The 576,716-nt window shown below is 42.9% G+C and overlaps 2 protein-coding genes and 2 long non-coding RNA genes across 6 annotated transcripts; 2 read left to right on the forward strand and 2 right to left on the reverse strand.

Moving 5' to 3' along the window:
• The first annotated feature begins 78,866 nt into the window (after nucleotides 1-78,866).
• LOC128837501 (uncharacterized) lies at nucleotides 78,867-266,262 on the forward strand. Its single transcript, XR_008444952.1, has 3 exons — nucleotides 78,867-78,965; nucleotides 122,006-122,042; nucleotides 265,860-266,262. It is a non-coding gene; the product is annotated as an uncharacterized LOC128837501 (long non-coding RNA).
• Nucleotides 266,263-273,889: 7,627 nt separating this feature from the next.
• Nucleotides 273,890-279,732, reverse strand: LOC128837500 (uncharacterized). The gene is made up of 3 exons (XR_008444951.1): nucleotides 279,449-279,732; nucleotides 279,103-279,319; nucleotides 273,890-274,243 (listed from the first exon to the last, which is right to left on the reverse strand). It is a non-coding gene; the product is annotated as an uncharacterized LOC128837500 (long non-coding RNA).
• Nucleotides 279,733-427,830: 148,098 nt separating this feature from the next.
• GALC (galactosylceramidase) lies at nucleotides 427,831-487,019 on the reverse strand. Of its 3 annotated transcripts, none has more exons than XM_054028156.1 (17): nucleotides 486,785-487,019; nucleotides 485,399-485,467; nucleotides 481,921-481,984; nucleotides 478,738-478,851; nucleotides 475,998-476,137; nucleotides 473,771-473,809; nucleotides 460,793-460,923; nucleotides 454,838-454,993; nucleotides 451,554-451,678; nucleotides 450,436-450,563; nucleotides 448,409-448,480; nucleotides 446,725-446,814; nucleotides 445,122-445,266; nucleotides 442,496-442,676; nucleotides 436,949-437,112; nucleotides 435,458-435,534; nucleotides 427,831-430,629 (listed from the first exon to the last, which is right to left on the reverse strand). In XM_054028156.1, exons 1-17 carry the CDS (start codon nucleotides 486,995-486,997, stop codon nucleotides 430,486-430,488), a joined length of 2,052 nt encoding a protein of 683 aa, XP_053884131.1. In that variant the 5' UTR covers nucleotides 486,998-487,019; the 3' UTR covers nucleotides 427,831-430,485. The 3 variants fall into 3 exon arrangements, with proteins under 3 accessions (XP_053884131.1, XP_053884130.1, XP_053884132.1); XM_054028155.1 differs by having other exon boundaries at nucleotides 448,409-448,498; XM_054028157.1 differs by lacking the exon at nucleotides 446,725-446,814 and having other exon boundaries at nucleotides 448,409-448,498.
• A 26,188-nt stretch (nucleotides 487,020-513,207) lies between these two features.
• GPR65 (G protein-coupled receptor 65) lies at nucleotides 513,208-514,746 on the forward strand. The gene has a single exon (XM_054024667.1). It carries the CDS (start codon nucleotides 513,208-513,210, stop codon nucleotides 514,213-514,215), a length of 1,008 nt encoding a protein of 335 aa, XP_053880642.1. The 3' UTR covers nucleotides 514,216-514,746.
• The last annotated feature ends 61,970 nt before the right edge of the window (nucleotides 514,747-576,716 follow it).

Genomic DNA, 576,716 nt, shown 5'->3' on the forward strand with positions numbered 1-576,716 from the left:
CCTAAATAGTATTAAAACGCCATGTCCAATTCATGTTTCTCTTCTCGCATTTTTAAATAGAGCAGACAGTGACATATTGTTCTCTTTTCAGATAAAGTAACTCACTGACCTCTTCTTCTAATTTGCATTCAAAGGTAGATGTCCACTTCCGTATGAAAAAATTATTCTTAGCTGCCCATACCTTTTCTTCTTCCAAACTCAGGCAAACTTCCAGACTCATTCTGCTTGCTAGTTGTTTATATCCTTTCTGGTGTTAGTGTAAGTTCCCTCATTCCAGGATGAGACATGTAACTCAACACAACCAGGATTTTGTATTAAAACATCACTCTTCTTCTTGTCTTCAATCCCCTCTACAGCTCTGTTATGATTTTTGATTCATCCTATCCCCCTGATCTGCTCTTTAATGCCCAGTCAAAGCAACTTTCCTCATTGCTCCTTTTATCTTTTTCTCCTACTCAGTATTTTGTGCCTACTTGGACAGCATCTTTTGCACTTGGAACAGTCTCCCAGCCGATGTTTGCCAACCCACTTTGTGTCCTTCAGCTCTTAAAGTATCTCAAGAGAATGTCCAATGTCCACTAAGTTAGGAGGGTTTAGTCACCATGTGTCAATGAGGTTGACATCCAATTCTGGATCCCCAGATGAACTTTCATTCTTAGGTGGCATCACTAGCCAAAAAACAAAACAAAACAAAAAAAACAAGTGCTTGTTTCCTCCAGGTTTAGTATGGTGCTTGCTACTGTTTCTGCCTCACACAGACATGACACAGCTATCCATCCCTTGGTAACTTATAATGATGACATTTATAATATTTTATGCCTGTTATGCTTTGGCAGTGGAATGTGCTTGTCTGTCAAACACTCAACAACTAGCCAGTAAATCCAATAAGCGATCTGAGCCTTTAGCAGACTCCTAGCTCTTAAAGTCACCCATTAAGTATGTCTATTGGTGTCAGCATCTATTTTTTTCAGGGGCAGAGCTGGACCTCAGCATATTTTTGTTCTGTGAATATCTTCACTGGACAGCTGTAAATAAACCTGTATTCATCATTAAACATAGGTAAGCCCTAGGGATATTTGTAAAATAATGTAGATCTGGATGAATTGTTAATTAAAGCCAAACAGAGAGTGAATTGATTGTTACCTTTGCTCATATAGCACTGACATACATTAATTTTTGATTGTCATGTCATCTCATGAGATTTCTCATAAGCACCAGTGTCACAAGCCAGTTTTCATAGGAAATAATGACTAGTGGTCAGGGGAATTTGTATTTAAAAAGCACCACATTATCTCCTGATAGGTAAAGAATTAACACTGCTCCTTTGGAGACAGCTAACACTTAGTTAAGGTCATGTAGTCTGTTGCATATCTACTAGTCTGGGTATCTCATGGAGGGTTGTTTTTCACATCTTTTTTTAAAATTAACATTTTAAGGTCCATCATCATAAAATACAAGGTCCTGGAATTCTTAGTCTGAATTATATCCTGACCAACCCTTATACATGTGAGGCCAGGGAAGGTCCAAGGTAGTGTGGCTCTGCTGGGACTCTGTTGGACCTACCACGGCCATGGCCTCCTGAATTTTTCAAGACTTGGGGAGAGTGCCCACAAAAGGGACAAACCCAGCCCCGTCCTTCACAACAGAGTGGTGAGGGGAAAGCTCTGTGAGCTGATTCTCATTGCCTGTGCTCCCTGCTATGGGTTGTGTTAGGGGAGGTTTCATCTAACCTATGATTCTGTGTTATTGACTGTTTCTGGTAGAAAAATAGAATCCCAGTCCCAGGTGTTAAGCTCTGATGCTGCAAACCCTTATTCGCATGAGAAATCTCAGTCTAACGCGAATGGAATGATTTGCATGTGTAAGCGTTATTTACATGCAAGGCTGGACCTCATATTCCTGGGGTGTAAATAGAGAGGACCTTGATTTTGGATATGTATTAAAATGCACTGTAACTCTAAGTATTGTTTAAATCAACACATATTAATCCTATCTTAGTGCAGGGGGGACAGACCAAATGACCTCTAGAAGTCCCTTCCAGCCATGTATTTCTATAATTCTTTGATTTGAGATTTTAAATGACCCTGCCATTTGTTTAAAAGTCCACCACTCTGAGGAGGTCAGATTTGCATGGGCTGTAAAAATGAGGCAGAATAATATCTTTTTGGGTGAGTGGGCTGCTCCTTTTGCTTCTCCAGCAGTAAATTTTCTTTGACAAACCCATGCAACTGGTATATAATTCTTTAATGAAACGGGTCAATAACTATCCCAGCTCCAAGTATTGCAGCTAAAATGAAAGCAGTAGTGATTAAACCAAAAGTCTAATTTCCCCTTTTATTCAGAGAATTAATTCAGTCTGTTAAAACTCTGCATTTTAATAGGATAGAGTGAAAGCAGTGGTCTATGCAGCACAGAGGAGGGTGGGTAAAACAAAGTCTTCTGATCCTTGTCATTCTGGATTGTGAGTGGCTCATAACAACATCCTGATTTGAGCGTGTGATCTCTAATTAAAGGATGTTGAAATATTCAGAATTTGGGAAAGTCTCTGAAGCCAGCCCCAGAAAGAGGCTTTGTTCCCTTTATCAAAGTGATTTAGTTATAATAAGTTGGCTTTGTAAGTAGAGATCATAATTCTGATAAAATATAAAAAAAGAAATTAAAAAAACTACATACAACAACCCCCCCAAATCAAATGGTTGTTAAAGTCCAAGTGGGGAAAAAAAAAACAAGTCTGGTTAATGGAAACAGTCAGACCTCATGCCAGCTATGAAATTTTCCATAGGAGCCAGAATGTTGTTCTTGTATTTAATAAACTATGAAAAAATTAATTAGAAATTGTGGGGTCGGAGTGAGGGGAGAAAGAGGTCATAATCTGAAAATGAAAAGAATGACTGCAGCATCTTGTATCAATTTATAGCAGCAAGTGACTGTCAATTAGTATTTTAACTATCTCCTGATAACATGTAGATTATCCTTATCTTCACATTATCTCCCAGGTAGCATCTCCTCCAATAAATAATAGAATTCTGTGTTTAAAGATTCATTATTAACCTGTTCAAAGGATCCATTTATGGACTCTTATGTGGTACTTCTCTGGTGGTTTGTTCTCCTCAGTTGCAGTTCTTGTTAAAATCTTTTTGTTTGAAAATGGTTATGGTGTAGATTTCCTAAACATCTGGACAACTACTTGTGGTGCCAATGGACAGACATAGGCCTTGGCTACACTTGCGAGTTACAGCGCTGTAAAGGCTCCCCCAGCGCTGTAACTCACTCCCCGTCCACACTGGCAAGGCATTTGCAGCGCTGTATCTCCATGGTTGCAGCGCTGCATGTACTCCACCTCTCCGAGAGGAATAGCAAGTATTGCGCTGCCGCTGCAGCGCTGCGGCACCAGTGTGGCCGCCCAATGCGCTGTGAATGGCCTCCAGAATTATTCGGCAGTATCCCACAATGCCTGTTCTAGCCACTCTGGTCATCAGTTCAAACTCTACTGCCCTGGCCTCAGGTAACCAACCATGTGACCCACCCTTTACATTCCCCAGGAATTTTAAAAATCCCCTTCCTGTTTGCTCAGCCCGACGTGGTGTGGAGTGCTATCAGCGAATCTTTCCAGGTGACCATGCCTCCATGCGCCAAGCGAGCCCCAGCATGGAGCAATGGCGAGTTGCTGGACCTCATCAGTGTTTGGGGGGAGGAAGCTGTACAGTCCCAGCTGCGCTCCAGCCGTAGGAATTACGATACCTTCGGGAAGGTATCAAAGGACATGATGGAAAGGGGCCATGACTGGGACGCCCTGCAGTGCAGGATTAAAGTGAAGGAGCTGCGGACTGCCTACCACAAAGCCCACGAAGCAAATGGCCGCTCGGGTGCTCCCCCCACGACCTGCCGATTCTACAAAGAGCTGGATGCGATACTTGGGATTAATCCCACCTCCCCTCCGAGCACCACCATGGACACTTCAGAGCCGGTGTGGGGGTCGGGAGGAGGAGGAAAACGGGAGTGATAGTGGTGGGCCGGATGGAGAAACCCTGGAATCCCTAGAGCCATGCAGCCAGGAGCTCTTCTCGAGCCAGGAGGAAGGTTGCCAGTCGCAGCGGCCGGTACTTGGTGGAGGACAAACAGAAGAGCAGGTTCCCGGTAAGCGGGTTTTTTTTTCGGGAAGGAATTTTTTCGCTGCGGGCTCTTTGGGAGAGGAGGGTTAGGCATGCATGCCTAGATGTGGAATAATGCATTGAAGTGGTTTATCACATCGCGGTAATTGGCCTCGGTAATCTCCTCGAATGTCTCATCCAGAACATGTGCAATGCGCTTGCGCAGGTTTATCGGGAGAGCCACCGTGGTCCTTGTCCCAGCCAGGCTAACGTGTCCGCGACACTGTGCCGCGAGGGGCAGGGGGACCATTGCTGCACACAGGCAAGCTGCATATGGGCCAGGGCGGAAGCCGCATTGCAGTAGAAGACCCTCTCTTGCTTCCCAGGTCACCCTCAGCAGCGAGATATCGTCCAGGACGAACTCCTGTGGAAAATGTTGGGACAGTGTTCAGTGTAGGTGCCCCCTGAAGCTGTTGGCTCTCCTCAAGGCACAGAAACCCTGAGGACAGTGCAGCCCTGAAACAATCAATCCCCCTTACTCACCATTTTGAGGCTCCCGTGGGATATGTGTGCTCTGTTTCGGACGGGAAAATTATGCTATTTTGTAGACCCTGTGTGTTTTCTACTCCTTAAGTGCGGGGGGAATCACTACTCTGTCTGGTATAAACAATGCTGCCTCTGTTAATTGTTGCATTTTGCCTATACAGCTGCATCAACCTTGAGACCTCAGCCGTCCCTCTTATCGCCTGCTCAGAGACTACAAAGACTCAGGAAGAGACAGCGAAAAAGCAAAGAAGACATGCTGCAAGAAGTGATGCGGCAATCTATTAAAGAGAATGAGAAAGCACAGGACTGGAGGGACAGAGAAAACAGGATCCGCCAGGAAAACGCAGTGCACCGGCAGCAAAGCACCACGCACCGGCAGCAAAGCACTGATAGGCTCATAAGCATCCTGGAGCACCAAGCAGATGCTATCCAGGAGCTGGTAGCCATGCAGAAAGAGGAGCACTACCGCAAACACAAATGCCACCCCCCACCCCCCACAGCCCTTGTCCCAAAACTTTTTCCGTTGTGCCCCACTGTCACCTCCAACCCACTTTCCCCAACTTCCATGTTCTTCACGCCACCCACTGCCTCCAACACAAGTATCTTCATCACCCAGCCCTAAAAACCATGACCCTTACCCTCTGCACTCAACCCTCATCACCATGCAGTATAGCTGTTCTGAAGTGCAGCACTCACTGCACAGCACACCAGGCAGGACATATGCGAATCTGTGATTGTACTGTTCCCCACTCCACCCCCTTGTTTCTTTTCAATATTTTTTTTTTCTTTTCAATAAATTGATTCTTTGGCTTTGAAAACATTCTTTATTATTGCATAAAGTAAAAGACTCCTTAGCCCAGGAAATAAACAGGCACTGCAAGTCTACTTGTCTGCTAAGCAGGCACTGATTCCTAAAGATTGGAACTACTGCACTTCACTCCCGTGCAGGGCACCAGATATCACTGCTGGTTTTCAGCCTCAAATTGCTCCCTCAAGGCATCCCTAATCCTTGCAGCCCAGCACTGGACCCCTGTAATAGCCCTGCTCTCTGGCTGTGCAAATTCAGCCTCCAGGTGTTGAACCTCGGAGGTCCATGCCTGAGTGAAGCTTTCACCCTTCCCTTCACAAATATTATGGAGGGCACACCACACGGATATAACCGCGGGGATGCTGTTTTCGGCCAAGTCCAGCTTCCCATACAGAGATCGCCAGCGGCCCTTTAAACGGCCAAAGGCACACTCCACAGTCATTCAGCACCGGTTCAGCCTGTAGTTGAACCGTTCCTTGCTGCCGTCAAGGCTCCCTGTGTAGGGTTTCATGAGCCACAGCATTAACGGGTAAGCGGGATCACCAAGGATCACAATGGGCATTTCAACTTCCCCTACCGTGATCTTCCGCTCTGGGAAAAAAGTCCTGGCCTGCATCTTCCTCAACAGTTTATGGGAGATTACTTCTTGTAGTGACCCAGCCATTCCCTTCAAGAATTCCACCCAGACTTCAACAATTTCCACCCCACCATCAACCTCAGCCTGGCCCAGTCCACACAAGAGATCCATTTCCTGGACATTATTGTGCAAATAAGGGATGAACACATAAACACCATCCTATACCAGAAACCTACTGACCACTATACTTACCTACATGCCTCTAGCTTTCATCCAGAACACACCACATGATCCATCGTCTACAGCTAAGCCCTAAGATACAACTGCATTTGCTCCAATCCCTCAGACAGGGACAGATACCTTCAGGATCTCTTTCAAGCATTCTTAAAACTAAAATACCCACCTGGGGAAGTGAAGAAACAGATTGACAAAGCCAAACGGTACCCAGAAGTCACCTACTACAGGACAAGTCCAACAAAGAAAGTAACAGAACGCCACTGGCCATCACCTACAGCTCCCACTTAAAGCCTCTCCAGCACACCATCAAGGATCTACAGCTTATCCTGGAAGACAATCCCTCACTCTCACAAACCTTGGGATGCAGACCAGTCCTCGCTTACAGACAGCCCCCCAACCTGAGGCAAATACTCACCAGCAACCACACACCACACAACAGAAACACCCACCCAGGAACCATTCCCTGCAACAAACCCTGTTGCCAACTCTGTCCACATATCTACTCATGTGACACCATCACAGGACCTAACCACATCAGCCATAAGGGGCTCGTTCACTTCCACATCCACTAATGTGATACATGCCATCATTTGCCAGCAATGCCCCTTTGCCATGTACATTGGCCAAACTGGACAGTCTCTATGCAAAAGAATAAATGGACACAAAGCAGACGTCAAGAATTATAACATTCAAAAACCAGTGGGAGAGCATTTTAACCTCCCTGGACACTCAATTTCAGACTTAAAAGTGGCCATTCTTCAACAAAAAAACTTCAGAAACAGACTTCAAGGAGAAACTGCAGAACTGGAATTCATTTGCAAACTTGACACCATCAAATTAGGCCTGAATAAAGTCTCAGAATGGCTGGGTCGCTACAAGAAGTAATCTCCCATCAACTGTTGAGTATGGGCCATCCACCCTGATGGAATTGGCATTGTTAGCACTTCACAAAGTAATTTTTACTCTGACATTCACACCTTCTTGTCAACTGTTGGGAATGGGAAACATCCACCCTGATTGAATCATTGACCTCCCCCCCCCCCCCCCCTCCCCGCTTGGTAAGGCAACTCTCATCTTTTCTTGTGCTGTATATTTATGCCTGCCTAATGTAATTTTCACTCCATACATCTGAAGAAGTGGGTAATCGTCCACGGAAGCTTATTCTCTAATAAATTTGTTAGTCTTTAACGGGCCAGAAGACTCCTTGTTGTTTTGACCTAGTGGTGCAAGTGATCTGTTTTTCACCGATATCCATGATAACAACCATGCCAGTCAGAGCAGTCATTGCTCCTTGATCAATGAGACCATCAGATTCCCCATATTAATGTCCTTATTCTGTAAAGTGCAAAGTACCCTGAAATGCAAATAAAGTCTGTGGGAACTGAGAGCACAGGATATATTTTGGGAGACATTCAACATCTTGGGTCATAAGCTTGGGTCAGGTCAGCATTTTATTGGGAGACTCCTATGAACACACTGATGATGCAGAAAAGAATGTTCACCAGGTGGCACTCCTCAATCTGATGCATGGGTGGAAGTACCTAAAACTGAGCTTTTGATCAGCTGTGGTCATTAAAAAAATTCCATGGCACTTTTCATAAAGTATCTTGGCCAAATTCCACCTCAAGTAATTATCATCCACCTAGTTAAATTACCCTTGGATTTTAAGTTTTGACATGGTATTCTTCACTTCTTGTTCCTAAACTGCAGTGTAATGTCACTGAGTGCTCTCAAATAGCTTCTGTGTTCCTTCCAAGAGATGGCCACATTTCAGTGGTGAATTAAGTTATTCCAGTATCTTTACCGCCCTCACCAGGGACGTGTAAAGAGTAAAAAGCCTTTAAATGATGATAATAAAGGTGCTCTAGACTGATAAAGTACTATTATTTAAGTTCTGGGTTTGTGGTTATACAAAAAATTGAATATAGACTATGGCCGCCATCTATTGACATCTATGACAAAACTTGCCTTGGTTTCTATGGGACCCAAATGATTATGTTATATGTGTTACAGTAGCTCCAAGAGGCCTCATCCAAGATCTGGTCCCATTACGGTTGGCCTTTAGGAGATAATTTAGGAGACCATTTAAATACACAAGCTAGGTAAAGAACAAAAGCCAAGTTTCAGAGGGGTAGCCGTGTTAGTCTGAATCTGTAAAAAGCAACAGAGGGTCCTGTGGCACCTTTAAGACTAACAGAAGTTTCGGGAGCATAAGCTTTCGTGGGTAAGAACCTCACTTCTTCAGATGCAAGACTTGTGCTCCCAATACTTCTGTTAGTCTTAAAGGTGCCACAGGACCCTCAAAAGCCAAGTTGTATTTTCACACCTGGGGAGTTGAGGCACAGAGACTATCGCTGAGCTGGGAAGTGAGCCTTGATCTTCTGAGTCCCAGTACAGTGCCTTAGCCATGACACTATCCTTCTTCAGCCATGTGACCTTATGACAGGAAAACATACTTTTATTTATTTAAATAAATAACATAGAATGCACCTTCTTGGCCAATGAGAAATAAAGAAATAAAAACAGTAATCATTCTTGTGTTTTCCTATGTTTTTTTTTTCTTTTCCATTTCTGTATAGCACATTGAATACACATATAAATCACTTTAATGTCTGCTATCTTTGCAGGACACTAGTAAGAAAGCTCCTTTATGGTTATAGTACTGCACTTAGTACAATCAATTTTCAGGTTCCTCTACTGTTTTCATGCATAGTACATTATATCTTTAAATACACACACATAAACATGCACGCACATGTGTGCACACATGCTCAGCTTGGCTTGAGGTTATAAATTAAATTGCTCAACATTTCTGAGTCACCCTTCTTTTTTTCACACACGGATCCATGCAGAGCTGCCCTTGGCTTTATCCACTTATTTTAGTGATGTACCTGTAGAAGAGGGATTCTTGTATTATGTGCTACTTGTTATACATAACTGCAAACTGTGTTATGCCTGCCCAGAGGGAACTCATCAGCTACCATCCATCTGCTTAGTCACAGTTCCCTCATTGATTATTCATGAAGCAGATGCCTTAGAAAGCAGATATTGGTCATGTTAGTGATGATAATCTGCATGCATCAAAAACTTAAGTGCTATCATTTCTGCTTTTTCAATACATGACCTTGAGATCAGCAGGGCTCGGCAACAATGCCTTTGGTTTTTTATACAGTCTTGGGAGTCACTTTTTCTGAGTTGTCTTAGTGACTCCTCAGTGTGTGTGCAAAGGACCTGCTCAGTCTGCTTTCATTCAATTATAAGACATTCCTTTTGCCTGGAAAAACCTCCATAAACCTCAGCTCCTCTTGAAGATTTAAATCTGAGTGGGAAAGAAGGAAGAAAAATGGTCAAACTCTGAACTTCCAACTTCAAACTGATGGTCAAAGATTTTATTCTGTTGAACAAGCCCTTCGGAAGGTTCTTGCCTAAAAACAGTGCCCCACCTTCACCGCACAGGAATGCAGTTCTCCCAATAGGTCACTTCCCCATAAAATATCAGAGTAAGGATATTGCATGTATTGTTACATATTCTTCCCTCCTCACTCCATGCATGCTTTCTTGCAAAGGAAAACATACTTACTTCATTGATTCAATGTCTGAAGTTATTTCCCCCTGCAAACTCCTCCTTTCATTATCCACAATGCTACTGTGTCACATAGGGCTTTCTGCTGCTTCTGAAATGCCAAGTTCCTGAGCTTTCCCCATTTACCAAGATGTTAGATAAATGTTTTTCTCTGTAGCCTGTTTAAGATAGAATGCTTTTTTCCTAAAAGCTATGCTCTAGGAATTATCTGGGGGAAGTCCTATGGCTTATGTTATACAGGAGGTTAGTGGATGATCACAGTGGTCCCTTCTGTCCTTGGAATCTATGAAAGGGAAATTCATGTTATCCTAGAAAAGAAAAGACATTTTTCCTGGCTATATTTCATTGTATGACCTTTCTTCCCCCCTCTGCCCCTTCCCCGAAGCTCCTTCAATACTGTCCTGTCTAGAAACTGATTTTGTTAAAAGATAAAAGGACAAATATTAGTCTGGCTACAGAAAACAGTTGGGCTGTGTTTGATGGTGACAATTCTCTCATGTGTCATCACTGATTACTGGCATTTTTTTATTATCGCTGTGCCCAGTAGCACTGCTCTAGTTAAGTATGTGTTGATGTTATGATTATAAACCCCATTTTTTTCCCCAAGGGCTTATAACTTGGGCATTAAACTTCAATCCAAGATGAAACATAACAAAGGCCTATACCAGCTTGCTTGTGGATTTCTTTTAAGAAGGATAAATAAAAATTACTTTGACCAGTTCATAGTTTCAAGACATACAAAAAAGACATTCACCAATCTTTATTTATTAGATTTTATATTCAGAAATATCTACTGTGTGTCAACAATGTGTGCAGTACTGTATATGCATACACAATATGGTATTTGTCCGTGCACAGTAATAAGGAACTTACCATCTAACTCAGACACAAATGATACAAGACATTCTGATACAACACCAAGTGATGGTGCAAGCTCGCAGCACTGGTGATGTCTGAGAGAGATCCTTGATGAAGTTGTGTTGATGAAGAGGAGAAGGAGGCATAGGGACAATTGGCAGGGGGCCTTGGGAGAAATGAACAGAATGACTATAAGAAAATGACAACAAATGTGTAAGCAAAGATGGGGTTATGGCAGGTCTTGAAGTTGTGGTCAAGAAACCTGAACTTAATGTGTAAGACATGCTTGTGAAGGGATGTGAAATGAGTATTGATGTGAGTTTCATGTATACCCCTGTGTCTATCTGAATAAGACCTCTATATCCAGGGGTGAAATCCTTACTCCATTGAAGTCAATGGCAAAACTTCCAAAATTTTCCCCATTGTATCTAAGTACCAATGGTCAGAGTGGCAGCATAATTACAGGTGATTTTAACACCAGCATTTTCAATGGATTGGAAGATGGGGAGTTGAGATTATGGAAACCAGAGAAAAAAGAGGATAGCAGTAAACAAACCTTGGATTGACCAAGAGATAGATAAAGAAGTAGGAGCTGTTAAGTGGAGTAAAGTTCAGATTTAGAGAAGTTGTAGAGGAAAATGTGGCAGGCTTTGATGAAAGCATGAATGTTCAGGAAGATGGCAAGGAAGGAGGAGGATACAACCCGAAGTTTACAGACATGGGGCGAGAAAAGATACAAAATGCAGTTTTCACCATGCTGAGTTTAAGGTGGCAGTGGGAAATCCAGGAGGATGTTGGAGAAGCAGTTGGGAAATATATAAGATTGAACAGCAGGGCAGCAGTAGATGCAGTGAGGACAGAGATATATCATATCAGAGTGCCTTTTTGCATTGCCCTGTATATTCACTCAGTCATAGCTATTCTAACTTTCATTTCAAGAAATTTCCCTTTGTAATGTTTGCTGTAGCATACACAGTGCACTGTTAGATAAAGTAGAGACTCTTACATTTAATACAAATTTTGAATAAACTTTCCATTTTATTTATACCCCTTTTTATCTATTCACTTTTTATTGGGGGGCGGGGGGGGTAAGAGTGTTGCTAGGACAACAAAACACAAATGCCTGCCAGCTGATACTGGCATCTACACAATAACTATTTTAACCAAAAAAGCAGCAGCATCCACTCTTAAGACATTTTGGGGTGGGGGGAAGTTGAGGGTTTTCAATTAATACAATATGGCTGGTTTTAGTAGGTGGTCAGTCTATAATGTACACTGTTGATTACACCAATTTAAAAAAAATAGATACTATGTGAAATATGATATTAACTAATGATAGACATTGCTTTTCATCTACTCTGCAAATAAATTATGGACTGATATTGGCAGATTGTTATTAATATGGATTGATTCTATTGAAAGGTATTAGACTGTGAGTCTGAAATAAAAGTCCTTTATTTTTACCCACAAAGTGAGTAGAGCACAAGTCCTAGTAGCACAATCTGTCCCTCCAAATATGCCTCAGTGTTGTTCTGAAGGAACATCATTAGGAATTTATTTTTCACGGATTGTTCAGTCCTTGAACTCTCACTTCTGAGGCTGCCCTCACTAGTTTGAATGGGGGTGGGTTTTTCCTGGGTTGTGGACAAATTTCCACTGGGAACTGGACTGAACTCACCAAATGGCCATGGTTGGTAACAAGTTTTGCACACTACCAAAAGATGTTAGGTTTGAACTGTGACACAGAGAGGTGAAAGGCTCTGTATCCCATTTTAATCTCCTGTGTGAAGTCTCCCTTTATAAGTTGCATTCAAACTTTATATCCATGTTTGTATGGGTATGAATTAAATTCCTAAAATTATTTGACTAGTTGTGATGTTTTTATAACAGCAAAAATTATGTGAATGCACCAAGAAGATAGCAGCTAATATATATTTTTGGACCACATCCTGCATAAACACTATCTGTAATGCAATTATTCATTGGTCAAAAATGTTTAAAAATGAGGTGTTTCTAATTGTGTGTGTTTGATTTCTGCATGAAATTAATACATGCTCTCAACACCAGCCCCACAAACCTTTTATTTCCACTTTATGGAATTCAGGCACCTGTAAAGAGATCTGCATAGCTTTTTTCTTTTCTTTTTTTTTCACCCCAGATTAGTCTTCTAATATATTTTGTCTGCCTGCTTATACTTATTGTTATCACAAATAAAATCTAGTTTTCCCTAACAATGAATATTTAAATGTAATGAATTTTTATATGTCATAAGATTGGATCTCAGCTTGCCATAAATGTGTAGAATATGCTGAAATTTACTGACTAAACATAATCACTGTGACATGATATTAAAATGAAAATAGTTAAACCGAAGTCCTCCATAGATATATAGTGCTGTAAATGAATCCTAAAGACAGGCTATAAAATATACTTTGGTTACTTAGAATATTTTGTTCACTGTTGCAATAATGCAGGTTTGTGCATACCTCACCGCTTTACTATCTTGGGACCTGGTCCTACAAGCCTTACTCCTGTGAGTAACTTTACTTTTTACTTATATGAGTAGTTCCATTGAAGATATTGGAGTAAGTATGAATTGGAGGATAGGGCTTATAAAGCCTGATGCAAAGTCAGTGGAAAGAATTCCAGTAGCTTCACTGGATTTTGGAACAGGCCTATCGAGGGGAAGAAATGTTCTCAGTACTCATCAATTACTGGACATAACTAAGAATACAGTGTAAGGCTACCAAAGCAACTAGGGATTCTTCCTCCACTAATGCACTGCTTCTGAGCTCCCACATTAAAAACCTCTGCATTTTAATGTTATCATTATGTAAATGACAAAGTATTGTAGCATCAGAGGAGACACTACGTTGTCCAAACTGCCAACAAAACTTTAACACAGCCTGAGCCCACACACCACGGTATCTGCCTTCCCTAGGGCTGGTGACAGGTTTGTTTCAATTCCCATTCCCAATTCTCAACCAGAGTGGGAGGTGAAGCCTATTACAGAATCATAACCTGCCCTTTCTGCCTTTTTCAGTATTGCTAACACTGGAGATTCTATGATTATGAGTCAAGCCCCAAAAACCTGATGATATTGGCTTAAAAATCATTTAAAAAAATAAGAAATGTTGTCTTTTTTATTTATCTGCTGCCTTTCGAATCTTTATGTTCACTCAGTTCACATTCTCAATACCTTTACTTTTGAAATTCACATGAAAAGAAAAGAGAAAGTTGAGATTGTCACATAACAGAATCACCTGACTCCACAAACTGTGGTATTAAGGAAAACACTAAGTATTGGGAGACTCACAATAAAATAATGTGAGAGGAGATACAATGAAAGTCAATGGTATATACTGTTTGGAGTATGCTTCTTTTAGAGCCTGAGCTGTCTGTGACTGTCCTGTTTGCCTCTTCCTGGGTTTGTGAGAGTATGTCCACACTACAGTTAGACCCCCGTTGCTGGCCTGTGCCAGCTGATTCAGGCTTGCGGGGCTCAGGCTAAGCGGCTGTTTAATTGTAGTGTAGACATTTGAGCTTGGGCTAGAACCCTGCAAGGTGGGAGGGTCCCAGAGCTTAGGCCACAGCCCAAGCCCAATCATTTACACCACAATTAAACATCCCCTTAGCTGGAGTCAGCTGGCTCAGTGTTTATACCTGAATAATCATGTTCTGTCTGTTACATAACTCTGGATCTGCTCTGTGTGTGTGTGTGTGTGTGTGTGTGTGTGTGTGTGTGTGTGTGTGTGTGTTTTCCTGCTGGGGAAAAAAAGCCTATGTTTTTAGAGCTGCTGCTAAAAAAGAATTCTATGATTTCTTGTATTTTTCTTCCTGGGCATTCAGGAGATGGCGTTCTGGTGTCACCCACATTTATAGAAAGTCAATTTCAAAGTCACTCACTCTAAATGCATTCATCCCCAAAGTGCTGTATGCGTGCTCCTCCAGTCAAGGAACAGATGCAATAATACTATGTGATTTAGCTGGCCAATGATAACTGAATGACACAGCTCATATAGTGACTCACACCAAGAATTGTTCATGATCTTTTTTATATTTTTTAATTGCAAAACAATAAATCACAAAATTTCAAAACAATTACTGCTGCTGAGGAAATTACGCTCTATTTGTTGGTATGTTCAGGACAGAAAAAGATGCAAAATTGAAGGGATCATTGCGAATTATTGCATACCTGTGGAATCATCTGAACCAAAATTTAAGTCCCAGGAATGAGGGAAGCACTACTCCTGTAGCCCATGTGGAGATTGTGACAGACCCTTCTGAGCTGGACTTAGTTTTGCTACATCTGTTTCTTTGGATTCTGTTTAACGGCAGCAAAGGTTTCTGTTTCAAGTCAAATTAACTCAAATAGTTTTATGTAAAGAAGGATGCTTTTTTCAGGGACAAGTGCCATATCACAACAGGAAAATAAATAGGGTACTTTATACATCACTTCACATATTCAAATTCAAAAGATGTTTTCTTTCATTTCGTTACCTTTTTGTTCCAAATCTAACCACGCACTCTTTGGCTTCAGCAGGTGTGACTTATCCAGAAACACTGGATAACCTTTGGCTACACAAAAATATAGTAATAATATATAAAAAGAAAGAGAAGTATTTTAAAAGATTAAGGAATAAAATCAGTATTGCCAACCCCAAGGATTCAAAAATAAATAGTCAAACCCATCCTCCTAAAAATCATGGGACTGGCTTAAATATCAACATTACAAAAAAAGATGATGGTGAATTTGGGGGTTCTTTTTGTTTGCTTTCTATTATTCAAACTTTTAGAGTTCATGTTTTCCAACTGTTTTCTTAAGCCAGGTGGACTAGTTTCAAACAATGAAAGCTGAGATTCTCATGTAATCACAGGATTCCAAGAGCTGACACTTTAAGAAAAACAGCAAATATCATGAGACTTGAGATAAAATAGTCAGATTTGGCAACTCTAATAAAATGTAAAAGATGGCAGTGCCATGGCACCAATAGCATCAGCTCCAGTAAGACCTTATTTCAAGGTACTAACAGTAGTTGCTGTAATGCCTTTGTTAGAGGAAGGATGGTCCAATGGTTAGGGCATGAGCCTATGACTTGGGAGGCCAGTTGAACTCCTTGCTCTGCCACAGACTTCCTGTGTGACCTTGAGCAAAACACTTAGTCTTTCTGTGCCTCAGCTCCTGAAAAATGAGTTATTTCCCTGTCTCATGGGGATGTTGTGAGGATAAATGCATGAGAAGATTGGGAGATACTACAATGCTGGGAGGGAGCATATAAGTAAGGTAGATTATTCATCTTTTTCTTTTCGTTTCGTTTCTTTCTTTTTTTCTTTTTTCTTTTTTTGGTGCTGCTGTTAAGGTAAAAAAGGCATTTCAAGGCAAAATTTAAAAAATCCAATTAAGTAGAAGTAATCAGAACTATAAAAAAGCCTTACTTTCCCCCTTTCCTACGGGAAGGGATAGCTTAGCTCATCAAATGACAAGAATAAGTAAAAAAAACCCTAATACCTCTATCATATATTAAATATGAATGATGCACCCCACAGATAACTGTCTTGCTTTTTTTGCGATGATATTGAGGTAAAAGTCTCTCTCTCTCTTTCTTTGTCTCAAGATTAGCCTACAACCTCATCAAGTGAAATCCCAGTGGAAGTTCATTCTGATTTCTTTCCTGCCCGATAGCAAAATATGTTTGTTTTATTTCTTCCTGTATAATCAGATAATGTTATAAGCTGGTACAGTCTTCTTCAATAAGTTACTGTTGTTTGACAATAAGCTATCATCTAGATCTGCGCAAAAAATTCACAATGAATAATTTATTAATCAATTCAAACTATTATTCTGCTAGCCAAATAACCACAAGCAAATCAAAACATTCTTGAATGTGCTTGTTGTTTAAATTAATATGAGAAACTTCTTTATGAATTTTGTACTGTATGGATTGACTATTTTCAAAAAATTGAAAATAAAAGTTCATTTTGAGTAGTACGGAAAGCAAATTTTTCTAAAACATTATCTTTTGATTTCAAGTATGTTTAAAAATAAAATGTAAAGGTCATTGTGAAACAAAGTCATTTGGGGCTAAAAATCTGAAATGTTTCATTTCAGAAATGTCAAGACAAAATGTTTTGATTTTTTTTTCTGAATTTTCTGTAGGGGTTTGGGGTTTTTTACAGAAACAATTCTGCAAAAATGGCAAGAATTTGTTAAATGTTTCGGTGCCATAGAATCTTCATTTTTCTCCAAAAATAAGTTTTGACTGAACATTTTCACCCAGCTCTAGTCTGCGCGTTTGTGTGTAAGTGCTTGTTTTGCAGCCCTCTGTTGCTGCCTATCATCACATAATTCACACATTAGGCTAGTGAACTACTGGGTCTTTTCCTTGATCTATAAAAATATGCCTATTGTGGTTGTGAGGCATGTGCACATAAAATATTATGCAGTGTATACATTCATCAATTGAACCAGTGTGACCTAATACCCTAAAGAAAAAAACGTGGACCCCCATCAAACCACCTACCTAGGCCTGAGTGAGCTGACAATGTATCTGGAAGATCAACAGATTCTGGCTTTATAAGAGCAACAAGAAAAACAGAGGGCCAAAATTGAGGGCCCTCTATTATTCCTAAATATAACAACCTACTTACTGTTAACCTGAGCATCCCAATCCTGAGATAAAGGTACGAAGAGAGAGAGGGTCTTTAAGATGTAGTGGGTCAGGCCTAAGTATTGGAAGGTAAAGTTTGTGAGCGCTTTTCCTCCAGCCACATGTACACAATAAGATGATGGCTGTGTATGTGGGCCATGAAGTATTAAAAAAATGCCCGAGCTAGTCTTCTGCAGTGGGCAGACATCTGGGAGATTAAAAAGTAACTGAAAGTAAAGATGCATAAGGTGAGGTCTGATGTATGTGGAGAACATTTTAAAAAGAAAAAAATGTATCAGACATAATAAGATACTATGATGATAGGGGCCTTAGAAATACTTAACATACATACTTTTCCTCTAGCATGGGTCCCTGGATTGAGGTAGGAAGGCAGAAGAGAATTAAACAGGCTGGACACATTAATTCCTGGTGTGAGGTAGAGCCTTTGGAGTTGCCCCAGGGATGAATTCAGTCCAGTGTATTTATAAAATTTAAGCAGGCCCTCTATAGCAGCATGACGGCTCACATATGATCATGTTCAAGAAGAGAACTGGAGACTACCTGACTAACGAGGATTTCAAAAGTCTGATTTCTTCATCTTATAACTAGTACAAATAAAATAGAAACAAATATCATAATCTTTCCACTTTATTTGTATTGATTATTATTTGTCTTTCATTAGTGCCAAGCAGCCAGCAACTCATTGTTCTAGGCCACCCTTTGGCACGTGGTTTGTTTACCTGCAGCGTCTGCAGGTTCGGCCGATAGTAGCTCCCACTGGCCGCGATTCACCGTGTCAGGCCAACAGGGGCTGCGGGAAGTGGCGTGGGCTGAGGGATGTGCTGTGATTAGCTGAACCTGCAGACACTGCAGGTAAACAAACTGGCCTGGCCCGCCAGTGGATTTCCCTGGCGGGCCACGGGCCAAAGGATGCCGTTCCCTGTTCTAGGCACTGTACAAGAGTACAATAATAGGAGACAGTACCTGCCCTGGAGAGCTTACAATCTAAGCATAAAACAAGAGACAACAGATGCACACAACAAACGGGGAGAGCACAAGGAAACAGTAAGATGATACTGGTCAGCATGATAAGCACAACTGCTGCCTAATCCCTTAGATAAGTTATGCACAAACAGGAGAGTTAGATCCCTTTTCTCCTCTCACCCTGATGCTTTGGCTTCCTGTCCTTTAGCAGAGATTGGCTTTTCATTGAAGCAAATGATGCTTGCTAGGCACAGCCTCTTTTTAAGCTTTTCTGCAGCTGTACAATGGCAATTTAATGTCCTGCGCTCCATTTTAACAGTTTTCATGAAAATGCAGGACAGCACATTAATATTGCTCTTTAGGTGGCTGCAAAAATACTTATTAAAGGTTCAGTCAAAATATTGGTGATTGACTTCAACAGAGCAAACAAATAATGAACAAACTACAGTGGTAGGAACAGGTGAAACAGGGCAGGTTCTGCTGTTCACAATGTCCCTGCCATCCCTAAGGATGTCTGAAACCCCAAAGGTGGGATTCATCCATACTGATTGCGGATCAGGCATCTAGCTGTATTTTACACCTGTGTTTTACATATTTTCCCTCTGATACAGAGACATTTAAAAATGAGGCCTTGATTATGACTTTGAAGATATGATTCCCTGGCTTTCCCCACCATGCCTTTACCTTTCTTCCATTGATCCCCTTCTCAAAACCCTTTTAGGTTATACATAAAGTGTAGCTCTTATAAAATACAAATAAATAATAATAAATACTTTTCAGAATTGTTACCACCAAGATGCATTCATTAGTCTCCCCAAATAGCTTGTAGTCTGTCTGATAGTCTTTACCCTCTCCTATCTACTCCCTGATCCCTATTTGTATTATCTCCACTGTTGTTCTCATCTTTACACAGAGCTAGTAAGAGCAGCAGCACTGAGCCCTAAGTAGCAGTTACTCATGTGAGTAGTCCCAATGACATAAACATGGCACAAATCAACGTGGGGAAGCTCATCAGAATCAGGCCCATAAACTCACCTTCAACATTCTTGACTTGGTTCGACATTAGGAGGATGAAACAGCAGTATTGATCTTTCCTTTCTTTATTCTTTCCTTAGTTATGTGATTGGAATAATTTGTGTCTATTTGTGAGCTGTGTGTCTATGTGCTTCTAATCAAGTAATTAACAAGTCCTGTATCCATTCAGTTCTTATGACGTACTTTGCCTAGATTTACCTCGAAGACTGTCACTTCACATTGTTTTTTCAGCCTACAAATTTAACGTCATCCAGTCTTTGATATAATGTAGATTCCTTTGTTCATCACTTGTAAGTTCATTAATTAACATTTCTTATTTTAAATAAAAAACACATTATCCAGACTCATAATGGAAATGGCTTTCTAGCAACAAAACTTCTTATGAGGATGACTTAAGGAGGGAAACACTCCACTACCAGAAACCAGGCACCCCACGCTCACCCTGGCATAAGCATGTGGCATGACAGAGCAGAGCAGCACTGTGCCAATCCTCCGTTAAACTGCAGTGCCCCCTTTGGCTCCTTTAACTGTTATAAATTGCTGGCATAAAGTAGTGCTGGAGGACAGTAGCCCAATATTGGGGTCTTGGTATCAAAAGTCACTGAAGAATTAGGGACCGTGGTTCATCCAATACCAAAAGGTCCTTACAATATTGGAATTCCTGCAGTGCCAAGAAGGGATCTGGTACCGATGCAGTAGCTGCGGCCATGATCGCTGATGCTGATGGTACTGACGATGATGATCACACCACAGTTGAAGATAGACTGGAATTGCTCCTTGTGTTCTTGTGGCAACTACTTCGCTAAAGGTTGAGAGCCAGTTACTGGTTGAAGATGTGGATCGTTTGTTTGGTGCCAACAATGCTGATATAAATAAGAAGAGGTTGAGTAGGTCACAGACTGCCCAGAGTTCACATCCTGCTCTGTTTTCTGGATTCCATAGACCCACTTCACCCCCACCCTCCACCCCCCAAAAAAGAGATACAGATTCCAGAGAAAAAGAGCTGTTCAACCACCCTCCTTGACCACCCAGGCCTCCTCCAAGCAACAGTTTTCATGGGTTGGCCAAGTGTTCAAATTTCCTATACCTCTGGAGTTACAGCTGTGCCCTCTGGCCCACTTCACCCCCTTTGGGGACTGCCTTTTCTGTTTCTAGCTGGGTTGGAAATGGATCACTATGGACAAGTGGGTCATGGAGTTCATACATCAGGCTATATCATCCAATTTATATTGATCCTTCCCTTCCATCCAATTCCCTGTCCCGCTTCAGGGACCCCTCTCATGAGCTTGTGTTGAGACAACAGATGGGCTCTCTCACCCAGCTAAGACCAATAGAAACAATCCCTTCCCCTCACAGGATCAAGGAATTCTACTCAAAGTATTTCCAGATGCCAAAGAAGGACGGAGGATGGAGGCCAGTCTTAGATCCAAGACTCTATAAAAGTACATGAAGTCTCAAAGGTCTCAGGATTGTGACTCTAGCAACTATAATTCCCTTACTGGAAGAAGGAGGATGGTTTTCAGTCCCTGACCTACAAGACACATATTTTCATCTATAGATACACACATTGCACGGGAAATACCTTTGCTTCACCATAGGCCAGAATGATTTCCAATACCAAGTGCTTCACCTACTATCAGTCCCAAACATGTTCTCAAAGGTTTTATCAGTAGTGGTGGCTTGCCTTCAGCAGGAAGTGATCCTAGTCCTTTTGTACCTCAGCGACTGGCTGCTCAAGTTTCATATGGATGTCAGGTTGTATTTTCACTTGTTATGAGTCCACAGGTACTCAACCCTCCCTTAGGATGGTAGCACATTCATCCAGAGCTCAGGCAACATCTACAGCATTATTGAAGAATGTACTATTTTCTGAAATATGTAGGGCCACTACATGGGCTTCAGTATATACATTTAAGAAACATTATGCCCTTATCCTTGCCATCAGATCTGATGCAGCACTTGGCTCTGCAGTATTTTCTTTAGTACTGGACTCTGTTCTGAAGCTCCCTCCTCCTTCTGGGGATCCTGTTCAGAAGTCACCTGAAGTGGAGCACCCATAAGGACACTACTCAAAAAAGAAGAGGAGGTTACTCACCTTGGGCATTAACTGTGGTTCTTCAAGATGTGCATCCCTATGGATGCTCCACTACCTGCGCTCCTTACTCTCTGCTTCGAACTGTTCCCTAGAGGACACTGGGGTAGAGAAGGAACTGAGGGTGGTTCGCCTACAAACCTACCTGAAAATCTCCAATCAAGGGCTAAAGAGGCACATGTACACCTGAAATGGAGCATCCATAGGGCGCACATATCTCAAAAAAAAAACCCAGAAAAACGAGGCCCCTGGATTGACGATACCACATTAAAAACAATGCATCTTTTCCCTAAGGGTCTTTTTAATGTGCATTTATCTTATTTGTTATTTTAATGGGAATAAGAGGCTGAATCAATGCTTCCCTCTCAGAGAAATGGACTTTTAAGTGCTGGGCATTTTTCAGAAGCTCCTAAGGCTGACGTCACAAGAAGAGGGATTGTTTAACTACAGGAGATCATTAGGTCTTCTCAGCATTTAAAAGGCAATTCGTCTGCAACAGACACACCAATTTAGATAAATATCTGTAAAACATGTCGACATGAATGGATTGTGAAAAGTAGGGATGGTTTATTTTCATAGCAAAGTGGCAATTCCCTGGCTTACATTTCATGGTGCTAAAGGGAAAAGCTCTCTAATGTATACCACTCAAACCACACAATTTTCTTTCTTTCTTTCTTTCTTTCTTTCTTTCTTTCTTTCTTTCTTTCTTTCTTTCTTTCTTTCTTTCTTTCTTTCTTTTTGTTTACCCCCCTTGGATTTGTATTTTACTCTAACACTTAAACTGATACCATACTTGGTCATGACCAAAAGAAGTGTATATAACAATGTATTTGTTGGACATATTTAATTTTCACGTTATGTCAGTATTTGAGTGCCTCACAAATATTAATTAATTAATCAATCATTTCCCACAATATCCCAGTGATATAAGGAAAGTCTTATCCCTGATTTAGTGGTGGGGAACCTGAGACACAGAGGGTATGTCTGCACTGCATGTTAAGCCAGGGCTGTGACTCAGGTTTGGGCCCAAGCCTCTCTTCCATCCACACGCAAATCAATCCAACTCACATCAGCAAGCACTCACAACCTGGGCCCTATGACCATACTAGTGGGGGTGGGTCGGAACCCAAGTCCCACTGAGACTCAAGGCCAAGCACTGTCATTTTGCAGTGTGGATGGAGGTCAACCTGCAGACCTGACTCAGAGGGTCTGCATAGTGTAGAATGGATGCATTAACATGGCTGTGAGACCCAAGTCCAGCAATTGTAACAACAGGAGCACAGGATTGGAAACACTGTGTCCCAAGCCCAGGTGTACCAAGGTTATATGATTGCCCAAGATTATGTCAGAAGTCTGAGGCAGAAATAGAGCTTCAATCTCTAATCACAAAACATCCCTTCCTCCCTAAGGATATGTCTTATATCAAGAACTGTCTCCTACACTTTCCCCTGATGGGCTGAGAGATCTTAATTGGGTCTTTTCCATCTCTAACTTACAATATCCCAATATCTTTTTTCCTAGGTGGTCCTGTGTATCCTTGCATGTCTTCTGTCATTTTCCCTAGCAGGACCACTAATGGACACTATTCTTCTAGCCAACACAGAAGGGGTTAGATTTTTCAGTTACTCTCAAAGAGGCTGCACTTGAGGGACACAGTGGCCCTTCTCACCATGGGCTGAGCATACTGGAGCTGCTGAATCTAGAACTAGAGCTGTGTGAATAGTCGATTTGTTGGTTTGATGGCCGAACCAAAAAAAAGTTTCAAAGAGGAATTTTTTTCTCACTGAAACATAAAACCAAAACCACTTCATTCAGGTTGACTGAAACATTTTGTATGTTGATTTGAAACAAAACAAAATGTCATTTTGAATCAATATCAGTAGTCCATTTTGAAACTAAATGGCAAAGTGGTTTCTTTTCAAAATGTCAAAATTAAATGTTTTGACATTTCCAAGGATTTTTTTTTGGTCAGCCAAAACTATTTGCCAAATTCAACCCAAATTGCAAATAGTCTCTCTTCCCCCAAAAATGCATTTTTGGTGAATTTACTATTCATTAAAAAAAAAAATGACATAACTCCATACGGAACAATTTCAAATCCAGGAAGTGAGAAACAGCTCACATACATTTTACCTAGGGCATGCTTCCTAGTATTCAAACCTCCAGGGTGTTGAGTAATATACCTCATACATGTTCAGAGATTTTACTAGCCATCTATTCATTGGTTTCATTATAAGGTTTATTCTCACCTCATTTCATATGTGTAAGTGCCACGATATTAATACCAATGGTGATTACTCAGTCTTGGTCAACATTAGGAACTTACGTTGGTATAACTAAATTGCTCAGGGGTATGGAAAATCAATACTCCTGAGCGATGTAGTTATACCGACCTAATCCCTTGTGTAGATATAGCAATGTTGTCGGGCGGGCTTCTCCCGTCGACATAGCTACTGCCTGTGGGGAGGTGGAGTACCTACGCTGATGTGGATTCTGCCACCAGGTACCCTGAAGCCACAGCCTTGAAACTGAAACAGTGTCTACAGCTTTATTCACCATTTTCAGCTGAGTAGGTTTTCCCAGAGAAATCTTGACAGACCGTGGTGCAAATTTCATGTCTGTAGTATCTAAAAAGTTATGGGAATTATGCAGAGTAAAGTATATAAAGGCTGGTCCCTATCACCATGGGTTGGTGGAAAAAATTAATGGAACTTTAAAAGCTATGCTAAGAATATATGTCTTCAGGTGTGAGAATAACTGGGATGTGTTACTCCCTTATCTTCTGTGTGTATAGAAGTGTTCCTCAAGAATCTACTGGCTTTGCCCTTGCTTTAATCTCTTGTAAGGGAGGCAGGTGAGGGGACCCTTAGATTTGATTTGAGGCTCTTGGGAGGGGCCCTTAGATTTGATTTGAGGGCTCTTGTGGAAAAAGGACAGCTGGTAGGAGAGTATGTCATTGTTTTAAGGAGTATTTACAAGTTATGATACATTTCGTACAACAGACACTAAGGCTGGGGGCCGCCCCGCGGGGCACACGGAGCCGCCTGCAGGTGCCGCAGGGCAGCTGCCCCCCAGCGCTGCAGTCGGGGCTGGGCGAAGCAGCCCAAGCCGCCCAGGGACTGCGGCAGGGCAGCCAGAAGCAGCAGCAGGGCCATAGAGGGTGGGGTGCTGCTGTGTGGGGCCTGCGTCCCGCTCTCCAGGGCTCCGCTCCCTGTGGGGCTACCCTTTCCCGGCTCCTCAGCCCCCTGCCGGGGTGGTCCCCCCGACTCTGCCCTCCCGGGTCCTGGCTGGTCCTGGAGGTGGGAGCCCTGGCTGGAGGGACTCTGGGCTGAGGCACGACCTGTGAGCCCTGCTGCTTACCCCGACCCTTCCAGCACTGGACCGGCTTGAAGTGAAGGGGGAGCGGGCAGAGTCAGCACTGGTGCAGGGGAGCCCAGGGCTGGGGCAGCAGGGAGTGCGGGGGTGGGGGGGAAGAGAGAGCCCAGGACTGGGGCGGCAGGGAGTGCAGGGGGAAGAGAGAGCCCAGAGCTGTAGTGGGGGGCAGGCAAAAATTTTTTTGCTTGGGGCGGCAAAAAATCTAGAGCCGGCCCTGGTGCTAGTGCTGGTCCCTGTGAGGAAAAACAAAATGTAGGATTATTGGGAAGGACCTTTGGAGGTGATTGAAAGAGTGAATGAAGTCACACATGATGTAAGCAAGCCCAATGGCAGAGGAGTTGTGCAAACAGTGCATATCAACAGATTAAAAGTTTGTATCAGTTGCATTTGGAAAAACTAATGTTTGCTAGGCAGATCTTAAAGCTTTTATACATACACACACACACACACACTTTTAATAATCTGTAGAAATGTAGGACTGGAAGGGACCTCTGTAGGTCATGTAGTCCAATCACCTGCACTGAGGCAGGACTAAGTATTATCTAAACATCAACTCAGGCTGGGGCTGCTCAGACTGGGCATGTTCAAATGCTTAACACATTCATTAGCACTCATTCCTATGCTAATATTTCATTGTCTCACTAGAATTGTCACTCCTGTATTTGTAAGTTGATACGTATCTTTATGATACATTTTCTAGCTACTGTACATCTGAGAACTGATAAATAAACCACTTATATCCTCCATTGTTGCCTCAATTCCCTCTCCAGAGTCTCAGGAAAGCAAACAATTGAGTACACCCAATTGACCCAAACTGATTATTCATGTTTATACTTCTCCAGAGTAAGGCAATTCCACCTCCACTATCACATCCATACTAATCCCTGATTTGGAGAATGGTTTAACCTGTAACCCCTCTCTGATTCAGCATTTTCATGGGAACCTAAGACCCCAATTCTGCATGGGCAGACTCCAGCATTGGTGCAGACACCAGTGTCTCTCTGCACAGGCACAGACTTCTGTATACCTGGTTTGATTGCTGGATCAGGCTTTACATAGTTTGTAGATCACCTTTAAAACTGTGAGCATTCTTCACCACCTTTTACTTGCTTAGTGCACAAAGAGTGATATCTCTGTTCAGAAAACAAACAAACAAAAACAAAACAAAAACCTTCTGTTGTAAATACCTCACAAGGCATTATTGTCAGAATTTTTAAATAGCCATTTGAAAATTCCATTTGGTTTCTTCTTTTCCCATTTTATTTGCCTTCCTTACCGTAGCATTTAATTAGCAAACAGCCAAACATTTTATTGGGGTTTAAACTGAAATAAATAACCAACTTTAAGAATGTTCATATTTAATTATGGCTACACATAATTAAGTGTGGCAATCTGGTGATAAAACCTTTTAAGTAATGACTCATAAAGAGATAAAAATGGACCATGTGTTTAATCAGTTTGCAGCCTTCCACAGAAGCTGGCATAGTACAGGTGCTAATGAGACATCTGTTGCTTAGGACACTAGAGAAAGCATGCAATTCAGTTATGAAAAAAAGTCAGTAAGTTATACAAGACAGATGTATTTGCCAAGAAGTCCAGCCTTATTCTTAAACTTTGATAAGGTTTGAGAATAACAATAAGCCACAAATGATGTCTTTTTCTTCCCTGCCATAGTTTACTCTAGGAATAGATAACCTGAATATTTAAATTTGCTGAACAACATGAATATTGGTGTTATTCTTCTTAAGGATATTTTACCAACCATCCCTGATGGTTGATAATTTGGCAGCGCCCTGTCTGTCTGTCTACTATGTCCAGAGTTAAGAGACCACAACCAAGGAGTGTGACTATGGCAGAACTAAGTTGGGTGGATGGTGGGGCAGAAAAGCCATCCAACCCAACTTGAGAAGCTTACCTGGGTTTGTAGGAAGTGTACTGTAGTCATACGCAGTAAGATAACTGGCACACCGTCCTACAGGAAGAAGGAAGAACCAGGAATGAACCCCCTGAAAACTCCCAAGAGATGGGGGAGAAGTTAGAAAACTATCAGGCTACCATTCCCATCAGGAGATAGCTCCAGGTAAAAGCTAAGGATGAGAGAAATACCTTGGTTGGGATTCTTAGGCTGTTGGCTGGAGGCTGATGTTTGGATACACATTTTATTTGGGAGACCAAACACCTTTTGAACACCAATAGACTCATGTTACCTGAATCTGAAAATCAGCTTCCTTGCTCATCATTAGATTTAGGGAAGATGCTGTAAGGATTAGTCCTGCACTGGCAGCAGGATACATTAGATGACCTAATAGTTTTGGGTTTTTTTCCATCTCTCACCTCTCACCTTCTTTTAATCTATAACCTTTTCCACATTATATTAATAGACAGAGAATGCAGGTCTACCCCCTTGATCTGAGCCCTTACTCCCTGATATTACTAATGGACATTATGAGCTAGATCAGCAGAAGAATTTACCTTCCTAGTGAAAGGGAGCCAGGCTGCCAGCCCTGGATCCTGGAGTCCTCTGTTGTCCGTAGCAACTAGAATGAGCAGCAGCTGACAAGCTTCCCCATTCTACTTGACCAATGTGTGTAACCTTAACCCTGATGTGTAGGGATTCTCTCTAAGGCTGAGAGGTGTTCACTTTCTATCCCCATTCAGTTCTTAACCTCTATGCTGATGCTACCATTATCCACCAATAATGATGGCAGCTTCTGAGATGTATGGCCATTGGATACTGGATATAAAGACCATCAACGCATTTGACATAGGTCATCACACAGCTATGACACAGAAACAACTACTGAGCCAGATGTAGGGCCACCACCCCAGGAGAGGGAGAATTGTTACTGTTGTCACAAGTCTAAGCTTAGGGGTGCCCAGAAGTATTGCCATGAACACTTTTTTCTGTGGCCTTCACTAGTGCTGGTCAAAATTATTCCTTGTTTTCATGAAAAATTTCTAAAATATAAAAAAAGTTTCCATTCTGAAGCTTTTAAAACAGAAATAATTTTTGTTTCATTAAATTGTTCATGGTTCTTGAAAACTTTCAATTTCCAACCCCCCCCCCCCAAAAAAACCCTTTCCAAACCAAGAAGAGGCCCCCTGTGTGAAACACAGATGGACTGAGCATACCAAGTATATATGTGCACAGTCATCTACTCAAGGTGTCAGGAAAACACCACACGCCTACCACAATTGCCAACTTTCATGCAGTAAATAAGCACCCTGACTTTCACAATAAGCCAAAAATCAACCTAATCCCATTTCAGAACAATGACAAAACAAGCCAATCCCTAAGAACCCTAACACTCTATGTGACTAAATCCCCCCGGCATGCAGTCTGGGACTGTGGTGGGCCCGCTGTGCACCTCTGACTCTCTCCCCACCTTGCTCCTGCTTGCCAGGAGCCAATCAAAAAAAGAAGCAGTAAGCTACAACAAGCAACAAGCTACATGCCAAAAACTAACCAACAAGTAACTCTCAAGCCAGTGAAGCCACAAACATGCCCAATCTCTACATTTTTTTCCTGGGTTTGGCACGTCTGATGCCTATATGTCACTAACAGTCCTCAATTAAAAGCTGAAAAGACACAAACTGAAAATTAAAATAATTTTAAAAACTTGAACCAAAAAAAAAATCACAAATTGTATTTTTGCAAAGAATAAAGCACCATAGAAATAAAAAAAAGGTGAAAGCTTTTGTGCAACCAGAAAATGTTCTTGGAACGGAAAAGTTTTCATGAACATTTTTGTTTTTTGAATATATGCTATTTTTTCAACAAAAATTTTGTTTGAAATATTACAACCAGCTGTAGCCTACACCTTCACACAGATACACACACAGAGAACAGCTTTGACAGAAGAGACCCAGCAGGAAGTCTGCGTCTGCTTCCCAGAAGATCAAGGAATGAGAGTGCAGTCTGTGTGCATGGTCCTAATACTCATGCAAGCTGCGTAGCCAAAGGCAAGAGCTGGTCTTTTTCTTCAGTGAGAAAGAAAACACAGTGGTTTTCTGGCTAAGAAAAGAAAGAAAAGCCGTTGCGTATAAAGGCTGAGAAGAAAGTGGGGAGATAGACAAAAAATAGGGGTGATGAGAGACAACTTGAAACTCACTACCACTTGGAGTCTTTAAGAAGAGATTAAATGTCTTTCTAAAAGATATGCTTTGATCCAGTTTCTGGGGGGAAGTAATTACAGTCTGTGTATACAGGAGGTCAAAATATATGATCATAGTGGTCCCTTCTGGCCTTAGAGTTTACAAATCTAATACTGAAGAAGGGAATAATAGAAAAAACAGGAAATATAGTGAGGGACCTAAACAGAAAGATGAGGGGGTAGAAGGGAAATGAAGGGCCTGGAAAAACAGGAAGGGAGGGTGTGACAGTGTACCCCATAAGGCTTTATGGGGAGGGGGTGCTTATAAATGTATGTATGACATAACTGGAATATGTTTTGTGCTGCCTGTGCCATATAACATATCTCCGTAAGGGTTATGGTCTACTATATCTATTCATCCTATTTGTACACATATATCATTTTCTACTCGAGGTTAAGAATATGGGCTGTATGCTTGCCTGATTTCTAAGTAAGCTTTGTGAGGCATTTGGTCAGCTTCTTTAGGAAGGAATTTGCCAGGTTAAGTACCTGATCAGGAGACACTTAGGGAACAATGCATCTTGGAATGCTCCAATCCACATGAGAAGTCTTCCTGGAGACATGCAAGATGCCATGTGGACAATGGCGTCGGCCTGCAAAGACTGAGTCATGCAGGGGCATGTGACTTGCCCAGGTGACTCCAAAACTCCATCTTGGAGCTGGGCTTTGCATAGGAGGGAGGAGGGGGGTCTCCACCCACAAGAGAGAGTCTACTTAAGCCTGTGGGAGACCCCTCCAGGTTGTCTTCAGCTGGCTAAAGAAGGAGCCTCTCCACCCCCCCCAGGATACTTGAAGGAGACTGAAACAAAAGACAGTAACTACAGGGGGTGTGAGTGATTGCTGGACCCAGGCTAAAAGGAGCTTAGCCTGTAAAAGGGAGCACTCTGGAACTGGTGAGGAAATTATCTGTATTCAGTTTGATTAGGCATAGATCTGCGCATTTTATTTTATTTTGCTTGGTGACTTACTTTGTTCTGTCTGTTACTACTTTGAACCACTTAAATCCTACTGTCTGTATTTAATAAAATCACTTTCTATTTAGTAATTCACTCAGAGTATGTATTAATACCTGGGGGAGCAAACAACTGTGCATATCTCTCTATCAGTGTTATAGAGGGCGAACAATTTATGAGTTTGCCCTGCATAAGCTTTATACAGGGTAAAACGGATTTATCTGGGTTTAGACCCCATTGGGAGTTGGGCATCTGAGTGCTAAAGACAAGCACGCTACTGCGAGCTGTTTTCAGGTAAACTTGCAGCTTTGGGACAAGTGATTCAGACCCTGGGTCTGTGTCTGGAGTCAGACGGGAGTGTCTGGCTCAGCAAGACAGGGTGCTGGAGTCCTGAGCTGGCAGGGAAAACAGAAGCAGGGGTAGTCTTTGCACATCGGGTGGCAGCTCCCAAGGGGGTTTCTGTGATCCAACCCGTCACAGTCTAATACTGAAGAAGGGAATAATAGAAAAAACAGGAAATATAGTGAGGGACCTAAACAGAAAGATGAGGGGGTAGAAGGGAAATGAAGGGCCTGGAAAAACAGGAAGGGAGGGAAACTGGGAGACCTTATACTGAAACAGCTATTTTTAACCAGTTGCTACAGTGAATGGGGTTAGAAGGCAAAATCACGATGCAATTCAAATAGGATGTTTTTTCTTCAAACCTTAAAAAAATCTTATTTAAACAGAAGTGACTTAATAAACAATGACTCAGAGCAACAATACAATAGATATAGAATGCACTGTTAATCCTGTTAAAATAAAATCTGTTCTTACAAACATGATTACTGATCAAATTTATGTTCACTCTTTCTAGTCTATGGCTCTGATCCTCTGGACAGACCTTGGAGTACAAATCATGGGGGGGACAGTTGGCACAAAGGTAGCTTTTTAAGCCCTCTATCCCAATATTGGGGGTGACATGAGATCAGTCTATTCTCTAAAGTAAATGAGAACAGCTTGAGTAACATGTTCTAATTTGCACCACCTGCCAACAGGGAGAAGGAACCATTCTGGCACAGAAGGATAGTGGGATTATAAAGGATTATATTCCCACAATCCTCTGCCAGAATGGCCCCTGGGTGCTATTGGCATCTGGTGCAGCCCCTGCCATGCCCCTACACCACTGGCTGAGACAAGCAAGAATTGCCATCTGAGGGTTCCTCTACACTTTGGGGGATTCCAGATATCAGAAAAACCAACTTTGGTGCACTTTACATCCTAACACAAGGCAGGGTCTGGGCCTATCAGCCCTCTGTAGATGTTACTTAAGAAAAAGGAAGCTCCACTGACCATTTGTCTCAGGCCCTTAACACTGTCTCTAACAATGCTTGGCGAGATATGGGCAAAATACTGTCTACTGAATCATGGGATTGCATTGACTCTAATGGAATCCTGTATGTGCTTCCAAGGGCAGAATTTAATTTACAGTCTTTGAAACCTCATCCTGTGGTACTGAGACAGGCAAAACTCCTAGTGAAGTTGCTGTGAAAGAGCCTAGGATACCACTCAGATCCCTTGCTCATATACCACAATGATGGGCAAATGAAGAGATTATAGAAGCTGTGAGTGACAATTTCAAAAGCACTCTGACTAAAGCAGCTCCCATTTGAAGTCAAAGCTAAAACTCCCAGTGACTTCAATGGGAGCAGTTAGGCCACAGCCAAGTGCTTTTGAACATCCCACATTATGTATAATGGTGTTTTTATGAAGGACACTTTTTCTTCATGGCTTCAGGTTGAACATTTCTTTTTACTTTATTTTATTTTTTATTAATGGGCTGTAAAAGAAAACTATTGTTTAGCAATGTAACTCTAATATGATTAAGTGCCTTCTCTTCCAGAATTCTGCATCACAAATCTTGAGTGCTTAATCAACGAGTGTTTTGACTACTTTACATTGAAACTGCAGGATGGAGATTTGATTTATAATTTAAATTGGCATCTGAATGGGTCTCCTTTCTCTGAACTGTGAAAGACAATCATCTTTCTTAATGATCATTACACCAAGAAATGGTAACATGCCATCCTTTCCCATCTCCCTAGTGAATGTATTCGATTTATTTCCATCTCCCTTTAACAATATTAATGTGCCATTTACATATTTATACAAAACTATTGGTTTACTTTTTGCTAATTTTAAAGCCTTTTCTTCCAGATCTTCCATAATGATATCTATTAAATTTGAGAATGAATTGCTCCCTTTTATTTATAAATTCAAGATACTGAACCCAGACTACTTCTGTGATCAAGTTTCTGCTGCTGCTAATGGAAGCCTATTGTGAGATTTATGCAAAAAGACATTTAATGTCACAACTTCACATAATATTTGTGTATGGATTCATGGGTTTGTTTTTAAAACCCATTGCTATTTTACAGGGTGACTCAATTAGGAGGAAACATTTAGGTTACATAGGAGCTCATTTCTTCTCTGAGATACACCAGTTAAATAAACAAAATAACCTCACAACTGCCAGTGAAGATACTCCTGATTTTATACTGATGTAACTGAGATCATGATCTGGCCATTAGCTTTTCAAAAATGTAGTTATGGTGAAAGGTACAAGATTGACTGCCTTGGTTACTGAAACCATCTTTTATCTCCAGAAAAGAAAAGTTATGGCACAGAAAACAGCAATACTCACTCCTTCCACACAAAACCCATCAATATGACTCTACCCTATCCAAGGTAGTCGAAATGGTTCAATACAGTTCTAAGAAGCAGGGCTCTAATGCTCGGAGTTCTCTTGGGTGTCTTTCAGCTTCCAGAGTGTTAAAGGACCAGGTGGAGTGTTTCCTAGTTCCATTACTGCAGGACGGAGAGGTGGGCAAGCTACCACCTCAATATATTCAATCCAGATATGGAGAAGAATAGGAGCTGCCGGGTCCTGAACACTTTTAAAAATCCAGTTACTTTGTTTAGATGCCTAAATGGGAGCTGAGCTCTTCTGAAAACCGAGCTGTAAACCTTGAGAAAAGGCTTTCTCCTGTGAGTTTCTCCTACTTCCCGGGAATAAGGCTAGACATACTAAAATGGAACAGCCTTTCTCACTGTTTATTGCAATACTCAGTCCTCCCTCAAGCCCACAGGTATGAAGTCAACATGATAATGAAAAATAATGGGTTAAAATAATCCAAACACTTTCAAAGCTTCAGAGAGGATCCTTTAAAGGTGAAAGTTAAAGACTTTGTTACTGTCCATAAGAAAATGTTATGCAAATATATGTGCACTCTACTTTTCCTTTCAACAATATATTCTTGTGAGAAATATATGTTTACGTGTTTCTTACATTACTTACTGTCAATTATGTTTGCAGGCTACACACAGCTAGTGAGTTAAACTCACCATGAAAAACAGCAGCCTAATGCACAGCTACTGCTATTGAAGAGAAAAAAGGAGAAAACCGCCATCTTTTTGTCTGGGGTTTGTACAGCACCTAGCACAACGAAGTCCTGGCCTAGGTGCTATCACAATACAAAGAATACAAACGAATAATACTTAATTGTTGGGCCACACAGCACGGCTCACAGACAATAGGTGGGCCGCAATCATTGCTGAGTGGTACCCACGAGAACAGAAAAGACCACCCAGTCGGCCTCCAAGAAGATGGGAAAATGACATTGTTAAACATTTCGGACAAATGTGAAGAAGAAAGACAAGAGTGCGAGAAGAATGGCAGACGTGTTGTGATCAGTGCAGTCTTAACCACAGCTGAAGACCGATTGATCCAGGTGTAATACTTAATTGTACTGATAGAGGGAAGGCAAAGAGAATAGAAGAGGTGCTCTTGTGTAATGTTGAAGGTATATGTTAGTGCCCTCACCCAATCTGGAATGATGTGTTCCGAACTGGTTAGCATACCCACGGGGAGGGGATATCCTTTCCCTTTGAAAGGTGCTGCAGAGGAAATCAAGATGGGACCACTTTTTAACAGACTGAAGGCCATAGACTGACATCCCAAAGAAAATCATGTCGGAGAGGGACAGAGGGCCCAGGAAAGTCCACTAGGTTCTTTCTCACATTTCTTTCGGAGGAGGGATTTGGAGAACTGTAAAGGAGGCAGGGGATGATGGAGGCTAGCAAACCATGAAGCCTGTGGATCTCTGCCCGCTGCCCCTCTGGTCTCCTAGCATTTATATTGCTCTTCCCTTCCGCAACAGCACAGGAACTTACCCCTGCAGCTATATGCCGTAGCAGCCAAGCAGGCAATTGTGTTGCTTGGAGCAGCATTAGTTCCCTATAGGATATCCAGCTAAACTAACAGTGAGGTCCAGACAGGAGTGACACCTGTCCATATGGCTCTCACATGGTTCCACAGAATTCCTGAAAGAGGAGAATATCCTACAAAACCCTTTCCCTGCCATTTGGCGCTGTACTATGTTGTGTCCTCATTCCTACACCCCAGGTAGACATAAAACAGCTTTGTCTTGTTTACGATCATTTACAACTATCTTTTAAAAGCAGGAGGGTCACTTCTTTACCCTTCCAAGCTGTCCGTGTTGCCTAACGATCAGCGCAATACTAACAAACCAGTGAGCTTGAATAAAGCATGTAAGGTGAAATTACTTTTGAATGTTCCTTTTGGCTAAGATTTATACCTAATTTTCCTTAGCAATACATTATTTATTCACAGTAATGTAGGCACCAGAAACTGATCTGTTTGTTTAATTTGGCTACCTCAGCCCCCACATTTCTGAAGGAAGATTCTGTTTATACACTTGTTATACAAAACATCTTACAAATAGAGCTGTTTCAAATTTTTCATTCCATTTTTTTGTCATGAGAAATGGTCCTTTTTCAGAAACAAAGGTCTTTCTTCAGCAGCAGATGACAATAGCATCTGCTACATCTGTTACAATAGCATTCTTGAGAACAGTGTTGAAAAATCTTAGTTTTTCAGAAAAATATGGTATTTCAAGGAAAAAAGGGCTACAATCCAGGAAAGATGTACTCTGAACTATCAGGTGTCATATTGCATGGTTGTAAGTCTACTAATATTAAACATAGGTCCCTGGAAATTCTGAGAGAGTATTCTGTCTGTCTAGCTCTCTCTCTTTATATCCTCCCACCATGGTAGTATCTGAGCACCTGAAATGTAGGGCCATTGTATTCCTGTCAGGTTGGGGGATTACAAATTTATGGAAGGGAATCTGTAAAGTAAACAGAAGTCATCTGCAGCTCACAATCAGTGGATTTTTGTAAACTCTCATACATCTTCAAACAAAATGTGTGCAGATCACACTCTGCTGTAGATTACAGCTGGATATCTTCAGCAGCTCAATTCTTGAACATTTGCCACTTGTAGGCATTTGTTTTATGAACATTAGACCCTTTTGTTTCTTCCCTTTGCAGTCAGCACTCTGAGGGTTCTGTGATAGCACTGTGACCAATGGGCATAGTAGAGTTGGAGGGAATGGTGGGGAGGAAAGGAGTGCTGCCTCAGCAGAAACCCGCAGAGACATTATGACAGTGTGTGGAGGAGCAGACATCATGCCTCAGGAGCACTGAGGGCCTGCATTTAGGAGAGGCAGCTGAAGCAGATATTGTCTGCATTCACTGTTGCATGGCCTTATGTCTGCCAAGTGGGGCAAAGGAAATAAACGAGGGCTGTGTCTCAGCCCCGCCCTTCTCTTTCTCAGGCTTGGAGCAATACAACCAGCATGGGCTGGTCTCCTTAGTGCTCCCAAAGCCCTAGCAGCCAAATTATTTCTGTCTTCCTCTCCCTTCCCCTGGGCATCTATGCCTGGTGGCCTAGTGTGGTTAAATATTGAGAAGTATGAGTAGGTAAAATAAATTGGGGCTAAATCAGAGATACCTGACTTGTTTCCTCATCAGTATCCTCCAAATTCTCACTGGCTGAGTTCACTCTAAGCTTGAGGGGTTGGTTTTTGATGATGACACTATTAACACTGTTATTACCTCTGGCAGATGGTACGTTAAAACCTGTGACAGTAGCATTCACCTGTCAGAGCTGTCTGATGTTCTCAGGTGATTTCTTCTAAGAGCTACTTTGAGGTTCAGGACTTTTGAAAATGGCACTGTTACCCATTGATTTAGATAGAGGGACGATGGACTGAGGAGATTCAGGAGAACTCAGTTCCAGTCTCTTTCACAATACGACCACGGCAGATCATTTATGCTCTCTGTGCCTCACTTCTGCATCTGTAAAATGAGGATAATAGCATTCCTTTCATTCATGCTTTGTCTGTCTTTTCTTATACTACCTGAGGGTAAGGTGGCTAGGAAATGGGGTCCTGATCTCAGTTGGGCCCTGTAGATGCTCTTGTTATACCAAAGAGGTAGAAGTTAGAGAATTTGGGCAAAATATCCATACAAGCCATGCAGTTCTAGACTCACAGCATTCCCTAGGATAATTTGAAACAGATTGTAGGAATGAGTGAATTCAAAAAAAGCACCATGTCATTAAAAAGCAACAAAGATTCCTGTGGCACCTTATATACTAACAGACATATTGGAGCATAAGCTTTTGTGGGTGAATACCCACTTTGTCAGACGCATAATGCTTTTTACAGATCCAGACTAACATGGCTACCCCTCTGATAAATTTAAATTAATGGAGATATCCCATCTCCTAGAACTGGAAGGGACCTTGAAAGGTCATTGAGTCCAGCCCCCTGCTTTCACTAGCAGGACCAAGTACTGTTTTTGCCCTAGATCCCTAAGTGGCCCCCTCAAGGATTGAACTCATAACCCTGGGTTTAGCAGGCCAATGCTCAAACCACTGAGTTATCCCTCCCCCCCACTTCATATCATTAAAGTATTTTCAAGTTTATTATGCCAATGAGAAATAGAGAGAGGTCCACAGCAAAACGCTCGCTCAGAACACTCCCCAGTGTGGGGAATATCCAGATCCAGGCTACTCAGTGGGCTTCCATGACTATAACTAGCTGGACCAGAACTCCAGAACCAGGTACTTCCAGGCTCTGGGAAAGTTTAGCTCTAGACCCAAACTGTGCAGTTCACGGTCATGTTGAATATTATGGTGATGAAGGCTATATCAGTACATGGATAATGATACAGAAAACATAGATAGATCAGTCATTTTTATTGATAAGGTGCTCTGTGGCAGAAGAACCACAGACTCCTAACAAAATGTTATATTAACACTTACTGGCATTTTGGTTATTAAATCCACATATCTAACATCTTGTTTGTTTGGTTTATTGTTTGTTTTCCCAAGGTGATTTGAGGTCTTTTTTTGTATCTCAGACAAGATCTTTGTCCATAGTTGTGATGATGATGATGATGATAATAAAATGTTCTAAACATGAATATTGATATAATTTCTTGAACTGATATATAAATTCTATTTTGTATTTTTAATATTTTAAAACAGATGCTAATGTATATTTTTAGAAAAATGATGGCCCAGTGCATTCTGACACTAGCATGAACACAATTTTGAATTACATCCCCAAGGTACAATAAAGAAAACAATCACCTAAAAACCACAACATAAAAGGAAAGAAAAAAGGCTTGCACCTCATTCATATAAATGGCACAGTTGTTCAGTGATAGATGTGAAGGGGCAGCACATTCCGGAGGAGGTCAGTACATCTACGTAATAGTTGTGCCTTTGATAAATCATGTTTCTAAAGATTAAAAACAGTTTATCCTGTAAGTTACAGACGGAGACAGAGATATCAAAAGCTGTTTACTTGACCATATTTAGCTGTTTGCTTTTTTCCCCCATCCTTCATGTTCTGTTTGCTCACATTTTGTGTTATTATTTGTTTCTTCATTTATCTGTTTTTTATTTGGGGGGCAAAGGGGTCATTTGCTTGATTCTCTAGGTTTATTTGGGTTTTTATTTAATTTGGGAGTTTGTTAACTTTTGCTTAGTCTTGTTTTTCCTAGATATGTTTCACTTTTAAGGATGAAGCTGAGCACGGCTATGTCTAGCACAAAAGGAAAGCCCTGTGACAATCAAAAACAAGGAATCAAAGGAAACGGATGTGTACTTTATCAGTGAAACAGCTACACAAGCAGCAACTTGGAGACATGGGCGACTGGCACTAATCAGGCAAAAGAACACCATTCAAAGAAGGAGGAGAGGAAGCAATACCAGAATAAGGAAGAAGGAAAAGGAGGAAAAGGCAGATAACACCAAGAGAAGAAACAAAGGGAAGAGAAGAAATAGTCATTAACATCTATGACTGTTGAAAAGACAAACAGAACTGCAAATTTACAGTGGAGGCTTGACTTTTGTCTCCAAACTAGTCACAAATAAGTTTTTCAGCTCAAAATAGATGCTGTAAATTTGTTTTATAACATGCAGTTGAAAAGTGTCATTCTCACCAAAATGATGAGAAATAAATACCCATTTCCTGCAAGCTTCTTCAGTTTTCTCTCCTTTGGAAACTATACCAGCCCAGCATTTATGGTTTATTTTTTACCAGCATTATTATTTTAATCTTGTCAGGTCCCATGTGGTTTATATGCCACAGCTAAATTACCATATCATTAGAGTAGACATCCACCTTTTTTATGTGGGCCAGAGCCAGACTGCATAGTTTTTTGGTGAAGGTAAACATGTGTTACAGGCTTTTTTAAAGGGAAATCATGCCTCACCAAACGTGCACAAGGGTGATCCAGTGGGTATAGTGTACTAAGACTTTCAGAAAGCCTTTGACAAGATCCCTAACCAAAGGCTCTTAAGCAAAATAAGCAGACATGGGATAAGAGGGAAAGACCTCTCATGGATCAGTAACTGGTTAAAAGGTAGGAAATAAAGGGTAGGAATAAAGGGTCAGTTTTCAGAAGGGCAAGAGGTAAATAGTGGTGTCCCCCCAGAGGTCTGTACTGGGACCCATGCTGTTCAACATATTCATAAATGATCTGGAAAAAGGGGTTAACAGTGAGGTGGCAAAATTTCCAGTCAATACAAAGTTACTCAAGATAATTAAGTCCAAAGCAGACTGCAAAGAGTTACAAAAGGATCTCACAAAACTGGGTGACAGGGTAACAAAATGGCAGCTGAAATTCAATGTTCATAAATGCACAGTAATTCACATTAGCAAACATAATCCCAACTCTACATATGAAATGATGGGATCTAAATTTGCTGTTACCACTACAAAAAGAGATCTTTGAGTATTGTCGATAGTTCTCTGAAAACTGCTCAATGTGCAGCAGAAGTCAAAAAAGTTAACAGAATGTTAGGGACCATATAGGAAAGGGATAGATAATAAGACAGAAAATATCACATTGCCTCTATATAAATCCCTGGCATGCCCACATCTTGAATACTGCATGCAGATCTTGTCACCCCATCTCAAAAAAAAAAAGGATATATTAGAATTGGAAAAGGTACAGAGAAGGGCAACAAAATGATGAGGGGTATGGAATGCTTCCTGTATGAGGAGAGATTAAAAAGACTGGGACTTTTCAGTTTGGAAAAGAGATGACTAAGAGGGAATATGATATAAAAGCTTGACTGGTGTAGAGAAAGCGAATAAGAAAATGTTATTTGCTCCTTCATATAACATAAGAACTAGGGGTCACCCAATAAAATTAATATGCAGCAGGTTTCAAATGGAAGTACTTCTTCACACAATGAACAGTCAGTCTGTGGAACTCATTGCCAGAGGATGTTTTGAAGGCCAAAACTATAACAAGGTTAAAAAAAAGAACTAGATAAGTTCACGGAGGATAGAGCCATCCAATCAATGGTTATTAGCCAGGTTGGTCAGTGAAGCAGCACCATGCTCTGAGTGTTTCACTTGGCTCTGATTGCCAGAAGTTGTGAATGGATGAAAGGAGATGGTTCACTCAATGATTGTCTTGTTCATTCCTTCTGAAGCACCTGCCATTGGCCACTGTTGGAAGATGGGATATTGGGCTAGATGGATCATTGGTTTAACCCAGTATGGCCGTTCTTCTGTTCTTAAAAGTCAGATCACAATGTACTGTCTTCTCAAGTAATAGTTCATTTAAATCAACTAATAACTATCTTAGGAAACTATGAGCAAAGTGTGATGTTGCACCCCATAATGCTTTATGAAAATATGCTTATGAATATATATATGACATAACTTGAATATGTTTTATGCTACATATGCCATGTAACATATCTCTGTAAAGGTTATGATCTACTGAATATATTCATCCTATTTGTATGCATGTATCATTTTTGTATTCAAAGTTAAGAATATTGGCTGTGTACTTGTTTGATTTTAAGTAACCATAGTAAGGAATTTGGGCAGCTCCTTTACAAAGGAATTTGCAAGTTAAGTCCCCACTCAAGAAACACTAAATGGACAATGGATCTTGGAAGGCTCCAATCCACATAAGAAGTCTACTTGAGGATGTTCAAGGTAGCAAGTGAACCATGGCTGCTACCTGTAAGTAAAGGGTAGGAATAAAGGGTCAGTTTTCAGAAGGGCAAGAGGTAAATAGTGGTGTCCCCCCAGAGGTCTGTACTGTGACTTTCCCCTGTGACTCCAAAACTCCATCTTGTAGCTGGAATTCTACACAGAAGGAGGGAGGGGTGTCCACCCATAAGAGAAAGTCTATTTAAACCCCTGGGAGACCCCTCCATTTTGTCTTCAGCTGGCTCAAGAGATAGCCTCTCCACCCCCAAAGATACCTGAAAGAAACTGGAACAAAGGACAATAACCACAGGGGTGTGAGTGACTGCTGGACCCAGACTAGAAGGAGGCTAGTCTGTAAAAAAGGCTTATTGGAACATCTTTGAGGGTGAGATTTTATCTGTATTCAGCTTCTTACTGTATTAGGTTTAGACTTGCGTGTTTTATTTTATTTTGCTTGGTAATTCACTCTGTTCTGTTTGCTATTACTTGGAACCACTTAAATCCTACTTTTTGTATTTAATAAAATCATTTTTACTTAATAATTAACCCAGAGTATGTATTAATACCTGGGGCAGCAAACTCATATCTCTCTATCAGTGCTATAGAGGGTGAACAATTTATGAGTTTACCCTGCATAAACTTTATACAGGGTAAAATGGATTTATTTGGGGTTTGACCCCATTGGGAGTTGGGCATCTGAGTATTGAAGACAGGAACACTCCTTAAGCTGTTTTCAGTTAAGCCTGCAGCTGTTGGGGGACATGGGTCAGACCTGGGTCTGGATTTACAGCAGACAAGCGTGTCTGGCTCAAACTGGCAAGGTCCTGGAGTCCCAAGCTGGCAGGAAAAGCAGGGGCAGAAGTAGTCTTGGCACATCAGTTGATAGCCCCAAGGGGGTTTCTGTGATCCAACCCATCACACAAAGTATTCAGGATGCTAAGAGAGTTGGAGGGTTCCCCAGATTATTAACTGAGTGCAGTTATTAAATTCCATAATTCCCATTCCGGGAAATGCAGAGGCCTAGGAGATTTTAAATCTAACATTTATTAGATGTTTCAAAACCTAAAATAAAAAAGTCATGTTTGGGTAGAGTTTTGGTACAGTTTTTACTCCATCAATCCATTTCCCCCATCTCTAAGTATTTTGAAGCAAACTGATATAAAAGGGTGATTGTGCTACTCCTCCACACAGTTAGGGGGAGCTGGTGCACCTTAAGTAATATTTGTATTAGTTAATTAGATCAGTAGCAACATTTGTAGGCAAAATTCCACTTCTATCTGATCATCTTGGATTCTAGAATTTATATGAAAAACAAGGGGCTTCAGTTATTGTCAGGTCTGACTCAATACAGAAACTGTAAAACTACACCTTTGATTCACTTATTTATACTTGTACATATGAATGATTTTATGGAAAAATACTATAGAATTTAATAGGGATTAAATGAATAGGTTCCTACAGTAATTATTCTAGAAGCCTCTAGAATCTAGTAAATGCTATTTAGTTTTCCCAGGGGTCAGACTGGGGAGTAGGGATTGTAGTGGTATTCTCCCAAGCTCTGCCTGCAAAATATGCTCCACTCAGTTGAGATCTATTCACAGTAGATTGTGCATATGTTCAAAATACAATTATGCATGCTTTCTGTGAACCTTGGTAAGGGTTCCCCCTCCATAGGATCTGATTACACTCAAGTGCTGGGCTTCTTGAGCTTGGCTCCACCTTTAGAGGTGCAGATGCCTTGCTGGGTTCTGCTAGACTCCTAGTGTTTTTTAACCAACCTACAAAATTCTAAATCAGGAGTGTAATTTTCTATTACATTCTATAGAAGCAGCCATACATGCCATAGACATATTGTCATTTTCAATGGAATCATCTAAGGGTTCCATAAGGGTTTCTATTCTTTTTTTGTATCCTAATAAATTTTTGGCTTCCATGATATCTTAAGGCAATGTGTTCCATTTAATTGTAAGTAAATAAGAATATTGGATTTCATTTATATATTAATTAAAATATTTTCTTTTATCAGGCTTAAATTTTCTGTCTTTTAGTTTCACTGGATGATGTTTTTGTTGTTATTATTAATAGAAAGATATTATTATTATTATTACTTCTAGCATAGCACCTAGGAGCCCTAGTCATTAATCAGAACCCCAGTGTGCTAGGCACTGTACAGACACAGAACAAAAAGACAGTCCCTGTCCCAAAGAGCTTATAACTTAAATATAAGATAAGAGACAACAGGGGCATATAGACAGGTGGGGTTTACAAGGAAACAATTAGACAGTACAGATCAGCATGGTAAGCAGTGCTCACCCCACACCAGCAGCCTAACAAATGTCAAGTTTTTTCGAGGCACCATGGCACAGGAGAGTTCTGAGGAGGGATTTGAAAAAGGACAATGAAGTAGCTTTCAGCTTCCTGGTTCTGAGGGGTCTAAATTAACTGTTACCCTTAAGAAAGAGATCTTGGAGTCATTGTGGATAGTTCTCTGAAATCATCTACTCAATGTGCAGCGGCAGTCAAAAAAGCGAACAGAATGCTGGGACTCATCAAGAAAGGGATAGATAATAAGACAGAAAATATCATATTGCCTCTATATAAATCCATGGTACTCCCACACCTTGAATACTGCGTGCAGATATGGTCGCCCCATCTCAAAAAAGATATATTGGAATTAGAAAAGGTTCAGAAAAGGGCAACAAAAATGATTAGGGGTATAGAACGCTTCCATATGAGGAGAGATTAATAAGACTGGGACTTTTCAGCTTGAAAAGAGGTGACTAAGGGGGGATATGATAGAGGTCTATAAAATCATGAGTGGTATAGAGAAAGTAAATAAGGAAGTGTTATTTACTCCTTCTCATAATACAAGAACAAGGGGCCACCAAATGAAATTAATAGGTAGCAGCTTTAAAACAAACACAAGAAAGTATTTTTTCATGCAACGCACTGTCAACCTCTGGAACTCCTTGCCAGAGGGTGTTGTGAAGGCCAATAATGTAGCGGGGTTCAAAAGGGAGCTAGATAGAGTCATGGAAGATATGTCCATCAATGGTTATTAGCCAGGATGGGCAGGAATGGTGTCCCTAGCCTCTGTTTGCCAGAAGCTGGGATTGGGTGACAGGGCATGGATCACTTGATGATAATCTGTCTGTTCATTCCCTTGGGGCACCTGCCATTGGCCACTGTCAGAGGACAGGATACTGGGCTTAATGGACCTTTGGTCTGACCCAGAATTGCCATTCTTATGTTCTTATGAGGAGCAACATGAGAGAAAAGTGCTTGTTTGAAAATTTAACAAGCGGGCAATGGAGGCTGGCTTCATGGGCTGATTGGGGATGGGAGCTGATATTTTGATAGTGAATGAGAGATGCTAGGTAGGGCAGGGCTAAGCCATGAAGAGCCCTGAAAGTGAAGACATGTTTGATGCAATAGAGAAGGGGAAACCAGTAGAGGGATGCAAACAGAAGGATGATATGGTCAAAGTGTCGGGCTAGGGAAATTATCTTTACCACAGCATTCCGAATGGATACGAGCAGGGCAAGATTGCGTTTGTCGAAGAGAGGAAGAAGAATGTTACAGTAACTGAGATGCCATATTATGAAAGCCTGGACAACAGTTTTACCTGGATGGATGGATAGGAAAGGCTGTATTTTAGGGATAGTTAGGAAGAAAGAATATGCAAGATTTATATATAGCCTGGATGTGAAGCCCTAGAGAGAGATCTGAGTCAAAGATGATGCCCTGAGTGACCGGCAGGATGGTGTGTTGTCCTCAGTGATCAGGGCCGGCTCTAGGCGCCAGCAAACCAAGCACGTGCTTGGGGCGGCACATTTTCAGGGGCAGCAAAAGCCTAGAGCCGGCCCTGGCAGCAGCAGCGTGTCGTGCGCGGGGGGCACCCGGGGCCCACTGCAGTTCGCGCCATGGGGGAGCAGCGCCCACACCTTGTGGCTGGGCCGGGCAGGCTCCGAGCAGGGGACACTCAGAATGGGGGCCACCTCACAGGGCACACGGAGTCGCCTGCAGGTGCCGCAGGGCAGCCGCCCCCCAGCGCTGCACTTGGGGCTGGGTGAAGTGGCCCGAGCCGCCCAGGGACTGCGGCAGGGTGGCCAGAAGCAGCAGTGGAGCCATAAAGGGTGGGGCACTGCCGTGCGGGGCCCGCATCCCGCTCTCCAGGGCTCCGCTCCCTCTGGGGCTACCCTGCCTCAGATCCTCAGCCCCCTGCCAGGGTGGTCCCCTGGCTCTGCCCTCCCAGGTCCCGTCCGGTCCTGGAGGCAGGATCCCTGGCTGGAGGGACCCTGGGCTGAGGCAGGGCACAGGACCCCCACTGCTTATCCGGACCCTGCCAGCGCCGGACCGGCTGGAGGCGAGGGGGGAGCGGGCGTAGTCAGCACTGGTGTGGGGGAGCCCAGGGCTGGGGCAGCAGGGGCTGCGGATGGAGGGGGGAAGAGATAGCCCAGGGCTGCGGCGGCAGGGAGTGCGGGGGGCAGGAGAGAGAGCCCTGGGCTGTAGTGGGGGGCCGCCAAAATTCTTTTTGCTTGGGGCGGCAAAAAACCTAGAGCTGGCCTTGTCAGTGATCAAGGAAGGAGGTAGTTGGGAGATCCTGGAGGCTGATGAATGTTAAGAACTGCCTTTAGCTGGATTGATTTTGAGGTGACAGCTAGACATTCCCAAGAAGGTGTCAGAGAGAGACAGACTGAGATTTTAGTCTGGCCAGAAGTAGACAAGTCTGGAATAGAGAGGTAGATCTGTGAGTCATCACCATAGAGATATCTGAGTTTGTTTTTGAACAAGAGATTACCCAGAGATAAGGTGTAGAGGGTGAAGAGAAGGGGACCAAGCACACCCCCCTGTGAAACTCCCACAGAAAGTTGGAGGAGGAATGAGAAGGATCCCCCAAAGGACATCTGGTGGAGAGATTAGAGAGGTAGGAAGTTCTTCTGTTGTGAAAAACACTAAATAGGAGCTAACAATTTACCTTCTTTGTAGTATTCATTATTTTATAGACCTTTATCTTATTTACCTCATTTTTAAGGTAAGCAGTCCCAATCTTGTCAATTTCCTCAGACACACATCTTTCCATGCCTCTAATCATTTTTATCACCAGTCTGTGGACCCCTGCTATTTTTATTGTCAGGTAGAATAACCAGAAGTGGATGCAACATTCAATGTCGATAAAAGGCAGTTTCTGGGAGAGATGAATGTGAAGTGTAATACTCTGTCTCTGTGCCTGTCTTCTCATTCATAACAGCAACAACATGTAAGCAAACTAGAAAAGCAATCATTATACTCTTCTCTCAATGAGCATCACATTCAAATCTGGGGATTAAGGCAGTTTATTATGATTATGAATAGCAAAGATTACATGGTGTAAATAGTAAGCCAATTAACTGAGGATTGTCTAAAGTAAAATATGGATCTTTTAACATGGGGAGAAAAAGAGAGACCAGTCAACGGTGAAGAGATGTACTTGTGAATAATGAGTAGCTGGATTCAGTGATTGAAAAGTTCCACCTCCTCAAACCAATATTTATTACAATTCCAATATCCCATTACTCTCAAACTACTGGGCAGGCCTATATTCTAGGGTAGTGCTTCTCAAAGCTGGTCCACCGCTTGCTCAGGGAAAGCCCCTGGCGGTCCGGGCCAGTTTGTTTTCCTGCCGTATCCACAGGTTCGGCCGATCACAGCTCCCAGTGGCCATGGTTCGCCACCCCAGGCCAACGGGGGCTGCAGGAAGCAACGCAGGCCGAAGGATGTGCTGGCTGCCCTTCCTGCAGCCCCCATTGGCCTGGATCTGTGAACTGCGGCCAGTGGGAGGCGCGATCGGCCGAACCTGCGGAAGTGGCAGGTAAACAAACTGGTCTGGACCGCCCGGGGCTTTCTCTGAACAAGTGGCAGCCCGACTTTGAGAAGCACTGATCTAGGGGATGGAGCTGTGGTACAAATCTTGTCATTATGGGTAATCCCTTTCAGACAATTGTGTGAGTAGCAAGCCTCCAGTTTATCCCACAGATTCTTCTAACTGAAACTGTTGCCAGCTGTGCCATTTGTGGTACTTGTTTTTCTGATGAGGCCAACTCTTCAATAAGAATAAGGCTGAGATCTCCAGCTGCCATTAATGATGTTTGGTTATTACAGATATGCACCACATTAGAATCAGTAAAAGGTTCACTGTTCCATTACAAACCGGAGCTATCCAATTGCATAGGACACCAACAACTTATCCGTTCTTCCAATGCTTTCTCTTTAGGTTCTGGCTCAACTTTCTCATGGGCTAGTTCCATTAAGTTAAATGCTGCCCTTAACATCACCCATCTGCCTCTGTTTTTATCCAGGTTCTCTGGAGCTCCCTAAAGCTAAAATGTAAGTTTGTTTGAGTTATTAAAATTTCTTGAGCAAACTCCCATAAGATGAAAAAAATGATGCTTTGCATTAAAGGGAGGATTCTAGAAAAATAATTTTGCTATTGACATGCAAAAGGAGTTTGTGCCCTCACACAGAGAGTGTATTTTGCAAAGCAACAGCCTGACAATATTGCCCATGCAAATCCTCAGCTTGCACATGTGCAAACTGCTTTTGCAGCTCATTAGCATATACAGTATGCTCTGGCAAATTGCACAAACAAATTTAGCTCATGGTCCCAGAGAAACTGCTCAAGCAGATTCAGAAAACGTTGACAAACACTAGAAACAAAATATCATTATCTAGTATTCTGCTCTCAAATGGAGCTCCTAGAATTCAAAGCTACATAGAAGAGTGGCAGATTTTTATTGTCTGAGTTAAGGATCACATGACAATGAAGGCAAAACATCAGGCACATAAACCACTAATTGTTGATTCCATGAATTTTCAAATAAAACCCACAGTGAGTGATATGACTGCTTAGAATCATTATAGCTTGTCCTGACATGTTTGCCAGGTTCTTGCTGCAATTATGTACAGTAACCACACATGTATTTGGAACAAACTAAATGTAGGTGCATGTAATAAACATTTGCTTCAATTTGTATGCAATGTCTATGGTGTTAATCCTTAGAACTCTAAGAGCAAGCGTGCTTGTATTGAAGGCTCTGATTCAGCAACAAGAATTAAGTTAACTCTACTTCCATCTCTCTCCTCTGCTCACTGGCCCCTGCCAGGAGCCCCACCATTTCCTTCTACTCCTGGATTCTAAAAATTAGGGACTCTCCTCTTATCAGGAGTCAGGCCTTCTTCTCTTCCCTTGCTTTACCTCCCTGGCCTCTGAACATGGGCCCTCCATAACTGTTTTTTTCTTCATCCTCCTGCTATACCTCCAATAAATGCCCTGTTCCTTGCTGTCTCCTGACATGAGGTACTGAGCAGGACTCTCAGGGATGAGACTTGGGGGAAATCTCTCAGGCAAGCATCAAGGGGCTCTCAAGAGTCACAGCATAGCCCCTCTTCTGCATAGCCACAGACCTTCCTCCTCTCTCCACAATGCCCTCTCCAAACACAAGTTTTCTAAAAATGGACTCTACGTCTGCCTAAAGGTCTAAGGGATTCATGGAGGTTCTGTGCTGAGACGGTGGGAACTCACGTAAATGAGTAACTAGAAAAGTGGTCTCACTAAAGAAGGATCCTACATGTGCAGTAGGATTAAGTTAAAACCGGCAATAGGGTGCCCAGGAACCCTGGACCCAAGCATTTTAAATTTGAAGTAAGAATGGTCTCCTCGCTAATACTAAATAACCTATTAGAGACAGGGCATCACATCCCCACGATAGTTAGCTCACATGAGCAAGTGATTGACATTTGGCAATCCTTGACCTGCATGCCAGATTGGCTTTGCTGCCACACACACCATCCTACTGGCTTTAATACATGTTCATGGGCCCAAGCCAAATATCAGCATCTGCATTTTGCCATATCAAAAAAATGTCTAGTCAATTATCCAGGCAATGCAGTCCTCTATCACTCTAACTTCAAGAAGCTGCTAATGCCTCAGGAGACTAGGGGCCCAGTCCTGAAGTTTGTGGGAGATGAGTGCACCCAGCATTTCTAAGGAAGTGCTCATAGCCTTTGCTTTGCACAGCCTGGCTCTAACTCACTAGCACCCTAAAGGAATCATTCACACCCTGGAATTTAATTCACATTAATCTTGTCTCAGTCTTCCACCAGTTTTCAGTCTTGATTAGAAGGTGAGACTACAAAGTGTATAGAATATGGATTTGTTTGGTGCTCAAAGTACAATTTCATTAGTGATTGTCTCATTTTTCTTCTATAACCGATATACTGCAGAATGCTGATTATATCAGTATAAGGATGTCTAAGGCCTGGTCTACACCACGAGTTTAGGTGACCATGCAGAGCTCATCAGCACAGGTAACCGTGATGGAGTCCCAGGATCGCAAAAGAGCTCCATCATGGACAGAACGGAAGGTACGGGATCTGCTCGCCATATGTGGAGATGAATCAGTGCTAGCTGAACTCCGTAGCAGTAAACGAAAAGGCAAAATATTAGAAAAGGTCTTCAAGGCCATGAAGGACAGAGGCCATAACAGGGACGCACAGCAGTGCCGTGTGAAAATTAAGGTGCTAAGGCAAGCCTACCACAAAGCCAGAGAGGCAAACGGAAGGTCCAGGGCAGAGCCGCAAACATGCCGCTTCTACGCGGAGCTGCATGCCATGCTAGGGGGTGCAGCCACCACTACCCCAACCGTGTGCTATGACTCCGTCACTGGAGAAACACACAGGGAAGCGGGTTTGGGGTACGAGGAAGATGAGGATGAAGATAATGTAGATAGCTCACAGCAGCAAGGAAGCGGAGAAACCGGTTTCCCCGACAGCCAGGATATGTTTATCACTCTGGACCTGGAGCCAGTAACCCCCGAACTCACCCAAGGTATGCTCCCAGACCCTGAGGGCACACAGGGTACCTCTGGTGAGTGTACCTTTGTAAATATTACACATGGTTTAAAAGCAAGCATGTTTAATGATTAATGATTAATTTGCCCTGGCAATCGCGGCCAGTACAGCTACTGGAAAAGTCTGTTGACGTGTATGGGGATGGAGCGGAAATCCTCCAGGGACATCTCCAGAAAGCTCTCCTTCATGTACTCCCAAAGCCTTTGCAAAAGGTTTCTGGGGAGGGCTGCCTTATCCCGTCCGCCATGGTAGGACACTTTACCATGCCAGGCCAGTAGCACGTAGTCTGGAATCATTGCATAATAAAGCATTGTAGCATATGGTCCCGGTGTTTGCTGGCATGCAGACAACATCCATTCCTTATCGCTCTTTGTTATCCTCAGGAGAGTGATATCATTCACGGTCACCTGGTTGAAATGGGCGATTTTATTAAGGGGACATTCAGAGGTGCCCCTTCCTGCTCTGCACCCAGATGACAAATGGTGACGGTGAGCTGAGCTGAGCGGGCTCCATGCTTGGCGTGGTATGTTGTCTGCACGGGTAACCCAGATAAAAAGGCGCGAATCGATTGTCTGCCGTTGCTCTGATGGAGGGGGAGGTGCCTGACGACATGTACCCAAAATCCGCCGTGACACTGTTTTGCATCATTCAGGCATTGGGATCTCAACCCAGAATTCCAATGGGTGGCGGAGACTGCGGGAACTGTGGGATAGCTACCCACAGTGCAATGCTCCGGAAGTCAACGCTAGCCTCGGTACTGTGGACGCGGTCCGCCGACTTAATGCACTTAGAGCATTTTATGTGGGGACACACACAATCGGCTGTATACAACTGATTTCTATAAAAACGGCTTCTATAAATTTGACCTAATTTCGTAGTGTAGACATACCCAAAGCATCCTAGGTGCCTACTCTTAACAAAGGATGCATTTGCATGTGGACCAGGAGCTGTGCCCACTGGCTCTCAAAATGTGAAGGAGAGCAGTTCCAATGTGTTGAACCAGCAGTCTTTCAGCTTACTGAAGATTTCACCAACTTTCCATTCTTAATATTTAATCCAGTCACTCACATGCACCATTCCTTTTCTTTCTCAAACGTGCCACCTCCTGTATCGAGCTGGCTCGACCTTCACTTCCTTCAAAACACATGCACTCCAAAAAGAGTCAAGTTAACTTTGGAATAAAATGAACTGTAATTGAACAGAAATCTATTTTAATGCTTTGCATCTCATTGCAGTACAAGTGCTCAATAGATTAGTGGGTTAGGGCACTGACCTTTAGTAACTTAATGTATGTTGAATCATTATGTAAATACCAGCAATTCTGGTGAGAGTTGCCATTAGGACCACATGCTAATAGTCTTGTGATTTCAAACTTCTCAGGGAGGGAGCTTTCTACTGCAGTTTCAAAGGTGATTTTCCTCAGCGTGAAGGAAAGAAAAGGGTAAAAAGCAAGCTGAAGCCACTGTTTCATTTAAGCAGTTTACCTGATGTCCACTATACATCTATTCCACACATGAGCAAAAGAAGGACCTGAATTTCAGCTAGCACTTAGCACCAGGGCTTCATTGGTTTCAATGGAGATATGCCACTTTAAACCAGCTGATGATTTGGCCCCTTAAAATGCCTGTTACAATCACCTGGTTGTGGAAATTCCACACAAGCTCTCTGCATGGGGTAAACTCTTCGGTGGGGTTGTTCAGAAGCACCATCAGCTTCTATATCTCATGTCTTGAAGAAGTCTCTGCACTAATCTCCTTGCCCTGCATAGATTGACTTGAAGGATAGTGTTGGGCGCAAGCTAGGGACAGACTGCGGAAAGAGCCACAAGGTACAAGATCATGCAGATCTAGGGGTCCTAACAACCCATGTAATTTTTGCGGTCATTATTTCAGCCCATTCATTGGAGAACAACTGTGTGTGATACAGAACTACACTCTAACCTTGGGCTGATTGGGTGGGTTTCCAGACACCCTGCATTTCACCTACACAAATACTACTTATTCTGTTTTTCTGTGTGTGATGTGAATGTCACATAAACTGATCACTGATTGGTCCCAAGTGCAGGATCATCAGGTATTTCAAATGAAGGTCATTTAGCTCACTAGGCAGATTATAATCATGGTCTAGTTCTCAAAACATAAGCAACTGTGAACTATTTCTGTCTTTGTATTTTAGAATAACTCTTAGGCCATTAACAGTGTAACATCACACATGCCATGAGCTATATGTACCTAATTCCATCAGATGTGATTGATGTTTCTCTCATCTGGGGTGGATGGGATGTCTGGCCAGCCTGGGTTTTGTGCTTCAGGGTCTATAGGCTCATTGCAGAGTCTTCTTCTCGCTTAACAAATATCTTATTGACACGTAGAACATTCAGGGTAATAAAAATATATCATGTTTATCACTGCTTTCACAGCATGCATAGATATGACACTTGGGCATTCAGCCATAGCACCATTAGCCAATAATTTATTTCAACCTAAGCCTCTACAAATTATGCAGAGCTCATCTGATAACCTCAAGTCAGATTGCCTTGAAAATCAGATTTAAAAACAAACAAACAAAATATTCTTTTTGAAATAAAGTTGTTCCATATATTATTGCTGGGGCTAGTGCATTACCAATAATTAAGATCGTCTGATACGTCCTTTTATAAGACCCTGTTTTCAGTTGTTTATAACTTAGCCAAATTTTGACCATTTGGTGTGTAATTTGCCATGTGCTGTTTTTGAGAACAAGGTTAGGGAAAAAATACAATGTTTTGCCCATGTTAGAAAATTCTGGTGACTTTTTCTTTGAGAAGCTCTAATAATCCCATGCTTTGAATCAGGTACTTAAAATTTGGCATGGAGTGGCCTCTGTGTTTCAACTGTGCTTTTTGCTGTTTTTGTGAAAATATGCTCAAATTTTGCCGAGTTACAAGCTATTAAAAAATTACAGTTTACACGTGCTCAGTAGAGACTTGCCCAGGGACTAGAGTGAAGTCAGAAAGCAACATTCTGCTCTCATTAACCCTGGGTTAAGTCCACAGTAACCCAACTGATTTCCATGAAATTACTATGACTTGTTCTTCAAGCTAAGAACTTTTGCATTTGTACAGTGGTCTCTGCACCAATCTTCTCACCCTGCATAAGCTGACAGGAGTTCCTGGACTTTATAAATATCAAATGATAGAATGAATAAAAAGTAATTTTCACTAGTGTCCACAGGATAGATCTTAAGCAAAATCTGTTTGAGAGGATGCATCGTAAGTAACACAAATAATTAGGGTGGCCATATTTCCCTATGCTAAATATGGGACACCTGGTAAAATTACTCGTATTCAAGGGAGTTCAATGACGATCAATCAGAACAATGCAGTACAAACATTCAAATTAACATCAAGCTGACTGAGTCCCCATTAAAAGATATACTGTGTAGTTGGATTCTTTTTATTTACCTTCTTATCTTTAAGGCTTTAGGGTTAACATGGGGAGAGGTGACACACACACCCCTACTCCCCCACAAACACGCATGACACACGCTCCAGTACAACTCTCTCACACTGGGGTGGGGGGTGACTGACCGACCCCACCCTCCTGCCCACCCGGCGTTCTCCACACTCCATGCCTGGCTGGACCCTGGGATAGACCTGCCTCTCCCCATACCTGGCACCGCGTCTTCCTGAGGCAACACATGGGGATGGGGGCATGCAGGGTCCCTCCCCAGATTTCTACCAGGGTTCACACCAGAATGTGTGAACAGCAGCCTTTTGGCACTGTGTGGGAGGGAAGGGACGGGAGCTGCTTTCAGCCACAGGCAAGTAGAAGGGAGGAAGGGATGACTAGGCCTATGTCTTTGCAGAGCTCATCTCTTATCCCCCACCTCCCCTGTGGCTGGAAGCAGCTTGTCCCTTCCTGCCCACACAGTGTGGAAAGGCAGCTAACACCTCCAGGTTGCTGCTGGCCACTGACATAACTCAGCTGCCTCCTGCCCCCCTCCCCCCGCCACCAGCCTTGCATACCCACCCCCATCATCGGCCACTGGACTCCACCACTGCTGGTTGGATGGCTGGGAGCAGGGATATGGCCAGCAGCAGAACTCCCAGTATGGATGGGGGAGAAGACAGAAAATATGTGACAATTTGCCTGTTTTTAAGAAAAAGTTGGGACACCTGCAGGAGGGCTTAAATATGGGACTGTCCCTTTAAAAACTGAATGTCTGGTCACCTTACAAATAATAATGTTAATAAATTATGATTATGTCAATATCGATCCCTTTGTTGTTAATGTTCCTGAAGAATTTTATCTTTCACCGGTACAATTAGGATAGCTATGCTTTAGAAATAGGAGCATTCCTAGCTTCAATCCATATAATATGGATCTGGATTTAAATTTAAGTGCCCAAAGTCTTAGGGCTTTAGGAACTGGGGATTTGGTTCAAACCAATCTCTAATTAGAGGCAGGCAAATCATTTCTTCCATGTGCGGCACTGAACAATTTGTTAGGCCATAGGGTTTTCACCTTCTGCGGAAGCCTCAGATACTGGCTACTGGAGTGCAGACTTCCCAATTGATGGAAAAGAGGTCAGTTTTGTGTTGCTTTGTAACTTGAGGAGATCTTAAGGAGAAAAGAGACATTTTGTGCATGAGAAACAACCTTTTAAACCTTCATGACCCACTGATTTAAATGAGGCTTGCAAAACAGGGTTAGAAACCTATTTCAGGAGATCTTTGGCACAGCACAGTGATTTTATTTATGGTTTCACAACGATTGTTGTATTAATCTTGTATGCTCTTAATCACTTAGGCCCAGATAAACAGTCATTTGGTGCTGGGAGGAGAGAGAAAAACTGCCCTTGTGAATGACGCTATAGCCTAGTGGTTAGTGCACTCACCCAGGATATAAGAGAGCTAAGATCCAGTTCCCTTGCTCCATGACTTTTTAATTATTTATCCAGTGTAACAGCAGAGATTAAGGGAACCCCACATCAGAATAGCTCATAGCCCAGTGATTAGAGAACTCATTTGAGAGGTGGGACTTGTACCAAGGTGTCGCCCGAATCCCAGGTGAGTACCCTAACCACTGAGCTGAAAGTGATAAGAAAGGTCCCTTTTCTCTCTCACTCCAGAAATCTATTTTGTGTGATCAGAAGACTGGAGGAAAGTAAATACAGTACCTGACATTAAAAGAGAAGAGTTAGAAAATTCTAAGCCAGTTGTGCTTGCTATTGCCGAGGGGATAACTTGAGAGAAACACAATGGGAGATAGCTTCCATGTCATACACAACTGGGGTGTTTGGGACATAGACCATTTATCAATATTATTTACTATTTATATTGTGGTGGCACCTTGGAGCTCCAGTCATGGCCCAAGACCCCATTGTGCTAGGCACTGCACAAACATGAAACAAAGAGACAGTCCCTGCCCCAACATCCTAGATTCCTTATTTTATGTGTCAGATTCAGGAAATAGCTCTTTGCCCTTCTGCAGAACAATTGCCTTTGCTCAGCCAAAGAGATACTGCCTTATAAATGCTGTTTTCCTAAACCTAGCCATTATTCTGGTGTTTCCCTCCAAACAGTTTTTTGTGATTTGAGGACAACATTAGGAGTTCTCAGCAATGAGGTAAATTAGACCCAGATCAGATTAGCAGATTATATCAAACTCAGGAAGATAGCAAATCTGGATTTAGATCCAAATTACAAAATCTGCTTGAGATTTTAAGGATATAGGCTCATTTGTTTAGGAAGAGATTACATTTAGTGTGTAAAACTGGAGCTGGAGGAAAACAATTTTGAGTGTACATGCCACATGGAAGACTGCAGTTTAAAGAATGGGCACTCAGAACAGAGGGTGAAAGAGGAGATAAGGATTGTAAACTAGATATACAAAGCCCTTTGCCCTGGCAGCTAAAGAGGCAGGCCTACTTGAAAAGAACCATGACCAGTTCTCATCCATATTTCAGTAGAAGGCAGTTGTACAATTACATACCCATCATAGTAAGTAAAAGAGGGAGAGTTTCCAGTCACTGGAAATAAGGATGCATGCTATTCTGTAGCACATGCTTCTTTTTGAAAAACACCCTATTCATTTATTACATAATGACTATACAACTGCAGCACTTTTTAATAACATACTTAAAACATATTGATTTCTCTGCTTTCTTTTGTGAGGAGAGTTGCTGGAATGCAGCAGCTTAGCTGCTCTTCACAGTGGAGTTGTTTACCTGTTCAGGATGACTTGCTAGTGGCTTGTAAAGAATTGTAGGCCTGCTTTTTTTCACTACTTGGTGGAGCAATTATTCAAGTAGTGTTTAATATGTGCTAACCTGTGTGCTACCAAAATCATGGTTATATACATAATAAGAAAAAGCTGTCGTTCTAGCTAGATGCCATAAAGAAAGAAAAGTACTGCATCAAGTTTGCTTTCCTTATTCTTCAACCATTCATGTTCTGTTTTTGTTTATTAGCTGAGCAAAAAAAGACAAGGATCCTGCCCTGAGGAGTTCATAGCCTGGGATCCAAATCCTACAACAGGCAGGCAGACCGATGAACCTGCATGGAGCCCCGTTGACTTCAGACTGCCTGGACACAGCAGTTTACCCATGCTTTGTAAGGTGTAGGTCTAGGGCCTAGTGTTAGACAGAAGACCTAATGGAAAGACAACCAGAAGTGAACTGAGGCACATTGAGAGGATGCTGCTCAGAAGTGTCAACAGCTTGTGCTCTACCTAGTCAGTGGATAAACAGAAGACTTCAGCCCACTAATGTGCTGCCAATATTTTAACAAGTGATTCTCACCAAAGTATTCTCTTATTCTTCCACCCTCCCATCTGAATTAAACTGGATCCCACCCTACCTGAGTCCAATATCCCGAGATCTCACAGTGATGGATGCAGCATGAGAAGCTAAAACAAGGAACAGATTCAAAAGAGAGTATGGAGAAGTTGGAAAGGTGTTTATTTGCTTTTCTATTTTAAACAAATCCTTTATTTTCATAGATGTTTAGATCATCTTCCTTGCCTACCAGGCTCACCATGCCACCTCTTCCTTTGAATTCCTCTGCTCCCTTCGGAAACAAAGGTGGCCCATTCCCCAGCTGACTACCCATCCCATCCCCAGATAGGATCCACTCCACTGACCAACCAAATATTTTAAAAATTTCTTTTAGGCGATTTTAACCTCTTAGCAGAAATCAGTTTTTCCTTCTCTAAAGGTAGTGTCAGATTATCTTGACATGAGGCACCTCTAGCCCCACCCAGCTTAACAAATTTGCCAAAATGTCATACATAGATCTGATTTGTTTTATGGAGGAGGGAGCTGCTGTGTCTTCCTGAGATACATTCTGGTACATATATAACACCAACATATCCCAGTCATTGGCAGGTGGGATCAAACCTGGGACCTCTGGAGCTTAGTGTATGAGCTGCTACTGCATGAGCTAAAAGCCACATGGCCTATAAGTAAGGCTATAGCAGACTCATTAATCTCTAAGTGGTCTCGGTGCCACTAGATGGGTCAGAGCACCACCCCCAGGAGGTATGTGGATTACATACATCCCCTAGCTGAGGAAGTGCATCCTGAGCTTCAGAGACTTCCCAACTGGTATCCCGGATGAGCTCCTACTTATAACACTGACAGACACCGGACATTGGCAGGTGGGATTGAATGTGGGATGTCTGGAGCTAAATGAATGAGCCTCTATTGCCTATTTTAGCTAAGGTTGTAGAGCAGTCTCATTAATCTCTCTCTAAGTGGTCTTGGTGCCACTAGATGGGACAAAGCACAACACCCAGGAGGTGTGTGGGTTACACATAGTTCTGGGGCCAGGCTAAATACCTGGGTTCCACCACTGCTGTGTTCTTCTTTGGCACAATTCTTGTAGATGGCTGCAGTGATGGGGTATGTGTAATTCCAATGGGTTCCATCAAGACAGGGGTTGTAGCAGTGCAAGTTGCTTATGTAACCCAGTAGTTAGTGTGTGTTCTGTGCCCAGGACACAGCTCTTTCATAGCCCGCCTTGAGAGCCTCACTCTTTAGCTTAAGCCATAGCTGCTCATGCCTTTAGTTTTGGAGATCCCTGGTTCAATTCTTGGTAGATCAGCCAAGATAGCAATCATTGCACTTGCAACCCCTGCTGTGTTGTGGGGGCTAAGAGCTGGTTTATGAAACCCAGAAAGTAGCCAAGGCTAACTCAAGGGATCGTTGGAAGGTAGCCTTGAATCAACAAAAACCCTCAGCAGAGTTCCCATGAGCCTTGGCTATAACTTCAAGTTCCTCTCCCATAGCACCTGGCACTGACGCTTGCCCTTCTCAGAAAGCAATTGCTCCCAGAGCATAGGGGCTGCAAATTTCTCCCCCTGCATCTCCAGGAGTGAATCAAACCCAGAGTACTTAAAAGTTTCCCAACTACTGAAAGAGAAGTAATGTGTTCCATGTTGATCTGTAAATCATTCTTCTTAGTGTAACAATGTGTCCTATATAAAAATCATTAGACAACTCTATGATATTCCTGGAAACATTATTAAAAAAACCTGCTGTTACCTGAGTCAAGCTTAGGATGTGAGAACATGAATCCGAAAGCTTTAATGAATAGAATTCAAGCAGTGACAAAATGATAGTAAATAAATAGGAACAGCTGCTGCTATTCAAACTCTGAGAAGCACATTTACAGGGAACGAGACTGCTTTTTAAAACTGTCATTTTCAACTGGATGGAAAAGTAATGTTTGTTCTAGTTCATTTCAGAGTTTTTCATAACTAATAAATGTCTTTGCCATTAAAATTACCATTGAAACTGAACAGCTAACAGCCTGACTATTGGACAATAACGCTACTTAAAAAGTTATTTATCAACTTAAATGATTTTGCACAACCGACACATTTTTATGCAGAAAATGATGAAGTAATATGTCTCTGATTTTTCTAATGTAACACCCTGTAACTAATTTTTTTTTTAAATCATTTCACGTTTCTAACAATTTTATGAGGGAGCTAATGATTTTATGTGACAAATGGTTATGCAAAAAAGAATGATTTTGCACAGTTAATGGCTTCATACAACTAATGAGTGAATACCACTCCTACAATTTTAGTGCATATTACTCTCAGAATGATCATTCATCCTAAAGATTTTTTTATGCCTTTTTATAAAATTTATTGTATCCTAATCCTTTGTAAGATGTATTTCCATATGGCTCCTATGGTTTTCTGCATACTAATGAATTTCCAATACGGTTGTTCCATATTAAAAATATACAAAAATGGCATTATAAAATGGATTTCATTTTATGCTGATTTGATATTGATAGTACTCCTCTGCTTCCTTAATGAGTTATTTTAGGTCATTTAAGGTTCTAATATGAAAAATCTCTTATAATCACTTATAAACTCTTTAATGTGTCATTTTTACTTCATTTGAGATTTTGTTAAGTTAACTGTCATTTGAAATGGAAATTGTAACATATTTTCCCTAGTGGGATGCTTCCCACGAATTTGAGCCTGAATCCAGTGCATCTGGGTGGAGCCACATTTCTTCAACTAATGAGATGTTTGGGGGGGCGGTTCCTTTAAAGTTTTGACATCCATTGAAAATGAATATTTTCTACAAGAATCTGTAGGATAACATAGGGGCCCATGCCAATTAAGTCCATTGGAAAAGAGTGAGCGCAAAGATGCTATGCGTTTTTCAGGACTGAAGTTTGAGTTAATGACTGGAGAGAATGTTTCATCAATGCCTATTGTTTTGAGGCTGGGTACTTTTCCTGCTTCATTAGATAGTCACTGACCAGTTCAGGAAAGACCATTACACCTTAGGAAATATTAAAACACCTTACAAATCTAATAGATGAGATATTGATGCTATCATAGACCTTTCTCTAATATTCCAGAGGGATGTCTTGAGATTTCCTTTTTAGCTTACTCACTCCCCTTAAATAATAAAGCCTCTCTAAAAAATACCTATATCTAACAGTATGTGTAAATTCACAAAAAGTTTCACAAAGATTGTTAAGTATCAGAGGGGTAGCCGTGTTAGTCTGAATCTGTAAAAAGCAACAGAGGGTCCTGTGGCACCTTTGAGACTAACAGAAGTATTGGGAGCATAAGCTTTCGTGGGTAAGAACCTCACTTCTTCAGATGCAAGTAATGGAAATCTCCAGAGGCAGGTATAAATCAGTGTGGAGATAACGAGGTTAGTTCAATCAGGGAGGGTGAGGTGCTCTGCTAGCAGTTGAGGTGTGAACACCAAGGGAGGAGAAACTGCTTTTGTAGTTGGATAGCCATTCACAGTCTTTGTTTAATCCTGATGATGGTGTCAAATTTGCAAATGAACTGGAGCTCAGCAGTTTTTCTTTGGAGTCTGGTCCTGAAGTTTTTTTGCTGTAAGATGGCTACCTTTACATCTGCTGTTGTGTGGCCAGGGAGGCTGAAGTGTTCTCCTACAGGTTTTTGTATATTGCCATTCCTGATATCTGACTTGTGTCCATTTATCCTCTTGCGTAGTGACTGTCCAGTTTGGCCAATGTACATAGCAGAGGGGCATTGCTGGCATATGATGGCATATATAACATTGGTGGACGTGCAGGTGAATGAGCCGGTGATGTTGTAGCTGATCTGGTTAGGTACTGTGATGGTGTTGCTGGTGTAGATATGTGGGCAGAGTTGGCATCGAGGTTTGTTGCATGGGTTGGTTCCTGAGTTAGAGTTGTTATGGTGCGGTGCGTGGTTGCTGGTGAGAATATGCTTAAGGTTGGCAGATTGTCTGTGGGCGAGAACTGGCCTGCCTCCCAAGGTCTGTGAAAGTGAGGGATCATTGTCCAGGATGGGTTGTAGATTACTGATGATGCGTTGGAGAGGTTTAAGCTGAGGACAGTAGGTGATGGCCAGTGGAGTTCTGTTGGTTTCTCTTCTGGGCCTGTCTTGTAGCAGGAGGCTTCTGGGTACATGTCTGGCTCTGTTGATTTGTTTCTTTATTTCCTTGTGTGGGTATCGTAGTTTTGAGAATGCTTGGTGAAGATCTTGTAGGTGTTGGTCTCTGCCATAAGGAGATAGATAACAAAGATTGTTATCTATCTCCTTATGGCAACGGATTTTGGTGTTTAGCTTTGAATTATTGTTTTAGTTGATATCTGAGTTATGGAAGTTTGGTTTTGCTTTGGGTTGATTGGTGGTTGTTTCATTTATTTGACATTTTATAAGCAACAAAAATATATACCATGGGGTCAGAAAGAAATTTTCTCCATTGTAGATTATTGCACAGTTAGGTGCATTAATTGGGAGGTGGGAGTGCTTTGACTCCTCTGAAGCACTGAGCTTTGAAGACAGTAGCAGATTAGAACTTAGAGGGATCATTGGTCTGCTCCAGTGTGGGAGATCTTAGGTTCCAATGATAGCAGAAAAAATTAGTAGAAGAGGAGAGTCTTTCTTCAATATCAGAATTAGAATCTGCGACTGCTAAGGCTCTAAATCTGTGACGTTTCATAGCTCAGTATATATCAACCTTATTTTTCAATGAATTCAGCCTCCTTCCACCCCTTAGATGGCTGCGTTGTTTTAATACTATTTTCTTGCAACGTAACATATGCTAGATAAATTCCTAGGAAGACTTTGTCTTGAAACATGTCTTGTACATAGCATTATTTGTAGTGGTAGTCAAAACTTTTCTGTCAAAACTGTTTTTTGACTAAAAATTGGGGGGTTAATCTTCTTTTTTCCTTCCAAAAAATGTCGTCTTTCCTTAGAAATCTTTGATTTGTCATTGAGAAATTGAATTCCTGAAAACCTAAAACTGAAATATTTTGGCCATTTTTTAAAATTTAATTCAGACATGCCACTGTGGTGTCTCATAGAAGCTGTAGTTCATTTGCCTCAGGTCCTCATTCTCCTCTATGGGCCAGGGTATCCATGATACACTGAAGCCAAGGACTCACATGCTATATCACTTCTCTTCACCAAGAGGGAAGACTGTGATACATTATGAAAAACATAGTCTGACCAAAGAGCCCAGGCTACAGTGAAGAGTGGGAGCATGAGGCACCCAAACTACAGCTCCATCTGTACTGAACACTGCAAAGACATTTTGGAATCAAAATATTTCACTTTTTGGCCAAACTAATTCAGTTTTCAATATTTCACCGCCAAGTCAAGCTATTTTCCGAAGAAAAAAAAATCTGACCAACTCTAATTGTTTCGGTGTTTACATATTTAAAAATTCCAGTCTCATAAATATATCGTTTTTTAGGCCAACAGATCAGGCGTCCATTCCCAGATATACTGTTAAAATATGTTTCTCTTTACTTAGTATCAAGAGAGATGATAATGTCTTAGTATATTGTTTGTCAGGAAAATAATAAGGGGTTGTGTATGGGGGAAAGGAATATTATTAAATAGATAGATGTTTAATTTATGCATCTTCATGTTTTTCCAAGCGGACATGGTTGAATCAGAACTTGCTGGGATGAAACCAGAATGCAATAACTGACAGGGGGATCCTCTTGTCATTTCATTAACGAGTCACACAAGAACTAAATGACTCTCAGACATCTGCCCTTGATGCCTTTGGCATTTATGAGTCGGCTCATCAGTCAATGCTAACACCCTAGAAAAGTTTCCATTCCCCAAATGATCAGCCTCCAGATATTCTGCTAAGTGAAAATAAAAACAGAAGTTTTCAATTATGTGTATATATATATATAGAAAGAGAGAAACTTGAGGCTAATATTTTTAATTTTTAAAACAGCTAAATAAGTGTAGTTACATCAGTAAGATTTTAGATGCAGAAAATCATTGAATGTGCCATAATAACTCTTTACTCAGAAACTATATCCAACTCTGAAGTCCTCATTTTATACACAGCTATAAAATATGCATATATAATATTGGAATTTACAGCCCAGAGGAGATAAGCTGAGCATTGCAGAATGAAAAAGAGTTGGCTTTATCCATGAGCTTCCTTTCTCTTTCCAACATTATGCCCCGGGGTATTTATGCAACATGAACTTAAATAAACTGGCAGATGTGTATACGTAAATGTGTGGTAGTCTGCTCTGCTGACAGCTCCCTACAGTGAATTCTAACAATTATGTATTTTTTATGACTTTACCTACTACCGGTTGAAACTGGAAGAAATATATTAATGCATCTGGCCACTCACAGATGTCAGTCATGTTTTAAAGTAATACCCCTTTAGTAAATGAAAAATTCCTTTAAAAGATTTACCCATTTCCTAACACTGAAAACCATGGTTTTTTGGTGAATTAAAAATGAGCCTGCTAGGTTTGGAAAAGGGCAGGTGTTTCATAACATGTAGCATAGACCAAGTCCAAGCAAATGGAGTAGTTTAAAATTGGCCAACATACCCCTTAGGAAAGTGGCCCTTCTGGGCATGATGTAATTAATGCTGACACCACCTGCAGATTGGTTTGTGTTAATTATTTAATTTTTAGAGACCTGTATTTTTCTTGATTTCTTTTCCATTAATAAAGGTTTCAGGCTTATACAGTACACAAACCTTTGGTACTTAATACAGGTAAGCCTTTTTGTCCAGCAATCTCAAGACAAATTAAGACACAAGCCAGGGGATTCAGGAGGTCTGGAATCTACCACCAGCTTTGCCATTTGCTCACTGCATATTCTTGAGCAAATCACTTCACTTTAGTTACATAATCTGTATAAAATGGCGATAATTATGTGGTTTTAGAGTCTAGATAACCGTTAAGATAGATATTAATACTGCACTTTAAAAATGAACTAAGTGAGTTGTTAGTTGTGAGTACTGCTTCCTGTTGACTAGAAAGTTCAAAACAAGATCTCTAAAAGTATTAGAATTTATAGCAAGAAATTATTTTTTCACTCCAAACACTGCTATAGCATTATGCATTCTTTTAACATTACCTGTATCACTGGCTTCTGGTGAGCGCAGTTTCTCAAAACTGAAATTACTAAACAATTATTTGAGGTACACCATGTCTCAAAATTGTTTGTCAGGACTCAAATTAATTTCAATTGAAAGTACCATTTCAAAAAATTTAGATTTCACTGAATTATTAAACTATGCAAATATAAAAACCAGAAAAATTCAGTTCATATAAATTATTTTAATTTATGAGAAACTGGGTGCACTGGAAGACACTAATGTTTTTCATTACAGTGTATAGTTGAACCCAAATTGTTTGTAATTGTGATTTTGTTAAAATTAAATGAGTACATTAGTAGGAAATTATTTTATTTCACTAACTACAAATTCTCTGTTTTCATTTTTTTTAAATTTTAAACAGTCAAAACAAAACAAAAAAAAATTGCAAAGTGCAAAAGTGTAAAAGACAAAAAAAAAATTTGCAGATCCCTCTGTAAATGGTAACATTCACTGAATTTCAGATGATATAATTAAAATTGAAATTAACATCAGTGGGGCAAAGTTTGTCTGGTGTGAAAATTGGTGGCACATAGGAAAGAGGGAGAGAAAATAGTAGACAAAAAGCATTAACATAACGATAAGAGATACTGGGCTAAATTTGTCCTTCCATTGTTTTCAGTAGAGTTACACCAGAGGTGAATTTTAGCATGATGGAGTTGCTATAGTGAAGATTATTTCACTAGAACCACTCATGTGAGTAAGTGCTCACAAATATGAATAAAGGTTGCACAGTCTAGTCCATGCTGAGTAAAATCTTGAGTACAATCATTAGTCTGTGGCTCACTCTAAACAGAGTGGTCAAACAGCAGGCCGGTTATTTGAGGAGGCTGAACTGGAGGGGACAGGAAATACAAGGCAGTAGCATGAAGAGGAAGGGCACCTTGCAGTAGTATAGGTGATTGTTTGCAAACCCACAGACAAAGAAAGTGGCATGGGAAAACCGCAATCAGACTAATACAGAGGACGAGAGAGAAAGAGAGATATTCTAGCAGTAGAAAGGGACAAAGGAGGAGATGAGGTGAAAGCATAAAGGGAATGGAACTAATCAGGATGGGATCATCAAATCATATATATATTATATTATACTGTTTATATTCTTTAATATATAAAATGGAGAGGCAGGTGATGGAGGCACAGAAGGTGTCATTCTCCAAGAAGTGTAGGGGGCCACGAAAATTTAGCTGTGCCACTGTATTTCCACTGTGTGCAGCATGGACAGCCAGAGAGCTGGCAAAGAGAAGGAAGCCCATACCGCCCACACACAGTAGAGACTACTCCACGTGGGACAGCTTGGCAGTGGATTTTAGTAGTAGTGAAGCAGGGCCAAGGCACTCTATGGTTATGTGAAGCACAATATAAATACCTAAATGATGCAGACAAATAGACCCCACAGTAAAGTGGCTATAGCACAGTTTTAGCATGGACATACTTGGCTTTGCTCCCTTATAGGAACTATAACCTCTTCTGTAGAAAATTAGTACCTTTGAGGAACAACCACAGGCGTTCTCACAAAAAATTTTTGGTGGCCTCAGAGTGCAGCTGGTGGCCACTCTGACAATTTTTCCTAAAATACTTAACTTTAGGAAAAACAAATAAATATGCACATATATATGTCCAAATCATTGTAATTTATTTATGTAGGGCTTTTTTTAGCAGACTCAGTAATAAAAATAATGTACAGTCTCTATTCTTTGCTGGACCTAAACAGAACAGAAACATAAAGTGCTTTGTACGTTCTTGTCTTTTTCTTAATATTTCTTTTGCTTTGTTTTTGGTTGCTTTTTTTAAGACTTCCTAGCTAGTAAGTTTGCTGTGGAAAGTGATATTAACAAACATACAAATATTACGTTTCACAACAGACTTACTCAGTCCCGGCAAGCCCAGAGACAAATTAAGCACTGGATGGGGAAGTGGTTACAGAGACTGTGATGTGATGGGGCACTGAGGAAGGTAGCAGGGGCCAGGGGTAATTGGGGAGGGTGAGCTTGGGGCCAGAGCCCATCACCTTACAGCCAGGGAATGGAGCCCAAAGCCCTGTGCCTGAGGATGGAGCCCAAAGCCCCATGGGTGGAGTCTGCCACCCACCACCCCGGGGCTGAAGCCCAAACCCACCGCCCCTGGTAAGGTAGGGAACACACACCGGCTGTCTGCTCCTCCAGCTTTTCTGTCTCCAGAGGCAGCCAGGGACCAAGCACTGCTTGCAGCCCCAGGGGAGGAGCTGCTGCTTTACACCCAGGAGGCTGTGGCCACAAGAAAAGCCCCTGGTGGCTGCATCTGAGAAACACTGCAGAATATAAAATGTTTCTTTCTCCCCTTTGCGCCACAGAAAACCCTTTAAAACCCCAATTAAACATTTTGTCTAAACTTCTCAATGCTTTGAAGAACAACATGTTGTTTGACTTGGCTCACCTTGTTGAGAATTGTACATTACCACTTCTGTGAGTTTTCTTAGTTAGCTTTGAGCTTGTGTGACAACAGGTCTCCTGGCTGACATATGAGGGATGAACTGTTGATCTACAGAACTAAGAGAATGAACTTGAACTCAAGAGTCAAATTTCTATAGCTGGGGCCATAACAACTCATATCCTCTGCGGATCAGCACAGAGGGGACCTGTAACCCACACTCCCTAGTGGATTATACTTGTAGACTTTGGGTAATCTCCTTATCCTCATGCTCCTTTTCCATTCACAGTATAAGGACACAAAGTCAGTCCCTGTCTCTTGTTTACTTTGCAAACCTCACTTGCCAATTTTTGCCTCTCTTGTTTTCTTGATGCCTCCTCAATAAGCTCTCACTTTTCCCCTAGACATATTTATGGGTTACAATTTTGTATCATAAATTTTCTTGCCATATATTAAATGGTGCTGTTGCCTCATATTGTGTAAGATTTGTTCTGAAGACCCAATAAATCTGTGGTTCACAACAAGATAAATGCCCATAATGGATGATACTTCTAATTTGGATCTTGGAATCGGACATACAAAGCACTCAAATAAAATACATGTGTATTTATAATAGATTTATAGGGTGCAATTTTCTTGGCCATTCAAATTTCTGCATATGGGCTTTTTTTGTAACACTATCATTATTGCAGAGTGAGATCAATCTTCTTATTAGAAAAAAATGCAGGTGACATCAATCTCCTGTGGTTATATCTTGTGGCTTAACCATGAATTTCTTACTGACAGTGTTAATCTTTTTAGGCCTCAAATCTACTTTCTGCAAGGGAAATATACAGACATCATTAGGAAAAATGAAGGGACAAATTGTTGCACAACAGCGTGAGGAATTTAAGGTGCCCCTTACTCTTTTGTACCAGGGAAGCAGCCGGAAGTAGGAGCAGGCTCTGCAGAGGACAGGAATGAATGGGAGGTCGAGAGGAGCAGACAAAGCCTTGCCTTTGTGTCCCCAATGTACTTGGTGCTGCTGCTATGCCAGCGAGTCATGCAATGTAGACTCAACATAATATATTCCTGCCTTGGCTCAGCTTAGTTACAATCTCTCCTGGATTGCTCCGGGGCACTGTGTGTAGCCATGATGTAGCACTAAGATTGTAGGATTAAGCACTCAAAGGTCAGATAATTATAAAATTAAGGGGCCACATACAATCTTCTGCTCCTTTGTATTTGTGCATTGCAATGCAGTCTTTAATTCCATGATCATATATTGGTTCTGAAATAATACACTGCAATAGAGAATACAGTACATTCGTCTGCCACTTTTCAACAACAGGTCCTTAACTGTAGTGGCACTAAATCTATTCCACACAAATTATCACATTCATTTTTATTATTGTCAAATTGCATATTTTAACTCTTCTTAGTCTCACTTAGTTTTGTTGTTCCAACTTTCACATATAAATAAATAAATAAATAAAATAAGTCTGGCAAATTTCATCCTTAAAGGTGAAAAAGGTGGCAGAACCCTGAGCATTAGTAAAATGTATGTAGCTATGAAAGTGCGATGCTTTGCTTTCTTTCTTTGTTTCTGGATAATGCACTTTTAGGACCAGATACTCCACTCCACTCTACTAAATTCACATTTTGCCATTGTAAGTCCCCCAAATCCCATCAAAAAAAGGAGGCAGGGTCAGACTGGGGGATGAGAGAGAGTACAGTGGCGCCAAGCTCCATTAGCCCCCATTGGTGTAAGCTAACTTTCACCAGCACCAAGAAGCCGAGGATCAGGGAGCTACAGCCAGCTCCCTGCAGCTGCCACTGGAAAATCAGAGCCTTCCTTACATTTCTATGAACTCTCAGTATGTGCAGAGTCCATTTTGTTCCCCAATCTGTGGCAGCTTAGCAAAAGACACACACTGTGCTCCCTCAGAGATTTGACTTTGGGTTTTTTTTGTTGTTTTCTTCAATCCATAAGTCATTTCTTAATGACAACACATATTTTATTCTATATACATGGAAACAGAATGGTGAAAATAGAAAACATTGTGCAATGTTAACTACAGTGGCTGTGAAACTGCTGTAGCTAAAGATTTGAGTGTCATTTTTAGAAAAAAAATGCATTATTTAGGTCTTCAGGAAGATAATTTTATTGCTGCTGTCATCAGGGGCGCATTTATACCTTATGCACTCCTAGGTACAGAATCTTGAGTGCCCTCCCCGCCTACAGCTGACCTTCATGTTTTCCATAAAAAATGAAACTTTTAACCCACTTTTAACTTTTAGGCACCTCTAGAATGCCAGTGTCCCTATGCACCTGCCGACTGTGCCTAATTGGAAATCCAATCCTGGCTACCATGAATGTTTATCCCTTGACTAGCGAGGGTGATATACTGGAAATCAAGCTAATTCAGCTGAATCCCAATACAGAGTTATTTATTCCTCTCTCTCGCATGCTCTCTCTCTCTCTCTCTCTCTAAGGTTGTCAATAAATTCGTCTGTCTCATGCATTTCTCTGGCCATACATTCTTGTGCACTGATACATATGTGGTGCTTTCTACATGTCTTCATTCCTAATAATGTTCTCGTGTTTGTGTTCCATGCTAAACACAGTTCCAGGACCACTCATGGTATAATTTGAATACAGCCTACTTGCACAGATGTTTATTTTGCAGCTGGATTTTGCATACATGTCCATGAGCCTCGCTCTCTCTTTTTGACAGCATCTGAGTAAATACCAGTCAGCGCTTTGCCTACTTTGCCGCCTGGTGTCCAGCTGCCTCACTGTACATACAAGTATCAGGGGGTAGCCGTGTTAGTCTGTATCTACAAAAACAACAAGGAGTCTGGTGGCACCTTAAAGACTAACAGATTTATTTGGGCATAAGCTTTCGTGAGTAAAAACCTCACTTCTTCGGATGCATCCGAAGAAGTGAGGTTTTTACTCACAAAAGCTTATGCCCAAATAAATCTGTTAGTCTTTAAGGTGCCACCAGACTCCTTGTTGTTACTGTACATACACGTGCACTGTAGGCAGAGTCCAGCTTGTCTTTATATAACCAGCCTCGTCTCATCTCATTACTCACAATCTCCCCTACAGTTTCCCCACAAAATGCACTGTCCTCAGGAAGTCTGCTCACAGTTTTTGGGGAGTGCTGCAGGTCCATTAGCAGCTGAACAAACATTCCATTTTCATTCTGTTTGTAAATATTGAACACATGCTGCTCAGATACAATATTTTTCTTGGGAGTACAATAATCCTCCAGCATGTTAAAATTGCCCATTCCCCATTTTTACACATGAATGTGTTATGAATTTCTGGGATCTATTATCATGCATATGTGAAGTACAGCAGGTATTTTTGTTTGCTCTTTGTTTTTTTCTGATTTGGAGTTGCTGTGGTATATTTATATTTATAATCCTGCTACTAATTCTGTGAGTGTAGGGGGGCCCCAACCAAACAGAAACCAGTATGATTTCACTGCACAGGAAGAAAGGGGAGGGGAGTGTGTAGGGAGGCCACCCCAGGATTGTGCACCCCCTGAATGTCATGGAGATGAAGTCTTTGGGTGTTCCCTGATGTTCAGAGAGAGAGGACTGCAGGGGGAAGCTTAGTTCAGATTCGGGAAGGGAGAGAGATTGTGGACTCCTTGCAGTGCAGAAGAATTTCCCCCTGCAGAACAGAGGTGCAGGCAGTGTAAAGGGTATGGTGGGTTACTGCAGCCTCAGGGCTTCAATAACATGGGTAAAGTCTCCCTGCCATTCTGAAGCCCGGCACATATGATTCCCATTGCAGCAGTAATCCTTCCCAGTGTCACCCACATTATCTGAGCTGGGCTTTGGGGCAGAGGATTTGCCCCATACACGGAACTCTTCTACCTTCCTTTTCCACCTTTCTGACACATCCCAGTCAAAGCTCAACTATTTAAATAAGCCAACTACAGCCACATACTGGCAGGACTCTTAACTGCATGTCTCACACCTTTTGTGTTTAAACACACGCCGCAATCCTCAGCTAGAAATCCAGATTTTACCTCTTTCTAGTCTAGAGCCTTATTGCATTATTTTAGCACTTCTGCTTCTGGTCCCTGATGGAATCTGGAAGTGCAAAAGCAACATCTAATGAAAACTATTGGAGAGGAGGAGAATTAACTGCACAGTTTTTAGACATCAGTCAACATCTCGTTCCATCACAGTTTTGGTGAAAGTTCAGGGAGGGAAGGAAAGAGTGTTCTTTTTTCATTGGAACTAGATCATCATCCTATTATGTCAAACATAAGCATCTGTTGAGATTGCTGGTGAACTTGGGGAAGAATTCAGTCAGTATTTTCAAGAAGCAGACAGCTATTACTATTATACCAGTGAAAATTCATGCTGTGATCACATAAAATCTTGCCACTTCTAGCATTTGACCTGAGTACAGGATGGTTCAGAGCTTCATTCCCCAGGGGGGATTCAGGAAAGGCGTAGGTAACACCATCATAATCTAGTCCTTTAGCCAGGATCAAAGGCATTGTGTACCATTCTAGACCTCACAATCTCATAGCAAATCTTGTGGAATTTTGGATGTTATTGGCAGACAGTGGTCTCCATTAAAATGTCAGCATTTGTCAACAGTTACCATATATCTGATACTCTACCATCATGTCTTATTCTAAGCATAGGAAAAGACTGGGAATTCTCAGATAACACTGAACAGTTGACTTTATATTGGTAGTAGGTGAACTAATTACATCCTATTTTACTACAAAGCAGGTTTAAAACAAACAAAAGGAAATATTTCTTCACACAACGCGCAGTCTGTGGAACTATTTGCCAGAGGATATTGTGAAGACCAAGACTATAACGGGGTTCAAAAAAGAACTAGATAAATTCATGGAGGATAGGTCTATCAATGGCTATTAGCCAGGATGGACAGGGATCGTGTCGCTAGCCTCTATTTGCCAGAAGCTGGGAATCGGTGACAGGATAGATCACTTGATGATTACATGTTCTGTTCATTCCCTCTGGGGCACCTGGCGTTGTCCACTGTCAGAAGACAGGATACTGGGCTAGATGGACCTTTGGTCTGACCCAGTATAGCCATTCTTATTTTCTTATTTTCAACGAGTTGATGGGATTATGATTTAAATCTGGAGTCTTGTGCCAAAGAAATTTAACACACAAGATCAAAATACATGATCAATGATAGCATAGCAGTAATGGAGCGAGGCATAGATTGTTGCAAGTTTTGAGACATTGTAGAGCTATGGAATAAGCGGAATACTCTTTGAAACTTTCAGACTCTCATAGTGAAATGTAAGTGAAATCTGACAAACAATAACTTGCTCTAGTTTAGTACTTTAGAAAGATGTGGAAGATCAGAGTCTTATCAGTAGATGGATTGCATAAAATGTATTTTTAATGTAAAATGTATTTTTGTATTAGTTTATAAATCTTCTTAGTTTATAAATCTTATAAATGAACAAGTTGCATCACAACATACCCCTCTCTGTAATATAGTGGCTTGGGAACACGTCTAGTACCACACTGTGTCCAGGTGTGGTGTTGCAGGGGTAATTTCAGTCTAATGATCTCTTCAGCCCTTCTGGTGTCAAGACATCCTGTCATCTTATGTGGCCCAGCTCTGTGGCTTAGTCACTGCTCAATCTCTCCACTTTCATGATTAACATACATGGTCCAAAAATAAGGCAACTCGAAGTCCAGTAATATCATAGTCTCTATTCTGGTTTCATACTAACACTCATAGCCATTTTAGTCTGGGGAAGGGATAGGGAAACCCAGGCCTGCCCACTCCACTAGGTTCCAGCTAAAGGTTCTTGTTCAGAGCAGCCAGAGTTAATCCTTGTCAAGTCCCTTGCTGTTCCCTGAGCTGCTTCCTACTTCTGTGGGATTTCCAGCTTCTTTTTCTGCTTCTCTCTCTAGAGTGTTGGCTTCTCTGGTGGTTTCTCATCAGTTTGTTGATAGAGGTTTCTCTCTGCAGTCACTCTGCCTTTCCCCACCCTCCTGCTCTGTAGCCCTTTTATCCTCACATCTACTCTGTGCTGATAGTCAGGACTGGCTGAGCAGGCAGGCAGATTCTCAATTAACCGTTTGGTTGCCAAACCAGCATAGGATATATAGACCCCATGGCAAAGCCATAAAGATGATGATAATAGATGTCACAGGAGCTGACAGCTGCCTTACATCATGGAGGCCCAACAAATGAATGCCTTACAATGGGGGAGTAAAGTATTTTTGGATAGTGGTGGTAAATTAAGAACTACCTAGTAGCTCCTCCCAGGATAAATATGATTTATAGAGCTGTGCTGCCTTCTCTTTTGAATTCTTCTCTCCTCGTTTTCTTTTCCATGCCGGGGTGTTGGAACAATTTGCATAGTGGGGGTGCTGAAGAGCCATTGAATCAAACTGTAAACCACGTATACAATGGAAATCACTTCAAGCCAGGGGGTATGGAAGCACCCCTGGCACTCCTAGTTCCAGTACCTATGTTACCATCTATCTATTTACCTATCCATCTTAGCAACCACCAATGTAGGATCTGAATTCCACAACCTTCTCTATCACCACACATGGAAACAAATATCTATGTAGGCCTAAAACTGGTCAGGAATTTTTCAACAAAACATTTTTTAATCAGAAAATGTTAATTTGATTAAACTTAAACATTTCCTGCCCCAGGGTCCATTTTGACAAATTTTCTATTTCATTTACATTTAAAAAAAAAACTTTTAAAAATGTGAAACATCTTATTTTTGACATTTTCAAACTGAAAAATTTCCATTTTTCAGGTCAAAACAAGTTCTTTTATTTAAAGTAAGTTAATTTATTGTAAAAAAAAAAAAAAAAGTTGACTGATGCAAAAAGGTCAAAAAACAAAACAAAACATTTTCAAAATTACCCAAAAGAAATATTTCAACTGACCTGACCTGATATTTTTTTCTTCAGACTTTTATTTCACAAACTTTTTCAAGATTTCAATTTTTCATCCCAATTCAAGATGCAGGGTTTTTTTGTTTGTTTTTTTCAAAATCTCAATACATTTTCCCCACCTAGCTGTATATAGGACTTCTTTGTGAAGGCCATTTTCCGCTGCACTGCCTGTTTCCCCTAGGCCGTTTGCCTCCCTTGACAACTCCTATACATGCCAGGCTGCCAGCTGAACTCCCTGACCAAGGCTGCCCCTAGAATCCCCCTCAATAATGTGTCACAGTAAAGAAAATAATGAAAAAACATAAAACTCACAATCCGATTCATATTACTTTGGGAAAAAACTTAGCAAACCCTTAATATGTGGTTACTTTGTTTAGCAATATCCCTGGTCACATTTCTAATTAGTTTTATTGTTTTTTTAAATGTATGGAAATAACCTATTCTTAAAGTTGTAGGTGTTCATTAAAACTGATCAGCTAATTGAACTCTAAATAAAAGATTTATAAGCCTGACAGAATAATTCCTGTTATAACAGCAGATCCCACATGAAAGCACTGATGGGCACAACTCGTACCTGGCTTTAATTAATTCCAATACATAATAAGAGCTATCTGTGTTTCTCTGACACACAGACTGAAAGTGCATTAAAAGCTATGATTATACCTCCCAAGGCAAATATCAAGATATTACCAGGAGAAAAAGACAAATGAAAGGATCCTGAAGTCAGCAATCAGACAGTTGGGAAAGCTTATGATCTTCCTATCAGAGCTCACAGCATTTCTTTGATAGCTTGGCTGCTGGGGAATCTTGGGGAAATATACGGAGCAAAAAATTGGTGAGGGGAAGGAAGGATAAGAATATTTGGTCTGGGGCCTAGAAACAGGTCGTATGGGAATGACAGCAGAGATGTGTAATTGAAACCTGGTTGAGAAATAAAGCTACAGAAATGAGTTAACTTTATAGCTGGAGATTTTCCTTAATCAGCAGTTGTATTTGCCAGTACTTAACAAAGTTTGACAAGCTATCATAAGGACACAAACTACACTGGACAGCGTTGTGAAATTAGAGAAGGATCTAGGACATACAATTCAAATCTGGATTATGAACTCTTGGATGTGCTGGAAGATGGGATTTGAACCCAGAGCTTTGGACTGGCCCATAACAGAGACCGACAAACACAGCACTAGAAGATGCAATAGCAAGAGAATGAATTGTTCAGTTACTGTATAAGACACTGACTATTTAGACTTCTCTAGTGGTACAGTAGACTCCACAGAGGACATGCCTACATTAGGAAGAAAGGTGTTTTTGTCATGAGTGTTTGTTAACTAACACATTATAATTCTGGTATAGACAAGGCTGTGGTAGTTTTAAAATGTATTAGCTGATCATGGTCAATCTTAGGAGGGAGCATAGAGTTGACCCCTCCAGCTAACAAGTTAAAATACAAATTACCCTGTCTACATATCTACCATAGGGTTTTAGCACACTAGCTAACATGTTAAAAATACCCTTCTCCCTAGTGAAGACAAAGGTGTTAATCACCTTGCTGCTTAAAGGAAACAATTGAAAAAGAATAGTTTCAATGCAATGCATTTCAGCCTCAATAAACAACAGCTAACTGGCACGTTTGTCCATTGAAATGTGTCTGCAGGTGTGCTCACTGTTGAGTTTACAAGAGTGAACTGGCGTTTGTTACTGTAAACTTTTAGTTCACTTCATGCTGCTCCTCTGATCCATTAGAGCTGCTAAATGAGTCAGATATGGTTCTTAATATAATGTATTTAATTATGTTATACCATGCTTTCTTTTTTACTAAAGCAAGTCATGAGTCATTTGGTCTTTTGAGTCGCTCATTACTGGAAAGGAGCTAAAATATATGGGCATGCAAAAAAACTACAGACCATTTTGTAAACTACTCCATGACATCTTTGTTCAGTCCGATGTATAGTTTAAACATGAGTATTGGCACAAGTTTTTGGACCAGATGCAGGAATCACTGGGTGAAATCTATGGCCTGTGTTATGCAGAAGGGCAGATTAGATTATCATAATTGTTCCTTCCATAATCCCCCCTTTCCCTCCTGGGTTTCTCGGGAGCAGGCAACACTTACCAGTGTGCCTGGGTACCTGACATTGTTGACATTAAAGGAGATCCTCAGTATCCCAGGGGTGATGCTGGATAGGTGGGAATCCTCTTTCCATCCCTCTGCTGCAGTCCTTTTACTTATAAAAGAAATTAACTTTGGAGGTGCCTCCATGTGGATGGGCCCTGTACATACTCGTTGGCATGCCTTGGGAGCCTCCAGGAATAAACCTGTTCTAGTTATAAAAACATATACAACCAATAGCCTCTTAGATTAGTGTTAACACACCCTTACCTAACAATTTAGAAAAACATGATATACCAGATTGAGATTAATTAAAATGTCACAACCACTTTAAATCAGCAGAGGGAATGTCAATAAATCAATTAATAAATGCAGTTTACAGAAAGTAAATGCAACTTACGTTTACACTGACATCATTTACAAGAAGTGGCAGAGAAATTCTAACTTGGAATCATTCCAAGCTGCACAACCCCTCTGAAGATAGGAGTTGTTTTAACCAGAGATCAGTAACCCTGGATCCTGGTAAGACAATAAGACCACTTCATCTCTTCTCAGATTTAGGAAAACCCCTTAAAGTCTCTTCACTATCCCCTTTCCCCTGCAAGCATGTTGCCAAACAACAGAGGTGGTGCTTATTCATACTGCCATCACTGCAGATCAACCTCACTCAATTCTGGGCACAGCCAGTGTCTATTCTGGCTCCAATGAAGCTCAACAATAGCCTCCATGGCTCTTTGTTTGGTCAAATCCACAGCAGCTTCTCAGCAAGCAGCATCTGACTTTCTAACAGCAACTTAGCAGCAGCTCCTGGCTTGGACAGAGCTCCCCTGACCAGGATCTTAGCTGGTCTCCAAAATAGAACCCACCACATGCTCTCTGTGCATGCCCTGGGAGTGGAAGTCTCTCTCTTCCCCAAGGCATCATGGGAGTTGTAATATCCAAGGCTGGATTGCAGCACACAGGACCCTCCTGACTGGAACACTCTGAATTAAGTTCAGAGGCCCCTTTAATAGAGGGTGCCTATACTTCTGGCTTAAAATGTCTATGTTTCTTTCCAGGACAGTTATTGAGCTGGCTAAAAATACTGCACATCAAACTCAAAATATTTCAGGAAACCACCCTCAGACAGAGTTAGTTAGTCTAAAGTAAAAGAGATTAATTTTAATGGCCTGAGCACATATGTGGGAGCCAGGAACTCCTCAGTTCTAATATCACCTCTGCCACTGAAGCACACGCGGTAGCCTTGGGCAAATTTCTTTAAAATCTCTCTACTTGAGTTTCTCCTTCTATGCAAATGTGGATAATATATAAGATATAGAGCTGTTTGTAAAACCCCTTTGAAGAAGAAAAGTGTTGTCTAAATACTAAGCATTATTACACACTGTGCTTGCCAGCATATTCAGAGAGAGAGAGAGTTTTAGTGGATTAGCAGAACTCAAAGGAACCAGAAATATAGCAGGTTTACAATGCACTGAAAGACTGCAAGAGAGAGAGGTCTCCAGATTTTTTTTCCATTCAGTATAAGCCTAAAACATGTTTTTAATTAAACATTGTTTAATTAAACGGATTCCAATATGCTTAAGAAAAGAAAAAAAATAAGCTAAATTTTAGAACAGTGATGACAGCAAGATATTCTACAGATAAAGCTGTATTATCTTATCATCTGTTTGTCTTCTTCAGTGTCCCTACCATCATAATCTGTTTGATTGTAATCCATTCCATGCCCTGATTTCACATCCTACTCTCCTTCTATCTTCTTAATTTGTCTTAAAATTATTTCACTTTACAGCTGCTATATTTTGAAGAACTCCCACATCTGCTGCCTCCAGCTTTCTGATTTCTGTTTTATTTAATGTAGCTGCTTCCAGATCATAGAGTAATACTATTAGTATGTTGATTTGATACATTTTCATTTTAGGAGCCAAACATAATGTATTTATCAGTCATAATTTCATCAATTTCTGTGCAGCACGTAGTTAAAGCATATTTCCTTTTAACTTCACCCTCAATGGAATCGTCAGCACTAATCAAGCTTCCTAAGTACGCATAAGATTTTACTTGTTCTCTGACTTCACCACTGCTACATTTCAACACTTTATCTGTTGTCTTTTTTCCAAGATGTAATTACAATGGCATTTATCAGAAGCCCAAGTCAACTACACCAATTTTCTAATGTAGCAAACAGTATAATAGTTAATTCAAACGTGTCTGCCAGTAGTACACTGTCATCTGCATAAACTAATGGGCTTAACTCTAGATCATCCAATCCAGCAGATGATAAAATACAAAAGAAAATAATGCAAGCACAACCAAGATCAGTTCCTCTATGTCTATGCATACATGCAGAGAACAGGGCAGGGCAACTCATTGAGAAAGACACAGAAACTTCCAGAACAAGTTGTTTGCAGTGTTGTAGTCATGTTGGTGCCAGGATATTAGAGAGACAAGGTGGGTGAGGTAATATTTCTTTCACCAACAGAAACTGGTCCAGTAAAAGATACGCTTTCAAATTACACAGAGTTCTTCTTCAGATTTGGGAAAGGTACTCAGAGTGTCACAGCTAAATACAAGGTGGAACAGACTGTTTAGCATAAATAGTTAACATGTGGTAAGAGACCATTCAAAGTGAAGTGGCAGTCATCGGCCAAAAAAGGAGGGGGTAGTGAGTTAGATTGTTATAATAAGCCATAAATCCATGTGTTTATTTAAACCACAATTTTTAGTGTCTAACACAGTTATGGTTTTAAGTTCCCAGGCTCATCCATTGAAGGTGTTGTGAAGATTTCCTTTGAAGATGAAGACAGAGAGGTCAGATATGGAGTGATCATTTTGTGAAAAGTGTTCACCCACGGGTGATATGATGTTTTTGTCTTTTATAATTTTTCTGGGTTAGTTCATTCGAGAGTGTATTTATTGTCTGGTTTCACCCACATATTTGTTATTGGGGCATTTATTGCATTGGATGAGGTACACCACATGTTGTAATAGGCGTGTGTAGAACCCATCAATCTTGAAAGGTGTGTTGTGGGAGGTATTGAGCTTTATAGCAGTGGAGATATGTCTGCAGGTATTACATCTGTTGTTATGGCAGCAGGGCCACCCAATTTGCCCCAGGCCCCGGACCCCGCGAGAGTTTTCAGGGGCCCCCATGAGAGTTTTCGGCGGGTCTTCAGTGGCAGGTCCTTCAGTGCCGCCGGAGTGAGTGAAGGACCTGCTGTCGAAGACGCGGAGCTCATTCCACTCCGGGTCTCCGGCAGCAATTCGGCGGCAGGGGCTCCTTCCGCTCCAGGTCTTCGGCGGCAATTCAGCAGCAGGGGTCCTTCACTCGCTCCGGGACCCGCCGCCGAAGTGCCCTGAAGACCCGGAGCAGAATGGCCGCCGCCGCCGAAGACCCCAGGCTCCCTGAATCCTCTGGGTGTCCCTGTATGGCAGTGTCTGGTGCCACTTTGAGTTGGTAGGTCCTTGTCTGTGGTGAGCTTGTTTTTGATGATGAGCTTGGCAAGGTTGTGGGGTTGTTTGTAGGCCATAAGAGGGGGCTCAGGAAAGATTTCTTCAAGATGGGGTCCCATTGAGTATGGGTTGTGATTGTTTGATGATACCTCATATGGGTTCCAGTGTGGTGTGGTAGGTGACAACTAGGGGTGTGCTGTCGAAGGAGGTTTTTTTTTCTGTATTGAAGCAGGTTCTTTCGGGATATTTAGGTGGTCCATTCCATGGTGCGATCTACTTCTCTGGTGGAGTGTCATTGTTTGGAGAAGGTGGTTTTAAGTGTATTAATGTCATTGTGAAATATATGTTAACAGGGTGTTGAAGTTACCAGACATGCTCAGTACTTGTTCTGAGGTGCTATATGAGTTTTCATTGTGGGAAACACACCTAATAGCTTGCACCTTAGTCACCCTCTGAGAGCTGAGCCAATCAGAGTGTAGACGGGGGAGGGGAGTTACAAATACAGTGGTTAAAAACAATTCTGTGGACTCAGTGGCTGATTGATGCAGGACCAAGAGATGTGTCTGCTGTGAGGGGTGGGTCCCAATCCCTGAACCACTTTGGAAACAAATAAGTGCTATTTCATCTTAATTTGCTAGGGAACCACTCAGTTCGGATAATATTTTGTCCACTGTGGAGTGTTTTATGGACCTAGAGGGACTGTCCATAAATTACCTAACACATTAGGGGGTGGGTAGGTCCTTAGTTTTGTGTATTTGTTTCAGCGTTAAAGTGATATAAGAGGGTGGGTGGGTCTTGAAAAGTCACCAAAAATGTCTTACATAATTGATGGACAGACCCAGATGGAGAGCTGGGGAGGAAGCATTTGTTAGCTGAGAGGCTACAGAAACTGTGGAATTTACATAGAGCTGTCAGCTAACTCCTCTAAACTGGGATTTTGTTTCAGTTAATGAGAGAATGAGGCAACACTTACTGAGGTGAGAGTTTGTGAATTTTTGCCTGACTTAGCTGGGCTTATGGGGAGAAGATAGTGTCCTATAGCATAACAGCATTATAGAGATCCAGAGAATGGATATTTTCTATGCTGATCCTAATCCCTGTACCACTTTGAATACAGGCTACAGACTTCTGTTTCATCAGCATCTGAGAGGCCCAGTCAGCTATTAACCGGAGGGCTGGACTTCTGCTAGTTGTGGCGATCTCTAGAATGTTTTATTTGCTGACAGGGTACTGAAATGTTTGCAAGGACTGAGATGCTGCCATTTCTCAAGCCCTGAAGAGTCCAGGTGACACACACTACATACTATGTTCACTCTATAAAGACTGAGAAATCTGTGAGAGAAGATCAGATGGGGGAATGTGTTTTGATTTTTGCAGAAGTATTGAAAATGTTATGTTGAAACCTTGTATTTGAATGTTTGTGGGGGTGGGGAGTTGAGGAAAGTCTGTTTAAGGAATATCAGTAAAATTACTCATAGTATTTCAAATACTGTTTACAACGTTTTATACTATTAACAATATGTTTTGTGTGCACTAAAAGTTGTTTTACTAAGAAATAGTACTCTCTCTTTGAAAATTGACTAAGAATTATTAATATCCATTTCTCAGGGTTTTACTTACTATAGCCCTGATGTTTAATTCTGTAAAATGCTTTCTGAAAAGTTCTGAAAAGAGAGAACTCTAGCCTATGCTTCAATAAAGAGTTATGCTGAAGTGCAGGAAGGAAGGGAATATATAGTTACACAGAATATTGCCTGACTGTCCCCCTGTCCCTGGCCTAGAAGCACAAGCGGAGCATTCTAAAGGGAACTAGATGGGTTTCTAAAGAGAGAGGAGGAAAAGGATAAATTACTTAGTGGAAATGTCAGTTAAACAGGAGAAGGTCTGATGGGCAAGTGGTTTTTGAAAGCACTAAATATAAGCAGAAGCAAGCATGACCTGCATGGGCTTCTCTAGACCACAATGAACTGGACTCCTCCTCACTCTAACTTCGATTCATAAATGATCAAACTGGCCAATATTTATTCCATTGTTTCAGGCTAAAGCTCAGCAGCATGTAAAATGTTTTCCTGTACTACATTACTCACCAAAGGAATAAAGCATTATACAGAATATGGGCCTGAATCCAATCAGAGGGACCAAGTGACAATTTAATGATGGGAGATTAGCGATGTGCTGAAAATATTCAGCTCTCCAGTTTTCTGGTGCCAAGGAGAAAAAATAAACTCTGCTGGCTCTATGTGCTGCCAAACAACTATGTATTGATATCAGTCCAGAGACTGATATCATCTCAGTAGGTACCATGAAAAATCTCAATATTTGCCACTCAGGAGTAATTACAGTACCATAGTGCCTCCTCTTCTAAGTATAGGAAGACATTGCAGATATCCAAAGGGTTTGGTTTTTCATGGGTCCCACTGTACTCTAGGAATGATCGATGATGTTTTTACAGGACACAGCTCATTTTGTTGGCTGATCACAAAGGGTGCACTTCACCCCTGTGCAGAGATACTTGGGCATCACTTAAGCTTTAGATAAACTCAATTTTGAAGATTTAAGAGGGTGCTGAGTAGTGCACAGACTCCATGCTGGCCCTCTGTGCAGGGATGACGATATTCATAATGCAAGAAAATTATCAGTTCCATATGATATTAAAAAAAAACCCTACAGTCAGACATTTATATCTATGAAGACATTTAGCAAAATAAATCGAGAACAAAGATGTCTCCTGCAATCTTTCGGGTTGAATGGTTTCTACAGTATCTCACACATACTGAAAGTGTTTGTATTATTTTCCTTGCCTCTGCGTGACCTCCTTTTCATGGCCCACTTATGAATATTTTGGTGTTTGTGCGTCTCAGCATTGCAATAAAGCCAATTTGAAGCTCCATCCTTTAGCTCTCTGTGATAGAGCGATTCACAGGCTAGTTATTTTCATATACTTACTTTCTTACTGCCCCAGATCAGTGAAGCAGTAAATAGAAAGAAAAAAAGGCAGCTCTCTTTAAAGAGCATCAGTTCAGTGGTGCAAGAAATAGAAAGCAACTCCCCAAAGGAACATATGCATTCTTAGCAAATTCTACCAGCAAATGATAATCATCCAGCTAATTATATTTAATTGCTCACTGTATCAAAACAATAAATAATGTGGGAGTCCAGTACTGCTTGTTGGAGATTGTGACTTGATGTAAATATGAGGAAGACAAACAAAAAAATAAAAACATGAGCCGCTCGCTAAAAAAAAAAGGGGTTGGGTGTTAATTAAGGCAATGTTTGCTAAGCTGTATTTAGGGGTCTCTCAGGAATTCCATGTTAAATCCCTTATTTTAGGAGTTTGTGAAAACAGCCATAAGTGTCCTCTTCATTCAGAAACATTGCATACAAGTACTTAAGCATGTAAATATATCAAAGTGGGAGAGGAATTATTTAGACTAATACAAAAGGATGTAAATAGGAATAGTGGGGTGAAATCAATCAAAAAGCAAATGTAGGCTTATAGGAAAAAATGTCCTCATATTGTACACTGTTAGTTTCCGTGGGGAAGTGATGGAAGTCCCATTGCTTATACATTTAAAACAGGATTAGACCAAACCCTTGAGACACACGGGACAATACTGAATAGATAAAAAGTTGGATTTCAGTGATTTTCAGTAATTGGTCTTTTCCAGTTGTATGATTCCATAGAAGGCATCAGCCCAGGAGAACATGGATTATTTCATTTATTATAACATTTTCACAACATTCTATTTGGCTGATTTGAACAAAATTTAGAAGTGCATCCATTTTTGAACCTTTTGGTTTTGACTTCATAAATCCAAAATGCCTTCATATTTTTTATATTTTGCAGGCTGATAATCATTAATATTTCCTCTTTCACACAGTTCTTCAAGTCTAAAATGGTAGAATTACTGGCATTTGCAAACAGTCTACTGCACATGCACAGGAATTTTTAAATATGCATATTATTGTTTGTTAATTAGCAAAAATCATGTCCTTGACTCAAGAACTTTGCAGACTCATTTAAACCAAGGAAAAAGATATCAACCCCAAATAGATGGTGTCCTCTTCTGAGTTAGAACTGGTACAAGTACTTGTTAAAGGTAACTTTTTAAGACTTTGCAGAAAAGGTATCTTTTGAGGAGGGATTTGAAGGAGCAACTGGATGTTATTTCTCATAAGAAGAACACTGTTTCACTTTCCCAAAGCTAAGGAAGTTTATAAGCAAAATTGATTGGGAAGAGAAATTCAGACAGAAAAATGTGACTAAAACTGAAGAGTTAATTAAGAAAAGTTTATTAAATGGCCAAAAAGACCTGATTCCACAATCAAGAAGAAGGACAACTTTGGCTAAAAGCCCAACCTATTTCACTGGTAAAGTGAAGGCAGCAATTAGAAATTTAAAAGCAATATAGAACAAATGCATAAGGGGGATCTAGACAGGAATCAATATAAATTAGAATTTATGAAGTGCAAAAAAATTGATAAGGGAAGCTAAAGATATCAGAAAGAAATCCATACCTTGCAGGGCTAAGGACAATAGGGAGGGTGTTTTTGCCCCAACATATTAGGAGCACAATAAATCCTAGCAATGTATAGGTCCATTACTAGATGGAGATAGTAATGATGCAAAAAAGGCAGAAGTGCTCAATAAATATTTCTATTCTGTATTTGGAAAGAAGCATGAGAATGTACAAGTATCATATGAGAATGATGAAGTACTTTTCAGTCCATTAGTAACTAAGGAGGATGTTAGACAACATCTACTAAGGTTAAAGATTTTTAAAATCAACAATCCCAGAAAACTTGCACTCAATAATCCTAAAAAAGTTGGCTGAGGAGATCTCTGGATGACTGATGTTAATTTTTAATAAATCTTGGAATACCAGGGAAATTCCAGAAACTGGAAGAATGTTTGTGATGTGTCAATATTCAAAAAGGGCAAGCAGGATGACATAGGTAACTATAGGCCTAATATCAGTCCCAGGCAATATAATAGAAAAGCTGATACAAAATTCAGCTGACAAAGAATTAAAGGATAGGAATATAATTAATACCAGTCAGTAACATGCTTTTATGGAGAATAAATGTTGTCGACAAATGTTATTTTATTCTTTCTTGAGATGACAACGTTGGTTGATAAAGGTCGTTGTGTAGATGAGTATGGGTTTTTGTTGGGAGGAAAGATGGGGAGACGTGAAGGAGAAGTGGGGATGGATTCTACCAGTCCCACTGAAGTAACAGGATAGAGGGGGTGTGGCCTTCACACCTCAGATTTACAGGACCTGGGGCCATTCATGCCAGTGGGGGTCTTCTCAAGAACAACTCTGCTGGGTAGTTTGGGGGTGGGTTATCCCAGTTAGGTAATATTTGTAAATAAAGTTGCCACCTCTGCATTTAACTGTACTATGGTATATTCATCTCATTATTTCCAGGTCCACATCAAATTATATTTTTGGCCAAATATTTTTTTTCAAAAAGTGTCTGGTTTCCAGGGAAATTTTGGATTTTCCATTGAGAAAGTGAACACTCAAAACCCAAAATGTTTTAGGGTTGTGGATGTAAACCTAAATATTTCAATTTGGATATACTGCTATGGTGCCTCATGGGATTTGTAGTTCCACTGTCTCAAATCCCCACTCTTCTCTGAGGGCCAGATTCCCTGGCCAGATTTTATCTACCATAATGTACTACAGCTATTGGACTCCCATGCTGCGCCATCTCCCTTCACCAAGAGGAGAGACTGCAGTGCATCATGGGAGATGTAGTCTGACAAGGGAGGCTGGTCTTTAAAGGAGAATGGAAGTATTAGGCACCCAAACAACAATTTCCATGAAGCACTGTGGCAGCATTTCCAAATTGAAATATGCATATTTGGGAATGAAATACTCCAACCTTTGATTTTCTGATGAAAAATTAAAAATTTTCCATTTTCCAACAAACCCTATTTATTTTATCATGGTTATTATCTTGTATCTTCTTAGCGGTTTATAAGAAATCTTAGGGTTTCTATGGTTTTATAAGTGCCCATCACTGTAGTGTCTGAGAACCATGTATATCAACAGTTGTTCTTTATCCAAAAGAGTTAATTGAAGTCAGTGGAGTTACACACCTGGGATGAATTTGGCCCATGATGTTATGTGCACCTGATGTTTAAAACTAATTTTCTGAGGCAAGGTAATAAATTGTATTTCATAGCATGTATTTCGTAACCTTTGCCACACTAGGTTAGTAAGAGCTACCCTCCAAAAGCATTTGTTGATGCTCAATATAATCTATACAAGATTTTAATCAAGTCCAAACACAGTGTATTTAATGACAAGTGCTCCTGTCAGAATAGATTCAAAGCTAATGTAGTAAGTCCACGCAATAAATGAGGTGTGATTTCACAACTGATGAGCAGCTGTTCAAATACCCCATGTGCTGAGAGCCCCAGCACATGTGCTGCCTTGCCAAAAAGTGAAATGATGATGTAATGGGATTTAATATAAAATCACCAAGGCCAAGATTTTGAGCAGAAAGTATTTGACCAGCTCCCAGGGTTTCACTTTCAATGTACTAAATATTAAAAAATAAAATATAATGAACACTATTTGTAACTGTAAAATAGTAAATGATAAACACTATAATATCATTTGTGTTTATTGAAATGTCCTTTGACTCTAGAAACCTCAGATGCTTTATGGATATATGGATCTCCATATATCCATAAAGCATCTGAGGTTATGGGTTTATCTCTGTTGTCCTCCTCTTTCATCAAATGCCAAGCACATTGACAATTCTCTTGTGTGTAAAGATTATTTTCCATGCCAAAAACTAGAGGCAAAGTTTGAGAAATCAAGCTCTGAAAGGTCAGGAAATTCCCACAGTTAAGGATGAGTTCAGATAAACATATAACCAAGCTTTGGGGTTCACCCAGCAGCAGCAGCTTCCTCTGATCGATCACCAAAGAAACCCATTATAAGGTTTTCAACAGAAACCGCTTGAAATTAATATCAAGCTATCGCAACTGTTAAGAAGAAAAACTTTGCTCAAGCACCATATGGACTGTATTTCACCCAACAGTGTGAATCCATGATGGAAAAGGTTGGGATGCATCAACAAATCCAGTGCAAAATGAAATAAAAAGAAGTCCTAAAACATTCGCTCTGCTCTTTACTTTGCCTATGTTCATACTAGGGTTGCCAACTTTCTAATCACGCAAAACTGAACACCCTAGCCCCGCCCCCTCCCCTGAGGGCCTGTCCATGCCCCAGCCTTTCCCAAAGGCCCCGCCCCTGCTCACTACATTTCCTCTCCCTCGGTGGCTCGCTCTCCTCCACCCTCACTCACTTTCACTGGGCTGGCGCAGGCATTTGGGATGCAGGAGGGGGCTCCAGACTGGGGGATGGGGCCAAGGGATTCAGAATATGGGAAAAAGAAGAACAGGAGTATACGGACTAACACGGCTGTTACTCTGAAACTTGAGAATATGGGAAGGGGCTGTGGGTTGAGGCAAGGGGTTGGAGTGTGGGAGGGGGTAGTAGCTCTGGGGTGGGGAGGTGGGCTCTGTGGTGGGGCTAGGAATGAGGCATTCGGGGTGCAGGAGGGGGCTCCAGGCTAGGGTGGAGCCAAGGTATTCGGAGTGCATGAGGAAGCTCTGGGTGGGGCAGGTGATTGTGGTGCAGGGGTGCTGAAGGTTCCAGCTGGGGGTGCAGGTTCTGGGGTGGGGCCTGGGATGAAGGGTTTGGGGGGGCTCCGGGCTGAAGGGGGCTCCAGGCTCAGGGCTGGGGCAAGGGGTTGGGGCACAGGCGTACCTCAGGTAGCTCTCAGTCAGCTGCACAGCAGGGCTAAGGCAGGCTCACTGCCTGTCCTGGCTCCACGCTGCGCCCCAGAAGCAGAAAGCAGGTCCGGCTCCTAGGCTCCTCCCCCAGCTCCCACTGGCTGCAGTTCCTGGCTCAGGGTGGGGGAAGTGCGGGTAGCCTCGTGTCCCCCACACATACACCTAGGAGTCAGAGCTGCTTCCAGGGCACAGTGCATTGCCAGGACTGGTAGGGACTAGCCTGCCTTAGCCCCTCAGCACTGCCGACTGTTAATTGCCTGGTCAGCTGTGCTGACGGGAGCCACCAGGGTCCCTTTTAAACTGGGTGTGCCGGTCGAAAACCGGACGCCTGGCAAGTTTCAGAGTAACAGCCGTGTTAGTCTGTATCCGCAAAAAGAAGAACCAGGAGTACTTGTGGCAACTTAGAGACTAACAAATTTATTAGAGCATAAGCTTTCGGCTGTAGTCCACGAAAGCTTATGCTCTAATAAATTTGTTAGTCTCTAAGGTGCCACAAGTACTCCTGTTCTTCTTTTTGCGGACGCCTGGCAACTCTCGTTCATACCTGCCAAGGCCAAAATATGTGACAGAGGCCCAAAACAAGGGACACCAAAACATTCCTGATAGAAATTTGAAAGGATGCAAGAGTCATCCCATTAATATAAAAGCCTCATTTTGTAACTTTAGTTTCATGATTCTTTAGTTCTAATGTAAATACATTCCAACAATAAAAGTGAGGGGAAGCCAAATTGGTGTGTTACATAGGTAAACTTGGTACAAACATGAGCAATGTCCCTGGAAGTGAGAGACATCTGAGAGATATGGATTCATTAACAGCTAGAGAAAGATGGTGTCTTAAATAACAGCTGAAGAATATATTATATAGGAAATGCAGCTTCAGTGGACAAGACCTCCACATCCCACATAAGATAGGACTATATGCAGAGTGTCCTCTGCTAACTATGAACTCATATTCCATCCATACTCAGAGCAGCATTCAGCTACAGTGTTTGTCTGACTTGTTTATGCAAGCTTGGGGAGAATCATACATTGATTTGCTTTTGACCTTAACTTCGCCAGCATTCCATGTGACATTACCCAACACACTATAAGATCAGTTTTGTGTCCTCTTGCCTCGCTGATGTATATCGCAGGATGGAAGCATGCCACGTAAGTCAAACTTTTCCAATGCAGGGGAATGCTGGCATTAGAGAGAGTGTTTTCTAGTGGTTAGAGTACAGGCCTAGCAGTCAAGATACACATGGTCTGTTCTCATCTCTCCCACTGACTTGCTATGTGACTTTTGGCAAGTCACATAACCTTCCTGTTCATTGGTTTCCTCATCTGTAAAAGAGAGACAATAAAAAATATCCACCTCAAGGGATCTCATTAGGCTAAATTCACTAAAGTAGACTGTTCTGAGACCCTCAGATAAAAGGCCTGGTAGAAGTGCAAATATTATATAGCCAGGTCATGCCTCCAAGATCCACAAGAGGGAGAAGGGTCGGGGACAGAGTGGGGAACCCCTCGTAGTGTGGTTGCATTGCAGCCATGCAGCCAGAGAGTCAGAGAGGGAAGAAGTTACAGTGGGTGCACCAGGCCTCTGCACAGACAGCCCATGCCTCCTATAGATCCCCAGTTTGGGGAGCTCATTTTCACGTAGAATCCTCCGCGGGCTTTCCTCCCCCATTACTCTCCCCCAGGTGTTTTATTCTGGGAAAGGGTGATTCATCCCATTATGGTTATTTATTTGTAACTAGGAGCCCAATTATGGACTTAATTTTTCAGAGATCCTGAGCACATGCATCTTCCATCAAGACAGGGAGGTGCCAGATCATCACCCGTTCCAGCTCCTACTCAGCTGGGGCCACCTCCTACCTTTGTCAGGCAGCTGCAGCTCCCAACCCTGAATCCGCATGCAAGTCCCTCCTGACCCAGGCTGGGAAGTGAGGGGAAGGAGAAAAGAGGTGAGCAACAGGGGGGAGGGGGAAATAGGAGAAGTGGACAGGGGCAGGGCCTTGAGAAGAGGTGGAGCAGGGGTGGGGGATCGGGGGAAGAGGTGGGGTAGGGGCGGGGCTTTGGGGGAAATAGGTGGCACAGGGATGGAGCCTCAGGGGGGGAAAGGCAGGGCAGGAGAGGTTCCGGCATTCCTGCTGGAGTGTCCAGTTTTTAAATATTACCAAATTGGCAACCCTACTGCTTAAGTTCCCTTCAGAGCAGGGACTGTCTCTCACTGTGTATTGTACAGAGCCGAGAACACTCTCTGTTGGAGCCTCTAGGTGCTATTGGAATAAAAACAGTTGATCAGCATCATCTATTGGAATAAAAATAATGAATGATGATCATGACAAACTAAAGTACACAGTTTGCTTTTCAATAAAATTATTTTTCTCCATATTTTTTCTTGTCCTGTTGCATATTTGTAGGAGGGCATTCTTTTAAACTGTATCATCGCAGTGGCTATATGGCATAAATGCCAATCCAAGGCCTCAAGAAAATATCACTACTTCTTTGAAGAGAGAGCCCTTTGAAACAAGCCTGATGCAGCCTCTCAGGCACGACTGAGTCTGAATTTATAATGTTGTATGTTGTTTTGGTGGTTTTTATTCTTTATCTTTTTCTCTGCAGGATTGTCTGCATTCTTCTTTATTTCCTGATTGTGGCCAACTATCTGTTTTCATAGCAGTTTACATGATTACTGAAATGTCATGAACGAGAGAGTAAATCCTTAACAGACATATTCTGTTAAGGCTTGTAGGAATCATACACCAGTAATCCTGGTGATTATTGGCAATTGGAGCAGAACATTAGAAACATCAAAAGGAATTTAACTTTAGCTTATTGGAGTTTGCTCTCTCTTTTTTAAGCCTTCACTGGGTCAGCCTGTTATTTTTTCTTTGTTATTTTAGATTGCAATCTTCCAAAATAACACGATTGGCTTTATTGCTTTTTTCTATTAGAATAATTTCCTCTCTCTCATCAGAAAATTCATTATTTAACTCTGCAAAGCAGCTCCCAAGTAAACTACATGATTTTCTTGGGAGGGATGATTATTTTTTTAATTTCTACATTCCTTGGCATCTTACCATGTGATAAACCGTTAGCATAAAAATCCTGCCAGCTATAATTTGGTCTCAGTTATACCAGTGTGCTGTATATCCAGTGACTCTGCTGATATTTACACCATTGTGGTTGAAATCAGAATCTGTACACGTAAACATAACATTATCGGTCATACTGATGATGATTAATTTTAGTCTCAAAAGGATTAATAAACACAGCAGAATAAGGATGACAGGGGAAAGCATAGTTTAGGGATTAGAATATAACACTGAAATTTAGGTGTCTGGGGGTCAGGCAGAGTCTCTCTCATTGGCTCAATATATGACCTCGGCCAAGACACGTGAGGCTATATTTTCAAGTGGGCAGCACCCATAATTGAAGCCAGATTTTTAAAAGACTTCAGCTCTGGTGTACGCACCCAATTAAGGACCAGATTGCACCCAGTAACTCCCATTGTGATGCTTATGGTCAGATTTCAAAACAGTTCAGTCCCTGAGCTCCTTTAAAAACGTGGCCACTTATTTCAGGTGCCTGCATTGGGTGCTTTGCTCCTCCGAAAATTGAGCCCTGCTTGTGGGTGCTGAGCTCTTTTGAAAGTCAGGCCCCTAATCGCTCCATGTTTCGGCTTCTCCACTCCACAAGAGGGGTACAGACCTACCACATTAGGGGTTGTTCACAGAAGTAAAAAATATACGCCCTGGGAATCTGTCATAGCAGGTGAGGAACTGAACAAAGATTGTCAGCCCTTACATCTGTTGGTCTCGCTTGTCTGCTGTGTCTTTCTAGCTACTTATTCTAGCTAACCTGTTTATCTTAGTGTTGCTTTCAATAGGAGGCAAACCAATCTTGTGAAGCATCTTGTCAGTTACATGTCTGGGCAAGGTGTTTACATGTAGCAGACATTTTTTTAATAACAGTTATGATTGCCGTATGTTTCAAATGTTCACTCCTTTCCTGTGTTATTTTTACATTAGGGCAGTACAGTTGTCAGGCAGATAACTACTAATATCTGTGATGCTGCCACAGCCATCTGACTCAGTGCTAATCAGACATAGATCTCCGTAATGTTACCCTCCATCATATGAAAACTGGATATAGTGAGGAGTCAACGCACTATTCTAATTATACACTGATTTCCCTTTGTCTCAAGTAGAAAGCAGCTTAAGGGCAGTTGACCCATTGATCTTGTTACAGCTGTATTATTTTGTGATACCTGTATTTAATGAAGCAATGAGACAACTATGACAATGATATGGACCAAAAAACTACTGTAAAGTGTGTATTTCCAGGGGCAGATGAAACAAAACAGGGATATCAGGAAAGGACTTCAGCTCTGCATTGTGGAGAATGGAAGAATCTGAATGTTATGGAATCATATAAGGGCCTTCTCCCAGGAATTAATTAAACACAAGCCAAACCTTGTTTGAGGATCCAAAAGTTCGGTTAATTTTTTTTACTATTGTATTTTGTTTTCACTCACCTTCATATTTCCTGGTTCCAGTTTGGACCAGATCCAGGAGTGCTGAAATTCTGAGAAAATAAAGTCTATTATTTTGGTGTAACTGTTCTGACCAGATAAAAAAAATATGACCCAGAAACCTCACAAGACAAGTCTGTTCTAGAGAGATTTCTAGGTCAGTTCTGCAAACTCCAAGAGGAAACTCCAAGATAAACATCCATCAAGGTTCAACTTTTTTCAGATGTTCCTGTATTCAGGCACTGCCCTCAGACATTATGGACCCATAGTTTACAGAAATAATGCACTCCCTGGGCAAGAGCCATAACTTTGTTGCATGACCTCATATTTAAAGATCTTTACATCTCTGCCGTGGGATGTCCATAATTTAAAAATAAACATCATAGTAGACTCAGAGACAACAGTGGCAGATTTTATTTCTACTATTATGGTTCCCTCATGCTCATCCATCTCTGTCATGAGATAACATTCAGCAACAGACACTGGGTACAAGACTCCCATTAAATCCTTCAACTCACTTTGGAAGTCAGGAGCCCACATTTTCCCATTCTAGTAGTGGGGATTGTACTGAATGAGGTAAGAAGTAAAATAGGCTCACCTTTGCAAATAATTTTTTGTGGCAATTGGCATTCAACTTGGGGCTCTGGGGAATTATTGTCATTATTTAGATGGAAGCAAAACTTGGAAGTCAAAGATATAATAATTTACCTTGGGATATAGAAACCTAATCAGATGCCGGCACATTTCAAATATCTGTTGTAAAAATAGAGCTGCTTGAAAACTATTATTAATCTTTCACTGATTTCCCCCCCATTTTTCACTGAAAATATTTTCAATCTAAAATGTTCTGACCAGCTCCAGTTTAAAGTTCAGATAATGGAGTGATCGCTGGAAAGATGATGAGTGTTCTGAGCTGGAGTGGGTTGAACTCATTTGGATCAATAATAGCCAATCAGAAACCTCACTCAAAATACAATTTGCACTCAAACTGAACCTTCTATGCTGTTGTAGCTATCAAATAGGAAGGTTACCTTATAGTAATTGGAGTTCTTTGAGATGTGTGGTCCCTATGGGCATTCTTCATGGGTTTGAGCACACTCCATGTGCCCAGGCCAGAAATTCTTCTATAGCAGTGCCCCTGGGTCCATGTCCATACCATTTATCTCCTTATACATCCATCTACGGACATAAAGGAAGGTGTGCACTAACTAGGGTGACCAGACGTCCCGATTTTATCGGGACCGTCCCGATATTTCCTTGTTTGTCCCGCGTCCCGACCGACATGCGGTCGGGACACTGGACAAACAAGGAAATGCCCCGGAGCCTAGAGCCCGGAAGTGCTCGCGCCCCCCCCCCTGCCCCGACTCCGCCCCCTCCTCCCCCGATTGGCTCCCTCCCCGAATCCCCGCCTCTTTCCCGGGCTCACCATTCCCCCTCCCTCCGCAAGCGCTGGAGGGAGGCCCAGGAGACGCAGGGGAAGCGCAGGGCCGGGGTGAGTAACAGTCCGGCCTGGCCCCGAGCAGGCAGGACTCAGTCGGGTGGTAGGGCGAGGAGGGGGGCGGCCCGCGGGGCCAGGCGGCGGCTGTTCTCACCCCCGGGCAGCGGGACTCGGGAGCAGCTGCTGCTGCAGCTCCCACTGCCGCGGGGGAGGAAGTGGCCATGGCGCTCCGCGGCTCTAGCGCCTCCGAACCCCCCGAGCCGGGGCCTGCTGCGGGGACCCAGCAGCGCGTACACTGGGCCCAGCCCCTGGCCAGTCGCATCTGGGCTGCTGCCCAGCTGGTGAAATCCTGCGGCGGACCCGGGGCGGAGGCATCGGCAGCCCAGCCCCGTTCGTTCCCCTGCGGGACCCGAGCGGGACGGGGGGGCTGGGGCCTGCTGCCCCCACTCCGGGGCCGCCGCGGGATTGCACCAGCTGGGCAGCAGCCCAGACACGACCGGCCAGGGGCTGGGCCCAGCGTGCGCGCTGCTGGGTCCCCGCAGCAGGCCCCGGCTCGGGGGGTTCGGGGGCGCCAGAGCTGCAGCCGCCAAGCGCCATGGCCGCTTCCTCCCCCGCGGCAGTGGGAGCTGCAGCAGCGGCTGCTCCCGAGTCCCGCTGGCCGGGGGTGAGAACAGCCGCCGCCTGGCCCCGCGGGCCGCCCCCCTCCTCGCCCTACCACCCAACTGAGTCCTGCCTGCAAGGGACCAGGCCGGACTGTTACTCACCCCGGCCCCGCGCTTCCCCTGAGTCTCCCGGGCCTCCCTCCAGCGCTTGCGGAGGAAGGGTTTTTTTTTTTGGCCCCGCCCCCCGCCACGCCCCCCCACGTCACGCTCCCCCCCCCCCCCCCGCGTCCCGATATTTGTCTTTGGTGATCTGGTCACCCTAGCACTAACTGCTTGCCCTCCAATTCTGACCTTGTGAATCAGGTTGACACGAGCAGAGGGGAAGGAGGGCGGGTCACGAATAGCCAAAGGGACCACACATCTCAAAGAACTCCAGTCAATATAATGTAAGTAATGTTCCTTTCTTCTTCAAGTGCTGATCTCTCCACTAATCTCCAAGCAGGGAATTCCCTGTAAGAAGGCTACTTATGCTGCTTGAGCTCTTGGAAAATGAGCCCTGACAGTTTGAGAATAGAGTGTTCATAATGGCAGACTATAGGGAGATTCAAGAGGATATCCCCTTAGAGAATCATCGGGAAGAGATAGCTTTCCTTTTCATTCTCTCGTGATAGTAACAAACAACCTGGGGGACTTCCAAAGGGTGCCATTCCTTGCAGATAGAAGGCAAGAGCCCTTTGCACATCTAATTAATGGAGTCTTGCATCCTCCATGCCTTGGTGAGATTTACTGGCAGGTATACAGCACTGGCTAATGTGAAACTCAGAAGGCACCCTAGGTATGAACTTAGGATGTAGGCATCTTTGTGAAAAATTGTGTAAGTTGGGGCTGCCATAAAGGCTCCAAGTTTCCCTACCCTTCTGGCAGAGGTAATAGCCATCAGAAAGGCTTCTTTCAAAGTCATGTTCAGAAGGGAACAAGAGGCTAAGGGTTCAAAAGGTGGTCCCATGAGGACAGAAAGGGTGATGTTCAGGTCCCACGCAGGTTCTGGTTTTGAAACTGGAGGAATTGTCCTTATTATGCCCTTCAGGAAGTTTGTAGTAGTGGGATGAGTAAAAAACAAGCAGCCTTCTACTGGGGGATGGGGGCACAAAGTTCTAATAGCTGCCAAATGCACCCACGGGGAGCTGATCAACAACTGCATGTCTTTAGCAATACAAGATATACCAGTGTGAGAGGCATAGCTGACACCTCAGCCGATAAGTAAGGCACCAAAAGGAAAATTGTTTCCATTTAGTGGAGTAGCATTTTTATGTAAACAACAAGGAGTCTGGTGGCACCTTAAAGTCTAACAGATTTATTTGGGCATAAGCTTTCGTGGGTAAAAAAACCACTTCTTCAGATGCATGGAGTGAAAATTACACATGCAGGCATTATATACTGACACATGAAGAAAAGGGAGTTACCTCACAATGTCCTGGACATTCTATAACAGATTTAAAAGTAGCCATACTTGAATAAAAAAAACTTCAGAAACAGACTTCAAAGAGAAACTGCAGAACTAAAATTCATTTGCAAATTTAATACCATTAATTTAGGCTTGAATAGGGACTGGGAGTGGGAGTGACTGGCTCATTACAAAAGCAGCTTTGCCTCTCCTGGAATTCACACCTCCTCATCAATTTTTGGGAGTGGACTACATCCACCCTGATCAAATTGGCCCTGTCAACACTGGTTCTCCACCTGTGAGATAACTCCCTTCTCTTCATGTGTCAGTATATAATGCCTGCATGTGTAATTTTCACTCCATGCATCTGAAGAAATGTTTTTTTACCCATGAAAGCTTATGCCCAAATAAATCTGTTAGTCTTTAAGGTGCCACCGGACTCCTTGTTGTTTTTGTGGATACAGACTACCATGGCTACCCCGATACTTGATTTTCATGTAGTGGGTTTCCTGCTGTGCTGGAGGATGGCTTGAACTCCCTGAGAGCAAGCTTGCTCTGTGCCCATTGTCCATCCAAAGGCTGTGCTGCCAGATGTAGGGAGACTAGATTCCTGTGGTTTACCCTGCCCCCAGAATAGCTATGGCTAACTGTAGTATGAAGGTGAACCAGAATTGCTTTGCCCACTAGGGTGCTATGATGATCACTACTGTCATTCTGTCGAGTTTGATCTCCCTGAGTATCAGAGGAAGCAGATGGATGAGAGGAAAGGCATGCATCAGTGTTTCTGACCACCATACCAAGCAGGTTGAGTACTTGGGCACTCCGTGAATAATAGGTCAGGAACTTTTTGTTGTATTGGGATGCAAACAGGGCCGGCTCCATGGTTTTGGCCTCCCCAAGCAGCCAAAAAAAAAAAAAAAAGCCACGATCGCCATCTCGATCTGCAGCGGCAATTCGGCGGGAGGTCCTTCACTCTGAGTGGGAGTGAGGGACCGTCCGCCGAATTGCCGCCAAATAGCTGTACCTGCCACCCCTCTCCGGAGTGGCTGCCCCAAGCACCTGCTTGCCAAGCTGGTGCCTGGAGCCGGCCGTGGGTGCAAAGAGTCCCAAGACGAGAGGCCCATTGCTAGAAGATGTGCTGTGCTATTTATGGGAGAAGTTCCCACCGGTGGTCCTGGTGTAAATGCCTGCACAGGCTGTCTGCCTGGGAATTCATTACTCCTGGGATGTGCACAGCTGAGAGTGATCAGATGCCTGATGTGCCAGTTCTCTGCAGAGTGGGAGAGATCTCGCTCCTCCATGATAGTTTATACAAAATATGGTGGTCATATTGTCTGACCTGACCTGGACGTGAGTGGACCAAACGATGGGCAGGAATGTCTTGCATGCTTTGAGAGCTGCTCAAAGCTCAAGTAAGTTGCTGTGCACAGCCTGGATTCGTGAGGGAACTAGGAGCTTTCGTTTGTATGGGCATTGAGATGCACTCCTCATTCTAGTAGGGAGATGTCCATGATAAATACCTTTGTAGCTGGTGTGAAAATGAAGGCGGCCCCTACCCATACTGTGTCTTTGTTTTCGCACCAGGTGAATGATCTCACCAGGTACTGTGGAAGAGAGACCTTCTTGTTCAGAGATTGTTACATCAATTTACACAAGTTGAAAATTCTGGCCTGTAATTTCTATGATTCTATGTTATTGTTTTTTGGCTTTGCATCAGAGAAAGAATCGAAGGGTGAGAAGTTGGTAAAGTCAACCATTGCACTGTGTGCAAACCACAATCCAGCTCTCTATGCCCAACGGTGTATGTTAGAGCAGAGGTCAGGGAGCTACCAGCATGCTTGTCAGCACAGAAAACTTAGTTGGCTGAAGGAAAGGGCAGCTACTGAACTACTTTACATCTGTATTTATTATTAAACAGGCACACAACAACTCTTGTGAGGAAAAGGAGCCTGCAGCAACTATATTCTCCAGCAGAAATATCAGCACAGTAGCATGAGGCCTTCTAATAAAGAGCATGGAGGGCTGTGGGGAAAAATAAATAAGAGGTTGAAAACATAAAGAAACGAAATACCTTCTCTCTGTGCTTTAGGATAGAGATTTTCATTTACACTGGATTTGACCTTCTGAGAACATTTTTAGTGGCCTTAGAGCAAAAAGAGTAATGTTCACTTGAACAGCCAAAACAAGAACACTGCTTATATTGAATTGAAAAAAAATACATTCTTTAGCTGGCTCCTTGGCACAGGTGAATCTGATCTAGCCAGTTAACAGCAGGAGAAAATGAAACCCGGTAAAATCGACTATGAGAGTTGAAGTTTTGAATGTGCTAATTTTCCTCCATACTTTGTATGAATGTTATCAGCGTCCCAGCCACCAATTAATTCAATCCTTTCTACAAAAACCTAGAAAATATTTCCTAAAATTAAACAAACAAAAATCTTTTATAAAACAATCCCTTGATGGGTCTCTGCAGAGTTCAGAAACCAAACATGACAAAATTGTGTTGTGCCTCACTACAAAGTGAAACTAACAAAAAAGAGACGTGAAAGTAACCAGCTTAGTTTCAGTGACCAAGCTGCATGAAACGACAAAAGGCAAATACACTGTTGCCAATTCTCACTATTTTTCTGGGAGTGTTGTGACATAGCATGTTTTAATTAAAGTCTTCTGGAGACAAGTAATTATGTGAGAATCTCAGCTTTCATAGGTAAAAGAGTAAGTTTCTATCCCTCACACAATTCTGTGAAAACTCTGAGAAAACCTTGAACACATGACCTACGGGCACCCTAAAGGCTCAAAAATCAGGAGTCAAAGAAAACTAAATTAAAATTTATTATTTTTTAAAGCTGATGATTTTTAAATTGTCTTATAGTTTGGGGGGGCCTTACTCCTCCTTTTTCAATGTCCAAAGTTGGCATCACTGAAAATAAAAGTTTAAAATTCTCTTCCAGTTTTAATAATCTAGGTTGTTTGTAACACAAGCATGGGCATAATTTTCAAAAATTATCTGGCTTTTTCTGCCACTTGAACTAGATGTAATTGTAAGAAAGTCAATGGAGTTATAATGCTGTAACAGTTATGCCAGTTTACATTGGCTGAGGATGTGGCCCATAGAGCATAGTAATTGTACTATTTCACAAGAAGAATGATTTCCTAACCAAAATGGATTTCCAAACTCAACTGGAGGCTGTAGATATTAGGAATTTTCAAACTGGCCATGTACACTGCATGCACAAATCCTACATTTTCCCAAAGTAACAGGTGCACACTGGCCCATTAAATTGTTCTTTGCCTGTACAAATTAAGAACAAGTTTTTGTTACTGGGCCACATATTGTTGTTATAAAGAGGACAGTGATCAATTGTTCTCCCTGTCCACAGAGAGTAAGACAAGAAGTAACCGGCTTGGTTTGCAGCAAGAGAGATTCAGGTCTGATATTGGGAAAGCTTTCTAACTATAAGAATAGTTAAGCACTAGAACAAGTTACCTAGGAAGATTATGGAATTCCCATCATTAGAAGTTTTTAAGAACAGGTTAGACAAATACCAATCAAATCCCTGACAAATCCCTGGCAGGGATGGTCTACGTATACTTGCCTTAGTGTGAGCAAAAAGACTAGATGACTCCTTGAGGTCCCTTCCATCTCTACAATTGTATGATTATATATTATATGTTTCCAAGAATTCATTTGGCTGGCAATCTGGAAAATTCCAGTCATCTAAGGGTTAACGTTCTACCTCATGGAAGCCATAACATTCTTCAGCTTCAGATTTGTCCTGAAAAAGCTTTAAATAGATTTTCCTTTTCTTGGAGTTCTCAGTCTTAATTGTGAAGCAGGAAAGGGGGTTTTAAATTACTCACATGAAGAATTCCCTGATTAATACCTCGGCTTTCCATCTGGCAAATAGTCTGACAATACCCCATACCAATGAGGTGCTAAATTAATTTGGCAGAAAACTCCTTGGCTGGTAATAATGACACAGGATGTGATCTCACCTCAATTCTGTCTTTCTGGTATGGTATCCAAACTGGTATTCTAGAGTAGACACAGGTGCTTTGTCTCAGAATTTTAATTTATGGGGTATGGCCCTCTGTATTTTGTTCAATATGTTGCCACATCTCTTCTTTTAAAATTGTAAAATTCAGCTGTTTTGTATTTATTTGATTTGTTTTTGGTGTGTTATCAAATCAATAACTAGGAATATGTGAAGCTATATGGATAAAATAAGAACTGATACATTTTGCTCCAAAATTCAAATCCAACCTGAACTGAACTTTTTTCAAGGTGCGTATGATGGGGTGTTCTCTCCACACAAGGCCTGAAGGGGTTAAGGTGGCAAGGTGGGCCAATGAACCACCTTGGCTCCACCTGGAGAAGGAGCCAGCGAGCAATGAGGCCTAATTAAAGAATGAAGGTCCCCTGGACAGGAACAGGCAGGGCTTATAAACGCCAAGTAGTAGAGGGTAGAAAGGGACTGCAGGAAGGAGGTCTGCAGCCACTCTCTCTGATGCTAAGGAGAGAAGGGAGCCTGGCTCAGAGGGAAGGGCATACCTGAATGTGGGTGGAGAAGGAGCCTGTTAGAGACTATATAGGAAGGAATCCAGGCAAACAGCAGCAAGGTATGGGACAGTGCAGACTTGAACCACTAATTGTAGGGTCCCTGGGCTGGAACCTGGAAAAGAAGGCAGGCCCAGATTCTCCTATCAGCCACTGGGGAAGTGGTAACACTTACGAGTAAATTGGAAGATTGCCTGGTACAGAGAGACTTTGGTACACAAATCCTCCCAGAACGGGAAAACTACAGTGATCTGGTTGAGTGCTAAGCCACAAATAGGGAGATGTCAAGTTCTGAGAGAGTAAGAGAGATAGAGATGGTGTGAGTACCCCATGGGAGAGATGTCAGACTTCAGGAGCTAATACCGAGCTGTGGCCACACACTGGCACTCCAGGGATGAGTAGATTCCCCCTCTTCCTGTCTCCCCTCCTGTAACAGTGTGATCAAGGAGAGCTAATTGTTTTAGAAAGATGACTTTTAATATTCACAGCTCCTCCTGAACTGCTGAAATGCTGTGAGATTTCACTTGTGCTATCACTAGTGCAACAAGAAACAGGAAGCCCCTGAAGTCTTGCAAGAAAGCTCCTTCTCATGTAATTTCCAGACCAATTTTGGAAACTGGGCATGGTGGGTTACATTTTGGATCCTCATCTGAATGGAATCTGAGCTCTGAACCTTTTGTCCAATCACTAGCAATAACAGCTTTAGTAATGAGGAACAAACAAAGATATTTAATACCCACATGTATAGGCCAAATTCTGAGCCCAGTGCTCATCTTGGGTAGCCAGTCCAGTCACTGGGCAGATGCATGGGCCTAACAAAAAGCCCTCTCTCCAGGTGACACTATCTGTGGAACTGATCCAGACAGGCTATCCTCAGACCAGTAATTGAGGTAGCCTTCAGGAGACTTATCCCCCCATCCCATGGATGGAAGGGCAGGAGGAACCACACAGAAGATGATCCTCAGACACCCCTGCTCCATCTGAACCCCTTAAATACTGCTGCACAGGAAGGTCACAGAAAGCAGACTCAGTGCCATGCAGGGGTTATGTGTCTTCTGACAAATCCTCTACCATCTGCATTCAGCCCTACACATGAAGGGGAACCACAATTCTTTCACGGCCTAGGGATCCCCTGTAGTATCTTCCCATGGAGAAGGGGGCTACGTTTGGTCCTAAGTACTTCAGTACTGACAGCTCCTTTGTGCTTTCTCCATATTCCCATGTATCCTGTTTACACTCCCTCTGTGTGTTTTTCTTTTCACAACACTTTTCACGGGTGCTAAACAGGATAAGATATTGCATCACTTTTCCAGGGATCATTGTGCCAAAGTAAATACAAATTATGACCTAGTTATCTTACCATACAAACTCTGGAGCTACCCATTGAGTAAACATTTTTTTTAAATTAATATGAACTCTACGTGGTATTTTCAGGGAGCAATTTCCACAGAGAGAAAAGTTCCTCCTTTGACTTCCATGTTTAGCTATCAGCAAGGGGGGAGAGGAGGTCAGTTAATTTATGAAAGCACTTAGGAAATGAACCCATCATATCCTCCCACATTTAGTGTTCAAAAGGTTGCACAACTTCCAGCACTAGCACAAGACCTGCTGGCAAAGATCTATGACGTGTTTCCTGATGTCGTGACTCATATTAGGTCAATAGGCTAGTTTCATAACTCTCCTTGTTTTAACATCATTCCCAAGTGTCACAGCAGAACATTACTTCGCGGAGGGGGCGGGGGGGAAGTACTTTTGTTTAAACAACTGCTATTGAGACTGAGCTGCTGGTGGCTAATGTACTGTAATGAACCACATTATACAACTGCATCAGTGGGCAACAGATCACCAGTTCCCACTTCTGATTGTGAATGAAACTAGATAATTCAGAGGTGTGTAAAAACTGGGAATACTAAGGGGGAAAAAAAACAACTAAACTTCTTTGGAAATGCAAGCAATAAAAGGTTCTGGTCCAGTTTGAGTTGTTGGAGAAAGTTCAAATCAGTTATTTAATCAGCGTGGGCCAGGAGATAGGGAACTCAGGAGACCTGGGACTTGTTCCCAGTTCTACCACAGACCTGCTGAGTGACCTTGGGCAAGTTACTTCCCCTCTCTTGGCTTCTGTTTCTCCTCCCTTCCTTTGTCAGATCTTCAGGGACTGGCTCTTACTATGTGTCTGTAAACAGCTTAGCACATTGGGGTCTTGAGCTCAGTTGAGGCCTCTAGGTGCTACTATAATATTAATGTTACATAAAATAATTAATCTTAACCAGTTCCCTCTCCCTAGACAGAAATAGGACCCAGTGAGGTGACTGCCACAGAAGGGGCCATGGGACTCCTAACAGAAGTCAAAGAAGTCCTTTGAAGTCAATGAAAAGCATTCCATTTGCTTCACTGGACTTAGGATTCATTCATTTGGGATCCAGTCCTGAAAGTCAATGTGCACTTCCTGCAAGGTGGGAGTTAAGTTTTGCTCAGCACCTGCCTATGGCTGCTCAGCATTGTGTAGGACCAGCCCCTTGATTTTGGCTCTCGCTCTCTATGTATTAATTCTTCTCCTTGAAGGTTAGAACCCATCCTTATTTTGACAAACTACTTTAAGCAATTGATGAAAAAACATTTATCCAGTGTTTGCCCCTGAAGCCTCTAATCTAATCTTGAACGGTGTTACATACATTTGAGCGATGGCACACAGTTCTGAGTGTGGAGGGCTTACTACAATGGCTTTACAACCCTAGCTAACTTCACAAATCATCTCAGAAATGCTTGGCAAGCCACAACACAACACACGTCCCATTAACACCATGTTTTCTTCAGTGTGCTGTAGCTTCCATTGTGCTTTTATAGCATCATTTCACGCTGCCCTTTTAGTAAACATGGAAATGTCATCTGGGCCTTTGTGAGTGAAATGCACTTTCCTAGATTAACTTCTGTCAGGTTCACATAGATGAATTGGCTGTGTTTTCTAGGTTTCCAGGAGAAGCCTTTCAGTGAAAACCAAATGAAGGTCATGAAATACTCAAAAGGATCCAGTTTAGCACCCAGGGGCCTCATCGTATTTCTGATTTTTTTGAAAAAAATAATATTTTCAAGATTTATTTTTAAGGTGATCAAATGCCCCACCTCCTGAGGGAAATAAGCCTTCCATTTTAAATTGATGTGCTTTGTTAGTGCATCAACAGCCATAACTGGTTTAACAGAAATTAAGTTACTTCAGAGACTTAGGCCTTGGCTACACTTACCAGCTAGTTCGACGGCTGGAAATCGAAGTTCTGGGTTTGACTTATCGCGTCTAGTCTGGACGCGATAAGTCGAACCCGGAAGTGCTTGCCGTCGACTGCGGTACTCCAGCTCGGCGAGAGGAGTACCGCGGAGTCGATGGGGGAGCCTGCCTGCCGCGTGTGGACCAAGGTAAGTTCGAACTAAGGTACTTCGACTTCAGCTACGTTATTCACGTAGCTGAAGTTGCGTACCTTAGTTCGAATTAGGGGGGGTAGTGTAGACCAAGCCTTAGCATTTTTACCAAGGTTGCAAAACATTTTGACATCAATTCCTTCCCTTCATCCTTCCCACACATGCCTCTGTAACAGGCACATGATGGAACCATTTAAAATGAAGGTACTACTGTTTACTCTTTCTCATAATACAAGAACAAGGGGACAATCAATTGAACTGAAAGACAAAAATGACCAAAGGAAATACTTTGATACAAAATGCTTACTTAGCCTATGGAACTCATTGCCACAAGATATGATTGAGGCCAAAAGTTTAGCAGGTTCCAAAAAAGATTAGTTATTTATACGGACAATGAGAATATCAAGAACCAGGGTCAGCCTATTTTTGAGAGGTGACAAATAGTTGAAGCACTTACTGGGCTTCAGTTGAGCTATCTCTTTAAGTAACACTCAGATCTAGCAGAGGGAGAAGATGTAGCAGAGATTTTTATTCTTCTCTGTAGAGTAAGCAATTGTTCCTTTCAATCCATTTATTTGGTGCCCATATGCTATAATGATTTGTATTTTTGAAATTTATATAATAATTATTGAATGATTCAGAATATTTAGGCGATATCCATAGCTAAGCAAGCTTAGAAAGCCAAGACAAGATTTAGTGCTTCCATTTCCCTCACACACATGTGAGTCATGCTTTTCAGCCTAGCAGATGTCTTTCTAGTTGTATTATTTTATTTCCAAGTTTATCAGAAATACAAAGACCCTCAGGCTAAGTACCCTGAAGTAATGTAATGACTATAAAACCCATTTAGAGAGAAAATTACAGCTTTGATACAGAATTAGCTAAGGATGTTTGCTTCACAAATAGTATTGACTTTAACAATTTTATCTGTAGGTGGTGGAAAAACATGAAATGGGAAATAGTAAAGAAAGGATAAAAGGAATGTTGAAAGAGGAGTAACAAAAGGAAACTCTGGGAGATGCATTAAAAATTTTGAGAGCTGGTGGGGTGCTATGGGGGATTGTGGAGGTGTATAAACCCATGTGGGCATGTTGTAGGGCAGTGGTGGGCAACCTGCGGCCTGCGGGCCGCACGCGACCCATTAGGGTAATCCGCTGGTGGGCCACCAGACACTTTGTTTACATTTGCATGGCCGCCCGCAGCTCCTATTGGCCGGGAACAGTGAACCGCGGCCACTGGGAGCTGCGATTGGCCGAATGTGCAGACGCTACTGGTAAACAAACCCTCCTGTCCCGCCAGCGGATTTCCCTGTGGGCTGCGTGCCAAAGGTTGCCGATCCCTGATGTAGACTATTTTTTGCTTATGATGAATACTACACTTTCTGGCACTGTCAATCCTACATGAAATTTATATTTTCAAACACAAAAGTTGCTCATTGCTCCTGGATTCACACATTTTGTGGCAAGTTTCTGCCTGGAGCAAAATACATATATATATTGCTTAGCTGTGGATATCTCCTAAATATTTTGAATCAATATATATATATTGCTCCAGGCAGATATATATTCACACTTGCCCACAAAAAAATGAATTTATAATGGAAACTATGACCCACCCTTAACTATAACACTGTGAATAGCACTGCTATAATCATTTCCATGCTTTTCACTGATATATGACAACATACTACTCAGTAACAGCTGTTTTATTATTGTCTTTAATGGCCATAAAGCAGAAAATATTGCATAATGCAGAGGAAACATCCTGACAGTTCTGGCTGTCTCAGAATATGTCAGTTTTATAACACCATTTGGCTTCTGAGGGATTTCTTGACTAACAGGTGCATCATTATACACATCAGCAATTCACTAAGTAGAACAATAATGCAATGTGCATTATGATGCTGTAACTGACACACACAAAAATGAACTCACTAAGGAAGTACAATAGATTGTCACTTCCCTTGTTCAAGTGCTGTTTGAGCTGAGACTGTTTTAGGGATTAGGTGTTTCACTGCATGTTGTTAAGATGAAGCGTTGGCTGGTTTGCCTCGATGAACTGTGTTGTTGGGGTTTTTTTTTTATTATTATTATTTTTTTTTTTACAGAGAGTCAAACTGTCCTAATGGAAAAGAAGAACCAAACCGGGCCCTTTTTGGATGTTCACAGACATTTGACTGACATCTTCTTTTGGTTTTACTTCATATGTCATTCCATCTCACACTAAAATCCTTTGAATATTCGGGGGTTCAGCTAATCAAGGAAATTGAATTCTCCTAACCCTGACCAAGCAGGCTCCCTTGGGTTAGAGAGAGTCAGCAAAACACAGCTCTGCGAGAGGACTTTATGGACAGGTCTGCAAAGGAGTGTTGCTCTGGAGCTTAGCTGCTCCACAGGAGCACAGTTTCTGTCCAGCAGTCTCCTAAACTCTTTAGGACTGAGCCTGGGTTACTGCAGAATTACTTGGTTTCACACGAGCAGAGCTTCTCTACAGCTTTACCCCCACATCCCTCTTTCTTCCAGCTACACACTCTAAAGGATGTTCTCCTGGCAGACTTTCAGGCCCAGAGACCCCATGATTCAGCCAGATGCCCCATGGTAGGGTCATCTGGTGAAGTCCAGGTGATTTCAGGAGTCACATTTCATACAAACCTTAAGGCTCATATCTGAGTTCTGCAAATGTTGGGAAAAGGTTAGTTTACTCATCCAGTTTGGCAACTAAAGAGGATGTGCAAATGAGTTCTGATAATATAGGAGGACCAAAGCAAACCCTAACTCCAACTCAAATTTACCTGGACTGAGCCTTTGTTGGAAGGTTCAGAAAATTCAGAGATTTTTCTTTCCTGCTAATTTCCTTCCCCTCCCTCTTCCATTCAGGGCTCTCCTGGGTCCAAATGTGCCAAATTAGCTTATTTTCATGAAACCTTCTAACCCAATTTAGCATACCCATGACGGGCTGGAATAGGTGGGTCTGAGAGGCCAGTTATGATATGTGACTGGAGGGTGCATTAGGCTTCATTAAAGATGAAGCCCGGTTGGGGAAGGAGCTGAGTGATGACTATAAAGAAAGGAAGGCTGGACTACAGAGAGAAACTCTGCAATTGTTCTTTAGGACTAGAGAGATTAGGACGATCAAGGAGGAAACCCATGGAGTGAGTTTATTTTGAGATCCTCTCCTGAGCAGTGAACAGAGAGGAATGAAAGGTCAAGCCTAAGGAGGGCAGAAATTAATTTACATTTGTACCTTGAGTTTGGAATTTGGTTGGGGATGCCGGGGGTAGCCCTGTTAGTCCTGGCCCTGAATGAAGGGTGAACTTGGAGAGGCCTGCTGACAATCTTCATTGCTGGTTATAGGGTCCCTGGACTGGAAGCTAATGTAGTGGGTGGACCTGGGTTAGCCACCCAGCCATTGAGAAAGGTGGTATGAAGCCCCTGGAGAAAAGAGCACAAGAATGACTTAAAATTCTGAGAGAAGAGTGTGAGGACCACAGGGCTGACAGTTCAGGCTCATTACCAGATGTAAGGACACTGGAAATTTTTGTTACTCCAAAAATTTCTGTTACTCTGGAAGGGGTGGACTTAAATGTGAGCTGGCCTGTGGGCTGAGTCATGAGACACGGCAGACCACTGCAGGGACCAGAGCAAGTGTCAGCTGGGGGCCTTAGACAAGAAAGAGCTTCTACATCATGTACAGCTAGAAGGGGCGGGGCAGTGGTGAGTCCACCCTGCTCCTGTTTGTTTGTGCTTAAATTAGCCTCTGATTTTTTGGGTGCTTTTCCCATCTGAATAGGGAAAGGTTTGCCCATGACACATACATAGAGACTTTTGGATCTGTTATTAAACTTTCCCAGCCATTTGAAAAAAGAAGAACAGGAGTACTTGTGGCACCTTAGAGACTAACAAATTTATTAGAGCATAAGCTTTCGTGGACTACAGCCCACTTATGCTCTAATAAATTTGTTAGTCTCTAAGGTGCCACAAGTACTCCTGTTCTTCTTTTTGCGGATACAGACTAACACGGCTGCTACTCTGAAACCAGCCATTTGAGATTCTCCCTTCACAAACAGCCTGTTCTATAGTGTTATTTTCATGTTATTTGGTTTAAGATTAGGTGTAAGTGAATGATATGAGTAAAGGTAATTCTAACCAGCTAGATGCAACTGACTTTTGAGGAATTGAAAATAACAAGACAGAATACATGCTGAATCTTAAATCAGTGTAATCAGGACAGAAGAAATGAAAATGAGTGATAGTGGAGAGTCTCAGAAGGAAACACTGCAAAACATTATACAGTATTTAGATATATTTCTCTTTTTAAAAGAGGGTTCAGACTCATGCATCCATGAAATGATACAAAATATCAAAATTTTAGATAGTGTGGGCTGTTCACTGAAAATGTATCATTTCTGTTTCCCCCACACACATCCACACGCACTTTGAAGAAACAGCTATTTTTTTTCTGTTTCATTTTAACATGAAGCCTCACACCGGGGAATCAGCAAGCTCTTACCAAAAGTAACTCCATATTCTGTGTGACTGTTTAGTAATCTAACTCAGCATACTACTTTATGTAGCCCTTCACCAAGTGAAGGTCAAAAAAGCTTTCAAACTACAGAGCAGTAAGGAATTCAGAGCTGGTTCTAAGTACCTAGATAGATTAGCTAGGTAGACAGGGAGATAGTAAATTCAGAGCAGAGTGAGCTGGGAATAGAAAAAGGGCTCCGGCCCTGAAAATGATAGATATCCAGAAACCAAAGACATTCATAAAACTCTTCCGCCTCTCTACTGCTTCTTCTTGTCCATACTGCCCTATAGGAGCCATGCTTCTGATACCTAACTAGAAAACCTTATTACCTAACCCGCCTCAGGAAGGAGCAGTTTGCTGTGTGGCAAAGTAAGCAAACGAAGTTAAGGTTAAAGTTAAAGAAGCTAGATCTGCCTCCTCTCTGCCTGGCCTGATACATTCATTCTGTGTCCTCTCTGCTCACACTAGCCGAGGAAATTAAGGATCAGGTCTTTGTTTTTTGTATATATAGTAAACTTTGAACAAGTTTATAGAAAACTATACTGCACTTACATTCTTTATCATTTTTACTCCTGTTTATAGCCACTTAATGGTGACTGTAACTCTCAAAGTACCCCTGGTGCAACTCCATTGACTTCAATGGATGGATAGTATGAATTTAGCCCCTTATTCTTTTATTTGCTTTTAATATGTTATTACACAACATTATCGTTCCTTACTTTCTATAGAACAGCTGCTAAGTATCATAGAACATATAATGATGTACTTATATTTGTATCTGTGGCTTGCTCTCTAATATGCTACACAGAATAAAAATATCTAAGCTTAAACAGGAGATAAAACCCCTTTATAGCTAAATGACAGTTTATCCCTCCCGCTACCAGGCATCTGAATTCTTTGGTTATAATTAATCACAGTTCTTCCTATAATTATTTAACTTGATCTTAGAGTATTTAAAAATCATTCATTGTTATAAAATTTAGTATGTCAAAAGCCTGCCTTTGCCAAGATAGTTGGGAAATGACTTAAGCATGCAGTAGGGCTTTTAACTGCCACACAGGAAGGGTTATTATATAAACATAAAGGTTATAAACTATGCCTTCCAGTGCTCTTATGTATCAAGTGCTGTGGCAAGTTGCCCACCCAAGGTTAAGCCCAGAAATCTTCCAAGATTTTTATGCTGTTGCAAAAGACCACCTGGTTCCTAAAACAGAATCACAATCAGTTATTACTCAGGCAAACGCCCATCATATTTAATGGGAATATGCCTGAGAAAAGTGTGAACAAAAATTGAATTAGAATTTCAGGATTTGAATCATTCTCTTGGTTCTTCTCTGAATCCTCTCTAATTTATCAACATCCTTCTTGATTAGTGGACACCAAAACTGGACAGAGTATTCAAGCAGTGGTTGCATCAGTGCCAAATACAGAAGTAACATAACCTCTACTCCTACTTGGGATTCCCCTGTTTATGCATCAGAAGTTCGTATTAACCCTTTTGTCCATAGCATTGCACTGAGAGCTCATGTTCAACTGATTATCCACCAGGATTCCCAAATCTTTTTCAGAGTCACTGTTGCCCAGGATAGAATCCCTCATTCTGTAAGCATAGCCAATATTATTTGTTCCAAGACCCATACATTTACATTTAGCCATATGGAAACACATTTTTGCTTACATTAAGCTTATCAAGCAATCTAAATCTCTGAAACAGTTTCCTGACCTCTTCATTATTTCCCACACCCCTAATTTTTTTTGTCATCTGCAAACTTTATCAGTGATGATTTTGTCTCTTCTGCTAGGTCAGTGATAAAAAATTTAAATAAAACATAGGGCCAAGAATAGATCCCTTAGGACCCCATTGGAAATAAACTTACTTTGTGACAAGTCCCTGTTGTGTTTACAATTACATTTTGAGACCTATCAGTGTAATCTATTGAATATGTGCTTTGTTAATTTTATATAGTTCTAGGTTTTTTAAATCAAAATAAGATACGAAGACAAATACCCTACAGAAGTCTAAGTCTTACAATAACACTATTACCTTTACCAATCAAACTTGTAATCTTATAAGAAAAAGATATCCAGTTACTTTTGATAGGATCTATTTTCCATAAATGCCTATTGTTTTTCTTTAATTACATTACCCTACATTTATTCTTTATTAATCGAGTACCGTATCAGCCTCTTCATTATTTTCACAAGATCAAAGTCAGGCTGACAGGCCTATGATTACATGGATAATCTCATTTACCCTTGTTAAGAATTGGCACAACATTAGCTTCCTTCCAGTCTCCTAAAACTTCCCCAGTGCTCTGAGACTTATTGAAAACAAATCAACATTAATGGTCCAGATAGCTCCTTAGCCAGCTCTTTTAAAACCCTTGGATGCAAGCTATCTGGACTGGCTGATTTAAAAATGTCTAACTTTAGTAGCTTCTGTTTCATATTCTCCAGAGATACTTGAATGGAATGGAAAGTGTGTTATCATCACCATATCATAGGAATATATCATCTGTTTTTTCCCCAAATACAGAACAGAATTATTTATTGAATTTTTCTGCATTATTATTGATAATTCTATCATTTTCATCCAGAAATGAAAAATACCATTGCCAGGATTCTTTTTGTTCCTAATATATTTTTAAAAAAACTTTTTTATTGTCTTTAACTCTGCTGGTCATAGATGTTGCCTTGTTTCCTTTTGCTTCCCTTCTCAATTTTCTACAATTCCTAACTTCTGATTTATATTCATTACTATCAACTTCCCCTTTTTTTTCATTTGTTATATATTATTTTTCTTTTTTTACAGTTGCCTTCACTTCACCTCTAACCAGTTTTATTTTTTAAACCAGAATGACCTTCTTCCTTGATTTTGGTATTATGAGTGTTTTTGTTTTGTTTTTGTTTTTTTAAGGGGAGAGGCATCTAGTAAGGTGTTCTTAAATGATTACAAATTATCAGTCACATTTTTCTGATTGAATTCTACATTTCACCTGATTTGGCTCAAAATTGTTTTCAGCTTTGTGAAATTGGTCTTATTAAAGCACCAAGTATATATATTACCAGTCTGGACTTTATTCTACTCGCACATTATACATGTGATCAAGTCATGATTACTTGTACCTAAGCTACCATTAATTTTTCATTCTGTGATCAGTTTCTCTTTATCAGTTAAGACATGGTCTAATAAAGAATCCCCTGTGTTGACTGTAACACTTTTTGAGTTAGAAAATTCTTATCAATAATCTCTAGAAATTCCAAGGATATTTTAGTACTGGCAGAATGAGACCTCCAGTATATGTCACTCAGATAGCAGTCTTCCATGATCACACAATTTCCCCCCTACACATTATAGATAGGTATGTAAGGAGGTGGTCATCCTGTTCCTAGTGTGATTTGGTGGTCTGTAGCAGACACCAACTAATACCCCGTCTTGTACTTTATCTGTTAGGATATTGATCCATATGCATTCAAGATCATTTACTTCTGAGTTATCAGTGACTCAGAAACCGATATTGCCATTTTTGACATAAAGTACCACTCCTCTTTTTTTACTCACTCGATCCTTCCCAAATAGGTTATAACCATTGATTTTAACATTTCCATAATGGGAATCATCCCACTCAGTAATACTACCTAGATCAAATTTATGCTTATAAATGAGCAATCCCAATTCCTCTTGTTTGGTACCCAGGCCCCTAGTATCGGTGTATAGGCAATTCAAGAACTTCTTCTCTTCATGTCCTTTGGCTTCTTGATTCTGTTCCCAACATCTCAACTTTGTTCTGAGTGCTCATATCTTCCCTCTTTTTACCTTCCTCTTTTGCTATTAGTTTAGCCCCCTTCTGACTATTCTAGCCAGTCTGTCCCCAAGAAGATTGGTCCCCTTTCTACTGAGGTGGAGGCCATCTAAATTATTCAGCTCCCTCTCCACAGAGAAGGTGAACCAATGTTCCACGAAACAAAAACCCTACACTGTACACCACTTACCTAGCCATCAGTTCACTTCCAGAATCTTCTGCCTTCTTTCTTCATTCACTTGTGGGACAGGAAGTATCTCAGAAGACCTCCTGGATCACCTTCTTCTTCAGTACTTTTCTGAGTTCCCTGAAGTCATCTACTATCTGCAAAATGTCCTGCAGTCCAGTGTCAATAAGAATAATATCTGATGGGTCCTTGCCTATTGACTTCAGAAGTCTATATAATCTTAGGATGAAATCTCATGTCTTAGCTCTGGGAAGGTAGGCCAACTGTCCTGTTTTCTGCATGTCCCTTGCAGAATATTCTTTTGAGTCTTCTTAGTTTTGAATCTCCAACAAGAATTGTCTGTCTTCCTTTGATGGTTGGACAACTCTTTGCAGGCAAGCTTACAGGTAGGACTGAGCTGCCGTCCATGTGTGTGTTCCCTACATCTCTTTGTTCCCTTGGTTCTTGAGAGCTATCTTTTAAAGTTTCCATGTTGAAGACCTGGTATCAATGTGAAACTTCTAGTTGTGTTGAATTCCTCCCAGTCCTCTTATCTTTGATGACGCCAACCTGTCCATCTTCATCTGTCACCAGCCACGTAGAATACTGCTGTGATTTCTTGCTTCTGGTGGTTAGGACTCCTCTTTGATGTCCTCTCTATCTGATTCCTTGGTACCCAGTTCCATACTTCCATGACTCTGGGGTACTGGTGTTTCCCAAACCTGATTGTCTAGGAACTCCCCGACTTTTCCAATTCTCATTAGCATCTGTACTTGCCCTTCCAATCCAAGATTCTTTTCCTCCGGCACAGCCACCAGCTTGCACTTCATGCACATGAAATCACTTATCTCTTCAAGAAGGAAAGAGAAAATGGCACATTGCAGGTCATCACCACTGTTCCATCGCTGGCCATCTTGATATCACATATAGTACTGAACCTGGAAGGAAAGCCTCTCACACTCCCTCTCTAAACTCCTCCTGTACCCCACTATTAGCTCAGCTCAACTCCACCCCAGACCGTCAGGGAGCAATTAACCTCTAAGACTTTAAACAGCTGAGCTGATCAAAGTTCCAAGGATTGGAGTCTTGCAGTCTTTAGCAAGGCCCTGATCAAAGCTCCCTGGGTTAGAGTCTCTTGGGCTTTAGTAAGGCACCCTGCTCACTCAGGGACCCACAGCCCAGCTACATACCCCATACATAGAGAACAAACCAACAGACAACCAGATAACTAACTGACGACTCAAACACATGACTCACCAAATCCCGCTGCCTCCAAGCACAGTGTCAACAGTTACTCTCTTCAAAACTCCTGTTAGCTGCCTCTGTTTTCCTTGACACACTCACAGCACATCCCCCTGCTCTATAGGGTCTGAAGGAAGTAGGATATTCAGCAACAGCAGCTCAACCCCTCCCAAGAATCTTCAGATGGCCACTTAGGTCAGCTTTAAGACTGTTTTGTACAACTAGAGTGCCACAAAGCTGTTATGGACCCAGATGTAGGCAGTCTGGCCTTGTAGTTAGAGCAGGAGTCAGGTCTAGCAGGCATACTGGTTGAGGAATAAAGCCAACAGTCAGCACCAGAGTCAATTGCCAATTACCAGAGCCAGGGGGCAAGCCAGAGTCAGAATCAGGAATCGAATCTGAGGGTCAGAGCCAAGGTCAGACATCAAATGCCAGAGCCAAGTATCAATCCAGAGTCTGGGTTGGAGGCCAGGGTCAGAGCTAGGACTGGTAACTGATGATTGAAGGTGAGGTGTAAGGGCAGGAACTGGAGGAGAGACAAGGATCAAACACAGAGCAGGAGCATGGGAAGAACAGGAGTGAAGACAGGGGTAAGACAAGAGCCAGGAGCAGAGCAGGAATCAGTAAGAGAGTTGGATGCAAGAGGCAGGCACAAGCAGGGTTCAATGCATCTACAACAGGAAATCACCTTGTTGCTCGAACAAACTTTTCTGTGCTTCCTCCTGGTTTACCTGGCATGGTTGGACCAACCGGTGGAGCCGAGTGATTCCCCCAATCGGGGGGTGCACTGGCTGAGGCTATAGTCCTATTAGCTTCTCAGCCCACAAGTTTCAGTAAATGTGGTGGTTGTTGGGGGATTCCCTGGCCTGGGTTTGAGACCTGGAACATCACAAAAGCAGCCTTATTGAGGATCTGGCACATTTCCTAAGCAAATAGTTCATGAATAACCCTTATGTTGAAATATGTTCATATCAAGTTTCAGTTGAACAATTCCAAATAATAAATAAACTCATCAGAATCAAAGTCTTTCACCCAGCTCTATCTGTAAATTACAAACTGCAAGACCTGTTATCCTAGAGACTGGGGGCAGCTACTAGTTTTCAGTGATCACTTGTGTACCACAGAGACTATATTAGGAAAATGAACTCATTTAAGTGAGCCAGGGCATCTAAACCGCCCACTCACCCACATGAATAAAACCTTCATAATGAATGTTTTCTGGCAGCACAGTAAGCACAGTTGTCATGGCTCTGCCCCCTAGCATAATTCTCTTATGTTCTCTGAGTCCTGACTTTCCTGATTCATTTCAAATAGCATGTTTGTTGTTCCCATCCAAGGGCAGGACATCAATTGCAAATGAAGGAAAAGCACTGCTCCTTATTTGGCCTGACTCACTCATCAAAACTCACCTCTTAAGTATGTCTACACTGCACAGTTCTTCTAGTGACCTGTAGAGTAGCCCCCCTAGCAAGGGTACAAATAGCAGTGGAAGATTGAAAAATATGGCTTGTTTTGCAGAGTGTTATTACCTAAGGAAATGTTGGACACCTTTCAGAAAGTTGCAGACTGTGATGAGACACACTAGTCTGTGGGAGAACACAAGGGGCCATGATCTGTAGTGTCTTTCAGAGACGTAGACATAGGTCTCTGTCTGGAGGAATGCTTTAAATTGTGCTTTGTAACATAAAAAGGGAGGTCTTGCAAAGTTTCAGATGAGAAGGTGGTTCTAATGGTAACTGTAAAATATCTGTAATAGTTTGTCTTTCACCTAATGTAGTACTTTGATCTTGTAATGTAAGAGTGAGTAGAAAAATTAAGGAATAAAAAGCCCCCGGGTTTTAGGGCCAGGGAAGTAGATAAGACTAACAGTTTTGTTAAGTATTCATACCCCCCAGTAGATCATTACCTTGAAATCATTACCTTTATTTATTTTCTGGTATCCTGAATCCCATAAACTTTGTATGAAATAATACATAAAAATGGATTACGTTCAACTTCAAATGCCCATTAATTCCTTATTAATGCAACACAGTTTGTTCTTTTTTTCGTTTTTTTCCTATTTGCTTTCTTGACATTATTATAATGAAGAACAATTTCTTTATAAAAGCAAGTTGTGCAAATACTGTAAATCACGACCTCTTTACAGTTCTGCTAACTTGCTCTGCGCTGAACATTTTTTGTTAATTAACATTCTACTGTTTGTCATTCCAATTAAACAGAAAAGGGCAATTATTTAAAGTGTTGCACAGAGAGCTGGAAAAAAACCTACACAGTGAATACATGAAAAAAAAAAATCTTAAAAAAAAAAAATAACAAACCAAATGCCTGTCAGACCTTATTGTGAGATTCACCAAAGTGAATGGACAAAAGACAGGGCACCCCAAAGGTACTGACTAAATAAATCAGATTGCTAGAGTGAAAGAATGTATGGGGCTGGGATGTGGTAGAAAGATATTGGCCTCATTCCTTCAGCAAACTTTGCATGAGCTGACCCTTACACACATGCAGAACCCTACTGATTTGAATGATGCTCCATCAGGGGCAGGGGTTCATCTCTCTGAGTTCATTGCGGGACCATGGTTTTATTGGCATGAGTTTGAGAAAGGTGCCTTGTTTACAAGAAATCATCTGGGCCCCAATCCAGTATGAAAGCGATACTTAAGAACATGCTTAACTTCCACTGCAGTCAGTGGGACCTAAGCATATGTTTAATTACATCTATTCAACACAGGCCTTAATTGTGTGCTTAAAGTTAAATAACTGCTTAAGTGCTTTGCTGAATCAAAGCCATATTCTGTATATGACACATTTCACAACAATATTCTGGCACAGGGATTGGCAACCTTTGGCACACGGCTTGCCAGGGTAAGCACCCTGGCAGGCCGGGCCAGTTTGTTTACCTACTGCGTCCGCAGGTTCGGCCCTGGCGAGCTGTGTGCCAAAGGTTGCCAATCCCTGCTCTGGTAGGAGCAAAGGCCAAATACCTCATGTTCTACCAGGACCGCAGAAAATACCTTATCCTGCCAAAAAAGCAAATTCTGGATTTTCAGCAATGTAAAGCTCTCATTTTTAGCCTTGATAACATATTATTGAACCTTAAGACTGCCAATGGCTGAGAAATGAATAGTGTCCACCTTGCGTGTCACACCAGTGATAAATTCACATACAGAGGGGATCAGAGGAAAACTTTCTGTGGCAGTTTGGTGTTGTGGATTTTTTGTTTTGATCTTTAAATAGTACCTACTGAAAGCTGTTCAGAGGCTTGGAATTACAGAAGCAGTCTCAGCAGAGATGAATTAGAGGTTTCAGTGCAGGTGAGGAAGCCAAAAGTGCATGATCAATCCAATTTATTACATGGCTACAATTTACCATATCACCACCAAACACATACACACACTGTAGAGGAGACTAAAAAGTAACATTTCCCTTGTGTAAGTTAATTTAACATGAGTTCACAGTGGATAAATTTATTGCAAACAATTATACAAACAATTATACTTAGTGTCCTGCACTCTGTGTGAGTGTATGCGTGTCTCTGTGTGTATTACTTATGCATGTAGACAATCAACTTCAAGAGAAGCAGCAGTTTCCCAGCATGTTTGAAAATACGGGGTGTAACATCCTTATTTCAGAGCAGTTATTGATAGCCCTATTGAAGTCAATGGAAGGTCTTTAGTGGGTTCAGAATTTTACCCAATAGCTTTTATTTAGATATCTACATTTGCATTTGTAGCCTAACTTTAGGAACCCAGGTTAGAATATGTAGTCTGTATATGTGAATCTAAAGGTGATATCACGCATTTTACCAACTCTTGGGCTTGTTTCACAATCCAGCGTTCATGTGTACATACAGCATATAATACACAAATACACACACTTCTACCAGCAACTCAAAAGAGGCACTAAGAATGTTGATGTATTATACTTAGACTTCTATAAGACATTTGACTTGGTACCACATGACATTTTGATTAAAAATAACTAGAATGATATAACATTTACATGGCACACATTAAATGGATTAAAAACTGACTAACTGATAGGTCTCAAAATGTAATTGAAAATGGGCAATGCTCATCTGACAGGTATGTTTCTAGTAGGTTCTGGCAGGGATAAGTTCTTGGTACTACACTATTTAACATTTTATTAATGATCTGGAAGAAAACATAAAATCATCGTGATAAAGTTTGCAGATGACAAAAATTGGGGAAGTGGTAAATAGTGAGGAGGACAGGTAAATGATACAGAGTGTTCTAGATCACTCAGTAAGCTGAGTGTATGCAAACAATGTGTGTTTTAATATGGCTAAATGTAAATGTATACATATAGGAACAAAGAATACTTATACGTTGGGAGACTCTATCCTGGGAAGCAGTGACTATGAAAAAGATTTGGGGATCCTGGTGGATAATTAGCTGAACGTGAACTCCTAGTGCAAGGCTGTGGCCAAAAAGGCTAATGCAATCTTTGAATGCATAAACAGGGGAATCTCGAGGAGGAGTACAGAGGTTATTTTAGCTCTGTATTTGGAAGAGCTAAAATAACCTGGTGCGACCACTATTGGAATATTGGTGTCCAGTTCTGGTGTCCATTATTCAAGAAGGATGTTGATAAATTAAGGAGGGTTCAGAGAAGAGCCAGGAGAATGCTGAAGGATTAGAAAACATGCCTTATAGTGATAGACACAAGGAGCTCGATCTATTTAGCTTAACAACGAGAAGGCTAAGGCATGACTTGATTAGTTTATAAGTGCCTACATGAGGAATAAATATTTAATAATGGGTTCTTCAATCTTGCAGAGAAAGATGATAACATGATTCAGTGGCTGGAAGTTAAGATAGACAAATTCACACTGGAAATAATACGTACAATTTTAACAGTGAGAGTAATTGACAACTGGAATATTCCAAGGGTCATGGTGGATTCTCCATCATTGACCATTTTTAAATCAAGATGGGATGTTGTTCTAGGAATGATATTGAGGAAGTGCTTTGGCCTGTGTTATACAGGAGGTCACTAGAGTAGATGTTCACATTGGTCCATTCTGGTCTTGGAATCTATGAAATTGAGGTGAATTCAATTCTTTATTTGAATAAATATTCATGTACATTTTGGTGGCAATTGTGTTGTTCAATAGCTTTCCTGCTTCTGTAGTAATAGCTGGAATAACAACTGTTTTTTGACATTAAAGAAAGATGATAGGACTCAAAGACTCACATGAAGCAGGTATATTAACAAGGTGCCATTTTTGGATAGTCACTTTTCTAACCATAACCACAATCTAAAGCCTGGGGATAGAGCTGGGTTGCAATGGTGTGACCGTTTGTGGGAACCACTAAAATTTAGGCTTGCAAAGAATTATTTCTGAAAAATGTGAAAGCATTCAGAGAACTTAGTGATGGAGACATTATAAGGGAGACTGGGTAAGAAACTGCTTGAAGAACCAGTGTATAGGCTATTGAATAATGCCATGTTCTTCCCAGAAGTCAAATGAGCATCATATCATCAAACCCAATAAAGAGACACTGAAGGGACGTAAAATGTAAAGGGGGCTTTGAAACTAACACTGTTGGGTTTATAATTAAGGAGAAATCGAGTAATATGAAAAAAAAATGTCTAGTAGGGAAAGGGTTGGATTTTACGCAAGGAAGGTAAATCCCCTGGGAACAGACAGGCCGTAGCTGTCAGACTTGGCTTTTTTAATAGGAATATTGTCATGCTAGATCAGACCTGAAAAAAGAGAATGAATGGATGTACCTGGCTGGTATTTTTCTGAGTTACTGTTGCTTTTATTCATGACATTTGTGCTTTTAATAAAGGCTTTCCCTGTCACAACTCAGCCTCTTTTTCTGCTAGAATCTGTACTACAGTTCAAAGTCTGTGTTTGCCACATCACCGTTTCTTGCCCAGATATGATTGGGATATTAACAGTAGAGCATTAGGTTTTTGTTACAGAGTCAAACTGGAAAATAATATGGACTGTTATGGAGCAAAACCCAAAGGTGGTTCTGCCCCGAGGCAGTTGTAACATTGTCCCACTCAGAAAAAATGAGGGTAAAATTACTTTAATCTGGATTCTGTGTTCACAGATATTAATACAAAAATAAATCATTCTTATAGACAAAGAATCCAGACATAGCATCAGTACTTCAGAGCATGCTGGGCATATGTCCACATACTAGCAGGAGGCACCAAAGCACCAGCAGAACTTATCTGAACAGCCTGCCAGCCACAGCAAAGCACTCAGGGCACACTTTCAAAGGAGTACTGAGTTGGGGCCTAATCCAGCACCTACTGAGCTCAATGGAGAGACTCGCATTCACTTCAGAGTACATTGGATGAGACCTTTGAAGAGTAGCTAAGGTTACAGTACTACAAATCCGAGTTAACCTAGAGTCTTCACAGGCAAGGCCTTGGATAACATGGCAATGGCTTTAGTAATTGTACCAAGTGGTGACTTGCAGAAGAGATGACTGCAATGACCATCTCTCACTGACCGTCACTTCTCATTCTGGAAGAGAGAATGTTATAAATTGTCTTTTGCTTCGTAAAGCCACGCTCTTGCAAAGATTTGTGCATATATTTAACTTAGCACACTGTGAGTAGTTTGCCTGACTTCATAGCAGGTAAAGTTAAGCATGGGAGTAAGCCTTTGCAAGATCAAGGCCCAAGGACCAGATTTTTAAAGACATTCAGGTACCTACAGATATAGATAGGTGCCTAGGGGGATTTTAATTGGCTTTTGATTTTTAGCGGAAACGGGGCACTTCTGAAATCCCCCCAGGTGCTTACCTGCATCTTTACGCTCCTACATACTTTTGAAAATCTAGCCCTAAGTGTTTTATTCATGCATTTATTCACAGTTCTGTATTTTGTTTTTATAGCTAGTATTTCATGAAGCATTATGCTCTTTTTATATCTTTCACCTTGTATTTATTTATTATTGCAGTTCTATTTAAATTACCCATGAAGTTGCCCAGGCACTTTTGTTGAGGGAAGAGTGCACTAGAACTACTTTTATTATTATTATTCTAATTAAATTATATTTTAATTGCATGTTTCAATTCCCTTTCTCATGAGCATTGCCAGACAGTAGTGCTCTATGCACAGCAAGGGTGGGGCAGAGATAGCAGTGGTGCACGCTTTCCACACTGCCCTGTTAGTGTGGTCCAACCTGACCTGGAAGAACCACTCCAGGGAGAAGGGGATAGTTCAGTCTCCATGTCCACTCACTACATGACTTCTTTGCAGAGATTTGCCAAGAAGGGTGGCAATTACGGCTCAGTGTGATGATTTGGTTCAGGAAAAAGGGGAATTGAACCATAATCCTGAATCTGACCAAAGTCCAAACTTTATGTAAATGTGAGTCTAGGGCAGAATTGTGCAGGTTACTGCTAGTTCCTGTGTGAACTAAGAACTGGACCAAGACCACTAAACTAACATCACACAAACCATCCACTAGTCATGAGATAATGGATTTTGGTGACTAATCAAATTGGGCTGGATATGAATCATTGACCTGCAGGTGAAGAATAATAATAAATCTTGAGTTATAAGAATATACCAAGTTCTGAGATGAGATTTTTAAACAGCTTTCACTTTGAAGCCAGTGTGGGATTCACCTGAGTAAGGACTGAGTACAGACCAAAGACCTTAGTATATAGCCCGTTCCTATTATTAGTGTTTATTATTAATTATTATTATTATGTCATTTAAGTCTGATGTAATTGAAATTTTGCCTTCATTGTGAAAATTCTTCTTTGAAATATATTCTTAGAAATGAAAGGAAGAACCAAGGAATAATTTCCCCCTCCATAATATGACTGAAGATTCCAGAAATAATACCTATAAAGGAGCTTAAACAGGAAGATGAATTGGTTATTGTTCAGTCGTGCTCAGGTGGTGAGGCTGAGCATGTCTGTAAAGAGCAGCATCAAAGAAATATGGGGGAACATTTCAGAACTGCCAGCTATGAAGAAGCAGCTGAGGCCCAATTAAAATAAAAGCTAAGAAGGAAAAGGAATGCAAAGTTTGGGAAAGTGAAAAGAAAAGGGTGGGATAAATGAGGTGTGTGGGGTAGATTTAAGATTGAAAAGGTAGCAGCTAAAATATTAACCAAAACCACAGCCATCGGAGTCAGACTGGGTGCAAATTATTATCAAACAAAGGGAAGCTTTCATGGATTCTGCTTCCACATCAAGGATTAGATATCAATGTAACATGAATACTAGCTTATTCTTTGCTCTCTTGTGATGGGATTCTGGAGCTGGATTCCTCTTTTATGAGAATCCACTTAATTAAGGCAGGGGCCATAGTTCCAGAGTAAACCAACAAAAGATGTTTATTCATATGGAGATGTTTTATATTAAGGCTCCACAAGGAGAGAGGGCCTCAACAGGAGGAGAGGACCTCAACCACCCTTTTTCTACTCAATCCAAGCACCAAATGCTTTGCAGAGGCAAATATAGGAATATGCTAACTGGAAGAGTCCATTAAGAAGGAATGTTATATTACAGGGATTGGCAACCTTTGGCATGCAGCCTGTCAGGGAAATCCGCTGACGGGATGGGGCAGTTTGTTTACCTGCAGCATCTGCAGGTTCGGCAGATCACAGCTCCCACTGGCCGCAGTTCGCCATTCCAGACCAATGCGGGCTGCTGGAAGCGGCAGCCAGCACATCCCTCGGCCCGCGCCACTTCCCGCAACCCCCATTGGCCTGGAACAGCAAACTGTGGCCAGTCGGAGCTGCGATCGGCTGAACCTGCAGACACTGCAGGTAAACAAACTGTCCCGGCCCGCAAGCCAATTTCCCTGACGGGCCACATGCCAAAGATTGCCAAAACTTTGTTCAAAACATGAGGCACACACAAACTGAACTCTGGGGCTTTTCTCAATTGAATCCAAAATCTAAACCCTTTGAAGCTGTCATCATTAGAGATGGCAGGATTTAATGTCACTATGTACTTTTAGCCACATTAGAGGGAAGGACCCCTCCCCTCACCACCAGGATTTTGAGGGATTCGCTTGTGAGGAAAGATTCAAAGATCTAGGAGTCTGATCCAATGCCCACTGTAATCAGTTGAAAGTCTCCAATTAACTTCAGTGGGATTTGGATCAGGCCCTGTATATATACACCGCTTGGCTAAGAGACATCTATGAAGTGAGGACAAAATTTTAGGGTGGTACAAGAAGTATGAAGCAGAAGAAATTTAGAGAACATATCACAAACTCCTCCTGACAGTGAGGGCTACCAGACTGTGGACCAGTCTACAAAAGGAGCTGATGTAAGTTCTATTATTAGAGATTACTAAAAAAGTACTGGACAAAGCATTGGAGAAAACAAAATATACTGTGAAGAACAATCCTGCATTAGCAGGGATGGTGTAAATCAGTGTTTCTCAACGAACAGACCAGCAATGGTCCCTGAGATCTTCCTGTGATAGTTTAGGAAGGCAGCAAGTTGGTCCCTGGTATCAAAAAGGTAGAGAAACACTGGTCTAAATGACCCAAGAGGTCTCTTCTAGGTGTAATTTCTATGATTCAGGCCACATTTCAACTAATTAACTGTTTACATTAGCTGGGTTAATATCAAGAGGAGGATTTATAGCAATTTCTGGCCGAATACAATAGTGTCAGATTATCATTTGGGGTAAAGAGGCATAGCGCCATTGGCTTTAATGGAGCTATGCGACTTTATGCCAGGTAAAGATCTGGCCCATAATATCCACTTTGTAGCTAACATTTAAGTTAATTTTGTAATTGTGATTTCCATTAAAAAAGAAATCCTTTATCAGTTACTCATAACTTTAGAAATCAAAATTCTTTTGGACTGAAATTTTCCACATTTATTCACACAAATACCTGTGAAGTGAAACTTTTAGGGAGAGGTGAATGTTTGAAGATTATTTTTAAAAAGAACACTTTAAGTGCTTTGCCCATCACTAGTCACTGGCTCTGGACTATTGGAAAAACTTCTATTGGCCCAGGTTCACAGTTTTCATCTGTAATCACAGTTTTTAGGCCCTTCCCTTCCCCTAAGCTGACTGCCCCCTAATATTTCAAGACATAAAATGAAAGCAAATGAACGGGGGGGCGGGGGAGAGAAAAGGCAATAAATGGGGCACAGAGTGGAAAACAATGCTTTTTATTTGAAATCTGTGAGTTAAATGCAGGGCCGGCTCCAGGCACCAGCTTGTCAAGCAGGTGCTTGGGGTGGCTACTCCGGAGAGGGGCGGGACATCCAGCTATTCGGCGGCAATTCGGCAGACGGTTCCTCACTCCGGCTCAGAGCGAAGGACCTCCCGCCGAATTGCCGCCGCAGATCGCGATCGCGGCTTTTTTTTTTTTTTTTTTGGCTGCTTGGAGCGGCCAAAACCCTGGAGCCAGCCCTGGTTAAATGTTGGGTAACAAAAGAGATCAGTCTTCTGTTTTATTCCATTCATCTTAAATGGCTTCTTGTGAGTCATGCTTTCTTACTTTTATTTTTTACAGAGTGGAAGTGGCAGCCATAAAGTCTTCTATAAAACAGGTAACAAAACTTCAGCTTCTAATCTTCATGAAAATTGAACACATCCAGGTTTTAATATAGCAATGGAACGGCATAGGGCTTTAAAGCTGTCTTCTACTCTTTTTGCAAGTAAAATGACATAAAGCCATATGAAGTTATTCAAAGTCAGAGGTGAAAGCAAGCCGGTCTGGTACAGTCCAGGGTACCAATAAGAAAGTGGCTGCTGATACACAGCAGGGCCGCTGATGGGGGGAAGCAAAAGGGGCAGCTGCCCTGGGGCCCAGCGATTTAAAAGGGCCCGGGCTCCCGGCAGCAGCCGGAGCCCCTGACCCTTTAAATCGCTGCCAGAGTCCTGGGGCTCCCAGCCACTGCCGCCGCTACCCCAGGGCTCTGGTGGTGATTTAAAAGTCCCAGGGCTCTCAGCCGCCACCACTACTCCTGGGCTCCAGTGGTGACTAAAGGGACCAGGCCTCCAGCTGCTGCCATGGTAGCAGCGGCGGTGGCCGGGAGCCCCAGGGCTCTGGCAACGATTTAAAGGGCCTGAAGCACCGGGCCCTTTAAATCGCCACCAGAGCCCCGGGCAGCGCAGGCCGGGGAGCTCTGAAGCGCTGGCTGGGGGAGTCTAGCCCCAGCCCCGCCCCTTCTGCCTGAGGCCCTGCCCCTTCTGGGGGCCTAGAACGCCCTCTCCCACCTTGCCCAGGACCCTGGCCACCTTGCATACTGGTAAGTCCATTAAGTTACTTTCACCCCTGTTCAAAGTGCACAAGATCCTCAGTGCAGAGATCCTACTCTTTGGAGTACCCGACGTATGCATCACTTACTTGTCTTACTATACTAGGCTTTACCTAACAGATGAAAGGAGATCATGATAGAGGTGAAGATAAATACTGCAGCACTGATTCCATATCAACCAGGAATTGCCTGATAATTGTAACCTACAGCATAATCACTGGCAGGCACTACAAGAAGAATAAACACAGTATTCATCATACAGCTGGTGCTTAGACAGTGGAATGATTTTACTACCTAAATAGAGACAGGTTGATTCAAAGATCATCAATGTCAATGGGAAAACTTACTGACTTCAATGAGCTTTGGATCAGGCAGATAATGCAGATGTCATGTGTTTCTAATAGGCAGTTTGGTCAGCAAGATGCTCCTTCTTGGCTCACATAAGGAGACATTTGGAGTTAATAGAAAATTTAGCATTGACTTCAATGGAGTCAGGCTTTATAGAACTGTTGCCTCCTGACACGAAGGTCCTGGCTCAAGGGTCATCTCTGCTAAGGTTTTGGATGCGCACACAACTTCAGCAGCCAGATGGGAGATTGTGTCAATTGCTTATCAGGTCACTAACTGCTAAACACAACAGCAAGGAATCCATCTCAAGTACTGTTTAAAACCATTATACAACATACATCTTCTAAAACATAATATCTTACATTAACACTATTCTGTTGCCAACCTGTATCTACTCTGAGGTCAAAGTGTCAGCTAAGAAAGTAGGGCTACAAGAAAAATATCTTGCTGGTCTCACCTTGAATAGTTTGTATCTTTCCATTAAAATGCTAAAATGGTTCTTTAAAAACAAATCAGAACAGTCTGCCCAGAACTCTTGAACATTTCTACAACAAATATGCCCTGATCAGTAGCTGTGGATAACCCTACAACAACAAACCAATACAGGCAGCTCTGCTTTTGATAGTATCAAACTATTAGGGAAAAATCTGAGAAATGCACTTCTCTGTATGGAAACAGATTTTATTTTTAAGCTTGATAGGGTTGTTATTTATAAACAACAGTAAGAGATAAAAATGTTATAAAAATGATGAAAAATATCTTGATAGTGTCCATTTCATTCTATTTGCTGCCTCGGTTGTTGTTTTAGATGAATGAGAAAGCTCAAGATGAAAGACAAAATCCACCACTAAGAAAGAAGAGAAATCTAAGAACTGGGAAAGAGCATAGTGGAACCTGTCTGGGTGGTATGACAAATGTGGAAGATTGCTTTGGGAAATATTAGTGGAGAGCCATTTTAGATCCAAATCAAGACCAAACTTGGGTCCCATATATCTTTCAAAGGCAAATTTTTAGTCCAATTCTTCATTGTCACATGTCTTTCTGTACATATAATTGCCTAATTTTCTCAGTTGCAGTGGCTCTCCCGTCAGTGCCAAAGGATGATCAATATTCAAAACATAGAGGTGGGTACACAGATGTCAATAGATACTCAGTCTTTTCTGAGCAGAACAGAGTCAGAAGCTCAAGTAATTAGTCATACAGCCTGTCACAGGCTCTATTAAGCCTACATTTAATACCTGGAGGCAGTGAAATGTAAACAGGGGTTATACAAGAATCATGGATCACAGCACAGCTCTCTTGGGGGTGGGGGGGAAAGGAAAGTCAATTTCATTTATACTCCTCTCATAACTGATTACCATGCTGCTTAACAAGGGCTTTCTTGCATCTTCTCTTTTCTCTTAGTTCAAAGTGTCTTAGCTGATTAGAAAGTTGCGGAAACGGGCTTCACTTGTATATCTTCCAAACGTATTTACATTTTTCTTTTTCCAATTGTAAACTTAGATTGACTGTTTTACCAAATGTCAAAGACCAATCTTAGTACATTAGAAATATAATCAGATGGTTCTTTTTTGTTAATCAGATGCCACAATGCAAATATCCGGGATTTCCGAGGACTGATGTAGTTTCATGTAACAGGGATGAATGGAGTCAGTGCAGTTCAGTCAAGATTTTGTGACCTTCACTATTCTTCTCAGGACTTTTGAGAAATTACCTTCCTTCCTCCCTGCCAACCCTCATAAATTAAGTTCATGGTTATTGTAACTGGAAGCCATTTAAAAATTCAGCATAGAGGAGAGCTGTGTAGACGGTGAAACTCACCCATGGTGCAGACAGCCTGCACAAGGATCCTTCACACCTCTTACCTTCTTCATAGGGGCTGCGCTGGTGGCAGACACACAAGGATGCCTTCACAACCCCTTTACATTAGAGAAAGGTTCTGTGCACTGGCAAGATGTATGGGGAGTGGGCCAGCGGCAAGCAAGGGCGAGGGCATCAGGCAAATGTTTAAGTGCATGCAATGGCCCTAGTAGCCTATATAACTGGTGTGCAGGGGCTGCAGCTGTTTTTTCATCTCAGAAGAGCTGCTAGTCCAGCCCAGAGAAGCTGTCAGACCCTGGCCTTAAAGTAGTCCTGAGAGGAATCCTTCACTCTGGTTTTGGGCCTACATATATCTGCACAGGACCAGATCCTCAGCTGGTGTATATCAAAATAGCTCCATTGAAGTCAATGGAGCATTAAAGTCAGTGAAGCTACACTTTTCTGCCAGAGGAGAATGTGGACCTCACACTTTATGTGGCTTGAGGGAATTTCACCAAGAGTGAATGCAACCTTGAAAAAAAAACCTTTGTGGGCTGCTTGTTATTCTACCAGGGAAGGCATGCTAAAAACCAGTCTAGTGGCCATGTGCCATAGAGTTTGGGAAGCTTCTAGAAACTGTGCTGTAAATTAAATTACCACACATGCAGAATTAGAGTTCAATCAAGTCACAAATTTCTGATCTGGGCCTTAATTCTCCCAAAGTTTAGTGCTATTTGAATACAGGGATTTGAGTCTGAACACATCATAAAAAATACAGAATCTGGCAGCAGGACTATCATATTGTTGCCAGCCAAGTCCCTGCCTGTACATAATATATTATCAAACGATGCATTTTTCTGACCCAGAGTCCTTCTGTGTAGTACTATAGAATACAGACTGCTGCTGTCCTCCTCAGTCTTCACAGACACTTTAAAGAATACAAAGCCAAATTCTCAACCACTATAACTCAACATAGCTCCACTGACTTCAATGATTTTTATACCAGCTGAGGATCTGGTCCTCTGGCAACACAGCAGGCCAACCAAGTCAGCAGAATGGTCACCTGATTCTAGTAATTGAAACCATTTTTGTTGGGACTAGTGATATGCTAATGTGCTCTCCTTCACTTGCCATGTATTTCTGCTTGATTCATCATGCAGTTCAAAATCTAGTCCACAGTCAGGAAATCTTTCACATCAGGCTACCTGATACTTACTCTCTGGCCTGACATAACTCCAATCCCATCGACTGGCTTATGGCCTGTTTGTGTGAAGCTTTTATTTTTTGGCTCCCTCTCTCCTTTTAGGTTTTTCCCAACTAACTGATATAGCCAGGGCTTGAAGTGATCCCAATAGAACTGTCACTACTTCAGAGCAATCCATGCTTTATGTCCACACAGCTAAAGCTGGTCGAAATTTTGTTGAAAAATGTAGTTTCGATTATGGTGATATTTTTCATGGAACAAAAAATTGTCATTAACATTTTTCATTTTTGACTAAATTTCAAAAGGAAATGTAAGTAAAACATTAAATATTTTTGAAACTGTGGAGGAGCAATGCCACTCACTCTCTTGTTTTCTTTCATTCTTGCATTCTTTCTTTTCTTTCTCACTTTTTAAAAACGATTTTCTCCACTGGATAATGCTAGAAAAAAGTGAGAGAAAGTGGGGAAAACAAACCACTTTCTCTCATCCCCCCCCTCCCCTTTTCCCCAGTGAATGAACAAGAGATCAGGTAAATTTATGTATACTAAATCATAGCAATCCAATCCAATCTGAAATTCCGGTTCATTTTCACATTTCCTCGCTTCTGACAACATAGGTTTGATCCTTGTTTATTATGCTGTTTACTTCTTTCGGTCCAGTAAAAAATATAAAGGTTATAGGCCTCTTATATTAGTATATGTTTAAACAGTGGACTTCCCTCCCTCACAGTCCATCGTTTCCTCCTAATATTTGATTCTGCAGTGAAGATAATATTGGTCTTTGGATATCACAATCATTTCTATTACACAAGGCTGTGATGTCATAAACACAGGTTTAGGATTTTGATACAGGATTTCTCTGCCTATAAAGCACTGGGTTTTGGTAATATCTAGGCTATACATGAACAGAGGCCTGTTACAGAGCTTCTGTTAAGTATCTTCAGACTTCATTTGATGTTTATTAAGGGGAAAGGGAGTCTAGAAAGTACCATGAAGTCTCTTTACAGAAGCCTTGGGATCTGGAGGATTCCTATGTGGGTTGAAAGGTCAATGTCCCCACCTGCTCTAAAGGTTGCCAAACCCTCCACCCTGACTGCACAATGTGATGGAAACACCCTGGCCTTGAGGATATGGATTTTACCCCCTAGCTTCAGCATTCCTGTAGGTCTTTCATTATGTGATATTGCCCATTCAAACCTTGGTAGGGGTTCCTATGTGCCCTCATGCAAGGGCTCTGATGAGCAGAAGCCCTGGAGCAGAGGCAGCCGACTCAAGGTCTGATGAGAGGGAGAACTTTGTATCTATGTGGCCAGCGCTCAGAAAAAGATGTAGCTCTGACTTGCTGGAGGGAGGTTACTGAAGCATGGAACCAGAGGTCCATCGCAAAACTAGTGCAGATACCCATTCAGGGGAAAGATTCTCTGATGATGAGTGTGGTATAAAAACCTATATACAATAGAAACTTATATAGAACAGGTGTATTGAGGGTAAACAAAGTATAGTGACACGAGGCTCAAACTGAATCTCACTTATTATTATAAACATAGGGAGAATTACTTTTCCAAAGTAATAACATTCCATAATATTCAACTCTTAATAGTGTAGATCCAAATACTCACATACTTAAGCTTTCAGAATTACAGTATTTTAGTAGTGCATATAGGCTCCAGTGAAAGGCCCCATTGCATTAGGCCCTGGGCAAAATATATAGTAGGAGACAATCCCTGCATTTTGAATAGACTAGACAGACAAAGCCTGCGAGAAAGGAAGTGTTATTGTAAGGAATGGAGGAGGCCCAGGGAGATTAACCGTAACATTTTTTAAAGCACCTACGTGACTTACTTAGGCAGTTTTGAAAACTTTCCCCTAACTGGCTTACCCAGGGTCACATAGAAAGTCTGTATAAGTGCTGAGAAATGGACCCAGACCTCCTTAGTCCCACTCCAGTGCCATAAAATTCATTCTCTGCATTAATGCTCCACACTGCTCTTATTTTTACTTGAGTTCCCATGTATTTTCCACAAGATACTCTGCAAAGCAGCAATTTGTGCTAGATTAGTTGGCAGCAGGAAATATGTTACACAGACTATATATATAAATATATGTATGTTGAGAGAAAGGTAATACAGTAAATAGATAAGTATCAATACACACCTACGCACAAGAGGTTTTCTTTGCATAGCAACCTGATACTTAAGCTCTATATCTGTTCCTAGCCTCTTATAAGGCACACTTAGTTATTCACCTAACTGACCACTTAAAAACTATGTAGTCAGTACTTGAGTAGTAATTTCATTTTTAAGAGTTCTGCCAGTTTTGTTTGGGTTTTGTTTTGTTTTTTTGTTTTTTTTTGGTCCCCTGGGTGTAATTGTGCATGCTGTTAATTAGTGAACAACTATGGTAAGAGTCCTGCATTTAAGCAATCAGTAATGCGGGAGTTTGAATCTATTCAATATGAAAACCTACCTTTTCAGTCCCTGAGTACACACAAACTAGATAAGTATTGATTTTATTCCTTTTAATTTCTTTTCATTGAGACTGTAGAAGTTTGAGGCATTTGGTTAGACTGCAACTATATGGAATACTGTGAAACAGTATTCGTAATCAGATATAATTCAGTATACTTAGTCCTATTTCTGAGACTTTGTCTCATTCAGAGAAAATCAATGGGGCGGGGGATTATTTATGTGCTAAGCAGGTCCATTAGCATCCCTTTAAATTTGCACAGAGGGTTTTAAGGTGGCTTATTTAAACCCCAAAGCCATAGTATTATCTAGTCAATTTGTCGATGGCTACTATTATCATTACTTATTATTTGTATTCCCATAGTGCCTAGAAGCTCTAGGCATGGACCAGAACCCCATTGTGCTAGATGTTATAAAAATATACAACAGAACAGTCCCAGCCCTAATGAGCTTATTCACTAGTGTTAGGATATAGATATTCAAGCCTGTTTGTAAAGGCCTATACTTTAAGAATTTAGGTGCATTCTTATTACTTAGCTAGTTATAGAGGTATAAAAGAAAGAATCAAAATCACTCTCTGTATGTGTAAGGGACAGTCTGAGGCCTGGTTCTTAGGCTAAGGCCTTCGGCTAAGCAGCAGAGGCGGCCATAAACTGGGAAATGTATGGTCACATTCTTAAATTTCAAACTAGTCACATTGAAATAAGGTGCTATTGGGCTGTTAGGAATATCAGGATAGGATTGTATTCCTATCACCTCCAGAGAAAGGGAAGAGCCTAGAAAATGTAAAAGGAAACTTAGTTTGATGGCATCCTGTCTGGCAAGAACTCACTTATTAATAGCTGGGATGTAAAATCCTTGCTTTTGTATTATTTTGTATGTTTATTTGCATGGTCTCTTTCTGGTTCTGTAATTGTTTCTGTCTGCTGTATAATTAATTTTGTTGGGTTTAAACCAATTAAGGTGGTGGGATATAATTGGTTAAATAACCATGTTACAATGTGTCAGGATTGGTTAGTTAAATTTCAGTAAAATGATTGGTTAAAGTATAGATAAGCAGAACTCAAGTTTTACTATATAGTCTGCAGTCAATCAGGAAGTAAGGGGGGGAATGGGAACAGAGACTGGGCATGGGGGAATTGGGATCATGTTTTGCTAAGGGGGGGGGAATGGGAACAGGGAATGGGAACAGGGACACAGGCAAGGCTTTGTGGTATCAGAGCTGGGGAGGGAGACACTAAGGAAGGAAACTGGAATCATGCTTGCTGGAAGTTCACCCCAATAAACATTGAATTGTTTGCACCTCGGGTATTGTTGCTCTCTGTTCATGTGAGAAGGACCAGGGAAGTGAGAGGGTGAAGGAATAAGCCCCCTAACAACATGCCTAGAAAATCAGGGTTCACAAAGCCTGAGTTCAGCTCTAGGCTCCCCATACACTGAATGGGGATAGAGAAGAGTCTCACAATGGGGTTCACAAAAGCCAGCTAGACAGCCTGGAGTGGGGGGACAAAAGGGGCAGTTTGTCCTGTGCCCCCTGTTCCCCAAATCCATGGAACAACATTGTGGGGGTTGGCCCACATTTGAATGAGTAGCACTGAGATCTGGCACATGGGGTCACAGCATCACTATATCTAGAGCGCTGTGAGCCAAGCCCTCACCTGCTGGCTGCTGAAACCACAGCGGCTCTTCTCAGTGCTGGGACTGTCCAAGAAGCAGAATAGACCCACCATTCAAGGATGAGGCTCACCAATGAGGAATGGTAAGGTAAGGAGCAGGGAGGGGAGGCAGGGATCCTGGAAGGGACCAGTAGAAGCAATCGCTCGAGGGCTGAGCTTCCTGGGAGGGAGTAGTGTAGACTCATGGGCCAGGGGGATCAGGTTTTTGGAAGAGTGGGTGAGGCATAGTTTCAGACTTTACCCCGGGGTTCCAGAAACATGGCCCTGCCAACCAGAGCACAGCTGAATCTGAGGAACGAGGCCTGAGATTCTATATAAACCCACTCCTTTCCACCGGGATAAGGGAGCACTTTAAAGGGCCAGGACTCCGCTAGCTAGCTAACTAGCTGTTGTAGATATTTCTAAAGTATCTTGGTAACTAAGCACAGATTGAAATGATAATTATATATCCATAACAAGTGCTAAATCTCACAAAGAAATATCATTACATTTTATTGTCCTTTAGGGCTGTGTGCAACAGCACCTCCAAAATTTTGACCTTGTGGTCTTGTTCAGAGCCATTAGGATAATTACCATTGTATCATTGTCTTTATGCTCATTTTGGTGCATAGAAAAACCGGCAGACCCTCTTTAATGAGGCTATTTTTCAAATCCAAAAGGAAGAGAAAGTAGAAGGCCAGAGAAGGAATCAAGACAATTTGTAAGTGGCAATCATTTTTATTGCCACCACTCTCACATCATAAGCCTTTTTGGTTTGAAAGCCAGTTAGGGATATGAGAAAACACTTGATTTCATCCACCTTCCCTGCTATTGTAAGTGAACTCATTGTGATGCAGGCTTTATAATGCTAGACTTCTGTGCAGTTTGTGCAGCAAATTTCCTGCCCTTGTCCTATTAAGGCCAATTTGTGGCGCAAACCATCCAGCAAAATCCTCAACAGGTCAGTAATAAAGACTTTTCAGTTAATCAGGTTATTTTTTAATGTTAATCTCATTCAGCCTCACTAAAGGAACTTTTTAGCTCAGAGCTAATTAGTTGTCATTTAGGTATTTCGCTCTTACAGAGTGAAAGACATTTACAAGTTTCAATGTCAGTTTACACTTTTACATGAATCCCTCCTCTGCTAGATGAAAATCCTGTTAGGTGTCTAAAGGGACACTGAAATGAAATGCAGCTGTACTGCAGCAATTTTAAGAAAGTGTTGATTGAAAAACATAACTCACTTAGTGAAGAACTAAGGCCAACCCTATTGCTTCACTGCATGCAGGATACCCACTGATGTCAATGAGAGTTCAATGCACAAAACCATGCACGATTGTATTCTAAGCGTCATAGTTATTAATCCTGGAGCAAAGCTGTCATAATGAATCCTGAATTCATAAGGAATTCACATAGCTGTGAGTTTGGTTACACAAGAGAAACTCAGCCTGGGCTGCCAACCCAAGAATTCCACTCTCGCTCTATGAAACCTTCCCTCAAAGTTTTCCCTGGTCAGCTCCCAATACTTTCAAGGGGCAGCTAACTGGTATAAGAGATTGCCTTTGGCAGAATGCATTATGGGACTGTCTCTCAGCCCCAAGTGCAAATTTAGGACCATAAGAAGCAGGGGGATTTCATGGACCAGCCCACAAGGATGGGAAGGGGGAAGGCAGTTGAGTTTTGTCAGGTCAGAAGAAAGGTAATGGAATTTGCATGATATCCACTGAATTTCTCAGTGACTTCTCAGATTCATGCCAAATTCAAATCAAAATTCAGCTGTCCCAAAAATGTCCAGTGATTGGGGCACTACTGGAGGATGTGGGAAATCTGGCTTCAAGACCCTACTCAGCTACAACTTTTCTGCGTGACCTTGTGCAAGTTACCTAAGGACAGATTGCAGATAGGCACCCAGTGGGATTTTCAACATATCCTAGTGCCTAACTCCCAATGGGAGCTTTTGAAAATCCCATTAGATGCCTATTTATATCTATAAGTGCCTAAATATCTTTAAAAGCCTTGACTTTAGCAAAGCTTTTGATACGGTCTCCCACAGTATTCTTGCCGCCAAGTTAAAGAAGTATGGGCTGGATGCATGGACTGTAAGGTGGATAGAAAGCTGGCTAGATCGTCGGGCTCAACGGGTAGTGATCAATGGCTCCATGTCTAGTTGGCAGCTGGTTTCAAGTGGAGTGCCCCAAGGGTCAGTCCTGGGGCCAGTTTTGTTTAATATCTTTATTAATGATCTGGAGGATGGTGTGGACTGCACTCTCAGCAAGTTTGCAGATGACACTAAACTAGGAGGCATGGTAGATACACTAGAGAGTAGGGATCGGATATAGAGGGACCTAGACAAATTAGAGGATTGGGCCAAAAAAAACCTGATGAAGTTCAACAAGGACAAGTGCAGAGTCCTGCACTTAGGACGGAAGAATCCCAGGCACTGCTACAGACTAGGGACCGAATGGCTAGGTAGCAGTTCTGCAGAAAAAGACCTAGGGGTCACAGTGGACGAGAAGCTGGATATGAGTTGTTGCCAAGAAGGCTAATGGCATTTTGGGCTGTATAAGTATGGGCATTGTCAGCAGATCAAGGAACGTGATCATTCCCCTTTATTCGACATTGGTGAGGCCTCATCTGGAATACTGTGTCCAGTTTTGGGCCCCACACTACAAGAAGGATGTGGAAAAATTGGAAAGAGTCCAGCGGAGGGCAACAAAAATGATTAGGGGTCTGGAGCACATGACTTATGAGGAGAGGCTGAGGGAACTGGGATTGTTTAGTCTCCAGAAGAGAAGAATGAGGGGGGATTTGATAACAGCCTTCAAGTACCTGAAGGGGGGTTCCAAAGAGAATGGAGCTCGGCTGTTCTCAGTGGTGGCAGATGACAGAACAAGGAGCAATGGTCTCAAGTTGCAGTGGAGGAGGTCCAGGTTGGATATTAGGAAACACTATTTCACTAGGAGGGTGGTGAAGCACTGGAATGCATTACCTAGGGAGGTGGTGGAGTTTCCTTCCTTGGAGGTTTTTAAGGCCCAGCTTGACAAAGCCCTGGCTGGGATGATTTAGTTGGGAATTGGTCTTGCTTTGAGCAGGGGGTTGGACTAGATGACCTCTTGAGGTCCCTTCCAACCCTGATATTCTATGATTCTAAGATTCTTTCGCCTCTGTGTGCCTCAGGTTCTCCATCTGTTAAATAGGGATGATAGCACTTCCCTACCTCATAGGGGTGTTGTGAGGACAATTACATTATGGACAGTGAGGTGCCCACATACTACAGCAATGGGGGCCAGATAAGTAGATAGATATTTGACCAGAATCTTCCAAGCTGGAAGAAATTGATGAATCGTTTTGAATGACACTAAAATTCAAGAATTTTGCCATTATTTTGTGCACAGTTTGTAAGTAAAAAAAGAGGCAAAAATCATTGGAGAACCTTTTTATGAATAGATGGAGCTGGTTACAATCTGTTGACCTTTGAAACTGACAAAATTAAGATTTTGAATTTCAACAGTTAAATACCAACACCATTTTCAACATTCACATTCTCTCCGCTCCCTGTTTTTTGGCTAGCTTTTAGTTCTGAATTATCTGCCCAGCTCTACTTCATATATTATATATTTAAGAGCCACAAGACAGGAGTGACATTCCAACCCAGGGAGAGATTTTTGCCCATACAATCTATGGGTATGTCTACACTTCAATTAAAAGCCCGCAGCTGGCCCAAACAAAAGTCAACATTGTTTCTGTAAAGGGAAATCATGTCTTACTAATCTATTAGAGTTCTTTGAAGGGGTCAACAAACATGTGGACAAGGGGGATCCAGTGGACAGAGTGTATTTAGATTTCCAGAAAGCCTTTGACAAGGTCCCTCACCAAAGGCTTTTACGTAAATTAAGTTGTCATGAGATAAAAGGGAAGGTCCTTTCATGGATTGAGAACTGGTTAAAAGACAGGGAACAAAGGGTAGGAATAAATGGTAAATTCTCAGAATGGGGAGGGTAACTAGTGGTGTTCCCCAAGGGTCAGTCCTAGGACCAATCCTATTCAACTTATTCATAAATGATCTGGAGAAAGGGGTAAAAAGTGAGGTGGGAAAGTTTGCAGATGATACTAAACTGCTCAAGATAGTTAGGATCAAAGCAGACTGTGAAAAACTTCAACAAGATCTCACAAAACTAAGTGATTGGGCAACAAAATGGCAAATGAAATTGAATGTGGATAAATGTAAAGTAATGCACATTGGGAAAAAAAACCCAGCTATACATATAATATGATGGGGGCTAATTTAGCTAAAACGAATCAGGAAAAAGATCTTGGAGTCATCGTGGATAGTTCTCTGAAAACCTCCACGCAGTGTGCAGAGATGGTCAAAAAAGCAAACGGGATGTTAGGAATCATTAAAAAGGGGATAAAGAATAAGATGGAGAATATATTATTGCCCTTATATAAATCGATGGTACGCCCACATCTTGAATACTGCGTACAGATGTGGTCTCCTCATCTCAAAAAAGATATATTGGCACTAGAAAAGGTTCAGAGAAGGGCAACTAAAATGATTAGGGGTTTGGAACGGGTCCCATATAAGGAGAGATTAAAGAGCTAGGACTTTTCAGCTTGGAAAAGAGCAGACTAAAGGGGGATATGATCGAGGTATATAAAATCATGAGTGATGTGGAGAAAATAGATAAGGAAAAGTTATTTACTTATTCCCATAATTCAAGAACTAGGGGCCACCAAATGAAATTAATGGGCAGCAGGTTTAAAACAAATAAAAGGAAGTTCTTCTTCACACAGTGCACAGTCACCTTGTGGAAATCCTTGCCTGAGGAGATTGTGAAGGCTAGGACTATAACAGCGTTTAAAAGAGAACTGGATAAATTCATGGAGGTTAAGTCCATTAATGGCTATTAGCCAGGATGGGTAAGGAAAGGTGTCCTTAGCCTCTATTTGTCAGAGGGTGGAGATGGATGGCAGGAGAGAGATCACTTGATCATTACCTGTTAGGTTCACTCCCTCTGAGGCACCAGGCATTGGCCACTGTCGGCAGACAGGATACTGGGCTAGATGGACCTTTGGTCTGACCCAGTACGGCCGTTCTTATGTTCAAGCGAGCTGACTTGGGTTCACAGGGCTCAGGATGTAGGGCTGTTTAATTGCAGTATAGATAGCTCTAGGACCCTGTGTGGGGGGATGGTCCTAGAGCTCAGGCCGCAGCCAAAGTCAGAATGTCTGCACCACAGTTAAAACAGACCCACAGCCTGAGCCTCACAAGCCTGAGTCATCTGGCATGGACCAGCTGTGGTCATCTAATTTCAGTGTAGACATACCCTAAGGATCTGATTCTGATCCGACTTACACTGGTTCATTATTGCCAACCCCAAACATTCAAAAATCATTAGTCAGCCCCCCCAAAATCATGAGAGCTTTTAAATATTAGAAAAACAATAATTTGGGGTTATTTGCCTTCTGGTGGTGGACTCACTAGGGGTCATGTTTCCAGGCTTATCTCTGCAAACATGTCGGCTAAACATTGACTTTTTATTTTTAACGATAGCCAAGATCCTCACTTATTCACATGAATTCAAGAATTGGAGCTTTAAAACCTATTATTGGAAGAGTTAGCAACACTACCAATTGTACACCAATGTAATACCATCTACTTCAGTGTTGTTAGAGCTTTCACAAGGAGCTGAACCAGGCTCTATAATTCAGATGCAGGCCAGTTGAGTTGAAGTGCTATTTGTAACGTTGTGCACTTGCTTAACAAAGTCTGCAAACAGAAGCTCCTCTCTGAATATCAGGTAGTCAGAACTTAAAAGGAAAGTTATTATTATTAAGTGCGGTTTCAAGAGATTGATATCATTTCACTGGCAATGTCAGGAGCCTCAAAGCTAAAAGCAAATTGAAATGTGCAATGTCAAGGCAAAAATAAAGAAATAAAAGTCACTGCATATTACATGTTTGAAAACTATGTGAGAACAATTCCAAAGCAGCAGCATCTTATCCCCTTTAGAGAGTATAGGGGAGACCTAGCATATATTCAGACTTCTGACCGATATGAGACAGTAGAACAATTAATAGTTAATTTTCTCTTTGCCAAAGGCAGTCATGGTTTGCCAAGCTTAATTTCAAGCCCAAATGAGTTTAGAACCATAACAACTGAGACTGTCATGTGTTTAATTTGTTTAGTTTAACTGTTAAATGTTCTTGTTTTTTTTTTCAGGATTATTAAAATGATTTTGCATATATGTTGGCAGTAGTGAGGCAAATGTTTAGAATGATCTTGTTCATAATTTGTTTCAACCAAGAAGGGTTGGTTGGTTCTATTTACATATTCTATATGTAAACAAATTCCCATGGGGGCAATGTTTTATTTTATTTTACAATGAAATCAGTGGATTAGCAAACAGGTGTATAGATTACTTGCAACATAGTCAAAATTGAGGGTGATCAGTGATCTGCAGAAAATACCTTTGATATCTTATCTTTTAAACTGGATTGCATTCAGATACTGGATTGTGATCAGTGCAGCACAGTGGAGTGGATTCAAAGGTGACTTTAAATCCTTTGGCTGTCTGGCAGCCAGATCAGCCTCCAGCATCAAGTAGAGCAGCCTCAGTACTGCTCTACTTTACACCAATACTAATGCAGCTAGAGATGGTGACGTATAGGGATGCCCTGGCAATGTCTCCTATACCCTACTCGTGGCCCCGGCACTAGGAAATGGAACAGGGGGGTGACATAGAATTACTATCCTCAAGGAACCTTGTAACATTAGCATGATGCAGCCATAGAGAAGCCAGGTTCAAACAGTAAATGAAAAATGTTTTGTACAAGTATGTCCCCAGTAATTCTGCTGAACTGTTACATTCCTGTCAATAAACTCTTGAACAATTTTATAAATTGAGAGCAAAATTACCAGTCCAAAATGTTACAGAGCTGCTCCCTGTCTTCAGCTTAGTAGAGACGGGAGAGGGAAGGTCAAATCTAAAAGTAAACTATATTTAAAACATTATTTGCTTTAAGAACATCCATGTCTAAAGAGACAATATGAGATCCAGCTTTAGTGTTTTTGTGCAAGCACCATGACAGACAGTAGTCAATCTTTGGTCTTAACCTACTACACTGGAGCACTTCAAGGGCCTTATCATGTTTCACAGGCAGAGATGATCTCCCATCTAGAGTGTTATTGTTGTTTTTTATCAGAAACTGTTAACATTCTCTTTCAATCAGGGGTATAACCTGTAATCAGTAGAAAATGTACACAGTGCAGGATGGGGGGAAATCTACCTCCTGTTTTGTGGAAGGTGGTGGATACTCCATGTGAAAGAGTTCACAACCAGAAGGAAATTCCACATATATACATCCTCTCAAAAAAGATTTTAATGAACTTGTTTTTATATTAATGCACTAGTGATGAACGAGATTGAAAGGGATCAGAAGTCTAGTTTGGTTAAGTACCTTTTCCAAACCTTGCCCAAACCACTTGGATTTCTAAAATGGGGCAGAAACTCTCAGTGAACACTAGAGAAATGTCTTCTGGTTTTGAATAACAACAATATCTTGCAGAAACTAACAGAAATCACTGAGATTGTCTGCCCCACTTAGAAACCCAAGTGGTTTGGGTAAGGTTTGGAAAGGGCGCTTAATCAAACTAGACTTCTGATCCCTTCCAAGCTCATCCATCACTAGTGCATGTAAAAACAAAGCACTGTCTTATATGTTATTATTAATTATTATTATTACTATTATTATTGTATTTTCATCATTTGCTGGACACCATCAACATTCTACAATACAGAGAGGAAAAAATGGGTGCAGCCACAAAAGGCTTAGCAACATAAAGCCAATAGACAAACTTATTTTTGAAGTCCTTGCTCAGTCTTTACTTCAGCAAAATGCTCATTGAAGTCACTGAAAATTTTGTTTGACCAAGGACTGTATACAAGCTGAGTAGAAACTTCAAGATTTGATCCTCAGTGAAAGTATCAAGTATTATGGTTTCTATATAATTCATATCAATTTATGTAGTATCCAAACTCTAATGAGTACTTTACAGGCAAATAAAAGATGGTCCCTGACCCATGCAGCTTCCAATCTAACCAAAGAAAAGACAAACGAAGATAAACACAAAAGAATATGATTGAGGCATGGGGGAAGAGAAGAGCAGAAGTGTTATAGGAGCAAGTGTTTACTGTGGGGTTACTGTAAGCTGTTTTTCTCAACAAATTGTATCTATACACTGTATAATATTACAAATCTGGGTAGTTTAGTTTCTATTAGTTATTCTTGTTTTTAAGCTCACACAGTGGTTACATTTTCTGCACAGGGCACATTTTAGCAACAGCTGCTGTTGCCAGTGAGACTCTGAGAAGCTTCAATAGGGACTGCCTTAATCAGCAGGATCTTGCCTCTGACTAAGGTAGCTGCAGGCAGCCCCAATTTCATAAGCAAAAAGTTGGGTCAAGCTGACACGCTACTCCCTGCTCTGTCTCACCACTTTGCCAAGAACACCATGATCCAGATAGGTTCCGCTTATTATTATTCTTCAAATGCCCACAGTGATTAGCTGCCAGCAGGAACATACTGAACCCTCACAAGCCCAGGAGAGGCTACAACCCCTAGACCTTGTTTTTAATGAGCAGTCATGATGACACAGAAGTACTACTGCTAAAACAATAAACATACTGGTAAGGAAAAAGAAATAATTATTTCCCTTGTTTCTTTTCAAAAAGTGCTTTAAAGGAGATTTTAAACCTGTTTGTATTGATATGTTTAGAATGCATACTGTCAGATCATCCCAGCATTTTAGTTCTCATGAGCAAACTCATCCATCACGTGTCAGATCCCAGTTTAGGATGTGGGCTCTGAGATATTCCCATAATGTACAGGGCCTAAGGAAATCTGTCTGAAATGGTCTGGATGAAATAATAGCCAACCCAATCAAAATTCTATCCACATCTGAACTAGAAGCTTTGCTGAGGTTCAAAAAAAAGTCCAAATATTTTCTTTTCCCTGTTAGTTTTCATTTTTTATGCTACCTCTGCACTTCCTGGCTGCATGCAGTTCTGGAAGCAGAAGTTTCAAAATGCCACAGAAAAGTCTGTCCTTGGGGCACTTCTGACTCAGCTGGCAGGGAAGTATTGGAAGTCTCCTGGGAAAGCATATTCTTGTGAAACATCTAACTCAGTTTTAGTGACCCAAGGACTGGATTAAAAATGTAGTCATGCATGTACTACTTGATATCAACATGTGCGAAGTGCACTGTGGCCACCTGTGCCAAGAATATTTGACACACACACACACACACACACACACACACACACACCTTAGAAGATGTGTGGATGATGTGCTAATTCAAAGCCCTTTTAAAGGGACACTTCCTCCACCAGATTTACAAATACTAACTAACTAGCTCATCAGTATTATCAGTAAAAATTATAAGCACCTGAAAATGGGGTCTTATAATGGAAAAATGTCAGGCATTCTTACCTATAGGCAATGCTATCTGTACCAGCTATTATTAAAACATCTACACTGGCATTCCTGGTTCCCCCAGTCATGTCTTCAGTCTCCTCTAATACTGTCAGCTGCATGAAGTGGCATCTTCTTTACCATAGGGTCTTGCAAAACACTGTTGGTGCATAACGTAAATTAAGGTGATAAAATACATCCAGCCTGAGGGGAGAGTTTTTTAAAATGAAAGGTTTGTGAAGGTGGAAACCCATTAAATAAATTGCTGAAGGCTGATTGCCAGAGATTCAGGGGCAATTTCAGAGCTGAGTCTAAAGGCTCAATTCAGCATTCCTTATTCAGGTGAAGTAGTCCCTTATTCCGTGAGCAGTCCTACCGGAATGAGTGTAACTGCTTGGATGGTAAGATCGTACACAGCAATAATAAGTGGCAGAAGAATGTGTAGATATTTTAATTGGCATAATTTACTCCTCCTTCTGACCCCTGGTACGCTAGCTAAGACTCACCTATATCAGCCTAATTTGGATGCCCACACACTTACTAACATGTAACTCAGATCTTCCTGTAATGACTTCCTCTGAATTTGGCCCTCTGCATCTAACTGCATATCAGGGAGACTAAGGGCTTGTCTGCATGGACAGTTAGTGTCCAGTAAACTGGGATGTAAATCTACAGCATGCTAGCCTGCTGCACTCTAACTGTCCATGTGGACCCTGTTCCTGGGCATTATAGACATGGCCAAAATGGATCATTTTCCAGACAGGTGTTTGTATGTACTAGTCTTTCCAGTTATAAACCAATGCATAGTAATTTATTTATTTATTTGGACAAGGGTCTTCTTCCTGTTAAATATTACAGTGGATTTTGGCAATGAACTATAAATAAATATACCAAAGATTTTTCTGTTTGCTGATTTTTAAAAATCCCATCAGCCTCTACTTTATCTCTTCTTGAGTGTCAAAAGCTTATGATCAGAGAACAAATAGGAGAAATTAATTAGAACAAAGACTATAATGTATGTATAATGTAAAATGATTTGGAATTACAATCACTGTCCTTTATCCAAGACAATGAATTAAGGAAGATGTACTTTAACTTCCAGAAGCGACTAAGACAAATCATTTCATATTTAATGCACCTGATCCAGGAGGGAACAAAAATCCTTAAATTACACTTAATAGCAAAAAACCAAAAGGTTTCATTGTAATTCTGTACAATGTAAAGAACTAATACTCCTGAAATTGGTGTAATTATGAGTAATTTGCAGAAATGTTTAAAGGTGAACTGAAATGAGCTTTTTTTTATTATTCTTAAGAAAAGAAAGAAACTGATTGAGACCTGAAATCATTAGCAGAATGCCTAAGGTTTATGGGCTACAAATAAATGCTTTTTTTTAAATAGAATTGTATTGAAATTAGTTCCTTTGCTTACCTCCCCAAACCAGATGCAGGATCTCAAAGGGTTCAGTTTGACCATGATGGAGTTTGTGATATCGATAACACCCTAAGCAGTGTTTGCAGGGAATGCACCCTTCTGCACTGTTTATTATTATTGTTATCCTAGAACATAAGGACCCAAAAAGGAGATTAGGACTCTTTAACATAGAGACCCAGATATACGGGTCAGGTATCACTGACCCAGAGAATTCAGAGACTGAGCTTTAAACATTATGCAATAGGGACGTGATTCAGTAAAGCAAAGAATCATGTGCATAACTTTTAAGCATATGCTCTAGTCTGTCTTAGTTCAGCAAAGCACTAACACATGTGCTTAAGTCCCACCAAAGACAGTGGGATAAATCCTAGCTCCATTGAAGTCAATTGTAAAATTCCTGTTGACTTCAGTGGGACCAGGATTTTACACAATGGACCTAAGTGCATGCTTAAAATTAAAGTGAATCAGGTAAAAAAACAATCAAAAGGGTGGCAGCAGAGATGGGGTGATAGCATATATTAGTAGTTACTGATTTAGGCCCCCGTCCTGCAATTTATAACAAACTGGGTGGACTGCTGAGCCAATGACATCAATGGGACTCCATGCAGGCATAGCAGTTCACCCATACTTTATAAACTGCAGAATTGGGACTTCAGGCATTTGTCATGTTCTCAGGCATAAGAGAAGCCTAGCAACTTGACAGGATTTTTGACACCTACTCCAGTTTACGTGGGTGCTCAGGCAATCTGTGCAAAAGCATTTCAGATCATTTTGAAACTAAAGTATATTCACTGTTGTAGACTTTGCTCTAGATCACAGTCCTGTTATAACAGCTTATGGTAATAATACAATTGTACATGATAATTGTCATGACTATAATTAGTGGGACATTGAGAGGAATATAACTCCACTCATCTTAAATGTTTAAAGTGAAGCATGGCTTTGAGAAGTAGCTACAATGGCACCAGAAGTTTCCATTTTTATTTTATCTCAGAGATTTCAGAACAATTTTACTTAATTTGTAAGGCAGAAGATTCCCCCACCACCACTTCGGCAGCCCTGCAAACTCAATCCTAGTTTTCCATCTGTGAAAAGCATTAATTTACTTACTCTTTAGATTTAAAGCATAATATAAAGAACACCTATGCACAAGCTTTAGGAGTCCTAACACCAATTAAGTTTAAAGCCAATTAAAATATTGGCAACCCAATAGAATAGAAAAATTAACATTCCACACAGTGTGTACAGCAGCAAAACACAGAATATCCAGTGCCCAGGCCCTCAACTCTCCCCAGAAACCCTATCATATAGATGGCTTTTGCCACATGACATGAAAGTTTGTTTCAAATTTGTTTTTATTTTGCATTAGATCAAGAATGTTTTTGATTGACACAAAATGTTTTTTTTTTTTTTTTCAATTTTCCTTCACAGAGAATTTTGAAATTTTGGGGGTTTTGTTCTGATTCTGAATGAAGCCAAATTTAAAAATCTCAAAATCCTTCACAAAATGGAATTTCTGTGCTCTTCACAGCTCTAGAAATTACACGCAAATCAAACTGCAGTGTTGTACCCCAGTGCTTACTACTTTAAAAGGTATAGCACAAGTAGGAAGAAAGCCTACATGCACATATTATAGAAGTATCTAGCAGGGATCTCGAGACAGACATAAAATACCTTCCTGTGTATTGAATAGAGACAAATGAATTACACCTCCCAGAAAAAAAAATAACTTGCATATCAGCTTTGGGATACAAACAAAATAAGATGCCTGAGAGATATCAAACATAAGCTGCTTGTCTTCACTTTCAGGGGCCTTCACAGTCACTCCTCCCTAGGTATCATCTCTCATTTGCTACTGAGTTGTTGACACTCACCTTCAATCAGCCCTCCACTGCACACCTATTAAATTCTGAAACCAGCACCTTTGTGCTTCACCCACCAGGAGCGGCCTTAGCCATTTTGCCGGTGAGGGCAGAAAATATTTTCAACACCCTCTCCCACCACAAGCAGCCGAGGACAGGGGAAAACAAAAGCAGCACACCTGTGTAGTGCCCCCTGAAAGTTGGCACCAATGGCAACAGCACTGTTTGCCCGGTCCTAGAGCTGGCCCCGTCTCCCATGCTGTCTCTCACAATTGGGAGATGCTCCATGTAGAGCTCCGTAAAGTAATCTCATTATCCACCTTCAGATGCCTCATTAAACTCGCCTTTGCTGTGATGCCTACCAAAAATGTGGCAACAGTTAGGCTGCTGGTATGCTGAGACCTCTGACTACCATGCTGATCAATATTGTCTCATTGTTTCCTTGTACTCCCCTTTCTGTCAGGATCCAGGAGTTGTCTCTTGATACTCAGATTGTAAGAGCTCTGGGACAGGCACTGTCTTTTGTTCTGTACTTGTACAGCACCTAGTACAATGGAATCCTGGTCCATGACTAGGGTTTCTAGCTATACAAATAATAATAAAAAATCTGGCTCCATAAGTAACTGTGTAACCTAACCAAACAAACAAACTACATGCACTAAACTACAGAATGCAACCTTACCCAGTGCTGAGTGTAATTAGTCTATAATTCTTTGGATTTTCCCCCATCCCTCTTCTCTTCTCCTTTTTGAAGATTATTGCAGTGTTTTTGACATTCATCTCTGTACTCTGTCTCGTCACTTGCTCTCTATAGGTTCTCTAATATGCCTAGTGGATTGTCATTGTTCCTCTGACAGTTCCTTACAAATCTTTGGCTAAATGTCATCAGGCCCTCACAGATTTATAGATATTTTAAATTATTGAAGTGTTCTTTTACCTATTTCTTATTAAATCTCTTTCCTCATATTCCCAGACCTTCATTCACATTTATCTCACTTAGCTGCCTCCTGTCTTCTCTCTCCTCTCCCTTTGTGTTGAAGACTGAAACAAAGAAGATGTTGAGAATTTCATCTATCTCCAGGCCATCTATTATTTACACTAGTCATTCAAAGAGACTGGATGACTCAGGGGATTTTTTAATTAGATAGAATCTTTCACTACTTGGTTGCTAGTTTGCATCTAGCATAGGTAAATGGTGACCGAAAGTTGGCATCTGCATAATGAGGTGGTGATCTCAGTCTATATAAAACTAATGGCAGGATAATAAACTTTCAGGTTTATAACACCAGCTTAAATCTGGCCTAGCTCAGTAGGGTGTCAAAAGCCATCTGCCATCTGTTCAATAGCCTATGAGCCAATAGCCATCTTATTGGAAATTTTAGACTAGTTCTTAGTGAACAGGTGTCTGCAGAAAAAAATCACCACAGTTGGCACTAATTGGTATTCTCAGCAGAGAAGCAAATGGTTGAATGGACAAAAAAATTAGACAACTATATAGAGCAGCATTGAGGCACACCAAGAAGGCAGTGAAGGCTAAGCTTGTATTGATACTACTCATGCTGTATTTATTCTGTAGACCTATAGCGGAGTTCATTTCCCACAGCTGAAAGTTTGGAACCTTTGACCAACACTATTTGCACTGGGTTCACTTATTTCCCAGTGTTCCCCAATTGTCTGATATATTTGGAAAATATATTCACGTTTCTTTACACCATTGGTATATATTTTGAGCTCTTTTGTGACTGACCCCTACATAGGAAAGCAAGTGGAGGGAGGGCACAAGGACTTTTTCTCCTGTTGCAGCCTTGCACAGGAGGGAAGCACCGTTCTTTGGAAGAGTCCCTTCTGTGCTGGGGAGTTACCTTAAACAGGAATTTTAAGGGCAGGCATCAGATAATGAATCCTTGGTAGCCTGGTAATTGGGAGTCGGTACTTGCTAGGGTACTTGGGAGTGGGACAAGAGCTGCAGAGACCCAAAGCCAATGTACAGGCATTCAGCTTTCTGCATGGATGGATTTGTACCCCTGATCATAGAATCATAGATTTTAAGGTCAGAAGGGACCACTATGATCATCTAGTCTGACCTCCTGCACAACGCAGGCTACAGAATCTCACCCACCCAATCCTGTACCAAACCTGTGCCTGAGCCATTGAAGTCCTCAAATCATGGTTTAAAGACAAGTTTCAGAGTAACAGCCGTGTTAGTCTGTATCCGCAAAAAGAAGAACAGGAGTACTTGTGGCACCTTAGAGACTAACAAATTTATTAGAGCATAAGCTTTCGTGGACTACAGCCCACTTCTTCGGATGCATATGCTCTAATAAATTTGTTAGTCTCTAAGGTGCCACAAGTACTCCTGTTCTTCTTTTTTCATGGTTTAAAGACTTCAGGGTGCAGAGAATCTTCCAGCAAGTGACTGGTACCCCATGCTGCAGAGGAAGGCGAAAAACCCCCAGGGCCTCTGCCAATGTGCTCTGGAGGAAAATTCCTTCCCGACCCCAAATATGGCGATCAGCTAAACCCTGAGCATGTGGGCAAGACTCACCAGCCAGACCTGCAGGAAAGAATTCTCTGTAGTAACTCAGATCCCACCCTATCTAACATCCTATCACAAGCCATTGGGCATATTTACCACTAATAGTCAAAGACCAATCTCATTAAACTATCCCCTCCATAAGCTTATCAAGCTTAGTCTTGAAGCCAGATATGTCTTTTGCCCCCACTACACCCCTTAGAAGCCTGTTCCAGAACTTCACTCCTCTGATGGTTAGAAACCTTCATCTAATTTCAAGTCTAATCTACCCGATGGCCAGTTTATATCCATTTGTTCTTGTGTCCACATTGGTACTGAGCTTAAATAATTCCTCTCCCTCCCTGGTATTTATTCCTCTGATATATTTGTAGAGAGCAATCATATCTCCCCTCAGCCTTCTTTTGGTTAGGCTAAACAAGCCAAGCTCTTTGAGTCTCCTTTCATAAGACAGGTTTTCCATTCCTCGGATCATCCTAGTAGCCCTTCTCTGTACCTGTTCCAGTTTGAATTCATCCTTCTTAAACCTGGGAGACCAGAACTGCACACAATATTCCAGATGAGGTCTCACCAGTGCCTTGTATAACGGTACTAACACCTCCTTATCTCTACTGGAAATACCTCACCTGATGCATCCCAAAACAGCATTAGCTTTTTTCACGGCCATATCACATTGGTGGCTCATAGTCATCCTGTGATCAACCAATACTCCGAACTCCTTCTCCTCCTCTGTTACTTCCAACTGATGCATCCCCAGTTTATAACAATAATTCTTGTTATTAATCCCTAAATGCATGACCTTGCACTTTTCACTATTAAATTTCATCCTACTACTATTACACCAGTTTATGAGGTCATCCAGATCTTCCTGTATGATATCCCGGTCCTTCTCTGTATTGGCAATACCTCCCAGCTTTGTGTCATCAGCAAACTTTATTAGCACATTCCCACTTTTTGTGCCAAGGTCAGTAATAAACAGATTAAATAAGATTGGTCCCAAAACTGATCCCTGAGGAACTCCACTAGTAACCTCCCTCCAGCCTGACAGTTCACCTTTCAGTACAACTCGTTGTAGTCTCCCCTTTAACCAGTTCCTTATCCACCTTTCAATTTTCATATTGATCCCCATCTTTTCCAATTTAGCTAAAAATTCCCCATGTGGAACCGTATCAAATGCCTTACTGAAATCGAGGTAAATTAGATCCACTTCATTTCCTTTGTCTAAAAAATCCGTTACCTTCTCAAAAAAGGAAATCAGGTTGGTTTGTCATGATCTACCTTCTGTAAAACCATGTTGCAATTTGTCCCAATTACCATTGACCTCAATGTCTTTAACTACTTTCTCCTTCAAAATGTTTTCCAAGACCTTGCATACTACAGATGTCAAACTAACAAGCCTGTAGTTGCCCGGATCACTTTTTTTCCCTTTCCTAAAGATAGGAACTATGTTAGCAATTCTCCAGTCATACGGTACAACCCCTGAGTTTACAGATTCATTAAAAATTCTTGCTAATGGGCTTGCAATTTCATGTGCCAGTTCCTTTAATATTCTTGGATGAAGATTATCTGGGCCCCCCGATTTAGTCCCATTAAGCTGTTCGAGTTTGGCTTCTACCTCGGATGTGGTAATATCTACCTCCATATCCTCATTCCCATTTGTCATCCTATCATTATCCCCAAGCTCCTCATTAGCCTCATTAAAGACTGAAGCAAAGTATTTGTTTAGATATTGGGCCATGCCTGGAACGGAGAAGATAAATGGGGTTTGTGAGCACCCCACATTATATTGTTTAGGGCAGAGCAAACTGCATTGCATACATACATACATACATACACACACAGGAACCCTCACAAAGATTCCTGATACCTATGCAGGTATTGCAATGTAGAGGACTGATTTGGCGCTTTGTCACTGAGAGGTAAACTAGGTTGCTCAGGATTACACAACAAGTCATGGCAGAAACATGAACAGAACCCTGAAATCTTGCTTCTGAATCCTCTGCTTTAACATCATTTCTACTCCTAGCTTAATATGTTGGTGATTTAGCCTCACTCTTGTGATTTTGGACATCAGAATCCCCTGACGGAATTATAGCCCTGAAATTCACAGATATCTGTTATTTTTCAGTCTATAACCTTTAAGTTATATTTAAGCTTCTTGGCCTCCCATGCATATAGCAACTGTATGATAGACTAGTGTCTCACTGTTCATGGCATATTGCTAGCATATCATGCTGTGCACCACCAGATACCACAAGGATAAATGGTTTTATAGGTTTCTCAAAATCCTTTGTTTAAAAAACAAGGAATCAATGTTCATTGTTAGACCATCAAATAATTATCCCCTCTACCCTCTGCCGTCTCATTTAAAAATGTGACAGGATGTATGATTTTGCAGTTAGGAGCATTTTTCACATAGTCATCTTGCATGTTAATCTGTTGTGTTTGATCAATCTGTATCTGCCAATCTTCAGAGAAATACTGCACACACTCCCCAGAAACAGAGCGAATTATTGGCATGAAACTGATTTTAGAAGGCAGCTGCTCTCTTGCTAACAGTTTAACGGAGCATTTATTTTGCATCTTTTAACATTATTTTCCTTGGCTCCCTCACTTAGCAGATCCCCTTTGTCTGACTTAAGAAGCAGGCAGTGATTTCTGAAGTGCTGTGTAACCCTGCCATAAAAAAGCCCAAGTTGTCAATGTAAAATCAAAGATGAAAATTCAAGCAGGATATAGAAAATCTGAGCCAGAATTCTATCACCAAGTTTAAATCTGTACTCACATTCCCACTGACCTTCCATATACAGGCCCTTCAAGCCTTAATTGCCCTTTGCACATATGTATATTCCAATTAGTCTTTCATTATTTAATCAGCTAATTCTGACCAATGGCTACACTAGGCCAAAAACAAACCCTGCTTGCCTTAATTGCATCAGCAGTCTCACTGGCATCAACAGAATTATTGACATAAATTGAGAAGAATTTGATTCACACTCAGGTATATATTTAAGTGGCCATTACTATTTTTATCCAGTCTGTTTAATTAATTTATTATTATCTAAGTGTTTTAATATTTTTATTTCAAAATAATATTACCCATATTGCGTAAGGAAATTATCTAAACAGTCAATAAATAAGTGAAAAACTACATCCCCGTAGATAGAGTCCTCATGTGCATGGTATCATATGAAGGAGATGGATTATCTTTGGTAAGAATGAGAGAGAGACAAGATTGGTGAAGCAATATCTTTTCTTCTGTAAGGATGGCAGAATGAGCACTATTGGTCTAACAGATGTGGCCCAGGACATTGGAAAACTAAACGTTTACATCACATTATTGTAGGTGCATTTGTCTGTCTTTCTTTGAGGGTGGGGACGGAGATGGGGAATAGACTCTGTAAACATCTGAACTGAAAATTAAGGAAGGATTGCAGAAATACATATGCCATGGTCTTAACATGACTCTTGGTTGTCACTAGTAATAGATTATCTAGGCTGTAATACTAATATCTAACTCTTATATAGCACTCTTCATCAGTAGATCTCAAAGAGTTTTACAAAGGAGATCAGCATCATTATCCTCATTTTACAGATGGGGAAACTGAGGCATAGAACAGCACTCAGCAGTGGAAGAGCCAAGAGTTGAACCAGCATCTCCTATCCCCCACCCACTCCAACATGCTATCCACTAGGCAACAATATCTCCCCTTGAATAAATTGTCAGTCTCATATTTCTCCAGTATGAAACAGAAACATGTTGCTGATTTCATAACGTGCATCTTATGGAGAAAAAATAACCCTCGCAACAGAAATTTAAATATACATAAGAGATAGCCTGGAGTAATGACTCTATCACCCATGAAATGTGGTAATCCCTTTGATTGAGAAGGCAGCATTAGCATTTTATTGAGATGCAGCCACAACACATTTCTCTCTGAGAATGTCAGTCTATAATATTTGTTCTGCTTCACGGGCTGTTATGATAACACACAGGGATGATGCCTTTACTGTTTGTTTGAGAAGGCAATGAGGAGTGGAAAGCTTTTCAATTACATTATTCTTAGTAAAATTAGAACATTGTACACGATTTAAAGAAGATGAAAGTAAATTAGAGGGAGAAACTAAGCAGATATGACTCAGATGAGATCAGAAGCAGTGACATGGAGATTATATGAAACCAAGGTTATAATCAGGGTTACTCCTTACAGTTCCTCTGACAATCTTTGTCCTGTAATCCTGAACAAATTCCCAATTTAGGTAATTGCATTTTCCTTAGATAAAAAGCCCCCTGCAATTTCAGTGGGATGTGAGATGTTCTGTTCTTCTCCAACCTGGATATACAGTGTAACTGGGCACTGTTAAGCAGCTGCTATGTTTCCTTCCATGTATGTTGTCGTTGACAGCCCATGTTGTGTTAGGGCACTAGTATCAGAGTCAAAAGACCTAGAGTAAAATCCTGATCCCACTGAAGTCAATGGCAAAACTCCCATTAGCTTCAACAAGTCTAGGATTTTGCCCCTGGGTTCTACTCCTGGCTCTGCCACTGAGCAGCAGTGTAGTCTTGAACAAGTCTCTTCATCTCTCTGTTTCCCCCTCTCATGTTTTGTCTGTCCCGTCGATTTAGATCGTTGAGCATTTTGGAGCAGGGACTCTACTCTGTGGTTGCCCAGTGCCTAACACAATGGAACCCTGATCTCAGTTGGGCCCTTGAAGGGCTGTTGTAATACAAACAATAAATAAAACAATTTCAGTGGAATCCTCAGATTGAAGCATACAAAAACACCTAAGCATTTATCTCCTTTGTAAGAGTGCTTTGAGATCTTCTGATGAAAAGCACTACAGAAGAGGTCTTAGCCAAGAAAAGTATCTGACAGCTCCCAAAAATGTCTGCATGACCCTTAAGAAAAGTTTAAGGGGCTACAGCAAAATCCAGGCAGATGGGAATTGCCACTGTACAGAGACTGGCAAAGCACATGCATTTGTAAAATATATCTAAGATACGCATACCTGCTGTAAGAAATAGAACATTTATTTATGTCTAATCTATTATCGGTATATTATATTAATACAATACATCCAGACTGAACATTCCATTGTTCTGGGAGGCTGCACTCTGTACCCCTTATACCTGTGTAGGCAGCTACTTTCCAGAAGGGATTAATTTCTGGCAGTGAGTGGTAGCAGTACCACTGCCAACTTCCTCTGGGAATTCTGCTGGGAGAGCACAGTTGTAAATCTGCCAAGTTCTGAGGAGACCATATAGGAGAGCCAGTGAACCTGTGCAGTTCCATCTGACCTGGCTTTTCTGCTCTTGGGCTCATTTTAGGCCTGCACCAGCTAGCTTTGTGTCACCTATGTAAAGTGAGATGGTGTGGACCCCTGCTTCAGGCAGATTTACCACCCCAAGGGCTCACAACCTGGGTTCCACCAGGGTAAATCAGTGGAACCTAAGGAGCAAATCCAGACCTTATTTAGCAAAAGCAATGAATGGGCAACATATAAATGAGATCTTGATTGCCTCAATCTTATTACCTCCTGTGCTGATTATGTCAGGACTTTGATGCTTATGTTTTGCAAAATATGGGACTAATCTTGCAAGCATTACCCACATGAGGAGTTCTCACGCATATGAATAATGCCAGTGAAGTCAATGGGGTGTTTTCTGAGAGTAAGAGCTGGTTATAAGATCAGGTCTGTTTGGCTACATCTGTATATGCAGGACGTCAGAACATCCCACAGTTCTTCATTAATAAAAATATTCACTTTTCAACAATATAATTAAACTCCACATTAAAATTGAGTTCTTATGCTAAATATAATCTGTACAACATATATTTCTGCATGTCAGTGCCATCACAAGCCTAGCAGTGCCCTAACCATTCTGCTGTCTTCTATAATGGAGCATAAACCTAACATTCTGTATTACTTCAGCCATCCACCTATTTGACACTTTTCCTCACTAAATGCCTCTGGCTGGCTTTCCCCAGGACTCCTCTTCCATTATCACTGTCCATACCCTTATTTTTCCCACCTAACAAACTCATCTAAATTCTGCTCTGCACAAAGCAGGCACTTTCATGCTCACTGTTTGATTCCAGTTACAGAGTGTCCTCTGTTTATTTAAGGTTTGAGCCTTTTCCCAGCTAACTCTGTACACTACTGGCCTGCTCTGTGGGTGTTTCCCAATTTGGTTCATTGTTTGCAGGACAATTTGAGATAAAAAAGCACTTGATACATGGGTGATGCCATTTTGATGATCAATACAACAGTAGCACAACCAGCCAAAGGAGAACTGAAGTGAGGATGTCTGTCTCACTGAGAAGGAAGATGAGCTTAGGATGCCTTCACCTCACTAAAATAAGTTTGTGAAATTGCCCAGAAATTGGTTTTTAGCTGCATTTAATGCAGGTAGTGAATGGGCTGTGGTGTTGAAAATCTCATTTGAAGTATGAAAGAAGGTGGTAGGGACACTTTTTCCCTGAGGCTATTATTTGAGAAAAATAAGAAGAAAGGACATAATCTTGCTTCCAGGTTTTTAAATGAGTTCAGAATCCCTCCAAGCACAATATTCTATCTTCCTCAAGGCCCGAGTTAACTATGGAGCGATGTGAGAGATTAATTATCAGCCTGAGAAGCATCACTAATAACAGCCAGTTATAACATATCATTCACAACCTGAGACAGTGCTGGGGAGTTCATTTCATCTCTGGATCAGCGAGGTCTTTGTTTTTCAAACAGAAAATGTAGATGGAACTTTTCTAAACCTGAGTGACTGGTAAAGGCATTGTTTTTACTTGCATGCAACAGCCCAGAGTTTTCAGATACAGGGACAGATCCTGGCCCATCCTACAGTCCCTCTGCACTGGGGATTCCACTGGCATGGAGAACTCTTGGAGAGATTAGAGACAGCATAGACAGATTTGTGCCATCGCCTCCAGAATGTCCTGGTATAGGGTGCACCTCAGTGGAATGTCTTCAGTGAGGGGGCTGCAGCTGCTCACATTTATACTGAGGGATGGTTGAGCCCTCTGCAGCCCCAGAGATTAAGGCCATTTTTGGCCCCCTCCATTAGATCCCGTGCCAAGCACAGCTCGGCCAAACCCAAGGAAAAGAGCCAGAGTCCTTAACTTAGTTATTACTAGAGACGTGTCCATGTCACAGTATTTGGATCTGGATCCAGAGCACCCTAAATTTCACTAGTCTTCTTATCTGGGGTTTTGCTTCAGCGTGTTGCAGAGATGAGGAAGTGCTGCAGAAATTCAAATCCGGACACAGGTTCAGATTTCAGACCTGACAATGTTTGGGAGAGTTCTAGTGTAGGATTCTCATTGACCCATAAGTTTATTCAAAGAACAACTTTGGCAAAAAGTTATGTTCTAGTTTATCAAGCAATTAATTTTAGGAAAAGAATGAAAGTGAATTTAGTTACTGTAGTAATGGGAGACAAGCAGAACTAACATCAATAAAGCATGGTCAGGTCAGTAGCTTTCCCAGATCTTCCCAGCCGATTTTGACAATGCCCTTCACTGCCTACCTGCATCATCCCCTGCTATTCAGTCCTGAATCTTATTGATCAAAGCTGCCTATGGTGACAAAGTTTTGGGATGTAGAAAACATGAACTTGGTTAAAAACATCACCTTTTTTATGTATCCTGAACAGAATTTGAATCCAAATCTAATTTGAACCCATGACAGGTTAAAAAAATCACATACAAAGTAAAATCTGCAAATGTAGGGCTTCTTGCAAATTCTCCTTTCCAGGTATTTTGCCATTACTTTTAATGTAATGTGGACTGAAGATAAAAACTTCTTTTTCCTGATCACAAATAGTTCTTTCCTTGTCTTGGGAAGTCTACACTTTGTCCAAGCTCTGGATTCCATGTATGCAAATATATGTATAGCATATATAGCATGCAAATATATGTATATTTTTAAACCCAAATTTTAACCCACATCTACATTTCATAGCTCTGATAAGCACCAAAAATGCCAGTATAGTGGGAAAAGTTGTTTTTTGTGGTACCTTAGTTGTGACCTGACAAGAAGCGAAATAAAGACTGGGAATCTTGTTAGAGATTCTGTTTTGGTGAGATTTCCAAACTAATTTTGCTGATTCAAGTGTTTTGGATACAATGCTGTAATTCCCACTGACTTCCTATAGGCATCCAAGAAAATCTACACTATCCAATCTAATAAGGATTGACTGCCACTGATAATTTTGCCTAGAAGTGGCATGAACTACCTCTGCTGATATACCATGGACATGGTAAGATATCATAGCACTGCTTCCTGCTTTATTCCAAGCCGCAGGTCCTAATCACAGTGCCTTGCCTTTTTATGCTAGTATGCAAGACATACATATGGCTTATAAGAACACACTGTACTTGTTCTTTCATTTACAGGATCTATTTTCTGATATTTCAACACCTACCCACACAGTTTTTGCAAGCCTTCCATGTTAAGATTCTGCCCAGGGACTGTGAAGTCACAGATCATCCTAAAACATTATGATAATTAGGTAATCAATACAATTCACTGTAGTCAAAAGGCATTCTTAAAATATTTCATAATTCAAAACAAGCACTTCATGAATCAGAAACATATCAATGTGAGATCAGTGGTAAAGTCCAAGAGAATAATGGGCTAATGTTATGGGAGATATAATGTACTACAATGGGACTATATTCCTCATTAGCTACTCTGCTTAAATACATGATGCGTCGTGTATCCCCATCATCAACCTGAGGGGTGCAAAATGAAACAATGCAACAGACAATGACTAAAATAACCTCTAGAAACACAAACTCATACACATACACACTTTGATGCTGTAACTCTGTGCACTACATACAGCAGAATACATGTGGTTGTGTGTCAGTACAAATGCAAGTGGGAGATGTGTGTGCACACAAGTGAAGTTAAGGAGTAGGGATAGTTCCTCCATACTGAGCAATAGTAAGTCTCAAGCATGATGGGTGGCGGCTTACTTGCTTGTTAAAGATGTAGGGTAAAAAAAGGGCCGAATGTAGGGAGAGAATGGACGTGTCTGAAGAGTCATAGGCTTACATATGGCCCTCATGCTAATGAGGTGCTTGACTATGTGCACTCCTCTTAAGTCTCTCTCCAGCTGCAAAGCAGGAGTCACTTGCTGGCTGGCCAGCAGGGCTCTCAGTGATGAAGAATCAGCATCACCTGCACACTCCATCTTGTCCGTCACTCTATCTTGCCCTTATTCATGTGACACTGTTACTATAGTGTGTAGTGTCAAGCCCACACAGCTAAATTATGCTCTCATTTACCCTGTATAAATCAAAGGCAACTCCATCAACTCCAATGAGAATTAAAACATGATTATTACGGCTCACTTGATCCCTGGTGTGTAACCTTTAAGATTCCCGCAGATGAAAGACACAGTGGAGGAGTTAGCTCAAGACAAACTGCATTTGAACTCTCACTAGAGCTGCCCTAAGGGGATGTATCCGCATCTAGGACCAGGGGAATGCTAGACAGATGCTGTCTTTTATCACATCAATGCTATCACCAACACTAGACCACAAGGAATGTATAGAGGAATGAGGGACTATGAGGAGCAGGAGGGCAGTTGCAAGGAATCTAAGAGAGCAAAGGAAAATTGTACTAGCTCTTTATGCTAAGCAATTTTTCACCCCACAACGCTATACACTGAGTCACACCATTGCCTGTGTCTCCCTTGAACTTCTTGGTATAATCTGAACAAAACCAGACCTAGTTCTAAAACTGATCCTTCGGGTACTCCACTAGTCAACTCATTCCATCTCTCTATATAAACCCCCCATTTTAGTTCCAGGCCCATTATTCAAGTTGCTCATCCCCACTATAATTTCACACTTACTGACCATGTGATTGTTTTTAATGTAGTAGCAGATTAACGTTAATTTACTTGACCATTTGACAGGAACCCTTTCAGTCTAAACGATCAGATTTGTTAGATATGATTTTCCATTTGTGAATCTGTTCTGATTATCTCCATTTAAATCATAGTTGCCTCAGTGCCCTCCTGCACTCTCCCTTTAATTAATATCTGTGATCATCTATTTTGCCTGTGGCTGAAGTCAAGCTCAAGTCTATAGAGCATTTGTTCAATAGCCTATGTTGTTCTTTCCCTTTGTCCATATGGACTTTCCTCTTTTTCCAAAATACCTCTGATCAGTATCCCAGCCCATGGGGTCAAAATCATTTTGATAGATGTACATTGTGTGAACCAAAGGCTAATTAAGGGGAGCTGGCCAAGCTTTTAGGTTGACAAGCTGGTGTCCACCCAGGTCCTCAAAGGTTTTGGATCCGTGTTTTATAAATTTGATAAAAACTATTAAAATAAAATCAACAAAATACATCACCAAAGCTTAGCTGCTGCTACTAAACTAAGAATAAAGTAAATACAACCTTCAAATCAAGATCAAATCAATACATTAGTTTTCAATATTGGATTGAAATTAAATCATCAAATTAGTTAAATCATTAGATTAATAAAACAAATAATTAGTCTTTACTTTCCTTATTAGAATTTTTAAGGAGATGGCTTTCTGGTTGGTTATAAACCATAAGTAAAGAATTTCACTCAAGTCAATCAATTCTATAACTTAGAGCTGGCTAAATATTTTAATGCTGAAACCAAATTGTTATCTAATGTCTAAACCAGGACCACCAAGCCAATTATAAAGCTGCCTCTTTAGGTTTCAGTTCTTGTGTTGTTGCTAACCCTTTTCTCCCTACACCAAGAAAGATATTATAATACTGACTTTAACAGAACACTGATAAGCAAAAGTTTGACTCCTCTGAACAACTATTATTTACATATGACAGTTTTAAGTTTCTAAGGACCTTTAAACACAGAATACTGAATAAACCTTTACTTCTAGGATACTTGAGAGTACTTATTATTTTCTCTTCTCAACACAGCAAGCCTGTACCCATTTGCCACTCAGTCTGCTACACTCTATACTTCAGATATTTTGCTGTGGGTAACTCTCCAAACCCATCCCGTATGAATTGTTGAGTTCCCATTCTGATCTCTGTGTAAAATCTGGGTGCAAAATTTTCTCACAAAACCTTTCACCTTGTTCAGGAATTATTTCCAGAACTAACACCATACAGAGGCATATTTTACAGTCCGCCTAGATATCTCCATCCAGAGAATATCACCAGATCTTACACTACACAAGGATGACTGAATTTGCTTCTGCCTAGAGATGGGCCCTAGTCACAAACTTCAGATCTATATTTTAAACTCCCCACAATTTAGGGATATTTGGATTTGTGGTTTTGGTTTAGACTATGGTAAACAGAGAAGTCAGGTGAAAAAAATCTATCCCTCAAAGACCAGCAGTGATTGGATCCAATGTTTTGGTTCAGGACTGTCTCTGTTTATGAGCAACCTAAAGGAAAAAAGAAAAAATGTAGGAAGAGACTGATAAACAATAGCAAACAGCCAATCAGGCAGTAAAAAAAAGCATCAGATGCCATCAACACCAGCTGTAGTCCAGTTAAAGCCAACAATCTGCAGGTGGTTTTAAGAATAATTTTAGCAGCAAAGCTCTTCAAAGTTTATACAGCAACATCAAACAAAACTCTAAGCAAGTTGAAAGATGGAAATGAGATACAGTGGGGAAAAAACTATCAATCCACATCATCTGTTGCCCAATTAAACAACAATTGACAGGTGTTCAAAGAAAAGTACAGAGCTGAGGGGAAAAAAATTCACACAAACTAGTTTGTTTGCACGGGGGAGTTTTTTTCCCCCTGTGTGGGGAAAAAAGTGGCATTTTTGCTAAATATTTTCCCCTCACCTGGTTGTTTTTTGCTTTGACAACTATCAGCCCTGCATAACCACAATTACTTCAACTGTTAGGAAAGAAAACAGCCTAAAGCTAAAAATAAAAGACTTATTTCAGAATGGAATGGAGTTCACTTAGAAATTAAACACTGAACATACAAATTACAGTAATTAAAGTAGGCCCTAATTATGTGAAGATTTATGCACATACTTAACTTTATGCATGTGAGTAGTCTCACTGAAGTCATTGGAATTACTCACGTAGTCTAAATGAAGCACCTATGTATGTCTTTGCAGGATTAAGCCAGGTTGGGCTGCTGTGGGTTTGGTTTTTGCAGACATACTGGTTCTGTTTTTTAAACAAATTAATGAATGCTTAATTTAGATGTATGACCATGACTACTTACCCAAACCAGGGAACCGAGTGTGTAAATGGTAATGTACGATAATTTACACAGATAAGAGGGTGAGTAATATATTCTATTGGACCAACTTCAGCTGGTGGAACAGACAAGCTTTTGAGCTAGACAGAGCTCTTCTTCAGGTCTAAGACCTGACCTACAGAAGAGCTCTATGTAGCTTGAAAGCTTGTCTCTCCTACCAACAGAAATGGGTTCAATAAAATATACAACCTCATCCATCTTCTCTCTCTCGTATCCTGGGATGAATACACCTACAACAACACTCCAAACAATAATTTACTCACACATTTAGCCATTTTATTTTGCATTCATGGCTAGGCAAATGTTGAACCAAGAGTACTACTTGCCATACAAAAATTGCACCTTGTTCTCCTTCAACTCTGGTTCAACCACCTGATGCATCTTGTCAGAAGCCTATATTGAGAGTTCTCTGTGTCAAATACTGTCTTTTTATTACTGGCTTCTACAGCACCTAGCAAAATGGGGCCTTATTCAATGACTGGAGTCCCTATGCGCAAAAAGAAGAAACATGACAAACGTTGTTTTAAAATGAAGTCCAATATAGTTTGACTTTATACTGAATAGTGATTTTTTTTTCATCCCAGACTCTCAAAGTAGAATTGATGATGTTGTAAACTCTGTGGCCTGAAGCTCTAAAGCATATGGCTATGCCCAGGTCCTCAAAGTTATTTAGGTGTCTAGCACCCACTGAAATCAATGGCAGTTAGGTATCTAAATACCTTTGAGCATTTAGGCCCTTGCCACTACCATCTGTCGTTGAGCAGAGGAGGACATGGCTCAAAGCTTCTTCAGAACATCATATGGACAAAAGCTCCATAGGAGAAGTAGTTCTCCATCACCATCTATTGGTGAACAGGGGGAAGTGACTGAATGAGTCAGATCTCATTTGCATTTTTGTTGTGTAACAGTTTTGTTGATTTGGGTCAAAATTCAGGTAAGCTTTGAGTTGAAGGGTAACGAAACATTATCCTCTTCATTAACTGAAAAAGGGGCATGAGAACTGCACCAAATATGCCGTAGATGAGGGGCACCCTAACACAAACCTCAATCTGGCATGGCTGGATAATAAAGCCTAGTGCCTGGACACAAAAGAAGAAGAGGGAGAAAGGGACTCCTATTGCCTGGTGGTAATGCATTCTAGGTGGCAAGAGCTCAAAGGTCCCATATGATATTGACTCTCCATGAAAGAATATGCAATGAGGTAATGAGAAGTGTCTCCTTGCTGAAGAAGCAGAAAGAAGCAGAGCTGATGGACTCTGGTGAGGACCCTGCTACCCAGCACCAATAGAACTGTAGTCACCATAGCTGGATTAGGTGATGGAGCCTCAGGATTGGATCAGGAAATGCTTCCCTATGGACTGGAGATAGAATAGCCTGAAATGTGGTCTTTGCTATCCATTGACAACAAACCATGAGTGAGGTGTAGTGAAGGAGGGGAAGAGGGAAAGTGACTGTTAACGGGACATTGACTTATTGAATATTCACCCTGGCAGATAGGAAATTGAGCTAAAGGACTTCTGCCAAATATAATATGTGTGTGTGCATGGGGATGAGGGGTTACTTAGTGTATGGTTTTTTGATTATTGATGCTGCCCCATATACCAAACCCCTACTGTGCCAGCACTAGACAAGGACTTGTGTGCTTCAGCAGCTAGGCCTTGTAGGTAGCCCTGGTCAGTTCAAATTTACTAGGGCTGGCAGGAAAGGGAAATGGTGCAGATCAAAGTGAGCAACAGTGGTTCTTTTTTATGTCCCTGTGGTAGTCCAACTGAGAGTCAGCACTCTTCAGATTAGTGCCTGGGTGCCTGTCCAGTCCAGTCTCAATTCCAAGCAATTAGGAGCTTGTGCGTTTCCAAGCCAGGCTCAGTTAGTATCTCTCATCATTGCACTAGATCCCTGCCAAGCTGCTGCTGTATACCTATAAGCCCTATACAGACCTGCACCCAGCTGAAATGTCCAGCAGTCACAGCCTTCTCCACATACGGCTCTTTCCACAGTTTCTGGGCTACTCTCTAGCTCCTGTTTGCCATGTGACTCCTGCTTCAGCTTCCCTGCATCTCCTCCTTGCTATGTGGTCCTGACCCAAAAAGAGCCTGGCCATGTCATGGTTCAGTGCCTTTCCTCTTACCTGACCAGAAGGAAGGGGATATGCAGGGTGGTGAGGGCAGATAGCAGTTGTAGTCCCTTTATTAGAAAATGCATCATGGTACCCTCCTCTCTGAGAAAGAAGACCTACTTGCATCCAGCACTAGTCCATGTGGAAGTCTTGGTGCAAGTGGGGGACTATATGCTCTCTCTGTGGCCTCAGGTTCCCATCGTAGATCTGGGTCCATTATAGGTTCACCTCCACTTTGTAGAGCAGGTTCTGTGGTTGGGGTGACCCTAGGGTGACCAGATGTCCCGATTTTATAGGGACAGTCCTGATTTTTGGGGCTTTTTCTTATATAGGCTCCTATTACCCCCCACCCCCGTCCCGATTTTTCACACTTGCTGTCTGGTCACCCTAGGTGACCCCCAGTGGTTCTGTCTCATCACCCAACTCAGTTCACTCCGATAGGGTCACACCTGGATATGCTATATCAGAGCTTGACCCTACTTGATGGGGCACACACCAGTATTTGCCCTATCCTGTTCTCCTTCTCTGCCCTGAGATTTGACCTCTTCACCAAAAGAGTTTTCTCAACCATTGCCTCAGTCCTACAATCAGCTGGGTATATCTTCAGTTGGGTCAAGACTCAAGTAGGGTTTTAGCTTCTTCTAGTGTAGGGCAAAACTGTTCCCACACAGGACAGGGGATAGTTCAGAAAGTATCTCTGATGCTTGGTTGACCACCCTGTACGGGCCCTCATACCTCTGTTATAACTTGGTGCTCAGACCTCTCTTCCTTCTGTGATCTCTGACTTAAACCAACTCACTTTCCAGGCATATCTGGACAGACATCCTTAAATTGTACCGTTACTTCTGTCTCTGGGTGGCCCTACTCTGGTGATACTTTACTGCTTGGCCAACAGTGCTGAGGATGCTTGTCAAGTGTGTTAGGTACTCTGTCTGACCCATTCCACAGTTCTACTAGGAGGGTAGCTTCATGTTCATCTGGGTGGTAAGCATAGGTGCTCTGAGTGTAGTATGAGCTGCCTTATGGGCCCCACAGGTATAACAAAACTGTATGCAGTCCTAAACAGCCCTGTGCTATCCAGGTCATTAGTTCCAATTTTGAACCCTTTGACTAAGCTTCTCTATCTATCCCCAAATATCACCAATTATTGCGGCTACATAACACCTTCAGAATCTTTGGGACCGACCCCTTTGGGACCTCTAGATGAGCATAAAAAAAAATTCTCCATTGCCCTTGGATGCCTAAGCAGTAACCCTTTCTCTAGGTCTGAGTCAGGCCAGGATTCTCTGTATTGTCACATGCCTGGGCCTGCCTGGGCCTCTTCTGCAAGACGTAACAGTGTTTCCTCCTTCCAGTGCCTCAAATGGGAAACTAATGAGTCTGTGATTTGTGTCTCCTTCAAAGTTGTGGCTCCTTCATCTTGCATCAGGGCTTCTTCCCCATTGTCAGTGAGCCTTTCTTTTGGGGTCAAGTCTGCTGCTAGGCTGGCAGTTTTTCATTCCCCAGTCCCAGCTTCCTTGTTAGTACTGCCCAAGCTTAATCTCCTAGACAGGGCATCAGCATTAGTGTACTGGAACTGAGCCAGCTGTTCAAGCCACCTTAGCTATGCCAAGCCAACTTAAAGGTGAATCCATCAAAATGCAATTTTTTTCTGTGATGAAGTAAATTACCTGGAGCATGTGATCTCAAGGCATGGTATAAGGACAGAACCTGAAAAGGAGGAAACTGTCCAATCCTGGATGATGCCATGTTCTGCCCCTGAGGTGCAGAGTTTCATTGGCCTGACTTCATACCGTCAGAGATTCATTGCTGATTTTGCCACAATGGCACAGCCACTGCACAAGCTGGCATAGAAGTGGGAGGAACACTAGAATGGACTACTGCATGTCAAGAAGCATTTATGGAACTAACATAGAGGCTCATGTCTGCACTAATACTAGCCCACAACTACCATTTGTCCTAGACACAGATACCAGTGAAGTTGGCATTGGTGCTGTCTTGGCTCAACTATTTGGAGAGAAGGAAAGAGTAGTTGCATAAGCCAACAGGATCCTGAACAACGCAGAGTGGAACTACTCCTCAACTAAGAAAGAGTTGTTGGCAGTGGTGACCTTCATCAGACATTTTTGGCACTTCCTCCTGAGGAAAAAATTCCTGTTGCAGACACATCACCATTCACTCTGATGGCTCCATAATTTCCATGAACCCCAAAGACAACTGGCATGGTTTCTGTCAGAAGTAGCCTTCACTGCCACATCTCCAACATCATAGATCTGCTCTCCTATGGGAAGGCTATTGATCAGGGTACAGTTTTCTGTGTCCTTATCTTCCTCTGTCTGTTCTTTCTGGGCTATAGGGTCCCTTTCCAGCTTTCAACTGGCTAATATCACACTGCATTGTTCTCATGCACTCAGTCAGTTCTCGGAGGTCTAAGTCTCATGTCTTTCCAGTAGCAACAGTGACTTCCAGTTCAGCCTCAAGTACTTGTGCCCTGGGGCTGGGCCCCCTCTTCTGAAGCCTATATGGCTAGTTCTAGCTCTGCAGCAATCCTGATGGCCACTTCCAACCCATTAGGTCTTTCCTTATCATGAGGTATTCGGATCTCTCTTTCAGCTGCATGGGTCACAAAAAAGTCTCTAGCCAGTAAATCCCACATTCAGTCATCAGTCTAGGAATGCCTTGGTGACCAGGCGATGGAGGGCATACCCAAAAATCACCGACGGATTCTCCCTTTTCTTGTCTTCGCTTGTTGAAGGCTCCTTGGTTACTCTTAGGATCTGCAATCTTATACAGAGATTGCTTTAGAGCATCCTTGACACAGGCAAATTCTCCTGAGGCATCATGTAACCATCCTTCAAACACCTCTTGGGCCTTGTCTTGGAGCAGCAAGCCAAGGAAATCCAGCTTGGTGTCCTCATCCCACCTATGTATTCAGGCTGCTCATTTAAAATGGGTGATCTGACTGGCCCCGTCAAGCCGCCACCAGTATAAGCTGTGACTATGAAGATAGGCCACCATACCTCTCCATCTGCACTGCCCTATTTTAACTCTCAGAACTCTGATGCTTCAATTGTCAGAGTTGTTCATTTCCAAGTAACCTTCATATCTATGGCACCTGCCCCTTAAACTCTGCCTGCCAAATGTTCCAGTTAGCATCCCAACACTAGCAGAAATGGAGGCAAGTACCATAGGTGCTTCAGCAGCTAGGCCTTGTAGATGCTAGTCCTGGTGGGTTCCAGTAACCACTCAGAAACATGGCAAAGTGAAAGGGTATTTTACTAGGCCTGGCAGGAAAGGGAAAGGGAGCAGATGCTCTAGGTACAGAAGCTTTACAGTGAGAGTTAAAAGTGAGCAATAGCGATAAATGTTTGGGTCCCTAGAGCAGTCCAATCAAGAGTTAGGGCTTTTGAGACCTAATGCCTGGGGTGCCCTTTCCAATCCAGTCTCTGTTCAAAGCAAATAGGAGCTTGCAGATTTCCAAGCCAGGTTTAGTTGTCTCTCATTGGGACTCCCTGCCCAGTCACTGATGATTCCGCATAAGTCTCACACACACCTGCACCCAGCTGTAATGTCCAGCAGTCACAGCTTGTTCCACACATGGCTCTGGGCTTCTCTCCAGTTCGCTGTTTGCCATGTGGCTCCTGCTGCAGTTCCTCTGCAATCTCCTTCTTGACATGTGGCCCTGCAGCCAAAGAGAGCCCAGCCACTTTCTGGCCTGGGGAAAGAGAACTGCAGTGGCGAGGGGACTGTTAGGAGTTGTAGTACCTTGCTTAGCAGATCAATCACAGTATATTATTTTTATATTTACAGTTGATTTGTTATTGCTTTGTTCTCCCAAGCTGATTCTGTGTCCCTAATAAATTCTCCTAGTTTTACACACTGACTCAGTGCTGGAAGTGGGAGGGTGCTCAAGGAAGGTATGCAGTTTTGCCAGATTTCTGGTGGAGGCTCAGGCCAGTGATGTTTGTTAATTTTAACAGGAACCATTAGATATTTCAATTTGCCCTCTATTATGACTGACAACACCTGGCAGAAGGGATATTAGTGATTATTATTATTAATAATAATAATGTTATATGAGCCAAAGATATCTTAGGCTTTTCACTGAAAACAAAGGACTGTGTTTCTGCTTCAAATTACTAACAATCTATATTTTAGATGTGGCATATTGTCTTTCTGTCTGTCTGGCTGGCTGGCAGTGACACCTAGGAGCTCCAGTAGTGGACAGGACCCCATTGTACTAAGCACTGTACAAAAATTCAGTCCCTGCCCCAAAGAGCTTACAGACTAAGACCCAGTCATGGTGGCGAGACAACCAATAAGGTGGGCTACAGAACAATAAAATTATATGGTTACGCTGTATAGGCACATCCATATTATGATGCCTTTGGTTGACATATAAATCTGTGAGGTAAATAAGTAACAATGGACTATCAATTGCACTCTGCTGATTTACAGAAGCTGAGGTTCTGTCCTTCTATCGCAGTGTTCTACAACTCTGTAAGCAGAAGCACAGAGGACCAGATTCCACCATGCTTACTCACATTGAGCTGTACCTTGCTCATAGATTTCAGTGGGACTACTTGTGGAGTTAAGTACTTCTCAGTCAGAAATGTCATGCAACAAAGTAATACACACAACTAAAGTGTAAACTGTTGTCTCCCTGCTGCAGTTATTAAGTGTTATTTATGTACCTTATTTATTCACATATTGACTTCTCTTTCTGAAATAAACATCCACCTAATGAAAAGGTAAGTGCCCATGAAGTTCTATAAACTGGTGAATAAAAGGCTTACATCACATGTAACCATATTATGTCCCTATAAACCAAATAGCCCATCTGAAGATGCTGTGAGGGCATTCACATCATACTGCTGTGTGTAGCAGCAACTCTGTGATTTACTGTGCTCCACATGGCTCACAACAGCCTGTTTTTCTGCCATTTTATAGGAATCTAGCTTTTGTTGCTGTTATCTATTTCTTAACTGGAGCATCCCAGCTAGAAAACACTTAGCAGCAGCCACCACTTCACTTGCTTAGGGAAAGACACAGCTGGAAAGAATGAGGATTTGATGATTCAAGGCATTGGTTATGATCTTTATAACCTTGAATTGGCTGGGACCTATCTGCCCAAGATGTCCCTTCCCCTGCTTGGCCATTGAGATCAACTGAGACACTCCATTATCATTTCTGGATATGGAACTTTCTCAGACAGGTAGGAGGTAATTTGCAGCAGAGCATCCTGGCCTGTGGAACTTTTTTCCTCTAAGGCTACATCTACACTATAGCTGTGATCGACACTCTGAGATCGATCCACCGGCGGTCAATTTAGCAGGTCTACTGAAGACCCACCAAATCGACAGCAGATCGCTCTCCAGTTGACCCCTGTACTCTACCCCCGACAAGAAGAGTAAGGTAAGTCGACAGGAGAGTTTCTCTCATCGACCCCTCACGGTGTAGACCCCGCGGTACCTCGACCTAAGGTAAGTCAACTCCAAGTATGTTGTTCACGTAGCTGGAGTTGTGTAGCATAGGTCGACTTACTGTGGTAGTGTAGACATAGCCTAAGAGTTCACAAAAGCTCAGGTCAAGTGAACTACAGACTTAAGGCCTTTTGTTTTCAATTTTTACTGAAAAATTCATGGGCTTTTACTAAAGCTAATATTCATTTTTTTGATCAATTTTCACCTGAATATTGGACCACTCAAGTACTTGAAAATCCTATGTTAAGATAATCCAATACATTACATAAAATAGATGTGTTTATGTTAATAGTAAATTAGTCTAAGTGTAAATGCAAGGCTGTATGTTAAAGTGAGGCAATGTAGTGGAAGACACACACACATACACACACACACACACATAACATTAGACATTTTTAAGACAGCAGATCCGGATAATTTGCATCCACGAGTTTTAAAAGCAGGTGGCTGAGGAGACAACATTAATGTTGATTTTCAATAAGTCTTGAAGCACTGGGGCATTCCAGAAGACTGGAAGAAAGCTAATGCTGTGCCAATTTTTAAAAAGAGTAAATGGGACTACCAGGATAATTGTAGGCCTGTCAGCGATCCCAGGAAAGATAATGGATCATCTGATATGGGACTTGATTAACAAAGAATTAAAAGAGGGTAATGTATTTACTGTAAATCAACATGGGTTTGTGGAAATTAGATCCTGTCAAACTCACTTGATGTCTTTTTTTGATGAGATTACAAGTTTGGCTGATAAAGGTAACAGTGTTGACATAATATACTTAGATTCATATAAGGTATTTGACTTGGTACCGCACAACATTTTTATTAAAAAATCTAGAATGATATAAAACTAACATGACACATATTAAATGGATTAAAAACTGGCTCATTGATAGGTCTCAAAATAAAGTTGTACATGGTGAATTGTCATTAAGTGGGTGTATTTCCACTGGGGTAGGGCCAAGAACAGATTCATGCAGGACACTATTTAACATTTGTATTAATGAACTAGAAGAAAACATAAAACCATCACTGATAAAGTTTGCAGATGATAAAAAAAATTAGGAGCATGGGAAATAATGAAGATGGCAGGAAACTAATACAGATTTCTAAATCTAGATTGCTTGATAAGTTGAGAGTAAGCAAACAGTATGTGTCTGGGATCCAGGCAAGATGCAGCAAGGAGCAGTGAGCAGGGTCTGAGGAAGAAGCACATTAGAGGTCTTCATTGTTCAAACATCTTCCAGAAATGGCTTCCTGGTTTATATGAAGAATCATGCCAATCAGGGAATCATGGAGGCAGGACTTCTTGCAGGGCTTAGCCTGTCAGCATTTCTCGGTGGTAAACCTGCCTGAGCCCATGGTGCAGATGAGGAAATGGTATCTGCCTTAGACCCTGCAGTCCGTGGTTCCAGGCCTGTGAGTTCTTACATCACCCTTGCTTCAAGGTCGAACCAGTTCAGACTTGTCTGGGTGAACCTTACGAAACTCTCTCACAAGGTTGGGGGCATGGACATGAAAGGCAGGTTCCCAAGGGAACTCTTCAGGTCTGTATTCATCCCAGTCTACAAAATAGTACAGGTGTCCTTGGCTGCATTTGGAATGAAGGATAGCATGCATCTTGTATTTTTAATGGTGCATTACTTCAAATGGCAGAGGTGGAGCACTAGTTCAGGCAAGGAAGAGGTTCTCAGCACAGGGTTTTAGGAGGGACATGTGGAAAACACAGTGTATCTTGTGGAATCAGAGAAGCTGTAATTTGAAAGCAACTGGGTTGACTTTCTGGCATATTCAGAAAGGTCCCAGAAACTGGTGGTCCAGCTTCCAGGAGGGTCTACTAGACAGAAGATGCTTCAAGGAGAGCCAGACTTTGGGGCCTATGAAGAGGTCTGGGGCCTCCTAGCGCCTCTGGTCAGTGTATCAGGTGTAATCAGGGATGGAAACCATAATTTATAAAGAAAGAAAAGTTATGTTGGTGATAGTTAGTGAAACATCTGAGGTACTGTTCCAGTACCTGGTTCACCTTCTCAGTCTGTCAATCTGTTTGGGGCTTGAAAGCAGTAGAGGTGGAGGCCTGGATATCCAATAGTCATTTCCAATAGGATTTTGAGCCAGAAGCACATGGTGAACTTGGGGAGTCTTGGTCTGAGACAGTGTGGTCTGGGAGCCCATGAAGATGAATAACATATCTTATCAAGAGTTGGCTGGTAACCTCAGTTGAGGGTAAGTGGCTGCAGGGGATGAAGTGGGCTATTTTCATCAGATGATCTATGACTGTCAAGATAACAGTATGACTCTGAGAGTCAGGGAATTCCACAACGAAGTCCATGTCCAGTGTTTTGTGGGTGTTTCTAGGGATACCAAAGAACCAAGGGGCTTAGTTCAAGGTGTCTTTGTGTAGGCACAGAGCTCACATGAATCTACATAGGAGTGAATTTCAGCCCTCAGGCATGGCCAGTAGAAAAAGCAGGAGACTGTGCAGAAAGTCTTATGCTGACTGATATGTCCTGCCAGTGGAGTGTCATGACAAATATGTTGTACCTTAAGGTGCACCCTGGAGGGATGCGCACATGCCTGTTGCAACACACTACTCCCTCATGTTTGTGGCTCTGATAGCAACACAGCCGGACCCTGCCCCTGAGGGTGGTGCTCCTCTCAGGCTTGTGAGGTAGTTGCCTCTCCTTGTGAACTCGCAAGCGGCTCTTGGAAGGGTTTGTACTTCAAACATGAGTTGTATGGCATGGTTTTGTGACTGAGCCAGCTGCTCATGCAGGGCCTGCATGAACTGGGCCAGCTGCGCAAGGCAGCTCACTCCTGGGTATTTTGGGCCCTCTGGGAGATGCGGGTAGGAACTGCATCTGCCCCTTCCATTGTCCGTTGAGGGATTGCAAGAAGGGGAAAATCTGGGGGTGGTCTGAGCAATCTGTCAGGGCTTGGTTGGCCTGTGAACATGGGGTGAGCTGCTCAGTATCTGGGTTGAAGATCAGTCCGGGACAAGGCCAGGCCAAAATTGCAGTCAGAGTCCATTACCAAATTGAGAATGTGATGTGAGAATTGGGTCGGGCTGGGCCATGGTCTTGCATCAAGGTCAGCAATGGTCTAAGCCAAAGACAGTAAACCAGGATCAGGGTCAGGAGCTGGGCTGAGGTTGAGAGCCGAGAGTCTGGGATCCAAGCGAGTTGCAGCAAGACAGCAGTGAGCGGGGTGTGCGGCAGACCACACACGGGAGATCTGCATTGTTCAGACAACTCTCAAACATGGCTTCCTGGTTTATATAAAGAGTTCCAGCCAATCAAGAAATCATAGAGGGTTGTGACTCATGTCATCCTTATGTCACACATGACTTCCTGTAGGGCTTAGACTCTCAGTATTTCTCCATGGCAACCCTATAGTGTCCTTGCTAGAAACAAGGAAGTAGTACCTGCTTCAGACTCTGCAGTCCTCAATTCTACACCCTTGCATTCTTACATATCGCAGTCCTGGGATGCATAAATAGGGGACTCTCAATTAGGAATAAAGAGGTTATTTTACCTCTTTATTTGGCACTGGTGCAACCACTGCTGGAATACTATGTCCAGTTATGGTGCCAGCAATTCAAGAAGAATGTTGATAAATTGGAGAAGATTCAGAGAAGAGCCATGAGCATGATTAAAGGATTAGAAAACATGCCTTATCATGATAGACTCAAAGAACACTATCTACTTAGTTTAACAAAGAGAAAGTTAAGAGGTGACTTGATCACAGTCTGTAAGTATTTATACAGGGAACAAATATTTAATAATGGACTCTTCAATCTAGCAGATAAAAGTATAACATAATCCAATGGCTGGAAGTGGAAGGTAGACAAATTCAGACTCGAAATAAGGCATACATTTTTCACAGTGAAGGTAATTAACCATTGGAACAATTTACCAAGTGTTGTGGTAAATTCTTCATCACTAACAATTTTTAAATCGAGATTGGATTTTTTTTTTCTAAAAGATGTGCTCTAGGAATTATTTTGGGGAAGTTCTATGGCCTGTGTTATACAGGTCAGACTAGATCATCATAATGATCCCTTCTGGCCTTGGAATCTATAAGTATATGTACTGTTAAGATGCAGTTGCATGAAATAAACCATGTCATTAAACTGCTTTTACTCTCAATACTCTCACTTTTCTCTATTTGTTGCTTTTTTCTGTCTTCCCATCCCCCAATATTAACCCCATACTTACTCAGGAAATTGTGACATTTAATGTTTTGCATTGATTTTCACCCATTTTAAATTTTTTGTAATAATCACTGATACATTCCCAGGAAATTTTGAAGAAAATAAAAACTGAAAACTAAGGGCGTGCTACAGAGCATGATGAAAGGCTCATGTAATTCGAGTTTTTGTTCATCTTGGATGTGGCAGCAGGGAGGTGGTTTGTTTTTTTCAGCTGAGCTTATTTGACTAATTACTAAAAGCCACAAGGTTTTTTCTTTTGGCCACATGAGGGTTGGATCCTCTGCCAGGTACACAAAGAGTCTTCTTCCCACCTTCTTGTTTACCATTTGAATTTTCTAACCACAGCTGCAGTTCTGTGGACAGGGCCATCCTCACCACCACCTCTTTATTAGTTTTTCAGTCTCACTGTGCATGGGTGTGTTGCAAAGGGCCCTTTACCCACGTGCACGAAGAGTTCCAGCACAATCCTTCCCATGCTTTCACTTTGCTGTGTGCCTGCACAATGCTACCAATATAGAACTGTCACCTAAGGCTACAATAGGTTCCTTACTTGGCTGCATGGTTGTTCTATGTAGCTGTTTAATTTTAGAAGCCATAAGGTAACTAGATGCCAAAGCCATGGGCACAAAACAAAGTTAACTGTACATAAAATAAATAAACTGTGAATCAGACAAGTGCTTTTTTCATTGTTTTTTGAATTTCTGTTCTATTTTATCAAACAGCTCATCATTAGGAAAAGAAAGGGGAAGGAAATAGTGTACCATGTACCATATTTTAACAGGATAACTCTAATTTGCTGTGTACAGAGTGATAACAGCATTAAGATTATCTCAGTTTGCTGTCTCGCTTTGACAACCAGGGGTCACCATTACATTGTTATGTTACTTCCTCAGGAAGAATGGGAGTTTCATTATTTGGCAAGACACAAATCGCAGTAGGGTGACCAGACAGCAAGTGTGAAAAATCGGAACGGGGGTGAGGGGTAATAGGAGCCTACATAAGAAAAAGACCCAAAAATCGGGACTGTCCCTATAAAATCAGGACATCTGGTCACCCTAAATCACAGTGATGCTGTTAAACAAAAGCTGATATTAGCATCCGGTTTGTTTGTTTTGCTTTTCTTTTCTATTAAAGTATTGAAATGCTACCCTACACTGTATAACATCAATAATACAAGAGTGCTTTCTTTTGCATAGCATCTTTCACACAAACCATAGTCCAAATCCTCCACAGAATTAAACAAGGCAGGATAGCAAATAATATATGGTATACGTGATAGAAAACCATAGTAATGAACCTGTATGGGGCCAGATTCTGAGGTCCTTATATAGCTTGTACTCATGTGTACTTCCACTGAGTTCATTGTTCAGCACCTCTAAAAATCAGGGAAATTATTTCGAACACATTTGAATATGTTGATCTTAACTTTTCTTTTTTTTCACCTTAGTTTTCCCATGTACAAAACAGGGGAATTATACTTACCCAACTCTTTAATGAACTTTGAGATCTGTGCTTTGAGCATAGGGTGACCAGATCACCAAAGACAAATATCGGGACGCGGGCGGGGGGGGTGACGTGCGGGGGGGCGTGGCGGGGGGGGGGCCCAAAAAAAAAAAAAAAAACCCTTCCTCCGCAAGCGCTGGAGGGAGGCCCGGGAGACTCAGGGGAAGCGCGGGGCCGGGGTGAGTAACTTTCCGGCCTGGTCCCTTGCAGGCAGGACTCAGTCGGGTGGTAGGGCGAGGAGGGGGGCGGCCCGCGGGGCCAGGCGGCGGCTGTTCTCACCCCCGGGCAGCGGGACTCGGGAGCAGCTGCTGCTGCAGCTCCCACTGCCGCGGGGGAGGAAGCGGCCATGGCGCTCCGCGGCTCTGGCGCCTCCAAACCCCCCGAGCCGGGGCCTGCTGCGGGGACCCAGCAGCGCGCACGCTGCGCCCAGCCCCTGGCCAGTCGCGTCTGGGCTGCTGCCCAGCTGGTGCTATCCCACGGCGGGGAACGAACGGGGCTGGGCTGCCGATGCCTCCGCCCCGGGGCCGCCGCGGGATAGCACCAGCTGGGCAGCAGCCCAGACGCGACTGGCCAGGGGCTGGGCGCAGCGTGCGCGCTGCTGGGTCCCCGCAGCAGGCCCCGGCTCGGGGGGTTTGGAGGCGCCAGAGCCGCGGAGCGCCATGGCCGCTTCCTCCCCCGCGGCAGTGGGAGCTGCAGCAGCAGCTGCTCCCGAGTCCCGCTGCCCGGGGGTGAGAACAGCCGCCGCCTGGCCCCGCGGGCCGCCCCCCTCCTCGCCCTACCACCCGACTGAGTCCTGCCTGCTCGGGGCCAGGCCGGAAAGTTACTCACCCCGGCCCCGCGCTTCCCCTGCGTCTCCCGGGCCTCCCTCCAGCGCTTGCGGAGGGAGGGGGAATGGTGAGCCCGGGGAAGAGGCGGGGATTCGGGGAGGGAGCCAATCGGGGGAGGAGGGGGCGGAGTCGGGGCGGGGGGGGGTGCGAGCACTTCCGGGCTCTAGGCTCCGGGGCATTTCCTTGTTTGTCCAGTGTCCCGACCGCATGTCGGTCGGGACGCGGGACAAACAAGGAAATATCGGGACGGTCCCGATAAAATCGGGACGTCTGGTCACCCTATTTGAGCACTGCACGGAGCTAAGTAGTAACATACTTGAGCCAGTAACATTTTAACCCAGAAGAAGTGCACAGCACAATAAAAGATGTCAGGAGAAACAGACCATTACTGAATCTGGCAAAAAGTAGCTTTCAGTGATAGAACTGATAAAATGTCTCCATTTCATATGGGCAAGTGTGTTAAGAGGAAGAAAATATTAGGTGCTTGCTGGAGTGGGCAGTTACAGCAACCGGGAATGGACTGGTGACCTTGGGCCTGATTCTCTGTTGTTCTGTACGTTGCATAGACATTTTACATCAGTGTGAAGTGGGCCTAAATTGCTACCATTCTCGTCTATTAACATTTTGCTGCCAGATGTTCCATGTGTAAGAGGCAGCATGGAAGAAAGCATGAAGATGGTTGGAGGAAATAGGACAAATGGGCAGTCAAGAATGGCAGTGCTATTGAAGTGGAGGTAATGAGGGCCAAGAGACTAGAAGAAATAAGTAGGGAGAAGAAGAATTATGGAATGGCCTTGAAAGCAAGCAACTTGATGTGACAGAACTGCCACATGTCACTGTCCCTAGCTATGAGCATTTCAATATTAAAAAGTTTTGGTTAGTCCAGAATACAGCAACCTCCCCCTTCAACACCATCAGCTGGCAAGACCAGATGATCACAGTGCTCTTCTCACTCCATGGGCTTCCAGTAGAATGTTGTCAAACTCAAGGTCTTGGTGTTCATCTTCAAAGCCCAAGACACTGAAGACAGCACCCCTCCATTCACAAGCATGACCATCCCCAACAGCGGAATTCCTCAGGAGCCATGACACTGTCAGCTTCAAAAGTCTCAGAGAGAGAAGGCTTCTTCAGCAAAAGGGATAAGGCTTTGGGATTCATCACATTGTGGCCTTCAAAATAAAGTGTAAAACTTTATTTTTCAACTTAGCTTTCCCGCAGAAACAACCCTAAGCAACAAAGAAGAGGAAAGAAGGATAAAAAGGAGGAAAAAGGAAGGTGAGGCAAAAAAGAAGTAAAGGCAAGAAGAGCAACAGTAGGTAGAGAGGAAGAAGGAGAGAGAGAGAAGGAAGTATATTTGGAAAAAAAATGAGAAAAATTAGACCACTGACCTATTGTGATTTTGCTTATTAACTCTTTGGAGATAATAAGATACCACACTTAGATACCACAGTGATGGGCCTCACGGCAGATAGATAGATAGATAGATAGATAGATAGATAGATAGATAGATAGCTGCTAAAGTCATTTGCCCATTGCCCTTCCCATATCAGCCTTTTTGTCTGTCTATCTATCTATCTATCTATCTATCTAATGCACTGGATGGAAATTAGATGGGTATCAGGGAGGCCAGAGAGTAGGTTATGGGAGATAATGAAGAACTGCACAAAAGTTTTAACTATGTGATTAGAAAGAAAAGGCTAGACCTAAGAGATGTTTTAGAGGAAAAGAGCAGAATTTGAACACAGCCTGGGTGTGAAGGATGTGGCAGAGGAAGGAGTTGACAATGACCCACAGATTATGGACCTGAATTAATGGGGAGAATGTACCACTTCATAAAAACTTATCTAAAAGCAAAATTTGATTTGAAATGGTGACTATTTCACACACACATATTTGCTGTTTTCTCACAGTCCTGGCTGCAAGCATTGTAACAATTCTCTTTGACGCAAGGAAGAACGCTCCAAATATACCCCTCTTCCAGCTCCATTTGTATACTTAGCATGGGACAGGCAACCTATAATAACAGCAATAAAAGTGAATTGACGATTCCCTGGGGCTCATATTTGTAGAAGAATCCCAGGAACACAATGACAAAAACATTCTTTAAATTATACTGTTTTGCCTTTTTATGTTTTTATAGGATCTATTATTGATTTGTTTATATTCCATTTACTTGTTAATGGTCTAGAAATACATTGTACAGTATGTAACGTATCATTATCATACTTAGCTCTTTACTCTTCCAAGCCATTATTTGGATTCCATTTTCCTGTCTTGTATCTGGGGACCAAAGTAGCTGATGTACATGCAGTTAACATTGAAGGAAAATGGTTGTATCCTGCATGGGTAACCATATATATGAAAGACATTTTTCTATTGTCAAATTTACATCAGTGTAAAGAGAACACTTTTTTAAAAACTCAGTGAGGATGAACAGCAAAGAAAAACATAGGCTGCTACTTTATCCTTTTTTTTTACTGGCTTCACTACTCACAGTTTTAATCATCCATCCAGGCAGTGGGCACCTCTCTGTCTTGTTGATTTAGCATATTCTTTTAAGATATAATCTTGCAAAGTGTTTTTTGCATCTTGTTTGAGCAGTGAGGATATATTTACACTGCAGATGGAAGTATGCATCCCAGCACAGGCAGGCAGACATGTGCTAGCTCTGTTTGAGCTAGCGCGCTAAAAGTAATAGTAAAAGAAGCGTAGGTGGCAGCTTGTGCTAGCCACCTGAGTATGAACTCACCCAGACCCTATGGGTATGTGCTTGGTGAGTAGCCTAAGCCACCACCTACGCTACCACCAGCTACACGGCTATTTTTAGCACACTAGCTCAAGGAGAGCTAGCATGAGACTGTGCATGCTCCCAGCTGCACTATAGATATACCCTGAGAGATGAGGCCCTCAGCACCCTTCAGGACTGGGCTACAGGGTTTCAGTCTGGGATTTCCAAAAGTACCTAAGTGACTTAGGTGCATAACTTCCATAGGAGGTTCAATACCTTTTAGAAATCCCACCCTCTGTCACCCTCACCCAGCTACTGAAGCTCTGTGTGACTGAACTAGATCTGCACCTCTGTGGCTGTATTATTCCTCTACTCGACTATGCCTAGGTAAACTCAGTTTTAATGGAGCATCCAGTTTTCAGTGAAGTCCTGTCTTTCATTACAGCTGGGTGAAGAAAGGTAATTCTGTGAAAGGGAAAGTCTTGCAGCCCCCAGCTCAGGGACAATCTGCCTAGTAGGCTGTCTCAGAGCCACAGACCCTTGACACTCAGGGTCACTAGCAGCCCACCCAGCAGGACTGCTTAGGAGGTGGGTAGCCCAGCTGTCAGAGAATTGAGGCAGGTCTCTCAGAACCCTGCCTGGCTTCCAGAGGATTTTGTCAAAATCAACCTCTTGCAGAACAGTTTGATTTATATCAATCTGCAAATTCAGATGAAACCGTAATTCATCAGAATTTTCCAACCAGCTCTGTTTTTTACCAGGATTTTATGGCTAGGTTGATTGAAACATGAGGACGGAAATGATTTGCTCCCAGAGTAACATGATAAATCTGTGGAACAACCGGGATGAAAGAAAACCCAAGATAATCCCGCTTTTGCTTTAACCACTAGACCATATGCATCTTTTCTACTAAAATAACCCCTTCAGATTCAAAGGCTCAGGTTCCTAATGAGCCAACAGGCGAGAATCTTCCCAAAAGTAGCTAAAGCCATATTCTGTGCTAACTGTGAGCTCTTGTCAAGGGAAAAAAATGACCTCCTTTAGAAAGTTGATGACTCGCTGTGGCTGACCTATTTGATAGAAAGATCAGCATGTCTCAAAAAGTCACATACCAATAAAATGACATGGTCCCACATAAATGATGTCTTGTTCTGTTGCAAACTGCGTTGCCCTGTTGTCTTTAGATTTGTTTCCACTTCCATTGAAATCAATGGCAAAACTCCCATTGACTTCAATGGAGGGCAGGATATATAACCCTCTGACCTAAACCTTACTGACATTCAATACAAGCACAAAGCTTGAATAGCAAAAGCAACCACTTATGCCAGTGACTTCACCATCGATATTGCAGAAGTAATGGCTGGTGTACATAATAGTCCATCTAAGATGGTCTCAAAGGCTTATGGCAGTAAGGACCAGTGGAGTTAAGAGGGGGGCAATGGGAAATGTCTGATGTGGTGTTCCAAGGTCCATAGAAGAAACATAATTTCCCTAGATAAATCACAGTTAGTCCCCCAAGGTTGAATAACACAGGAGGCCCATGGAGTTTGAGCTTGATTCTCTTCTCACACTGGTGCAATTCCTTTGATTTCAATAATTCCTCCTGATTTACACCAATGTAAAAAGAGAATCAGGCTCTAAAGCTGCAGAAGATTTTTCTGCTAGACTGAGCTCTAACTGTTTACCATTAAGATATCATATTATTGTAAGCTTGAAATGTCATTCTGTTACAGTAAAAGCTTTATTAGAATGGCTTCATCATTACTACTCAAGTTCAGGTTAAACTGGCGATTCCATTATAAATCATAATTTTCCAGGGTCCCCGGGCCATTTCAAATTGCATCAAACTCTGAAATTTGATATTCAAAGAGCTCTCAGGACCAAATGCAAATTTCTCTCTCTCCCTTTGTGTTTGATGTTGTTCATCACAAATGGCTGAAATCTGAGAGGTCGTTTTTTAATGTGGGTATGTAAGAAAATGGCAGTTAGACAAGGTCTAAGAGGCTGTTCTGACAAAATGGAATAATTAAATAAGGAGAGAAAATGTGAAAGGTAAAGAAAAATTAAAAGTGAACACAAGAATGCTAGTGAATGGAAAGATAAAAACACTCTCTAAAATGACTCAGGCATGTTGAGATAGATCTACTGAACACATACACAAGTCAGTAGTCTACAGTATTGTTTTCTTATTATAGGTCAGGGTATATCCTTTTTAATTCCCTTTTCTTTAAGTACTTATTTCACAGTGATGAATACACTGTAAGTATCTAGAGAGAAGACAGGTCAGAATTTGTAATACTAGCTGCCATCTGGTTGGGAGAATGCGTGAAAGCTTCCCCACCTTGCACCTTTCGCTCAGTGGCCAAGCACAACTGCACTTCCTGCAATTCCCTGGGCATAGGAACAGCTCCCTACTAGCACCACTTATAGTGCTATCAACCCACAGAGTGTGGAGGTAAGGTGCATTATGGCACTGCATCATGGCTGCCTCTTGACCAGCCAGCATAATCGTTGGCCACGATGCATGGTCCTGCGAGGTGGTGAAGTAGTCATGCTGGCCCTGCACACTGGGGAACTCTAGGAGGCATCATGCACCTTCTTCAGGTGCACTGATTCTTGGAGCCCCCTCTGGGCAGCATTGCGCTGGCCCAAAATGGTACAATCTGCCCATCTAGCTGAAACAACCAATCAGGGATGTCATTTCAGAAAACTTCAGGGATTAGGCAGCAAAGTTGTGTCAACATATAGAACATAATATGTGATTATATAATATTATATCCGGCAAGGTTGGGGACAGGAGAGAGTAGAAGACATAATATAGCATATGGATCTATGAAAAGTCTGAGGGAGTGCAAACCAATGTTGCAGGAGCAACTACCCCCCTTACGCAATAGCAAATGATGTCCCTAAAACCAATAAAGGTACATATTCTCTACTGCCTTGTGGTCCTTTATTTGGTGACTTGTGCTGGCACAAAGAGCTAGAAAACAGCCAGAGCTGTCCAGCCGACAATTCTCTTGGCACGAGGGAGCTCTTAGCTAATGCAGAGTCAGTGTAGCTGCCTTTTGCACCAGCCCCCCATTTAACCCTGGTGTGGGGAGGTGTATTGGGGTAGAGTGGAACTGAGATGAGCCCAGAAAATGATAGGCTTTGGCTTCTTCCAACTGGCATCCAGGCCTTTGAGGACTGTTGCCAGCTGGAGTAGGTTGGAGCAGCCTTTAGGCCAGAACTCAATTGGCAATGATCAGCTCTGAAAACAAGGGATCTGATGGTTCCATTCCCTATCTGCTGCACCGAAGGCAGCAGAGAGTCTGGGCCAATGTGCTCGGTTGTCCTTAACTCACCCTTTTCCCTGAGTTACTGCAGCTAATATGACATTAGATGAGCTTGTGTATATGTGTATGTGTGCGCTTTAGTCCCTAGAGGCCAAACATGTGAAAGATGCCTTAGCTCATCACTGCCTGTCATTTTGGTTGGATCTCAACCTGTACGTATTTACTAATGTTTTTTTAATGACCTTTATATTAAAAGGTTTTGGCATGACAAAAGAAACATCTGAGGGAATGTACAGGAACCTTAGCAGGTCTGCATACTGTACTTGCTGTAAAAGAGAAATTGATCATTTATTGTGATTAATTAACCAAAAAGTCACAACACCCATCAGTAGGCAGAGAAACCTGGAAGGCCACCATATGTTTTCATTATCATATGCGCCCTTGAACAGTAGAGGGTTTTCTACTAGGGAACATATGAGACTTAATTAGACAGTAAGTGAAATCTCATGACAGATGGCATTCTAACTTTTTTTAATGGATTCTGGCAATTTTTTAGTGTTTTTGTTTTTTGCCTCCATAAAAGGTATAAACTTTTAGTAGCAATCATGGAAGTTGGGCAAATTAATCAAAGCAGATTAACATTTGGCTTCAGATAAAAAATACAAAACCAGTGAAAATATTATGAGGACGTTGCTCTTTTTTTATTTATACTTCATAAGATTCAAAAATCTTAGTAAGAGAGTCTCTCCCTGAGGAATATAAGTAAATCTGCTTTGCCTCAATACATTTATCTACTTTTCTTTATTATGCCACAAAGGGATTTTTTTTCTCAGTGCATTTGAATGAGGAATTCAGAAATCAGAGCCACGGGGAAAAAAAATCACACTTCTCTTAGATCTCATTAGTCGGCATATTAATTAATTGTGTTTGATCATGATACAGGCCATGTGGTTAATAGTAAATTAAATAACAGGCGTGATGTAAAACCAAAGTCCTGCCCATTTGTGGTCAATAAAGATCCCAAGCTACTTGATACAAGGGTAGGGATATTATTCTGGTGTCCTGGCTACATTCCAGTGTTGATAGTCACATTCTGCTTATCTAAAATTCCTCTGCAGTTTCAGCTGAAGGAGTCATTCTTTCATCCCACTGACTAGGGGTCACCAAGTGAAATTAATAGGCAGCAAACAAAATAAAGTATTTTTTCACACAATGCACAATCAACCTGTGGAACTCCTTGCTGGAGGATATTGTGAAGGCAAAGACTATAACAGCATTCACAAAATAACTAGATACGTTCATGGAGTATAGGTCCATCAATGGCTATTAGCCAGGATGGACAAGGATAGTATCCCTAGCCTCTGTTTGCCAGAATCTGGAAATGAGCGACAGGGGATGGGTCACTTGATGATTACTTGTTCATTCCCTTTGGGGGAACTGGCATTGGCCACTGTCAGAAGACAGGATACTGGACTACATGGACCTTTGGTCTGACCCAGTATTGCCATTCTTATGTTCTGACTACACGTGTGCTTAGGTATGTGCCTAAGTACCTTGCCAAATCAGGGCTGAATTACACTGCTGTGTTGCTGGTGCAGAATGGCTAGTGTTTCAGCAGTGGATGAGTGATACATCTGGAGACTAGATCTCTTTCTTTGATTCACCATACTGAAAATGGTGTAGTCTGATCAGAAAGCATTTCATTTGGAGTGTGAAAATATTTTTTTGTAAAGACATTGGGCAAAAGTATTACTGGTTGTAGTAGCTTGAAAGAAAAATGAGGATAAAGAGTATCAAGGGATGAGTCAAAAGCCCAAGTTCAATCTAAAGCTTTTCATGAGAAAACGGAAATCAGCAATGATGTTTTTCACCACAAACAATGCAGTTGTCATTTGTGGCTCCCCACTGAAACCAGAAATTGAAGTAAGTGTTAAAGAAAGAAGGGGAAATGAAAATTTCATCCATGTACAATTTAAGGCACTCATCTTTTCTAATGTAAAGTTACAAAAGTAGTCACCTGTTAAGAAAATGAAATCCGATTGCATTCTTCCTCACTCTGAGACATCATTACATTCAGTTAACTGAAAAATATCCATGCACAACAAATGAGCTGCTGTCCATAGTTACAATAAAAAGAACTGCAGGCTGCAGCCAGTCTTGGCCAGTTATGTTTGGGTTTATTATAACAAGAATTCGTATTAATAATGCACTATGCAGACCTAGCATAGGAGAAGCAATATCGTACATAAAGAATACACTGCTCCAAATTCAGAGGTGATGTGTATGTTAGACCACCTTTATATTCAATTGGATTTCCTTACACTCTGATTCCCTTAAAACTACTTCCTCCACTTTATTGATGTCTAAGGGTACGTCTATACTTACCTCCGGGTTCGGCTGTAAGCAATCGATCTTCTGGGATCGATTTATCGTGTCTTGTCTAGACGCGATAAATCGATCCCGGAAGTGCTTGCCATCGACGCCGGTACTCCTGCTCTGCGAGAGGAGTATGCACAATCGACTGGGGAGCCTGCCTGCCGCGTGTGGACCTGCGGTAAGTACCTTGTATTACGAACTAAGGTACTTCGACTTCAGCTACGTTATTCATGTAGCTGAAGTTGTGTATCTTAGTTCGAACTGGGGGGTTAGTGTGGACCAGCCCTAAGTTAGCGCCACACATCTGTTGAGAAGATATATAAAAGCATACCTTAAAGATACTGCCACTCTAATTTAACATACACCTTCTTCCAACATTTCAGTATGTCAGTTAAACCCACTTTGACTCTTTTAGACATTGGTAGATTGAGTGTAAGTAACTGTAAAGGAATCTAAGTTTAGTATAAGGGGGTGTTACACGGTTTAGAGTGGATCATGACCATGACTGCCAGCCTCAGAGCAGAATGTCTAGAAGCAGGACAGAGATCCCAAACTGGTGGTATGTTCTGTAATTAGATTTCACCATCCCAGTAACAAGTGTGAACTCCTAGAGCACCCTAACAGTCTTACCATGGAGTCACAGACAGTTCCCTTGGGTATTCCAGTCTATCTTGCCACCCAGGCAAGATGGACTTAGTGATAGTCAGTTGCTATACACCAAAGATCACAAAATATTCAGGTTACTTCCAGTCCCAAGAGACCAGACACTTGTTCAATTTGTATCTTAGATATCTCACCAAAGACAATGCTTTGTAGCCAATCCTGTAATAAACTAACTAAAGATTTAGTAACTAGGAAAAAGAAGTGAGAGAGTTATTACAAGGTTAAATTAGACAAGCATATACACACAAATGAATTACAGTCTATGGTTTTAAAGGTGACAGAGTTGTAGTAGTCTGTCAGTTCTGTATGTCTCTTAGGGCTAACCCAGTTTGACCCTGGGGAATCACTGCTTTTTGTCCACAGCTCCAGCTCTGTGAGAGTCCAAACAGCAAAAGAGATGAACATTTTTCCTGTCAGCTATTTTTATTTTCTTCTTTCAGAACTCAAGCCAATGGGATGAGCCCTTTTGTACATAGCCTCTTCATGGTGTGAGAAGGCAATTAACAAAGTCTTTGTACTGTGATCTTCCACAATGCCCACTTAGTTTTGATAGCCCTTCTTGATGGGAGACGATCCCTCCTGACTGGGTTCACAGTTTCACAGGAAACATTTTTACAGTTATAAAGCAAAAACTTAAATATTACCTGATAGCATGTGATAAGGATATTATAAATGAGATTAATGCATGCAGCAATTTACAAGCATTTCATGAAGTCTAAACGCTAACACACTGTTATAAATTCAATCCTTATCTTAACCATACTAACACACACGTGAAACAGACTGGTTTCCAGCAATTAATTTGTCAGTGCTCAGTTGAAGCCTAAAGCCTTGGCAAGAGCTGGAACCTGGTCTGCCAGCATCAAGGGGGGAGGGGTTATCTCAGTTAATGTAATAGGTCTAAGTCAGTGTACCTGGGATACTTAATTTACATGTCGCCTTTGAGTTTGAGCCTGTGTGTCCAAGGGAATCTAAATTATTAAGTCTAAATGAATCAAAGTAAATCTAGAGGGAGCCTAAATTGGTGACACATTAATACTGAATTGGAAGAAATGTAAATTACATCAAGATCATTTTGGGCATTTATATAATCTCTAGGATAGCCACAGGCATTATTACTGAGACAGATTCTTAACTTCTTGTATTTACAGGAAAGCTCTCTTAGATTTCAAAGGAAATTATGAAAGGGTTAAACACAAATACAAATACTAGATTAAACATCCCAAATATTTATATTCTCTCCCACCCTCAACACATACATCCTCATCGGCAGTCCCTCAATTCGAGGATGATCTCTACCACAGATTTACGTATGGGTCCTCCTGAGATGACTCAGGAGTCCGATCCTGGAACCACAGATCTGCCCTCAGTAGGTACAGACATTTCCTGGCAGGTCAGCTGCCTGCTGGGATAAAGTTCTTTTTTTCCCTTCCTTCTCTCTATCTCTTTTCAGCTTCAAGGGCAAGGCGCTTCTCCTTGAAGTGAACCACTGCCTGATGGAGGATGTGGCGCCATTGACGTCAGTTGGTGACTTGCTCTTCCCAGCTTGTGATGTCCTCATCAGTTGTCTTGATATCTGCTTTCAGTGTGTCTTTGTAGCATTACATCCTAAAATGTATTCAAAGACCTATGATAAGGCCTGGCAGAATTCTATTTTTTTTTTTTTTGACAGATATCAATGTTTATTTTAAGCAATTTTAAATATTTTTATCAATTTAAGTTTGTACAATTGTGTGAAATTAAGGGTTTTAAGCATTTTTATTATTATTTTTATCAATTTAAATTTCCACAGTTGCAGAAAATTATGGAGGGGAGGGCGGGGTCAGACAATATTTAATGACAGAAGTTGAGATTCCAAAATTTAAGGCTTTATAGCCATTAAAACACAAACTGTCAACATCACATGCCAAAATATATAAAGTAAATATCCTTAAATCAAACTCCAATATGTTCTCAAGCACATTTTTCTTACCTTGCCTAGCTGCAAATTTCTATTATTGTCGATGGAATTATTTTTCTTTGGTCGGTGTGTGTATGGTGAATTCAACGTTTACCAACATTTACTGATAAAAATCAAATCCTTACTATCCTATATTTGATTAAATTATAAGGATTTGGAACCTGATTCTGATCTCATTTACATTTTTTTCTCAGTAATGTAACTCCAACTGACTTCACTGGAATTCTTTCTGATTTACTTTGGTGTAAATGAAAGCAGAATAATTTCCACAAAGAGCATGTGGTATCCAGGACTAATATAAGTGTAAACATACTTGTTTCTGAGTGAGAATGACTTCAACATTATGGAAAGGTCTCATTTTAGTTGAATGTGAATCAGCGTCCTACCTTCCTTAGGAACAAACAGAGAGAATTTCTCCAGAAAGAATATGAAGCCAAGTGTAGTAGATGTTAACTTAGACTTAGTACATGGGGTGTCCAGAGGTTCATGTGAACAGTACTGTCCACTGTGAGCTGAATTATCACTGAGAGCAGGAATATTACTGAAACTGACAGAATCATAATTCCTGAGTATGAAAGATGAAGGGAGTTGATGATGTCAGAAGTAGTTGGGCTCAGATTCATCTCATGTAATTCAGGCCAATGATAGTAAAATACTGGGTATTTTTCCAGCCAGTCTAGGGATAGTACTGTGTAGTGACAAAGCATGTGAAATCTATGTTCCTTGGGCCTGGGATTCTAGCATCATTAGCCATGGACAAGTGTTCCACGATCTCCTAGCAAAGAAAGTAAAAACAAACAACCAAAAAAACCATCCTATCAATTTATGGTATTATATGAATTCAGATAAAATGTCCACTCGTGCATGTCATCCCTAAGCAATGGCAAGACAGAAAAAGGAGCACATGCTTTTCAAAAGACTGCTGGAATATAAGCATACCTCTTATCCATATTTGGTTTTATTGGCTTAACATGCAGCTCTTTAAGAATGCAGATTATCCCCAGCAGACATTTTAATGGGGCACAAATTGCATGCAGGTTTTTCAGCATCAATAAAGACAAGCCCAACAATGAAGACTTTGCATGAAAGTAGACAGTTAAAAGTACAGCAAAAGAAATACCTTTAAAGATCAATGAAACATCTTGTAGCACTCAGGGGGAAAAGATGTAGTGCATAATGGTGTGCCAATCCTGGAAGAACTATGCTATAGTTATGAAGCAATTTAAAATGCCATATTCAGCAGCACTCAGATGCATTGTGTGGTGTATCAAATCCTGGACACAAAGTGGACCAATCTATAGAAAACATTGGAAAATAAATGAGACATTTCTATTTCAACCAGAATTGAATACAATCACATGACTCTCAACTGTTAAGACCTAACAGGGAAGGAACCCGAGGCTAGAGGTTAAGCAGTTAAAATAGGAAGTGGAGAATTTGTAGACTACTATGTATAACAAAGTGACTAGAGGCACTATGGTATAATCTTGGCCCCATTAGAGTCAATACCAAAAGTCTCTAACTTCAATAAGACCAGGATTTCAATCTATATTGCAAAGATATGCTTCTTACAGAGAAATCTTCCCATGTGATTTCACAGTGGTGCAAACTGTGTTGCCAACTGGAGGGAGCTTGGTCAATTAGCAGCATGCATCTATATATGCGCCTTCCCCTTTGTAAAGTGCCTAGAAAACCATAGGTAATAATATATATTATCTATATTACACTGGAACTAGAAGCCCCATTTGAGATCAAGGTCCCATTCTGTTAGGTGATGTACATAGTAAGAAACACTCTGCCCTGAAGAACTTACCACTTAAATACACAAGATAGACGAAGGGTTGGGAACTGAGGCACAGCAAAATTAAATCATTTGCTGAAGGTGACAGTGCCTGTGGCAGAACCATACATCAAACAATGATATCCTGAGTCCCAGTCCAATGCCTTAGCCACACAACCATCCTTCCTCTCAAAAAGTAATAATAATAAGAATTTTGCAGATTAACACAGCTGAGATTCTAACTCAGGTCCTGTGGTTTGCTTAGTAAACCAAAATGGTATCTATCCCTGGTTAAGCCAGTAGGCATTATGAAGCATCTAGATGCCATTACAATGTCTCTGCTGGATTTTTCTGTTTGAATGTATTAAATGTTATATGTATATATAACTATGTTATAATTTGGAAAATCCTGAAAGATTACTGTCATTGAAGATTTTCAAAGAAAAACTAAGGGGTGAAGGCACAAAATTAAGAAAAGCAAAATTTAGATTCACTATCAGGACAAAATTCCTAACAGTGAGCTCTGTTAAGTAGAATGCCCATGGTTTGGGTCATTTCCAAATGTACTGTAGAAAGCACTGGGAATATACCATAATGAACCATCATGCACTGGCCATGGGATGGTGATGACTTAATTGTTCTATCTGTAAAATCTATGATTCTATGAAAGGCAATTTTCACAGACAAAAAACTGTAAACAGTAAACTTTCATGCTGTGAAGATCTGCATTCACTGGAGGACTTGGCAAAGTTTCATATTCATGAAGATATCTACAGTGAAATTGTGACCCCATTAGAGTGAATGGAAAAACTCCCATTGCTTTTAAAGAGGTTAGGATTTCACCCCAGGTTTAACAACGAAAGGAAAATGTGGTAGTTTGGCAGAGATGTATCTTTTCTGATTGCAGCTTCACTGTCAAAATTTCATTACTGAACTCTTTGGGGCAGGGATCAAAGTTTTTATTACATGTTTGTACAGTGCCTAGCATAACTGGGCCTCAATCCTGACTGAGCCACTAGGCATTATTGCAACACAAATAATTATTATGGCTAGAGATGGGCATGACCCATCGAGTTCTAGGTCAAGGTCCAAACTTACCCAAAGTTCATAGAGCTTGGTTCCAGTTTGGAATCTTACCTTAATCAGTTTTTTCCCCCTAGTTTGTAAAGAAGAGCCGGTCTTACTACCTGACCAATGTCCAGTGAAGTTAGTAGGAATCTTTCCGTTTACTTCAACCAGCACTGGATGAGGCCCTTAACTACTATTTGGGGGGGGGGGGGAATTCTCATGATAGTTTAACAGCTTTTCAATAGCACTTTTGGTTTAGACTTTTCTTTAACAGAAATAGCCCAGAGTGCACCGCATTTACATTAATTTTAACCTGGACAGATGTTAGCCGTTTACACCAAAGCAATTTAATCTTACAAGCACTGTATGAAATTATATAAATCTCTCAGAAAACAGAATTGCTCATCATTTGTTTCTAACCAGTATGATTGCTTCCAGATGGTAACTCAGATCATGACAGTAGCAGTGATAATACATGGAACATATCGTAAAACTATAGTATGGTTTGGAAACTGGGCTAGTTAAATAGGCTTTGTACCAAGCCTTTCAAGATTCAAGTATTCTTAAAGTTATTCAAGCCTCAGTAATGTAAGGAGTTATTTTCCCACAATGTTTTAAAAACGTAATGGATTATTCTGATGGGGGGTGATTACAGGGAAAATCAAGTGAATATATTATTGAACTCCTTTGTCTGTTTTTATTTAGTCATAGGCACAGCATCACCTTTCAATTATTCTTAAAGTGAATTAAAGATGCAGATTGAGAGCCATGGCAGTGGACATTCTCTATTTATCTAGAGAACGTAGTACTGGCAATGTCTGCACAACCGTCCCTATACAACATCAGTCCTGAGCTGGAAGAACCACCACAAGGTTTAGAAGAGTATCTAGGTTCTGCAGTGTGTTCTGTCCTTGGCTTCCCTACCAATGAGAGAGCCTACTGTGGTGGTGGGTTTTGTAATGTTGAAAAGTGTACAGTAGCAACAAATTTGAGATCACCAGCTCTTTCACATTGGTCACTGGACTGCATTAAATGGGAACAACTTTCAGTAGCTACTGATTTGAGCTGGATTTAAAGGTACAGCAGGGGTTTTCAAGCTGGGAGTTGGGACCCCTCAGGGGGTCGTGAGGTTATTACATGGGGAGTCATGAGCTGTCAGCCTCCACCCCAAACCCTGCTTTATAATAGTGTTAAATATATTAAGAAGTGTTTTTAATGTATGAGGGGGGTCACACTAAGAGGCTTGCTGTGTGAAAGAGGTCACCAGTACAAAAGTCTGAGAACCCCTGAGGTACAGCCTAGCAGAGAAAGGCACTTGTTATTTGTGGTTTTGTCATTTCACATTCAGGCCAACATGAGATCAGCTTTTCTTTTGCAGCCCTGCAATCTTTGCCTGGCTCAGTGATGAGCTGGTCTCCCAATTCAGATTAAAGCCACCTAATGGTGGCTCTAAATTGTGCTGACATAGGAATTGTTATAGTTGATCAGACCAGTGAGCCATCTACCCCAGTATCCTAGTCACTCTCCTCCAGTGGAAAGAATTGGATGGTTCAGAGGAAAGTGTATGAACCTTGCAATAGTCAGATGTGGGGTAATCTGTCTCCAACATTAGGTCTCATCCTGATCTCTCACAGTTACAGGCTGGCGTAAAGCACAAGCCCCCTACATTTTTATTGTAATTAATTATAACGGTGAATAGTCTTGATATCCATGTAAATAGCAAATCCTTTTAAAAATCAGATTAAATGCTGGAGCTCAACAACTTCTAGTGGTGATGAGTGCCACAGGGTAATTTCACATTGTGTGAAATAGTATTTCCTCTTAGCAGTTTTGAATTTCCCACCCTTTAATTACATTGACAATACCCTTGTTCTTGTGTCATGATGAGACAGGGAGAACAGAAGTTCCTGATCTACCTTCTCTAGGCCATTGTTTTATATACATCTGTCATGTCCCCTCTTATTCATCTCATTTCCAGGAGGCTATGCCAATCTTTTAAATCTCTTTTCATATACGAGGGGGTGTTTTGATTTGTTTTTAGGGGGGTTGCCAACAACCACTTGAAGACATTCTAGCAACCAATAATACTGTGATGCAGGAACACTCTGGCCACACTCCCTTTTCCTGGAAACACCTCTTAGACCATGGATCAGGAGTAGGGATGGTAATCATTAAGGTGGTTGTACATCACTTCAGGATTTCCTGGAGGAAATCCTTTGGTTGCTGGATCTAGCATCTTTAAGGCTGGGAAATCACCAAAAGAGTTTCCTAAAGGAGTAAAAAATCTGGACCCTGGTACACAGCTCTATCAGTGGCAGAATGGTGTAGCAAGTAAAGCTGGTGGCATTTACACTCTATGTAAAGCTCATCCTAGTGTCTTAGCTTTGAGAAGGATTATATTTCAAAGCACTGGTGCCATAATCTCTTCCTGGTTTTGCAATGGGGAACACACTTATAAAGCTTTTATTAAATTTTTAATATATTTCCTTTCCACGTGTATAAAATATTTCTTTGTGAATTAGAATCATTTAAGAGCTAATTACAGAAAGTGAAGAGTGTATATTTCTCAGCTCAGTGGCTTTCAGATGCTGAACAAAACACCAAAATAAGAGTTTCAATAAAACTCAGCAAGGCAAGAAACTGTAAATAACATCTGTGAAAAAGGCTTGAAATGTCAATATGTTTGGATGTGAGTTTTCCAATTCATCCCTTCTGTTATAAGTGAATTATAATGAGAATCAAGAGGATGCCAAGCCTTTGAGGAGCTTGTTGAAAAATTGATTTACCTTTCACTGTTATCCCACCTGTTGTATGAAAGGACAGACATGGAACATAGATCTGTAAAGTCACCTAAAGTGCTTCTTAAATATTTTGAATCTTTGTTTGTATGTGCAGTGGCAATCACTTTCCAAAACAAAGAAAGCCAATAAATTCCATGTCTAACAGCCAACTGGCACCCATTAGGTACTGGCTCATGCTGGGAGCAATGCACAGCTGCACTGCCATGATATAAGAGACATTATTCTTGAGGGAGCCAAAACAAACAGGACAGCATATTTGCCTCACTGCTCTTTAGCCCTTTGGAGAAGTCCTATGGCCTGAGTTCTACAAGAGGTCAGACTAGATGAACACAATGGTCCCTTCTAGCCTACGAATCTATGAATCTACCACACTGCAGTATGTGCTCTGCTCCACACAACTGGCTAGCTTCACATGCTGCTACCACAGGGGACATGTGAGGCCAATGACTTCTCCTCTTTTCACCCCATCCATATCCTCTTTGGGGTGGCTAGCACCAAAGGCGACCCTGGGCAACCTTCTCCGTGCGCACATCATGTGTACCTTGGACTTTCCTTCTCTGTGCCTCAGCCACCCCATCTGTAAAATGGAGATAATGATGCTTACATTCTTTGTACAATGCTTTGAGATCTATAGATGAAATTGCAATATGAGTGCTGGATGCTATTGAGACCTGAAACGGATCTTACTTACACTTAATAATCAGGACTAAATGAACTGAAAGTTAATGGTTTTATACTAGTGTTACAGAGAAGAAAAGAGAAGCATGTCTTTATTTGTTGTTAGCAAAAAAAAAACTACCTTCTCTGCATCACATATTGCTTGACTGATCTGTACAATGTAATATAGGAATGAAATACAGTATATCTATTAACTGACCTGCAAAAATTAGCACAATCGATCAGGTAGGAAATAATTGACCTTTTAAGCAATTGTTAAATTCTGCTAATCTTATATAGCCTGCATTAGGTCATGACTTTGCTGTAAAGTTGTTTACACCAGATATTTGAAAGCAAATCTTCTGCAGGGCATGCCAACAAATGACACAGAATATTATTCTGTATGATATGAAGATATTGCTGATAATCCTGGAGTTTTCAGGAAAAGCACTGATTTTTCATCCCTTAATGTGAAGTATCCAGTGCCTTATTCTGTTTCCACACCCACACACATCTGGGTATGGGTGCGTAAGGGAAAGTGAGATGAATTGAGCCCTGGATGGGCATAAAATTTTTTCTCCCCTGTCTCTACTAATCCCATTTCAAGGGGAACCTTTCACTGATCCTCTTAGCAACTATCTGAGGCCTGCTCCTCTAATAGAATCATAGGAATTGCCACAGTGAATCACTCCAGAGGTCCACTAATCCGGTGTCTTGACTCTGATGGTGGCCAGTACCAGCTGATTCAGAAGAAGGCAGAAGAAACCCTGCAGTAGGCAGTTACGGAATAACCTGCCAGCAGGACATGAGTAATTCCCATTGACTTCACTGCATATCTGAATGGGGAACAGGGTCCCTAGAATCTCATGGAAGGGACCTCAGAGGAGCTGTGCATTATAGCAGCAAAGTTATGTTAGTAAAATGTATGGCAAGAGTTCAGCTTTAACTTCATTGTACGAGGAGAGTAACCACCCAAGTCTCCTCATGATATCACAAGATATGATGTGCAGCACACTAACTCTATTGTACTCAACATACTCAATGGAGTTACTGTGTGGCATGTCATCCTATATTTCTAGGCAGCGAGGAAGTTAGCAAGGTAGAGGTGACATGCTGAGATTTTCTGAAAAGAACATTGTATGTTTCTCCTGGCAGAATCAAATGCTATTTGCACAACATTTAATTAAAACCCAGGACCAGTTAACATAAACGCCTAATGATGTAACAGCGCTTAATTTGTTAGAAAATACATTTATAGCTTCCACTTTGGATAGACAATGTAAGAGAAGAAAAGGTTGACAGGAGGATTTTTTGAGCTATTTCTAAATTCTTGCCATATTAATATAAATAGCCATTCACCCTTGTAAAATGGAATGCATCAAAAACCACGGGCATGAGGGTATGATTACTTTCATGCAAGTTGGTAGCACATTAGTATTCTGAAAGGGGAGAAAAGCCTAACTTGGGCTTGCGGAGCCATGAGATTGATAGCCACCAGGAAAATGGTTTCTTTAATTAATTTTCTTCCAAAATTATCCAGACCATTAAAACTGCTTTAATACTTGCTTGCAGTGAGAATCAGTTCTGACTTATGAAATGCTGCTAAAACGTAGCAGCCAAGTATGTAGGGGAAAATGCTTAAAAAGAAATCTAATTAAACCCATTTTAATACCTTTCATATTAACTAATAAGCATTTTCTCTGCAACCTAAGCTGAAAATATACATCTGGATATATATCTGCAGGTTAACATTTATTCATTCTTTTCCTGGTATAGCATTTTAATCTGCTATGACAGTGTCTAGTAAATGTGCAAGGGGGAAAAAAGGATGTAAATACTGATGGACTAGCCTAAAGAAGTGAGAATTTTATGACCAATAACAACATTTGTAGTTACACAAGCTAAGAGAAGGGTAAACAATATCTGGCTGCAGGATACAAGCTGATCACTGTAGGTTAGGAAGAATATTATTCAACTAGTTTGATGCACTGTGTCTGCACAGGGTGAGTGGGAGCAGTAATCTTCCTCAGAAGCATCATTTACTGGCCATTACCAGAGACAGCAGCACCATACTAAAAACTGCCTAAGTCAGAGAGCTGAGAATTTCTTCCATACAAGGGAATGCTTGGTGGCATAAAACCAGCATAGCCTCCCTGGGCTATGGACCAGGTCAGATAAGGAGTGTGCCAGGGTCAGGAGGAGTTACAGCTGAAGCAGAAATTATTCGGGTGATTCTGAGGTAGCGGAACAGTCCCTAAGGGAGAGTTCCACCTGGTGCAAGTTACAGAGGGGCTGTAATTTGTGCCTGAGCCAATTCAGACCTTGTCTGCCCTATAGGGCCAGGAGAGATGGCAATGTTACTTTGGGGTATGTCTATACTGCAATCAGAACAGCACATAGAGGCATACCCGAGCAAGCTTTGATCGAGCCAGATCACTAAAAATAACAGAATAGCATTGGCAGCACAGGCAGCAGCATGGGCTAGCCACTCGAGTACATACCTAGGGTCTCAGACAGGAATGAGCAAACTCGGGTAGTTTGCCCATCCCGCTATCTGTGCCCCCATGGCCACACAGCTATTTTTAGCATGCTGGCCTACCTCAGCTGGAAATTACACCTCCTATTTCAGTGTAGACATGACCCTTTTCTCCCCTCCCTTCTGTGCATCGAGGTAACACTGGATGCAGCCCAGGATACAAGCCAATATGTTGTGCATGATGTGCCAAAGGGCTAACATATTTTAGTAATTTCTGTGGGCCCGATAGCTCCCTCTGCAGGAAAATCCCATATACGGAGCTGGAAAATCTTTGTGTATCAATTCATGTATTTTCCTTCTAATCACTACTTTGGACAGGCAGAAGGTTTGGTGGGCGAAATACAGATTTCTCCTAATCCCTGCAGATCTTGGCACACTTCCTGATGATAGGGGACATCTGTACAAAGGCCTAATTCCAGAGCTTCTTGTTCCTCCTTCTTCCCCTACCTTTGCTCCCGTTGCCTCAGTCCACCTTGGAGGAATTTCATTGAGAAGAGGAGTAACTAGCCGAAGATAAATACGAAAATACTGCCCCAGTAAGCATTATCATTTATATACAAGTCAAACTGTCTTAGGTGCTTTGCTGATAAATAAAAGATACACTTCCTGCCCTGCAGAGAGGGTGCTCCATGGGTGGGGGTGCTATGCTAGAAAGTGGAGGATGAGGGTTCACTTCCTTCATCCACCCCAGACTCAGTTCCTCAACAGTAAAATAGGTAACTTGCTCCTGCCTCAAACAGCTGTTGTGAGGCTAACTCCATAAAAGTCTGAAGTGCATAGACAGTATGGTAATGGGGGAGGGGGACCTGTGTAAATACCTAAAGGTAAATAGCTAGCCTCATGATTCTCCTATGAATAAGCATTGTAATACCAATTTCACAGATGGGTGAATCAAAGCACAGAGGTTAGTGTGACAAGGCCACATATAGTACCTAGGAGTTCTGAATCTCATTTCATAAACCTAACTATTAAGTCACATTTGCTCCAATCATCTAATATAGAGTTCAATCCATTATACAGGTTGGATAACACTCAGGCCTTGATTCTCAACTGCTTTGCATCTAGGGTGACCAGACAGCAAGTGTGAAAAATCGGGATGGGGGTGGGGGGTAATAGAAGCCTATATAAGAACAAGCCCCAAATATCGGGACTGTCCCTATAAAATCGGGACATCTGGTCACCCTATTTGCATCTTCTGTTGTCACTCTCACTTGTGCAAAGTAGGTGTAAAATACTTCAGTGTCAAATAGAAGCATTTTACAATCACATTGCTCAGGTACAAAAGACTCCACAGGCACCATGGCCTTGGAGATATAGGTCCAATGGATTAATTATTGGTTTCATTACATGGGTGAATGAACTGGTACTGATTAAAACAAAAACCAATATGAACTTGAACTGTAAATTCAGCCTGAAACCAAACATATCTGGAGGTTCCAAAAGTGTAAGTAACTTCATGTGATTATCATTATAGGATTTTCTTGCACCTCAAAATGTAAGACTTTTCCAAAAGTCATTTTCCTGATTCATGCTCTACTTAAAGATCGCCCACATGTCCTAATTCTCCCACCTCCATCTGACAGTTACTTCTAAAGTATCACAATCTTCAGCAGTACTGTCAAGAAAAATCGTAAAACCCTAGAAAGATCAGTTAAAATTTCTAAGATGCACAGAATCTTGCAAATTACAGAAGGAAAAACCTGTTTGATGATCCACTTCATCTTCCAGACTGTCCAAAATTGTTCCCTTCAGTATCGGTTCTACTTTTGTTCCCAGTCTTGTTTTATATGTCCCACAAGAGAAACTTCCAACACAATCCTTGGGAACTGTTCTGAAGCCTAAGGCATCTGTGAATTCATCAGATATTTTCTTAGCAAGACTTTAAGGCAGAAAACAGGATTCTACATAAGAAGAGGGAACACTGAGGTATCTCTGCTTTTGGTAGGAAGTGCAACCCTAGCACAAAGATCTTATTCCAACTAAGACAAAAATCTGTGCAGCACTCTCCTGGATTGAAGGCAGTCATTTGGAACTGTTACTGGCTCTGCTGGATTTAGCCAGCGGGGAGCTCTCCACATTCTCTCTAATAAAGCAGAACCAGAACTTTCAAATATATTAAGCTTCAATGATGCTAGACTGTGGATGACCTCTTTTTCAAAAGTAACACTACAGTGGATTCGCCTATTTGCTCGTATCTGAATGCTATAGTTAGCCTAGTTCAAAGACATTACAGAAAATTTCTTCTTCCCTTCCAGAGTCAACTTAGACATTTACTTTGCAACAGGTATTGTGCTACTGAACATTACCATTTTTGAAATGCAGAGTACAGAGAACTAGCTAAACAATGTGAGTAAGGAGAAGTTTGCAACTGGGTAAAGTACAGTGATGCTGATCTTTGGTTCTCCAGTGCAGTTTAGTCTCCAGGTCAGAGTAAAAAGCAAGAATATATATTCAAGAAAGTATGAAGCAACCTGCTTGGATTAGCTTTGCACTCATGAAAAAAATCAGTGGTTCACTGCTGTATCAATTCAAAATTCCATTATTTCATACAATGTCAAAATGTTGGCAGTTGGCCAGCTACATGCCAGGTATAAATCAGAAGCTGTATGATTCAGCCTGAAGTCTTCACCAGGGCCAAAAGGCAAATGCAGAAGAGCACATCTTTATACATTTACTCCTTTAAAGAGGTGGCACTTTCAAACAATTCCATTTACACCATTGAATATATTTTCATTATATGAATCCAGCTTTATTTGGTTTTCTTTTATTAATATGAAGAAATGAATAAAGGAATATATAGACATAGGAGTGTGGGGATATATGGATCTTGATTTATACTCTAATAGATGAGGATGGTTGATCACATGGTCAAAGTACAAAACTGGGAGTCAGGATTTCTGACTCTCTCAAAGACTTCCTGTGTGACAATGGGCAAGGCAAAATTTTCAAATGTGGCTATTTATTTTGAGTGTCTCAATTCTGGGGTATACAAAGTTGGATGTTCTTAAGATACTGAGACATGCAACAGTGACTAGTACCTAGTGATGCATTGAGGAGTGGCTGCCACATGGAATCACAGAACCTGACCCAACGAGGTGCTGAGCATCTCTGCAATTTTTGGGCACGGTGCCCTTAATGAGGAGAGGGCAATGATTCACCATTCTCTGTGTCTAGACAGGATTTTGGGAAAAAAAATCTATATGCACTCAGTAGGATCATATAGACCAGGGATCGGCAACCTTTGGCACGCGGCCCACCAGGGTAAGCCCCCTGGTGGGCCGGGATGGTTTGTTCACCTGCCGCATCCGCATGTTTTGCCGATCACAGTGCCCACTGGTCCCAGAGGGGGACTGGGAGCAGGGAGGAAAAAATGTGGGGAGGGCAGCAGATTTCTCTGATCAATGAAAAGCCAATGGAGGAAATTAGGACTGGCTTGGCAAGGGGACTGGCAATAAAAACCAGTGGACCAAGGGGAAGGAGATAAGTAGGCGAGGATGGATGGGAAGATAGATCTGATGAGGAACCAGGGTGCAGGTGAAATACTGTGACTGCTCAGGGCAAAGACACTGGGTAAAAAACCAGGGTGGTGACATTGAGATTGGACCAGGACCCTGGGCAGGGGAATGGGACAGGGAGCAAGTGGGAAAGGGGAATATGGGTAGTGGAGGAAGGACTGGAGGATAAGTTGGGGGAGGGAGACAGGCTGAATGAGGAGCTGGGAGGGGAAGAGCTGTTATTGGTTGGGTAAGGAGACTGGGACTGGAAGTGTGTGAGGATTGGAATGAGGAGTCCAGAGGGGTGAGATTAGGACTTGCTGGGCAAGGAGTTTGGAATTGTGATGAGACTCCTGAGCAGTGGGGCTGTCTCAGTGAGGAGAATGGGATTGGGAGTAGGAACCAGGGATAGGAAAAAGACAGAACTCGGATAGGGACAGGGCAGGCGGGTCATGCTTTGATGATATGGGCAGAAGAGTCTGTGCCTATTAGAGTACACTCCTCTCCAGAGCCTGGAATGGAACCTAAGATACCCAACTCTCACCATCCCTCTGCTATCAGCAAATATCTGTAAAACCCACTATCCAAGTGTCCCATCCCTCTCTAGTGCTGGTTCAAATAGAGGATTACAAGCTACTACGGCTATCAATTACTCTGCTAGCTCCAGTGGAAGAGGTCTTTGTGGTGGATCAAAAGACTTGTCCAGCATCCAAGCCTGCTGATGACCCATGTGGGTGTCAACATTATGACACATGATGGAATTTCTGTTTGTTTCAGTTTGCTTTTCAAAAATTCTAGGAAATTACTTAAAAAACAACAACAAACACACAAACAACCCTAAGTGAAAAGAACATTATTAAGATTGTACAGTCAAACACTCAAAAGTAAGGAAATTCCAGAATTATGTTTGGCTGCACAATATTAATGTGGCCCTTTTGTGCATATGCATTATGATATAGTCTTTAATTACATGATCATATATTATTTTTCCCCAGGGCCCTGCCTCATTCAGTGCCCAGAATGGATAGTACTCACTGAATGAGGAGCTATTGATATTTTGTTTTATCCTCTTTGTTCAATGAGTGGCCCCATACTTTATTTATGGCACACTATTCAAACCCTGTTCTGAAGACAAAATTATTAATTTTCTCATGAGCTATTCTATGGAGTACATCATTAGAGTGTCTGAATGCTTTACAACTGTTAATGAATTTATTTTCACAACCCCCCTGTGTGATGTGGGGGGAGAGTATATTCTCTCAATTTTACAGATGGGTAACTGAGGCAGTGAGAGAGTTAGGTCAAAGGTATTCACTTATTTTGGGTGTCCCATCTGAGAGTCTTAACAGCTGATTTTTCAGTGTATTTCACATTGATGTTGGACATTCAAGCCATCAAGCCTTTGTGGCTGCACAGGAACGGACTAAATGGTGAACGATCGCTATGGCCGACTGTCTGGCTAAGCCAGGGATTGGCAACCTTTGGCATGCGGCGCGCCAGGGTAAGCACATCCCTCGGCCTGCGCCGCTTCCCACAGCCCCCATTGGCCTGGGACGATGAACCGCAGCCAGTGGGAGTCACAATCGGCCGAACCTGCGGATGCAGAAGGTAAACAAACCGGCCTGGCCGCCAGGGTGCTTAGCCTGGTGAGCCACCTGCCAAAGGTTGCCGATCCCTGGGCTAAGCATTGAAGAAGAAGCATCGTATAGCACTTTATATTGTCAAGCCCAGCAGCCATTGACTCCAGTTGCAGCTGTAAATGCTTTGAAATCAGACCCCGGCAGCTCAAATCAGGCACCCAGATAATGAGGAACACATAATTAGTGACCAATGGAAAGTTTGGTTAAAGTGACTTGTCCAGCATCACACAGGGACTATGGCAGAACCAGGGATAGAATCCAATTCTCCGGGATGGTATTCAACTGCCTTTATAATTGAGGCCATCCTCTCTCTTCCTATAATCCCCTGCCTCATTGTGGCAGGGCGAAGACTCACCGGCACGGCACCTCCTGCTGGTCGTCCAGGGAATTAACTCTTTCCAGCCCGGAGCGCCCTCTGCAGGCCGGTGTCTCGCCTGCCGCTGGCCACGTGTCCTTCCCAGACCCCGGTGCCCTTTGCTCAGGGATTCTGCCCCCCGCAGTACCCCCTCACTCTGGGTTTCCCCTCCCAGGAGAACCCCTAACCCCCTATCCCCACCTTGCCTCAGTGGCTACTGCAAGTCTCCACTTAAGCCCCATCACGGGGGCAGACGGCAGACTGTAAATCACTCATCATTGGCAAGGGGGGTTGGACCAGCTGTCTCTGCCTATTTCTGGGCTGCTCCTCTGCAGCCCTAGTACACTTTTGTGGGCCCTTATCTCAGCCTGCTAGGGGCTTTGCTAGGCTGGAGCTCCCCAGCTCCATCTGCCCTTCCCCAGCACTGCTCCACCCTAGGTACCCTTCTCAGCTTCCCAGGCAGCCAGGTCCTTCTCTCTCTAGGGTGCTAGAGAGAGTTCTTTTCAGCCTCTGGCCCTCAGCCCTCTTATAGGGCCAGCCAGGGCCGTCCTTAGGCATACGCAGCATACGCAGCTGCGTAGGGCACCATGAAATTTGGGGCACCAAATTGCCCCAAATTTCATAGTGACCTAGACAGCTGTGTGCTGCATAAGCGGCAGCACCAGTCCCGGCGACCAGCCCTATCCCTCAGCCAGCCCCCTCCCCACGGGCTGCGCCCACTGCAAGGGGCAGGGCCATCCCTGGGTGTAGGGCCCCGGACAACTCCCTCTGCCCCACCTCTTACTCTTCCCCCCTGCTCCGCCCCCAGCCTGCCCCCATTCCACCTCTTCCCCCAGTGACCCGGCACTCACTGTCAGCGGCAGGAAGGGGAGCAACCCGGCCCCAGCCCACTCCACTCCGCCACCTCCCAGCCACATTGCTCCACTTCCCGCCGCCGGTGAGTGTAGGGAGGTTGGGGAAAGGATCACCCCCTGCACTCACTGGCGGCGGGAAGCAGAGCAACACGGCCCCAGCCTGCTCCGCTTCCCTCACCCTGGCCCCAGCCATATCCCTCGGCGGAAGGGATTTGGGGGAAGGGATTCCCCCCCCCCCGACTCACTGGTGGCGGGAAGCAGAGCACCGTGGCTGGGAGCTGGCGGAGTAGAGCGGGCTGGGGCCGGGCTGCTCCACTTCCCGCCGCCGCCAGTGAGTACGGGGGGATCCCTTCCCCCAAATCCCTTCCCTCGAGTGACACGGCTGGGGCCAGGGTGAGGGAAGCGAAGCAGGCTGCTCCCAGCCCCCCGCTAATCCCCCGGACCACTCTGGGCCTGTGGGGCCCCAAAAGTGCCCTCCCCCCACCGTTCCTGCTTCCCAGACCCTGGGAAAGGTGGAGCCTGGGGCCCCACACAGCCCTCCCATGGGGGGGCTGCATAGAGCACCCAAATAGCTAGGGACGGCCCTGGGGCCAGCTGTGGCCTGATTGGGGCATGGCCCCACCTGTGTCTGCTTCCCCCAATCAGCCTAGCATTTCTCCGCCACAGCCCTCTCCAGGGCTGCTTTAACCCCCTCAGGGCAGGAGCGGGGTGACCATCCCGCTACACTCATTCATTACAAATCTTCTAACTTCTGCAAAAGATGAGTCTGGGGTCCTACAAAGAACAGCCTGCTTCACTACACAACTCTGATTCATCCCAGGAGCAGCTCCATCCTGTGCATGGACTGTAACAGGGGTCCTGTGTAGGGCTGAGAGTGTGGGGAAAACTTAAAAATAATCAATGCTATCAGTCCCACCTATATTATCTATTTACAAATTATATTTTTGATAGCTAACTAGCTAGCTAGATAAAAGGCAATAGTTACATAGGCTTTCTACTGACTTTACCAATACAAAATTCAGGATACAAAAATTATGAGTTAAATACTTGCCTTTGCAGTATATTGAATACATAACATTCTTTTAACAATGTCTGCTTTTCTACTGTGCCCTGGAGATGACAGAGACTGTCTACCACAAGGATGCAGTAACCTGAGAAGGAGTCACTACAAAGCATGAATTACTATTCATGAACTATTTTTTGCTCCAAAGCATATTTTTTTAAAAAATACACTGGTTTTCTGCCCACATGACAGTTTCTAAATTAAATCTATCCCTGAAGGCAGCTCTAACTCCTGCCACTCATTGACATTGTGTTCACTTAACAATGGTCATGTAACTATTTTCCTGTTAAAATACATATATATTAGGTTCATAGCAGTCTATATTATAGCACAGAGCCCATGCTGTCTCAGAGATACAAAAACACATTCAGTGATATATGTGCTGTGAACTTAACAAAAGTGACTGAAGGTCAGTCTTTCTTTGGGACACACACAAAAAGAAAAAAGGTACATCTCCATGCCCCAATTTCCTCTTTGTTGAATATCTGGATGTGTTTATTTCACTTGCATGTCACCAGATAAACAGGGGTGTTTAAGTTAATTGCAGAAGATCTGAGTCATTAGGTCTCTGGATACTACACAGCAGGGAACAATCCTGCACTGGCTCCATAAATAAATAAATGCTTAAATAGGTCTTATCTGTCTCTAACATACTGTGAATGTGTTTAATGGAAGTTTGGGTTATGGAGACACCTAGGAAGGATGTGAAAACAATACCTGAAAGGATGGGCTATAGCCCAGGGATGGGGGCTATTGACTCCGCAGCCAGTTGTTCACTCCTGCTGAACAGGCTGGTCAAACTGCAGTGATTTTGAGAGCGGACTGCATGGAATCCATAAACAGGGACAAAAAAAAAAATCCAGTGACAGTAGCCACACTGGAGACACTGGGGATGTTCTGATGGAAAAGGGTTGGGGCGGTGGAAACTTGCCCCATCCTGTGGTCATGGGGACTGATTGCAATCCATTCCCTTTAAGGAGAAGCAAGGAGGCCTAGGGGTAAGAAGCCTCAATGGGGAATAAGGAAAAGAGGGGCTGAGTTTAAGCCAGAGCCCACAAGGGAAGATACGAGAAACCCCTAAACAGAAACAACAAGCCAGGAAAGGCCAGGGAAAAGGAGAAGTGGGAAAGTGAAAAGCCTAAACAAATACCAACAAGCCAAGAAAGTGAGGCCCAGGTGAATACCAGGGCAGAAGAGAAGCCAGAAAAGGGAGTGAAGGATCAGGGGTCATCCACAAAAGGACAACCCGAAGAAAGGGCAGGAGATATACCCCAGTTAGGGAGCCCAGACAAGGGAGTGACTCCCCAAAGGCCTAACTCCTAAGAGGGATCTGAGACCATTGGCGTTTGAGGAGTTGGTTGGGAAAGAAACTTAGCTGGCTGTACAAGGGTGGGGTAGATCCCTATCCACAGTCACGTTGTCTCTGGTGTGATGGCTTATGGGATGAAATTGAATTGTGGGGTAAAACCCACCTAAAGAGTGCTTATTCTATGGGTAGACAATGGGAAACCCTCATAGGTGACCCCAAGAAAGGCAGACTAAGGGAACTTCATGGGTGGTGAGGGATCACCACTTTCAAAAGGAATAGAGCTCAGTCAGGGAGAAAGCTGAGCCCTAGAGGGAAAGGGGGACCCTAGCCAAGCTAGGAAACATGAAGGTGGGAGGTATGTGACAGGGTGCTGTTAACAGCTTTAGCTTGGGCTCTGTGAAAGCTACCACGCGGATCACTTAAGCACAGCCAGTGCCCTGGGTGTTCTAAGGTAAAAGGGGGGCACTTACACCTGCTGGTGGAGGAACATCTGTTACTCCTGAGGGCATTCTCCACCAAAAAAATTAAATATTCTGCACACAATATTTTAAAATTCTGCAAGCTTTATTTGTCAATAAATAAATGCACTGACTCCAGCATGGCAGGGAGAGCCACTGGATGTACGAAGGTGGGAGATCACCCTGCAGCCTCCCCACCCTCCATTCCTAGGACACGGATTCAGTGGTGAGGCTGCACCTGACTCTGACATAGCACAAGGCCTGGGCCTGCCCCAGAAACACCCTGGAGCCCTGCCCCTCTGCGATAGGAGCACCAGGTGTGGGGCAGGCAGGCTCAACCAGGCAGGATCCAAGTGTGGAGGGGCTCAGAGTGGGGGGGTGAAAGGATTTTGTGTGAGACAATCTAGGTGCAGGCAGTTCAGTCGGGGGTCTAGCTGTGGGGGGATCTGGATGCTCAGAGGCTCGTCATGGGGGTTCCTGGTGCAGGGGCAATGGGACTCTGCAGGGGCTTCCAGGTGAAAATGGTTGGGGCTCAGCAGAGGGGTCTGGGTGCTGGGAAAGTGGGGCTTGATGGGGGTCTGGGTGCAGCTAGTTGGGGGTCAGTGGTATGGGGGTCCAGATGGGGGGGCTCAGGGTGGTGCAGGGGGTGGGGCTCATCAGGGTGGGGTTTTAGTGCAGGGAGCTCAGTGGAGGGTGGTCTGGGTGCAGAGGTGGGGGTCCGGAGGCAGGGGTCTGGGTGCAGCGGGGCTCCAGATGCAGGGGTTGAGGTTCAGTGAGGTGGGGTTCGGGTATGGAGGGCTGGGGGGGGTTGTGTGTACAGGGTGAGGGTTGGCGGGGGTGTCTGGGTATGGGAGGTCCAGATGCATGGGGGTTGGGTGGATTGGGGAGCCACTCCCCATTCAGTGATCCCTCCCCCCGCAGCAGAGGAGCGATGGGGCCAGGAAGCAGTGGAGGACGCTGAGCTTCCTGGAGCTGGGGGAGGTTTCTGAGAAGTGGGTCTGACACAGCCCCAGCCACTCCTTACAGGGGAAAAGGAAGTCCTGGCCTCTCCTGCCTCCAGCCCAGCCAGGGTAGGAGCCACTGGCTGGGATGTCCCCAACCCTGTGGTGATTTACCTCTCCACCAGCTGCTCCGGATGCCTGGAATGATGTACTTGCCCAGCTAGGGAGTGGTGTGTAACTGCTCTTGCAGCTTCCCTTTGCTTCCCTGTCAGAAAGTCATTTTTCTGTGGGGAAGCAAAGAAATCTCCGTGTGCGCAGAATTCCTCCAGGAGTAATCTGTTTGATTAGATACATAGCCCCAGAACAAACCACCAAGACTTATTTGAATATGCCAGACTGAAGTATTGATACAAAAAAGTAGTCAGCATAAAGGAGAATACATGCATAACTCCAAAGGCACTGCCTCGTCTATACTGCTACTGCATTGTAGCTGGTGTAAATGACTTAAACATTGCAGCAGATGGGAGGGAACTCTCTCTCCATGTGGAGGTGCAATACACAATAAAAGGTAAGAACCGATAAACTGGTGCTCTTTCATATCTAAAAGGGAAGCTCAGTGATCGAAGCTGATTAATAAAGTCATAGATTATCAAGCCAAAAGGGACCATTGTGATCACCTAGTCTGACCTCCAGTATAACACAAGTCAGAGAACTTCCTTCAATTAATTCCTGTTTGAGCTGGAGCACATTTGAAAAAAAAATCCAATCTTAATTTGAAAAGTACCAGGGATGGAGAATCCACATGATCCTTGATAAATTCTTCCAGTGGTTAATGTTTTCAGTCTGAATTTCTCTAGCTTCAATTTCCAACCATTGGATTCTGGTATACCTTTGTCTGGTGTACTGAAATTATCAAATTTATGTTCCACATCTAAGTGCTGATAGCCTGTGATCAAGTCATCTCTTAACATGCTCTTTGTTAAGATAATTAGATTGAGCTCTTTCAGTCTCTCACAATGAAGCATGCTTTCCAATCCTTCAACCATTCTCTTGGTTCTTCTCCAAACCCTCTCCAATTTACCAACATCCTTCTTGAACTATAGACACCAGAAGTGGACACAGTGGTCACACCAGTGCCAAATACAAAGGTAATACAATCACCCTACTCCTACTCAATATTTCCATTCATACATCCAAGGGTTGCATTACTTCTTTGGGCCATAGAATTGCACTGGGATCTCATGTTCTGACTATCTATCATCATCCCCAAGTCTTTTTCAGAGTCACTGCTTCCCAGTACAGCCTCCCATCCTATAAGTATAGCCAATGTTCTTTGTTCCTAAATGTATGCGTGTACATTTAGCCTTATTAAAATGCATATTGTTTGCTTTCACTCAGCTTACCAAATGATCCAGATCTTCAGACATCTCCTTTTCATTATTTATCATCCCCTCAATCTTTGTGTCATCTGCAAACTTTATCAGTAGTTATTTTACATTTTCTTCCAGGTCACTGATAAAAATGTTAGATTGTATACAGCCAACAACCAATCCCTATGAGACCCCACTAGTAATGTATGCACTTGATGATACTCCATTTAGAATTACAGTTGAGGCCCATCAGTTAGCCAGTTTTCAATCTATTTAATGTGCCATGTTGAATTTGCATAGTTTTAATTTCTTAATCAAAACATCATGCAGTACCAAGTCAAATGCCTTGCAAAAGTCTAAGTATATTACATCAACACTATTACCTTTATCAACCAAACTTGCAATCTCTTTAAAAAGTTATCAAGTTAGTTTGACAAGATGAATTTCATAGCCCACGTTGATTGACATTACTTATATTAATTTCCTTCAATCCTTTATTAACTGAGTACCATATCAACCATTCTATTTTACCTAGGATCGATGTCAGACAGAGTGGAATTACTTCGGTTGTCTTGTTATCCTTTTAAAATATTGGCACATAAGCTTTCTTATGAAAGCTTCCAGTCCTTTGGAACTCTCCCATTCTTCCAAGACTTTTTGTAAATCAGCAATAATGATACAACAAGCTCCTTGGCCATCTCTTTTACAACTCTTGGATGCAAGTTATCTGGACCTGCTGATTTAAAAATATCTAACTTTAGTAGCTGTTTAACATCCTCCTGAGTTACTGCTGGACTGGAAATTACATCATCATCATATGATATGAATACATCATATGGCATTTTTCCAAATATAAAACAAATGTTTAGTGAATACTTCTGCCCTTTTTTCATTAATATTGACATTTCTGTGCATTTTTGAACATTACTTGAAAACTGTGAGAGAGCAAAGCAGGTGAGAGGCAGTGTACAAAATTCTGCCTGCAGGAGACCTGAAGCCTGGAGCAGGATTGCTAAATAAGTAAACCAGAGACACCTCGCACAGGAAAGGTACCTCAAGCAGCTAGTTCCTTACAAGCAATTGGGTGGGGGTAGAGGGATGAAGATGGGGAGGGACTGACTCTGAGAAGCCTCAAGGGAGTCAGTTTGGGTAGGGCAGCTGCAAGCTGGTAAAACAGGCTCTGTGAAGGACCTTTTCCTCTTCCCCAGGCTTTGAGGTAAGAGCCATACCCTGGAACAGATTTTGGGGGATTCTGTGAATGAGTGGGGAAATTCCTCTTTTGTTTGTGCTTGCTTTTTTTGGAAGTTGGTAAATAAAGAAATCAGACCCCAAGAAGGGCTTTGATTGATGGAGAAAGACCATGTGGGGTTTGCTTAAGGAGCCCTGAAGAAGGGGTACTGCAGAGGCACCCCTGGCCACCAGGCAGCCGCAAGTGGTGGCCACTCAGTGGCAAAAACCTAGAAGGAAATTCTGACTATCAAAAAAAGAAAAAAGAAACTAACAACAAGTAGAAGAGCCCAAGAGTAATAAACGTTCCTGGAGAGGTCAGGAAAGCAGAAACTGCCATCTTCTTCAGTAGCAGTTTTTGCCTTTCTTAAACATGAGCCCTGCAGCCATATGATAGCATGTGTATACCATATAGGGCTCAGGAGAGAAGCCGATTCAGCAAACCGTCTTCTGGGATGATAGACTCATTCCAGCAAGAGAGACTATGAATCTTGTTTCAGTGGCAATAAAATCTTCTGTTCACCCAAATTCTCCTAGGAGTCGACAAGAAAAAGTGCTAGATTTAACTTCATTAGGAAAACCATCAGTAAATCTGACATTTGCAGTGATGTAGGGTACCTCTCCACCTTAATCCTAGATCTGTATAGAACCACAATAAAGTCTGGGAGTAGAGATAGGTAAATACTTGATTTAAACATAGATTATGGCATGGAGACATAATGTTTTCAGAACTGGATAGCTAAGTGTAGTAGCTAGCCAGTCTTGCGCTCTGTATTATCTGAGAACAGTTACAATTAATGCACATGATATAACATTTTGCATTGTGCATTTGAACCTGATATAACAAGGCTGCTTTATTTTTTTGCCATATTCATCCATCACTGGAATAACCTTTGGCAGGAAAGAACTCTAACTTGCCAGCATACAGACAGCACACTCACACTGCTAAGTAATCTTAGCACATCGGTTCCAAACCTGCACGCTATACCTTCCTTCCAGGCAGTCTCAGGCTAGTGAGTAAAACTGGTATAAATCAAAAGTAATAGACATTTCACAGCACCTAGTACAATCTACATTCAGAATGTTCCCATTTCGAGTGTACACAATGTCTAGGCAAATGTTTAAATCATAGTGAATACACATTTTGCTAATATAAAATTAATTAATCTTCTTGACTTACTCTGTTAGAAGTATTTCCCTCTGTGACTGATGGGACAAAAGAAGATAATAAAAAAGAATATCTTATTCCAAAAATCCTGCCCCAATAAGATTATACTGGTAGTTCCCAGAAAACCCTTTATTTTCCATATCTTATTTTCTAAATATATTTGGTCTCAAAAAGACCCATGCATCCCGCATGGTGTTTTGAAACAGTGTTGGCAAAGGGATTATATTGAACCTGCCAGACTTGGACTTTTTTTATTTTCCAGCCACATTTTAAGCCAGATCCTCAGCTGGTAATGTAAATCAACATTGTTTCACTGAAGTCAATAGAGCTACACTGATTTATACCAGCTGAAGATCTGGATTTTTGAGTAAATGGGGCATTAATATCAGGGTACAAAATAAGTATATAGGAATGACAAAATAGATCGCACTAGCAGGGGAGTAGGACTATATGTGAAAGAAAGCATAGAGTCAAATAGAGTAAAAATCTGAAATCAATCAAACTGTACCATAGAATCCTATGGATAGAAATTCCATGCTTGAATAATAAGATTATAGCAGTAGAAATATATGACCCACCAGCTGACCAGGATGACGGTGATGATTACGAAATGCTCAGGGAGCTTAGAGAAGCTATAAAAATAGAAAATTCAATAATAATGGGGGATTTCAACTATCCCCATGTTGACTGGGTATGTTTTCACCTCAGGACAGGATGCAGAAATAAAATTTCTAAACACCACAAATGACTGCTTTGTAGAGCAGCTAGTCCCGGAACCCACAAGGGGCGAGGGAATTCAATAGTGACTATAATGTAATTAAATTTAGCATCCTTATGGGGTGGTGGGGCCTACCATAGCAGCATGTAACTTCAGAAAGAGGAGTTACACAAAAATGAGGAAGGTAGTTAAACGGAAATTCAAAGAAACAGTCACAAGAATGAAATGCCTGCAAGCTGCATGGAAACTTCTTAAAAACAGCATAATAGAAGTTCGAGTTAAATGTATGCCCCAAATAAAAAAATAGTAAGACTTAAAAAAAAAAAAAAAATACCAACAATAGAGTAAAAGAGGCAGTTAGAGGCAAAAGTCATCCTTTAAAAATTGGGAGTCAAATACTACTGAGGAAAATAGAAAGGAACACAAACTCTGGCAAGTCAAGTGTAAAAGCATAATTTAGCAGGCCAAAAAAAATTTGAAGAGAAATTAGCAAAACACACAAAAACTAACAGCAAAAAAATATGTAAGTTCACAAGAAGCAGGAGGCCACCCAAGCAATCAGTGGGGCCATTAGCAGGGCCGGCTCTACCATTTTTGCCGCCCCAAGCAAAAAGAAAAAAAAACGCTCGGACTGCCGCCACCCGAACTGCCGAAGCGCAAAAAAAAAAAAAAAAAAGCCGCCCGGACTTTGCCACCCCCAAGAATGGACAGAATGCCACCCCTTAGCATGTGCCACCCCAGGCACGTGCTTGCTCCGCTGGTGCCTTGAGCCGGCCCTGGCCATTAGACAACTGAGGTGCTAAAGGAGCACTCAAGGAAGACAAGGCCATTGCAGAAAAGCTAAATGAATTCTTTGCATCAGTCTTCACTGCAGAGTTTGTGAGGGAGACACACCTGAGCCATTCTATTTAGGTGACAAATCTGAGTAACTGTCCCAGACTGAGGTGTCAATAGAGGAGGTTTTGGAATAAATTGATAAATAAAACAGTAATAGGTCACCAGGAATAGATGGTATTCACCCAAGAGTCCTGAGGGAACTCATATTTGAAATTACAGAACTATTAACTGTGGTATATAACCTATCACAATCCTGACAAGTACAGGCTAGTAAGCCTAATTTCAGAATCAGGCAAATTGGCTGAAACTATAGTAAAGAACAAGAATTACCAGACACAACTTTTGTAATGGAAATCATGCCTCACCAATCTATTAGAATTCCTTGAGGGCGTCAACAAATACGTGGACAAGGGTGATCTAGTGTACTTGGAATTTCCGAAAATTCCATTAGATGCCTATCTGCATCTTTAGGCACATAAATACTGTTACACCGCTGGCCCTTACTCACCTTTGAAAATGTTACTCTTCATCTTTAAATGGTCACTTCATTCATCCCTTAAAGACAAGCCCATACAACCACAGCATTTTGCTTCCTCTCTTTACTGCCATTTAATTGCATTGCCTTCTCATTTTGTTGAAGCAGAAGCCGATTGATACCATTTAGGATGCCCTACTAAAAATTACCCCGCACCCTCTCCTGCACTGCAACCCCCTGACCCAGCCCTGAGCCTCCTCCCGCACTCCGAACCCCTTGGCCGCAGCCCAGAGCCCCCTCCTGCACCCTGAACCCCTTATTTCTGTCCCCACCCTGGAGCTCATACACCCAGTCCAGAGCCCATACCCCGTCCCATATTCCAAACCCCTCATCCCAAGCTCGGAGCCCCCCACTACACCCCCAAACCCTTCATCCCTGTCCCCACCCCAGAACCCGCCCCCAAGCAGGAGCCTGCACCCCCTCCCACACCCCACACCCCAACCCCATCCCAGAGCTCCCTCCCACACTCCAAACTCCTCAGTCCCACCCCCCATTCTGAAGGCCCCTCCTGCACCCCAAACCCCTCATTCCCAGCTCCACACCAGAGCCCGCACTCCCAGCCAGAGCTCTCACTCCCTTCTGCACCCCAACCCCCTGCCCCAGCCCGGAGCACTCTCCTGCACCCCAGAGCTCTCACCCCGTCCCAAACCCCAGCCTGGTGAAAATGAGCAAGTGAGTGAGGGTGGGGGATAACAAGTGATGGAGGGAGGGGGGTGGATTGAGAGGGGGTGGGGCCTCAGAGAAGAGGCAGGGCGGGGGGGGGGCCTTGGGAAAGGGGCTGGGCAAGGGTGTTCAGTTGTCTGCAATTAGAAAGTTGGCAACCCTAGGGGAAAGTTACGATCCTGGCCTGGGAGAGCAGAGAGCCCTGGGCCAGGACTGTGAGGTGGAGTCATTGTCATCCTAGCTGGGGAGGAGGCCACCAGCTACTGAATAGCTCCACTGCTGAGCAAGAGCCATTCAGTAGCAGGGAGACCTCCCGCATGGCCAGGGTTTCATCTTCCTCTTTGCGGCCCTGGCCAGGGGTCTCTGCTCTGCCCCACCAGGACCTCAGCCTCCCCACACTTTGTGCCTGCAGGGATCCGATGTCCACTCCTTCAGCCAGGAAGGGAGCCCCACTCGCTCACTCACTATCCAAATGTATGTGAGTTGTCCCCAGGCAGGAACTGTTCAGTAGTGGGGTGGCCTCCCCCGCAGCCAGCTGCTCTTCTTTGGCCTTGGGTCTCTCTGCTCTGCCAGGCCAGGATGACCACAGCCTCCCCCACACTTGTGCCCTGGCATTTGGGCCCTGGGCCGCACATGAAGCCCACTGCAGCCCGCTGTCAGCACTGCCCGAACCCTATCCCCAACTGTAAAAATAAGTGAATACAAAACCAGAAAACAATCTTTAAAATAAATATCAATATTAACATTGTTGAAATTAGAAAAGAAATGAATTCTGTGAAGACTAAGTATGCGTCTGCTGAGTTCAGCGGTCATTCCTCCGCCCATACAGTTTGAAAATGTGTCCCTACATTTATGAAGGAGTTCAGTGTTTATGAAACTGTGAGGCTGATCACTGATGCACCAGGCTTAAGCTGGGCAAACAATTTGCATCTCCCATCCACCCCTGTCTGCCAACACGCCTCAATCCAGATTTGCAAAACCCTTGCCAGCCCAGATCTGAGCCTTTTTTCGATAGGAGAGCTAGTTTTCTGATGTATAGCAGCAGATGCTGTGATGTGATTCATTTTCACTTGGGATGCTGGGATCTGAAATCATTTCTCCAGAGATAAAATATGAATAAAATATCCCCAACCTCTTCCTCCCATCAACACAATTAATTCAAATAAACATATAGCGATCTGCTGACATGTTACATTGTGAATTCATAATTAATAAGACAGCTGCAGTCTAATAAATGACAATCATTTAAATCATTAGAAAGGATAATGGTGGACTAATCAAACCCCCCTGTGCACCAGGGATTTACTCAAGTCTGTATTGACAAGGCCTGCAGGCAGTAACTGTTCGAGTCCAATTCATCAACAGGATGAGAGGGAGATGGGATTTTCCCCCTTCCCCCCTTCAAATTGTAATGATGAACAAGGTGTATTTACATACATAAAAATGTGAAAGCACATTATTGTGCCAAGGATCATTACCATACCCCCACATTTATAGAAAACTATTACAGAATTTTATATTTATTGAAAACTGGCAAATCCTGCATGGAGCGGAGAGCAAAATTCAGTATCTATGACGCGCCGACATCCCATAAATACAAATTATTATCTATACAACTTTTTTGTTTCTCTGCATTTGAAATGACTTGGGACAAGGGTGTGAGAAGGAAATGGAGCAGCTGAGCACAGTTAGGATATGAGAACAGAGAAAGAAATGGAGAAAACCCAATAGCTTGAAGAGAAAGGAATTGGGAGCTAGGAGGCTGATGATGTTCCTTGAAGCAGCGAGCGTACATGTATAGAGGTGGTGCAGCAGCTGAGCAAAGAAGGGCCTGACAATGGAGGAGGACCTGGCAGTAGAGAAAGAAAGAGATTAAACCATTGATCTGGTTTTCATAAGGTAAAAAGAAGTTGGAGAGGAAGAAAAAAACCGAGCCATTTAGGGTCAAGGATTTAAATATTCCAAAGTTACTAGTGATTTTGGCTGCCTCCGTTTTTTAATGCCTAATTTAGCACACCTGAAATGGGCTTGATTTTCAGAGGGCGGACACTCAATACTTTCTTAAAATCAGGCTCCTCTTTGGCGAAGCACCCAAGAACTAAAGCATCCCAAATCATTTATATTTTTTGAAAATGTAGGCCAGGCTTCTGTGTTCTTTTTCTGACTCTTTTTAAACTTTACTGTCTCAATTTTATAGATGAATTAAGTGACTTGTTTAATGTCTTATTCCCTCCCTCAAAAGGGGGGTTGTGAGAGTTAATTTAATTAATGCTTGTAAAAGGCAGTGAGATCCTTGGATGAAAGATGCTACATAAGTGCAGAGTCAGATTATATTGGCACTAGTGGATAATGGGATGGAGAAGATGCCTAGGAAACAATGGAAATATCCAAGAGAATTTACCCTTTATTAAGATTCTCATTATACATTTACACAGAGTATCATCTGCAATTTTAAACTAGGATAAAATTAAAGCATTCTATTAGTTATCATGTGTCAGGCCATAAGCTACCTGCTGAGGTCAAAGGAATCTCTCTCACACACACACACACACACGAACACATGCAAAATTAGGGCCACTATGAGGAGTTTAGATCTTCCTCTGAATCGTGGTATTGGTCTCTTTTGGAGACAGGATGCTGGACCAGATGGTCCATTGGTCTGTTTCACTGTAGCAATACCTATTTGCCTATGCTTCAAAGCCTAAATAAAGATAATTGCATTTTGCTGCTATGCAGACTAACTGTGACATTTGACTCAGACAGTATATTCCTGGTTGGGGTAAAGGAAATAAGAACATCAATGGTTGCATTTAATTATGACCGTCTGAACAGTGCGTATTTTTCTCTGCTCTTTCAAATTTGGTACCAGTTTATCAACTAGTAACTCAATCCTGTTTCCATGGCAAAAATGGAAAGGTCAGCTGTAAAGTGGATTGGGTATGTGAGACTTCATTTAGGAACTCTGAAAACTGCTGCAGATGACACTAATGGAGATTTAGAATAGCTAAGAAAATAGAAAACCAATGTAAAAAAAAATGCATTCAACTGACACGCCACAATCCTTCATTTAACAAAATCAATGTTGAGTTCATTACCTTTTATGAAACCTTAGTTTCTCTTGCACTTCGAAAATTATGTGCAAAATGTACCCTCAATTAGCAATGTGGAATCCTTCATGTTTCCTATGTAATGGTTTTATTTTTCTTAAATGAAGCCTTTGCACCTTTATTCTGCATGGTAAATGCAAAATAAATGCTTTTCTTTCTCTGAAGGTAAATTCTGGGGGCATGCGAGCAATAGACATGCAGTGAAGAGGTGTCAGTTGTTAATTTGTTACCTGTAATAGTACTGCCAACCCAAATATGCACACAGGTGCACAAGTCACTCGGGATATAAACATCAAACTTGTCAGCATGCCCCAATTCCTAAAATTATAGTCCACATAACAATTAAATCATAGCTAACAATTATGTGGCATCTTTCATCTTTACATTCCCAAAATGCTTGGAAATAAGGACCTAATCTTGAAGTCCTTTCTCATTCCTGATTTAGGCAAGGCTCTCAGTGAGCTCAATAGGGGTTTCACCCAAATGAGGATTTGATGACTGTGCCAGTTTTGAAGGGATGAATGGATGGATAGGTGGAATGTTATCATTTCCCAACACAAGAAGGAAGAGAAGATAGAAGGAGGATGGGGAGGTGTATTCACATATTGGGGTTGCCTGTGAATCTGCATTTGTGTGAATAATGAGGCATGATGATAGTGCATACCTCCTAAAACTGCAGTTGTGTTACAAACTAATTGAAACAATGGAGTACCCATTAGAGGCGGTGGGGGTGGGGGGGAATAATACACCATCTCTGTACTTCTCTGTGGGTTACTGTAAAGAAGAGTGAGGAAGGAAGCACATTCCCTCTCCTCTCCCTGGCCTGGTAAAGCAGCACTCCCTTATTGCTCTCCCCTCCAACTTGGGTGGTGCAGTGAGAGTTCCCTGCTTCAATGTACTTAAACTATGTACACTGTGTTCCGGCAAGGCAGCTATATGTTGGACTGTGCAGATGCAGTCAAGACTTTGCTAGGACTGCAAGTGCATTGAGGGGACTAACTGCAGAAACTGTAATCTCTTTGGGGCAGGGACTGTCTTAACAGTTACAGTTAATGGGATCCGGATCAATGACTAGGACTTCTAAGTGCTACCACAATACATCTAATAAAGAAGAATAAGAATCAGCCAGCTGCTGCCATGTTTGTGTTGATTGACTCACATTCTGCCTCTCTTTCTATACCCAGCCTTGGGAAGTGGATCTATCTGAGACTTACAATTTTTCAAACAAAGATATTTCCATTTTCCTGGGCCCAGAAAAAGAGAGATGTTCTGAGGTGAACACTTCTGCAAAGAAGACACATTTCCTACCAGTAAATCTCAATTGGTTTGTATTTTGCTCCTCTGTTGTGAAAACCTCTCTAATGTACTGAGTATTGATTCTGAGGCGTACAGCCTCCTCTGCTGGCTTTCATGGCCCCAGTAGTGTTATGAGACTGGTGCAGAGTCTGGCAGAGCTCTTTAAATATTTCATCAGGACTTTAAAAATGCAGAGTTCCTGGATGATCCAGATAGCTACTTACATAAAAGTCTGAATAACCAATTTATCACTGTTCTAAACGTGCAGAAAACACTTACATGCCATTGAATAAACAAATATGAGGGAACTTATCTTTGCAAGCATGTTAGTGAGACCTTTCCTGAAACAAGTCAAATACACATTAGCAGGTACACTCTGAATGCTTAATCTCTCTATCAAAAACCAAAGTGTCTAATTAGCAGGAGGTTAAGAAGTGAAGTGGAGAGGGTAAAACAAACACAGCGTGACATCCTTCACAAAATATATTTGAAAACAAACAAGAGAAAATTCAGCGGGATATCTGTTCAGCCTATCTGTTTAAATAGTACTTTTAGTAATGCACTGAATTGTGTTTGCATCTTAAAAAGGCATTTATTGTAAATTAATTGAATTTCATGCAACTGTCACAAGGGCAGTTATTGAGAAGTAACAGGTAAATCTGTATAAAAAATTGCACTTGTGCCTGTCTTCCCACAATATGTACCGTACGTGTACATTGCATTCTGTGGATGGGATATATAATGTCTGCTCATGAGTGCATGGTCAGGTCACTCTATATATTGGCTAAACACAGCTATACAACACACACTTAGTAAGGTGACGTGATCCAGTGGATAAAGCACCAGAAGGGGATTATGAGACCTGGGTTTAACAGCCCTAGCATTGACTTTTTCTGTGACCTTGGGCAATTTGTCACTTCTTGGTTCCTCAGTTTCTCCACCTGTAAAATGGGGATAATTAAGAGCACTATTTAAGTGTTTGATGTTACATTATAAGATACAACCTCCTTCTGGTAGCTGCATGCTATGGAAGAAAAGTCCTAATACTAGTATATAAAAGTGCATGTTACCGTTTGGAATATGCACATTTGTGTGTTGACTGACTAAATAAAGATTCCGGTTTATAATCAGTGCATTCTTATTTATAGTTATAAAAATAAAAAATAATGTATAAGTGCTCCCAAACTCCCTCTCCAGAACAAGACTCAGTGCAATAGTCTCAAATATAGCTGCTTTTTAACTACTTATTCCAGAGATTGGATGAACACAATACCCAGTTGTAGGAACTTTTGACCATTGGGGATGGTCTCTTCAGAGGGCCACAGGTCTACAGTATATAACCCATACTTCCCAAGGTATTACTAGTCAGCACTGTGAATATCCATTTTGAATAATGGACAATAACATATGAGATTCAATATTTTTGTCCTATATTTAGAATAGGAATTAAGTGGGTTATCTCAGATATCACCATATGGTTACTCAGGTTTAAGGCTGAATTTTTAACGGTGCCCACTGCACCTCCAGGATGACATTAGACTCCAAAAGTCTGGCCTTATTCTCAACACCTCCGGTTTTTTAGAGGTGATGCTCCAACTGGTGGTGTAAAGAGACGATAAGCTTGGTAGCACATTAGTTCAACGTCCACTCTGCTATTAATTGATTTGTCTTCCACAAGGAGAGAATGTTAGGCCATTTAATGAGTATATAACAAGTTAGATGTATCAAGTCAGATTTCAATTAACATATTTAGAGAGCAGCAGCATATTATCTTAGCTAACTGATATCTGATTAAATTGCTGAGGTTATTCGTTAAGTAATAGCAAAACTACCTATACTTTTATTGCTCTATAATTTGGAGTTAATTACATAACAGCTAAGTTTGCCACCTACTCCTACTCTGAACTCTCACTTACTGTTTCTCCTAGCAACCAATTTGTATTTAATAATGTAACAAACTTGACTTATTAGGCCTAAGTGAAAGGGCTATATTTGATACATGCAGTAGCAGGTAATAACAACAGTTCCTGATTAAATTAGTCAGCTTGGTACAAGAGAGACTTGAGTCATAGAGTCTCACACAGTAGAGAAAGAAAATACATTATTTCATCTAGTCTATCTACTTACTATCACATCATTTACCCTAAGGTAAATTTTGTATGTTTTTTCATCCAGCCTAATTTTAAACATCTCCAGTGATGAGACTTCTACTGTTTTCCTTGGAAGGCTACTGCACAGACTAGTAGATCTCACTAATAGGAAGCTTATTCCTAGTTGCTCTTCCTTGAACTAACCTAAAGAATTCTCTATCCTTCATATTAATAACCTTTAAGTATTGGAAGAGAGTAATGTTCACCATTCTCTTTTATAACCAGGTTACCCTCTGCTTTCTCATCCTCCCACATGCAGACATATTGTGCATCTTTTTAAGAAAGACAAAGTGATACATGTAGTGTTTGAAGATCATGAGGTTGCCATCATAACAGAATCTGAATTGGAACTAAACTCTACTCACTTGGCTTGGTATGTCCCAATGGGACCATAATTTAAAGATATAAGCTCAGATGATGGGGAAAGTACTTATAATAAATAGTGCACCTTTGTCAATGTTAGTCCAAGTAAATTATATTAAAAGGAAAGGAAAATTAAACAAGAAAGGCTGGGATACAGGACTAATTCTCCCACATGGCGGAAGTGCTGAAAGACTGCTCTTCTCCCAGGATATCTCATTAGAATAGACATGCATTTCTACTTTGAAAAGCAACTGTGCAAAAACGATACCTTCTAACTTGGCTCCCCGTGTGCATTTCAAGATATACCTGGTGACTTCAGTGACAAAAGCCTTTACTACTTTTTATTCCGGTTAGCCTCGAAGACTCCCCACAGCTAACAGCAAGGGACAGTGAGCTAGATTCTCTTATGGCTCACATATCATTAGCAGAATTGTTAATTAATTTCCCAATGCAGACTTAAATTCTGCTTAGTTACAGCCTGTTTAGAGACACATGTTAATTTGGATAACATTTGAGGATGACAGATCAAGGGCAGGGTTTGTCTGACAGGGTCTCTATTACTGATCATGATGTGCAAGGCAGTAATAAAACAGTTCAAATTTCAGATCACCAGTTCAGTGTGCAGGAATGAAATTAAAACAAAACAAAACAATGACTTGTAACTAAGAGTATTTAAGCTGACAGATAATAAACCTGAAATACGGTAAATGTAGCCCTGTTTATAACGAGTTGCTTTTCAGAGTAGAATGGCACTTTAAAAGACAAGCTCTTTAACGTGATGAAGGGCTTCCATGGTGGAAATGGCTGGGTGAGAAACCGGATTTAAGATTTAAGTGGCAATCATGAGATCAAAGCCAAAACTAATACAAAATTATTTTCTTTTATAACCACAGTCCATACTCAATGGGCTGTCTCAAGTGGACATTTGTCCACATCACAAAACCATCAGCCATGCCTAAAATAAACAAACAGCTTCCTTACAAACTGTGCAAGCTGGTTCAAAATCACACACGTCATTCTTCACATTGCAAAAACTGAGAACAAGCTATTGAAACTGATTGATAATTTGCTCTAAAACTGTAGTCAATCGGTGGCTAGTGACCCATGCACAGCATTTTATTATTTCTGTTACGTTGTTCTGAAACATGCTGAAATAAAAGAAGAAAAAACTATGTAAAAAAGACAGACAATAAACCTGTATGCCTGAATAAACACACATACTTAATCATTCTAATTTCTTGCAGAAACTGTTGAAAAATTCAACAAATGGTTTAAGTTTTATATTTTGCTTCCTGTTGTTGTAGTAGTTGTTGTTTTTGATGTTGTTGTTTTGTGGGTTTTGGTATTTTGGTTATTTTTTTCACTCCAGGATAAAAACAACCCAAATATCTATTATAACAGGTGGCTCTTTATAGTAAAAGCACAAAAACAGAAGCAGCAGCAGCTGTGAAGGAGAGTAAAACAATCAGGAATATTAAGATGAAGCATCATTTGTTTTTATAAAGAGATGTTTATTTTATGATAATGGGTACAATTAATAGCAAATATGCTAGAGGGTTCATAGCACCAGTAATTAATGCAGCATTAATTTCAATGGGTTTTTGAAAATGTAATAAATTTGCAAAGCTACAGAGCTTCTAAATTGCTATCAAAAATAAAGCAGTTCTGTTTAATAAATCAGCAGCAACAGTCATATTTTGATATAACATGAATGTTCCAGGTACTTCAGCTAAAGCCTGATTTTAATAATAATAATAATGGGACAAAGTGCTTTGTGCTCCTAATTGAATAGTTTAGGCCCTTAGAATGTTGATCATAGGGAGTGAGTGGTAATTTTTTAAGTTAAAAACAGCTGTGAACTGACATTATTAATGTTCATCTACCTTAATTTATGCTCATGGCAATATGGCTGTTTTGAGCAAAATTTAAATTAAAGAAAACTAGATTTAAATATGAAAGTAAAGATCATTGCATAAAAAACGATACTGTCGTGAGCCATAAACAACATGTCCTCATTGGAATAGTTGGAGCTTTAAAAGTTTAACTCTACAGCTCTCAGGCAGCAAGAGAGATTGTAACTTGTGGCCATCATTTAATTCTTAATTTTATTTTCACAATAATTAATACTTTGTCCTTCTATACTGCATCCATCTGATGGTCTCAATGCTCTTTACAAATATTGATGAATAAATCATCACACACTTGTGAAGTACAGGAGGTATGCTTAGTCCCCATGCTACCGATGAGAAAACTGAGGCACAAAATGGTAAATTACAATCAGGTACAGAGTCTGAAAATGACTATACTGGTAAGTGGTTGCAAGAGGCAAAGTATTATAACTTGCATTGATTCGGCATTCAGAGGGTGTGCAAAACTAGTGTATCTCACATCAATTTGTTATTCTGTGGGAATCAAAATCAGACCCTAGCAGAAGCAAAAGCAATTCTCAGTGAGTTATACTTGCATATACCAGAGCTGAACTTGATGACTGCAAATGGTGTAGCATAAATTAAAGTGTATAGCTGGTGGAGGATCCTCCTTTTATGCCCTGAGTTTTCTGCTACAAGTCCCAAAGCTCTTTCTGCTGCCATCTTGCATGTTAGTTACATTCATATGAAACTCCTATAAAATACCAACTTGATATTTCAGTACTTTGCCCCATATGCTAGTTTTCTGACCAACTTTACACCCATCTTTAGATCACCAATTCATTTAGCCCGGAGATTTTCACTTCGACCAGTCTGCATTTGGCAAGATTTGACCCTGTCAATGTCAGACCCAGCAATGGAACTCCTGTCTGCTGACTGTCAGGCCTATGTCCAGTCCACTGGAAGCTGCTGCCTCCTTAATACATCTCCCAAGTTTCCCTATGTAGGCATCAGGGCGCTGAGTCACTGCAAGCGTGGGCGTGGACAGAGCAGACAATCAGAAGCTTGAGTTGCATTGAGTCTAAGTTGGTAGAATTGTTTTGGCATTATAAATTAACTCCTCCTAAAGAGCATCCCTTGTGCAAACCCCTACAGCCTGAGATAGATTTTCTGATGAAAAGCCTTAGTAACTTGCACTAGCTGCTTTCTATGTTCCCAGGGAAGCAGCAGACATAGATGATGATGCTTTTTTCTCAGCAAGACATTTTTGTCATGGAAAGGTTGATTTTTTTTAAATTTCTTAAAGGTGATCAGAGCTTCTGATTCAGAAGTTTCAGTGGCACAGGAATGTAAGCCAGAGGAATTCCTTTCACATCTGACACAAATTACATTTTTTGTTCTGGATTGTTTTGGGGTTTTTTTTATTTTGTGCGGAGGAGAGTGATCATTTACAAAATGTCATTGTAACGTGCATGAATTCAAATGAAGAACCAGATATCTAATTACATATCTGCTACCAAGAGCCAAGCTAGCTCAGAAATAATTCAGATAGCCAGCACATAGTGATATGAATGGTTTCCTGGTTGCTCTATTTTGCACCTGTAAAAATTTTGTAGACCTCTTATCTGCGCTTTTTGTCATATCAGCAAGAACCTGTGTGTTTGGCATACTGATGCTAAGAAGTGCAACCTAGCCCCAGGAGCAGATTTACCATGAAACAAACTGTGTAGCAGCACAGGGGCCCCAAAATGCAGGACAAATATCTGACAACCTGCCCCTGTGTCCCAGCTGGCGGCGCAGCAGGCTCAGGTAGGCAGGTTGCATGCATGCCGTGGCCGGTGGCCTCATGCCACTCCTGGAAGTGGCTGGCTGCTGGCATGTCTCTGCATGTCCCTGGTGTGGGGGGGAGGCAACTCCGTGCACTGCCCCCACCCCGGGCAGCGCACAGAGCCCCACTGCCCCCCTCTCCCCAAGAGGCGTGCAGAGACGTGCCAGCAGCAGGACTAATGCGGCTCCCTGCCCGCTCTGCCTCCTTCCCTCCGCGCCGCTTCGCTCCTGGAAGCGGCCGGCATGTCCCTGTGACCCCTGGGGACGGGGGGGTGTCTCCACACACTGCCCCCACCCCGAGCTCCGACTCCACAGTTCCGATTGGCTGGGAACTGTGGCCAAGGGGAGCTGCAGGGGTGGCGCCTGCGGGCAGCAGTGCGCGGAGACCCCCATACCTCCCCCCACCTAGGAGCCGCTGCCAGAGGTGTGTGTGTGCCAGTCATTTTGGGAGCGGCGCCGCCCAAGGTAAGTGCTGCCCCCCTACCCCATCCTGCACCCTTGCCCCAGCCCAAAGCCTGCACCGCACACCCAAACTTTCTCCCAGAGCCCTCACCCCCCCACACACCCGAACTCCCTGCCCCAATCAAGGTACCCCACTTTATTTTCATTTACTTCCCATTACTTATAATACAGGAGGAGGATGAAGAAAAAACAAATGAAAAACAGGGGGGAGACAAGAGAGAATGTTCTTTTTCTTGGCTGGGTCCCAAGGGGGGGAGGCTGAAAATGATGCTGCACATAGGGCCCCACTAACTCTAAATCCACCACTGCCCAGCCCCAAATTTTGGTTGTGGAATAGTTTGGAGTCTTTTGGTTTTGGTTTTGGTTTTTGTTGTTGTCAGCATGGGAGCAGGGAAAGCTGTTCAGTACAATTAAATGAGGAGAGAAAATCCCATTGAAAATATGACTGCATGATTATTAAATTAAACATATTTTTTCTGTGTGGTAGAGCCTTCATTTAATTTGACTGTATACTTTCCCATCTTTGTACCACTCTCATTCTATAATATGAGGCACTATAAAATTCATGTTGCAGATTAAATGGCATGTAGTATAGATCCTGAAATATATTAGTAATGGCAAAAATCACAAAAATCTTTTGAAATGTAATTTCCCTGTTCTCAAGGTGACATCACAGTGAAATAACAGCATTTAACAAAATGCACTAAATGTTTTCTGCTCTCTGGTTGTTTATGATTAATATTAATCACAAATAAGTATATTAATAGGATTACTTATAATTGTTTAGGCCATACAATTTATCATTAATTATTTATTAATTATTATTATTATTTAAGACTTTGTCTTGCTATGAAGTCCATCTGGGTAGATCCACATACCTGCATGTAATTCATTGCAGGACTGGGCCTTACCATTTATTTTCAGAGAGACAACCTGCGCGGCTCCCGAATCGACGCTTGTACTCCACCAGCGCAGGTAGGAGTAAGCGCCGTCGACGGGGAAGCCGCGGAGGTCGATTTGCCGCCGTCCTCACAGCGGGGTAAGTCGGCTCGGATACATCGAATTCAGCTACGCTACTCGCGTAGCTGAATTTGCGTATCTTAAATCGACATTCCTCCCCGCCCCGTAGTGAAGCCGTAGCCAAGGTAACACAGGAACAGGCATAGTGGTGGGCATGAATGCTGAGAAGCCAGTGGGTTGCTGCTGCTGCTGGCTTAAGAGCCAGCCTGCTGGCCTCTGCAGCCAATCAGGTTGTGTGGCTGATCAGGCAGCCTGCTGCAGGCCAGCTGTACTGATTAGGCTGCCTGGAGACTAGCGCTGCTGCAGGCCCTGACTCCTGACACTCCTTCCAGGCCTACCCTTAGCAAGTGCTTTTTCTGCGTCTCCCTCTACCAGACTCACTTTATCTCCTTCCGTCTCACTCTCACCAAACTCTTCTGTGGGGAGTTTTTGGCAGTTGAGAGTAGTGTTTCCAGTAGTGTGGTGTCCAGAGCAACTAATGGATATCTGGTGTGTTGGTGGCTTAAACTGCATCTCCTGGGCTACCCACATCCACCATGATAACATTAGAAGTGCTTACTTGACCATGAGGGACCTCTGAGAACTACTGCAAATCTTCATTGAGCAGCCAGGCTCTGAAAGCTTGGCCAGGACCCAACTTTTGGGGAACCTAATCCAAAACCCATTGAAGTCAAAAGAAAGACTCCAACTGACTTCAGGAAGCTTTAGATCAGGCCCTGGCTACACTCAGCTAACAGAGCACTCAGGAGACTTGGGCGTGAATAAGGAATTGTTCTGAAAATCCACTGAGCCCCTAAAGATGCCCGAAGCCGACATCTAAATCAAGCACCAGGCCCACTCAGGCTTTTTTGAAAATTCTGTCTCCATCACCATCTCTCTCTCACTCACACACACACACACACACTTTTGGGGGGGAGGGGTAAGTGAAATAAGGGGTGTTTCTAATCAATTGTATTCATATCGTCTTTAATAGTGGCAAATCCTCCACTTCTTCAAAGGGAAAATTTTCTCATTCATTCATTTTTCACATACACCCATGCTAGACCTCTTCTCTTATGAAGATTAGTCCATTATTGTGCAAGAGTATACGCTTGCTTTGGCTTTCTGCTTTGACAGCTACTTATTAGGCATTTCAAAGTTTGCTGTGAGCTGCTGCCTCTGCTGCAGGATTTTCTTTTCTTTTTTTTTTTCTTTTCTTTTGCCAAGCCTCTAAGTTTCCAGTCTTGGCAGCAGTTCTTGCACAGTATATAACCTGAACTATTAATAGGTAATAATATTCATAAACACTTAGCGTTTCCTCTTCCCCCTCCCCCCCTTCCATGGCTTTGGAAACCAAGCCAAGGACCAAGGAAGAACAGCTCAGGCGAAGCAAGGAGTAATATAATATACGTTCTGATTTCCTAAAGAGCATGTTTATCTCTGCCTTCCTCCCACACATACTGTACACACACCACTGCCCTAGGGTCCATTTCATGTGCTGGAAGCAAAGTCAAACAAAAAAACAAGATTACCAGCAAATCATCTTTACATTACCTAAAGCATCTAATAAAGGGAAGGTAAAGGACACATACTAATTTAAAGGCACAGCCTCCTGATTAACATAAGTAAACAACAAACAAGTAATGAACAAGTCACTATCATTGTTGGCATGACCACTACAGAAAACTAGTAATAGGTGGTAGACTGTCTCATAAAACATTTTTCATGTGATGGAGGTTAGGAATTTTTGCTATGGCTATTAGAGATTACGTCTACATAGTGCTTTTTAATCCCTTCCTCTGAATCATCTGGTATTAATTATTGCTGGAGATAAGATGCTGGGATAGATGGAGTATTGGTTTGATCAGCATGGCGATTCCTGTGTTCCTCACTAGAGAAGGTTGGAGCTTGGACCAGAATACATTTGGCTTACACGTTTTTGTTTTGTTTTTAATTTAATACAAGAATTTGGCAGTGAGTAGCAAGAGCAAAGGACTCTGGAGCCCAAGAGCAATGAACTGTGTAAGATGGTATTAAGTTCTTCTCTATCTCAATTTGGAGACCAAGAGCCCCTGGCAGTGTAAACCGCAACATGTGTGTATCATATATAATGCTCTGTGTACTGTGCAGTAAGCTAAACCTAAATCCTGAAGTAAGGCCTCGTAATTTCCTTGGCATTGCAGAGTGGCAGACTAGTAACTCAGCACAATTTCATTTAAACGTAGAAACAGATGTTTCCAATGAATTAAATATATACACACACAAATGGACAGTCATTTTGTAGATGTGAACAAAATGCATTAATTTTCAAAGACTCCCACTGATGTTTAAGGTGGTACTTACAGACACTGGATATATTGGGTCCTCAGATGGTGGGCTCTGCTAGCGATATACACACATACATTGCCTGGGATTTGGTATCTTTACTAAACAATTTCCATGTTGTAGACAGAGAGTTTTTCTTGGCTTCTGTCCTGTGTAATGCTTGTAGGTGTTCATTTTCCTCTATCAACTCCTCTTCACTGTGCCTCCAGTGAATTATAGCATATGTTTATTGGGTTATATTGACCTTTTCCCATTTGTTAATTAGGTTTTACGATGTTTTCTGAGGTATTCAGTGCAGTTTGGGTCTGAGTACCTCAGCAATTACAATTCTTATCATTATTACAAAATGGTCCACCCAGTGGGTCATTGAGTGATTCAGCTGGTAGCACAATGTGTGATTCTGACTGACAGTGATGAAGAGATCACAGATGGCTAAAGAGGGTTCTCATTGAAATCAATGGAGTTACTCCGGCTTATTAAATCTGGCCTAGAGAGAGAGATTTCACAAGACACCGAGTCAACCTGAGGCCAGGATTAATTTCACAGTGATTCCAACACAAATTAGGGCTTTAACCTGCTTAGGTGCTTTTGAAAATACTGTTAGGTGCGGATTTGCATATTTAGGCACCTAAATACCTTTGACTATCTGGCCTCCAGCTGAAGAACCTATTCAGTACTTTTTGACCTGCTAAAATGTCTGCATTTTCAGACATTATCTAGAGAAAAGAAATCTTGGATCTTTTTCTCCAATGATTAATAACAAAATCTATTTTTTTAAAATATGTAAACCACAGCTGGTTACTGACAATTACACAGAGAAAATTTCTGTAATGACCCCTAATTTGCTGTTAACTCTCATGCTTTTCCATGTTGGTTAAGTACTGAAAATGAGGAGAAATGTTTTGTAGCAGTTCAGTACCTGTCCAGGAAGCATAATTGTCATCTTTTTAAAAATTCTCCTATCATATCTCAACAGAAAACTTGTTTGTTTGTTTAGTGACATAAGGATAAAAATTATTCAATGCAAGCAAATGACTTGCTGCTTTACCTAAGAGTTATGAGAGGCTCTTATCACAATAGTTGATAGCTGTATTAATAATTCATACCTTTGTTTCTTGCAATGACAAAGTGAAGAGCCAGTTGCTCTATACTACAATATTAATAATTTTCTTTTCTTATTGTAACTACAACTAGAGATGTGTCTGAACCCAAACTCTGTATTTGAATATCCAAACACTAGGGATGTTCAAAATGCAAATACAGATCCTTTTGAGCATTAGAAATCCAGATTTGGATCCAAGTTTTGAAGCTCATACCCATTCCTAATTACAATCTACGGGGTTGTGATTTTTCCCACCTCTTAATTTCCCCCTTGTTGGCAGAACTAGTCTATTTGTGGAGATTCCCTAAATAACATGGTATAACTATTGATCACTACTAGGGGGGGAGGGATAGCTCAGTGGTTTGAGCATTGGCCTGCTAAACCCAGGGTTGTGAGTTCAATCCTTGAGGGGGCCACCTGGGGATCTGGGGCAAAATCAGTACTTGGTCCTGCTAGTGAAGGCAGGGGGCTGGACTTGATGACCTTTCAAGGTCCCTTCCAGTTCTAGGAGATAGGATATCTCCATTATTTTTATTTATTTATTTATTTATTTATTTTTTTACTATAAGCTATTAATATGGAACATGTTTTTGTGTATCAACTGTCACACTATGGGTGTAGGTGTTCATATATCATTCATAAGTAAACAGACTATATTAACAAGCAGTTATACCAAAAGAATGCTTTACCTAGATCCTTTTATATTTTGTCAGTTTCCTATCAACCTTTTTCTGTTAATATAGATTACAAAAAAAAGCTTTGAAAATATTGTACCAAGGCCACAACAATTTGCAATGTTGCAACGAAATATATTACATTATTATTAAAAATGTATTGATCTAGTTAGCCACCACATTGATAACATATTGTAAGGTCTGAGACCTTTTTCTGCAGCAACCAGCAGCAACCAGGAGTTAAGAAGCAGAGAGTCATATCCTCACATTCCATATAAATTGCATCAAAACAATGTAATATCGGGCTGTTAAGAAGACACTCCTGCCCTAATAGTACCCACCATCACTAGATAAAAAACCAGATCTTAAGATGGTTAGAGAAAACTTTGATAGCATTCTGTCTGGCAAGGAATCACTTATCAATAGTTGTGACTGAAATCTATACTTTATTGTTTTGCCTTTATGGTCCCTACTTCTCTATTGTTTATCTGCATGGTTTCATAAGAACTTGAGAACAGCCATAGTGGGTCAGACCAATGGTTCACATAGCCCAATATCCTGTCTTCCAACAGTGGCAAATGCCAGGTGCTTCAGAGTGAATGAACAGAACAGTTAATCATCAAGTGATCCATCCCCTGTCACCCATTCCCAGCTTCTGGCAAACAGAGGCTAGGGACACTTCAGAGCATGGTTTTTCATCCCTGCCCATCCTGGCTAATAGCCATTGATGGACCTATCCTCCATGAATTTATCTAGTTCTTTCTTGAACCCCGTTATAGTCTTGGCCTTTACACCATCCTCTGGCAAAGAGTTCTACAGGTTGATTACGTTTCAGTCTGATTCTTTGCTTGTTTTCGTCTGCTACATAACTAATTTTGCAAGATTTAAATCAACTAAGGTGGTGGGGTTGATTGGTTAAAGAATTGTTTCATAATGGGTTAGGATTGGTGAAAAATACTGCTTTGTAGTACTTTAGTTTAAAATGAATGGTTCAGATATAGCTACGCAGGACTCAAATTTAACTATATAAACTGGGGTCCAAAAGGAAGTTCTTTGGAACCTAACTCCAGGACACAGCCCAAGATCAGAGCTACCACATGGCAACACCCTGCCAATCAAATCATGCAGAAGCTGGAGCCCTGGACAATCTAATTTTGACTGACCATCCAGAAAATTTCATCTGTCTTATTCATCTGCATTGTATGCTTAGCGTGGGTATTCTGTTTTGGTAACTATTAATAAATAGAGGTTACTGATATTATGTGTAAGGGTCTTTCACTGGAAAAAGGCCCCCAAACCCACAGAAGATTACACACTGATCCCTAGGAACTGGGTAAGGGTGGGTACTTAAATTAGCCAGGTTACGCCCTGAAGCCTAGGAACTGAGAAAGGGTGAGTACCTAAATTAACTGGGTTATGCCTTGAGCCCACGGAAGGATAAAGGTGGGGTGCCATAGCGTGTGCGGGTAACAATATAATGTGAGAGATCATATAATTTGCCAAAATTATTCTGCAAAGTTATCTATTGGACTATATGATGGACTGTTCCATTTTCAGGACACAAGGGAGCTTTAAACAGCTGTTAGACTTCTTTAGGTGAAGATTCCATTTTGAGAAAATAGCTGTTTACTTATAGTAAAATGCAGAAGGTCCACTATGCCACACGGGAAACATTCTTTAGAAACGTCATCCAGTTTGCTCTGATTAAGGCTGAATTTTTGGGTTCCTCCCCAACACCCTCTCTGACCATCTCCCCAGAGAAAAATGTGATCTTGGAACAAAATGGCAAATTTCAGGGAAAACCATTAAATTTAATTAATACATATTTTAATGGACAGGGTCAACCCCACAGGTTGCTTTAAAGATTTCACTGAATACCTCAAGAAAAATACAAAGAATTTCTATTCCTTTTTAACTAGTTGGAGCTTTATATTGTTAATGGTACTGTCTTCTCTCGTAGATTGTTGGGTGCAAGGGTCTTCCTCTTCTACATTTTTATGTTTTTCCTCTCTCGTTCTATAAAAGTCCTATAGAATCTAATAGGGATAAAACCAATAAAGAGCTATAGCTACTAAAGAGGATTATATAGAAATTACTCGACAACCACTTTGAATTTACCAGTGAATGAGGGACATTCTGCAGGTTTTCTTAGTTTGTTTCCTTTAAAAAAAAAATTAGCCTCTAGAATATTATAGCAGGGATATAATCTCTACTAAGTTCTATAAAATACTTTGGAAAACATATGGAAAGAATATAACTCCATAATATTGTAAGCATCCCCCACTTCTGAATGGATTAGTCCTCAGGCAGGTGAAATAAGGAACTTATCCTGAGGACCAGACCATCAAGAATTACACGGGGAGGAGGACAAAGAAATCACAAGGATTTAGGAGGAAGAGGTCCAACCTTAGTAATTTCTCAAGAATTAATTGTAATAAAGAAAAGGAAAGGTTAGGCTAAATTGCAGGAAGAATGACCTGAGAGTGAAATCTACAACACTATAGAACAGTCTTCTGGGAAAGAGGTGCAGGCTCCATTCTTGGACAGACCTCTGACTGGAGAATATACTGGAGTTCTTTTAATCTTGCCTCATAATTAAATCCCTTGTACATCTTAATCATTTTTGTTCTTCTGTGAACTCACTCTATTTTATCTATATGTCTTCTGCCAATGAGGTGCCCACAACCAAATATAATTGCCGAGCCATTGTCAATGCTTTTGCCATTTCTTTGCTACATATGGTAATAGATTTACATTTCAATATGACGCTCTCTTAGCATCAAGGGAAGATGCTCTCAACTAACTTAAAATTTTAAATTAGCTCAGATAAAGCATTAGTATTAATATTCAACAGGGAATAAGCTTGCTTTGAAAGGGAGACAATCTTATTCTGAAAGGACTAGTTGATCTAATAGGTCTTTTCCAACTTCTATTAATCCATTCTAAAGTCTTTGCAGTAGCTTCAGCAATAAATCACAGGAATATAGATGGTTTCATGTTAAGAATCTCATTATTTTAGGAGAAATATGTATAAGGTTATTGTCCGTTAGCATATAGTTACAGGAGTTTACATGTGTTTCTTCAGGTTTACTGTTGGAACTGGATGAGAAAATATTTGAGCCTGATTTTTCTTGGTTTCTTAATACCCCATTTGAATACTAAGCTTTCTGTACCATCACATGTTCCTCTAGAATGTGTGCACTCTAGTACTGAACTTCTGTTGATATTCTTGTGTAAAGGGCATTTACTGAATTGATAATTCCATTGTCTAAACTGTTCAATGTTTGTTAAGAAAACTAAATTCCCGTGGCTGAGCTGATCGTAGCATGTCACACTGTAGGATTTATCCTGGTTTTTAGACCCACTGTTTTTTGTAGTAAGAGAGAGTCTGTCTCTCTAGAACTAGTTGATTTGCATGGTCTTGGATAGTCACTCTTTCCAGCTCACCAATGTGTTGTTATACAGATCTAACGGGAACTTTATAAATGGAATTCAATCTCCTAGGTATGAAGGGACTGCTAGTGTACAGGCGATCCTGTACTAATTGCCAGAAAGGGTTTTTTTTTATTACTTTTGTGGCAATATCCCTGAAAAGAGACGAGGATTATAATTCAGCAAAATTATTGGGCTGCATCTGGAAGTAAAGGTGTGACAGGCTTTCTTATTTTAGTGTTCCAGCCTGAAGTTTGTCCCACTGCCTGACAGGGGCTATTTCCTCTTTACCTGCACAGCTTATTTTTGTTTGATATCTTGTTGATCTAGATATATGTATTGCATCGCTGAGAGAGATAAAATTCACCCATGTAGGGACCTGCACAAAGCTTATGCCCCATTAAAGTCCCATTTCAACTCTGTTTTGGGGAGGTGCCTATGAGTATAAACATGGCAAAGCCTAGCAGATGGACACCTTCACTTGCTCCCAGCCATTGAGATAAACGAAACACAACCAAAAAAAAAACAAAAAACCCACAACCCAACTCTTTGCTTCTTTGGCTGTCACCACTCTAATTCTTACAAGCAAAAATGTTCATTTCAAATGTGAGCCGTATCTAATATAACATCTCTAAGCCAAACATGGAATTTCTAATGCATTGACCACAGTGGGATGGAATTAAATTTCTCATTCATTCAGTTCAGGATTGTTCTCTGCAGCACAGTCTAATGGGCTTTGTGTCCTCTGTTTTTCAATGACCTATGTAATGGGGCTTCCATCACTTCCCTTTAGAAAGCAAAAGACCTTTTTCAAGAGTAGAGGGAAAGGATCTTCATGAGATCAGAACATCTTGTTAGCTAGAGAGCCCTGGCACCTGTATCATCTCCATTGTCTGGGGATAGAATCCTCCAGCATCTGACTCTGCTCTCATACCTCCTGCTAAAATGGCTTTGTTTACCACATTCACCGCAACACTGTCCAAATGCAGGGCACTATGGTGACCAGACAGCAAATGTGAAAAATCGTGACAGGGAGCAGGGGTTAATAGGAGCTTATATAAGAAAAAGACCCCAAAATCGGGACTGTCCCTATAAAATCTAGTCTCCCTACAGGGCTTTCTTCTTTCAGCTGTTTGAGCCCTCTGCCACAATAAATGCAACTCGCTAACAGTACAAGCCCCCCCCCCCACCTACTCCGCCACTCTCACTCGCTTCTGTCTCACTATCCAGTTTATTTTACTACAGATGTCTTGATACCTCTGGTCAGATTAAGGTTCAAAGGTAATGACTCTCTTGCTATGCTTATGGCTTTAACATTCATTGGCCTGACTATATCAGCCTGTTCTACATACCACATACCAATGACATTCTCTGCAGTAGACCCTATGGAATTCTGATTGTTCTACATCGGTGGGATCCTGGACTGTTCTTTACTGACTGCAGATTGCTCACTGTGGCAAGAAACTTTAAGCTGGTGAGGAGGATGGAAGGGCCATAGTGCTACCACTTCTCAAAGGCCAGTTCTCCTCCTGCTCATTCAGCCTTTTTAGCAGAAGCACATGTTGTGTGAGTATGCACACAACTCTTGTCACTCCTAATTTATAAAATTTTGATCATGAACTAAGTAGAGTCAAAGAAAGAGGCTGAAAAGATCATTATCCATTTTAGGAGCTTGGCAGCAGAAATAGTGAATTTAAAGCCAGCCCCTTCTGGCATGAAACCTATGGCACTTCAAGTCACTGTTGCTTAGGCTGAGCTCCTTTGCATAAAATGCTTTGGGAAATAAAAATCTTCAATCTTATTTTCTTTATATCCCAAACTGCCAGATGCCACCCGAGGATGCTACATTTAGCTTCTGCTATAAAACTTTTCTTTGTGAAGATGCGATTTCAAATGAGCCGTGAAGTATTACATACTCGAGAAGCAAAGGAACTTTGACTGGTTCTTTCTGTGACATAACAGCTGAAGTCACACAAGAAACAACAGAAGAGTCTTTAATGGATTCAATGCTGTGTTTATAACTTGGAAAACAACTGTCACTTTGTATTTTTGGATGTCATCCAGGATGTGAAAGCTGAACTTTAAGAGTGCTGAAGAGTAAAATGTTGTCACAGGCCTTGGCAAGATAGGCTCTGACAATAGCAAAACCAAATTGTGATCAATTGATACAACCCAATGTGTGAAACGCAGAGTTGTTCAACTGATAATTAGATGTTGAGATGCTATTTTAGTTAAAATGGTATCTCTTTCTTCAGATTTTTTTTTCAGAACACTGCAGTATGTTACAAAAAAAGGAACAACAATTCCATGTAAGCTTTGAAATTTTCTGTTTCAGTGTGGTGGGTTTCTTTTGTTTCTAATTTTAACTCTGCTTATGGCACTTGCTACTGCGGAAAATGTTTTCCAGCTGTCCCCTGCTAGCAAATACAAACTTTCAGCTGGGAATACTTCTGATATAATAATTCAATATGTGTATGTTTGTTAGGAAAAGTAATCTGACACCAAGTTATCATCCACTGCTTAGAAAGAAGCTTATAAAACACTTACTGGCACTTTCAAGATACCCAGCTTCATGCGAGTGCTCAAGCACAATTCACATAATAGAATCTCCATGATGTCTTCCATTGTAATGGATATGTGAGTTGGTTTTCTGTTTGTTCGTTTTTATTTTTACACATCAACTGTTTGAAAGGGTTTTATTCTGGTGAATTCTTATTCTAGAGATGGGGAGGGTTTCTATCGCTTGTTTCTCTCAGTTGTCTTTGGGGAGGAAGGGTTTATATCAGGCATAGGAAAAAGGCTGGGGGAGGGTATAAAAAATGTCTGGGGAGTAAATTCACAAAAACTACTAAATAGAGAAAATAGATATCCTGGATCCAGATTTCAGAGGTCTGAGGCAGGCCCTCCTCTGATATAAACGGCCATAGCTGCACTGGAGAGCTGAGGTAATTTACAGTACCTGAGGATCTTCTCCCAGGAGCTTTTCAAGCTGAGATTTTGGCACTAAAGACAGGAACCACTTGTAACATTTAGAGCTCTTTGGACCACAAATTTTGAAGGAGCTCAGATCCAACATTTTTCTTCAAGTTCATCTCCATTAAAAAAAATGTTGAGAAGCATCATTTGTTGTCAGCTGCGAGTGCTGTTAAAGGTACTTTGGGCACTTATTCCAATCATTCTGCTTTCCACTGAGCAGCAGAGAAGCAGCAAAGGATAATTTTTCAGAGCCATAGCCTGTGAGAGAAAAGTGGTTCTTGCAGACATTAAGGACCAATTTGTTGTTGACATAAATCCATTATTCCAGCACAAAATTGTAGCCCTGAGGGCCAGCTCAGACTTATTTTACTTAGCAATAATGCAAGGAACCTACAGGCCTGCACCCAGGAAGACTTTAGCTTAAGCAAGTTAGCAAAAGTGAAGCATAGGTGTATGACCTTTAGCATAGATAAAGTGGCCCAATGGTTATCCTAGATTTTGGGGGAATTTAGGAATAGCTTGCTTAAGAGAAAAGTTGGCAAAAAATGAGACGAGGCAACCACAGGAATACTTAACTGATACTGAACTTGGATATTTTAGGATAGGATTGTTGGCAGATGTCTAACCATAAACTTGCTTTAGCAATATGGTAATGATAATATGGTAGCCTATCCGGTAGAGGCAGCCCAATATTATGAGGGTGAGGAAGCCGGATATAGAGGTGTTGTGATAAATGAGGGGAGGGGGAAGCTCCCTTTTATGGATACCCAGCCAACCAGTTAGCTATACAATTCCTCTTAGTAGCTGTTCTCTACTTGCTTTACCTGTAAAGGGTTAAAAAAGTCCCCAGATAAAGGAAAGGGAGTGGGCACCTGACCAAAAGAGCCAAAGGGAAGGCTAGAAATTTTTATAATTGGTAAAATAATTCCCTTTGTCTGTGTGTTGTGGTTCTCCGGGAAAGAGGAGGAAAGGGAGAAGTTATGCTGTGAGAAGCTTAAGCCAGACATGAAAAACCATCAGATCATACCTATGGATTGCTTACCTGAAACCCCAGATATGTAAGTAAATTAGGGAATGTCTAGAAAGATGCGATTAGGTTTATTTCTGTTTATCTCTTATTGGCTTGTGGACTCCTCTGTGCTAACCCCAAATGCTTTTTGTTTTGCTTGTAATCTTTAAGCAGGACCTCAAGAAGATTATTCTTGATGTTTAAGTTTTGTAAGTAGGTTTTTTAAATCTAGCAAAAGCCTAAATTCCAGATGTATTTTCTTTCTTTTTGTTTTGAATAAAATTTACCTTTTTTAAGAACAGGATTGGATTTTTGGTGTCCTAAGAGCTTGTGGATATGTTGTTAAATTAGCTGGTGGCAACAGCTGATTTCCTTTATTTTTCTTTCTCAGCTCTTCCCCAGAGGTGGGGGTGAAAGGGCTTGAGGGTATCCCGCAGGAAGGAATTCCCAAGAGCACCTTTCTGGTTTCAAGGGTTTTTTTGCATTTGGGTGGTGGCAGCATCTACCCATCCAAGGTCGGAATAAAACTGTAACCTGGGGAGTTTAATACAAGCCAGGAGTGGCCAGTATTAATTTTTAGAATCCTTGCGGGCCCTCACCTTCTTCACTCGAAGTGCCAGAGTGGGGAATCAGCCTTGACAGGTGTTTTGAAAGTTACATTTCCAAACACGTTCTCCAAGCAGACTGCTACTCAGAGTGATCACTGGGATGTACTGCAGGTTACGAAGCTGATGGATAGCTCCCTCTTCCAAACCGCTCACCCTCCAAAATGGCCAAATCTGAGCAAATGACATGTTATTAAGGAGACTAAGGAAGTGTATCGTCTGGTGAAATTTGCTTGGAATATGTGGGCATTATTTCTTTCAAAAATGTGATTTGTTTTATTTGTCTTCACCAGTCTAGCTTTGATGGGCACAAATAGAAAATAATAACCTGAGTAGCATCGCCAATCTCTATCCCGTGCCTCCAGGGCCGGCTCTAGGCACCAGCTGAGCAAGCTGGTGCTTGGGGCGGCAGATTGTTGGAGGCGGCATTCTGCCCAATCCTAGGGTGGCACGTCCGCTTTTTTTTTGTTGTTGTTGTTCTTGTTCCGCTCTGGCCGCCCTGTAGGAGGCGGCGGCGCGGAGAACCAGAGCGCCCTGCAGGGCAGTCTTCTTCCTTCCCTCCCCGCCGACCGGAGCGGAGCCCTCGCGGCAGGCGGCAGGAGGCGGCGCAGCGGGAGGGGCCACGTGGCAGCGCCCCTTCTGTAGCCCTGGCCGCCCCCTTCTCTCTCTCTCCCGCCCTCCTTCCCCCCTCCCCCAAGCTGGTCCCCCTGCACCCGCACTCCGGCCGCACCGCAGGTTTTTTTTTTTTTGCTTGGGGCGGCCAAAAAGCCAGAGCCGGCCCTGTATGCCTCTCATCCTGCCAAAGCCTAAGTATAGGACACAATTTTGGATCCAAAATGAAGGATAGAAAAATCTTAGACAAGAAACTGAAAACACTGAGGAAATGACTCTTCCTGTAATCTCAGTTTCATGATCCTTTTTTTACTTTTGATTATATCCATGAGACATAGTGAGGAGTACACAGAATTTATTTAGGATGTAGGTAACTTTGGGACTAAAATGAGTGATATCCCTTTAAATAAGGTATACTTGAAATGTGTGGTTTGTCCTATTCTATACCTTCACTTTTGTTTTCTCAGAGACTGGTACAATCAAGATTGAAACAGCACTTCAGACTAGATTTTTTCCCCCTCATACTGGGAGCAGAGTTAGCTAATCAGATCCATTTATTCTCAGTCTGAAGGAGTTTTCTCACCAATGAAACCTGTCAGACACATTTATGTCTTTTAAAGTCACAGGAATTCTCCCTAAAGAAGGAAGAACTTGCAATGGAACCAGTTTGTTTCCCAGATCCTTTCTAAAGCAGGCTATGCACATCAAAAAGGCCTTTCTTGTGCTTAGAAGTAGCCTTGGTTTTGCTTTTCAGAAACCAACTGGGGCAAACCTATTTTATGTGCCAAATCCTTAACTCTACTCACTCTCTTTAATTTTGAAGGGCGATATGACTGTTACTTGAGTGACAGCTGAGAGAGCCTAGTTACCTCCTACTCTGGGAAAATCATGGAAGAGGCTAAAGGGCAGGAAATCTTCCCAAAGTTCTCCTCACAATGATTTCTCCCCAGTCATTCCATTGCATGGTAGGGAAGTATTCCTCCTGTGTTCCTATGGAATAATGTGAGAGGCCCACCCACAAACCCTGTGGATCTCCCCATATCCTTATGAATTTCAGTGAATCAGCAGGAATCCAGAGTCATCAGACTGGTCCCCCTATTGTTTATGCAATCTTAGAGTACCCGAGCTGACACAGATAGAAAAAACTCCCCATTTCTTGGCTGTATGTGTTTAGCCTACATCAATCATGTCATTTGAATTATGGCCACAGGCAAATGAGGCTTATAACCCTCAGAACAGGATTAGGGTCTTTTATTCTAGTTCAAAGCACCTGCTATGGATAACAGTGATAACAAATCTGTGATTTGGCTGCATAACCATCAGGAAAGGGAGACAGAAAAGTCTCTAAACAGGTAAAAATGTTGTCCTACAATAATAGTGCAGGTGACCAAGCCCTCTGACATGAGAATGTTGGGTCGTGGGAGGGGGGAGGAGGGGAAGGGAAGAAGGGACGAACTCTCACATGGATGTCTGGCATCTCCTCTCTACAACAAAACAAAAAGAAAAGCAAATGTCTCTAAGAACCTAGCAAAGTAAAAACAGTGTTGGTCAGTAAAACAAAAATCAAACCTAGACTGCCTATGTGCTTCTTCCCAATCTCTCTCATACAACATGATTAAAGGATTAAGTTACCATGTGAAGTTCATAATAAAAGCAAATCCCTCATTCACACAGTGATGTAGTGGCAGCTGGAAGGATTCTGGCCAGCAAATTGATGCATGGACTTAAAAGATGTGCATAGGGGCTTCTTTTTATCATCGTGACCTTTAAGATGCTGTGACAGATATGACAATTTCCTGCAATATCCTTGGGAGAACTTACCGAATTAAGTTTCCGTATGTTTGGGGTCCATTGTATTAAATTAATGGTTTATGTATTATTGTGGGTCGGGATTGTATGTACTCTCTCTCTCGAGGCAGGAGATGTGATACGTACCCTGAGAAGTGTTATAACTTCAAAGGACTGTACTGAACAACACGCAAGATAAGAATGAACTTTTGGGACAAAATAGCATCAAGTAGTTTGCCTAGGGCAACAGTTCCCAAACTGTGGGTTACAATTGCAAATGGGGGCCATGCCATCAGGAGATGGGGTTGCAGAGATCCCTACTGTGCAGAGGACACCATTTTGCTCCACACAGCACAACCGCACATAAACGGTGCGTGTGAAGTCATGGTGCATGCAAGGTCACGGTCCATGTTCTGCAAAATAGCATCCTCTGCAGTGTATTATGGTGCATGCAAAGTCACATTGGATGGAGAATGCTATTTTGTAGAACAAAATGGCACCCTCTATGCAGCATGACCTCACATGAACAGTGCATGCAAGGTCATGCTGTGTGGAGGATGCCATTTTGCTCTAAAAATTGGCATCGTCATGCGGTCTGGGGTCCTAGCAAGAAAGACATCATTAAAATGGGGATGTGCCAGCAAAAGGTTTGGGAACCCTGCGCCCTAGATGAATGCAAATTCCTCACCTCCAGTTATGCAAAAACCCAGACTTTTGAAGTTATGCCCTGAGCGGTGCACCATTGTCTGCTGATTACCTGTTCCCAGAGTCTCATGATTAAAGTTCCAAGCTGTATAAAGGAAAGACAGAACTACTCATTGATGTGCTTAGTTCTGAATAAGGCTTGCAAGCTTATAATCACAAAACAAATGCTTTGATGGGATTTGAAGGACTGACTCCTACCAGAACCCTCGTTGGAGTCAGGATGTGATCTCTAGTAAGCTTATTAGCATGTATGTAGGTCCTTTTATATGTTTTCTCTGTAATGCTTTCACCTTAAGAAAAAATGTGCTTGCTTACAAGGAGCATATTTATGATAACTTGTAACTGCTGGCAATTACAACTGTTCATAGCCTTTGAAGGGAAAACAAAGCATAGGTGCAGGCCTGTTTAGGCAGTCTGGCTTGCTGGAGATATCACAGTGTAGGCATGGAACTGTGCAGCCTTACAAAAAAACCTTTTTCAGGAAGGAAAGAGAGATGAGTCTCCACCCAGGAGAGGTGACCACTGAGGAACCTAGAGGGGGAATACAGGGTGGGCCATGGATTGGGAGTATAGGTGCAGTTGCCCTCAACTTTAACAGATGCATCAGGAATATAATTCATTTTGATTCAACATGAGAAATTAAGCACAGTTCTGCAAATCAGCACATTCTCTGAACGACAGGCTGGGCACTGCTGACCTCTGAGGAGGTGTGAATAGAAGGAGTCCTCTGGCCCAACCTACAGAGTAGCTCTATGATCGCTGCTGTACCCTGAATCTGCAGTAACCCCATATCTGCTTAAAAATCCCACTCCCCCAGGAGTGATAGCTTTCCATTGCAGCATATTTGTTGTCTCCACTTTGCCATGACTCTGGCCTTTCCTCCCCACACCCTCAAACTCACTAAACATGGCTACAGCTCTAGGTTGCAAGCTGTTAATGGGGTAAGGTTCATTCCTTTCCCAACCTCAACACACAGCATGACAGCATTGCTAATGAGAAAAGGACTAACACAGAAGAGGGTGCAGAACTTGTTTGTTAAGGGACAGATTCTGATACCCTTACTTTGATTCAGTAGCATCTGAATCCATGAGTTATCCTATTTACTTTGCAGAGCAAGTTATTATTCATCATGAATGAAGGTATCAAAATCTAGCCTTAATTTGCTAGCCTCTTCCTCTTCTTAGCATTGGATCATAGCAATTGGATTGAAGTAAGGCTTGTGGGAAAGAGTTCAAATAAAACCTACTCTTTGGCATTAATTATCAAAGACATTTCCTGCAATGACCTCCTCTCTGAACTAAAGACAATATTATCTGCCAGCATCTTAGATCGCAGAGTGCTGATGTTCAATTTTACAGACAAATGAACAGTATTAATACTGCAGCCAAACCACCAGGTAATGCTCACGCCAGATTATGGCGCAATCAATACTTCCATGAGAGATCTTGCCAAGAAATCAGTATGTGCTATGGGAAATGTATTGGCAATTTAGCAGGTAGTGTTTTTTTCGCTGTGTCTCTACTAAATCAATATTCCCTGACAGTGTTAAAGGACACTGTATTGTTGAAAATCCTATATTTCAGGAGACTTTTGAGGGTTAAAAAAATCATTCATTTCCTGCTCCCATTATTTTTCGACTAAGCTCTGCAATGGAGCTGGCCAGGATGGACATTGGCAAATGTCAACATATCACAAGATTTTTTCAGTCCACTCTTGACAACTGAAGAGATCTGAATAGTTCAGATAAGAGTCAGATACACGTCTGGACCTGTGTATGCTTATCTGAGCCAAATTGTAACCCTCAATTTAAACAAAGGCAAAGTTTTGAAATGCTCTTTCCTGGGAAGATTTTCTACTTCCTCCGTCTGTGGGAACATACATAGCACCATTAATGTTCAGCACTCCCAGGAAAGAAAGTTAACTTTGTTAGAGAGAGAGAGAGAGAGAGAGAGAGAGAAATATCTATCCAATTCATTTCTAGGAAACTGGGTATAACACTTACAATTTGCATCGTAATTACTTATGAAAAAGAAATCTAATTCATTTGGTAACCATAACTCATTTGTCAGATATAATTAAAATGACCTCAGGTAGCAGGTTAAAGTAGCACAGTCAATTTGAGCAGAATGAAGCCAAAACTTTTCCAAAGAGAATACTTAATAAATTCTCATTCACAAGAAAGCAGCAATCATGTTTTTGCTTGTCTCTCATAACTAGGCAAGTTACAATGATACCAAATGCTTCTTGCCTGAGGAGCTGAGAATGACAACAACGAAATGTGATAGGCTAAATTCATCCATCCTGTAACTTCACTGAAGCCATTGGAATTACACCAACGATTAATTTGACCCTATTTTTATAGTAATTTATATACAGTACCATAAATATGCCCAGTGCTCAATAAACAGACACTTCGCTTCCCTGAAGAATTTACAATTGAATGATCTTGTAAATCCTTAATTATGCAAGCAGGCTTTCTATAAATAGTCCCATTTAAGTCAGTGGATCTATTCACATGAGCAAGAAGTATTCATGCGAATTAGGCTTATAGGACTAGGTACTTAAGACAGCACCACCATTCTGTTTCTTTTTGCGGTAGCTGAGGTACAGAGAGAACTCAAAAACATAGATTGGCGGAAAGCCTATTGCCACATTGACTGGAGCAATCCAGACTTCAAAAGTATTTTAGGGACTGTCATTGTCTCACATTTTTAAAGGCACGTAAGGGATTTCACAGGGATTTGGACACAACTCCCTTCAGCTCATTTTAATTTCATTTTTATGGTATTGTGTAAGCACCCCAGTCAAGATAAGAACCTCATTGGGTTCAACACTATCAAGCACAAATTTAAAAAGGAAAAAGACAAGACAGTGTGGGATATGAAGGCCCAAAAGCCTATGGAGTTACAGTATAGAACTAGAACAGGAGTACTTGTGGCACCTTAGAGACTAACAAATTTATTAGAGCATAAGCTTTCGTGGACTACAGCCCACTTCTTCGGATGCATCCGAAGAAGTGGGCTGTAGTCCACGAAAGCTTATGCTCTAATAAATTTATTAGTCTCTAAGGTGCCACAAGTACGCCTGTTCTTTTTGCGGATACAGACTAACACGGCTGCTACTCTGAAACCTGTCAGTATAGAACTAGATTACAGTATGCAGTGAGGCAAGCTATTCAGCAAACCTCAGACAGCTTTTTTGCCAAGTTGAATGGGTGCCTCCTGTACAAAGCCAAACAGCAGCCAGAGTTCTCTGTGTGTGCAAAAACACGAGTGCTGGTTCACCAGAGCCCCACATGTGCCTTATGTAGTAGCAGAAGCAGTTTTAAAACTTGTCAGTTTATCCAGCTCATGGCTGGAGTATTGGGGTGACACACACCCTTAGTCTTAGTCATTGACACAGTGCACCGACTGCTGTTCAGTTGTTTCTTGGTGGGCTGAGTGCCTGAAGAACTCAGAGTTAAAGCACACGCTGGCTCCTATGTATGCAAATACTTGTGCCCATCTGTGAGGTTGGTATTAGGCCCATTTAGAAAGTGTTACACTGTTGTAACCAAGTAAGTGCCAACCATGGATGAGTTTTATGGGGACAGATTGCAGAGTACATCACGTGCCATCTTTTGCCAATAGATCATCCCATCTGTAAATAATTTCCACTGACCAGAGTTTGATTCTGCTTCCATTCAAGCCAATGGAATAAACTCCCATTAACTTTCGGGGTGCATAATCCATACCTACGTCACTATGATCTGTTAAATACAATATTATGGAAATGCCATTCATGACTTCCCCATTAAGGCCAATTGAATTTTGCACTTAATATTAGATACTGGGTTACAAAAGTAGAGAATACGTAGTGATGAGCCTGAGCTGCATAGACTGGGATCTGAACGCTCCCAAAGTTTGAGGGTGCTCAGAGCTAAGTGTTTGCAGCAGCCAGCTTGGATTTGATTTGTACCCAGATCTAAACTTTCACAAAATGCAGGAGTATTCAGGCTTATATCTCAAGTCATACCTATATCATCTATAATCTAGTGCAGTGGTTTTCAAACTTTTTTTCTGGCAACCCAGTTGAAGAAAATTGTCGATGCCCGTGACCCAACAGAGCTGGGGATGAGGGGTTTGGACTGTGGGAGGGGCTCGGGGCTGGGGCAGAGGGTTGGGGTGCAGGGGTGAGGGCTTCAGGGTGGGGCCGGGAATGAGGGGGTCAGGGTGTGGGAGAGGGCTCTGGGCTGGGGCAGGGTTTGGGGTGTGGGAGGGGGTCAGGGTTCTGAGGTGGGGGTTCAGGCTCTGAGGTGGGGCCAGGGATGAGGGGCTTGGGGTGCAGGAGGGGGCTCTGGGTTTTGGGGGGGCTCTGGGTTGGGGCAGGGAATTTGGGCATGGGCTTACCTCAGGCTCCCGGTCAGCAGCACAGCGGGGGGTGCTAAGGCAGGCTTCCTGCCTGTCCTGGCGCTGCAGACTGCGCTGCTCCCTGGAAGCGGAGGCATGCAAGCAGCTCCGCACAGCAGGAGGCATGCAAGCAGCTCCGCCCAGCTCTTGCCCTTAGGCACCGCCCTACCCCCGCCCCAAGCTCCCATTGGCCAGTGCTCAGGGCAGGGGCAGCGCCTGGAGCCCCATGCCCCCTCCCTCCCCCCAGGAGCCAGACCTGCTGCTGGCTGCTTCCGGGGCACAGTGCAGTGTCAGATCAAGTAGGGACTAGCCTGCCTTAGCTGGGCAGCATCGCCAACAGGACTTTTAACAACCCAGTCGGTGGTGCTGACCAGAGCTGCCAGGACCCAGTGCCTTACATTCCGTGACCCAATACTGGGTTGTGACCCGCAGTTTGAAAACCACTGATCTAGTGCAAGCTATAGCTATCGCTCAGCTGATATTGTTACTACAACTTTATTGACCACCAGGAAAAAAGGTGATCAAGCAAAAATAAATACAACATAAAATAGAAAGAGCCAACAGAGAGTAACATACAGGGCAAGAATTTCTGTGACACTGACAAGCCAATGTAATAACAGTCTGGGAACCATCTCTGGAGCAGTGAGTAGGTTTAGACCCTCAAATAGCTGTTATATCATTTCTTAGATCTTTACTGAAAAATGATTTGCTATAATTTTAAGAGCCATGTGCAGAAGCAATCTGTTAGCTTGAAAACCGCAGAACACTGAGGCTGAAAAATCTCCTCAGTTAGGTGAGGCTTCTGTGAGGCTGGCAGACCAGGTGCCAGCTCATGCCAAGAACCCCATGTCTCAATTAAACTCTAACAAAAACATAGCTGGAATCAGTCTGGTTCACCTGTATATTAGTATTGTTAAAATAGGTATTAGGATTATAAGAATGTGTTTAGGCTTTATTGAATGCTTGTGTGTTACAGCATGCATTGTCACTTATAACAGCTGTATCCCATGCTGTAGTGTAAGGTAATATTTAAGCATTTGTATTGTAAGCCTCTAATTGTAAATCACCAGACAGGAGAGAGACATTAACCAGTGTGAAATGCTGATCTCCAAAAGAAAGTGTTATGTTCTGCCCAATTGGGAAGGCCAATCGATACCAGATGGACTAATGTGAAACATTAAAGAGAACAAAAAAAAAAAACATCTCCAACATGAAGCTGAGTCATGCAAGTGAATTCCTCCCGTCATTGGAGAGTGCAGCTCAGAGCAGAAGTGGGGAAGGGAATAAAACCCCCTAACAAGGAGGAACAGGATCTCTATGCTGCTTGGATTCTGAGGGGAAAGGTTTTCTAGGCATAAGCAACAGATCTGCCATGCTGAGCCTGGTTTAGGCCTAAAGTACATAAATAGAGCTTGCTTATTATAGAAGTTTCCGTTACATTTGATATAGTTCCACATAGGAAATTATTACTTAAATTGAAGAAGATGGGGATTAATATGAGAATTGAAAGGTAATAAGGAACTGGCTAAAGGGGAGACTACAATGGATCATACTGAAAGCTGAACTGTCAGGCAGCAGGGAGTTCCTCGGGGATCAGTCTTGAGACCAATCTTATTTAACAAAAAGTTGGGAGAAGGACTGGAATATCATATAAGAAGATCTGGATGAATTTGTAAACTGGAGTAATAGGAGTGGGATGAAATTTAATAGTGCAAAGTCCAAGATCATGGATTTAGAGAACAACAAGAAGAATTTTTGCTATAAGCTGGGGGACTCATCAGTTGGAAGTGACAGAGGAGGAGAAAGACCTGGGTTTATTGATTGATCACAGGATGAGTATGAGCTGCCAATGTGATGCGGCCATGAAAAAGGCCAATGCAATCCTAGAATGTATCAGGCAGGGCCGACTCTAGGATTTTTGCCGCCCCAAGCAAAAAAAATTTTGGCCACCCCCCCTTTTTTTCGTGCCCACCTGCCCCTGCCCCCGGCCCCACCCCAACTCCATCCCTTCCAAACCCCTTCCCCAAATCCCCAGCCCCGCCTCCTCCCCCGGGTGTGCAGCATTCACCCCCTCCATTGCTTCCTGCAGGCCCCCCCTGCGACCTCCTGCCCTAGCTCACCTCCGCTCCGCCTGCTCCTCTGGGCACGACGCCGCTCCGCATCTCCCCCCTCCCTATCAAGGGACGGGGGGAGAAGCGGAGCAGCAGCGCATTCAGGGGAGCAGGCAGAGTGGAGGTGAGCTAGGGTGGAGGGCGCAGGAAATAATGGGGGGTAGAGGAACGGCTCGCCGCTCCAGATCACCTCCACATCATCACCGCTGCCTCCCCCGAGCACCCGCCACTTGACTTCTCCTCCCTCCCAGCCTCACTGCGTGAAACAGCTGTTTCGCACGCAGCAAACCTGGGAGGGAGGGGGAGAAGCGGAGCGGTGGCGGCGCGCTCAGGGGAGCAGGCAGAGGCGGAGCGGAGGCGAGCTGGAGCGGCGAGCTGGGGCAGCGGGGGCACTTTTTCCCCATGTCCCGGAGTCGGTGCCTAGGATGGCCCGCGCCAGAATGCCACCCCTAGAAATGTGCCGCCCCAAGCACCTGCTTGTTTTGCTGGTGCCTGGAGCTGGCCCTGGCATCAGGTGAGGTATTTCCAGTTCAGACAGGGAAGTGTTAGTACCATTATACAAGGCACTGGTGAGCTCTCATCTGGAATTCTGTGTGCAATTCTGGTCTCCCATGTTTAAGAAAGATTAATTCAAACTGGAACAGGTGCAGAGGAGGACTACTAGGATGATCAGATGAATGGAAAACCTACCTTATGAGAGGAGACTCAAAGAGCTTGGCTTGTTTAGCCTAACCAAAAGAAGGTTGAGGGGAGATCCAATTGCGCTCTATGACTACATCACAGGGATAAATACCAGGCAACTATTTAAGTTAAGTGCCAATGTGGACACAAGAAAAAATGGATGTAAACCGGCTATCAATAAGTTTAGGCTCAAAATTAGGCACAGGTTTCTAACCATCGGAGTGAAGTTCTGGAACAACCTTCTAAGGGGAGCAGTGTGGGAAAAAAAACCTAACTGGCTTAAAAACTGATCTTGATAAGTTTATGGAGGGGGTGGTGTGAGGGGACTGCTTACAATGGCATGCATGTGGCCAGTCGGCGACTACCAGTAGCAAAAATCCCCAATGGCTGGAGATGGGACACTAGATAGGGAGGGCTCTGAGTTACTACAAAGAATTCTTTCCCAGGTATCTGCCTGGTGGGACTTGCCCAAATGCTTAGGGGTCAGGAAGGAATTTTCCCCCGGGTCAGATTGGCAGATTTGGGGTGAGGGGTCGCCTTCCTCTGCAGCACAGGTCACTTGCAAGTTTAAAGTAGCATAAATGGTGAATACTCTGTAACTTGAAGTCTTTAAACCATTACTTGAGAACTTCAGTAACTCAGCCAGAGGTTAGGGGTCTATTTCAGGACTGGGTGGGTGAGGTTCTTTGCCCTGCAATGTGCAGGAGGTCAGGCTAAATGATCACAATGAGCCCTTTGACCTTAAAGCAGAGGTCCCCAAACTGTGGGACGCACCCTCTAGGGGGTGGGCAAAGGAGGCCCAGCCCCCACGGGGGTGGGGAGGAAGCGCCACCCAGCCCCACCCCACCCTCAGCCATGGCCCCAGCTCCCAGCCCCGCACCTGGCCCCGTCCCCAGCCTTGGTGTGACTCTGAACCTAGCCAGGGGCCCAGCTGCTGGCCCCCACCATGGCCAGCTGTGGCTCCACTCCCTCCTCCACTCCCAGCCTTGGCACCTGGCCGCGGATCTGTTCTGGGGCTGAGGCTGGAGGCAGGACCAAGAGTGTACCACGCCTAACCGCAGGCCCAGTTGCTGGCCCACAGTGTGGCCCAGCTTCGGCTCTGCTCCTGCCCCTGTCCCCAGCCTTGGCCCCTGGCTGCAGCTCCATCCCCAGCCCCACTCCTGGCCCAGACCCACCACCAGCTGCAGCCTCAGCCTCGGCCCCCTTATGCCATCTGCCTTTCCCCCAAGCCCCAGCCGCAGCCCTGGCTCTGGGGGTGCATGGGGGGATGACCCTCAAAAGTTTGGGGACCACTGCCTTAAAGACTATGAAACTTAAGATTGTAACTAATTTTTGAGTGTATGTTCACGTGGTTGAACCTTGCCAATAACTCTCTTGTTTCCTATATAATAAGTTTTTAGATGGTTTATTATAGGATTGGTGACAAGCGTTGTCTTTGTTATGAGACCTAAGGTCCAACTGACTTGGGGTAAATGACGGGTCCTTTTGGGATTGGGAGTCACCTGAATACTGCTGTACTCTTTGGTGTAAGGGACCATTTGTCACAAAAGGCAAGCTTACCTGACCGGCAAGACTCCATGTCGAGGCTGTTATAGTGCATGAGGAGGATTCAAGACTAAGCTTGATAAGTTTATGGAGGGGATGGTATAATGGGACAGCGTAATTTTGGCAATTAATTGATCTTTGACTATTAGTGGTAAATATGCCCAATGGCTTGTGATGGGATGTTAGATGGGGTGGGATCTGAGTTACTACAGAGAATTCTTTCCTGCGTGTCTGGCTGGTGAGTCTTGCCCACATGCTCAGGGTTTAGCTGATCGCCATATTTGGGGTTGGGAAGGAATTTTCCTCCAGGGCACATTGGCAGAAGCCCTGGGGGTTTTTTTTTGCCTTCCTCTGCAGCATGGGGCACGGGTCACTTGCTGGAAGACTCTCTGCACCTTGAAGTCTTTAAACCATGATTTGAGGACTTCAATGGCTCAGACACAGGTTTGTTACAGAAGTGGGTGGGTGAGATTCTGTGGCCTGCATTGTGCAGGAGGTCAGACTAGATGATCATAATGGTCCCTTCTGACCTTAAAGTCTATGATTCTATACACGTCTATCTGGTTGGTGAAATCTAAGTATAGAACTCACAACCAAGTTGGGATTTGTTCCTGGGTTTTTAACAGTCTTTCCTGAGGTTGGTACTCACACTCTTCAGCCACTACAGGATAGCATGACAGCTTCAAACCTTGTCATGTGTTCCAGCATGTGTACAGTTAGCAGCTTATAATTAGGGCTTCTGATTTTAGTTTTTAACCAATAAACACCAATAAAACATACCTGATAAAATAAATAAATGAAATCCGTGTTTATCCAATAAGCACCAGAAAAACTCCAGAAATGGTTACTTGTATCTAAGGCTTGTCTACGCTGACACGTAATCCAGGCTGTGGGGTTGTGATTTTTAAAGCACACTAACATGTTGTGCATTAATTGGTCTGTGCAGACCTTACTGGTGCTCACTATAGGTTCCCTAGCGTGCTTTAACGTAGTGGTGTTTGAAATAATACTACGGTAAAACACAGTAGGGAAAACGTTATCCGTTCTACAAAGAGAAACCCTCATTTTAGATATCTACATAAAATTGAAAAATTGCTAAAACTAAATGCTGAACAATGAAAATAAACCCCCCAAAGAAGCCCTAAATATGATGCAATGGGAGACTAAAAGCACGTATTTGAAAACACTGATCCATAGGAAGAGGAGGGTTTTGTCTTCACTTCTCTCTGAAAATGCTTTGTTCAGAAGCTGCCTGCTCCCCAATAGCCTGTCACTGAGCTCACAGCGGGTGTTTCATATTAATGACAATGCTCGCTTTTTTATTTTCTTCCCTTACTGTTCTCGCATTCTGCTTTGTCATCAATTCAATGTCATTCATTACTGAGAACATTCTCTCAACTGGCACATTAGTGCTTGGGAAGGAAGTGCCAATGCAAATCCAGAGAACATTCCAACAATGTGAAAAGCAAAATGTAATTTTTTTTAAATGGGTGAAAAAAAATCTCTTTGCCCCCCTGAACTAATGTCTTCTTTCTTTCTGTCAGTCAGTCTTGCAACTTCATTTCAATTTATTAGAAGATCTAAGCCTTTGTGAAACATTTAGAGCACTTTCTCTAACAACTAAAATCATTCAGCTTTTTTCATCTTCCCATTATGAATATATAAAAAAGCCTCATTCAACAGAACTCAGTACCCTGGCATTTCAAGGGGTTGTTCTCCTATATGCATTGTGGGCCTTTCTTGTATCAGACTTGTGGGGGCAACATTCCTAAAGTCTCCACTCACTGAGATGAGTCTCTTTTCTGAAACAGAGGATCTTTATTTATTTGGCTCTTCTGAGATGTTTACATTGGAATTCTATCATTTTTTTTCTTGCAACTACCTTAAAATAAAATCCTGCCTTTCTTACGTGAAACTAGACTATTAGCAATACAGTGCAGACTTGGTGAATCCAAGAGCCATCCTTCCTACACAGCTCAGGTGACCAGCTCAAGGTGACCAGCATCAAAATAGGCTATAGAAGGCATCTTTGTAAAGAAGTTCAGGCACCCCAGCTATCACATGTTGCACATCTCAGCAAGGAGTGGGGCTCCGTGGAGTGGGACCTGACTGCACCCCACTGAGATAGATCATGTTATGCCATGGAGTGCCTTGGAGTGCCTGATTGGAATTCTACTTTGCAAGGAAATAGGAGGGAAAGGCTGTCTACATCCTCTTCCTATGCATGAACATCACGGCAAGGGAGAAAAGGATTTTGTCCTTTACTCTGATAGTCATTTTCAATTGATCTTCCCAAATAGTTTTGCAGCAGATGGGGGATTACAAGATGCAAAATCCACGTGCATACTGTGACAGACCCAGACCAGTGGGGTACAGGAGTCTGGTAGAGGGCAAATATACTGGTCACTGGATAAGTAGTTTTCTGTTCCCTGAGTGACCAGAGCAGGGGGTGCACTAGAGTAATCAGGAACCTGCTAGAACCAATTAAGGCAGGCAGGATAATTAGGACACCTGGAGCCAATAAAGAAGAAGCTGCTAGAATCAATTAAGGCAGGCTAATCAGGGCACCTGGGTTTTAAAAAGGAGCTCACTTCAGTTTGGGGTGTGAGTGTGAGGAGCTGGGAGCAAGAGGTGCAAGGAGCTGAGAGGGAGAAGGTGTGCTGCTGGATGACTGAGGAGCACAAGTGTTATCAGACACCAGGAGGAAGATCCTGGGTGAGAATAAGGAAGGTGTTTGGAGGAGGCCATGGGGAAGTAGCCCAGGGAGTTGTAGCTGTCATGCAACTGTTACAGGAGGCACTATAGACAGCTGCAGTCCACAGGGCCCTGGGCTGGAACCTGGAGTAGAGGGCGGGCCTGGGTTCCCCCCCAAACCTCCTAATTGACCTGGACTGTGGGTTCTTCCAGATGGGAAGGTCTCTGGGCTGTTCCCCCAACCCTCATGGTGAATCTCTGAGGCAAGAAAATCCGTCAATAAGCACAGGACCCACCAAGATAGAGGAGGAACTTTGTCACAATACACAAAATCCCATGCAAATTGTGCACACAGGCATTTGCTTGTACAAATGTATGCCCACCCCACCCCAAATATTATCGGGAGAGGTATGTACGGAGGTTAGAACAAAATGCAGCCTTAAAACTAAAAAGGACTCAAACTGTGGCTCTAGTGGCCACTCTGCCATCCTAAGTGAAACTTCAGTCTGCTGCCCCCTCCTACCCTCTTAAACATTCACAGCAGATCCCCTGTGCATCCCCCACTGCTGCCACCTCACCACAAAACCTCATGAAGCTAAGTTAGAGGGTAACAAGACAGGTCGCAGGCTAAGGCTGCAGGGCCCCAGTGACAGACCCCATGGGATATCCCATCTCCTAGAACTGGAAGGGACCTTGAAAGGTCATCGAGTCCAGCCCCCTGCCTTCACTAGCAGGACCAAGTACTGATTTTGCCCCAGATCCCCAAGTGGCCCCCTCAAGGATTGAACTCACAACCCTGGGTTTAGCAGGCCAATGCTCAAACCACTGAGCTATCCCTCCCCCGACTCACAGCCCATGCAGTGGCAGCGCCTCCAGAGCTCAGACACAAAGTTGAGGTGGTGGCTGCAGTGCAAGTCCAGGATAGCAGGTGCAGGCAGGGCACAGACAGGGAGTCGGGTGGATCTCTGTGCTTGTGGCTGAAGCCCCGGCAGCAACAGAGGCACCCCCAAACCTCTCAGCACCTGAGCCACTGTCGTTGTGATCTTACCTGCCCTGGGGGTGAGGAGCAGCTGTGGAGAGCACTTCCCCGGCAGCCTTTCTTGGGGCTGCTTCTTGCTCCCCAGAGCCTCAGCTGGCAGCTGCTCCCTCCCCAGGCAGTCCTGCCAGTCCCATCTCCTGCCACGGCCACCAGTTTCCCCCGTAGGTACCTGCCTATAGTGGCCTTAGCGTGGCTCCTTTGATTTCTTTCTAAACCATGTTTATTTGAACGGCTGGACAACTGGCCATGTCAAATATATGACACTTGTCACTACTCTACAGAGACATTAGGGAAGCCGTCACAGAGGGGTTTTGTAAGAAAATTATACTCTGCTGCATTCTGAAAGGGGGCATATTTATTCTAATCTATTTTAAAAAAAATAGGTCCATGGGGCAAACTAGTTTATTACATTAATGGTCCAAAGAGTTTAGGTTCTTACACTATGCTTAGAACCATGGTATCAATCTCCTCACAAAAAGCCTTTCAACCTTTTCCCATTCTTGACTTCTCAGGCACCAATTCCCACATCCTATTGGCAGCCAGTCAGTAGCAGTTTGACTAGAATGTCCATCTTGCTGTGAGCCAATCAGGCCAACATCCATAAACCATTTCTCTTGTTTCTCCTTGCAACATACAGAGTTGAGCTAGTTCTTCCCAGAGATAACAGCCCTTCTAAACTCAGCAATAGCCTGAAATGCAACAAATGGGTGTGATTTAATAGGCAGCTTGTACTTTTTACTGACAATGTTTACAATGTGGGCTGATGAATGGACCATGCTGTTATCAGCTAGAGCAGTTGACAGCACCAGAATTTGTTAGGGTGTTTACAAGTGGCTTGTGGAAACACTACCGCAAGCAAGTTTATCCAAATATATCAAAAAATCTGCTAAAGATAATACATTACTTGTTTAGCACTTTTCTTCTTGAATTGGGGGACCCAGTCTGCTTTCAGTAGTACTTGTGCACCCCTCACTGATGGCAATGGGTTTTGCATGGATGCAAAATGCAGTGATATGGGGAGCTGTTTATCTACATCAGATGCAAGTTCACACCAAAACCACAGAACCAAATCTCTCCAAACTTTGGGGTTTACAGGATTCAAGCCCAGATCTATACCTCGTTTTTGTGGCCAGTCTGCATTTCTCAAGTGTCCTGAACCAAAAGTCCAGCTTTAATCCTACCACCCTTGAACTGTGCATGCAGTGTTGTCATAGCTGTGTTCATCCAGAAGTTGGTCCAATAAAAAGATATTCCCTTGCCCGCCTTGTCTCTTTAATATCCTTGAACATTAGCAGGTTTGGAATGTGGCTCCAGATCTGAATTTTAGAGGTAGTTGATCTCCAATCTCTATATAGGAATTACCTCACTCATCAATGAAATGCATTCAGCTCTGTGGTGGAACATGGCAGCATTTTAACTATTCATAACACCAGTTGATTAAGGCCTGGTCTACACTAGGCGTTTATGTCGAAGTTAGCGCCGTTACATCGAATTAACCCTGCACCCGTCCACACCGCGAAGGTATTTAGTTCGATATAGAGGTCTCTTTAATTCGACTTCTGTACTCCTCCCCGACGAGGGGAGTAGCGCTAAATTCGACATGGCCATGTCGAATTAGGCTAGGTGTGGATGGAAATCGACGCTAATAGCTCCGGGAGCTATCCCACAGTGCACCACTCTGTTGACGCTCTGGACAGCAGTACGAGCTCGGATGCTCTGAACAGCCACACAGGAAAAGCCCCGGGAAAATTTGAATTTGAATTCCTTTTCCTGTCTGGCCAGTTTGAATCTCATTTCCTGTCTGGACATTGTGGCGAGCTCAGCAGCACTGGCAATGATGCAGAGCTCTCCAGCAGTGATGGCCGTGCAATCTCAGAATAGAAAGAGGGCCCCAGCATGGACTGATCGGGAAGTCTTGGATCTCATCGCTGTGTGGGGTGATGAGTCCGTGCTTTCCGAGCTGCGCTCCAAGAAACGGAATGCAAAGATCTACGAGAAGATCTCTAAAGACATGTCAGAGAGAGGATACAGCCGGGATGCAACGCAGTGCCGCGTGAAAATCAAGGAGCTGAGACAAGGCTACCAGAAGACCAAAGAGGCAAACGGACGCTCCGGATCCCATCCCCAGACATCCCGTTTCTACGAGGCACTGCATTCCATCCTAGGTGCGGCCGCCACCACTACCCCACCAGTGACCGTGGACTCTGAGGATGGGATATTGTCCACGGCCGGATCCTCGGACATGTTAGCGGACGGGGAAGATGAGGAAGGAGAAGAGGTGGACGAGGCAGTCGACAGCACTCACAACGCTGGTTTCCCCGACAGCCAGGATCTCTTCATCACCCTTACAGAGATCCCCTACCAACCGTCCCCAGCCGTTACCCCGGACACAGAATCTGGGGAAGGATCAGCCAGTAAGTGTTGTAAACATCTAAACATTTATTTTTAACAGAACAGGAATATTAACAATTAAAAAAATGGGTTTCTCATGATTAGTTTGCCCTAGGCGCTTAACGGTTCAGTCATGGGCAGTGCAACTATTGAAAAAAAAATCTAGCAATGTCCAGTTTTGCATGATTGTCCTGCCCAAGCCGCTCTACTGTTTAGTCACTGCTACAGCAGCTAGAGTAAAATGCGGTCTATATGTCCGGGGATGGAGCAGAAATCCTCCTGTGACATCTCGAGGAAGCTCTCCTGGAGGTAATTTGAAATCCATTGCATTAGGTTTCTGGGGAGAGCGGCCTTATTGGGTCCTCCGTAGTACAACACGTTGCCGCGCCACGAGACAAGCAAGTACTCGGGAATCATTGCTCTGCACAGCAGGGCGGCATACGGCCCTGGTCTTTGGAGGCTTTCCCGGAGCATTCTCTCTTTCTCGCTGTCAGAGATCCTCATGAGGGTGATGTCGCTCATGGTGACCGGCTTTGAATGAGGTAGGGGAATGTTAGTGTTGGGACTGCTTTACCGTTCCTTTACAGAACTGTAACCGCTGGTTTGCAGCCACGCGGTGGAGGCGGGAGAGGGGCAGCCGAAAGGGATCGTTCCTGGGGACAGCCGCGAGGGTGTGGGACAGGAGCAGAGTTCCTGCTTGCCGGATTGCTGGCAGCAGGGACCGACATTGATTTCAATGTGAAATGAGGCCATTGCTAATATTAAAGTTTTAAGCTGCCACGAGTCTACGGCTTACCATGTCTGCCTGCAACAGAAATTCCGTTGTCCTGACACGGTTCTCAAATGTGCTGTGCAAGACCCCAGGCACTGAATGCGAAGGCCGAGAATTCGACCTTGTGCTGAGTGCGCATGTGATAGGTGCTGTGCATGGTCTTGTTCACAGAGAAAGACTATGTTCTTTGTTCACAACTACATTTATCTTTCTGAGGAATTCACTCCCTTTTTCCCATTCCCACAGCCCCATCTGCGACTGTCTCACAACCTAGCCTGGCATCACACTCCCAGAGGCTAGCGAGGATTAGGCATAGGAAGAAGAGGACACGGGAGGACATGTTCTCAGAGCTTATGGCCTGCTCCCGAGCCCAGGCAGCACAGCAGACCCAGTGGCGGGAGAACTTGTCCCAAATGCAGCAAGCAAACATGGATCGGGAGGAGAGGTGGCGGCAGGAAGACCAGCAGGCGACTCAAACCCTGCTTGGACTACTGAGGGAGCAAACGGACACGCTCCGGCGCCTTGTGGATGTTCTGCAGGAGGACAGAGCCCCACTGCAGTCCATCTCTAACCGCCCTCCCCCGCCACCAAGTCCCATACCCCCCTCACCCAAAGTGCACAGAAGGAGAGGCGGCAGAGTCCACGCCAACTCTCACTCCACCCCTGCAGAGAGCTCTAGTAGCAGAAGGCTCTCATTCCCCAAAATTTGACAAGTTCTTTCCTTCCCGCCTGACACAAGCCCCCGTCCAAGTTTCACCTCCCAGTTCCATGTGTAGTTGATAATAAAAAATATGTTTCTGTTAACTAATGTTTCCATCATGTTCTTTTGGAGGAGGGGGGGAAAGGGGGATGGTAATTGGACAGGACAGTCACCTTTGGCAGGGTACATAGGCGGGGGCAGGTACAGCAGCAGGGCACATACACAGTGCAGTGACTAGTTGCCCTGGTCAGTCTGGGAGGTGGTTTTCATGTTCTGTAGTGGGGGGTGGGTTGCTCTGTGACTTTGTGGCGGGGGAGGGCAGTTACAGATCTTAAGCGGCGGTCCTTATGCAGGATCACAGAGCCACACAGCAGGAGATCTGTAACCGTCCTCCCCCTGCCACAAAGTCACATAGCCCCCCCATACACACAGTCCCGATCAGGAGGGGTGACAGGCTCCGTTGAAAGAACCAGCCCACCACAGCGGAGCCTGTCAATCCTTGAGTTTAGAAGCTTTCTTTGCGTCACTACACTACACCCGCTCCGCACCACAATCCGCGTCCCAGTTTTAAAAAATTCCCGCAAAAACAGTAGTAAAGAAAACGGTGTTCATTAACAAAGTAGAACTGATTTTATTTCGAAACGTGTGTTGGAAGGGGGTAGAAGGGGGTATGTAACTGGAGAGGATAGTCAACATTAACTGGGTAAAGAAACGGGGGCAGGTTCGGCTTCTCTGTACACAAACTTTACAGTCACAGGTTACCCTGCTCACTCAGGAACTTAGCTTTCAAAGCCTCCCGGATGCACAGCGCGTCCCGCTGGTCTCTTCTAATCGCCCGGCTGTCTGGCTGTGCGTAATCAGAAGCCAGGCTATTTTCCTCAACCTCCCACCCCGCCATAAAGGTCTCCCCCTTGCTCTCACAGAGATTGTGGAGCACACAGCAAGCTGCTATAACAATGGGGATATTGGTTTCGCTGAGATCACAGCGAGTCAGCAAGCTTCTCCATCTCCCCTTGAGACGGCCAAAAGCACACTCCACCACCATTCTGCACTTGCTCAGCCGGTAGTTGAAGAGTTCTTTTTCACTGTCCAGGGCGCCAGTATAGGGCTTCATGAGCCAGGGCATTAGCGGGTAGGCTGGGTCCCCGAGGATGACTATAGGCATCTCCACATCCCCAACAGTTATTTTGTGGTCCGGGAAGTAAATACCTTGCTGCAGCCGTCTAAACAGACCAGAGTTCCTGAAAACACGAGCGTCATGAACCTTGCCCGGCCATCCAACGTAGATGTTTGTAAAACGTCCCCTGTGATCCACCAGTGCTTGCAGCACCATGGAAAAGTAGCCCTTTCTGTTAATGTACTGGCTGGCCTGGTGGTCCGGTGCCAGGATAGGGATGTGAGTTCCATCTATGGCCCCACCGCAGTTTGGGAATCCCATCGCTGCGAAGCCATCTATGATCGCCTCCACGTTTCCCAGGGTCACTACCTTTGGCAGCAGTACATCAACGATTGCCTTGGCTACTTGCATCACAACAACCCCCACAGTAGATTTGCCCACCCCAAACTGGTTCGCGACTGACCGGTAGCTGTCTGGCGTTGCAAGCTTCCAGAGGGCTATGGCCACTCGCTTCTGGACAGTCAGGGCTACTCGCATCTGGGTGTCATTGCGCTTCAGGGCAGGGGACAGCAACTCACAAAGTTCCAGGAAAGTTCCCTTCCGCATGCGAAAGTTTCGCAGCCACTGGGATTCATCCCAGACCTGCAGCACTATGCGGTCCCACCACTCAGTGCTTGTTTCCCGTGCCCAGAATCGCCGTTCCACGGCATCAACATGACCCATTGTGACCGTGATGTCCTCGGCGCTGGGTCCCCTGCTTTCTGAGAGGTCTGTGCTACTCTCAGACTTCAGGCCATCACCGCGGTGACGTAGCCTCCTCGCCTGACTTATCTGCATCTGCCTCAGGGAAAGGTGTATGATAAGCTGCGAGGCGTTGAGAGCGGCCACAACTGCAGCGATGGTCGCAGTGTGCTCCATGCTCGCAGTGCTGTGGCGTCCGCGCTGTCACTGACTAGAAAAGTGCGCGAACTGATTTCCCGCCGGCGCTTTCAGGGAGGGAGGGCGGGAGTGATGGACGGATGACGACAGTTACCCAAAAGCACCCTGGACACATTTTTTTTACCCAGAAGGCATTTGCGGCTCCACCCAGAATTCCAATGGGCAGCGGGGACTCCGGGAACTGTGGGATAGCTGCCCACAGTGCACAGCTTCCAATGTCGACGCTTTCCCCGTTAGTGTGGACTCACAAAGTCGAATTACTGTCCTTAGTGTGGACACACACGTTCGACTTTGCAATATCGATTCCAAAAATTCGATTTAAGTAAAATCGAACTACTCTCGTAGTGTAGACAAGGCCTTAGAAAGGAAATGACAAATATCACCTCCACCTGAAAATAGAGGGAGGGGAAATAGAAGTTTTCAAATTAAAAGTTGACCTGGACACGGCATTTTACCAGTCTGTATTTTGGCAAATAGATCTTTAATGAGTGTAAGAGATCAGTTCATTTTATCCATAAGATGGCATTTCTAACACCGCAATGGCTCCCTAACTCCATGTTGGAACAATGGGTCACTACTGACGAAGAGAGCAGTGCCATATATGGAATAACCACAGAAATCTCCTATACAAGAATGGAACAGGTCAAACCTTTCTTAGCCTGCAAAGATTAATAGACTCACAGCTGAAGGCAGCATGGCTGTAGCAGTTACTGGAGCAAACCCTTGACTGTGACATCCAGAGCCGGCTCTAACTTTTTTGCCACCCCAGGCAAAAAAGAAGAGCGCTGCCCCGCCGTACCCCCCGCCCCCGCGAGTGCCGTGCTACCGTACCCCCCCCGCTAGCGCCGCGCAGCCGAAATCCCCGCCCCCCCCAGCACCACGTGCCCGAAGCCCCGCCGCGAAAGCGCCCGCCCCCTCAGCACCGCACTGCCCAAAGCCCTGCCCCCCATCTGAGTGCCGCACCAAGCCCCCGCCCCCTCCAAGCGCCGTGCCGCGCCAAGCCCCCACCCCCCCATCTGAGCGCTGCGCCCGCCCCCCCATCCGAGTGCCGCGCCGCCCAAAGCCCCACCTCTCCGAGCGCCGTGCCGCAGAAACAAAAAAACCCTCCAGCACTGCCCCCTACGAACCAATAAATAAATATATTAAATAAAAACCCGAGCACCGCCCCACCCCAAGGTGCCACCCCAACCACGTGCTTGGTGGGCTGGTGCCTGGAGCTGGCCCTGGTGACATCTGATATAAAAACTGATAATAAGAGCCTGAACAAGCAATTAGTTTCCTTCATGATTGTTTCCAGGTATAGATCATTTCTCACACAACTATCTGGGGACCCTTCATACCTCACTCAGATCCTTAAAAGTCCCCCCCCCCTTTTTTTTTCTCCCTTTCATGCCACTCTCGGGGGTGCTAAGTTATGATGGCAACTTACCTTACTGCTCTGGCAGAGAAGGACTGTTCACAGCTCCTTCCAAAGCCCATCAAGACCACTCTGTATATTGGCCCAGGAAGGTTGTTGGAGAGTGATATAGGACATTTTTCAGCCACTGTAGTTGGATCAAGATGCCTGCTCTACCTTCCAGTCCCTGATAGCCCTGGGATGTGTCAAAACCATTAGCGCATATTGTTTTTCTTTCCAATCTGAGCCCTCTGTGAAACTAATGTTTTGACACAATATGCAATAGTGATAATTCAAACCACCCCTGAGAACACAAGCTTAATGCTCCTTCCACACTTTGTTTCAACTCACCACACTAGTTGTCCCCTGCACCCTACTAAATAAGCGTCACCACATTCAGACTGCACTTGCTGCCAGCCCACAGAAACAGGAGCAAATAAAAACACACCAAAGGGCTGCTTTTACCGGTAAATGAGACAAATCTGTGCCCTGGCATAAAATTACTGGGATGTCTCATACACATTCCAAAACCGATAAGGACCATCTGGGTGGTTTCATCTAGGGCCAGAGCCTGAAATGAGGAAAGTTGTTATACTAAAAGAGGATTTTCCTACTGTGGCATTACTGTAACATGGTGGACTCTTTAGTGCTTACAGATACATAAGATATGGAATTTCTGAATTCCAATTATAATCCCGAGAGTGTCTCACTCTACTTATGCATAGTTTTTCTCAGGGGTGCTGAGTGTTCATAAAGTGAGGGCAATTGATTTCTCCCTGCCATCATGAAAAATGTGGGAAAGAGCTGCCCCACTCCATATGGTGACGCATCAAACCAAATGCAATGGTAGCAATGCATTAAAGTGCGTAAGAACTTGGACTCATGTCAGTTTCTTTCCCTCCTTAAATGCACACGCACATTCTTTAGTCAATTTCCTTTTTAAAAAAAAAACTACTTGTAACAGTTCATGCAAAAGTGCTAATACTGTTGCCAGATAAGGCAGCTATTTACTGTCGTAGTTAAGCAGTCCTAAAAATGAACATTAGAGAGACTTAGGGCCTGTCTACACTTACCAGGGAATTGACAAGCAGCGACTGATGCATCAGCAGTCAATTTAGTGGGTCTAGTGAAGACCCGCTAAATCGACCGCAGATCACTCTCCCATCGACTCCTGTACTCCACTGGATCGAGAAGAGTAGGGGGAGTCGACGGGAAAGCGTCTCCCATCGACATTGCGTATTGTGGACCACGCAGTAAGTAGATCTAAGTTACATCATTTTGAGTTATGCTATTAATGTAACGCACTGAGCAAATCCAATTTACTGATACACTGTTCCCCGATAAGAGTAGTAAACAAATCTTCAATACGAGGTACTGGATACCGGTCTATACATAAACCTGGATTCAGCATCACTTTGAAATCTTCACAAATTTGGTTGGAGCTATCCTCCTTGATCATTGGTATGATGGTCGCAGCACATTCACTGCATGAAATTGGTGACAAGACTCCAGTGTTCACTAAGCGGTTCACATCAGTTTCCATTAGAGGCTTCAGACCATAAGGCACAACTCTGGGCTTGCAGTATTTTGGCTGACTATCATACTTAACAGTGAGCTTCACCGACACGTTGCTCATCTGTCCAAGTTTTTTCCAAAACTTTGGAGTGTCTGTCCAGTATTTCTTGAAGGTTTTGAGGTGCTTTCATGATTGCTTTGATCTTGGTCCAATTCACCTTGAGTTCTCAAACCACATTCTGCCAAATAATGGTGGGTCCTGTCCTTCAATCCCATACAAAGATAAAGCCACCAGATTGTCCATCTAGTTGAATTTTCACCTTGAGTATCCCCTTTTGGAACTAACTTTTCTCCAGTATTAGTCTTCAAAATCATGGTCAAGGTCAGTGTCACTAGACCTCTTGTCTTTTTCCACATTATACATTTCCAGCTTCCATCCTTCATAGGTGTCTTCTTGGATGGATGGTTTCTCTGTGTTGCTGGTCACTGAACTATGTGACCAGTCATAGCAATGTGTCCTTTCTTCTGGCACTTCCTGAAAATGACTTGGCAATGCTTCTGAACATGCACAATTTGTGTACAACAGCCACACAGAAAATTCCTTATGTTCCTGTAGTCCTCTGTCTCACCAATTCAGGAAATTTATTTCTTGGTTCAAACTAAGCTCCAGAAAATCCTTCTGTGAGGTTTCCATGGCACTAGCTACCTTAACAGACTTCTTGAATGTAATTGCTGATATAGTCAATAACTTTTTTCGGATCTGGTCATTGCATAATCCAGAGACAAATTGGTCACACAAGTAATCATTTAATGTTTGTCTGAACTGAATGCTCTGACAACTTCCTCAGAGCAGCCACAACCCATGCTGCTGACTTTCCACTTCCCTAAACCAAACTGGTTCTGCCATCATGGATGGGGTAAGAGAGAAATGTTCCTGCAGTGCTACTGTAATTATGGCATACGTGGCATTTCTGAGCAGAGCTGGAGACAATAGGTCATGCAGCAGTCTGTATGTCTTCAGACACATCACTGTCAGCCAGATTGAAACTCATCCATCTGGAATGGAATTGCAGGATACAAATTGCTCAAAAGGTTCACGGTACGCCACCCATAATTTGCAGTTTTCATATAGTTAACCAACATAGCCTGCAAAAGTTGCTATTTCACTTATCTCTTGCTGAACTTTACCTCCTGGACATGTTCTCTTCTCCACAAAACCTTTTTTCTTTTCTACCTGGGCTTTCAGCTTTTCTCTGCAGATTGATTAAAAAAAAAAAAAACCTGCAGTGTCTGTACTTGATGTCTCTCTGCTGGTTGGATGCTTACACCGATGACTGTAAAATTCCTCCTTTGATCCCTCCTGTACTTGGGCTCCCTCTATGGCTGTACACTGTCAGTGCAAGCTACAGGCAGACTGTTCCTGGAGTGCACGAGGCCAAGAAGGCTGCTTCCCCTTCACTGCTCTTTCTTCAGCAGCTCCAGAATGGCAAGCGTAACAGCTGTCTCCTCAATACTTCTCCTTCTGTTTTATTTTTATTTACCTATACCCCCTCTCTTGCTAGCTTGCTCAAGCTACCCCGGCAGCAAAGGCAGCAGCTTACCACCTTGTGTTGCTAAGTGAATTGTTTTTTAATTATTATTTGCTTACTTGGTCCAGCAGTGAAGGAGATAGCTGCATTTAAATCAGCTCCCCTTAGGTCTGTGTGCTGTGGTGACTTTATTGTTCTGGCAACAAACAAGAACAACCGGAAGTGAGGTTCTCCACTGAGTACAGAGTGCCCGACCATTTACTGGAGCAGGATGTCACAGGTTGAAGAGATAGCATTATACCTAATACGTTCCATAGAGCCTAAAGAGATGAAACTCCTCAGTGGAGAGGACCATGGATTAGAATCTGGATGAATACAAATCCCAAATCATGAGAAAATAAGTGCACTAGCAGAATTACATTAGCAACCTATTGATATACAAAAGAGAATGAGTGTGCAGTGTTGAATGAGATCAAAGAGGCAACTAAATCTACTAAAACAGTAATAATGGGTGACTTTAACCCCTCCCCCCCCCCCAGATATAAACTGGTCAATGTCATAATGGGAGAAGATTGAAAAAAAGCAATATCTTGACAACGTAACCAGCTGATGCTGAGAGCAGCTCATTCTAGAGCACACAAGAGGAGTGGCTATTTTTATTTTAAATTAGTCCAAAGCAACACAAAGTTCAAGAAGCAACAGTAGTTGGTCCACTAAAGTAAACACAACCACAGTAAAATTAAGTTCAACTTCTTTGGGAGAGCTATGGTGGGCAAAACTGATGGAGACCCTAAACTTTGGAAAAGGGGGATTTCAAATAATGAGGAAGCTGGTCAAAAAGTCAGCAATGAGGACATTACAGGCTATTTTAAGATAGGGTGGAAGAGTCACAGAAGGTATGTGCACCTGAACACAAGCAGGTATGCAAGAAACAGTAAATGGCAAGGGCACAAGAGGTTATTCAAGCCAAACAGATATCCTCCTGAAAATGGAAACCCAACCCTAGAGAAGCTAATAGACAGGAACGTAAATTGTGGCAGGTAAATAGTAAAATGGAAATCAGGCCTCCTACTTATTATCAACTGCATTTTCAATTTCTTTTTGGTAAGGTATCCAGAGCCATTGGGACATGGGCATTCATATTTTACTGTCTATTACAAATCATTTCCTAGACTGCTCAGCTCTCTAAGAACCACATCCTAGGCCCACTGAAATCTATGGAACCATGATTTAGTCTTTAGCACCTTTGAGTATGTCTACAATGCAATTAAAAACCCACAACTGGCCAGTGTCAGTTGACTTGGGCTCAGGCTGTGGGGCTGTTTAGTTATCGTATAGGCTTCCGGGATCAGGCTCTAAGACCCTGCAAGGTGGGAGGGTCCCAGAGCTCAGGCTGCCCCACAAGCCAGAACATCTACACAGCAATTAAACAGCCCCTTATCCCAAGTCAGCTGGCTCAGGCCAGCCACAAATGGCTAATTGCAGTGTAGCCATACCTTTTGGCAAGTAGAAATTTTTCAGAGTATGCGAGGCAACACTAATCCACTCTTCTTTATTTCAAGTGTACTGTAGAAAAAATGCATATAATCAAGGGCCTGATCCTGCTGCTCGTACTCATGGGAGCAGTCTCCTTAGAAATCCTTAACCATTCTTCTTGGAGCAAAGGCTACAGGATCAGGCCCTGATTTTTTTTTAAGTGATACTTAATTTGCCAAGTAGACATATGTTTTCAATAATCATATGTGCCCTATCATATGTTAACCTACACCCTCTGCAATCTCACTGGGTCAAATATATCCCTGATGCAACTACATAGGCTTCAGGCAAAGGCAAACTGTACCAGGGACGAATTGGACATATTAGCTTCAATGTGGTTACATGGAGCATAAGTCAGTGCAGAATTTGGCTTCATAAATTTAAATTGTGTGATTTGGTTTATAGTAACACTGTATGGAAATGTAAAGCCTTCAGTCAGCAGGTGGCATTTTAATGTGCCTATATTGTATAGATATTTGCTGCACAGATCATAAACCATAAAATGTTGTGCTGCAGAATCTGATGATACATGTTGCATTTCACTAACTACTTCACATCAGAATCTTTCCAGAAGGAAAAATTCTGCAGGTAAACACATTAAGGCAGTTTTTCTAATTTCAAACATACCTGACATATACACACATACACAAACACACAAATAAACATAAATACATAGTGTGTAAACCAAGCCCATATTGTGTGTATATACCCTAGGGTGTGTGGGGGTGTATGTATATGTAGGTATTTTTGCTTACTGCTAATACTAAGTAAACTGACGGGTGTAAATGAAATCTGTTTCCTTATCACAACTCCTCCCTGCCCCACTATCAGCTGAACCCACACATTGTGCCTGTTAAGTATTATACTAATAATGACTGTTTCAGTTACCTTATACACCGCCTTTCTATTTGTGGGAATGATCTTGTTGTCTCATCATAAATTTAGGTTGCAAGTTCTTTGCGGGCATGGGCTGCTATTTTTGTTGTATTGGTGTACAGTGCCTAGCACAATGGGATAGGCACATAAATAAGTGGCTTGATTTTCAAAATTGCTCAGGACTGGTTTCAGTACAAATTGGGGGGGGGGGGGGTAGCACTTTTGAAAATCAGTCCACTTATTTAGGATCCTAAATATAGATTAGGATCCTAGCTTTAGGTATTTAAAAAAAAATCTTGACCACTAATTCTGTTATGCATTATAAGGTGCTAAGGAGAGGTTCAGAGATACTTAGGCACTTAAATCCCAGAACCAGGCCCCATTGGGATGCACAAACCCCCCACTTAGTGGCTGCCGAACACTGTAAACCCCTAAACTCACTCAGCACCTAAGTTTTTGCAGTAAAAGTTCCCTAGGTGCCTATGTTTCTGCCTTTGCACATACACCCTACTGCTCCCCTCGGTGCATCTGGATGCCTATGCCCCAGTGCGATGCAAGAATCAAGGGCAGATAGGCATTTGTGCCAGTTTTGCAAGAAGCTGGGGGTGGGAGGAGATGGAACGCCTAACTCCAAGACAGGGTTTGCAGCTGAGACTCCCATGCAGAAGGAGGGGACCCCCTGCAACCCAGATTTAGGTGCCAAACTCCATGAGAGGGGCCGATTTAAGACACACCCCCTCTCCTCAGCATCTCCCATCAGCTAGTTTAGGTGGGGAGCAACCTAGCCTGCTGGCTTTTGTGAATCCCATTCTGAGATGCCTCGCTCCCTCCATTCATTGTATAGGAAGCTTGAATGCCTCACTCAGGCTTTGTGAATCCCTGAGTTTTTCTAGGTGGACTAATGCTCAGCATCATCATGTCAATGTTCCTTTGTGAATCTAGTCCTATGTTTACAATTATAGTGAAAGCTCTCAGGCCTGGATACAGTAAAAAGATAGGTCAACCCAACTGTGTTGCTCAGGGGTATGAAAATTCACGCCCGAGCGACACTGTTACGCCAACCTCATCAGTGGCATAGACAGCGCTATATCGACCTAGCTACCGTCTCTCAGGGAGATGGATTATCTACTCCGATGGGAGAACCCCTCCCATTGGCATAGACAGTGTCTTCACTGAAGCTCTACAGCGCTGCAGCTGTGCCAATGTAGCATTTCAAGTGCAGAAAAACCCTTAGAGTCAGCAGTGATAGGCAATCATACAAAATCCTAATATATATTCAATTAATTCCTAATACCTTAGTTTTATCAGCAGGATGTATCCTATTAAATGCATCATTTATTTATTAGTCATGTAATTTAACCAAAGGAATGTAAAGGGGCTGATTTTGAGAGACTCCCATTTTGCAGCAGCAAATGAAGATGCATACAAATGACATTATCTCTACATCTCACTTTCTGAGTGTGCTCACAAATCAGATAGTTAAATCATTAATTTATCTGTATTTATCTCCAGCGCACATTGCACATTTCAGGGCAAATTGAAAGGGTTATTCATTGATAAAGCTTTAGGGCAGAGGTTCTCAAACTGTGGTCCGTGGCTCCACTAATTAGGTGCCTGGACCCTGGAGAAGACGCATACGTAAGGTGACGTGGTGGCCTTGGGGGGGATGGGGATAGGTGGGAGAGGGCAGTGGGGTGAGAAGAGGGGTGGGGGCAATTTGGGATGTGTAGGGCTGCGGCGGCCAGAGAAAGAGGCGACTTTCCCCGGCGCCAGGGTAGCGGCTGCCAGGAAGAGACAGCCGTCCTTCCCAGCCTCAACTTTGTGGCTGTTGTGGCGGGGGACAGACCCCCCCCTCTTTCACAGCCCCAACTTGGGGGCTGCTGAAGTGGCGGAGAGAGGGAAAGACCCCCCCCTCTTTCCCAGCCTCAGCTCGGGGGCTGCCGCGGCGGGGGACAGACCCCCTCTTTCCCAGCCCCAACTTGGGGGCTGCTGCAGTGGAGGAGAGAGGGAAAGACACCCCCCCCTTCCCAGCTCGGGGGCTGCCGCGGAGGGGGAGAGAGGACACATCTATTGCATTAGAAAGGTAATACTAGTGATATTAAAATATGAGTTGTGTGCTTTTATTTGTAGAACAAAAAAACCCATTAATTATTATTAAGTATTTTTTTTATATAGCACTTTTATCCAATGCACTTTACAATAGTTAGCTAATGGTACAAACAACATTTGGAAAGATCAAGTGATCTGCCGAGACCCTCAGCAATTTTCAAGTCATCCTCAGGGAAAAAAAAGTTTGAGAACCACTGCTTTAGGGGTTTGAGGCAACGGGCTTCTGAGATGAGTGGAATGGGGTATAATCTCTTGCTTTGATTTATGGATTAGTAAATATTTTATTATGCCATACTTAAGGGTGGTTATTCTGACCTGGATTGTGAGTTTAACAAGGTCTGGGTGCCTTCGCAATTGTGTGTTGTTTTTAAAATGTAAATAGATATATTTAAGTATGCTGCACCTGCAAATATGAGCACCCACAAAATTATGCCCATATTTAATTGTGCCCACAAAATCGCAAGCATAAAACCTGGAAGCTGGTTTGAAGGTTTTTCAATGTTCAAAATATCTCAACACTTTCCTTTTAAAATGGGAAATTATTAGACTTTCTAGTTAACTCCGAAAGAGAGAGATTTTGGAACATAAGTAGGGGAACATCAGAAGCCAATAGGGAAGGCAGCAGTTTCAAGTCCCACTGACAATAAAAAACTATTGACCTTTTGGCCCTGTCTAGCAATAAAAATCTAAATCAAGAGGGAGGTTACAATCTTGTTTGCAAACTAGACAATGTGAGAAGAACCATCAGTCCTGTAAAACCCAAGTCTCATATGAACAACTGTCAGTCAGACACAGAAACACAGCAGACTAGCTGAGTGTAAATTGCAAAGATCAATGACTAGTACAGTCTGCATTGATCACTCCAGGGAGCCGGTGTCACTCATGTAGAAGTGACTGGTAAGCCTTCCCCTTTTCTTGCCAGGGAGCTGATTTCTTGGCATTTAGATATCATCCAGTGGTGATGGCTGTTTTGACAGAGGGTTTACTTTTATTTATTGAACTTTCCATGTCTATTGAAGTTTCAGTTGTTTTAAAGGGATATCATCACGTTTAAAATCTCAGTTTTGACCCACCTAAATGTTATCTACTTGGTGAGTTTCCTCTGGATTTATAGGGTTTCATTCTCCTCTCACTTACGCTAGTGTTGCAGTGATATAACTTCACTGACTCCAGTGAAATTAGTACTGATGTACGCTGCTGTAAGCAAGAGAAGAATCAAATCCTTAAAACTCTTTCTCTCTGCCCCCCCCCCACACAAATAAAACCCAATATTTTGCCACTGTGAAATTTTAAAACTCAACAATATACAAGGCCAGAGCAAACCATGTTTGATAAAACAGGCATCTTCCCACTATTTGAAAAGCTTTGGTTTGAGTTTGAGAAATTGTTTGGGTTAACTCCCCCCCCCCCCCCCCCATTATTTTCCATTTTTTACACACCTTTGCAATATTTAATTATGGCAAGCATCAGAAGAAGAATTCTCCAAAATATTATAAGAGGGGCCCTTTTCCTCACCATTAGATCCATCCCAGTTTTTAAATGCAAGAAGTTCTTTTGTATGTAAGATCCAGATTTCGGGGTGTTTTCTGCACTTAGCCTCAGCAGAAAGAGCACTGATCATCACCATACAACTAGTGGGCATGTGCCATGTGCCCAGTAGGGAAATATCTCTTTAAGAGATCTGCAAGGGGGTGGGTAGGAATAAGTTGTATCTGGGGTCCTGTTCCTAGGCAGATGCACACTTAGCTCTCCACGCTCTGAAGTTTCTGGAATTGGGTGGGATAGTTTTGAGTATGCTCAGTAGGTTCCCTGTTACTGGACTCTGACTCCCTGAAGGCAAACAGTCAGGGCAGCTGCTTTACAAAAGCCCATGTGTGGCCCCTACCAAATTCACGGCTGTGAAAAAAAAATGCATCCGGGACCGTGAAATCTGATCTCCCTTGTGAAATCTGGCACACAGCCGGGGGCTTCTATCCTGTTCAGGGCTCCAGCTACTAGCCCTGGCTGGGGATGGGGAGTGGCGAGACTCCTCTTCCCCTGCAGTGGCGTTCCCAGGGTGGGTCAGGCCCACCTCCAGGATCTCCCCCGCCTGCAGGAAGCTCCACGGCTCCCACTCCGGCAGGAGACTGCTGGAAAACCGAACATATCGTAACCGCCCTCCATACCCTGCAATGGTCACTTCTGCACTTCTGCTGGTGGTGGTGCTGGTTTTAGAGCTGGCTAGGCACCCGGCCAGCAGCCTTCCTCTGTGACTACCCAGCTCTGAAGGCAGTGCCCCTACCAGCAGCAGGGCAGAAGAAAGGGTAGCAATCCCACGACCACCCTACAATAGTCTTGCAACCCCCATACTCTGACCGCCTTTTGGGTCGGGACACCCATAGTTACAACATCCTGAAATTTCAGATGTAAACATCTGAAATCATGAAACTGACTAATTTTTAAAACCCCGGCCATTAAATTGAGCAAAATGACCTTGAATTTGGTAGGGCCCTAACCATGTGTCTTGTGTGGGCTGGGAGAATCTGAACCCAGGAGCAGAAAGCAGGTTGATTTCCCCTAACTCTGAAGCATTTTTCAGCAGGTTAGTGATATTGTTAACCCTCCAACTGGGAAGCCCTAGCAGTGTTAATTATAGAAAGGGGAAATTGGAAGGGAAAACTAATTTCTTTTATTTTAATTGTATACTTTGACTGTTGTTTGATTTTAGCTAATCTGTTTTAGTTAAATTGTCTCAACTAGTATGATTCACCAACTTTTCTTTTATTTAAATGTGATAATGGGGAAAGTCATTTATTTTGCTATTCTCAGTTTTGTTTTGTTTTTGTAACAGGTCTTTTTTTTAAGCTATATACTTAACGGAGTGGTTGGTTAATTGGTTAGCTGACTAGCTAACAGTGATTTCAGCAGAGGAGGAGGAAGAGTCTGCATGGATTCCAGCTGAAAATCTCTACAAGCAAATGAAGGGAAGATGTTGCTTTTGACTCATCAGACTGTAGAGATTTGGTGAATAAAGACGCTAACTGAGATTCAGGTGAACTAAACCTAAGCTTTTGGGAACTAAGATTTTTCTCAGTGTGTTTCTGTACAGACTGACCTGTTTAGATTTAATTTGTTTTCTTTATCTTCACAGTTACACATAAATAATGTACATGGCTTATAAAGTAGCCATGTTGCATTGTAAAATTATTATTTATGTTTCTTTAGCATAAGATTTTATAAAGTTGGAATTTAAGAATTAAGTTAATTCCTTTTGTTCTTTTGGATTTGATTGTGGGGAGGTTGACCCTGTGCAATCCTTGCTGAAAATCCTCAGTGACTGAATTCTGGGTCTCCAGCCGCTTTCTATTGGAGCTGGGGGGTTTTAGGCACTGGAGAAGGACAATGAAGTAAACTCTAGCCCACACATGCTCCTGCTCAGTTGCTAAGCTATATATCATAACATTGAAGGCAACTGGAAAGAAAGAAGAAAACGAGCACACTATGAACAGCCAACTTTCCATAGACAGCCAGCAAGTAGTCTGATGTAGGGGAATGACTAGGTCAAAAATGTTTCACTTAAACACATACCCAGTGGAGGTGGGTGACATTTTTTTGGCAAATGGTATTTTTACCCCCCAAACATGCATTTTTCAGGGTTCCAAAACAAGTCATGAATTTGGGTTGACTTTGACAAGTAGTTATGACAAAAATAAAGAAGTCAAAATGCTTCATTGTTACCATTTTGAAACATTTCATTTTGCCTTTTGTTTCAACATAGTGTTCTGTTTTGAAATTTGGCCAATAAAAACAAAGGGACAAACAACATCTAAAAATGACAATCAAAATGAAACGCAACAAATAAAATTCATTTCAAGCTGATCAAAACATTTCAGTTGACTCAAAACTAAACAAAATTCTATCTGAGTCAAAATATGTTGGTTGATTGCAAAATAAAGAATTTTGATCATTTGATCTAATGAAATGTTTAAAAAAATCAATTTTGGCTTTAAGTGAAGCCAATTTTCCCCCTCATTTTTCAGTTTCTTCCAAAATGAAAAATCATGTACGTAACTCTAGCATGGAGTGAGTGTGGATACTACATGAAAGTATAACCTGGTCATAGCAAATGCTACATTCAGTACACCCCCAGTTTCTAATCTGGACCTTTTGATGTTTGCCCCCTCATCCTTCCCTCCCCCCCACCACACACTATTTCCAAGCCTTTAGGAAAGTTTTACAGACACTGGAGGGTAAAAGTGAAAAATACCTGACATGGTTCTTTTAAGCATACTCTTAGTTTATAAGCTGCAAAAACATTGCTTTCCCTGGACACAATCACTAGCCTACATCTATCTCTATTTCTACTCAAGTGCAGCAATATTGATGTACCTTTCAGCAAATGTTTTTCATCATTGAGCTGGTTCTTATTAAGATGTCTTGGAGATCTCTTAAACTCTTCATTCAACTAAAGAAACGAATGGCATGGTGTGCATCAGAAACCGTCAGGAATTCATTTGAAAAGTGGTAGCACTTTAGAGAACAGTGACACAGGTTGATGCATCACAGACAAAAAATTGGATAATAATCATTTTAATTGGTCTGACTGGACTGCCAGGGAGGTGGGGTCCTTGACTTTTCCCTGTTAGGAATTGTGCCTGTTTGAAAACGAAAATTGCCTTGTCAGTTTCTATTAATTCTTCTGGGACCAAATGGAAAAGTCCTTATATAGAATCCAGTCCTGAAAGATGCTGAACACTTCCTGAGAAGAGCTGGGCACTCACAGCTGTTGTGGAAGTTAATAGAGTTCAGGTGCTTAGCACCTCATAGGATGGGGGCCAGTTTCGCATCAGCCGCTTGTCCGAGATCACTCTTAGTGACTTCAGTAAGGGAGTGAGTAAAAATTGATGGTCTGGTCCAACTCCCATTGGACTCAATGGCGATTTTGCCATTAACTTCAGTGAATTGACCCCAAAACAGAATTGTCAGGATTTCGCCTCTGGTTGGTAGTGACTAAATCTACCTCATTTAAGAGGCAATTTGCCCTGTTCACTAATCAAAATCTTAATAATAATAGATTGAGATTGAACAGTCCCTGTTTTCTTTGTAATACTGATTACTAATGAAAGAAAAACAAATATGCCCAGATCCACAGAGGTATTTAGGAAACTCTGGATCTGGACCACAGTGACCAGTGAGACAGCTAGGCAGCAATTCTAAATGGTTACACTAATCCCAATCGTGGCCTAAATCATTCACACTGCTTCACTCAGGCAGAACCTGCATGTGCGAGAAGCAGGATTGGGGCCTATGTTGCTTAATCCTTTTGTGCACCTCTGTAAAATGATGGCAATAGTAAACTCCGTTAATAACACAAAAATCTGTATGTCTAATTCACCTTCTCTCTACCACTGCTATGGGCACTGTGCACATGATAAGATTTTATTGTATTTTTAAATGCTCTATGCCGAGTCATCCCACTGGATTATGCATTTTTGGCTTGACAGGTGTGCGGTGCTTTTTTAAGAGTGGGCAGAGATGCACTAAAATGGATTTCAAAGAGGAATGAATTCCACAACCTTGAGGTCATCATCACAGTAAAGGGATGACTGCCTTTCAAATGAGGGCCCAATCCTGTGGTATGTCAGACAAACTGAATTCCTAGTAACTTTTGTGGGTAGCAAAGGCTTGTAAGATAATGCACTTACTACCTGTAGCATTCCTTCATGCCTGTAAGTGGCATTGCAGGAATCTGCATCTTGTATCCCCTTTTGACCACTTCCTTGGCTCTCTCTAGGTCTTCTGTAGCCTGGCCCTCCAACCAAATCACATAAAAGTTCAAACCCCTTCTGGAGTAACAAATGGTCCAATTGTCATTCCAAAATAAACCTCTAAACTAATAACTTCTTCTGCCTCTCTCAAGCTACTCTAAAGTCTTCTGCTTTACCTCTACTCCTGGGACCTGCAGAGTTCCTCCTAGACTGCTGCTTCCTCAGCAGGATCCCCCACTGCCTCCCATCTGCAGAGATTCCGGCAGTTTACCTCAGAGTATCTCCCCATCATTTACAAGCCCTACCTCAGGACTTCCCCAACCCCCTAAGGTGCTCCTTATGGGTTACTTCCAGCCTGACTTCCCCAGGCCTTTCCCAGCAAGTGGCCCCTCCTTGTTCCTCTCTCCTGGGTCTCTCCTTATCTGAGTTCAATTCTGTGTAAGTAGTCTCTACAACAGGGTTAGTCACGCCAGTTAATTCAATCACACCCAACTGGGATCATTAATTGCCCCTCAGAGACTAGATCATGGGCAAGACTAAGGGGTAACTCATAGAATATCAGGGTTGGAAGGGACCTCAGGAGGTCATCTAGTCCAACCCCCTGCTCAAAGGACCAATCCCCAACTAAATCATCCCAGCCAGGGCTTTGTCAAGCCTGACCTTAAAAACCTCTAAGGAAGGGGATTACACCACCTCCCTAAGTATTCCAGTGCTGTTAGGTCACAGGCTAGGCTGAGCCCAAACTTGTGTTATAGGGTTGGCCAGCCTGTGACAGCGCTCTTGGCATTCTACAGCGTGGGGGGCAACTAACCATTACTTTCCTAGCTGAGGTTTCATGTCCCATGGGCTGAGTAATAACATGGGAGGACTCCATGTCTCTAAAACTGGCTTTTTATTATGAGAACTAATTACAGAGATGATGAAACTGCAGATAGACCTCAAGCCATGTGTATACAGACTGACTTCCTGGTACCGCCTCCAAACTCTTCCCTCCTGCAACTTGTGCTCCTCACTCCAAGTTTCATGCAGGATACTTCAGTAGTCCTCTAAATTAGGATATGAAACAACTACAGTATTTTGAATATCACTGTGCTGTAACTATGACATATGGTGACTACTTTAGTTAAGAGAGGAGAAAACTTGCTGGGATTTTTTGGCCTTCATTTGAGGAGCCTGGCAGACCTTAATACAAAGCAATTCTTTAAAATGCCTTAATTTTCCACTATGGGCTCTGAATAAAGTGTATAGATATTATTGATTTAGTACTTTAAGTAGATGCCTTTCTGTATATGCCTCTTAGAATACGAATTCTACAAAACTTTCTTTCCAGATCTTGCCCATAAATCCAGAAGAAGCAATAACTGATACAATTATACCTACAGTTTCATCTGATGATTCCAAGTGATGTGCCACTGCAAGTCAATCTAAAGAATAATAATACTTTACAGCTATATAGACAGATTTTCATCTGAAGATCACAAAGCGCTGCATTGTGTTTAGTCTCACACAACCCCATTAAGGTATTCCTAAGTGTTAAGCACACTTTACAGATGGGTAAACAGAAACATAGATAACTGACTTGGCCAAGGTCATACAGTAAGTAAGCAGCAGAGTCAGAGACAGGAGCAAGTGATCCTAACTCCTAATCCTTTACTCCTACCTACCTGTCCACACTGTCCTTGGAGACGTATTAAATTATTCTCAGTCAAGAGATATGGTAACAGTGGAGAGTTAATAACTATAAAACCTTAAGTGCCAAACATTCCAGAAGGGTCAGTGAATAAACATTCTAATCTGGAAAGGATGTTTGTATTCTTTCCAGTATGCAGTGGCCATATCCTCCAGATAAATATAAGTGGAAAAATTCCTTGTAACAGGATTAGTCTCCTAACTCTGTGTTACTGAGAGTCTGAGTCATCCATTCCAGAAGCAGGGTTTTGATGGAGTTCCAGTTTTCTATTAGAAGGGGTCTTATGCAGATATTTTCACATTATTTGGCTTGCTTTATCTCCCTGCAGCTGCTTCACGCAAGACAACTTACAGAAACACAACTCAGCTTTCATTTTCCACCTCATCCCTTAATCCCTCTGAATTCTATTGTGCTTATCACTTCATCAGAAAGCCTGAGAGGCTGATTGGGCTGGGGAAATTGTATTTACGCTCTTCTCGAGGAAGCATCTTTCCGTATATGAATAATAAATCAACAGGCAAACTTTGTCAATTTCTGCGAAAATGGGAAATTTGTGAGCCATTTAATGTGATCTTAATAGACCAGTCCTTGCTTTTTGTGCAAAGCATTCACTGTGACATTTCCCAAAGGGTAAGACCCTGAACTGCTTCTTTGCTGTTCACAGAAATGTACCATGGCTCCCATAGAGCAGCAACACAGGAGAGGAACACTTTGTTCTGCATTCTGTGCTGTTGTGGTGTATTTGAAGGGGCTTTCATGCTGCAGAAATATTCATGCTAACAGACTAACCATATAGCCATTCTCTTGTTTCTCATAATTTTTCTTTCCATGTTTGGCTAACTTTATTTCAAGAGACCTGATCCTGTCCCCATTGGAGTCAACAGGAGCCGAATTGGGCCCAAGATGTTCTTGTGGAAACTGGAGTTCTTTCTTTCCTGGCTCTTTTTTTTTTTTTTCTGGTTTGTGGGGAATTCATATTGCTGAGTTTGAGACATCACAATAATTTCTATGAAGATTATTGTAATAGGATGCCTGAAAGAAAGCATGTTCTTTTTTCTGAATGTGTGTTGGTTTCCCCCCCATTTTCTGTACTGTTTAATCTGTAACATTTTTTTTAATTTGTCACCACAATGAATGTATATCTAATAAAACCAAATCCCAACATGTGAATGTTCATAAACAGGATTCTTCTAATATTTCTGTACTATACATTGAACCATGTGGTTGATTTTACACATGACTCGATTGTGCTCCATTGGACACAATCCAACTGTATTTGTTGCAACAAGGTCAGAGGAGAGTTTCACTGATTGACTAGAAAACGATTGCCTATGTACCGTGGATGGGCCTAATATGCCAGTTTATTAAGGAGCTAGCTTGAACCAAACTCCTTGAGAAGAATCTGTTCTCCCCACCCCCCACACTATCACTAGAGAAATTCAGAACCAAACTATAGCACTCTCGGGAAAGTTAAATCCAGATCTCAGCCCTGAAGCTTGAGCTCAACTCTACACATTTTTGAGTCTAACACTGAATAGTTATGAGCCTCTGTTTACATTACACCTGAAAGCCTGAATGTGCATTTATTTGTGATATACAGGCTACACAGAGAACAGAAAGTACAGCTGATTGGAGGAAAGGTTTGGTGGTGCATGTGAATATAGAAATATCTTCTACCAGAGATGCTGTCTACATTATATTTTTCAACAGTTAGGAACTAATCAGTGACATGGTGGGGTCTAAAGCTGGTTTGTGTCGATGCACAACATGGATAATGTATGGTTACCATGGCAGCTAACCATATTTCACCCTTGTTAGCAGCTTAGGTTGTCACAAGGTCATCTTTCTATAAATGTCTTAGCACACTGGGTGTTTTGGGTGGGGAGGAGGGGGCTGCAGTGTGGGCAGGACCCCACACCATGTATGTGAAGATGATGTGGCCAGTCCTCCTTTCTTTCAGGTATCCTGCAGTAGGACATCCCAGAGTTCATTGCTTCATGGGCCTCTGATGCTGCTCTTTGTGAATGGGCACAAGTGATAGCTGTCCAGATTTTCCCACAATGCACTGATACAAAAACAGTTAAGCACAATGATAGTTATAGCTACACAAACACAGATGACACATGACTGTGGTGTCCTCTGTGAAACACAGTTCAATTGTGTTTGTTGCAACAAGTTCAAAGGAGAGTCTCACTATTTGATTAGAAGAAGATGATTGTTTATGCAGCATGGATGGGCTTAAGATGTCATTTTGCTGGCAAAAGGCAGAGAAAGAACTGCCTCCAGCATCCAGAGGATTAATCAAAGCCTGGCAAAACTGTGAAGTTGAACATCTATCCTGGATACTACTTCAACTGAGATTTATGTTTGACAATAGAAGCCAAGCAGCATGAGAAAATATATAGAGCAGCCTACTGTTGATCAGTAAGATATTTGATAACTGCAGCAACAGTGTCAAATAAATGCTGTCTGTTACATTTACATCACCACAAGACAACTTCTAATATTGAGCGTATGCTTAGATTTGTCTGAGAAGAATTCACTGTCCACATCTTTGCTCTCAGGTTCAGATTTTTCTCTTTTCTTTTATGATCCATTCACTTTTACCAGCAAAAATGTTTTTACAAAAATCCATGTACAAACTGAGTCTGAGTATCATAATCTAAAGTCACTTCTTCATTTGTTGTCTTAAAAATGCATTTTCATTATATTTGTTAAAGGGTATATTCTGAAACTCACTTAGGGGAGTTACAGATTAGAGCAAACCAAAAACCAAGGGGAACTTTTGGCAAGAATGTTTGCAAAAAAAAAAAAAAAAAAAAGTCCTTGCTTTTCATATTTTTTAAATGTGCAATTTTTGACCAATTCTGTTACACATATCATGATGGTGCACACTAAAAATACTGGATAGACAGATAGACAAAGACCTATACGAAAAGCAGAGTGTTCTAAGGGATTGAGCAACAGACTCAAAGCTAGGAACTCCTCCTAAACCAAAGTTTGCCACTGACTTGCTGTTTGACTGTGAGCAAATCAGTTAGTGTACATCTACATTGCAGGTAAGAGCAAGCCCCCCAATGTGGCTAGACAGACTTGTACTATCAAGGCTCCAGGTAGCACACAAAAACAGCTGTGAAGATGTTCTGGCTCTGGCAGAGACATGGGCTAGCCACCCAAGCTCAGATTCAGGGATTTAGGTGGGTTTGAGCTCAGGTGGCTAGCCCGAGTCTCTGCTGGAGCCATGACATCTGCACAACTATTTCTAGTGTGCTAGCTTGAGCCCTACTAGTGCAAATCTCTCTACTCCACCACCAGGGAGGCTTGCTTGCAGCTGCAGAGTAGGCATACCCTTAGGACCTTGTTTTCAGAATTAGCCTCTAAATTTTGGGTTCCTGAAGGACATAAATCCACACCGTATAGAGGTCAAGCATAGGAGTTTATTACACACAGCGCTGGCGGAGTGTCACCTTGCTTATCAGGCTTAGAGACACTGCCAATCAATCGATTACAATAGAATATATAGATTTTCCATGGACGGGGGAAAGTGATGGGGTAGGCAGTTCCACACCCCAGGATAGGTTTTGCAGCAAGACAAGATAGCACATTAGCCAATGGTTAACAGGTTACATAATGTCTCCGCCCATGGTCTCAAGTTAGCAAGTTAACATTTAATTAATACTTTGATAAAATGTTATTAGTATAAAATACATATGTTGAATTCTGATTTGGGATCCATAGGAATGGAGTAGCTCCTCTGATTGTCCAGCAGATACATTCCTAGGTGTTAAAGCAAAGAAACAGTGAAAGTATATGGCAATAAAGATTGTCTTCTGTGTGTCTTAAGGCAAGCATTGGTCCCTTGGAAGGGAGGTGGAAGGATGCCATATCTTATACTGACATGTGCCAACTTTTCATAAACTCAAGGTTGGATCTGTGGGAAGAATGTCTCCCTACAGAAGAGACTAACACAATAGGAACAGGGATTCTTTGTTCAATCTGTAACTCTGAATAAGACACAATTATTTAGTTCTTAGCTCCAACACCTGGCAATTTGCTGACTAGTCTTATTTTAGCAAAACAAAATTATCTGTTTACCCCAGCTTTCTCTTAGCTGATCACTATTTGCTAGGCCTCTGGTCTCTTGACCATACTCTGGACTTTGGGTCTGGAAAAGAGCTGGCACAATCCATATATCAGGTTGTTATATAAAATGCACATGGATTTTAACCCTTCAGTTCCTCAATTTTTAGGTATAGAAATACAAAGAGGTACTTGTTTAAAGCTGGCCAGCCAAAAGTGAAGGCTATTTCTGAAAAACTGGGCCCTGACCACTCTGTGACGCAACTTTCCTCACCTTAAAATGGTGGCAATGATATTTACCTACATTTTGGGAGTGTTAGGAGGGTGAGTTAGTTAATGTGAAGTTCTAGGGTGGGGGTTTGCAAGGGGGACTTAGCCACTTTAGATGTTTAAGTCCAAAGTTAAGATCCCCCCAAACCACTACTCAGCTGCAGCCTATCCCTGTAGGCATTAGAAATATTTAAGCACCTGTGTTTGCACTGGTGGGCACCCTCAAAGCCACCTCAGTCCTGACACTGAGCAGCTCATGTCAAAGCCCCAGCTTCAGCCCTATGTTAGGCTCCTAACTCCCTTTGAGGAGTGGGGCTTAGGCTACAACCCTCTCCTCAGCATTTCCTACTGGCTAGCTTAAGTGGTTCCACACAAAGCTTGCTGGCATTTGTGACTTCCTTTTTCAGACACCTAACTCTCCCCATGTATTGCGTAAGGAGCCAGGGCGCCTAACTCAGGGCTGTGAATTCCACTTGGCAGCAGGGTGCCTAAACTTAGGCACTGGTACACTCAGCCTAAATTCCCCTTGTGTATTCCACCCAAAGTGTCAGAATTAGGGTCCCTATGTCACTCACCAGTGATGATAACACTGGTATTCCACTGCATTCCATTATGTGTACATTCGTTTCTCTCTCTCATTTCACACTAAAACATAAAAGCCATGTCCTCATGCAATTCAGCATTTGTCTTCTGGGGTAGCTTTCCCCAGAGACTATATCCTAATGGTTCTAAACAAGTGCCTAAGAGAAGTTTTTGCCTTAGACCAAAGAAAGTAAATCAGTTCTAATCAAAACTATTAGTCACCAACCACTGTTATTGAAGGGCTGACAAGCACTTTAATTAGCTAATCAAAGTCCCCTTAATAAGTTATTTGGTTCTCAGCATGGCATGTTTTTAAATGATCAGTCAAAACCAAGGGTAATCCAAAAACATTTCCCAAATTCAGGGAATCAAATAAGTTACAAAACATTTTAATTGCAGTTCTCATTAATTAAATGATTCTGTTTCTGTTGCAAACTTGAGAGAACCAGAAACAAATTTAAAAAAAATAGAAATGTTTTATCCTACAAGTGACCGTACGATTTTCAAAAATAAGAAGTTCAACCAATATAAAGAACATTTAGATCACAGCCTGACTACCAACTATCCTGGAAATACACCTATCTCCTATTAAGCATGCTGCTCCTCCTTCACCGCTCCTCTTGAGCTGCCAGGCTGTATTAACATTTAAATCAATTACATCATTAAGATGTACTTGGCAAATTCAGCTGCATAGCAGGTGCTTTCAGTGCGGATGTATCTAGAACAGCCAACCATTCAGAAGGTGCGTTTCACAAAGTAGATATGATCTTTCTGCATGAATGTGAAAGATCCAGCAGTTCAAGAGGCAGTGTTGCTTAGTGGTTAGAGCACTGGATGACACTTCAGGGACCTGGGTTCTAGTCCCAAGTCTGAAACTGGCTTGCTGTTTGACCTTGGGCAAGTCATTTCCTCTCTCCGTGCCTCAGTTTCCCCATCTGTAAAACTGGGAGAGTGATATTGATTTTGGTGGTAAAGCACTTTGAGCTCCACTGATGAAAAGAGCAATAACAGAGCCAGATATTGTTGTTATTAATTATTATTACAACCTGGATGCATCTGAAATCACTGATAATGCAACAGATCAGTTCCACCTGGATATACCTGGGCTATTCATCAGCACAAAAACTTCATCCTCCCTTGATCTTCTTGAAACATCCAACAGCTAAGCAGCTGTATTCTGCTAGGATGTAGCTGCAATATTTAGAAGTTCTGCAAGTGCATTTTACCTGGATGTACCTGGCCTATTCATCAGCACAGCAGGTGCATTCTGTTCGTTCCTAAAACATCTGGCTGCTCTCAAGCAGCTAAAACAAAGCACAATACTTCAAGGGTAGCAGAACCTATGCAATAATGGGGGGACCAGGGGCCAGGGCTCCCAGCCCCCACCCCTCCTCTTCTGTCTGAGGCCCTGACCCCGGCCAAGCCAGAGTGCCGGGCTGGGAGCCATGGATCTTCCACCTGCCCAGGTGGAAGGGTCAAGAGCAGCCCCCAGACTGTATCCCCACCCCATGAGCCCTGGAACTGTGGCTCCCCACAGCTGCCAGCACGTGACTCTTACCTGGACCCAGCTGCGGCTAGGGGGGCCACAGCCCAGCCATGGTAAGAGCTGCGTGGGCAGCTGTGGGGAGCCGCACTGCAGACCCTCCAGTCAAGAGCAGCCCCCAGCCTGTGTCCATGCCCTGGCGTGGCCCGCAGCCCTCCCTATTCTGGGGTCACTGCCATGCACTTCTTCCCATTTATAAGAAAATGTGGTAGCATGCAAGGGTTCTACCTCATACAGAGCTATGTAGCACCATAATAGGTTTTGATTGTACCTCTAGTACCTTAAAAATAATGGTATCTTACATGTAAAAAACAATAAGAACAATCAGGGATGTTTCTTTTCAGGGGCATAAGGAGAAATCAGAACATGTTGATTTTCTCCTATGTTAAACTCTCAGCAATTTAAACTATTGTTTGACTAAGGAGATCTTAGGAATACAACAGCAAGGTCAGTATATATGGATACAAATTTAGGGGCCTGGATGTGACTTTCAAACGGTCAGAACAGAGACAAATCCTGAGAAATCCATCCTCGGGTTTTACATGGTGTAATGATTCTGTATCCCAACAAAACTGAATGGTTATCTTTTCCATGCATCTTAGCCACATGAACTTCATGATTGGAACAGGCTTTAAAATTCAGTACATTATATGGAGAATCCAACACCTTCAGTACTATTGAGACTTACATCTTCTGAGAGTTTGCCACTAGTGGGTGACATGATTCTCATCTCTCTCTCTCTCTCTTTCATTCTCAAGCACACAGGGCCGGCTCCAGGCACCAGGCACCCAAGCACATGCTTGGGGCGGCACCTGGTAAGGGGCAGCAGGGGGGAGCGTGGCCCGGCATTCCACGGGGGGTGCTCCGGCGGCACGGTGCTGGGGGGGCAGTTGCCGGTTACGCGGGGCTCGGCGAGGGGGCGGTGCAGGCGTGGCGCTGGAAGGGGGTTCCGGCGGCGCTCGGTGGGGGCGGGGGAGGGCTCCGGCGGCGCGGCACTCAGCGGGGGGGGGCAGCACGGGGCTCGGCGGGGGTGCGGCGTGGACGCGGCGCTGGAGGAGGGTTCCAGCAGCGCTTGGCAGGGGGCGTGGGCTCCGGCGCGCGGCGCTCGGCGGAGGGGAGGCGCGGGGGGGGGCGGAGCTCGGGGGGGTCCGGCGGCGCTCGGCTGGGGGGGCGGCGCGGCGCTCGGCTGGGGGGGGCTGAGGGGCGGCGCTTTTTTTTGCTGCTTGGGGCAGCAAAAAAGCTAGAGCCGGCCCTGCAAGCACACACAAACACATACCAATTTAAGCAGGTCTGACATTCTCTATCCAGTACAGAGCAGTAGTACTTGTAAGAAAAGTTATTAAATTATTAGTAGAGGAGTTCCTATGTACAAGACAATGTAATGTTAGTATGAGGGTGATTATGTTAAGCACTGGAGCACGTTCAGTGTGAAAGTGGATGTTTCCAAAAGCCAAAGCACACATAGATTTAGTGGAGTACTCAGGTGGTTAATAAAAAGTGCTTACTTGCTTTTGATAAGCCTGATTCCTGAGTATTTTTTATTAAATAGTAATCCATAACTGCCAACTGCAGGGTTTTTTGCACTGTGCCTTACCACATCTACTACTGGCTGGTCTCATAAGCAGGATGCTGGACAAGATGACCACTGATATGAACCAGTTTGGCAACTCCTATGTCCCTATTATAGTACACAAATACAGTAGCCTTTACAATAGAATCAGTATCTGCTAAGAAATGGTACATGGTACAGTAGAAAAAGCATCTCCTATGTCCCTATTATAGTACACAAATACAGTAGCCTTTACAATAGAATCGGTATCTGCTAAGAAATGGTACATGGTACAGTAGAAAAAGCATCTGTTAGGAAATGCTAAGTAAATGGGGAGTCTTATGTCCATCATGTATACAAAGAAACAGGGCATTGTGGAAAGAATATGCACCTAATTTTCTCTGTTCTCATGACATAATACTTCAAAGGAGGCAGGCATACAAGAAACAGCTTTGGGAGACAGACTGGCAGTATGCCAAAGCCCTTCAAAGGAACAGGAAAACTTGGGGCATATGCTTCATTACCCCCAATTAGCATGACCAATTTGCTAATCACTTCCAGGTGGACCACCAGAAAAGCTGGATAAGTTCGTTAAAGCTGCTGGTTCTTTACCTTTAAACTGATTACCTTATACCATGAAGATTTACAAACTTTACTTCTGTCCTTCCAGTTCACACATTTTTATGGGGAAGCTGCACTCTGCAGAAGTTTTGCAGCAGACATATGATGCTAGAAGATAATACAGCAGGGCACAATCCTGCACAGCGCTGAGTGCCTTCTGGGAACCTGTGAAAATTGCGTGTCCTCAGCACCTCACAGCATCCGGCTCCTATGTGAACAAAGGAAAGAAAATCATCAGCTATTAAGAAAAATATATTGATGGACACATGTTAAGAGAAAATGTCACATGAGCTCAGACAGAGCATAAGCAGAACTTCATTTTAGTCTGTGGTCTTACCTCTGTGCTCAGGAAACAGGCAGAAGGCCATTTAGCACAATGCATTAGCCAGCTCCATTTTCTTTAAGCTATGTCCAGGCTTAAAGAATTCAGAATCACAACGGCACAGAAAATGCAGGAATTAGCTAATCAGCCCTGACTTTTCTCAAGGCAGCACTGTCCTGGCCGCGTGTCCAGAGATGTATTATTGTTCTTTCATCTTCCACATTCCTAAGCAGAGAGGCTTAGAGAACAAAATCAGATGCAACTGGACAAAATGTTCCTTCTCTGGGTGCCATATTTTCATTCAGGCAGTAATAGTCCGTTGGGATGCAAAGAGAGGAGAATATTTTTGCGTGAAAAAGAAAATCTGAAGTGTTTCTTTCAATGGCAGATTCACAAAAAAATAGTGTCTGTTCCCTTAAATGTGCTGATATTAATTATTTAACAACACCCAAAATGCACTAGGTGCCCGACAGCAGAGATGAAAAATGTGGGCCAGATTTTTGAAATTGTCTGCCTTAAATTTACACACACACATAAACAGTCTGGTTTTCAAACATCCTAAGCACCCGGCCTTTCCATCTGGCTTCAGTGGAGCAGTGGGTGCCCACAGGAATTTAGGTGCCTAACTGTAGGTGCCCACTTTTCAAAATTTTGCCCAGCATATCTGTTCTGAAGGGCTTACTTAAGTGCTTGCTTAACTTCAAGCACATACATGTGGAAATTGCAGGGTCAGGTTCTTTGGCCAGTGTGATGCTAGAGATCAGACTAGACAATCCTAAGGTCTTTCTGACTTTATAATCTATTAATATATTAAAGGGCCACCACTACCCTTGCCCCAGCCCAGCCTCTGATACTTGAAGAACTGTTAAAAAGGAGTCTCAAGTACTCCTGCTATTGAGGACAGTTCCCTAGAATTTCTCCATTTCTTACAGAGAAAATTCAGCTCACAAAATTCTACCGTAGGGCCCAGCAGCACTCAGTTCATTTTTAGGCAAATACGGTCCTCAGTGATTATACTTCCCAGCATGCAAAGCTTCCTTTTGAGAATGTAACTTAAATAACTGCTGCTTGGCTCAAGATGGAGCAATTGTGTTAGGGATTCTTGTCTCTCAGGACCATGTATCATGCCTGCCTATTAAAAATAGAGGCTAAGGCAATCGGCTCCATATTATGTACATCAGGCTCAACCCTCAAGCTGTAAGAAAGATGTCAAGTCACCTTCAGATAGACAAAGTTTGGGCATCCCTGTTTCTCACATTACTTTAGTTTCAGTATTTGCTCTGCAATCCCATTTACAGGTAATTTTTAAAAATAATTAATTAAACCATTTCCTCTGTAAGTGTTTTATTGCTCTCAGATGTACTTCGCACAATAGCTTCCCATCATAGTAATTTGTTGCAATGCTGACAAATACGAAGTTTACTTTTATATATTTAATTTGAATTGGTCAGTTCCAAACAGCTTTACACATGTAGAAAGTTTAAAAAGTTGTTTATTAAGTACTTCAGTTATAATTCATTTAAAAATCCTATTATGTTTGGTTACACAAGACTGAATTTAATATACTTAAAGATGCAGTACTCCTTAGCTGTGACATATTTATGGGCTGAACATTAAAAGGTTTATAAAACAAGGCAGTATATTCTCAGTGTCAAACAGCTCTCAATGAAGACAATGATTCAATCTGTCTGTTTGTAATTAGGTATGAAATAATTTATGATTATGAAGATAAGTGAGCAAAATATTTCCAGAATACCTCCATACTGTGTTTTATCGCAAAAAAGGTTTCCATAATCTTTTCAGAGTGCATAAATTGCCCATCTCAGATTTTAGCCAGATTTCCAGTGGAATTAATAAACATATGGATCCAATCTCAATAGCATGTGTCAAAAATAATGAAGGGGATGTATGCTACCGAGGGATATTCCACATGTTGTTGAACATGAACCTGGGTTTGCCATTGATTGATTTGAGACTGGGAACTGATGCAAAGGAGACCACTTAAAACTCTTAGAAAAGTGATGATGAGAAACCCTCAAAAGAACTTCATCTTAGATAAGGATTCAATGTTTGGATGCTTATCCGTAGTGTATCCAATCTTATCCACGAGTCTGCAAATTGAGCTAGAAACCTTGCAAGATCAAGCTCTCTCCTGAGATTTCCAATGCTGTTTCATTTTGGCTGGGCGTCATGCAAAAAAATAGCCTCTTTCATGCCATTTCAAGCCTTCTGCAACCTCCAAAAATAAACATACTAAAAAAATTGATCTAAAAAACCTCAAAGGAACTTTAGGTGGAGTTTCGAGTTATAGTTCAGTTTTAGACAAACTGGTGCACCTCTCCCTACATTCCACATAGAATAGCAGAACTGCGATACAACAGTAAGATCCAAATTCTTCATGTGCATGAACAGAACACACCCCTGTGATCATGGTAGATATTGCAGTAGCCTTCACCTTTCCCTAAATCTACAGAAGCCTCCATTGGGGTTCCATATTCTAGTGTTGCGCGGGGGGGGGGGGGGGGGGCAGGGGCAGGACTGGTGAGCTGCTAATTATTTTAACTACTCCCTTCCTGCAAAGCCATACAGCAAAGTCTTCTAACTTACCCTAGACAGAATCCTCTTATGGGAGGTTCCAGGGCTGCTCCTCTGCCTCCAGGGCTGTGCTAGTGGAATGCGGAGAAGTGGGATTCCAAGCAGAGCTGCTAGGTGTTGAGCACTGGAAAATCAGGTCACATACGTTTAATGATTCTACACCAGGGGTTCTCAAACTGGAGGTCGGGACCCCTCAGGGGGTTGCGAGGTTATTACATGGGGAGTCGCGAGCTGTCAACCTCCACCCCAAATCCTGCTTTGCCGCCAGCCTTTATAATGGTGTTAAATATATAAAAAAGTGCTTTTAACTTATAAGGGGTGTCGCACTCAGAGGCTTGCTATGTGAAAGGGGTCACCAGTAAAAAAGTTTGAGAGCCACTGTTCTACACCTTCTGCCTTGAAATATTTCAGAGATGCTTGTCCCAGCGTGAGCACTAGGTCCATGGCATTTTAATGATAAAGAAGACATTTGCCAATTATCCGAGTACAAATAAGAATCTGGAATAATTAAAAATGGAAAAACAACTTTTCCTTTTACCTACACAAAAGGTCAGATCGCATTTTACTAAATTCTCTCCCCCCCCAAAAAAAATCACCTTTGCCACTAAAATAAGTCTGAGAAACTTTATCCAAAAAGTAATTTTTTTGTAAAATTACAAGCCTCCGAAAAGAGAAGCTGATAATGAATGTTCCTCTTCAACCATAACAATAGCGTTGCTGCTGCGTCGCTGTAATGTTATGGGACCCTAGGCAACTCCAAGCTTCATCCTGGAATGATGACATATTTCATGATTATGTCCAACTCTGACAGAGATTAGCATTTATATGCTAATAACAGCAGTATGGGTAGCTCTAGCTTTTCACTATAATTGGTTAGGCTTTTAATCACAAGAAGTCTTATGGGCCCAATTTATCAACAAAAAAGCCTTATACATACATTAGTGTTCAAAACCATATTTCTTATACATCCTCTTTTAGGGCTAAGCCTGTAAAATGCTATGGGAATGGGAAATGAGGGCACTCAGCACGTTGCGGGATCTGGCCTGTTAATAGGCGTCTGGGTATGGATTGTTTGTTCAAATCATAAGCAAAAATGAAAAATATGTAATGGTGACTGGGCAGACTTTAGGCAAGTAGAGAAACTAAAGATCTTCTAAGTCCTTGTCTTTCCAAAGGAAGGATAAATACACAGTCCCAACTAGAATTTACACAGTTTTCAAAGGGCCACAAATCCATTTAAAAATTGCATCTCTGCCTAGAAATTTTGTATCTCCAATTTTTTATAAATAACCTTTACTAGTAACCCTTTGTGCATTTGGCACCAATACATGTCTAGCCAGTTTCCCCATTTCCCTTCTATGTTCAGTAAGTTAGGCCTCACACTGGCACACCTGCACCTTAGCAGTTGCAATCCTGGAGCCACAGTCAGTTTCCATCATTAATGGTGTCAATTTTTCACATGTCTGCATGAAAGAGAAAACCATTTAGGAAACAGGAATATGTGATTTTAAAATCACAAAAGTTGCAGGGGAATTTAGGGACAGGATGGCTTCTGAAACTACTTTCAAACTTTTTTTAATGGACTCGATTTCAAGATTATAGTGTTCCTTTAATTAAAAAGTGTGTATATATAGCTCATCAAGTATGTCATCACAATAGCTATCATAATCACATTAGCTCCTGTATTTTTTTACTAATTTATTATGCATTTCAAAGCACTGACATTATTCTATGCTTTTGGATGTCAACGTTCTTCCTATATCCCCTGTGCTAAGATTTTGCCCATATTAATGAATGCACAAGGGATTAATTATTAAAACATACACTTCATTCCAAGCATGGCACTTGATGCCTTCTTCACAGAAAACTGAATAAACATTTCAAGTGCAAATGGTCTTTAAAAGGATTTATGTTTCAATTCAGGATACTGATTCCCCACAATTCTCTTTCCTTATTACTGCTCCCTCTTCAGTAGGCCAACATTTCTGAAATGTTTTCAAGATGTTATTTCCTCCTAGAAATGTAAATTTGTCCCAACTTGTTGTCTTGCTGACATTTAAGCAAGGGCAGCCTTATAGGTCACAGGTCACTCTTTACCTTCTAGACAAATATCACTTATCTTCCAGCTGACGCCATCAGTCATACAGCCCATTAAACAAATCAATTCTATTGATTGTTTGCAAAGATTTAAGTTACTTTTAACATGCAAAAAAAAAGGGGGGGAAGGGAGGAAGAAGGTCTGAAAGGCAAATAGTATAATGAGGAAAAAGGGCTGTGCTTTGCTTCTATTCGGTGACACACTCTGCACAACTGAGTTTAGTGGGCGGTGCTAACTAGTTTAGGTGGACTTTAACATGGCTATAATCTCCTGGGCTGAGTCCCATGGATCTTTTGTGGGGAAAACCAAGATCAACACTCAAGTATCAGAGGAGTAGCTGTGTTAGTCTGAATCTGTAAAAAGCAACAGAGGGTCCTGTGGCACCTTTGAGACTAAGGCTACATCTACACTACGGGGGGGGGGTCGATTTAAGATACGCAAATTCAGCTACGCAAATAGCGTAGCTGAATTCGACGTATCGCAGCCGACTTACCCCGCTGTAGGGACGGCGGCAAAATCGACCTCTGCGGCTTCCCGTCGACGGCGCTTACTCCCACCTCCGCTGGTGGAGTAAGAGAGGTCGATTTCTACCCGCCGATTCAGGCGGGTAGTGTAGACCCAGCCTAACAGAAGTATTGGGAGCATAAGCTTTCGTGGGTAAGAACCTCACTTCTTCAGATGCAAGTAATGGAAATCTCCAGAGGCAGGTATAAATCAGTTTGGAGATAACGAGATTAATTCAATCAGGGAGGGTGAGGTGCTCTGCTAGCAGTTGAGGTGTGAACACCAAGGGAGGAGAAACTGTTTCTGTAGTTGGATAGCCATTCACAGTCTTTGTTTAATCCTGATCTGATGGTGTCAAATTTGCAAATGAACTGGAGCTCAGCAGTTTCTCTTTGGCTGTTTGCACACCTGCCACTAGTGCACAAGCAATGTTTGTTTCTGGTTTTATCTCCTGAAATAAATGCAACTGGGCAAAATTGAGAGTACCATAAATTTCATTCCCAAAGATCCAACAGGATATTACAGATTGACTTAAAAAAAGAAAGAGAAAACAAGAAAAATAAATTGACACAATGTCCTTTGGGTTAAATTTGGGTTAATTCTGTATTTCTACATGGGACAAAAAAAAGTGAATGGCCTGAAACAGGCCGTCAAAAGACATGTTTATCAGGCACAAAATTCAGGCTCATCTGAACATTCATCAGTTCACTCTTCTCCAGGATCCAGTTTGAAAGTGAACCAATGGTTACCCGAGTGTTTCCAAAAACACATCCTAGGCAGAATCCTGGCCCAACGTTATGGCTGTTGGTGTTGTTCCATAAAGTTGACCTTATTGGGAAGTTGAGGATTCCCCCAGAATTGGGGATTCCACATCTGGCATAGAGGTGGATTATACTAGCCTGGGCAGCAGCATCATGTCCCCCTTCCCTCTGCACAGGGAAGAGCTCATCTGAATCTAAGAACCTGGATCTTTATTTGTAATATATTAAGCCACTGGATGAGTGCACTTTTTTGGATAAAATAAGAACCAACACAAAATACTGAAAATTTGAATCAACCCTTTTCACAGGCTCAAAAAAAGTTCACTTAATTCCCCTCTCACTATTTCTCCCCTTCCCTCCCCCCAGCAATTTCATGCTTCTTTGCACTTCTACTGCTACAAGACTAATTGCCATAATAGCATGTAAAAGTTCTCACAAATCTGGAGACCCTGCACTTGATTCTGATCTCACACAACTGTAATTCAATTGTCTTCAATGGGGCGGGTGGTTATTCTTGGATCATGGCAGAGTAAGTAAGATCAGAATCAGGTTCCATATTCTCCTTTGGAGATGGTCACCCTAGAAGATCTAGCAGGTATTCTCCATCTCTAACTTCTAAGGCATACAGATGTCATGGGGATTGTCATGGAATAAATACCTAAAGAAAACATAAAAATCAGTTTTAATATTTATTTCCCACCTGACCAATAGTAAGGAAAGGATGAGAGAAAGAACAAACTACACATAACAGATGCTGATCATGTTGCTTAATGCCTTTCTGGAAGGTGCTCACATACTACAATACTAAGAAACTATGTAGAATGGAATAGATTGGAAGGTAAGTACTGCAAATTTGCAAGAATCTGCTCTTACAGGATGTCCATGCCAGGTGGCTGGTATAGTTCAAATAGTTGGGGTGAGGATTTGAACTTTTAGCTTGCTATGACTTTGCAGAGTCACCCCTCACTAATTTAAACTACATAACAGCTACACAGTATACACATTTGAACTTCCGTTAATCCATATTAAATATCTTGCTAGCAATCAGTGGGCATTTAAATCACAATCTTCTTCTATTTAAATGCATAATTAGGAATCTTAATCTGAAACAGTACTTTACATGAGCCAAATCACTGAAATAAAATAAGTACTTATTTTAAAGTGAGAAAGGGTGAAAATAGCTAAATGTCTTTAGAATAATCAAGGCTCTATTTGTTTTTCTCCTTTTCCCTCTGACAGGCAGCAATTTATTGGTGATACTGTAAATATCCATCTTACATAGCAGGCCTAGTTTTATTAGTCCTTCTTGATGTGCTTTATCCCATGTGACCAGTTCTTGCAAATCCCCATTTGATTTGTCTGATCCAATGGCCAGGTGCCTGAATAATTAAATTGCTACACAGATGAATCATAGCAAGAGTCTAATAAAAGAAAAAGGGATCAGTATGCTTGTCATAAATTTAGTGTCATATACCTGAAAGGTGCCCTTTCCCCCTGTCCAGGAAGTATAATATGACTGCAAATCCAGTCCATTCTCAGGATAATTTTTGCACAGAGGGATTTTACTACCTGACAATTGTTGGCTAAACAAATCTCAAATACCCCATCCCATGCAGCCCCAGTTAAGCCATATGGTCTAAGGGATTTCCCTGGGACTAGTTGCAAATGCAGAGGATTGGGGATGGATTGGTTGCAGCTGTGTGTATAAGAGGCAGAAAGCCAGGAGAGATCCAGCAGACAGCGAGAGAACCAGTCATGAGAGTGGCCCTGAGAAAGAGCAGAGAGATGAAACTCCTTGGGACATAGGACTTGCTGGAGAGGCAGGCTTGGAAATTGTGAGCAAGGAAATTGGCTGCTGCTGTTTGTTCCTATCGTGCTCAGAGAAACCAGACCTTATGTACATTCTTTGGAAATAAACAGGACTGCAGCAAAAAATACCTATTCTAGAATCAATTTCTCCTTCTAATGAAAACAACCCAGTAATGTCCCAAGAACTGGCTAACCATTTGGGCCAAAGGGGGCAACACATTCTCACAACTCATTGCTGGAGGCCACACGTATTCTATCTGCCATCCTTACCAGCGCACCTAACAAGTTTGTGGCGGGGGGACCCCAAACCAAACCAAAGACAGACAAGTACTACACACCTGTATAATGCATTCTGTGAATGCCTGGTATATGATTTTGAAAGGTTGTTCTTAGTAAAATCTAATCAAACTTGATTGGGGCTCTTTCACTGCCAAATTTCAATTCTTATTCCCAGCCACTTAAGGTAAAAATAGATAGATAGATAGATAGATAGATAGATAGATAGATAGATAGATAGATAGATAGATAGATAGATAGATAGATAGACAGCATAGGTGAAGTAATACCTTATATTGGACCAACTTCTGTTGGTGAGAGAGACAAGCTTTCGAGCTTACACAGAGCTCTTCTTCATGTCTGGAAAATATATTCAGAAAGCCACAGCTAAATATACTCTGAGTACGTTTTCCAGACCTAAAGAAAAGCTGTGTAAACTCGAAAGCCTGCAACAGAACCTGGTCCAATAAAAATCTTACCTGACTCACCTTGTTTCTCTAATATCCTGAGACCAACACAGCTACAATAACACTGCATACAAAAAAAAAAAAAAAGGCACAAGAACCTGTTAGAATGGGAGACGTGTATTGTTTTAATCATCTCCAAAACACTGGTCTCTTTTTGCTTACTTTCAAGCCAAAAATTTATTTCAGACAATTTCTGCCCAAAAGGTAAAAACTTTCACAGACTTATGAGCCACTGAAAACAGGGTGTTAGAATAGAACCAGTTCTACAGCCTTATCTACTGTGGTCACTTCTGCTCCCATAATAAGGACTCTAATGATAACAGAGAAAATCACAAATGATTTCTGTTTGTACAGATTTGCAATATTACAAATGGAGCAGAAAACAGCACACAACATCTCTCTGGGCTGCGTGAATGGCTCAGATTAGCCCATTGTAATGACAGATATGCAGGAGCTGATTCTGGAAAGCCTGCCTTTTCCTAACCCAAGCCTTAGGGAAAGGTTTGAATCATCACAGCCTTTCACTTCCCTTCACCTCTTTTGCAGACCAGATGATTTGGCACTTTCAAGATCTTGCGGTATTTATGTTCAGAGCCAGACAGCAAGGAAATTCTTTACAAGATAAAACTTTCTTGGCTGATAATGGCATGCTCAAGCCCAAGCCCAAGGTATCTGGCAGAAATAAAATGTTTATCCCAAAGCCAGTTATTTATTTTATACTTAAGAACTACAGCTCAATGCTTATCCTCTGAGAAGCACACACTTAAATGAAAACAAAGAATCAAACTGTAGGAAACACAGACCAGATCCTAAGCTGGTGTAAATCAGCATCAGTGGAGCTATGTGGATGTACAGCAGCTGAGGATCTAGCTGATGTATGTTTAGAAAACACAATAAATGATTTGAAGATCTGGCTGTATTCTCTGAGTATATGTGGTATTTGACAACTGAGGGCCTTTCCTTTGTGCATTTCTTCATCATTGGTACCTGTAAGCAATGACAGTTGCTAGCCTGGAACTCTCAAGCAGATCATAAGAACATAAGAGTGGCCATACTGGGTCAGAACAATGGTCCATCCAGCCCAGCATCCTGTCTTCCAACAGCGGCCAGTGCTAGATGCTTCAGACGGAGTGAACAGAACAGAGCAATTTGTAGAATGATCTATCCCCTGTTGTCTAGTCGCAGCTTCTGGCTGTCAGAGGCTTAGGGACACCCAGAGCACAGGGTTGTGTTCCCTGACCATCTTAGGTAATAATCACCGATGGACCTATCCTCTAGGAACTTGTCTCATTCTTTTTGAACCCAGTTATACTTTTGGCTTTCACATCATCCCCTGACAATAAATTCCATAGGTTGACTGTGTGTTGTGTGAGGAAGTACCTCCTTATGTTAGCTGAAAAGCTGGTGCCTATTAATTTTATTAGGTGACCCTGGTTCTTGTTATGTGAAGAGCTAAATAACACTTCTTTTTTCATTTTCTCCACACCATTCATGATTTTATAGACCTCTAGCATATCCCCCTTTAGTCATCTCTCTTCTAAAATTAAGTATTTTTAACCTCTTCTCATATGGAAGCTGTTCCATACCCCTATTCATTTTTGTTACCCGTCTCTGTAACTTTTTAAATTCTAATCTATCTTTTTTTTGAGATGGGATGACCAGAACTGCATGCAATATTAAACGTGTGGGTGTACCAAAGATTTATGTAGTAGCATTATGATATTTTCGGTCTTATTATCTATCCCCATCCTAATGGTTCCTAACATTGTTAGGTTTCAGAGTAGCAGCCGTGTTAGTCTGTATCTGCAAAAAAAACAGGAGTACTAGTGGCAAATTTGTTAGTCTCTAACATTGTTAGCTGTTTTGACTGCCGCGACACATTGAGCAGATGTTTTTAGAGAACTATCCACAATGACTCCTTGATCTCTCTCTCTTGAGTGGTAATAGCTAATTTAGACCCCTGTAATTTTTTACATATAGTTGGAATTATGTTTTCCAATGTGCATGATTTTTCATTTCATAGAATCATAGAATATCAGGGTTGGAAGGGACCTCAAGAGGTCATGTAGTCCAACCCCCTGCTCAAGGCAGGACCAATTCCCAACTAAATCATCCCAGCCAGGGTTTTGTCAAGCCGGGCCTTAAAAACCTCCAAGGAAGGAGACTCCACCATCTCCCTAGGTAACGCATTCCAGTGCTTCACCACCGTCCTAGTGAAATAGTGTTTCCTAATATCCAACCTGGACCTCCCCCACTGCAACTTGAGACCATTGCTCCTTGTTCTGTCATCTGCCACCACTGAGAACAGCCGAGCTCCATTCTCTTTGGAACCCCCCTTCAGGTACTTGAAGGCTGCTATCAAATCCCCCCTCATTCTTCTCTTCTGGAGACTAAACAATCCCAGTTCCCTCAGCCTCTTCTCATAAGTCATGTGCTCCAGACCCTAATCATTTTTGTTGCCCTCCGCTGGACTCTTTCCAATTTTTCCACATCCTTCTTGTAGTGTTGGGCCCAAAACTGGACACAGTATTCCATATGAGGCCTCACCAATGTCGAATAAAGGGGAACGATCACGTTCCTCAATCTGCTGGCAATGCCCCTTCTTATACAGCCCAAAATACCGTTAGCCTTCTTGGCAACAAGAGCAGACTGTTGACTCATATCCAGTTTCTCGTCCACTGTGACCCCTAGGTCTTTTTCTGCAGAACTGCTACCTAGCCATTCAGTCCCTAGTCTGTAGCAGTGCATGGGATTCTTCCGTCCTAAGTGCAGCACTCTGCACTTGTTCTTGTTGAACCTCATCAGGTTTTTTTTGGCCCAATCCTCTAATTTGTCTAGGTCCCTCTGTATCCGATCCCTACCCTCTACTGTATCTACCACGCCTCCTAGTTTAGTGTCATCTGCAAACTTGCTGAGAGTGCAGTCCACACCATCCTCCAGATCATTAATAAAGATATTAAACAAAACTTGCCCCAGGACCGACCCTTGGGGCACTCCGCTTGAAACCGGCTGCCAACTAGACATGGAGCCATTGATCACTACCCGTTGAGCCCGACGATCTAGCCAGCTTTCTATCCACCTTACAGTCCATTCATCCAGCCCATACTTCTTTAACTTGGCGGCAAGAATACTGTGGGAGACCGTATCAAAAGCTTTGCTAAAGTCAAGGAATAACACATCCACTGCTTTCCCCTCATCCACATAGCCAGTTATCTCATCATAGAAGGCAATTAGATTAGTCAGGCACGACTTCCCCTTGGTGAATCCATGCTGACTGTTCCTGATCACTTTCCTCTCCTCTAAGTGTTTCATAATGGATTCCTTGAGGACCTGCTCCATGATTTTTCCAGGGACTGAGGTGAGGCTGACTGGCCTGTAGTTCCCCGGATCCTCCTTCTTCCCCTTTTTAAAGATGGGCACTACATTAGCCTTTTTCCAGTCATATGGGACCTCCCCTGATCGCCATGAGTTTTCAAAAATAATGGCTACTGGCTCTGCAATCTCATCCGCCAACTCCTTTACCACTCTTGGATGCAGCGCATCCGGCCCCATGGACTTGTGCATGTCCAGTTTTTCTAAATAGTCCCTAACCACTTCTTTCTCCACAGAGGGCTGGTCACCTTCTCCCCATATTGTGCTGCCCAGTGCAGCAGTCTGGGAGCTGACCTTGTTCATGAAGACAGAGGCAAAAAAAGCATTCAGTACATTAGCTTTTTCCACATCCTCGGTCACTAGGTTGCCTCCCTCATTCAGTAAGGGGCCCACACTTTCCTTGACTTTCTTCTTGTTGCTAACATACCTGAAGAAACCCTTCTTGTTACTCTTAACATCTCTTGCTAGCTGCAACTCCAAGTGTGATTTGGCCTTCCTGATTTCACTCCTGCATGCCTGAGCAATATTTTTATACTCCTCCCTGGTCATTTGTCCAATCTTCCACTTCTTGTAAGCTTCTTTTTTGCATTTAAGATCAGCAAGGATTTCACTGTTTAGCCAAGCTGGTCGCCTGCCATATTTACTATTCTTTCTACACATCGGGATGGCTTGTTCCTGCAACCGCAATAAGGATTCTTTAAAATACAGCCAGCTCTCCTGGACCCCTTTGCCCTTCATGTTATTCTCCCAGGGGATCCTGCCCATCTGTTCCCTGAGGGAGTCAAAGTCTGCTTTTCTGAAGTCCAGGGTCCATATTCTGCTGCTCTCCTTTCTTCCTTGTGTCAGGATCCTGAACTCGACCATCTCATGGTCACTGCCTCCCAGGTTCCCATCCACTTTTGCTTCCCCTACTAATTCGTCCCTCTTTGTGAGCAGCAGGTCAAGAAAAGCTCTGCCCCTAGTTGGTTCCACCAGCACTTGCACCAGGAAATTGTCCCCTACACTTTCCAAAAACTTCCTGGATTGTCTGTGCACTGCTGTATTGCTCTCCCAGCAGATATCAGGGTGATTAAAGTCTCCTATCAGAACCAGGGCCTGCGATCTAGCAACTTCTGCTAGTTGCCAGAAGAAAGCCTCGTCCACCTCATCCCCCTGGTCTGGTGGTCTATAGCAGACTCCCATCACGACATCACCCTTGTTGCTCACACTTCTCAACTTTATCCAGAGACTCTCAGGTTTTTCTGCAGTTTCATACCGGAGCTCTGAGCAGTCATACTCCTCTCTTACATACAATGCAACTCCCCCACCTTTTCTGCCCTGCCTGTCCTTCCTGAACAGTTTATATCCATCCATGATAGTACTCCAGTCATATGAGTTATCCCACCAAGTCTCTGTTATTCCAATCGCATCATAGTTCCCTGACTGTGCCAGGACTTCCAGTTCTCCCTGCTTGTTTCCCAGGCTTCTTGCATTTGTGTATAGGCACTAAAGATAACTCATCGATCGTCCCTCTTTCTCAATATGAGACAGGAGTCCTCCCCTCTTGCGCTCTCCTGCTTGTGTTTCCTCCCAGGATCCCATTTCCCCACTTACCTCAGGGCTTTGCTCTCCTTCCCCCGGTGAACCTAGTTTAAAGCCCTCCTCACTAGGTTAGCCAGCCTGCTGGTGAAGATGCTCTTCCCTCTCTTCGTTAGATGGACCCCATCTCTGCCTAGCACTCCTCCTTCTTGGAACACCATCCCATGGTCGAAGAATCCAAAGCCTTCTCTCCGACACCACCTGCATAGCCATTCGTTGACTTCCACGATTCGACGGTCTCTACCCAGGCCTTTTCCTTGCACAGGGAGGATGGACAAGAATATCACTTCCGCCTCAAACTCCTTTATCCTTCTTCCCAGAGCCACGTAGTCTGCAGTGATCCACTCAAGGTCATTCTTGGCAGTATCATTGGTGCCCATGTGCAGAAGCAGGAAGGGGTAGCAATCTGAGGGCTTGATGAGTCTTGGCAGTCTCTCCGTCACATCGTGTATCCTAGCTCCTGGCAAGCAGCAGACCTCTCGGTTTTCCCAGTCGGGGTGGCAGATAGATGACTCAGTCCCCCTGAGGAGGGAGTCCCCGACCACCACCACCCTCCTCCTCTTCTTGGGAGTGGTGGTCGTGAAACCCTCATCCCTAGGACAGTGCATCTTTTGCCTTCCAATCGGTGGAGTGTCCTTCTGCTCCCTTCCCTCAGATGGGTCATCTAGTCCACTCTCCGCATTAGTACCTGTAGAGAGAACATGGAAACGATTGCTCACCTGTATCTCCATTGCTGGTGCATGGACGCTCCTCTTTCTCCTTCTGGAGGTCACATGCTGCCAAACCTCTTCACAATCCTTCTGTCCCTGCTGCGCCTGCTCTGAATCTTCAGAACATGGTGGCCGTAGAAGCATCTCCTGACGTCTGTCCAGGAAATCTTCATTTTCCCTTATGCACCGCAGAGTCGATACTCATTTCTCCAGCCCTCGAACCTTCTCTTCCAATATGGAGACCAACTTGCACTTTGTACAGACAAAGTCGCTTCTGTCCTGTGGAAGAAAGACAAACATGGCACAACCTGTGCAGGTTACAACAGCTGATCGCTCACCTTCCATATCACCGTCCTCTTAAGAGCTTCCTCAACTGTTGCAGGAACTACTCAGAGAAACCTGCAGATGAAAGCCTCAGTGCGCTCTCCCCAAGCGAACTCCCAGGCAAACTCCCTCTGTTAGCCTCTGCTGTTCGCAATTTATTAACATTTAATTTAATCTGCCATTTTGTTACCTAGTCACCCAGTTTTGTGAGATCCCTTTATAACTCTTTTCAGTCTGCTTTGGACTTAACTGTATTGAGCAATTTTGTATCGTCTGCAAACTTTGCCACTTCACTGTTTAACCCTTTTTCCAGATCATTTATGAATATGCTGAACAGTATGGTCCCAGTACAGATCCTTGGAGGACTCCACTATTTACCTCTCTCCACTGTGAAAACCGACCCTTTATTCCTCCTTTATTTCCTATCTTTTAACCAGATACTGATTCATGAGAAGACCTTCCCTCTCATTCTATGACTACTTACTTTGCTTAAGAGCCTTTAGTGAGGGACCTTGCAAAGACTTTCTGAAAGTCCAAGTACATTATATCCACTGGATCATCTTTGTCCACATGTTTGTTGACCTCCTCAAAGAATTCTAATGAAATGGTGAAACAAAAGCTGTGTTGACTCTTCCCTAACATATTGTGTTCATCTATGTGGCTAATAATTCCATTCTTTACTATAGTTTTAACCAATTTTCTTGGTACTGAAGTGAGGCTTACCGGCCTGTAATTGCCAGGATCACCTCTGTGGCCTTTTTTAAAAATCAGCACTACTTCTGCTATCCTCCAGTCAGCTGGTACAGAGGCTGATTTAAGCAATAGGTTACATACGGTTAATAGTTCTATAATTTCATATTTGAGTTCCTTCAGAACTCTTGGGCAAATACCATCTGGTTCTGGTGACTTATTACCATCTAATTAATCACTTGTTCCAAAACCTCCTCTATTGACATCTCAATCTGGGACAATTCCTCAGATTTGTCATCTAAAAAGAATGATTAAGGTGTGTGAATCTCCCTCACATCCTCTGCAGTGAAGACTAATGCAAAGAATTCATTTAACTTCTCCACAATGGCCTTGTCTTCCTTTAGCACCTCAATCATCCAATGGCCCCACTGATTTTTTGGCAGGCTTCCTGTTTGTCATGTACTTAAAACAAATTGCTGTTAGTTTTTGTGTCTTTTATAAGTTGCTCTTCAAACTCTTTTTTGGCTTGCCTAATTGTACTTTCACACATGACTTGCCAGAATTTATGTTTTTTTTCTATTTTCCTCAGCAAGATTTGACTTCCAATATTTAAAGGATTTTTTTGTCCCTAACCACCTCTTTTATTCTGTAGTTATTTTTTTGGTCCTCTTACATTTTTTTTTTATTTGGGGTATGCATATAGTTCACTGTGTCCGCTGAGCTGTAGAAAGGCCATCAAACTGTTGTTCATTATGTACCTTTCTTGTCTAAGTTACATTGTAAACTCCTTGGGGCAAAGACCTTTCCTTCCCCTGACTGTAAGACACTGTGTGCACTTGCTGCGCTACATCATTCTATTAATATGTAAAAATACATAAACCTTAAAACAGAAGGAAATCTTGAAAACACAATTCTCATTTTGTTCACCTGCAAAATATTCAGCATGACTGGCAGCAAGTTACACTATAATTTAATGCTTTTGAGTTGAATGTGTCATCCATGTACTTCTAAAAGTTTGGTAACACTGTATATTTTAATCCTAAACAAGCAGTTAATATTGAAATGGAGAATTATTTTATTGGTGGAATATTTGTATATACCTAACATCTCACATCAAGTCAAAGGGACATTCTCAAGAAAAAATCATGAGTGAAATTTATCTCTGGTGCAATTTCAATACACCATCAATTACTATGGCTCTCGTGTTCTTAGGCATTTGTTTTGTTTATGTTTTAAATCCTTAACTGTATTACTAGTTATACCTTAGATTATTAAAGCTACTAATTTTCAAAAATACATTGTACACAGTCTATGCTGACCTTGCTTTGTGCATTTCACTCAGCTTGAACCAGAAAAATAGACTGGTTAGTTTCCTTTTTGTTTATAATCTATTTCTCTGTCTGGGTTCTCTTGCATTACTATTGTTATCTGTGGGCACAAAACTGCAGAAGAAAGTTTAAATTAAAAAAAAGAAAAATACTGTAGTATTTTTTAAATCAATTATAGAAACTTTGTATACATATCTACTTAAATGTATGTGCATGTGTGTGAGAGAGAGAAACAAGCACACTCTAAAACAGGTAAGTGATGCAAATAGTATAATTTGTGTTTCTGCTCTCTACAGCAGATTAGCACAAATTAAATTTTGCACTTAACCCTCCTGAAGCTGTGACTACTCCATTTGATTCTAGAGGATTTGACTAACTTGAATTATTTAGGTATTGCCTGAATAACACCAAAATACTTTATTGCTATCTGTTAGCTGGCTTACAAAATATTTGTGGGGGGGGGGGGTGTAGTCAAAAGTATTATTGTTCTTATATTAAGGTTAAAGAAATCATGTGTTCCTGTCATTCGGAAAAATGATCTTCCATTTGTATCATGTTATTAAAGAAAATTTTCTTAGGATACACTGAAATCTGGTTAAAGGAGGGAAAAATAAAGAGAATTCACTGAGCACTGGTGCTTCAATTAATCAAATGCTGTTTCTGTAAATAGCCCTAAGTGAAAGAATCAAACTATTATGTTTTGTAGATGAATGATCAGCAAATGCTCAGAAACTCATCTGTCATGGTCTAGTTTTGCAGCCTGATAAGAATAATGAAGCCAGCATTTTCTGAATTCATAACAAGTCTGGATTGTGGTTTACATCAAATCCACATTTAATTAGAGTGGAACCAGCAGAGAGACTGAATGCCGCTCTAGCTTGGCAGTGGGGTAAAGGGTTTATCATTTGTCCTTCACAGACATAAAAGGTTAATTCGAAGTGTATAAAGGTTTCCATGCTATCTAATTCTCAGGTTGATCATGTTCCCAGCTCAATGTAACGGGGGTGACATTTCATAGATTTTCTTTTCACGTGGAGTATACTGTTTCTCCAGGGGTTTACACTCTATCAGGTCATTTGGTTATTCTGCAGAAATATATACATTTGCTACAGAGACTTAGGAACTAAAACAGACACTTTGCTGGAGGAAAGTAACTCATATCTTTATCTTAAATGAATACATGATGCTGTAGCCATGGTCATGCTAGATAACACAAAGAGGGCTTCATTATTTGTCAGGTTCCTTCCTCTCCCATCCAGCTCACACCACCATGCCAATGTCATATGAACTACATTTCTGTGGATCAGCTCTGATAACCAGAAGCCGCGGAGGTTGCTAGGAGATGAGTGTTCCCTATAAATACCACTAATTATTTTTTCCCCACTATCTATTTTCTTACAGGTGGAATTCCAAACCCACAGATAGGGCATCTTTCCTTTTCATCATCTTCAATATACCCCACTAGAGTGGTCCTCAACCTTTTCCATATGGTCCAACAGAAAAAAGTTTTGGTACCCCCTTTGCATCTAACCTTAAAAAAAAAGAAAGTGGTTGCAACCCCCACTTAATCTATTTGCAACCATCGTGTAGAGAATCAATGCTTTAGTACAAACAAATATTTGATTTTCTAATACTAGAGAAACAGATATAGAGCATAGCCTCATTCTGGAATCTTGCCTAGTGGTCAGAGCACTGGACTGGGAGTCAGAACTCCTAGGTTCTCTTTGCATCTCTGCCACTGCCCAGGAACAGGTGGCTTAACTTTTTGTCTCAGTTTATCCATCTATAAAGTGGGTGTTCTGACCACCTCACATGGTTATTCTGAGTCTCAATTAAATGATATTTATAAAATGCTTTACAAATGTTAACCAAGGCTCCCACATCTCTACAAAACAAGGAAGTATTATCTCCTTTTCTCCAACTAGAAACTGAAGCAGAGGAGGAAAGTAAATCCCAAGGTCACTTGGCAAGTCAGTGGCAGAGTTGTGATAGATACCTGATTCGTAGGCCTCCCTTTCCTTACTTACCACCTTCTAGTAGCACTGGTCATTATGGATGCGTTCATTACTAACCAATAGGAAATGTCCTCATTTCAAAATATGGGGGGAGACTCTGAGGGCACTGTGCCACTGGCAAAAAAAGATAATATCTTCTAGGAAGCAAGCCATCTTGGGAATGCTGGGATCTGCAAGTCCCAAACTACTCCTTTCTTGCCGGAAACCCTAATCCTCCGACAGTCTTGATCTTCGCCTGGCTTCCAGTGCCTGACTCCGCCCTCAGGCCAGGAACCAGCAGCAGGAAAGTGACATCATATCAGGAGGTCAGGCCAGGAGAAAGAAGGAACCTGCATGACCGGTTATGTGCTGAGCTAATGACTGTGAAAACAACAGTGGTGAGTGTGAGGCCACCAGCCTGCTCAGAGAGTGGATGTTGAAGAGCTCAGCTGAGGGACTAGGGAGGCAGTAAGGAAATTTGTGCCACAAGGAGAGAGTCTCACTCATATAGAGGATAACAATACACACAGGGATTTGGGGCTGGAACTATGATCCTTCCACTCCAAACATGCTGGCCACTGCCTCTAGAGCTACAGGAAATCTCCTTTAGCTGAACCTAATGGAAGGTCCTTGAAAACATTTTATCTACAGATTTTTGCATCAAACACTGGGGGTTTGGCAGCAATGAAATTTTTGAATGAAAAATTGCAAACTTTCAAAAAAATATTCTATTCAAAAAGATGGAGAAAAATCCCACTGTCTTTGACTTTTTCTTTTGCACACTGGAAAAGGGGGGGGGAAGGAAGGTGAAAATGAGAAAAAGCAGGAAAAAGCTGATAATTCTAAACAACATTTATATTCGAATAACCAGAAGCCACCTAGGTTGCTAGGAGAGGAGTGTTAGCAATCAGAAGTGCTCTTCGCTGAAAATTCTAAACAACATATATATTTGAATAGTGTAAAAAAACACCATCAATTTTGAACAAAATACAAGCGTTGATTTACACACATATATATATATATATATATATATATATATATATATATATATATATTCAAACACTCCCTCCCCACACACATACAAACATTTTTTGACAGTTTAGTCCTTTAATGTTCTCTGTGGGTCCAGCCTGTCGGTGGCAAAATCCCACAGCCAAAGCCAGTACATTATGTGGTATTCAGTGATCACTGGGCATTTAAAGTGCTTGTAAGAGCTGTGCTTTATTCTGTGTCCGATTCCAACTGGCTGTGCATGACAAGAGCTTCATAGCACTCAACCCAGGCTGTCTGGGAAACTCAACTCATAAAAGCACAGTCCCCAATAATGCACATTACAAGTGCTCTTTGATCTATGGTGATAGTTTCCTGTAACTTCTAGATTGATTGATAGACTGACATTTTCTTCAGAGGGAGACAAGATTCCAGGTGTGGATGGAGAAAGAAAAAGGAGGGAGTACTAAATGGGGTTGGGAGGATACCGATGGTTAATAAGAATGTTTAATATGGTGTTCACACCGTAATTCCTAGAGCTGTTCAATACCGTTATACCCTTTACATTTGGGACGGTCTTAGAATAGAAGAAAAAGATAATGCTAAAGCAGCAGCTCTAATAGTTCAATTGACAGAGTGAGTCTAATTATTCATGATGGGGTCTGACATATTCCATTTACTAAAGGGCAGTGGTACATTCACACAAACCATTATGTTACAACCTGGGAAGCCAATTAGAAACACTACAGGTGTAAGTATTACTGAGAAAGATAAAGCTCTCTAGTCACTGATTGTGTGTATGAATGTGAGAAAGTCTATTTGAATCTGGGTTTTTCTGTACCTCACTCATGCTTGATACAGGCATTAAAATATTTGCCCAGCAGTTTGGAGAGCACAAGACCCTTTCTTTATCAATTCACTGTATTCTGCCATCACCTCTCTCAGTAGGAATTGTGTCAAGGGGCTTAGTCTGTTAGGATTGGTCAAACATTCCCAGAAAAGCAAATCTTCCCTTGCCTGAACTTCATGGAATGAATGGATTTGGAATATATTTAGCAATCAGACGTGCTCTTTGCTTTTTGTCTTTGCAACGTCCTTTGAGCTCCATCGCTAGCCACAGTCACAGGACTCATCTATCATTTTCCAAAAGGAAACTGGCAGCGGAGGGCTCAGCATTCACACTGCTCAGCTTACCTCTGGGGCTTTGCTTTTTGTTTTCCTTTCTGACATACAGGGGCACAGCTGAGGGTATGTCTACACTACGGGATTAATCCGAATTTAGATAATTCAGATTTGAGAAACAGGTTGTATAAAGTCGAAATGAGTGCGGCCACACTAGCACAGTAATTCGGTGGTGTGCGTCCAAGTACCGGGGCTAGCGTCGATTTCTGCACTGTTGCACTGTGGGTAGCAATTCCATAGCTATCCCATAGTTCCCGCAGTCTCCCGCGCCCATTGGGATTGTGGGTTAAGATCCCAGTGCCTGATGGGACAAAAAACATCGTCGCAGGTGGTTCTGGGTACAGCCTCACTTCCTCCCTCCCTCCCTCCCTGCATGAAAGCAACGGACGGCAGACAACCATTTTCGCGCCTTTTTTCCTGGGTGGGTGAACACTGCAGACTCCATACCACGGCAAGCATGGAGCCCGCTGAGGTCAAGACAGCACTCATGAATATTGCAAACACCTCGCGCGTTCTCGTGGAGTTTATGCTCAGCCAGGACCAGAAAAACGAGGCGAGGAGGCAGCGGCGGCGGCAGCGCAGCGACAAGCATGATGAGGACATGGACACGGACACGGACACAGAATTCAGTGAAACCACAGGCCCCGGTGCTTTGGAGATCATGTTGTTAATGGGGCAGATTCTATCCATGGAATGCCGATTCTGGGCAAGGGAAACAAGCACAGACTGGTGGGACTGCATAGTGTTGCAGGTCTGGGACGATTCCCAGTGGCTGCGGAACTTTCGCATGCGTAAGGGCACTTTCATGGAACTTTGTGACTTGCTGTCTCCTGCCCTGAAACGCCAGAATACCAAGATGAGAGCAGCCCTCACAGTTGAGAAGCGCGTGGCGATAGCCCTGTGGAAGCTTGCAACGCCAGACAGCTACCGGTCAGTCGGGAATCAATTTGGAGTGGGCAAATCTACGGTGGGGGCTGCTGTGATGCAAGTAGCCAAAGCAATCACTCAGGTGCTGCTACGAAAGTTAGTGACTCTGGGAAATGTGCAGGCTATAGTGGATGGTTTTGCTGCAATGGGATTCCCTAACTGTGGTGGGGCAATAGACGGAACCCATATCCCTATCTTGGCACCGGAGCACCAAGCCACCGAGTACATAAACCGCAAGGGGTACTTTTCAATGGTGCTGCAAGCACTTGTGGATCACAAGGGACATTTCACCAACATCAACGCGGGCTGGGCGGGAAGGGTTCATGACGCTCGCGTCTTCAGGAACACTACTCTGTTTAAAGGGCTGCAGCAAGGGACTTACTTTCCGGACCAGAAAATAACCGTTGGGGATGTTGAAATGCCCATAGTTATTCTTGGGGACCCAGCCTACCCCTTAATGCCATGGCTTATGAAGCCATACACAGGCAGCCTGGACAGGAGTCAGGAGCTGTTTAACTACAGGCTAAGCAAGTGCAGAATGGTGGTAGAATGTGCATTTGGCCGTTTAAAAGGTCGCTGGCGTTCATTATTGACTCGCTCTGACCTCAGCCAAAGAAATCTCCCCATTGTTATTTCTGCTTGCTGTGTGCTCCACAATCTCTGTGAAAGTAAGGGGGAGACCTTTATGGCGGGGTGGGAGGCTGAGGCAAATCGCCTGGCTGCTGATTACGCGCAGCCAGACACCAGGGCGATTAGAAGATCACACCATGAAGCGCTGTGCATCAGAGAAGCTTTGAAAACCAGTTTCATGGCTGGCCAGGCTACCGTGTGAAATATCTGTTTGTTTCTCCTTCATGAAAACCCTCCCCCTTTACTGACTGATTTTCTGTAAGGAACCCACCCTGCCCCTTCCCCCAGCTTTCTTTCAAACCAAATAAAGTCACTATCATTTAAAAATCATTTATTCTTTATTAATAGATTAGAAAAAGAGGGAGGGAACCCGGGTGGTATTTGGGAGGAGGATTGCTGGGAAGGAAAAAGCCACAAAGAAAAGGTTAAAAAAATGACAGCCTTTTGCTTGGGCTGTCTACTGGGGTGGAATGGGAAGGTGTACGGAGCCTCCCCCCCCGCGTTCTTACACGTCTGGGTGAGGAGGATACGGAACATGGGGAGGGGGGAGGGTGGAACAGGGGCTGAAGCGGCAGTCTGTTTTCCAGCAGCCGTTCCTGAACCTCCACCAGATGCCGGAGCAGCCCCAGCGTTGCATCCTTCATCCTCTGGTCTTCCTGCCGCCATCTCTCATCTCGATCGCCTCTCCTCTCCTCACGTTGGTCCCTCCTCTCCTCACGTTGGTCCCTCCTCTCCTCACGTTCACTGACTTCTTTCCTATACTTTGAAACTGTTTTCTTCCACTCATTCAGATGAGCTCTGTCACTCCTGCTGGATTGCATAATTTCAGAAAACATGTCCTCCCACGTCTTCTTCTTACGACGCCTTATCTGTGATAACCTTCGGGATGGAGGAGGGAGGCTTGAGGAATTTGCAGCTGCTGTAGGGAGGGGAAAAAAGAGAGAATTGTTTTAAAAGCTACATTTTGCAGAACAATGCTTATACTCTTTCACGGTGACCAACACTGTTCACATTACATAGCACATGTGATTTCTGTGCAAGGTCGCATTTTGCCTCTTAATGCTGAGTGCTTGTGGCTTTGCTGCTAGAGATCACAGGTCTGGGCAACAGAATTCGGCTTGCATGCGGCCATGGTAAGCCATTGTTTTACAGCTTCTGCACCCTCCTTTCCCACATACCAAGCATAGCCTGTAGAGTGCTGCAGAAGCCTGGCCAATCTCAGCCAGTTGGGGGGGGGGGCAGTGTGGGGGGGCTTGTCTGGGCCCCTTCAGGCAAGTAGAGTGCTGCGGTTTTTCTGTTAACATTCAGCAGCACCAGAAAACAAACTAACCCCCCCCCCGCCATGAATTCTCTGGGATGATCACGGTACCCCTCCCCCCACCGCATGGCTGGTATCAGGGAAGATCCCTGCAGGCACCAAACTACCCCCCCCCGCCGCCGACCCCCCCCCTCGCCATGAATTCTCTGGGATGATCACGGTACCCTCCCCCCACCGCGTGGCTGGTAACAGGGAAGATCCCTGCTAGCCAAACGCGGAAAACTTCAGGGCCAATTTCCCATCTGCGCTTGGCTAACTGCAGGGAAGGATTTATTTTCCGCCACAGGCAAACAGCCCAGTAGGAACGGCCACCTCTGTCCCCTTAATTAAGTTCCCGTATTTCAACCAGGTTACCAGGAGTGATATCACTCTCCTGAGGATTACACAACAAGATAAAGAACGGATGTTGCTTGAATGCCAGCAAACACCAGGACCATACGCTGCCAGGCTTTGTCAGGCAATGATACCAGATTACTTGCTGCAAGCATGGCGTGGTCAAGTGTCCTACCATGGAGGAGGGAATAAGGATGCACTGCCCAGAAACCTTCTGGCAAGGCTTTCGGAGTACCTCCAGGAGAGCTTCATGGAGATGTCCCTGGAGGATTTCCGCTCCATCCCCATACACGTTAACAGACTTTTCCAGTAGCTACAGACTTTTCCAGTAGCTGAACTGACCGCGAATACAAAGTCAGGCAAAGTAATCATTAAAAACCGTTTGCTTTTAAAACAAGTTTTATATTTTAAAAGGTAAACTCACCTGAGGTCCCTTCCATGGGGTCAGAGTCTTGGGTACTGGCTTGGGAGGCTTGGGAGGGTACTTCAGTCAGGGTGATAAAAAGATCCTGGCTGTTGGGGAGAATGGAGTGCTGTGTGCTCTCTGCAAGCTCATCCTCCTCCTCCTCCTCCTCCTCTACCCCATCGGCAGAATCCTCAGGCGTCGAGACTATCCCCGACCCAGAATCCACGAACAAAGGTGGGGTAGTGGTGGCAGCCCCCCCTAGAATTGCATGCAGCTCGGCGTAGTAGCGGCATGTCCGCGGCTCTGACCCGGAGCGACCGTTTGCCTCCTTTGTTTTTTGATAGGCTTGTCTGAGCTCCTTGACCTTCACGCGGCACTGCTCAGAGTCCCTATTGTGGCCTCTCTCCATCATGCCCTTGGAAATTTTTTCAAAAGTTTTTGCATTTCGTCTTTTAGAACGAAGTTCTGCAAGCACTGAATCCTCTCCCCATACAGCGATCAGATCCAGTACCTCCCTCACGGTCCATGCTGGTGCTCTTTTTCGATTATCAGCCTGCATGGTTACCTGTGCTGATGAGGTATCTGTGGTCACCTGTGCTCTCCACGCTGGGCAAACAGGAAATGAAGTTCAAATGTTCGCGGGGCTTTTCCTGTCTACCTGGCCAGTGCATCCGAGTTTAGATTGCTGTCCAGAGCGGTCACAATGATGCACTGTGGGATAGCTCCCGGAGGCCAATACCATCGAATTGCGGCCACACTAACCCTAATTCGAATTGCTAAAATCGATTTTGGCGCTACTCCGCTCGTTGGGGTGGAGTACAGAAATCGATTTAAAGGGCCCTTTACATCGAATTAAATGGCGTCGTTGTGTGGACGGTTACAGGGTTAATTCGAATTAAAGCTGATAAATCCGAATTAAAGTCGTAGTGTAGACCAGGCCTGAGCAGCAATACCACAGGCTGAGGATAGGACTGTTGTCGAAGCCAGCACTCTGCCTGCTACTAGAATGCAGAAATGAGGCTTGTAGATAGGAGCAGGGCTCTCTTCCAAACACCGCAGGACCTATCCCACTCTCCAGAAGACAGGACAGCTACGTCAGAATGGCCCCAAATTCCATAGCCCAGCATGCACTTCTCTTCTAATCCCTTTCATCGTCGCTGATTGCCAAACAGATAGGAGTTAAAACTTTAGCATTAGATACCCACTAGTGAATGCCCTACTGTTTTAGTGCCTGGGTCACTGCACCACTCACAAAGAGGAGAAAAAGAAAAACAAGTTCACCTTTGTCCCAACTCCCAGCTCTTGGTTGAAAGGAATAATTCTCCCAAAAGAAGGAGCTATTTGAGACAGCTGCTGTAGTGCCCTAGCTTGCTTCCATATATACTTCAGACAGAGGCCCCAGAGCAACAACAGCAGGCTTAATTAAAAGGTCTGAAGGCCTTGGGAAGCAATATAATCTAGTAGCTGGGGCAGTTGTATGGGAATTAGGCGATCTGGGTTCTAGTCTAGAATATGCTATGTGGCCTTCACTTCAGATCACTGTATCTCTGTCTCTCGTCTATTTAGACTGTAAGCTCTTCAGGGCACATGCTGTGTCTTGCCATGTATTTGCACCCTGATCTCAGATGGGGCCTTTAGGCCCTACAATAGTATAAATAGTTTACACTCTTGTGCTCCAGAAGTTGCATTCTTTCTAGGCACTCAATAAGCTTCATACTGCACTAGGACCATATCAAAATCAGTCCTGTGCATGGGTGAGAGCTGGAAATTATTCAATATATCTAGCACCTCCAGACCAGATAAAGTTAATTCACCTGGCACCGCTCATTGTGTCTGCATTCACTGCAACAACGTACAATAATTTTGTTGGTGGCTCAGGCTGTCCCTCCTTGCTGGCTGAGTATGTGCAGTCATGCCTCAGGAACTGCTGTGAAAATTCTGCCTGGTTGCTCTCAAATCAACACCACTCCAGGTACCTTATGTGTTCTCCTTATTAAGGCACTCTGAGATTCTGTTTAACAGCAATGTTATTTTTATTTAAAGATTGCATAACTCTGACACAATGACAACCAGAACCTGGCGTGGTTTGTAGTCCACATCCCCCCCTCCCAAAATGGATGGTTACCTTTGGTCTCTACAGCCACACACACGTTTTTTAAATGAAAGCTGAGATTCTCCTGCAATACCCTGATTCCAACAGGTGGAGCTTTAAGAAAAACACCAAATATTGCAAGATAAAATTATGAGAGTTGGAAACACTGGTGAGGTCTACACTACTTTACTCATTTAAAGCTCTTGTCATGCCTTCTGCATTATCAAGGAGTGCTGCTATTCAGCCGGTGATCATGTAGTGGCCAAAAGCTTCAGTTGCACAATGAGATCACCCATGATGGACTGAATACCCAGCCAGGCTGTCTTAAGTACCTAGCTAGAGGTCAATCTGGGTGGCACTCCATGTGCAAGAAGGCTATGTCCCTTTGGGATTTGCCTCAATGATGATGGTGCCAGTGTGGAGGTATTAGCTGCATAGGTGCTGGAACTAGGGATGCAGGGAGTGCTCCCACACCCCCTGGCTTGAAGTAGTAATTACAAGCCAATATTTCCACCTTCAGCACCCCCCATTGTAAAAATTGTTCCAGCAGCACTGATTAGCTCCTGTGGCTAGGGCCAATTACTCTGGTGATTAATTCACATTCCTCTTAAAAAGAATAATTATTTAATACATTCTTTATTGGTCAAAGAGGTTACTAATCACAGTAACCGTCCTTACATTTTGCAGCAAAAATTGGAAATGTTGTTAATATGTTGTATGTATGTTTATAATTTTGTTGTATGCCAAACTTATTTCAAAATGTACACATTTTTCAACATTTTCTAAAAATGCCACAGTCCTGTTAATAGTTTGGGCCATTTTTATAATAATTTGGGGAGGAATGGATGCAAAATAATGCATTTTGCGTCTAAAGACAAACCCCACAAATGTAAACTGTCTAAACATAAGTTGATTTGCAAGTTTGGCAGCTTTGCCAGCATTCCAGTTACACTTTACCAGAGCCTATTTGACATCCCTGTGCTCCATCTAGTCTCAGATCCTATCTGTCACTATTGTGTCTTAATTCAATGCACACTATTCTTTTTTTACAGTCACCTATGAAAAAACGAAATCATCAGGATACAAATATTGAAAACATTATCCTTATTTGTGATCAGTCCACTTTACATTATTAACAGAGAAAGAATTTTTAAAACATAATTAATTTTTCATGAGAGATGCACCAAAACCAGATTCGTAGATCTGAAAAACATTCCTCTGAACTTTGAGGAAGTTCAGGTCCAGATTGAAGCTTTGCATTTTGCTTTGCACTAAACTTGGCTGAACCAGAACACTTGGGTAAAGTTTGGATTTCTGATCCACATCTGCACCCAACCTCCATGGCTGAAATCCATCTCTACTTTTCAATACAGATGCAGTTCATTGACTTTTTTTCATTTTGACCGGTTCAGCAAAACTAGATTAGTCATTTTCATTTAATTCTCTTCGTTCATGCTCCAGCACAATGCTGTTGTATTTGGGTTTATGCCGCTGCAGGGAAAAGTTTCCCTATAAACATTGTCTTTTCTTATTTGTAACTAATGAAAACATTTCTCTTCATCTTAGGTTTTGCAAACCCATTGCCTCATTCTCCTCTCCCTTCCACCTGTTAAAAAAACAAAACCCCTCTTGGACCTAATCTGAGCTGACAGTTTCTCTTTAAAAGTCACCTCATCATATTAATGAGTCTGATCTGACCAACTAAACATCTTGTGGTTGCCTCACAGTTTAACATCCTCTTGGTAAACTTTATGCTGCAATAAAGAAATCCTATGCTATACCTGTATATTTCTAGTTTCTCTATGCAGTACAGTAGCTGTCAGTGGATAGCATCACTTCTAAATGTCATCTTGAGTATAATGTGTCTGACCCATTCCAAATCTTATAGGTCACAGAACATTTTATCCAGAGGTGCCATTTCGTTTTTAAGTATTGTAGTCTGTACCTTGCTTCTCCGCAGGTGGAGACCTCCCTGTTCGTCACATACAGTGAGGAAAGCATCAAGGAATTCAAGCAAATGGTAATATACTTCTCGAGGGAAACAATTTTCTTTTTCTGAAATCAATCATAGTAGCAGCCACATGAACAGAAGAAATAGCATGAAGCTCCTCTATCTCCTCAGCTTATTCAGCTCATGCATCCTGTGCAAACACTTAGAGGCCACAGAGCTATTTTCCAAGTGATGCAGATACAGACAGACAGGTGCTTAGCCTGCAACAGTTAATTTTCTGAAATATGCAACATCTAACCAGATAGACAGGACACACTCATAGCTCTTGGCAGTTGTAATCTGTGTATAGGGAAGGAAGAAGCAGTTCCACAAAAGATCTCCACTTAGGCTACATCTACACTACAGGGGGGGGTCGATTTAAGATATGCAAATTCAGCTACGTGAATAGCGTAGCTGAATTCGACGTATCGCAGCCGACTTACCCTGCTGTAGGGACGGTGGCAAAATCGACCTCTGCGGCTTCCTGTTGACGGCGCTTACTCCCACCTCCGCTGGTGGAGTAAGAGCGTCGATTCGGGGATTGATTGTCGCGTCCCGACGGGACGCGATAAATCGATCCCCGAGAGGTCGATTTCTACCCGCCGATTCAGGCCGGTAGTGTAGACCTAGCCTTACTCTCCCCCTCCAAGAAACCGTTGGTCATTTTTAGAACCAAATGGAAGTGGAACGGATTTACTATTCTGACATACTAATAATGTTTTTAGTTGTTGGGGTTTTTTTTTTCATTTTTCACACCCTTTTTCATGTTCTGGTTAAGATCTGCAGAGAAAGAAGTGCCCAGATGCCACAAGAAAGAGTATCTTCTAGGATGACAGAATAGAAGTCTCCCAACAAAGCCTGTTTTCCCCATGACATCTAGCCCAATTCCACAGATATAAGAAAGGCTCAAATAAACCTATGGATGCCCCATCCCATGGTCAAATCCCCTTCCTTTTCCTTTCACTTACAAGCTTCCCACCCTGTCCTCAGCCACATAGCAGTTATTATTGTCTTGATTTGCATTTGCTAAAATATCTACTGGAGAGTGATGCCACTATTTCACACCCAATGCTTCTGGGGGGGAAATGGAATTTTCACATCCCTATTCATCACCTTAAGAACCATTGCATTTTAGGCTATATGACCACCAAAGGCACCATCTTGAAAAAACCCATTTGCCAATGTATAACTGCTAAAGAGCCACATGCTCCTCTCCACTTCACAGAACTGAGGGGAGCAACATCTGGGGGAGCAGCACCCAAACATAGAGCTGGGTCCCCACAGCACATGCCCCTAGATTCAGAGGCTCCCTGAAAGAATCCCAGGCAAAGCTTTGTGATTCCAGAGGCGATTGGGCTGGAGGAAGGGCCACTCTCCCCAGGACCATCCCTCTAGAAATTGCCAGGGCTCCCCAAGTAAGATAATGCTGACTCATCCATCAGTGCCTAGCCCAGTCTGCACATCCTGCCATAGAAATCCCCCCTGCAAGAGGTTTTTGGGCAATTTCGAGAATGCAGAACATGGTAACCTGGCTCTTGGAGGAATTAATGATAAAAGAAGAGGCACAGAACCTTCTCTGTAGGAATTATCTTGACCTCAGCCAAGAATCCTAAGATCTGTGATGATCTTGGGACATCCATGGGTTTAGGGTACAGGTCCCCCTTTCCCACACTATCCTTAGTACACTTCACCAATTCCCCCCACCCACCCATGCACACACACACACACACACACACACGCACACACACAATTAGGTAGAGAATCATGGAGTTCTGTCCCCAGACAGGTTTTTCCCATATAGGAGATAATCTGGCCATTAAAACACTAAGGAAACATTCTGTCTCAGAACAATCATCCTTCCTTCCCAGCTTCTAATAGAACAAATGAATAGCTGCCAGATGGATTGAGAGGATCGCTGCAGAGGTTACAGAAGTGATGATGGCTCTCTGTTCCAAAACATTCAATGTAATCATGACCTCTGAGTGCCCTTTCCAAATAGGAGTCTAGGTCCTACCAATGAAGAGCAACACTCACCAAATTTATCATAGCAGCTCCCTTGTAGTAACAGCCATAGACAAGGCTGCAAAACAGTTCAAATATAACCTTCTCTTTTTACATACCCCATCCATCCAAATAACTCTCATTTAGCGCTGAAGGGAGTTCCTACAGAGTGATTCCATTGAACAACACTGAGTTCCTGTATTTAAAGAGGCCCTCCTCCCTTCCGACAGGGCAGGTGGGATTTTAAAGGATTGTATCTCTTCCCATATTATACATGGTGTATGATAATCCTATGCTTTATATCAGGGATTGGCAACCTTTAGCACGCGGCCCTTCAGGGTAAGCCCCCTGGCAGGCCAGGCTGGTTTGTTTACCTGTCGCGACCGCAGGTTCAGCCGATCGCAGCTCCCACTGGCCGCAGTTCACCATTCCAGACCAATGGGAGCTGTAGGAAGCGGCGGCCAGCACATCCCTCGGCCCGCACCGCTTCCTGCAGCCCCCATTGGCCTGGAGCGGCGAACCGCAGTCAGCAGAAGCTGTGATCAGCTGAACCTGCAGACGCAGCAGGTAAACAAACCGGCCCGGCCCACCGGGGCCTTACCCTGCTGGGCCGCAGGCCAAAGGTTGCCGATCCCTGCTCTAAGGGATTGGGTGTGGATAGGTAGGGAGGGCTCCAGGAGTTGTAGAATTTATCCTAGCCCTCTCACTGATTTGCTGAATGACCTCAGATAAGTCACTTACCCTTTCAGTCCCTTGGTTTCACACCTGTACAACGGGGATAATATTACTTCCCTGCCTCAAAGTGTGTTATGGCGGCTTAATTTGTTAATGTTTGTTCAGTGCTTTGTAGATGTTTTGTGCTTTGTGTTGTTAGAATGGAGTAGCTGACATAAAACTATATCAAGATGAAAAATGGGCCCCATTCACAAAGGTTGGAGCCTGATCTGGACTTCCAAATGTCAAGGATGTTAGGATCCATCCCAAGTCTACACAAGAGCACCCAGACTTACCGGGGTATATTTGATATTTACTGTTGCCTCTACAGGAAGAACTACTGAAATAAGCTTGACTCCTCCAGACCTGGAAAGCTTGAAATTCATAGTTAAAAAATGAGGAAAATATTTCTGAAATGTGTTGAGCAGGTAACACCAACAAAATCCTGCAGATACAGATATCAGATCAGTGATAGCGACAGGCTGAAGGTACTGAGTTAAAAAGAAAGAGAGAGAGAGAGAGAGAGAGAGAGAAAGGGGAGGGGAAGGCTCTTTCAATAAAAAGCATGCACATCCTTATCGGAGCTGACATTGACCATTAAAAACTGAAAGCCGTAGTTCTATGTATTGATGGAACCTCTAGGATTTGGCTTTACAGCTAGAAGACATTTTCAGTGGGCTGCCATTTTTTCCTATTTGACGCAGTGAAATCCAATCCAATGTAAGTTTTTATTTGCTCAAAATGATAGGTGAACCTCCTAAATTTGGTTTAAATCAATAACCTGTGCTCAAATTAACTGAAAAAGCTAGCTTATGCAATGAGTTGGTACCCAGGCAGATTGGTATCTCCATGGTCTTAAGCAACAGTGGGTCACTGATAACAGGATGCTACACTGCAAGACTCCACTTGTGTACATTCCTAAACAGAAATAAATAAAGTGTGAATATTTTCCCTGCTGCTTACTGGAGCCAGTTTGCTAGGTAGCCTGTTGACTGTCCAGTTTTTAAAGGAAACGCAGAGTTAGGAAGGAGAATTTAGGGTATATGCACACTGCAAGGAAACCTGTGATTGTATCATGGTTAGACATATCCATACTAGCTTTAATCTAGCTAATGCAGGTAACAATAGTAATGTAGACATGGCCGTATGGGCTTCAACGCAGGCCTACTGCCTGAGTATGAGCTTTGGTTAGCTACCTGAGTACCGGCCAACTAAGGAGTATGATACAGGAGGACCAAGAAGCAGTGGGAAGTGGTAGAAGGGAAGTATATAAACCCTAGGTTAATTAAGGCGTGGTTCCCTGTAGACTTGGGAGGGTTGCTACGGGTTAATTGGAGCACCTGTAATCAACTAAGGCCCTGTTAGAAACCTAATAAAACCCCCTGCTTCAGGCAGTCAGGGGGAAGGAGAGAGAACTGGAGCTTAGAGGAACAGAAAACTGGTGTAAGGGAGACCCTCCCCCAGTGTTTAAGGACTGAAGGTACCCCACCCAAGGGGGAAGAGGGGAAGAACCTGCAGGGGTTGAGAGGGGCTGGGACTCAGAGTGAGGAGCAAACCCAGACCCCTTCCCTCCTTTACCACCTTCCTGGGCCATTTGATACCCCAAGAGCAGGGGTAAGGGGTGGTATTTTAGCCCCACCCACCAAGAAAAGCGCAGGACCCACCATACTATATCAATGATCTTGTCAGGAGTTTAAGTACATAATTGGGTTGCTAGCCCATGCTGAAGCCTGTGCTGCCCAGTTACAATATTATTTTTAGCCATGCTAGCTACGTTAAAGCTAGGAAAGGCATGCTATAATCACACCCTCACTTGCAGCATAGATGTACCCTAACAGACAGATGCAAAGGAGGTATCTACATAATTTTGCCAGTGGTGGTGACTGTTTGTTTCAATTTTGAACCATTTCCTTTTGCACTGATTAAAATCAATATCCCCTGATATCTCAGGAGTTTACTTTTGAGCATTTATGATTTAAACATGCTAAAAAGAAAATTAAATTAGGTGATATAAGAAGCCACTAAATAACTGGATACAGTATTCTTCCTCACTTTCTGCCTAGTAAGTGCTGTACATTGTTATGCTTTGCTTGAAAGTAGGGCTGTCAATTTTTTTAATCATGTGATTAATTGCAATTAATTTTTGTAATTGTTTGACAGCCCTATTTGAAAGCAGTTTGATTCCACCCATTTCAGTGATGGGTAATCCTTGGGCATATTTAGTTTGTGAAGCATGTTGAACCCTTTAGGAGCTTTGGAGAAAAGATACTAGATCTTACTGTGTGCTGTCTGATTCTATACTTACTAGGGGCCTAATTGTGAGCCCTTAACGCCCACTGAGGAGCAGTTACTTGCATTAGTAGACCTATTGATTTCAAAGTGACTACTTGTTTGAGTAACTGCCCCCTTGTGATGGGGTGGAGTAGGCCCTGAGGCCTCCTGTTGGAGGCCTTGTGGCCCTGCCACACCCCACCCCAGAAAAGGACAGTAGAGAGGTCCTCCAAGCTGTGGGAAGCAACCACTCAGGACCCAGCAGCTAGTATAAGAGGAGCTGCAGGGCCAGTGTGAGGCCAGTTCCTTGCTAGAGTTGGAGGAGTGTGGATGGTGTGTAGCTGGCTGAGCAAGCTGTAGGACCTTGGATGAGGTAGTCCTGCCGGAAGCTGGGGAGAGTGAGAAGGAGCCCTGAGCTGGTTGCGGGGACTCCATCAGGACAAGGCCCTGAGGTAAGGATGAAGATGACACAGGGCTGTGGGGAAGTGGCCCAGAGAATTAGAGCAGTGATATAACTTGGATAAAGGGACACAGAAGACAGGGTCCCTGGGCTGGGACCTGGAGTAGTGGGCAGGCCTCTGCCCCCCGCCCCCCAACTCCCCATTACCCACAGCAGGGAAGTAGCCTGAACATTGAGGCAGCCCAAGTAGGGGGAACTGAAATACAGTGGCCCAGTTAGAGAGCTGTGGCCAGAAAGGCCCTACGAGAGCCAAGATTTTGCCCCACAGGGAAAGAGCCCTGGGGCACTACTCTATTCTAGAGCAGGGACAAACTGAGAGAGACATCAGAGGGCACTCAGAGAGGCCCCTGTTGGGCTTGTACCCTGAAAGGGGTTTGCTTGTCTTTTATCTCAGACTGTGTATGACTTGGTAGGAGGGCTGAGTCAACAAAGACCCACTGCAAACAGGTAGAGAGAGAATGCAGGCACATGCACTGGCCAGGGGGCACTTGTGAGAGGTGAGTGCAACCCTGTTACACTCCTATTGGGAGTAAGGGGTTCAACAGTCTATCACTAAAGAGTAAGTGATTTATGGTGGACTTTAAACAAGAACAGTTTATTTAATCAAATTAGCCTTATGCGTACAACAACAGCTGTGCTGGTCAAACAATGACTTATTTGCTTCCCTATAAGAGCAGCCAAAAATTATATCAAGGGATCTTGGTGACCCTACAAATGAGGTCCTTGTATGCAGCCTCTTCGGTGAAGTGAATTTCACTCTAAAGGCATCAGTATAAAAGATCCAAAACAAGATGTAACAGAGTGGGATGAAGCCATTATAGCTTGGGGTTTAAAAGGCTATCTCCCTATGTTTATATTGACACATAATACATGGCCAGACAGTCTTGAAGGGGCATATTTTAAACAGCAGACAATGGGAAAAGGAACCACTTCAATTTGCCACTTTGACTATGTGAAATAATTAGGGTTCATATAAAACAATTGCTCAGAATCTTCACCCAAATGTTGAACAAAACATGTTTGGGATTGATAACTGGATTCCAGCTGAACCAGAAGAGCCTAAATCAAACCAGAAAGGAAGCACTTTGTCGTGCTTTGGGATAGACTAGAAGTAGAAAGTACTGCAAGTCATAGGAGAAATAGCATGACCTCAAGATATTTTAATATTTTAGAGAACATTCGAGAAGTCCAAAATCCACTTTGGGAGCTAATCCATTCTCACCTTGAACACAACCCCTTGGAGGTTCTCCCAACACTAGAAATCTTCAGTCTAGAACTTAAAAAAAAAATTACCAATATAAGGTCTGGTCTACACTGTGAGGGGGATTGATCTAAGTTACACAACTTCAGCTACGTAAATAATGTAGCTGAAGTTGACGTACTTAGATCTACTTACCACAGTGTCTTCGCTGCGGTAGGTCAGCTGCTGATGCTCCCCCATCGACTCTTCTTGCGTTCCTCACTCCGATGGAATACCGGAGTCGACGGGAGAGTGCTTAGTGGTCATTTTATCGCACCTTCACTAGACGTGATAAATTGACCCCTGCTGGATCGATCGCTCCGGAGATAAGTGTAGATATGCCCTCAGACTCTCACAAGTATCACCATGAACTAGCTCCACTGAGATGAAACACAATGACATATTAGACTACGTTATTTCCTCTTCCAGATCCCTGGTTCTCAGCAACCAGCTTTATGTTGGACAGCTTGCATACCAGGACCACCACCATGGCCCCTCTGTGACCCCAACATGCCCCTATCCTGGCATAAAGGATGAATGCATAAGATCCGACTGCAGTGAAGATGCACCAGCACGGGTGCCTCCTTGCACCTCCAGAGTGGCGCAAAGGGGTGATAACCTAGCTTGTGAATCTGGCCAATGGCATACAAAATGGGAATAGCCTGCAACATGGCTGGCTATTCACCCTTCTCAGATTATGCAACTTCACTAATGTTCTGGGCACTGAAACAAGGGATGGCTTGTTAGCAGATAGCACTTTCCAGCTTCAGTTCTCAATTTGTTTCACAAACCATACTTTTAGTCTCACAACAAACTAGGGAAATATTATGATTCTCTTTTTACAGATTGGGGAAGCAGAATCACAGAGCTTGGGTGAACTGTTCAAGTTTGTGGCAGAGGCGGGAAGAGGACATGGGTCTCCCAACCGATGGTCCATGCACACATACCTGTAAATCCTCAGAAACATTAGTTTGACTGGCAACCGTGATAATTCCCTGTAAGAGTTAAGTTTAAGAAGGAGCAACATTCTCACCCCCACAAAATGAGAAAAAATTCACAAATCATATATGTGCCAGAGCTGAGGTTACTGCTGCAAGCATCTGCTCTCAGATTCATACATTGGCCAGGAACATTTTGATCTACACCTGTGCTATTAGGAAAGAGCTGGGCTACAACAGCTGAGTTACTCCTGAGGGTGAAATGCTGGTACATTGCAATATTAGCCAAAAGAAATAATATTCTGCTGTGAAACTATTAACCCAGTGCTCAAAGGCTTCTTTAGCCCCAGACTGTCCATATGATAAGCAGAGTTCAGCTACAACTGGGAATGGAGGAGGCTTCAGGGGAAAGCACAGAAAACGGCTGTCAGAATTCATGGCTGAGTAGCACATTCTACATACAGCAGGGGCTGTTACATAGCTGATTTTTCTCTCTCCTGATTATGGAACTTTATAGATGGTAACATGGATGCAAAACTTTAATCCATACTCATGCAAGCAGTCTTTGCTCATTCAAGTGGCCCCATTGACATCAAGGGGATCACTCAGGTGAGTAACAGTTCACTTCGGTCATTTGGGAATAACCCATCCACCACTTCTTCTCCCCCTTTTCTTAGTCCTAGGACTAGAGTCCCACAAACACTTAACATACAGCTCAGTGAAGCAGAGGTACTGGAGGAAAAAGCAAGAACATCTAGATCGGGGTGGGCAAACTTTTTTGCCTGAGGGCCATATCTGGGTGGGGAAATTGCATGCAGGGCTGGGACAGAGGGTTGGGATGCAGGAGGGGGTGTGGGAAGGGGTGCAGTGTGCAGGAAGGGGCTCAGAGCAAGGGGTTGAGGCACAGGAGGGATGTGGGGTGTACGATGGGGCTCAGGGCAGAGGGTTGGGGTGCACTGCAGAGGGTGCAGAGTGTGGGAGGGGGCTCAGGGCAGGGGGTTGGGGGCTCAGGGGGTTAGGGTGCAGCAGGGGGCTTGGCAGGGGGTTGAGGTGCAGGAGGGGTGCAGCAGGGGACTCAAGGCAGGGGGTTGGGGTGCAGGAGGGGTTTGGGGTGTGGACTCCAGCCAGCGCTGCTTACCTTGAGCGGCTCCGGGGTGGCAGCAGTGCACAGAGGGGCTAAGGCAGGCTCCCTGCCTGGCCCTGCGCTGCTCCTGGAAGCAGCCGGCACCATGTCCCTGCCGCCCGTGGAGGAGGGGAGCAGAGGGCTCTGCATGCTGCCCTTGCCTGTGGGTACCTCCCCCAAAGCTCCCATTGGCCGCAGTTCCCTGTTCCCAGCCAATGGGAGCTGTGGGGGGCGGTGCCTGCAGGTGAGGGCAGTGCAGGGAGCCATCTGTCTTCCCTGCCCCCCCAGAGGCCACAGGGACATGGTGCCTGCTGTTTCTGGGAGCGGCGTGGGGCTAGGGCAGGCAGGGAGCCTGCCTTAACCCCGCGGCATCATGGGGTTGGTAATCCCATGGGCCGGATGCAGGCCGTAGATACTGCTGTGGCCATTAGCAAAGCAGCAGAAGCTGGGACAGATTGCAACTGCTCTTCCTGGGGTACAGGCAGGAGCCGCAAAACTCTAGTGTGCAGCAGCAGGAGTAAAAGCAGGGCACAGCTGATTCAAACCTACTAGGGCAGCAATGGCAGTGCGGAGGACCAAAGCTGTAGTTCAGGTTCTACTGCATCTTCTCCAGTCTCCTGCCTTTAGATATAAATCATCTTTCCATCCAGTCTCCCTCTTAATAACTATTGACTAGGTCTTTCTGGGGCAGGAATCACTACAGAGCCTGACAGCTTAACTAAAAGATATAGGCATCCTCCCTCACTCATTTTACCAGATATGCAGAGACATGTCTCTGTGTACTTGAACTCAGAACTGCATGCAACAAAAGGTCAAGTTAACCTACCCACACATCCTATCAGTTACTTGCTATTAAATCTAGTGTAGGAAAGACACCAATATTCTTTCTTTGTCACCATTGCCTGTCCCATTAGTCACTTGCTGAAATTAGTTATTTTTCAGTTGCTCAGCAACTCTCCATTAAGTTCCTCGGTATCTCTCACTCATTTTCAGTCTGATGTATGTGTACAGTTCTCTAGTAATGTTCTTATAGGGAACTTGGCAACAGCACCCACATATGACTTATTGGTAAGATAGAGAGACTGTACAGAGGCAAGGGCAGCCACAGCCTTTCGCAAGTGCTATCTTATTTTTCTGTGAGCGTTGCCATTAAGACATATGGAAGTGATAGTGAATGTGATAGTGAATTTTATTACAGGAGAATCTTTCTTTCATAACTCCTACGTCACTTCCATTACAAAATGAACTGAGGAATAAGCTCTTAAGAGTCCATGAATTTATCTTTCTCGAATGAAATCAATATGTTTTTACAAAAGATGCTCTGCCCTGTGTTCTTTCACTGAGCATTTGTATCCTGCTGGACAAATATTGCAAGGAAATGTGAAGGAGTCAGCAATCTCTGCTGCCATCTTCTGATGTTCTTTTTAATGTAACCAAGGAAAAGAGGAGTGGAATCAAATCCAAGTCCCTTCCTTTCACAAAATGAGATTCAATGAATGAATAGTTTGAGCCAAAAGTCATAGTCATACAATCCTAGACATTAGAGGTGGAAATGGCCTTTTAGCAATCCTAGTCCCAATAATTTGCTAATGCAGGATTGTTCCCTGGGGTATATTTAGGTTTGGAAGGATTTGATTATTTTTTTATTGGTAAATGTTAGTAAACATTGAATTCACCATAACCACACAAACAGACACAAATTTTCATCCATCAACTTACAGATAGGCAAACAAAAATGCTGCTTCGGAACATATTAGAATTTAATTTAAGGCTGTTTACTTTGTATATGTTGATGTGCTGCTGACAATTTGTGTTTTAATGGGTATACAGCATTAACTTTTTTGAATCTCAACATCTACAATCATTAAATACTGCCCCCTGATAACTTCCCATAGCTGTGAAAATTTAAATAGATAAAAATAAAAATGCTTAAAAATAAACATTATCAGTTGAAAATACAAAAAAAAAATCAAATCCTGCCAACCTTAAGTATATTCTTTAGTCTTTTGTTTAGTCCAGGTTCAAATATCTCAAGCAAGGCATCTTCCGCATTTCCATGGCAGACTCTACTCTGCAATCTAACAGACTTCACAGTTAGGACATCTTTCCCTAACATTTAGGGCCAGATTCTATTACCTTTGCTTTATGATTAGCCCCTTTGACTCTAATAGGACTATTCTGGGATAAAAGAAATCAGTGTGAATAATGACATCAGACTCAGGACTTCCATCAAGAGATGGATATAGATGGACAAGGAAACAATATTGGTCACAATACACCAAGAGTCTGATCACTGTCCAATTTTTGTAAGCTCCTTAGACTCCAAGAACAAAGGGGATCATTGTGAAAATCTAGAAATGATATTGATGATATCATCATCGTCCCAGCAAACAATGGAGGTTTTGAAGGAGGATGCCGAGTTAGTTTTGGGGATGCTTCATTGGGAGCAGGTTTTGGCCTATCATCTCTGTAGTTCCCAGGAGGATGCTTCTGCAAATTCAGTACAGAGCTGCATTGACTTTCTGTTGGGGGGAGGGCGAATTTAGTCCACACCCCTTCTTCCCAAACCTTTCACATTAACAACCACTGCTGAAGTTATGATCCATTACACCATAACTCAGGGATCTTTTTGCCCCTCTTCTCAGTGTCCTTTTCTCCAACACGGCCACATGGTATTTGAAGCAGAATTGCTCCTAATTAAATGTTTTCAGGTGGCTCCCTTGTTCTTTCTATTATTCACTTATTTTCTCTAGCTTTGCTAGAGCAGCTGTATTTAAGAATTCACATTTGGGCAACCTCTATCATATGCTATAAATACTCTGTGAACATGTTCTTAGAAATGCAAAAGGGTCCTTTGAGATTCTATAGTATTAGTCATCAAGCATGAAGTATCCTCAGAGGAACTGCATGAAGAAACTCTGAAGTATGAGAAGTCAAATATGACTTAAGATTAATGGTGTTTATAAACCAGGAATCCGTTCTGCTCTCATACATCCATGTTTGAGATTCTTAGTTTTAAAGATTTTTTTTAACCCCCCTACACTCCTGGTTCATTTAGTACTCGCTTCCTCTCTGTCCTTCCATCCAACCTCACCACTATAGCAGCAAGAGTGTTCGCTCTGGACATATGGAACTGCCTTTCTTTGCCACACTGACTTTTTTTAATAATAATATCTGAAAATATGTATTTTTGCCCTTGTCTAATTTCTCTCCATTTTTGTCTCCCCAGACATTTTAACTCTGTGAGCCCAGTTTGTATGAATGACGTCATGCAATAGATAGGTATTGTTATAGGCTTCCCTTTTTCCCACTGGCAAGGTTGCAAGTGAATATGGTTTGAGAAAAAGGCTGCAAGCATGGGAAATGGAACAAAATGTTCTTTTTGGTGTGGGTCCCTGTGTCACCAGTTCTGGAGAAGGCAGGTACTGCTGTGGGCAGTCTTTAGCTGTGCTAAGTTTTGCTGGACTTTTTTTTAGACCATGGCGTTTTGCCTCATTGCTTTGGACACCCCTGATGCTATGGTGCCCAGTAGAAGAAAAATAAATTATTGGGCTGATATTGCAGCTAGAAGCAATGTGTCCAGTGATTTTTACAATGGGATAGGAAAACAATCCAATGGGGGAGAAAATAAAACATTGTTCACACACAATTTCTCAGTAGTAGTGGCAACAACATAACATTTCTGTATGAAAGGTGAATAAGGCTACAATTTTGTCATGCATGTTTTTGGTCAATTTCACAGCAGAGGTGCAGGGGAAAAACCCATAGTCACAGAAAGCTCATGCCCGGGGGGGAAGGGTTGTTGGAGAGCAAGCCCATCCCACACTCACCCAGCAATACCAGCTTCTGTCCCATGGAGCATGGTCTGGGTCCCTGCTCTGATCATCGCGACCCCATACACTAGCTCTCAGTGCAACTCAGGCTTGGTTGTGTCCATGTCTCTATCTACAATGAGGCAGACATGCCAAACCTGAGTGGCCCTGCGACCACATGAGCCAGGTCACAGGGCTCACAGTAGGGAGCCAGGGTCTCGGGAGCTGCCATTGTGAGGGGCCATGGACTTTAGTAAAATTCACAATTCCCACAGATTCCATGACCTCCCTGCCAGAATCCTAGCTTTAATGATAAGTAACTATAGGAAATGGAAGTTTGTGCACTGTGTACCCTTGACCATTTCAGGTTTCACAAACATGGATTAATCACCGTTCTGCTAACATAGTTCATCAAGGGGAGTACTCATGCCAGCAAAACAAGCTAATAGGGGCTATGATTATGTCTGAAGCAAATTCACTTAAAAATGCAAAGGAACAGCCATAGATATTTTTTTTTTCCTTCAAATCTCCTAATAATTGAAACAGCAGGCTGGGAGTCAGAATGCCCGGGTTACATGCCCAGATCTGCCACTAACTTTCTGTGTGACCTTGGACACGTCACTTAGGCTCAGATTTTCAAAAGTGGCTTCTAGTTACAATTGCCTCAATTTTGTATGCCCAATTTTAGATTCCTATGACATGATTTTCAAAGGTGCTGAGCGCACACAGCTTTAACTGGCTCTAGTAACAGTTGCGAGAGCTCAGCCCTTCTGAAAATTGGGCCCTGGGTGCAGGAACAGTCCTAGTGGTTTATCTAGCCAGGGCAGAAAACATTTTCAGTGCCCCATAAAGTGGCCAAGCCAGAAAAAAAAAAAAAACAGTCAATGAGCGCAGAACAAAAAGGCAGAGCAGCACAGCAGTTCAGCCCACCCTGGAAGTTTGTACCCAGGACAACAGCTCTGCTCACTCACCCCTAAAACCAGCTCTCCCCAGGTATCTAAAAATGCATAACCAAAAACTGGATCCCCAAATTAGAGGCCACTTTTAAAAACTTGGGCAAATGGAAATTTGTATCTCAGTTCTTCCAACTGAAAAGTAAGGCTAGCCATAGTTACCTACTTCACAGTGCTGCTGAGAGCCTCTGTATATTAGCAATAGCAGGGACGCTAACTGCAAAGCACTTTTCTGCAGGTCCCCAATCCTCAGTTCCCTCGGGTGGGTAACTTTCCACAATCCGAAGTATTTAAAACAAATGCATCTTCAGGATACTAATTTACTGAGTCTTCACACAGTTTCTGGTGGCCTTCTAGGCCCAAACCCTTCCCCCTTGGCTAAGGGATTCCATAGCTCTCCCCACCAGTACCACTCATGTTGGCAACAGATTTTCAGGAAACGGAACTCCAAACAAAACCTTCATAACAACAGTCTTTCCTCCAAGGTATCTCTGCTGGGATGCAGTTTTCCAGCTTTCCTCTACAGTTTGGAGGCCAGGTCACATCACTAGGCAGCAGACAAGCAGACTCTCCCACTGGAGTCTCCCATGGTGCTTCAGAAAACTTCTTACCATTCTCTAGAACTCCTCTGCTTTATCCATAACTCTCTCCCAGGGCTGCTCTCACGTCTACCCGAGAGGCCTGATTGGGTCACATAGCTCACCAGCCAAATCACATTTAACCTGGGGAGGAGGGTTGGCTGTGTCACAAGTGGGGCTGCTGCATGCATTTCCCCCAAAGGGCCAGCCTCCCTATGACATTAACATTAGCACAGCACTTTGAGATCTTTGTCTGTGAAGTGCTGTATAGGGCAAAGCATTATCATTCATAACATATGTTACATGGTATGGAAATATAATACTGTATGTCCCATTCAATTTAGAAACCTATTTAACTGGCTCCTGGGTTGTATTAAAAACATACAAACACCCTCCTCCATTTTACATGAATGAGCTACAAAAAATGGCTTTTTCCCTTCATTGTAGATTTATTAGCTCATGTTTTTGAAACCCATAGTTGTTTATTAATAGCAGAATTCAAATAGTCCCCTTTAGCAGTGCTTAACCTTAGGCTTCTTACAAATATATATGCCAGGCTGCTAGATATGATTGTTACACCCAGCTGCACATATTTGATTGAATGATGCAATATCTCTGTATTAAAGCAGGTCTAGGGGTTGTTTTTCTGTTTCTCCTAGCCACTATATAATGCAATGATGGATGGTGCATCAGCAGTCAGAGTAGTCACATTGCTTTGAAGTGGGGTAGGAGTCAAGAGACTTTTCTCTTTACATTTTTCTAACACAAGAATCATTCCACCTTCCATTGGCAAAAATGTGCTTTCTGATGAACTGTGGATATGATTCATACATTAAAGGAATGGAGGAGTAGTCATTTGCAGCATTTTTTATTGGCCATATTTACAGTAAGTCAATAATTACTCTGGTAATTTTGTACTAATAACACTAGCTGTTTATATACAACTTCAAAAACAAATGAGACCCAGCTTCATTAGCAACGGACTCTCAAGAGCAATCTCTTAATGAAGACAAATGTCCTCTCTTTCATACTGAGGGATTGCAGATATGCTCACATATCAAGGTGAGGGGAATGCCAAGACAGACAGACAGATGCAGTCCATAGCACTCAGATATTTTACCTCCCAATGAAGACCAGCCAGCTGCACGCAGGTTAAGTAGATCATTTCCTGATTATCCTGTGCCTGGTTCCGCAGAACTTACTCTCAGTGAGTTGTACTTATTAATGTGAACAGTCCTGCTGAGCTTGATGACATTAGTCATATAAGACAGAACTATTCACTGTGAATAACGTTATAGATGTAGGTCCTCAGTAGTTCCACAGAATTCCCATCAATACTAATAATGCTTACCACATCTCATCTTCAAAGCAATTTAGAAACATGAAGGCCAAGATCCATGAAGGGACTTATGCTCAATATCACACACCTTCCAGCATCTAACTTGTAGGTGCCTAGAAAATCATAGGACACTACTGTGCTCGACAAAGCCTGAACTAGGCACATAGGCACCCTATACAATGAATGGGGAGAGACAGGCGCCTTAGATTGCGATTCACAAAGCCAACACACTAGGCAAGGCGGTGCCTAAGCTAGCCAATGGAAGATGCCAGGAGAGGAGTGTGTCCTAAGCCCCATCCCTCTCATGGAGATAGATGCCTGTCTCTGCTTGCAATCCCTGAGCCACGGGAAGATAGTCGTATACAGGGCCCAATCTCATAGGTGTGCTTAGAGCCCATCATACTTCATAAAACAGCTTGTGGTGGGAGAAAGAGACAGCGGAGGACCTCCTCTATACTTTTAGCCTAGTGGACAGGGTACTCACCCAGAATATGGGAGATGGCCTGATTCAAATCCCTCCCCCTCCTGAGTGGGAGAAGGGACTTGAATCAGGACTATCCACCTCTCAGGTGAATGCCCCAGCCTCTAGCCTATAGTCTCATTGGCACTCTTTCATTGGCTCAATTAGACAATTAAAGTAGAACAACTTCAGCTGAGAGGTTGCTAAGCCCTGTTCAAATCCCTGCTCCTCTCTCTGGATGGGGGACGGTCTCCCACATCCTGGTAAGTACCCTAATCAGTGGGCTAAAGGTTATAAGGGAGCTCCTTCCCTGTCTATTTTGTGTGAACTTGCCTGAGGGGCCTGACCTGGTAGGTGACCTCTGAGCATGCCTACTGGATTGGACCCCCCATATGTGACCAAGGGCTTGTCTACATTTAAAAGGCTGCACCACTGTAGCGTTTCAGTGAAGATACTACCTACAGCAATGGGATTGCTTCTCCCATTGGTGTAGGTACTTCACCTCCCTGAGAGGTGGTAGCTATGTTGATGGGAGAAGTCCTCTTGTCAACATAGTGCTGCCTACACTGGGGGCTAGGTCAGTATAATGGCATCATTCCAGGGTGTGGATTTTCCACACCCCAGAGCAACATAGTTATACCAGCATAACTTACTAGTGTAGACCAAGCCTTAGTCAGCTGAATACCTATCTTCCCCAGACAGTAAATCACTCTGAGGCCTTGGCTACACTTGCAAGTTACAGCGCTGTAAAGGCTCCCCCAGTGCTGTAACTCACTCCCCGTCCACACTGGCAAGGCATTTGCAGCGCTGTATCTCCGTGGTTGCAGCACTGCATGTACTTCTCCGAGAGGAATAGCGAGTATTGCGCTGCCGCTACAGCACTGCGGTGCCAGTGTGGCCACCCAATTCGCTGTGAATGGCCTCCAGAATTATTCGGCAGTATCCCACAATGCCTGTTCTAGCCACTCTGGTCATCAGTTCAAACTCTACTGCCCTGGCCTCAGGTAACCAACCATGTGACCCACCCTTTACATTCCCCGGGAATTTTAAAAATCCCCTTCCTGTTTGCTCAGTCTGGCGTGGTGTGGAGTGCTATCAGCGAATCCCTGGAGCCATGCAGCCAGCAGCTCTTCTCGAGCCAGGAGGAAGGTAGCCAGTCGCAGCGGCCAGTACTTGGTGGAGGACAAACAGAAGAGCAGGTTCCTGGTAAGCGTTTTTTTTTTTTTTTTTCAGGAAGGAATTTTTTCAGTGCGGACTCTTTGGGAGAGGAGGGTTAGGCATGCATGCCTAGATGCAGAATAGTGCATTGATGTGGTTTATCACATCGTGGTAATCGGCCTCGGTAATCTCCTCGAATGTCTCATCCAGAACGCGTGCAATGCGCTTGCGCAGGTTTATCGGGAGAGCCACCGTGGTCCTTGTCCCAGCCAGGCTAACGTGTCCGTGCCACTGTGCTGCTAGGGGTGGGGGGACCATTGCTGCACACAGGCAAGCTGCATATGGGCCAGGGCGGAAGCCGCATTGCAGTAGAAGTATCAGAGGGGTAGCCGTGTTAGTTTGAATCTGTAAAAAGCAACAGAGGGTCCTGTGGCACCTTTGAGACTAACAGATATGTTATGCTCCCAATACTTCTGTTAGTCTCAAAGGTGCCACAGGACCCTCTGTTGCTTATTGCAGTAGAAGACCCTCCCTTGCTTCCCAGGTCACCCTCAGCAGCGAGATATCGTCCAGGACAAACTCCTGTGGAAAATGTTGGGACAGTGTTCAGTATAGGTGCCCCCTGAAGCTGTTGGCTCACCCCAAGGCACAGAAACCCTGAGGACAGTGCAGCCCTGAAACAATCAGTCCCCCTTACTCACCATTTTGAGGCTCCCGTGGGATGTGTGTGCTCTGTTTCGGACGGGAAAATTATGCTATTGTGTAGACCCTGTGTGTTTTCTACTCCTTAAGTGTGGGGGGAATCATTACTCTGTCTGGTATAAACAATGCTGCCTCTGTTAATTGTTGCATTTTGCCTATACAGCTGCATTAACCTTGAGACCTCAGCCATCCCTCTTATCGCCTGCTCAGAGACTCCAAAGACTCAGGAAGAGACCGCGAAAAAGCAAAGAAGGCATGCTGCAAGAAGTGATGCGGCAATCTATTAAAGAGAATGAGAAAGCACAGGACTGGAGGGAGAGAGAAAGCAGGATCCGCCAGGAAAACGCAGCGCACCTGCGGCAAAGCACTGATAGGCTCATAAGCATCCTGGAGCGCCAAGCAGATGCTATCCAGGAGCTGGTCGCCATGCAGAAAGAGGAGCAGTACCGCAAACGCCACCCCCCCCCACAGCCCTTGTCCCAAAACTCTTTCCGTTGTGCCCCACTGTCATCTCCAACCCACTTTCCCCAACTTCCGTGTTCTTCACGCCACCCACTGCCTCCAACACCGGTATCTTTCACCACCCAGCCCTGAAAACCACAACCCTTACCCTCTGCACTCAACCCCCATCACCATGCAGTATAGCTGTCCTGAAGTGCAGCACTCACTGCACAGCACACCAGACAGGACATACGCGAATCTGTGATTGTACTGTTCCCCACTCCACCCCCTTGTTTCTTTTCAATAAATAATTTTTTTTTCTTTTCAATAAATGGATTCTTTGGTTTTGAAAACATTCTTTATTACTGCATAAAGTAAAAGACTCCTTAGCCCAGGAAATAAACAGGCACTGCAAGTCTGCTTAGCAGACACTGATTCCTAAAGATTGGAACTACTGCACTTCACTCCCGTGCAGGGCACCAGATATCACTGCTGGTTTTCAGCCTCAAATTGCTCCCTCAAGGCATCCCTAATCCTTGCAGCCCCGCGCTGGGCCCCTGTAATAACCCTGCTCTCTGGCTGTGCAAATTCAGCCTCCAGGTGTTGAACCTTGGAGGTCCATGCCTGAGTGAAGCTTTCACCCTTCCCTTCACAAATATTAGGGAGGGCACAGCACGCGGATATAACCGCGGGGATGCTGTTTTCGGCCAAGTCCCGCTTCCCATACAGAGATCACCAGCGGCCCTTTAAACAGCCAAAGGCACACTCCACAGTCATTCGGCACCGGCTCAGCCTGTAGTTGAACCGTTCCTTGCTGCTGTCAAGGCTCACTGTGTAGGGTTTCATGAGCCATGGTATTAATGGGTAAGCGGGATCTCCAAGGATCACAATAGGCATTTCAACTTCCCCTACCGTGATCTTCTGCTCTGGGAAAAAAGTCCCAGCCTGCATTTTCCTGAACAGCCAAGTGTTCCGAAAGATGCGTGCGTCATGCACCTTTCCAGGCCAGCCTGTGTTAATGTCAATGAAACGCCCACAGTGATCCACAAGCGCCTGGAGAACCATAGAAAAATACCCCTTCCGATTAACGTACTCGGATCCTAGGTGAGGTGGTGCCAGAATAGAAATGTGCGTCCCATCTATCGCCCCTCCACAGTTAGGGAACCCCATTTGTGCAAAGCCATCCACTATTTCCTGCACGTTACCCAGCGTCCTGGTTCTTCTGAGTAGGATGCGATTAATGGCCTTGCAAACTTGCATCAACACGATTCCAAGGGTCGACTTTCCCACTCCAAACTGGTTTGCGACCGACTGGTAGCTGTCTGGAGTTGCCAGCTTCCAGATTGCAATAGCCACCCGCTTCTCCACTGGCAAGGCAGCTCTCAATCTCGTGTCCTTGCGCCGCAGGGTGGGGGCAAGCTCCTCACCCAGTCCCATGAAAGTGGCTTTTCTCATCCGAAAGTTCTGCAGCCACTGCTCGTCATCCCAGACTTCCATGACGATGTGATCCCACCACTCGGTGCTTGTTTCCCGAGCCCAAAAGCGGCGTTCCACGGTGCTGAGCATGTCCGTGAATGCCACAAGCAATTTCGTGTCGTACACGTTACGCGGCTCGATAGCATCGTCCAACTCCTCACCCTCACTCTTACTGTCACTTTGGATCTTAAGGAATAGTTCAACAGCCAAACGTGACGTGCTGGCGAGACTCGTCAGCATACGCCTCAGCAGTTCAGACTCCATTTCCCGCAGACAGATTGCGCTGCACAGAAACCGTTGAAAGATGGCGCCAAAGGTGGACAGAAACAAAGGGATTTCTGGGATGCGAAACGATGCATCACGGAGCATTGGGACAGGACCCAGAATCCCCCGCACCCATGCCCTCTTCCCACAACCCACAATGCCAAAATGGGAAAAGATGCTCTGTGGGATAGCTGCCCATAATGCACCGCTCCCAAGAGCGCTGCAATTGCCGCAGATGTGGCTATGACAGTGCGCTGGGCAGCTGTCAGTGTGGACAGACTGCAGCGCTTTCCCTACTCAGCTGCACGAAGTCAGGTTTAACTCACAGCGCTGTACATCTGCAAGTGTAGCCAAGGCCTGAGGCTCAGGCAGGAGACAGGCATGGGGACACCTAGAGTGAGCCTGCAGTGTACATGCCCAGAGGAAAAACTTAAAGCATACAGCGAGTTAGGCAGGGTTAGGCAACAACCAAGCAGGAGTTTTGTGGATTGCAGTGGTGCGTAAAAACAGGATTTAGGAGCCTAAGAATGGGATTTAGGAGCCTAACTACCTTTGTGGATTGTACCCTAACATCCACAATAATACCCCGATGAAGAAATTATTGTTTTCCCTTTTGCAGAATAGGAGACGGAGACAGAGAAGTTAACTGATTTACTCAAGGCCAGCATCAGGGCCAGGATTAAAACTCTGGGAAACCTGGTTGCCTTTTCTGCTCTAGTCCAAATCTCTATCTGTACAGCCACTTATAATACTTACCACTCTTACCGAGCTGCCTCATAACCCTTGCAGTATGGCTTAAACACCCTCTCTTTAACAAATGGGAACAAATTCACCCCTGCGGTAGCTCCATTGCATTCTATTCAGCCCAGTATCTGTTAGCTGGAGATATTCACCTCCTTCAAAAATGCCAAAACCAACAAATACTACAATTCTGGGGGGAAAGAGAAGCTCAGTCTGTAACAGATACACAAGTGCATCTTGGGTAAATGCATTATGGACAGAGAGCTGTCATCACCTCCCTAGCAATCACGGTCTAGATTTTCCAGCTGCTCATGTGGCACACAGCTGTGAGGTACAGTCATAATCATCATAACACTTAGCACCTAGAGAGCTTTTCATCTTTAAAGGGCTTTATAAATGTTAATTAAATGTAGGCTGGGCAAATCATGTAGCTCTTGAGGGAGATACTGCAGGCTCAGAGCTACACTTCTCCCTCCAAATGCCAATGTGCAAACACTGTGGTTCTCCTGGCACCCACCCGTGGAAGCTTGCACGCTCCCTTCACTTACACTCTGTGGAGAGACCAGGTTGTATAAACAAAGGACTGAGCACTGGGGAGATGAGAGGGATTTAATTGGGTTCTAGCCACTGATTGTGCAACCTTCTGGGCAAGACATTTGACCTCTTTTTCCCCTTACACAACCCCAGCTGGCAAATTGACTTAACACTAATACAGGGGCTTCCGTGAAAACCAGGCATTGCACTTGAGTTCAACTTTCTCAGGTAAATAAATTAGGTACCGAGAAACCTGGCCACTTTTCCACTAAATATTAGTCAGAAACAGGTCTGCCTAAACTGCAGACAAAAACACCAAAGCAACAACAGAGTCTCAGATCAATGAATCAGGCTCCCAGGTCTCGCGCTACGGGGCTAAAGACAGCAGTGTAAATATTACCAGGCTCTGAATCCCAGAGTGGGGGGAGAGTCTCAGTGTTTGGGCTCTAGCCAAAGCAGGAATGTCTACACTGATATTTTTAGCCCCATAGCATAAGCCTTGTGGGCCTGAGTCAGTTGACGCAGACTCTGAGACTCACTGCTGTGGGTGTTTATTTTGTTTTTGCAGTGTAGACATACTCCCAGAGACATTAATGTCTTCGTGCTTTCTCCCATGCTGCCCCTTATGCTTGGGAGCAGAGGCGAGGTAGCTGTGGCTAGTGGGGCGGGCACAGATGAAGGTTTGGCTGGAGCCCAAACGTTGAGACCCTCCCCCCACTCTGGGTTTCAGAGCCCAGTAATATTTACACTCTATCTTTAGCCCCGTAGTGCGAGACCTGACGGTGGCCACCCAGCAGCGAGGAGACAGCTCTCCCCCTGGCATTGGCACTCTCATTGTGTCCATGCTGTTCAGGGAGGGAGGAAGCAGCAGGCTGCCAGCTAAGCTCCTCCCCTGACACATGGGGTTGCTTTGCCTTCCCTGCTGCTAAGTCCCACGCATTGCCTCTGCCTCCACCCTCTGCCTCACCTTGGCGGATAGTCAAAGGGAAATGTGCATGAAAGACAATGACGCAGAGTGTGTCTAGTGGTTACCACAGGACACCTAGGTTCAAATCCTGAACTTGCCTTTGACTTCCAGTGACTATGGGCAAATCTCTCTGTATCTCAGTTTACCCAAAAATAAAATACGGACAATAGGTTTCTACTGCATAAGATGTTGTGTTCCTTAATTAGTAAATATTGGTAAAGCGTTGTTAAATCCTTGGACTAAAGGTGAGAGAGAAGAGCAAATGATTATTGAATGAAAGCAGAATTATGGAAGAGGTGAAGGCTAACCTCCCCATTACATTATAACTTATTAGAAATAAATGTCGACTGTAATTTTAAAAGTGCTAAGAACAGGCATAATAGGCTGTCCCCGGGTAATTTATCCTTCTCAGCTGTAGCTGACAAGGATGAATTTCCTTTACCTTCATGAATCACCTTAATGTAGTCACTCAGGAGATTTGCAGCAGGATTCGTATATTTGTAATGTTGTGCTGCAAAATCTGCAATTCAGCTTTGAAATATCGGCCACTATTTTCCTCATGTTTGTTTCAAAGGCTTTGGTAACTGTTTACACCCCAGATTATATGGATCTGTCTATTTGACACCTTATTGCCTAATGAGGGATTTGTTTGCCCAAGATTTAGGTGTTAAGTGCCTGAGGTGAGACAGGTTTGCTCAAATTACCTATGGTCAAAAATGCCACTCCCCATCCATTTGCTGGCAATAGGAGCAGCACCTGCTCTCCCCACCGTGACAGCAGCTGTGATCTGGGCAGGTCTAAAGTTATTGTCTAAAGAGACAGAAGGGCATCTCTTCCATGCCAGGTTATATTAGACCCAACCACAATGAAGCTCTGCAATGTCTAGTACTTTGAGGGGATAGCTAAGCACTATCTTTCAGAGCTTTACAATCATTAACCAGTTAGTCATTAGTTAACCACTACTAATAATTATATTTCCAAAAGCAACGGCAAAACCCATCAATCTTGTTTCTGTTAATGTCAGTGAAGGAATGCTAGCCAAGTAATAAGGAAATCATTGCCATCAGGGTTGTTTTTATTCTCAAAGTTGCATGAATTTATATTACTCTGCTACTCCTTTGTCCTGATTTTGACAGTAAAATCCCTTGATTATGTCCTTATTGGAATGGATGAGTGTGCAAAGGGGATAAAAGAACTGTCAAAATTGTAAATTTGAACTACAAGTGTTTCATCTTTTCTTTTTTCCTAACAAATGTGAGACAGATACTTTATCTTTGAAATGCAGAAGCAGAAAACGGAGAAGAATGAGAGTCATCAATGTATTTACCCCTTTTATTCTCAGAAAATGGATTGTGTGGGCTACACCCATTTTAACCTTATGGATGATCTTTGCCAAATGCTCTAGAGAGAGGCAAAAATGCCAATTCCTTGCCAATGTGCCTCTTATTTAATAACACCAGTTATTAGTGCTTTCTATATACTGGCTGCTAATTTTATAAGTGATTTTTGACCTGTTTAAAAAAGAATCACTGGATACAAAGTTTACTTCAGATTTCTGCTGTGTTGTCATTTTCCCTTAGAGCTTAAGCTACACCTGCTCATTTAGAACCTTGAGAATCTTTCCATTGACTTCAATGGCTTCTAAATCAGACCCTGCTCCTGAACCCATGAAGTCAGTGACAACATCTCACTGACTTCATGGGTTCAGGATTGCGCCCTAAAGTCTTTGTACTTGGTCTAATAGCAAAGGAAACCCACCGTTTTAGCTTGAAAAGTGCCGCAGTGATTTTGTTGGAATGGAAGGGGAATGATAAACATTCGCGCCAGGGATCATCACCCCACTGGATGGCTCAAGCATTCAGAAATTTTACCAGAAACAAAATCCAAACAACTGTTTCCATTCCCTGTTGAGAACCTTTGGATAACGGAAAGAGATATAGTTTTCTTGAGCAGCTCTGAGCCAATGATCGGAATGGCCTTGTAGAGCGAGTCAGCAGCACGAATGTACTTCTTTCGTTGGGATTTTTTTGTTTGTTTGTTTCCCTGACCTGTTGCTTGTTGTCCAAAATACACCTTTTCATCAACGCATCACATTTACACTAGCACACCGTTTGCCTCTAAACCATACATCCCTGACTATATTTCAGCTTTAGGATGTGGATACCTTGTCATGGCTCAGTGTCTCCCAAACGCTGTTTCTTAGGGGTACAGAGTTAAGTAAACAATGGATGCTGCCTAACACCCATTGAAATCAGTGGAAGTTCGGTGCCCAAATACCTTTGAGGATCTGGCCCTGATGTGCTCTCTTACCCATTGTACATGGCAAGTTTCTCCAGACAGAGAGGATGGGCTGGTGATGTGAGGCAAGATTGCTCCCTCCGTTGTATGGATAAATACTTACATCAATCCAGCACATCTCAACAGCATTAAATTCCCTTGAAAAACAATTAAAAAAGAGAGTAAGAAACAAAAGGAATAATTCTTTATCTTATACTTGGATGGTAAGCTCCTCGGGGCAAGGAATGTCTTTTTGTTCTGTGTTTGTGCAGTGCCTAGCACAATGATCTATGACAGGGAGCCACTACTTCTGTTCTCTCTGTGTGTACCACAAAAACAAGGGGACATTCAATGACAATAAAAGGGTTGGTGGAATCAAAATGGATAAAAGGAATTTTTCACAAAATATGTGATTAAACTGTGGAACTCACTGCCACTTGAAGCTGTTGAGCAGGGCCGGCTCTGGCTTTTTTGCCACCCCACCCCCGCACCCCCCACCAGGAGCGCAGCAGGGGAGGGCGCCGAGCCCGGCCGCGGCCCCGCTCTCCCTGGCCGGCCAGAGCGCCGCGGGGAGGGTGGCGAGCCCGGCTGGGGCCCCACTCTCCCCGACCGGACAGAGCGCCAGGGGAGGGCGGCCCTGCTCTTCCCGGCCGGCCGGAGCGCCGGGGGGAGGCCAGCGAGCCCGGCCATGGCCCTGCTCTCCCTGGCCGTCCGGAGCGCCAGTGGGAGGGCGGCAAGCCCGGCTGCAGTCCCACTCTCCCCGACCGTCTGGAGCGCCGGGAGGAGGGTGGAGAGCCGGGCCGGTGCCCCGCTCTCCCTGGCCGGCCGGAACGCCAGGGGAGGGCGGCGAGCCCGGCCGCGGCCCCGTTCTCCCCGGGTGAGCACCGCCCCCTTCCAGGTGCCGCCCCAAGCACATGTTTGGAGGACTGGTGCCTGGAGCCGGCCCTGCTGTTGAGGCCAAGAAACTTAACAAGATTCAAAAAGAGATTGGATATTGTTATGGTTATCATAATTAAGGACAACAAAATTTGGGGATATTTAATCTTGTACTTCAGGGCTTAAACCAGTCTGTAACTATTAATATCAGAATGAGACCTATGTGAGGGCACAGATTATCCCACATTTGTGTATTACAGGGTTCTTATTCTCAGGTATCTGGTGTTGGTCACTGTCAGAGACAGGATATGGGACTACACCTGAGGTCTGATCCAGTAGGGCAATTCCTATGTTCCTACTGTAATACAAATAAATAAAATGGTAGATAATAATAGTAATATTTCTCTGGCCAGAAGTGGGCTGGTCTCAGATACTTGATTTGGTGGAAGCATCTGCCTATTAAATGGTTAGAGAAGGCCCGAGCCAAAGGACCAGTTGTCATTTTAAGCTCTATTTTATGATGATCCACCATGGGATAGAAAATAATACTACGCACCACAGAAAAGTCGGGGTCCCAGCGTGGCAATGTTTTGTAGCTTGTCTGGTACATGGAGAAAAAAAATCAGACTTTAAAATCACACTATTCAGATTTCAGAGTAGTAGTAGTAGTATTCAGATTGTGTTAATTCATGGATAGTGTGGCAAATGCCTATAAAATAGCATCCTGGCCTGTGATCCAGCCACTCAACCCCCATATTTGATCCACTCTTCCAGTTCAGGTTTTGTTTTATGACTGGAAAGCAATCATGTGAGACCCAGCCATAGGCAGAACGCTATCTAAAGCAAGAGAGTATCACAGGAAGCATAGATGGGGAGAAGAGCCTACACACATAGTGGCAAGGACTGGGCAACACACTGAGAACAGCAATGCTGCAGAATCAGAGCCCTCAGATTCTTGTCCCACAGCGTGTGATCATCTGCCTTTGTTTAAAAAGTGAATGAAAAAGTTTTTAAATTAAAAACAAACATATTTTACAGAGTTCTTTGTGATCTTAAATCAGTAGCAGGGTTCCCCTAGCTACACCACCATGCAGTCTTCGCTGTTTCTAAGCCAAGACGCTGAGCAACAGAAGTAGCAGTGGGAGTAGGACCCTTTCCTGCCCATCTGCTGCAGGAGCCTTGTGCCCTCTGAAATGCCTTTCCAGAACTGTGGGGAACAAGAGGACAGTGGACTTGTCAGATGTCTCTTGCCCATGACAGCACGATGGGAGAGCAGGCTGCCTGGCTGCCCCCGGAGGACTTGAGTCTAAAAGAGAAGATTGCAGTCAATCAGGCTGTCCTCTGAAAGGTGAATTAAAGGGTTACCAGGGCCTATTGATTGGGAGGCAGGATGTTGGAATGGGAATTCAAGGTACCCCAGGCTAGCTGAGGGCCAAACTGAATACACTCTGAGTTGCATAGAAACCTATCACTTGGGTTCACAAACAGGGCAAGAGACGTTCGTCAGGACTTCAGAAGATTCAAGTTCATGACTAACTTAAGGCCTTACCTGAGGTTTTGCACAGCCCTAATCACAGTCTGTTGGCAGGCAATGTGAGGGGAACACTGCTTTAAGTGTCAGTGAGGTTCCCAGCCTGTAGCCAGGGGAACACTGACCCTCTGGAGCCAAATTCATCCTTGGTGTAGCTCTTCTGAAGCCAATTAATATACTCCAGAGATTTAGACTGACCATCGGGATTTGACAGGAAAAGAAACCTTTGCAGTTCACCCAGGGGTGAAAGTAACTTAAAGGACTTACCGGTACGCTGGAGTCCTGAGCAGGGGCGTGGCCTCAACCGGAAGAGGCGGAGCCTTTCAATATTTAAAGGCCCTGGGGCTCCAGCTGTGGCTGGGAGCCCCAGGGCCTTTAAATCACCCCAGAGCTACCAGCTGCAGAGGCGGCTGGGAGCCCCGGGGCTAAGGAACGAATTAAAGGGCCCAGGGCTCCGGCCGCCGCAGAGCTTCGGGCCCTTTAAATCACCATGGGAGCCGGGCTGCCGGAACTCCGGCGGCGCTTTAAAGGGCCCGGGGATCCCCACAGCAGCCAGAGCTCCGGGCCCTTTAAATCCCCACCCGAACCCAGCTGCTGGAGCTCTGGAGGGGATTTAAAAGGTCTGGGGCTCCCCACAGCGGCTGGAGCCCTGGGCTTTTTAAATCACCGCCACAGAAGCTGGTCCAGTCCAGCACGGCGTACTGGCTCTTGCCGGTATGCCGTGCCATACCGGCTTACTTTCACCTCTGAGTTCACCCCTGACTAAACTTTTTGCTGTATATGTAGTTTCATTATACTGAAAGAAAACTCTCCAGCTTTCCTATGATGCTGGGTCCTTTACTACAGGCCTGATCCTGAGAGGCGCTGAGCACTGGAAACTTCCCTTGGGGCCTGGGGGAGGGTAGGTGCTCAGCATCTCTCTGATTTGGAATATTGCAATATTCACTTATAGAATCCCACAGATTTACTGAGACACTGCAAGCTCCAACTCTCCAACTCAGCACATAGATGCAGAACTGAATTTGCTGCTACCCCACCCCTCCCCCCCAGTTCAGATCAACAACATAATAACATACAAGACAACAACTGAACACTGAGCTAAAGGTATAGTACTATCCACCTGTGGAGGTGCCATCTACACGAAACATTACAATACATAAGTTTATGTAAATTTCCATGGTTGTTCTATATTCTGTATTGAAAAGAAGTGTAGTACAGCCCCACTCAGACCCACAGACAACTTGATGGTATTGCTTACCACTGCCTACTCGGTGTCATGACAGAATGGAACAGGGCAGGCAGAAAAAGGAATAATACACAGAGGATCATGCTGTGCTAACAAACACTGAAGCAGGATGATATACCCTATAGAGGATGAGATACACTGTCCCACCCAGGAAAGATGGGAGTTAGGCTTTTCTGATCTTCTCAGAATGGTCATCTGTGGGTGTGTTAGGCAGCTGTTAAAATAAGAGTTGCCAATGATAAGAAGTCACAGAAATCCTGCAATAGTCCTATGAATATCTCCCCATCCCCCCATTTCACTTCATACCTTTGTCAACTAAATTCTAATTAGCAGAGGACAGATAACACTAGACAAACTACAAAATATGCAGACACAGCTTCCACAAGCAGATTGCTGTCTTCATATTATTATTAATAATAATGAAGATATTCCCAATTGTTACCATGGGACCGCATCTGATAAGGCTAACGTGAATTACAGCATGTACCTGATGTTCATTCTGAGTAAACAGAACAGGAGAGATTGCAAAGATTTCAGCCCAAACAATGACATGAACTCAGACTTGCAAAAATTGGTATAATAAAGCTGTATTTGTTTTGTAGATAAATCAAGCATTAAAAAAAATGGTGCCACTCTGAGGAGAGTGAGGATGGGAGGATTTAAAGGCAAGATCCTTTCCACCATTACCCACCCACACCCCACCCCACTCCACCCCACCCACTTCCCCTACCACCAAATAGCCACTATGAATTGCAGAAATCTCTGCCTTCCTTCACTGGGGATGTTATTGGTCTCTTTGTAGAAGCAATTGTATTTAGGTCACTAGAAAACCACGGGAGATAGCCTCCGCAGACAGTAAAACATGTGGATATATTTATGGTCATATACAATATATCTATATATAGTACAAAGTCTACTTCCAACATCCCAAAAAATTCAAGACTGCCCTCATGGTGCTGGGGGAAGCTCCTCTACAGCCCTAACAGATGAACATGAAATCTTACACCTGGTCACTAGATTAAAGTGAAGAGAGCCATCCCACCTTGTGTTCCCATTAGTTTTCATGGGCTGAACAGGTTCAGGAAAGATTAATACTTCAGTGGAAACATATCAAGAAAATCCAACCATCTGCAGGAAGTGATGTTTGGTATTCAGTAAGTGACACTTTTCCCACTGACTCACACTTAATCACACCGGCAGAGGGCATTCTGGGTGCTCTCTGAATTAACATGCGTATTGTATCCAGCTGTTTTGGATAATCCATAGTCAGCACTTGAACACATTTGACTTAAAGTTATCATATACACACATCATTAAATTTTAATGGTAGAACAAATGGAGTATTTTCATTATATCTGCAACTCCATGACATTTATTTGAACCAGCCATGAATTTTGTCTTTTTTAATATACCTAGATCTCTATAAACACAGATATAATTTTCTGATCATTAGAGCAGGATCCTTAACTTCTAAAATGCTAACAATCAAAACATAGACATAACACTTGAGATTAAAAGCCAGTGGATAATTGATTGTTTGATGATACCCTTTTGCTCAGACATTTGGATGAATTAATTGTGGAGTCTAACTGAATCAGGCTCATCAACTTGCCATTATTCAGCTGAAGGCTGTGGTATTTACCAAATGAATAGTGTGAATTAGATTCTTGTAAGTAAATAGCCAAGTTTAAACAAAGTGATAATGAGCAATCTTGTTGATGCTGCAGTGCAGACTGGCTTCTCCCCTAGACAGGAGCAGAGCTGTCTTTGGAATGACCCATTGTTCTGTGTGCTCTGTAGCTAGCCTTAGAGGTCTGCTCTGGCCTAAATTGGACCCAAGCCCTACAGGATCAAGTCATTTTCCTACCTGGCTCTCCCCCACCCAAACCTAATTCAGTTCTGCCACCACTTCCTGCTCATGGGATCAGCTGTCCTCCTGCTGCCCATGGGGTCAGCATAGCAGTGGCTGCATGCACCAGTGGTTGCATGCCCTGCCATCCACCAACCCTTGCAACACAGCCTGTGCTGCAGACTGTTAGGCACCGTGACTCCTTGACACACTCACTCTGTAGTACATGGCACAATGAGGTTGTGGTGACAGGCAGGAGCAGGGCAGGCTGCTGCCACTACCATTCAAACCCCATAGACAGGAGGAGGAGATCCAACCTGATCCAAGCCCAAGAGGGTCCATTTTTTTCCCCACCCCAGTGGGACCCAACACTTGTAGTCAGGTCCCATTCGGTTGCAGGGTTCTGGCTAGCAGAAGTCCATAGTCTTCTCACAGCCTTGATTTTGGCTCAACACTGCAGATGGCATAACTACAGAACCAACACCACACGTCAAGCTCACAATAAAGATAACAATACTTAGAGATGGGTCAAAATTGGACCAGTCATTCTGAACCTCATGCAATTTCCGGGAACGGGCAAGGTAGGGTTCAGATTTGAATCCTTGGATTTGAACCGGTCACTATAGTTTTGAGTCCAGCTCAAATCCAGAAGCAGACAGAGTCTAATTTTCAGGTTTCAATGCAGATGCACATGAACTTACATGAGTACTGTTGAATCCAAGCCTGAAACCTAGCCCGGATTGGCTTCAAACCCAAACTCTGAACTCAGCCTAACTCTTGTTTAGATTCAGATATTTACATAGACTATAAGTTCTGTGGGGCAGGGACTGCCTTGTTGTTTTGTCTTTGTACAGCACCTACCACAATGGGCTCCTGGTTTGTGACTGGGGCTGTATGTGCTATTGCAATACAAATAATAAATAATATTTTCATCTGAGCACCATCTCCTCAACATATAGAATCATAGACTCATAGGACTGGAACAGATCTTGAGAGGTCATCTAGTCCAATCCCCTGCACGCATGGCAGGACTAATTATTATCTAGTATTATTTAAGTATTATATACTTAATAGTAAACAGCTAAAGAGCCTATGACACAGTGGAGTAGTTCTGATTATATCCAGTAGAAAGCAGTGGATCACATACACACTAGCCAGCCCATTATATTTACTTATCTACTTCAGAGCGCTGTTGTGAGGATAAGTTAATGTTTGTACAGTCTTTTGATGCTGTAAAGCAGTCAATAAGTCCTTTGTCTTATTATATTTTGCTCTGTTTTTCATCCTCAAGCTCTGGTAAAACTGGAATGAAATGGGAGGGAAATGCTTGGTAACTTATTGTAATCAAATAACTGATATACTGGCCTTTGAAATGTAACAACAAACCAAAAGGTTGATGTAGCTTGGGGCAAATAATTGAAATAATGTTTTATGTTCCATTTCCATGCTGGAAACCACGTTACAATGCATAAAGATCAATACACAGTGTGGTAGATGGACAGTTTCAAAAACTATAGAAGTCAGCTGGCTGACGTCTAGTCCATGAGCTATGAAGAATGTATCAGCCATGGCCCAACTGAGTCATTAGTTCGGAAACTCATCTAACAGGTATTTGTGGAAAACAGTGTGAGGCTTTGTGGCCTGCTTATGTAATAACTTTCAACACATGGGAAGGCAGCTCAGCCAACTTCTCACGCTTCAAACCTCCCTGGAAACCAGGATGGCGTTTCCATTCACAAGGCTAAACTGAAGTCTAAATAGGGAGACATTTTCATTTCCGTGCCTGAATTTCATTTGTGAAACAGAGTGCTACTGAGAAAATACAGTAGAGTAAAGCAATTTTTGATGATTCATTGTAGTTAAGTACAGTTGCAAAATATTCCACTACTGCCTACTATAGTAAAGGAAAATGGCTTTTAACACCTCACTTTGAAATGAAGTCCTTTATAGCTTAGGACTTTGCACTTAACAGCTATTTCTAATTATTCAAAATATCTGTAAATACCAGACAGGGACCAATAAGCATGATTTTGGTTTTGGTGGATGAGTCAGATCTGTTCCATTTCATCTGAGACACCAAAGTACAGAGCGGGTGCCTCAGTATGAATTGCAGGATGGTTTGAGATCAAGGGAACCTGTGGAAGTGGATGGCTAAAAGTGGTTGTAGCACAATGTTGTAAAGAGGACACTGGAACAGAAGAATAAAGTGGAATGTGATCAGAAAATGTGTATTAACATGGCCCCCTGGTTTACTTTGTCTGGTTCTGGCTCACTTCTAGTAACCACTCCAGGGTACCTGTAGCACTTATTAGTATGTATATTGTGGTAGCACCTAGAGATTCCAATCAGGATCCAGAAACACACTCTGCTAGGCACTATGTACATGTATGACAACAAGACTCTGCCCTACAAAGTTTACAATCTGACTTGCACAGGATGCTTAGGATGCTGAAGGTATCACAGCCTGCCTGATAAATAGCCTGGGGTGGGGTTTTTTGTTTGATTTGTGGTTGTTTTTTTCCTGGCTGGGCATAATTTTTAATTTCAAAATTATGCCCATGCAGCAAAAATATAGATTAATCTAGCCAGTATACTTAGAATACAGTATACTTAGTATTCATTTACACTTACAAAAGGGGTGACGAGGCCATTGGGGGATCTGTACCATGGCAGAGACTTGTTCACAATGGCCTGTGCTTGGGGCACAGCATGATAGTTTGTGACCTTGCCAGCCTACACCACTACTGTAATCTTTAGCCTAGATGAATTCCTTTCCTTTGAACTACTAGAGCCATTTAGAGTGGCCACAAAGCAAAGTGTGTGCAGGGAATTAGGGCTCACACTCGTGAGTTTTCCTTAGTTCACCCGGTTGGCAAAGCCTGGGCTTGCTGCCAACTCAAGTGTCTATGAGCAGGGAGCATTTCACATCAGTAACCTCTTCTGGATAGGAGACAGAGTGTCTCATGAGCAATAGAAGGTACCATAACACGCATTCTTTGACTAGATCGAACCAAAACCCAGCTCCCAACACCCCTTAGTCTCTGAATCTGAATGTTATGGTTTATCTTTATTAACTAATAATAATAATAATAATGGTAGTAAATGTATAACAAGCCTTTGTGTGTGTATGTTTCTATAAGATCTAAATTTAAAGAAAAGAAATATATTTCCCAGCATCCAGTGCAGTCAACATTTTACACAACATAAAGCCTTTTAAGTAATGGAGATGAACTTTTTTTGCAAGATTAAAATCATCTGGTGAAATTATCTACTTCTTCAGAGGACCAGAGAGATCAGGTAGCACAAAAATAATAATGCCAATTATAGAAGACTGTGCAATTAATTTGAAGAATGCATAGCAATGGCATGATGAGGCCATGTTACTGTACAATACATCACACCTCCTCCTCCATAGATAAGCTCTCCTATCAAATGACATTAGCAACTGGGAGGTGCAAATGGGAATAAAGTGGTAGGGAGAACAATGTATCCTGATTCCCATACATTATAAAACCTCTTGAGAGATATTATCAGCATTCACTGAGACTGGTGCCAAAACAAATATAAACTGCTTAATGGGCACTGTATATCTGATTACATACAAAAGGCTTCATTAAAATAACATTAAGTTACTAAGTTAAGCACTCAAAGGTTAGGAAATGCCAAAAATAAGGTTGCCCATGCAACCTTTGGATTATGGATACAATCGTTAATTACATGATCACATACTATTTTTTTCACAGGACCCCTGCCTCATTCAGTGCAGAGGATGGGCAGTTGTCACTGAATGAACAACTATTCAATATTTTATTTTTCCTCACTGTTCAATGGGTAGCCCTACGCCCTATTTAGTGTACACCATACAAATCCTGATCTGAATTTAGAACTATTAAATTCTCAAATTGACTTTTATAGTCCTCTAGTGACTGGCTCGCATATAGGATGACAACCTACAACGTCTGTCAGTTATTCTGATAGCTCAAGTGGCAGAGGTCAGTGCTGTGGATCTAAGGTTCTGCAGCCTAGCTGATCACCCATGTGGGTTTTATCACTATATAATCTGAGTGCTTCATACACGCTGGAGAATTTATCTGCACAACACCTCTGTAAGATGGTATTATTTACATTTTACTGAGGGAGATCTGAGGAACAGGGACATTAATGTCAAAAGTGTTTGCTACTTCGGGATGTCCAATTTCAGAAATATGGGTCCTGATTTTTCAGAGTTTTTAGTATTTTATAGAACTTTATATGCTCAGACCACAGCTCTTATTGACTTCAGTTGCACTTCTGCAAATCAGATGCCAGGTATTAAATTGGGCACCCAGAAATTGAGTTAGTGACTGCCTGTGAAAAATCTGGTTTAAGTGACTTGCCCAGTAACACACAGGAACTCTGTGGCAGAGAAAGACATAGAATTTAATTCTCTAGAGTGGTATTCAACTGCTTAAACCAACCTTTCCTCTTTCTGCAGTTTCTTGCTTTATTCACTAAAAACCTTCCAACTACTGCAACAATTGAGGCAATAGTTTAATTTCAGTTCCTGGATACCAAATAAGGCAGAGATTCTGGGGGATGGGGTGGGAGGTGAGGGTATGTGATCATGTAATTAAAGATTGTATCATAATGCATACACACAATGGGGTCAAATTAAGGTTGCACAGGCAACCTTTATTCTAGCATTTCCTAACTTCTTCATGCTTGACTTTTCAATCTTAATAATGTTATTTTAACTTTTTTTACTGTAGTTTCCTAGGTTTTTTTAAAAAGCAAAGAAATTCCAGCATGTGGCATCAAACTGACACCCACATGAGTGATCAGGTAGGTTGGTGAACCTTTAGATGCACAGCACTGACCTCTGCCACTTGAGCTATCAGAGTAACTGACAGAAGTGGTAGGTTGTCATCTTATGTACGAGCCAATCACTAGAAGATGAGAGGCATACATTTGCCAATGGGTTTCACTCTCTAAATTCCCCTGCTGTCAGCAAATATCAATAAGGAATCCTAGGTTTTATTCCAGGTTCAAAGGAGAATGTGTTCCAGTGAGAACACCAGATGGCCAATATCATAGTAGATCTTACCAGAGAAAAAGATGGTCTTTTGCTTAAGACACTGGACTGGAACTCAGGAGAGAGCTGGGTTTAGTTCCTGGTTCTGCCAAGACTTCCTGTGTGACTGTAGTGTATAGGAATAGGATAGTATCTTTTTAAATAGTTTGTGCACCCTGTTTGGCACTGTGTTCTATGTCTGAGAAGCCATCAGAACAGTCTAGTATACGTAACTAGACTTTGTATAGTGTGTATATTCAGAAATCAGTTATTTTGACCCCAGTTGTGTAGTTCCTCCATATTATGCTGGTTGTGTAAAGAGCAAAAGACACACCATTGTCCTTGGCAAGTCACTTAATGCCTCTGTGCCCCAGTTCACCACCTATAGGATAATAATAGTTCCTTTCTTCTACCCTTTAACAATCATGTTTACTTACATTGTATGATCTTTGTGAAAGGGACGGTCTCTTACTTTGAGAATGTACAATACCAAGCACAATGGGGCTAGAATCTCATATGGAGCATATAGCTGCTACCATTCTACAAATAATAAAAAACAATAGTAATAGATATACAGGCCAAGATCAAAATGTCACTAGAGGGAAAAGGTATCGAGAGAAAGAAAGGAACTTAAACTTTTTTGAATATAAACATAATCTGGTTTGGTTGAGATTTGGGTCAAGGTTCAAACCAGTTTTTATTTTTTTTTCCAAACCAATTTTCCCATCCCTAGTTATTATTACCAGACAGGTAAAATGCAGTCAGTTCCCTGTGGCTTAAAGGTGAACGAGAAACAAACAGGAGATTATTTAGGTCGAAAGAAACAGTAAATTAGCTCTTTCTCCTTTGCCAAAAGTGATAGGGCAAATACAAATCACAAGCTCAGCTTTCTCCCAAGGAAAATCATCTGTGGTTCTTTAAAGGAAGGAATTACATATCTGCCTATATAGTGTAATAAATGTCCTCTTTAAAATGAAGTAATTTCTGAGCTCTTCAGCATAAGACTTATGATTAAAGTGACAGCACCGATATTAAAATTTAATGTTCCCAATATTGTCATGTAACCATAAATCAACCTGTGAGAAGCTGTAAGATCCGTTCTTCTGGTGAAAAGAGTTACAGTGCTTTAATTTGAATGGATGTTGGGTTACGATTAAGAAGCAGGTTATTGATAGTGAAATGTATGAATTTGTGTCTCTACAGCAAGCAGATGGGGCTGCAAGAAGTAGTTTATATAATATGAAGTGTACAGCTCTATCTGTCAGTGCCAAGTGGTATTCTGGGGCTTTATTAACACAACAGCATATAGAGATGACAAGCTTGCAGGCAGATATAACGACCTCATGATTGTTTGGAATATTTAGACTCTGTGGCCTCAAGCTCTTTTGTATTTTTTTTCTTGTTACTGTACAGAGGTTTCAGGTGCGAAAGCCTGGGAAGAATTTCAAAGGGAAAGCAAAGTCATGTTCTTTTATTAGCAGGGAATAACACTACTGTGGATGTAAAACACCACTGAAGCGCTAAGTGCTTTACAAAGGAAGGTAAGCACTAATGGGGAAAGAGAAAGGCTAAGGGCCACAGGCTCCCACACTTGTGGTGAGCAGAATCATACTATACAGGAAGAACCCATCAAAGCATTGGAAAATTCAGCCATTATTATTATTAATCATGTTTATTACAGTGCCTAAGGACCAACCAAGAGTGGGACCCCACTGTGCTAGGCCCCTGATCTGAAGAGCTGATAATCGACATAGACAAGACAGACACAGGCTGGGGGAAGGGATGTAATGCACAAGCAGAAAAGGCGGCAAATGCCTTATTAGTTCCGCTATGTTTGGGGGTGGGGGTAGCATAGACTCATAGACTCATAGACTTTAAGGTCAGAAGGGACCATTATGATCATCTGGTCTGACCCCCTGCATGCTGCAGGCCATAAAACCGTCCCTACCCCTTCCCTGGACTCTGCCGTTGAAGTCCCCAATCCTGTTTTTAGTGACTTCAATCGGCAGAGACCCTCCTGCTAGTGATCCCTGCCCCATGCTGCGGAGGAAGGCGAAAAACCTCCAGAGGCTCAACCAATCTGCCCTGGAGGAAAATTCCTTCCCGACCCCAAATATGGCGATCAGTAAGACCCCGAGCATATAGGCAAGAGTCTCCAGCCTGACCCCTGTTAGCCATTTTACTATTTACCTACCATTGCTTGCTTTTCCTTGACTACTATGTTTTACCATTAAACCATTCCCTCCATAAACTTATCTAACTTAATCTTAAAACCAGACAGGTCCGTCGCCCCCACCGTTTCCCTCGGAAGGCCGTTCCAATATTTCACCCCTCTGATGGTCAGAAACCTTCGTCTAATTTCAAGCCTGAACTTCCCCATGGCCAGTTTATATCCATTCGTTCTCGTATCCACATTAGTACTAAGCTGGAATAATTCCTCTCCCTCCCTTGTATTAATCCCTCTAATATATTTAAAGATAGCAATCATATCCCCCCTCAGCCTTCGCTTTGTCAGACTAAACAACCCAAGCTCCTCTAGTCTCCTTTCATACGACAGGTTTTCCATTCCTCTGATCATCCTAGTGGCCCTTCTCTGCACCCGTTCCAGTTTGAGTTCATCTTTTTTAAACATGGGAGACCAGAACTGCACACAGTACTCCAAATGAGGTCTCACCAGCACCTTGTACAACGGAAGCAGGACCTCCTTATCCCTACTAGATATACCTCTCCTAATGCATCCCAAGACAGCATTGGCTTTTTTCACCGCCACGTCACATTGCCGACTCATAGTTATCCTGTGGTCTACAAGGACCCCTAGGTCCTTCTCCTCTTCCGTTACTTCTAACCAATGTGTCCCCATCTTGTAACTAAAATTGTTATTAGTCATCCCCAAATGCATCACCTTACACTTTTCACTATTAAATTTCATCCTATTTCTGATACTCCAATTCACAAGCTCATTCAAGTCTCCCTGCAGAATATCCCTATCCTCGTCCGAATTTACAACGCCTCCCACCTTCGTATCATCCGCAAACTTTATCAGCCCACTCCTGCAATCGGTTCCGAGGTCAGTTATAGCAGATGGGGGGATTAGCTAAATGGAAATAAAAGGGAAGGGGGAGGAGACTTTAAAGGGACTGAGGGTGAAGGGAACAGGGGGGAGAAAAGGAGGCTGGCCTGGAGTGAGGCTGAGCTGAAGAGACTGAGGGAGGGGCCAGGAGTGGGTTGGAACAAATAGCCAGTCTGCACAGGGCTGAGGAATTCTAGTCGACAGTCTAGACAATTTGGACATCATCAGCGTCTGTGGGTCCTTGCTTTAGCTGTTTCTGAAGCTGCTTCCAGTTGAAGTCCCTGGCTGGCTCCTCCCTGTAGTTTCTTTCACCAGAACCATATGGCAGGGGTGAGGGGGAGAGCCACTGCATGGATCCTAGTGCCCTGAGAAAAAAAGGTCACCCCTTTGCAGTTCTGGGTCCAGGGGTTGTTGAGAGGAGGGCTGGGCCCAGCTGGGGCTTCTTTTCACTGAATGAACTTAGGGGCACACATTTTGACTAATCTCTGTGCTACCAGTGTGTACCAGACTCACTGTGTCTGTGTACCACCAGTGAGTCTGGTATTCAGGGCTCTCTTCAGACCAGCTTTCATAGGGGTTAGCTCAGTTTCATTGCATTCTTTTTGAATATAACAAAATGGAAGCTATGAAAAAAACTAGCCTTATTCAGCTTTGAAAACTATACAACTTACCTGAACCCATACAAACCAGACATGTGCTAGTGCAATTTTCTAGCAGCTACAATGGCACCAAATGGTTCCTGCTGAGGCCTTGCAGTGCACCAGAAACTGATAGAAGGAGTTTGTGGCATCTATAAATAAATTGTTTTAAAGGACTAGATGATATGTAGATATGCACTGCATGCCTTCCACAGCCTGGCTAACAAGAAAGGCTGCTTTGGTGAAATCTCCTGCCTTGTTTCTACATGAAAGAGGACCAAGTAGCAGGGGGTTGGACTAGATGACCTCTTGAGGTCCCTCCCAACCCTGATATTCTATGATTCTATGAAGTAAGCTGGATACATATCTTGAATGGACCACCGATCTTTATGGAGTTTGCTAATCATTAATTGTAAGCAACGTCACTTTGTGAGGGCAAATCATTCTATGCCACAACTATGCAGTCACTCCCCCGGCCCCAGTTTCTTGCCACTTTTGGCAAATGCCTGGCCACTTCTGGCTAGCTGGCAAATAGTAGATAAACTTCACACTTACAGCCGTAGATCTCAATTCACTTTACAGACATTAGTCAATGAAGCCTCACAACACTGCTATGAGACAAGGGAATATTATCTCCTCTATTTTACAGATGTGGAAATTGAAGCAAAGAGGTTAAATGGCCCGTGCAAGCTCACACAGAAAGTCTGAGGCAGAGTTGGGAACTGAAGTCAGATCTCCTGACTTGTGCTTTAGCCACAAGACCACGCTTCCTCGCCAATCCAGTGAGTTTGTACCTGGAGAAAATGCATGAAGAAACTGTTGTGTGACACATCCTTTGCATACTTGTGCACCACTGACCCACCTGCTGCACATTCTGTATAGCGGTTTCTTGCCATACTTTGGACTAGGAGGGGAAAGGAATCATCAAAGGAGAAAATTCACTACAGGCCCATTCCTATTATAAACAAAAAAGCCAAAACCTCACCTGCAATGTGGAGAGGGAGGGGGAGGGGGAGGGACAGGGAAGAGAGATTGGATTTTTTTAAAAAAGCAACAGAGGTTCCTGTGGCACCTTTAAGACTAACAGAAGTACTGCATCTGAAGAAGTGAGGTTCTTACCCACGAAAGCTTATGCTCCCAATACTTCTGTTAGTCTTAAAGGTGCCACAGGACCCTCTGTTGCTTTTTACAGATTCAGACTAACATGGCTACCCCTCTGATACTTGGATTTTTTTTAGAACCATACACCTATAAATAAAAAAAGCCCTTCTCATCGTTACTCCTGCCTCCTCTCTGCTTGAATCCCAGCTATGATTTACAGCATATCCAAACGTTCCATCAAAGACTGAATTGGAAAGCAGCAGCTTTGCCATACGGGCTGATTTGTTAGCAAAGGATAAATCAATGTGGCAGACAGAAATACAGTGGAGATTATAACACGCATAGTAAATGTGAAAAGCTTCTCAGACAGGAGGGGCCAGGTTGGGATGGGAAGTGAATGATTGATGTTGCTAAAAAGATAAAGTTTCCTTTGTGGTGATGCTACATTGCCTTTAAATGGGGGGAAGGGGAGAGAAGAGTGATTTATTTCCAAAGCATATGGCATGCAAGGTGGTGCTTTTTGAACCACTTTGCGATTAAGGTTTCATTCAGAGAAGCATTTTTCATGGGCTGTTATGCAGGGAAAGAATAGAATCTGGAAAACTCTCCTAACATATCTATGAATTGTTAATGTGCATGAGAAGTTAAGGGCACCCAAAAAATATATCAATGGAAGAGGAGCATCCAAAACCTTAGACAGCTACTAATAGGGAATCAGATTAAGGAGGGAGTTGTCACAAGAGTATGTGGGGGGCAAACTAATGCTAGATCCTCTTGATGCAGACCTCACAGAAATTGGTGATGTTGCTTTTCCAAATGGGTGTGAGTAAGACAAGCAAATTTGCTGCTTCATGCCCAGCTCAGTGTTAAGGGCTATCAAACCCAGACAAGTCCTGACTATAAGGCTCAGAACTCCCTCTGCCATCCTCTCTGGGAAAGGGCTCCCTGACGATGTAGTAGCATGGCACCACCAAGTTTAGATCATGTCATAAACACAATCTCAACCCAACTGCACCTGTGTTCCAGCTCAGCAGATTCTGATGTGGCGGTGCATTTCCAACTGGACCATTCCATGCAGCATTACTCACAGTTATCACAAGTCCCAGTTTCCCCAATGATGAGTTGTCCTACTGCAATCTCATGTTTTTCTTGGAGTGCACAGGGAAAGGTAGTGTGGTAGATCTAATATTTACAATACATCTGGAGTTACATCCTGGTTGGCTTACATAGTCATGCTGTGACTACTCCCCAGGAGCATCTTGCCAAAAACAGGACTGTGATGGGGAGGAAGTAGGTGGAGCCATGGCCATGGAGTTATGTGCAGCTCAATTTATATACATATGGAGATATACCTATCTCATAGAACTGGAAGGGACCCCGAAAGGTCATTGAATCCAGCCCCCTGCCTTCACTAGCAGGACCAAGTACTGATTTTTACCCCAGATCCCTAAGTAGCCCCCTCTAGGATTGAACTCACAACCCTGGGTTTAGCAGGCCAATGCTCAAACCACTGAGCTATCCCTCCCCCCAGGAGGAGGGAGCAGGCCAGTCGGCCGGGCTCTTGCCTCCCCACCGCCCGCCAGGAGCAGGGCAGCCGCCCAGGTTCCCAGCAGGGATCCAGAAGCCTCAATGCAGCTAGGCTCCCAGCATGGAGTGGGGAGCCAGAGGAAGCTGGGGGAGCACAACCCAGCTCAAAGTGGGGAGCCAGGCCCCAGGAGTAGCCTGGCTCAGAGTCAGGAGCCAGGACCGGGGAGTAGCCTGGCTCTGAGCAGGGAGCCTGGGCAGCAGGTAGCAGCGTGGCTGGGAGTGAGGAGGACTAGAACTGTGAACTGTGAAATTGACAAGAGTGACAGACAACAGCTGATGTAAGTAACACAGTGTTTACACACACCCTGCAGTGCACTAACTACACTGACATAAGCCCTAACACCTCTCCTGGAAGTGGAGTTATTATCTCGGTGTAGTAGGGTGTGACGGGTTGGATCACAGAAACCCCCTCGGGGCTGCCAACTGATGTGCCAAGACTACTTCTGCCCCTGCTTTCCCTGCCACCCTGGGACTCCATCTCCCTGTCTTGTTGAGCCAGGGTCTGCTCCAATGCCAGTCTGCTCCAACACAGACCCAGGGTCTGAACCACATGCCCCAAAGCTGCAGATTTAACTGAAAGCAACTTACAGAAGTATTCCTGTCTTTAACACTCGGATGCCCAACTCCCAATGGGGTCTAAACCCAAATAAATCCATTTTACCCTGTATAAAGCTTATACAGGGTAAACTCACAAATTGTTCGCCTTCTGTAACACTAATAGAGAGATATGCACAGCTATTTGCCCCTCCCCCACCCCAAGTATTAATACATACTCTGGATTAGTTAATAAGTAAAGAGTGATTTTATTAAATACAGAATGTAGGATTTAAGTGGTTCCAAGTAGTAACAGACAGAACAAAGTGAATTATCAAGTAAAATAAAATAAAACATGCAAGTCTGAGTCTAATACAGTAAGAAAACTGAGTACAGATAAAAACCTCACCCTTAAAGGAATTCCAGTAAGCTTCCTTTTACAGACTAGTCTCCTTCTAGTCTGGGTCCAGTAATCACTCTCACCCCCTGAGTTACTGTCCTTTGTTCCAGTTTCTTTCAGGTATCCTTGAGAGTGGAGAGGCTATCTCACAAAATGGAGAGGTCTCCCACAGGCTTAAATAGACTTTCTCTTGTGGGTGGAGGCCCCCCCTCCTCTCTCCCGTGCAAAGTCCAGCTCCAAATGGAGTTTTGGAGTCACATGGGCAAGTCACATATCCATGCATGACTCAGTTTTTACAGGCAGCAGCCATTGCTTACCTGCTACCTTGAACATCCTCATGTAGACTTATGTGATTGGAGCCTCCCAAGATCCATTTTCCCTTAAGTTCTTCTTGATTGGGCACTTAATTTGCACATTCCTTTCTCAAGAAGCTGACCAAATGCTTTACTAAGGCTACTTGAAAATCAAGCCAGTACACAGCCAATGTTCTTAACTTCAAATACAAAAATGATACATGCATATAAATAGAATTAATAGATTCAGTAGATCATAACCTTTACAGAGATATGTTACATGGCATATGTAGCATAAACATAATCTATTTATGTCATATATACATTCATAAGCATATTCCCATGAAGCCTTATGGGGTACACTGTCACATAGGGCACTTACATTGGCAGTAGCAAGGCTATGGAGTATACACTGACATCGTTAGGTCAGCATAAGCTGCCTTACCACAACCTAACTGTGTAGTATAGACCAGGGCTCAGTGAATCACTGTGTGACACTGGGTATGCCACTTTACTTTTCAATGCCTGTGTTCACCTATTTGAAAAAATGGTTACCTTACAAGGGCATTGTGAAGCTTAATTAATTAATTTTTAAACCCTTTGATTCTTGGATGAAAGATGCATTAGAACTGCAAATTATTTTATGTGTAATGTAAAACAAAGACAAATGAGTGCATTTTTAACTGTTTTTTTTTTCTTTTTTGGTCCATGTGTCAAAGTTACACAAGAGGGGTCAAGGAGCAAGACCATCATTACTGTCTGTTATGAACTGGCCAGCAGAAGGTGAACATACCACAGAGTCACCAGCAATTTCCATGATGGATCTAGTGGTTCTACAGACCTAGGATATGGATGTCCCCTGTGGATATTTCTCAGCCACTCGTTCACCCCACAACCTCACCAGCTACCCTAGAACCTCTTCCTCAGAAGTTGCAGGAATCTGTTCTTGGCAGACAGGACACCCTAAAAAAAAAAACTTATTTGAATTTTGAGGAACTGCTTCTCAGTAGGAAAGATGTGATTAAACCGTGCTATCAAATGAGTGACTACAGACAGGGAAGAGAGGTGTAAATCAAAGTTAGATTGCAAGGGGGTGGGGCGCATGTTTGCATGAAAGCATGGTTGAATGAGGCAATAAAAAGAGTTTTTGACAATAACTACAGGCTCTGCAGCTGGACACATTTAAAGTAAAAATAGAAATTCATAATATGGACAAAAAAAGGTGTTAGAAGGTATGAAAGTCCATTGAAGCAAATGTCCAATATAAATTGTGTAATAAAAGTAAAGCAGCTGGATTTTACAGTGCAGCCATCACACTGTAAAGGTCTGATGAGGGCAGTCCTGGAGCTGAACTCAGACTCTCTCACTTCAGGAACCCAGTTCTTAGATGGTTCATGTAAAACCCAGAGAATATTCCTTCCAGGTACCTGGACATGAAGTTGGAATAACTCAGATAAATATAACCCCATGTTGCCCATTTCAGGTTTTACACAAATGGCTCAGTGAATGCTGGGACAAGTCTCAGTTCATTATACAAAGACATTACTGCTGAATGAATAACTTGTAATCAATAAGATATTCACTGATTTTTGCCTCTATTAACAGACTGTAATTTTTCCCAAATGCTTTGCATTTGACATTTTTGGCTAAATTTTTGCTATTATTGGTTTGGTCCCTTGGTCATTTTCAAGCAGCTGGTATCAATATCCACTGTTTGAAATTTAAAAAATGAGCTGTTTTTACTGGATGCATAGATCACATGGTAAATTTCTGTTGCTTGTTTGCATAGCTGTAACTTTTAGAATCAGGTTTCCAGTGCAAATTCTTGTAAATGTGAATTTGACCTTTGTTTTCTCAAACTATGACATCATAAACTTTTAAAACTAGATGGCTCTAAGAAGATTCCTGCCATTAAACCTGGAATATTCATAGAGAATGAATTCAGGGAGGGTTTGAACAGAGTTGCAGCATATTTGTTTTAAAAATTCAAATATTCACTGAAAAAAATTGCAGTTGCAGTATTTGCCCAGTATCGTCTGTCCGGCCAGAATGGATGTGTTCCATAAAGATAATAGTGTTCTACCTCAAGTGCAGGCTCCTCATCCTCTTGGATCTTCTCCATTTCTACCCCGAGCTGCTACCTCTCTGTTTTTACCTCCGTCCACACACTTTCTTTCTCCCTAAGCATCTGTCCTCAGTTTATTTTATCTCCTTGGCCCATGTTCTGCTTCACCTTTTCTCTCAAGCCACCACTTGCACTTGGACCAATCTTGGAAAGATTTCAGAAAAGAGCTACAAGAATGATTCAAGGTCTGGAAAACTCTGCCTTGGAGTAAGAGACCTGAAAAGCTCAATCCATTTTAATTTATCTGAAAGAGGGTTAAGAAGTGACTTGATCATTGTAAGTACCTATATGAGGAAAGGATTTCTGATAGTCAAGGACTCTTTAATCAAGCATACAAAAGCCTAATAAGATCTAGTAGCTGCAAGATCAATCAAGCTAGAAAAATTCATGCTAGAAATAGGCACAAAATTTGTTTTAACAGTGAGACTAATTAACCACTGGAACAAAATTACTAAGGAATGTGGTGCTCTCCATCGCTTAAAGCTTTTCAATCAAGGTTGGACGTCTTTCTAAAAGATATGTTATAGCTCAGCCAAAAGTTGTGATCTTTATGCAAGAATTCACGGGTGAAATCCTATGGTCTGTGAGGTGGTCAGACCAGATTATTGTAATGGTCGCTTCTGGCCTTAAAACCTGTGACTCGATGAGTCCTCCTAATTAAACTCCCCTGTCCTGTTGCACATATCTTCTGAAGATGTGCCTGTTTTATAAAACATGTTCTATCCTCTCATGCCTTTGAACTGCAAGGGACACTTACGTTACAGCCCATTTTAAGCATAATCTAGTAGGATGGCTCTGATCCTGCACCCACTGAAGTCAATGGCAAAGCTCCCACAGACTTTGACAGCACAGGATCAAACCCTATGTCTATTTATAGCACTATGCAAATACATTATATTAACAGAACTACTGAGACATAGTTTATATATTCAAGGCTCTCTGAAGTCTGAGACAACAATCCCTTGCAACCTCATTCTGGATGAGAATAGGTCCCACCATGCCTAGTTAAATTCAAACGACAGTGTATATCCTTCTGTGTCTTGTTGTTCTCAGGGTCAGGGCTCTGATCCCCAAGGTTCCTAAGCATCAGATCTATGTTAGATTTCCTTGTGCACTTAAAAGCAGTAACAGCAAGCAACATAGTGCTTGGAGCCCTTCACAACTCCTGTAGCAGGGATGCTGGAACTTACGTTGTCAGCCTACACAAACCTATCCAACCCTGTACACTGCAGCAGTGCAGAGCAGACTAAGATGCGGAGCTGCTATCATCCGCTGTTGTAAGATTTCCAGTTTCAGGCACATCTCACCATTCTAGGGTTAATAATGAAAAAGGGGCAATAGGAATGCTTCCCTGTGTCTCATCTTTAAGACATCGTTTTTCCTCCCACCAGCAGCAAGATCAGGGTCATCAGGTGCTCAGATAAGCAAAAACTGCACCAACAAAAGCAGGCTGCTGGCAAAGCCAAGGAAAGGAAAAAAATATAATTCACACTGTCACCGTCTTCCTGCAGCTGTTATAAATGAGTAATTTATAAGTGAATAATTTACAGAATGTCTGTGGCAATGCGCTTAATGCTGATACAAAGACAGCTTGGATGTGTAATGAGCTTTTTATGGCATATTGTGTTTAGTTTAATGCAGACTCGTAGGTATCACTTCCTCAGCAATCACAGAGGGTTTGTTGGGTTTTTTATCGTACCGCTGAAAAATGTGCATTTAAATAGGATCCCAAATATATTTACATAATTATTTCAAATCTGTCAATGTCTGTTCTATGGACATGATCACCCCGTAATGTATGGAGGCTACATTAGTTATGGAGTTTTTCTAAGCTGTCACAATGCAACCAAGATAGGAAAACCAATCCTGTTGTAAAGAGCTGCCGGCTCCTCCAGGAAAACGATAAAAGCCATTCCTTAGAGAAAGCTCTGCTTTCCATAAAGTACATTTCTGGTACTTCTCTTTCCTTGTTTCTAAGCACATTTGCATGGAAACAGGATCTTTGTTTAAGGGGCCACCTTCTCCTACTGTTTATTCACAGTCTGGTGTTAAAATCCTCTCTTGACAACTAGGGCCCCAATCCTGCAAACACATATATTTAATTTTAATAATGTGAGTAGGCCCATTGGCTTCAGCGAGGCTACTCACTGTAGTAAAGTTAAGCACATGCATAAGTGTTTGCAGGGTCAGGGCCTCAATGATCATTTCCAGATGAGAATGTGCTGGGTGGGGAGTGGTGGCATCCGTGCCCGTACAAGGGAAGAAAATGTCCTGGGGCGAGATCTAGCTGAAGGTGAAACTATCAAAGGAGCTCTTTGCCTCAAGCAATCAGAATGCAGGGCAGTGGAACTCCTGTGGAAATTCAGCAGAAATTAAAGCCATGTCCTCTCGGTGGGAATTTGAGAGAGGGCACAGTGCAATGCCATCGCCTGCCATTGCTAAAAGAATTTTCCTCTTGAGGTATTTGATGGGGCAGAGAGGTCTCACAGTAGCAGTGAGGGAGTTAAGGAGGCTGACAGGCTCTCCACTGGCAATGAAAGGGCTAAGGGAAAGTCTGTGGACCCAGTTGATCCCACCCCACTACACGTGCAATCAATGTCAGGCATGAAGAGAAGAGTTAAAAGGAGGAGACCTAGCCCAGCTTGGGGGATGAGCAGGAAGGAGGACAGAGCTCTGCCTCTATGGATAGGAGACAAAGCTGGTTGCAATCCTGAATTGGAGCTCGCTTGCCAGCCAGATGATCTGTCCTAGAAGAGACACCCCGACCTCATGCGGCAATTGGTGGGAGCACAGATGGTTTCAGAGACCAGTCCTGAATAGAAGGGGACCCAGAGGCCTTTCTCAAAGAATTTGAGTGGGTTCATGAGCAGCACGAGGGTCATCTGAGCAACTGGCATTCTTATTGGCCTCATACTTGAGCAGAATGGCACAAGCGGCTTACAGTGGGTTAGACCAGTGACAGATGAGATTATGCAAGAGACAAAATGGCCATATTGGCCTCATTGGATATCTTGGAGGAAACATTCAACTAACAATTTCAAGAGGAGTGATATCCTCTGGGCTCCCACTGCCTCATGGTGGCCCAGAAGTTACAAAACTGGTGTTGGCGATGGCTCAAACCTGAAACAAAGACAGGGGTTCAAGTAGTGGAAATAATTCTGCTCAAACAATTTATACAGATACTCCCCCAACAAAGAGAAGAGACTGGGTCTTAGGCCACCAGTCCAAGATAATGGCTGGTACCATCCAGCTAATGGAAAACTATATGGGGGCTAGGACTGCTGCAACAACATCCAGAGAAGGACATCCCCCGGGGCAAAAGGATCAGCTCAGGTGAATGAGAAATCTGGCCAGGGTTGACATCCCGAGGAGCCCTGTCCAGGTCTTACCTTGACAGGATTTGGGAGGTCCAGGAAGCCATGGTGTAATGGACAACTTGGGCCAAGGAATTTGAGCAGCCTGGCCAGGTCCTGGCTCCAGAATCCTGCAACTCAACTCAAAAGGGAGAGGCTCTGGGATCAGGAACAGGGAGAACCCACACAGAAGCATCTACCCAGCAGCTGTGGTGAGGCTCTGACACCAGCAACCTGGCCAAGGACACTTGTTTTTCATGTGGCCATTCCAGGCACTGGTACCAGGACTGCCCTTTTAAGGAATGCAGTAATGGGCAAGTCTGGACTGCTCTAGGCTTGAGCACAATGACAAGGGCCAGCTAAACTGACCATCCTGATCAAAGTAAATGGGATACAAGTAATGAACCTCACTGACTCAATCTGTGATCCCAAATCCAGGACCACCCTGGGATATCATCTACTTACAGTGTGTGCATGGGGACATAAAGCCATAACCCTGCACCCATATTCAGCTACCATGAGGGTACATATAAGTCCATTAAAGATCAGCCTATGTCTCTTGCCTACCCAGTCATTATCAGCCAAGACTGGGAATATTTTGGGGACCTCCTGAGGGAATTCTTGGGATCCCCCCAAACTTTGAGGCCCCGCTACTGGAGTCCTCACAGTTGACTTCACGGGTGTAGGAGATGCTGCTGAGCTGGAAGCGGGGAATTCCAAGCAGCTAAATGTGTCATTAGAACCCCAGCCCTGTCCAGTGCTGGTGATCACTTCTTATCTGTTCAGAGATTCTGACTAAGTTCTCCAACGTTACTGAGGAGCAAAAAGGTGATGAGACTTTGCACAAGCAGCCAATGTTAATGGGGAAATAATGGACCCCCAACAAACTCAGGTATTCCTCTATTTTGAAATTCACGATGGGCAGCTATACGACCTGGAGAAAGACCGCCAAACAGGGGACTGTGTTTCCATGTTAAGGCTGTTTTAGTGCCTGAGGAATTCACACTTGATACTTGGTTGATGAAATCTGAATATAGAACTCACAACCAGTTTGTGGTTTGTGCCATGCTTCTTCAAAGTCTGCCCTTTACAAGGCTTTGCTGGCTTCCGTCCAGTGGATCTTTTTTGGGCTATTGTCTTTGAGAAGACTGGTGGAGGTGGGTCGCAATAGATGAGAATCCCAGTATAAACTGATGGGTAGTATCCTGCCAGTCCCACTCTCTGATGGAAAAGAGGCCTTAGTTGTGAACGCATTCAGATATTACCTTCTCGGCAATAAATTCACCCTGGTGTCAGGATCTGGGTTCTGGGCAGTCAGGCTGCCTGGAGCAGTGGTCACTAACACATAGCAAGAGTCGAAGATGGATGTAGAGTTGGGACTGGGCTGAAGGCACACTGAAACCAGGGTCCAGGGACAGGTCATGGGTCAGAACCAGGATCAGAGTCTGTAGACAAGCCAAATTAGGATCATAGTCAGCATCTGGAAGGAGGCTGAAATTGAAGCCGGGTTGGAGTCAGTCCAAAAGTCTGGGAGTCAGGAAGGTGCAGGGTTGGAGCAGGTCAGACTAGGGCACAGGCAAGGCTGAAGGGGGCTGGTACAATGCTCAGGCAAGGCTGGGGCAGGAATAGGAACAGGCAGGCTGGAAGCCTTAGGAGTCTAACACTGTGAGGCAGCAGGAGGGTTCCTAGCCAAGTGTTGCTGTTGCACAGACTAACTTGTGGCTCTGTCAGTGAGAGTTAGATACCTGTTCCTGGGGGATCTGACCCAGGCCTTCCCCAGGGATAGGCAGCTGCAGCATGCCGGAGGGATGAGTCACTGCAGGCTCTGCTGAAGAAGTGATCATTGTAGTTGAATGAGCAGCCCTGGTCCAGCTGCAGGTTTGCCTCACACCTGGTTACAGATCATTCCCTGCTACCATGGCTCCATGTCATGAAGGATTCTAAACAATGAATCATGAGGTCGTACCCTTCCCTACAGCCCTTCTTGTTCCAAGTCAAGCATAGGGCTCATCAAAATGCTGATTTTTTTCTGTCAGAATGGAGGGGAGGGATATACCCCAAGGCTCTCCACTGGCCGTGAAAGGGTTATGTGATCCCACCCTACCAGATCTGCAGCCAGTGTCAGGCATGAAGAAGACAGCTAAAAGGAGAATTACCCCAGTTTGGTGTTGACCAAGAAAGAAGGACAACAGCTCTGCTTCTTTTGATGAGAGAAGCCCCTGGTTGCAGCCCTAAGATGCAACTCGCTTGCCAGCCAAATCAGCCCTCCAAGAAGGGATACCTAGACTCTGGTGAGCAATCACCAGAAGCACAGTTTGTGAGACCAGCTCTGAATAGAAGGACAGGGCCCCACAAAAGCTTTGTGGGATGAACATGTTTGGAGTTGTGTTTTGTTCCTGATAGGGTGACCAGACAGCAAGTGTGAAAAATCAGGACAGGGAGTCGGGAGGGGGGGCGTAATAGGAGCCTATATAAGAAAAAGACCCCAAAATCAGGACTGTCCCTATAAAATCGGGACTGGTCACCCTAGACATGAGTTTTGCTTGGGGCGGGGCTGGGAACTGCTGGGGGAGCCCGGGCCGTGTAGGGTGACCAGACAGCAAGTGTGAAAAATCGGGACGGGGGGGGGGTAATAGGAGTCTATGTAAGAAAAAGCCCCAAATATCGGGACTGTCCCTATAAAATTGCGACATCTGGTCACCCTAGTTCCTGATTACCTTTGAACCTTAATGCCCCAAAAGGGAAAGGATTAAAGCAGACGTGGGCAAACTACAGCCTGCGGACCACATCTGGCCCACAGGACCGTCCTGCCCGGCCCCTGAGCTCCCGGCCGGGGAGCCTAGTCCCTGGCCTCTCCCCTGCCACCACGCCACCGTGCGGGCCGAACTCTGGCTTGCTACTCCTGCTGGGCAGTGTGGGGAGCGCAGCTGGCTCTGGCTGGGTGTTGCGGCTGCGAGCTCCTGCTGCTGGTAAGGGGGTGGGGAGCAGGGGGGTTGGGTAAGGGAGAGGGTGGTTCTGGGGGGCAGTCAGGGAGGAGGGAGCGGTTGGATGGGGTGGAGGTTCTGGGAGGGCGGTCAGGAGATGGGGAACAGGGAGGGTTGGGAGTGGGAGTCCTGCGGGGCCTGTCAGGGGGTGGGGATGTGGATAGAGGTCAGGAGGGCAGTCAGGGGACAGGGAGCGGGGAGGGGTTGGATAAGGGATGGGATCCCGGGGGGCAGTTAGGGGCAAGAGGTCCCAGGGGACGAGGAGCAGAGGGCAGTTGGATAGGGGGTGGGAGTCCCTGGGGGGCTGTCAGGGGGCGGGGGTGTGGATAGGGGTCAGGGCAGTCAGGGGACAGGGAGCAGGAAGGTGGGATAGGGGGTGGGGGTCCCAGGAGGGGGCGGTCGGGGATAGGAAGTGCGAGGGGGGCGAATAGGGAGAGAGGACCAGGCTGTTTGGGGAGGCACATCCTTCCCTACCTGGCCCTCCAAACAGTTGCGCAATCCCGATGTCTCGGGCCAAAATGTTTGCCCACCCCTGGATTAAAGGGTACTTTGGTTGGTGGGCCAAAGTGTAACGCCGACAGACCCTGGTCACCAGCAGGTCGGATTGAACCTGCGACCTCTGGAGCTTAGTGCATGAGCCTTTACCTCATGAGCTAAAAGTCAACTTGCTGTAGCTAAGGCTATAGAGCAGACTCATTTTTTATTTCTCTCTCTCTCTCTAAGTGGTCTCAGCGCCACTAGATGGGACAGAACACCACACCCAGGAGGTGTGTGGATTACAAAAGCATCACTACACTGGACTTCTGAGAGACAGACATACCAGTGGAGACCTGCAGCAGGAAGTCATGTCCTGAGTGGCCACCAGGGGCACCACCCCATCAACACACTCACGGGGTGCTATAGGCCAGACTGGCATAAGGAGATGTAATTTACCCCTTCCTGTGATAGGAGAAAAGTTTCCAACCACCTTTCCATCCCCACCCAGGACAGAGAGCTGTACTGGAGACACAGGAATTCATGTTTTTCTGAATCCATGGACTAGTTTCTGGCAAACAGTCTCCTCCTCGCTAGCAACCACTGTATGTACTGGGCCCAACCATCCTATCTTTCTGGTCTAGCTCACTCATCACCATGGTATCGGAGAATATTAGACATTTACAAAAAAAAATGTTCAGATACATTATTCATTTTAAGTTTCTCTCCCTACAAAGGTGTAGTTTCTGTTTGTTCTATGGGAAAGCAGAGTGTTTTGCACTGTGTCCTGAAGGAAGTGAGTTGGCCAGTCATTCTGATGTGTGTCTGGGATCAAACTCCACAGCAATGTGTAAGCTGCCAAGAAAGGACTGTCCTCTATGTATCTGAGTTTTACCCTTATGGCTGACAGTTCTGGTGGAACACAGCCATCATGAGTGGTAACAGTCATGTTAAGAGAGGTGGTTTCCCAGGTAACCAAGGCAAACTAAAGTCAATGAAAAAACCAAAGGGAGCAGGACTGGGCCCACTCTGTTGGCAGAGAGAGATGAAATTTGAAAAGGAAGCAATGGCTTTCCATTAAGGGGTAGTTCTAGTCTGGAATTGCACTCACCATGAGAAATGGTCACCTTTGGGCGTGCAACAAGTGTGCAAATACTTATACGAATAATTAGTTTTGAATGCATGCCTGAATGGAGTCACATGGAACTCGGCAGGTTCATTTCACTGGGGTTTGTACAAGGATCCAGTTCACCTTCCTAGTTTCACTCAAATTCTCAGCTTCAAAAGAACCCCAAACCTCAAAGTAAAATTCAGCCCAAACCATTGAGGTTCACTTGGTTTTGTTCACTGAGTTACACATGGTTTCCATCTAAAATCATAAACCAGGCAGTGCTAGTTCAATTCTTGGTTATCGTTTGCCAAAATATTCCTGAAACCTCCCTGAATCCTTTAACAAACACTGACCAGTGTTGCAAGTTTCCCATGAAATCAGAAACCTGGTAAATTTTGTGTGGATTTGGGTTGTGCTGGGAATGCTTTGCACAGCTCTTACTGCGCTCATATGCCCTCCAACTCTAATACAGTTTGCACCATTTCAGATAAGCTTAATATCGACTTTCTTATGAAAATCTGACATTTTTTCCTGCTCCATAATATCTTTGTTCATAACTGTCAAGCATATTTCAATCTGCTGTCATAGCCAGTTTTCATATGGGAACTGATGATCACTGCAAATACAATGTGTAAAAGCGGAAAGAATTTTATAAATAAAGAGTAGCAAAAATATGAACAGTAACAGATTTTGATTGGGTACTAAAACTAAGTAAACATGACATGTAATTTATCAAAGGCATAAATATAGGCAATGCCAACATATCCCCCCACCCCAGAATGATATAGTTTACCAGAGGGATACTTTAGATTCTTCACTTTGTGCCAAGGTAAGTTTAATACCTCTCTAATCTACAACATATGGGTCTTAAGACATTACACATTATTTGCATCACCAATAAAACACCTCATTAATCAAACATGCCACCATAACCTCCAATAGCATAAACCACAAAAATGTGCTTTTTAAATATTTTTAAGTGGAATTATTTGCTTGAAATATTCCCTTTCGGAACAATAGCCATCTGTTAATTTTAACAGTGGTCAAGTCCTCTAATGATATTGTCATAAGTCTAGGGTAAATCAAAGTCTTCTCTGGGGACAAAAAAAGCCCAATACATGTAATTCTTTTCTGGTTTTCTATTGTTTTTTTATTTCTCCTTTCCAGCAGAGAAACTGTATAAGGTCACAACAGGGTCATACTGTACTAACCAACATTTATACTCTGTGTAATGCTGTGTAGTTCAACTAGGGCTAGGTCAGTTTGTAGCAGGGACCATTAGGAATGTAAATCAGGTTTGTACATGCATAGATCATTTTCTCTATAGACTCTCACATAATATAATGAAACAGTTGTGTGATCATAATAAAAATATATGCACTATACGGGACTCCCAATTAGACTTTCAGCTCTCAACAATCCAATTCTTGGAAAGTAGAAAAGCAAACATATACTTTACATATAGCACATAACTATAAAACATTTACTTTAGCCTATAGGGACACATTTATACATAGTGGGTAAAGGCCAGAGACCTGCATTCTGTTATTAGCACTTTATGGGCTAGTGGGTATTTAAATGACCATTTTGCATATGCTAGCATTAACGTGGCTTGCAAATTTTGGTGAATGCATGTGCATACATTTAGAGGGCCTCTTTTTCATCAATAAAAAAAAATCTACTCCGTGTTCCATTCTGATCTCCACTGCTCTAATAGGCTTTGAGTAAGCAAAGTATTTAAGCTTAAAGTTAAACATGTGCTTAAGTCCCATTAAGTCAATGAGAAAGTAAAGGACATTTTGCTAATTAGGGATGGTTTAGTGAATCGAAGACATAATAGCATCAAGTCACTTGTTAGTGAGTCTCGTATTACTCAAGAGAGCATACTTAAGTATGGTTTCAGAGTAGCAGCCATGTTAGTCTGTATCCGCAAAAAGAACAGGAGTACTTGTGGCACTTTAGAGACTAACAAATTTATTAGAGCATAAGCTTTCGTGGGCTACTACCCACTTCTTCGGATGCATATGCATATAGTGCATATGCATATGCATCCGAAGAAGTGGGCAGTAGCCCACGAAAGCTTATGCTCTAATAAATTTGTTAGTCTCTAAAGTGCCACAAGTACTCCTGTTCTTTTTATTTATGTATGGGAAGGGAGAGTTAGCTATGAGAGTGAGCCCAGGAATGACAATCAATAGTTCCAGGTTCTGTTTCTGACTTGCCACATGGACAAGTCAATTAATCTCTCTTATTGTTTCCATCTATAAACAGGGCCAGCTCTAGGTTTTTTGCCATTCCAAGCAAAAAAAACCAAACCAAAACAAAAAAACTCTGAGAGCAACAGCCCGGAATGCCGCCCCTGGAATTGTGCCGCCCCAAGCACGTACTTGCTTTGCTGGTGCCTAGAGACGGTCCTATCTATAAATCAGGTATAATAATACTTATTTCATAGGGGTTTGGTGAGCTTTGACCAATAAACATTTATTAAACACTTTGAGATCCTACAATGAAAGGTGCTATAAAAGTGCAAAGCAGAGTTATTGTTAATAACAAAATCTAGCACACCCGTGCCGCTGACTACTGAAAAGAAAATGCACTTATGATGAAGTATGGGCAAACCGATTTAGATAAAATGAAAATCTACCTGAGTTTACACTCAATACTCAAATCAATCCTTTCTGAAAGTTTAGAATAATTCAATAATACAAGTTTGTAAATTTAAAGATAACTGAGGTTTATTCAAACTGCCAACACTTATACATGTGCTTAAAGTTGAGATGGATTCCAGTGGGACTACTAATAGATATACATTTAAGCATGTGTGTAAGTGTTTTCAAGCTCTGGGCCCAAGAAATTGGAATTTTGACAGTGTCTCTGAACCATGGATTCAAATCCTTCTACGAATGATGGCAAAACTCTCACTGACTTCAGAGCAAAAGTATCAGTCCCCAAACCTTTATTTTTTTCTCCTCCAGCAAAATGTCTTCAAGACTACCTAGATCCTTTAATTTTGTAATATACCAAAAATATATTTTGCAGAACATCAAAACAAATATATCGAGCCATACAGGAGGGGATGTAAGTGACTGAACAAAGTTTGAAGTTTATATCAGATATTTGTGTAACGTAAATTTCCATTAGGTGTCTTACTGTCCACTTCTTGTGAAATAATGAAATACACCCAACGTATACATATTATAAGCTATAGTTTTTATTTCTGGGTTCTGATGACATGAACAAACCATGGAGTAACTGTTATCACTGGAAACCCAAATAAAAAATAGTCTTATTTTATACAGTTGGGTATAGCTCACTCTCTCTGTGTTATAAATATAACTCAGGATATAATGAGTCACTAAATTATATGTGTGTATGCAAACCTGCTCCATGCCCCCAATGGCCCTTCATAAATTTGGAATGTTTCACATTTTTTTCCACTCTCAGGTATCTGGAACGGGGTGTATTTCTTCTAAAATGTTTTATTTAGCTGTATAGATTTTTTTTCCAGTGCTGTCAATCAAGTTCCCATTCGGGTGAGAGTTCACAGCTGGTAGCTACATGTAGAAAGAAGGCAAGCCTGCAGACAATACTTTCCATCAGTGAGAAGTGGATTCGTGCTGCCTGCTTGACAAATACCTCTTAAAAACATAAATGAGACAAAAAGGGAAAGAGCGGAGAATTAAAGGGAACCAATCTATGCCAGCCTGGATTTAAAGGGAAAGTACAAGAGATCAATATTTTAGAGTGAAAACAGTTAAGGCTTGGTTATTGTTTCAAAGGGAGGGAAAAGGCTGTCCTAGCTTTAGTAAACCCACTTGGTGAACTAGCTCACTAAAATAGTAGAGCACCTAATAGAAGTTCCAATCTTTCAGATAAGGCTTAATTGTTCTCCAGTCCTCCCTTGCCTGGGATACCAGGACAGGACCTCATTAATTGCCTGCCACATCTGAACCTTGAGGGGCTGGAACCCATGGTAAGAGCACTTTCACCTCATTAGTCAAACATCCTTCATGAGGGGTGAGATAGAAGCAGTCTTATTCAGTTCTTGGCCTCTCTGACTAGACAGCCCAGCATAGGAGACAATTAGTGACATTTTGCAACAAGAACATACTCTTTACCTCTGCATGTGTCTCCGATTGCTTCCTCTGAGGGTTCCACTCCCAGGGCCGGCTCCAGGGTTTTTGCCGCCCCAAGCAGAAAAAAAAAAAAAAAAAAGCCGTGATCGCGATCTGCGGTGGCAATTCGGCGGGAGGTCCTTCGCTCCAAGTTGGAGTGAGGGACCATCCACGGAATTGCCGCTGAATAGCTGGACATGCCGCCCCTCTACAGAGTGGCCGCCCCAAGCACCTGCTTGGCAAGCTGGTGCCTGGAGCCGGCCATGTCCACTCTTATCTACAGAAACATTCTGTCTCTACCCCTCCAAGACATCTCCTTGTGGAGGAGACCCACAAGGCTGAAATCTTGGCTCTCTGCTCTTTACTATCTACCTGTTCCTTCTTCGAGGAACCTCAGTCCAACACAGAGCAACACAACTTGCCTCTCATCAGAAACAAAGGCTAAGAACAAACTCTCCTGCTCACCCAGCTCCCCCTCTGTCAAAGCAGCTTCTATATAAAACCCTGCATAACCCAAAACTAAACACCACTACTTTGTTGATGATGGAGAAGAATATATATGTATAGATTTATGTTGCCTAACACATATTGCAAGTTTGATACAGTCCTAACACACACACACACACACACAGGCAAGCCCAAATAAGCCCATGAAAAACTAAACTTCCATGATGAAACAATGCAAGTTTAGTGAACATCTGGCTGCAGCTCTGCTCTGTGCCAACATACAAAAACTTCTCTCCTTGTTTGTTAGCTCTGCCTTTGTTATTTGGTGCCAATTCTGGACCCATTAAGGCAATATATTTTCACCATGATGATTTTACAATCACATATACAATGCATGAATTCATGGTGGCCAAACCCTACTGCATTCTGAAACTGCTAACACTTAGGGAAATAGTCCAGAGGTTTTTTTTTTTTTTTTTTTTTGCTATAATATTTATTACAGCAATCCCATAGATTCTGTTAGCAAAACCACTGCTGTGTCAGCATGTTCTGGAAAAATAATAAAAGGAGCTATAAATAAAATATATAAATTTAATTAAAGATTAAGTTTTAAAGCAGAAACCCTTCCTCAAAAAAGTGGAATAAATAGAGTTTTTGTTGGCTTTTATCTTCATGATGCAACCTATTTATTCCCCCCAGTTTATTTTTTTATTAATCCTTTAACATAATTACAAACAGAGTAATTATTCAAAAGATAAATAGCTGGGATTACAAAAAACAGCATTTAAAAAGCTATTCATCAATTAAACAAATCAATTCTTGCTACAAAAACTCCATACAAAGACAATACAGGCAGCAAGATTAAAACAGTGAATCTCTCTTAGTGAGAAAAAAAAAGATTTTATTAGAAAGCAGGATAATTTGGGATTCCTGGCGCACACAAAGGGGAAAATGTAATAAACAAAAGAAAAGAAAAAGCACTGAGGCATATATTATTGTCTCTAATGTTTTAGTACATCTGATTATAGTTTTCATACATTCCACATTTCTCTGGGCAGCCAGGAATGTAGGCTTGCTCTTGTGTCTATCTTCTGACTATAGGGCTATGTCTACTCTTGGAGCTGGGCGAGTGATTCCCAGCTCGAATAGATATAATCATGCTAGCTTTCATTGAACTATCATGCTGAAACCCCGCTCCAAGTGTAAACCTAGCCCTACAGTCTACTGTCTATTCCCAGTTCTGCCACTGACTCCTTGTGTGACCTTTGCAAGTCACTTAATAGCTCTTGGCCTTGGGGTCCTCATCAGCAAAACCATAAAATACCTCACATGGATTTTGTAACGATTAATCAGCATTTCTAAAGCATTTTAAGAGCCTCCAGTATTAATCAGATTTTTGATTACTACACTTTAGCCAGGGAGTTCCCAGGTTTTTAAGGATTCTGAAATGCTTGCAAAGAGAAATACTTTAGATCTATAAAACTATTTTCCAAGTTAACAATCTGCCCTACAGAAGCTGAACAGCCCACAAGCTTCACATGCAGAAGCACTTGCCTGTTCCCTCTCAAGCACTTAAACGTTAGCAGAGCACAGAGATAAAAAGTTTTCCATATCTACCATCTAGCCCTAAAAATCATTCTACTCTTTTAAAGCTACCAAACAGAAAGGAAAGTTACCACAATTGATTCACATTCTTATTTCTTGCCTAATGAGCTGTTCAGAAACATAAATATGATTGACTGGTAAAATAAAAAAACTACTAGTTGAAACAAGCACTCTATTATTGTTACATGTTGATTTTCACACTGTGGCTATGAAATTTTCAGTTTTCTATTGCATGAAAGAGAAAAATCAAACTAATTCAAATTTTGCTGCGTCTGTTACTGCTTCTTTCCCTCTCTTCTACATCATTTGATCATGCACCATTGAGCATCTTTTTCTCAGATGGGTGATGTACATCAATCATTAAAATTAGATAACACTCCTCCCCAAACATAACTATAACTTCTTGCCTGCAGAAATTATTGGTATTTGATATCTGCAAAGCTCTAATAAATCCAATAGTGAAACATGGAAAAATGCTGGTTTCCATCATGGAAGTAGCACAGGGATCAATATCACAGAAAAGTAGGTTTCTGGGAATTCCACAAGTGGATACGGGAAGCAGGTATCTGCAGATACTGTAATACACTCACATCTGCTATATGATAAATTGTTCTGACAGTGCTAAAGTGTTCATTTTATTGCTCTCCCTCCTATTGCTATAACATAAACAACTCCTGGGAGACCTTGTTCATGTTCCACTTATATCATCCGTTTTTGTAACTAGATAGAAATAGGTTTCCCACCCACCTTCTTTTCCTCCTGAAGTTCTCTTACATTCTTGAAACAATGAATATAATCTCTCTTCTACAATCTGTAGAGGCATGATAGCCTGTAAGTCACTGACAATAATGTCACCAAATCACATTCACTGGGACACACTGGCTATTAATTACACAGGCCAGAGCACAATACAAGGCAGTTGAGAAAGTGTGGTCGGCGCAAGTCTAGCCACAAAGCAAAGTAATAGCCACTTACATCATTCATAACACAGAAATGTCGTTTAAAAGCTAAAGAAGAGGAAACCGTATTCTGTGGCTGGTCCTGCATACTGAAGCATTCAACATAACACACACACACACACACACCCCAAGATCAAAAGTCGTTTTAGGTTAGAGCGGAATAGGATACAGTTTTTCTACTCCATGGGAATTTTTAAGATTTCAAACATTTTTCCATTTCCAAATTGGAAAAAAAAAAGAGTCAAAATCTCTAAAAATGTTCACAAAGTGAAAATCTGAAAAAACAACTCCAACCCGTTTTTATTTTTTACCATTTTTTGTTATAAAGTAACTTACATTTTGAGCCAAAAAGTTGTTTTAGCCCCCCAAAAAACAGACTCTTCCAACACTATCTCACCTTGTAATGCCTACCTCCTGCTTCTGTCTGTTGTACTCAGAGCCCTCTACTTTCCATACTACGATTTTACTCACTCAGTGTGTGTTTTCTAGTTTTTGAGGCTTGGTTCTGCGTCTCTTATGCATCTAAAATAGTGCTGCTTGGGAATTTTTCTACTAAACATTTTTTATCAGAAAATGCCAATTAATTGAAACCGGAAAGGGTCAGTTTTGCCAAGTGGGGGAGCTCCAAAATTGTTGAAAAGAAAAGGACTTGCATCTGAAGAAGTGAGGTTCTTGCCCACAAAAGCTTATGCTCCCAATACCTCTGTTAGTCTTAAAGGTGCCACAGGACCCGCTGTTGCTTTTTACAGATTCAGACTAACACGGCTACCCCTCTGATACTAGGCTAGAAGTGATGGTCATGGAGTCCATTTAGCTGCATTATAGCAGCACAGAATTTGTAATCGCCAAGGACTAGATTGTTTTATTCTATGAACCACTTAATTTGGAACCAAGTAGTGAAAGGGTGGGAGAGATGGAAGGAGAAATGAGCCTCTCTTTTTCAAAGTAATTCATGGAATGACAAAATTAGGAACCAATAGACTGCTATTTTATTGCTGCTTTACACATCAAAAATAAGAAATCAGTTACCAGCCCTTTCCCTCTGACCCGTTTTGTACATTTACTGGGCTTAATGGATATTAGTAGGACATAACTGATGACCAGTCACAAAGATCCACTTCTCTCTGTGCTTACAGCAAGGAATCCATTAAATCTCTGCTAGCTAAAACAACATTGTGCTGTCACCCAGACTTACATAGATCCTTAGTTATGTGGTAAATACAAAACTAAATCATGTTGTCATGGAAACCTTGAATTTATCCAACTTGTGTGATATTTTGAAGTTTCTGATTCTTCTCTGTGATTTTCTCTGTTCTAGCTGGAAGGTACGATGGGCCCCTTTGTCAGAGGTTTACAGGCAGGTATATCAGACTTTTTGATAAAGTATTGCAGGCAAGTCAAGATTGGTAGCTGGCAAGTTGGATGGGGAGGAGATTGCATATGGGTTTGGCATCCAGGATATCAGGTCAAGGAAATACAATACCATTGGTTCCTATATGCCTTTTTCTGCTGGGAATAAAGTGTGCTGCTGGGTGTGGAGCACTCCTGAAAATTTGGCCCTAAAATTATAATCTTACAGAGATATTCAGGGAGACAGAGACGTAAATCCCGGGTGCAGTTGGTTGAGAGGAATATACAGGCTCTGATTTTTAATACTATTTTACCATGCATGGTCCATTCAGTACAACGAAAGGCTACAAGAGGAAGTTATTTTTCTCACCTCTGTCTCTAGTGTTGGCACAGAGAGAATACCACTTAATTCACACCATCATTTGACTGTGCTTCAAGGGCCCTTTACCACCCACTTGCCTCCTCTCTGAAAAGCCTCTCGCAGGTTGGCCAATGTGAACCCAATCAATTTGTATGTACAAAGATAAATAAAATGCAGAACCAAACAAAAGGCCTTTCCATCATGCAATTGTGATTTAAATTTTTATTTAGCCAAATATTTCCTTTGGAAAAGCTTCTCACAATCCCTTGTGCAAAGCAACAATCAGCTGTTAAGAGCAGATAAATTAAAGAATGGAACATTATAACACACATTCCACCTGCACATTGGCTTTCAAAGTGAACATCAATCATTTTCCAAGGTAATTAGGTATTGTGTTGGCCTTCAGGGACCCAGTGAATGAAAAGGGTAAGATTTAATGCTCTGTCTACATAACACGCACACAGAGGGAAAAACTCCCTCTCTCTGAACAGGCCTCTTGTGAGCACCACAACTTTCCTTAAACAGGTTAAAAATCAAAGCCGGATGCTGATCTCAATTGCACTGGTCTAAATGTGGAGTAACACTATTGATATCAATGACATTACTCAGGATTCACACTGATGTAAGCAGAATCAGAATCAGGCCTAAAGTTCCTGCCAAGTTCTAAGGGCTTCTTAGTTAAGCAACAGGTTCTGAAGAACAAGGCCCTATTGTCTAAACAGATGGCAGCATGCTGATGACTAATAGCTATGGTGGGCAAATGAAACAGCATGCTAAAAGTTAAATGCATTAGGCCAAATCCTGGTCCCACTGAAGTCACTGGGAGTTTTGCCCCTGATTTCAGTAGAAGCAGGAGCTACCCCAGTGTGCAGTTAGCTCAAATGTTTGAGAGACAGTGAGGCAGAACCAGCAAGTACAAACATTTAAAGCCACACTGGATGTAAACCTAGAAAATACACGGGGGCAGGAACAATTGGACTAACCCCAAGAGTAGATCATAACAGGAATCCAGAAAGAAGCACAGGGTTATTCAAAAGGCAGTGGCAGTTTATTCCAAACCAAGGTTTAAAGTTATAGATTCAAGGAGACTCATTATGGCATGGGGACCAAAGCCCATTTTTTCCATGTAGTATTAAGGGAAAATCCATTATGTTTCAAAAGGATTTAATACTGCAGAATCTCTTTGGTATCAAGTATTAGCAGAGCTGCACTCAAGATGGGCACTATGTAACAGCATTACCATAAGCAGACCTGATTGCGCCACCAATTATTAAGGTTGCCCCACACTTTCCATTAGATGACACTACTTTCATTTGCGTATAACTTTGGGTTGCAATTTTCCATGCCAGGTGTCTGCCTCAGGCTGAATGTTTTTTTGAAAATTTCAGCCGAAACTGCTGAGCCATTTCCAAGAATGAGGCTAGGGGGAACATGTTCTTTTGCCCATATTAAACAATTCTGGTGACCTGTTCTTTGAAATGCAGAGGGGAAAAGAGACAGAGCTGCAGGGGCAGTAAACTGGGATAAAGAGCCTTGTGGGGGATACTGGGATTGGAGGGAGAAGGAAAAGAAAATTGGGACTGGAAGCTGTAGGGGAGATTGTGCCTGGCTGGGTAAGGAGACCAGGAGCTGAAGATGGAAACAGTGTGGTGGTGTTGGTGAACTGGGAGCCAGTGGGTGTTGGGTGGGAGGCTGAGATTGGATGAGGTGGTTCATGTGGGAGACTGGAACTTGCTGGGCAAGGAGTCTGAGAACCAGGGGGATTGAGTAAAAACATGGTGGAGGGGTGGGAGAGGAGGAGGGTGTGGGAAGAGGACTAGGACAAGGAGCATGGGAGGAGTGGACAGAGTGGACAAGGAGCCTGGAACTGGGAGCCACTGGGATTAGGGAATGTGGGCAGGGGGGCATAACTAGAGACCAAGGGGAAGGAAAGAGACAGATTGGACAAGGAGCAGTGAGGGCAGGAACTGGGAATGGCTGGGCAAGGAAGAATGCAAATAAATAAGGGGGCAAAATTAAAATTGCACAGACAGCCTTAATTCTGGCAGTTTTCTAATTTTTGAGTGCTTGACTTAGCAAATTTAACTTTATTTTAACAGTTTTCTTGTAAGTAACATGTACATCTCTGGCATTTCCTGTGAAAAACAGTCCATCTTGCCCTGGCTGGAGATCTAGTATGATATACCCAGGCTAAATGCAATACTAATGAAGTAATGAGTTCTACATGTTGATCGCACTCCAGAATCTAAATTATTACTAACTAAACCTTTCTTCCATTTTCCAGCTGACACAGGAGACTCACTGACTGGCTCCAGAAGGTGGTGTATCAGCCCTTAGCCAAGAGGATAGGTCAGAAATCAAAGATGGGAAGGATAAAAACAAAGGTTCTAAAAGACGTGCACACGCAAAGGAATTTACCCTTTTCACTTAGAATTTGGGAGGTTTAGGAGGATGGGTTTGTTTGTTTTAGGTGCTGTTGCTTTTACATCCTTGGTTTTCTGAGAAATGATGTTTGGAAAATAGAGATTTATTCAGGGACTCTCAACACTGACAGCCTGTCGCTGCTATCATGAGATACATCTTTATTCTGCCAAGCTAGTTTTGACAGACACTTGTAAGGTTTCGCCGCTTTATGTCTCAGCTCCAGGAGATGTTTTCACAAACCAGGGCATTCTATTTATTCAGCTTGTGAGGAAGAGAATATATTTGTTTCTTATCCCAAATCCATCAATACTCTTGAGTCTGTCCTAGGCAGGAATGGTTACATGTGTTTCTCCTGTTTGCTAAATGAACCTGGTCATGTCATTAACAGGGTTTTATTTCCCATAAAACTGACTGGTTGGGAATTTCCTGTCAAAATGATTTTTCAACGGTCTGCAAAATTGAAATTTTCCACTGGGAAAACAAATGAAATATTTCAGTTTGCTGAACTAAACGGAAATGTTTTGTTTTAAGTCAGTTTGACATTCAACTAAATCTGCCAAGAGGCCATGTACTCATGTGAGTTGTAGTTCAGGGGATTTGTGTCCCCAGTCTAGCCTAAAGGTAAATGATAAACTGCGATCTGACTTCTCACTCATCTGGAACATCACAATAGTCATGTGACTGTGGGTGCATTCTGGGAGACTAGTCTAGCCAGGGACCCAAGTCTATAATAGAAAACAAGAGCACAGATTCATATTCCAAGATGAGAAAGGACCGTTGTGATCATCTAGTCTGACCTCCTGTATAACACAGGCCATAGACCTTCCTGAAAATAATTCCTTGTGCATATCTTCTAGAAAAACATCCAGTCTTGATGGGATGCAAGAGGCATTGAAAGTACAACTCCCACGAGGCACTGCTGCACCTTAGGCAGATGCAGTTTCAAATCAAACTGAAATGAAATGCAATGTTTCAACAGTTCTGAATAAAAAGAAATGTTTGGAACTTTTTGTTCCACCAAAAAATTCTTTAGTCCACCCAGTTCCTCTTGCTCAGTTATGGAGTGTCAGGATGGGCCAATGAGAGTCAACAACCTCTTCCCCGACTGTATTACTATTGGGGATGGCACCATCTTCAATGGGAGTCAGAATAATGAAGTGGAGGCACAGTCAATATCCGGAAGAGCTTCACGTTTTGGATATTATCATGTAATTTGTTTACACAGGTCTAACAACGTGCATGCATCCTCAGTCCATACATCTAGTAAGAGGGGGAAGAGAGAGAGAAAGAGACAGGAGCCTATCAGATGCCATCAGGGACAGCACAATGAATGTGTTTTGCCCTCAGACAACAGAGAGAATATCAGATGGGATTTTACTGCTTGTCTCTCTCGCTTTATTTAGTCTGTGATCTTTTCAAGGCAGGGATGTGTCAGATTTGTGTTGTGTAAGCACAGAGCACTTTCAAAGCATTATCCCCTTGAGATATACTAACCCTATCCATATATCCAGCATCTGTGTCCCAGGCTTCAGCACGAGGGAAAGATCATAACCCGCCCCCTCCTTCCCATGCCACATTCCCCCTCTTCATGGGCCATGAAGAGAACAAGAAGGTCTGCATTTCCCTCAACACATCCGTAACTCTTGCAACTCTGCATTGAGACAATGTCTACAATTAAATCTCATGCTTCAGATCTCCAGCTGGTCATCTGAAGGGGACAGGAATGATATTCTTGGGAGAGGGGGAGTGTTCATAAGCTGAACACAGATAGGTTCCTCAAATCATCACTCCTTCTTCCCCCTAGCCACCCCCGAGAGCCACTTTCACCTGTAGATGGATCCTTCCCCCTCAGCCCATGAAGAAGCAGCAGCAGTGAGGAGACAGCATGTGCTGGCAGCAGAAGATGGGGTGGGCACTTCCTGGCATGGAGCCCAGAGCAGTTGCATGCTCAAGAGGAGACCATCTGCAAAAAATAGCTGGGCAGGAAGAGTACAGGTGGCTTCCAGCTGGGTAATGGGAACTCTCCAAATAACAGAGGTGAGTAGGGAAAAGTTGGGGGAGGGGGAAAGAATCATCATATCCCAGAAGTTGGGATTAGTGGGGAATTGTGCTGTAATGGGGGTACAGGCAACATGACAGTACAGGGGAATGCTAAAGTGGCCAGAGTGAATATACTCATCCTCGCTGCAATTTACTGAGAATAAGTAAACACTTCCTTAGGGACCTGCATTCTTGAAAATAAAACTGCTTTCAATTCTTCCTTGCTACGCACCACTCCCCAGACAAGAACTGCAACATGAAATCACTGTTCACAAAATAAGCAGACCCAGATGCCTGCATGGGACTGGTAGGATAGCAAGGGGCACTCAGCGCCAAGGTCCTGGTTCTAATTAATCCTGGGCTGGTAATGATTGAAAGGTGTTACTATCTAGCGGGTGGTAAATGGCCTGTGTGAAATGACTGGATGGTTGAAGTTCATTTCCTAGCAGAAAGGTGCCCACACACCAATCACACTAACTGGCATCTATGCTGGCAGTCCTAGGAGAAGGGCCAAGGAGTGAGTGGGACATGAAGACTGAATTATCCTTTCATCCCAAGTGGTGGTCCCTCCAAGGTCAGGACTGAAGGTCATTGGCAGGGAACCTTGCATCCCCATTTCCCTTGTTCTCCAGGGCTGTCAGTCAGGAACATCCCTAATTTGCAAATTCAGACAAACACTTATCTATAGATCTAGATAAAATATATACCTATATATAAATTACCAAAACAGTTCAACCAAATTTCCAAAGGGTAAAACAATAAAAAGGAGTGTGCTAATAATTACCTATGCACCACGTGGATAACTTGCTGGTAGATCATGCATGGGTATTTACCAAGACTCAGACCATTCTGGGGTCCGCTGGATACTCTTCTAACTCTCCTTCTATGAGCCTGCATGGCTGGAGAGTTATGCAAAGGTGGTAAATTTCTTCATTTAAAAAATCCATTTAGTTTTGGGCAATTTTTGCAGCCCCAAACTTTCACATTTCCAGAATGTTTTACCACCAGGCCTACTTCAGACAGGAGTTTGTGATACCATATATCAGCCAAAAAAGACTGCTAATTTGGCATCACATAATGGAGAAAGGAAGTGGAAAGGCCCTTTCTACACCAGCACTGACAAGACTGAACCTAGAATAGTATGGCTAGTTTTGAGCTTCAGATTACAAGCACCTCAGTACTAGATAGATGAAGATCTACTGAATAGCAGGTGTTATTTTTTCCCATACACAAAGAGCAAAACATGCACGTTCAACCTAGATGATGTAATAGAGGAAAACAAGGACAGAACAGAGAGAAAATCTCCATGAGAGAGCGGGGGGAGGAGAAGGGGGAGGAGAGAAATTCACTGTATCTCCACATGTAATATCCTCCATCTTGATTCCCCTCACCCCTTTGCCCACACATCAAGCAGACAGGCAAGACATATTTCCTACACTGAGAAGTCCAATACACAGCATTTGGAAGGTGTGTAGTGAATGAAGCAGTGGGTGTCATGGTTAAAGCAGTTGAATGCTATCTTGGAGCAATGGATTATATCCCTGCCTGTGCCAGAGATTTTCTGTTTGATGCTGGGCAAGTCACTTACACCAAACTTTTCACAGGTGGTCATGAATTGCATATTCCTCATTTTCTGTATCCCTGACTTGAGACCCTGGGGTCTGATTTGCAGAAATACTTACAACTGCAACTGAAATCAATGGTAGCTATGCTTTGAACATATTAAGTGCTATATAATGCTATGCACTCCGAAAAATCAGGGTTTGTATCTCTCAAATTCGGCATCCTATATAAAAGGATACCTTTGATCTTATTCTCTCTGTGCCTTAGTTCCATATATGTAAAATGGGGATAATGATATCCCTTCATCGCACAGGGGTATTGTGAAAATAAATGTATTAATATTTGTGGAAACAATCAGTTTTATAGTAATGAGCACAGTGGTTAAAAAAACCAACCTGGGATGGGAAGAGTAAAGACAATTATTAAAAAACAAACAACACACAGCAACAACATAACAAATGGAAGAAAAGGGAAGTTGATAGTAATTAATATAAATTCAAATAGGAATTATAGAAAATTGATAAGGGAAGAAAAAGGACACAAGGAAAAATCTATGCCCAGCAGAGTTCAGGACAATAAGAAATGTTTAAGTGCATTAGGAACAAAAAGAATCTTAATAATTGGATTGGTCCATTACCAGATGGAAATGGCAGAATTGTCAATAATAATGCAAAAAAAGGTAGAAATGTGCAATAAATATTTCTGTTCTAAAACTGGAAAAAAACAGAAGATGTAGTCATATCATATGATGATGAAGAAGAAACACTTTTCATTCCAATCGTAACTCAGGACAACGTTAAACAGCATCTACTAAAGTTAGACATTTTAAAATCAGCAGGTCCAAATAACTTACATTAAAGAGTTTTCAAAGAGCTGGCTGAGGCACTCTCTGAACCATTAATGCTGATTTTTCAATAACTCTTAGAACGCTCAGAAAGTTCCAGAAGACGGGAAGAAAGCTAATGTTGTGCCAATATTTTAAGAGAGTAAATGGGACAACCCAGGTAATTATAGGCCGGTAAGTCTGACATCAGTCTCAAACAAAATAATGCAACAGTTGATATGGCACTCAGTTAATAAAGAATTAAAGGAGGGCAATATAATTAATATCAATCCAGATGGGATTATGAAAACAGATCCTGTCAAACTCTCTTTTCTAGTGGGGGTATGGATATACTATTACAAATTGCTAGCCATCACAGTTTGACGCTAGAAGCACTTACTGATATCTAGCTATTATATTTTATGTCCTGTCACAATTTGCTACCATTCACCTTTCCCCATTTCCTGGTTCAGAGATAGTAAATTCTCATGGGTGGGAGGGTTTCCCTGCAAGAATTTGATACCCTTACATCAAATTGTACTTGCTCCCGCCTACACCTGTTTGACCCTCTACGCACATTTTGGGCTGGTCTTCACTACGGGGCAATCAACACTGCTGTAATCGATGCAGCAAGGATAAATTTAGTGGGTCTAGTGAAGACCCACTAAATCGATGGCAGAGCACTCTCTGATCTACCCTGGTACTCCAGCTCTCTGAGAAGAGTACGGGAAGTCGACCGGAGAGAATCTCCCATCAACACAGCGCAGTGAAGACACCGGGGTAAATCAGTCTAAGCTACATCGACTCAAGCTACGTTATTCACGTAGCTGGAGTAGTGTAACTTAGGTCAAATTATCCCCGTAGTGAATACAAGCCCATTGTCCCCCTACACACAATTTGCCCATCCTTCCCCTCTGATTTCCCCCTCTGCTGGCCTATTTTAGCCACTGTTAACAGCAAGAAACAGATTCTGATGGCAACTTAAGGCAGAGTGAGGGCAGGAGCTTCAGTTGATGTTATTGAGCATGCTCGAATCACTCAAACATGCTTAGTAACAGCAAAGTAGCAAACTGATGGGAAACATTTTATGACACTGATTAAAGGATTGAAAAACATGCTTTATAGCAAAAAGACTGAAGGAGCTCATTCTATTTAGTTTAGCAAAGAGAAGTTTAAAGGGTGACTTGACCATAGTCTGTAAGTACCTACTTGGGGAACACAAATGGAACAACAGGCTCTTCAATCTAGCAGACCAAAAGTATAGCATGATCCAATGGCTGAAAGTTGAAGACAAATTCAGATGGAAATAAGGGGCACATTTTTAACAAGGAGGGTAACTAGCCATTGGAACAATTTACCAAGAGTCGTGGTTAATCCTCCATCACTGGCAATTTTTAAATCAAGATTGGATGTTTTTCTAAAAGGTAAGCTCTAGTTCAAATAAGAATTATTTCAGGGAAGTCCTATGGCCTGTGTATATAGGTCAGATTAGTTGATCATAATGGTCCCTTCCTTCTAGCCTTATGACCTATGCAAAGCTCATAAGGAATTCTGTCTTCAGAGCAGGGTTTGAATGGTATGCAGAGACTAAGATATGGGGCCACTCACTGAACAATGAGGCTAAAGCAATATATTGATCATCATCCATCCTGTGTACTAAATGAGACACAAAGGTCCTGTGGGAAAAATAGTATGTGATCATGTTATTAAAGTTATGATAATTCACATGTACAAGGAGGGGGGCTGAATTAAGCGTGCACAGGCAACCTTAATACTGACATTTTCTAACTGTTGAATGCTTGACTTTGCAGCCTTAATAATGTTCTTTTAACGTGTGTGTGTGCATGCACTCTCTCTCTCTCTTTCTCTCTCTCTCTATATATATACACACATACACACACACACACAGACTTGGTTAAAGGCAAAAGAGGGAAAAGTGATGTCTTTCTACATGTATATGAAGTATTTAAACCTGAAAGAGAGAAAGTAATGATTCATAGTGCTCCAAGCTGTGTTTTGGGCTTGTCCCTGTAGAGCAGAGTTCAGGGTTTGTGCAGCAGCTGGCCAAAAAAGTGTCTCACAATGAGCTTCAGAAGCAAACCAGTCATTTACATCCTCTTTTTCCTCTGCAACTGGATTCCTACAGTGCACAGGGTAGCCAGTCCCAAGCCCATTGATGTCAAAGGACTTTGGGTCAGCCTGATAACTGTACCTTATGTATGGGAATGAAAATAAGTAAAGGAAAATTTAGGCTAAGTTTGAAGACAAACTTCCAGTCAGGGAGATCTCTGAGTGTATAACTGTCTCCCAAGGGAAGTGGTGAGTCCTCCCTGGAGTCCTTTAAAAAGAACTGGCTGAAGCAGTCAGGGATACACTGGCAGGGGGAATAGACTAGATATATAATAGGTCTTTGCCAGCTCTAATTCTTATGATTCCATCATTACCCTTTAATTTAAAAGTAAGTGAGAATCAGCACAAATCAGATAAGTATACATTAGTCAGACGACATGCACAGTAATAGGACGATATATTACAAATCCATTTAGTAAAGTGCCCCTTTAAATGAGCTTGGCGCTCACTTCCATTGAAGTCTGCATGTATACAAGGACCTTCGCAATATGTTAACAACTTCCAGTTCAATTATAGAGCAAGGCTTTTAAATGGAAGTCATCACAAATATCAGTTAAACATGAATTACACTCGTTCATTATTGACATGATGCCCTGGTTACAATATTCCCTCAGAAAGTCATTTTCATTACTAGAATTGCTCTGTCATTCCCTGATTTAACACTCAAGCATGGACATCCCCTAATTCAGTAATGGATAGAGCAACACACCTCTGCCATAGGCAGTGAGCCGGAAGAGGAACAAAGTCTCGGTGTGTTTTGAAGGGCAGTTCTCATCAAGTGAACTATTTCAATGACTTCATCACCAAGCTTCCCTGTGAACACCAATTAAATGGGCCTTATTTAGAGAATTTCCCAGGAGAAGGAAAGATGGACTCCTCCCTTCAAACCCGTGGCAAGGGGTACCTGTGCAACCACTCCTTCAAATCACTGGCTTTATTAGTGGCCACTGCCCCCTAGAACCGTGAGCAGAGCATTTGGCTGGGAGATCTGTACAGTGGTAGTTCATAGACTGTCTGACCACCCTCCTTGCACTCCATGGCCCTGCCCACAAAGTTCCAGGTCCTGCCTGCTGGATCCTGAGGCTAGCACTGCGGGGCGGGGCTGTGCCAGGCAGGCTCTGGGAGGGAGGACGGGGGGGGGTCCGATGCCACTCTAGGTAGCCCGTGCGGGATGGGGTGATGCTGCTGCAGGGACGGGAGACCCATGGGGAGGCCGGGGTGGAGGCAGTGCTCTCGGGGCCGGCCCTCGGGCAGGGCCATGGGGCCGCACTTGTGGGCACCGCGATCTGGCCATGAACCGGACGTTTCTCCGTCCCTTTAAAGGGCCAGTAGCCCAGCGTCCTGTCGGGCGGGTTCTCCCACACGTGCCGGTCCAGCCCCAGTGCGGGGTGTGAGGGGAGGTGTGTGTTTGGTCATCGGCTCCCCAGCCCCATCTGCAGCGTTGGTACGTTCCAAGCGGAGCGGGAGGGGAGGCAGTTGGCCGAGAGCGGGTGGAGGGAGGGGGCTGGGGGACGTGGCCTGAGCGCACCCTCTGGTGCTGGGGGGGGGGGTCCAGGGGCGCACAGGGGAGGGGCTTGTTTTTTGCTCCGCCGCCTCCCCCTCCCCCCCCCCCCCCGCGTCCTGATTTTTCACTTCTGCCATCTGGTCACCCTATAATCACATCAGCCATACCATCAGGGGCTCGTTCACCTGCACATCTACCAATGTGATATATGCCATCATGTGCCAGCAAAGCCCCTCTGCCATGTACATTGGCCAAGCCGGACAGTCTCTATGCAAAAGAATTAATGGACACAAATCTGACATCAGGAATCATAATACTCAAAAACTAGTGGGAGAACACTTTAACCTGTCTGGCCATTCAATGACAGACCTGCGGGTGGCTATCTTACAACAGAAAAACTTCAAAAACAGACTCCAATGAGAGACTGCTGAGCTGGAATTGATATGCAAACTAGATACAATCAATTTAGGATTGAATAAGGACTGGGAATGGCTGAGCCATTACAAACATTGAATCTATCTCCCCTTGTAAGTATTCTCACACTTGCTTCTTATCAAACTGTACTGAGCTATCTTGATTATCACTTCAAAAAATTTTTTTCCTCCTACTTAATTGGCCTCTCAGAGTTGGTAAGACAATTCCAACCTGTTCATGTTCTCTGTATGTGTGTGTGTGTGTGTGTGTGTGTGTATGTGTGTATATATATGTTTCACTCTATATGCATCTGAAGAAGTGGGTTGTAGCCCACGAAAGCTTATGCTCTAATAAATTTGTTAGTCTCTCAGGTGCCACAAGTAGTCCTGTTCTTTTTGAGGATACAGACTAACACGGCTGCTACTCTGAAACCTGTCATTATTTCTGTTTAGCAATCCATGAACAGGAACCTTCCTCCTATCTTAGGTCAGGTGTCTCAGTTTCTTGTGGGAATGAGTTAGGTGCCTACTTCACTCCAAACAAAATACATGGGAGCGGGCAGAAGGAGATGGTGGTGGCAGCCACCTTATAACTTTTAGCCCAGTGGTTAGTGCACTCACCTGGGATGTGGGAGATCTACACTTAATACTCCCTCCCTGGCACAGAGGGAGAAAAGATTTGAACAGAGTCTCCCACCTCTTAGGAGACAGATTTCTAACCACTGAGCTATGGGACCTTGTGATGCAGGCCCCCCCCCAGGTTCTCCTGTTGAAGCTATAAGCCAACAAGGGCCTGGTTTAAAGGGAATGTTGTGGATCACAGTGGGGGGCCTAGGTACCTACAAATGGGATTTAGGTGCCTAATCTGAGTCCAAGCACCTAAGAAGCGTCATAGATTCCACACTCTCTCTCTATTAAGTTGTGTCCACTCTATGAAAAAGCTTGTGAAACCCACAACAGCCTCTTTTCCCTCTCCCCCGAATTCTCTACAATTTACTCACTGAAAACGGTGTTGTTCCACATCCTCACAGTCACCCTCCAAACAACAATGGGTTCTGGATTCTGCTCTAATGCCTGGTTCTGAACCCACTTACGTTGATGTAAATCAAGTGTAATTTTACTGAAGCCAGAGTAGTTACACTGGTGACAAACCCATCAGCATAAATGGAATCAGAATCAAGCTCTAAATCTCTGGAGTTCAGCTAATCCATACAGACACGTGAAGTTCAAATTACAAAAAGTGGCCAGGAGTATTTCCCAGTTGGATGAAGGCAACAAATTACCATTTCAGTATTCTAACCAATTCCAACAGAGAGTTTTGCTCTTGGTAACTTTGTTTCTGATTTCATTTGAATGCACAGGATTCTTTCCATAGTCTGTTTCCCCTTGTAACTGGACATGTAACAGCCTCCTGCTGTTCAGATTCATGTTCACTTTGGGAGGCAGGAAATGTGCAGACTCTAAATCTTTTTTGCCATTGATTCACTGCCAAGTAGCTGCTGTGGCTTTCCCAGCTGAAAAATCAGTAGTCAGGTTTGAGAAGCAGGGGATATTTGGAAATATTTACTTGTCGATGAACATTTACCCAACACAGACAGTGGCACCAAATATCCTTCTCAGGAGTCAGCATGTCTTACATCACTTTGTGCAGCCCTTAGACAATGTTGTCACTAATTTCAATGGCACATCTGCTTGAGTAAGGACTGCAGGATTTGGTCTTTTACAGGGCTAGACCATGGAGCCCTGACTCACACTGGTGAGCAGTTACTCACCCAAGGATTCGGAGTCAATAGGACTCCTCAAGTGAGTGCTCACAGAAGTGCTCATCGCAACCTGGACCATATAAAAAAAAAGACGAAAATATTATTACAATGGAGAGAGAGAGAGCGCAGGAGGATCGGAGTTCTAGCCCCGCTGTCACCATCCAATGTCCCCGTTATGGCAATGACAATTGTGAAGCTCCTAGGTGGTTTCACAGTTATTACATTCCTCTAGAAGTATTTGTCAGCCCAGACTGCACCTGAAAGTTGTAAGCCCAGACCTAAGACAAAAGAAGTGAAATAGCTGGCATAAAAGTAACCTGTCCTGTATGACCCAAAAAGCAAAAAGGAAAAAAATATCTCCCTCTCTTCTCATGACTTGCCACATACAGGCGAGTTGCATCATACGCGCATTTAACTTACGCAAATTCAATTATATGCGCTCGGCAAAAAAAAGAAAAAACAACAAGATACCTGTAAATAGTGCAGGCGATTCCACCCAATGAGCGTATGCCTCAGAGTGAGCGTGAGATGGGAGAAGTGAATCTGCTGTTCCCTCACTCGGTCTCAGTTCCCGCGTGCCTCTCAGTGTGAGCATCTCGCCGCGCTGACTGTGATTCTAGTGTTTAAAGATATGTATTTTTCATACAACATGGCCCCTAAACGCAAGCCAACTACTTCATCTGGTGCTCAATCAAAAGAAACAGCGATCTGTTCCAATGCTGGATGAAAAACTGGCTGTGTTGGACTTATTGAGAGACGGTATGTCGGGCTCCAACGTGGCGCGTAAATATGGTCACAACAAATCTAGCATCTGTGCCATCAAGATGAGAGAGAGAAATTCGTCAAGCCGTGGCATCAAGTGCTCCAATAACTGCTAAGGTGACGAGCCAGGTGCGTGATAAGACTTTAGTGAAGACTGAAAAGGCATTAAACTTATGCCTATCGATGGCAACACGTTGCGAGAAAAGGCTCAGCCTCTACGCGCTGTTCAAACCTCCCGCCGAAGAGGGACAGCCTTCTGATGAGAAGGAATTCAAAGCCAGCCAAGGTTGGCTTAACAGTTTTAGGAACCACTTCAACCTCAAAAACATGCAGACTACTGGTGAAGCTGCATCTGCCAATGAGGAGGCAGGAAAAGCCTACCTCGAACAATTAAAGAAAATCATAGAAGAAAAAGGGCTCTCTTCCGGAACAAGTTTTTAATGCTGACAAGACTGGGTTCTTCTGGAAAAAAATGCCCACTTACATTTCAAAATCAGAAAGACAAGCCCCTAGCTTCAAAGCAGCTAAAGACCTTGTGACTGTGTTGCTTTGTGGCAATGCGGCTGGGCATTTAATAAAGTCAGGCTTGCTTTACAGGGCTGCAAATCCCCGTGCCCTAAAAGGCAAGAACAAAAATCTCCTGCCTGTGTTCTGGCAATCAAATAAAAAGGCTTGGGTGACGGCAGCATTATTTCTGGATTGGTTCCACAAGTGTTTCATTCCGGAGGTCAAGCGATACCTTGAAGAGAAAGGACTTGACTTTAAAGTGTTGCTGATTGTAGACAATGCTCCTGGCCACCCTGCGGCACTCTGGTTTGCGCATAACGACGTTGAAGTAGTCTTTCTCCCCCCCAATACCACCTCCATCCTCCAACCTCTCGACCAAGGTGTGATTCGCTGTTTCAAGGCCACGTACACGAGGCTTACGTTCTCACGGATACGTAGCACTATGGATGCTGATCCCAATCTTAATGTGATGGAGTGTTGGAAGTCCTTCAACATTGCTGATTGCATCATTTATATTAAACAGGCAATGGATGCAATCAAGCCTGAAACAGTCAATGCATGCTGGCGAAACCTATGAAAAGAATGTGTGAATGATTTTAAGGGTTTCCTGACCATTGACAAAAGTGAAATGCATTGTTCAGGTGGCCAAGCAAGTGGGTGGTGATGGCTTCATCAACATCCTTGAGGAAGAAATTGAAGAATTAATTGAGAGCCATAGAGAAACATTGACTAACGAAGAGTTGGAGGAACTGATAAAATCGTCTACAGAAGACGAAGATGATGACGACAAACAGGAAGAGCCAGCAAGTTGGAATCTTCATAAATTTGCTGAAGTGTTCCAAGCAGCAAAACACTTGAATGATTTAATTTCTGAATAAGATCTCTCTATGGAACGAAGCCTCAAAATCACACGTAGTATTACGGACTATTTGAGACCGTATCAAGAAATGTTTGAGCAGCTCAAGAGACAACAGCGACAGTTGCCGATCACCATGTTTTTCAAGGAAAAACCGCCAGCAGCAGATGAGCCTACGCAATCAACTTCTTGAGCTGAACCAGAACCAACCACTTCTTCTACAACTCTGTCTCCGTCACCTCCGTTTCCTGGATTGACATCAAGCCCTGATGACCCCCTTTAATTACCGCCTGTAATTAAAAATACAGTACTGTACAATCATTTTTGCATATGCACTCTATTCTATACTGTACATTACTGTATACATTATACATTTATACATATTACTGTACAGGGTTGTATATACAAAACCATGTACAGTATACTGCACTTTATGGGCGATTTAAGGGATTTTCAAGAGTAATTTTGACTATACATGATTTTCGCCTTACGCGCTGACTTTAGAACCTAACTCCCACGTAAGATGCGACTCCACTGTATAATAAAGCACATCTCTGTATTTGATGCATGTCTGTATGCGATGTGTTCACTAGAGAGCAGCTCAAGCACTGAGATGGGAAGTGCTTCAGCTCCTCTCACAAACAGACTGGCTAGCATGTGAGAAACTTCAGCTTCATATGGAATTCAGGCTCATTGAGAGATCACCAAATGAGTAAGGATTTCAGAAGGCAAATCAAGTCTTACCCATTGAGGCTTTGTCTGCACTAGCTTTTTTCTTTTTAAACCTAAAATCGTCCACCATTGCAGCTCGACTGTGGGTTGCAACCGTGACCATGAGTACTGTAAGTATCATGTGACATAGGTAGGTTATCAGTAAGGTTAGACAACATGGTCTTTTACCATTGCTTTCTCCATCAGTGGAATTCCACCAGCATTAGCCATTAAGGGCAAAGGCTAGCCTACACACAGCCAAGGTAATTCAGTTCAAATACTGTCTGCTTGATCTGAGCATGGCAATCTCGTATAGAGATGAGGCTCAAGCGGCTCATGACTCACGACACAGCAATGTCATCTGCCAGAAAGCTCCCCTCATAGTCAGTGGATCCACATACGCAAGACTGTCTGAGCAATGTCATTGGGAATTATTGTGTCTAGCAGCTTTAGCTTTGGTGGCAAAGTGAGTGGGACTCAGACTTGGTTGGCTGCACTCTAGGTTAGATTTATGCTAGCTCAGAGCTAGTTCACAGTGCCAGATAGAGATCACAGTGTGTCTCACCCAAAATAGTCATTGCCCATTCTTAGGAGTCTCCACATCTGGTAATATCAGAGTAATGACTCCATCAGTTCATGCTGGTAGCTGTAATGTAATTTCATCCCAGCTCTGGCATAGAAAGGTAGGCTTGGAAGGGACCTCGAGAAGTCACCATGTCCAGCCCCCTGCACTGAAGAAGGACCAAGTACACTTAGATCATCCCTGACAGATCTCTGTCCAACCTATTATTAAAAACCTCCTCTGACAGGGATTCCACAATCTCCATTCAAAACCTGTTCCAGAACTTACTACTATAAGCTACTCTTCTAGTTACAAAGTTTTTCCTAATACCTAACCTAAATCTCCCTTGCAGCATATTGCACCATTACTTCTTGCCCTACCTTCAGTGAACATTGAGAATAATTGATCACTGTCCTCTTACAACAGCCCTTAACATATTTGAAGACTGGTATCAGGTCCCCACTCAGTCTTCTTTTTTCAAGATTAAACAAGGTTTTTAAACTTTTCCTCATAGATCAGCTCCTTTTATCATTTTTGTGCTCTTCGCTGGACTCTCTCTAATTCGTGCACATCTTTCCTAAACTGTGGACACCAGAACCGGACACAGTACTCCAGCTGAGGCCTCACCAGCACGGACTACAGTGGGACAATTACTTCCTGTGTCTTATATAAAACCTTCCTGTTAATACACCCCAGAATTATATTAGCCTTTTTTGCAACTGCACCACACTGTTGGCTCAGATTAAATTTGTGATCCACTATAACAGACAGAACTTTTTAAGCAGTACTACTTCATAGCCATTTATTCCCTATTTTGTAGCTGTGCCATTGATTTCTCCTTCCCTAAGTGAAGTATTTTGCACTTGTTTGTATTGAATTTCATCTTGTTCATTTCAGACCAATTCTCCAATTTGTCAAGGTTGTTTTGAACTCTAATCCTGTCCTCTAAAGTGCTAGTGGCCCCTCCCAGCTTGGTGTCATCCACAGATTTTATTAGCATATTCTCCACTGCATTCTTCAAGTCATTAATGAAAATATTGACTAGTACCAGACACAGGACTGACCCCACCAGATACATCCTCCCAGTTTGACAGCAAACCATTGATAACTACTCTTTGAGCATGGTCTTTCAACCATGTGAAAGACAACAGCTGAAGGAATCTATATATTGCAGGGAAATGAAAATGGCTGAGTTGGATGGAGACTACATTTTTAACACTGAGGGTAATTAACCATCAGAAGAGCCTACCTAAGAATGTGATAGATTCTCCATTACTCGATTACTTTAAATCAATATTGGTTGTCTTTCCAAAAGATATGGGCTAGCTGAACCATAAGCATTGGTCTTGGTGCAGCAATTACTGGCTGAAATTTGATGGCCTGTGTTATGCAGGAGGTCAACCTAGATAATAGTCCCTTCTGGCCTTAACATCTATGAATCTATAATATACAATTATTTTAAATCAAACTTTCTCCTGTCCTTTTTATGATGCTGCATTAAGGTGAGTTCTCAGGATCTGTTCAATAAAATCATACAAAATAAGATCAGAATAGGGGATGATGTGGTCTTATGTTAAGTGCTGGAAATGCCCTCAGTTTTAAAAAAAAATATTCACGCTGTAAAACCCCTCCCTCTCACATCTTAAGCCTCTACATTCACAACTCAATTATCCTAATCTTACACTGTATACATCAAACATTATATGTGGACAAATAAGTTGTTAGGTGAAATTTCCTTGACCAAATCTTCCCCCAGATGTTTATGTATTATTGGCCATGTATTTTATAATGTTTCCCTATATGATATCTCTAATAGGGAAAGGTCAACTTCATGGAGTAAGTTGTATCTTGCCAAATATTTTGGGGGCTTCTTATACTAGACAATGTCTCAAAACTTTGTATCCAGGAATTGGAACTACAACAGGTTTCATAAGCCAGAGGGGAGGCTGTGCTGTTTATCAAGGACAGAAGAACAACCCCACAAAACTAGACTGGAATTTCTGGATAGGACAATAGAGATCTCTATTAGAATTCTGTTCTCTGGCCCTAACTCTGCTCCTTTGCTCAGTTGCCTTGTATTCATTTTTCACACTCCCCATGTCTATTTTTCATGCCATCTGAAATTTTATTTCCCCCTCCCTCCCCATCTTTCTTCCTTTTCATCTATTTAATGGAATGTGAGGTCCCAGGTCCAGTCAAACTTTCCAACCCAAAGTGCTCAAGTGGATTCAAAATTAGTTCACCAACCAATAGGTTAAATCCTGCAATCTTTGCACAGTCCCAAAGGAGACAAAGTTTCTGTGTAAGCCAGAAATGCAGAATTTGGGCTAGACTATCTCCGAAAGTAGCTCTGATGACAGCCAGGATGATAACCAATGTGTAATGAAACAGCTTTAACAACATTTTTATATTTACATTTTCTGCTGCACTAGATAGTTTTTTTAATTTAGTTTCAAATTCTCATCACATAAGGCCTGATCAAAAGTAACAAACCTACAAGCAGAGCGATCTCATTTATTTGCAGTGCTTGGTTGCACTTCATTTTTAAAGGTTGCTTTCACCCTATTTTCTATAACCTGGTGCTTTTTATGACAAATAATGAGGGGGGGTTCATTTCAAATCCTGCTCAGCAACTTGGTATGCCTCACTACCAGAGAGTGCAAGCGGCAGAGGAATTATGAGTTTCATTTGTCTTTCCCTTTTTATCAGCAGTCTGTTAAGTTGGGGAAATCACTTATTCTAAGTGCTGTTGGCTCAACTGCTTTTGGAGCTGGCATCTGTTTCATTATAGTGTCTGATCATTGTGCCTTGCATGCCATGCCAAGTGGATAAATAGGTGGCTAGGGAGAGCTAGGTAAAAAAGGGCCAAAGTGTGACTAGTTTAAGACTTTATGCACAGTTATGCAAATTGCTGAACATTCATGAAATAGGGGAAGAGCAGAGCGTAATAATATGCTTACTGGTATAAACCTTTCATCACAGGATCACACAGCACTTTACAAATAATCAGTAAGCCCCAGCTCTTTCCTCTGAAGTAGGTAAATATTAGCCTCTTTCTTACAGATAAAGGATTTAAGGCACCGTGATTAAGTAATTTGCCCAAAGTCTCACAGCAAGGCAGTGATCAGACTGGACAGGAGTCCTACACTCATGGCAATGGGATAGATCCCTGCATTTGTACCGCTGGCCTGTGTACGGGATGGTGCAAAGGCTCACTTCCCCAAAAGAAGCACCAGAGAGATTATGCCACAGGCAGATACAATCTCTCTCAGACAAACAGGATTTGTGCAGCCTGCCCTATCCATTAGCAAGCAGCAGATTGCCCTCCTGGAGTTCCAGTCCCACTCCACGGGCCGATGCAGAGATGCGGGGGTCATGATCCACATTTTTCCATCCCCCAATTTTGCTACTGAACACACTGAGTGATGGATAAAAATGACTATCCTCTGCATGTCCCAGAACTTGGAGAGCTCAGTAATTCCTGTCATGGGAGGATGCTGAATAACTAGGCAACGGCAGCAGGTTTCTTGAGCGCTCCTGCAAGAGCCACTCATAATCTGCCCCACCCTGCCTACTGTACAATGACAAGATAGCTCTTAGTGAGACACAGGGAAACAAGATGCATGAATATAAGAAATAACTTCAGATGAATGGGTATCTTCTAAGGAACAGAAAAATTCCCCACATGAATCACACTATTGGGCTATCAAGTCTGGTATCTTGTCTCCAGTGGAGTCCAGGTCTGACTGTTTCAGGGAAGGTTTTAAAAAAGCATAATCTAATACACTAGATTCACAAAGGAACGTAAGTGTGGTGACACTGAGCACCGCCACATCTAACTTTTAAGCACCTAGAAAACCACTGGCATTCTCAAAGCCTGGGTTAAGCGCCTAGGCTCCCTATACAATGTATGGGGAGAGATAGGTGCCTTGGAATGGACTTCATGAAAGCCGGCATTCTAGGCTGCTCGATGCCTAAAGCAGCTAATGGGAAATGCCAAGATGAAGGTTGTTTGTTCAGCCCCCCCTCTCTTGGAGACAGGTGCCTCCCTGGATTTGGGATTCTCATCTGCAAACCCACTCCTGGCATTTGGTGCCTACACCATTTTAGGAAGAAGCCAGCAGGTGGGACCGAGAAAGACCTGGATCTTCCTTAAAATATATAGCCTAATAGGTGGGGTGCTCACCTGGGCTGTGGAAGACCCCTGCTTTCCATCCCCCCTCCACCTCAGGTGGGAGAAGGGATTTGAACAGGGATTTGCCATCCAAAGCACTGGGCTATGGGATATTCTGATGTGGGGCTCCCTGAGTCTCTCCTGTTGAAGCTGTTCAACTATGAATAACTAAATAAAATGTGAGGGAGCTTCTTCTTCTCCCCTCCTCCCTCCAGCCATTTAGCATAAACTTGTCTATAGGGGCCCAGTCCAATAGGTGAGATCAGAGCATGCTTACCCAGATCAGAAACCGCAGGTCAGTTGGTAGAGGAATGTCTATCTTCCCCAGGTTCATACATCGCTCAGAGGCAGAAACATTAGGTACTGAACAAGTTTAAATACCTACTGAGTTTGGGGGTAACTGAAGGGGGTCTCTATGACTCCCATTGAGGCCTGATTCTATGATTTAGGTACCTAAGTGGCAGTTAGATGCTTAAGTTCTTTTGTGAATCTATTGTGCAGAAGTTTTACTTACTATTGTCTGTATGATGACACCACTTATACACAACACAGGACAAAAAGAAAAGTTATTGGAAGAGTAAGCAGGTGTCCCAAGAGGGTAGTTAGAACACTCACCTGGCTTGGGCTTCAGATGTGGGGATTGGAGCATGCAACAAAGGTCCACTCTTGTGATTTCCCCCGTCGCATTGTGCTTTGACCATTTGCTCCGCACTCTGCCTTTTACTGTGGCATTAAGGGTTTGATCAGAGAAATTGAGGATTTAGGAAGTATATGTGAAAAGCAGAGGGGACTGGAATGAAAACCTCAAAATCCAAGCACCAGAGAACTTGGGAAACTCTGATCTGAATGTTATCACTGTGCATCTCTCTCTCTAGCATAAGCTGACTATTCAGATCCAAACACCCCAGAAACTTTGGAAGAGTTTGGATCTGGATCTCAGCTGTGTGCCATGGCCCATTTCGATTTCAAAGATGATTAAGGAGTAGTTTCAGGCAGTCTTTTTAGTTTCATATTTAGATTGCAAATTTCTACACTAAAAATCCACTGGAACCTATTTGAACTCCTTCCTTTATATATCCAGTCTTTTCATCAGTATATATACAATTGCAGCACCTATGGACCCAACCCTCATCTCCCTCTGACTTATTAAAAGAGTGAAGCAAAATGACTTAACAAAATCTTGTATAATTTAAAGTCTATCTTCTGGCTGTGCTAAAGGAAGAGTCAGGCAGGGGGTTGGACTAGATGACCTCCTGGGGTCCCTTCCAACCCTGATATTCTATTATTCTAGTGTTGTTTCAGTGGCATTGCTATTAAAATTTTACTGCATTCTCTGTTTTGAATTACTATTTGCCCTCCCATAGCCCCCTTCCATCTAAGAATCTCAAAGCACTTCATAAACACTCATTCATTTAGCCTCAGAATATCCTGTGAGGTGGGGGAACCAGGATTATCCCCATTCTAAAGATGGGGGGAAATGAGGCATAGGGATTTGAAAGCCAAAATTCCCCAAGGGTCCAAGAAATGCAATACAGGGCACTTCACCAATAAGTCACCCAGTTAGAATCTAACCCCAGCACTGCCCAGAAGTCCTTCCTAACTGCTGGCTGTACAATGACCTATACGGAGTCAGGGACCTCAGCAGGCAGGTGTCCTCAGCACAAAACCACAATCACTGATAGGTATCCTTGCTGGCAGTCTCTGCGGGGCCATGTAGACTTAACTACCATCTCAACCATAGTAGTAGTCCTTCCAGTTGAGGGAAGGCATGTTGGTAGAGTGATTTGTACTGCCATTGCTTGTACTATATCTGTTTTATGGATAAATAACTTCAGTCTCCACAGCTATCAATTTGATCTCTCGCCTTGACTCTAAATTCAAAACTAAATTATAACAAGTTAAAAAAAATACATATAAAATATATTCTTCAGCAGCAGCAGCTCTAGTCCAGTGGTTCTCAAACTGTGGGTCGGGGCCCCGAAGTGGGTCCCAAACCCATTTTAATGGGGTCGCCAAGGCCAGTATTAGACTTTGTGGGGCTGAAGCCGTAGCCTGAGCCCTGCTGCACATCTGGGGTCATGTTGTCATTTTTGTTGTATTTCTTCACACAACGCATAGTCAACCTGTGGAACTCTTTGCCAGAGGATGTTGTTATGGTCAAGACTATAACAGGGTTCAAAAAAGAACTAGAGAAGTTCATGGAGGATAGGTCCATCAATGGCTATTAGCCTAGATGGGCAAGGATTCAAAACCATGCTCTGAAGTGTTCCTAGCCTCAGTTTGCCAGAAACTGGGAATGGATCCTTTGATGATTACCTGTTCTGTTCATTCCCTCTGGGGCACCTGGCATTGGCCACTGTCGGAAGACAGGATACTGCGCTAGATGGGCCATTGGTCTGACCTAGTATGGACATTCTTATGTTCAGAAGTGGGTCATGGCACAGTGAAGTTTGAGAACTGCTGCTCTAGAATTACATTACAGCTAGTATCCTCAGCTGATAGAAATCAGCATACATTGATATATACTAGCACTAGACCCTTGTGTACGTGAAACACACTTGGGATTGCCACATCTAATATAATGGAGCAAGTAATTAAGGAAATCATCTGCAAACACTTGGAAGGTGGTAAGGTGATAGGGAACAGCCAGCATGGATTTGTGAAGAACAAATCATGTCAAACCAATCTGATAGCTTTCTTTGATAGGATAACGAGCCTTGTGGATAAGGGTGAAGCAGTGGATGTGGTATACCTAGACTTTAGTAAGGCATTTGATACGGTCTCGCATGATATTCTTATCGATAAACTAGGCAAATACAAATTAGATGGGGCTACTATAAGGTGGGTGCACAACTGGCTGGATAACCGTACTCAGAGAGTTGTTATTAATGGTTCCCAATCCTGCTGGAAAGGCGTAACGAGTGGGGTACCGCAGGGGTCTGTTTTGGGACCGGCTCTGTTCAATATCTTCATCAACGACTTAGATATTGGCATAGAAAGTACGCTTATTAAGTTTGCGGATGATACCAAACTGGGAGGGATTGCAACTACTTTGGAGGACAGGGTCATAATTCAAAATGATCTGGACAAATTGGAGAAATGGTCTGAGTTAAACAGGATGAAGTTTAACAAAGACAAATGCAAAGTGCTCCACTTAGGAAGGAAAAATCAATTTCACACATACAGAATGGGAAAAGACTGTCTAGGAAGGAGTACGGCAGAAAGGGATCTAGGGGTTATAGTGGACCACAAGCTAAATATGAATCAACAGTGTGATGCTGTTGCAAAAAAAAAGCAAACATGATTCTGGGATGCATTAACAGGTGTGTTGTGAGCAAGACACGAGAAGTCATTCTTCCGCTCTACTCTGCTCTGGTTAGGCCTCAGCTGGAGTATTGTGTCCAGTTCTGGGCGCCGCATTTTAAAAAAGATGTGGAGAAATTGGAAAGGGTCCAAAGAAGAGCAACAAGAATGATTAAAGGTCTTGAGAACATGACCTATGAAGGAAGGCTGAAAGAACTGGGTTTGTTTAGTTTGGAAAAGAGAAGACTGAGAGGGGACATGATAGCAGTTTTCAGGTATCTAAAAGGGTGTCATAAGGAGGAGGGAGAGAACTTGTTCACCTTAGCCCCTAAGGATAGAACCAGAAACAATGGGTTTAAACTGCAGCAAGGGAGGTCTAGGTTGGACATTAGGAAAAAGATCCTAACTGTCAGGGTGGTTAAACACTGGAACAAATTGCCTAGGGAGGTTGTGGAATCTCCGTCTCTGGAGATATTTAAGAGTAGGTTAGATAAATGTCTATCAGGGATGGTCTAGACAGTATTTGGTCCTGCCATGCGGGCAGGGGACTGGACTCGATGACCTCTCGAGGTCCCTTCCAGTCCTATAATCTATGAATCTCCCCGCCAGGGTTGTGCCATATAGAGAACAACAGCCTACTACTGGTTCCAGCTAATGGAGTTATGCCTGGATCCACAAAGGAACCTAGGCATTGTGACACTTCTTTCCCCATCCCACTACTGGCTGTTTTGTGTAGAGCTAGGCAATCTCTGAGCATGACGACCAGATCAGAGCCCACAGGCAAGCTTGGCAGAGGAACACCTACCTTTCCCTGATTTGTGAATTGCTCTGGGGATTAGATGGGAAACACGTGTCCTGGTGCCTAGAGTGAGGCAGCAGTGCACATGCTCAAAGGCAACAACTTAGCCACCTAGGTGCTGAGGCCTGAATGCACAAAAGGAGTTAGGTGCTTAAGTGCATGTTCCAGGCCCCTAAATCCCAGTTTTGGGACCACTGCGATTCACAAAACTCCCACTGAACCCTGGAGTCACCTAAACTAACATGGCAACTAAGTTCTTCTGATGCCTATGTTTTTGCCTGACCACACACGCTGCTGCCTCACTGTGAGCTTCCGGCACCAACTGAAGCCCCAGAGCAATCCACTAATGGGGGATGATAGGTGTCCTCTGCCTAAGTCGCATGCGGGGCCTGATCTGGTAGCATGCTCAGAGGGTAACTACTGGATCAGGCGTTGCAGGCAAGTTCACACAAACCAGCAGGTGTGGAGGAGGAGGAAGAGGCCTTCCCTCATAACTTTTAGCACCGTGGTCAGGGTATATGCTGCCTGCCCCAAATGACTAAGGGAGAGAAAGCACAAGCAGGAGAATGACTCTGTAGCCTGGTGGTTAGAGCACACACCTGGCATGAGGGAGACCCAGAATCCAGACCCCCCTACAGTGCAACAGCTCCAACAGGAGAGACAGAGGGACTCAATGCAACAGAAAATCCCATCGCCCAGTGGTGGGGGCATTTACCTCAGAGGGCTGTTCCCTGTCCAAATCCCTTCTTCCCCTCAGGCAGAGAGGGATTGGAACCAGGGGTCCCCCATATCCCAGATGGGAACCCTAAGCACAGGGCTAAAAGTTATGATGTCGTCCTTCACTTTCCCCCAGCTCCTTGCTAACAGCATAGGCACTTGCCACTAAGAGAGGGTTTGTCACAGAGAATCCCAAGCAGAAATAGGTGCCTCCCTGCAGTGCAGACTTCGGTGCCAATCGTTGAGGTGGGGCAGGGCTTAGCGCACACCCCCTTCTCATTGGCATTTCCCATTGGCTAGTTTAGGCCTAGCATGCTGGCTTTTCTGGACCACAGTGTAATGTACCTATTGCTCCCCCATTCATTGTATAAGGAGCCCAGGTGCCTAACTCAGGCTTTATGAATCGTAGTCATTTTCTGAATGCATAGAAGTTAGACACAATGATGCTCAGTGTCACAATTGGGTGGCAGCTGAGCAGGAGTTTTGTAGATCACTGTGGCGCCTAAAAGTGGCATTTAGGCACCGCAGTAGCTTTGTGGATCCACTACCGTACTCCTTTAGCTAAGGCTCCTGGAGTCAAAATCTTCTTATGACCTATATTTGACAAAATCTAGGTATGACCTATGTATGCCAATGCCAAATATTAACATTGCTCAGTAAAGCTGGTAAATGATGAGAAAAATTATTTGCAAACATTTCAGAGACTTCTAAACAGAATATAATTTGACCGCATTCACAATCCGATTTAGATGCTGTTTGCAAAGTCAGGTGACTGGAGTTTTGTTTCTATGGATGTTTGCAAAAGACAAATTTCTGACCCAATGCTGAGGTTCATTTAATTACAAAAAAAAATTTCATTTCATGTGCAAAATCTGCAATTGGTGTCTTCTATGGAAAATACTGAAATTAACACACAGCTGCTATAATGCCAGGTGCTTTATACCTATCAAAGAAAAAAGAGATGGGAAGGCATGAAATCAAATTTGTTTTGATCTCTAACCTGAGAAAAGAAACAATATCACGTGTCCAGTCATACAGCTCAAACATCCGATTCCAAGTACATTCACAGTGATCAGCTCATAAACAAGCCATAGGTAGACATATGTCTACACAAAACATTTGTCTGACAATTCCAAATAGTCATCAAATTCATTTTAAAATGGCAGGTTCCTTGCAGAACATTTAAGCGCAGGGAAAAGGGCTCAATTTGCAGAATAAATTGTTTGTTGTGAATTGTTCCCTCAGCTCAAATGCTTAGCTTGAATAACTGATTTATCTCCCTATTTTTAGTTGTCTTCCATTTCAGAAAGCAATATATTATATAAAAATCATGGCTATTTATTACCTGAGATGCACCATTTTGAAAAGAAAACAAGGGAATGTATTTTTTTAAACTATAAATTTTCAGTATGTTTACCCGTTGCATAAATAAATAGTGCTGGAGCATGCAAGTAATATTAAAGTTAATTTAAATTGCAAATCTGACCTTATTAAAATGGCTTTTTGGAGAGCTGTAAACAAACAGTGTGAGCTGGTATTGTAGCCAAAACAACAGAACGCATTCTCAACCAGCACTATAATTAACATGGAAAAATTTCATTTTCAGTTCTGAAAATCTCAGAAGGGGAGAAGGAGCTGGGGAAAACATATTATGGCAATACCTTGAGTGGAGAAACGATTCCATCTGGACAGCCCCTTTAAGAATTCTTTGGGACAATTACTCTTTCAAAGTCAATATAAATTCTGATGAACAGCATGAAAACATTATTACACAGTTGCTAATTTAATGTGCTTTGAATATTTTTTCCTACAGCTACTACATTCCCTCTTAATGTTTGAAGCACAACCATTAAGATTTACTGTGTTTTCAGCGAGAATAAAAATGGAACAATTAAGACTGTGTTTGTATCTGCAACGGATATAGAGAGCTAGTAAATTTCAGCATTAAACGCCAAACAGATATATCAGGTTTGTTTCTTGGTTTATGGAAATTCTATACCTAAAGGTATATTTAAATCAGCATATTGTCAGCAAACAAATTGTTTCCTTTTACTTAGAAAAACAATACAGGCTGCAGCAGACCAAGCAAATTAGATGGAGCAGAGGTAAAACATGATGGGTATTTTTTCCCCCTGCAATTGAGCTTTGCAGTTGGTAATTATGGCTCTTTGGTACAGCACGCCTGGCTCCCCATGAGCTCAGAGGAGTACTGGCTCAGAGTTTAAAAATACCTCTGAACAACATAAAAGCACAAACCAAATATAGTCATGGCTAAAAATACACATTTGATTGAAGAACATCTATAACAACACAATCAAGCAGAAAGTTCTGAAAAGAACCACCTGCATTCCATGTGTCCAGAAAGGGACTGGCTAGGAGGAAGCGTTCTGCTGATTAGAAGCAGGAAATCCTATGCATGACTGGACAATGAACCACTAAGGCTACTGACTCTCTTTAACATGGGCACACTGGGGAGTAAAGATTTTCGTCTCTGGGGGACTGTACTGGGGCTACTTAGATTAGCATCGAGAGCCCAGGGTCTGAATGTCAGCTGCTCCCCCCTGAAGCAAGCAGGTAGGGAATGGGCATATAGTTTGCGGCGCCCCGGCTGTACCTCTGATGCACTCATCAGTGAAGATGGCTGGCCGCATAGAAGGAGGGAGCTGCCCCGTGGAAAAGGGGTGCATCACAGTACTTGGCTCCAACCTTGCTGGAGTCTCTCAGGAGGAATTGTGTCTCAGTGAGATGTAATGCTTCCCTCCTGGGCCAACGCAGCTACACACCATCTTTTATTCTGACCAGTGCATAAAATGCACCATCCAGCCCCAAATGACGTTCTGCAGAGGCAGAGGCAATGAATTGTATGGGAGTTCTCAATCCTCTCTCGTGTAGCGAATGCAACACAGAAACGGATTAAACCAGCCTTAGATCAAACTACTAATGGTCAAAGCTCAGGTGATGGTGAGTACCTCAGTCAGAGATCATTGTTTTCCTTTGTGCTTGTACTGTGCCTCGCTTACATGGGGCATAGATACTCACTGTTGCCTCTAAGCACTACTGAATTGTATGTATATAACCCTTTGCATCTGCCAAATGGGACTGGAAATCTCACAAGAACAGGATTTGTTGGGAAGTTTCCAATAGTTGCTGTTTCTGCACAGGCCGACAATACCATGAGAACGAGCTTTCTTTGCAACAGTTTGATGCTTCCACTGCCAGCCAGGACCCGGGCGTGAAGATGCAGCACGGAAATGAAAGTAATGGGGAAAAATTAATCCAATTATTGCAAAGCTTGGAAAGAATCAGTTCAGGCTTGATGCAAATTCTGGATCAATGCTCAGGGCAGGTCTTGCTTTATTCAAATCGGTTCATCAAGCCCTTCTTTTGATGTGCCTACATAACTCCATTAAACACTAAACAGGCTCTGGTTCCTTGATTAGATTTCATTTTATTGGCTGCTTGTAGTCAGCTGACCCTGAAATATCTAGGGATCAGTCATCATCTAACAAAACATATTTACTATAGAACTAAAGGAGCTAGTTCGATCTCTAACCAAGAGGCAGGGTTGGGCGGGCAAGGCAGAGTGGGAAGGTGAAAGCTTTCCATATTAATCTCTCCTGTTTGGCCACTCCACCAGACAGCTAAATCAGAGTCAGACACTCCAAGGTGCATGAATAGGAAAGTCTTTATTACTGTTAAATTGCTAATGGGCTGCCAGCTAGCTGGATTATTACTCATCTCCTGCTAGCTGCTCCCACAACTGGTTCAAACCAGCTCATCTCAGAGAACAGTAATGAAGAAAAAGGCCTAAGCGACCCTTCCAGAAGGAACTCTGAAACGCACTGCATTGTCACATGACATATTTGACAAAGGGCCACCGACTGAGGCACAGTGGCAGTCCCAGTTGCAGACAGAAATCGCAGGAGCAAAATGATCAATTGGCCTGCCAGGCGATTATACACAAGGCACTCCAAAGAGGCACTGAGAAATAAAGTTCACAACCAGCCACGCTCAACAGCCCTGAACATTTCAGTGTTATTGCCTGGGAATTAGATAAAGAGGAGAATGGAAAAGGCAGCAGGTCATGCATGAAGGCAGCAATGCAAGGTTTAGATCTGTTTGCCTGACATTTAAGACAGAGTTTGAATTCAACCAGTTACTATCTGGCAAGCAGGAAAAGGCAACTCTTAAAGGCTAAGGGAAAACTCTGTTAATCTATAACACACTCAATAGGTAAAATAATCAACCCAAAGAAACAGCATTTCCACTATGGGAAGGAATGGCAATTTTTAAATGAATTGGAGACAATACATACGTACTGTATAGCAAGAAATATTTTAACAGGGGTGTTGTTACTACAGTTGGTGAAATATAAAAAAAAGTCATGCTTGTTTTTGTTGTGAGGAAGCTCTGGGACCAACTTTTAAAGGGATTTAACAATAATATCCTTTCATCTAAGGAACTGAATCAGGAATGAATTAAGTCTCCAAAAAACCTTTTTGAGGTTAGGAAATATTAGACCCATTTTATAAATGGGGAAACTGAGCAATTAAGGGAAGCACTCAAGGTCACAGAGTGAGTTAGTGTCCAGGCTAATAGAGCCCAAGAAGTCTTGACACCCTGTCTCTTGCTGTTATTAGACAACACTCCTTTAGTTCAGGGAGGACTGCAGTTAAGGAAAGAATTGAAAGAGTGATGGGGATTAACTAAGTGGAGTACTAAGCACAAGGCAAAGAGAATCACTGTTAGATCAATAAAGCTAGTGTGCAGGATCTGGAATAAAGGCAAGCTCCTATGTACTCATTTTGCAAAGAAAGACTGAATAAAGATAATGAACTCAGACTAGGGGAATGTTTAGATAGGGAGTGGGACACTATAGCAGGATGACCTGAACTGCTTAGTAGGAATTAACTGGAGAAGTCAAACAGGAGTTTTGACGGTCAGCGGGAGAGTGGGTAGGACGTGACATTTCTCTTCATAAGGATTAGGCCAATGAATGTTAGTAGTAAGAGCTTTTTTAATAGATGCAGAACTAAAGTGAGAACTGGACATTTCTGGGTACAGAGCCCGGCAGAGGACCCTCCTTAGGTTGAACCAGTGGGACTTTCAGGCAGTGACAGCAACTTCTGACTAAACTTTTCACAAGCCTGTGAGGCTTGTGTAAATTAACTTATGTAAATAATCAGATAGCAAATGTGGCAGTTCAGAGCCTCAGTTAATGGGCAGGTTTCAGCACCTACAGCTGTAAATAACTGAAAGGTAGTGCATCGCCTGACTGGTTTCCCATCAGCGTAGGTATTCCATCCTCAATGCTAAGTTCAAGCTCCTTGTTTTGCCTACTACACCGGTGATCTCACAAAGACATTTTCCCCGTCTGTTGGGATGGAGTTCTGCACTGCATGAAAAGAAGAGATTTAAATTAGATCTATGCCAAGTCCCTAGAACCAACTACTTCTCATTACACTGATGGATAAGCACCAGTTCACCCACACTATGTGGTGCATTTCAAAGACTAATAGTACTAAGCATGAATATAACATACCTGCGATTCTTTCATAAGGTCTATCAAGACCCAGCTGGGCCAAGGGAATGGAGAAATCTACACCTGTGGGTAACAGCTCAGCTCAACCCAACCTGTAAGAAAAGCAAACTTGCCCACAAAGAGTTCTCCTGCCATCCAAGGAAGACAGATGATCTTTGCTGGCGATTCAAAAGAATCCAAAGAACATTCTGCATGGGACAAGAGGTCAACAGGATGGTCTGCTGTCTTCACAGAGCCAAGATATAAGATGCCACTAAGGCTAGGTCTACACTACGGGGGGAGGGGGGGAAAGAGGGTCGACCTAAGATACGCAACTTCAGCTACATGAATAGCGTAGCTGAAGTTGCATATTTTACGTCGACTTACCTGGCTGTGAGGATGGCGGCAAGTCGACTGCTGCCACTCCACTGTCGACTCCGCTTCCGCCTCTTGCCGCAGTGGATTTCCGGAGTCAACGGCAGAGCGATCAGGGATCGATTTTATCACGTCTTCACTAGACACGATAAGTCGATCCCCAATAGATAGATTGCTTCCCGCCGATCCAGCAGGTAGTGAAGACGTGCCCTAAGACTGGATAGACTTCTGAAGTCAATGCACACTGTATGTAAAAATGGCATTACCTGTTTCTGATTCATTGATAACTCAGAAGAAAATGATCTTGAAAGCTTATGGATCAATGTCCTACCACATAAAGCACAAGATGGGGTATTAGTTGGTGTCTGCTATGGACCACCAAATCACATTAGGGAACAGGATGATCAGCTCCTTATGCATCTATATATAATGTATAGGAAAAAGCTGCAAGATCATGGAGGACTTCAATTTGAGAGACATATGCTGTCCGTAGTAAAATATTCTTGCAATTTATAAACATCAGAGAAGACAATTTCCTAATTCAAAAAGTGTTGCAACCAACACAGGGGAATTCAATATTAGATCTAGTCTTGACAGATAAAGAGGAACTAATCACAGATCTAACAATTAATGGTGGCTTAAGTGAAAGTCTCCGTGACTTGATCACATTTCTAATGTGCAAACAGAATAAAGTCCAAACCAGTAATGTATATATTTGATGCTTTTAAAAGGCCAGTTTCACAAAGCTAAAAAAATTATGAGCCAAATGAGCTGGGAAGAAGAATTTAATCAGAAAAATGTGAATGATAATTGCAAGTTGTTTAAGAACACTTTGCAAGAATCCCAAAAAGCCACAACCAAGGAAGGAGGACATATGCGTTAAATAACCGACCTGGTTTAGAGGGGAAGTGAAGGCAGCTATACAAAATAAAAAATGCATCTATAACAAATCCTGACACTGGTATTTGTCCATTACCAGATAGAATTATCAATAATATTGCAGAAAACACAGAAGTGTTGAATAAATATTTCTGTTCCGTATTAGGGAAAAAATAGATGATGCAGTCTCATCATATGATGATAGCACTCTTTCCATTTCACTAGAATCTCAGGAAGATAATAAACATTAACTATTAAAGTTAGACATTTTAAAATCAGCGGGTCCACGTAACTTGCATACAAGAGTTTTAAAAGAGCTGGCTGAGGGGCTCACTGGTCCATCAATATTGATTTTCAATAAGTCTTGCAACAATAACAAATCTCCAGAATATTGGAAGAAAACTAATGTTGTGCCAACATTTTAAAAGGATAAATGGGATGACCTGGGTAATTATAGGCCTGTCAGTGTGACATCAATTTCAGGCAAGCTAATAGAGCAACTGAGAAGGGAATCGATTAATAAAGAATTAAAAGAGGGTGATATAATTAACATGATGTAGTGGGGCAGCTGCCCCACTCCCACAGAACAGGGGTTGAAAGCAGCCCTGGAGAGAGCTGCAACTGGGAAAAAGTGAAAACAGCTGAGGAAGTAGCTGACCACAGGTGTGGCCAGCCCAATCAGGCCACAGCTGGCCCTATAAAGGGGCTGTGACTCAGGAACTGAGGAGTCTCACTCCAGCCCTGGAGTAGGAAGAGCTAGTTGCCTGGGAGCAAAGTACCTGAAGCGGAGCAGTGCTGGGGAAGGGCAAAGGGAACTGGGGAGCTCCAGCCTGGTAAATCCCCAGGCTGCAGGCCTTGGTGAAGGCCTACACAGGTATTGGGGCTGGGGAGGTGCAGCTTGGGAATAGGCAGATGCAGCTGGTCCTAACCCCTTGCCAATGATGAGTGGCCATTATAGACTGCAGTCTGCCCCAATGAGCGGGGGCTAGATGATGACTGGCAGTAGCCACTGAAGCAAGGTGGGTTTACAGGGTTGGGAGTTCCCCTGGGAGGGAAGGCCCAGAGCGTGGGGGTACTGCTGGGACAGAACCCCGAGGTAAAGGGGCACCGAGGTCCGGGAGGGACCTTGGGCCAGCGGCAGGCAAGCCACCAGCCTGCAGAGGGCGCTCTGGGCTGGAATCAAGCTAATTCCCAAGACGACCAGCAGGAGGCGCCACACCAGAGAGTCTTCGCTTCATTACACATGGGTTTATGGGAAATAGATCCTATTAACTAACTCTTTTTTGATGAGATAAGTTTGGTTGATAAAGGTAATAGTGTTGATATAACATACTTTGACTTGGTACTAGTCAAATTATTCTAGTTTGATTTAAAAAACTAGAATAATATAAAATTAACTTGTTACACATTAAATGGATTAAAAGAAATCTAACTGCTAGGTCTCAAAATGTAATTGTAAAAGGGAATCATCAAGTGAGTGGGTGTGTTTCTAGCAGGGTCTCACAGGGATCCATTCTTAGCCCTGTGCTATTTATAAATGACCTGAAAGAAAACAAATCCATCACTGATAAATTTTTGCAGACGATACAAAAATTGGTCAAGTGGTAAATAACGATGAGGACAGGTCACTATTACAGAGCAACCTGGATAGCTTGGTTAACTGGGTACAAACAAACTAGCTGTTTTAAAACGCATAATGTAAAAGTATTCATCTAGGAATAAAAAATGTAGGCCATACTTGCAAGATGGGGGCTCTATTTTGGGAAGTAGTGACCCTGAAAAAGATTTGGGAGTCGTGGAGGATAATTAGCTGAACATGAGCTCCCAATGTGACACTGTGGCCAAAAGGACTAATGCAATCCTGGGATGCATAAACAGGGGAATCTCTAGTAGGAATACAGAAGTTATTTTACTTCAGTCCTTGGTACTGGTGTGACCACTGCTGGAATAGCGTGCCCAGCTGTGGGGTCCACAATGCAAGAAGGATGTTGAAAAACTGGAGAGGGCTCAAAAAAGCCATAAGAATGATTAAAGGATTAGAAAGCATGTCTTATAGTGATAGATGCAAAGAACTCAATTTACTTAGTTTAACAAAGAGAAGGTTAAGGGGTTTCTTGATCACAGTCTAAGTATCATGAAGAAATATGTAATAATGGGCTCTTCAATCTAGCAGAGAATGATATAACCTGTTGCAGTGGCTAGAAGCTGAAGCTAGACAAATTCAGACAAGAAATAAAGCATGAATTGTTAACAGTGAGAGTGCAAGATTCTCCATCACTGAGAAATTGTAATCACAATTGGATGTTTTTCTAAAAGCTACGCTCTAGAAATGATTTTGGGGGCGTTCGCTGGCCTGTGTTACACAGGAGGTCAAACTAGATGTTCATAATAGTCCCTTCTGGCCTTTTAACCCCCACCAAGCAGCCACAGAAAGCTTAGACAACCGAAGTGCTATGGGCCCACTGCATGGGAGAGGCAGGCTACAAAGGGTCAGCAAAGGGGAATCCATTCTGGAGCTCAACAGGCCCAACCCTCCTGTGTCATGTAGAGGGAGCACAAGAGTCCCCTTCCCACTATAGCAGCTGCTATACTATGACAACAGAATGGCTTGGTTGGAGTGCGGGATAATTTCTCCGTCCTCCCAGCATCTCTTGGATTACCTGCACAATAATGGCCAGGCTTTGCACAACAGGGGAGGTCGGGCAGACAAGCTGCTTCTTCAATTGAATCCAATACCAAGCTGCATTTTCTGTATGCAACATATTTAAACCCAGAGCTTATTACAAACAGGACTAATTTCACCTATCAATGAAACACACTCACTTCGGGTGTGGAACACAGCAGCTGTTTAAGAGTGCACAGCAACACTGCCCAACAGTTTACAACAAGAAGTGAAGCACTATGCTTTGTCCCTGCCCGAATACCATACTGTAATGACAACGAGGAGTCCGGTGGCACCTTAAAGACTAACAGATTTATTTGGGCATGGGTTTTTTACCCACTAAAGCTTATGCCCAAATAAATCTGTTAGTCTTTAAGGTACCACCGGACTCCTCATTGTTTTTGTAGATACAGACTAACACGGCTACCCCCTGATACTTGATACTGTAATGGATTGGATTGGAAGTTAGCCAGGACATTCAGGACCAACATCTCTACTTGTGCAAAACAAGCCATGGGAAGATTAATACCACAAATAGTCAGAACCTCAGTTTTATGCCACACCTGACTGGCAGTGCTTATAGCAGCACAGCACCCCCTAATGCCATGCTGTGGTATAGGCTCACCCTGGGTGAGGGGGAAGACTGACATTTACTGAATACCCACTTCAGCTACCTACAGCAGTTTGAGTTTTCCTTAAAGGTTTCCTGTCCAGGTACTGAGCAGTCCTCACCCTACACAGCTTATAGAAACTGACAAGATTACAGTTCAAGGTGCTGTGGCTACAGGCTAATCGAAAACTTACAGTTCTAACCTCTGAATGGATTCCATCACCATTACCTTAGAGTCAGACCTTAGTCCATCCCGGCCTTTGCTGCACATTGGGCTACCCACATTTGCCATCCATCACCTAACCCAGGCTTAATTGTGTATGTGCTGCACTGTAGAGGGAAAACGTTATGATCACTAGTGGGAGAAAGGCGTTGAACAGGAAAACCTGGGTTACTTGTACTATGGTGGTGGCCCAAGGCTCTAACAACTTCATTGTGCTAAGCACAATACAAACAACTTGCAGTCTGAACAGACAAGACAAAGGATGGGAAAAGGAAGTATCATTATCCCCAGAACTGAGGCACAAAGAGATTAAGTGGTCACACAGAGAGTCTGCCTCAAAGCCTGGACTAGAATCCATATGCCTCAAGTCTGAGGGCTTGTGTAGACAGACAGTGTGTGGCAAGCCAGGGTGTGAATCTACAGTGCACTAGCCTGCCATACACTAGCTGGCCATGTGACCATTGCAAACTTATAGTGTGTGGTAGCAGGATGGCAAAGTGTGCTATGGAGCTTTTAGTGCACCAGTAGCAGGGTCCACACGGTGACAGTGCACAGCAGGTTAGCATTACAGATTTACACCCTAGGTAGCTGGCCGTGCACTACATTTCCATGTGGACATGCCTCTTTCCAGTCCCTTAAATACAAATCCAAACTTCCTCTCTTTGCTCAGCTCTGCCAAGGACTTTCAGTGTGACTTGGAGCACATCACTTCACTTACACTATGTGATATATTGAATGTCCCCTAGGGATGAGAATATTTCTTTTTGTCTCCCAGAGGCATTGTGATAAGTAACCAATACTAGTAAAGTTCTTTGAGGAGTTCCTCAGATGAAAAGCTCTATAGAAGTACAATACAATATTATTATACGGTTCAGAAAATGACAATATGTAGAGCCCGGCACAGATACAAAATTTGTATTTGCAGCCAATCTGCGATCAGCAAAAATGGTCCGCAGATATAAAGCGGATATCCAAAGATTTGCAGAGCTCTAACAATATGCTGACACAAATGCTGCATAATAAAAACTCTTTCAGTAATAAACTTCTTTCCTAATTGATTACATTGTCTATCCAGAAACTAACACTCCAGAGTAGCTTATTTATTAACCACCTTTATCTTCTGTAAAATGGCACCATAGTCTTGGCAGCCTGGATATACCATTATTATTCACTGACCAGAGAAAAATTCCACTGCAGATCTCTTGGAATAATTTAAACAACTTAGATTTCATCAACAGTAGAGCTAAATTGGTACTGTAACAGGCAATAAGACTATACACAAACACACACGTGTCTATATTAAATGATTAAAACACCAAGCTGTGAACATACCAAAACTGAATAACTGTGTGATCTGATTCCTGTAACCTTTGTCCTGCCTCATGGCATCCTTTCTTTAAAGTTTGTTGTGTTACTCACTCGTCATGTTATGTTGCAGATCAGAGTGTAAATCTAACAATAATACAGAGTAACAATAAAGGATTTGTGAACATTCATTTGAATGGAGAATCAACAGTTCACTTCCATTATAGTATCCTTTCTTATTCACTTTCCATAAGCAGTCATTAGTGATTTGTTTGTTCACAGGAACATTCGTGGAAAGCATGAGAATGTTCGCACAAGATACGTGCCCAGAAATGTTTGTGACCATCTTGCAATTTCTTTCATTTCCTTCCTCCAGGCTATAAATGTTTTGGTCAGCAATATCATGCAAATTGGTGGCCAATACACATTACAAACAAAAAACAGTCAAAAAGAGTCAGAGAAACATTTGCAAGCAACCCATAGTCTGATCAAATGGACAAATTCATAAAAAACAGAATCTATTGGCAGATTACTAACAAACTGAAATTCATTAAATATTAATGATTTGCCCCATTTTAACCATCATGTTGCAGCAGATGCTACATTCCAGAGCAGTTGGCTTAGAAGTCTAAGCACAGCACATTTCAAATGTCCAGCTCCAATGAGCCATCGGCATGAATCCAGACATCAACCCAACCTTTCATCCCTCTACAGTAGATGCACTGAGTTCCAGGGAGAATACTGAACATAGGTCTTTCAGATGGGAATTAAAAAGCAAGGTCGCTCTGCATGGATATTAAAGATCACATGGCTCCTTTTAATTATAAATAACGGTGTAATCAAAGGTATCCTTGGCCAGAATTCCTCCTACCAATACTTATATTGTCTGTCAATTGTCTCTCTCTCTCTTGTCCCCAGAGTTTATAGGGTGGATGTACAGTAGTTAGGCTACTGTGAGCATTTTGTTTCCTGAGCACCACATCTTTAAATTTCAGAGTAGTCTATGTGCCATTTTGTTCTGAGAGCTCAACACAGCTTGGTTCTTTCTTGTTTTGATTAGTTAGTCATTAAAACAAAGGTATTTATTGTATACAGAGAAACATAGCAGTTTGTACAGCATGTGGAGGTACTCCAGGATTAAAGGAACTATGGAAATTATTTTTATGAAGATATCATACCATACACCACTGACACAGGAAAGGCATTATACTGTTTATTTCATGGACAACTCAAGGGCAATCCATGAGCCACATTCAGCTAGCAGAAATCTAAAACATGGCCCATGTGCATCGTTCTCTCTTTACCAATGACTGCAGATTCCATGTGACTTCCACTGAGATCATGATGAAGCATTGCAAGCTTATGCCTTTCAGCTCCATAGGTGCCACATCCCTCTTAAAGTTGAAGGGGGCTCCAATCAGCTCCATTTCACAAAAATTAAACGTAGCCTTAAATGTAGCCAACAGTGCCCATGGCTGGGCAAAATCTGTGCTGACCTTGCTCTACTTGGCAACCACTATGGAAGGTGAGGGGAGAAATCCTTCACAAACAGCCTAGGCAATCCTGGAATGAAGCTGTTGCCAGTGCTATAGCCATAAATCATTTATCTGGAGGCCCTGGAAAGGGCTTCATTATTCTATTGACATCTAAGCACTAAGTCTTCTTTATGATGGTCCTTACTTCACATATGGTACAAACAAGTTTGCAGGAGTTGGAAGCAATTCAGATTAAAATGATCCCATGAAATGAATAGGCTAAATCCAAACCCAGTCTGGCTTCTGCTTGCTCTAAACAGGTGCTTATATACACTTTAAAAAAGTACAGAGCTGAGAGAACTGTTTGGCAAAGGAAAACGCCAGAGAGGCAAGTGACTTCTTCAACACTCTGATGTCTTAAGTGCAATCCAGATTTATTGTACTGTGGCTAATGTTGAAATTCATTTGATGTATTTACAGCGCTGTTACTCTGTGTTATGTCTTCGAAGAATGTGATGACCAAATGCCACACGGCCTCCTCAGAAATGCACCGTAAACCTAATAAATACATAAATAATCTGACATTTCTTTGACATTTATTGACTTCCCAGAGGCTCATGGTATATGAAAGATAGGCCTCTGGAATTTTAAACAGTGTCTGACTGGCATAGTTAGGAAAGAAAAGACTTCTTATACCTATAATCCAAGATCCAAAGAGAGTATAAGAAACTGAAAGTGAGAAGATAGGGACGGATATTGACAAGATTTTAATGCTGGTGATATACAGGCATCGGTCTCCCATCCAGAGATCTAAATCAATTTATAATGTAGACAGCCCATCAGTTAAACCTCATCTATCAATAGGATCTAAAAATTGTGTTTGGTTTCCAGAGTTTGCAAAGTTTCTATGGAATTTAGGGCTGGGTGTGTGAAGGTGAGAGAGGCTTTTTTGCTTTCAATACATTGGGGTTTTTCCCTTGTCCATTTAACTACCAGCATAAGCGTAAGGCAGATTTAGGAATAAGAAAATGCTGTTTGGTTTTGTTTTCAACAGGGTTACCTATCTTTTTATCTAATATTTTTCAATAGGTAGATTGCAGCATTTTAAGAGAAACAACTGTGACTGTGTGATCAGTGTCGCTAGAGGGCGGTGGGGAGCTATGACGTCACTGGCCAGCCTGGGTCACGCCTCTGCCACTGGGGAATTAGCAGCGGGAAGGACGCCAGCCAGTGTCTGTAGCGCGCTCCTCAGGCAGGGGAGCACCGGCAAAGGTCAGTAGCGCGCCCCGCAGGCAGGGGAGCGCCGGCAAGGGTCCGTAGCGCGCCCCTCAGGTGGGGAAGCGCCGGCAAGGGTCCGTAGCGCGCCCCTCAGGCGGGGGAGCGCCGGCAAAGGTCCCGGCATGGGTCGGCCGGGTAGGGAAACGCAGGCCCGCCCTACACCACTGCGTTCCAGCCCAGGGCCCTGACAGTGGCAGGACGAGGGTCCCGCCACTGTGTCAGCGGGGTCCTTCCGCTATATAGACTCACCTGTCCCTGGGCTACTTCCTACCCGATTGCTCGTCCGAATCCCTCTGGTCCCGCCAGTGCATCGGTGTAGTCCGCTGTTGGCAGCTCCAGCTCCCCCTCGGGCTCAGGCTCCTCCAGCTCCTCTGGGTACTCGGCAGCGGGCAGTCCTGGCAGCCCCAGTCTTTCCTCCAGGTGAGGTTTCCACTGGTCCAGGGCCTCCCCTGGAGTGGCAGCAGGGTCTGAAGGGAGCAGCCCATGGTCTGTGTCTGCCTCCCTCCCTGGTGCTGCCCTGACTGAGATAAGGGCCCCACCCTTTATACTTCCTGTTCCACCCCTCCCCTTCTGGGGGGTGGAGCGAGCTTGGCCTGGCCCCGCCCACTCAGGCTGAGAGAGCGGCCCTTTACCCTCAGTTTCTGAGGGCAGCCACCCTGGCTCCCTACAGACCGGTGTTCAGTCTTCCCACTAGCGCTTTTAACAAAAGCTATTTATAATTATAACCAGATTTTGAGAGAAAGAGTGGCAGAGTAATAAAGGCAATGAGCGCAATTCCCTAAAACAAAAGGCTCATAAAATGATCATATGGTTCTCAGTGATACAAACAACCCCCAAAAACGTGGCATTAGATTAAAGTGCCATGCGGGTCTGTGTGACTTAGCGTGTTTCAAAATCATAAATGCAAAAGGAGTCGGAGGAGGGGTTAAAGGAGGATGGTAAAAACAACGGAAGAACTCAATAAAAGCCAGTTCAATAATGGCCTTCATAGCACTTGATTTATTGTTTTTAATAAAGTATCCTAAAGGCCATGTTTGAATACACCATGGTGTTTTATTTAGTTAATTTGCTCTGGGACAAAAGATGGTGTTTAACAAATGCCTGTTATTAACAAAGGAGTAAATGAGTTCAGAACTTCCTCCCATGAGAGCCAAAAATGACCACAGTGCAATAGGCAAGACCCACTGCTCTGCCATAGCGTCCCTGTTACACTAATGAGCATTATCTCTGCCTACTCTGACAATGGAGGAGAGAAAGACAAGAAGAGTAAATAAAGCTTCCTAGAATTCTCGCTGTGACTGGAAAGAGAGGGAGATAGGGTGACCAGACAGCAAGTGTGAAAAATCAGGACAGAGGGTGGGGGGTAATAGGAGCCTATATAAGAAAAAGCCCCAAATATCTGGACTGTCCTTATAAAATCAGGACATCTGGTCACCCTAGAGGGAGAAGAGAAAACGGAGGCCAGCTTCTAGGTCATTCACAATGATTGGTGTAATTTTGGAAGATGGTCACATACTATGGTAGTGAGTAAAAGATAAATACCTCAGGTGACATCCCAGCTCCAGTGAAGTCAATGGCAAAAATTCCAATGAAGTCAGTGTGGCCAGGATTTCACTCTTAGATTATATAGAAAGGCAGTACTAGATCCAGTTATGGACATAGAGTCTGAACAACACGAGTTAGGTAACAAGAGGGCTAAGCTGTTTTCTGGGAGTATTATTTTGAAAAATAAATTAGCTTCACATGATGAGTCTAATTCTGGTCCATTCCTTTCTAGAGACAAGTCTGGACCAAATTCTTGGATCCAAACTTTGCAACTGGACCATATTTTCCTACTGAGTTAAACCAAAACCCTGACTCCAGAGGACCTCAAACTTTGGGTAACTTTTGTATCCTAATTTCATGGCTCTGACTCATCTCCCAGCAGATGCTATAACTTGGGACTTCATACACACAGACGTAGCTGCTCAAAGAGCTGAGCTGGTTCCCAACTCCCTGGGCAGCTGTTCCCCACGCTGTCTGACACCACGCCCCCCACGCTCCCCGGTGCTGCTCACCAATAGGCCCTGCACGTAAAATGGAGACCTAACAATGAATAGCATGTTAAGAGGGCACAATTCTGTTGTCTGACTCTTCAGATGTTCTACCACTTTAAACTGAACTCAGTGACAAATTCAAGTAATGATACTACCTTCACTAAAGCGTATCACACAGGTAGAGAACACTAATGGAACGTGAACAGAAAACTTGCACGTATGAAGATACCCAGTGTCTGATTTCCAGAAGTGCTGAAGCAGCCCTCCCAAGCAGGTTCAGGGCTTACCGAAGTCAGTGGGAGCAGTAGGTTCTTGCTACCTCTGGAAATCAACAAGTTCATCTAGTACAGCTCATTGCTAATTCAAGATTGCCTGTGACAAGTTTTAAAGCATGGTTCGAGTCATATGTCTGGTACAGCATTTTCCCTAAGTGCTCTCTGTTGTGTGTAATGTATGAATCTCTTAGGCATCAGGATTGTAGTGAGGCTCTGTTACCAGAACGCCTTACTATTAGCTTTATATTATATATCGTACGAGGGAAGCAGTGGTGCACTGGGGCCAGACAAGGGGGCTCAGCATTACAGAATGGGAGCCAGAAATACAAGGACAGTTACCTATACCAGCTGCTGGTAACCACTAATTTAGATCAGCAGTTCACCCTGGCTCTCTCTTATCGCTCAGGAACTAAAGTTCTTTCTTAAATAAATTCCCTTACTAACTAATCCCACACAGAGCATCTCAAACCATCACAAACACGCTGCCAAGTTGCCTCCTTGTGCGGACTCCACAAACAGTGCAGTAATCAGGCGCAGTAATCATCCTGGTGTTATCTTGCTTAGTGAGGCAGACCTATATAACTCACCTGGCTCCAAAGATGCCTGTAAATAACTGCTGTCCTCCACAGGCCCTGTGCTGCCTTGGGATCTCTTTTCCACCATACCGTGTATTCTTCACTTATCTAAGCTTTTTTTGGTAAGCAATTGGCCTTCAGATTACTGTAAGTAAAAGGAAAAGGCCATCAAGGTTTAATGCTCATATTTCAGTACCTCACTGTTAATGGAAACTTTGGTTTCTAGCCCTTATGCAGTAGATTCCAGTTAGTCCCAGGAACGAGAGCAGAGAAATGCAATATGAAGATCTGAAACATTGGCAGAAGAGCACGTACAATCAATCAAAGGAAAACAATAGGGGAAAGGGTCATGACCAAAGTGTACAGGATACTCAAGGAACTAGAAAAGCAGACCAATAAAAATCAATGGGATTTCAACAAGGAAATACATCAAAACATAAATGAGCAATATTAAGGTTATAAACCAAACGTCTGTAGTTCTTCAAAGCAGATCAACCCCCTAGGCTCCATGGCAATGCAAATAAATCACCATCATCATCAGATATCAGGGGGTAGCCGTGTTAGTCTGTATCTACAAAAACAAGGAGTCTGGTGGCACCTTAAAGACTAACAGATTTATTTGGGCATAAGCTTTCGTGAGTAAAAACCTCACTTCTTCGGATGCATAGAGTGAAAGTTACAGATGCAGGCATTATATATATATATATATACACACATACACACATACATACACACACACACATTATTATATGTATATAATGCCTGCATCTGTAACTTTCACTCTATGCATCCGAAGAAGTGAGGTTTTTACTCACGAAAGCTTATGCCCAAATAAATCTGTTAGTCTTTAAGGTGCCACCAGACTCCTTGTTGTCATCATCATCAGAGGGATTTGACACACTTGGAAGAGGTTACCCTCCTCCTCTTCCCCCAACACTACCTTCTCTGCAAAAGCTCGCATGAACAGCCAACCATGAGAGCCATCTGCCTCTCCAACCTCTATGACTAAGTAATTCTGACTGTCCTCTGAGCCCTATTGCTGGCCCTACATCCTCTTCAAACTTATCCTCACCTTCATGAATCTTCACTCCCAGCTCTCATCTCCTGCCTCTCACCCATGCTGCACTCTGCCAATTCCACTTCTCTTCAGGGTCTCTTTACATCGTCTCCCTATACCTGCGTACATGCTTTCTCCCACGATGCCACTCCCTAAGTCTAGATCCACCTCTTTGAATATGGAAGTTCCTTAAACAGGTTAGACCATGTTACCGCTTCCTCTGTAATCAAACCCTATCCCTTTTGTCTCTCTCTGACTTTGCTCCTCGTCCGAGTCCCAAAGATGTTAAAATAACATTTAAACACAAAGAAATCTCACTCTCAAAAAAAAAAAAAATCAATCAATCAATCACCCAGATGCAGACACTGAGAACTAGCAAACTCATGACCCTATTTTATGTAAAACACCCCCTTCTCTTACCTGCCGCCCTTGGTCATTGTTTTGTGTAATCTGGGCCTCCATCCCACAACTGCATATGCAAGTGCAGACTCTCCTTCCTGCAAAGTCACATCAAAGTAAATCGGTCTTTGGCCAGTGGATTCCTTTGCAGGATCAGAGCCTTACAATGCCAACCTCTTCAGGGCTGGGACTATGTTTCATAACTGCCTCTAAAGCAAAATGCAAATGCATGGTGCTCTAGAAATAATACTCATACATTTCTTAATAGGAAGGAAAGGGGGGGTGGATTTTTGAGACTTGTGCAACAACTAACTTACACCTGCCTACTTCTGGCAACAGTAGGAGGCGTTGGGTTTTTTTTTATTTTAAATTACATAGCTCCAGACAAACCCATGTGGGTAACAGATGCTTTATGAAGCACTTGCTTTGTTTAGCTTAATCTGTGTAGAGCAGATACAAAATTAGTAAGAGGTGAATGAATATTCCTTGTGTGAGTAGCAACAGGTTTTGTGCGCATGAAGTCTTCCATAGTTTCAACCTCATCTTTCCCCACAAATAAAACTGTATCTGTTCAACATTTTCACAGCCGAGAGCGACTGGCTCTTAATCTACTGAAAACACCAAATATTTCTTAGTTATAGTAACACTGCCATCTAGTGGCTCTGGGGTGAAACAGAAGTTTTTCTGTCTTCATGAACTTGTCACAAAAGATAAAAAGTCGTAAGGTTCCTGTCAACCTTCTATTTTTCATTTGGAAACCAATCTTTGTGATACCTCTATAGATTTTTCTGAGTACAGCTCAGGCTAGCTTTAATGAGGTTTTCTTGTAGCCTGAAGTATGTGCTAGCCCTCTTGACTGCTTTGGTTGAGTGGTGTTTTTCAAATATTGTGTCAGTCACACTCAATGAACTGGAATAGCATTGCTGTTTATCCGTTTTCAGTTAGGGCTAAGAGGCTTTACATGGGGGAATAGGATGCCAGTGTGGAAGTTGCACCAGTAACTAAGCAATAATGTGATCCTTGTTCCTTAACTCCAGTGACGTGATTTTTAAAAAGCCGCAGATGTGAGCATATTGGCTGGGCCTTTGGTTTTGCTCTCCCGAGCATCTAGGGCTTGCAGTCTGGCCAGATACTTTTCTTCAGACCTAGAGAATCCTGGCAGATTCTCAGGGATTTGTGCGGTTCCCGGAGGACACACCAGGGCCATCTCTGGGGAGACCCGTTGTGACTCTACAACAGTTATGGGCCACAGTGGGCCCTCATGAGCACTGTATCCATACTCCTTGAAAAAGAGAGAGCCATCCTTCAGATCCACTCGAGAAGTTTGTATCGCTACAGCATTTGTATTATTGTACCCATTTTCTAATGAGGAAATTGTGACAGTGTCAGTAATAACACCCAGATAGCCTATCAATACCCGCTAAAGACTAAAAGACAAACACACACAACTCACCAATGATTTAATCAACATGTTACTTAAATGAAAGCCAAAGAAACTTCTGCAAAGTGGTTTCTCTTTTGAGATGACCTAGTATGGCTAAGTACCCCCGGCAGAAGCCTTCAAAGGCATCATGGAAGCTGGCAGGCAGAGAATTGCAGTAATCAGTCTTTGAAATGATAAAAGCCAGGCAGCACCTTTCCTGCATTGGGCTGCATTAAACAATTTGCTTGCAAAAGATTTTGGTGGTAAAGGGACAGATGATAAACAGAAACCTGAAGGGAAAGGAAAAAATAATTTGGAGACCATTAACACCTCCCACTCCTGATCATATTGGGAAGGCTGACCCAAAATCCAGGAGTTGATTTTTTTTTTTTAAATGGGGGGAGGAAGAGAATGAAGGAAAGTAATAAAAATGATCAGAATCTATTTTTACACTTAAAGTGTCATTCCCAATGTTCTCTAGAGAACAGTCAAAAAGCAAGAGACATGTATAATAGATCTCTATCCCACACAGTAAATGTAAAACTAGCACTCAGGATTTTGTTCTTGTAGGCATCATATAGTTTGTGTGATGAGCCAAACTCTCCTATGGTTTATGATAAATAACCCACTAGCTGAGCTACCCTCATTTTCTTATGCATGGGATCTCTGACGCTTGTTCACAATTAGTAGTTTAATTGTATTTATACTACAAAAGCTGGATTACAATGAAAACCTTTTCAGTCCCACTACCTGTACAGTGGTAAGGGAAAACCCCCCAAAGTGACTATTAAACTTAACAGGTGTAGGGAAGGTAAACTAGCTTTAATACTGGAGTCTGAGGGATTAACTTTTAAAAGACAGACAAAAAGCATTAAAGTCTCTATTTATAGTTTGGCTAAACAATTATTTGGGTACATAATAACCTCTATAAATATTTGTAGTTTGGAAGATGTAAACAGCCTGGATGGAGAGAAATTCTTTAGAATGGTAGCAAGAATTTTAAAAAGTATATTTAGGATAAATATTAGGAAAATTTTCCTGATGTTGAGATCTATTGAGCTGAACAGTTGTGAACCAGGGACTTCCTGGTGCCAATTGGCAGAGGACATGCATAGGATTTTACAGGGATTCCCTGTGTTGAATATTTACATAATAATTAACTAAAGATTGACATGTGAGGTATCTACCAAGAGCCAGCAGTCCACTGGTCATCATAATCAGGGTGAAATGTATATAGTCTGTACTGAAAATTATGTTCTTATGGCAGATAACCAGGGGATGACTTGTCTTGGATAAGTTCCTTTCAAGCAAGTGGTAATAGACTCATCTCTCTGTCTGGTTGTATATATTGGGCATTGTCTCTCTCACAATGTATGTCTGTTTGCATACTGAGCCAAAAGCTAATAGAATCATAGAATATCAGGGTTGGAAGGGACCTCAGAAGGTCATCTAATCCAACCCCCTGCTCAAAGCAGGACCAACCCTCAACTAAATCATCCCAGCCAGGGCCTTGTCAAGCCTGACCTTAAAAACCTCTAAGGAAGGCGATTCCACCACCTCCCTAGGTAACCCATTCCAGTGATTCATCACCCTCCTAGTGAATTTTTTTCCCCCTGATATCCGACCTAAACCTCCCCCACTGCAACTTGAGACCATTACTCCTTGTTCTGTCATCTGGTGCCACCGAGAACAGTCTAGATACAGAGTTTGGAAAATATTTGAGAGGAAATTTACTTGAAGAAAAAACAGCAGGAGGAGAGCCTTTCTGAGTAAAGACAGTAGATTTTGGGGGCATATCTGGGGGTGCAGAGATACACCTGGATCCTTCACTGAGGAGGCAAACTAGCAATGTGTGTCTTATGAACAGAGGATCACTGGCTTTAAAACTCTGGAAGGATTGTGGGGTGAGCCTTACTCTATAAAGACATGAAAGTATCTAGTTAAGGCTAGGTTCTAGAATGTGTATTATGATTTTATTGTATATGTAACCACTCGTTTCCAATACTTCTACTTGCTATCACGTGAATCTCTAGCCTTTCTTAAATAAGCATTGACCTGTTTTCACTACAAACATATCTACGTGCTGTGTGTTAAGCAGAGCAGCGATCTGAAGTTTACCTGGTGAGCTGGAAAGTATGGCTTTTGTGAATAATGCAAGCGTCAAGTGACACAGGGGCTGGGTACTCCAGGAAGGTGCTCGGAGTGTTCCGGGGATGTCGCCTATCGCTACCCTGGAGGGGGTGGGGCCTGCAGCAGTCTAGAAGGGAGTGCTTGTGTTGCCCGTTGCTTCTGGAGCTGACCCATGCAGGCATAGACAAGACTTCTCATGCTAAGGGCAGGTTGTAGCATAGTGCCCCAGGCACCCCTGGGAAGTGTCACAACAGTCACCTAAAGGACATCAGGAAAAATTTTAAATTAAAATCAAGGATGATCTAGGCTGAGCAGAAGGAACTAAACCAGTTAATATAGGATTTACCAGAAACTATTATACCAGCTGACTAATACATATATATGCTAGCAAGTGTCTATTATGCTGATAATACTACCCACAATATATATTTTAAGCATTTAAGTATACATATTAAGCATTATTATAGTGGTTATATAGCCCAGATTGGCCTATACCTTTGTTATAATCCTGTACACTTATGCCAAGTATCCCACCACACCTTGCATTAGCTGAAGTAAGCCTTGGCTTGAGTTGCTAGGAGAACTGTCAGTGTCAAGAGAGATTATCATTTCTTCATGGCAACAGGAAAGGAATTACCCACAGAAATATGGCAGGTGACTTCATGCTCCTTAGTACCTGGAATGCATGAGTTCATAACAAAAAAGAGGGGTGTTTCAGAAACAAACAAGGTAAAAAGTGGATTAATTAAATCCAGTTTCAAATGACAAATACAATACCTTTTACTGGTACACGAGTATAAAAGGATGGCTTTAGAGACGCAAATTCAGGGAGCACACCTTCTACCTACGGTGAATGTAACATTGCCACACAGGATTGCTCTTTGAAAACTGGTATTGTAGAGAACTTTTTTCTTATACCATATTAATAAACCTGACTGACATTGGTTATTTGGTCTCCTGAGCATATTTCATAATGAACCAAAGTGTGGTCAAGCTGGCTAGATCGTCAGGCTCAACGGGTAGTGAGCAACGGTTCGATGTCTAGTTGGCAGCCAGTATCAAGCAGTGCCCCAGGGGTCAGTCCTGGCACCGGTTTTGTTCAATATCTTCATTAATGATCTGGATGATGAAATAGATTGCGCCCTCAGCAAGTTTGTGGATGACACTAAGCTGGGGGGAGAGGTAGATAAGCTGGAGGGTAGGGATAGGGTCCAGAGTGACCTAGACAAATTGGAGGATTGGGACAAAAGAAATTTGATGAGGTTCAGCAAGGACAAGTGCAGAGTCGTGCACTTAGGACTGAAGAATCCCATACACTGCTACAGGCTGGGGACCGATTGGGTAAGCGGCAGTTCTGCTGAAAAGGACTTGGGGATTACAGTGGACGAGAAGCTGGATATGAGTCAACAGTGTGCCCTTGTTGCCAAGAAGGCTAATGGCATATTGGGCTGTAGAAGTCTGAGCATTGCCAGCAGATCGAGGAAAGTGATTATTCCTCTCTCTTTGGCAATGGTGAGGCCACATCTGGACTATTGCATCCAGTTTTGGGCCCCCCCACTACAGAAAGGATGTGGACAAATTGGAGAGAGTCCAGCAGAGGGCAACAAAAATGATTAAGGAGCTAGGGCACTTATGAGGAGAGGCTGAGGGATCTGGGTTAGTTAGTCTGCAGAAGAGAAGAGTGAGGAGGGATTTGATAGCAGCCTTCAATTACCTGAAGGGGGGTTCCAAAGAGGATGGAGCTAGGCCATTCTCAGTGGTGGCAGATGAAAGAATAAGGAGCAATGGTCTCAAGTTGCAGTGGGGGAGGACTAGGTTGGATATTAGGAAAAACTATTTCACTAGGAGGGTGGTGAAGCACTGGAATGGGTTACCTAGGGAAGTGGTGAAATCTCCATCCTTAGAGGTTTTTAAGGCCCAGCTTGACAAAGCCCTGGCTGGGATGATTTATTTGGTGTTGGTCCTGCTTTGAGCAGGGGGTTGGACTAGGTCACCTTCCAACCCTAATCTTCTATGATTCAAGCAATCAGCCATGCAATCAACAGAGGATGATCAGCAGAAGTTGTGCAACAGCACAGAGGATGAGACATGGTCTCCTGTGGTTTGTGATAGATATGCCACTAGCTGAGCGTATTCATATGAATCTGACAGGTCTTAAGTAGTTTCTACAATTTTTAGACCATTTATTCTTTGTTAGTTATTTTGACCCTGATTCAAGAATGTACTTAAACATGTGCCTAAATGTAAGCACATTCACTTCAGCTGGACTATTTACACACTTAATTAGGGACATGGTTAAGTACCCTCCTCAACAGTGTCCCAAGCAGAAGTCAGATGTTCCTCTGGGAGAAAGGTGATCACAGAGGTTTGTTTAGATGGGTTCTATTTGAAAGCTGTTTTCTTGAGTGTTTATTCTGCATAAACCCAATATAATCCTAGTTCTTCAATAAACAAGGAGTAATTGGGATGGTTCCATCTGCATCTTCATGGCAACATAAATATATCATGGAACTACAGAAATAATTGGGGAAGTTTCATTGTGACTGAAGTACCAGCAGGCAGAGAGAGAACAGATCCTTCACTGTGGTCCTAGACCTGGGTGAGAGAAAACAGCTACATATTAATAAAGGTTATTTGATCCATTGTGCCCACAAGGTTCATCTTACCTGGGTTAGATGGGGAAGCATGATGCTTGAAGCCTGCTCTTCCATCTGGATAATGTAACCCAAGAACATTGTCATGCAAGATCTGTGTGTATGTGACACATTGACAAGGCGATAAGAAGTAGACTGTTTTTCACACTAATGGGGAGAGTCTGTCTGAGGAGATGTACAAAGTCATTCCCTCTTTTTGCTACCTCATTGCCCAAAGCATTTGGTTCCATTACTCAGAATGGAGGGAGTAACATGGTAGGAGGTAAAAATTAGTTTGAGCAGAAAAGAGGATGGGGTAACAGATGATCAGGCCCTAGGAGAAGTGATTTCTGAGGAAAGGTTAAGAGTGTCACATAACCTGGTCTAAGAGGTAAGGAGTCAAACATTTAAATTAGTATTAGTTGTATTATGGTAGCACACACAGACACCAACAGAGAGCAGGGCCTCACTATGATAGGAACTGTAGAAAAGCATAATAGAGATGGCCCTTGCCCCAAAGCTTACAATCTAAATAGACAAGACAGGCTCAGAGGGGAGACAGGCATAGAGAGGTGAAATGAAGTGACTTGACCAAGGTCACATAGTAGGTCAGTGGCAGAGCCAGGAATTGTAAGGCTGGTAAGGAACCAGCTCCAGAGAAGAAGATAACAGGTTGTGCTGAAAAGAGCTATTGGGCTGGAGGGAGGTTACTGGTGGAGTTCCTCAAGGATTGGACTTGGAACCCAATGACCTAGGCACAAGTAGGAGGAATATACTAATGTAATTTGCTGACAGTACAAAGTTGGGAGGTACCATCAATGGAGAAGAGGATCTGAGTATTGCACAGGAAGACCTGTATGACCTTGAGGACAGGAGTAATAGAAATAGGAATTAAATGTAATAGTACAAAGTGCCACACCATGCACTAAGGGACTAACAACAAGAATTTCTGCTAGAAGCTGGGGGCGCATCAGTTGGAAGTGACAGAGGAGAAGAGACCCCTGGGTGTGTGGGTTGATCATAGGAGGACTATAAGCAATGTGTGCAGCTGAGAAAATGACAAAATTGATCCTAGGTTGTATCAGGCAGTGCATTTTACTTAGAAAGAGAAGTATTCATGCCATTGCATAAGGCATTGGTAAGACCCCATCTGGAATACTGTATAGTTTTGGTCACCCATGTTCAAGAAAAATGAATTCAAACTGGAACAGGTGCAAAGAAGAACTGGGATGAGCAGGGGACTGGAGCACCTGTTTTATAAGAGGCGACTGGAAGAGCTTGGCTTGGTTAGTCTAGCAAAAAGAAGGCTGAGCAGGGCTCTTTATAAATACATCAGGGGAGGTAAATACAAAGGAGGGTGAATAGCTATGTAAGATAAAGGACGGCATTGGCACAAGAACAAATGGTTATAAATTAGTCAGAAATAAATTTAGGCTGGAAATTAGGTTTCTAACCATCAGAGGGGTGAAGTTCTGGAACAGCCTCCCAATAGGAATAGACAGGGCAAACAACCTAAATAGTTTTAAGATGGAGCTTGATAAATTTATGAATGAGATTATATAATGGAATTGCCTGCCATGGTAGGGGACTGGACTCGATGACCCAGAAGGTCCTTTCCTGACCTCTGTCCCTGTGTGGGGCTAAAACCCAGGTCTCTCCCCAACTCCCAGCACTCTGTCCACTAGCCTAACCTCTCACTGTTCTAAACACCAAAATGGAAGATAGTTTGGTATGATACAGAGGTGTATAATGAGAAGCAATGGGAAGTAATTAAGATAGAGAGAACTTAGGCTGAACCTTAGCAAAACATTCCAAGTAGCAAGACAAAACTAAACTGGAGAATAATCCCATGATGGAAAGAGGTGGAAGCCCCATCAAGATGGTACTTTTAAAACTAGATGAAGCAAGGCACTTGAAAATAGACTACAGGGAATAATTCTACGTTGCCTTGGATGTGGATTGGATGATGTATTCGTTTTGTCCTGCTAAGCTGAGTGAAGTCCATAAACTATGGGCAAAAAGCATTTTAGGATAAAGCATCAGTGGAGGAACGAAAGAAAATTCAAGTTGAACCATTAGCCAGCAATATCAGACCGAAGAGGAAATAGGCAGTTTGAGCCACAGCCATTGTGTGCCCCAGTGCAGCTTTATAGATCTCGCACTGAAGTATTAGCATTCACTTGGACTCAGCACAAAACCCGAATGATCTCTCACTGTTTTACAGCTCCATGAACCCCGCCATTTATTGCTCCTACCATGAGAGCAATCACATTAGAGTAGAGTAGAGAATGGACATCCTTAATAGGATTTGCTGTCTGTCACTGCTGCATGCTTTTTTCAGACGGACTCAAATAATAATAATGTATTCGATAGACTCTGTGGGTCACAAAGCCTTTCATCTGAGAATCTTAAAACTGTTGATTTACTTTAAACCTTAACTCCAGCATGTGAGGGATATTGATCAAGTGTTTTCCCACCCCACCTAGCCCTGCCACTGTCCCAGCATAGAAGACACTGGCCAAGATAGAAATGCTGGATCAGAGCTGGGTGGGAAATGGTTTCCCCACCCAATTGGGACAGGAAGTAAATTTCAAAAAACACACCACACATCCATAATCAGAAAACCTGAAGAAAAAAAAAAATCAGTTCTGGTCAATCAAAATGTTTTTTATTGATCATTTTGAAACTGTTTCAATTTTTTACTTTTAGTTTAATTTTTTTAAACTAAAAAAAAAAAGTTCTAAATTTAAAATAGTTTTGACCAAAAAATCAAAACCTTTAATTCCAAGAGAGTCAAAAATGAGATGTTTTGACATTTTCAATACTCTTGCTTTTTTGAAATTGACACATTCCTGGGGGGTGGGGGTTCAGTTTTGAATAATCTGCCTTTACCAGTGGAAAAACCGTTTGTCAAAAAATTCCTGACCAGCTCTACACTAGAGTCTGACATGTTAAAGTAAGCCTTTCCAGGAGTGACGTTGTCACATTTTGGAGTTCAACCCAGACCAGAGAGAGGTTATATCACCACTTGTTCTGTAACCCGGAGTGCCTTAAAATGCATTGCTGTTGTAGCTCCTTTTCTGGACACTCCCAGCTTGTATGCACTGTGTGTTGAACAGCCCTGGTTCTGCAGGGCTCTACCAGCTTGCTCTTTACACTACAACTGGTCTCCACCAGCTTTGCTTGCTACTAGCCAAGTGACACCAATATACCCGCAGTCCTGAATTTCCCCAAAATCATCTGTCCTGAAATGTCCAGCCCTTTCCTGGAACATTCAAAGTAATAAGGTCCATTGCTCCTTTAAAGAGACAAAGCAAAGCAGCTTAGTTGCTTTAATTGGAGTTAATAATCACTTCAAGTCCTACCCAGTACTGGGTTGGACTTGAAGTGTCCAAGTAAAAAGAGAGAGGTTTCAAGTGAGTTCAAGTATAAGGGATTCAGAAACAATTAGAAGTGTGAAATGCTTTCTAGTGACTAAGACTTACCAAAACTATAGTCTTGGTTCAAGGTAAGATTCTTACTACACCTCCTTCCATCAAGAAGGCTAATTGCCCCCTTGGTCAGGTTCTCCCACAGAGTCCAAAATGCTTAGTTCTTTTGTCATCTTAGGTGAAAGATCATTTGGGGTTCTTTGCCCCTCTCTTTTATAGTCCAGTGAACTTCTGAACTGCATTCTTTTCAAAGTTTAGGGCCTCCGCTGTGAGGAATAGTACCAAAAAGTCTGATGGACAAGGTTCCATGACGGTTTCTTCCCCAGTAGTGCTTTCTACAATCCAAGCTGATCTCTTCCCTGCAATCTCCAGTATGCCAATGAATGGCCATTTGACTGATTGCCAATTGTCTGTGATTGCAGCTGGGTGGAGGCATTGGCCTTTCCTTTGTCTGAAAAAAAGCTGTTTACCTACTCCTCAGACTTGCCTGGTTCAAACATTTTAGTCTCATATGTCCTTCACATTTGTACAGTCCTTTGGGTGATTACCATACATACACCATGCAAGAATATTAGTGATAAGTGTGTTATTGGTCTTCCAGTGATACCTTACATGACACTGATTAGCTACAGATTATGACATTAGTGAATTGGGGTACATTGAACTGATCAGGCCAGCTGAAACTCTGATTCCAGTGAACCCCTTTCCCTCTAGCATTGGGATGGTCTTAGGGTCACAGCAGACCAGTGTTTGCAGCAGGCTTCTGAGAACCCACATGCCTTAGTTCTAATCCAAGCCAATGACTCACTGTACAACTCTGCACTATAGTCCTATGGGTTACTGGGAGAGGAGGTGTGTACACTCCCTATACCCTGTAAAATGGGGAGCCACACAGAGGAGCTGTAAATTAGTCATGCAATCTAAGACACTAAAAGTCGGGCGGGAAGGCGAGGAGAAGAGCTACTCATTTTTAAACATTTGGGCTGATTTTTCCCTCCACTTTCTACAGTGGTGTTTAACCCGGCTTTTAGGTGTACAATGGCAAATAGGGGGCAGTTTTACACACTGGCTTCAAAGTCATTCAGATCCTCAAAGAATTTTAGTTTGGATCTTAATATTTACTTGGGGCAATTATTCCTGGTCTTCTTTTACACATTGATTCTACAAACAAGAACATCACTATTAGGGTGACACCAAAGCATGCATAATATGGAGCTTAAGAAATGAAAGGAGCACGTCGAGCAGCAAACAAAATTTGCTAGATATTAATGTATTTGTTGGTGTTGCTGATGTGTACAGGATGATTTTTGAACCTTCCAACTCCACACACAAAGTGCATCCAAACTGAACATCTATAACTCATCTTTGTTGTGGTGCCACATAAGCATTTGTCATTTTATTTTTCTGTTCTTAACAAGTCAGGACATTAATTGTAATGTAATATTGTCATCATGCTTTTCAGTATGAACAAAATGTATTATATGGAGCTTTAAAAAAGCTTGCATCCCAATCATTGGTAAACTAAGGGGCTATTTTGTTATGCCTTGCTAACCCTGGCAAGCCTTTTTAAATGTGGTAACGGTTTTCTTTCCAAAGCAGGTCCTGTCTCTGTGTTAATTCACACTCAGGAAAGGTGCTGGATTGACAGCTCTACAGATTAATAGCCTGTCTAACCACAGAACAAATAGAACTCAGGCAATGGAAGTGAAGATGTGTGCACACACACACAGGCACATGTAGCTTCTCTCTGACCTGGAGGATTAGACCTAAAAGCAAGAGGATAAATTAGGCTTCTAGGCATTTTAAGTCCTTAGCCACCTTGAAGAGCAGCAATAACTGTTGAGGCCATTTTTGTGGCCTTTAGGATCTGGACTGGAACTAAACACTTCATTCACATAGGCCACTGAAAAGCCATCATGGGAGAAAGTCACTCCCCACTAACCTGCAATAGATGTAATTTGCAAATCATAGTTGGGATACAAATTCTTGTGAAGTGCTCATAAGGCTTAGTGAATACCTATACAATAGCACCAAAACATTACATAGCATCAGCTCCAGCAAGCCAGCCAGTTTGAGGCAGCTGTATTTGGGTTCTGGTAACCCAGAAAAGATATAATCCGAGATAGACAACAGCTTCTCACTTGACTTTCTTCCAGGCTTCTCCTGTTTGTAGATTAATACAACTGATAGTTTAAAAGGAAAATGTCAGCTTGAGATCTAGTCAATTTCAAAAATGAGTTCAGGGCAGTTTCAGATATTCTACCTGCCTGTATTCTCCTGCCAATTTTTGTGGTTTTAAAAGAAATGGAAAATGTAATTGCAGATGTTTTTCTTTACATGGCAACAGGGAGAAATCAGGGGACACTGACAAGTATTTAGGATAATTGGCTTAAGTTCTCATAAGAAACATTCTCCTTCTGTTAATCCAAAGTATTTGCAATTGGTTTTGACATAAGAACGTAAGAATGGCCATATTGGTCAGACCAAAGGTCCATCTAGCCCAGTATCCTGTCTTCTGACAGTGGCCAGTAACAGGTGCTTCAAAGGGAATGAACAAAAGAGGTAATCATCAAGTGATCCATTCCCTGTGGCCCATTCCCAGCTTCTGGCAAACAGAGGCTAGGGACACCATCCCTGCCCATCTTGGCTAACAGCCATTGATGGACCTATCCTCCATGAATTTAGCTAGTTATTTTTTGAACCCTGTTATTGTCTTGGCTTTCACAACATCCAAAACAGAAAGCAACCTTGGTAGTTAAAAGTCTCATGTATTGATGGCATGAGGATGCCTGAAACCATGTCTGAAGAATCCTAGGAAGACCACCAAAGAATGGAAAAGACACTGGTTGAGATTTTTCAAAGCAGATGTGTGTACACATCCTAGACTACTTTGAAAATCTCAACTGTGGTTTATAATGACTGAACCAACACCAGTCTACATATCCTATAACCCACCAGGTGCTGGTTTGTTGGGCTAGGTGATACACCTATACTAGATTTATTCTGACCCAACCTTTGCATTATTGAAGTTATTTATATCCTGTGATAGACAATTCTGCTGCAGCTCAAGCAGCACCCTTGCCATGATGGTGGGGGACGCTCAGATACTTGAAGGCCTTTTATTTGCAAGAGCATGCATTGAAAATGTAAGCTACCAGTCTAAATGGCAAGTGGTGTAACATGGGCAGAAACAGCCCAGATTACATGGTTGTTCATGCCAGGAATTTCTGTTCTCCTTTAAAGTTGGAGTTTGATGTTTTTAACCTAGTTTTTAAATTTGAATTCAAGGGAAGGTAAAAGTCACTTTTAACCCTATAAAACCTGAGCCCTTTATAATAGCTCGTCACCCATCTGTAGATAAATGGACCTGAAGCCTAATCCTACAAGGTGGTCAACTGCCAATGAAGCCAAAAGACATTTGAAAACACTCTGCATTTTGCAAGACTGGACATTAAAAAAAAACTTCATACCCTTAGCTAAGTGCAAAGGGTTCAGAAAGTGTATCCTTGCTCCAGTTTGACCCTGCCAGCAGGTAGGGGATCTTGGGGGACAACTACTGCACTGGTGGGGTGTAAAATAAACTTTATTAAGAAAATGCAAAAACAGGGAAAATTTAATAGTGAGGGGTATGGGGTTTGTTAAGGTAGACAATTGGGGAGGGGTTTCTTTTAGTAAATAGGATAGGGGGTTTCAATAGTGGGGTACAATACAGATGGTAACCAATTAACACTGAAGTATAAATGTAACAGGTAGCTAACAGTTTCTATGTAAAGGGTGTGTCACAGCAGCATATAACCAACTAACAGTTATGGGTAAAATGTGTTAAATAACCAACAACTTTAGGTAAAAATGTGTCACAGTGGTGTAAACGTAAAATGTGAGGGGTGTTCGAGAGAAAAAGCATAACCAATGGGGTTTTATGCTAGACTTCAGTAATACAATTGAGATCTGGCAGCAGTAGGAGCAGGGTGAGCACATGGGGGAAGGGATTGAGAGAGAGAGAGAGCGCGAGCACGAGCGAGCAGACAGGCTGCAAGTTTAAACAGCAGAGAGACAATTATACAGAACACAGCAAAATCTTATCTATGATTTAACTTAACCAAGACTACACAAATTAGCAAGTAACAAAACACAATGCAACAATTCTTTAAGCCTAACTTACAGAGTACAATGCAAGCAATTTTCTAAACCTAACTTAACCACAACTATGCAAAATGAAATTACAATTTATCTAGACTAAAGGCTAAATCTAACCTAATGGGTGCACCTTATACTAGGGGTAGTTCCAGAGGGCAGAGTGGTGTGTGCCCAGGATATAGCTCCGGGGGGGCGGGAGGGGGAGAGGGTTAACTAGCGGTGGCTGCAAGCAGGCTTATTTCTAGCAGCAAAGGCGCTGCGGAGCTAGAAGCAGATTACAGATACAGACCAAGGAGTTAGCTTGGGTCTGCCTGCTGGGGGAAAGAAAGCCAGCAGCTAGAACAAGGGGAGTGTGCAAGAGGTTTTTCCTTACCAATCCCCGAAGCAGCAGCAGGAACAGCAGTTTCAGCATCAGAGGACGCAGAGAGGGCTCGATTCGCTTACAATAATCAGGAGATCTCCAGGCACAAATTCGTTGTTCGTGGGAGGGGAGTTTAAAAACGGAGGTACGCTCAAAAACAAACAAGAGTGGGGAGAGGGGCCCCCCCAAAGCCCCCTAGCTGATCAGACCAGGTGGCAAAGCAAGGACCTTCTCCGGGGGTCTGATCAGAAAATGTCTGGTTTTAAGGGCAAACTCAGGCAGAGCAATGGCTCCAGTCAGTCTGCACAAGCCATTTCCATGAGCGGGGCCAGGCTGTTCCATGGCTGGGGGCGGGGGGCCGGCGGCCACTCAGCACACAAACAGAAAGGAAGGGGAAAAAAGGAATCCAGCACGGGGACAGCTGTAACAGACACAGTTAAGTAAAAATACTGTTTAAAGAATATCACATCAGGATTGCAAGCACTAAGCTATGGGGATCTTCTTGAGAGCTTTGTAAATGAAGACTGTTAAAAGTCATTCAAAGTTGCAGTAGCAAAATCTTCCAGACCAGTTAGCCTAATGACAAGCATCCTTATCAGGAATCACAAATGAAAGATTATCAGTCCTCTCTCTGAAGGATACCAAGATGCATTTACAGAATGTCTCTGCACAAATGAAGGGTTTTTTAAAAGTGTTTTATTTGCTCATTTGGAATCATTAGTATTTATAATCAACCACGTAAAACTGTCCCTTACTGAAACACTTAACGGCTTATCTGCTATCGCCAAGTGCATTACAGTCCATTCAAAGGGAAAGAATTACAGATGTATAAGATGACTACACAACAAAACTTCAGTAAACGTAGTATTCACAATAATTTAAAACATTTTAAATCCCTTATAACTTTAATTTTATAAGTTAACATAAAAACTATACTCCCAATAATGTACAACACATTTAGTCCATAATGCAAAAACAGTAAAATTGGTTAATTAACTAGTGCAAAAATGTAAAAACTGTATTCTTTGGAATAATTGCATCATCAGTGCTGTTCCATCACCCACGCATATACACCCTGCAGCTAATAGAGTTAGCTAGAATTGCTGCAGAAATATCCCATTACGAACAGATATCTAGTTCTGCCAAATTTAAATTTCTGTTGTAACTTGTTCATTTACAGACATTCCTCAAATAGGTGTCAAACTTTAGGGACCCACAAGTGGCCTGACTTTGGGAAGTGCTGAACATCTGCAGCTCCCACTGACATCCCTCTGGAAATCAGACCACTTATTTAGGTATCTAAATATAAAGTTAGGCACCTAAATCTAGGCCACCCCAGTCTGAAATATTGACCTAGAAATTCTCTCTCATTTATCAAATAAAAACTAACTTGCTTACTGCTCATGACAATAGTTAAAAATCACTTTAAAATTTATTTGTTTTCAAGGTTAATTGAATGTATGAGACTATGTATAAAGGCTTTTGCTAATAGTCACAAGACGCATCAGTAATTGCTTAGGAAAATAATCGCTAGAGTGGGATGCAAGGATGGAATTCTGAGATATCTTTCTCCAAAAGCTATTTGAAAAATGCTCTGCATTATCCCGTTACCTTCAAACTGCAAAATACCTGTAATTACATTATACCTGTCTTAAGCAACCATTCAGAACAACCAGTTGCTTAAGAATTAGTCTTCTAATATAAGTGGATCAGAACTGTGCTCAGTATGTTTAGAGATACTTTGGGGCAGTCTCTTAAGATAGAAGATTGCCTAATAAATATGTCCTTATCCAGGTTTCAAGTGTGTTATCAACTCTTGAGTTAGATTCTTGTCTCACTGGATTTCCTGAATTAAAAAACAGTGAAATTTGGTAAGCATTAATCAATTAGGAGGTATGGAAAGTTTTCCCTTCTAGCATGACAAGATGACATACATCTCATTGAACTACCAAGTTATTATTTCCAAACTGAGCCGAGCAGAACACGAACAAACAAAGGAAGAAAAATGCAGGAGTCTACAGAACCTAGAGTAGCAATATATGAGAGTCTCACTCTGTACTTCAAGACTCACTTATACATTCAAGAATAAATTAACTCTGCAGCTGTTGCAGTGACTTGGAAAGCCAAGGAATGACAGCAAAATGGAGAGGGTTTTTTCCCCCTGAGGATTTATAACATATAATTATACTTAATTTATTCTCTGTTTTAGGATAGAGTCCCGTATCATAAGTGGAAGATGCTTGACAAACCTTTTAGGAAAAGAAGCACATTTTTCACATATTAGCTACTTCGGAGTCCTGCCCTGACATGAATGGAAAAGTTTACAGTTGTCAACATCCAGTGAAAGATCATTTCTGCATCTCAGAATGGGGTCTTTACTTATCAGAGACCATGCAGTAGCTGGGTGACACAGCTGTCTTGGGTGTAAACTCAAGAGGAAATCTGCTCATCTGTACTTCAAGAGCTCATGACCATATTATCTAAGCACCTCACCAAATTAAGAGACCCATCTTTCCCCTCCCTCCTGGAAAAGCAACCAAGATAGTGCACAGAAAGGAGTGGGGATATCAACAGCTGATTGTATTACAATAGCTCATTTGCTACTTTGTCATTAATGACAGAGGTAGTTTAAAAATAAGGCACTTCCTAAATGGCCAAATCAACCATAAGCTGTGTTTGTACTCCAATGTACAGATTACAGCCTCAAAATAGATATGTCTAAAGGCTGGTATTGCAGGTCTCATTTACAAGTGGGAGAAGTAATTCAAATACACTTGCAGTTGTGTATTCCCTAGCCTCAGACTATGGCAAACATCTTTCTATTGTAACAGAATTAAGCACTTTGTTGAAAGGGGAATTTGGGAACAGTAAACGTGACCCTTTAGGAATATGTTCACTAAATTTAGATGTTTAATTCTTAGTTGGAGGGTGAAAGGAAAACACCAGAGCCAGGTAAGTGTTAAAACTGAAGCTTCGGAGGTCCTCTACATACTGCACGTTAATTTCTTCAATGGCTCACAAGTGAACTGGGGCATATTCAAGAGAGTTTCAATCCATAGCTCCTGTTTGCCATCTCTAACTTAAACAAAAACTTATCTCTGAAAATTAAAGGGCAAAATCCCAGAGCATCCTTTTAAGTAAGTCACAGGCATGTGTAACACATACCTACTCAAGTAAAATTTCTAACAAACAGTAATAAATAAAGGATGGAATTTAGAACGCTGGCCAACAAATCAACCTCAAAATAGTATTTACAAGTTATCTCCAAAGTCTGAACTGGCTCCGATTCAAAGTAGTAATAAAACAACTGGCTTGGCTTAGTATGCCAGCAACCTCAACTGGCCTCAACGTGAAAATTGTCAAACTGTGCGAATTCAAAGGAGCGTGTTCCAATAGCCGCCCAGCCATGGCTTGTCTCAGATAAGGTGACGTTCTCCCAGAGAGGATAACCATTGAGCAATCCTGAGGCAGAAGAACCCTGTCCAAAGAAAGGGAAGAAAGTTTAACAAATCCAGTGATCAGTTTAACACACTAGTCATTAGGGGTTGATTTTCCCTATCTCATCTACAAGATGTTGGAGGCACTTGTGAAAACATTAGCCCTTTATAGTGCTTCGAGTGCGGTTCTCTACTGAATAGCGGCTAAAATACAGCATCATAGTGTTATGTTTATCAGCTCAGTTAACTCCAAATCAAATACGTTTATAGTTTTCATGTAGAGATGTATTTCCCCTAAGCTCCAACCTTGCGAAATCAACCTAGAATTTGAGAGTTAAACTGGGTTTTCCTCTTACTTCTGGCGATGTAAGAGTTCCGCTAGGCAAAATCTGCCATTAGACTACCCTGGGCAACCCCTATTGTCGTCAGTAGATTTGCATGGATGGAACTAACTGAAATGCCAGACACAAGGAGGAATAGAATCCAGCTCACTCTCTCAGAGCTGTGTTAGCTCTCCAAGGTTAACAGGAATCAAAAGCTCCGTTCCTTAAGTGTAGTTAGAACTGTATGCACTCACGAGAGTAATTAAAATACATTTTTACTGCTTTTGATTGCCATTAATACAAAGTAACTTTCAGTGTAAACATTTTAAGTAGCAATATTATTATTTTCCACTAGATAGCAGTAACAAACAAAAATACGCACCAAATATCAGAGTTTACATTACACTTTCTAAGGCTGGGGTAGGCAGCCTATGGCATGGGTGCCAAAAGTGGCATGCGAGCTGATTTTCAGTGGCACTCAGACTCCCTGGGTCCTGGCCACTAGTCCGGGGGGCTCTGCATTTTAATTTAATTTTAAATGAAGCTTCTTAAACGTTTTAAAAACCTTATTTACTTTACATACAAAAATAGTTTAGTTATATATTATAGACTTATAGAAAGAGCCCTTCTACAAACGTTAAAATGTATTACTGGCACGCGGAACCTTAAATTAGAATGAATAAATGAAGACTCGGCACACCACTTCTGAAAGGTTGCCGACCCCTGTTCTAAGGGCTGCTATAACCGAAGGCAAGAGCTGCAGAGGGAACACTGAACAGAAGGAAAGAGTGGTCCAGCAGGGATTATCCTCTTTGGCCACTATTAGAACTCTTTAGAGGGAGCTCCATTTTTTCTACCATCACATCAAATAGGAGGTTTCCTGGGAATATTTATCAATTACAGAAACATGTCCTAGAGGTAGTTCCAAAATGACACTGACAACCTTCTCTCTACCACCCCTATATCTGTGTACCTCACAAATAGCACATTTTTACCCTCAACATCCCTGTGAGGTAGGTTTCATTATCCCCATTTTACAGACGTGGACTGGGTCATGAAGATTAAGAATCTTCTCTGAAGTCACACAGTCTATGGATGAGTGGAAATTGAACCCAAATCACTCCAGTCCCAGTTCAAAGCCTTAACCCAAAGATAATCCCTTCTTCTCCAACTCTAAAAAAATTAAGATGAACCAAGAACACCCACAAAGCAATGTGCCAGTCTTACAGCAAACATGCTGGAATGTGGGCAACTAGGGGCATAGACTTAGTATGCAATTTAAAAAAAGGTTTCTCTCAATTCAAGCCTGTGCTTAACTGGTCTCAGACTAGGTGTGATTGCAAAGTTTACACAAGGGCAGGAAATCTGGTTTTAGAAGTTCCACAGAAAAGCATGTGACATCTGCTTTTTTAGTTACATGAGTCAACACCACACAAAGCTGGCTAGATATGAATATTTAAGGAGTTGCTGACAGTGGTCCTGGAGGTGATGGAGAAATGCTGCCAAATTATGGCTAGAGACGGTATGCTACGTAAAATGGTAACATTCTTAATAGCGATGCAGGAAAAAAGACAACATATTTAAATAAATATTTCTGCTCCAAACCCAAAAAGAAATGTGACAATGTACTCTTATTATATGAGGAGGAGAATGTACTTTCCAGTCTATTTGTAACCGAGGAGGATGTTGGACAATATCCACCAACGATAAACATTTTAAAAATCAGCAGGCCTGCATAATTAGCCCAAAAGTCCTAAGAGAGCTTTCTGACCCACTGATGTTAAATTTGTTTAAGTCATGGCAAAGTAGGGAAATTCCACAAGAATGTGAAAGTGCTAATGTTGTGCCAATATTCAACAACTTTCCAGGTTCATTCTCAGGCTCCTTCCCAGCAATTGCTTCCCTCTCCCTCAGCTCCTCCATTACTCCTGATTCCCCAAGCCTTTGCACTGCTTCCAGGGGTGCAGGAAATACATCTCTGTATTGTATTTTAAATGAATTACTACTCAAAGTTCTGTATTAACTTGCCTAGTAAAGAATCTATTCGCCAAAAAACATTTCCTGACTCTCTTTTGTCGTCTGTATTGTTAGACACACTTGCTGACAGGTAATTTGAAATAAATTACCAAAAATAATTGAAACTGGCATGATTATTTTGAGGTATTTTGACAAAATAAAATATGAAGAATTTTGCAGAATTTTAAAATAAGCAAGAGTAAAAGCAGCAGGGCCCACTATAACAGGTAGCACTGTAGATCTGCACCCCGTTTTGCCACACACTAATTTACCATATACACATGATCTGAGAGGTAACTTGATTGTAGTGGATAAGTACCTTCACCGGAAGAATATACTAATTACTAACGGGCTCATCAATTGAGTGGACAAAGGAACCACTGGCAGGAAGCTGAAGCCAGACAAAAATTCACATTAGGCAGAATTTTTAAAAACAACAAAAACCAGGGTGATTAGCCATTAGAACAAACTACCAAGGGAAGTGGTGAACACTGCATCTGTTGATGTCTTCAAGTCAAGTCTAGATGCCTCTCTGTAAAATATACTTTAGTCAAACATAAGTTATTGGGTTCGATACAGGGGTACTGGGTGAAATATAAAGGCCTCTGGTATTCAGCAGGGCAGACTACATCTCTATACCTAGTGGAATGCGGTATCACCAGAAAGCAAAACAAAGTTACTTTAACTCCACTAGGACTTTATGCAAAGCACAGTTTAGGGGGTGTTGCAGCTCATTCCTGGGAACTAAAAACTGCAGCATTTAATCCCACTGTTCCAACATCTCCCTCTGTGGTATTGCACTGATCATTTCACCATTTAAGTCCTAGGCAGACTGTGAAGATCTAAAAAGGATCTCACAAAACTGGGTGACTGGGCAACAAAATGGCAGATGAAATTTAATGTTGATAAATGCAAAATACACCTCTACCTCGATAGAACGCTGTCCTCGGGAGCCAAAACATCTTACCGCGTTATAGGTGAAGTCGCGTTATATTGAACTTGCTTTGATCCACCGGAGTGCGCAGCCCCACCCCCCCAGAGCACTGCTTTACCGCGTTATATCCGAATTCGTGTTATATTGGGTCATGTTATATCGAGGTAGAGATGTAATGCACATTGGAAAACATAATCCTAACTATACATATACAATGATGGGGTCTAAATTAGCGGTTGCCACTCAAGAAAAAGATCTTGGAGTCATTGTGGATAGTTCTCTGAAATCATCCACTCAATGTGCAGCGGCAGTCAAAAAAGTGAACAGAATGTTGGGAATCATCAAGAAAGGGAAAGATAAGACAGAAAATATCATATTGCCTCTGTATAAATCTATGATACGCCCACACCTTGAATACTGCGTGCCGATATGGTCGCCCCATCTCAAAAAAGATATATTGGAATTGGAAAAGGTTCAGAAAAGGGCAACAAAAATGATTAGGGGTATAGATTGGTTTCCGTATGAGGAGAGATTAATAAGGGGAGGTCTACACTACCCGCCCGAATCGGCGGGTAGAAATCGATCTCTCGGGGATCTAATTATCGCGTCTCATGGGGACGCAACAATCGATCCCCGAATCGACGCTTCTACTCCACCAGCGGAGGTAGGAGTAAGCGCCGTCGACAGGGGAGCCGCGGAGGTCGATTTGCCGTCGTCCTCACAGTGGGGTAAGTCGGCTCTGATATGTCGAATTCAGCTACGCTATTTGTGTAGCTGAATTTGCGTATCTTAAATGGACCCCCCCCCCCCCCCCCGTAGTGAGGATGTAGCCTAAGACTGGGACTTTTCAGCTTGGAAAAGAGGTGACTAAGGGGGGTTATGATAGAGGTCTATAAAATCCTGAGTGGTATAGAGAAAGTAAATAAGGAAGTGTTATTTACTCCTTCTCATAATACAAGAACAAGGGACCACCAAATGAAATTAATAGGTAGCAGCTTTAAAACAAACACAAGAAAGTATTTTTTTCCGCGCAACGCACTGTCAACCTCTGGACCTCCTTGCCAGAGGGTGTTGTGAAGGCCAATACTATAACGGGGTTCAAAATGGAGCTAGATAGATTCATGGAAGATAGGTCCATCAATGGCTATTAACCAGGATGGGCAGGAATGGTGTCCCTAGCCTCTGTTTGCCAGAAGCTGGGACTGGGTGACAGGGCATGGATCACTTGATGATAATCTGTCTGTTCATTCCCTTTGGGGCACCTGCCATTGACCACTGTCAGAGGACAGGATACCGGGCTTGATGGACCTTTGGTGAACATAAGAATGGCCATACTGGGTCAGACCAATCTGTGCCTCAACCTTCTACAAAACAGGATTAACACTTCACTAGGGTGTTGTGAGGATTCATGTTTGTAAAGCTCTTTGAAGATGTAACACATGAAGTATTATCATTACTTTGACTATTACTAACTGATGCAATCACCAATTGCTACTGGACAGTCAATATCCCAGGGTGCCTGTGTGCTGTATTTTAAGGTGATCTATGCAAAGAATATTTTGGTTAATTCTTGTGGCTTTCAATTTGCATCCTTACCTTGAGATTCAGAGTGAGTGTGTGCCATACTCTGGCTCGCACACCAGACATTCCTTTCATCAGGACTTCCTCTCCAGCTGAAACACATACACAATATTAGTGGATAACAAACAATTCCAAATCCCATAGGCATAATAGGGACCTTCCTTTTCTTGGCTTGATATTTAGCACCTGATTTTCAGAGGTGTTGAGAACCTGCAACTTCTACTCAAGTGTGGAGGGAGGAGAGACTCCAAATCCCTGGAAAAAAAGTCAGGCCCTTAGCAGAACAACCAAGTCATCCTATTAGGCTAGCCAGACCATTTGTCCTTCCATTGTTTCATCCAAAACAACAAGGGTCGGCAACAGAGCAGTTGTCTCTGTTGACTTTAAGTCAGTTGAGTGAACCCAGGATATGGATCCTTTCACTGGTAGGATTTTGACCCAGGTTAATAGTAAAGTTCTGTCAGCAATATGGTCATTCCACTGAAGTAAGAGAGCAATCTCAGTGCAGTTCTTCGTTTATGTACTAAGTATATGCCAAAATCAGATTTAATACATTCTTAAACAAAAACCTGTCATACCAGTATGGGTCTAAACTTTTGATCAGATGAGCAAGTAAGGTATGATCAGAACTTTGATAGGAGACCAGACAGTCAAGTGCTACAGAAAGTAGTAAGGAGTCTGGTGGCACCTTAAAGACTAACCGATTTATTTGGGCATAAGCTTTCGTTACCCACGAAAGCTTATGCCCAAATAAATCGGTTAGTCTTTAAGGTGCCACCAGACTCCTTGTTGTTTTTGTAGATACAGACTAACACAGCTACCCCGATACAGAAAGTAGTGTTAGTGATTCAATAGATAGCACATCTGTTCAGTTTTGACTCACAGGAAAGAAGGCTAAGTGATAAAATACTCTTTTACTGGAAATATCTTCTAGGTGAGATAAATAAAACTACTTTAATTAATCATATGTAGACAGAACGTCAGCGATTATTCTCCCCTTGAGTAGGGATGTTAAATCTATTGACCTCGCTAAGTTCCAGTTTGAACCACATTTTGTCTACCAAAATTCTCCTTGTTTCAGCTGTATAATTTCTTCTCAAATCCTATCAAACTGATTGTGTAGTGTTGCTGTATGCTATCTACCTACATTCTCATATCACATCCACCACCCTGGTATTTAAGCACCTGAATGGACGTCATCTTGACAAAGGCATGCTACATCAATTAATTTCAATTATTCTAAGCATACAGCACAGACAGACAGTGATAACTATCATCAATAAAAGAAGCCATGTACTTGTCCAGGAGCCTGCAGGCATTATCTGCAAGAAGGATACAACTCATTACAGGACAATGGGTTTATAATGCAAGTGCCACCTATGAAATTAAGCATCCTGCATTTTCTCTAGCTTTTTCGTCAAACCTCCAGTTGGCTTTATTTCAGGTTAGATATAAGCAAGTGTCAGCCCTTTAAAAGGGTGTGTGTGTTAATAATGAGTTACTTACAGAGATCACCAGTGACCCGGTAGGTGCCATCTGCAAACACCCAGAAGAAGAGTCCTTTGCTGCGTCGAACATATATCCCGCCATTGTTTACTCTTCCTGCAATGAACACACCACCGTTGCCCAGGCGCTCTATATAGACATCACAAGTTATCGTCACATTTACCCTGCAAGAGAAAGTTAACACTTAATAAAGAAAGGAGCATAAAGATGCTTCCCTACTATCCTTAAGTCTTCTCTGTATAGCTTGACGGCCATTTCAATGGCACACATTGGAGGAATAAGTATTTTTAATATGAAGATTAAGTCCTGCAATTGCTATCCTCAATGGGGGCTGCACAGCTTTGGCAAATTCCACCAAATCTCTCAAACCTTAGTCTAGAGCAGGGGTCTCAAACTCAAATGACCATGAGGGCCACCTGAGGGCTAGTTCATTGGCCCGAGGACCGCATCACTGACACCACCCCCTCGCTGCCCCCAACCCTGCCCCCACTCCACCCCTTCCATGAGGCCCCGCCTCTTCCCACCCCTTCCCTGCCCCCATTCCAACCCCTTCCCCGAAGTCCCCACCCCAACTCCGCCCCCTCCCGGCCCCCAGAGGGTGCATGAAGGGTGTGGCAGGGGCTCAGGGCAGGGAGTTGAGGTGCAGCAGGGGGCACAGGGTGCAGAAGGGGTGTGGGGTGCACCAGAGGGCTCAGGGCAGGGAGTTGGGGTGCAGGAGGGGTGTGGGATGTGGCAGGGGGCTCAGGGCAGGGAGTTGGGATGCAGGAGGGGTGTGAGATGTGGCAGGGGGCTCAGGGCAGGGAGTTGGGGGTGCAGAAGGGGTGTGGGATGCAGCAGAGGGCTCAGGCTAGGGGTTGAGGTGCAAGCAGGGGGCTCAGGGCAGGGGGCACAGGGTGCAGCAGGGGGCACAGGGTGCAGAAGGGGTGTGGGGTGCACCAGAGGGCTCAGGGCAGGGAGTTGGGGTGCAGGAGGGGTGTGGGATGTGGCAGGGGGCTCAGGGCAGGGGTTGAGGTGCAGGCAGGGGGCTGAGGGCAGGGGGTTGAGGTGCAGGAGGGGTGTGGGATGTGGCAGGGGGCTCAGGGCAGGGGTTGAGGTGCAGGCAGGGGGCTCAGGGCAGGGGGTTGAGGTGCAGGCAGGGGGCTCAGGGCAGGGGGTTGAGGTGCAGGCAGGGGGCTCAGGGCAGGGGGTTGAGGTGCAGAAGGGGTGAGGGATGCAGCAGGGGGCTCAGGGCAGGAAGTTGGGGGGCGGGGTGAAGGAGGGCTTCGGGTTCCAGGCTCCGGGGTGGCAGGCTGCCAGCCCCGGCCCCGCTCCGGGAAGTAGCTGGAACCATGTCCCTGCGGCCCCTGGGGGAGTGGGGATGCAGGGCTCCACACACTGCTTGCCGCTCCTCCTGGTACCTCCCCCAAAACTCCCATTGGCCGTGGTTCCCCATTTCCGGCCAATGGGAGCTGCAGGGGGGCATGCCTGGAAGCCAGGGCAACACACGGATGGAGCCCTCTGCTTCTCCCCTCCTCCCCTGGCCGCAGGGATGTGATGCCAGCCGGCGCAGGGCTCGAGGGGGGCAATCCCGCGGGTTTAGTTTGCCCACCCCTGGACTGGAGGTAGGCCAGGTGGGGCGGGCGTGGGCCGCAGGAAATAGCCCTGTGGGCCGCATGTTTAAGACCCCTGGTCTAGAGGAATGGAATCAACCCCAATATTTCAGGTCTTATTGTCACTACAAAAATGAAAGATTAACCTCTATTTCTACAGAGCTTTTCATACAAGCCAAGTATAAGGAGACCAAAGTTCAACTCTCAACAGACTCACTGTATGATCAGGGGTAAGTTACATCAACTCCCTGTGTGTCAGTTTCCCTAGCTGTGAAATGGGTACGACACTTACCCAGCTGTGCAAAATATTAAGATTTATGGATAAAAGCACTATGGGAGTTAAGCATTTGACCATTGTGATCACTTAGTCTGAGCTGTATAACATAGGCCACAGAACTTCCCCCAAAAATTCCTACAGCATTTCTTTTAGAAAAACATCCTACCTTGATTTAAAAAGATTGTCAGTGATGGAGAATCCACCATGACTCTTGGTAAACTGTTCAAATGGTTGACTATCAAAAACAACCTTTATTTCTGGTCTGAACTTGTCTAGCTTCAACTTCCAGCTATTGGTTCATGTTATATCTTTTCCCTGCTAGACTGAAGAGCCCATTATTAAATATTTGTTCTTCATGTAGATACTTACAGACTAATTAAGTCACTCCTTAACCTCTCTCTATATTAAGCTAAGTAAATTGAGTTCTTTTAGTCTATCACCACAAGGCTTGTTTTCAAATCCTTTACTCATTCTTGTGGCTCTTCTCTGAAGGTCTCCAATTTATCGATATCCTTCTTGAATTGTAGGCACCAGAACTGGCCCCAGTATTCCAGGGTGACATCCTGGTGTACTAGAAAGCAGTATATTTTTCTGAAGTTATAGTATAAGGATAAGCAGCTTACAGTGTAAATTGCACTACACCTTTACACAGTACCAAGATACTTTCTGGCTCATAAAAAAAAAAAAAAACACAACTCAAACGGCTTGAAAACCCAATATGTTTAAAACCTGAAGTGCCTTAAGATAAATGACATTAACAGAGATAGTGCCTCAAGGCCACACATTCAGCAAACTTCCACTATTCAGAAAGTCTTGTTAGTGTACGCCTCACCCCTCAAGTCAGTTGATAAAAGAAACAGATATTCCTTCAGATGTATTTATCTCCTTCTACTGGAAGATATGTCTGAAGCTTGGCTCTTTTGTAACACTGTTAAAGGATGGATAAGTTTCTCAGTTATACAGTTACTCACTAGATACAGGATTCAAAAACAGCACTTATAAATACTTCAGCAAAAAGCCAATAGTACCAAGAAATTGGAAGTGCAAACCCACAGTACAAAACACCAAGCAGACAGAGACCCTTTTCTCATGTCATCAGTTAGACTGCATGCAAAAAGCAAGGAGGAAACACAGATCTATCCAAAGCTATTGCCATGGACCATGGATCACAATGGTCCACATGGCCTTTAGACCAAATAAAGAATGCTGCTGGGAAGCAGGGCATTAGGAAGCACTCCAGGAACAACAGACAACACAAAAAGAAGTTAGTGACTTGGAAGTAGAACTGAGATAGATCTACTGGTGGCTGTAGATAAATCCCCCACTCTATGGTCAAGATGAGGTTATGGGCTGATTCAACACTCCACCTCATCATTTCAACAGCAAGGGATGAGGACAGAGAATATCAAAGGACAAGTACCTCAACAAGGCTAAGGCTAGACTTGAACTGGGAATGAAACAAGCAAATCAAAGGGGCACTAATTAGATGCAACAGATATGTAAAACTAGTGATTATCAGGCAAACATTCAATTGCTCAGACATTCAACACACGAGAATACAAGGTTGCTAATCTGTAAACTCCTTCGTTTTCAGTTTAAAACTTAAAAAAAAAAAAATCCAGGGTTTTACAACAACAACAACAACAACAAAGAAAAAAAAAAGGCATTCCCACCCACCCCCCCGAATTTCACTCTACTTTTGTATCATTCAAATATATAAAAAAATTGTTTAATTACGAAAATACAATACATTGTATGAGATATATGTTTTACAATAATACATTAGTCTGTGTGTATATACAAAGCTGCCTGTTGAAGTAATGCTGTGTATTAGTCTAGAAGATGCACACAATAAACAAACAGGTATGCACACAAACTCTGAAGTGCGTGCACATCTGAACATACTGACGAGTCTCATGCCCACCATGTACACATTTCAAGCTGTTAGCAGATAATGGTGCAAAGATTTGACTCACTAAAATGAGAAGACAATGAAAATCTGTATCAAAATGTTTCAGAACACTAGGAAGTACACTGAAGGACTTCACATAAGACAGCGAGAATTTATAAATATTTAAAATATTGGGCCCAATTATTAAATGTAAATATTTATAGGCTGATAGTTCTAAGTCTACAAAAGTATGTTTATTCAAATGAAAAGTTTTATTTGGGGATTAGAGATATATTTTCTTAAACTCAGAGGTGGCATTGTGCTTTGAGTTCTGTTTTAGTTCTGCAACAAACTAATGCTTTGAGTGGAATGCAATGTAATCTACTGAATATTCCCCCTCCCCATCCTTCTGTTCGCCAAAATGAACCCTGATATTTGCCCAGAAAAATTATTAATAGTTTTTTGCACCCAATTTTCAGCTGCTTTTGTTGTTGTTGTAACAAACATCAATAAATTCCTGGGAAAAATTAAATAAAATAAAAAATGAAAATGAAGGGTCCTACTAATCTGAGAGGTCAGAACAGTAATATGGGGGAGGAACATTTTTGACAATACTATGGGATAAACAGATACTGACAAACACAGAGAACTCAAAATGCCCGCAATTATTTTCCACACCACCCAACCCTTGCACAACTTTGATTCTGCATCCCCTCTTTTCTCCAATTAGTCATCGCATGTAAGCCAACAGACCTCCAACTCAAGTGTAGAGTCTCACTGGAGTCTTCCAGTTTATCAGGTTACTAACGTACTTTGACTAACCTCACTGACACATCCACAGCCATCTTTACCTAAACTGCAGTATTCCATGTGCTCTATAGATCAAGTCAGTGCAATTTTTGGGACTGGCCAGAAGATGGCACCACAAGACTAATGTAACCAAATGAACTCTTTCAAATTTCTGTAACATCAAACATTTAAATTGACATTACAGATCACAGCCAAGCTTGACCCAAAGCTTTTGCATCTTAAAGTCATCATACACTCTTCCCCATTTGGGCAACAGATTTTAAGTGGAATTATTCAGCATGGTTACAAACACGTGGACAGATATTTGCACTGGATTCACAAAAATCTGACCTCTACCTTAAAATTAGATTTGTGTTTACAAGCTGCCACTAATTTGGCCTAGAATTTTCTCAGCATTCCAAATCAAAATCATTCAATACTTGGCATTCAGAAAGACAGATATGTACACTCAATCTATCCCAGGTGTGGATTAGTCTAGATACAAATTAGCTTTGGAATGAAAATTCAAGACAAGCTGCCCAGTGAGAGGGCATGGGATGCCACATGCATGGGAATACTGGGTTAAAATTAGTCTTGGAAGGATGAAATTTTTAAAAGTAAATGTCAGTAAACATTGATTTCACCATGCACACACAGGGCAGTAAAAAAATATTTCCATTAATAATTGAAATTTACAGATAGGCAAAGAAAAAATGCTACTTGACTTTTTTTTTTTTTTTTTAAAAAGAGTTTAAGGATATTTCTTTGTATATTTTGACACGTGCTGTTGACAATTTGTCTTAACAGTTATAAAGCTTTACCTTTCTTAGTCTCACAGTCTATTAATAAATTGTCTGACACCCTCCCACCTTTCCTGCAACTTGAAAATTTAAATAGATAAAGTTCTTAAAAATAAACATTGATATTATCCATCAAAACTACAAAAACAAAATCCTAAAAACTGAATTCTGCAAAGCCTAGTTAAAATGGATTCGACATACCATTTAAAGCCTCCTATAATGCTGATGGCCTGGTCTGCATCAGAAGCCCAGGTGATGGGTCGCTGAACCACCACCTGGCGGAGTGTGAAAATGTGGTCCCCTGGATCAGAAGTGTTGACAAAGTACTCGAATACCCCAGTCTGATCAGCAAAATATGGAGCTTCACTAAAGGGCGGATTACCTATTCAAAGAACAACAAATCCAACAATGAGGGTTAGGTTTATTTCTTTTACTCCCATACACGCCTCAGGTTTTCAGAAAGTTCTTTTCAAAAATATTCTCCATATTTATAATTTCTTCCATCGGCACATCTGTGCTTGAGAATCAACAGCAGCACAAAATTAGAGTGGCTAACTTGTACCATACAGTTCTTGCTGGTTCCAATATGGCCTCATTGACTGGGCGTGCTATTAGGCTAAACCCCTTGGGCTATAGAATGTCCAAGAGCTTGTATTGCACATCCTAGACCTCATCTAAGGGGATCTGAAGCTATTCTGCTACTCTCTGAAGTAGTTTTTAGAAATGTTTATGGTCATCTAGACTAAAGGACAAGGCAAGGATGAAGCAATCACCTCATCGAGCAAGGAAGAAATGGGTTAGCACTAGTGGTAACAGTGGATCTGGTTCATCTTCCTCCTCTTCCATAGGTAAAGAAGGTTCCAACAAATCCCCTGAGGGAAGGGGTGGTATGATTTCCCTACCGGCTCACACAGACTCTGGTTCTTGTGTATATGGGTCCCATGGTCCCCAATAAGGTCAATATGAGGGATTGAAAGTAGGCTGTGATGGTCACTAAGACGCAGAGTACCATTGGTCCAAGGGGATGTCCCCACTTAATCAGATGAGACTGGAAGTAGGAGGCTCTCAATCCTCTGTCCAGACTGAACTCCCTCAGTGGAGAGGAAGATGGTTCCACTGGACCGTTAGACTCTCTGGAAGATAAGGTTGGGTCCGGTTCCATGGTGGTACCAGTGTCAGGAAACCGTGGCTAGTGAATGGAATGGGATATGAGATTCTCCCCGGCATTAGAATCTTGCTGGAGAGGGTCAGTCCCAACAACAAAGGGGATTGCGAGTCCAGGAGGACAAAGATACAATATGGTGTGGGGTTAGACATTGGAGCCTTAGATGGCTGAGTCTTGTCGCCCCGCACCCTCAGAGTCTGCATAATAAAGCTCTTAGTAATCTATGGTTCTTTCCAAGGCTGTGATAGTATCACTGGTGTTAGCAATTCTGACCGCATGGTTATTGCCAGTACCAACAGTTCACAATATTTTGGCTCTCAGGGCTTTCTGCTAGTGATACAGAGGTGTAGATGATGGGGGAGCAGTGCGGAAGAAGACTTGCTCTTATGTGCCTTTTGATCATGGTCATGAAGCTTACAAGGATCTAAGTCCTTGTGTCCTGGGTGAAAAAACTCATCCAACCTAGACATGATCAGGGAGGGATCCCTTCTCTTAGATCTAGGAAGGAATCCACTCTGATGTTTATGGAAGTGTCTCTTATTAAAGGTCCTTCGCTCAAGCTGTTACTGCTCCTGAATCAGACATCGAGCTAGAAACCACAATTCTCAACCTCTCAGGCTGATGTACAGGAGGATGGGTCTCAGAGGCCTGGATCCAACTGAGGCCTCATAACATGTTCCAGCAGGTGCTTCCCAAGCCAGAGTTCTCATGCCTGCCATGTTCTGCAAGGAAAGGAGCAGCTTATACCACACTTAGTGGAGACAGGAGCGTCTCTAAGGCAGCAGAGGCAACTCTGGTGGTCATTGCTGATCAAAAAGGAGCGGGGGGCAAGGGACACAATTCTTAAAGCCTGGGAGCCTGGGCATAATCCAAGTCCCATACCAATGAATCGGAAGATTTCCCAGAATAGGGATCCTAATTAACTAACTACTTAACTATGAAAACTATTAACAATAACTAACAATATAAAAAACAAATGTTTACAGGAAAGAATGTCAAAGAGGATCAATTCCAGATACTGCAGGATTCTGACTCAGGCCATGTGGTCGTAAGAAGGAACTGGAGAGGCGTCAGTCGGGACTGCTAACTCTTTGGTATAGAGCACAAGGGGAACAACTGCGCAGATGCAGACCAGTGGACACCACTTGCTAGAAATCTAGTCTCAGGCGCATGCACACCCACAGAGGAATACACATAGGAACCAGCACTTGAAGTATTCAGTATTTATACTCCAGGGCAGTCAGTAGCAGCCAGAAGGCTATACTATGTGTGATGTATTTCACTCTCTCACAGACCAGCTGAAGGGCTGGTCTACACTTGAAATGCTACAGCAGCACAACTGCTGTAGCACTTCAGTGTAGACACTACCTACGCTAATCAGAGGGGTTCTCCCATCGGCGTAGGTAATCCACCTCCCCCAAGAGGCAGTAGCTAGGTCAGAGGAAGAATTCTTCCTTGACCCAGGGCTGTCTACACCAGGGATTAGGCCAGTTTAACATCACTCAGCAGTGTGGATTTTTCATACCCCTGAGTGATGTAACTGGGTCGACCTAACATTTTAGTGTAGACGAGGCCATACTAATGCAGATTATTCATCTAAGCACCATAGCCCTTCTGCTCTCACAGGCAGCACAGACCTTAAGAAATTAAGAGTTGACTTACGAATGTTGAAATCATCCTTGTAATTTGAAGGAAAAGGCTTGGACTGAGGAGGATCTGGGTAAGTGCCTTTCCGGCCTGTCATGAGGGTAGTTAATGTGTAGACTTCATCCACATCCAGATTTAAGCTGAACATCCCTTCATGTACCTGTAATGAAAGAAAGCACAAGCTAAAGAAATGCAAGAGGCGGCTAAAGTGATCACATCAGCGAGTGCCAAAATAATGCAGCATTGCCTTTAACTTTCCGAGTTAACACCAAAGCATACCGTCGTGCATCAGTAGGTCTAATTTCCCTATAGGTATGCTGAGCTTTACCCCCAAACTCTGTACTTCACTCCATCCTCCAGTTAACTGTATCACTGCAAACTACCTATAAACAAGCTAATGAGGCACAGCCCTGTTTGTCCATTCCGAGCATGAAAGACACCAGGGAGCTTACTGTGAAGAGGGGAGGCAGCAGTTGGCAAAACAGAGATCATCTGGAAACACTCATTTACAACAGAATTTAAGCAAGGTCACATACTATTGAGAACAGGTTTTTTGAGAAGTGGTATTTATCGAGGCAATCAGCACCCAGTCTGCAGAAGCTTCTCTATATTCTCATGTTCTCATTACTTGGGATATAACAGATTCACTGGCAACAGGGGTCCCTCTTCCCACACATTACTTCTAAATGTGTGGAGAGAACATCATCACAGAGAAGCAGCAGGCCCTGAAGAGGACATTGGGTCAAGGCTGTGAAGGTGGGATGTGGGGGGTCCCAGCCAGAGAAATATAAGGCCTTGACTCTGCAAATCCGTGAGCAACAGAGTGCAAGACTGATGCAGTCTAGCACAAATGCAAATGTCAGGGACACGTAGGTGGGTGTAAGCAAGTTTAAGTGCTGCACTGAACACTAAAGGCTCAGATCCACTGTGCACCTACTCCAGTGCTCAAGTGTACAGGGTAAAAAGGGGCAAGACCAGGGGAAAGAACAGAGTTTCTTTCTGAGTATATCATTATGCTAATGAATCACTTAGCTACATCCTCCTCTCTCAAGATTCACTCCAGCTACCATGGAAGAGTGATGTGGCAGCCACGCAGCAGGGCTCTCACTAACAAAAGTATCAATGTCCCTTCAACTCAGCATCCTGCTCAGCACTTTATGATTACACAAGGAATACTGTACACCTACATCATATGGGGTCAAGCCCAAAGAGCCAAATTCTTTTCTCACACTGGGGTAAAGCTGAAGTAATTCCACTTTTTTACTTAGCACCTATACATGTAACGTTCCACAACTGAGCTGGATAGGATTAAACCCCTAGTACATAAAATACAGAATGGCCAGAAGTCTTTGAACAAATCAGAGGTGTCAAAACCATTTTTATCTGTAAGCCAGATTTTTCTTCCACTCCCCCATCAGTCACCCAGAATAACAAAATGGCAAGGGTTTGAGGTAGGGTGACCAGATGTCCCGATTTTATAGGGACAGTCCCAATATTTGGGACTTTTTCTTATATAGGCTCCTATTACCCCCCACCCTCTGTCACGATTTTTCACACTTGCTGTTTGGTCACCCTAGTTTGAGGAGAATTAACAGCGATCAGTAAGTAACAAACCCACCTTTACAGGAGGAAGAGGATGGAATAAGGTAGAATTTGCAGATTTGAAGCCAAGCTTAGTATACCACATTTTCAAGATTTTCACTTTATGCTAGGAAGAAACATTAAAAAAAAAAAAAAACACTTTCATAAGATTCTTCTTTGGAAATATTGAGGATTTAAAGACATTTAAGTCTGTTTTAGTGAAACATGTTGGGTGGACAGCCCAAAAGACAACCATTATTTGCTTATCCACAGAACAGGTATAGCATGGGCAGTGGCAGCTCACAATTCCCTCACATCTGTGGGTCTCTGCCCCAGTACACAGGAACAGCTTTTATGAAGAGGGGAATTCACTCTTAATAGCCCATTGAATCCTTGGCTTCCATCAAGAAAGCCAACAAGATGGCCAATTAGTGCCAACTGTGATGAAGGTTCTGATACAGACATCTACCTCCAGCAACTGGGCTTAGATAGCTCTATGAAATGAATGAGGCAATCTGGATAACTAATTGATCACAAGTTTTGATCACTAGTGCCTGGGCCTAATTAGAACCACTGAATAACGCAGCTCATGCATCCTGTAGTGATGGGAATGTGAGGGCAACTATAATTCTGTTACTTAAAAACAATCATTCAACAAAATTCTAGAGTTTGAATTTAGTCACAGTGAAGTTAGCAAGAGAAAAATCTAGAGTTAGAGACGTGGTGTGTACACTGTTCCTACAGGATATCTTATACAATTTTCCTGGCAAGCCATATGGCATAAGAGCAGTACCACTTGGGGCAGTAGGGGAGGCTGTGTTCCAAGAGCAATGATTGAGGGCTGCTCGTAAGTCTTTTATTCCATTATTCCAGTGGTGACTGAGGCACTATTTGCCCCGGCAACACAGCAGCCTGTACATCTGTGAAGGGAGAGGAACCAATCCTACTAGAAATTAAAACCTAAGAACGTTCAAACACTTTTGCCTTCTGATAAGTAACTCCCCAAATCTGCCATTTAACAAAGACTAGTTACTGTGGCTATTGGAGCATGGCTCACATTTTTCCCAGCTGAGCTGCACTCATCCACCCACCGAGAGGTATCCAGACTACCTTTTCATGGAGCAGAATGTTTAAGCTGAAACATAGGCCTCTCTTTTTCAGCAGAATAGCTACAGGAGGAGGTAACAAACTGTTTCACAGAAGAGGATTTGTCCCTATTAAGTGAGTGTTAAACATGCCCACAAGGGAGGGAGAAAGTAGTGGATTTCTCCTCTCCACACCACCAAAAAGTATTTTCAGGAAAACATTAAGGAAAAAACAGTAACATTCTTTGAATGCTTTTTGGAGTTGGGGGAATCAGTTTTTGGTAGGTGAAGGTGATCATAGTGTAACAAATCGTTCTTCTGTGAATACAATAATTATGTAAGTCTCTTATATACCTTATAGAATGAGAATGACAGCGCTCATCTTTCATCCCCCAAAGTATAGACCTCCACCACATAAGTTAAAGGAGAACTTTCAGCCTACAGTAGTAGTCAGTCCCTTATCCGTTGCGTGGCTACAATTTTAGAAGCCAACATCACACACATGCACAAAGCCAGTTCATTACGCAGTGACATCTCATTTTGTTATAAGCCCAGTGTACATGTATCAAACGATATGCAGCAGCCTGATGTCCCTGAATACATTTATATGATACATACACACAAATATTTACTTACAAAGGATCCTTTGAGGTAGAAAATTGCTTTCTGAGGTGACACAATGAAGGGAAGCAGTGGAGGCCTGATACACTGAGAGTGGCGATAAGTCTGGAAAGAAAATGAATGGAACAGATGCGAACATACATCACTGAAATCAGTCATTTGCCAATTTTGATGGGAGTCAAGAACTCCAAGTATGAGCCAAAAGCCATAAACGTTAATAAAATGGTAACAAAAGGGATCAGATAAATTGGTTTGGTTCCAAGTTCACTGCTATTTTGGGGGTAATGGAAGTTAGAGTCAGAGAACAGCAGACCATATTTTTATTTGGGATGCTGCTTAAATCAGCAATGTGACTGGCAAGGAGTCCTGGGCACCTTATGTACTGGAACTAAGGCAATTAAGGAGCTGGAGAAAGAACTGATCACACCCTTCACCAGTAGGACTAAAACACACACAAAATTGATTTGCGTGAAGATGAGACCAAGTTAAATGAACTCTGCATCCAGATAATAAATCTTGCAGTAGTTTGATTTCTGCAGGAATGATGACCAAGATTTTCTGAAGTGATGCTTTTTGGGTACCCAATTTGAGAAGCCTTAAACAAGCGTGATTTTCAGGGGTGAAGGGTTGCTCAGAACTCTCTGAAATCAGACCCCTTTAAGGTATCTCAAACTGGGCCCAAAAATCCCAAGTCACATTTAGACCTGCATGTGGCCCAGAAAGAAAAGAAAAAAAAAAAAAAAGCTTAAAAAATTCTAACATCCCCTAGTCCTGCTTCATCTTTTTCTGGGATATTCAAGCCTTCCGCCTGATTTTAAAATATTATGCCTACTCAATCAAGGAACTCACAATACCACATGATCAAGGCCCTTCATTTTCAGTTTTTAATTTATGTAAATCTTCCTGGGAATTTATCAGTGTTTATTACAAAATTAAAACAGGTGAAAAATCAGTGCAAAAATTAACTTTACACACAGTTTGCTGGGTGAATATTGGGGGACGGGAGGACAGAACAGCAACAAATAGAGAAAAGTAAAAGAGTATTGAAAGTAAAAGCAGTTTAATGCTATGGTTTATTTCATGAACTGTACATTAAATACACATATGCATGCACATGCATATATATATATATATATATATATATATATATATATATATATATATATATATATACACACAGACACACACACACACACACACCTTCTACATTAACTTAATTTAATAGATAGATGTGTTTGTTAATAAAGTAGTCTAATATAATATACTGTATTTTCTTCACAATCAGCATTTTCATGTACTTACGTGATCCAAAATTCAGGTGAAAAAAATAAAGAAAGAAAGAAAGAAAATCACTAAAAGCCAGATAATACTGGAATAACCTGGGAATTTTTCAGTATAAAAAAGGCAGTAAACTGAAAATAAAGGGCCTTCCCCATGACCAACCACAACTAATCAACAGCTCAAATTTCAAAGGGCAGGAGAGAATAAAGACCATCTTCCAAGACCCCCATCACCAGAGACTGGTGAGGAGGACTGTACTGACCCTTAAACCACCACTGAAGAGGCTGGTGAACGTCAGTACTTGTTTAAAAAAAACCCACACACATTATAAAATATGATAGAACATGCAGAGTAAATATTAGAAACAAATATTTCAAAGCCCAAAGATGCTACTGTATCTATACAGTAAAAAGGCTGGAAAGCTCTCGTTACATACTGAACTTGTTAATGTGATTTAAGAAGTAAAAGAATAAAGTGCCTATAAAGGCTAAAACTGTAGTAAATACTTTATTCATCTAACAGTTTTCTACTGCACTGTGTCACAAGTTAAGCCTGCGATACAAGACTGACACACACCCTGATTTCCAGGAAGATCTACATAGCTGTACCATCCAAGCACAGGCAGACAAGAGAAGGAGCTCTATTTGCTCTCCCTGGCAAAGCTGCAAGCGGCACATACATAATGAGTTTCTGCAAGACAATTTTTTTCAGAAAAATCCTCCTAAATCTCTACTGCTTTGTTGGTTATTGGAGAACATTACCATAGTTTCAATGATGATAGTAAGGTTGCCTAGGCCATCAGTCAGAGCTACATAGCTGCCACCGTCTTTTAAATGTCCATCCACCTGCAGGTAGTGCCAGCCAGGGTGGGTAAACTGGGTCGTGTGTGCTGTGCAATAGTGAAAAGAAACAAAAAAAAAGTCAGCATTCATTCCAGGAAGGTCATCTTGCTACCATTTTGTAGCTTTGATGCCACTGGTTTTACAACCATACACTTTACTTTGAGAGAAATCTCCATAGAATTTACAAGGCACGACTTCTGGCTAGTTAATTGGAAAGAGACCAAAGAATCAAGAAGGTGGGTATAGCTGATTCTTATGTCTGAACCCCTTGCTACATGATACATTTTTCTGTCTGCAGATGAATAGCAGAAGATCCAATATAGGGGAACTTCACATGATCCTGCCACATAGGGGAAGGGGCAGGTCACCTGATCTGGTGACCAACTCTGCAGAAACAAGAAAGGTTATGGGTGGACCAGAGGGTGGCCACTGGATACATATATACATAAATTTTTATATACTAGATAGACAGTGCAAAGTGATGGTTTACAATCTCAACCATCACAAACAGAACATAAGAGTACTCCAGTTCTGTTTTCTTTTCCTCCCCCTCAGAACTCGAGTACCCAGATATTTTGCAGATAAAATAGAAAATAAAAATCAGGCACAGAGTCCTAGGTTTTACAGAGGTTTTAGCTCAAAGCCCCCCCCTTTTTTTTTTAGAAACACTAAAATGTTACAAAACCCAAAAACAGTCGTTTGCAATGAAAACAGAGATCTTTAATAATGGGAGCCATGAACTACATTGATGTGATTCTTGTACGTGTGGCACAAGTCAGAGCAGAGAACCAGATCTCATTCCCTGTAAGGATTTCTTCCTGCCCCCATTCTAGTTAAAATGATTAAGGAAGAGTCTTCCAGTTGCTAAGAAAGTAAAAATGTTCAATAAAAGTATTGTATCCAATAAAAAGTGAACATAAAAGAAAATTAAACACCAAAAATAGGGGACTTTGTACTACTTTAATTTAGCATAACAAAAACAACCCAGAGTATTGTATTGTCTATACTTTATAGGTCTATCTGAACTTTTTATTTACCTGTGATCCAGATGGGACCTTCCACTGCATAATAGCCACTCCATGGCTCTTGCGCTGTCATTAATCCATCTCGACCAAAGGGCAAAACTTGATAATAACTAGCCACCAAATTCCAAGCAATGGTGCTGGAAAATAGTTTTGTTTTTAAAGTCACAATAGTTTTGAGTGCAGAGAATTTAACAAAATATTTCTGATAGTGCTGAGATTGAACACCCATGTGTGTCTGCATAAACTAAACATTCCAGTGGAGCTACTTCCTTTGGCAGATATTAAACAATGTTGATAAGAACAGATAGTAGATAATGTTTTCACCTCTCAGTGGTGGGACGTACAGAATGTGGCAGCTCTGCAGGTATCTGTGTTTCTATACTTGTGCACCTAAAGAAAGTTTAGGAAGACTAGCAAGACTAACTTGACTAAAAAGTATTGCAAGATCCTTAGTATGTGCAACTTGCACATCCTAACCTCATTTGCAGTAGAGCCCTTAATTAAAGCATCCGTTTATCAATTTATGATATTTGCTCAATTCACCACATCAGGTCTTTGGGAAATTTGAAGAGGAAAAGTCAAGCACTTGGTTTATATATGAAGAACTTTTAAGGCTATAATATGGTTTTAAGCACTAGTGAAAAAAGCTAAATGAAGTAACTTGTGGAATGAACTCTTTTTACCCACCCAAAACAGACAGCAGCAGCGCAACCTTTACCCCACATTGTCCTCTCAAGGAACCTCAGTCATTAAAGGAAAAGTTCTCAGTACACCAAAAAAGCATTAGTCTGATCAACTACTTTTGAAAAAATTAAAGAAACCCAAAAATCAAGAGAGCTTGTTCTCAGATTGACATATTTGCATGTATAAAATTACAGCCCCCATTTGTGATGGCATACATATCTAGTCGCTGCTGTGGGCAAACAATTGTTATTCTTTTAGTACCCCCTGGTATGTGCCAGTACCTAATTCCCACAAGTGGTCATTATAACTGTGTGCCACTGTGCACCTGAATTTTTTAAAAAGGGGTCCTAAAAAGTTGACAAAAAAGATGCTCAGAAGAAAACTTTTTGCTTTGTACACTAAACAACTTGTTCTATTTAAATGTTCCAGAGCTCCAACTTGGCTGACAGGAACTACAGCAAATTTCAGTCCAAAGGCATGCAGATAATTAGATACTAGCCTGTTTTCTGTAGAAAGGCCAACATGGTTTTATTATTCAATGTAAACCAGATATGGATCTGCTTGTAATACTTGATGAATATTGTGTGTTGATGTGGTTATTGGGATGTTCACTGTATGAATATGTTGGTTTAGTTTAATAGAGGACTGTAAGAAAAAACAAGCAGAAAGGGAAAAAGAATGACTCAAGATAAGACACTACTGAGCAAACACTTAATAGCTTTTTAGAGAGCATGCCATGACTAGAGCAGATTGGGAATCTTCCAGTGGATTGTTTTACTGTCTGAACATGCCAATTCATCTACAGTGAATCGTTTCAAGGTATAAGGTAGATTTTGACCGATTTCCATTTCAAAAACAATCATGAAGCATTTTGACATCAAAACGGAATGTTTTGAAATTTTAGGAACCAAACATTGATTTTTCATTTTGAGATTCCTTCTCATTTCAATATTTTATATTATAAACATTTTTTAATTTAAAATGTTGAAATCTGAACAAAGCCTTTTGATCAATCCAACCTCTTTCTCCATCCACACACACCCCCACACCCCAATTTCATTTTGTGGGAAATTTCCAACTTTTTTGGTTTTATTGTTTTTCAGAACAGACTTTCCCACAAAACAGTTCGCACCTGCCTCTAGCCAAGACAGGAAAAGGCCTGGGAACCAGAAAATTAAAAGAAAAGAACTGTGGCAGATTTAAAACAGAAAAATCTCTCAAGGGGGTTAGGGAGGGGCGTAAGGGGGAGTTGTTCAGCAGAACCAGATGAAAATGCAGGTACCTGCTGGGGTATTAGGGTTACCATACGTCCGGATTTTCCCGGACATGTCCGGCTTTTGGGGGCTCAAATCCCCGTCTGGGGGGAAATCCCCAAAAGCCGGGCATGTCTGGGAAAATCGGGAGGGATGGAGGGCTTGGTGGTGCTCGGCCGGGGCCTCTTTGGTTGGCGGTGTGGGGCCGGGGCCGGTGCAGGGCCGGACCGGGGACATGGTGCCGGACCGGGAGCGCGGTGCCGGGCCGGGAACCAGGAGCTGGGCGCGCGGTGCCGGGCACCAGGAGCGCGGGGCCGGGCCCGCGGGGGCGCGGGGCCAGGCTGGGATCCAGAGTCGCGGGGCCGGTCCGGGAGCCGGGGTCGTGGTGCCGAGCCGGGGGGGCGCGGTGCCGGGCCGGGGTCCAGAGTCGCGGGGCCGGGCCGGGAGCCGGGGTCGCGCCGCCGGGGGGGGGCGCCGGCAGTGCTGGGCGGGCCGGGGACCGGCGGTGCTGGGCGGGCCGGGGGTGCTCGGCCGGGGGCCCGGGGGCCGGGCCCAGGGTGCTCGGCCGGGGGCCGGGGACCGACAGTGCTGGGCGGGCCGGGGGCCCGGGGCCGAGGGTGCTCGGCCGGGGGCCAGCAGTGCTGGGCGGGCCGGGGGTGCTCGGCCGGGGGCCCGGGGGCCGGCAGTGCTGGGCGAGCCGGGGGGCTGGGGCCGGCACCCCACGGCCCGAGCCGACCCAGGCTGGAGCCGCCGGGGGGGCCAGCCTGGGCCACGCCTCCTCCCCCCACACCCCGCCTTACCTGCTTCAGGCTTCCCACGAATCAAATGTTCGCGGGAAGCAGGGGAGGGGGCGGAGACTTTGGGGAAGGGGCGGAGTTGGGGCGGGGGCCCCGTGGAGTGTCCTCCATTTGGAGGCACAAAATATGGTAACCCTATGGGGTATGTCAAGTTAGGCCTCCCTAGGTTATCATCAGGGGGTGGTAAGCCTTTAGATCAGACAGATGTGTGTTGATTGTTGCTATAAAATCCTCCTCTCTCTCTCTCATGTGTTTTCCTACTCCAAAACATACACTTTTCTCTTAAGGATGCTGTTTAGTCACCACTGTCAGACCCCAAAGAAAAGAACCACAGCTGTCCAAACTCAGCTGGACCTGCTGGGTAATCATGGTTGAAACAGATACCGCGGCCCACAGTCTGGTCTAAAAGCGGTCAAACTGTGGAATTCCAGCCAGGAGTAGTAAAGACACAAGGCCTGACACCTGAGGGGTGCACTCAAAGAGACCAGAGAAGTACAGATAGCTTTGTAACCATGACACTATGCTGAAGTTATGAAAATAACTGACTGCATGCAAGACTTACGATGTCATATTTCCATTCACATAGTTCTGGTTCAGGATCCGAGCCCAGCAGCCTGCACCCACTTCATCATTGAAAGTGCTATAGTCTTCTGAAGCCCATAGTTTCTTCTGAGTTGCTAAGGCACTAGCCACTGTTTTTGTTCCAGGGTAATGAGCCCTGGATAGCATTTCAAAAAAAAGGACAGCACTTAACACAAGAAAAGCAGGAGAACTCAAGACACATTCAATTATTAGCTCAAAGCACAAACAAAATGACTGGTGCCAAAAAAAAAAAAAAAAAAAGTCATATGTGGATTTCACTCCAGAGAATCGTACTAGTTAGATCCAGAAGAGAGCTAGAATATTTAATAATTTAGCCCCATCTGTGCCAATGAACGATTTTTCCTTACAATGTATTCTGATGCTTTAGCAAGTCTAGTTTTAAATATCAAATGCAAATCAGGCTTTTTTATTCCATATCCCAGGGTGCACATTTTTTCCTGATATTCAGCACTAGTGCCCTCGTACTTTTATCCCGTTGCTGCTAATTATACCACCTTGTACCACCCTAAATAAATCCTCTCCGGGGTTTTTATGACTTTCACATACTTACGGATTAATAATAATGCTTAGCACTGGGTATCTTCAAAGCCCTATACATACAGTGAGATCTCCCCTTAGTCATCACTTAGCCAAGCTATTTATGCTTACGCTTATACTCTTTCCTCAGAGATCAAATCTTTGAATTTTCAGTAAGTATATTATTAAAGCCAAAAGAAAAAGCATTGAAAGTTTGGAGCAGCTGCAATAAACTGAGGTTCTGTACAGAATATGATAGGAGTTCTGCTTATTTCTCTTTGCCAGATCTTTCCTACTCTTATTGAAGATATTTGTTCTCAAAGAAGACCTTTTGTGCTCAAACTGGTTTGGTTACCACTGATTCACTAACGCAATTTCGTCTTACAACAGTTTCAAAGGCTTTCTTTCAGACAATAAGGGGCATTTTTAGTTTTCCCTCAGATAACAGAGTAACCAACAAGGAAGCAAACTTAACTACACACTGAAAACAAAACCATAAACTCTATAGATAGAGGTCTGAGAAGGGTCCTTAATATTAGTCTAATATAGAGGCAGGAGGAACCTTGCTGATTTGTGGGCAAGGAAAGGGAATAATATTTCTAAAACAAAGAAGAAAGAATTCAACTAAGTGATCTGTTTTCCTTTAAGAGGAGTATGGACCATCTCCAGATATGGTACTCATTCACATATAGCTTTACTAAGCTAATAAAGGCATAATACAGTGCTCATAAATACGTTGAATATTCATCCCTCTGCTGTTAGGCTTACTGTATACACATTCAACTCTTTTTGGTTTGGAAGCAAAAATGTAAGTGACTAAAATATTAACTTTGATGCTTCAGTGATTAGATGAAAAGCATAGTTTGTAGAGACAGATGTAAAGCAGAGAGGGAGTAAAATGTGCACTTCTATGCCCCTCTCTCTTGAAGGCTCTCAAAATGCTTTACAAACATTATTACTCAGCACCCCTGGCAGATACTATCCCCATTTCACAGAAGAGGGGAAAAAAAGATGCAAAGTGAGTTGCTCAAGATCACGCAGGAATGCAATGTAATAAAACACAAGTCTGGGTATTGGTTTTAACTACAAAGACCAAGCTCTCTCTCTCTCTCTCTCTCTCTCACTGTGAGTGTGTGAAAATAAATAAGAGGTGGAATAATCAAATAATGTGAATGAGAGAAGAGCATTAAGAAGAGGGGATGACCAAAGGATTAAGGTTAAAAAAGAAGTAGCTGAAACTGGGTCTTGCAAAAAGGGCAGAAAGACCATTTTCAGAACATATTTATGAGCAGCTTTGCTCCACTTCCAGACCACATCCTATCAGACACAACCCCCCAACCCACTCCCCTTTGTTTCATTAGTGTGTGCTTAAGTGGAACAGTCTCACCAAAAGTGAGAAGTGGGTCATTCTGCTCCCCTCCCCCCAGATGCTAGTGAATGAGCAATAATCATGAACTCTCTGCTCCTCGGACACTACCTGTACTCTAGGTGCTTTGGTTTCTTTTATTAAGACCTAAATGACTCCACATAGAGTAGGCCACAGCTCAAGCCTCATTACCCCATGGGCTGACTTTTTATAGCTATAGTAATTAGCTGATTCACTCACACTGCCAAGCACCAGTTTTTAAAAATCTAATGGCACCAAACAAGCATTCACCATCAGAATAGCCCTTCAATATGCCCTCAGTCTGCTGAATCCATCACTACTTTAAAACTTATGAGGACACTAGACTGGGTTGCAATCTTCTTTTAAGTTATCCTTTCCACCCGAGCACCTCAGCTACACTGACCTGACAAATAAGGTATATGGCACACAGCAAGAGGTGCACTGTGCCACAGAACAAGTTCCTTTCACAGAGAGCAAAAGGCCAGATTCTTCACATCTTCCAACTTCCTCAGCAGAGCAAGCTGTTACCATCTCTTCTGTAGATTCCCCAACAGCCTTAGAGCTAGAACAGCTGGTTCCTATGCCACCCCCACCTCTTCCCACCCCCCACTCCCCCCCAACGCCCCGAGCATGCTCCAACACAGGGGACACTGCCACAGCATACTGCTCTGAAGCTACCCCTAGCTAGCAGACAGGTGTGTGGTGGGAGTTAGGTGCTAAGGAGTGTATAAAACTAGTTAAAGCAGTGGTCTCCAAACTTTTCACAGTCTCACCTCACCTTACCTGTGTCCGCGCACACACCCCCCAACCCGGGGCCAGAAGGGGGGCCACGGCTCCTGGAGGGAGGGGGTGGGGGGAGAGCACAGACAGGTAAGGGGGCCGAGGCTGGGGCCACAGCCAGGGCTGGAAGCGGAGCTGGGGGCCAATGCTAGGGGCCAGGAGTGGAAGCCGTGGCCAAGCCATGGTCAGGGGCCCAGGCTGGGGCCAGAGGCGGAGCCAGAGCAGAGCTGAGGGCGAAGCAGGGCTGGGTGGTGCTTTCTCCCTGACCCTTGGGGAGGCTGGCCCAGGCCCTGCTGTGCCCCCGCTCCCTCTCAGGGGGCCACACCTCACAGTTTGGGGACCACTAGGTTAAAGTGTTAGAACGTCATAACTGGCTCCCTGGTATCTCTTCCTTCTCAGCTTCTCCCCATCTCTGGGTGGCAGCAGAGAATTTTAGCCCTACAGGCTAAAGTTAGGAGTGATCCATATATAGCTGGGATGCTTTAACAGAATAGGTAAGATTTTAGGACTTATTTTACAGCAGCAAAGAACTAGAGACACCTTAACAGGGAAGCTGCTCCAAACATATGGAAGAAGAGGAAGTATAGTAGCAGGAGTGGGCAATGCGGGACAAGAGAGAAGCTTGGATGGAGAGCAGGTAGTGAGAGGTAGATACGAATGGAGTTCCACAGAATTAGCATTGTTAGCTCAATGCCAAAAGAGGAAAAGGCACTGCAAAATTCCAGTAAGGGGAGAGTTGGTAAGAATCCTCTGAAGATATTATTTTAGCAGACACATTGTAGAAAAAATTGAAAGTATGTGGAGGGAAGAGATAGGACAAGGCCAGTAAATAGGATGTAGGACGATGGGAAATTAACAAGCCAGCATGAAGTATTGGCAGAAGGAATGAGTTTTGAAAAGGCTATACTGAAGTAAAACAGAATGATACTAACATCATGTTTTTAATAAAGGAGGGAAACTGCTCTTGCTTTTGACATTTATTCTCCATTCCACAGCCATTGGCCAAGTAGTATTTTCATTGCCCCCTTCCATTTAAAAAAAAACAAACAAAAACAAACAAAAAAAACATCTTTCAGACAAGAAGGAGCAATGTATTGAGTGTTGCATTTTTCAAGAAACACTGGGACAATCTTTATGCTGTGTGTTTGCACAGTGCCTAGCACAATGGGGTCCTGGATCCATGACCAAGGTACCTAAATTCTACTATAATACATGTCTAGATATTATCAAGCATTTTAACATTAAATATATCTTTGTATAGTAGGTGATGGACTAGTAGCACTCCCATAGAAAAACAGTCCAGTGAGTGGCAAAAGTTTTGCATGAGGGAACTAAATTAAATCCCAGTTAGAGCAACAAGGTAAAAAAATATTTTTTAGGAAACAAATCTCATAACGGAAGGTGGAATTAACAGTAATCTACAGTGAACAAAAATTAAACTAGATTTTCCAGATTTACTATTTATGCTGTTTGCCTTTTGCACTTCTCACTATTGGACAGAAAATTGACTAGCTTATTTTACTTTTTGACTTCCATGCACTAGCACAATATTGTGATATACAGGCTGCAAAACATTGCTAGGGAATATTTAAAGTCATAAAAAAATGTCTGAAAAATTCTATTCTGAGGAGGCTTTACAAAATTGGCTTATTTGCACAAAACTTGAAGTCTTAATTATGCAATATCATCCCTATAAGAAAGTTTAAGTTTTAACTAGGATAATAGCTTTTTTTTTTTTTTCTTACCACCCTTCAACTTTCTCATCTTGATTATCTAATCCATTTTAACTCAACTCAGATAGAATGGCTAGGAAAGCAGACTTTTCTGAAATGATGTACTGTATTTATTCAACCTTATATACTCTCAGAAGAACAGCAACAGAGAGTCCTGTGGCACCTTTAAGACTAAGGGATGTATTGGAGCATAAGCTTTTGTGGGTGAATACCCACTTCATCAGATGCATGTGTGGGTATTCACCCACGAAAGCTTATGCTCCAATACATCTGTTAGTCTTAAAGGTGCCACAGGACTCTGTTGCTTTTTACAGATCCAGACTAACACGGCTACTCCTCTCATACTTCAGAAGAACAGGTTTGTTAACATGAGTCTCAAGCTGCCAATTCCACCCATAGACACTTTCACAATAATGTATTTTAAATTAATAGCTACTAAGAAACATTTGATGCCTTTATTTCCAAAGACACTGTATTAAAAACAGAGTTATTATTTGTCTTCAGGGACTGGCAGCTTGAGTAAGTCAACAGTAATATCAAGCTTAAAAAGAAAAGGCACTTCCAGAGGTTCCTCGTAAGATGAACACATGCTGATAATTTTAGCCCTTTTTACAGTAGTTTTACATCTTCACTTGTTAGATGATTCCTAGATACTAAGGCCAGAAGGGACCATTCTGATAATCTAGTCTGACAGCCTGTACAGCCTCGGCCATAGAACTTCACCCATCCCCCAACTATCCTAGAGCATATCTTTCAGAAAAACATCTAATTTTCATTTTAAAATTGCCAGTGTTGGAGAATCAATACAGGTCTGTAGTTAATTTTAATTTTCTGCTTCTGAGACGCCAGACTAGTATCCAATGAAACTCAACTAGAAAAACATGTCCACGCGTCCAATGGTCATATCGGCCTCCACATGAACAAAGCCTGCCTTCCTAACCTAAACCAGTAACGAGACTCAGCAGATGAATTGAATCAAGCATTGCTAGTTGAATCACAGATGAAGTCATAAGGCTCAATTCACCCTATGGTCTATGACAGTTTTTGCCAGCGTAGACCCTAGGGGAAACCAGCCATAGCAGAATATTTGCAAGAGGGAGGTGTCAAAGCATGTTTTGTGCACCAACTGTAGGAGTTCCAAGCATGCCCCAAAATAGACAGGGCTGGTCAGAGAAGGGGCCTGGGTCTATGACTGAATTGATTGGGTATGCAACTGTCAGCAGATTTTAAGGCTAAGTGCACTCAGATGGAAAACTCAGGTGAAATTTGAAAGGAACCAGGCTAGTACACAAAGCTCTAATGATCACCTCCCTACACCCAACAGAGTACATTATTTAGCAAGAAAGGTTAAGGTATCAAACCTTTGGTGAGAGCTTAGCAAAGCCAAAGCTCCCAGCAAATGCTACCTCTGAAGTTATATATGAGCAACCAGTGGAAATACATGATCAGAGCAGGCTACCAAGAAAGCAGCTTCATAAAAAAGAAAAAAGCGACCTACCCTATGATATCAACCACTTTATGGAGCTCAGAATCGACCATCATGAAAAAGGAAATTGGCTCCCACATGTTATCACTGGCTATGATCCTCACCCGCTGCAGACCTCGTTTATCCATGGTGTACCTTAATAGCTTTTTTAAGTGGAAGGAGAAAAAAAAAAAAAAGTGTGTCAAACTGGCACAAATCCAGGTTTGGAACAGAAAGCGGTTTTCCTTGGTTACCAATTGAACATTTTACAATTTAAAAAAAAATTATCTTCTCTTACACCTCAATACAGAACAGTTATGTCAAGAGTATACTCAGCAAAAAGTGTCAACCATAAGCTGGTAATCAAAATGGACAAAATGTTCTTTTAACACTTTCTGTCAAGCCCTAAAGTTCAGTTAGTCCCAGATTGCACAGTACATAAGGGAGGTTGGGAAAATGAAAAACATTTGATTCTCATTATCTACACTCCGCATGTATGAAAGAAAAAGTTAAACAAGGAAAAGCCAACTACATTTCATGAGATATAGTCTATTTGCAGATCAGTGACTTACAAAACGTCACCAGTTCGATAGTCTGGGTGTGAAGTTACAAGGAATACATACAGAAAAGCATGGACAAGTCTGATCCAAAAGGTATACAACATTTCTGAAATTAAAGCAAATATTTCATAATAAAAACACAATGAAGAACAACTGCATCTCCAGCTGACTGTTTCAGTTTAAAACTGAAGCTACGGAACATAGATAAGGTTTACAGTCCACATTGGGGATATGTGAGGAATTACTCTTATGGAAGTTTTTGTTTCAGAAACAAAGCAAGCTGCTCTCAGACAATACTGTATTTGTTAAAATCATATTTAGATGTCTAAGGAGAAATCACTTTCCAGAACATTCTATTGTTTACATGATACACACGTAAAGTTTGCTGCCTTCAAAATACCATTAACATCATATTAGAGTCAAGAAAACAAAAACGCCAAATAAGGAAAATCTAAAAGCAGAGGTTTCTCCTGCAACATTAGTTCACCCACTTTGCATAGCATCTATTTTGTGGTACATATTAATCATCATGACAGGACTGAAGTTTGAGAAGAAAAACAGGAATAGAAAATGCTACATGCAGAGGGCCAAAGACAGTTCAGTTACTTCTTTGTAAAGATCAGAATCTGAACCAGCATACCACAGGACAGAGCTAACAGCAGAGAATATCAGTTTGAGATTTCCTGACTGTTCAGGTCTTATTTTCTCATAATGTGATATCATTGCTTCTCATCCACATCACAAAACTAGCAAAGTAGAATGTTGAACACTACAATCTCCTGAATTGGCTTCCTTCAAACTTGGATTATTTTATGTCTCAGCATAAAATATAAATAAACCCAGATGGAACTGTCTAGCCTCTGTTCTCTTTGAGCTATGCAAACACGAAAATTCTGATTTACAGGAAAGGCTGCATGGCAGAAAAGAAAACAAGAATTCATTGTTCTATCCCAGCTCTGCCAATGATTCAGCACGTGATCTTGGGCAAGTCACTTCACTTCTGAGTTTCTCCTACTGTAGCAGGATAGTAATAGCTGCCTACCTCACAGGAAGCAAGGCGGCAATTAGCTAGACATCTTCAGACTAGACATGGCCTTTGAGATCATTATTAAGAAGCTACTATCTTGGACATATCATCACCTCATACAAGCAAAAGTCAGAGCTTCCCTTGTTTCCTGGAGGGCCATTCAATTATGAGTCAAAGACATTTGGTTTCCACTAAATTGCAATCATTAACAAACCACGCTACTATGATCATAGCTAAAATCTCTCCTCAACAGCAACTTTTTTCTCACTGATGACAGATCATACCATGATTATTGGGTGACTTGTGTCCTCTGAGAGAAGAATAGAAACTGAAGCATCGTTATCTACCCTACAGAACACCAAGGGCCATGGGGTGTTGCCATTGACTTCTAAGAGGCAGGCTTAATTGTGCATGGATTTCTAAAGACCATGATCATCACAGACCATAATTTGAGCCAACACTTTTTAAAAATCAGATTGGAGACAAGAGAGCTATTACTTGTCATTGAAAAAGTTTTCATTTCCTCATACATATTCACACTGGCCAATGGGCAACATTTAAAATTAACTCTTAGTTACAGAAATACATAATTAAGTTTATCTACATTTCTTATTCTCACTGTATCTACTGATAGAATAAGGATCAGATGAGACATCCTATAATGCCCTCAACGTTTTATATTTGTGTTATTAGCATATGAAGCAGGGGCGTCCTGTTGAGTGAGTTTGCCCTTTCGAAAGTATGGCAAAAAATTTGAGCCTGAAACATGAGACATTTTGTAGGAGATAGCTGAAAAAATAGTAAGTACCTTTCATTTTTGGGGGGATTATAAATTTGAATGAAAAACTAAGCATCTCAACAATAAAAGTTTTCCAAAGAGAAAAGACTTAATGTGCTGTTAGAGATGGATAGCTCTGCAGAATATCTAAGGTATGAAGTGGAGACAAAACCATAGGTCACATCATTCTGCACTTACGTGCATCAAGAAAACCACTCCAACCAAAGGATAAAGTTGGTATTTACGGAGTGGCAGCAGCTCATTAACATTGGGACCTAAATGGCAACTATAAAGTCCTAAACTTCAATCCCCACACTAGCATTCAACAAGAGCAGAGAAAGACAGTGAGACCCTCATCACATAACATAACACTAATATACTTCAGCTTCTTGCACTGGTGGAGGGGAGGGGGGAAACTTAGCAGAAAAAGAGGGAGTGGGTCTGAGAATGAGACACGAGAGGTGTAGGCAGAACGGACTCATACAGGATCCTGAAGGAAAGAACAAGATGCTTGATTCAAGGGTGAGCGAAGGCAGTGAAATAACTCACAGAGCAAACAACATAGCATTGGAAAGGTCAATTATTTCATAGAGTTTAAGGCCAGAAGTGATCTTTCTAAGCATCTAGTCTGTCCTCCTACATAAGACAGGATATAGATTTGATCCCATTATTCCATTTCAGCACGGAAAGGTGGCTGTGTAACAGGGGTGGTCAGAGGAGGAGATTACAGAAGGTGAAAGATGTCTAAGGAATAATAAGGATTTTAGGGGACAGAAGAGGAAAGAACAAGAATATAGAAATGCAGAGAATGAAGCAGATTTGGCTAGAGAGACTGGACATGGGGAGAGATGTAGAGATTAGCTGAAAGACAAGACACTGAGAAGACTGTAGGACATAAAAACCCACCGCTACTGGCACTCTTGTTGACAGTGTCAAACAGAGGCCAAAGATTTAATAAACTTAAGACTGAACTACCCTCCATATATCCTCAATCAGGAGTTAGGCCTATTGGTGGGTCATAGTCTAAAACTTGTATTGTCTCTGCTTATCTTGTGGATATACAGAGGACTTCAGTTTCCAAATGTGTTAATCCAGAAAGTTTCATAAACAAAGTCACATCTAAAAGTAAAAAAATATCATAATTTGCAAGTCACAGTGCTTAGATTTAGAAGTTTTACCTACACTATACAAGTTATAAGGACAAAAGTTTCCTATGCAACAACTAACTCCATGTTAATATTATGTTGAATATTCTCAGATTACATTTTTAAAGCACCATCTCCCAGATAGTTAACATTCAGAAGCTCAACATGTCGGAACGTTACTTTCTTTATAAAATCCTGTTTTAAAGAATGCTCACCCACAACTATAGCACTGAGGTTCTCTCATTTTCCTTCGACAAGCTAAGTGTTCCAGAAATAGCATTCACATCTATACCGCCAACTGTGTCCCTATCTAGCACATGTCTAAAAACAAAGCTTTTCTTCCCAACAGTGCCAATATCTCAGTTTTGATTACCAGGATCTCTTCTTATAATGGTGCATTATAAATTGTAACTCCTGTGCTGTACATGTATGTCATAAGAATTAAGAACAGAGTTATCCCTAAATCCTAAAGAATGTGCATAGCACACGAAAAAACAGAAACACAGTCCTGTCGTGATAAGCTTACCTAGACACAGATCAGCAAGGGATGAGAAACAAAAAGGGGTGTGGGAACGACAAGAGTGACAACAGTAGAAGGTCAGGAGAATGTATTAGATGCAAACAAGTCTTGATAAAGTTTATTTGCATTGTGCACATATTGTAGACCTTTCAAATGCATTAATAAAATTTAGTAGTTGAGGAAGCAAAGATCAGCAAGAAAACAAGAACAGTGGAATGGTGTCAAGCTAGCTGACAGAAGCAAGCAGCAAGTAAGGAGCAGGGTGGATTGATTTAAATCAAGACAATTTAAATCAGCAATTTAAATCACCAACTGGAAAGCCTCGGTTTAAATCATCCATTTTAATCAACTTTCATTCATACTTCAGTTATTTTCTTTAAAAAGGTGCACTCATTGGTTAATATAACCATTAAAATATGTTGGTTTACAAGTAAATACAGCATTTACACTAGATTTGGCACATCTTTTTGCTACCTAAGAAAGTACACTATAACTATGTATATTTATTTAAGCAAATATGTAGTTTAATATTTTCATATTCTTTATTAATTGTATATATTTATTAGATTAGAAAATGGTGAATGATATATTGTTATTTACTGGATAATTAACTTTTTACTCATGATTTGTGTCAAGCTGCATTAGGATGGTACCTGGAATTTAATTAAACACACAAAGTAGCACATACATTATTTTTATTAATCAAAACAATCTTAAATGTTTTGGGTACATAAAACTTCTCTCATCAAAAAATGTTTCACATTTACAATTAAATTATAATAAAGTTTAAGCCAGTGGTTCTCAAACTGTGGGCTGCTTGCGGCCCGATCGGCACAGAGCCGCAGCCCATGACCTCCTCAGGGCCATATAGCTAGTATTAGATGCAGCCCACAATTAGGTTGAGAACCACTGGTTTAGGTCTTAACATATTTTGTATTAAATTCAGATTTAATTTTAAACCGGTTTATTTTTAAAAGAAAAAATAACTTAAACAAAAGCAAAAATGCCCAATTAAAATTTTTAAAAAATCTGATTTTTTTTTTAAATCACTGATTTTTATCCACACTTAAGGAGGGATTTGAGCAAAGTGTCAAAGCATGGGATGAAATAAGTAAGGCTCAGCCTCTTGTGAGAAGATAATCGAAGGAATGCTGTAAAGCTAGCAAAGCACAAAGTAAGAGTACAAATTCAACTTAATCTGAATGGATCCCAAACTCCAAATTTAGACTTTTTTTAAAAAAGTTTGACTTTTTAGGAGGTGCAGGAAATTGTTAGCTGGCCCCCAACATTCTCTAAAATTCCCTTTTGCTCCCAGACTTACCCTACTATCTGAACAGCATCATCAAGATAGGGATCACCTATCATGTCACTTGAAATGTCCCAATCTCCATCTGCAGCGATGATACCAAGGTTCTTTAAACCCACTCTGTCCAAAGTATGGCAAAGTATCTTATTAAGAGATAATACACTTGAAGCATAGCTTTCATCAACCAGCTATCATGACAATATAAATCTGAAAGATTACCGTAATTATATACACTGTAGTATAAAATATTGGGAATATTGCTTTCCAAGTAAAATACATCAACAATAGGGGCTCTCATATAAAAGGGGAAATTACATGTGAACAATAACACAATCGTTAACTTCAAAGTTCAGACAACCATTACTCCAAATGGATGTTTCTCCAGTAGTAAAGTCTCCTCAATGCCTTGTACTATTTCTTGACACACACACACACACACACACACACACACACGCACCTGAATATGTATGCTATGCCCAATGATCCTTGATTGTATTGAGTCAGTATACTAATTGCCATGGATATTTGAATTTATCTAAAGAGAGTCAGTGATGGCAGTAAGTTAATCATACAATAAAGTTTAGAGCTGGAAACACCATAATAAATGTGGACATGAAAGCTGTTCATGCCCTTATTCTGGGGTCTGGATAAAGAAAACAGAATCTGAAATTTAGAAATGGAAAAGATTTGTACTGTGTATTCCTACAAGTGTAGGATTACTACCTACAGAAAACTTTCTAATACACTGTGTTTCAAAAGTTGGTACTTCTACCACTTTAAGAAATTATTCTACAGAATAAATGACATATCAATTAGTTTTTCCCCCAATATTTAGCCTACATTCTCTCGGATTTTAGTCCATTATTCCCAGTGATTTATATCCTCTGTTACCTACTTAAGTAATCTCCCATTCTCTCCTCAGTGTTTAAACATGCTAACATCTACCAATATTTTAAGGATTTGGATACTTTGCAGTAGCTTAGTCTTTTTTCACTTCTCCTCAAGCCTTCAGCTAGACTATAAAGTACTCTGGGCAGGATTCTTTGCCAATCATTTATCTGCAGTTGCTAGCAGAAATAATATTATAGAAATAACATCCCTCCAGTATCTTAATACTTTTTGATGCTCATCTCCAAACCCTCTTCAGTTTGTCACTAGCTTTCTGGTAACGAGATGCCCAGAACATGCCACAAACAATATTCCAGTGGCAGTTAAACCAAGATCGTACAGTGGAATTATCCTCCCTTTTGGTTCTACCAATTCAGCCAGAAACTGCACAACTTATTTTCTTTGGTTTAGAGAAGCTATGGATCTGACCCAGTAGCCTAGTAACACAAGGTTTAGGACTGAGATGTGCCCTCATTCTCAGGTGGCATGGAGGTGCACTATAGAAAGAGTACATATACCGGTTCAAGGGAGACTCCTTTCGCTCACTTGAAGATTAGTTTATATAAGCTCTTTAAAAAATATCTTGAAAAATCTTATGGACAGGTAAAGTGGAGAGTAACTGGAGTAAGACAATAGTATGTGGGAATATTTCTTCTTTCTCCCCAGAAGAAGCTGCAGTATTCCTGGGATTACACAGCAAAACACAGCAACAGAAATCCAAGCCTAGAAATACAAATAGCTGATAAGCAACTAGCCCTAAAATATAAAAACTATCAGTAACTAGTCCATCAGTGAGAAAGATCATGACAGTATTATGGATGACCAGTGTTTACTGAACAGGTGACCTTCACTAAAACAGATTCACACAACTGTAGAATAACTTTCTGCCAGTGATTCCAAAGTAAATCTTCCTAAAATTCTGGGTCTGTCTCATTTTCTAAACATAGGGAAGTAATTCAGTTAAATTAACTAATCTAACTTCACATGCTAAAAACTGAGCATAATGAAACATTAAGCAATTCTAATCAAACTGATCTCCACTGTATCTAACCAAGGTTTCAAACACACAGGATATTAGACCAAAAACAATTATATGTATCCAGTAAGTGTTTCAACAGGCAAGAGCACAACTGTGAGTTCATACAAGTCATGTATTTTCCATGTGATCAGGAATTCAAGGTGGGTGCTCTGCCAGATGCCAAAGAACTTCTAACAGCAGGGGTGCCAAAACAATTTTTATATTGGGGTGCCAAGAGCCATTGAACCAAACTCTGAACCCTGTATATCAGGGAAAGCAACCTTTGGCACGCGGCCCATCAGGGAAATCCACTGGCAGGCCTGGACGGTTTGTTTACCTGCAGCGTCTGCAGGTTCAGCCCATCACAGCTCCCACTGGGCATGGTCTGCCATTCCAGGCCAATGGGGACTACGGGAAGCGGTGGCCAGCACATTGCTCGGCCCACACCGCTTCCTGCAGCTCCCATTGGCCTGGAACAGCGAACCGCGGCCAGTGGGATCTGCGATCGGCCGAACCCGCAGACGCTGCAGGTAAACAAACCATGCTGGCCCACCAGTAGATTTCCCTGACAGGCCGTGCGCCAAAGCGTATATCCTGCTGTGTATAATGGAAACCACTTGAAGCCAGTGGGTGCAGCAGCAACCTCCACATCCCTAGTTCCAGCATCTCTGTCTATCAGTGTCTGTTTGGCATTTCTAAAGTGACAAACCAAAGACCATTCTCAAACCTGCCAGTCAATCATTCTTGAACATTGCTGTCGTACTCACTATGGTCTCAATTCTGCATTCATTGAAGTCAATGTCAAAACTCCCATTGACTTTAAAGGGTGCAGGATCAGGCCTTGAATGAGTTTTCAATGAATATTACCCCTATGGAAAAGTCCTATGCAATTTAATAGGGGTGAAGCCAACAGGGTTTTACATAGGTTTTTAGAGTAACTTCTAGAATTTAACAAAATAATAAATTCCTTTTTCTAGGTTGTTTGAACCATACTATATAGTTCTATAGCAGGGATACAAGTTTTATAACATTGTCTGAGATGGTTAAAAAAAAAAAGTTACAGAATTTAATGGAAAATAGGACTTCTCCTCAAGGGTAGAAAACATTTCCCAAAAGCATATTTTGAACTTGTAATCAGGAGTTTTCATGCCAGAAACCTGATTCTAAAGTTTACACTCCTAGTTAAAATTATTCATTCCTCAGCTTACAGAAGTTGTTGATAAGGTGTACTCAGTTTTAGATAAGAAAAGAATAGTAGTTTTTCCTGGCTAATACAATGTGTGGAGTACATGGAGTATAGTGTGATACAGAGGTTTTATCTGCATGAATCAGGTGAGGCTGCATTACTCACAAGAGCAAAAGCCATAGGGGAGGTCATTCCAAGTTCACATCGATAAAAATCTTTAACAGCATATCACACAGTCACCTATCCTGAATGTGCTACACGTTATAGAAAAAAAGTGTTTTGAAAATTGCGATGTTTTTAATCCCTCCAAATGTAAATCCAGACTCCATTAGTAACTGCATTCCTTCTGAGTTCTGCACAGTTGAAACAGAAAATGACTACATATAACATTGCATATTTAAAAGTCAGATGTCAGGTCTTTCATGGGCTAGCATAAGCACTAGGAATCTTCTCTAATAATTGATACAGCACTTCCATTTCTAGGCCTGAAGTGTTGTTGTAAGATACCAGATCACAAACCTCTTAACTCAGCAAGGATGGAATATTACCAATTCAGTAGTGTAATTATTTTCAGCAGGAGGAGGGGAGTGAAGCCAGAAGAACACTATTTCTGTGACAACTGGACTTTTAAATATGATAGCTGATTTAAGGACATGTCTACAATGCCCGGAAGTTCAGCCCCAGGGGGATGTGAATAGAAGTGCACACCAACCTGTGCTGTAACTTCCCCATGTAGATGCTGCGGGTGTGAATTTAAAGGTCAAAGATGCTGATTTGAAACATCAGAATAAGTATCAGGTACACAGAATGGTGGGCAAAACAAGTAGCATAGTAAATATAATGTATCACATGATATCATCAAGTGTGAATATCATATATTCCTTACAGAAAATATGTCAATAATCCTGTTTTTTGTAACTACTTATCCCAGAGGTTGTTAAACCTCTAAATTTTTTTTTTTTTTTTTTTAATATACGAGTTACAGTCCCTCGGCCCACGCCGCTTCCAGCAGCTCCCATTGGCCTGGAGCAGCGAATCGTGGGAGCCGCGATCGGCCAGACCTGTGGACGCGGCAGGTAAACAAACCGGCCCGGCCTGCCAGGGGCTTTCCCTACACAAGCGGCATCCCAAGTTTGGGAAACACTGTCCCAGGCTAATCCCACCTACTATAGAGGTGGTCCCTAAGAAGACTTATGGTTTAAGGCAGTGGTTCTCAACGCACCACCCACGGGCTGCATGCAGCCCAATTAGCCCACAGCTGCAGCCCAGCTGTGCGCTAAAAAAAAATTCTAAATTTTCTGCTCTGGTCTGGCTGGTCTTGCTAAAGGGGAGACAGGGTCTTGCAGCCTGCACCAGCACTCCTGCCAGCAGGAGGCTAGTGAGTGCCGCAGTGGGGCAGAGGGCAGGAGAGTGGGTCCGTGGATAGGTTGGGGGCGCTCTGGGAACTAGGGATTTGCCCGAGGTTTTAGGTGAGGTTCCTTTCCTGGGCCCCCTTCTCGGGTCTTGGCTGCTGGCCCCCTGGGCGCTCCGCTCCTTGCCCAGCTGCTGGGGGTCCCGGCTGCTGGCTGGCCGTGGGTCCCGACCCCACATTGTGGCAGTGGGGTCCGGCTGTTCGGTCCACGCTCAGGGCTCCACTCCTGGCCCTGCTCTGGACAGGGGCGCTGGGCATAGGGGACTGTGGGCAGTTTCAGGGTGGGGGATGCCATGGTTCTCAACCGGCAGCCCACAATGATAAACAGGTTGAGGACCACTGGTTTAAAGGATAATACCAACTGCATATCATGGGGACAGATTCTGCCAAGCTTATTTACTTTTAGGACTTTAATAGGACTATTTTGAGTCAGGTACAATTCAAGGTGAGCAAGACTGGCAGAATCTTGTCCAAAACTTGGAGGGTCTAGGAAGCCAACCTACTAAAACAGTGACAGAACTAAACTGCAGCTGTATTAGTTTATTCTGGCACATGGTAGGATTATGTCCTCTTCATAAGAGTTAAATACCCACTTGGAAGTAGAAACAAAATCCTCTCCTCTCCCGGCAGATCAGGCAAAATCCAGCATATAGGGACAAGATACATTTGTCTAAGGAAAGCTTTACCCAACCAGAACCTATCCACTAACCAATAAGGAGCTGCAAACGTAAGGCTAGTATATGGTACAGTAAAAAATCCTCTTCCTCCTCAATGGATGACACTGTTCCGAAAGACTTAATCCCAACAGGTGTTCAGTATCCTCAACCCCTATTAAATTAAATGGCAGTGGATGGCACTCATCACTTTGCAGGATCGTGCCCTTTGTTTTCAAGTGAGCAGTGCTCTATTTAAGCCAACCCCAGCTCCTGAGCAAAGAGCAGATCGTTTCCTTCTTAAGGAGAGAGATGTTGACTAAAGTGACCTATCCTATTAGTGGAGCCTAAATACTCTGTGGTTTCAGAGTAAACCAACAGCATTTTTCTAATAATAGGTGTATGGGATAAACAAAATCTAGTTTCAGAAGAACTCACATGTAGTTGGGCCAAGTTAAAAATCAAACAATTCAATCGGCCACAAAGCTTTTCTCAGAAAACTGCCTCAATGACTGCAAGTCTGTACTGCTGTATAGAGGCATTTATTGCTTAAGTGCCAAGTTAGCTTTGCTTGGATTTAAAATTGTATGGCAAGCAAAGGTTGAATGGGAAAAAGGGAATGTTTTCTGTATAACAGAAGAAAGTGAACATGAAGAACACAGAAATAAGTGTTAACTTTATGAACACAGGCAAATTTCTTAAGACATATGGAAGTCAAAAAATAACATTAAAAAATCCCCCACAGTTTCTATAATAAATTATCTATCCAATTGTTCAGGCCCAATATAGTGAATGAAACCCAACAATATTAAGATTTACCAATAATTACATTAGAACTATTGGCTTGACTCAGTTCTAATATAATCATGTGTAGAAAAAACTATAAACTCTATGGCAAACAAAGTTCTATAGCAGTTCTATAATTAATAGAGTAATCTAGTCTGGGATCCAATCCTTGTTCACTTCTATGGAAAATTCAATGTCAGTCCATAGATAATACAATCCAGTATTAAATTTAAGAGAAAAATAAATTTTATTTCCTAAAGATTAAAATGCAACAAAAGAGAATTGAATTTAAGGTAGAAACCGTTTACCTGCCTTAATAAAATTTCACTTTAATGTTACATGTCCTACTACACATCTTCTGTCAACGGTAAGTATTTTTGGTTTTGAGTCACCATCAGGGCCTTGTCATGTGAAGGGCTGAGCTACTTTAACTTCCCTTTATTTTAAATGGGTGTTGAAGAAGTTTGGCCTCTTGCAAAATTTAGCTTTGGAAGTGGTGTGTAGTTCCCCTGATAAGGTACGATGGGTATTTGTGAGAAAACTTCCAGTTCAACCATGACAAATAGAATTAAACATATACTCTGCATTTCATTAAGAACTTATAATTGGTACCATAATGAAAACCTTATACGAGTTCTGTGGTGATAAGATAAAGGATGATGTTATCATTCCCAGTGGAATTTCTGTAGATTTTCAACTGGTTCCAGTTGGCAACTAGGTTTTGGAACAATGCAACATGTCTACTGGGCTACAGGCCCTTCAGTAGCAGCCAGTAGAAATCAAAAGTGACCACCCTGAAGGATCCTAATGGTGTCTACTGGAGTTTCCATTAGGGATGAGAGTTCCATATGTACCTTCCTCACATGAGAGCATTACCATCCACAATTTAAGGTGATACTATCCTGACTTCAAAGCAATTTTATTTCAGCCACTTAAATTTGAAGAGAGAGATCTGACCCTGAAGGCACTTCACGCCTGGAACCACTATGGGCAACAATGGGAGTTCAGTGGGCAGTGTATTTGCAGGCAGAGCCCTGCAGCAGGACTGGGATCCCGCAGGACCCACTGCCATAATAGTGGGAGCAGAAAAAATGTACTTTGTTGCAGGTGGGATTGGGGGGGTGAGGGGAAACAGACTGCAGTAATTTTCAGAAAACACACTAAATCTCTTGTCAGTTTGTCATAAATAGAATTTCAGCAATGTAAAGCCATATTTTTTAAATAAAGGTTTTAATGCTTAAATGTAAGTGAGAGATATAATAAACATCAACTCTCTTTCTAACAGAAAAGTAAGTATTTTTTACATGGTTTAAGCAAGATTTGTTTTATTCTTTTAGTGGTGAAAATTGTGTCCAAATTCCATTTATATATAAAACCAACTGTGGAGTTTTGGGGGGATTTTTTAGTGTAACATGGGGAAATCTGTCTTTTGCAGGATTTGTGGGATATAAGGTTTTTGCAAATGGGAACAGGATAAACAAGAAACAATGCAGGAGCAGGTGGGAGTGGGTATTGCAGGGCGGGACAGGAGTGGGATTAAAAAATAGTCCCGCGCAGGGCTCTACTTGCAGCATTGAACCCTAACTCAGTCAAATTCAGAAGAGCTGATCAACCTACATACAACTGCCAAAACACTTTATTTCTAAGTTTAAAAAGTCATTTACACATACAGATAAAATATAGTAGCACTGTACATACAATTAATATGGGAAAGAGATAAAATCATTACATACCTTGATATATTTGCGGTTAAATGACCTTTCATTCCATATCTATAGAACAGAACATAAAAAGCAATTTCAAAAATAAACGTATTAGTCTGAAGAGTAAAATTAATCACATCAATACAAAAAAGGGAAGTTTTAATCTGTAAAATTATACAGCCACTATTGTAACTGAATTCTGTGGCTTCAGATTCTTGTGTAAGGAGAGAGCAACTCCACTTGCTTTTGTTATTGGTTCTAAAGGTGGCAGCTTTAAATAAAGTTCAAAGGCCCCTAGACATAACTACCTATCTTCCTTCTGAAAAGGAATAACTTGCCTATTAGCAGATTTCTACATTTACACAAGCCAAAGACTGCAGATTTGAACTTGCACATTCTAACGTTACTGGACTGATTTCAGAAGTCCCATCAAAACACATGCATTGAAAAGGCTTCTGAAGTTCCTCATATATTAAGAAAACAATTGATGGTATCTAATCTGTACCACATCTGCTGCAAGAAGAGGTGGCTATGAAACCGTTAAAACAGCTAACTGGCAATGAGTTTCTCTTGCTCAATACAGTCTTCGCTATTTCCCCATTTTTAAGACACCATAACCAAAGGGTTCTACCAAACAAAATATCACCAAGAGCATATAGTCTACAGAAATGAAGCTTCCACTTAGAAATATTTCCATCAACTTTATAAAGGCCAAACATTGTTTACTGTATAATATAATGCTGAAGCCAAACACAGCATAACTCAAATAATTATGAGAAATTTAGACACCAAGAGCTCCATGCTATTCGCAGGGAAGTGAATATTCCAAAGGCAAAACAGAAATAAAACTGCCCTTCAGAAATATCGTCCTCATTCACTGACCATGGGGATATAAAAATCTACCCAGGCAGAAAGGACTTAACAATATCCAGGGGTGGAAATAGCCTCCAGCTGAGGCAAACAAATCAGATAACACATTCTCTGTGCTGCTGAAAGGTGTGTGTGAACTCTGGGGTCCATGGACTGCAGTTTCAGAATTCCAAACTAGGTTTCCACCCCTTCATATTTAACAAGTTGAGCACACTGCTACAGCTTCAAAATAGTCAGTGGACCAAGTTCAGTCCTGTAACATGTGGGTGAAATTCCACTGAAATCAGATGCAAAGTCCCCAGATCTCAGGTGATCTGCCACTTTCTTTCATTCTAGCTATAAGAAACAATCTGTTTAAATAAGAAAATAAACAGCACAGTCCCTCTACTCGCTTACAAACACATGCACCTCAGGATCACGTAGTTTACCACTAAGGGGGAACTTGTATGTTGTTGCTCCTTTGCAAAATATTGTCAGCATATCACTGCATTACATAGTATCAGAGGGGTAGCCGTGTTAGTCTGAATCTGTAAAAAGCAACAGAGGGTCCTGTGGCACCTTTAAGACTAACAGAAGTATTGGGAGCATAAGCTTTCGTGGGTAAGAACCTCACTTCTTCAGATGCAGTACTTCTGTTAGTCTTAAAGGTGCCACAGGACCCTCTGTTGCTTTTTACTGCATTATATAGGTCAGGGATCGGCAACCTTTGGCACAGGGCTCCCCAGGGTAAGCTGCATGCTAAAGGTTGCCGGTCCCTGACATAGGTCATATAACCTAGGTTTGGAAAGTTCTCAAACTTCACTTAATACATTTTGAGTTACTATCTATGAACTTCAAACCGCACAAGACAAAGTCAGCCATTCATTTTATACAGTTTAGAGTACAGAACCCTCAAATACTGAAAATCAGCATTGCATCCACTAAGGCCTTGGCTACACTGGCGCTGTACAGCGCTGCAACTTGCTGCGCTCAGGGGTGTGAAAAAACACCCCCCCGAGCGCAGCGAGTACAGCGCTATAAAGTGCCAGTGTAATCAGAGCCTGCAGCGCTGCACGCTTGCTCACGGTGCTGCAAGCTATTCCCCTCGGAGAGGTGGGGTACATACAGCGCTGCAAGAGCTCTCTTGCAGCACTGGCGGCACGACTACACTCACGCTTCACAGCGCTGCCACGGCCTAAGAATAGCAAAACAAAGCCAGCCCATGTGACTTCTGCCTGCTCCACCAGAAACCAGAGGCAAACATAAGGCTCTGGATATGGAATGATTTGTTAACTGGCTCCCACAGAGTGATTGGGAGATGGGAGTGGAGAATCAAAATCAGGGACTAACAAAGAACAATTATGAAACAGACAAACAAACAGAAATTTGAGATGTGTACTTTACTGACCCCAATATAATCAATGTCCAAATTGTGATACTGCTTGGCACCTAGAATCCAGGAAACAATATAGTAAACAGTGACATCCGGATGATTATAGGGCCAGTTCTGACCCCTCCCTATCCATCCAGGAAATGCCCAAGGTAACCCTACAAAGAGAAAAATCAAAAGAGAAGGATAGTTAATTAGGCGCACAGCATACATCAGTAAGAAACAAGAGCAAGCCACCGCCTATATTAACTGAAAGATGCAAGGAAAGATCCTCATTGCAAATCAGTGTAGTTCCATTGACTTCAATGAAATTATGCTTCATTTACACTAGCTGAGAATCTAGCACAAACTGTACATCCTTAGTGAAATCTTTCCACCTAAGAATCTATCTTTAGGCAATGACAATCATCTACCCAACATATCGTGCTTGACTGGCTCAAATGATGAGTTACATCTAGTAAAATAAAAATAATAATAATTAAACCCACTATTCTTGAACTGCAGGATCAAGCAATACATTCTGTTGTATCTCAACACAAGAGTCTGATCCTGCTCACCATAGGCTCTTAGTCCACTGCAGTGAATGGGACTAATCTCTCAAGTAAGGCAAGGATTTGGTCCTATTTTAATTCTTGTACCATAACTGGTCTGTTTTCTTTTTAATGATTATATAAAAAACAAATTAAATTCTGCTTCCAAAGTTTCTGTGGGCTTTTCAGGACACGGACTGTCTTTTATTCTATGTTTATACAACACAACGGATTTCTGATCCTCGTCTGTAGACTCTAGGTACTCCCACAGTAATCTAGTTCATGCCCCTTGCAGTGATGCACCGTTAAATTTCCCTATGGGAGGAAGAGCGCCATCCTTCACTCATTCTTTATATATAAAGATGGTTCTCGCCAAATATTCCTGACTATAAACCATTAAGCAACACTAAACTACAAAACAGCATAATTCATGACGTAGGCAACTTTTCCAGTTAGAACTCTGAGACAGTGCAAATGGTTCAGGGGGCAGAGTAGGCAGTGTGGTCATTACGCAGGTGAAGAAATGCACGAGAGCAAGGTATCAGAACAGGTGTGACAGTAAACCAGTGATCAAATAGGAGGAAGACAGCATAGAGATTGGTTTCCAAGAACTCAAAATGATTTCAGTCATTAAGAAGATTAAAATAGCAAACATGTTAACACTTAAAGACAATAGACTTGCTGTAAAACTGTGCTTGGACAGATTCTCCTATGTGTATGTGTATGCAATCTTATTTCGGCAACACTTATATTGCAATACAAATGTTCATACTGAGTTTATCAAACAGGCAAACTGTATAAACTGAATAAATAGTGGAGACATAAATTACAGTACACCCTGGCTATAACGAACCCCAGGGGATCCAAGCCATTTGTTTGGTATAGCTAGGGATTCGTTACAACGAGGGAGGGGGACAGCTCTGCCACAACGAGTGATGGGGGACAGCTCAGCCGACCCTGAGGCCACAGGACCTTGGTGAGGAGAAAGAGAGCTCCTCCTCCAGCTGCTCCTGTACTTTTTAGGGGCAACTTTGGTGTGAGCATAATAGTGGCACAGTGGCAAGGTGGACCTATCAGTTCTCCAGGAAGATTCTGTAGTTAAGGCGCTTTGATTAAGTAGATTAGAAAGTCCACAGCAACCTGCAATAAATTTGTCAATGAAGCTTTTTACTGAATTATATTATTCATTTTCATATACAAATATAGGGTTTTTCATTATTTTGATATTAAATTCAATTTAATTTACTCTGCCTCTAAGTCTCTCATTTTCAAATTGCCATAGACTGATTAAGAATTAACATCTTATAACTGGATTAAAGATGTGTCAGAGGGGAAGCCGGAGGTTTTGGCAACGGGGTAAGGAATTCTAGGGTCATTTGGAACATGGGAGGTGGGTTTGGAATTATGGAATTACACATGAGCTTGGTAACTCAGACACCCACTCCAAATCACTGCATTGGTTCACATTCAGTTCAGGTTTGGAACATTTTCTCTGCAGCCATAAAAGAATAGAAACCATTTTTTAGTTTAAATGACAACTTCTAGTTTGGAACACATTTCAGTGGCAACAGATAGATTCCACAGCTGGAGACACAGGGCTCTGACTTGAATCGAACAGAACAGTAAAGGCCTCACAGAACTTGTCTACCCATTTGAGGTGAAAAATCAGAAGTCAAAGCACATTTGTTTGAGTTAGTTTTTGAAAGCATTTGATAGAAGTCTGAAGGAAATAAATAGAGTCCTCGAAGATATGAAAAGTTAGTTTATTGTGTGTAGGATTAGAAAAGATTCCTCCTAAAAAGGGTATCTGGGAAAAAGGAAGAATGAGCACGCATAATGTGGGGGATTCTTAGTCTTGAATGTATTGTCTCTAGCCTTTGGATCTCACAGTGTGACACTCTCATACTGACTGTTTTAGTTTAGTGATTTAGGCCAAACAAATATCACCCAGCACTGGGGAGAAGAGGGAAGAAAAAAAAAAAAAAAAAAAAACACCACACACACACCAAACACAAGGCATTGTCACAATAAAACCTTACAAAATTCACACAATAATATTCTTTAAAAGGAGAGGTAAGACAAATTGGAGGAACTCTGACTGTACACTGGCTAATGTGACAAAGAATACTTTGTTTCATTAACGCTAAGGAGCCAAATAAGAATGAGCCAGGTATGAAATCGTGTTTGAAAACCGGAAGACAGAACATTGAGAAAACCCAAGCCCTTACCAATCAATTTAATGTTGGGGTTCCTCTTTTTAGCTTCTTTCATTAGCCACCACTCATAGCCCCGGAAATAATTCTCATCGTTTTCATAGTGCATGTGGGAGGGTTCAGTACCATCTACAGAGGAAACAACAAAGATATTTCACTAAATTGTTTTCTGTGTCATGACAAATTCCTATGTATCTTAGGGGGTTTTTTAATATTGCTCATCACCAGAATATCTAGGCAATTACCGCAAGCACAGTTCATGCATTCTTTGAAGTAAATTTGAAAGCAAAGTGAACAATGGAAGCCAACATGAATGACTAGCCATCCCTCCCTCTTAGAGTACATCACCTCTGCAAGCGGAGCACATGTAGACATGCAGCACATGTAGACATACCCCAGCTAGCTTTAATCTATTTAGTGCGTGTACCGATAGCAGTGAAGCCACAGGCACCATGGGCTAGCTGCCTAAGTAAGTACCCAGAGTCCTGGGTGGGCTTCTACAGCCCACGCTGCAGCAGCTGCACTGCTGTTGGTACTTATGCTAGCTAAATTAAAGCTAGTCAAGTACGTCTGCACATGTTGCAATTACACCTTTGATTGCAGTGCAGATGTTAGGCTGTGGCTATACGTACAGTGGCATGTAGAGCAGTGGTTCTCAAACTCTCTCGGCCCGCGCCGCTTCCTGCAGTCCCCATTGGCCGCGATGCGGCAGGTAAACAAACCGGCCCGGCCCACGAGGGGCTTTCCCTGAACAAGCGGCGGCCCTAGTTTGAGAACCACTGATGTAGAGTATAGGCACTACACACGTAGCTACACACCGCACTGAAAGGCAGGCTGCATTCACACTTGTCACTGCGGCGTGTAGCTATACATGGCAAAAGACTCCAGCAGCAGGAAAAGACTCTGGCTAACCGCTGCCAGAACCTTTCACTGCAGTGAGGAAATGCTCCAGTGGGGAGGGGGGGGGGGGGGGGAGCTGCCATTATCCTTTCCCCACAATTTTCCCTTGCTGGAGACTAACTGTGACAGGGAAAGACTCAGGTAGCAGGGAGGCAGCAAGACACTAAACTGCTGAAAATAGTACTGTTGATAAGGGAAGCAGAGCTGACTGTGTAGACTATATACCCTGGGGGTTCAATTGTGTAATGCAACACTCTACAAAGCCGCAGTTCATTATCCACACTGCTAGTGACGTGCAGTGTCTGTATTCTACATGCCGCATAAGTGTAGACATAGCCTATGTCTGTTGACCATGATCAAGTACAGTATCAGTTTAACATGATTATGTTTTCTGTCAAAGGGACTATGCCCTATCCTTGCAGAAGGATTGATTGATGATCTAGTTGATTTTTTATATCCCCAATTACTGTGATGCTAAGTCTATCTTCAATATTATTTTGGGCCAAGGAATCACAGCATGAACATTATCACAATAGTATCAGGAGGAGAACAAAAAAATATTTTCACCATCATGGAAGGACTCTGAGCTGAGAAACAACAGGCAGCGTGGCACAGATTACTGCATGTTTACTTCTTGGGGGCAAGAGAAACACATGGGGAGGAAACTTGTTATGAAACCAAGAGTTCAGTTAAAACTACACTATATCATAATAATGAAAAGTTTCCCTTTCATATAAGATTTGGACTAGTATTACTGAGGGGTTTCTCTACTGCTGGAAGAAGTTCTGGGATTCACCATATATTATTCAATTGTTTTAGCAAAAGATAAACTCAAGTTTTGTGCAGTTACACACTGACCATCACTGAACAATGCAAGTCAGATAATCGGCAAACCATTAGGATTTGAACACTTTAAAATTGTGGCAGTAATAGGGGAGGATAGTTCTCCCCATTAGAGGGATAATAGCAAATCTCATTTTTTAGAGAATGGCCAGAAACTACAGTGATGTGTGTGTTAGACATAGACTGAGTATGCAAGCACATACAGGACTGTGAACCAAGAACTCTTGAGTTCCAGTCCTGGCTCTGTCACAGACCAAGGCCAAGGGCAAGTCCCTTCATCTCTGTACCTCAGTTTCCTCATCTGAAAACCAAGACACTACTTACCAGGACTAAATAATGTTAGTACAGTATTTTCAAGAAGAGATAGATAGATAGATCTCTCTCTCTGTGGACACGCATGAGTCCACTTTTTCTGCCAGCAACATACTGACTGACAATCTCTGTTGAACATCAATTAATTCCTGTCAAAAAAGTGGACTTTTAGACATCCAGGACTGTAGGTACCAGAGTATTAACGTTTAATGCCCAGAATCTAGTCAGTAATAGTCGCACTTACACACCTCGCCAGAGCTGTCAAAAAGTATGAAAATGGAGCATTAAGACAGACAATACTCATATCAATCAAACCCAATTAACACACCACTCATCTTTATGTCACAGAAACTGATTTTCTTAGGCAAGTGTGACTTCCAAATAAGGAAGCAGAACAAAGAACTATCTTGTTCTAAGTAAGGTTTATATCTAGTTCACACAGCGGAGCTGACACCTGAGAAACACTAAAGCTATTCAATATTATGGCTGGAACCCTACAATACATCTCACTAGCATGATCTCCCTGTCCATTGGGAGCAGATATTATTTTGTTCTAGAATACACCATAGCCCTGGTCTACACTAGAGGGAGGGAAATCGATCTAAGCTATGCAACTTCAGCTACATGAATAACGTAGCTGAAGTTGATATACTTAGACCTACTCCCCACGGTGTCTTCACTGCGGTGAGTCGACTGCTGCTGCTCCCGTCAACTCTGCCTGCGCCTCTCATGGCGGTGGAGTACAGGAGTCGACGGGAGAGCACTCGAGAGTCAATTTATCGCATCTAAACTAGATGTGATAAATCGACCCCCGCTGGATCAATCGCTGCCCGCAGATCTGGTGGGTAGTATAGACATACCCATACTAAGTAACAGTCTGTACCACAGTTCTTTTGTAAAAAAAGACCCTCCCCACACTAATTCAAGAAATGGTACTAGAAACCTGCTAGCAGCAAACATTTTTAGACATGGTAGTGCAGTCCCAAGTGTATCATGTAGAGTCTTGCTATTTCAAATGAGGTGAAATAAATCACAATGTTTATCACTAAACTGGTAGTATTTCATCTATTGCATTGCCACACCATTTGAAGTGAAGAATGATCTGCATAAAAACAGTAAGCCCAGCCCCCCAAGAATTCATACCTGTTGACTGTCCATCACCACCAATCTCTACTTTCAGAATATGCAAAGAGGCACCAAAATTTGGCTTTAAAAAAGGAGAAAAAAATATCAATGAATATAGATTCCCACTATAAGCAGAACAATGTCCAACTAAAAAGTGCATCACCATCAACTTCGTCACATTTCTATCTGAATATTTTACCCATTATTATTACAATCACCTACGATTAATGCAAGTGAAAGATTAGAAGGAAAAGCTATACTTCTTTTACTAGTTTATTTATTTTGTGCAATTGAGAGTACTTGGTTTCCAGTCGGTTTCACGGTCTCTCTTGTAGTTATTAGTATGTTTCCCTGTTTGGGATCTTTAGCACAGCAAAGTTAACAAAATAGGAAGATGTCAAGGTAAAGCCAAAAAATGCGTATGGCAGTCCAGAGGCTGATGTAGTACAATACTATTTTAAGTTGCCTAGATTTCAAAATGACCATGTTCCTTCAAAAAACTAAAAAGGTTTGCAAGTTTGAGGGTTGGTACTGATGTAATTATATCAGTTTAGACTGGGGATCTCAAACTCAAATTACCACGAAGGCCACATGAGGACTAGTACATTGGCCCGCAGGCCACATCACTGACACCTTTTCCGGGGAGCTATGGTGGGCCACAGGAAATAACTCTGCATGCGGCCCGCGTGTTTGAGACCCCTGTTTAGACACTGATATAGTTAAAGTGGTACAGCCTTCTAAATGGACAGTTTTACTGGTATAAAGGTGCTTATATTCATTTATCTCAACAATTCAGAACCATAACTGATTAATTTCTGTAGTAGGTAAAGTAATTTCTACATACAAGAGGTCATATGCTGCATTCCCAAATTCAGTGTAAAAAAGGCAAAAAAGACCATTTTCCAGATGACTGAGTAGACAGAAGGCAAAGGCAGCTACATCACGTCTCTTCCCCACTCCCCATCAAAAACCTCCATAGCTACTTCTCTCTCTAACACAGAAACTATGCTCTACAGGGCTGAAGCCAAGGGAACAGCTATTTGAAAGTGGCATATTGCCCTCTCAAGGCACAGCACAAGTTATTATTGCGCAACTACTACTCCTACCTGGCACTTAGGGCCTGTCTGTACAGTTTTGGTACTGCTGTAACTAGATCAGTGCAGATATAGTTAAGTGGTACAGACCTCTAAATGGACAGCTTTACTGGTATAAAAGTGTTTTACTGGATTATCTAAAGAATTCAGAACCATAACTAATTAAATTTGCATCCTAGGCAAACCTTAGGATATTAATTGTATTGAAATGGAACAATCTTAACAAGCTAGAGAGCAAGGATACTCTGCAATTGCCAACTAAAATATACAGTAATTTTCAGAAGTCATGAAGTATACATACTTTTGCACTCTGATTCAATATTGCCTTCAGGATTTACTACCCACAATAATTATGACCACCTCAATCCTTCACTTTATCCACCTTTAAACTAGAAAAAAAACCAACCTTCCAGTTCTAGCCCAATATCCCAAAATATTTAATCATTAGCTATTTCAGAATAGCAATAAGAGGGAATCTCAGTAATCGCTATTTCCAAAATTAAATAAACTCCCAACAGAAACAAGAAGAAGGTAATAACCATAATCTAGGCTAATCAAAGAGGAAGTATCCTCAAATTGTTTAGTCATTTCTGTATAATTAGTTGTTTCCCCTTAACTTAACAAGGGTGTTTACTCTTGGCAGCTACCACACCTTGGAGTGGTAAGAGTTGATTGTTCAGCCTCAAAATTTAGGTCCCAGAAAAGTTATCACCACACAAACAGGACATACCTTCAAGTTACTGTATTCGTAACCATAATTAAGGCTACATTTAGGTCATGAAGGTCCTGAGACCTCCTTGACATTCTCAGCTTCAGCCCCAGGGTCTGCAGGAGTCTGGAGCTGACAGCCAGTGGGGCCCTGGCAGGGTTCCAGCCACAGGCAACATCAGCAACAAGAGGCCGCCTGCAAAGTTCTAGCCACAGGTGACAAACTCCTGAGGAGGCCCTCCTTGGGGTTCCAGTAATGGGCAACAGCCTCACGGGGGAGGGGGCGGGGGGGGGAAGAAAAGAGAGACACGGGGACAAGGGGGATGCCTCAGGCAAGCAGCTGGGGTGTCGCACTGTCTCTTTTGGAAATATGGTCACCCTGCAGCTCTCAGCCACCATGGGTGGAGTGGGAACCCCACAGCTCCCAGCCATCACGCTGGTGGTGGAAAAAATGGAGCTGCAGCAGCAAAAGTCACAGATAGGTCACGGCTTCTGTGAATTTTTGTTTATTGCCTATGACAGGTCCGTGACTTTTACTAAAAAATAACCATGACAAAAATCTTAGCCTTAACCATAATATCTTGTATTTAGACAGCATTGCAAACCAAGCTGCAGAATTGGGCCAGAATTTACTGTTTTACATATAGAGACAGTTGGTCTCATTGAGGTTAAGACCTAATCCTGCAAACACTAATGAACATGCTTAACTTTACACACAAGTAGTTCTTTTGCAGTCAACAAGACTATTTACGTGCAAAGAAACAGGCACATACGTATGTGTTTGCAGGATCAGGACCTAAGTGACTTACCCAAAGTTAAATCACGTCAGTCAATGACAGAGCCAGAATTAGAATACAGATTTCCTAGATCAATCATCAGTAAGTTTATTGGGGTTTATTAATTTTATTTTGGGGGGATGGTTACTTTTAGCATTTTTTGCAGTCTACATAGATGTCCAAAAATCCAGGGGGCCGGGGGGTGAGGATAGTTAGGGCTCTCTCTTTGTATATACTGTACTGAGTAATTTTTTGTACTGTTCCCTAGTGCACTTTCACATAGGACTATTTCAGACCGCACTATGGTAAAGTTAAATAGGAAGTCTTTAGTGCACACCAGCAAATTCTACATGTACCAATTAACATGCAGCACATTAGCATGCTTTAGAAATCACAGGCCCACAGTCTGCATTATTTCTCTATGTAGACAAGTGCTTAGAGGCAAATAACCATTTCTGGAGTTTATTGGATAAACACCTATTTCATATTTCTATATCGGGAATGTTTTGTCAGTGTTTATCAATTAAAAACCAAACATCAGAAGCCCTACTTACCAGCTAAAAGACAACAAAATATTGTTTGCAATCACAGTTATAGGTCAATTAATAAATTAGTATTAATTAATCTTTGTATAATGCTTACAGGCCAGATTTTTAGAGGTATTTAGGTGCCTAGTAGGATTTTCAAAAGCATCTAGGTATTTAAGAACCTTTACAAATCTGGCCCTAAGTATCATTATAATTATTAACAGCATGATTTTATTTAAGCACTCCCTCTAATACTTCAGAAAATAAGGGGGTTTTATACTTTTTAACTAGTATCGGATGCATTTTAGAGAACTGCCATTAAAAATAAGAATACACATTAAAACTCTACAGGAGGTTGGAGATATTTGTCCTACTGATATAGAACTATTACCATAAACAGATAATCTAAGATCTGAGAGCGATAAGGCTCTGGGTAATTCACCAGAAGTCGAGAGGTAGCCTGAAAAAGAACAAAGGGAAAAGAGCATATTTAGAGTTACTTTACTATTTTAAATCCAAATAAAATAATATAAAGAGCCTCCTATCTAAGGCTCTAGGCAACCTAATATAACTAACAGCACAGTCAAATCCCACCAAGAACTAAGGAATCATGTCAGCAGGAACTTAGCCAGCCAGATACCACAAAAACTCAACACGCCTTTAAGACACAAAATTTACTGTCTTATAGTAGAAAAACATTAACAAATGACTATTGTCCAGCTTTCTGCAGCAGCACTATGGTGTTGTGAAGTATATATTGGGGAGTGGGAGGAAAGAATGGGATCCAGCATGGGCATGAGAAGACAGGAACATTTTCCCAAGCAAAAACCTATTTCCTCTTAATGTGGTTTTCTTTCCTCTAAAAGTTTTCCCTGCTTTTCTTCCTCCTAAACCCAAGTCAGACTACATGGCCAAGCTAACTCCAGAGAGGTGCTAATTACCTATCACAGTAAAGCTTGAATGGAGCTTGTGACACTTATCATTGGACTGGAAGAAGTCCCTGGAAAATTACTGGCCATTTGGTGGTTTAAATATTTTAAAAACAATAAAGAGAACTCTTTAAAATGTAGGTCAAGAATAAAATTAATCCCAAGATTTCAATGGAGTTACACCAAAGATTCATTTGTCCTTTAGAATCTCCTATCATCCTAACTGGAAATAGACCACAACTCACACACATCCCACATCTTTTTTGCAAGAGGGAAAAGGAGAACAAGAAGCGCTCTCCCACACCGTTCCTCAACCTCAAATGCTACTCTGAGCTAGGACCTGCTACTCACATTTAGGGAACCTCTCATCTCCCTCCAACACTAACTTGGTGCCATGCTTTTAGCACCTAAATTTGACTGGCAACAATATGCCCACCCCATTCCCCTCAATGCACCATCACACATGGACACATGCTCATTCTTCTGAATTTCACTACACTATTATTTTTCTTGTTTTCCTTAGATGAAACCCTTCACTCTGCATTACAAATCCGAGGGGCAGGCCTCATGCACAGACAGCACAAGAGACTGTCACCTCGGGGCAGTTCTCTTCACCCCGCACGGAAGCACAATGAGTGGGTGACCACCCAGAATTTGCCTAAGGGTTTGATCTCTCTCCAGCCCCCGTTCGTTCGCTCGTTCCCTCCCGCCCTCACACCCACCTCGGTCCCCATACCCAATAATTCCCCATCCCTCTTGCCCCTCCAGCCCTCCATTCACCCCTATTCCCTCTCTATCCACCCCTGCCCCACACCTCACCCCCTCATTCCCTGCCCATCCCCACTCACCCCTCCGCCGCTCACGGCCCCGATGCCGTCGAACTCACTGCCCAGCCCGCCCGAATCGTCCAGCGCGTAGCCGGCGGCAGCAGCCCCCGGGGGACGACGGCACCAGGCGCAGCCCAGCAGGGCCCAGCCCCACAGCAGAACTCGCCCGCAGGGAGCACCAGCTCGGCGAGGGGGGCCCGGGCGCCGTACGCGCCTCCCTCCAGCAGCGTCCATAGCAGCCAGCCCGTTCCTACAGCAACTCTGCTACAACCATCTGCCAGCCATTGTCATATGACCACGCCAGCCGGCGGTCACCTGACAGGGGCTAGACCTCTCGGCGAACCGCCCCCATCTTCCCAAAGGGGAGGGAGGCCGGAGGTCACGTGATAACGTGAGCTGAAGCTAGTGGCTGCCATGTTGTGTATGGGCAGGAAAATGGCGCTGCGACGCTATGTTGGGAGTGCGGTAGAGCGAGTGCAGGCGCCGTATTAGCTTTGGGACGGAGCTTTGCGCTGAAGGGTTTCCGCCAGGGCTGTACAGAGGGGGAGATACAGGAGTGAGGCTGCCAGGAATTAAGTTCTGTTCAGGTTCAGAGCCTGACGTAGTGAGACCGAGCGGGCCAGAGCCAGGAGCCTGGCTTTAGCGTTGCCAATCGTTTGAACGGCCCAAAACCTAACACCCTTGCCCCGCCCCCTGCCCCGAGGCCCCGCCCCTTCTCTGAGGCCTTCCCCCCCATAGCTCACTCTCCCCCACCCTCACTCACTTTCACCAGGCTGGGGCTGGGGGTTGGAGTGCAGGAGGGGGCTCCAGGGTGGGGGTTGAGGGGTTCAGCATGTGGGAGGGGGCTCTGGGCTTGGGCAAGGGGTTGGGGTGCAGGGAGGGGGCAGGATCTAGCTGGAGGTCTGAACTCTGCGGTGGAGGAGAGGGGGCTGGGCTGGGTGGGGTCAAGGGATTTGAAGTGTGGGAGGGGGCTCTGGACTGAGGCCAGTGGTTGTGGAGCAGGTATGAGCTCTGGACTGGGGTGGGCCCAGAAATGAGAGGTTCTGAGTGTGAGTGGGGGTTGAGATGCAGGAGGGGGTGATGGCTCTGGCTGGGGTGCGAGCTCTGGGGTTTGGCGTGCAGGAGGGGGTCCAGGCTGAGGGGTGGGCCTAAGGGTTAGGAGTGTGGGAGGGGGCTCCGGGCTGAGGCAAGGGGTTGGGTTTGTGGGAAGGAGTACCATCTCTGGGCTGGGGGTGCAGATTCAGGGATGGGGCCAGAAATGAGGGATTCAGGGTGCAAGAGGGGGCTCCAGGCTGGAGCAGGGGGTTAGGGTGTTGGAGGGGATGAGGGCTCCGGCTGAGGGTGCAGGCTCTGGGGTGGGGCTGGGAGTGAGGGGTTTAGAGTGCAGGAGGGGGCTCCGGGCTGGGGTTAAGGGGATCCCAGCCAGTGGGAGCTGCGAACCTGACACTCATGGCAGGGGCAGCACGCGGAGACCCTGTAGCTGCCCCTCCGCCTAGGAGCTGGAAGGACCAGTCACCGCTTCCTGGGAGGGAAGGGAGCTTGCTAGTCTCTGCGCCGCCAACTGGACTTATAATGGCCCAGTCAGCAGTGCTGACCGAGCCGCCAGGGTCCCTGTTCAACTGGGAGTTCCAGTCGAAAACTGGAATCTGGCAACTCTGTAGGGGTTTTAATATTTTGTGTGTATTTGCACCACCTGATACTGGACTCTGTTTCCAAAACCCTGCTGAAGCTGTCTGAGGTGAACCATTGCACCACAGAGCTGGATGGGGCTGGAGGGGAAATATCAGCCCCAAATCACTAGGGTGTAAACCATGTGCTGCCACAAAATATAATTGTAAATACACTAGACAGCACTGATGCAAGCAGCCAAGTATGCTCACACTGGAGCAATAAACTACCTTCAACAGCTGTACCCCAATGTAACATAATGACTGCTTCTTAGAGTAGCTAGTCCTGGAACCCATGGAGGCGCTTCTTGATTTAGTCCTAAGTGGTGCCTAGGATCTCGTCCAAGAGGTGAACGTAGCTGAACTGCTTGGTAATAGTGACCATGATGTAATTAAATTTAACATCCCTGGGAGTAGGGGGAATACCAAAGAAGCCAGCCACAGTAGCAGTTAACTTCAAAAAGGGCAACTACGCAAAAATGAGGAGGCTGGTTCAACAGAAATTAAAAGGAACAGTCACAAGAGTGAAATGCCTACAAGCTGCATGAAATTTTTTTTTAAAACACCATAGTAGAGGCTCAAATGAAATGTGTAATCCAAATAAAAAAAATAGAAGATTAAAAAAATGCCATCATGGCTATGCAACACAGTAAAAGCAGCAGCTAAGGCAAAAAGGCATCCTTTAAATTTTGGTAGTCAAATTCTACTCATGAACATAGAAAGGAGCATGAACTCTGGCAATCAAGTGTAATAGTATAAGGCCAGGTCTACACTACACACTTACTTTGGTATAACTACATTGCTCAGAGGTATGAAAAATCCACATCCTAAGGAACATAGTTATACCAACCTTAACCCTCCCCATGTAGACAGCACTATGTTGGTGGGAGAGCTGCTGCTGGTGACATAGCTACTGCCTTTTGCAGAGGTGGAATAACTAAGCTGCCAGGAGAGCTCTCTCCCGTCATCTTACAGTATCTTCATCAAAAACAACGAGGAGTACTTGTGGCACCTTAGAGACTAATAAATGTATTTGGGCATAAACTTTCGTGGGCTAAAACCCACTTCATCAGATGCATGGAGTGAAAAATACAGTAAACAATATATATTCTAGCACCTGAAAAGATGGGAGTTGCCTTACCAAGTCGGAGGTCAGTGCTAACGAGACAATTAAATTAAGGTAGAAGTGGCCTATTCTCAACAGTTGACAAGAAGGGATGAATACCAAGGGAGGGACAATTACTTTTGTAGTGCTAACGAGGCCAATGCAATCAAGGTGGCCCATTTCCAACAGTTGATAAGAAGGTGTGAGTTTCAGCAGAGGGAAAATTATTTTTTGTAGTGACCCAGTTGAAGAGAGCCCTTAAAGGGACAATACCCCTTTCCTGCCAGATAGCTGGACAAACGAGTTTCCTTTTCTTTACTTCTGACTATTTGATGAACTAGTTTTAAGAGAACCTTCTAGCAAAATCAGTACCTTAGTAAGATATAAAATGCTTTGTTATGCCTTAAATCTTTGGAAACATATTTTTTAAAGTTGGTGAAATTTCATAAACATGTCTATTGTTATGGAAATCACACAAAGTAAATTCGTGTTCCCCAATGAACATTGTTATGAACACATAAATCTCTGTGACTGATTAATTTAAAATAATGTCTTTGTTTCAGTGAGTTAAATATGTAGTAATCTGGAATGATTACTTTATGAAGGTTTAAGAGTACATTTAAAATATAAAATCAGCTTAGAAATACTGATTAAGAAAATGTAAAACAGAGAAGAGCTGCATCATGTATGCCATAATATTTAATGTTGTATTCAGCAAGACAACTGACTTGCCCTTACTACAAAGTTTTTGCAAATAAATCTCTGACAAACTTCAGGGTATATCAAAAAACCCGTGACTGACATTTTTTATTCCCAAGTTTAGTGCTTTTAATTAGGTACCTTCAGCATGTTCAGTCTATACCTTCTGGCATGCACTGGAAAACATGCTCCATTTTCTTTAGAAAGAAATTGCAGAAGAGTATTTTTTTTCAAATGTCATTTGCTTCATTTGGGTTCAGGGATTTGGCTGGAAGAGGGCAATCAAGGAGGAGGAGGGAAGAGAGAAGGGAGACAGTGGGGAGAGGGCGGGGCCTGGGCAGAGCAGGGGTGGAATATAGGCGGGGCCACGTGTGGGCTGGGGAACTAGCCTCCCCAAATGGCAGCTTCACCCACTGCCCATGATAGTAGGTAAGAGTGGGTCGGTTCCCGCACACCCAGTGCTCACTGCAGTCTCCTGAGGCAGGGGCCATTTTCACAGAGCCGAATGCGTCGGCGCTGCACATTCTGCATGAGGGAGAGGGTATGAGGCTCTCTGCGGAGAACTGTGAGTCTCCGCTGCCGTGAGGCAAGCCGGGCGTCTCGGTATCCTTTGCTGCCTCGTTCCTCCCCCCCTCCCCGGGCTCAGAGCCCGGGCTGCCGTCAGGCATAGGGGCACCAGTTTAATAATATTGCATAGGGTCCCATAAATCCTAAGGACGGCCCTATCTAAGGCTACAAGATTATAGCTCCCCCTGGCAAGTAGTAGTGAGCTGGTGGCAGGGTTTTATTGGCGAAGGATACTTGGCTCTGGAATACACTTCTCACTTTGCTGTGCCAGAACCTGGATTTTGTCTTCTTCAGAGTACACTACATAACAAACTTTTTTTTCAAGGCTTTTCCAAGGAGGAGTGTGGTGGGTTAGGTGGTGTATGGTATGGTATAGGGGTGCCTAGCGGGATGAGAAGGTTCTCACTTCATGGGGTCTGTTTTTATTATCTACGTTGGAGGATATTTAATTGCTGTACTGCCATGCACCTACAAAATATGAATAACTGAAATAGTAAACAATATTCAGTAAAAGCAAGCCAAGTTTTCCACACAGATCCTACTCCAATAAAACATTCTGTATAAAGGGAAGGTCGTCAAATTGTTAATGCACTGAAATAATACTAACACTGCTTATCTGTAAATAGGACTTTTCATTGATTGATCTCAAAGCACTTTACAAGAATAGTTACTCCTTTTGCAGATGGAGAAAATGAGGCACAGAGAGGTGAAAGGACTTGCCCACGATCACATAGCTAGTCAGGGTCAGATCTAGATGTAGAAAGCCAGCTCTTATCTATTTATCCACATAAGGGATGCTGCTGAGCTTACGCTAGCAACTGCTTCTGCAACTGCTTCTGCTCCTTATGCTGCTGAAGAACTGTAGTGTCTAAATGATGACTGTTTCCTGTTTGTTTGCTCATCCTTAATAACATTGAGCTCATGTATACAATTTTTTATTTTCAAAGCATTACAAACATTAATTAATCTTCCCACACCCCAATGAGATATGTAAACCAGTATTATTAGCTCTGTTTTACAAGGGGGAGAAGGCAATAAGGAAGTTAAATGACTGTTCAAGGCTACAAAGTGAGTCAGTGGCCGAGCCAGGATTAGACTTCCTGGCCTCCAGTCCATATTCAATCCATTAGACTATATAGCTTGTCACATCCTAATGCTTTTATATGAGCTGCTTAGTAATATTATTTTGCCATCATGATGAGACAGATGAAGTCAGTTGGGTAATTTTTGCTGAGCACCTAAATGAATACATCTGTGGAGGCATATTATTCTTAGTAGAAGACCCTGAACTCTGGAATGAACATCATCTCATTTGCCAATCAGAGGCCAAATCTGTTGATTTTCAGGACATGACTCAGGTCTCAATCCTGCAAGGTGCCGAGTCCCCTCACCTCTCAGTAGTTGAGGGTGCCAAGCAACTTGCAGAATCAGGACATCCAAGTCTTCTTCCTGTGCAGGCAATTATAGACAGCATTTGAAGAATCTTAATCTGGGTTGAGAATCTTGGTCTTGTCTTCTGCCAATCATAGGCACCAACTCCATGGATGCTCCGGGCTCAAGCACCCACAGAAAAAAAATAGGGGGTGCTCAGCACCCACCAGCAACAGTAGTTCCGTGGCCCTGCAGCTGGCCGCAGATCAGCTGTTCAGCGGGCCCCAGGATGGCCAGCGGAGCAGCGAGCAGCTGGTGGGAGGCACTGGGAGGGGGCAGAGAGGAGCAAGCGTTGGACCGCGGGGGCCTCGGGGGAGGGGGAAGAGGGGAGTGGGAAGAGGCAGAGCGCGGGTGGGATCTTGGGGGAAGAGGCTGAGCGGGAGTGGAGCCATGGAGTAGGGGTGGAGCACCCCTTGGGAAAAACAAAAGTCAGCGCCTGTGCTGCCAACAAATTACATTTGTTGCTTTTAGCTTTTGTACATGCACCCCAGGGAGGAATGAGGGAAGCACTTATTAATCCCAAACTAAATAAAAATATTAAAGCTTTAAACAAAATACTTGCCATCTACTTCCTATGTAAAGCATTTTACACACAGTAAATTTTTTCTTTTCTTTTCAGTTTCTCTTTTTCAATGACAAATGCCCAATCCAACAGTGACAGCATCTCTTTGAATTTGGGACACAGACACTGGACAAATTCAACCCTGGGACAAGCAGGCACCTATGAGAAGTGTGTTTTCTTGCACAGTGTATGATGCATCATCTCCTTTTCTGCTTCCTTTTCTGATCAGCGCACAGTGAAGAAATTTGTAATAGTAGCTGATATACAACATAATACAAGGGGGGGAAAAAACAGCAATCTGAACATTTTACAATGATAAAAACAAATTGCTTCTTTCTCACTGCACAATGAGAACCTTCAACAGAAAAACTGAGCTTCCTCCAGTTTCCTCCTGAGTCCACAATGGGCAGGCGAAAGGTGAGTCAGAAGCTCTGGAAGCTAGAGAATGTTTCTGACAGTGAGCAGAATGAAAGATTGACTGAAATTTCCTTCAGAATAATGCCCTGATCTGCCCACCATCCCAGCTTGCAGAAAGCCACCCAATTGCCATATTGGGGACCAGTGTCTGGACCCCATTTTGTAGGCATCCTTCAGTCTGAAACTATTCAGTGATTTTAGGTTCAATGTATCCAGCCCATCACTGCAAACACCATGTATTAAAAAGTTGTGTCTCGTTCTGGCTGGAAACTAGGATCCAAAACTTAGAATCAAACAGAAAAGAGCTCTCTGGCATTGTCTTCTGATTCAACAGAGCCTGTATTTGCTGTTTATCCTAGTTCAAGATTTTGAAATATGCCACTGTAGCTGGGTGGTCACCCTGCTCCTGCCCGGAGGGGTTAAAAACAGTCCTGGAGAGGGCTGTGGCTGGGGAAAGTCTGATTGGGGAAGCAGCCTCAGCTGGGGCCATGCCCCAATCAGGCCGCAGTTGGCCCTATAAAAGGGCTGCTAGCCAGAGCTTGATCATCTCTCTCTAGCTATTGAGAGGGATAGGTCTGGCTGCTGAGCAGGGTACCTAGACTGGAGTAGGGTTGGGGAGCTCTGGTCTGGAAAACCCCCAGGCTGTAGGCCTTGCTAAAGGCTGGGAAGGGTATGGGGGTTGCAAGGGCAGCCCAAGGGTAGGCAAAGGCAGCAGATCCAGACCCTCCTAGTTGATGATGAGTGGCAATTATACTGCAGTCTGATGCAGTGAGTGGGGGCTAGATGGTGACTGGTAGTAGCTAGATTGAGGCAAGGTGGAGATAGAGGGTTGGAGGCTCTCTGGGGAGAGGAGACCCAGTGAGACTGGGGTACTGCAGGCAGCAGAACCCCAAGAGAAGGACACTGGGGCCAACAGCAAGTGAGACACTGGTCTGCAGAGGGCGCTCCTGAATGGACAGAGCTAATTCCCAGGATGACCAGCAGGAGGTGCTGTGGTGGTGAGTCATTGCCCTGCTACAGCCACCAAGACCTATATTTAATTTCTCCTGGTATTTAACCTGAATCAGCAAACAGGCCATCTGTTTGTGTTACCCAGTGTGTAGAAATCTGGTGTGAAGTTGTACCAGTTTCCCAAATGCAGAAGTGAATCACTCCCATGCAAACTCAGATGTTATGAGAATTAATGTAGGCAAAACCAAATTGTCTTACCCACATCAAAAAAGAGGATCTGTATAGATTAGCCAACTGTGCAATAGTCACATTAAGCCACGATTATTTCTTAAAAGATTCAAAGGGCCTGAACTTCCGCCTTTTAACTTAAGTGGGAGCAGGTCCTAGTTTCAATTCATAGGAAATGATAACTATATTTACATTTACATGTCAGGTATATTCTATTATACTTTCATGCTGTGGCTCAAATCCTGTAGTCATTACTGAAGCAAAATGCCCATTGAATGACTTGCCCCTGTAACTGGATGAATATAAATATATTTTTTAAATCTGTATTTACAGTTTTTGAAGTGAATTGATTCTTGCTGGGCCAAACCCTTAGATCCTTTCCACTTTATACTCTGGCTTTGCTCAGACCAATTCCCATCTGATTCAATGGGAGGTTGCCAGAGAAGGGCTGGAATAAAAAATGCATTTCTGATACTTCAGCCAGTAGGATCAGATCCTCAGTAAGAACCTCAGATGGGCAAAGTTTGGGCACCTTGGCTTATTCAGTCATTTTGCCCACTTTCTTGCTGCCAAACCAAAATTAATAGGACAAAGTGGAAGACAAAAATTAGTGCCTGAAAAGTAAAGCAGATTTGTTTTTCAATTCTGAATACATACATCCTACCTATTGAGCTGCTTTCTCATTGGTGTATTCTCTATTAAATATATGCATTGCAGTTTCCTGTTTCTTTAGGGACAGTCTTTGCTGTAGTTTCCTGTCTCAAAATCAGCTGCTGTTCACAGTAGTTATGGTATCACAGTAAAAACTGCAACACTGGAAAGCATAGCTTGCCAGGTAAGTCCAGAACATCTAAGAAGCTAGCAGGGACATAACTTTTATCAGCAGCATTATCCTCTAGTAGAATTCTCATTCTGGTTCTCCTTGAATGTGACGGTGACAACATCAGACAGAACTGCTAAACACTGAGGCATGTGAGGATGTGGAGAGAGATTCTCTGATGCTATAGTACCAACATGTGCATGAGGCAGAAGGGTGAGTGGATCATTCCAAAGATGGGGTGATTTAAGACACTACTCCAACCTGGTGGACATGGTTTATTGCTCTTAAAGAACTGGCTGAGTTAAAAGCCTCTATTGTTTTGTAGAGGAGGTGGGGAATAACGAAAATATTTTCAGATGGGTTTTCAGATTATAAACTACAGTAGAACCTCCAAGTTACGAACACCTCAGGAATGGAGTTGTTCCCAACTTTAAAATGTTTGTAACTCTGAATAAAATGTTATGGTTGTTCAGCTGTAAACTTTTGAAAGAACATTGACTTAATACAGCTTTGAAACTTTACTATGCAAAGAAAAATGCTGCTTTCCCTTTTTTAATAGTTTACATTTAACACAGTACTCTGCTGTACTTCCTTTTTTTTTTCATGTGTTTGTCTCTGCTGCTGCCTGATTGTGTAATTCCAGTTCCAAAAGAGATGTATGGTTGACTGCTCAGTTTGTAACTCTGAGGTTCTATTGTATAGTTTCCATTACTATGTTGCTCCTTAGCATCATCATGGCTAAGGAGTTTCAGCAGCTCATCTGATTATTTTATTATTTGTTTAGCACCAATAATATGCACAGCCATGTACAATACAAAAAAATCAAATAGTCTCTGCTTCAAAGAGCTTACAAACTAAGCAAGAGAGACTGAAGACAAGATGCTCTAGACAGTGGTTTATTAATGTTTCTAGCACCATATGTATTATATTTCACATAGTTTCTCTCTAAATGTGCAATAGCAAAAATGTGCTTCATATAAAGTATAGCAAAATCATAGTAATAGACAAATGTGTGAACTACATCCTACCAAACCAATGACCTCTGTTATTTATGTGTTAACTGATTTATTTTAATAATATTTGGGATATTTTTATTGCTTTATGATATGCTTACAAGACTATCTCAGGGTATGTCTACACTACGAAATTAGTTCGAATTTATAGAAGCCGGTTTTATTGAAATCGGTTGTATACAGCCGATTGTGTATGTCCACACAAAATGCTCTAGGTGCTCTAGTCGGCAGACCGCGTCCACAGTACGAGGCTAGCGTCGACTTCCGGAGCATTGCACTATGGGTAGCTATCCCACAGCTATCCCACAGTTCCCGCAGTCTCCGCCGCCCCTTGGAATTCTGGGTTGAGATCCCAATGCCCGGATGATGCAAAACAGTGTCGCGGGCGGTTCTGGGTACATGTCGTCAGGCCCCTCCCTCCCCCGTCACAGCAACGGCAGACAATAGATTCGCGCCTTTTTACCTGGGTTACCTGGGTTACCTGTGCAGACAACATGGAGCCCGCTCAGCACAGCTGAGCTCACCGTCACCATATGTCCTCTTGGTGCCGGCAGACATGGGACTGCATTGCTACACAGCAGCAGCTGCTAACTGCCTTTTGGCGGTAGACGGTGCAGTAGACTGGTAGCCTTCATCGGCGATCTGGGTGCTGGCAGCCGTGGGGCTTGCCTTTTGGCAGTAAATGGTGTATTATGACTGTTAGCCGGCCTATTACAAGTCGGGTCATCGCACATTAGCAGAGTCTTCCCTGAGCAGCAGCTCGTGCAATAGGCCTGAAGACCATCGTCATACACCGCCCCGTATTTGCTGCCAAGCACCCAGAAAGATGCCGAGGGCTATCAGTCACGCTGCACCGTCGTCTTAAGATGTAAAAAATAGATTTTCTCTGTATTCATTTGCTTCCCCCTCCCTCCGTCAAATCAACGGCCTGCTAAACCCAGGGTTTTCAGTTTAATCTTTGGGGGGGACCAGTCTGTGACAGTTGTTTGTGTCTCTCCCTGATGCACAGCCACCGTTCTTTATTTTAATTCCCTGTGCCTGTACGCCATGTCGTCACTCGGCCCCCCTCCCTCCTTCCCCTAGGCCGTCAGATACTACGTTTGCGCCACAGCTCGAGCCGAGAAGCGGTTCGCGCCTTTTCTTTGAATTCTGGGTTGAGATCCCAATGCCCGGATGATGCAAAACAGTGTTGCGGGCGGTTCTGGGTACATGTCGTCAGGCCCCTTCCCTCCCCGTCACAGCAACGGCAGACAATAGATTCGCGCCTTTTTACCTGGGTTACCTGTGCAGACAACATGGAGCCCGCTCAGCACAGCTGAGCTCACCGTCACCATATGTCCTCTGGGTGCCGGCAGACGTGGGACTGCATTGCTACACAGCAGCAGCTGCTAACTGCCTTTTGGCGGTAGACGGTGTAGCATGAGTGATAGCCGTGGGGCTGGCAGCCGTAGGGCTGCATTGCACCAGCCCCTTCCAGGCGATGGTATATTATGACTGGTACCCGTCGTCATCGTACTGGAGTGGCTGTCAATCATGGCCACCTGGGCAGACATGCTACTGTTTTGATGATGACTGTTACCAGTCATAATATAATATTTTCTGCCAATTGCCCAATATTGTCTGCTAAGCACCCAGAAGAGGCCGAGGGCGATGCTGGGTGCTGGCGGACGTGGGGCTGGCGGACGTGGGGCTGGCAGACGTGGGGCTGCATTGCTACACAGCAGCAGCCCCTTGCCTTTTGGCAGATGATGGTATATTATGATTGGTACCCATCATCATCGTACTGGTATGGCTGTCACTCATGCTGCAGCGTCGGCTGCCACCTTAAGATGTAAAAAATAGATTTGTTCTGTGTTCATTTGCTTCCCCTTCCTCCATGAAATCAACGGCCTGCTAAGCCCAGGGTTTCCAGTTTAATCTTTGGGGGGACCATTCTGTGTGACAGTTGTTTGTGTTTCTCCCTGTTCCTGTACCTGTATGCCATGTCGTCACTCGGCCCTCCCTCCCTCCCTCCCGCCCTCCTTCTCCTGGTCCATCAGATACTACTTTCGCGCCTTTTTTCTGACCAGGCGCCATAGCTAGCACTGGGATCATGGAGCCCGCTCAGATCACCACGGCAATTATGAGCACTATGAACACCACGCGCATTGTCCTGGAGTATATGCAGAGCCAGAACATGCCAAGGCGAAACCCGGACCAGGCGAGGAGGCGATTGCAGCACGGCGACGAGAGTGATGAGGAAATTGACATGGCCATAGACCTCTCACAAGGCACAGGCCCCAGCAATGTGGAAATCATGGTGTCACTGGGGCAGGTTGATACCGTGAAACGCCGATTCTGGGCCCGGGAAACAAGCACAGACTGGTGGGATCGCATCGTGCTGCAGGTATGGGACGATTCCCAGTGGCTGCGAAACTTTTGCATGCGTAAGGCCACTTTCATGGAACTTTGTGACTTGCTTTCCCCTGCCCTGAAGCGCCAGGATACCAAGATGAGAGCAGCCCTCACAGTTGAGAAGCGAGTGGCGATAGCCCTGTGGAAGCTTGCAACGCCAGACAGCTACCGGTCAGTCGGGAATCAATTTGGAGTGGGCAAATCTACGGTGGGGGCTGCTGTGATCCAATTTGCCAGGGCAATGAAAGACCTGGTGATAGCAAGGGTAGTGACTCTGGGCAACGTGCAGTCAATAGTGGATGGTTTTGCTGAAATGGGATTCCCAAACTGTGGCGGGGCCATAGACGGAACCCATATCCCTATCTTGTCACCGGAGCACCAAGCCACCGACTACGTAAACCACAAGGGGTACTTTTCAATGCTGCTGCAAGCCCTGGTGGATCACAAGGGACGTTTCACCAACATCAACGTGGGATGGCCGGGAAAGGTACATGATGCTCGTGTCTTCAGGAACTCTGCTCTGTTTCGAAAGCTGGAGGAAGGGACTTTCTTCCCGGACCAGAAAGTGACCATTGGGGATGTTGAAATGCCTATCGTGATCCTTGGGGACCCAGCCTACCCCTTAATGCCATGGCTCATGAAACCGTACACAGGCAGCCTGGACAGGAGTCAGGACCTGTTCAACTACAGGCTGAGCAAGTGCCGAATGGTGGTGGAATGTGCATTTGGACGTTTAAAAGCGCGCTGGCGCAGCTTACTGACGCGCTCAGACCTCAGCGAAAAGAATATCCCTATTGTTGTTGCTGCTTGCTGTGCGCTCCACAATATCTGTGAGAGTAAGGGGGAGACCTTTATGGCGGGGTGGGAGGTTGAGGCAACTCGCCTGGCCGCTGATTACGCGCAGCCAGACACCAGGGCGGTTAGAGGAGCACAGCAGGGCGCGGTGCGCATCAGAGAAGCTTTGAAAATGAGTTTTGTGACTGGCCAGGCTACTGTGTGAAACTTCTGTTTTGTTTCTCCTTGATGAACCCTGCAACCCACCTCCCCCCCGACCCGGTTCACTCTACTTCCCTGTAAACCAACCAGCCCACCCCACCCTCCCCTCCCCCTTGCAGAGGCAATAAAGTCATTGTTTTTTCACATTCATGCATTCTTTATTAGTTCCTTACAGAGGTAGGGGGATAATTGCCAAGGTAGCTGGGATGGGTGGGGGAGGAGGGATGGAAAAGGACACACTGCATTTTAAAACTTTAACTCTTATTGAAGGCCAGCCTTCTGATGCTTGGGCGATCATCTGGGGTGGAGTGACTGGGTGGACGGAGGCCCCCCCACCGTGTTCTTGGGCGTCTGGGTGAGGAGGCTATGGAACTTGGGGAGGAGGGCTGTTGGTTACACAGGGGCTGTAGCGGCGGTCTCTGCTCCTGCTGCCTTTCCTGCAACTCAACCATACGCTCGAGCATATCACTTTGATGCTCCAGCAGACGGAGCATTGCCTCTTGCCGTCTGTCTGCAAGCTGACGCCAACTATCGTCTTCAGCCCGCCACTTGCTCTGTTCTTCCCGCGATTCAGCCCGCCACCTCTCCTCTCGTTCATATTGGGCTTTTCTCATCTCCGTCATTGACTGCCTCCACGCATTCTGCTGTGCTCTATCAGCCTGGGCGGACATCTGCAGCTCCGTGAACATCTCGTCCCTCGTCTTACGTTTTCTCTTTCTAATGTTCACGAGCCTCTGCGAAGGAGAAACATTTGCAGCTGGTGGAGGAGAAGGGAGAGGTGGTTAAAAAAGACACATTTTAGGGAACAATGGGTACACTCTTTCATTACAAGGTCGCATATTTCGGCTTGCAGGCAGCCATCGTAGGCCACAGTGTTTTGGCTTTTTTAACCTTCTTAACATGCGGGAAAGGTTGCAAACAGCAGCACATTTCCCATATCAAGGATGAATTGGGTTGTCCATTTAAAATGGGGTTTCAATGTAAAAGGAGGGGGCTGCGGTTTCCCGGTTAACATGCGGCACAAACACAAGTAAACCACCCCCCCCCCACACACACAAACACGATTCTCTGGGATGATCACTTCACCCCTCCCCCCCACCGCGTAGTTAACAGCGGGGAACATTTCTGGTCAGAAGAGCAGGAACGGGCGCCTCTGAATGTCCCCCTTAATAAAATCACCCCATTTCAACCAGGAGAGCTTTCTGGAGATGTCCCTGGAGGATTTCCGCTCCATCCCCATACACGTTAACAGACTTGCTTGCTTTTTTTTTGTAATGTTTACAAATATTTACAAAGTTACACTCACCAGAGGTCTCCTGTGTGCCCTGAGGGTCTTGGGTGAGTTCGGGGGTTACTGGTTCCAGGTCCAGGGTCACAAACATATCCTGGCTGTTGGGGAAACCGGTTTCTCCGCTTCCTTGCTGCTGTGAGCTACCTACAGTACCTCCATCGTCATCTTCCTCGTTCCCCGAACCGTCTTCCCTGTGTGTTTCTCCAGTGAGAGAGTCATAGCACACGGTTGGGGTAGTGGTGGCTGCACCCCCTAGGATCGCATGCAGCTCCGCGTAGTAGCGGCAAGTTTGCGGCTCTGCCCCGGACCTTCAGTTTGCTTCTCTGGCTTTGTGGTAGGCTTGCCTTAGCTCCTTAATTTTCACGCGGCACTGCTGTGTGTCCCTGTTATGGCCTCGGTCCTTCATGGCCTTGGAGATCTTTTCTAATACTTTTCCATTTCTTTTACTGCTACGGAGTTCAGCTATCACTGCTTCATCTCCCCATATGGCGAGCAGATCTCGTACCTCCCGTTCGGTCCATGCTGGAGCTCTTTTGCGATCCTGGGAGGACTCCATGACGGTTACCTGTGCTGATGAGCTCTGCGTGGTCACCTGTGCTCTCCACGCTGGGCAAACAGGAAATGAAATTCAAACCTTCGCGGGTCTTTTCCTGTCTACCTGGTCAGTGCATCTGAGTTGAGAGCGCTGTCCAGAGCGGTCACAATGAAGCACTGTGGGATAGCTCCCGGAGGCCAATAACATCGAATTCCGTCCACACTACCCCAATTCCGACCCGCAAAGGCCGGTTTTATCGCTAATCCCCTCGTCGGAGGTGGTGTAAAGAAACCGGTTTAAAGGGCCCTTTAATTCGAAAGAAAGGGCCTCGTTGTGTGGACGTGTCCAGGCTTAATTCGGTTTAACGCTGCTAAAGTCGACCTAAACCCGTAGTGTAGACCAGGCCTCAGAGTTAACAGAAGTTAATGCTTTTATAGGCTTCCCTAGCTCCCTAATAAAGAGACTACATTTATAACAGTTGTGAGTATAATTTAACAATTCATGAAAGAAGATGCGTGTTTTTGTTTTTGTTTTTTAAGCATGGGGCACAAAAGATACCACACTAGTATAGGATGCATTTTAAGTAAATATGGGCTCAAGCATAAAAAGTCCAATTACAAAGCCAGTCTTCAAACATCCAAAATTTTGTCAAGGTTCAGACTTGAATTTTTGGATCTGCTCATTCTAAAGATAGGGACCACTTGCAAAATTCAGATTGAAATCTAGATTTGGGAGGTATTACTGTTAGAGGGTTTCAATTTTAAGCACATGAAACAATACAATTTTCAACATGGGTCTGGTAGGAAACAGGCATTTCAGGTCAACTAGCTGCACCAACAACTTCTGGCTGCTTTACTACTATTTTGTATAGAACCACTGCAGCAGCAGCCCTCGCAGATCTTCCAGCTTTTGCAGCACAGTTCTCTAATTGCTTATCTTACCTGCAGAGCCATTTATTTACAGCAGCGTAGCACAGTATACTGAAAATTGCTTGTAGCAATTAGTTGGATCTTTTTGAATTAGAAATGTAGGAATGGTGAAATGTGCTTGTTGCAGATGCTTCAAAGGAGATTAAGCTGGTTGTTAGTGGCTAATATAGGATTTGTTGAAATGAGCGCATAAGCCTCACTGTTCATAACCCAAAACCATTAGTCAGACTCTGCTTGGGCTTTTCTAATTTCCAAGACTAAGGTATTCTCCAGTCTGGGGGGGAAGGGAAGACTTTCTTCCACTGAATTGAAGTAGGAGGTCTCTTCAGAAAATGGTTGAATGTTACTAGAATCTTCATTTCATGTTTATGATCAAATCAAAGGATATTTTTGGTGCTGATTCTATTGCGTTTAAATGGTAATGTGCAAAGAGAATCTCCAAAGTCCTCTCTGGACAATGCTCTGTAGATCTAAACTGCAGTGTTCAGAATACACATACTATGGTGATGGGAACTGTAGAGATACCATAGATGAGATACACTTTCCTCCTGGAATGATTAGAAAGGGTTCTTATTAGCTTCTTTACATACTTCCCCAAAAGGATATGATTTCCCAGTCCATTTCTCCAGATGTTACCCAAGTTTATTATTCCATATTTAACTTTCCCAGTCTACTCCTACAGCTGGTTTCCTATACTAGAGTGGTGGGGAGAAAGTAGCAAAATGGTGATCAAGGAAATAGACTGATAAATAATCAGGACTATTGGTTGCTATTGGACTACTGGACACAGGAGAAAATGAACGGAAAGTTAAATTAAATAAATTAATGGAGATATCCTATCTCCTAGAACTGGAAGGGACCTTGAAAGGTCATGGAGTCCAGCCCCCTGCTTTCACTAGCAGGACCAAGTACTGATTTTGCCCCAGATCCTTAAATGGCCCTCTCAAGGATTGAACTCACAACCCTGGGTTTAGCAGGCCAATGCTCAAACCACTGAGCTATCCCTCCCACCTGTGTTATGTGTTAACACTACATGGGATTATGTTGGGGATATATCTAATTTGGAAACCAGAATGTAAGATATGATGGGCCAAATTCTACTCTCACAGTTACACAAACATGAGGCTGGAAGAACTCCAAAATCTGGATTTACTCCAATGTAACTAAGAGTAAATCTGGTCCTATAAAAGTTATTTTTTGAAGTGCAAACTCAAAATTAGATTTATATGTATTCTCCATTATAGAAGATTAAACAGTCTGGTCAATAAATAGATATAACTCCCAAAACTATAACCCAATATCATTCTAAGCAATAAGTAGAACTCCCCAAAACAGAAGAATAGACTACCTATTGAATGAAGGCTTTAGGAATGATTCATTTCAGTCATTCAGAAAAGGTGAGTTATGTATGAAATATTCCAACCAAGAATCATGAAGTGGTGAAATAAACATTGTAGCCCAATTCTTCCCTTCCCAGCCAATAAAATAGTGTGTAGCTAAAGGCAGAATTTAGCCAGTCCTGGTTATGATTCTCTTCAAGTAGCTACAAATTTAAGTATATGCAATGCAGGCTACTCACCAGGTTTATTCAGTGACAGAATGACAGGCTTCTAATGGGATGCTCCTATTGAAAGCATGACTGGGCCTAAATAGTATCAATATGTCAGTAATAGTAACAATATGGCCTGAAAACAGGTTTTTTTTTTTTAAGGAGATCAGAAGCTGCCTCCTGGCACAAGCACTTTCCTTTGTCAAAGAGCTCATGCTGAAACATGTTGTAGCTGGATATTAGTAAAGAACATTTGCGGACAGTGACCTATTCAAATAAGGACATAAAGAATTACTGGGGAGGGACAGTCCACTTGTCCTCTGAATCTTCACCTTTCTTGCTTCATCTCTCCATCTTTTTTTTTTCCATGCAAAATTGTCTCTGAAACTAATCTCTAATCTTTATTGCATACAGTGTTTTGCAGAATAAAAGCAAAGCAAGTTCCCAGCCCTAAAGATCTTGCAGTCTAAGTCTGACAAATACAATACATGAGACAACAGTTTTAGCACGAGGAGAAGGCTCATGGTCAGTGAGGAGATTATAGAAGAAAGGATGGGAGGATGACCAGGATGCTGGTCTAAGAGTAGGGAATGGTATGACAGTAAACGGTGGGAGGAATCAAGAGAGCAGTTACAGTAGATGACAGGAAAGGGAAGAGTGCCGTGACTCAGGTGTTGGGAGGGTGAAACAGCAGCATATTTTCCTGCTCATCCTGCTTTCCTACATGTGTTTACTTTACTTTGTTACAAAAGGGCCTGACCAAAACCCAGGATCCAAACACCTGCAAATAGGCTCAGATTGCAAATGTTCAATCTCTGTGCTTTAAGTGAAATAATTCTGCCTACATTTAAATGCCCTATTCACCAGGGAGGCAGTTTAGCAAACCATACTGGAAGGCAGCTCCCCTTCACTCTTGCTAAATACTCCTTTCTCCTTGCTAAATTTTCCTTTTTAAATTAATTATCTCAGTCTCTCAATTAAATATCCACAGGCTGGGGTCTCTTTTCTTTAAGAGGAATTTTCCCCCGTTTTCCAATTTGTGTGAATTTCATGCTCCTAGAAATGAGGAATTAGTTGCCTTGGTTTGACTCAAACATTGGCAAGGACAAGTGATGTGCTGAATGCCACTTGACACTTTCCCAACTCTAAAGGAATCTCTATAGTAAAGGGAGTAGTGCAATAACAGCTAGAGCTGGGTGAAAAACCCACTGTGAACCTCAGACTAATCACATCTGATGTTAGGTTTTCTGTCTGATGAATCCACAAACTTTAGCCCACACATGCAAAGTCCATAGAGCATAGGCTGAAATTGCTAACACCGCTCAGAAATCCCAGTGCCCCAGCTGGCTTCCTTAACTGTCCCCTTACAGGAACAGTTCTTTACTGCTGTAGCCTCAGTCAATGTACTTGACAGTAGCATGGTTCTTCCACATTGGGCCTCTAACATTCTCATACCACAGCAAGCTTCTCCTTCTCTTCTGCTGACGCACTGTCTGACACTAAAACCACAGATGAGTCAGAGAGAACCATTCCTTTCTCTGTATTAGTTAGCAAACCCCACTACAACTGAAATGGCCCATTGAAATGTGCTATCTCCTGAACTTTATTTAGCAAACCTTGAAGTAAAAGCACCACTAAAGACCAAAAGTTGTGGCTTAGAAGTCTGAGCTCTAAGCTGACTATTCTACAGATTGCTTACAACCACAGGTTCAAATCCCAGTATGGTTTATTGACCAGAGCCCTCTGAGATTGACAAACTGAATAGCGTGCAGTTTACTACATGAAACTTCAAATCAGCAGCCATGGCATCTATGCAGGGACATTAAACTCCTATTTTTAAAGGGGGGGGGGGCACCATGCATTTGACACAGCTTCAGCAAACAGCCAAATTTACAGGAAAACTTATTTTGAAAATCAGAAGGTTTGTGGTTAACTCTAAATTGTGGTATTCAGATTCAGGATGAGGATGTAGAAAATGTTTTTTCAAGTTTAATTCTACATTTGATATTTGGATTGGAGGGAAAGGAAATTTAGAAATCTGCCTCATTGGTGGGTTTGACTCTTACTTAGATATTTGGATTCACAACCAGCTGGTGGGAAGAAGTAGATATTAGATACTTTTACTAGTTGAACCCTAAAACTATAGCCTTATGTTCCCTACTTATATTATTTACCAGAAGGATGGCAAAGGGTGATAAGAGGCAGCCCATTCCCAATATAACTACTAACTGAGCCTCGCCACTATCAGGTCATAGGTATCATTCACAACATTTCACAAATGGTGAATATGAAGCACAAGAAGTTGAAAGGCCCATCTTACATTACAAAATTGAACTATTCTTTGACTAGCTCAAGAAAGAAGAGGGGTGACACAACAGTTATTTGTAATGGAGATGGAGCCTTCTTAATCAGGAGATCTTCAATGATCTAAAAATCAAAAAGACAGCTTTCTTTGCCAGGGTAACAAGCCTTGAGGATGGGGGGGAAGCGGTAGATGTGGTATATCTTGACTTTAATAAAGCTTCTGATACTGTCTCGCATGACCTTCTCATAAACAAACTAGGGAAATGCAACTTAGATGGAACTACGATAAGGGGAGTGCAAAATGGTTTGGAAAACCGTTCTCAGAAAGTAAAAAGCGACAAAGAGTCCTGTGGCACCTTATAGACTAACAGACATATTGGAGCATAAGCTTTCATGGGTGAATACAAATTTGTATTCACCCACAAAAGCTTATGCTCCAACACGTCTGTTAGTCTATAAGGTGCCACAGGACTCTATCGCTTTTTACAGATCCAGACTAACACGGCTACCCTTCTGATACTCAGAGTAGTTATCAGTGGTTCACAGTCTGGGGGTCAGAGTGGACCATAAGCTAAATATGAGTAAACAGTATAACACTGTTGCAAAAAAAGCGAACATCATTCTGCGATGTATTAGCAGGAATGTTGCAAGTAAGACACAATTCTTCCGCTCTACTCTGCGCTGATTAGGCCTCAACTGGAGTATTGTGTCCAGTTCTGGGCACCACATTTCAGAAAAGATGTGGACAAACTGGAGAAAGTCCAGAGAAGAGCAACAAAAATGATTAAAGATCTAGAAAACATGACTTATGCGGGAAGATTGAAAAAATTGCATTTGTTTAGTCTGGAAAAGAGAAGACTGAGATGGGACATAACCTCTGAGGATAGGACAAGAAGCAATGGGCTTAAATTGCAGCAAGGGAGGTTTAAGCTGAACATTAGGAAAAACTTCCTAATTCTCAGAGTGGTTAAGCACTGGAATAAATTGCCTAGGGAGGTTGTGGAATCTCCATCATTGGAGATTTTTAAGAGCAGGTTAGACAAACACTTGTCAGGGATGGTCTAGATAATACTTAGTCCTGCCATGAGTGTAGGAGACTCGACTAAATGACCTCTCGAGGTCCCTTCCAGTTATGATTCTTGTCTGCCCAAAGTCACATAGAAAGTCTGCAACTGAGAAGGGAAAATACAGTCTCAGTATTTTACCAGCTAGTCCTGGGATTTAGCCTCAAGACCTTCCCTTCACATATTGGGGGAAGGGATAGCTCAGTGGTTTGAGCATTGGCCAGGATTGTGAGTTCAATCCTTGAGGGGGCCACTTGGGGATCTGGGGCAAAATCAGTACTTGGTCCTGCTAGTGAAGGCAGGGGGCTGGACTTGATGACCTTTCAAGGTCCCTTCCAGTTCTAGGAGATGGGATATCTCCATTAATTATTATTATAATTTGTTGGGAATGAACCAATATGACCTAACAGGTCTTTCCCATTGTTGATTTCTATGATCCAGGCAGAAGCATATAACTTTGGAAAGTTTCACACTAGAACAAGACTCTGTGGAGCTTTTGGTGCCACAGATGGAAGCTTCAGATGTAGGGGGAGAATCACTATGCAGTGCTTCATTTTCTGAAGTTCAGCCATAGAAAATATCCTCTGTTCATCCCCCTTCTTAGGAACAACGCTACCTACCTCTTCAGCACCAAGGAAAGATTCAGCTACAGGCTCAGCAGGTGCAGCATCACAGTTAATCTTTGGTAGATTGAAAGAGCACATTCAACTGTTATTCTCAGTGCAAAAATACCCCAATAAGGATAGCTGCCTACTGGGTCCTGCATAATTTTGTGAAGCAAAAAGGGAAAACTTGTTGCAGGCATGGAGGTGGAGCGGCTGTCTGCTGAGTTTGAACAGCCAGACACAAGGGCTATCAAACAATCTCATGGCTTAGGAAAGCTTTGAAAAAGCACAGCGAGCCACAGTAACGTTCTGTGGTGTACTATGCTCAACCTGGGGCTGTAGAAATTGTGTGATGCTTTCTGCACACCTGTGCATGTATCACTGACAGTGCACCTATTAATGCTGGGGTGCTTGGTGTACATTTATTATGACTACACTGTTTGGCACTGATCCTATGGGTTGTGAGAACAAGACCACTACTTTCACTGGCAGCAGGCATTTCACATCATGTGTTGTAAACTAATAAAGATTAATTGCTTTCAAAACAAAAGGTTTTTATTTACTTACAAAAATAGCTCCCAAAAAAATCTGAAGAAGTTACAAGTAAATACTTTAACTTAATTTTTTTTAGGAACTTTAATAAATAAACAAGAGGAAGGAACACTGATATCCATTGTAGTGATATAGACTGACCTGTGAGAGCTACAGTTGATTTGTACATGCCGCTGCGGCTGTCCATGCTTTCCCCCCAAGGTGGAGTGGTAGGGGTAGGTGTGTGGGCCCTGAGGCCATGTGGAATGCTGAGGGGGTGTAGGAAGGTGCTGTTCTGCAGTTCTCCACAAACTGCATTGGAAGTCTAGCCCAGGATTGTTGAACGGTGAGTCTGCAGAATTTGTGTTTGCTGCCGGAGAAGCTTCATTTTGTCCTGGTGCATCTCCCTCTCCTTTTCCTACTGGGACTCCTGGGCCTTTCAGCTGTCCACTTTTTTTCTTCTCCACACAGTCAGCAATATTGACCCTCCAGGCCTTCAGTTCATGTTCTGATCCAGCATTTAGTTGCAGGATCTCACAGAACACATCCTCCTATGTCCTCTCTTTTCTCCTTATCTGGGTCAGTCCTTCCACTGGTGTGGAGGGTCCCCCCTCAAGGCCGCTGCAGCTGATAAAACACAGAGTTACCATTGTCAGTATAGTAGAAATGGAAAGAAAAACTTAAGAGTCAGAACTCTCCCCCCCACCTTCCCTTGCTCCTCTAAGGTGTTAAACAAGACGTGCTTATTGACACTTCTACTTTGGAGTGCTCATGCCCAGTGCCACTCTCAGTTCAAGCAATGATGAGTATGACCACTAGGGGTGAGAGAACCGAGTAGGGAATTGCTCAGGGGTATGAAACTGAGTATAGGGCAATGGAAGTGAATGCTGGCACCATTTTCCACAGGTAGTGTTGATTTTAGCTGATATTTCACTCTTGAGGGTAACAAAGAGAAAAAGAACAGGAGTACTTGTGGTACCTTAGAGACTAACAAATTTATTAGAGCATAAGCTTTCGTGGACTACAGCCCACTTCTTCGGATGCATACAGAGTGGAATAAATATTGAGGAGATATATATACACACATACAGAGAGCATAAACAGGTGGGAGTTGTCTTACCAAATCTGAGAGGCCAATTAAGTAAGAGGAAAAAAAAAACTTTTGAAGTGATGATCAAGATAATCAAGATAGCCCAGTACAGACAGTTTGATAAGAAGTGTGAGAATACTCACACTTCTTATCAAACTGTCTGTACTGGGCTATCTTGATTATCACTTCAAAAGTTTTTTTTTCTCTTACTTAATTGGCCTCTCAGATTTGGTAAGACAACTCTAAGGTGCCACAAGTACTCCTGTTCTTCTTGCGGATACAGACTAACACGGCTGCTACTCTGAAAAGAGAAAAAGAGCACAGCTGCTGCTGGTGTCCCAAAGTTGCCTGGGCCAGTATGCTGCCTCTTTAAGACAATAGGGCCTGCCGAAGTTATTGCTGACTGGAATGGGAAAGTATTCTACCTCAGAGGAAAAAATAAAGCCACCATCCCTAGAAACCTCTGGAAGAGGATTGCACTGTACCCTCATGGAAATTTCATGGAGATCTGTCAGGAGGATTAAAGGGACATCCCCATCTACATAAACAAACTACTCTGCACAGTTGAGCCCCTCCCACCCCCAGCCCAACTCTAGAAGGGAATGAAAAGCAGACAGCAACTCTACCTCTATTTTGTACCACTACCTATTCTAGTACAAGTAAATTAATGAAAAGTCAATCACTGAGTCCTGCTAAGTTGTGGGAGCCGTACCTGGAATGGGAGATTTATTTACCCAAGGTTTGACTGCAGAGACTGGCTAAACTGCAGTGGAGTCAAGAACAGCTCCTGGCTTGCAGCACAGGTAGACCCCCACTCATCAGTCCCCCATACATCTCTTCCTTGTCTACCTCCTTTTCCTCGCAGTTCATGGCAGAGGCCTGCGACTCAGGCTCCTTGGAGGTATTCACAGTGGTGTGTGCGGTGGTGGTGGGATAGCCATCAAGTATGGCATGCAGCTCTTTGTAAAAGCAGCAGGTCTGTGGCTCAGTGCCGAATCAATTGTTGGCCTCCCTGACCTTCTGATATGCCTGCCACAACTCCTTGGCTTTCACGTGGCTCTGCTGCTGATCCCCGTCATACCCCTTCTCCTGCATCCCCTCAGCAATCTACTCATAGATACTGACATTGCTACTGCTGGTTCAGAGCTGTGTCTGCACAGCCTGTTCTCCTCATCAGCCCAAGAGATCCAATATCTCCTGTCTACTTCGGGCCGGAGCATGTCTGGAGCGTGTAGCCAGTGTGGTCAGCTGGGCAGCTGCACGTAACATTGGAGAACAGACAGAGGTGTGTTCACCAAGCTGGACAACCAGGAAAAGGCATTTCAAAAATTCTCAGAGATTTTAAATGTGGGGGACTTATGGTCTCTGCGACCCCTGGGCAGTGGTGTGTCCACAGCAATCCGTGTCAGGCAGTGTGGGATAACTGCAGGAGGACAATTAGGGTTGACAAAGGTAACGGAGTGTCCACCATAGGTGTCGACTTCCCCGCTTTCCCCTGGTGCTCAACCCCCTCTACCCCCGGCCCCACCCCTTCCATGTGGCCCCACCCCCTGCCCCACTCCCATTCCAACACCTTCCCCAAAGTCCCTGCCCAAAATCGGTCCCTTCCATGTGGCCCCGCCCCTGTCCTGTCCCTATTCCAACCCCTTCCGCAAATCCTCGCCCCGGCCCCGTCTCTTCCCCTGAGCGTGCTATGTTCCCGCTCCTCCCCCCACTCCCAGCACACCACCAAACAGCTGTTTGGTGGCAGCCGGGGGGAAGCGCTGGGAGGGAGCTTGGCTGCCACTGGGTGCAGAGCACCCACTAATTTTTCTCTGTGGGTGCTCCGGCACCTATGGTGTCCACTCTCATTCCATGTTCACCTCCATACATCAACCATGGCTCAACGCTGCTCAGGGAGCTGGTGTTACTATGTTGGCATAATGAGGCACCTGCATCAGTGGGAGATAAATTTAAGTCTAGATATGTGCACGAGTAAGTCAATGCAGGGTGGCTTACACTGACCTAACTTTGTAGTGTAGACCAGGCCTGGGACACAAGGAGATGTTATAAGCATTAGGAAGGGAAAGAAGGAGAGTTTACACAAATTAAGATGAGATCTCTTGATTTTTGCAAAGCACATATCCTGTTCACTCAGTAAATACACATCAGATAGATACACTGGTTCCTTCCTACACTAATTGTCTCAGGAATGGCCCAGGTTTCATGCTGCACCTCTCAGGATGCACAAGACAGAATGTGCAACTCAGAAGAGTAAGGGGCAAAATGGGCAGATTTGGGGTTGCTTTAGGTGCCAAAACAGCCTCTGCATTAAGTTACTGAGCTTTTCCACAGTTCTAAATAGCCAGAGTAAAGAGTGTTCCAGCCGCTCCCTACTTCCCCTTGGCCACTTCCTTGATCAAACCCTATGTTGGGTCTCTGAGAGGAGGTGGTGCCGGGCTGCTTGTTCCACCCCTGCACTGGGGTATTCAGAAGGCTTTTTCTGTCCCCTTTCAGGGCCTGGTCACCCCTTGAGCAGTGTAAAGGGGCTTTAGTGGGGACAGGTTAAACCCATTCTCTTTAGACATGGAGAATAAGTGAAATGAAGGTTGACTGGCTCACACAGATGAGCCATATCATTAACAATTTTTTAAAAAGATAAAAATGAGAACTGGAGAAATTCATCACCGTGGGAATCTCAGCATTAAGAAGCACATTGCTAACCCAGAGTAATACTGCGTATGGCACTAGGAACAGCTTTAAAGCTTTAAAAAAACCCTAATCTGTCTTTGAAATTGTCAGCAATTCAAGCTTGATTTGATGTTGCTACTACATTCGCTATAGGCCTGATCCAAAGCCCATTGAAGTAAATGGGAATCCTTCCTTTTTTAAATAAGAAAATAAACTTACTTCATGTAGGGAGCTCTTCGAAGGGATCTGAAAGAGCGGAAGGTGCTGGCTTCATGAGTAGGAACTGGGAGATTGTCCTGTGCGTTAGGACAGCATAGACTCTGATCTTGGAATTAATTATTTGAAGCTACAGGTATTATACTGAGTCATGAAACTGACCTGATGGCAAGTCTGTTAGTTATTTCTTAATGTCGCTGTGTAGCCAGCACAGAGTAGCTTTAAAGTATCCAGAGAAGGCCAGTGAAGAATGCCGCCTGTGCACAAGAACTCTCCACTGGTTTGAAGCTGGTGCAGGAGGCTCTGCTGCTATCTGTGTCAGCCACCAGCTTGATCCTCTGTGTAAGGGGAAGGAAGAGATGTGTCAGGGACATTAACAGGGTGAGGCACGGGTGGGACAGGGAGAGGAGGGGGCACTGCACAGAAGCACTCCACTTTGCCTGCTCCTCCACTGGCATAAGTTGGGGGCAGCCCCTATACGTCCCTATTTGTGCCAAAGCTGGACAGCTTTGAATCAGGGAGCAGCAACTGGCCCCTATGAGAATCAAGTCTTATGAGTCTAGCTCTTTTACTCCTGCATTGGCTTGGAGCTTTCGAAGGACCACTGCATTTTTGCGCACCAGGTTAACTGAATGATCAACCAAATTATTATTATTTTTTTTTTTTTGCAACAGAAAGAAATTTCAGTTGTGGGATCCTTGTCGTTGTGCCCTGGGGAATTAGCAGAAGAAAGTGATCCATAAGACTACAGAGCTTGCTCTTCTGTATCCAGGCTGGAATTAACTCAATGATTGTTCTAAGGAGGGGACAATGAATAGCACTGAGTGCATGGATGATTACAATCTGGATAAGAACTTGTTTCCATTTGTTTACATCACTGTGATTGTGGTCAGTATTCCTGTCAATTGTTCATTCCTCTGTGTATCTTATATACAAGTAAGGAAAAAAAATGAGTTAGCTATATACCTCTTCAGTTTATCCCTAGCTGACCTCCTATACACTCTGACCTTGCCTCTGTGGATTGATTACACTTGGCATGAAGATACCTGGCAATTCTCTGCTTTGCTTTGCCGGATTTCTGCCTTCCTTATGTACATGAATTTTTACACCAGTGCTGCCTTCCTCACTTGCATCTCCATTGATAGATACCTGGCATTAGTTCACCCTCTCAAGTTCCAACACCTGCGCACAAGAAGATCTGCCTTGCTTGTTAGCATCTTTGTTTGGGTTTTGGAAACCAGCCTTAACGGTATGATTCTGGTGAAGGATGAAACATTCCACAAGGTTTGCAATTCCACTGACCATGTCTTATGTTATGATAAATACCCTTTGGAAAAATGGCAAGCCATACTAAACATCTTCCGGATATGCTCAGGATACATGATCCCTTTGGCAATCATGCTGTTTTGCTACCAAAAAATCTACCAAGCTGTGAGGCATAATCAAGCCACAGAAGATAGAGAAAAAAAGAAAGTCAAGAAGCTGCTATTGAGCATCACCATTACTTTCTTCTTTTGCTTCACTCCCTACCACGCTGTGTTGCTGATTCGCAGCATCAATGAGCCAGACAATGTCAACTTTATCCATATGTTTAAGCCTTATAGAATTACACAGGCCTTAACAAGTTTCAACTGTATTGCTGACCCAATTCTGTACTGCTTTGTGAGTGAAACTGGGAGAACGGATATCCTGAACATGCTCAAGCGCTGCTTTTGTGTGCGGCAATCTGAGTTACAGCAGCCAACAGATGCTACTATGACTAGCATTATGAAAAAGAATACTACAGCAGTGACACTGAAGTCATCTACAGACCTTTAAGTGAAAATGAACTTTTGTCCAAAATGCCCAATATAGTGAACTGCCAAATTCTTTCCTCATTTACACCCAAGAAACACCACTGAAGCTGTATAGTATTCAAAATAATGTGAAATCAGTGGAGTTGCCTGGGTGTAACTGAGGGGAAAATTCAGCCATTATATTTTTTTGCTTTACATATACCATGCAAGGGCAAGTACGTGGTCTAGTGATCTAAAGGAGGTAAATGTGAGTCAGGACTCATGGGTTCTATTATTGGAGGATCTAATAGGGATTCATTATGTGACCAGGGCAAGTCATTGAAGTTGCACCAGTATACAACTGGAGTGGAGAGCCAGGACTAGTGTCATTGTTCTAACCCAGGAATTGGCAACCTTTGGCATGCGGCCCACCAGGGTAAGCACCCTGGCAGGCCAGGCTGGTTTGTTTACTTGCCGCATCCACAGATTTGGCCGATTGCAGCTCCCACTGGCTGTGGTTCACCGCTCCAGGCCAATGGGGGCTGCGGGAAGCGGTGGCCAGCACATCCCTCGGTCCGCGCCGCTTCCTGCAGCCCCCATTGGCCTGGAGCGGCGAACTGCGGCCAGTGGGAGCCGCGATCGGCCAAACCTGCGGATGCGGCAGGTAAACAAACCAGCCTGGACCGCCAGGGTGCTTACCATGGCGGGCCACGTGCCAAAGGTTGCTGATCCCTGTTTTAACCAGTGAAAAACAAATGCGGAAATCAAACAGCAATTACCTTGTGCTGTGCTGCCAATAATTTAACAAGTGTCTCCCACAAAACTGTTCCCCTTATCTTATTCCATACACCTTGAATCAGGCATGCCTGTGCTCATAAAGAAGAGGGCAGAAAGGTTATGAATCTATTTGCTTTCCAATTTTAATATACATATGAAGATTGTGGGGGGAAGGATCCTCTCATGGGATTTTTTAAAAATACCTGGTCTTTTGATACAAACCATATTCCAAAAGCAAAAGGAGCCTAAGAATTACAGGGATAAATGTTACAAGTGTGACTGGAATTATACTGCAGTAGTCAGACAGAGGGTGACTATGTGGGGCACTCATTTTAGTCTACCTTCTAATGTGGTTGTGCAATTTTAACAAGCAGGTTTCTAGGAGCCCCCCAATATCTTCAGCAATGTTTTAAACCTATGTACATTTATAAAGGCTTGCCAAAAAAGTCTCTGCTTTTGTCTTTGTTAATACATATGCTTTCTCTTTTTGAGATAGTTTCATTATAATAGGAAGATCCAGATTCAGATAGTTAAAAGTTAATTATTGTTACAATATCTCCATTAATTAAAATTATTATATCTCCTAGAACTGGAAGGGACCTTAAAAGGATGTTAAGTCAAGTCCAGCCCCCTGCCCTCACTAGCAGGACCAAGTACTGATTTTGCCCCAGATTCCCTAAGTGGCCCCCCACAAGGATTGAACTCATAACCCTGGGTTTAGCAGGCCAATGCTCAAACCACTGAGCTATGCCTCCCCATGGTTGAAACACACACATAGGCCCTCCCCCGTCACAGCAACGGCAGATTCGCACCTTTTTATCTGGGTTACCTGGGTTACCTGTGCAGACAACATGGAGCCCGCTCAGCACAGCTGAGCTCACCGTCACCATATGTCCTCTTGGTGCCGGCAGACGTGGGACTGCATTGCTACACAGCAGCAGCTGCTAACTGCCTTTTGGCGGTAGACGGTGCAGTAGACTGGTAGCCTTCATCGGCGATCTGGGTGCTGGCAGCCGTGGGGCTTGCCTTTTGGCAGTAAATGGTGTATTATGACTGTTAGCCGGCCTATTACAAGTCGGGTCATCGCACATTAGCAGAGTCTTCCCTGAGCAGCAGCTCGTGCAATAGGCCTGAAGACCATCGTCATACACCGCCCCGTATTTGCTGCCAAGCACCCAGAAAGATGCCGAGGGCTATCAGTCACGCTGCGCCGTCGTCTTAAGATGTAAAAAAATAGATTTTCTCTGTATTCATTTGCTTCCCCCTCCCTCCGTCAAATCAACGGCCTGCTAAACCCAGGGTTTTCAGTTTAATCTTTGGAGGGGACCAGTCTGTGACAGTTGTTTGTGTCTCTCCCTGATGCACAGCCACCGTTCTTTATTTTAATTCCCTGTGCCTGTACGCCATGTCGTCACTCGGCCCCCCTCCCTCCTTCCCCTAGGCCGTCAGATACTACGTTTGCGCCACAGCTCGAGCCGAGAAGCGGTTCGCGCCTTTTCTTTGAATTCTGGGTTGAGATCCCAATGCCCGGATGATGCAAAACAGTGTCGCGGGCGGTTCTGGGTACATGTCGTCAGGCCCCTCCCCCCTCGTCACAGCAACGGCAGACAATAGATTCGCGCCTTTTTACCTGGGTTACCTGTGCAGACAACATACCACGGCAAGCATGGAGCCCGCTCAGCTCAGCTGAGCTCACCGTCACCATATGTCCTCTGGGTGCCGGCAGACGTGGGACTGCATTGCTACACAGCAGCAGCTGCTAACTGCCTTTTGGCGGTAGACGGTGTAGCATGAGTGATAGCCGTGGGGCTGGCAGCCGTAGGGCTGCATTGCACCAGCCCCTTCCAGGCGATGGTATATTATGACTGGTACCCGTCGTCGTCATACTGGTATGGCTGTCAATCATGGCCACCTGGGCAGACATGCTACTGTTTTGATGATGACTGTTACCAGTCATAATATACTATTTTCTGCCAATTGCCCAATATTGTCTGCTAAGCACCCAGAAGAGGCCGAGGGCGATGCTGGGTGCTGGCGGACGTGGGGCTGGCAGACGTGGGGCTGCATTGCTACACAGCAGCAGCCCCTTGCCTTTTGGCAGATGATGGTATATTATGATTGGTACCCATCATCATCGTACTGGTATGGCTGTCACTCATGCTGCAGCGTCGGCTGCCACCTTAAGATGTAAAAAATAGATTTGTTCTGTGTTCATTTGCTTCCCCTTCCTCCGTGAAATCAACAGCCTGCTAAGCCCAGGGTTTCCAGTTTAATCTTTGGGGGGACCATTCTGTGTGACAGTTGTTTGTGTTTCTCCCTGTTCCTGTACCTGTACGTCATGTCGTCACTCGGCCCTCCCTCCCTCCCTCCCTCCCGCCCTCCTTCTCCTGGTCCATCAGATACTACTTTCGCGCCTTTTTTCTGACCAGGCGCCATAGCTAGCACTGGGATCATGGAGCCCGCTCAGATCACCGCGGCAATTATGAGCACTATGAACACCACGCGCATTGTCCTGGAGTATATGCAGAGCCAGAACATGCCAAGGCGAAACCCGGACCAGGCGAGGAGGCGATTGCAGCACGGCGACGAGAGTGATGAGGAAATTGACATGGCCATAGACCTCTCACAAGGCACAGGCCCCAGCAATGTGGAAATCATGGTGTCACTGGGGCAGGTTGATACCGTGGAACGCCGATTCTGGGCCCGGGAAACAAGCACAGACTGGTGGGACCGCATCGTGCTGCAGGTATGGGACGATTCCCAGTGGCTGCGAAACTTTCGCATGCGTAAGGGCACTTTCATGGAACTTTGTGACTTGCTTTCCCCTGCCCTGAAACGCCAGGATACCAAGATGAGAGCAGCCCTCACAGTTGAGAAGCGAGTGGCGATAGCCCTGTGGAAGCTTGCAACGCCAGACAGCTACCGGTCCGTCGGGAATCAATTTGGAGTGGGCAAATCTACTGTGGGGGCCGCTGTGATCCAATTTGCCAGGGCAATGAAAGACCTGGTGATAGCAAGGGTAGTGACTCTGGGCAACGTGCAGTCAATAGTGGATGGTTTTGCTGAAATGGGATTCCCAAACTGTGGCGGGGCCATAGACGGAACCCATATCCCTATCTTGTCACCGGAGCACCAAGCCACCGACTACGTAAACCGCAAGGGGTACTTTTCAATGCTGCTGCAAGCCCTGGTGGATCACAAGGGACGTTTCACCAACATCAACGTGGGATGGCCGGGAAAGGTACATGATGCTCGCGTCTTCAGGAACTCTGCTCTGTTTCGAAAGCTGGAGGAAGGGACTTTCTTCCCGGACCAGAAAGTGACCATTGGGGATGTTGAAATGCCTATCGTGATCCTTGGGGACCCAGCCTACCCCTTAATGCCATGGCTCATGAAGCCGTACACAGGCAGCCTGGACAGGAGTCAGGACCTGTTCAACTACAGGCTGAGCAAGTGCCGAATGGTGGTGGAATGTGCATTTGGACGTTTAAAAGCGCGCTGGCGCAGCTTACTGACTCGCTCAGACCTCAGCGAAAAGAATATCCCCATTGTTATTGCTGCTTGCTGTGCGCTCCACAATATCTGTGAGAGTAAGGGGGAGACCTTTATGGCGGGGTGGGAGGTTGAGGCAACTCGCCTGGCCGCTGATTACGCGCAGCCAGACACCAGGGCGGTTAGAGGAGCACAGCAGGGTGCGGTGCGCATCAGAGAAGCTTTGAAAACGAGTTTTGTGACTGGCCAGGCTACTGTGTGAAACTTCTGTTTGTTTCTCCTTGATGAACCCTCCAACCCCCCCCCCCCCCCCCGACCCGGTTCACTCTACTTCTCTGTAAACCAACCACCCCACCCCACCCTCCCCTCCCCTCCCGCTTGCAGATGCAATAAAGTCATTGTTTTTTCACATTCATGCATTCTTTATTAGTTCCTTACAGAGGTAGGGGGATAATTGCCAAGGTAGCTGGGATGGGTGGGGGAGGAGGGATGGAAAAGGACACACTGCATTTTAAAACTTTAACTCTTATTGAAGCCCAGCCTTCTGATGCTTGGGCGATCATCTGGGGTGGAGTGACTGGGTGGACGGAGGCCCCCCCACCGTGTTCTTGGGCGTCTGGGTGAGGAGGCTATGGAACTTGGGGAGGAGGGCTGTTGGTTACACAGGGGCTGTAGCGGCGGTCTCTGCTCCTGCTGCCTTTCCTGCAACTCAACCATACGCTCGAGCATCTCACTTTGATGCTCCAGCAGACGGAGCATTGCCTCTTGCCGTCTGTCTGCAAGCTGACGCCACCTATCGTCTTCAGCCCGCCACCTCTCCTCTCGTTCATGTTGGGCTTTTCTCATCTCCGACATTGACTGCCTCCACGCATTCTGCTGTGCTCTATCAGCCTGGGCGGACATCTGCAGCTCCGTGAACATCTCGTCCCTCGTCTTACGTTTTCTCTTTCTAATGTTCACGAGCCTCTGCGAAGGAGAAACATTTGCAGCTGGTGGAGGAGAAGGGAGAGGTGGTTAAAAAAGACACATTTTAGGGAACAATGGGTACACTCTTTCATTACAAGGTCGCATATTTCGGCTTGCAGGCAGCCATCGTAGGCCACAGTGTTTTGGCTTTTTTAACCTTCTTAACATGCGGGAAAGGTTGCAAACAGCAGCGCATTTCCCATATCAAGGATGAATTGGGTTGTCCATTTAAAATGGGGTTTCAATGTAAAAGGAGGGGGCTGCGGTTTCCCGGTTAACATGCGGCACAAACACAAGTAAACCCCCCCACACACACACACACACACACACACGATTCTCTGGGATGATCACTTCACCCCTCCCCCCCACCGCGTGGTTAACAGCGGGGAACATTTCTGGTCAGAATAGCAGGAACGGGCACCTCTGAATGTCCCCCTTAATAAAATCACCCCATTTCAACCAGGAGAGCTTTCTGGAGATGTCCCTGGAGGATTTCCGCTCCATCCCCATACATGTTAACAGACTTGCTTGCTTTTTTTTTGTAATGTTTACCAATATTTACAAAGTTACACTCACCAGAGGTCTCCTGTGTGCCCTGAGGGTCTTGGGTGAGTTCGGAGGTTACTGGTTCCAGGTCCAGTGTCACAAACATATCCTGGCTGTTGGGGAAACCGGTTTCTCCGCTTCCTTGCTGCTGTGAGCTACCTACAGTACCTCCATCGTCATCTTCCTCGTTCCCCGAACCGTCTTCCCTGTGTGTTTCTCCAGTGAGAGAGTCATAGCACACGGTTGGGGTAGTGGTGGCTGCACCCCCTAGGATCGCATGCAGCTCCGCGTAGTAGCGGCAAGTTTGCGGCTCTGCCCCGGACCTTCCGTTTGCTTCTCTGGCTTTGTGGTAGGCTTGCCGTAGCTCCTTAATTTTCACGCGGCACTGCTGTGTGTCCCTGTTATGGCCTCGGTCCTTCATGGCCTTGGAGATCTTTTCTAATACTTTTCCATTTCTTTTACTGCTACGGAGTTCAGCTATCACTGCTTCATCTCCCCATATGGCGAGCAGATCTCGTACCTCCCGTTCGGTCCATGCTGGAGCTCTTTTGCGATCCTGGGAGGACTCCATGACGGTTACCTGTGCTGATGAGCTCTGCGTGGTCACCTGTGCTCTCCACGCTGGGCAAACAGGAAATGAAATTCAAACCTTCGCGGGTCTTTTCCTGTCTACCTGGTCAGTGCATCTGAGTTGAGAGCGCTGTCCAGAGCGGTCACAATGAAGCACTGTGGGATAGCTCCCGGAGGCCAATAACATTGAATTCCGTCCACACTACCCCAATTCCGACCCGCAAAGGCCGGTTTTATCGCTAATCCCCTCGTCGGAGGTGGTGTAAAGAAACCGGTTTAAAGGGCCCTTTAAGTCGAAAGAAAGGGCCTCGTTGTGTGGACGTGTCCAGGCTTAATTCGGTTTAACGCTGCTAAAGTCGACCTAAACCCGTAGTGTAGACCAGGCCTGATACTTGACTTCAGTTGAGTTACTCCAGATTTATGTTGATGTGCATGAGAGATGAATCAGGCCAGGAGCTTTCATTTCCAAAATTAGCATTCCTTTAACTCCCAGCCACCATGAAACACATCTGACTTTTGAGAAACAGGAAAGAATGTGGTTTGAGTATGAAGGTTAAAATATTCTATTTCCTTGTTCCACTGAACAAGAAGCAAACTAGTAATTTCATTACAGCTTCAAGAATAAAACCCTTATGAATATGTTGGTTGTTATTTGTTAGTGTTAATTAAGAAAATGAAGGGGAAAAAAAAGAAGTGGTTGTGATTATAAGTAAACAGTAGAGGTGTTTGCCATTTACCATCCTCCTTTACCATTGTAATCAAGACACTGTTAGTTACACATAGAATTACACCTTCTGCCAGGAAGTGTCAGCAGCAACAAGGGCTGGGTCCAATATCTAGGGGTTCCTCTTAACATTACAAACCAGAACCAGATAGAGTCCTTACCCCCAAAATCTGGGAAATAGTAACCACCACCTCTGGGTGCCTCCAAGAGGCAATATTTCTCCACTCGCAAGGACATATACTAAAAGTGATTAGTTTGAGAAAACATCACAAAAATGACTGAAAAGTATGTAAACAAGTAAACATCTACCCCACAATACGTTGGGCAGTAGTCCTTTGGCTCAGTTTCCCACTCTATGGTGTGAAAGTCCAATGGATGAATGTACTTTTAACACACCACGCTCCTTTCCCTCTGCTGCACACTATTCACAGTTGGTTGTTTGCAGTCAGAAAAGTCCTAGAATTCAGTGGTGCATTCACATGGGTTCACCTCACTTCTGAAACAGGTCCTGATTAACCTTTTGTGGGCCCAGCGCCAAACATATTTGTGGGCTCCTATGGGGGCAATGAAGCATGGCATGGGGAGGTCGGTCCCCGGAGCAAGGGACAGGCCAGGGGCAATGGGGCATGGCAGGGGCGGCCCCATTCCACCCAGCCCAGCATGAGGGCACTGTTTACAAATCGGCAATCTTCCCCAACCCCCAGTGCTCTTCCCCACAGCCCCATCACCATAACTACACAGTACCCCACACTGACCCCTCCCACTGCCAAGCACCATCTCCCGGGGTCCCACCCAGTCCTACCCACCTGGCATTGGTGGTGCCCGCGGCAGAGAGGAGGTGTTTCCTTGCAGGGGTGGGATGGAGCCACCGACTTCCCCAGTGCGCCACTTATGCAGAGCAGCAGGGAGAGCCGGGCCCTGCCCCTAGGGAGGCCTGAAGCGGATGGGCACCAGCCCAGAGCTGCAGAGGCTGAGGCCTCCTCTCCACCCCCATCACTGGCAGGCAGCCAGCCAGCAGCTAGATGATCAGCAGACAGACCTGCTTTGCCAAAATGATCAATTTTGGCTGTTTTGGGTTAAAATTTACTTCAGTCTTGGATTTAGGGGGAAATGTTCTCATAGGTGGTGGAACTGGGGGTTCTGCTGCATCCTCTGGCTTGAAGTGGTTTCCATCATATACAGGGTTTACATTTTGGTTCAATGGCAGTCAGCACCCCTGCTACACAAATTGTTCCAGCACCTCTGAAGGTGTGTCTATGCAAATATGGTCTGCTCTTGGTGTCTTTCCCCCCAGTTCATCAATAGAGGACAGAGGAAAACTCATTCAGACCCTGCTTACAGAGATTTTCTTCTGTCTAGTGTTCTGCTGAGGGGATATCAGCAACTCACCCAGCTGCTTCCTTCTCAAGTAGACCTTGAAGAGGAAGCAAAGGTAGGAGTATTCGATGCCAGACCTTTTTCAACATACCGTATCGGCTCTACTATTCAAATGCACTAGCTCACTAGTGTTAAGAAGCTTAGGAAATCTTTACACCCACACCACCAATGTAATAAAAACAGTGCTATTTTACAACCAGTGCCTTATAATGACCGAGAAAGATTCCATCTCTGTTCTTCCTGACTCAGACTTTGGAAGAACCAAAGAAAAGATGCATCAAATAATCCATCTCCGATTTTACACAAGAAACACAACACAGTGTAACAAATCAGTGTGCTAGTGACAACAAGGTTGGACTTTCTCCCATTGTAAATCAACATAGCTCAATTGAAGTTATCACCTGAGGATCTAGCCCATAGTTCCTAGGAGCTAGAACCCTGGTCCATGAACTACTGCTCGGCCTCAACCTCATGCTCCTTTACACTATTATAACCAAATTAGAGTAATTAATAATAAAAGGGAAGCATGTAGGGTAAGAGGTGTGAAGCAGTTAGTAACAATAAAAAGACAAGTCTCAAAGGAAAACCATTTTATTTTGCTAAGAGGAGGCTGTGGGCGTGGGGTCAGTGAAAGGAGATGTGACCCTCCACATTCCTTAAGTGGGGTAAGTGAGCTGCAGAAGGAAGCTGGTGATCAGTGTATCACAAGGAGTGAGGTGGCTCACAGGACCTGGTGCTTTAAATATTGCATTTTGAGAGAAATTATTGCTATAGCAACACTTTCTGGAAAATCCAGTGCCAAGGACAAAACTGTCTTCTTTTTTGTCTTCTTTTTTTTTAAGGGTCTGAACTGTTTCTGGGATAGGAAGTTGAAATGACAGAAAATTAGCACATGCAATTTCCTAGTGTCTAATCACATATTAATATGGGTATAAGCACTTCACTCAGCACTACACTCATTGCACATGAAAACTAAAGTACATAGAGAAAAGGCAACCTAAGCAGCTTTGTACCCCAAGAGAGGTTGGTGGGGGGGTTATATAGCATGCCTGGTGAAGAAGATTGGTGCCCTATAGGTATGATAGATATATGACATTCACAGATAAAATATAAAACCAAGTTAATTTGTGATGAATAACGACCCCATAGTGCTTTTTTAAGAGCAGATGGGTTAACGCCAGTTTCCTTCTCAAATTCTATTTTGAGCAACTACATTCTACATCCTTGCAATTTAAACTGGATAAGAAATATTTAATTAACCCCTCTTAACAAATAATGGGCCCAAACTTGGAGAACAAATACAAACAAAATTGCAGTGTTGGGGGTGGGGATTGCATTCAGCCTGCTGGAGCCAGGTCTTTCAGCCATTTGGAATCCAACTTGCCTCCAAAACCACAGGAACCTCATTCCCCTTCTTGCACAATCTCTCCCCTTAGCTAGTTGATGTCTGGGACCAGGAGTTGCACATCTTCAGCTCTCAGAGAAATACACTTCACACAGTGACAGGATCATGACAACACATCCTTTAAAGGCTGAAAACAGCTTCTTTTTAAACAACAGGCAGGACTTCATGACTCTCCTGCAGCCCACCTAAATGTGGTTAGTGACAGGAAGTGGCACATCATCTCTCCCTCAAGAATATTTGGCGGCTTGATGGCTGATTGCCTCACCTGTTGGTTTGTAGAGTGATGCTTTGAGCGTCTAAACTCATTCACCTCCCCCCCCCTTTCTTTAATGTTTAAATTAATTTTGAACTGGGCTGAATTAACAGCACTGGAAACAGGAGTGCTCAGTTTAGCACCAGAAAAGGTAGCAGGAGCACAAGCTTTGACACACTGCCTTGCAAATGAGTCTCTGTCCTGTGCTGCCACCTGAGTTGAAAGGGTGACATCCGTGCCCCTTGGCTTACAGCAGAGACTGCCAGTGAGCGTGCCAGTTAGCACCAGCTGTGATGTTAGTATTCTTCATCATGTTAAGGTCCACAGACCCACTATGACAGGTATTTCAGCTGGCACTGGGGCAGAGCCAGACCTGTCAGTCACTGGCAGCAAAGAGTGCCCCACTCCCTAAAGCTCCTGCCTGCTCTTGCTGCTTCGCTAGCAGCAGGCGGCTGGTTAAGCTGACCTCCTCCTCACTGCAGAGCTTTCTGAGAAAAATTTCAACCTTTGATTTCAAATTTCCGACTGTCAGCTCAGCTCAATAATTTGTCTGTCCAATTCCCAGCCGTATCCCAGAGCTGCATTTGTGTTATGGGGAGATCGTCCTTCAGCTCTGCTTCCCCTTCTGAGGCGTTTGCAGCAGCTGGTGCCCTTGGAGGCTACAGGGAGAGAAGTAGGCCAGGAAAAGGCAGTGCCCCCCAAGGGAACGGTCTACGACTCCTGCACCTGTGCTCCCTACCCCACCATTAAGTGCCTTGTTGGAGAGCGCAGCTGGCTGTGGGGGCAGAGTGCAATTCCCTCTCTAAACCCAATCTGGGTACATCACCTTGTGTATGCCTACACAGTGTTTTACAACCCATGGCAGTGAGTCTTAGAGCCTGCGTCTACAGCCTCAGGCTTGCACTACGGCACTAAACAGCTGCGCAGACATTGTGGCTCAGGCTGGAGCTCCGGCTCTGAAGCCTGGAGAAGGAGGTGGGCTTCATAGCCGGAGCTCCAGCCCAAGCCTGAACGTCAACACAGCTGTATTTAGTACAGTAGCACAAGTCCTGCGAGCCTGAGTCTATAGACCCAGGCTCTGAGACTAACTGCCACATTTTAAAATTCTGTGTAGACATAACCCTTGTCCCCTATCGCCTAGGCAGGAAAGTTGCCAGTCAGAATTGGTGAGGATGTCTCTGCTGGGTAAGATGCAGGCATCATCTTGGTAGCACCACCCTCCGCCCACCCCCACCCCCATGGTACAAAGGAGGCAGGCAGGGTTGACAAAGCCAAATCCAAGGGCTAGTGGCTCCCCCTCCCTAATCTCCATGAGGGGAATGATGCCAGAAGGGCAACGTGCCAGATGGAAAATTCCCTGGAGCCCACACCACTAGACATGCTCCTGACTGCGGAGCTCAGCCACTTCTTCCCCTCAGCTTCCTCCACCGCAGGCTATGGCACTGGAAACAACATGGACACTGCCAATGCCAGAGAGTGCAAGCAACCTTCAGACCCAACCCCCTCCAGCTGCTGCCACCTCTGTAACAGGTCTCCAAAGAGGTTCTTTATTGCCATCCCAGGTGGCAGAGTTCAGGGGAAATGGAGAACCATCTAGCCCAGGAGGACTTCATGCTGTAGACAGGGAAATGCCTGGGAAGCCAAGCCATAGACCTATGCTGATACTTCTGTGGCCGCCCTGGCAGACAGGGAAAAAGCCATCCCTGCATGGCTTGCAGACAGTAGACTTGCATGTGGCTTAGGTGATGTGGAAAGCTTTGCACCAGGTGCATTTCAGCCGAGAGTGCAAACCTGTATTGTTTGTCTCTCACAGTTTTATTTTTCTTCACACATTTTGTTTGCAAAGATAAACAAGTTTTGTTATTATAGAAATAGCACCAGAAACATCAGATATGTAATATGCAATTTCCTGAGCATTTATGTTGACATGTGCTACTGTAATCTTCCCTCCCAATCTGCAAAGGTCTTTAGAGCACAGCAGAATTATTTCAATCCAGTACATATGTTGCTATGGGAACAACAGAAGTAGTACCATACTGCAATGTATTATGGAGGATTCGTTGTTAACTCCAGTTTAGGTTGCATTGAAATCTGCAGCTATTGCAGGAATTTGTCATGTATAAATAGAGCTGTGCCAATCCAAGGATATCCACTTTATATCCAGGAATATCTGCATCTGCAAATGCATTTCTTTGTTTACCATCTTTACAGATCACCAATCTGATGCAGATCCAGATATTTTTATCCGCGCAGAGTTCTAAAGCAGCAGATCTCAACTGGAGGGCCACGCCCCCCTGGAGGGCTGTGTTTTAGGAGGTCCGGCACAAGGATAAAGCCTTGAGTCCTGAGCCCAGTGCCCCCTTCTGGTACTCTCCTCAGGGCTGAAGCCCTGAGCCCCATCCCCCACTCCGAACTAAAACCCAGTGTCCCTCGCATGGCTGAAGTCTGGAACCCCAAGCCCTGGTGCCAACCATGGGGCTAAAGCCCAAAGCCCCATGGGTGGGAGTGCCAGAGCTCAGGGCTTTAGCTCCGCAGGGGGCACTGAGGCTCGGGGCTTCTGTCCTGCGGGGCCACGGACCCCTTGAAACTGGCTCGACGCCCCCCAGGGGACCACAGATGCCCAGTTGAGAACTGCTGCTCTAAAGGGTACTAGTGCGGATGTGGATCCATATAAAAGGTGGAGTGCAGTTGGATCATGGGTTGGATACAATTTAATTATCATAAATGTGAATTGGATGCAGATCCACGTTCTTGTATCAACACAGGGCTCTATGTATAAACAATAAATTTGGTGATGTATTTCATAACCAAATTAACAACTCATACTCTGGGCAGAAAGGCTTAATTTTGTGGAAAGTTACAAGTACATTTGGGCAGTAGTTTAGAAACCAGCAGCAACTGAAAACTATTCATTTTGGAGGTGGAGGCTTTGGGTCTGATATTTCTTTTGGATCCCTCCAAGGTCACCAACCACTTGGTGGTAACAGTTCCAAAGTTTTATGCCGTGCCCACCAGTATGAAATGAGCTCCTAGACTGCTTATCACTGTCACTCCCTAATTTTCATGGACTAGCCCAATATTATTGCTGATTGGATTTGCAACACTGCATATGAGCCAAAACTTTTTTGTAAGGGGATGAGATGGTGTAGCTTCGTTCTCTGCTTGAGATAACATAGATACCATAGATCAGTGGTTTTCAACCTTTTTTTTCATTTGCAGACCCCTAAAAATTGTGAATCAAGGTGTGGACCCCTTTGGGAATCTTAGACATAGTCTGTGGACCCCCAGAGGTCCACGGACCACAGGTTGAAAATCACTGACATAGATCTAAGAGATCCTGAAGAAAAACTCCATGTGGCTTAGAAGCTTGTCTCACTTACCAATGGAAGTTGGTCCAATAAGATATGACCTCACCCACCTTGTCTCTGAGATAACATATCATTTTCTGTTTAATAGGGGCAACACCTGCATTTCTATCACTTTAACAAATTTCATGCCTAACTCATTATTGCAAAGCATGTAATACTTTGACTATGAAAGGTGTCACCAAATATATATGTAAAGACCATTGTGCTCTTCTGTATTTGAAAATACACTACAGCAACTCAAGGAATTAAATGAGTGAACTGAGACGCTGTGATCAGTAGGGGGCAATTTTGCTCCATCTAGCGCAGATTTAAAGACTATGGCGTGACTGTAACAGCAGAAAAACTTTTAACTTAACGAAGTGAAAGGCAATTCCAAACTCCTGTCTCTTGCACCACAGGAGAGTCTGGAAATACTGTTGGTGCAGTGCACCTTGTCTCATATTAAGGAGGGAATGTGTTGCATCATTCAGTAGTGATGCCTTAGGCTCCGTCCTGAGCTGGTACAGGTTGGCCTGAAGGGGCAGGGAGTGGAAAGAGCCTTACATTCACCTCTTTGCTCCTTCTCCCCACCCCAATAAACATGGAGGGAAAAGTAAATATGGAGGGAAAAGTAAGCTGCCCCAGAAAATGGGCTGCGGCAGCTTATTTTGCCGGTGGAGCAAGGGGGAACCTCCATGCTGCTCCTTACAAAGGACAGTCCGCAAGGTGCCAGTCTGGCAGCATTCATCTTTCCTGAAAAGTTTTTTCCCAGACTCTGTTGTAACGAGATACACAAGCTGCACAGACAGAGTTACTATATAACCTCACACATATACTACAAACTGGAACTAAAACCCTGGTCCCCTACCTTCAGTAGCACAGGCCTCTGCACCTTGAGCTAAGACATTAATTCAGGGAAGTTCTGTGACCTGAGTTACATAGGAGGTCAGATAAAATTATCACAGTGTTCCCTTCTAGCCTTATAATGTATGAATATATGAAACTCCTCTAGCTAGTAGCAGTAGCCAGCCCCATATCTCTTCTATGGACTAGCCACTAGACCAGGGATCAGCAACCTTTGGCCCGCGGCCCGCCAGGGTAAGCCCCCTGGTGGGCCGGGCTGTTTACCTGCCACGTCTGCAAGTTCGGCCGATCACGGCTCCCACTGGCCGCAGTTTGCCGTCCCAGGCCAATGGGGGCGGTGGGAAGCGGCAGCCAGCACATCCCTTGGCCCGCGCCGCTTCCTGCAGCCCCCATTGGCCTGGGACAGCGAACCACTGGGAGTCGCGATCGGCCGAACCTGCGGACACGGCAGGTAAACAAACTGGCCCTGCCTGCGAGGGTGCTTACCCTGGCGAGCCGTGTGCCAAAGGTTGTCGATCCCTGCACTAGATGGTAACATACAGAAAAAGCACCATGTGCTGTCATTACTACAGGTATGCTGGAAATGATGCCAAGAGACCAGAATGTGACCATTCTAATGTCAATAGTTGGAGTTACTGACTAGGTTCATGAAGTGATGTTCATGCTAGCAATATAGATCTCACACAAAAGAGAAAGCCAAATGACACAAATGAATTGTTATGTTTGTAAATATTTCAGAAGTAAAGCTGATCAAAGAGATCACTTTGAAAACCCTCAGTTTCACTTACTGATTGTTTTCTTATTCCTCTTTTTTGCTCCTCCTTGGCATTCACTCCCTCCTTTTTCCCTTCTCTCTTCCTCAAATTCCTTCTCTCCTTCTCAGTTGCCCTCTGTCATTCTTTCAGTCCAATGAACTGGGCTAGGTAGATGTAAAACGTTTTCCATGCACACTGGTGTTATTACACCCCCTTAGCACAGATCTAAGGCTACGTCTTCACTACCCACCTAGATCGGCGGGTAGAAATCGATCTCTCGGGGATCGAATTATCGCGTTTCGTCGGGACGCGACAATCGATCCCCGAATCGACGCTTATACTCCACCAGGCGCAGGTAGGAGTAAGCGCCGTCGATGGGGGAGCCGCGGAGGTCGATTTGCCGCTGTCCTCACAGCGGTGTAAGTCGGCCCCGATAGGTCGAATTCAGCTACGCTATTCGCGTAGCTGAATTTGCGTATCTTAAATCGACCTCTCCCCCAGTGAAGACGTAGCCTAAGTGATTGCACAAGAGGAAATGCAGTGGAGAATCACACTCTGCATGTTTAGCAAATAAATGCCTTGGCCTGCTCTACAGCACTATCTTGACAGGGTCAGACTAGACACATCTGCACAGCTGGCATCAAGGGGTAAGATTAAAGATGGCTTTGCTCGAAAGTTAACAAAAACCTCAGGCCCAACTATAAGGATAAGGCCTTTGTCTGCAGCCATATTAAGAGAGCAGCAGCCATGAACTAAGAAGCAGGAAGTCACATCCTCACTTTCCATTTAAATTACATTAAAACAATGTAATATCAGGCTGTAAAAAAGGAGAGCCTGTCCTAACAGCATTACTATCACCAGATAAAGAAACAGATCTTAAGATGGTTAAAGAAAACTTAGTTTGATCGCATTCTGTCTGGCGAGAAATCGCTTATCAGTAGTTGTGGTTGTGAACTCCTCATTTCTTTATTGTTTCATCTTTATGGTCCCCACTTCCCTATTGTCTGTATGGCCTCTGTCTGGTTCTTTGATTGCTTCTGTCTAATTTATTTTGCTAGGTGTAAATTAATTAAGGTGGTGGGGTAGGATTGGTTAGAGAAGTTTGTTACAATATGTTAGGACTGGTTAGTAAAATAATTAGTTGAAGTATAGCTAAGCAGGCCTCAAGTTTCACTATATAAACTGGCGTCCAAAAGGAGATTCTTTGAGAACCAACTCCAGGATTCAGCCCCAAAGATCAGAGCTGCCAGACCTCAACACTCTGCCAATGACACCGTGCAGAAACTGGAGTCCCCCAGATGGACCTGATCCTGACTGGCCATCAAGAAAAGTCCATCTGTCTTATTGGGAGTGGTGAGCACTGTATGTGTAGTATGTGCATTTTGTTCTAGTGATTGTTAATAAATAGAGGTTAAGTAGGATATTACTGTATGAGGCTCTTTCACTGGTAAAAGACCCCATAAACAATGCAGAGGAGTATGCCCTGTGCCCTAGGAACTGGGTAAAGGTGGGTGCCTCTAGAGTGGGTCAGGAACAGAGAATTTTTTGCGGGTAACACAACCACCTCCAAGGTTTGATACTGTGCCAAATCGGATCAGGCTGCAACACTGTAACTTGGGATGGGTTGATCTCTACTAGTAACATGCTTCTCTTGTGTGTCCTGGCATCAGTGTTTTATTTTTCTCTCTCACCTAGCAGATTGATCTGAAGAAACCAATGAGTAATGTAGAAAAGGTGGTTTTAGCAAAAGTAAGCTGCCACATGGAAACAAATATAAAAATGACTAGTTTTAAAAATACCCCTTCTTGTATTTCTTCCATATAATGTTGCCTGAGGATATATGAAAAAGAAGCAAGAAGAATACCCAATGTGGTGGATTTCATTAACATTTGTCGCTTACCAATTGGGAGTGGAGACTCATGCCTTAAGAAAGAATCTGAGCTTTATTGTGCTCCTATTTTAACATCAGGTTATATACATTATCGGCTACTCCATCTGTACCAGAATGACACGGCAAGGGTATGTCTACACTGCATCTGGGCCTATGCTACCTACTCTGGGTAGACAGACACGCTAGCTCTCCTCGAGTTAACATGCTAAAAATTGCAGTGTAGCTGGGGTAGCATGGGTGGTAGCTCAGGCTAGCTGACCGAGTACATATTCAGACAGATTTGAATTCAGGTGGCTAATCTGAGCCACTGCCCAGATTACCCTGGCTACACTGCTATTTTTATCATGGTAGCTCAAGCAGAGCATGCATGTCCATCTACTCATCCTGGGAGTAGGCCAGTCAAACCATCCCAGTCCACCTTCTAGTTTGGCAATTCAATCTTAACAAGAGACTTCTGGAAGCTCCCAATCAAGCTATGCCAGCATACACCAGCTGAGGATCTGCCCCTTTGAATCCATCTGAATCCACAAAAAGAACAGGAGTACTTGTGGCACCTTAGAGACTAACAAATTTATTAGAGCATAAGCTTTCGTGGACTACAGCCCACTTCTTCAGATGCATATAGAGTGGAACATATATTGAGGAGATATATATACACACATACAGAGAGCATGAACAGGTGGGAGTTGTCTTACCAACTCTGAGAGGCCAATTAAGTAAGAGAAAAAAACTTTTGAAATGATAATCAAGATAGCTCAGTACAGACAGTTTGATAAGAAGTGTGAGAATACTTACAAGGGGAGATAGATTCAATGTTTGTAATGGCTCAGCCATTCCCAGTACTTATTCAATCCTGAGTTGATTGGATCTAGTTTGCATATCAATTCCAGCTCAGCAGTCTCTCATTGGAGCCTGTTTTTGAAGTTTTTCTGTTGTAAGATAGCCACCCGCAGGTCTGTCATTGAATGGCCAGACAGGTTAAAGTGTTCTCCCACTGGATTTTGAGTATTACGATTCCTGATGTCAGATTTGTGTCCATTAATTCTTTTGCGTAGAGACTGTCCGGTTTGGCCAATGTACATGGCAGAGGGGCATTGCTGGCACATGATGGCATATATCACATTGGTAGATGTGCAGGTGAATGAGCCCCTGATGGTTTGGCTGATGTGATTAGGTCCTATGATGATGTCACTTGAATAGATATGTGGACAGAGTTGGCATCGGGCTTTGTTACAAGGATAGGTTCCTGGGTCAGTATTTTTGTTCAGTGATGTGTGGTTGCTGGTGAGTATTTGCTTTAGGTTGGGGGGTTGTCTGTAAGCGAGGACAGGTCTGTCTCCCAAGATCTGTGAGAGTAAAGGATCATCTTTCAGGATAGGTTGTAGATCTCTGATGATGCGCTGGAGAGGTTTTAGTTGGGGGCTGAAGGTGACAGTTAGTGGTGTTCTGTTATTTTCTTTGTTGGGCCTGTCTTGTAGGAGGTGACTTCTGGGTACTCGTCTGGCTCTGTCAATCTGTTTTTTCACTTCAGCAGGTGGGTATTGTAGTTTTAAGAATGCTTGATAGAGATCTTGTAGGTGCTTGTCTCTATCTGAGGCTTTGGAGCAAATGCGGTTATATCTTAGGGCTTGGCTGTAGACAATGGATCGTGTGGTGTGTCCTGAATGGAAGCTGGAGACATGTAGGTAAGTGTAGCAGTCAGTAGGTTTCCGGTATAGGGTGGTATTTATGTGACCATCGCTTATTAGCACAGTAGTGTCCAGGAAATGGACCGCTTGTGTGGATTAATCTAGTCTGAGGTTGATAGTGGGATGGAAATTATTGAAATCATGGTGGAATTCCTCAAGGGCTTCTTTTGCATGGGTTCAGATGATGAAGATGTCATCAATGTAGCGCAAGTAGAGTAGGGGCGTTAGGGGACGAGAGCTAAGGAAGCATTGTTCTAAGTCAGCCATAAAAATGTTGGCATACTGTGGGGCCATGCGGGTACCCATAGCAGTGCCGCTGACTTGAAGGTATATATTGTCCCCAAATGTGAAATAGTTGTGGGTGAGGACAAAGTCCTCACCTGACACCTGAATCCAGATGTTTTCCAGTATAGGTTGGATTGTGCTGTATGAGTTTTATGTCACTTTTTGTCAAAACTTGCTACGTTTCTTTTCCTTTGTTCCTCCTTGTCTACTCAAAATCATTTTTCTCTCAGACCATATCACATACATCCATTTCCCCCTCTCATGTTAATGTTATTGTTTAGCTGCAGAACTTTAAACTGTTTCACGGCCTGATTTTTCTTATCCATAATTTTCTATAGAAGACTAGAAGGTTGCTGTTTTTTTTTTTAATTGCATTTTAAAGATGTCTCTGGCTGTGGTTACTCAAATGATTGGATAATCATGTGTTTTAGACAAAAGTCCATTTACAGAAGCAACAAGCCACAAGTGCAATCTCCCATTTAATATTCAGTGCCACATCTTCCAGGAAGACAATAAAAATGTTGATCTGCTCACCCATGCAATAGGATTACAATTAATATAATACTGAATATATTAAAGAAACTTTTATTTACTATGGAGCAACTTTTGTAATACCATGAAAGGTATTAGTTTCAAATGTTTGCATTATAGCCTAATTAATCCACAAACTAATTGGCAAACACCAGGTCGGAGGCTCTTTCACAAATTTGCATCAATCTAGCTGCTGTAGGATAACATGATGTTAAAAAATATCTACAAAAGACTGTATAATGGTCCATTCACGATATACACTAAGTCCTTGTTTACACAGTGGAAACTGACCAGCACAGCTATTCTGGAATAACTTTTCTGCTATAGTGAGTCTGGTATAATTTAGCTATTCTGGAATAATTCCCCTGTGTGGATACACTATTATGGAATAAAAGTGAGTTTATTCCAGAATAGCTACTCTGTTGTGTGAGTAGAGTAATTATTCTACAATAAAGTTACTTTTATTCCGTAACAGCATGTCCCCAAGGGGAGCTTCTGAAATAGCTGTAGGGCAATTTCCCCATGTAAATAATGATGGCCCCTCCCCATCCACAGAAGCTACTTTTCTTGTCTTTATTCCCCCTTTTCCTCGGCAGATATGGTGAGAGCTCCCCATCCTGTTTCATTTACTTGAAACCCTATCTACTCCCACACGTCTGCACAGGCCCTACTTGGTTTCCAAGACATTAATTCCTGGCATAAGTCTCACACAAATGTTTAGAGCGGAGTAATAAAGGAGAGATGGGGATTGGAGGTCCAGACAGGCACTGAGAGGAAGCCGAGAAAGCAATGTAGAAGCATTCATGAAAGAGGCCTTTAGAGAAGGCAGAGGTCAATATCCAGGTGCTAGAAAGTTGAAGTTTAACCTGCCTGAATGGTGGTGTGGGACAGAGAGGCTCATTTTGTAACTTCTTTGGGGTACACTCAGAATCAGGAGAAAAAAGCTTCAGGGCCACATCCTCAACTTAGCATAGATCTACTGAAGTCACTGGCCCTACGCAAATTTACACAGCTGTGGATCTGGCCTTTGGATACTAATCCCCACTTGTGCTGCTACTAAGAATTCTGACCCATTCCACCAGCTCACAACTATTGTTACGCTTTTATTTCAGCAAAGCTTTAAACTTCTAAATGCTAGTTGTCACCTGGCACTCAGCTTGATGCAAACTTGCTGGAACATGTCTGTCACATATTTACTCAGAGGTTCAGTAGAACAGAACCATAACCTTTTGGCACCTCAGTGGTCTCTCACACACCACTTTAGCTCTCTGGTAACTCTCTGCCAGTTCATTTGGCTTTCATTCGAAGAAGATAATGAGAGAAATCGAGCTGAGTCATTACATCATGTTAATAATTATATGGGGAAAAACACAGTATGAATAACTGCAGGTGTGCTGTGTCAGGCAGGAATAACAGCCTATTTAAAACAGGATGCTTCTTCCTCTGTGCAAAGAGAGGGAGAAGGAAAATTGGCAGGGAGAAGAAGATCGTCTTTTGTTGGTAAAAACTAGCTGTTAAAAAACTGGCTTTGTTTTGCACAACTTATGGAGATTGGTGAAACTACTTTGTGTTCAGAGTTTTTGTCCCTCCTGTTGTTGAATCACATGGGTTGATTCACTTTGCAATGCACAGATTCCATATGAATCATGATCACCTGGGAGAGATGCTTCACCCAGTCTCAAGGATGACTGTTCTAATATTAGCAGCACATTAGATGACATTTGAATTCTGCACAGGAATCTCTGTTAAAACAAAGCAGCGACCACCCATTTCCTGTCTGGGTGTCTACAAACTGCATTACTTATGGTATGAGGCTTTGAACCCACACAATGTTCTATCTAGGCAAATTATATCACACTCATTACCATGGTATCTGAGGCCCATAGATAAGATAATTGATTCAACTGAAAATCCATATTGTGAGCAAAGGAGAAACAGAGGAGGGCAACAGAATCTAGGGAAGTACAGAACAGCCCCGCAGATCTAATGGACAGATCTGCAAAGACACTACCTCATGCGCCTTCACATTCTTCCTTTAAACTTACCTTGGGCATAATACCTACAAAGCACTACCAGCTAACCATAGAAAGGGAGATATTGAGCTATTTAGTACAGGACAGACTATTTGCTTTACTATTACCTCAACTTACCAACTTGTCTAGCTCCATCCACCTGTTGTGTCCTGTCATAAACTAGGTTGTGAGATCTTTAGAACAGGGACTGTTTACTACGCATCCGTACAGCACCTTGTGCTGTGCCCCAGATGCTACTGAAATACAAGTAATAAATAGCTCCTTACATGCTCATTTCACATTCTTGTCACCTTATGATCCTATGTGCCCTTCCTTCCTAACTCCTTTCCCTTCCTCCATGGCCTCACCCAGATTTAACCTTCATTCTGGAAGTTTTGTCCTATATCACCAAGCAGTCTTGATGGCTTCTCCATCACTTACAATTTTTAAAATCAAGGTTGGGTGTTCTTTTTTTAAAAGACATATCTAAGAATTATGTTGGGGATGGTCTATGATCTGTGTTATGTAGGAGGTCACACAGCATGATCCACAATAATCCCTTCTGGCCTTGGAATCTGTGAGTATTCTCTTTAACACACATTACCTAGCACTTTTCAAGTATTGTCGACTACACTGCCTTTTACTAACCACACGATTTATTTGCATTTGACCTTGTAGCTGACACTTAAATTTATGATCTGCAGCCAAAGTGTATTCTGTGTGATCACGCATCAACACAAGTAAGAAAGATTCTGAGAGGTATTTGTTGCGCTCATTTATATCCAAGCAAACCCATTCTCCTCATTTTGAACTTTGTCATCAAGTATTGATGTTGCACGAACCAGAATAAACTCCAGCTATTTCACTAATAGCTGTGGTTTTGCAGCAGTAACAGGAGTAAAAAAACAAAACAAAACAAAAAAACCCACTTACATCAGCAAATATGAACATGAAAAGATACAATAACCCTATCAAAGACAGACAGTTCCATTTTTAGTCCCCTTTCAGAATATAACCCCATTTTAACTTGGCTTTGCCAAGTTCTGGCCTGGCTTTTACATTTGCAATGCCACTGAGGTCAAAGGGGTTGCTTGGGAGTAAATGAGGGTAGAATTAGATTAACGGTCTTTCCCCATTAGTAAAACTGAGATATAATTTACTTAATTATCTCACAGGAGTGGTGTGAAGATTAGTCAAAGTTTGAACAGCACTTTGAAAGCACAAAACAATATGCAGACAAATATCTAATAGTGTTATTACACTGCTTGATACAGGGCAAACAGATCATGATACCTACAGAGGTAACTAGGTTTTTATAATGTTCTCTTTTCCCCTCTCTCTCTCTTTATAGCAACACCCTCTCATAAAGACATGTGGCTGCTTTCCACTTGTACATCCTGTTCACTGCAGCATTAAGTCTGGGCAGAATTCAGTTTTTATTTTATAATGTCAATGGATAATATCAACATTTATTTAAGCTTTTTTATCTATTGAAATATTCACAGTTGTGGGAAATTATGGAGGGCTCAGACAATTATTTAATGACAGTAGACACTGAGATCCAGAAAGGCAAAGTTTTATAAACTATTAAAACCGAAATTGTCAACAATACATATCAAAATATATGTATCCTTCAATCAACAAATCATACTTGTTTTTACTCTTCACTCACTCATCCATTTGTAACAAGCCTGATCTGAAAGTCTAAATCACTGACTTTTGACTCAAAGTTCTCAAGCAGCATTTTTGCCTATCTGTACATTTCTATTATTAACAATGGAAATATTTTGTCAGTTTGTGGTGTACAGTGAAATCAACATTTACCAATAAAACTCCAATCCTTCCAAGCTTATGCATTATTTAATATCTTATGGTCACAGCAGGTGCAAGAAATGGACTAGTTGTCAAAATGCAGTACGTATGTTCTTATTTCTTTTTATTTTCTGCATAAACACTTGAACAATGGAGCCCACCTCAGTTATGTCACTGAGTTGCAGGTTTTTGGTTTTGTGCTTCACTGAATTATTATGGTAAATAGCATTCCCTCACCTATAGCCTAAGAAGCAGTAGTAATAATTCCCATTGCCCCAAGAGCATGAAGGAAGGGCGGTTTCCACTGGTTCCACCTCAATATATATTTTGTTTCAGGCTTTGTCAGCATGCCCTGTTTGTTGCAACAAAGAAAAGAAAAGCAAACGTTCTCTTTCTGAGAAGTAATGCCAGCAGTATGCTTATCGTCTCAGAGGATTTCACAGCCATACTTCAGCAAGCAGCAACTGTGAGCAGGCTGGTTTGAATGCAGAAGAATGCATAAAGCAGGACTTCTGGAGTCATGTAGGAGGTATGATCAATAGGAACACTTCAAGCCTACTATTTTGTATCTCTTTGGCAAATCAGGGACTGTTTGGCCTTTCATGGTGACACATGCCTGCAGTCAAACCTGCCGCTGCCTGAGACCCCCAGCTTATTATGATCTCATGGAGCTACTGTGATGTTTGCTACTCATGATCCAGCACTGCAAGTTATGGAAACTGAGCAGCTTTGTGCAAACAGAGCTCTGTAGGGGTAACAACGTGAGCCTTCTAAGGAATCAGGACATCTCAGTGAGGGTCCTTAGCATGGTCCTGGCCAATTATTTCGTTCCTTCCTCCTGTTTGATAGGAAAGCACAATCCACTGTTCCTCTAATGCCTTTCAAAAACACATCAGTTTTGAGCACATTATTTACCCGCCTGATCCCCACAGCAAGCACAACTAAGGAGCCTGGATCAGAGTGAAAGTCACACGCTGAATTTGGGACTTTGAATACAGGCATTGGAGCAGAGCCCGGAGCTGGAACTCGGAGCAGCTCCAGAGCAGTGGAGCTGCAGGTTTTTGCCTGGAGCTGGAGCAGAGCCGGAGCACAGCTCCAAAGCCCTGGAATAATGGAAATCCCCAAATTAACAGGGGATCAGATATGCTTGAGCCTGATCTGGGGGGCACAAGAAACCTAACCCCACATACATATCCTTCATGCCCCTGCACACGGGCTAGGCACACTCATAGTCCCTGTGTTCACTGAGCACAAGAATGGTTCCGAGCCTCTCCAGAGAAGGTGGGAAAGGGCAGGGCCTGGCTGATCAAAGGCCACTTTAAAGTTTGTTTATTAAGGATTTGTCATTACTATGACTTAGATTCCAATATCTGATACTGACACTGCACAGATATGATCTCTATGCATAATATAAATGGGGCAAGAGACTCCACACGTAGCATTGATAAGTTAGAATATGTACGTTAGAGTCTTTTAATGTAAAGAGAACTATTTTTGATAGAAGAATGGGGAATGCCAGGACTATATTTTCCTGTCCTTTTAAGGGTTAGAACTAGTGACCTGGGTGTGGTCAGAAGAGTTTGGTACTCGCAAATGGAGTAATGAGAAATCGTGATTTCATGGACTGCACAGAAATCCTGAAATTAGCCCAATACCATGATTTTTCCAACAGTGGGGATGCAGAACCAGGCATCCACGTGTGCCAGTCTCATGCTCAGTGCAGCTCATAGCATGGCAGTGCCATGTCAGAATAGCAGTTCAAGGGGGCTCGGTAGCCAGTTTTATGTGAAACACAGTGGCCAGTGCTGCCACCCACTTGGAACACGAGCAGCCACAGCCTCTGCAGGGGGGCAGAAGAGGGCATTTGTGTGTGCTGATCTCGTGCTCAAGGCAGCTTGTAGCACGTGTTCCAAGTGGCACTAGCCCTGGCTACTGTACCTCATACCCATAGGCGGCGGGTATAATAGGCCAGGGGAGGCTAAGCCTCCCCAAACAGGATGCGGCGCACCTCCCTCTGGAGGCACGCTGCCAGCCTGCCACCTTTGGAGTGCCGCCGCCGAAAGGGTGCCCAGGCCATGGCCATGCCCACACTCCGCCCCAAGGCCTCGCTCCCATGTGCCGTTCTTTCTCTGTGGCCCCGCCCATGCTGCTCCTCTTCCCGCCCTCGCTCCACCTCTCCCCTGAAGCCAGCGGGAGCTTGGGGGGCAGGCTTGGGGGGCTTGGTCCAGGGCAGCTGACTTCATTCCATGAATATTCTATGAAATTCTCTACTTTACCAATGACACTGCCATGAGTTTTCTAAAAAGAAAATCCACAATTTTCTTAGGGTCCTGCTCATGAAAGACTTGGGCTGTACAAGCTGTAGTGGGTTGTTTGTAGGATGCTGACAAAAAAGTTTAATAAAATGCTCCCATTTTAAACAGCTCCAAGGTCTGGAAGCGTAAGAGACACCATCGTCAGACCAGATTGCGGGCACATACAGTTAATAAGCAGTGCCTGCCCTCTGTGGTGAAAACCTGCCTCCTGAGTGCATACTCAGCTTTTATAAATAGAGCTCAGCCACCACATGCTACACCTCCCACACATGCGGGATTACTTGAATCCAGGGGTTTAGTTTGGGACTTTGTGCCTATCATTTCTCATACAAAAAAAGAAACATGTATTTCAAGTCACAATTACTTTTAAGATTATGAAAAAACAAAGTAAACAAAGACAGCACAAAATGACAATCTCCAAGAAGGAGAGAGCACAGACACAAAGGGTGCGTCCACACTGGGAACAAAGGTGTGGTCTTACCTCTTAGCTAGCACCTAGAACCTGACCTGAGGTAAAAGTAGTGAAGATGAGACCATTTGTGGTTTTCACACATAAGCAGGCCAAGGTAAACTTTATGGGGAGCCAACCTGCTAACACATGTGAATACCACAGGGTGCCTGGTCTTCACTAGGATGTTACCACATTAGCTAACATAGGGTTACCATACTTAACAAATAAAAAAAGAGGACCCTCCATGGGGTCCTGGCCCTGCCCATTTCCCACTCCCACCCTGCCCCAACCCCGCCCCTTCCCTGCCCTAACTCCGCCCCCTCCTCCCTCCCACTCCCAGCCACGCAGAAAGGGCTGCCCGAGCGCTACTGGCTTCACGATTTGCCGGGCAGCCCCCAGACCCTGCGCCCCCGGCCAGCGCTTCCCCAGCGCAGCTGGAGCCCGGGAGGGGAAGCGCCCAGCTGGGGGCGCAGGGTCTGGAGGCTGCCCGGCAAACCGTGAAGCCGGTAGCGCTTGGGCTTCGGGCAGCCCCCTTGCCTCCAGACCCTGCGCCCCCAGCCGGGCACTTCCCCTCCCGGGCTCCGGCGGCGCAGGGTCCGGAGGCATGGGGGCTGCCCAAAGCCCGTAGCGCTCGGCTCTTAAACAGAGCCGATGAGTCAGGGGAGGAGCAGAGCCACCGCGGCCGGAGGCTCTGCTCCTCCCCTGACTCTTCGGCTCTGTTTAAGAGCCGAGCTGCCCGAGCACTACCGGTTTCGGGCAGCCCCCATGCCTCCAGACCCTGCACCGCCAGAGCCCGGGAGGGGAAGTGCCCGGCCGGCGGCTGGGGTCCGGAGGCAAGGGGGCTACCTGAAGCCCATAGCGCTCAGGCAGCTTGGCTCTTAAACAGAGCCGAAGAGTCAGGGGAGGAGCAGAGCAGCCGCGGGAGGGGAAGTGCCCGGCCGGCATTTTCCCGGACATGTTCGGCTTTTTGGCAATTCCCCCCGGACGGGGGTTTGAGGGCTGAAAAGCTGGATATGTCCGGGAAAAACCGGACGTATGGTAACCCTAGCTAACATGAGGTAAGAACACATCTTTTTTCCTAGGAAAGGAAAGGCCTTCCTGTGTAACATGCTGCATCTGATCTGAAACACAGAATGGCAGCTATCCTTGTAGCAGGAGGAGACGCCTCCACATTAAAGGGTGCAATACACAAAGGGGATACCAATGCCTCCTCCCACTGACTCAGCTACCTAGACCACAGAGCCCATTTTGAATTGTTTTGTTTTCATTTATATAGTGGCATCTGAAACAATGTCCTCAGTAATGCAGCAGAACCATTACTGATTCCGTAACAGTTCCGCTAAACTGTTAATGTTTCAGGGTATTGTATTCCTAAACCCACAGAGCTTAAAATCATACATCAGAACTCCCTCCCTCCCTAGGTTTTTTTTTAAAAATAAATACAACCAATCATGTTTCTGGATCAGCCTTTTGGTTTTTGAACTCCCCCAATCAACCTCACTCTGTGTGCAACAACTCCAGGCTGAAAATTCAACCTTCAATGCATACCAAATGTGCACATCAACCGGTAGGCACCAACTGCCCAGTGCCCCTTCTCCCTGGCTGTCCTTTGTGCTCCCCTTTATCCCACTGCCATCTGCTCCTGCAGCCTCACCAGGCAGATCCTGCAGCTCCTTGAAGGGTCTTGCAGCTCCCCACCCTCCACTTGCAGGCTCCTGCAATTGCTTCTCTTCTCTCCAGCCTGTAGGGGAGGGGCTTCCCTGGGCTCTTGCCTCCAGTCTCTCCTTTCCTGCACTGTGGTGAGGGGCTAACACCAATGCTGTAGAGTTCAAAAGGGGTCAGCTGTGCATAGGAGCACCCCACCTAGTACTGCAGGCAGCTGCTGTGGTTGCCTGTGGCCTTGCAGCCTCTAGTGGCCAAAAAGGAAAACTGCAGGCAGGTCAGGCAAAATTCCTGAGCTGTGTTTTATCTCTAGGTCACACCCCCAAAACTGCCTCAGCTCGTCGCAACACTTATGATAATGCTGCATGTTGGCAACGGCGAATAAGTCAATTCATCTATTACTTGTATCTGGGGGTTCTTGCAACTGTGTTTGATGTTTGTTGTAATTACTAAAGATGGGTCCCAAACCAAAACCCTGGATCCAAACACCCCCATAATATGGTGGGGTTTCAGAGCCAGATCTAGATCTGAATTTAGTGCCATCAGTAATTACTAAGGGTATATTGCATTTAAACAAGGATCCCCCCCGGCCCCCCACTCCCCGGCCATCTCCTCCACCTAACGTATCCTGTAGAGAAATCATGGTATATCTGTAGCATTGGATAAATTTCCTTGGTGTCAGAAACACAGGCCTTTCACTTCATTGTAGGAACAGGATGTAGAAATTCAGCCATGGCAGGAAGGAAGCACAAATATTTTCTAAAGTGGCAAAGAGAAAAATCTTAACCAGATACACTTACATTTCTATAAATACTCTCATATGTTAAAATTTCCCCCCTAAAGAAAGGTTGTCTAAACCATCAGCCTTTCTGTTTTAAAGAAACTTACTTATTTCTCTCCCCTTACCTCCTTAAACTACTACAACTAATGGGGTACCCACTACATTAGTAACCCCAATGACATTTACTAGCTGGAGTTAAATTACCACACACACCAGATCTATTTGATTTCTTATTAAAAAGTAAAAAGCTGTTTTCAGGAAATTCATCATGACAGCTAAGGTGAAAGAACATTTAATAAGAGCAAGGTTATTGAATGAAACTATGCTTCAGAGACAAATCAGGCTTTGGTGATGCCAATGTCAATAAGTTATGTACAAGCTAAGTGCACTGGCAACAACACCATTAATCCACCAGGAACATGATTAAAGAGCTTATTATGTAGATAATGGGTTTCTAATTAATAGTTTATGGGACCCAGATCTGAATCCTAGTACAAAAATACTACCTAGCCACATATCAAAACTTATCTGTTCCTAGCTCCCTTTAGGGATATTTGAATTGTAGTAATAATAATTAAATGATCCATTAAGTCATCTAAATTGTAAGCTCCTCTGGACAGGGACCTTTTCTTATTTTATATCTATAAAGTGATATGCATGCCTGTGGCACCATATAAATAATAATAATAATGATTCCATCCTCTGTACATGCTACGGATGGTGACAAGACAGTCCCACAAGCATGTTGCTTTTCAGCTTATAACTGTAAACAGGCTGGAAGCTTAGCACAGCAGCAAAAGCCTTACAGGCCTACACTGCTGTGTGGAAAGGGAAACTGAGGCACACCGCTTCATGGCATTGGTGGCTAAATGCCAAGACACCTACACTTTAACAGATATTGCTATCTGCATTCTGTTAGCAATACTGTACCCCAACATGTTTTCAGGCACTCAGGGGCCAGGAACCCAGAACTTTGCTAGAACACCTCTGAATGACATCATAGAGTTTAAAGGTACTGGAAGGGTACATAACCAGAGACAAACAGGGATTTTACATGTACTGCCTCCACCACGGACAGTGTCCAAGACTCTAGCAGTAAGTTCAGGAGGAGGGTGTGACATTGCACTCCATCTGTTTATGAAAATATGCTTATGACTATGAATATAATGTAACTGGAATATGCTTCATGCAAAAGGTCTCTTGTAAGGTATCATTACAAAGCTTATGATCTACTGAGTGTGAATATGAATATGAATGTATCATTCTTATATCTGAAGTTAGAAATATGAAGTATTACTCTGAAGTCCTATTGTAATTATGCAAAGTGTGTGCCATTAAAGGTGGCTTAGGATCTGGATGGCTCCCATTAACTAGAACAATTAGTTGTAAATCACTCTGTTTACTTGTAAACCTTCCTATGTCCCTGTGAGTCAGGCCGGAAAGAATGGAGGCTTGGGGTCTCACAGGATATGTGAAAATGTCACAGGATACTGGAATCCATCTTAAACCTGGTGCTTTTCCTTTTAGAAGGAGGGGTGGGGACCCAGAGAGACAAAAGATTCCCGCCTTGTGCCAAAGAATAAAAGGGGGTGGAACAGAACAAAGAGGGCTGCCAGTCATGAGAAATCCCCTAGTTACCATCTGAGCTGGAACTAACAAGAACTGTACCGGGGAAAGGATTGGGCCCAGACTAGGAAGGAGTCTCGTCTGTGAAAGAAGCTTATTGGAACATCTCTGAGGGTGAGATTTACCTGTATTCAGTTTCTTAAGGTATTAGGCTTAGACTTGCATGTTTTGCTTTATTTTACTTTGTGACTTACTTTGTTCTGTCTGTTATTACTTGAAACCACTTAAATCCTACTTTTTATACTTAATAAAATTACTTTTGTTGATTAATTAATCCAGAGTAAGTGATTAATACCTGGGGGAGCAAACAGATGAGCACATCTCTCTATCAGTGTTATAGAGGGTGGACAATTTATGAGTTTACCCTGTATAAGCTTTCTACAGAGTAAAACGGATTTATTTGGGGTTTGCTCAGGCAGCTCCTGGGCCAAGTGCACCGGCCACTGCAGAAGTTACGGAGGTCACAGAAAGTCATGAAATCCGTGACTTCCGTAACCTCCATGGAAAAACATTACTCATGATACTCGGTGGGTTGCCTCTATTCTGGATTTGTTAATGGGAGTTATTCACCTTGCTTTCCATGCAACAGACCAGGGGGTAGACTTTCCCCTGTGGCCAAGCACCATTCAGTGCAGGAAAAAGCAGGGTCATCAGGGAACTGGTTGAGGCTGATCCTGTGTCACCTTGCCCCAGCATAAGTTAGAACATCCTAGGAGCATTCTAATTAGACCCCTTAAGTGACCTATGCCAGTGGAGGATAAGCACAGCAGAACTCTGCCAGGCCTCCTACTCACCCCAGCCCTCACATGCCCACTTCCTTCCCCAGAATGCTCCCTATGTCATCTGTTGTGGGACAGCTCAAACTGACACAGGAAGTGGTTACACCGCCTCTTCCATCTTTATACTATTGGAAAGTTCCCCTACATACTGGGAAGTCTCTGCTGAGCACCACGAGCCAAAATACAGCCACTTCCTGCCACCTAAGCAACATAAATGTAGGAGTTCATCAAATGAATCTCATGTGTCACAAGAGGAAAGTGAATGAGAGACCATTTTTCTATCCTGCTTCTAGAGGGAACTGATCTTTCCTACAGTGACTACTACACTGTTACCCAGACATTGAAAAATAGTGAGTTAGGCCCAAAAATTCCTGAGATGGTTTAGAAATCATGAGGGGGGTTTAATTATAAATCTGGGGGTTATTTACTTTCTGTTTTTGGAGATTTTAGGGTGCATTTGGGTCACATTTTTCAAATTTTTCTTCTCAATGAAGGCTACTAGATTTCTTTTCTCAAGGAAAGCTGAGAGTCTCACTTAATTGAGTGACTTGAGGTTCTTAAAGTTGGGTCTTTAAGAAAAACATAAAATATCAAAAGACGTGTGATAAAATTGTGAGAGTGCAGTAATGTAACTACTTTGCACTCGCAAGGCTCTATTTCATGTAGTACAATCAGCCTGAGTTCTGTTGAGAAGTAAACACCAAGATAAATCAGAAGATCTTCCAGCTTGTGGATTCATAGGGTTTTTTTTAAAACTCTTCCTTTACCTATTCTTGGAGGGTAGGTCCATCAGTGGCTATTAGCCAAGATGGTCAGGAATACAAAGCCATGCTCTGGGTGCCTTAAGCCTCTGTATGCCAGAAACTGGGACTAGATGATAGGGGGATGGCTCACTCAATAATTGCCCTGTTCTGTTCATTCCCTCTGAAGCATCTGACACCAAACACTGTTGGAAGAACAGATACTGGGCTAGATGGACCATTGGTCTGACCCAGTCTGGCTCTTCTTTTATCCTCTAAGTTCTTGTGTGCCCCCTTCACCATCCAACTGCATGACAAACTTATCATAGTTTTTTCTGTAGCAAGTTAATCCATAATAAATTCAGGGGAAAGTGGTAGCCATGTGGTCCATCACTACAACTTTGAAAGATTTTTTTTTTTAATCCAGGCAGATATTTGTGGGTAAACTGTGATAGTTCTTATATGAATGTGCACAGGAGCCCAAAAGCACTCCACACTAAGGGATGTTAGCTGAATGGAGTGGAAGTCTGGACACTGCTATATACCCACTAACTGGTCGAGGCATACACCTGGGGAAGACAACAATAACCTTTTAAAGGGGTTAGTAATTGCTACTTCTGAGGGTGCATTTTGCCTATCTGTCTCATCCACAGGCACAACATCAGTGGCAATTGCTACTTCGCTGTTGCACTTCTGTCACACCATGGTTTTGGTGCTAACACCACAGAAGAACCTTTGTACTCATAGGATCATAAAATCAAAGACAGTAGAGATGCAAGAGATCTTTAGTGTTGACCATCTCTATTCACCTACTGATGCAACATTGTTTCCCAATACATATACATAACATGAGGGGGAAAGGAGTCCAGGAGAGCTGGCTGTATTTTAAAGAATCCTTATTGAGGTTGCAGGAACAAACCATTCCGATGTGTAGAAAGAATAGTAAATATGGCAAGCGACCAGCTTGGCTTAACAGTGAAATCCTTGCTGATCTTAAACACAAAAAAGAAGCTTACAAGAAGTGGAAGATTGGACAAATGACCAGGGAGGAGTATAAAAATATTGCTCAGGCATGCAGGAGTGAAATCAGGGAGGCTCAATCTCACTTGGAGTTGCAGCTTTAGCAAGGGATGTTAAGAGTAACAAGAAGGATTTCTACAGGTATGTTAGCAACAAGAAGGTGATCAGGGAAAGTGTGGGCCACTAACTGAATGGGGGAGGCAACCTAATGACAGAGGAGGTGGAAAAAGCTGATGTACTCAATGCTTTTTTTGCCTCTGTCTTCAGGAACAAGGTCAGTTCCCAGACTACTGCACTGGGCAGCACAGTATGGTGAGGAGGTGACCAGCCCTTTGTGGAGAAAGAAGTGGTTCAGGACTATTTAGAAAAGTTGAATGAGCACAAGTCCATGGGGCCGGATGCACTGCATCCAAGGGTGCTAAAGGAGCTGGCAGATGTGATTGCAGAGCCATTGGCCATTATCTTTGGAAACTCCTGGCGATTGGGGGAGGTCCCGGATGACTGGGAAAAGGCTAATGTAGTGCCCATCTTTAAAAAAGGGAAGAAGGATGATCTGGGAAACTACAGGCCAGTCAGCCTCACCTCAGTCCCTGGAAAAATCATGAAGCAGGTCCTTAAGGAATCAATTTTGAAGCACTTAGGAGAGGAAAGTGATCAGGAACAGTCAGCATGGATTCACCAAGGGCACGTCATGCCTGACTAACCTAATTGCTTTTTTTGATGAGATAACTGGCTCTGTGGATGAGGGGAAAGCAGTGGATGTGTTATTCCTTGACTTTAGCAAAGCTTTTGATATGGTCTCTCACAGTATTCTTGCCAGCAAGTTAAAGACGTATGGGCTGGATGAATGGACTATAAGGTGGATAGAAAGCTGGCTAGATCATCGGGCTCAATGGTTAGTGATCAATGGCTCCATGTCTAGTTGCCAGCCGGTATCAAGCGGAGTGCCCCAAGGGTTGGTCCTGGGGCTGGTTTTGTTCAATATCTTCATTAATGATCTGAAGGATTGCGTGGATTGCACCCTCAGCAAGTTTGCAGATGACACTAAACTGGGAGGAGTGGTAGATATGCTGGAGGGTAGGGATAGGATACAGAGGGACCTAGACAAATTAGAGAATTGGCCCAAAAGAAATCTGATGACGTTCAACAAGGACAAGTACAGAGTCCTGCACTTAGGACGTAAGAATCCCATGCACTGCTACAGACTAGGGACCGACTGACTAGGCAGCAGTTCTGCAGAAAAGGACCTAGGGGTTACAGTGGACGAGAAGCTGGATATGAGTCGACAGTGTGCCCTTGTTGCCAAGAAAGCGAACGTCATTTTGGGCTGTATAAATAGGAGCATTGCCAGCAGATCAAGGGAGGGGATCATTCCCCTCTATTCAGCATTGGTGAGGCCTCATCTGGAGTACTGTGTCCAGTTTTGGGCCCTACACTACAAGGAGGATGTGGAAAAATTGGAAAGAGTCCAGCGGAGGGCAACAAAAATGATTAGGGGGCTGGAGCACATGACTTATGAGGAGAGGCTGAGGGAACTGGGATTATTTAGTCTGCAGAAGAGAAGAATGAGGGGGGATTTGATAGCTGCTTTCAACTACCTGAAAGGGGGTTCCAAAGAAGATGGATCTAGACAATTCTCAGTGGTAGCAGATGACAGAACAAGAAGTAATGGTCTCAAGTTGCAGTTGGGGAGGTTTAGGTTGGATATTAGGAAAAACTTTTTCACTAGGAGGGTGGTGAAGCACTGAAATGGGTTACCTAGGGAGGTGGTGGAATCTCCTTCCTTAGAGTTTTTACGGTCAGGCTTGACAAAGCTGGAATGATTTAGTTGGGGATTGGTCCTGCTTTGAGCAGGGGGTTGGACTAGATGACCTCCTGAGGTCCCTTCCAACCCTAATATTCTATGATTCTATATTGTTTTGTCCGGTGCAGCTTAACTGACTCAAACAATAGCATCCCCACAACTTCTCTTGGGAGACTATTCCATAATCTAACAGATGTATCTGTAAGGAAAGTTTTCCTTTTAGAGTTTAAATTTCCCTTAGCTAAATTTCAGCCCTAATTATAGCCACTTAATAACACTTAATACTCACATAGTAATTTCTATCTGAGTATCTCAAAGCACCTTTCCAAAGTTTGTAGATGGGAAAACTAAGACACAGAAGTTTTCAGAAGCGTCCAATAATTCTGTTTACCACAATGTTGTGTTGCCAAACTGATACACCTAAGGCTTCATTTTCAGAGGTGCCGAACACCTGCAGCTCCCACTGTCTTCAACTAGAGTTGTGGACTCATTTGAAAATGGAAAACGTAGACCTAAATCGTTCCCTTAACCCATGGAATAAGTGTAAGGAAAAGTGGGCCAGAACCCAGATCTGACTGCTAGTCCAGTGCCCTGATGTCTGTATTGGAGTCCTCTAATAATTCTCTTCCTTGTTTGCTGTTTGCACCTATCATTTTTAGATTGTTTTAAAATCCCATTATTCTCTATAGCAATGTGATGCAGACTTTGGTTTTTAATCTTTTGATGCTATGTGCTTTTTCTCATCCTTAAGTGAAACACACCCATGCACACTGAGCCAAATGCATGCACTCAGGCCAAGCCCACATCGAATTCAGTGGGCTGAATAAGGATTACAGGATTTGACCCACTATTTTAGCATTCTTACATTTACAACTCTCTCTTGAAAAATGAATACATTGAACAGTAATTTATACCACTGCTAAACCTGAGGAGGTTGTGTGCTCACTTTGATCAATTAGTATTGACTCTCTGTTATTGGCCTGCAATTGTAAACAATACAAAAAAGGCTTATTGGTGACAAAAATAGAATAGATCAATAAAAGGTCACTGCGGCTATCAGCATGTTTTGCTGATGGCTTCCAGGAATGAGAATACTTCCCAGAAAAAGAAGTTCAGCTTTTGTAACTGTGTGGCTGCAGTGTTCTGTGAAATGTCTGAATCAGTTTTAGTTTTCATTCTCAGGAGTATATTTCGGGCAACGTGCTCAGTAGCTTCTGCTAACACTATTGGGAATGACATGGGCAAATGTTTGAATGATTCACTGAAAGGAAAGTTGACCCCTGGACAATGGCTCATTCTTTCTCTCATGCAACCTGAGAATAAAGATAGGCAAATCTCAGAAAGTTCAAAGTCCATTCACATAGGTATCTGAACCTTCTGAGTCAGCATAGATGTGTCCCAATAAATCCTAAAAAAAAGAATTCAGGATTTGGCCCTATATAAGCAATTGCATTAGCACTGCTCCTACCATCCAGCCTAAGGCCATATAAGAGGAGGACCCACTGGTCCTTATGGTATAGACTCAACATATATTGGGCCTGAGTAATTAGGCTCCTAGGACTTTCCCTTTTCACCACATCTTCTCATTCTAGGCTACTATTTTTCTCCATTATGCTCTGAAGCTTTACTCCTCATTGAGCATGAACTGCGCTAATACAACAGCTGAAAAGAGGAAACAGCCTGCCATAGCTGCAAGCTGGCTCTGTGGGGAATGACTGTGGCCAACAATGCATATTTTCCTTAGTCCTGCTTCCTCTCCCTGACCTCTGGGATATTGTCACACCCCAATGGCCCCCTCCCCTTAGGGAGTCCCCCAGGAAGGTAGATCAGCACTGTATATTGCTAACGCTGTTGCAAGCATAGCAAAGCATTTTGGGGAGGGTCAAAGGTGTATGAGTTCAGAGTGGAAGTTTCCTTTGCAAGTACTAGAGGCCAAGAGGGGAGGAAGGAGAAGAGCAGAGAACGGATTAATTCAACACTGCAGATAGCAAGCTCAGTCCGAAGATAAGAAGCTAACTCCAGCCAGCTCAAGGCCAGCTGCTACCTGCCAAGACAGAAGGGGGGAAATCCAACCTCCCCGCCTTACCCCCCGACCAGCTGTAAGAAAAGAAGAACTAAGTGAGATACAGAGCTGCAAAGATAACAGTGAGACCAGTGAGAGCAACTGAGACACAAAGCTGCAAAGATAACAGCAAGACCAAGGAAGGCCAAGACAGAAAAGAAAACAGTCTCTGGAGGCGGGATGTTTTGGGAAACGGAAAGAGACCACAGAAAGCGGCTTGGACTGGCACAAGGAGCACCAGGAACAGAGGTCATGGAATGGAACACCGCCAAAGGAGCCCAGGACTTAAAACCTTCCTGAGATCTGGAGCAATTTGGAGATTACAGCAGATTCCCTGGACGACCTGGGCCCAGGGCAAGAACTCCCGTCCACCCTTTCCCCTCTTCTTCTTACGTTACACCCAGGCCTGGCCAGCTTTGGGTAATGCGTGTGTGAGTATGAAAGTGGGTTAGGGTTTGGGGCTCTAATGCTTTCTTTCATCCCCTGAGTGACGTGGGAGCGTTCCCAGCACTCTCTGCTGTATTTTATTATTTTATTAATAAAGCTTTAAAATGTAAACACTTGATGTGTTACGTCATCTCCTCCCCAAACGACCTTGCAGCGTCAGCCTGATCACCTGACGCTCCAGGCAGATTGGTAACGAAAATCTGTCACAATATCATGAGAAAATAGAGCTTCCACTGTGCTCCTAGTTAGAGCTAGTCAGAGTTTCATGCTTCCATAGGACCACTGAAACCCAAATCTGCAGCACAGTTACTGTTTTCTAGTGATGACAGACACAGATTCTAATGGTCTTCCTTTTTAAAATACTTACTTACTGTTGTGTACTTAGTATTAGTAGCACATTGCTGTAGATAATAGTGGTTGCATTACCAGATTCTGCCCACACATTCAATACTTGATGTACCCAGAGGACAAAAAAAAGCCTGGGCCCCACTGAACAATCACCACAAGGAAAACAAACCACCATATTACAATTATACAAATATGTCTAGGGTGGGAATATGGTACATTGGTCATTCCAATTAGTATGATGTATATTATATGTAGTCAATCCCAAGTAAAACAGAATTTAGTTCCCAGAAGACATTATACACAGTATGTTATACAACTCCCAAAATAACCTTTTTGTGCTCAGCTTCAGATCTATATGAGTAAATTGTATTTTCTCCTTGCTGTCAGCCATTTATGAAAATACATTAAACTTAATATATGGCTAAACCGTGGAAGTGGCAAAAGGATGTACTCTCACAAAAATAGATATCGCAAAATCTTTATCAGAATATACAATGCAGGGATCCAATTCCTTCCATCCAGCTTTTCATTTTTCTATTGACGAACACTTGGGAATTCATATAAGAAGCTGCAACTGTTGGAAATTATGCTTATCTGGTGACCTTTAAATATAGCATGTGCCAATAAAATAAATTAATTCAGCTGTTAGCTGTAAAAAAATTGAATTCCCCTGGGTGCACTAGCAGTGCTTTCCGTGCAAAGATTCATTTATTTGCCATAACACTCAGTCTTGTTCAAAACCAGGCATGTACGTATTGTCATCCAGTAAGAAAAAATAGCCTCATTCTTTCTCCGATACGACCCTAATGCCCATAATGATCAATAGTCCTTGTGAAGAAACAGGAGAGTGCCACATCGAGCTGACTGAAGATATAAATTATTGGATGAAAGGAAACCAATATTTTTTCAGAAGTACAAGGTTTGCTCTGATTAACTTAGTCAGTTGGGCAATTTCTTCTTCTGTATATAAGTATAGTCAAAGCTGCTCAGTCACCGACATCTTCTGTGGTGTGGAAGAGAAGATTCCTGATTTGGGAGGAAAGGAATAAAGTACCAAGTGCAGGTGCACAACTGGTTTTCACACTGTTTTGGGATAACATGGTGAGGGTGGTGCAGCAATGTCTTGGACAACAGGAAAAGTCAGTGTTAAAGAATCATCTGGATGTGGTACCAAAGTTTCTTCCAAGTCATGAAAAGTAGGAGTTGTAATGTCAGGAGGTTCAAACAGAGGAACAGAGAGTCCCACTGGAACATCTCTGGACTCCAGTACTTGTCAGGGCTGCAGCTGGTCCATATGCATTTCCATAAAATACCATCAGATAGTTTTACCACAGAAAAATCAGGTTCTGTGCCTTTTACAAGTTCTCCAGGTACCCATTTCACTCCACAACTGTAGTTGCGAGTCCACTATAAGTCTCCTACTTGAAAAAAATGACAAGTTTCATGTCAATCAATTTGCATAGCTTGGGATGTCGCTACATGTGTGGCAACATCAGGACATAGCAGGTCCCAACAGGTATGCAATGATTGCTTCAAGAAAAGAGTTGCAGGTGACTCCTGGGTAGTAGCATGTGGTATGTTCCTGTAGACAAGCAAGAAATTGTCCAATTTCTGCTGATGACTCAAAATAGCCTTGTTAGCTTTTAAGGAAAGCTTAAGTATCTGTACAAAACGTTCCACTAATCCATTTGTAGTCAGATGGTAGGGAAGCAGAATTAAAGCAGGGTAAATGTTTAGTCAATTTAAGGATAGAATGAAAGTTAGCCGTAACCCTAACAACGCGAGAGTTGTAAGAGATGCTGTTTTCTTGCCTTGCTTCTCCCCTCGCTTTTAGTTGATAAGAATGAAATGCTGATTTAAGCAGAAACCGCGAGATAAGATAGTGTCTGAAGGGAGTTTGTATACACAAAGGATAACCATTAGCCGTTGATGTATGTAACGGGCAGGTATAAATACTTGTCTTATACTGCTTGTAGGGGGAAGATCTGCCTAAGGTCAGGGGGGCCCCCTGTCCAACTGCAGTCTTCCCTTGCAATTGCTCATTGTAGCGGGGTGGACACCCGCTCCTGCCTGGCAGGGCTTGAAAGCAGCCCTGCAGAGGGCTGCAGCTCTAAAAGCTGGGCTGATTGGGGAAGCGGCCGCTGCTGGGCCACGCCCCAATCAGGTCACAGCTGGCCTGTATAAAAAGCCTGGGAGCCAGAGGCCACACAGTCTCTCTCTGCATTCAGAGAGAGAAGGGCCTGGCTGCAGGGATCTAGAGACAGGGTACCTGAGTGGAGCAGGGCTGGGGAAAGGCAGAGGAGCTAGGGAGCTCTAGCCTGGAAAGCCCCAGGCTGCAGCCTAGCAGAAGGCCAATGGGTACTGAGGGTTGCAGAGGGCAGCCCAGGGCTAGGCCAAGGCAGCAGGTCCAAACCCAACCTTGCCGATGATGAGTGGCCTATACTGCAGTCTGCCCCAGGGAACGGGGGCTAGTTGGGGACTTGCAGCGGCCTTATCCTGAGGCGAGGTAGGGATAGTGGGTGGGGGTTCCCCGGGGAGGGGAAACCCAGTGGAAAGGGGTTCTGCCAGAGGGCAGCCCCCCCAGATAAGGGCACCGGGGTCCTGGGAGGGACACGGGGGCCAGAAGAGGACAGGTGGACCACCGGCCTGCAGAGGGCGCTCCAGGATGCTGAAAGAGCTAATTCATGGAGTCACCAGCAGGAGGTGCCACAGGGGTGAGTCCGCTCCTCTACACTCATAATAAATTGTCTCTGATTGTTGCTAACAAACGCAGAGTGAGGACTTGTTTTCTTCCACAATGGTAAGGAGATGGGTATATGTGCTGAATTCCATTTGAAGCTAGGAACCTCTGGAATTCTTCGTAATAGAATTGAGGTCCATTGTCATGCACCGACTGTAGCAGTAGACCAAATTGGCTAAACAAGGTATGAAGATGTCCAGTGGTCTTGGTATCTGTAGTAGAAGTCATTCTAAAAACGTCTAGCAATTTCAAATGGCTGTTGATTACGACCAAAGACCTATAACCTTCTAAAGGTCCAGCAAAGTCCATGTGAGTATATGTCCAAGAAGTCTGAGGACACAACCAATGGTGTAGAGGAGCTGGGCCAGGATCATGCTGAATTTTTTGACATGTAGTACAGCACTTTGGCTTTCTCTCAATGTCTTTGTTCTATCCCCGGTCACCAGGCATGACTCCGGGCTATGGCTTTCATCTGCACAATGCCAACATGACTTTTGTGAAGAGCTTCCAAAACCAGAGATTGAAGTGATTTCGGATGATCACTCACATTCCCCATGAGATGCAGCCACGATTTACAGATTATTCACATTTATGTGATATTAATTGTGTAAACTGGGGATTCTTTTGATTCAAAACTACTTTGTAGTACCAGTCCCTTCATAAGAAAAAGCACATCCGGGGGGGAGGGATAGCTCAGTGGTTTGAGCATTGGCCTGCTAAACCCAGGGTTGTGAGTTCAATCCTTGAGGGGGCCAATTAGGGATCTGGGGCAAAATCAGTACTTGGTCCTGCTAGTGAAGGCAGGGGGCTGGACTCGATGACCTCTCGAGGTCCCTTCCAGTCCTATAATCTATGAATCTTAAAGGTTTAATTGTTGACAACTGTGCTAGTAATGGATAACCTATCCATCAAATTGAGATAAAACACTTTGTCCAAAGATTCTTTGGGAGGGCAAGACCTTGGGCATGGCAGGCGTGACAGCCCATCAGTATTGCCAGGCTGATTCTCTTTACGGAATCGAATAGTATAGGAATGAGCTTCAAGTAGCAATGCCCATGGTTGCACACAAACAGCATCTAATGATGGAATTCTATGTTTCAGTCCAAAAACTGGAAGTAACAGGTGATGATCCATCAGCAAGGTAAAATGTCTACCATACAGATAGGTATGGAACTTCCGAATTCTAAAGATAGAGAGAAACTCTCAACATTACTTGCTCATAGCTCTTCTCAAGAGTAGTGAGTGTTCGTAATGCAATGGAAATTGGTTTATCTGTGCCATTAGGATAAATGTGGGAAAGTACTGCACCCATTTCATTCATCATAATTGGCATCACAAGTCAATTGCAATGGTCATGAAGCATCAAAGTGCGTAAGAACTATGACTGATGTCAACAGTTTATTTGCTTCCTTAAATGCACAGTCACACTCTTTTTAGTCATTTTCCATTTTTTATTTGCTTGTGACAGTTCATGTAAAGGTCATATACTGTTGCCAAATTAGGCAGAAATTTACCATAGTAGTTAAGCAGTGCTAAAAATGAATGTAACTGACACATTCTCTGGTGATGGCACTTGAAGAACTGCCTTCTCTTTCTCTGGTGATTTTCTTATGCCATGGCATCAATTACATGACTAAGGTATTCAGGTGAATGTTTGAAAAACTCACATTTGTCTCAATATACTCTCAGTCCATGGTCTTCCAAATGTTGCAAGACAGCATCCAAATTTTGAAGATGATCCTCTTGATCCTTTCCCGTAACAAGGATGTCACCCAAATAGCATTGAACTCTGTTCAGTCCCCTCTGAATCCATGGCTTTCTGGTATAAGGCATATGCTGTTGTGATACCAAAAGGCAACCTGTTCTGACAAAATAAGCCTTTTTGTGTGTTGATTTTGAGATTTATAAGATGGCAGATCAACCTCCATTTGTAGGTATGTACAGAGCAAATCCAGTTTACTGAAACACTGTTCCTCACTAAGAGTAGCAAACAAATCTTCAATACAAGTATCAGAGGGGTAGCCGTGTTAGTCTGAATCTGTAAAAAGCAACAGAGGGTCCTGTGGCACCTTTGAGACTAACAGAAGTATTGGGAGCATAAGCTTTCGTGGGTAAGAACCTCACTTCTTCAAATGCAAGTAATGGAAATCTCTAGAAGCAGGTATAAATCAGTATGGAGATAACGAGGTTAGTTCAATCAGGGAGGGTGAGGTGCTCTGCTAGCAGTTGAGGTGTGAACACCAAGAAAGGAGAAACTGCTTCTGTAGTTGGATAACCATTCACAGTCTTTGTTTAATCCTGATCTGATGGTGTCAAATTTGCAAATGAACAGCCACCCCTTACTGGAGCAACCTATGAGGGCAGCCTGAAAACAAAAAACCTATTCTCAACTTTCTTTTCACTTCTTCCTGACCACCACACTTCAGAACATTGATGTACAGCCTTTTCAACTGCTTGATTAGGAGGATGGCTTTGGCTATTTCAAAAATGTTTAGAAGTTCCTGGAACCAATATTACATTTGCTACCATCACACAGAATACCAGGATGGTCCTTTCACAATGTTTCATTGGTCATTTTTACCTCAAAAGCAGAGACAAACTCTTGGCCATTTCAACTTCAAGGACAATTGACCAGATTGTCACAGGTTGTATTCAGTAAATCAGTAGGCTTCAGCAAAACACCTTTATGATGTGAACATACTAACCCCAGGGGCTGTTTGGCTCATATGAAGACAACCAATAAACACTGACAATTCCAGTGCCAAACAAGTGCTACTTGAACTAAAGCTCCCCTGTTCATTTGTGCACCAGTATAAAGTTTTACAGGCTCAATGGGTGCACATAAGTAGGGTTTTTTTTTCCCTTTATGGGCACAGTAAAGGAGAAAAGGCACCTCATAAAAGCATGGAAGATGGGAAGGACCAAGCTCTTCAAGGTTTACCAATACCCACTGCCAGACCCTGCAGTCATAGGAAACTGGCTGCATGGGATAAAGCCACTTAACATAACAGATGGTTGTAGTCATTGCTCCAAAGTAAAGCAAGAAAAATAAAATTCCAAGGGGACAGATTTCATACTCAAAGTCAATGGAGTTACTTTGGATTTATACCACTATTGCTGAGAGCAGAACCTTCGCGCAACATCCTTGTCAATATACCTCAGGAATAATTCCTTCCCAAACCCAAACTCATTCATCAATTTAATTCTGTGCATGTGAACAAGAATCATAGGACTTCAGTATTTAATCACATTTTTACCCAGAAATATCACTGGTCTCTTTGATTGTCACTTTGTCTCAGATTGTAAGCTCTTTCAGGCAAAGAACATTTCTTACTCTAAAATGATGTACACATTTGTAATATTATATAAAAGGCACAAGTAGGGTGACCAGATAGAAAGTGTGAAAAATCGGGACGGGGGTAATAGGTGCCTATATAAGAAAAATTCCCAAATATCGTGACTGTCCCTATAAAATTGGGACATCTGGTCACCCTAGGCACAAGGCAGCACTGGATCATGCCTGAAGTGATTGGTAACTATATGGGTGATTAGTAGGAGCAGGTTCAAATTTAAAATCTAAATATATCAGTGGATGGGATTTATTTTTCCACAGTGCTCCCTGAAGAAGAGCCACTCTCTTTAGGTGTAATACAGGTATCTTATCACATTGCATGTTTGTTCTTTAAAAGCACTTCAAATCCAACTATTAACTTTTGACTTACCTGACAGATGTGTTTACTGTGTCAACTCTAGCATAAAAGTATTTATCAGAGCAAACACTTTCCTGTCAACTCAGAGTGACTTTTTGACCAATATTTGTTGGAACACATGAGCAGTTTCACTCAACCAAAACCAAATCTAGATATGATCAGCTGTTTCACACCTGAACAATTGGCATACATTTTGTCCTCATAGCATGTCCTTAACATACTATGCAGTGGGTATAATTCTACCCTCAGATCCTCCCATGCAACGCCACTGAATGAATTCATCCCAGAATGTACAGTGATGGGAATTCTGGATTTCCAGGTATCATGTTAATAGTTGTTGGTTGTTCAGTAAGGCAATTCACATACTGTTACTTCTGGCAAAATAAGCCACAGTGTCCAGGTGCCCCTTGCTCAGCCCTACTGTAATGTGTGACATTAACCATAGCCATGTCCATCTGCTCCGTATTCTCAATAATACATTCAAATTCATCTTTTCCCATCTGGTGCACTGTTCTATGTTATCCATAGGATGTTGCATCAGAATTATAAATCATTCTTTCTGGGCTCTCTGTATCTTTCTGTAGCAGATGGTCAGACAGTATAGTCCATGGTGCTCTTCATTGACACAGTAGGCCATTAACTCTTTAATGAATTAATACTGCAAGAAATCAAGCTAGTTGACACTTTTGTAAGAACACCGACCTTTCAGACAAAAAGGATGAAATCAAAGGCCAAGTTTTGCTAGCATAAGTGAAACAGAGGATATGGGTGAATTATTGAATTTCCACTTGGTATAACTGGAAATCAGTCTCTGAGGTTTAATCCAAATCTTGCAGGATCATGATTGACTGCATCTGAGCAATTCCTATGGAGAGCTCCTTTGAAGAATAACACTCACAAATAAGTAAAGCTCTCAATGGATCATATGACACTTTGGCCATAGACCAGCAAAAAGAGGTTGTTGGGTTTTTTAATTAGAAAAGAAGCATACATGAGCTACAGTTGAAAAAAATCATTTTTGCCCATGTGTAATAAAATATTATCTGTTTCAATTTTTTGAAAAAGCAAAGTGGAATGGTTACTGGGTCTTGAAAGAGATTAATTGTCTCTCTGCTGGGATATGAAGATGCATAGTTGTCGTCCTCCTCCTCCTGAGAGGGAAGATTCAGACATTCCCAAAACAATCCAGTTACCCTCTTCAATTATCCTCACCACAAATGCTGATTTAATATAACAGAGATGTATTAAGTCCTGTTCTGCTAGTACACAAAAGAGTAATCCCTCAAAAGAAACAAGAACATTCATCTGATCACTACCAGAGAGATCTTGTCAGACCACTTACAGCCTCAAGAGCTGTCCACAATCCAAATGAGAATGTTGCTGCTGATGAATAGAGAGAAAAATTAACTGCAGTAACAACCAAGTTCTTCTCCTTTCCCATCAACACTTTCATCAAATAAGTTACAGAAGGTAAAATCCACAAGTATGTCCATGAATTTAAAAACAACTTAAGATCATGATTCCCAAAGCCCCTGTTATATATGTACCAGTATCTGCCAATCCTACATATGGAGGAAGAAATCATTTTTTTAATTGACAGCAACCCCCAACAACTTCCTAGAACTAGATCATGCCAATAAACACATTAGTGGCTTTTAGGATAATATTATCACTGTGCACAATGCCCAAGATCATTATTTAAATATAAGCCATTTGAAACAACAGAAATATTAGTGCAAACCACAAGTCATTTTTATACATACATATGGTCCTGGAGCCTTGAAATTTCATATACTTTGCAGGAAGAAGGGTGTTTTTTGTTGTTGTTGTTTTTTTTTTTAAGAAAAGGAAGGAAATCAGGGTAGTTAAATGAAAGGGCAGGCAATACCATGCAGAATTGGTGAGGATTTAATGATCCATAACTATATACTGTGGCTGACTCGTATTACCCCAAATTTAGCTCTTTTTTAATGTTGACTCATTGGAACAAATATTGGGCATGATTCCTATTCTGTCCCGAATAGGAGTTAAATATGACTCAGAAGAAATTCCATAAGACTGCTTTGCTGGCAGAATTTCCAGGACACAAAATATATAAATCTTGCAGTTTGACGGTGCTGAATCAGCCATCTGGAGCCATGATATCAAGGGCCGAATGGCTGGGTGGGAGGGAATGAAACTAAAATAAGCTGTGCCTATTCATGCAACCATGGGCAGAGACATTACAGAGAAAGCTGATCTTGCAAGATGTCCTTACCAAAGAGATTCAGCTAAAATCAGGAAAGTTTCAGAAAAGAAGCCCAGGTTCTGAACCTTTCGATGTGCCATTATCTCTAGTCATTATTTTTTTCTCTCTCTTGTCCTGCAATTCTCAAAATTGTGAAATAACTTCCTCTTATACCTTTTTCCTTTTATACGGTATGCTTTATTCTTAGATTTTGTACAATGAGCTATATACAGTAGATCGAGTTGTTATATTTAATGCAATAATAATATGCTGTAGCAGTATAGCGATATAAAGGTATCGGTTAAAATCTGAGAAACTGTATAGAGAATTAAAGCTATCTAAGGCATTCTGTACCAAATCTCTTCAACTTGAGGAAGTATCACTGTTAAGGTGACCTGACCCTAAAGAATATTGGGAATAGTTTGGATAATACTGTGTTTTAAATTCGGTATGATGAACTACTAAACAAGTACAGACCTATCAAGGAATGTGGCAAGATTACAACAATTTAGACTTTTCGGCAATGTGCTGACAAGGAAACTGTGAGTTTGGAAAAATGACAAAGCTGTGTAAAATTAGCCAAAAGACCACACTGAAGAGAAGCCCATGGAAAGCAACTTGTGAAAGTAGGTTGCTAACTGAAGATAAACCAGGAGATACTCAACATATGTACCGAGAAGTTTTGCACAAGCTGGGATGGCACAAGATATTTTGCATAACAATTTTGGAATTTTTCAGAGGCAAAGTTGTTAGAATTCAAAAAGAGACACCTTGTTTTCTCATTAGATAATGATGAGGGAAACAATTTGTATTCTGGCTGGAAGTTTCAAATCTTCACCAGGAGCTGGTGTATTAATTTAGATGGAATATATGGACCCAGAAAGTCAAATGTGTTAAAGTGACCCTGAAATTGTCCAACATTAAACAGTTTTAAACAGATTCAGGCTTTGGTATACAACAGTGATCGGCAACCTTTGGCACACAGCCCATCAGGGAAATCTGCTGGCGGGCCAGGATGCTTTGTTTACCTGCAGTGTCCGCAGGTTCAGCCGATCGCAGCTCCCACTGTCCACGGTTCACCGTTCCAGGCCAATGGGGGCTGCGGGAAGCAGTGTGGGCCAAAGGATGTGCTGGTTCTTTTTAACCATTTCATAAAGATACAGAAAAGAAGAAATGCTCTTGAAATGTAAAGTATTAAGTAAAGCTTTCATTTTAATGATATCCCTTGTTCTCTTTCCTTTAGCTGGAGAGTTTTTAAAATCAAACCTCTGTTTTACAGTCTTTTAGATGGTATTGAAGATAGTAATAACAGTCCTTTTGAGGAAAAGATGAGCAGTTAGTTGAGATGGGCTGTAGTAGTTGTTGTTGCTGTTCTTGTTAAAGTCCAATCCCCCATTTCCTAGAAAACAAAACAAATCAAACACACACACACACAAATGAGGAGAGAAAAGATCAGCAAAGACAAAAAATGTATTTCTGTCTCCAGCGTTGACTCTCACTTACAACCTGACAGGCATAGCACATGGTCTTATCAGCCACTCCGAAATCTGGCAAACTTTTCAGCGTCAGACTGTTTAGGATAATACATTTAGGTGCCTTTCTGGTCACAGGCTCACAGCAGTGTTGCAAATTATGCAGTCTTAGCCAGCTAAGCCACACTCTGATTAGACATAAGGAAAAAGGAGAGAGATCAGAAAAGAAGAAATATGGTAGGGAAGGAAAAGAACACATTGCGGGTAGGGGAGGAGACGAAGTCTTACATCCTAGGTGGTGTTAGCCAGAGCAGGTGGAGGTTGTGGCATAATCTGGGCCCCTCTCTCTGGTCTGGTCTGCTCAGGACATCTCTGAGGATTAGGATGAAGTCAGTTAGGGGTTCCAGGAAATGGTAGGGGATGGCAGCCATGCTGGTGAAGCTTGCTTCTTCCCCTTCTCTTGTCTTTCAGTCAGCCAGCATCACAGTATCCCTCTGGCCATCCATTTCTACTAATCCCCGCCACACACACACACACACACAAGTATTTTCTTTTTAAGAAACCCAAAAGGGAGAGTTTGGGGGATATAGCCCATCCCCTCATTATTTTGTCCACCGATTAGGCCTAATTTCTAGCACACCAATTTTAGTTGATTGATTTCCAGTCCCATGCTCCACTTATTTACCAGGCACCATCATAACACATTCCTTGAATTATATCAGGAGGCCTTTTTGTTTGGACTAACCTAGTCTGACTCCCTTTTGCATCTTTTCCCATCAACATTTATTGTTATAGGTTATTGCCACACTTTACAAACTTTCTCACAGTCCAACTCACAATTAAGGTAAATTTGTAGGCTTATGCATTACAACAGAGCACGGATCAGTTTGTGACTGGACCACGTCAAATGTGCCAAGAGGAGGAGCCAGGCTGCACCACCCAACAGAAACTGTATAAAACATCCTGTTTTGTTCAGCATGTCAGTTCCTGAAACCATAACACCTGAATGAAAGACACTGAAAGCAGGATTGTTTGTTAACACTTAAAGTCTTACAACTGATAGGCATCTTATTAACTGCTTTGAAGTCATATTTAGGTAGACTCCAATTAAATCCTGAAAGAGAGCAAGAATATAGCTGGTATAACCTCTTGAATGAACTATCTGAAAGATCCACCTTCTATCTATCTCAAGAAACAAGCCACTGAAATAGTTAATCTCATCTGGAGAACCTGCCTATATGCCAGTTCTAATTGATAAGATTCCTAAACCCTTTTATACATGTATTTTGTTTCCCCAAGTGTAGACTTGGTTATTTTAAGCTACATGCTGTCTGATAATACACACCATAGTTACATTCTGCAGATGACTAAAATGTAAGATTTAGTGTTGTAGCCATGTTGGTGCCCGGATATTAAAGAGACAAGATGGGTGAGATAATATCTTTTATGGGACCAACTTCTGTTAGTGAGAGAGAGAGAAGCTTTTGAGCTAGACAGAGCTCTTCCTCATATATCTCTTTCACCAACAGAAGTTGATTCAATAAAAGATATCACCTCACTCACTTTGTCTCTAAAATGTAGGAGGCATACTTCTGTTTCACTAACACATTTAATCTGAGTTATTTAGAAATTATGATAAATCAATAAGTAACTGAGTGCTGAGCACAGAAAAACTCATTGCACTAACTGAGCGAAGTACAGTTTGTAATAGGAAACTGTGATTACCTATAGCAAAAGGTAGCTGAGAGCAATCATGAATGTTCTAAAGAGTTCAGGCTAGAAATATTACAGATTTTTGTGACATCTTCTTAAGCAAAATGAAAAAGAAACTTTCAATTGGCTTGTAAACTATAGATTTTTACCACTATTTGGACCCTAGATTAAACTGGCATAAGAGTTCACAGAAATGGTAAAATCCAAGCGATTAAAATCATTTTAAATCATTGCCATATATGATATTTAGGGTTTAATATATGGTATTTTGGTGGCAAAGTTGGGCTATCACTTGGATAAGGTAATTTTAGATTGAACTGACCTTCTTGAAAATTAAGTAATTTGTTTACATTTCAAACTTTAGCATATGAAAGAGACAAGGTAGATAAGACAATATATTTTATTGGATCAACTTCTGTTGGTGGAAGGTTCAAGCTACACAGAGCTCTTGTTTAGGTCTGGGGAAAAAAATTGGAGTGTCTGAGCTAAATGCTCCAACAGAAGTTGGTCCAGTAAAACATATTATCTACATTGTCTCTCTAATATCTTGGGACAACAATAGCTACAACACCACTGCAAAAAACCTTAGAGTAGTCTGTTAAAATGCCATGGGAAGTCTCATAATTCCATTTATTGGCACATTGAAAAGAATCTGTTTTTAAAGATCCAACATAAGCATCAAGATCATCTGCCCAGAATACTGGACAACTAGAATAAAGTTTGCCTTTTAATAGGACTGTGATAAGATCTTAAATTAATTTGATTAATTCATCCCATGTTGAATTCATTCTTATAATTTATTAATGCTGTCACCTAAACGTATTTATTTTGCTTGCTGTAATTCCTTCCTTACTTTAAATTCTGCTTTGGCCAATAAAACTTATTAATTTAAACGAATTCTCCAGTCTGTGCTTTAGCTAAGGAATAGTGACCCAAAGGACAGCAAGAAACCTAGAAGAGGTAACTGGTTAATTAAAATGACTAACCCAATATGTGTTTTAGAATATATTTTTCTTCACACTCTATGAACATTCACTAGACTTCATAAGTCTAGACCACCGAATAAAGGCATTTGTTAGGCATTTATTTTTATCTATTTATTTAGATTTAAAATAACTAAAAAAGGTCTCTCTGAGCCTCGAGGCACCCTAACAATATTATAATACTAGAAAATCCCAGCACCTTTAAAGTAATCATTTTGACAGGAACTCTGAAAGCTAGCTACCTACAGAAACTTCCACCCCATCCTATTGTTGTGGGAAGCCTATCCTCAGTCCACGTGCGGTCTGTCATTGCACGAGCACACCAAGCTTTGATGTGATCTTGGTTTATTTTGTTTATTCTGCAATAGGGGCCTCCTATAATTTTGGCCTTTGTGTTGAGATGGCTTTTGTTGGCACACTGGAGCACTGAGAGCCATTTTCTGTATAGAAGACTCCTTGAGTTATTAACCATTCTGCAGCACCTAGATAGCAAACGGATATGAACAAAGCTAAAGCTCATCCCTGGCTTTATTTGAAGCACCGTACTCAAATAGTTCAATCTCTAGGACACAGCAGAAACAAGTCTATTAATATGGCTCATAGACTTAGGGAGAACAAAAATCTTTCCCACTATGTTTCCATTACATGTGATTGCCCTTATTTAAATATACTATGGTTGTGAAGGTGCTGGAAGATAATCGATCTTCATTCAGTTTCCAGGTAATAGCATTCATTCTGAAAGTTTCCCTGGAGACAACACTATCACTGTGATAGATTTCATTCACAGAACAATCATAAAACACCCAAGGGTTGAACCATTTCAGCTATAAAATATTTCCTCCTGCTTCTCAGCCTGCCCGCAGTTTTTCATTCCTGTCAGAATGGATACACTGAAATCCAGTTTAACATAGTTTAGCTTTTGTATATACATGTCTGGGTAATATCTGATCCCCCACCACCAGTGAAACTGAGCTGGGCTACAAAGCTGTACCAAAACCAAAGGGCCAGATTCAGACCTGGTGTACACAGATGTAAATCTATACATTTCAATGAAACTGCAACTGCTTATGACAGGTCTGAATATGGCTCAAGGACTTCAGCAAATTTTATTTATCAGGTTAATTTGAGGCGATACCATTAATGGGAAAGTGTGTTGTGCAGGAGTGCATCATGAATTTTATATTTAATTTTAATCAGTGCAATATTATATGTATATTTAATATTCCTATATACCTATATTAGGAATTTAATATTTTTAACATTGGTCTTACAAAGATCTGAGAGGAGGGAGATGCTTTTCATTCTGAAGTGGAGGTTGAAGACAGCATTAACAGGACAGCATAGAATTACAAGCCAAGCTGAGGGTGAAGCTACCCTAGCAACATGCCTGCTGTGGAACTGAAGTTTGAAGACAGTTCTCATAGCAACAAATATTTATCAGAATATTTTGAAGAGAGAAGCTTCAGTCAGAGACTTTCCCCACTGCCTCCTCCACCAGAGCCTTTCCACTGCCAGCGTCTTTCCTGTGGTGTGAAAAGGCTCCAGCAGCGGGGAAGCAGCAGGCTACTACACTGATAAAAATAGGCGCATAGACAGGGAAGGCACTGCTTGGGCATATAGAAAGCTGTGGGGGTATATGCCTGGGCACATTCCCACGGGATTCAAGAATGTCTTTCACTGCTATTTATACCCATGCTAGGAGGGCTACCCCTGTATGTACTCTACATGCTGCCATAAGAAGTGCGCAATATAAACATACCTAAGGTGTCTGTACAGTGCCTCACACAGCGTGGCCATGATTCTGGAACTGCATGAAACAATACGTGCACTAAGTTTTATTTTGGTGATGATTGACTTGGTAAAGGCAAAGATTTGGTGAAATCAAACCTCTGGAGTTAATTAATTTTGATATTCCCATCAACAGAAAGCAATAATACCACCTAGGATTTACCTAGTGCTTTGCATCTTTGCTGTGCTTCTCAGCACCTCTATTAGGCAGGTAGATTAGTATTATTATTAGAGCTGATTGAAATATTTTCAGCAACACTCTTTTCCAACTGAAAAATGCTATTTAATTAAAACCAAAATGTTTTGTGGAAATATATCCATATCTATGACCATTAAAAACATAAGAATGGCCATACTGGGTCAGACCAATGGTCCATTTAGCCCAGTAACCTGTCTTCTGACAGTGGCTGGTGCCAGATGCATCAGGAAAAGAACAGAATGGGGTAATTCTCATGTCACCCAATATAAGCTTTGTCAGGAAGGTTTCTTAGGAGTGTTGGAGAGGGAGGGAGATTCCTATTCTCTATAGGTCAGTTGCTAGGGCAGAGGGCTTGGGATGTGGGAGATCCTGCCTGACTTGGAGCAGGAACTTGAACTCAGGTCTCTCCCAGGCCGGTGCCCTAATCAGCAGACTACAGTGAGTCGGCGACCCTTTTGTTCTCCCTGCAAAAGGAAAACAAATTTCAAAACCCTGTGAAATGGAATTGCTGGTTTCCTGCCAGCCCTAGTTATTGTCTCCATATTGCAGAGGGAAAACTTGGACGCAGAGGGGTTAAGTGACTTATTCAAAGCCACAAGGCGAATCATGCATTTGAATAATGTTGTCTGAGCTCAGATAGCATGCACTCTGTAAACATTAGATAAATAATGGGGAGTTCTGGGCTCCCTAGTAGATCGCACTGCCTTTCAATATACTGCTGTGTTCATTTATTTACTTAGTTTGATACAAAAAATTATAAGAGAACCCTTGCCCATATTAAATAATACAATATAAGAATCTATACCTCCACCAATGTCACCACACTCCCTAGCCAACAATAATCAATAAAAACTAGACATTGAAACCCCCATGCTATTACTCACTGCCATCAAAATCAAAAGATGCTTATTATGAATCGCTACTAAAGCAACTGAAGAGGAGCGAATAGAATTGATGTGGTTCCTTCACTATAATGGCTTGGAAGATACTGTTAGATAGTATACGTATACACATTCCCTCATGAATCAGTTTATTTCAGATTTTTCAGGCAGACTGTTAAAATAAAAGACTGGAAGATGCCCTTTAACACTTGGTATATCGCCAGTTACAGTCTAGCATTACTTTCAAATCCAATGAAATGCATTGGTACCCTAAGGTTAAAGAGAAAGACAATGAATGAAAGGGCAGGAAATGTCATGCACAGAAATGGAAAGATGGGTAGCACAGCTACAAAAGCCAGGCATCCAAAGTGTATATGAGATGGTCTCCCTGATATGATTGTTGGCCATGAATCAAATGAAGGTTTCATTCAATATTCAAGAGCATCTGTGGAAGGGAGAATTTTATAGCCCGCATATTCTAAATGTTTTATGTAGACTCATGGGAAGGAGCCCAAAGGTTAAATGTTACTTTTATGTGAATTTATGCTTAAAATTTGTTGAGAAAAGCCTTTTAGCCCTGCAGTTACATTGGGTCCAGCTTTCCAAAGATAACAAACAGCCTTTAATCACTGTGTACTGATTTTATTAAATAGATAGGAAGCCTACTGAATGAGGGGCCTATTCTGCAGTCGTGACTCAGGCAAACATTCCTACTAGGCATATTCTGTCTTCAGTTATTTCATGTTTCCATACACAAATGAAGAAAATGTGTTTGCAGTCTGAAAAGAATCATTTCAGATTAAGGAAAGCAACAAGAAAGACCAAAGTAAGCTCTCCATGAAAGAGCACAGAGTGCATGTCTCTTGTGTTACAGGCTGCAGTTGAACTTTGTATAAAATGGCAGCTGCTTTCAGCAGAACAAAACTCTCATAAGCACAGAAAACACAGCTGGTTATAAAGCTACATATACACCACATAACATATCCGCGGAACTCCATTGACATAAATTGGGGTTTTGTTCAATGAAGAACTGCATAATTTTGCTCCAAGTGTATAAATGAAACAGTAAATATACAAATAGAAAAAAAATCTGTAAATCAAAGAAATTTCAAAAACCAGTGTGACTTCTATTCCTCTCCTCACAAACCCCACTCTTGATAATGCAACTATTAATTTAATCTATTTTCATTTTACCTCCAGTACTCCAGTGACATCCCAGACACTTCCAACATTTCTATATGTTGTTTGTTTCATTTTCTTCCAAGAAGAGATTTATGCTTTTCCTTCTAGCTAATAGTAGCTAATTTGGATTACTTCACTTCCTTGGAAATCCACTTCCTATTCTGAGTGAAGGTACTGCTGTTTTCTCTTTTACCTTGTTCACTTCATTGCTAAAACAAGCTTCCCTTCCAACAGGAATCTCAGAAAGGCTTGTGCTGTCTGGTACCTAAAATTGGTTTAATAGTACATCTCTCCTCCAGACCGTTTTGGGTTTATTTTCTGTCTTCCAGCTGCCTGAAACAGCTTTAAAAAATGCCACAGCTTCTTGTGACATTCAAATAGGTGAAGCTTTCATTTTCAGTTTAAAATAAAAACTTCCTTTTCAAATTCTTTTTATGTATTTATTAAGATGAATAAAATGTACTAATCAGAGAACTTTCTCAGCTCATGTACAACAGTATAAAAAGCCTAATTAACTATCTGGCATACTGTTAAACACAACTTGTTCCCATCTATACTGACCATCAAGTCATGCTTAATAACATTCTAGTTATCACGGCATCTTAAGGTCATTTACTAACATGACCTAATTCTCTAGTAGAAATGATCTCTGCAAGTGGGGAAGGGCTGGCTCAAGGAGGGCACTCACTGGGAGACAGCATGGCAACTCTATGGTCTGAGAGAGCTGGGGATGGTCTGAGAGTTCAAATGCACTCACCCAACCTGCTGTCAGTTGCACCAGCTCAGAGGACTGCCCTCTCCCCCAGTTAGGATATAGCACTGTTTTCTATAAAACCACCAGTGGTAGAGGTATGGGTCCTCAGAAACAGAAAGTGGTAATTCAAAAAGCCCAGAAGAAATGTTCAGAACACAAGTCCCATTAACATGTGCGCCTAAATCCCTTAGGAACTTTTGAAAATATCCTCCAAAGACATTTTTAATTTTCATGGATGTCGGTTTGCCCAGTTTTATTCACAAAATTTAAGGGTGTGTGGTTCATCCTGCACATGCCCAGGAAACAGGAGTTATCTTCTCAGAGGACAGGGGAGGAATAAAAGGGGTAGAACAGAGTCTGAAATAGGGACAGGATGTGGGGTCAGTGATAGCAAAGGAATTTGCAGGCCTGGCAAGAAAGGTTAAAGCCATCCCTGTTCCCCATAATCTTCCCAGACAGAAGAGCAAAGAGTGATTCAAGTGCAAGTCTCAATTTCTCTTCCCTCATTTGCTGCATTTGTCAAAATTATTTACATGGAAAAGTGGGCTTTGCTCCTCCCATAGTGAAGGCAGTACTGAATATTGTTCATTATTTATGCACTACAGATGTCAGAATGCTGTACAGGATTATGACTTCATTGCAGGATCAAACAGAAAGCAGAGACTATCAGCGAGACACAGACCTGTTATTAATCGTTCAGAGCTAACCAGATCTTATATCTAGCTTGGGACTGCAATTCCAGGGCCAGATTCCCCACTGACACCTGTATAAATGAGGAGAAATTTAACTGAAATTAATGGAACCATCTGGGTGTAGAACTACCATAAGTGAGGGGAGAATCAGGCTTACAGTGTTTCAAAGAGCTGTTCTGAGGAATAGCAGCACAGGACTGCAGCAGGTAAACTGATAAAGTACAAAACCTTCAATAACAGCACAGAGGAGAAAGAAAACTACTGACCAAGCAAATTCCTCTCTGTATAAAATGATCCATTTTTAAGTCTTCCGCCTACGTGAACAAAAATTTCTCTTTAAACTTGAATCAAAAAAAGTATACATTTGGGAGAAATTACAGCATTTTATCAGAAAAGATACTTTAATACTGTTTTGAAAGTTTCCTCAACAAATAAATATAAAAAGAAAACACACCTCAAAATGAATCAGAGCTTTGAATGAAAGTCAAAAGCAGAAGCAAATCGTTTCCCTTATATTCCCAGCAATTAATTAAAGGGAAACGAGAAATCTGACTATTAAGAGACAGGTTGATGTATGTTTTCCCCCTGAAAGTTCAATTTTCCAAAGGACAAAAGGTTGTCCTCTTATTAGATCAAACTCCCTCTCCCCCCCCCCCCCCCGCATGGGCATTTCCTGTGGTCTTTCACACCCTCAAGTGAAGGCTTGAACAGATAAGAACTTCAGCATTAGTCACAATGTAATTTTTTGACCTTCACTTTGGGTTGATGTTGCTGGGCCTGGGACACAATAATTCTGACTAGCTATTTCAGTTGCTTATTGTGTGAGGGGTGGGGGTTGGGTTGTTTGGCAATATTTAAACAGGAGATATTATTGTACATAGAAAGCGTATCTCATTTGGTAATCAGAGAGGAAAGTAGATACATTCAGGTAGCCAGTAATCAGGTTTGGTGGAATATCATCCACAAATATCTGTCCTTCTTTCTTTCATGTTCATCCTTGCCCCCCATTGCATATGTTAGGGGGCAGATGAATAATATAGGAAACCCTGGATGTTCTAATCAGGGCCTTTGGAAGTCAGTGGGTGTGTCTGCACTGCATCATAAACCTGGTCTGTGGGACCCATACCTATAGACCAATTCTTTCCAAGCTCACGCTTGAGCATCCACACTGTATTGCCACAGAAGCCTCAGACCTGTGCCGATGTATCCATACTGTACTAGTCAGATATGAGTCAGATGCTGTGGTTTCTCAGGGCTGACCCCAGAGTTCTTAGTATCCTTGCTAGCTGTTACCAGCTTGGCCTATGGTGTATTGTGGGAGAATTTGTCTGTCCATCCCAGGCCACTTGACTAGAACTGCTCTTAGCCAACCATCACATCACACCCAGCTGAGCCATTTTTGAGTCTGCATGCTCCCTGCAACTGCAGCCAGCACCATGGATTCAGGAGCAGTGGAAGAACTTCTCTGGCTTGTGCTTTCACTCCTAGTTCATGAATCAGGCAGAGCATCTGTGAGATGCTGGTGGACATTTTGGTGGTGATATTTGCTCTACTGAAGGCACCTGTTGGAGGGGAGGAGTGACAGACATGGTAGCCATGACCCAGCTGATCTGCTCATGCCTGTTGCGATGACTGAAGATGCCCTATATGTAAACCGACACTTCTGGAGCAGAGCCATGAGCACTGATGGGACTACATCATCATGCAGACCTGGGATGACCAGCAGTGGGTCCAGAATTTTCACATTAAGAAGTCTTACTGATCGCCACATTTGGGGTCGGGAAGGAATTTTCCTCCAGGGCAGATTGGCTGAGCCTCTGGAGGTTTTTCGCCTTCCTCCGCAGCATGGGGCAGGGATCTCTAGCAGGAGGGTCTCTGCCGATTGAAGTCACTAAAAACAGGATTGGGGACTTCAACAGCAGAGTCCAGGGAAGGGGTAGGGACGGTTTTATGGCCTGCAGCATGCAGGGGGTCAGACCAGATGATCATAATGGTCCCTTCTGACCTTAAAGTCTATGAGTCTATGAGTCTATGAGATGTTCCTGGAACTATGTGTGCAGCTTTCCCTGACCCTCCAGCATCAGGATAACTCATGAAAGAGCTGGTCCAGAAGTAGGTCGCAATAGCCATCTGGAAGCTGGCTACCCCCAGGCCCATGGTTAACCTGTTTGGTGTTAAGTCAACCATGTGGGCTGTTATGGTGAAGGTTTGTGAAGCAAGGAGCACTGTGATGTACCCAAAACTGGTGGGCATAAAAACATTCCTGAAATAATTGCTTTGAGAAAACAGGGTTTCCAAACTGCACTGGGGTTGTCGATGGGAGTCATGTGCCAATAGTTTTCCCTCTGCAAAGAGCATGAGTGCATAAACTGCAAATGGGACTACTGCATTATGCAAGCCTTGGTCAACCACAGTCTAAACAGCTTCACAGACACCAACATGGGATGTACTGGCAGGATGCATGAGGCCAGTGTTTTCTGGCGATCAGGACAAACGGGAACAATATTCCCACCAGATGACATTGTTATCCATTGAGTCACTGTCCCCACTGATATTCTGGGGTAAGGGACCGCTTGTTCCCTCTGTTGTCGTGACTTATGAAACCATATTCAGAGAACCTGGCAAATGAGGTGCAACTACATGCTCAGTAGCTGTAGGATGGTGGTGCAATGTACATTTGGCAGATTGAAATCCAGATGGTGTTGCTTTCAGAACTGTGTAGATGCCAATGCTGTTGATGCCATCTGCTTTAGTGTGGTCTGCTGTGCACTCCACAATGTCTGCTAGGTCAGAGGTGAGCCATTTTCCAGGAGTGGACCTAAGACATTGTTGGAATGGTACTTGCAACCAGAAAATGCATCTGTTGTTACTGAGGCAGGATCCACATGCACAACAGAAATCAGGTGTGCTTTTTGCACCCACATAATAGTTTTGCATGGTGTCCTGGATGAGGAAGAATGACATAGTATTTGTAATTGTGCAACACTCATCCCACAATTTATGGGGCTCAGGCAGCTCAAGAAGATTATTTTTCATGAAATTTTATTATGCATTTTATAAAAAACTGTTCATGTATCTCAACACACAGATTTTGGATTACGGTGATGACATTTTATGAATTGTGTTATGCATTTCAGAGAAACTGGTTATGTACCTAAACATACAGTTTATGGATTACTGTGATGAAGTTCCACTTTAATAAATTTAATAAAAGCCTCGTGTGCAAACTTGTGTGCAACTTGAAAACTTTATTTTAAATATGCATGTAAATAAACAACAATGCAAAAGCCTGGTGGGCTGACTGTCACAGGGTATCTGGTCTCTGCAAGCAGAGCAGGTCCAGCTTTTGTGTCACAGCACGTGCATCCAGTTGAGCCAATTAAAGGGGACAGGGCTATACCTAGGGCTATAAAGGCCTGTCAGATAGTGAGAAGAGGAGTGATTAGCACATGGAAGAATGGAGCTAACTTCTGTGGTGGTCCCCTGGAGCAATGGGCCAGGTGCTCAGGAAGCTAACCCTGGAGCTGCTGTTCCAGAAGAGCAACAGAGCTGGCTGAGAAGGGAGCTGGCTGGGACTGGGAAGCTGCAAGAAGCAGGATTACCAGGGACTCCTGGGAAGCAGAGGCCATGAAACCCTAGGGCAAAGGATGAGGGACTTCTCGTTTGTTTATTTTCCTATGTTTGGATAATAAACCTACTTAAAGGAGACTGGGAGTGGCAGTGTATACTTGTCAGGCTAGGGAGAAGCCCTGCCACATCACACAGACCAGCTGCCAAACAAAACCAATTAAAATAATTTATAAATCCCCCCAGAGGGAAGGTGAGGATTGTATGATGGACCTTGTTACTATCTATGGTTTTACAATCTATGGAGATGTGAACTTCAGTTACAGGCCAGCAGAGGGAAGCCATCCATCTATGCTAAGGAGATAGAGGGGGCTCGTTAGCTACAGAGGCAGTCCTAATAAGTATGCGCTGCCCCAAAATAGGACTGGCTGGATTTCCTACTCTGTGAGAAGTTCACATGCATCACCAGCTAGGAATGAATGAAAATTCATGGCAAAAATCAATAAGATGTTAACAGCATAAGAACAGCCATACTGGGTCAGAACAAAGGTTTATGTAGCTCAGTATCCTGTCTTCCAACAGTGGCTGATGCCAGGTGCTCCAGAGGGAATGAACAGAACAGGTAATCATCAAGTGATCCATCCCCTGTCACTCATTCCCAGCTTCTGGCAAACAGAGGCTATGAGCACCATTCCTGCTTAGCCATTGGACCTTTCCTCCATGAATTTATCTAGTTCTTTTTTTAACCCTGTTATAATCTTGGCCCTCACAACATCCTCTGGCAAGGAGTTCCACAGACAGACTGTGCATTGTGTGAAAAAATACTTCCTTTTGTTTGCTTTAAACCTGCTGCTTATTAATTTCATTTGGTAACCCCAAGTTCTTGTGTTATGAGAAGGAGTAAATAACACTTCCTTATTTACTTTCTCCACAGCAGTCGTGATTTTATAGACCTCTATCATATCCCCCCTTAGTCATCTCTTTTCCAAGATGAAAAGTCTCAATCTTATTAATCTCTCCTCATATGGCAACTGTTCCATACCGCTAATCATTTTTGTTCTTTTCTGAACCTTTTCCAATTCCAATATATCTTTTTTGAGATGGAGTGACCACATCTGCATGCAGTATTCAAGATGTAGGCGTACCATGGATTTATATAGAGGCAATATGATATTTTCTGTCTTATTATCTAACCCTTTCTTAATGATGCCCAACATTCTGTTAGCTTTTTTGATTGCCACTGCACATTGAGTGGATGTTTTCAGAGAACTATCCACAATGACTCCAAGATCTCTTTCTTGAGTGGTAACAGCTAATTTAGACCACATCATTTTATATGTATAGTTGGAATTATGTTTTCCAATGTGCATTACTTTGCATTTATCAACATTGTATTTCATCTGCCATTTTGTTGCCCAAGGTGTGAGGATACTTAACATGGGGAAATAGATTCAATTTGTGTAATGACCCAGCCACTTCCAGTCTCTATTCAAGCCCAAGTTAATGATTTCTAGTTTGCAAATGAATTCTAGTTCAGCAGTTTCTCATTGGAGCCTGTTTTTGAAGCTTTTCTGTTGCAAAATTGCCACCTTTAAGTCTGTTAAGAAAATATGGCTACAAGTGTCAGTAACTTTTAGTGGGTCTGATACATAGTTCTTCTGTTCCTGCAGTTGGAGAGGAATGGAGGAGCGGGGTCAAAGTGACTTTGTCATCTTTGCTCTCCCTATATTCTGGGCCAATGCAGAGGCCTGTCCAACTTCTGGCACAAGAGCACTCTGAGGGCTGCTCTAATTTACACACATCTTCCTTCTGGAAAACAAATAGCAGCTGTAGTGCAGTGCACACTCCAGGCACATGGCTGAAATGTCCCCAATCCAACCCCTATGCCAGGGGCTAGGACTGGGGCCAGCATACTGTCCTTATGTCATCTCTATACCAGCTGCGGGAGTTCCCTGCACCAGGGTCATTCTTATGAGCCTTTTACACCTACTTTAAGGCTCTTTATTCTGCCAGAGTAACATAAAAAGTCTTTAGAGCAACTGTGCATCAGGAGTTGAGTTCAGTATAGTACATTTATCCCCAACACGAGAGCAGAGTCTTATAACTAGCCAGAGCACATACAACCCAGCCATCTATAGCAAGATAAACACCGCCATTTAGCACAGAAAAACACACAGCATTGGAATCAGTCATAAATTTCCCCACACTGCCTCTCCCCAATGTACCTCAGCCTGGATCTGGAGAGACCACTTATAGCAGTCTCAGTCTCGTTGGCCCATATAGAGTTCAGTCTCCATGGCCCATTCAGTTCCTGACCTGCCAACACAGCTGATAAAGGGCCAAGTTCTGCCTTCAATCAGACCACCTCCTGGTTTCAGTGGAGTTACTCTGGATTGACACTGACAGAGTACAGACAGCTCCTTTTCAGTGCTCTGGTGGTGTTTTAAATGTGGATACAATGTAGGAATTAGACCACAAGCTGCACAGGGCAGGAACCTTGCCTTATTTTTGTCTGATTAGTCCAGTGTACTTCTCTGGCTCTATACAGATAATAGAGATGAGACCTGCACTCTGGAAAATGTCCCTACATTTAAATAAAGAAAATATACTGACAAGATGCATACATATATAATCCAGCAGAAAACTGTCTAACCTTTGTCCATACTCCCTCCCCTAGCTTGGTTTATCTTCCCTTGCAGTGTGATATTTAATTTAGACTGCAAAGTCCTTGGCTGCCTTCTTTTCATTTGTCCATAAAGCACCATGTACACCTGTAGGGATATATAAATAGCAACAATCAAATTAAGCTGACCCAGCTCATTTCATCTGGGATGTAGAGAATTTGCAGGGCATGACTTCTGTCCCTCCTGGCTCATGCTGGATTTGAATCAAGTGACCTAGACTGAAAGACTTTGTTTCTAGGCATTACTACTCCTTTGAGCCGTCCACCTCCCTATTTTTATTGGCAATAATTATTCATTATCATTAGAATTGTTTTGATCCATTATCAAGGAAAAGTGATACTGACAGATGGTCTGGGACTATCTTGGTACAGATATAAACACGGTACATGATAATGAAATTCCCCAAGCTACAACCTCCAGGATTATTGAAGGATAATTCAGAACCGTATAATATTCCAATAAAACAGAAAATGGGGTTCAGTCAAGCATTAATTGATACCAACAGAATAAATTGTAGACAGTGGGATCAGACTAATTGTGGAGATCTGATAAAAAGCTTAAGGAGCAGGATCCTTCAGAATCAAAGACCTAGAAGCCAACTTTGACAAGGAAAGGAAGAGAC

The sequence above is a fragment of the Malaclemys terrapin genome, chromosome 4 (genome assembly GCF_027887155.1).
Source record: "Malaclemys terrapin pileata isolate rMalTer1 chromosome 4, rMalTer1.hap1, whole genome shotgun sequence".
In the NCBI taxonomy this organism is placed as follows: Eukaryota; Metazoa; Chordata; order Testudines; family Emydidae; genus Malaclemys; species Malaclemys terrapin.

What these genes read in the sequence shown, in the direction of transcription:
- GALC (XM_054028155.1), bottom strand. Translation starts at nt 486,997, where the DNA reads ATGGACGCTGCTGGAGGGAGGCGCGTACGGCGCCCGGGCCCCCCTCGC. An exon ending in TCTTAGATTATCTGTTTATG is followed by an intron (nt 481,985 to 485,398) that starts GTAATAGTTCTA and finishes CCTTTTTTAAAG; the next exon opens with CCAAATTTTGGTGCCTCTTT. An exon ending in TCTACCTCAAAGGATCCTTT is followed by an intron (nt 446,815 to 448,408) that starts GTAAGTAAATAT and finishes GTTTCTTCCTAG; the next exon opens with CATAAAGTGAAAATCTTGAA.
- GPR65 (XM_054024667.1), top strand. Translation starts at nt 513,208, where the DNA reads ATGAATAGCACTGAGTGCATGGATGATTACAATCTGGATAAGAACTTG.